Genomic DNA, 541,937 nt, shown 5'->3' on the forward strand with positions numbered 1-541,937 from the left:
CGCCAGGCTTCCGAAATGTGGTCCGTTGGTCCATGCCGTTGTCTTCCATTATTTCCTTGTTCTAAAGGAAGCACGTGAAGGTTGGGTGCATCTTGTAGCAACCCCTCTTTCTTAATATAGCTTGCGAACAAATAGACCCTCGGCTCCAAGCTTCCTGTTGAAATTGTAAACCCATACCTCGGTCCTTGCAAGTTACTAAGACTCAGCCGCAACCCCTCTTTCTTAATATAGCTTGTGAACAAATAGACCCTCGGCTCCAAGCTTCCTGTTCAAATTGTGAAACCTATACCTCGGTCCCTGCAAGTTACTAAGACTCAGTAAAATGAAATATTCACTGTACTCTCAATAAATGATCGATCAATTAAATGAGCACTTCAATAAGGGCTCAATACATCACTTCATTACACTTCCCAGGTACTTCCTTCTTCCAGATCAAATTGCTGCATTTCCCTGTTCTATCATTTTACTGATCCTCACGTCTAAGATCAATCTCCACATACATTGTCATCTTCAAATAGACTGGCTTTTTCCTCATCAATCTCAGTTTCACCTTTATCTTTCTGTTTTTTCTTTCTGTTTGTCCCTCTTCCCACCCTTACCTACCACTGAGTTTATCCTATTATGTGGTTCTTTCCATTACTGAATAAAATGATCAACTGAGACCTGGGTGTAACAAGTGCGTTAGTGGAAAAATGCCACGTTGAGATTTGACATTTACGAGATGGCGGCTATAGCAGACATGCGCAAGCTTAGTGCTGTTGCAGTTTGTGTGGTAATAATCAGAGTTGTTGCGCTTTACTGTTCTCTGTACATTTCTATTCGAGTTAAGAAATCAGTGTGTACAAGTGAGAAAGTGAGTTCTCCTTTTACATGGCTACTAGCAGAGAGAAACTGCTACATTCCGGCATTCTCTCTGACTCGATACGCCATTTTCCAGACATATAGGCGCCTCCTTACTCACACTGAGCCGAACGAGCCTAGGCCTGGTCGCTCAGCGATTAGGGGCTTGCTTTGCCTTCTACTACTGGCTGGAGATATCCATTTAAACCCCAGTCCCACCACTTGTGAAATGAAACCAGATCTAAACATCCATTGTCAGAATGTGCAATGCCTAAATAATAAGCTGTCTGACTGTGAACTATCCCTGCCAGACTTAAGAGAAGTTGACGTGATCGGACTTACTGAAACATGGCTCTTGTGGGCTAGTGACAGTGAACTACGATTCAGCGCTAATTACAGCATATTTCGCCGTGATCACACTACTCTAGGTGCTGGAGTGATGCTAGCAGTGAACAGTGCGTTACTGTGTAAACGAAGGACAGATCTCGAACGGAACTGTGAGATAGTGCGGTTGGAGCTACTCTTTCCTCAATGCCCTGTGCTTGTGGGATATTACTATAGATCACCAAACAGCCCATTCTGTGACCTTGAACAGTGCCTGAACTCAGTCACTAAGGCTCTCCCTCACAGTGAAGTAATTGTAATGGGTGACTTTAACTTGTCTATAAAGTGGTCTTCTCCAACTACTGGACTGTCAGCAAACAAACTATGACACATGTTTTATAGAGAGTTTTATTTATGGCCTCGCACTGAAACAGTTTAATATGTACCCAGTCCGTGGACCCAACACCCTGGACCTCATGCTCTCCTCATTAGAACTTAAAACAATAACTCTAGGCAGAAACCTTTTCCTCTGCGACCACCAGTCCTCCTACTCCACCCCTCCTCAAAGCCTCACAGCAAGACATCCTCCCACCCTACCTACATCTGGTGCCATGCCAACTGGCCTGCAATGTGTTGTGCCCTGGAATGCCTTCCCTGGAGACTTCTCGAAATGGCTGATATTGAATCGGCTCTTGACCTGCTGTACGACTGGCTGCAAGCTGCAATTAAAGACTTCATACCTGCACAATGGGCTACTACCAGCAAATATCAACACTGGATATCACAAGAGACCAGACTGATGCTATTTAATAAGAAGAGAGCTTGGCACCTGTGGAAAGACTTCCCTAATCCACACACTCACAATACCTTTGTTAAAATCCGCCGCCACACGAGGTTTTTGGTCAGAAGAGACTACAAAACACACGTAGACACTGTCACTGAGAAAGTCCGCAGCAACCCAAGTGCTACTGGAGTCTCATTAACACACGAAGAAGGACGGAGCGGATTCCTGTCAGCATAAACCCCAACAATGCAACAGCAGACGGTGCCGATCGCAATGAACTGTTCAACAGGTATTTCTTCTTGAACTTCTCTCCTCCCTTACAAAAGCAACCGCTCCCTCCCATAGGTACAGTTTCAAACAGAACCCTATCAAGCATAATTACCACACCAAGTGAAGTTCATAACCTTCTTCAAACTCTTCGTACCAACAAAACTACTGGTCCCGACACTATAGGTCCTCTTTTCCTAAAAAATACTGCCAGCACTCTTTGCGTCCCTCTCTCTAAATGATTTAACAGATGTTTTGCCGCAGGCTATTTTCCTATTACCTGGAAACAGGTGAATATTGTTTCACTTTTCAAATCAAGCAACCAATTTAATGTTTCATCTTACCGACCAATTTCTATTCTCCCCACACTATCCTTTATCTTTGAAAACATGACACATCAGCATCTCCTCACATTCACCTTGCCCTATATCTCAACCAATCAACATGGCTTTCTGCCAGGTGGCTCTTGTCTAACAAACCTGGTCACTCTACATAGCTTTGCATCACATGCCATTGCAGCTAAATCACAGCTGGATATCTGCTACATAGACATTTCAAAAGCTTTTGATTCTGTAGACCCTACTCTGCTACTCCATAAACTCTCCGAATGATATAATATACATGGCAGTCTTCTGACCCTTCTTGCTGGCTTCCTACATAACCGTTGGCAGAGAGTGGCAATATCAGTTACTTCATCCTCATGGTTACCAGTCACCTCCGGTGTCCCACAATGCAGTGCTCTTGGTCCCTTGCTGTTTTCCTTGTTTATGGATGATCTGCTGTTCGAACTCAACGAAACAGCAAATACCCTACTTTTTGCTGATGACTGCAAGATATTTACAGAGATCAGGAATCCAGCAGATGCAGCTCTGCTACAGTCCTCATTCAATGCCCTCTCGAATTGGTGCCGTACTTGGAAACTTATCCCCAATCCAAAAAAATGCAGCCACATGACTATAACACAACGTAAATCTCCTCTACCGACATCATATTACGTACTCGAACTACTGCTCTCTGATTTGGACAACAGCGTCCCCCTCTAATATTAACCAGTTAGACAGAGCAGTATCCTTCTTCGCTACAATTGTTAGGAACAGAAACCCGAAGCTCAGAAATCTGTCTACGCAGCAGGTATTAAGGGCAATAAATGTGTCACCACTATACATCAGGTGACAGGTAGCTGACCTGAGTTTCCTCCATGGGATCTTAAATGGGCATTACCGCTCGGAACGTCTTGTCTCACTCTTCTCTCTCCGTGTTCCTTCTCTCTCCACCAGAACCAAAGATCTTCTCAATACTTCAATACTTCAATGATCTTTCCTAATCTGCCTACCAACTCTCTTTAACAATATTAATAGCAGACAAGAGCTTGCTCTAGCATCAAGTAAAAGTATATTCGGGAGGGGTGTAAACAGTCTCCTAAGGATAAGTAGACTGTGAAGAGGCTTTACTGCCATTTTGACCCATGACGACTTGGCTATGAACATGGACATTCTCATGGTTTTCGATTCGGACAGTCGTTATTGGTAGACTGTGTACCTGATCTTGTTATCATTTGTTATGTATGTTATATTTTATCATGAAAGTTTACAATTGTTAATTAGTCTGTAGACAGTGCAAGTGAAATTTGCTCAGTGTAGCTGTATCCTGTGTTTCATGAATAAATAAATAAATGGCTTCAAAGTTTTAAAAGTGTAGGAATGATTTAATAAAACACTAATGCACTGAGAGACAGATTTATTATCAAGAATATGTAAATATCTAATGTTATGACATTACATCCAGTCATATTTGGTGATACAAATATAAATATTGACATCTATAGAAACTCTATTAACGCTGTTATTGCATAGAATATATACTGTTCAACCTTTTTGTTTTATAAATGTTCTAGCTCTAATACTTTTAGGGTTACTGCACAATCTTTAGTCCTCAGATTCTGATTCAACATCTGACATCTTATTTTGGGCATCATTATTCACACATTCCGTGTTTAGGACACAAGTAAGCCAACTCAGCATTTTGTGGTTTCAAAAATTTACATAATGACAATATGTCAGTTTTTTTTAGCATGATTTACTCCTGGTTTTGGCTCATTACTCAAATTAATGCCTGTGAAACTTAGAAAAGGGGAACTATGATTGAAAAAAGTAAAGTGTTGATATACTGCAGTATATGTATTTGATACTGATACCACATCCTTTGGAGAACAGTGTAGACGACAATATTTCTGAATGCTAAATCTGTAACCTTTGGCGCGTGGTGTCTTAAGAAAACATTGGACCAAGAGCCTTTGTCCAGTTTTTTATTAGAGAAGCAACATTAATGACATTGAATGGTTTGGCGGAGACACTACAGTCTTCCATCATTTTCACATATTTAGTAGGAACTTCTATATTTTCAACCCTCTTTACCAGCATACCATATTTTCCAAACTTTTGGTCACACTGATTGTAGGAGTAACCCCTAACAAGGAAAATATGTTCAATTTCAGTCTTAAAATGTTTGGCCAGCCATGCTGAATACATAACAACAGTAATGTTTTTGTTCTGTCCACCACACGCATTGGAAAAAACACAATTTTCTTCACATTCACATATATGGCCAGTATTTTCTGAATAAAATCATACAACAATGAACACACACAGACTGTTTTTTCTTGCTTCCTTTCCAAGAAATAGAAGAAAGAGCTGGTAACATTGTTATTGCAATGAATATTAAAGTTATATAACTAAACAATTTTTTTGTTAAACTGAACCATTACATTTAATTTAGATATAGGCCAGTTCTGGGCATAATCAAATTCTAGAAGAAGAATCCTATCATCAGAGACAGATTTGGTTTCTTTCTTTCTTTAAATCTGCCTTCAAAGATTGATATGCTTGAGCACGTGCCTTATGTAGGTTATAGTTAACTTTACATTGGTCATCAGGATTTTTTGCCATAAGCACATCTCACTCAGCAAAAAAACACCAAAAAAAAAAAAAAAAAAAAAAAAAACACCAAACTGATCTCGGTTGTTTAAAAGAATATGGACTATGTTCCCTCCAATATCTGTGGTAAGTGCTGTACATCATTTCAAGTGTTTTCACCTCTAATTCATAAAACTGTTGCTTAAAGCAAGTATAAAGTTTATGAACAGTTGCAGGATTATCAAAACACAGTACTTCCTTTTGGTTCTGGCACTGCTGTAGTGGGACTCCTTATGAGGGAACTGGGACCAGTGTTCTTCAAAAAGATGCCAAACTTTATTCTATCTTATAGGACTGATTATGGTGTTTACCACTTTTATCTTCAGGAGTAGCACCCCAAATTAAATAATTTAATTCTATTATTGAAGAAAATATTACAGGCCTTAACCCTCAACTGGTATCATCTATGTTTGTAACGTAACTGGTATCATACGTCTGTCAGACTCCAGATACTTACTTTTAAATTAAACAATGTGTTCTTAATTGTTTGTTATTTATTCAACTTAATACCTTTAAATATATATTTTTAAACATGTCAGTGCAAAAGGTAGAAGAAAAAATCACAAATCCAGAAAAAAATAATAAAATACTAGAATGCTGCTCCAAAAATGTAGACGCCTCTGTTTTTCTTAAAAATCTAGACACTATGATTATTATGATCATTTCGCTGATATGTCAGTGTTATACAAAGACCATACAAACAAATAAAACATAAAATTAGTGGAAAACTCAAAACACAAATTTCAATTTTAAGGTTCAAAGTCACTGTTTGTTAGAAAGCACAATTTTCCTTTTCACAGGATCTGTTACCTTATTTTTACATGTATATAACTACAACTCAAAACATTTAGTGTCCAGATATAGCTATGATTTTCAAAATATATATAAAACATGTTAGACTTTAAACATGTTTCACACACCCACATACGTTCATTCATTCATCCGCAAAGCACTCTCAGCAGATTTTTTGGCGCACTCCAAGGAGATCGGTTTACCACACTTCTGGCACGGGTACTTCGTTCTCCTTTTCAGTTTAGGATCCCAAAAGTAGCACGTTTTACGAACCTCGAGGAATTCAAGCAGTTCATGCAGAATGTCAGTTCAAAGTTTGGTTCATTAGGTCGTAAAACTCGCGAACAATAGTCACGGAACTGGTATCATACGTCTGTCAGACGGCGCGATAAGTTTACTACGCACTTACTCAAGGTCAAACAAAGCAAGCGGTACATCACCTTCCCTACAGGGAAACAACCCTCCAACTGAGAGGTACACAAGGGAAGAAAGCAGTAGGCTGAGGAAAGGAGAGGGAATAGCCTTGGAAAATTTTTCAGCCGTCTCACAGACGTATGATACCAGTTGAGGGTTAAAACAATTTTGTGACATGGATAAGTCAATGTTACCATCACATAACTGTCTATTGTATTTTGTACTAATCTCAGCCTCATTTCAGAAATCTGCAGCACAGATAGTAAAAATTTCTAGCAGACTATTTTTACAACTCCATTATGTTTTATGGTATACATCCAATAATAGTTCCTTTTTTGAGCTTCAGGATTGAGAGATGTAGTTTTTTCTTTTCTTTTTTTTAAATATGTATCCTATGAAGATTGCATCCTGAAGTATTTTTGTTACTATTATCCCAAAATGCAACAAACAGTTGTTTCTGTTGATCGATTTGTAAACTCTGACAGCACCTAGAATAGATTGGAACAAATATAGACTATGATATAAAAATAAGCATTCAAACTACAGTTATGATGTAAAAATACAATGGTTTGTTACAATCCACCTATTCAATACATAATTAGCTTAGTTAGGATTACATCCTTACTAAATTGTCATACATAGTACATGTTTCGCTCTTTTTCTGAGCATCATCTGCAACTATAGTTACTCTAGGTTGATTAGGATCTTGACCTTGGAACTTTTGAAATAATTTATGCTACTTTATGTGTTATTTTACCAAATTCTTTGAATTCTAAGATGAGAATAGTTACTTGTATTGTAAAACTACAGTTGATGTACAAATTGTGACTAAAGTTAGTCACGTATCAGTTCCTTTAATGAAGTTCATAAATTAATAATTTTAACATTGATATTTTGCGCGACAATTTACTTACTACCTTGTTTCATGAAACAAGTCTATTTCCTGTTTCTGACATACACAAGCAACTTCAATCAGGATCTGTATGTCAACTGTAGTTTAGCCAAATAAGCAAAAGTGTATAATAATAAACTTTGTTCAATTGAAGGTATGGCACAGAAAATGAACAAATAAAATACATACCATACAGTACCTCTTCTTGCAACACGATTCAATTGGCTTGAACTTCTTGGCTGGTATTTTCTTCAATAATAGACGCACAGGATAGATACATGTTACAAGAATTTCAAAACTTCTTAGCAACATTTCATTTCCAACCTTCCAAATTGCTTTGTTGTTTTACCCCTATACAGTTACTTTCATTGTCATCAACGATAATTTCTTTTTCCAAAATAACCAACGAGCTAGAATAACATAGAGGGGCTGTATGCCTGTCATCAGCGCTCCCTGCTTGAAGCAAGTTGATAAGGGGCAGCCATGTTAACGGTTGTCAAAATAAAGCGAATTGGCGCGAGAACATATGTTGAGGTGACAGGGAGATCGTGCATGCCAATTTAATTCCCTAAGTTTTAAGAAGTGAAAACATAGATTCTCGCTTTCAAGAATGCCAGCCGTAAGCTCAGCGTATGGTTGTTCTAATCGGAGTAATAAAACCAAGGATATATCGTACTTTAAGTAAGTATTACTGAATTATAGCCGAGATTCCTTTTTGTAATTTCTGTTTGTAATTAAATCCATTTTATTGTTTACTTAGCGAAAGTACGGATAGCCACGGTAATTATTTGTCGAATTTTGTTTCAGATTTCGTTTAAAGAACAAGGAATTAACTGAACAATGCGTTATGAGGGCGAAAAGAGATAAATGGTATCTCACTCAATTCAGTTGCTTATGCTCTGTACATTTCCAGCCCTATTTAATTTTCATTCACATTTACAAATAAAGGAAATGGAGCGCCCACCACCAAGAAAACGTAACCATAAAAAACACTTATTCGTTCAAACTACACTAAGTATGGTAAATACAGTATTTTACTGCTATTTTTGAAATGTATACAGCCTTTATTGTAGATGTCTGTTGCCTTGGTTTTTAAAACTATGCCACACTTCATAACGGACAACTTTCAAGCTTACCTTTCAGCTAGTAATCCCAGTATGATATGGTAATGGGAGAATCATGATATCCCCCCTATACTATAATAAATAATTACACTAAACGATTATTGTGGTAAAGTATTCATGGGCCGCCTCTGTGGTGTACTGGTTAGCGTGAGCAGCTGCCACCCCTGGAAGCCCGGGTTCGATTCCCGGCTCCGCCACGAAATTTGAAAAGGGGCACGAGGGCTGGAACGGGATTCTATCAGCCTGGGGAGGTCAACTGAGTAGAAGTGGGTTCGACTCCCACCTCAGCCATCCTCGAAGTGATTTTCCGTGGTTTCCCACTTCTCATCCAGGCAAATGCCGGGATGGTACCTAACTTAAGGCCACGGCCGCTTCCTTCTCCCGCCCACAAGGCCCCTGTTCAGCATAGCAGGTGTAGCCCTCCCTCAAAGTTGTATCCCCCGATCCAATGTTTCACGCTGCAGAACACTGTCCTTGAGGTCCGTGGGAAAAACCAACCCGGGAGGGTAAACAGATTAAGAAAGGAACGTAGTACTCATGAGGACGCAATAATTTTAAAAATATGAACAGAATGAGGTTGTAACCTATTGTAGGTCCCTATTATTTTAAGGCTTCCAGTCATAAATATTTATGTCCATCGTTTTTATTCTAATTTACGCTTAACCACAACAGCCAAACAGGGTAACGCTCTTGTTCAGATTTCGAGGCCTATTCGTATATCACTGTGCGATGATTTCGAACTACCCTACAATCAACTGATCGTGATGTTGGCCTCGTGCCGCAATATGATGAAGTGGCGATATTCGCTTTCATGCTTCAAGCTATCGGCAACGGTCTTTAATTCTCCCCTAGCGATTCTAAAATGCGTATTTTCTACACATTTCGTCATTTGAAGGCCATGCCCCCTTGCTTGTGTGACAACAGGAAACATGGCGGACATTCGTTCTATTAGCTTCACCCAGGCAGCGCTTCCGCCTCTCTATGTTATTCTAGCTCGTTGAAAATAACATATTCATCACTAGCGTCCATTTTTACCATGTAGCCATGCTGTGTGTGTGAACAATGAACAGCAAGGTCATGGGTGCAACAACAGCGTTGCACACTATCTTCTTTCCAAGGAGCCCCTGCCATCTAGTGACATCATAACGAACTAATTTTTGTACAGACGATAGAGGAATGTTTGAAGAATGCAATGCCTGCATTTACGCAATAACACTAGTGTAGTCTGGCCATGAATAACAGTGTTAGCTGTTTAACGCTCTTGTTGCACCCAGGTACTCAATTACTCTTTCTGTACTGCCAAAAAATACTTGGTGAAGTTCTTACTCCTCTTCAACATTCTCAGTCTCCAACCAGACATACAAACAAAATTAAATTGGAAATAATCAGCATCTTGACACTGAAATATAGGTCCAAAGAACAGGTTGGAACATGAAAGTGAAAGACACAACCATACTTCAGTTAAGAGAGATGATGTTGAAGTTGAGAAACAAAAAGGCACTCAAGGAAGGATACAATTTTCAGTAGAGTACAAGGAGCCTGCAATGAGAGATGCAGAGGAGCTGTTACCAAAGAAACTGAATTGGACTGAACTGGATTGAAGGAATTTCAATCAGGTTATCCTGTCAGACAGATATAAGTAGAATTCAATATATAGGTGGAGAGATGCCTTACAGCTCAAGGATATTTCAACTGATTCTGTAGTCAAAATTACACAGTAAACTACAGATACAGCAAAGCTAGCTGCTGTTATTAGTGAAGTTAGTGTTATCTTGAAAATACGGAAGAATAGTTCCTAATTCAAATTTGAGACACTGCTTCTAATGACACAACTGTAGAACACGCTATGTAGATGTACAACAAAATTAGCATTTCACTGATGCTATCCCATTGCTTGGACAATATAAAAAGGCTTGGTTACTATGTACCGCACTGCTTGCCTATACATCATTACGCATCCAGCTGAGACTACCAAATTAAACCCAAATCCCTGCTCCCTAGAATGGCTCATTAAATACCGGTAATTCCTTAGGTTGACTTATGCATAAGAGAAGCAGAATTCAACCATTTGATATTCAATTATTTTTATTGCTTAATAAAAAACAACATGTTTCCCCACACACGGATCGCCATAAGACAAAGCCTTCTGAACACTATGAGGGTTTGGAAAGTCTTTTTTAAGAATAGATTTTTGTATTTTAGGGTCCATTGAAATGATTGTGTAATTTATAATTGAGCCTGCAAAGAAGTCTGGGATCATACCTCTCACACCAACCATTAGACCGATGACCTGAATATTGCCAATTTGATACTTTGATTTGTAGTAAGGGATGGTTGAATTATAGATGAAGCATTTCTCAGTGTGTACATCAGATGGTTGTTCAAGGTATGACTTCGTTCTTGTGGTTGAGTCTATAGTAGAACCCACTCTCAACTCAGAGTTGATGGCTATCATGTCGATATGCCTTGTGCTGCCTGTTTCTAGTTTCTGTGGACTTCTTCATGAACAAGGAAACCTTTCTTTCGTAATGCATCAGCAATGGCAGATTTTATTTTATGGTGCCTCGAATTATTACAGTGATTTGCCGTACAAACAAGAACATAAAATATGTGCAAGTGTTTCATAGACATTGTGGGCATCATCGACAGTGGTTATCATTTTGAGACCTGTCAGGTACAGTTCTAAAAGCACTGTTGTTAGATGTCACCTTAATGGATTATGATCACTCCCTACTGCTCAGATAGTTTGCTCACTCATCTATACTGCCCTCCGATAAAAGCATAACAATTGATATTTTGATAGAAACCCAGTAAAATTCTACATTGAATACTATACTTTTCCCAATATTTATTGATTGGCTACTGTTATGTGAACATTACTGAAGAAGAAACAACAGTGAATAACTATAATGCAACAGACATCTTTTTAATTCAATACTGTAACCCATTTAAACAATATCAAAGGGTAGAGGAAGGTCCACCTATTCAATATCGTTAGCTTAATATAGCGTCCTATATAATTGGTACTAGTTTCCACCCTACATGCATTAAGTCACCTTCAGCCATAATCAAAGTGGAAACATATGTTTACATACAACCAATAATAAAAAACATAATTTAGTATATCTTGATTTAAAATCTAAGTCTTAAACATTGATGAAGTCTGACTACACGTTTAACATTGAAACCAAAATGACACATCAAAACTGTTGCAGTTGGTGTTGAACCATGTCATTGTTCTTATAGTAACCAAATGTCCTTGAGTCGATCTTGGTGTTGGTATTCCTTATCTGTATAGTTGAGCCATTTGATTTATAAATTATGTATTGTTGAATAGTAACATGATTAATAGTTTATATGTAGTTTGCAGGGGAACATTCACAACGTGTATAAGTATTCCTTTTCGTCAGATGTAGTGATCTATTGTTTAATTTGGTTTGAAGTGAATATCCCTATGTTCCTCATAAATTGTGTGCACTAAGCACGGACACCATCACCAGACTTATGAGCATTCCAACAATGTTGAGTGCGACAACCCGGAGATATAGTCTTCACTTCACACCGGTTCATGAACATTAGGCTAAGGAGCAGTGGTGACGTACTCTTCAGTGATGTGTCCAGATTCAACCTGAGGTCACCTGTTGGATGAGATAGGATATGGAGAAGGGCATGAGAACATTTTGCCCCCATACCTTTGCCAAGATTACACCGTTTGGAGGAGTTTCCATAATGGTGTAGGGTGGTGTAAGTTCAGATAAATGAACGAATCTTGTATGTACTCAGTGAGAACGGCTCCCTCATGGTACACAGGTATATTGAAGAGATTTTCAATCAATCAATCAATACTGATCTGCATTTAGGGCAGTCGCCCAGGTGGCAGATTCCCTATCTGTTGCTTACATAGCCTTTTCCAAAATGATTTCAAAGAAATTGCAAATTTATTGAACATCTCCCTTGGTAAGTTATTCCAATCCCTAACTCCCCTTCCTCATTAATCATGTAATGGTGTTTGTTATTGACAAAAAATATGTACTTATGCCTTATAGAGCAAGACCCCCGTGCTGCTCAACGTGTCACAGAGTTTCTTTGGGAGGTCAACCTTCCCACTCTGGACTGGCCAGCAAAATGTCCAGACTTCAACCCTATCGAACATGTGTTGGATATGATTGGTTGTCACCTTTGACATGAGAGTTTCCAACAACTTCGTTGAACTAAAGTTGGCGCTGCAAGGAGATAGGGAGAACGTACCACAAGACAACATCTGAGGGCTTGATCAGGAATGGCTCCAGAAGACTTGCGGCGAGAATTGCAGCCAGAAGAGGCAATATGTCCTATTGATCACGTAATCAACATCCAACAAGTTTCTAGTTCATTTCCTTAAAATTATGTCATTTAAATCAATAATTCCAGTAGTCAGAAAATCTGTCAGATTCTGCTTTTTTCATTTACAAAACATTATCTTCTTAAGCATTGTTGTCTTTGGAATAGGCATGGAAAGATGCTTTCTTTTAGTCTGTGAAGATGTTTTTTAAAATAAAAGTTAATTTTGCTACCTTAAACTGAGAATATTTTTAAAATATCAAGTGTTATGCTTTTTTTGGAGGGCAGTGTATTAGCAAACATACACCCCTGGTAAGGAATGACACCTTTATCTTTGTGTGGGAGGGAACACCAGGATTGAAATTCTCTTTCTTGCTAATCTATTCTAGCTTTAGGAACGCTGACATGCCTGCTATTCACGGCAAGATCTGTTGAATGACGACTCTTTTCCTTTGCATTTATATTTCTAGAATTTCTATATTCTAACATTCCTATGATGCCTCATTATATCCTAAATTTCAAACAGTGCAGCTCCAAATACTAGGTATGTTCATCAAAATATGAGGGTTGAGCATAACAACTTTTATTCAGGCCCTAAAATACTCACTGAGGATATGTAAGTTCAAATCATGACAGAGTAATAGAAATCAAAAACCCGTTGCACTCGTAACCCTTCATAGAGAGGTCTACAGTCAAACACTAGCTTTTGGGAAAGAAGTGAATGGCAAGGTAAAGTAAAATAAACTCATGTCAGTAGTATACTTTGGCCGGTTTTGCGGCATAAGATGGCCGCCCCCATAGGACGAGGCCATTTTGAATTTTCCAATATGGACGCCGCCATGTTGAATTTTCCAAGATGGCGACTGCATGGCAACCAATCAGAAGTCAGTATTCAAAGCCACGTGACTGTAATTTTCCAAGATGGCTGCCAATTGTTGGTCGCCGACACATTGAATTTTCCAAGATGGTGGCAGGTTCTGGCATCTCGGCCGCATCTTCGAAACCACCACCTCCTCCTCCACTGCTAACCTAGCCTAACCTAGAACATGATATATAGCTCGCTTTATAGCATTCGGAGGCTAATGCCAAACGGCTTAAATGACGACCCTACTGACTTTTAACCTCACTTATTGTATAGAACGATACTCGGGTTGGGGTCTACGGGGGGGGGGAATTTTTGTCAGTTTTGCACTGAAAGTGGTGTGGTTTTTTGTTTAAAGAGGTAGTAGGTCCTATAAATAGGTCATCATCCACTCTGAACAAATTAGTTGAAAATAAATTTGAAATAAAAATAATTTATTTCTTCAAGGAAGGAATTGGAAAGCATAGTACAAAACAAAAAAGTATTGAATTAGGCGGAAAATTATAAACGAATCAAAAGGGAACGTGTGATCCCTGAGTGACAGTACACTTGTAACTTATACACGCTTGATTGATCCAGTCGTACATAAAGCGGATAACGAGATCAGCAATAGTGGCATCATCGGCCAGTGTTTTCTGTAGGCCGAGGCTCCGTCTTAGTCCAGAGAGATCGGTGCACTCTGTGAGGATGTGGGCCACGTTGAAGTTGGCACCACAAGAACACACGGGGGGGGGGGGTGTCTTTCCTCGTTAGGAGATTGCGTAGATCATCCATGACCTATCCTCAGCCTACACAATACTATGGCCTCTCTCCGCGAAGGCCGCAAACAGGACCGCCACACGGTGGTTGTATTATTAATTGCTCTCAGCTTGTTGGGAGTTGGGATTGCTAGCCACTTCGATTCCCAGAACGCCAAGATGGTTCGACGTAGCTGAGAACAAATATCTTTAGCAGGTACATTGATAGGTATTGCAGGTAAAAGTACTGCTTCCTTTGCAGCTCCATCCGCAAGTTCATTTTCTGCAATCCCAACGTGACTTGCAAGCCACGCGAAAGTGATTCTGGTGTCACCATCACTTACCCTGGCTAGAAGGTCATGAATCTGCTGCAGCAGTGGGTGTTGCGAGAAACAGGTTTCAATAGACTGCAGAGAACTTAAGGAGACGGTACACATAAAAAAATGGCTTCTTTCGTCACACAGTGCAGGCTGCAGAGCTTCTAAGATTGCGTAAAGCTCCGCAGTATACACGTTACAGACATTATTAAGCGAGATCTTCATGCTCATAACATCAGTGACGAAAGAGCAACGTACATTTTCTCCGATTTTAGAACCATCCGTGAAGATATGTCTCGCGGCCGGTTACTGGTGAAGGAAGTCCTGAAAATACCTCCGATAAACGGAGGAATCCGTGTTCACATTGGACCCACGGAGTAGATCTAGATGTATATCCGGTCACAGAACTAACAACGGAGGTACCTCACTAAAAGTCTGTTCAAGGCAATCATCGATATCTATATTTAAATCACGACACAAGCCATAAATTCGAAACCCGACCGTTCGTGTGGCATTCGGCTGGTCTTGGTACCTCTGGTTGTATTGGGTACTGAATATGCATTGATAGTTTGGATGTAGCGGAATTTCACTAATTTTGTCAGCGTACATGAGGATTAACTGCTGCTCCTTATCCGTAAAGATGGAACTCCCGCTTCAGCGAGTAGGATGAGAATTGGGCTAGTACGGAAAGCTCCCGTTGCCAGCCTAACTCCACTATGGTGAATACTGTCTAAAAGGCTCAGCCATAAGCCGCACTGCCTTAGTCCATGCGGGAGAGGACCGTTGCCGTGTAAAAACGTAGCAACTCCGCACGGTCAACCCCACGAAGTGCCGCAGACAAACTTAAGCATGTTAAGTCTCTTCATGCAGGCAAAATTCAGCTGACGGATGTGGGGCTGCCACGCTAGTCTCTTATCAAAATGGAGACCGAGGAATCTGTGGGTAGTAAGACACTGTTTCGCAAGCGGAGCTCTGGTTCAGGATGCACAGTCCGACGTCGACAGAAGTATACAACTGAGGATTTCGCCACTGAAAATAATCGAAAAGCATGTTGCAAGGCCCATCTGTCGACTCGGTTAATAGCTTGCTGTAGCTGTCTCTCAGCAAACGCCATCCTTCCAGAGCTATAATGTAGAGCTAAATCGTCTACATACAGCGATGGAACGACTGCGGGACCAGCAGCGGCAACTATGTCGTTGATGGCGATTGCGAACAGGGCGACGTTCGGTACAGAACCCTGTGGTACTCCATTCCCTACTCGGACTCGAAAGAGCTGCAGGGGCATGAAGTTCTTAATAAACGTTGGTTAATTTTCCCGAAATCCCCACTGGTGTAGCGTGGAGAGAATCCCATATCGCCAGGTAGTATCGTAAGCTTTCTCCGGGTCAAAAACACGGCGAGTAGGTGTTCCTTCCGGAGAAAGGCCTCCTGTATGGCGCTCACCAGTCTGACCAGATGATTAGTGGCAGACCGATGAGAGCGGAAACCACACTGGTAGTTAGACAAGAGAGCTTCCCTTTCCATGTCCCACACAGGACGCCGGTTAACCATCCTTTCAAATGGCTTACAAAGGCAAATTTAAGGCATATTGGCCTATAACTATCCAGAAGTTTTAGATCTTTGCCTGGCTTGGGAATTGGTATCACAATTCCCTCACGCCATTGAGATGGAACTACTCCATATTATGTTGAATATGGTGAGGATATCCTTGAGACGTCTGCCACACAAATACTTAAACATTTGATAGTGGATTTTGTCCGGTCCTGGAGCCGTGTCTCTGCACACCGCGAGTGCACTCCTCAACTCCCACTCTGTGAAAGGTAGGTTGTAGGGATGCAATAAATGAAGGAATCGTAACTATATCCCCATTAATGGAAATTCCGGGGACTAAGGGCACATTTTGTACTCCGACAATATGGCGGAGATTTGTCCACACTTATGACGGAGTATGTGCCGCCATGGAAGACACATACTTTTCCCACGAAGCTTTCTTATTTTATAGAATCAAAAGGCGGGCCCTCGCGCGCACACGCTTAAATGTGATATGATTGGCCATCGTAGGATTCTGATGATAATGCTTACAAGCCCGTCAGCGATCACGTATGGCTGCTGCTATTTCGTCGGTCCACAATGGGACATGTTTCCGGTGAGGAATACCGCACGAGGAAGGAATTGTTTCCTCTGCAGCAGCTAGAATTCCAGTAGTAATGGAAGAAACGTGATCGTCGACAGACTCCAGCATGACATCGGTCATCAATGCGTGTCTGCAAAATTCTGGCCAATTTGAGCGTCGAAGTAACCAGCGCTTGGGCACTTCGGACTGCTTTTTATTTAAGAGAGAATTATCGGGAAATGGTCACAATCACAGAGGTCATCGTCTACTTATCACCGTAACGGTGGGACGCTGAGTGACATCTAGGTGTGAGAATGTGCCATATGCGCTGCTGAAATGTTTCGATTCCCTTGTATTAAGCACGTGCAGATCAAACTGGTTGATCATTTACTCGAGCATCCTTCCCCTAGCACAGGAAGAAGGAGAACCCCCGAGTGGGTTACGGGCGTTCACGTCTCCCAGCAAGAGAAAAGGAGGAGGTAACTGAGCGATCAGATCTTGTAGTGCATGCATTTGAAGATCGCAGTCCGGTGGAATGTACACGTTGCACGCCGTTATCACTACTGGCAACAGGGTGCGAACTGCAACTGCATCTTGCTAAGTACGGAGCGGTAATTCATCGCTGAAGATGTCGGAGCGAACTAAAGTATATACAAACCCCCCAGTCGCAGCGCAATCTACAGAATAAAGACGATATCCTCTCACAGTCGTGTCCAAGTCTGGAGCTGTGCTTTCGGGAGTCAGGTTCTCTCTTTCCACCATCACGTGTCAGAGGTCGTCCACGGACTCGCCATACTCCAGCTACTGAGGAAACTATTCTGGAGGTCATACACCAAGACTCTCAGCGAAGTACACGTAACGTAGCAAGGCATCTGCATGTCTTGCAACGCACGGTCGTTAACGTGATGCACGAGTATGGGCTGCATGGGCTGCAACCATATCATTATTCTTTCATGCAACACCTGCATCCTGCAGATCGCCATCAGCGGATGCAATTCTGTGAATGGTTCCAACAACACAGGAAGCCAATTATGACTTCGTGAACCCCGTACTATGGTCGGATGAAACAGCATTCACTCGTGAGGGTGTCAGCAATATGCGCAATGCCCACGATTGGTATGAGGTTAACCCGCACGTCACCCGCGAACGTGGATATCAAGTTCACTTTGGTATCAACGTCTGGGCCGGAATATTGGGCGACAGGTATATGCCTGATGCACTGGGAGATGTTCCACTACATGTACGGCAGAGGATATGGTTCATACATGTTGGTGCACCTCCAAAATCTGAAATTAATGTGCGACAGTATTTGGACAGAACTTTTCCAGGGAATTGGCTCGGACGTGGAGGTCCAGTTGTATGGCCACCGCGTACACTTGACCTAAATCCCCTGGATTTCTTCCTGTGGGGACACCTGAAAGAGCACGTGTACTCTACTCCGCCGACTAATGTGAAAGAGTTGGTAGCGCGTGTTCATGCTGCTCTTGTTACTGTGAACGCAGCTATGCTGCGAAGGGTCCAGAGCTGTATGAGCTCGGGTTGCGCAATGTTTAGACGTGTAGGGAGGTCGCTTTGAGCATTTGTTGTTCTGAGGACACCGTATTCTGTTGTCAAGGTGATGAGGTCATTAATATGGATAGTATTATTGCAAATGTGCTACATCTGAGTGCTCACAAAAATGACATGTAGTATGTAAATGACAAGTAGATGTTTTGTTATTGTACTATGCTATCTTCTTGAGCATCTCGAAAGTGATATTGTTTGTGTAGTCATTCTGTCCTATGACAGGCCATGTTTCAACTGTCTATTTCTTATTTGCCTAACCACGTATTTGTTGTGTTCAGCGTTACAAAATGTGGTAATTGTAGGATACACGTGACCCAATATACGGTGTCTTACTTTATTACAGTATGTATTGTCCGATGAAAATTAGCAAATAAAAACGCGCTTCACCCCAGGATCGAACCCTCGACCTCCTGAATGCTAACCTGAAACTCTATCCACTGCACCGTCTGTACAGCACTACTAATATGCGATGACAGAGGTAGTTAACATACATGTGGTTACAGTGTTGCCAGATTGCCATTCTTCAACGTCCTCTTTCTACCGGTTATACTCGCAAGACGGACTTTTGTGAGAGATATGTTTATTGCTGGCATGTGAGGAGTCACGCTGCGACGCCCGAGTGCGCGAATTTCACTTCACCATGTCTATGTAATTTAGGCCTTTACTAGTGGATCGGGTATTACTGTCGCCTATCATGAACGGCATTGGAAATCGAGCCCTCTGCAAAGAACTGGGAACTTAACATAGCGCGCAACCACATTATGTAAATTTTTCCGTATACTATTTCCTGTGAAACTCACTAAATATCTCGGGTTCGTTACCCGCACAGTTTTAAACGATTTGTTTGATAATTGTAATTTATGTAAATATTCAGGTGATTTTCTTTGATTGGCACAACCAATGGTCGGTTGTTTTATTTGATTTTTTATTTAGTATGATTTATTTTTATGCTTTTAGTACAGTGAATCCATTTTTCCCGATTTCTCGAGTTTCGTTCACTAGATTTATGTATTACCTGTCCATATATTTTAGAGTATTTAATTTTTATGTTTTATTACTTGCTATTGAGCCTATTCGGACTACCACGCACTTCTAGCCCTGAGCTGTGCCGAATTTAGGACAGGGTACGGTACGATACGATATGGAATGTTTTATATGAACAAGCTGTGATTGATAGATAAAGCTGAACCTAGGAATCCTTTAGATGTTGTTACCAAAAAATACTTGCAGATGTTTGCTTCTCGCATGGAATAGAGGGATGTTAGTGATTAAAACCGCGTGGAATTTAAACCAAAAAATTAACAGAGTAGCGTATTTATTATAGAGTAAAAACAGCGCTGAAAATTTTAACATAGCAACACGACTACTATAGAGTATACTAAAAAGAGTGTGGAGCAACGCTATACATACCCGGCAAAAAAGAAGAAGAGTACGGGTAAACTTCAACACATTTTACAAGCCACTCGCGAGGTCTACAAAAGGTAAGAAAATCCCCGGGTAGCGTTACAAAATTCTATACGTGTAGCACTAGCACATGTGAGTACTAAGAGTAGAAAATTATTTCAAAAACGTTCACGTATTATTGCAGTAGCTGAAGGAAGTGGTTTCTGACCCATTCTATTTTCCGGCCTTGCTGCCCTGGGATCACACCTAAGTAAAGCAATTGCTGTTGCAAAAGCGGCCAGGTCTGTAGAAGCAATCAAACAGTTGGAAGAGAGTAAACGTCATAACGGAACCATAGAGGCGATCGCGTTGCGTAGTAAAGTCGTGAACATGAAGCTGGCTCCCTATTAAAAAAAGACTTGGTATTTACATCAACCCAAAAAACGTATTTTAAATGCACTGTCACGACAAGCAATGACGCATGAGGAAGTAAAATAATACGCAAAATTGTTGAAAATTCCGAGTTTTCGAAGTGTTTTAAAGCGCGATTTCTTACCGCTACGTCTATGGCCTTACGAAACTGCTGTGGTTAATTTAGATGATAGTTATGTCATGAAATTCATTTTGTAGTTTACTTAAAGCGGAATAACTACATTCGCTACTTCGACAGTTGCAGTAACTTACCTCCACCCGCAGAGCTCGTGAGATATTTCGGACGCAGTGCAACGGTACATTATAATGTGAAACGCGAACAGGATTTTAGTTGCCAGGATTTCTGTCGTCTCTGACTAATTTGTCTATATATACACTCTTCTAAGATGATTTGAAAACCATTTTAATTACTGTACACTGACTGACTAATTACTGTACACTGACTGACAGAGCAAATGCAACACCAAGAAGGAGTGGTCAGAACTTTATGCCAATTGCAGGGTAGACTGACGTCACTGAGGTGTGTTCATGATGTGAAATGCGCCGCTGTGCTGCGCACGTAGCGAACGATAAATGGGACACGGCGTTGGCGAATGGCCCACTTCGTACCGTGATTTCTCAGCCGACAGTCATTGTAGAACGTGTTGTCGTGTGCCACAGGACACGTGTATAGCTAAGAATGCCAGGCCGCCGTCAACGGAGGCATTTCCAGCAGACAGACGACTTTACGAGGGGTATGGTGATCGGGCTGAGAAGGGCAGGTTGGTCGCTTCGTCAAATCGCAGCCGATACCGATAGGGATGTGTCCACGGTGCAGCGCCTGTGGCGAAGATGGTTGTCGCAGGAACATGTGGCACGTGCGAGGGGTCCAGGCGCAGCCCGAGTGACATCAGCACGCGAGGATCGGCGCATCCGCCGCCAAGCGGTGGCAGCCCCGCACGCCACGTCAACCGCCATTCTTCAGCATGTGCAAGACACCCTGGCTGTTCCAATATCGACCAGAACAATTTCCCGTCGATTGGTTGAAGGAGGCCTGCACTCCCGGCGTCCGCTCATCCGCTCAGAAGACTACCATTGACTCCACAGCATAGACGTGCACGCCTGGCATGGTGCCGGGCTAGAGCGACTTGGATGAGGGAATGGCGGAACGTCGTGTTCTCCGATGAGTCACGCTTCTGTTCTGTCAGTGATAGTCACCGCAGACGAGTGTGGCGTCGGCGTGGAGAAAGGTCAAATCCGGCAGTAACTGTGGAGCACCCTACCACTAGACAACGCGGCATCATGGTTTGGGGCGCTATTGCGTATGATTCCACGTCACCTCTAGTGCGTATTCAAGGCACGTTAAATGCCCACCGCTACGTGCAGCATGTGCTGCGGCCGGTGGCACTCCCGTACCTTCAGGGGCTACCCAATGCTCTGTTTCAGCAGGATAATGCCCGCCCACACACTGCTCGCATCTCCCAACAGGCTCTACGAGGTGTACAGATGCTTCCGTGGCCAGCGTACTCTCCGGATCTCTCACCAATCGAACACGTGTGGGATCTCATTGGACGCCGTTTGCAAACTCTGCCCCAGCCTCGTACGGACGACCAACTGTGGCAAATGGTTGACAGAGAATGGAGAACCATCCCTCAGGACACCATCCGCACTCTTATTGACTCTGTACCTCGACGTGTTTCTGCGTGCATCGCCGCTTGCGGTGGTCCTACATCCTACTGAGTCGATGCCGTGCGCATTGTGTAACCTGCATATCGGTTTGAAATAAACATCAATTATTCTTCCGTGCCGACTCTGTTTTTCCCCAACTTTCATCCCATTCGAACCACTCCTCCTTGGTGTTGCATTTGCTCTGTCAGTCAGTGTATTTTTATTTATTTATTTGTTACAAAATGATATAATATAGAGTATGATGAATGTATTAAACGGAAGTAAAACGACCACTGCAGATTGTGATGGTCCAGAAGTAACCGTTTATTTTAAGCCACCAATTCAACTCGAATGTAGTTCCTTCCTTCATTTATTTTCAATGCTAAAATCGAATCTATAACGTATTTGAAAAGAGTAATGATAAGTTTTATTAAGACGATCATGTGCTAAATCTAATACCCGGTGGCTATTCCGTAGACGATTTCCGTGGCGAAATTTCTCCTCACAGTACGGTTCCTGGCCATTCTCTTCACTTCGCTCCAGGTCTTGTCAACCTCTGCAATTTCCTTTTCGATCGTCTTCTTCCAGGTCTTCTTTGGCCGACCTCGCTTTCTGGTGCCTTGAGGGTTCCAGTCCAGCACTGCCCTCTCATCAGCTCCATCCGGCTTCCTTAATGTGTGGCCGATCCAGCGCCATTTCCTCTCCTTGATCTGGATGTCAATCAGCTGCTGATTGGTCATGGTCCAAAGGTCTTCATTAGAGATTATGTCTGGCCACGTCACATTTGTTATGCGAGGCAGACATCTATTTATGAACACCTGTAGCTGGTTATTGATCTGTTTTGTAACTTTCCATGTTTAACACCCGTATAGAAGAATCGTCTTTACATTGCTGTTGAAGAGGCGAAGCTTAGTCTTCCTGGAGATGTTTCTATTCTTTCACACGGGATAGAGCTGGACAAACGCACCATTTGCTTTCCGGATACGGCTTCGAACATCTTCCTCTGCTCCCCCATCCGTTGTAACTATACTTCCAAGGTAGAGGAAGGATTCAACTCGCTCAATTTCCTTTCCATTTACTGTCAAGATGGTCATGATATCCGAATTTATCCTCATCTCTTTGGTCTTACTTGTGTTGATCATGAGACCTGCACATTCTGCTTCCTTCTGAAACCTACTCAGTTTATCTTCTATGTCCCGGTACCGCTGCGCCATAAGGCAAATGTCGTCTGCGAAGTCAAGATCTTCAAGCATGTCTCTCATCCCCCATTGAACACCCCTCTTCCGTCCTCCTATTACCTTCTTCATCACACTGTCTAAGACCAGCAGGAACAGACTGGGAGAAAGAACACACCCCTGTCTCACTCCAGACATGACTTTTATCATTTCTGTTAGTTTCCCTTCATGAAGAACCTGACACTCATACCTTTCGTACATCTCTTTCATGATGTTGATAATCTCTGATGGAATTCTGTATTCCTTGAGGGTCTTCCACATAATTCTTTGATTTACAGAATCAAAGGCTTTCTCAAAGTCCACGAATGCGAGGTAGAGGATACTCCGTCATTCCACACTCTGTTCTATGATGATCCGAAGTGTATTAATGAGATCCACGCAGCTGCGATGTTGTCGAAATCCCGCTTGTTCCTTTCGAAGTCTTCTTTCTATTGAATCCTTTATGCGATTCAGGATGACTCGCGACAGCACTTTGCTTGGAATGGAGAGCAAGGTAATACCCCTCCAGTTGTTGCAATTTGTTGTGTCCCCTTTTTTCGGTAACTTGACTATCAGCCCCTTCTTCCAGTCGGTCGGTATTTTTTCCTCTTTCCATATCTTCTCCAGCAGTGGGTGCAGCAATTTGATTGTAGTATCAAGGTCTGCTTTCAGTATTTCCACTGGAATGTTGTCCAGACCTGGTGCCTTCCCATTTTTCATTTGCTTCAATGCTGTCCGTATCTCACCCTGGGTTGGAGAGTCAAGGCCGATGCCTGGATCACCTTCTGCTTCTTCCTCACCTTCTCCTTTCTCCTCATTTTCCAGTCCCACATCTCTATTAAAAACCTCCGCAAAGTGTTCCCTCCATCTTCTCAGCTGCTGTTCGCACGTAGTGAGGATCTCGCCTGTCTTGCTCTTCACGGGCCTAGTTTTATTAAAACCTTTCTTCGAAAGCATCTTTGTGATACCATAAAGCTCCTTTATATCACCCCTTTTTGCTGCCTGTTCTGCTTTCTCTGCCTGCCCATCAATCCACTTCCTGTGATCCTTTCGCACACTCCTCTTTACTTCCTTATCTGCTACTGAATACTCAGCTTGTGTTTGAGCCTTCTGCTGTCTAGTTTTGCATGTATTTAGTTTGGCCTTTATCTCCTTCCTATAATTTATCTTGTCCCAGGTCTGATCAGGTATCCATTCCTTCCGCAGGTAGTTTTTGTACCCGAGCTGCTTCTCACTTGTTTCCACAAAGATGTTCTTCACCTCACTCCATACAGTATCCACATCCTTCTCTATCTTGGAATCCAACACCTGGAATCTGTTGCTAAGTTCCAGTTGAAATTGTTCGAACGTCTGCTGATTCTTTAGCTTACCAACATCAAACTTCTTGTGCCGAGTGTTGAAATTCATACACATTCTACCCACGTTTAAATTCCATTTTTCAACACCAAATTCTGTCGGACACCTACAGGCTTTACACCACGCGAATTAAAACCGCAAGTTAACACAGATCAGTCTGATCAACCGGTAAAATTACTCAATAATCACCACGTGTTTGTCACCTGCAATATCATCACGGCCGTGTACACCAATCACGAAATTTCACAATCGCTCAAAGATTTTATCATTTCTTCATCTAGGAACTACGTTATCAGCGAAAATCCAGATGTAATTCCCTGCCATTCGATGAGTGTGAACCATATACGAGAAATAACCTTTCACCTTATGGATAAGGACAATCGTCTCGTCCAGTTAGGGCCTCACACATCCCTAACGTACAAACTACACTTAAAGCCGTCATGAAGTATCGTGCTATATACAGAGTGTAACAAAAATATTACGCGTCAGTATAACAACTCTAATTATCTAACATATCATTAACACACAAACTATATGAAACAAGTGTATAAAGTACATCGCACTGTATATAGAGGTAGTGTAAGTTGTCAACATCAAACACTATAACACGCCAGTAAAAGAACCCTTCAACAGCTAGGCTATACACTTCACCATGAACTCAATTTTAGAAGTAACAAGTCTAATCATATTGCAAGAGGGCATCGTAAGGATTGAACATCATTATTATCAACATTTCACTCAAGGTTTGTAAAATAACGACGAAATTCGCATGGTTATCAATCAACAACATATTTATACTTACCGCATGAGAGCTATATCCACATGGAATGACAACTCACAGAATCAGATGGAACTACACCCACGACATCGACTTTGGCTAACCATGCACTAGTCTTTTTATTTTCCGAGATGCGCTACTAGATTAATGGTATTGAAGTGGATAACACTCGGAAGGTAGGAATAACAAGCGCTATGAAGCGGCTAACACTGTTACCCTATAGGACCAAGTAATAGAGAGAGTCAACTCAGCTATTTATCGTGGTATAGTATTAGGTTCAACACTTTCCTGGTAAAGCCACATTATGTAATCAGCAAAATTACGCCCTTGATAAGAATAATGCATACTTTAAGATACAGTAATTTCTCTCAACAACAATTGAATTGTATATATTATGCAATGATCCACCCATATCTAACATACGTAAACTTCATTTGGGGAAGAAGAAAGATTATGTTGATAATTTGGAAATCCTACAAAAAAGAGCCATCAAAATCATGTATGGATTCCCCTTCCTCTAAACGTTACGTGAAGGTTTAGAGTGAAATATTCTACCTTTTCATAAAAATAATTGTATTTTCATCATCAGTCTTTATGTATAAGGTGGACAGGAAATTAACCCACTCTGCTGTTAACTTCTCCCATTTTAGTAAAATTCATAGATATGAAACTAGAGGATCATTAAGGATATATTCCTCTCACTCTAATTTAGTAAAGTCTGGAGTGAAAGGCATAGAATCATCGATATTTAGGGAATATAATGTGTTGCCTCCTGTTATAAAGAACTCTAAAGCGGTTAAATGTTTTAAGAAAAAAGGAATATTACTCTTGTTCAGATATATTAATATAACCTCTATATAATTTATTTTAATACATTAATATATTGTCCATTTTAATATCTTACAGCCATGGAATATCTGAATATACTTTAAAAATCTATGATACTAACGTGTTAAAAACATCTATTGCTTAGTTATGCAAAAATGTACTTGTCACCTTAATGGAAAAGCTGTTTTATATGAAATGTAATTATTGTGTCGCCTTAGGAAAAGTATGCACTGACTATCACGAGCCAGAGGTTCATGGGACCTTTTGTCACCCATAAATAATAATAATAATAATAATAATAATAATAATAATAATAATAATAATAATAATAATAATAATAATAATAATATCCTTCATACGGAAGTGAAGAAAGTAAAGCTCTTCGTATGACTGCTTGGTGTCCCGATTCTAGCAATGACTGGATGATTAATACCGATGGAACATTTACAGGCCCTTTACCGCCGCAGAGGATCACACGTGTATTATCGTCAACGCAAGAGAAGAGATCATTCTAGTTCGAGACAGGAGTGATTATCATGCATTAAAAGGGGCTGCCACCGTCGTCGATTCAAAAATTAACTTGCAACGAATAGTATGGAAAATGCCCGTCCTGACACTTTCCCATCAAGGAAAATTGAGTCTGCTTAAAATTGTAGAGAATAATACACCATTACCCATTCAATTTATAAATTGGGAATTTCTTTAATATGCAGTTTTACCACTTTCCAACAAGCATAGTTGGTCTATCAATACATCGCGATACACTGAAAAACCACCCTACGTCATTGCTGATTTTCAGACCAATCTCCAGTACCAACAGGATAAAGATGCATCACAATTCGATCACTTTAATTTACGAAACATACTACTTTACTTGAATGGAATTACTTTCCCTGTGAAGCCTTGTACTTGAACATTGATCAAAATAAATTTGAGGGTTATATGACATGTTTCCTAAATTTCAACCTTCGTATTACCAAAAGAGTCATTCACACTGATTACACCGCAAGATGATAAGGCTAAGTCTCCTCTCGTATTGCTAGACTGCTCGCTTCTCGGAGAAGCGATGAAAGAACTACCAGTTGATATTCGGTTAGAGTTCGAAACTATGAAAAACATTCTAGCAAACACGACGGGTTATTGTCTTATTATTCATGAAACGCAAGTATGCTATCATCCGCTATCCAATATGGTGAACATAGATTAATTTATAAAAATTATCGTTCAACAAGCAGAGCCCCATTGTTTCCCCAGTATTATAATGAACCTTAATATGTTTGTTAATATTAATTGAAATGACGCAGTGAAAAAACACATAATTTAAACAATATATATATTTCAGTTCAATAATTAATTTTTGCAATCTAAAGTAATGTGAATTTTAATATGTATTAATATTACAGAATTATACATAGGTTCACTTTAAAATAACATATATTTGTTTATAAAAATATCGCTCAATGAGCTCACACTTATATATCACTCGGATTTGAATTCCTTGTTTATTAACAAAAAGGCGTTCAACGAGCATACACTTATATAGAATCGCCTTAAAAAATTGATGCCTTAAACAAACTTAATAAGCTGGTTGGAACACCATGTTTGGAAACGCGACGAGTTTGAGACCTACCTTTAAACCAAGCATTTTAAATTGTCAACATGCAAAAAGTGGAAACTTACTACAGGACACGTATTCGCCGTCAGTGTGATGATGTTATCGTTTATCTACCTATTCGATTTGCGGAACTATCACGGGAAACACTAGAAGCAGTCAATACGCGAAACATCATTTTAAAATATCAAGGTACGGTAAACGGGGCTTATTTACTGCAATTTGAAGAAGAAAAAATGAATATACCAAGTCGACGACATTAATAGTTATACACTTCTGCATTATAACTTGAACTTTGACATGTTTGTTAATATTATTACTTATGACGAAATTTGGTTCAAAGATAACAAAGTAGCACTTGGTTTAGGTTACCGGTATATAAATACACATCAAGCTATTCCTCATAACGTATTATCAGAATAGAAAACTACCTACTTTCAGTGACGTAAAGATAGTCGCTCAAAACGACTACCTTATTCACGTAACTTCTAATTGGCAGCCATACAGACTTTTTATCAACTCAGTCGTTCTAAAAAGCCTTTTGCTATTAAATCTCAGAAATGACCCTCTGAAGAGTTTGTGCCATCTATTCGTAAATATTTTGAATATCAAATTAAACAAAAGCAACGAATACATTATTTGTGTTTTGTATTTTATTGTATTTCATCCAACTGGTCATACAGTGATACGGGACACGTCAATAATCATATTTACACTAACAATTGATAAAACAGAAATATACATGCCATGAGAAATAAAGAGAAATATGCAATGTGGTAAAGAGGCACAGATTTTAAAATAGGCGAAACATAACTAATTTTCAAGAGCTAAGTATTCTTGAATAGAATAAAAACAATGGTTAGAAACAAATTTTAATAATTCTTTCTTAAATTTTGAACATGGTTTTATATGCTTAATGTAGTCTGGCAATTTATTAAATAACTGTACTCCTGCTTAACACAAACTTGATTCATATAGCTTAGTTTTGTGTGGTTCTACGTGCAGACTGTGTCTATTTCTAGTGTTATACCTATGTACATCGGAGTTTATGGTGAAACTGTTTACACTCTCCTCCATATATACAAGTATATGCTAGATATAAAGGCTAGGCAATGGTAAAATAAAATAAAGTTTAAAGTATTTCTTGCAGCTTGTCCTCTTGCCGACACCGGCCATTCCTCAAAGTACTTTCTTTTGTAACTTAAAGGTGACTTCTCTATATCGTGAATTCCCCCAGTAAATGATTCCATAGGTTAGTAGGGGATGGACACATGCAAAATACATTATTCAACTAGCCCCTAAATTAAAACTATTTTTAAAGATATTATTTTTTTTGCTAAAGGGCCTTACGTCGCACCGACACAGATAGGTCTTATGGCGACGATGGGATAGGAAAGGCCTAGGAGTTGGAAGGAAGCGGCCGTGGCCTTAATTAAGGTACAGCCCAAGCATTTGCCTGGTGTGAAAATGGGAAACCACGGAAAACCATCTTCAGGGCTGCCGATAGTGGGATTCGAACCTACTATCTCCTTGATGCAAGCTCACAGCCGCGCGCCTCTACGCGCAAGGCCAACTCTCCCGGTGAAAGATATTATCATGAAATAAATTCTACTAAGGTTTTTCCCTATAAACTTTGTATGTTTTCCCAGGTTAATGATACATCCATCCACAAGCCAAGAAATTTTGTTGATGATGAGTACTCAACTATGGTCTCTCCAAATGATATTGTACTAATTTCCATATTTAGATTAATTTTATGGTGAAATCTAATCACAGAAGATTTCTGTTTACTTAAGATTAATAAGTTATTATCTTCAAGCCAGCTCAGGATATTACTCACAATGTTGCCTGCCTTTAATTCTAACACTTCAGAACATACATCAGCTACAAAAACAGTAATATCATCTGCAAACAAATTTAATTGCACTCCTTGAATATCATCGCCAATTTGGGCAGTATCATTAATAAATACTAAAAATAATAATGGTCCTAAAACTGAACCCTGTGGAACACCATGATCTATGATTCTGGCACTGGAATACACATTCTTAATTACAGTTTTCCTCAAATCAGTACCGGTATATGATATTTCAACAGTCAGTCTTATATCCCCTAAAACTGATTTGAAACAGTTATAGGCCATTCCCCGCACTCCATACATGTGTAACTTTTCTAAAAGCAAGCTGTGGTCAATTATATCAAAAGCTTTTGTTAAGTCTAAGAAAATACCTAAACATGCACCCTTCCCATCTAGTGTGTCATATATCCGTTCAAAATGAATGCTGTGGTAGTTGATCTATTTTTACGAAATCCATTTTCGCAACCAGCTAATATATTATGCTTCTCTGAGAATTATAACAGTCTATAGTACATAATTCTTTCCTATATTTTGAAGAATACACAGAGGGGAGGCAGACAGGCCTATAGTTACCAGCATCTTCTTCACTACCCTTTTTATGTATCGGAACAACTTTTGTTACCGTGAATCTGTCTGGAAATTTACCACTGGTTATTGACAAATTTATCAAATAACAGAGAGTATTATTTATGTATTGTTAACAGCATTTAATAAGGCAGTAGACTTCCTTTTACCCATCTGTTTCATTATCTTCTCTATGCCTTTGCTGGCGGGACCTACTGTTTACACTGCACTAAGTCTTCTGGTATGGGCTAAAGCAATTTTGTTACTTTCATTGATCTGTCTCTGTCTTATCCTTGGCTTTGACAATATGAAAGTGAATGCGTATGAGCGATGCTAGTAATGCCATTCCTTACGAAGCCAGTCCCTGCTATGAATGGTGTGAAACTCTTGCTCATAGGGTCGGTTGTTGCATGCAATTCAGTGGGCTTGGCAGAGTGATATGTAATAGCAACTTCTGGCTCGGTGAGGAAAGCAACGGGAAACTACCTCACTCCCCATTTCCCTAGTACGCCTCTTCAGTTGATGCCTAGGCCATCTATGACAGCGCATGGTGGAACTGTTGAGGATCCATCCAGCCTCCGGGCTGATGACTAAACATACATATATCACTTGCTCAGTCACAGGAGTAAGAAACATGGATGATACATTCCTGTGAACTGTATTCAAGTTTGTTCTTGTCATTGATGTTTGAAAATGTTCCATTAACCTCAAAACTGCTTCTAGAAAATAGTTACTAAAGATTTCTGCAACTTCTTCTGGATCACTGACTTCTTTCCCTGCATTTATAGGAGTAATATTATTTTTTAATGGAACTAGAGTACTTTTCTCCTTTTTAAAAAAAATGTTCAACATACATTTAGACCTGTTTTTATAATTTTTAGCTCGTTCTCATTATGCAATATTTTGGCTGCCTTCAAAACTTCTCGATATATGTTCTTATATTTCTTATAATAATCCTTCAATTCAGATGAGGTGTTACTCCCTTTCACACATTTGCTTAAAAACTTTAATTATCTACTTGAATTTCTAATTCCTGTCGTAATCCACCCTTTCCTATAATTCTTTACAATTAACATTTTGACTGGTATTGCCACTTGATAATAATAGTTAACAAACCCCAAAACTCTATGAAGGCCTCATTAGTTGAGTTATTTCTATATACACTCTATCAAGTTTCATTGATCGATAACTGGTTAAATATGGAAATATTCCTTGTTACACAATTTAGTTTCCCTGTAAATTACGTTGTTATTTTTTAAATTACGGTTTCCTATTACTCTAAAATTTAGATGCACAATTTGGGCAAAACGATCTGAAAAACCTGTATCATAAACTTCTATTTCATAATTCCACATTTCCTATTCAATACAACTTGATCTACTGCTGACTTTGATCCCCCGATATTCTGTTTGGTTGGTTGATTTACAACTGCCTGTAGACCATACAAGGAACGCAACATCTCTAGCCTTTGCTTGTCTCGCTCACCATTATTCGCTAAAAAATCTACATTAAAATCGCCCATGATTATTACATTTTTGACCTTACTCTGTAGGTCATATAAAATAATTTCAATATTATTATAAAAAATTTCAACATTACTAGAAGGATTTCTATAAATGCATATAAGTATTAACTTATACTCCACTTGTTCAACAAAGCTAGCCTCGAAATGCTCCTCTATATTCAGATATGCAAATTTATCCAACTGCTTTCAATTGATATTATTATTCACATATATATATGAATATCCACACTTCATATTTTCTACAAAACTTACTTGTAAGAGCATAGCTTTCTAATACCATACAAAGTTTGAAATCTCATCCTCTATTAACCAATGTTCAGTTAAACATAAAACATCATACACTTGTAGGTTATCTGCCAACAGAACCTCCATACTTAGAATTTTATTGCTTAAAGATTGAACATTCTGGTGGAACATATTTAGCTCTCCCTTTAGATTATTACTATTGCTGCCTTTTACATTAAAAGTCCTGCTCTAGTAATTTTGGTCGTTTCATTGTCCTACATGACGTTCTTATTTCTGGTTGTTTAGCTTGCTCTCCTATAGCTCGTCCTGATGGTGCTCCAACATCCAACTTCTCCAGTAACTCCTCTCCTCGTGCATCCAAATGACTGCTGACTTAAGAACCTGTTTGAACAGAGCACCTGGCTTGACAAAACCTACAACTTCAGTCCCCGGTAGCATATCACCAAGTTCGACAGCAATACCCCGACAATGGCTATTCCCGTACACAACTACCTTACATTCTTTCTTCTTCAATCCTAGTGCAGGCTTCCTTGTAATGGCTGGAACATTATTAATCTTTACACATTCTTTTTCACTCGAGGTAATTGATTCAAGGACCTGGAACTTATTCCTTAATTCAATACCTAAGCCTACGCCCAGATCATGATTAATTTTAGGCCTACTGTTGCAACTCCTCGTAATTACTTCCGACCATATCTCAGTTTGCACTTCAGTCACACCATTTAAACTATGTCTATTACGTTTAATACTTTCAATGTCCTCCCTTAACATTCGAATACTTTCATCCCTTGAGGCCAGTTCGGATAATAAATAAACAAAGTCAACATACTTTCCCGTTTCCGCAAGCACGATGCGTGCGTCACATACACAAACACTTCGCGAATTATTTTCCCTTTGACCTATGTCCTGATCTAAACTTCCACTGGTATTTGACACCTTCTTCTTCCCGTCATTAAAGTTTATGCACTCACTGCTTTCCATTAAACTATTACATTTCTGAAAAATCTCAACAGCTTGAGGAGCAATACGACCGGCAGGCGCCATGTTTACCTTTAGTTGAGTTATTTCTACTGTCCGCACACTTTATCTTGATGCATTTGTGTACGGGGTGAGGAGTAAGGAGCGAGCTGTCCCGGTATCGATAGTGCTGCCTGGTGCTGCCAACTGAATGAAAATGAAATCTGAATTGAATCGAGAATATGATCTATCGATGTGAAATTTCTAAACCGTTATCATCTTAAGCCAACAACTATGTCACATACACATTATATAACATTATAAAACATATCTCTCGATGCGAATCTTGTTCCTAGCATGAATTCTATACTTTGACTTTGATGTGTAAACAACAACAGTACTAGTACGTAAAGTTTACGCCAGATGTCGCACAATGATGCTTAAGCGATTCATAGTTTGTGTTGCAAAGGTTGCCAGTATGAATCTCGAAGATCGCCGAGGTCGACCGATTCAGCACTAGGATGTAAATGCACCAAGATAAAGTGTGCGGACAGTATATACACTCTCCCAAGTTTCCTTGACCAATAACTGGTTAAAATATGAAATATTCTCCTTGTTACACGTTCTAGTTTCCCTTTAAATTACATTGTCATTTTTTAAAATTACGTTTTCCTACTACCCTAAAATTTAAATGCACAATTTGAGCAAATTGATCTGAAAAACCTGTATTATAAACTTCTATTTCATAATTCCACATTTCCTCATTTAATACAACTTGATCTACTGCTGACTTTGTATCCCCAGATATTCTAGTTGGTTGATTTACAACTGCCTTTAGACGATACTAGGAAAACAACATTTCTAGCCTTTGCTTATCTCGCCCACCATAATTCCCTAAAAATCTACATTTAAGTCGCCAATGATTATTACATATTTGTTCTTATCCTGTAGGTCATCTAAAATAATTTCAAAATTATTTTTAAAAGTTTCAACATTACTAGAAGGATTTCTATAAATGCATATAAGTATTCACTTATAATCCAATAGTTCAACAAAGCTAGCCTCGAAATGCTCCTCTACATTCAGATATTCATATTTTTCAACCGCTTACATTTGATATTATTATTCACATATATACATGAACATCCACACTTTATTTTCTTCTACAAAACTTACTTGCAAGAGCATAACCTTCTAACACCATACAAAGTTTGAAATCTCATCCTCTATCAACCAGTGTTCAATTAAACATAAATATCATACCCGTGTAGGTTATCTGCCAACAGAACTTCCATACTCAGATTTTATTTCTTAAAGTTTAAACATTCAGGTGGAATAAGGTTAGCTCTCACTTAAGATTATTACCATCACTACCTTTATCTAAAAAATCATGCTCAGTAATACTGGTCGTTTCATTGTCCTACTTGACGTTCTTATTTCTGGTTGTTTAGCTTGCCCTCCTTCAGTTCGTCCTGATGGTGCTCCAACAACCAGCGTCACCAGTAACTCCTCTCCTCGTTCATCCAAGTGACTGCTACTGACGAGCTCAATGGTTTCCTCAAGAGTTTTCCCTGAGTACCGGTACTCAGTGATTTCTGGTATTGCTGTCTCTGATGATTGAGGTAGAATCACATTAATCCCTTTCAGCTGATATTATTCTCCTGGGCATCCTTCTTTAGTGGTAGCAATCACCTCAAATACTTCCTCAACTCTTCTTACTTTCATGACCTGCAAATGTTCTGCAGGAAACTGTAAAACAGAAAACGTTAAAAAACATGTAATTTAAGTTCCATAAAAAATTATATAAAAATTAAACTTTTAGAGATTGCATTATTCACTAAAAAGATATTAATTGGCATATATAAAAGCCACTGCAAACTAATTCAATAATAAAGCCTTCAAAATGACTGCTACTGCTACTCAAATGGATTTACAACGATGTAAGTGCGATGTACAAGAGACTACAGAATCTTTTGAAGATTTGATGTTAATTATTGATGGTAAAATCTGATTTAAAGCTAAGGTAACAGTTCTTGGTTTGCGTTATCTTAGTCCACCAGCCACTATTAAATATCATGTATTGCCTGAATGGAAAAATGCTTTGAGTGACCAATCAATCAATCAATCAATCAATCAATCAATCAATCAATCAATCAATCAAACAATCAATACTGATCTGCACTTAGGGTAGTCGCCCAGGTGGCATATTCCCTATCTGTTGTTTTCCTAGCCTTTTCAAAATGATTTCAAAGAAATTGGAAATTTATTGAAAATCACCCTTGGTAAGTTATTCCAATCCATAACTCCACTTCATATAAATGAATATTTGCCCCAGTTTGTCCTCTTGAATTCCAACTTTATCTTCATATTGTGACCTTTCCTACTTTTATAAACGCCACTCAAATTTATTCGTCTACTAATGTCATTCCACGCCATCTCACCGCTTACAGCTCGGAACATACCACTTAGTCGAGCAGCTCTTCTTCTTTCTCCCAATTCTTCCAAGCCCAAACTTTGCAACAATTTTGTAACGCTACTCTTTTGTCGGAAATCACCCAAAACAAATCGAGCTGCTTTTCTTTGGATTTTTCAGTTCTTGAATCAGGTAATCCTGGTGAGGGTCCCAAAAACTGGAACCATACTCTAGTTAGGGTCTTACCAGAGACTTATATGCCCTCTCCTTTACATCCTTACTGCAACCCCTAAACACCTTCATAATCATGTGCAGAGATCTGTACCCTTTATTTTCAATCCGAATTATGTGATTACCCCAATGAAGATCTTTTCTTATATTAACACCTAGATACTTACAATGATCCCCAAAAGGAACTTGCACCCCATCAACGCAGTAATTAAAACTGAGAGGACTTTTCCTATTTGTGAAACTCACAACCTGACTTTTAACCCCGTTTATCAACATACCATTGCCTGCCGTCCATCTCACAATATTATCGAGGTCACGTTGCAGTTGCTCGTAATCTTGTAACTTATTTATTACTCTATAGAGAATAACATCATCCACAAAAACCTTACCTCTGATTTCACTTCTTTACACATATCATTTATATATATAAGAAAACATAAAGGTCCGATAATACTACCTTGAGGAATTCCCCTCTTAATTATTACAGGGTCAGAAAAAGCTTCACCTACCCTAATTCTCTGTGATCTATTTTCTAGAAATATAGCAACCCATTCAGTCATTCTTTTTTCTAGTCCAATTGCACTCATTTTTGCCAGTAGTCTCCCATGATCCACCCTATCAAATTCTTTAGACAGGTCAATCACGATACAGTCCATTTGACCTCCTGAATCCAAGATATCTGCTATATCTTGCTGGAATCCTACAAGTTAAGCTTCAGTGGAATAACCTTTCCTAAAAGCGAACTGCCTTGTATCGAACCAGTTATTAATTTCAAAAACATGTCAAATATAATCAGAAAGAATGCCTTCCCAAAGCTTACATACAATGCATGTCAAAATACTGGCCTGTAATTTTCAGTTTTATGTCTATCACCCATTCCTTTATACACAGGGGCTACTATGGCAACTATCCATTCATCTGGTATAACTCCTCCGACCAAACAATAATCAAATACGTTCTTCAGATATGGTACTGTATCCCAACCCATTGTCTTTAGTATACCGTATCCCCAAAAATCTTACCATTTCCAGCCGATTTTCTAGTTTTCAACTTTTGTACCTTATTGTAAAAGTCATTGTTATCATATGTAAATTTTTATACTTCTTTAGCCCTAGTCTCATCCTCTATCCGGACATTATCCTTTACATACTGCTGACTGAATACTTCTGCCTTTTGAAGATCCTCACATACACACTCCACTTGTTCATTAATTATTCCTGGAATGTCCTTCTTGGAACCTGTTTCTGCCTTAAAATACCTATACATACCCTTCCATTTTTCATTAAAATTTGTATGACTGCAAATTCTATTTGACATCATGTTATCCTTAGCTGCCTTCTTTGCAAGATTCAATTTTCTAGTAAGTTCCTTCAAGATCTCCTTACTTCCACAGCCATTTCTAACTCTATTTCTTTCCAGTCTGCACCTCCTTCTTAGTCTCTTTATTTCTCTGTTATAATAAGGTGGGCCTTTGCCATTCCTTACCACCCTTAAAGGTACAAACCTGTTTTCGCATTCCTCAATAATTGCCTTAAACCCATCCCAGCGTCTGTTTACATTTTTATTTACCGTTTTCCACCGATCATAGTTACTTTTTAGAAACTGCCTCATGCCTGCTTTATCAGCAATATGGTACTGCCTAATAGCCCTACTTTTAAGACCTTCATTTCTATCACATTTATTTTTAACTACGACAAAACAGCTTCATGATCACTAATACTATCTATTACTTCAGTTTCGCTATAGAGCTCATCTGGTTTTATCAGCACCACATCCAGGATATTTTTCCCTCTGGTTGGTTCCATCACTTTCTGAATCAGCTGTCCTTCCCATATGAACTTATTTGCCATTTCTTGGTCATGCTTCCTGTCGTTCGCACTTCCATCCCAATTGACATCTGGTAAATTCAGATCTCCCACTACTACCACATTTATTTCCATGTCGTTTCCTACATAGCTGAGTAACTTATCAAATAATTCTGAATACGTGTCAGTGCTAACCTTTCCCGGTGTGTACACTCCAAATATATCAAGTTGCCTATTATCTTTAGAAATGAGCCTTACACCTAGAATTTCATGTGTCTCATCTTTAACCTTTTCGTAGCTTACAAATTCTTCTTTCGGCAGAATGAACACTCCCTCTCCCACCATTCCTATCCTATCTCTACTATACATACTCCAGTTCCGTGAGAAAATTTCTGCATCCATTATATCATTTCTCAGTCATGATTCAACTCTTATTACAATATCTGGTAAATATATATCTATTAAATTACTTAATTGTATTCCTTTCTTTACAATACTTCTACAGTTCAACACTAACAATTGTATGTCATCCCTACTAGATTTCCAGTTCCCTGTTCCCTCATCACTTCTCCCTAGGCCTCCGCGTTTCGCTCATAAGGTCGGAAAATTTCCGACCTTTTATCAATGAAGCCGGTGTGTTTAGTCATTATTGAGTAGTTCCAAAAAGCCTTTTGCTATTAAATTTCAAAATTGGCTTTTTGAAGAAGTTGTTCCTTCTATTAGAAAAACTAATAGTAATTATAATGACGCTGTTAAAGGAAAACTTTTAAAAACATGTATTTTCAGTTCCATAAAAGTTGGAATATTTTGCCTATTGTAGTACTGTTATTTTATTATATTACAGAACTAAACATACACTCGCTTTAAAGAAACATACATACTTTGTTGATGAAGCGAAAACAGTATCGAATCCCGATGAGGAAACGTGTTGAAAAGAAAAGAAATCAGATCAGAGCGTAGGGACTAATTGATCGAGGGGATCATCACCTCGCTTTCGAGTTAAATATTCCAGGATATGAATTTTGTGGTCCACCCTATGGGTGGGGGACGCAGACGAAGAATACACCCACGGTATCCCCTGCATGTCTTAAGATGTGGCTAAAAGTGACGACCAAGTGATGATCGAATTAGATCCATGACACTACTTGTACTTAGTACCACCACGTAGGGAACACCATGCGTCCGTTTTACTTGCGCGTAATACCATTATGTTAGGTACACAATAGTTTTGTGATTCGTAATGAAAGTGTGTGCTTCCGGCTGGGTTTTACAGTAACTGTGATTAGTACCACTATATGAGCGACACCATGGTTCTGCCTTGCCTATGATAAGTATCCGCTATGTGAGGAACACCACGGAATAGTACGAGTCCCTGTGGTTAGTACACTTATGTGAGGAACCCCATAGGTTTGAGTTGCCTGTAAATAGCGCCGCAATATGAGAAACGCCATAGGTGTGTGTTACATGTGCGCATTACATTAAAAATACAAATACAGAAATAATATTAATAGCAATAACAACAGTAAAAATATGAACAATAATAAAAATAATACTAATAGTAACAATATGATCCTTAATTTTAAAATAATTAATATACACTTATAAAGGTAGAAGAGTATAGGCCTATATGTGCAAGTCTTTAAAATAAAATAAAATAACAAAAATAATATTAATAATAACATTAGTAAAAATGTGAATAATAATAGCATCCTTAAATTAAAAACAACTAAAATAAAATTCAATGAGGTAATAATAATAATAATAATAATAATAATAATAATAATAATAATAATAATAATAATGTGAATGAATGAATTAATACGCGTAGCCGAACAAGTTTTACTTAAAAAATCTGCAGAACTCGTGACCTCGTGGATAACAACACTAACAGAATGAATGGCTGCATTATCGCCGTAGCCGCTATGAAAAATAAAATTTGATCGCCTCTGCGTCATGGTCTAAAACTAAAACGTAGACTCAGAGTTGCTGAAGGATTTCTACAGCATTGTATCTACTCGATCCACCACAAGCTATAGATTTCCTTTTATAACAGGCTGTTTTAGTACACATCTTATTTTTTACAAAATACAAAATTGACTTGAACCTTATGTAAAAACTGAATCACCAATGCGAAAATTTCCCCACGCTAGTGTATCTGTTGAATTAGGTATAACAAATATCTTGCTATCATCGTTTGTTAGAGCAACTTTGTTCTATAATTAAGTGTAAAGCTGATGATTCTTACTCCTAAACGTATGCATTTGCTTCAGTAATACAGGAGAACTATTGAGAAGGCAATTCTTGTAATCTCCTTCTGTTAACTCATGTTCGACAACACTTTTATTAAAAACTTTCAGCTCTTTAGTTTCTGAATTATCCACTATTTTAACGCAATAAAGTTTAGCTTTTGTGCCGATGAATGTACAATGACAACACCGGCATATTCATCATTCATTTTGCCTAGAACTTTCACGTTTATTAGTGGAAGGTTGTAGATATTGTTTACTGGATAGTTACTTGCATCAAACCTATCTATATGATGTTTAATATCATTATAAAAGTAATTCGTCTTAATCTCATAAATAAAAGAGTCAGTGTCAGTATAAATTAATTTAGAATTGTTACAGGGGCTACAATAGCAACTATCCATTCATCTGGTATAGCTCCTCCGACCAAACAATAATGAAATAAGTACCTCAGATATGGTACTATATCCCAACACATTATATTTAGTATATCCCCAGAAATCTGATCAATTCCAGCCGCTTTTCTAGTTTTCAACTTTTGTATCTTATTGTAAATGTCATTGTAAATTTTAATACTTCATTGGCCTTAGTCTCCTCCTCTATCTCGACATTTTCCTTGAAAACAACAATCTTTACATACTGCTGACTGAATACTTCTGCCTTTTGAAGATCCTCACCTACACACTCCCCTTGTTCATTAATTATTCCTGGATTGTCCTTTTTGGAACCTGTTTCTGCCTTAAAATACCTATACATACCCTTCCATTTTTCATTAAAATTTGTATGACTGCAAATTCTATTTGACATCATGTTATCCTTAGCTGCCTTCTTTGCTAGATTCAATTTTCTAGTAAGTTCCTTCAAATTCTCCTTACTTCCACAGCCATTTCTAACTCTATTTCTTTCCAGTCTGCACCTCCTTCTTAGTCTCTTTATTTCTCTATTATAATAAGGTGGGTCTTTACCATTCCTTACCTCCCTTAAAGGTACAAATCTGTTTTTGCAGTCCTCAACAATTTCTTTAAACTATCCCAGAGTCTGTTTACATTTTTATTTACCGTTTTCCACCGATCATAGTTACTTTTATTAACTGCCTCATGCCTGCTTTATCAGCAATATGGTACTGCCTAATAGTCCTACTTTTAAGACCTTCCTTTCTATCACATTTATTTTTGACTACGACAAAAACAGCTTCATGATCCCTAATACCATCTATTACTTCAGTTTCCCTATAGAGCTCATCTGGTTTTATCAGCACGACATCCAGGATATTTTTCCCTCTGGTTGGTTCCATCACTTTCTGAATCAGTTGTCCTTCCCATATTAACTTATTTGCCATTTCTTGGTCATGCTTCCTGTCGTTCGCATTTCCTTCCCAATTGACATCTGGTGAATTCAGATCTCCCGCTACAATCACATTTCTTTCCATGTCGTTTCCCTCATAGCCGACTATCCTATCAAATAATTTCGAATCCGCGTCAGTGCTATCCTTTCCCGGTGTGTACACTCCAAATATATCAAGTTGCGTATTATCTTTAGAAAGGAGCCTTACACCTAGAATTTCATCTGTCTCATCTTTAACTTTTTCGTAGCTTACAAATTCTTCTTTCGGCAGAATTAGGACTCCCCCTCCCACCATTCCTATCCTATCTCTACTATACGTACTGCAGTTCCGTGAGAAAATTTCTGCATCCATTCTATCATTTCTCAGCCATGATTCAACTCTTATTACAATATCTGGTAAATATATATCTATTAAATTACTTAATTGTATTCCTTACTTCTACAGTTCAACACTAACAATTTTATGTCATCCCCACTTGATAAATATTAACTGCTGACACCAGCAACATGTTAAATGTTAAATGTTGAATACTGTTTCATTTAACATTGTGTCCACACTTAATAAACATGTAAAACTTGATTTTCTTTGTTTATATATAGGTAGTTCATCATATCAATTTGTGGTAATACATTTAGGTGGTGTCTGGTATTTTCAAACAAGGACAATGGACTCAGATGAAGAGGATTTGGCCTTTCCTATTGCCATAGTTGCTTCTTGTTATGATTTAGAAATGAAGTTCTATTAGACACATTTCCTCAAATCATCCTGCTCATTGCTTCAAAAGCAAACCACTTTGAAATACACTGACTGACAGAGCAAATGCAACACCAAGAAGGAGTGGTTCGAAAGGGATGAAAGTTGGGGAAAAAACAGAGACGGCACGGACGAATAATTGATGTTTATTTCAAACCGATATGCAGGTTACACAATGCGCACGGCATCGACTCAGTAGGATGATGGACCACCGCGAGCGGCGATGCACGCAGAAACACGTCGAGGTACAGAGTCAATAAGAGTGCGGATGGTGTCCTGAGGGATGGTTCTCCATTCTCTGTCAACCATTTGCCACAGTTGGTCGTCCGTACGAGGCTGGCGCAGAGTTTGCAAACGGCGTCCAATGAGATCCCACACGTGTTCGATTGGTGAGAGATCCGGAGAGTACGCTGGCCACGGAAGCATCTGTACACCTCGTAGAGCCTGTTGGGAGATGCGAGCAGTGTGTGGGCGGGCATTATCCTGCTGAAACAGAGCATTGGGCAGCCCCTGAAGGTACGGCAGTGCCACCGGCCGCAGCACATGCTGCACGTAGCGGTGGGCATTTAACGTGCCTTGAATACGCACTAGAGGTAACGTGGAATCATACGTAATAGCGCCCCAAACCATGATGCCGCGTTGTCTAGCGGTAGGGCGCTCCACAGTTACTGCCGGATTTGACCTTTCTCCACGCCGACGCCACACTCGTCTGCAGTGACTATCACTGACAGAACAGAAGCGTGACTCATCGGAGAACACGACGTTCCGCCATTCCCTCATCCAAGTCGCTCTAGCCCGGCACCATGCCAGGCGTGCACGTCTATACTGTGGAGTCAATGGTAGTCTTCTGAGCGGACGCCGGCAGTGCAGGCCTCCTTCAACCAATCGACGGGAAATTGTTCTGGTCGATATTGGAACAGCCAGGGTGTCTTGCACATGCTGAAGAATGGCGGTTGACGTGGCGTGCGGGGCTGCCACCGCTTGGCGGCGGATGCGCCGATCCTCGCGTGCTGACGTCACTCGGGCTGCGCCTGGACCCCTCGCACGTGCCACATGTTCCTGCGCCAACCATCTTCGCCACAGGCGCTGCACCGTGGACACATCCCTATGGGTATCGGCTGCGATTTGACGAAGCGACCAACCTGCCCTTCTCAGCCCGATCACCATACCCCTCGTAAAGTCGTCTGTCTGCTGGAAATGCCTCCGTTGACGGCGGCCTGGCATTCTTAGCTATACACGTGTCCTGTGGCACACGACAACACGTTCTACAATGACTGTCGGCTGAGAAATCACGGTACGAAGTGAGCCATTCGCCAACGCCGTGTCCCATTTATCGTTCGCTACGTGCGCAGCACAGCGGCGCATTTCACATCATGAGCATACCTCAGTGACGTCAGTCTACCCTGCGATTGGCATAAAGTTCTGACCACTCCTTCTTGGTGTTGCATTTGCTCTGTCAGTCAGTGTATAAATTTTGTCGGCTCCCGCCCCCGACTTTTCTGACTTTTTTGCCACACTCGACTGTACTGGGAGCCTAGGGACGCTAGGTTTTTCCTTCAATGCACTCGCGGGAACAATTATGGATAATTTAGTGTTCCTGGTAAATGTCGGCTTTCTTCGCTTTATCCCTACATTGATGAGACATCCCACAAACAAGGCCTTTCTATTATATCATTAATTAAGTCCAAAGTAATCTTGCTCCACTCCATTTCTGACGATATGGGTGGCGTGCACCAACCAAGAGTTTCTACTTCCGTAGTAAAGTACTCTTGAAGTCAGCATTCGGCGACTTCCATACGAGAGTAAATTACTTCCGAAGTATTTTAGTCCTTTCTGATACTCCTGGACTAAATTACTACAAGAGTAAAATGTTGAAGAGCACCATCTTGTAGTATATTACTAAAGAGGTAAATAACGTACGAATATAGGTTAGAATTTACTTTCACGTCGTGCATGGAGTAAGCTAAGTTTAGACTTGTTGACTAATGATAATATCTAGCCTATATGAGAGGAAAGACGTTTCAAACTTTTTTTTATGGATTACTTAGATTATATTGACGATCTCGACGCAGTAAACGAAGGGAAATGTAATAATGCGAAGGGCTACAGTGCGTGAAAGGCGAGAGCCGTGTATTATGTGAACACAGCGAGTTTCAGGAACGTTTTTGGTCTTAGGAAGGAATCCTTTACTTTCCTTCTAAATCTACTTGGAGATCACAGCTGAATTCGTGTCTTTTGTTATATCTCTCAAATTACAGTTCCTGTGTGCCCTACGAGGGTTTCGTACAGGAAAATTTCAGTACAGTTACCGGTGATCTAATTAACGTTTATCGCACAACTGCTAGTCGTATCTTTCCTCACGTGGTTAAAGCTCTAGTTGAGGCTAAGAGGGAGGTACGCCCGCAAATGATGATGATCGTTCGGAAAATAAAAGGATATTCTTCACGTTGGCAGGTTTCCACACATCGTGGGTGCAATTGACTGTGACTGCGCGCACATTCCTATTTATTGCCCTCTCGGTGACAACGGTGTACTTTTCAGAAATCGGAAGAGGAATTTTGTTTTCTTCAATTTGCTTAACGTCGCACCGGCATAGTTAGGTCTTATGGCAACGATAGGGCAGGAAAGCCCTAGGGATTGGGAAACGGCCGTGGCCTTAAGGTAGGGCCTACAGACCCAGCATTTGCCTGGTGTGAAAATGGGAAAATTTCGCTGTGGATGTAGGCCATCTGTATGAAGAAACCGCGATCAGTTTTAATTTTTTCCGCGTGTCCATGACTTTCTGCTTTGCTTCCGTCTTCGCTTTAAAGTCCTTCTATAGAATCTTAACTTGCTTTTCACTGCGTTTTCCGTCACTCGAAGCATTGAATTCTTTCGTCACGACTTTCCATGAATTTCTTTTCTTATCCAGCATCTTTATGTCGTGTTTTTTTGCACCTTATATCCTTTGCATAGATCATCATTATCTCTATTAACAAGTATTTATCTTTTTCGCTTACGTTTTTTCCCCGTTTCCAATCGCACATAACCTTATCTATTTAGATTTCTTTAAAGAAGATACACGAACACAGCACTTACTCCGCGAGTAACGAACGCTACTTCTGTAGTAGTAACTAAAAGAGTAAATCGTACTTCAACTCTCCGACGTTAATTCCGGAGTAAATAACTCCCGTACCGGTAGTAATTTACTTCTGTAGTATGGACTTCTTTAGTAAACGCTACTTCCGTAGTAATTTATTCCAAGATGGTGCACGCCACCCTAAATGTTATTATAGTGCAGACACATGTGCGCGTATCGGTACCAGTAGCTTATAAGGAAGATAATGAGTGTTGCGGAGTGTTGTAACTATAATCCTACTTCACTAGAAGCAAGTCGTTTGCATCGTTTGGCTATCTGTTGACATGGAAACGGAAAGGAAGTTGCCGAAGCTGTGCCAACATCTCACGAACAACGAATTGACTTGACATGTTTTCCTCTTGGAGCGGAAAACACGCCAACATGTTAAAAGTGTTAACCTCAACATTCTGAGTTAACATGCAAAGTCAATTGGAAGACAAATTCACAGTATACATGTCAATTGTAACATGTTAAATTTAACATGTTGGTGTTAGATATTAATCAGTGGAGTCCGGCCTTTACATACTTAGATTTATTATATAAAAAAGGCAATTAACATCTCTCTTTTGGGTGTGGTATATGGCGACATCATATTTTCTGGACAACGTGGTAAATCTTTATGAAGTTCACGCATTTTTTGGATACTCAAGGTCTATTTCTCGAAAATACCCTTTATCACCTTCGTCATCCACGGTCTGAACTTATGAATTTTCAATCTCATGACGAGAGAGCCAGCGGAGATCTTTTAACGGTACATACTAAGTCATAGCCCAACCATGTAATTTCTTAGCATCAAGGTAAACGATATATTGCGACTGCCAACTAGAATTATAATTTGTCATGTACATATTATTTGTTATATAATACCGAACACTGCACTGACTTAAACCACCTCGAATAGCCGATTTCATAAAATGAACCATGTCAATATCTGTTAGCAATTCTGAATCCACCTATGTATACTTTAATATCGCATACCAAATTAAGCCAGGCGTTGTATAATACTGACAAGGAGAAGGCTATATGTTTTTATAGAAATGTAGCGAAAAAACTTCCGCCAACATAAGAAGGTCTATATACGCCCTCAAATATAAATCGGCACATTCTCCTTATAGTTTGAAGGTGAAACTGAAGCCAGATTTGTTGTGCATATAAATAGTCATCATCACTAATACTAGTTGAATTTAGGGAGCTGTAAAACAATCCTCTATGTGGTAAAGAGCGTTCTTCAACACGATCTACGCTATCAATGGAATATACCTTTACGCCGAATTAAATGAAACTGCACTGCATCTGGAAATACGCGTCGAGTTTCAGTAAAAGGTTCCCTTTCAGATTACCGGTACTGGAAAGCTTATCAAGGCTACTTGCAATGACACGAAAATAGTCAATAAATAGCAGTTTTATATTATATTTATCACCCACCCTGACGAATCTTGTAAAAAAAATGCACCACTCTTTGTTCTTAGGTATTAGATCAATTCTTCCATCTGAAGCTCCGAATTTTCTAATTATAAAATGTCATAAGATGATAAATTATACAGAAAAACAGGAATGTATTTTGGAACATTACACTTCAAATTACAGCTATTATGGGCTGGAAATGTATAGTTTCCACTCAAGTGTTCGTCATCGAATACTTTAGGGTCACTATCTGAAAAATCTCCACCACAAATAATACATTTCAAGGCATTATTATGCTGTTGTAACTGAAGTTCACTGAGAGGTTTCATGGTAATATTAGTATTTCAAATACAGCCAAGACATGCCGTATCCCTCCCAAGCCTATCTAAAAACACCTGAGCGGCTTTAGGCCCCTGTATAACTCTAACTTATTTAGTGAGCTATCATAACTACATGGTTCATGAATGTGAGTAGTAATGGTGAAGGTTATTCCTGGATCAGGTTCGCATGTCTTGTACGGCTTTAGTACAGCCTCAAAGTCAGCATATATAACAAATGTTACCAATAACTGCTTATCATAATTCTTGAATTTTAAAATATAATTGTCTGGAGTAGGTAAAACTGATATGATTGCAGTCATTTTTAGAATGTTTTGTGAGATCATCCTCGGTTCTAAAGTACAGCAAGCATCCATCACATATTCAAGCTTTACCTTTTAGATAACTGACTGCTGACAAGTCTACTAAAAAATTTTATTCAACGACAGTGAGAAATCTGACTTTCTCCTACATACAATAGGTTGATATGCGTTTCATTTTTATTCTAGTGGAATACAAGGGGCCTTTCCTTCTACGCCATATATATATATACCAGGTGGCTCACGAACGCCGTACTTTCTACTTATAAATGCCCCGCATGCACAAATGATGAATGGTATGTCTACCAACTGATTTTCACAGGGGAACTACTGCCAGCGGGCATGTTACGTCATAATATGAAGAGATAAGAAACAGAGTGTCGCTCGCAGCATGTTACTCAGCGCTGCCGGTCGAATGCACCCATTGCATTAGTAAACATCGTTTTCGACCGCATAATCTAGACTGGTGTATGGTACAGCCGCATTATATTTGCTGTCTGCATATCGGCAATGGCTAGTGTGATCAGCAGCGGTGAATACGTAGACATTATTTTAAGCTGGACAACCTGGTCGGAGTGCAACAGAAGTTCCAAACAGACGTACGCCTTCTACACACACATTTCGCCGAACAATACTCGTTTTTGTCCAATACAATCAACTCTCTTATCGAGTTGAATGTCTACACGTGTCTGAATTAATAAGTTGTTAGATTTCATTTACTGCATATTTGGCGTGTCTACAAACATTAGCGGCGGTAAGGCGGTGGGGCGAGGTGGGACAGTCGCTCCCACCCCCACTTTGTAGAGTAAATATGACATTTTATTCAACTTTAGCCAGATGGAACTAGGAATATTTTTAAAAAAGCTACGTGTACAAGCCTTGTTGTCTTATATGCTAAATCCTTCCTTTATTGTATAGCGCTACGGCAAGTAGAGGAGACTTTACATGTGCTGTGCGGGAGGGTAGTAGGGGTATATATTTTTTGCCGAGGTCGTGGCCACTGAGTTATGATTCACCCGCTTGCCGCGCGCATTCGTCATTCTGGCAGTCTCTTTATTGTCTGTTAGTTTCTTAGTGTATATTCAAATACTAAATGATTATTAACTGCATAATCATGCCGTACATCCATGTAATTGTGCAGGGCGATCTGGGCCCACGTGGGGTTACGGGCGTGCAGCTGTGAGCTTGCACTCGGGAGATAGTGGTTTCGAGTCCCACTGTCGATAGCACTGAAGATGGTTTTCCGTGGTATCCCATTTTCATACCAGGCAAATGCTGAGGCTGTACCTTAATGAAGGCCACGGCCGCTTCCTTCCCATAAGTTCTCTCTGTGTCGGTGCGACGTAAAGTCAATTGTAAAAAAATAGATACATTTAATTGTAATTGTAATTTCAACGCGAGAGAATACCAACTTTACTTTCACCGTACTAAATTATTTCGTTTGAATTATGGTATTTGATATGTAAATGTGTCCGACTCGTTGGCTGAATGGTCAGCGTACTGGCCTTCGGTTCAAAGGGTCCCGGGTTCGATTCCCTGCCGGGTCGGGGATTTTAACGTTAATTGGTTAATTCCAATGGCTCGGGGACTGTGTGTGTGTGGAGTATTCAGCATTAGAAATCATACTACGTAGGGCCCTCATCTTCACAGATATGCAGGTCGCCTAATAGGCCGTCTACTAGAAAAAGACCTACACCAGGCCCCTCCGGAGGCCACACGCCATTATTATTATTATTATTATTATTATTATTATTATTATTATTATTATTATTATTATTATTATTATTATTATTATTATTATATGTAAATGCAATTAATCTGCCCCGGGGATTAGACCTATTCGTAATAATAGATTTTTTAATATTTTGATTCAGTGCTGTATAATAAAATTTTCACCAGGTCTCACAAACATACTACGGGTCATTTACTTAATAAATAACATAACACAAAGAAATAATTTAGGAACGTTGGTATTAGTTCCTGTTGGAATACGATTACAACTGAGTACTTTTTTTTACAATTGGCTGTACGTCGCACCGACATAGATAGGATTTATGGCGACGATGAGACAGGAAAGGGCTATGCGTGGAAAGGAAGCGACCATGGCCTTAAATAAGGTACATCCCCAGCACTTGCCTGGTGTGAAAATGGCAAACCACGGAAAACTATCTTCAGGGCTGCTGACAGTGGGATTCGAAACTACTATCTCCCGAGTGCAAACTCAGAGCTGCGCACCCGTAAGCCCACGGCCACCTTGCCCGGTATAATTAAATAGAAGTACGGCATGATTTTTCAATTAAAAATCATTTAGTATTTGAATACTCACTAAGAAACTAACATACACTAATTAGACTGCCAGACTGATGAACGCGCGCGGCAACTGGGTGAATTATAACTCAGTGGCCCGGACCTCGGCAAAAAATATAATACCCCCTACTACGCTTCCTCACAGCACAGGGAAAGTCTCCATTACTTGCCGTAGTGCTATAAAAATTGGTTAGCGGCGACGAACAGCATTTTGTGCGTATTTCCGTCACTAATTAATAATTAAAGAAAATAAACGAAGGAATTAGCAGATAAGATAACAAGGTTTGTACAAACAGCTTTTTAAAATAATTCCTAGTTCCAGCTGGCTAAAGTGGAATGCAAATGTAATGTTTACCCCACAAAGTGGGGTGGGGGCGACTGTCCCTCCTCGCCCCACCCCCTAATCGCCGCTACTGTTTGTAGACACGCCAAAGATGCAGAAAAGGAAATCTAATAACTTATTAATTTATACACGTGTAGATATTCCACTCGATGGAAGAGTTGCTTGTATGAAACAGAAACTAATATTGTTCGGAGAAGTACGTGTGTAGAAGGCATACGTCTGTTTGGAGCTTCTGTTGCATTCCGACCAGATTGTCCTGATTAAAATAATGTCTGTGTATTCGTCGCTGCTGATCACACTAACCATTGCTGATATGCAGACAGCAAATATAGTGCGGCTGTACCATACACCAGCCTAGAACTATGCGGTCGAAAACAATGTTTACTAATGCAAGGGGTGCATTCGACCTGCAGCGCTGAGTAACATGCTTCGAGAGACACTCCGTTTCTTACTTCTTCAAATTCTGACGTAACCTGCCCGCTGGCAGTGGTTCCCCTGTGAAAATCAGTTGTTAGACATCCCATTCATCATTTGTGCATGCGGGGTATTTATAAGTAGAAAGTACGGCGTTCGGGAGCCACCTGGTATATATAGTAATATCGTTGTGCTTTACAAAAATATTTATTTTACTATCATTGGAAACTCTAGCCCAGTTACATCAAGTATAATTAAATAATATGGATAGGAAGTTTCTTTTAGGATCTTTTTTTTCAGGTGGGTGCAACGCCGAGATGATTGGCCAAGCGAAACATTTCTGATCTTTGTTTTGAACATTAACAACTTATTTTTTGTGCTTGATCCAGGCTGGTAGATCGATGTATGATGATCCGTGAAGAGGGCTGAATTGATTGACATTAAGCTCAAGATGTAAAATTTCTACTAAGGCCCAACCCGAGTCCCGTTCTTGGAAATCTCACATTTCGTGGAGAAAATATTTATAAGATCCTGATAAACCTCATTAAATTTGTTGATTGAATGATAACTATAATTTTGTATTAAACTATTTTACGTCTGTTATTTCACCAACACTGTTGTTTTTATCGTATAATCCAAAAAGTTCAAAATTCACTTTCATAATGTTATGATTTACTACTGATCCGTACCCTGACGGCCCATATAAGATGGCAAGTCATATATTTGGCATATCAATAATTATATAAAAGTGGATTTCAGTCAAGCATTGGAAAAGTAGCAGATTACAGAACAGTTGAGACCGGAAGCCCTGGCATCGTAATGTCGCTGTATGGTTCGCAAAGCTTGCTTGTAACCGTGGGAAACGTTCAGCTTTATCGAGAGTTAGCACATCCCGGTACGTGTAGAATTCGTTGGCCACGAGGAGTGTTCAGCCAATTAGGAAGCGAGGGTGTGGCTAATATGAATTCTGGACCGCGCAGAATTAAAATCCCAGGTTGATCAACATTGATATCTGTGTGATGTGTGCAGCGAGGAAAAGAACTCAGTTTTGTTATTTGAGTGTTTTCCACAGGTCTGAGAACGAGAAATAATAAGGAGTAAATTATAACTATTATCTGAGTCATAATTTTGTTATCAGGAGTGCATATAATATTAAACAAATTATAAATTCATTGTGTGTGACGAGGACTCTGATTGGTTGAGTGTTTGAACATATGGGGAATCCCCTAGCCACAACGGCGTTGGCTATGTTACTTAAGCGCCCCATCTGTTGGGAGCGTCCTCCTTATTGTCTGTGCTGTCGTGAAGTGAGCATCGCTCTGTACGTTTTCTTTATCAGTGTCGTACTACAGATGCGCGGGACGCATGAAGGCTGCCACGTGGGCAGAAGTCTAACATTGTAAGGTCACCCTGACCAAAAAGACAGTGAAGTTATTTTTGAGAATAGTGCTACGTAAACTGAGTGCAGTTATAAGTCACCAACTGCGCTAAGTCGCAAGTTTGTATGTTAAGGTAACAGACGGTAATGTTAGCCGCAGACTTGTAATTGAATGAGAGACGGTAAACCACACTGCACTTTCGGGCCGGTCGCGTATCGAGAAAGATTTTCGTATCGAACCGCGAGCCGTTCTAAATGACTGTACTGAAACCCATAACAGTTATTGTAAAGTGAATACTACGTGTGTTTGGTGTAGTGTTAACGTTGGTCTTCATTTACGGCTAACAAAGGGTTTATTCGGCAACATGCACGGAGAGCGGTGAAGAGGTATTAACCAGAATTTATGTGTTGCTGTTGTACAGGAAATAGCCTTAAGAAGATGGCATCGCCTTTAGAAGAAAGAAGATTGTTTCCACGTGTTGAAAACCTGTTGATGATGGAGTAGACCCCCATCGGTGCAGGGATGTAAGCTGCTACCAGTGTCCAGGGTGTTGCCAAGATAAGACGCATGTATTATAACTAAATGGCATATCTATGAATTACGATTAGTGAGGCTTAGATCAGGGATTTTCTTCAGTGTAATTTTTGCCTGATGGCATGTGTTCATTTTACATTTGTGATGGTGTAAATACGGACAGAAGGGGATCGCATGTTTCTCTTCATTTCTTTTATTTTATGATTAGCTAGGTGGGATATTGAGGGAAACGTTAGGATTAATTTGATTTTATTTGTGTGAATTATGCATGTTAACTAACCGAAGGTTATTCCCGTATTTGTGTTTGAGATAGAAGGATTATATTGCCAAATTATCAACCTCCTGAGTTATACACTCGCGGCGTTGAAACTAAATTTGATTTATTTATTTAGAAAGATTAGTCACAGATAGCATGCATGTTGCATGTTTTACAGGAGCTGTAAGACGTGTGTACCTGTATATGCACCGTTGACTAGAATAGATTCTTCTAATGTGGATTGGAAACTGTTTTGAACAATGAATAAGAAAGGGAATCGAACCCTTAGTTATAATGAGCAAGGCTGAAGAGACTATAAGATATACATTGAAGTTTTGTGCATGCTGAAATATGAAGTCTCTTATGCAGGCGGATTGCATGCCTGGAAATATTATAAGAATTGTGTGAGGCGAGAATAGGCCTGTGATTATATTCTGAGATATTATTGAGAATCAGAATTGCCGTGAAATAAATGTCGGGCCAGTGAATACGATGTGTGTGTTGAATTATAGTAGCATTGTGGCAATATGTACGATTGTGTATGTGGATATCCGAGCAGTTGTTGAGAGCTCGTCCTACAAGTTAGCTTATCAACCAAGCTTATGCAGATATCGCGAAGTGAGAAGCTATTTCCGTAATATAATCTTGTCAAAACAGTAACCAAGTTCCCAGAGCAGTCTTGAGTTTTATCATTCTTTGCAGCCCACTGCAAAGCAGGAAATATGTGAATGATGGAGGGCACTAGACGGTGCTCAAATGCAGCAAGAGGAACGCGAAGTTGCCCATTGCTTTCTACGTGTTTATTAAATTAAATTATTTGTTTTTCTCATACAGGATGGTTTTTATATGATTTTATGATGATTTAATATGTTGTCTTGTTGATTAATGGGGAACAGCCCGAGTGTTGATTGTATGGATGTGGTCAATCTAGTTCTTACTATATATTTTGGTGAACCGCGTGTCACGTCGAGTCAGTGTAGTATATAACATTTCCCCAACTGATCCGATGTAAATACTTGGATATTTTAATTGTTTTGTTTTGGTTACTGTAAATATAGCGTAGGGTAAATGCCACTAGTATTTTTCGTCGTTCATATAATGTGCCAATGCGTCTTAAAGCGCATTTAAAGGAAATTATCGCGGCAAATACCCTGAATTTCAATCCGTATTATGGTGATATTAAAATGGTGCTACTCCATACGAACAGGAACATTGAACTATAATGTGGAGTTATTTTCAAACTCACAAATATTTGAAGCTGTAATTTGAAGCTTTTATTTATCATTTTATTTGATTTGCGTGATCAATGTTTGTATATCATATCCACTTTCGTTGATTTCTATTTTATTGAACACTAATTTCATTGTCGTTTATTAACTGTATTTTTATTTGTTGTAGTATAATTCAGGGTTATTTTATGCAAAAAACTCATCTTACCACATATCGGTGTTTCTCATTCGAGATAAACCTCCATTATTCCTGTCATATACTTAGAGGTAAGTTATAAAATTCGACTTTTAGACTTACCCACGACAACTAACACACTCTCTGCCCAACCTGAGTTAGTCGGATGTTTAATCAGGAAATGGAGGTATTGTCCTAGAGGGTTCTTACCACTGGGTACGGTACACTACGGTACTTATGAGTAAGGGAACCACGTATGGTTCAACATATTTAAAAAAATACCTCAATGCTTCGCATTTTTTGACAGCTTGTAACTCGGTAACTGACAATTCGACTTTTAAGAGCACTAACATTTTTTATCACGTTCTCACATTCAGTTCCAGTAAATGCAATGTTTTTATGCGTATTGCTCCGCAAATGCCTTTGAAATTTGTGGGAAAGCATTTCCACTTTGCATATGTTAGTGTGTATTATTTTGTACATATTCTATATTTCTTTTTTCAAAACATTGTTTTTTTTCATAAGACTGAAGTTGTACGCTTTTTACATTGACAATGATCAACTACTTTCACATGTTTTTCTGTCGATGATCCTATTTTATCAGGCGATACTATGTTTTGCTGATGTGCATTCATCGTATGACTGTGTTTAAATTTCATATGTCGTTTAAGATCACGAGGTCTGCCAAATATAGCAGTACACTGACTGCATTTGAACGTATGCTATGTTTGTATTGATATGCCGTTGAAGATCATTATTTCTTGAATACTGTTTGGTACATAAATCACACTTAAACCTTATGGTTTATTTGCATATATATAAATATATATATATATATATATAGACTCAGTAAGTCAAAAAGAGATGAAAGAGAATCAAGAGTTACGTACCTGCACTATATATGAAAAAGTCGATTTTTGACAAATTTTCAAAATCCCTGTAAATTAGTATGAAAAAATATGAGATATATACTTATGACCATTTTTCTGACCCAGTAATTTAGTAGGAAACTTTTTCTTTTTTAATGTTATTTGTTCGGGGCGTCGACCCATGTGGGTCTTTTGTCCCTACTGGCAACATATTGTATGAACCTGCGTGCAATTGGAATGGCGGTAGAGTGGAATGTTGTGTGTGAGGAAAGGAATGTAAAGGATGTTACAAACACCTAGTCCTCACGCCAGGGATATTAATCATTACAATTACCGGCCGGGAATCGAACCCGGGCGGCCGGGTGACAGGCGTACGCGTTGACCCCTTCACCGCCGGACCGGACAGGAAAATGTTAGATTCAGATGAAAGAAAATAAAAAGTTACGTATTTTCCACTATAGCGTACCGGTATATAAAAAAAGGTATTTATTTCTACAATTTTGCTGTTCCAGTAAATTAGTAGAAAAAATGAAAAATTATGTTATGTTTAGATGAAAGAGAAACTAAAGTTAAATCAAAATCTGCAATTAAATATTTTTACTGATAATTTTCGAACCAAATGTAATCAGACTAAGACCAAAGTTGAAGTCCTGAGTGATAATGTGAAGGAATAAACGAAGTCCCTTGAAGAGGAAATTTATGTAAGTCCTAAGAACAAGTAAAAGGTTTCAAGTCCTGTTAATGGATTAGTTAGAGAATTATATTAGAAATTCAACTTACAGGTTTGGTCTTGATGTCGAAGATGTCTGGGCGAGAACTGTGATTTTGGGCCACTGTCCGCGCCTTTTATATCCCCCCCGAGTGGGCGGAGTCATTCAAGCGCTTTTAATTTACAAAAATGCAATTTCCTGTTACTGGATTAGTTAGAGAATTATATTAGAAATTCAAATTACATTTGTCATTTTTTACTTAGCACCGGTAGTTTCACGTGTAAAATTTGCTGTCTGATGCAGTAGTTTTCAAATACACTAGTATTTTCGGCTCTGGAACAATTATACATCGAGGGTGGGCCAAGTTGCCAAACTTTAAGGGATTAAATGCAAATATCTCCGAAACGGCTGGTTTTAGAGCAAAACTGCCAAAATGTTTCTCCCCGTTGATCCAGACCCCAGTACTGTTCTATACGAGTGAGTTTAAAAGTCAGTAGAGTCTTCCTTTAAGCACTTTGGCATTAGCCTTCGAATGCTATAAAGTGAGCGAATTAATGTGTTCTAGGTTATATTAGGGATGGAGGAGGGGTGGTGCCGCAGAACCGGCCGCCATTCTGGAAAATTCAACATGGCGGCGTCCAATAGTGGCAGCCATCTTGGGAAATTACGGTCACGTGACTTGAATACTGGCTTATAATTGGTTCTCCTGCAGTTGCCATATTTGAAAATTCAACATGGCAGCATCCATTGGAAAAAGTCAACATGGCTGCGTCTAATGGAGTCGGCCATCTTTTGCCACAGAACCGACCAAAATATACTACTCATGTCCTCACCCCAAGGTGGTGCATTTCTTTTTAGGCATATCCCCAATGGAGTACCAGGAATCGAACGTGGTCGTCTGAGGACGGCAGCAAATAGCGCTGTGTTAAGCTACAGAAATGGACATGACGAATTATACAGCCATTTGTATCAGTTCTCATAGACTATTGCTACCTTCACCAATTACAGCTTTGTAATATGTTACTACTGTGGTTGGAATCAATTTTGATCATTTAATGACAACTAACACCATAAAATTGGCAACATTGCACCTCATATGAAAGGCAACATCATCAAGACTCATTCAGTATTGCTGCACTGTTTGGGCTATTCACTGCCCCTCACTGACAGAGCTCTCAAATTACACCTTTTTCATGCGAAGTGATGTCTGCTCATCTGAAGCAAGTTGCATTGTTGTCTGAAAATATTGCTGCATAATGTCTCTCTGTCTGATGGAATTCAATTATAATGTATGAATGAAAATATGGTAATAAATGTCAGTGCGTTGTCTTTCCGTGTGATTTCTGTTTTACGAAGATAACTTTGCTAGTACCGTACACGCTTGGTGTTGTCATTTCACATCTTTAATAATAAGTTTATTGCAACCAAATGGTTATAATATATACACTCAAATACACTCTTACAACCAATGAGTGCAATACATCATCAGTTATTGACCCAATTGTGTCATGCTTCCTTTTCTACGAACACATTTGATGGCATGGTATATATATCACATCGTTGGTCGCACAAGACACATACGCAGCCTGGTCCCGGCTCGTGAAATCCTAAGTTTCTGCATACCTTATGGTGGAACCCCTGTACGGCAAACCTGGTCACTGTATGCCTCAAATCTTATCCTCCACGCGTCCATTCCCTGTTTATCATCGCATCAGTTGAGTAAAACTCATCTCGTTATCATAGCCCTCTTTGGTTGCAGTTCCTGTAGCAACTCCATGTAACTCCTTGTCGTTGAAAGTAACAGTCTAAGTCTTATATCTTCAATGAAGTACGTCTCCTTTGCAAGGATGTAGGTTAGTCTAGATGATGTATATTTAGAGACACATAAAACTCTCTTCAAGAAACTTTCCTTCAGACTTTCCAGCTCTTAGAGTTGTCTTTTTGGGAGATGTTCCCATATTAGCTCTAGCTGCACGAGAACCAATCAGAAGCCAGTATGCAAGTCACCTGACGTTAATTTCCAAGATGGCACTATTTTCACATCTTTCCACCTTGCTTTCATTTTCATGGCTTGTTGGAAAAATATCGGGTGAGTTGGCTGTGTAGTTACGGGCGTGCAGCTAAGAGCTTGCATCCAGGAGATAGTGGGTTCAAACCCCACTATTGGCAGCCTGAAGGTGGTTTTCCGTGGTTTTCCATTTTCACACCAGGCAAATGTTGGGGCTGTACCTTAATTAATGCTGTGGATGCTTTCTTCCTACTCCTAGCCCTGTTCTATTCCATCATTGCCATGAGACCTACCTATGCCGGTGCGATATAAAAAACAAATTCTTCTTTCTGTAGGAAAAATATAAATTTAACTGATGAACCATTACAGAAACCTGGCAATAGTACACAGACTGACAGAGCAAATGCAACACCAAGAAGGAGTGGTCGGAACTTTATGCCAATTGCAGGGTAGACTGACGTCACTGAGGTATGCTCATGATGTGAAATGCGCCGCTGTGCTGCGCACGTAGCGAACGATAAATGGGACACGGCGTTGGCGAATGGCCCACTTCGTACCGTGATTTCTCAGCCGACAGTCATTGTAGAACGTGTTGTCGTGTGCCACAGGACACGTGTATAGCTAAGAATGCCAGGCCGCCGTCAACGGAGGCATTTCCAGCAGACAGACGACTTTACGAGGGGTATGGTGATCGGGCTGAGAAGGGCAGGTTGGTCGCTTCGTCAAATCGCAGCCGATACCCATAGGGATGTGTCCACGGTGCAGCGCCTGTGGCGAACATGGTTGGCGCAGGGACATGTGGCACGTGCGAGGGGTCCAGGCGCAGCCCGAGTGACGTCAGCACGCGAGGATCGGCGCATCCGCCGCCAAGCGATGGCAGCCCCGCACGCCACGTCAACCGCCATTCTTCAGCATGTGCAAGACACCCTGGCTGTTCCAATATCGACCAGAACAATTTCCCGTCGATTGGTTGAAGGAGGCCTGCACTCCCGGCGTCCGCTCATCCGCTCAGAAGACTACCATTGACTCCACAGCATAGACGTGCACGCCTGGCATGGTGCCGGGCTAGAGCGACTTGGATGAGGGAATGGCGGAACGTCGTGTTCTCCGATGAGTCACGCTTCTGTTCTGTCAGTGATAGTCACCGCAGACGAGTGTGGCGTCGGCGTGGAGAAAGGTCAAATCCGGCAGTAACTGTGGAGCGTCCTACCGCTAGACAACGCGGCATCATGGTTTGGGGCGCTATTGCGTATGATTCCACGTCACCTCTAGTGCGTATTCAAGGCACGTTAAATGCCCACCGCTACGTGCAGCATGTGCTGCGGCCGGTGGCACTCCCGTACCTTCAGGGGCTGCCCAATGCTCTGTTTCAGCAGGATAATGCCCGCCCACACACTGCTCGCATCTCCCAACAGGCTCTACGAGGTGTACAGATGCTTCCGTGGCCAGCGTACTCTCCGGATCTCTCACCAATCGAACACGTGTGGGATCTCATTGGACGCCGTTTGCAAACTCTGCGCCAGCCTCGTACGGACGACCAACTGTGGCAAATGGTTGACAGAGAATGGAGAACCATCCCTCAGGACACCATCCGCACTCTTATTGACTCTGTACCTCGACGTGTTTCTGCGTGCATCGCCGCTCGCGGTGGTCCTACATCCTACTGAGTCGATGCCGTGCGCATTGTGTAACCTGCACATCGGTTTGAAATAAACATCAATTATTCGTCCGTGCCGTCTCTGTTTTTTCCCCAACTTTCATCCCTTTCGAACCACTCCTTCTTGGTGTTGCATTTGCTCTGTCAGTCAGTGTACATACATTCTTCCACATGGGGTTGGTGTCGGGAACAACATCCAGCCATAAAAGTAGGCCAAATTCACATGAAGTGCCAGAAAATGCTAGAAAGAAGAACTGGTGCTACATTCAAAGGATCTAAGGCATATTGGCATCATGTACTCATACTTATTATCATATAACACAATTTTAGTGCAAGTGCATTGTTTGTGCTGTTCACACATAACACATTTTTTCATGCAAAGTGATGCCTTTAGGGCAGAATTTTGTTTTGCTAATTTTACAGGAAGCTTTCAACGCAAAATAAACTGCCTCCAGTTCACTGAAGCCGGCCCAACGGTGTAGGGTTAGCGTGCCTGCCCCTTGCTCAGAGGCCCCGGATTTGATTTCCAGTCAGGTCAGGGATTTTTACCTGAATCTGAGGGATGATTCTAGGTCCACTCAGCCTACATGATTACATTTGAGGAGCTACCTGACGATGAGTTAGTGGCCCCGGTCTAGAAAACCAGGATTAATAATCATGAGAATTGATCGTACCGACCACACGACACCCTGTAATCTGCAGGCCTGCTGGCTGAACAGAGGTCTCTTGGCTGGCTGTGGACCTTCGGAGCTGTTGTGCTGTGGCATTTCAATTTTAATTTTCCATTTCACTGAATATTTGTGGTTTATTGTTTTTTGAATGTCAAGTCAGATGAATTGTAAGTGCTCCATTTCAACATGCTGACTGTGTACATTCAAAATGTATAAATGACAAATATTCAGCAGTCATTTGTATGTTTTCTAGTCTGCCTAGCCTGTAAGCAAACTAGTGCTTACAATAATCTGACATATCAGGAAAGAATGAATTTAAATATAAAATACAAAACTACCTCATTCCTCATTTGCATAGTAGGCCTACACCTCTTCAGTGATGTCTAGGCCATCTATGATAGGTAATGGTTGAGCTATTGAGGATCCAACCAGCCTTTGGACTGAGGACTGAACATACATAGAAAATGGTCCGTTATTAATGATTAATACAAAAACAGTTGCCTTTGGGAGTGGTAAACCCATCGCAATAAAAGCCTATATGATGACAGGTTTACTGAAGCCTCGGAAAATGCTAGGTCGTTCCCCACAAGCGACGTGCAAAATGCTAGGGCGTTCCCCACAAGCGTCGTGCAGTTCTTATGATGCTGAGAGAAATGTGAGAAATTGGCGACCAGCAACCAAATACATCAAGATAGCGACCATCAATGTAGTGACGCTAACAGGGAAAGTAGAAGAAATTGTAGATTTTATGGTTGAAAGGTACAGCATTGCTGGGAATCAGTGAGACCAAATGGAAAGGAAAATGTGAGAAGAAACTAAAGAAAGGATACACCTTATACTATAGTGGAGGAAGAGAAGCCAAAACATGGTGTAGGTCTCATAATTAGAAAAGACCTAAGGGAATACCTAGAATTGGTGTAAAACATAAATGCCAGGTTGATTAAGGTAAGATTGAGACTTGAAACTAGTGTTACAGATATAATTCAAGGGTATGCTCCACAAACAGGAAATACAGATGCAGATCATGAGGAATACCTTGAATATCTGGAAGGCCATATACAGGACAAACAAGTTGTGATCATAGGAGACATGAATGTCCAAGTAGGTCAGGAAAGAAAAGGAGATGAAGAGATTATAGGACCATTTGGATATGGGAAGAGAAACAAGGCTGGAGATATTTTGGTAGACTTTTGTAGAAGAAATGAGCTGATCGTTGGTAACACATGGTTTTAAAAGAAAAACAGTCAGAAGATAACAAGATATAGTTGGGATAACAAAATCAAAACTCTGATAGATTATATTTTGGTCGAGAAAGGTAACTGGAAAATGTTGGTAGATGTAACAGCCCTCCCAAGAGAATCTTTTGAAGGAGATCACAGAGTTGTGATAGCTAAGCTACAGAAATTGTTCAAAGTGGTGTCCATTTTTATCTAAACATTTCAGACATCGTTCAAACACTGACTTACATATCTTGTCACAGCAATGCATTATTAGAACAGTTTAAAGATATTAACATTAAAAGTTCCACCTTTACAATACTTACAAAAGTTTTAATTCTTAAAGTGAAGTTAGGTACATGTTTCATCCCTCTTGGGGACATCTTCAGCCTAGTGAAGAACAAAAGTTAATAATAACGTTTTTGGCTTTATGTCCCACTAAACTACTTTTACAGTTTTCAGAGATGCCAAGGTGCTAGAATTTAGTCCTGCAGGAGTTTTTTTACGTGCCAGTAAATCTGTCGACATGAGGCTGACGTATTTGAACACCTTCAAATACCATCAGACTGAGCCAGGATAGAATCTGCCAAGTTGGAGTCAGAAGGACAGCACCTCAACCGTCTGGGCCACTCAGCCCGGCAGAACAAACTTTAAATAGTAAAATTAGCATTAAAAATGATGTTATAAACATGTCTACAGCAACTCAAATTTACATGGTCTTAGTATGCCATTTGTCAATAAAGTGATGACGTAAAATCTATCTGAATCATCTCGTCATTGTTCATTCAAGTAAAAAAGAATCTTACGTTTGCTGATGCACAGGTTAAGAGAGAAAAATCAGTCTTGGTTCTATGCTGCTATTCATAAAATGTGTTTCATTAATTGTTGCTCAAAACAGGATGATCCCGTAATGAATCTACTATGTTTATATTTGTAAATTGCTACAACTTTACGGCGAGGGAATCTCAGTTTCTTTGTGAGCCTTGGCCTTCTGAAGAAGTTTTCCCCCTTCTTTCCTGTTAAGTGCAGAACTCCTCCAATTCTTGATTCCAGTTATCTTTACATCCTCTCTCACCCCCTCTTCCCACCTTAACTTTGGTCTTCCAACTTTCTTGATTCCTTATGGCACGCATTAAATATCTTCTTTATCATTTCTGTCTTTAGTAATGCAGCACATGTCCTGCCCACTCCAACCTTCTGATCTTTATGCAGTTAACAATGTTTAGACCGAGCTCGATAGCTGCAGTCACTTAAGTGCGGCCAGTATCCAGTATTCGGGAGGTAGTAGGCTCGAACCCACTGTCGGCAGCCCTGAAGCTGATTTTCTGTGCTTTTCCATTTTCACATCAGGCAAATGCTGGGGCGGTTCCTTAATTAAGGCCACGGCCGCTTCCCTCCCACTCGTAGCCCTTCCCTGTACCATCGTCGCCATAAGACCTATCTGTGTCGTTGCGCGTAAAGAACTAGCAAAAAAAAAATGTTTAGTTCGTTATATAAATGATACAATTCACGATTATATCTTCTTCTCCAGAAACCATTTTCTTCCACTGGCCCAAAAATTTGCCTCAAAAACCTTCTTTCAAATATACCAAGCTGTCTTTCATCAGATTTTGAGAGTGTCCATGTCTCAGCGCCATATGTTAATAGAGGCTTCACTGAAACTTTATACACTAGGACTACAGTTTTCCTGAACAGCTTAGACTTCAGATGTTTTCTGAGGCCATGATAGCACTTGTTAGCAGACAGAATACGTGTTTGGATTTCAGAACTAACATTGTTCTTGGAATTAACTTCCGATTCAAGGTAGGTAAAGCTACGCACAACATCAAACTTATACAAGCCAATTTCTATGAATGTAGATCCATTAGGGTAGTCTTTCTTTGTTATGGGCATGTACTTAGTTTCTTCTTCATTAATCTGTAAATTCATCTTTCTTGCTGCATTTTTGAGGCTTGTGAAAGCTTCTCTCAATGCTCTTGGTGTTCTTGCGATTAAATCAATATAATCTGCATGTGCCAAAATTTAACTGATTTATGTAAGATGGTTCCCATTGTGTTTATACTCGCATCTCTAACAGCTTTCTCCACAGCGATATTGAATAAAAGGTATGATAATGAATCTCCTTGCCTATCTCCATTCTTGGTCGTTACAGCACTTGATAAAATATTCTGGATCTTAATTTGATTCTGAGTATTTTCCATAGTAGCTTTCACAAGGCTCATCAATTTCTTAGGGATCACAAACTCTTCCATTGCTACATAGAGATTACTTCTATCAATCCTGTCATACACTGATCTGAAGTTAATGAAGAGGTGGTGTGTATCAATTCAAAATTCTTTACATTTTTTAAGTATCTGGCGGATTGTGAAGGTCTGATCAATAGTAGATCTTCCTTGGAGAAATCCGCATTGATAGTCACCAACCGCATTTTCTACGTAAGGCACCAATCTGCTAAAGAGAATATTGGAAAATATTTTATAAGCAATGGATAATAGGCAGATACTTCTATAGTTAGAACACATCATGATGCCACCTTTCTTATGTATCGGGCAGATGATACCTACATTCCATCAGGGATTGTTTCAGCTACCCACTAGTTCGTGAAAGAGTTTAACAAATTCTTTTCCAGCATTTTTCACAAGCTCCGATTGTATTAAATGCATTCCCGCGGCTTTGTTATTCTTTAACTTCTTAACGCCACGCTTAACTTCCTCAGTAGTAGGTTCCAGTACCTCCATTTCTGATTTTCTTGTATTTACAGGAGGTAAGGTTTCTTGGTCATCAGCTGGACTTTCATTCAACAGTTAATCAAAATATTGGGCTCATCCTTCCAGTATTGCTTCCTCACTGCCCAATAATATGCCATATTTATCTCTACACAAATTCATTCTAGGCTGGAAATCCTTACGACTTTTATTTAACTTCTGATAGAAAGCTCTCACATAATTCATCCCATTCAACTGTTCCATTTCTTCCAATTATTTCCTCTCATGCTGTCTCTTTTCTTCTCTTCTGGAAGTTCTATACTCTTCCACTGCTTTTCAGGTGTGGTTCCTCTGTTGCATTCTCTTGTATACTTCATTTTTTTAAGGTTGTAGGATTCCAGCAAGATATAGCAGATATCCTGGATTCAGGAGGTCAATTGAACTGTATTGCGATTGACCTATCTAAGACATTTGATAGGGTAGATCATGGGAGACTACTGGCAAAAATGAGTGCAATTGGACTTGACAAAAGAGTGACTGAATGGGTGGATATGTTTCTAGAAAACAGAACTCAGAGAATTAGAGTAGGCGAAGCTTTATCTGTCCCTGTAATAATTAAGAGGGGTATTCCTCAAGGCAGTATTAATGGACCTTTATGTTTTCTTATAGGCACCGTGCAGATAGATCGAAATGCAACTACTAGGGCTTCATAGTGGCCCGTTCCGAAAGAAGAGGTGAGGCGTAGTGCGAGAGTCTCAGTACAACCTGTGTGACATGCGAACAAGTTACGGGTTTAAAGCGATTCAATTCGGGGTTCTAAGTGAATCATCATGCAATAAAGGAAGAAACCTTGCATTCAGTGCCCACGTGAACGGCATTGAAGAGTTAAAATTTCGAATGGTTTCGGATACATCACAGGAAAAGTTACCCGACAAACGTCTGTCACTTTGCCACCTTATATCGTGAAACTTGAGGTAGGCAAGGTGTAGTTACGTAACAATTTATAAAGTTTATTTAGTAAGGATTACTTAATGCATGTTTGCTAAGTTGTACGCTTTTCTATTTTGAGTTCAGGTTGACCAGAATCGTAATGTCTCTACCAGCGTATGTTCCTGTCCTGCCGGCGCCGGATGAACTTACAAACACGTAGCTGCGGTAGTGTATTATAATAATGAAAGTGTTGTCTGCAAAACAGACCGTCCGCAACAATGGGGAAAACCGAGCCCGAAAACAGTGTCAACAGAAAAATATAGAAAAGACAAACGCTTAGAAGAACTGTTCGGTAAAAAGGACTTTGGACACATCTCTTCCCTCCTTCCAATTAACTGAGGATATTTTAAAACACATCCCTTGCAGTCTTCGTACAATGCTTCGAGCAGAAGCAAGTACTGAAATCGAACAATCGTGCAGGGCCGTAGTCACCTAATTTATAGACAGGATAGTGAATGATGTGGAGAGAGAGGAATGTGAGGAAATTGTGACACATCTATTACATTTACAAGTCTCTAACGAAGTGCGCTTGCCAGATAAAATGCACCTTTCTCATTGTGAGTGACGAACTGTTTTTACCAGCAAAGTGCAGGGTGATACAGATCATATAATTAAAATCTCCCTGGACACTCTATCTCAGTCAGGAAGCCCTCGATGGTTTCAAGGAAGAAACCAGGAAATTCTTTATCAGCCATGACCTCATCGCCAGGTTGTTATGACTGAGTCGCTAGCTCTTCCACCGTAACATTTAGATTTAAAGGCGATCATACCACTAGGTGTGACTGCAGTTAGCACCTTTGCAGTGTAGCAACCCTTGTATTGAGAATAGAAATACACTCTCTGGTCTATTTGGGAAGGCTGTTCAACCCTAAATTCCGTGCAGTCATTAATGACTCGACAATTACCGTAATTTTTCTTAAATGCTGGAGCCATTGTTTCTTGAACACTTTCCTTACTAGGCCAGGATATGAAAGGTTTCGTACGCAGTGCCATTTGCATAAGCACGGTCGTAAAAATACGTGAAATTGTTGTCCTGTGATCACCGACTCTCAAAGCAGAATAGGACAGTCCATTTTTCATTTTCACTGCGAAAATCAATAATCTGGTTTTATCAGTGGCGGCTCGTGACAAAATTTTTAGGGTGTTCACAACAACATTTTTGTTCATGTCTCAAATCAGCAAAAAATTAACATAGGTACAAAAATTATTTCACTAACAGTTCCTTGTACGGTTCCTTCTTCACAAATAATTTGGTAGAACCCCTGTAACCGTGGATAAATTTTATACGAGACTAATTTGTTAGTGTAGAACTAAAGTAAAATGCACAATAACTTTATTACACTGCGAATATTGAAGGATGCGAGCACTATTCTTGGTTTTTAAATAGCACGAACTTCACCTGGGTGTTAGTGTAGAACCAAACAAAACTCCATGGTCTACCAGCTTTTTTGACCGCCATCTCACCGTCAGATAGCTCCTCAATTGTAGCGGACCTCGAACCAGCCCTCAGATCCAGGTTAAAATCCCTGACCTGGCCGGGAATCGAACCCGGGGCCTCCGGGTAAGAGGCAGGCACGCTACCCCTACACCACGGGGCCGGCAGAGTTCTACTGTGTCATATGTTAATTATTCTCGTCTTGGAAATTATAGACAATACTACCGTAGGGAATTCAATACTGGCGTTTTTGTGTGCATGAGAATTTTCATGTTTATTTATTTTTGCACTCAAATGAGCAAGGTCTGTGCACCCAGCTGAATTCCATTCACTTCTTTCTTTGTTGAACAATAAACAGGGCAAACAAAAAAGCGCGTTCCTAGATCTACATCCACAGAGCCACTTGCGTGTTTCGTATACTTCTCTCTTAAATTTACGCCTATACTCGTGTTTGTCAGTTTTTGTAAATTTTTCGATAATCAAATCTGGTCTGTTCGGTCCAAGCCTTTTAAATTCTAACTTATCCTGATAGGTTAATATTTCACTGGTTAAAATTACCTGAACCGAATTAATTTCCTCTTACACAAAGAATACCATGGTCACAAACCATACAAACACAGAAGCAGAACAAAACACTTAAATTAATTTCACTTGAAAAAATTTTCCATTCACAAGGTAAAGCAAACTCCTTCCCGCGATTACAAACACCTGTTCACAACGAGCTAGAAAATGCCTATTCAGAATTAGGGTACTAGCGAAATCTGCCGGTAATATAATGCAATAGTAGTTCCTGGGAGGCTGTGACTAACCGTAATAGGGGAGGTGGCGGACCCTTGTGGTCAACTGTCATACTGCCACTGGATTGAGGGTGGCTCTAGACGAGAAGGCACGTACCTTTCCGTGCTCTTCGCTAATGGGAATATCAGTGCAGAAAACCATGACGTCATCTGCTTTGCGCATAGTCTTCAGCACAATAGCGCATTATCCAGTGTGCTCGCTGCACTGTCAGTCAAAACGAACAACTGTCGGTGTAACAGAGCTTCGATATAAGTCGAGTGTTTTCGATCGATTGTCGAAATCAGGTCGAAAGAAAGGAAAGTTTTAAATTATCCATGAATGCGTAAATATGTATTAAAACTGGGTGTTCACGTGCTCCTGAGAGCCCACCGCCACTGGGTTTTATTACATAATTTCGAAACGTTACAGTTTGGTAATAACGCAAGCAGCAAGGCAAAGACGTTGAAGTTCACACCTGTTAAATCACGCATTTGTTATTGTTTCTTATGGAAATGTAGCCTTGGAAACCTGGACCCTTGATGTCTGCAAGATCGTCTTCCGTTCCACACATTTGATCATGTTTCGTAATGCCCCCTACCAGACCGAAATTAAGTGGAATACATGCTCGTGTATTTACGTCGTTTCCATTTATTGAACAAGAAAACATGAGGTCTGAACAGTCAGATGCATCCTTGATTATGTTACTTGGGTAAAATGTACTTAAAACTTTTTTCGTCAGATTCTTACTTTTTGATTGCTTCAGTTTGTCTGTAAAAGCGCTGAAGCTGGGTCCCGGATACACATTCGTCTTCTTGTATTCATCCAGAACTATTGTCGGAACATAGGCTGGACTTAGTGCGTGTCCAGATCTTCTGTTTCCGATGAAATGTGCACTACATATTCTTGAGTAAGTCGTAGGTTGCCAAAGTGATCCATCAGTGCTAAAAATTAAAACCAAAATTAAATTAAATCGGAACAGTTGAACTTATTTCAAACATGTGTAGTACGTATGTGTAGGCCTACTTCCTTCGTTCGGTTAACTGCTTGTATCCATCGCCTCCTTCGGTCAACTTCTATCGCTCGTTTTGGAAAACAATAAAATTGTACTTCACTTCCCGTATTTGCGTAAGTATTGGAACATCCGACTACACAACAATTGCGTTTAATTGATCTCCTTTCCTCTGGCATTATCATCGGACACGCTCAGTCATAACAGAACAGCTACTGCGAGTCTGGAGACTGCCTCACGTGTTGTTCTCCGCGCGGCCGCTAGAGCGACACGCACGGTGCTTATATATATCAATGATATGTGTAAAGAAGTGGAATCAGAGATAAGGCTTTCTGCAGATGATGTTATTCTGTACAGAGTAATAAATAAGTTACAAGATTGTGAGCAATTGCAAAATGCTATATATAGCCTAGCTGCATAGCTGCAACTTGCAAAAAAAAAAAAAAAAAAAAAAAAAAAAAAACTATTTGTTTTACGTCGCTTTGACACAGATAGGTCTTACGACGACGATGGGATACGAAAGGTCTAGGAATAGGAAGGAAGCGGCTGTGGTCTTAATTAAGGTACAACCCCAGCATTTGCCTGGTGTGAAAATGGGAAACCACAGAAAACCATCTTCAGGGCTGCTGACAGTGGGGTTCGAACCCACTATCTCCCAGATGCAAGCTCACAGTGGCGCGCTCCTAACCGCACGGCCAACTCGCCCGGTAACTGCAAAATGATCTTGATAATGTTATGAGATGGAGAATAGACAATGGTTAGACAGGGTTAAGTCAGGTTGTGAGTTTCACAAATAGGAAAAGTCCTCTCAGATTTAATTACTGCATTGATGGGACGAAAGTTCCCTTTTGGGATCACTGTATGTACCTAGGTCTTAATATAAGGAAAGATCTTCATTGGGGTAATCACATAAATATGGTTGTAAATGAAGGGTACAGATCTCTGCACACGGTTATGGGGGTATTTAGGGGTTGTAGTAAGGATGTAAAGGTGAGGGCATATAAGTCTCTGGTAAGACCCCAACGAGAGTATGGTTCCAGTGTATCCAGTGTAAGGGACCCTCAACAGGATTACTTGATTCAAGAACTGGAAAAAATCCAAAGAAAAGCAGCTCGATTTTTTCTGGGTGATATCTGACAAAAGAGTAGTGTTACAAAAATGTTGCAAAGTTTGTGCTGGGAAAACCTGGGAGAAAGGAGACAAGCTGCTCAACTAAGTGGTATGTTTTTATACAATTCAATAAATACAAAATAAATTGTATTGAATAGCCAGTATAATAAATTACTCCTTGTGTAAACTTAGTGATATAGCTATTTTCAATACGGAATAATGACGAGAATAATGGTTTGTTAGTGGTATGTTCCAAGCTGTCAGTGGAGAGATGGCTTGGAATGACATCAGTAGACGAATAAGTTTGAGTGGTGTCTTTAAAAGTAGGAAAGATCACAATATGAAGATAAAGTTGGAATACAAGAGGACAAATTGGGGCAAACATTCGTTTATAGGAAGGGGAGTTAGGGATTGGAATAACTTACCAAGGGAGATGTTCGATAAATTTCCAATTTCTTTGCAATCATTTAAGAAAAGCCTAGGAAAACAACAAATAGGGAAGCTGCCACCTGGGCGATTGCCCTAAAGGCAGAATTGTAGTGAATGATTTTGTTGCTTGTGCACACTCTTCATCAAACCAATTGTTGTGACAAAATTTCCCTTCCTTTCCTAAAATTTCATTTGCAGTTTTTAATAGTGCATTTTAAAGATTTTTCCCGATTTCTTCAATACTCTCACTATTAGGCAAATCGATCAGGGCCTCATTAAGCAAGTTAGCATATCTCAAAGCAGTTTCGGGCTCCTTCAGCCGAGCACTGTTGAAGTTTCTTCCACTGGATCCATGTACCTTTATTGCGTTAGATATTCGCCTTCTAATAGTTGCTACCACAAGGTAGAGGTCAGAGTCAATATTGGCCCCTATATAATTTCTAACATCCATCCAGTTAGAGAAGTGTCTTGCATCTATCAGGAGGTGATCAATTTGGTTAAAAGTACTTCCATCTGGAGACCTTCATGTCATTTTATGTACGTTCTTATGATTAAAAATTGTAATTCCCACTACCATATTTCTTGAGGATGCAAAATGAATAAGTCTGATTCCATTATCATTAGAAATATCATGCAAGCTGTATCTTCCAATACAAGATCTGTATTCGTCTTCCCCAAAGATTATTTTACAGTCTGCTGTTGGGCAATCATTATAAATTTCATCTAATTCATTGTAAAATTAATCTTTATCTTCGTCACTCTTCTCTTCAGTTGGAGCATGTGCACAGATAAGACTGTAATTGAAGAACTTCCCTCTAAGTCTGCACAATCTACGTGATTTTGTCCAAAAATCCATGATAAGATGCTTTACCTTCTTATTGACAATAAAACCAGTACCAAGCATATGATTCTTTGTGTGGCAACTATAGAATACCATGTGATCCTTTCTCTGTATCACTCCTTCACCAATCCATCTCACTTCTTGAATAGCAGTAATATCTAGTCGATACTCATCCAGCTGATCGAGGAACTTTCTTAGGTTTCCAGCTTGGTAAAGAGTTAAAACAATCCACGAACCAATTCTCAAGTCCTTTACACATTTGCAAGGTTGTCGTAAAAAGGTCAGGCTGGCTATTTCTTCTTCAGATTTTGTAACAAGAGTTTTTTACAGATTGGGTTGTCAACCCAACGCCAATCCCCAGCAATCCTGGAGGGCGGATGTTTTCTTCTGGGGTTGTCTCCCTTAGCTGGTGGGTCCCCATTTTGAAGCATCAGGAACTCGCTTTTTTGCCCTTACATGAGTTAGCTGTGTACACGCAGTGTACCCGTTGGCCAGGGGCCACAGTATGGATGTGCATGTATTGGACTTGGTAGGAATAAATGGCATTTCCTGTGTTTTATTAGTACACTTTCACCAGCAAGAAGTGAACCCACAAGGGCCACATACTACCCCTTCGACCCCCATTGAAGCCAACACTGGTAACACAAAATTCAGATTGTTATTGTGATTTACATTTCTCTATTTTAAGCTTCAAGTGTGTGTGTGTAGTTACAGTTATTACCCTCCCAGTAATTGTGTCCATTAAAATTTTATTTACGTCATACCATTTTTCTTTTCTCTTATGGAACTTTTTGCTCACCTTGGTTAAATTTTTATAAAGTTACTGAAATATTCTTCTTCTTTACAATGAGGCCTGCTAGGGACCACAGGTCAATTTCAATTCTTCCTTCCTCTTTTCCTCTTCTGTTGTTTCCAGTATTCCTTCATCATTGCACTATACTTTATTCTTATCTCCTCGGGGCACTTTGATCCGAGTTTCCTTTTCATTCTTCCTTGGAATCCTTCCATTCTTAAAACTTCCTTTTTAGAGATCTCTCTTTCTATAGTTTCCTCTTCTCTCATTTCATTTCTTTCAAAATATTTCTTGACCTCTGGTACTCAGCTCATTGTTGACTTTTTCTCCCAAAGGTACTTGAATATCTGTTTTGTCAATCTGTTGAAATGAAATGGCGTATGGCTTTTAGTGCCGGGAGTGTCTGAGGACATGTTCGGCTCACCAGATGCAGGTCTTTCGATTTGACGCCCGTAGACGACCTGCGCGTCGTGATTAGGATGAAATGATGATGAAGAAGACACATACACCCAGCCCCCGTGCCAGCGAAATGAACCAATTATGGTTAACCCACCAGTGGTTCTAGGATGAAAGTAACACGAGTGGTCGCACATTGAGCAAAATGCTCACGGTATTACATAAAAAATACCAACCAATTTCAAGCATAAATGTACTAACACATTAAATGAACATAAGAATGAATCTCAAATAGTTATAAAAAATATATAAAAAATGCTAAAAATTAAAAATACAATTACAAATATTAATAAATTCCAAGTATTTAAAACTGTATCTGGAAAAACAATTCTAATATCTTGTAATTCCCAACTTTCTAAAATAGTGTGTGCGTCTTTCGTAATGCCCTTTACACAAGGATGATGAGTCACTATATTTTCAGCACAAGTGTGTGAGCGTGGATTTCTTCTTGGTGAGTGTCTGCCCCACTTTGTCACCTTATCTTTCCCTATATAAACATTGTCACTAAACATGAAATTCTCATTTACCTCCAACATATGTTATTTGCCAGCTACAGATTGCTCTCCAGGTATGGTTCTATCAGCACGATCTTCCATTTCGGACTGTTCAGTATTCATTTTATGTTCACTTGTTCACTTTGTCACTGTTGGTCACTAGGAATTTTATCAAACCAAATTAAATGTCACGACTTGAAGCCATCGTCATGCACTAATAATGCAACGCATTAATGCAATAAGTTGCAAAGAACTGTTTCAACTATGAAACAACATTCAACATTAGCGAAACTATCAGATACACAGAAATTAGCGCCAACGTGACTGGTCGCGTGTGAAGCAAAATGCTCACTGTTGACAGTCGCTGATAATTCCTCCCTTCCTGTCCCCTCTCAAGGTCACAGATGTGCGTTTCAATGCATCTGTCCTTCTCTCAAAACTACAATGCGAAGGTACATCAGGGCTCAAGTTCAAAACTACATGCTGTATAAATGAGCAGATGATTTTCAATGACCATGAGCATTTTGCTCATATAGCGACCACTGGCGGTTAAAATTCCCGACCCTGTGACCAAAGGCCAGCACACTAATAATTTAGCTATGGAGCCGGACTGTCAATCTGTTATCATCCGTTCTACAGATATGTCTGAAAAATAGCAATCTTCTTTTTCTTATTGTTTCTGATATAATTCTGGTATATTTCCTCATTACTTCTTATTTTCCATTGTTCTGTTGTTTTCATTGGTCTTAAGATTTTTCTCATGATTCTTCTTTCTAGTACTTCCAGGTTATCTAAATTATAGTTGAAAATTAGACATTCACTTGTGTAAAACATTTTGGTTTCACCACTGTACTGTAGTGCCTATTTTAAGATTTTTTAGATATGCATTTCTTGTTGTAAAAATTGTTGGTGTTGCCATATGCTCTTTCCATCTTCCAGATTTTTGTAAACCATTTTCTTGAATTTTTTCCCAGGTATTTGAATTTCTTACTTTCTCTATTCGACCGATATGTTTTTATGTTTTTATGTTTGTAATAAATTTGTTTTATCTACAGGGATTCTCAAACCTGATTTCTTGGCTATTTCTTCCAAGAGATTGATTTGTGAAGCTGCATCTGTCAGGCTCTCTGAAAGTATAGCAAAATCATCTGCAAATGCCAGGCCATTAATTTCAACACTTTTGTTTTTTCTCCCAGAAGTTATTGGTGAAATTTTATGTTCTTTTAATTTTCCATTCAAAATTCTTAAAAAAATTTCTAGGATACAATTGAACAGAACTAGCTATATGTCATCACCTTGCCGTACACCTGTATTTATCTTGATAGGTTTTGATACTTTGCCCATGAATTACTTTTGAAACTGTATCTGTAAGCATTTCCTGTATTCATCATCATCATCATCATCATCATCATCATCATCATGAATGTCCTACTCCACTCGCCCGGGTGTGGTTAACAAGCTTCCTCCACTCCTTTCTGTCCTTCCACTTTTCCTGCTCCATTACTTCTGCCACATCCAATCCAGCTTCTCTAATATCCTTCCAGATCTGATCCATCCAACTTCTTCTTGGTCTTCCAACTAGTCTCTTTCCCTTAACTTCTCTTTCCACTTGCCTTCTTGCTACCTGTTCCTTTCCCATTCTTTTTACATGTCCGAACCATCTCAGTCTTGCTTTCTGTATGTTCTGGGCTAACGGTTCTATATTTAGCTCTTCTCTGATTTTAATATTTTTAAAAATCGATATTCTTAAAAATTTCATTTCTGCTGCTGTATTTCCTGTATTAGGTTTGCTAATTTAGATTTCACTCCAAATTTCTGTATTGTTTTATCTAAGATTTCTCTATCAACAGAATCAAAGGCCTTTTTAAAATTACAAATGTCACTACTATGTCATTGGTGTTCCGTATTCTATGAGGAATTATGGATTTTAAATTAAATATTTGTTCTGAGCAAGATCTACCTTTTCAAAATCCACCCTGATATTCACCTAACTGTTTGTCATTATTGTTTCTACTCTGTTCAGCAAGATTTTTGAGAATACCTTGTAAAAGTTTGAAGCAGGGATACTCCCCTATAGTTATCAACATTTTGCTTGTCACCTTTTTTATGTAATAGGTATATGAGGGCCACTTTTCATCCTTCCTGAATCTTCTCATTTCTCCAAATATCTTCAGAGATTAACTGTAGCTCTTGAACGATTTTCAGTGGAGACCATTTCAGAAGTTCAGCTGTTATAGAATCCTCTGCACTAGCTTTGTTGTCCTTTAGGCTGTTAATTATTTCTTTAATTTCTTCAACAGTCGATGGCATACCTTCTTCTATATTTTCATCTGTAGAGAGTTCTGGAAACTTCCCCTCGAAATGCTATAAAAGCTGGGCACTTTAGGGGCTGTGTCGTCACCTTCATTGCTCCAGTTGATTGTGTGTGGCGTGAATTAAGGAGGCAGGGGCTGCATGTTGGTGTTCGGAAGACCCAGCAACTCAAGGCAATGGCACAATTTTTTTTAACATGTGATAGCTCCAGCAGATAGCTTGAGGGGAAGGTTTCAAACTGCTTTTATTCATGTGAAGTTCTAATTTCAAGATTTAAATGTAGACTTTCAGCATGTCTGAGGACTCTGATCAAATCCCTGCTGGGAAACATAATGTAAGAGAACAAAGAGTGATTTCCCATCTGTTGATTCCTATTCAACTTGTTATGGGGTGACCAAAGTTTCTAATCATCTATAATTCTTAACACTCGCTTAGAATTTCATGTTTTCCATTTAGTCACCCCGGCGTAGAATAGGCTTAGACTTTGTGTCATAGGGCTTTTCTTTCTTTTGCTATTTGCTTTACGTCGCACCGACACTGATAGGTCTTATGGTGACTATGGGATAGGGAAGGCCTAAGCGTGGGAAGGAAGCGGCCGTGGCCTTAATTAAGGTATAGCCCCAGCATTTGCCTGGTGTGAAAATGGGAAACCACAGAAAACCATCTTCAGGGCTGCCAACAGTGGGATTCGAACCCACTATCTCCCGGATGCAAGCTCACAGTTGCGCAACTCAAACTGCATGGCCAACTCGTCCAGTCATAGGGCCTAAGCCCACTTGGGGTTTTAGAAACTTCTAGAAGAAGTGCAAATGTATCGCCTCCTACCCTTTTGTTCATGGCCAATCATATATTTAAATTGATTGTGAATTCAAAATTGTTTGTGCTTAATTGTCATAGTTATGTAACTTGAGTTCTTATCTCCCCTATTCTGTAATTTAATTGGTCGGCTTATGCTTTATCTTTTTGCACTGTAAGAAACTTATGCCTCTGAGAGGCTGGACTACACTAACTTTTGGAGCTCAGATTCCTAGGCTATGTTATCTAGTGGAGCAAACATGCTCTTATAAGATAGTGTACCTGTTCAGAGCTCTAATGCTCTTTCCCTGCAGGTGATCGTGTTGATAATTCTCTTGAGTTCTGTACATGTTTTTTGGACTTTAAATCACCGTCGTTGGAGCTGACGAGCTCATTATTATATTGTTACTGTTTGTTCAAATCTTCTGTTTATCAAAATTTAAAGTTAAAAGAAAAAAAGGAAGAAAAGTGCTTTAACTTATGCTCTGGACATTTCCTTGTCCGCCCATTCACCCCGGCACCTTCTGTAAGCCACGGAATTCCCGGAACAATTATTAGTAGTAGTAGTAAATATTTTATTCTTCTTTTTTCCTCTTCTTTTTCAATCATTTTTCCAACATCTGTGGGGTCGCAGGTGCGAACTGTGTCGCACATATGGATTTGGCCGTGTTTATACAGCCGGATGCCCTTCCTGATGCCAACCCTATATGGAGGGATGTAATCACTATTGCGTGTTTCTGTGGTGGTTGGTAGTGTAGTATGTTGTCTGAATATGAAGAGGAAGGTGTTGGGACAAACACAAACACATTTGTATTGACACCAATTTTGCTTTATGATGATTTTAATACGACTGATGACTATTTTAATTTCTAGAAAAAGAAAAAGGTTGCAGGCCTACTCACTTATATCAATTTAATTAGAAATTGTGGGATCCCAGGTAATGAATTGCAACTTGTAAAAATTATATGAACTATTTTTGAATTATTATTATTAATTAGTAACATTTTATCAATTTAAATTGTAAATTTCCTTGCTGGTTTGTCTTTTTTAACAGCTTATATTTTACGTAGGCCACATTTTAATTTTTTTATCTGCAAATTTTTATTTACTGTGCCGTAATTACATGTTATTCCTTTTTCAAGTTAATTTTCAGTTTTATTTATGTACATTGTTAGTTCCATTGTTCTCATGGAAATGTGTTCCTTGTACTCCCCTCTTTTTGTGGTTACTTGCCTTTGCATTCTTCCACAGGTGATTTGGGAAAGCGGTCATTAAGATAAGTTTGGTGTTTGATTTGGTTTTATGTTGTATGATTTTTCTGTAACTTGTTTGATTTCTTGTGTTCGCTTCTCTGCCCAATTGTTCCTGCACCCTTTCCCTACCAGCTTCCAAGAAATTGCATAGACCTAACGCTGATACGTTATTATGTATGGGCAGTGTTGCACTACTCATGAGCCCTTCATCTATGTCACATTGGTCAGGTTTTCATAGCCATTTAATTCTCGATCCATTCAGTTCAAATGCATGAGTGTACTGATGATGCATGTCATTTTCTTTCTTCCCTTTTCAATTTCACATGTTGCATGAACCGTTTCTTCCAAAGCTGTACAGTCATTTTACTTTTTGTAGCCATTCTGAATCTTTAAGCAAGGCATTAACATGTTTACTGTCGTAAGAATGCGTCAATGGCAAGGCTGATAATGGGGTGGGGAACTTGCCTGGAACAATTTCTGACGATTTATGACAGAAAGGAAAAGCAAGGAATTTGTCGAATGCAAAACCCCAACCCTGACTTACGAATGATCAAGTGACAAGAGTAAGCTTAAAATACTTTGATTCTTAGAAAATCCTTACCCAAAACTGAAGTTTAAAATGATGTTATATTTGAGGTAGACATGTACAGCATATGTTTTGTCATATTAAGCAAAGCTGATAAACACTTTCCTTATAATGAATACGTAGGCACCATAGAATACCTGACGCTACAGAAAAGGTGTCACTGAAACCAATATCACTATAAAGGTTTACTGTATATATATTTCTAGTATTATACGCTCTTTGTGGTTCTCCCTGTTGACTGACATTGCAGAAGTTTTGGATATGCATAAGTCTTCAGATGATCATTCCAGATGTTCAGGGCAATTTTTTATTTATTTTTTTACTGAAGTGGCAGTAACTAGAGGTATCATGTGCAGGCTATCAGTTAAAATAATTCTGTAATTCTAATGGGAGCAACTCGCTGCGTGAGCACTTGTCAACAACTATTTCCCAGCCAGGAAGCTGCATTTACCTCATATGAAAGCCCTACTTTTTCTAACCTTACAATTTGCTTTACGTCGCACAGAAACAGATAGGTCTTATGGCGACAATGGGCTAGGAGGGAGAAGGAAGCAACCGTGGCCTTAATTAATAAACAGCGCCTCTTTATTTGCCTCGTGTGAAAATGGGAAACCAAAGAAAGCCATCTTCAGGGCTGCTGATAGTGGAGTTTGAATCCACTATCTCCCAAATGCAAGCTGATAGCTACGTGGCCCAGACCATGCAGCCATTTGCTCGGTACAAAAAGCCCTCTTTTAAAACATGTTTTGTTGTAAGTTGGTAATCGATTTCTGCCAGTACTTGCCTTATATTAAAACAGTCTAAAATGTCTGGAATCTATCTGATCATTCATTTCCAGCTAGTACAAAGTTGAAGTACAGTAATCTCAAAACATTTCTTTTACACACAATTAATCATAAATCAATTATCCAGATACAAAATATTTTATTTTTCAGTAGTTTTACAGTACTGTAATAGATAATTTTACCCATATAATTATTAAGTCTTACAAAGATATGTATATTTTATAACATAACTGGCATTCTTATTACAAATATCAGGAATATTGCATTAACATATAACTTTTCATTTAAATATGACAAAAAAACAACAAGGAAAGAAAAGGCACAGTCAGTACAAACCACTGGACTTGAATCTCAGTTAGCATTGAGGGGTACAAACAACCTTAGCTTCATGCTTATAATACAGATCCATGATGCAAGTATCATTTTCAGTTCAATATTAAGAAATAGAGTAAAATACTTAGATATGAAGGAAAAATGCCAATGGAATGTACTTTGTAACTTCTTCCTTAAATGAATATACAAGGTCATGGTTATCAAGCACTTCCCTACACGTTTTGTTTCTCTGAGAACACGTATCACCATAAAATGCTGTAAAGCTGAACTTTGTACTATGAAAGCTATATATATATATTGTACCAGTAACACAAGTATGATAAATATCATTTATTCCAAATGTGAAACATTTCATAAATTCTGAGTGTAAGAGGCAAGAAAGCTCCAATATGGAGAGGATGATTTGTATCACCCGACTTCCAGCCTATCTTCATGTCACCTGATGACATTTCATATATAGTAAAACTTCTTTTATAAGTTTTATATTAATATTTTCTTTTCAGCAGTCCTGAAAATATTTCTATGCATATTAGACAAATTATTTAGTTTATACATCCTTCATTTATAAGATTTTTATGCTTATATGATCATATCTTAAGTCCCTGACGGCAAAATGTTCCGTTTATACGTTTACGATGATTTCCCTCTTTAAAATCCCAAGGAATATTGTAAGCACAAACTTAAGACTTACACTATACTTTTCTTGGAAATCATCCTTCAATGTGCACAGTGGGTAGCAAGAGCGACCTTGAAGCTATTTTAGAGCAAAATACCACACCATACTTGCTTCAGTCTTTTATGTTCTGTGCTTCAGGTGTGATTAACATTGTAAGTAAAGGGTAAAGGAAGAGGAAGTGCATTACAATTGCAGAAAATTATGTATTTTAACTGTAGTGGAAGAACGTGGTAACATGAAACAAGTTGCTAAGAAATTTGGAATTGCTCCGTCTACCTTAAATATGATTGTAGCTAAGGCAGCAGAAATTGAAGAAAGCATGCATTAGGCGTTACACCAAATAAGCGGACCCGCATTCAGGGCGGAAAATATAAATGTCTGGAAGATTTTTTTATTACAGTGGTTCTGGCAACATAGGGCAGAAGGCATTCCAATCAGCGGTCCAATGCTTTGCGAAAAGGCAAGTGAACTGGGGATCAGACTTGGTGTAGAAGATTTTAGTGCTTCATAGGCTACAAAAATTTAAGATTAGGTACGGTATCAATAATCACAATGTGTGTAGAGAAAGCAGAAATAACTAGGCCAAAACTGTGCAAGATTGGAAATGAAACCCTTTGAAAGAACTGACATCGCAATTAGCTCCTAAGGACATTTTCAATGTAGACTAAAAAGGCTTCTTTTTAAATTTAATGCCTAGTTGTACAATGGCATTCAAAGGGGAAAACTGTCATGGCGAGAAACAAAGCAAATAACATGTAACAGTTTTGTTGTGTGTCAAAAGTGACAGAAGTGAAAAGCTGCCACCACTGACAGTCGGCAAATTTTTCTAGCTGCATTGTTTTAAAAACATTGCTATGCTCCCCACGAAACACACCAACTTTGAGAAATTCTGGGTATTATCAAAGAGTTTGAAGACTGACTGATGTGTGGATGCCAAAATGGGAGCAAAAGGTTGCAAGATCTTATTGTTCGTCGACCGATATGCTGTACATCTTCCTATTGCTTCTTATTTGAGGAATATGACTGTGGAATTTTTCCCAGCAAACTGCACAAGCTAGCTGCAGCCACTTGACCTTGGAGTGATACGCAACTTTAAGGTGCATTATTGCAAGATTCTGGTGCAGCACACAATCAGATGTGTAAACGTCGGAAAGAAGCACAAAATGAAGAACAACATATTACAGGTAAAATTTCTCATATTTGTCTCCTCTTTTGTATTTTTATATGTGTTTAAGTGAAACATTTGTCCTAGGACTTTGTGAGGTACCATGCAAAAGACAAAATCGATTCACTGAGTAATAATAATTTGTATCTTCAAACAAATTATAAACAATAAATTAATTTATACTATTTTATTTTCTCCTGGTAGGCAATGCATTACATCGCAGCATCAGGGCACAGTTTTGCTGAACTTGCAGTTCAAAACTGTTTTTGAAAAGCTGAATTTGGAGGTAGTTATGATGATGATGGTGATATTATTGATGATAATGGCGATGTTCCTAATAATGATGGCAAATAGAGGAAACTGAAAGAGGGGGCATTATTCGAGGATGACGTAAACCTTGATGCTAATCTAGTCTAATCTCGTCACTACAGAAGCCAATCTCTGAGATAACAAAAAATACTGAAAGGTGGAAAATTCTATCTATCACAGTTGAGGACACACAACGGGATTTGAGCAAGGACTGTAATGATGACGATGATACTGAAGAGCCACAGAATACTTCAGTGGACATAAATGATGCTCTCAATGCTCTATGGACTATCAAACATTTTGCGATGCACCATAATGTTTCTGAGGAAGTAATGGCCAAATTGTACTCGTTCAAGAATACTGTTCATGTCATGGCCGCAGTCAACAAAAAACAAGCCAAGTAAAGCGACTCTTTCCCCTTTCTTTGTATTTTCTTTCTATCAGGGTGCATTTCCTTTGTGTTTGTATTGTTTCATATTGCTCATATTTACAGACTTTCATTTAAGTGTTTTTGACACTTATACATATGTTTCCTTCAGTCCCCTGGAAAACATATAAACAAAGTTTTACTGTGTTTTGAGGAAAGCAACGGGAAACTACCTCACTCCTCATTTCCCTAGTACGCCTCTACAGTGATGCCTAGGCCATCTATGACAGCTGATGGCGGAGCTGTTGAGGATCCAACCAGCCTTCGGGCTGAGGACTAAACATACACTGTGTTTACAAAATTGCTAAAACATAAAAAAATAATAGTGTATTAATATCATTACTAACTATCTGCTCACATAATATATGAATTATAAGTCAATTATAGTTTATATTAACTAAAACACATGGATGATGCAATATGCGTAGCCTGATACACCACACCTGGTCTGTTGCCTTATAACACGAGCTTCAAGCAGACAAAGCATAGTCAACTACCATCTCTCAGCCATGTAACCTGGAGTGCGTGCAGCGAGCAATCAGCTGGGAGTCCAGTGATGTGATAAGTTACGCAGGGTTCAAAGTGATAGTCTGTGGACTCACATTCCGCTAACTGTTTAACTTTCACAAAGTGTTATAAATTACAGTGTTATTGTTTTAAGTCTTCAAGTCTTCCATGAGGTGATAGAATTATTTCTAGTAATGATGCATAACAACATTTCATACTTGTAATTTTTCTTCAGCTGTGTCAAGTTTTAAGTTGCTTTTCGTCAAACATTGTGAAGTGTTCAGTAAAAGATCTAAACTGCTACAAACATACCTTCTTTAACAGTATTAAAACTCATAAATTGTGTTTATTTCAAACTGTGTTAAGTGTTGGAAACTTTCCAAAACATGTTTAAATCTTTAGCAACTTGCGCATTTATTTGAACTGACATACTAATCAAAACTACAATCAAGGAAATATTACACCTTCCCTGTGACACTCCCAACAATATGCTTTACGCACCCAAAAATATGAAGGTCTTGGACTCTACAAAGCAAGCTGGGAAGCATTTCTACATTACATTAACATGTGTAATTCTCTCATCAAAACCAATAACAGATATGTGTGTATCATGCACGACTTGGGAAGTGATCTTCAGAAAGGCATGGAAAAGCTTGGACTAACTAATGTTAACCTTCCTGATTGTGTAGGCCTATGCGTACCTTCCATATGAAAGCAGCTTTGAGGAAAGGAGTTCGACTCATGGTGTTCTTTACCTCAGAAAGTAAAGGGGGTTATTCCTTATATTCTTTATTAAGATTAGTACACTCCAGGCAATTAGTGGCTCTCAAAATCTTATGGCCCGACAAGCAGTGGATGGAAGGATGCTATTAAGATGACCGACATCCGCCCTCTTCCTGGCAGGTCTCAGAACGGAACCTACTGCCGGAATTTCCGGAGTGAGAAAGAAACCCTTGCACACATTCTAGGAGCCTGTCCTTACAGAGAACTACTAAGAAAAATTGGGCAGTGTTGACTGTGTGGGAAGTCTCAAAGGACATTTTTTGATACTGGAAGTGGTTGACTTCTATCAAATGAGACAACTTAAAGGTCAGGATTATGATATATTTTCCAGAGACCAGACCTCAAGATGGCGACGCTGTATCATAATTCGATGATGTCACACCGAGCTCAGACTCTTGCTGCTTGGTACATTGATCCTTTCTCTTTACAACAGGATATGGTTCCATGGCTAAATGGTTTGCTGGCCTTTGGTCCAGAGGGTTCTGAGTTTGATTCCCAGCCACGTTGGAGATTTCAACCTTCATTGGTTAATTCCAGTGGCTTGGGGGCTGGGTGTGTTCCGTCTTCATCATTAGAATTGATCACAGGTAGAGCCTCAGGCATCTTCGGAGGCCATATAACAGTAATTAATTTTTACAACAAAATATTGAACTGTTGTTGTACATGATGTCCAGGAATTAAATCCATTATATGATTTTGTAACATTCACAGGTCAGAGTACAGTTCCGAAACTATAGATGTATTCTACGTCAAAATGGATTTCCACCTAAATACTGGTTAATTTTGTACTAAGAATGATCAGAAGTACTCACAGATGGAAACAACAGTCATGTGAACTATGGGACAAAAGCTCTCCCAAATATTAATGCCATCAGCCAAAGATTGTTTAAGATTTTGGAAGACTGAAAATTAAATATGCCGGCCCCGTGGTGTAGGGGTAGCGTGCCTGCCTCTTACCCGGAGGACCCGGGTTTATTGCCGGCTAGGCCAGGGATTTTTACCTGGATCTGAGGGCTGGTTCGAGGTTCACTCAGCCTATGCGATTACAATTGAGGAGCTATCTGATAGTGAGATAGCGGACCCGGTCTCAAGAGCCAAGAATAACGGCTGAGAGGATTTGTTGTGCTGACCACACGTCACCTCATAATGTCCAGGCCTTCGGGCTGTGCAGCGGTCGCTTGGTAGGCCTAGGCCCTTCAAGGACTGTAGTGCCATGGTTGGGGGGGGATTAAATGTATGAATCTTGGCATAATAAAAAAAATATACATCTTTCTTCAGCTTATCCCAGTTATTTCTGGAGTCAATGGAGCTACCCAGGCTCATATGACCGGGACTTTAAGGCTGGATGCCCTTCCTGACTCCACATGATTTTTGATATGAAAATGTCTTTTTTTTTTTAATTTTTACTAGTTGCTTTACATCGCACCGACAGAGATAGGTCTTATGGTGATGATGGGATAGGAAAGGCCTAGGAGTTGGAAGGAAGTAGCCATGGCCTTAATTAAGGTACAGCCCCAGCATTTGCCTGGTGTGATAATAGGAAACCATGGAAAACCATCTTCAGGGCTGCCGACAGTGGGATTCGAACCCACTATCTCCCGGATGCAAGCTCACAGCTGCGTGCCCCTGACTGCATGGCCAACTTGCCCGGTGATATACAAAAATGTCAACTCAGGATCGACCAGGATTAAAACCTCAAACCTCAGTCTTCCGGGTGAGAAGCTAGCAGCTAAGCCACTGAGCTAATCATGCCCCCCAAAACAAATATATATGTTTAAGAGAGTAGTACAGATATGTAGAACAAAGGTAAACCAATGCAAGTTCTATTATTTTGAGGTAGCTGATCTCAGAAAGAGAAGTGTAGAGAATAAATGCTTTAAATCTTAGTTGGAGAGTAATCTGACAGGGTGGGAAGCAGGAAAGAGGAAGAAACTGAATATTTCTTATAGCCCATAACTATTCGCTAAATATGCTAACATGCCAAAAGTCATGGGATAGGGGTCTCGTATCAGGTAGGCCCTGCGCTAGCCATGTAAAAACACCCCACACCATTATGGAGCTACTACCAGCTTGTATGGTGCTTTGTTGACAACTGGGACCCATGGCTTCATGGGGCCTGCATCCTATCCAAACTCTACCATCAGCTCAAAACAACTAGAATAGTGACTCATCAGACCAAGCTACATATCGACAGTCCTCATGAGTCTGATTAGCAATGTCACTTGCCCAGGTGAGACACCATGCCCAGTGCTATGGCATTAAAAAGGGCACTCTGGTAGGTCTTCTGCTGCCAAATCCCACTGACGTTAAAGAATGCTGCACTGACCTGCTGGATGTGTGTTTGGTACCTCCTGCATTGAATGTGGATGTAATTTGAGAGTGTGGTTTTTCTGTTACCATGTCAATTCTAGCCAGACTCTGCTAATCACGATTGTTAAGCATCAAGTGTCGGCCACTGCGCTGTTCACTGTGGGTGGTAATGTCTTCCATGATGTATTCCTGATACACATGATACCACTGATCGAGGAATGTTACATGTCTGCACAACTTCGGCAATGGAATGTTCCATCCATCTGGTACCCACTATCATACTTCATTCAAAAGACGATCATTCAAGTCGTCTTGTCATGACCAGCACAAACGGTATTACACTCGCTCTCGATATGTCAGATCATACTTGATACAGATCTGGGTATTTCCAAGACATTGCAGTAACGGTGGCATCACTGCTATCCCATGAATTATTTCCGATACACTTGTGACACTGTCCTGTCAGTGTACAGAAGTATATACGTGTTCTGATGAGGAGTTTGAAATGTTTGATTTCTCATGTTTATGTCCTAATCCTGTATGGAACACAGGAAAGAGGGCACATTAAGTTCAAGCAAGAATTTGGTACTTGTTGTAATTCAACGACTGTAAGTGAATCCCATGCTCATGGTTTGTAAAATTAATAGGAAGTATGAACACATTGTATTAATCGGGGAATTAGATAAACAAGTCCTGTTACTAGAATTAACTGAAGTTCAAGTCCATCTTTCTTCTTGGTCAGAGTGCCTACTTCTTTTCTAGAGCAGTATTTACTCTTCTTTTATTTTAACCATACATGCAATAATCAGTTCATAAAATCAGAGGTTGAAAATCTTAAAACCATTATAAATCTTTAACAACAATGCTTTCTGCATCTAGTGTCATAAAATATATACATTATTACATCATTTTAAACTATGTAATGTACCTACTAAATAAGACTGATAATTTAAGGTACAGCATAGTACAAGGACACAAATGATATGTCTTATTGTCTGTCTCTAACTGGACATACATCAAATTAAAAAGCAACTTCCTATAACAATAATGAATTCTACATATTTCATATATATAATATGGTAAATGTCTCACCTTTAAAATTTAGGCTGACCTCTTTATAACATTTTCAAAAGCTTGTTCAGAAACATTCACTATGCATACCAGAGTCTAGTTGAAAACAATCATCTTAATATGAGAGCAGGAAAAATAACATAATAGTTTACATCTTAGTAAATTATCATGCAGCAACTATATAAAAATTACAAAGCAGAAATGGCAAAAAAAGTTCTGAGTATTTTGCTAAAAGCTTTGAATATGTAGGATACTCCTGATGTCTAGACAAATGAACAATTATGTCACAGTGAACTATTCACATTTACAAATTCCACAACACAAAATTCATTGTTGTGAGAAATGAGGCAACCCAGTATTGTACAAGTTAACTTAGAGCGTATTTAATCATGCTAATGATATGCATTTACCACCTCTTCACTTGTTATAGAATTTTAAGATGACAGAGTGCCATAATCCTCCCTTGAAAAAGGCTTTTTTTTTTTAAATTAAAGTTTTAACATGCCAATAAATTTAATGGCATTGTTCTCTTGCACTTAGGCCCTTTTAAATGTTAACCAATAGCATCAAGATTCAATCCATCTGGAGAAAGTGAGTACCTCAAATAACTGCACTATGCAGTCAGCCAGAGTCCATTTCATTTACCTCTAGTATTCATTATTTCGTGTGCTATATCTTGACCAGGAGACAAGATATGTCTGCTCACCTGGTTACTGTTGCTCACTAAGCACCACCCAAGGATCAACTGAGGAATAATAACTTTAGGATAACTTTGGCATAGCATGGGTGTAAACAACAAGCTTAGTCCAACTAATTCATGCATTAACAAGACACTGCCACACAAAATCAAGACCTTGCAAAATCTGGACTACCCTCAACAAGATACAAACAGGCTATGGGAACAGAACATACATCCCTAAATGTGACTGTGGTGCCCCAAGATACATGGGCGCCTGGAATTCTAAAAAGTTGATGTTCAATTGTTTAATATCATACCAGATTATTTCATAAACTGAACTTACTGACAGTCATCTAGCATCTGTTATATTCGCAAATTTCTGTAAACAATTTAATGTTGCTGACGTTATATTGGTATTTATATTCAAGAAAATTGTTAATGTGCCCCCCCTTGGAAAAGATCCTGCGGGTGCCCATGCCAAGATAGATCATCCAACACATTATCACTTAATGTCCAAGGAGGAAGTATAATGGCAATGCTGTTGATTTTGGTAATGTGACACCTGAGACAATCAGCTGTAACAACAACTTAAAGATATAGTACAGATAGCGCAATATTGTATATAATATGGTGGCATAGTATCTGCAGGTAGTATGTAAGGATGTATAATTGGTATAAATTAGGTAAAATGAAATGGTGTGTATGGCTTTTAGTGCCGGGAGTGTCTGAGGACAAGTTCGGCTCACCAGGTGCAGGTTTTTTGATTTGACACCCGTAGGCGACCTGCACATTGTATTGAGGATGATCGGCTCAACTTTGAAAGCCTCCTAGAACGGCTAAACCCTGGTTCAATGGGGAGTGTTACAGACTTTGCAAAGAAACTTATGATCTACTACATAAAACCCGCAACACATACAAGTTTGATATACTCAAAGCGTGCCCCGCAAAAAGAAAAGAGTATGAACCATTAATTAAAGAAAAGAAAGCCATTTACACTGAACTACAAGCAAAGCTACAAGCAGAAGGTGCTCTGAAAGATCCTTTCTTCGGCTTAAAACACAGAACAACCATCCACACCGCAGAATTCGCAATAACCGACTGTGAAATCCACTTCTCAGACATCTTAAATAAGAAAACTTAAGAAACAGCCTTGGTTCTTCAGAAAATAAACAAACCAGACTCCTCACACTTTGAAAGAAATGAAATTGGACATGCGATACTAAATACGAAGAATAAGAAAGCGGCAGGCCCTGACGGTGTGTTCAACAAAAATTTAGAAGATACTTTAGAAATGTTGTTACTTATATGGACTTCATTATTTAATGTCTGTTTCAAAAAAGGAATTATTCCATAGAGTTGGAGAAAATCTATTATCGAAACGTTATATAAAGGAAAAGGGGATCGAGAGGACCGAAATTTGTATAGAGGCATTGCTCTAGAAAATAATATACATAAAGTATTCTCAAAAATTCTTGCTGAAAAACTAAGCATCCTAACCTGGGACCATTTACCGGAGCAGCAGTTCAGTTTTATGAAAGGACGACGAATACTTCACGCCGTTAAGAACCTGTTGGACAACAGACAAGACGCAGTAAGATTATCCAAAGGAAAGTTCTTTGCCACATTTGTTGATTTCATGAAAGCTTTCGACTCCTTGAACAGGTCCATACGTTACAAAATTAGGAAACATGATCGGTCATGAAAATCCATTGAAGGTAATAATAAACTACCTTTTAGCAAAAAAAAATGAAGTAAGAATTTAAGATTGCAAAACAACTTCAGATCCTGTTAAACAGTGAAACTGAGTATTACAGGGGGATCCTATCAGTCCGTTAGTGTTCAATATCTTCACAGCAGACATTACAAAAGTAATTCATAACTCAACCAAATTGTACCTATACGCCGATGACCTAGTCATAGATTTTAACAAAAGACTATCTTCAAGCAGCTATGGACAACCTTGAAAAATATGCTGAAAACAACAAACTTAAAATTAACCTGGACAAAACAGTACAAATGGTTTTCAGAAAGGGAGGAAGATTACCAGTAGGCAATGGCATAACATACAAAGAAGAGAGGTTGAAGACAGTGATTTCCTTTAAATACCTCTCCATCACATTTCAGCCAACGTCAATATCATTTACGATCCATATAAGGGAAAGAGCATCGGCAGTCATTAGGAATATTTATGACATACATGACCCTACAAAACTGTCTTTAACCACACCAATGTTGCTCTTACAAGCAAAGGTTGTTCCAGTAATCACTTATGGTTTGGAACTAATCTTAAATTATTTAAATTGCATAGGGAACGTGAAAGCCAGATTTCTCAAACCAACATTAGGCATTTCAAAAATGGCACCATCTACAATGGCATATGTACTGGCACAGGAGCCTTTTCATATAGACTTAGACTGCAGCTACCTTCTACCAAACAGGAAGCAGAATTACTACAATTGGGAAGAAGGAAAAGAGAGGAAATAGATCTAAGTTTCTACTCCACTGAAGCTATGATCAACAGGAGTTAGACTAGACCGAATGACTTAAGGAGCCAATAAACAGACTGGAAAATTGCAGCTTTCATCATAAATTATGCATGTGAAAAGGTTTCCATGAGCCCTCTGTAGGCTGTATGTGTGCCCTGGGCGGTAAACAGGGTGAACGATATCATTTCAGCAATTGCGCAAAAAGAGTAAAGTCACTGATAAGACTACATCAAGGAATAAACTTTGCACATTTGTGCAATTGTGTTTAATTTTATACACGGTAACAGCCAGAACATCTCATATTTTTAATGTATGTAAAATCTATAAATGTGATATTCCAGACATTGGCCAATCTGATATGGTATTTCCTGCACCCACCTAGACATCAAGAGTTAAAGATTATCACTTAATAACCAAATAACAGCCAACGGCCGTAGCCGTGTTGAAACACCGGATCCCGTGAGATCTCCGAAGTTAAGCAACATTGGGCGTGGTCAGGAGTTGGATGGGTTGCCACGCGCTATTGGTGGGGGGTAAGGGAATGGAGGAGCGGGAAGGAACTGGCCACCCTACTGCACGTAAACTCGGCTCAGGAACACCTCTGCGGAGTTCGGACCTGCCTTCGGGCAGTATAACCCTTACCTTACCTTAACCAAATAACACAAAAAGGTTCAATGAAGAATTACAAAACAGTTTCCAGATTACTTTTCATTTTACTTTGCTCCTCATTTAGGTATAAAATCAGATATGTCTATGAAACCATAAAATAAAAAAAGGAAAGAAGAGCTTCATTCCTTACAGACTCTCTGACACAAAGATAGCCTTGCAAGAAATCTATGTGATGTATTGTACATGGGCTTTAAACAATATATTTTTAATAATGACAATAGATAATTGATATTTGTGGAATTTTAGACAGAATGCATAACAATGAAAGGAATGAAAGGACTTCTTTTCAGTCAGTATGTTAGAGCAGCCAAGAATTTTAAAATAAATAACCTTTTGTAATGGAATCACAGTATACCAAAACAGATTCATTTTGAAGAAGAGCAAAATATACATGTAGTAGCAACCAATTTTGGCACATATATTTCCACATATTTATGGCATATCTTATTTTTCTCATAACTTCAGGAACTCCATATTATTCACATAGCACTGAAGAATTTATAGAGAAGATATTATGTATTGGCACAATAAATAAAATCAAACAAACATAAGAATCAATAAGTAGACACAAATTTGTACTAAAGAAATATTTTTTCAGTTATACTAGGCATTATCTACATAAATGGTAACTGTTAAGGTGTATGTATTACAAACCAGCATACAAATAAATCAAAGTAGTAAGTAATATATCTACACATTCAGTACCACTATGTTGGGACAGTTGGAAACAGCGGCTGAACACACCCGACTTCAGATGGGTAACTACTCGATAGTACAAAGGGAGAAAGGTAAGATTTCATTTTTACATACTGATTACAAAATTAGAAAACATGATCGGTCATGAAAATCCATTGAACCTTTTAGCAAAAAATGAAGTAAGAATTCATGATGGCAAAACAAATTCAGATCCTGTTAAACAGTGCAATGGAGTATTACAAGGTGATCCTATCAGTCTACTTTAAACAATATATTTTTAATAATGGCAACAGATAATTGATATTTATATTACAAATATAATGTTCTGGTCCAAACAGAGCATTGAACTGATGTCCCAATTCTTGTTCACTAGCCTGTTCTTCATCTATGCTATCTAAACTCAGGTTTAACCTGTAATTTTCTGTAGCTTCTCGCTAATAGGAGGAAACTGTTTAATAGATGATGATTTCACAACCCACACTAGTAAATAGGCCAACACAGAACAATCAGATATGCTTTAATCTGGTGAACGCTGTGACTTTCCTATGGACGAGCTCCCAGCTCATTCACCACAAGGGGGAATGCAATGGTGCAGTAAGCCATTACATGTTTTGTTCCCTGACCCTAGCCTTCATTTTGTGTGTGTGTGTGTGTGTGTGTGTGTGTGTGTGTGCGTGCGCATCCCTGCTAGCAGACCATGCATGTGTACAATACTTCAGTTGCGAGAGAGGAAGGGAGGGTTTTTGTGTGTCTTTCTTTTCTTCTTTCTTTCTTTTCTTAATTCTGGACTAAGTCATAAAGGGTAGTATAGCATGTGTCATTTGTGTTAACTCAGTCAGCTTATGAAGTTCAAAGATGGTTTTGAGAAAGATTACTTTGATAGAGATATTGATAGAAACAGTTTGGACTTTAAATGAATAAACAAATAATAATGCCAAAATAACTCTGTAACTGTTGTATACTGTATATGAAGTTAAGAAACAGCATACAGCAACAGGACCTGGACTCTAAAACAGTACCATAATCAAAAAGGAATAGTGGACAAAGGCAGATCAAAATGGAGAGGAAATATTTTTGCCCTGACTCAGCTGAATCTGAATAAATGGAAATGATGATGATTATAACGCACACCTGCACTACAGACATATACGTTAGTAGATATACTATGTACTGTATATGCATCATGGGTTTCAAGACTGCTGTTCATGTCCCAACTACTGAAAAGTAACCTCATTAACACTATGTAAATTAAATTCATAATACAAATATCATCATCATCATCCTTCCAAGTACTGGGCCATGTGTCCCATTACGGTCTTGCATTTTTCTTTTTGCAAGACTTGAAAGCAATCAAATGTCCTTCTGACGGGTTGCTGTTGGGTTAAAATAGTCTTTATTTGATGACAGCAGCAAGACCAGGCAAGACACTGTAAGTTGCAGCATTGCAGAAATGCGCACTGGATCTGCGCAATACTCAACATCTATTAACAGCCACAGAAATCTATTTCTGATGAAAACATGAGAATAAAACTTACTTGGCATTAAAAGAGATGCTCAAAGTGTTGTTCTTTAGCTCTCAAACATGTTTGGCACCTCTTAAACAGGTCTGCAGATATTCAGCAATATCATCCAGTCAGATGTTCAATATAACTCGCCAAATGTTCTCCTGTAGTTCTTCTCTTGTGTAAGTGTTGTAACATAAACTTTGCCTTTCAACATCCCCTACAGGAAATAATCACAGGGATATTTGGGGGGGGGGGGCATGCAGCCGGCCAGTTAATCACATGATTCTCGAAAATGTCCCTTATTACTCCCATGTGCTGATTAGCAGTGTGTGTGGTTCTAATGTAAACATATTTTAAGAAACACTGTGCTTCAAGCACTCATACAGAAACTACACTATGAAATACAACTATATTTTATTTTGCAAATATAGACTCAGAGTTAAATGATAAACTCAAATGATCTGCTAAAGCAAAGGGAAAATTACAAGCAATGAAGATACTTAAATGTACCATATTGTGCAAAGAAATCTGTTTGAATTACATCTTTCACATTGTGTCCTATAATCTGTCATATTATTCACATTATTACAGCAATGGCAACAACGACAATTCTTGCTTAAGAATAAGATGACTTCATTTATCACATATTAACATTAAGGAGACATGGATGAAGTTGATGTCTGAAGTCGATATGGGTAGGAGCAGTCAAGAAGCTTGGAGACTTTTAAAACGCTTGAGCAATGATCCTACGCAAGGTAACACACGTGCCAATGTGAGTGCAGATCAAATAGCACACCAACTTTTGCTTAATGGAAAACCAAAGCTTTCCATGAAAGTAGGGAGGAATCCTATAGTCAGACAACCAGACGAGAGCAATGAGTTATCTAAGCATTTCACACTAACTGAACTGGAATTAGCTCTCAGTAAGTGTAAGATTGGGAAGTCAGCAGGACTCGATGACCTTCGAATGGAACAAATTAAGAACTCTGGTCCTACTGTGAAGTGCTGGTTGCTAGAACTCATGAATAACTGCGTTCAGTCTTCCATGATACCTAAAATATGGAGTAAGTCTAGGGTCATAGCCATTCTAAAACCAGGCAAAGATAAAAATGACCCTAGGAGCTACAGGCCAATCTCCTTATTATGCCATCTTTTTAAGATTCTGGAGAGACTAATCCTCAATAGGTTGAATGACAAAATCGAGCCACTTCTGATTCCACAGCAAGCTGGATTCAGGAGAGGGAAAAGCTGCACATTGCAGGTGTTGAAATTAAGTCAACACATAGAAGATGGCTTTGAAAGCCGGAAAATCACAGGAGCTGCATTTATAGATCTCTCGGCAGCATATGATACTGTTAATCACCGAATTCTCCTTGGAAAGGTATACAGCATGACAAAGGACTTCCATCTGACTTGTGCCATTAGAAACCTACTTCAAAATCAAAGTTTCTTCATTGAGTTCCAGGGAAAAAGAAGCAGGTGGAGGATACAGAAGAACGGACTACCTCAGGGAAGCGTGTTGGCACCAATGCTTTTCAATATTTACACAAATGATCAGCCTCTTCCTGCCGGGACAAATAGTTTCATCTATGCTGATGATTGTGTCATCACTTCCCAGGGGGATAACTTCAAGGCGATTGAACAAACATTGTCCACAGCTCTAGACACTCTTGCTGGCTATTACAAGAAGAATCAACTAACACCAAACCCAACTAAGATGCAAACCTGTATTTTCCATCTAAACAACAGAGAAGCTTCCTGAACTCTGAAGGTCACTTGGCAAGGCATAGCATTACAACACAATCCTACCCCGAAGTACCTCGGAGTCACTCTGGATCGTGCCTTAACCTACAGAAAACATTGTTTGAACATCAAGCAGAAAGTGGCTGCTAGAAACAATATTGTGCGGAAGCTAACTGGAACATCTTGGGGAGCACAACCAGACACAGTGAGGACATCTGCCCTTTCGCTCTGCTATTCCGCAGCTGAATACGCATGCCCGGTGTGGTACAAATCTTGCCATACCAAAGCAGTTGATGTAGCACTCAACGAAACCTGCCACATTATTAATGGATGTTTGAGACCTACACCTTTGGAAAAAGTGTATTGCCTTGCAGGGATAGCACCTCCCGATATTCGCCGTGAAGTGGCAGCCAAGAAAGAAAAGAGAAAGGTGTTGACATCGGAAGCCCACCCTTTGTTTGGATATGAGCCACCACGCCAGCGGCTTAAGTCTAGGAAAAGCTTCTTGAGAGTAACCGAAACACTTGCAGGAACAGCGCAGCAAGCAAGAATTCAAGAATGGCGCGTCAGGAGTCAACATACGAGGATCAGTCAATGGATGACCCCAAAAGAGGAACTCCCTCCTGGCCATGTCATAGATTGGGTGAATTGGAGAGCACTGAACAGACTGCGCTCTGGTGTTACACGGTGCAGGGTAAACCAGAAGAAATGGGGTTTCGAAGTGGACAGTACCTTGTGTGTATGTGGAGAAGAGCAGACCACAGCCCATTTGCTGCAATGCAGTTCATGCCCATTCAGCTGCATAACAGAAGACCTGGTTAAAGCGAAGCCAAATGCACTTGATGTTGCAAGGTTTTGGGCTCACATAGTTTAATGTGGCTCTTCGCCATTGGAGTATTTATATTATGTTTTATGTTTTTCCTTATCTTTAATTTTAAACTTATGTATGCTTCTGACATGATATAAATAAATAATAAAATTACATCACCTCACTCGGCTGCACAGGGTGAGGTCACCGTACAATTAGCATCATGTCTAACTTGCACACCTTCAAAATAAAGACCCTGTACTATGTGAGAAATACTAATAATAACAGCATGTGACAAAGAACATTTCAATCATGATAACAATGAATTCATGCCAATCACAAAATAACCCTATCTGCAGTTTGATGGATTTTGATCTCTGATGAAAAAGAAAATCACACACTGATATGAATCAGCAATGGCAATGGTCCTAATAAGCATATTATCAGAAGCTTTCTTCTAGAAACATGATAGGTATGCTGAGAACAAAGTTTACAATGCTGTGAGACTGATAATTCACTTACAGAGTACCACCCTAATATGCGACAGGGCCCATTCTGAGCATGTACACAATCCAAGAGGAGAAGTCAGAGCATTCGAATACAAAATATGACCAACTACTTTAGCCATCTTCCCTTCTCAAAAACAGTATGCACTTTATTTATTTATTCGTATCAGAAGCATACATTTTACATTGCATAATGGTACTTAATGACATACATATCAAATAGTGTCTGCCCAAAATTTTGCCAAATCACGGGCATTAGGTGTTGCAGCCATCAAGTCCTCTATTGTGCATCTTAAAGGACACTTACTACAGTTCATGAAATGGGCTGTGGTTTGGTCTTCACCACATTCGCATTGCCTGGATGTGCCAGGAAAGCCCCACTTTACCATATTGGTTCTTGATCTACCAACCCCAGTGCGAAGCCTGTTCAGCGATTTCCACGTAGACCAATGTTCCTCGTGTCCTGGGGGGAGATGTTCAATTGGTAGCATCCAATCAGCAAGTTGAGGATTTCTAGTTCTCCATAATCTCAACCGTGTGGATTGGGCAGATTCGTTTAAATCTTCGGTTGTATTCAGGAAACTCCTCCTAGACCTCAATCTTCGGTGGGCAGGTTCATATCCATTTAATGGGTGTGCACATGAGGCAAGTGCTTTAGTTCTCTCATTCATGGATGCAACTTCTCTTCTTATATGCACTGAAAATCCAGAACGAAACTTTCAACCCATGGAAGCTGACCATTGAGATCTGTCCTATCTGACCAGTGCAAGAGGAGTTTCAAACTTGACATAAAGGCCAGTTTTATGCCAAGTTCAACATGTATCAAATCATACTAATTTTACAGTGATGAAGACAAGCTTACATTGGGGTAGTAGACTTCAGGTTTTCTTCCATCAGTACAGGGCTCTAGTGACTCACAGTTGTATTACAAACTCTCTGTTGAAAGCAAATGTTCAATTATGAAATACAACTTTATTTTATTTTGCAAATAATATAGACTCAGAGTTAAATGATAAACTCAAATGATCTGCTAAAACAAAGGGAAAATTACAAGCAATGAAGATACTGAAATGTACCATATTGTGCAAAGAAATATGTTTGAACTAAATCTTTCACATTGTGTCCTATAATCTGTCAATAATAAATAAATGCTTTGACAAAGTTGCCATTTTGTGGGATTTTTCACTATATGCTGCATTTTCTCCCAAATGTATGGTACATAGAGAACAAGCAAATGAAAGCCTTACATGCCAAATTTCATTGCACTGCTGTATCAAGTATAATCTGAAAGGATCTTGGCTTGAAGGGAATGTTCCCTGTTAGTAATGTCATGGTTCAAACAAGTTTCCACAGTGAGACATAACTTTTCCAGCTTTAACAGTCTTAGAAAATTCTCACTGCATCAATTCCTTTATATTTCCTCATTTAATTTTGGCTACCATAAATATTTGGTTTCCATTCTTTCCAACAATATCTTCTCTTCGCAATAACTGAATAATTAAGGCATACAGAATATTTTATCAGACACTGCTAATTTCTAAGTTGCTGTCCTATGCAAATACAGAACATCAACTGAGCAAGAAAGTAATTTACATTACCATACATTATTTCTTTCTAAATCTGCTAATGTTAAAAAATGCAATAAATTCCTTACCTCGGGAGATTGTTCACCGATACAAATGGGACAAGACTACAATACCGTAACTAGTCTAAAAAGCTTTGGAAAGCATTGGTATGACCGGTACATAACGCTCTCCATCTTCGCTCAGTCACAGTCTTCAAGGGTTGTCCATCTGACGTTCATAAAGCAATTTGAATGCCTAAGGAGTACAAAAGATTTATATGAACTGAGGGAGTTTTTACGGTGAGGATGGAGACTTCCTATCTAAATATTACAGGGCATAACAGAAAATGATGTAAACATTTATATACCTGGTGAATAGCTGATATCCACGAATTAGCAAGTTTACGATGAGGTTCAGGACCACATATTAACTTAAGTTTCTTATTGTTCATCTGATCTTCAGAATATACAATTTCAACACTGCTTGCACCTGGAAGCAATTAAACTATAACTTAAAGAAATGATTCAGATCATTTAATAGATGTTATGCCAAAAGAAGATGGGATAATTTTACAAGTTTTCTCAGTACAGATAGGGAGAGATTCGAACTTAACAAAACAAAATGAAGGTCTTTTAATAAAGTAGGTACTTAAAATATACTCAGTTGATAGTCAAATGAATTGAACAACTATTTGAAAAGAAGAAATGCAATGGCAGTTATAATTATTTATTGCTAAAACCAGAATACAGGCAACATCCTTGAAGGAAGAAACCTTAAATATCAATAACAAGACAAAGCATCTGAATGAAGTCTAATTTGAAAATAAATAGTACAGTCCATCTTGTTTTTATATATATATATATATATATAGTACCAGGAATTGCCCGTACTTTATAGCTTGAAAAGCATGAGATGAACACAAAGCGTGTATGGTACATGAAATGTACAAAGAGAGAGAGAGGGTTTTAATTCGAATGAAGTTCATGTCTATTTTAAATCGCTGATTTATTAAACAAAGTCGTGATTATATCACCTCAGTACAGTTGGAGATTCGTTAGGTACGATGTGCTTTCCTGACGATGTCCCGTGTCGAACCACTGCTCCTCACGTCCTCACTATGGAACATCTCTCAACACCATGGAACCACGTACCAATCCCTCAAGGGTTGTTCTGGACGGTCTTCAAGTTCCAGGGTTTGCTCACGTGGAATAACGGAGCAAGCACATGTATAATTCCCCTGGACTTGTAGGATGGACAAGTAAGGAGGTGTCATTTATAATCGATTTCACTGTTCCCATGAAGGGAATAAAGAAATGCTGATATTTCTTGTTGCATGTCAATGGAATCAGACATAAGACATTTCTTTAAAGTGAACTGCACTAGTCTCTAACTTGAGATGAAAAATTAAAGAACTCAAACAAGATTTTGCAGTAGAATTTTAATGGAATTAAATCTGCACACTTCCCGTCCGGCACCATGGCTAAATGGTTAGCGTGCTGGCCTTTGGTCACAGGGGTCCTGGGTTCGATTCCTGGCAGGGTCGGGAATTTTAACAATCATTGGTTAATTTCACTGGCACGGGGGCTGGGTGTATGTGTCGTCTTCATCATCATTTCATCCTCATCACGACACGCAGGTTGCCTATGGACATCAAAGCAAAAGACCTGCACCTGGCGAGCCGAATTTGTCCTCTGACACTCCCGGCACTAAAAGCCATACGCCATTTCATTTTCTTGCACACTTCCTAATATCACTTGCACTTGTGAAATTAAGCACACAAAAAATCAGAGGTAATTAGTGCTCCAAATGTTTCGAGAATTGAGAATCCAAACGCTCTTCAGGTCCTCTAGGATTTCAAGATCACTTTGATTCTATTTACAGCTATTTGGAGAGTTTATTCATTGAAAAGAACGCTGCTAGATGCCATAGGAATATTATTCACACTGAGTTAAATGACAATCATTTCAACGGGGTGTTAGAAGTAAAATGCCTAATGTGTGAAATTAGTCCCGTTCACACACACCTTTACATTTATATATGACACCGTTAGAATGCAAACTATTGAGTGAAATTAGTCCCGTTCACTCGCAAGATTGTGTTTAATATTGTTGACTCAATCTCTGAATAGTGAAAACTGATTTTGTTCACACAATATCTTGAGTTCACAAATAATGTGAAACTATTTCACACGAAGACTAGCACATTCGGGCGACTGAAATGGAACACTGATGATGATGATGATGATGATGACTAGTACTGTCAAGTTAAGAAAGTTACTAGTATTTCAAAGTTTTATTTGTAAAAACTCCAAGTATCAATGCACAGTTTATGAACACAAGAATTGTAAGTTCTGATACACCAGATTTTAGTCACTTGAAAATGTTCAAAGTATCACACTTGTTAACTACATGGCTAAGTCCGTAGACGGAGAAATATAACAAGAATTTTGCAGAGTACCGAAGACTTCTACTCTATAACTTCAACATATCATAGCACTGACAACCACCAGCAGTCAACTATACAGGTTCGACTATGAGACAACACTCATTTGTGTCCAATTCTCATGTCTCTTTTATACTGAAGTCACGGAGACGGCAGCTGTTTCATTCCTCTCAATAACTTTCTTAATTCGTGGTGGATTTGGATGAAACTTGATAGTATTGTGGGTATTAAAATGGGGTGTACGGTGATGTTACTCTCATATTCATACCGCAATTAATATACAAGTTATTAATGGTAAAAGAGTGGAAAGTTTGATGAATGACGTAACTTAACCTTGGCGAGTTGGAGCTTGCTCCTACATCACTTGCCACATGGTCACTGTAGCTGGCTGCTCACTTAGCGCGCGATGCATATTTTAAAGTTTTTCAAAACCAATAATGGATCAGCGTTTCTGGTACATCTCCCCCTTCCTTAGGGAAAACAAAATTCAATAGCCTTTTCTTTTTCTTCAATTTCCCCTTTTGAAGTATTTCTTCAAGTTTGCCGAGTTGTTCCTTTAACGCCACCATCCAGCTTATTAACTTTGTAAGCTGCGTTGTCAAGTACTTTAGCTATCTTCAAGAGTCCTATGAAAAGAGGACAAAATTTGGCATAGATGATATTCTCAAACATAAATCCAGTGAACTTCCGGCTATCTTCATCTAGCAAAATATGAAAATAGGATGAAGTCATATCCATGGTTGAAAAGAGTTTCATCACATGAAACTTCCTTATGGCATGCTGAAGTAAAGGAGGGTGGTCATATTCTAAGACTAATCTGTCATTTAATTTTTTTTTTTTTTGTTAGGGGCTTTACGTCGCACCGACACAGATAGGTCTTATGGCGACGATGGGATAGGAAAGGCCTAGGAGTTGGAAGAAAGCAGCCGTGGCCTTAATTAAGGTACAGCCCCAGCATTTGCCTGGTGTGAAAATGGGAAACCACGGAAAACCATCTTCAGGGCTGGCGATAGTGGGATTCGAACCTACTATCTCCCGGATGCAAGCTCACAGCCGCGCGCCTCTACGCGCACGGCCAACTCGCCCGGTAATCTGTTATTTAATGCCCGAGCATTGAGGCATATGCATAGGCTGCCGTTTGGTCTCCTGACAATTGCAAGGGGATTAATGAATGGAGTGACACATTTGAAGATTATGCCATCACTTTCCATTCGTTTAATTAACATCCTAGCTTCATCCAGATATCTTTTAGGGTCTGAGTAGAGTCGTTTTTTATGTGGAGAATTGTCCGTAACTTTCAGATAACACTTGAAGTTCTTAATAACCCCTGGTTTATCATTAAATATGTCTGAGTAATTCTTCAAGATTTCTCGTGTTACCTCTGCCACTTCTGAATCAAACTCTGGGCTTTCAGCCACATTGGTGAGAAAAGCAAAATAGGCCTAATCACAACCTACGTCATAATCATCATCAGTGATGGGCAATTCCTAGCCCTCTGTGTGTCCCACTTTATCAGGTCTACGCCCTTCATAGTGAGCATCTTTGATAGGCAGAGCATCGCTCATCCTGCCTTCGGTTTCCTCTACTGGGGTATCAAATCCCTGGCACCTCATATTTTCATAATTAACCAACTGCAACTCTACAGAGCTGACATCAAAGAATCTTATCACATTGGTAGAGTAATCAATTATTCCCCCATACTTTATAAGAAAATCAAATCCCAATATGACGAACTTCATCTGAATTAATACTAAAAATATGTGTTGAAATTGGACACCTTCAATTTCAAACTCCACAAATGCCTGTATTTTGCATTTGATATTTTTATCTGGTACAATTCCCTTATTTTTACCTGAGCGTAAAAGATCTTAATTTTACCATTAATGTCCAATAGTTTAAAGTTCAATTAGAAATATTCACTCAAATATTTAAACACCCTTTAACCTGATAATTATTTATACTAGAAAAAATTCAAAGTTCAATACTGAGTTACTATCTTAGCATTGTGCCTTATATGTCTATTTGCACTTTGAAATTTACAATTACAAGTTCACTTGGTAAATCACTGTTCTAAAAGAAATAAGTCTATCACTTATGGAAGTGTCTATCCAAATCGAATCACTGACATGTTATGGATGCCATTCTGTTCCTCTCACAGAAAATTTTTTAAGTTACAGTTTTATCAATGTTCTTTGAAAATTACACTAATACTGTACCTATTATTATTATTATTATTATTATTATTATTATTATTATTATTATTATTATTTGTTAACTTCTTGAAAACACAAAGTTTTTAACTTGAAAGTTCTCTCGATTATTGTATGATTGCTCTAAGTAAATTGAGACACTTTATACCATTTGCTCCAAGTGAATCGAGCCCCTGTCACATTGGACGCCACTTTCGTACTCTTCTCTCTGTACAAGGAAATGCCCGTACTTTACAGCTTGAAGGGCATGAGATGAATGCAGGGGGTATACGTTGCATGAAATCGGAGCGGGTAGAGAGGGTGAGGGTTTTAATTCGAATGAAGTTCATGTCTATTTTAAACCGCTGATTTATTAAACAAAGTCATAATTATATCACCTCAGTATAGTTGGAGATTAGCTAGGCTTGATGTGCTTTCATCCTGCTGCTGGCGATGTCCCGCGTCGAACCACTGCTGCTCCCGTCCTCACCATGGAACATCTCTCGGCACCATGGAAACATGTACCAATCCCTCGAGGGTTGTTCTGGACGGTCTTGAAGTTCCAGATGTTCTGGAAGGTCTCAGAGTTCAAGTTGCAGGGTTAGCTCACATGGAATAATGGAGCAAGCACATGTATAAGTCCCCTGGACTTGCCGGATAGACGAGTAAGGAGGTGTAATTTATAATTGATTTCACTATTCCTATGAAGGGATTAAATAAATGCTGATATTTCATGTTGAATGTCAATGGAATCAGACACGAGACACTTCTTTAAAGTGAACTGCACTAGTCTCTAACTTGAGATGAAAAATTGAAGTATTCAAACAAGAGTTTGCAGTAGAATTTTAATGGATTTAAATTTGCACACTTGCTAATAACATTTGCACTTGTGAAACTACGCAACAAAAATACAGAGGTAATTAGTGCTCCAAATGTTTGGAGAATTGAGGACGCAAACGCTGGTGTCCTCTAGGATTTCACGATCACTTTGATTCTATTTACAGTTATTTGGAGAGTTTATTCATTGAAATGAACACTGCTAGATGCCGTAGGAATATTATTCACACTTAGTAAATGACAATCACTTCAACTGGGTGTTAGAAGTAAAAGGCCTAACGTGTGAAATTAGTCCCGTTCACACATACCTTTACATTTACATACGACACTGTTAGAATGCAAACTATTGAGCAAAATTAGTCCCATTCACTTGCAAGATTGTGTTTAAAGATGTAGAATAATATTGTTAACTCAATCTCTGAATAGTAAAAATCGGTTTCGTTCACACAATGTTCTGAGTTCACAAAATAATAATGTGAAACTACTTCACACAGACTACCACTATCAAGTTAAGAAAGTTACTAGTATTTCAAAGTTTTATTCATGAAAACTCGAAGTATCGATGCACAGTTTATGAATGTAAGAATTGTAAGTTGTGATACAGCAGATTTTAGTCGCTTGAAAATGTTCAAAGTATCGCACTCGATAAATACACGGCTAATTCTGTAGACAGAGAAATATAACAAGATTTTTGCAGAGTATCAAAGACTTCTGCTGTACTCTTTAACTTCAACATATCGTGGCATTGACAACCACCAACAGTCAACTGTACTGGTTCGACTGTGGGTCAAAATTAATTTGTGTCTAATTCTCACGTCTCTTTTATACTGAAGTCACGGAGATGGCAGTTGTTCCATTCCTCTCAATAACTTTCTTAATCCGTGGTGGATTTTGATGAAATTTGGTAGTATTGGAGGTATTATAAAAAGGGGTGTGCGGTGATGTTACTCTCATATCTGTACCATAATTAATATACAAGTCATTAAGGGTAGAAAGTATTGAAACTACGATGAATGACGTAACTTAGCCTTGGGGAGTTGGAGCTGGATCCTACATCACTCGCCATATGTTTGCTGTAGCTGGCTGCTCGCTTGGCATGTGGCGTGAATTTTAAAGTTTGAAATACTTCAAAACCAATCCTGGACCAGCGTTTCTGTACAATGTATATATATATATACCTCAAAGCAACAAGAATGCCATAACTGATATCTTGTTCATGTGTTACAATTGATATCTAGTTCATGTGTGCTACTTAGGAAAACTTTTCAAACAGCACGATGGATCCTCTCGGCCGTTATTCTTAGCTTTCTAGACCAGGGCCACCATCTCACTGTCAGATAGCTCCTCAATTGTAATCACGTAGGTTGAGTGGATCTCGAACCAGCCCCCAGATCCAGGTAAAAATCTCTGACTTGGCCAGGAATCAAACCTAGGGTTTCCGGGTAAGAGGCAGGCATGTTACCCCTACACTGCGGGGCCGGCAGTCTAACACATGAGTCTGCTGAATAGAGGAGGAGGCTGAAGCAGCATATGTGTGTACTGGATACAGCCAAACATGTACTATACAATGAGACATGATTCAATTCTTGTGCAAAGAAGGTGCTTCACCAAGTGAAATCTTTGGCCAAATATAAGCTGTGTACAGAGGCACATGTTAAAAACAAAGTACTATGTTCATATGATGAGCCCATTTTCAAGTAGCTACCAGACAATGCTCAATGCTATTGTGCATCTTACAGAAATTCCGAAGGGCCATCAGAAAACAGCTGAGAAAGTTGTCAGGAGATGTGGCTACGCTGCCAAAAACTGCATGCCTACACGGTGTCAACGCTACAATGGGATCTTATGGATTACCCGTCTAATAACTCAGATTTCTCCCTTGTGACTATCATATATTTAGTCTGATGAAAAGGGCCCTAAAGTGAAAGAGTTTCACCACCGATCAAGCAATTTGTGATGTTATGAAAAAGTGCCTCAACTAGCATCCTTCTATAGAAAATTGTTCAGCATGCCTGAACAGTGGGGGATGATTATCTATATACTCTTTCCAACTGTCATCAGTATGCTGCCATCATGGTTTAGTGTATGTTGTCCAAAACATTCACAGTCTGATTCATTTTGAAGAACCGATTCATTTGAATCGATCCACCAAAATGATTCAATCATTTGATACGTTCATTTGATTACCACGTGACGGAGAGCCAAAAACGAAATCATGGACACAGATGAACCATTCCGTTATGTTATTTATAACAGCTACTGCTTTACAAGTTACAAGAAGCGAAATGTTCAAGGTAATTGCTAGCATTTTAACAAGAGTAATATCCTTTCTTACAGACTGCAGTCGAAAAATGCTACACAACTGTCCGACTAATCCTTTCCAAACTTAAGTAGCTACCATTCGAAACTATACGACAATCAAATTTGAAATTTGTAGTAGATATGAACATTTTTGTGGCCATCTTCCACACTATTAGTTTACAGTAGTTCACTTGAACGAGAATGGGGACCTTGAAGTAAACTTAACCTAACATTTCGCAATGAGCAGGAAGATGAGTGTATATTACAGTTCTGTGAAGTGCGTCACTTGTAATGACATGATCGGTTCTTATTTTTTAAAAAAAAATACCGGTAAGGTTAGGTTAGGAGTATTTGACTTGTGAACCAGACTTTTACTTCACGTTAAATAAAAATAACAGAGTCGTTCTTCATAAGTTGTCATTGATTCAAAAATGGTGGATACCCAATTTGGTGATTTGAATCAGAACGAACGAGGAACCAAGGAACGAACTGTGGCTACCATCTCTCGATTCACAAACAAGTCGATTCATTTTGTTCATGAATCATGGTTCAATCGTTCAGTGCAATGATTCATTCATTATGAATCACTTGTTTAGAATCTCCCCATCTCTAATTCACAGGGTCAGTTTCTAGACACCAGCCTATGTTTCTATTGAACAACTCTTATCCATAAAGCAAGAGCAAGCGGATCTAGTCTTCTCTGATAAAGTTACATACACCAGTATTATTGAAGACAAAAATTAAAACTATTACACAAATTTCAACAATGCAATCAGACTAAGCAGTGATTCAGTTATCATCACCACCATCATTATGAATTCCTTCCAGCGAGCTGGGCAGGATGTTTAGGAACGATGTGCCTCCATTTATTATGGTCCAGGTATGCTTCTTTTTTCTCTAGGGCATCCCATGCTTCTCCTCTCTTCTCTAGGTCTTCTCTTGTCTGATCTAACCACCTTTTTCTAGGGCGTCCTCCCGAAATGATCTTTTCAAGATACTTCCTTGGAGTTAGTCTCTCCTGCATCCGCTTAACATGTCCTAGTCACTTCAGCCTCGCAATACTCAGCCTTTCTTCCATGGTCAGGTTGACCTGCAGGTCTCTTCGTATCTGATCCTTCCTTGTTTTCTGTACAGCTGATCTAAGGAACCTCATTTCAACAGCTTGCAGATGACTTACTTCTCTTTTATGTATGACAACTCTCCAGGCTATACACTGACTGAGCAAATGTCATGGGATAGCGGAGCACTGATGCGCAGGTGTGTTGTCTGCGCACCACACGCCCCCTGTGGCAGCAGCAGTTGTACAGGAGCAGTGGCTGTGCATGTGACAGGTGTAACATGGAACGTCATCGTGAGCTGACACCGTTCGAACGGGGTATGGTGGTCGGTGCCCGACGGATGGGAAGTGCAATTTTGGAAGTGGTGCGAGAATTCGGTTTCACACGATCAACCGTGTCCAGGGTGTATTGTGAATGGTTGAATGCGGGTGTCACCGTCCTCAACAGACGAACGACCGGCCATCCAGCCACCCTCGATGACCGTGACCGGCGACATCTGAGACGGATTGTCAATAGTGACAGACGGGCAACCGTGCAACAAATCATGGCTCAATTCAACACAGGCTGTGCTAGACACGTCTCCCATTGGACAATCCATAGGAACATGGGTTCTATGGGGTATGGGAGCCGGCGCCGCACACGGGTGCCACTGTTAACCCAACGTCATTGGCCACGACGCGCATTTGTCGTCAGTCACCAGGGATGGACACTGGAATAATGGCGTAACGTGATATGGTCGGATGAATCACGATTTCAACAGTACCATGCCAATGGGAGGCACCGTGAATGGGGCAGGCCACATGAAGCGATGGATCCCGCCTGCCTTGAAGGTGTGGTCCAGGGCGCTGGTGTCTCTATTATGGTCTGGGGTGCATTTTCCTGGTAGGGAATGGGCCCCCTAGTTGTTCTGGAAGAGACTTTGAATGGCGGTATGTTGAGCTGCTCGGAGACCATCTCCACCCATTTTTGGCCTTCCAGCACCCAGACGGTTCTGCAGTGTTTCAAGATGATAACGCGCCGCCACATCGCTTCCACATCACCCGGGAATGGTTCCAGGAACATGCAGCGGAGGTCCAACGACTGTCATGGCCACCCAGGAGCCCCGATATGAACCCTGTCGAGCATATCTGGGATGTCCTGGAATGCAGGCTCCGTGCCATGGATCCTGCACCCACGAAAAGACCAGCATTGGCGGCCGCTTTGCAAATGATTTGGTGTCAGCTGCCTCCAGAGGACCACCAGGGACTTGTCGACTCACTTCCACAGCGTCTCATTGCAGTTTGCAGGGCCTGAGGAGGCCCCACACGCTATTAGGTGACTATCCCATGACATTTGCTAAGTCGGTGTATATCATGATGAGCAGGATATAAGTGTTAAACAGGGCCTGTTTATCCCTCTGAGGAAATCCCTTGTCCCATTCTATGTTTCGTACTTGATGGAAGAAGTTGGATTCTTTTTGCACCCTGTTCAACACTTCGTTCTTGGCATTTCCATCATTTGACATTGTACTACCCAGATATTTAAAGGTATTCACACATTCAAACTTCTCCCCTCGAGGGTGAGGTTACAAGGTGTATTTGTCCTATTAACTTTCATTACCACTGTTTTGCTCTTGCTCACAGTTAACTTATATTCTTTCAACTTGGTGTTCCAAAGATCCAGTCTCCTCTGAACATCTCTTTCAGATTCTCTCCAAATGGCAACATCATCAGCAAAAACAAATGCATTAAGATCCTCCTTAACTATTTCTTTGAGTTCCTTTATAATAGTATCCACGAGTAAAATAAAGAGCAAATGGGAAAGAAAACTTCCTTGTTGGACACTTCTTCTAGTTTTAAACAAATGAGATCTTCCATCTCCTACTTGCACACTACTTTCACAACCCCTCACACAACATCTGAATTTTTTAAATTAGTGCCTCTGGCATGTAATGTTTTTCTAAACATTCCCATATTTTTTCTCTCTCCACCCTATCATATGCTTTTTCCAAATCCAGAAAAACTATTATCAAGACCCTTCTCTTTTTCCCAAAATTTTTCCATTAGCTGCCTAAGTGAAAAAATTAGATCTGTGATTCCTCTATTTCTTCTAAATCCATGTTGTTCCTCTTCAAAATAATATTCCATTATTGCTCTCAGTCTCTGTTCTATAGGCTAATCTTCTCCATTATCTTAAGGCAATGTGACAAAAGGGTGATGACTCTATAATTGGTGCACTTCCTTCTACTTCCATTTTTAAACAATGGTATAATAATTCCTTTTTTCCAGTCATCCTTTGGTACAATCCCTGAGCCTAATTATGTCTCCCAACATCTTTGTTTTTCTATGCTATGTTTTTTTCTTTAATTGTATGCTTGACTCTATCATTCCACCAACTTATTTCATTCTCCTTGATTTTACCTTTCGTTTTACCACATATCTCAATAGCACAGTTAATATTGTTGTTCTAAATGCATTCCACTCTTCATCAACACTACCTGTCCCATATTTTGGCAACTTAGTCGCTATCAAATTTTGAAAATCCCTCTTGATTTCATTTTTCAGTTTCCATTCCTTTATCTTTGGCAATCTCTTTACTGCAGGCATAGCTTTAACTGTGCTCTACTAGAAGTCTGTGGTCACTATCCAAGCTTTCACTTGGGACAACTTTCGTATCCCTCACTTTTTCTCCAATTAATTTATCAGTTATAACATAATAACTGTCTTTGATTTCCCATCGCAGCCATATTTGGTAATCTTATGGCTATCCCGTTTTAGAGAATGTATCTTTTATTAAAAATATTACACACAGATTTAGAATATGTTCGCCCTCTACATTTCTTGTTCCATATCCAAAAGGGCCCATCACCAACTCGTATCCAGATCTGATGATGATAATGAGGCTTGTTGTTTAAAGGGGCCTAACATCTAGGTCATTGGCTCCTAATAGTACGAAATGAGACGAAATGTAATGACAAATTAAAGTCCAAAATCCTCCACTGACCAGAATTCAAAACGTGAGGACGAAGAATGAATGGATGGATATGAATATAAAACAATCAGTGGATCCGACCCGCTATGCCTCACATTCACAGAAATTGACGTAGAACAATAGTATTACTAACCAAGGGACGGCTTCTATAGCACAATACTGAATCGATGATGCTTGTACTCTAAAGGAGTCCAAAATCCAAGTAATCGACCCCTCATAAAGGTACTTATCGCTAGGAAAGTAGAACCATGGTATTTGTCATGTTGCGGTACTAATAGAAAGTAGCGTAGACTCGCGGTATTCCACACATTATGGTACTACTCAAAGGTAATGAAATACGTTCATGTAACACAGACCTATGGGGTTTCACACATTGCGGTGCCATTTACAGGCAACACAAACCTATGGTGTTCATCACGTAAGTGTACTAACCACAGAGACTCGTACTCTCCTGTGGTGTTCCTCATATAGTGGGTACTAATCATAGGCAAGCCAGAACCATGGTGTCGCTCACATAGGGGTACTAATCACAGGTACTGTAAAAGCCGACAGCGCACTCTGTTGCTACTAATCACAAACCTATTTTGTATCTAACATAGTGATACTATGCGCAAGTAAAAGCGGCCCTTGGTGTTGCTCTAATTATAGCAATGACGGGACGTTAATGCCAAGATCCATAGGTATACAGTTTCTTGAAAAATGTCTTATCGAGGATTTAGCGTTGATGGGAATGAAATTTCTGAACAGTTGATCTGGGAAATCATTTCTTCGAGGAACAGATAATACTGAATTTTTACAACGTGATTTAATTAGGATGCTTGCGGGACCACGTAATCTGAAGGAATAATCTGGTAATACGTAGTTCCCGAGAACGGATAATCGAAGTTCCACAGTAAAAGAATTGGAAATATAACTGAAGGAAATGAAAAGGTGATGGGTAAATGTCAAGAAGATATGGAAGCTAATAGGAATGGGAAATGTTTACTGGATTCTGTGATGGCCCCATGATGTAGGGGTAGCATGGGTGCCTCTTACCCGGAGGCCCTCGGTTTGATTCCCGGCCAGGCCAGGGATTTTTCCCTGGTTCTGAGGGCTAGTTCGAGGTCCACTCAGCCTACATGATTACAACTGGGGTGAGATGGCGCACCCGGTCTCGAAAGCCAAGAATACCGACCGAGAGGATTCATCGTGCTGACCACAAAACTCCTCATAACCTGCAGGCCTTCGGGCTAGGCAGCGGTCGATTGGTAGGCCACGGCTCTTCAGGACTGTTGCGCCATGGGGTTTGGTTTGGTTTTTACTGGATTCTGTGCTAGAATACATTCTTCAAGCATAAGGTTACAACTGAGAGGGTAGGGGCTGGTCTGTAGTAAACTAAGTATCTCTAGGCCTAGGATAGAGAAAGCGAAATCTGTCAGCAGACGAATAAGGGCAGAAAATCTCCAGGACAAGAAAATTAGGCAGAAGTACATGGATATGATTAGTGAAAAGTTCAAAACAATAGGCAGTACGCAGGTTGAGGATAACGAAAGAGAATGGGTGGCAGCAAGGGAATGCCCAGAAACAACTGTGTGTAAAGATAAGAAAAAGCAAACAGCTTGGTGGAATGATGAAGTGAGGGTTCTTGTAAATGTAGAAGGAAGGCGTATCTGAAATGGCTCCAAACAAGGACTGATGCAGACAGGGCATTGTATGCAGATGAAAGAAATAGAACAAAACAAGTAACACTGGCCTGCAAAATAATTTTTTCCTCCAGTAAATGGTTTAATCGGTGATCTTACCTGACTTAGGTGTGCTGAGTTCAAATCTACATTCCGTTCTTCAGTGTCACTTAAGGATTTTTCATAACAGCCACATAATTACTTTTAATAACATGATTTTGATTACATTTCACTCAATTTTAGACACCTCTTAAAGATCTGCAAAACAGTTATTTAATGCGTGACCATAGACGACTTGTCCAAAAAAGAACTTTTTTCTTTCTGAGATGTTAAAGGTGATTGTAAATACCGTATTTACTCGCATATTAGATCCCCTCCTTTTTTTTCCACTTTTACAGCCAAAATAAGTAAATGGGTGTCCAATATGTGATACCCTCAAATTTTGTGCAGTGAACACATGACCTCTAGGTTATAAAGAGCAATAAATTGTAATGTAATCATTCTACACTGTTCTTTAACAAACTTATGAATGTATTCTGCATTTTACTAGCTATTTTCATTGGAAGGCAGTATTTCTAAATTTAAAAAGACCAATAAATGCTGAACACACAACTTTTAGTCCTACATATAAAGTAAATATAGTCCGTTTTAGTTACTATTTTATCATGTTGTTCGTTTCATCACATTAAGTGTTCTGATGAGGTTTATGTCAGGAAGGGCATTCCGTCGTAAAACTCGCTAAGAAGATTCGTCTCGCTTCATATTTGACCCTGAGGAGAAAAGGGTTAAAGGTATCTTATTATCATATTATGGGTTATTAATCAAAAGAACTTAATGGTCAGTTGTTTGTCTTTGACAACTGAGCAGTAGGCCTACCACACAGTAAACCTGATCACAGCTTTCATTTGAATTATCACCATCTTGGGCCACCAACTTCCCTTCTACTGGCGTGTCGTCATTCCAAATGACGTCATCTTCACTGTCATCTCATCAATCATGCAATGGCATCGAGAGCATTCAATATTGCGACTTTTTGAAACTTTTAGAAATAGTTTCGTTCCAGACTATAGAGTCCAAAAAGTGAGAATCTATTCGCAAATGGTTTCTGGAGATGGTGTCTGTTATTTCCAGCTGGGTATGTGAAGCAGAAGCCACCCCTTCTGAATAAAGCCACGCTGTAATAAGCGTGCCAATACACCAGCTGATAACCAGCATATGTTACGAGTTGTACTTCCAAATGTAATACACAATGACTTGAAGCATTCTTTGGATAATTGCAACTGTTAAAAGCCAGACCTTTTATTTTTTAAGTATATTCCACGCTTGTTCTCTACGTTTATCACATCAGAGTTTACCTAAACAGCTGTAATTGAGATAAGAGACACCACATTGTGTAGGTTAGGTATGCTATCAAATGCCCGGATACGCTCGAAATTTCACAACGGAAAGTATGAAAATAAAAAACAGGAAAGCTGGCCGCATTTATGGATATCTACAGGTGCGGCGGTAATGCGTTTTATTATCATAATGTTTAATTTCTTACATTCGTTGTCTCGATTTTTTTATTAACGCATGGCACGTTTTGTTTGGCGTCTCCGAAAATCGTAAAAGTAATATATATATTTTTTTGCTAGGGGCTTTACGTCGCACCGACACAGATAGGTCTTATGGCGACGATGGGACAGGAAAGGCCTAGGAGTTGGAAGGAAGCGGCCGTGGCCTTAATTAAGATACAGCCCCAGCATTTGCCTGGTGTGAAAATGGGAAACCACGGAAAACCATTTTCAGGGCTGCCGATAGTGGGATTCGAACCTACTATCTCCCGGATGCAAGCTCACAGCCGCACGCCTCTACGCCCACGGCCAACTCGCCCGGTCGTAAAAGTAATTAGTGGAGATGTAAAATCATTATTACTTGTTAGATAAGTTGCCAAGTAAAACAATCATTACATTATCATGTAATACACTTAAGAAAATGGAAATTGCAACACCATGAAGGCATTGGTCGTTTGTGTTGATTTTTAAGATACGGAACGATGCCATGTAAGTATGTAAACGATCAAAGTTTCAGACCCGTTGGATTGTTGCTACAGGTCTCCCCACGTGATTGGTCGTGGAGGAATCAACTCCAGTATATGGACTCTGGTGTAGTGCAGTTGACTTGCAGTCTGTGCAGTGAAGTGTTCCCCACGCTATCAACTGTCACCGTTTGAGAGGGCTCGGATAATTGGGCTGTGAGGCTGGATTATCACTAAGGCCTGTCACTGCACGTGTTGGCCGACAGGCATCTACGGTACAACGTGTATGGCAGCAGTGGTCAAATGAAGGTACCACACTCGTAGACCTGGCACAGGCCCAGCGCGACAGACAACTGTGAGATAGGATCGCCGCATCATTTGGATGGCCCAGATGGAACCCCATAAAACAGCAGCGCAAATTCGAGCAGCTGTGGCACCCCACATTAAAACAACAAACAGTTGGTAATCGCCTGCGTGCAGCTGGCTTACGAGCCCGTGTCCCTGCAGAAGGTGTTCCATTGACCCCGGAACAGCGATGTGTAAGGCTGGCCTGGTGTCGAGAAAGATCGACGTGGGTCGACGAATGGCATAGGGTCGTCTTTAGTGATGAATCACGCTTCTATCTTGCCCGCAGTGATCGCCAGAATCGTGTGCACCGACGTACTGGGGAGAGGGGCCGCCCAGATCTTATTGTCGAGAGGCACACAGGGCCAACACCAAGCATTATGGTCTGGGGAGCTATTGGCTTTAATCTGAAATCACAATTAGTGCTTGTTGAGGGCACTATGACTGCTCGACAGTACGTTGATAGGGTACTCAATCCAGTGGTTGTCCCTATGATGGCGAACATTGCTAATGGGATGTTTCAGCAGGACAATGCCCGGGTTCACACTGCACGCATCTCCAGAGAAGCTCTCCATGACATCACAACCTTAGAATGGCCCACCAGATCCCCGGACCTCAGTCCTATTGAGCATGTGTGGGACATGATGGGTCAACAACTGGCCAACCGTCCTCAGCCACCCACAACTCTGGAACAACTGACCCGTGCAGTACTGCAAGCATGGGCCACAATTCCTCAGGAAGCGATCCAGGGCCTTATTGACTCCATGCCTCGACGAATTCATCAATGTATTGCAGCTCGTGGTGGGCACATCCTGTATTGATTGTTGTCCAAACTTGTGGTCAGAGGGACCTGAAAGTGTAATCATCGAATCACAACCGAACACTCGTCCTGCATGTTCAATTGCAGCAATGTAGCACCACTCCTTCTGGGTGTTGCAATTTCCATTTTCTTCAGTGTACATCATAAAGTTTCCACAGCATTCAATATATCTGATACCATATAACACTGAGGTTGTGTTTTATTTTCATGTAGGGGTGCTAGGGATGTCTTACCCCGTGGTAGTTTTTTTTTTTTTTTTCCAGATAGTAAATCATAATATGTACGGTATTCCAACAATTGTTGTTATTACTGGCAATTCTTTTTGTATGTGATAAAATTATTTTCATATTTCCATAAATTTGCATAGTGTAAGAATTTTAGGATATCTTTTTTTTTTTGATATCTTGTAAATGGTACATGATAAAGCACTTTTTCTACTTCACTGAATTCTACACCCTAATATTAACATTGTTCACGTATTTTGATGCCTGGTATACATTTTCAAAGCATGATGAAATGCATTAAAATTTCCTTAAATTTACATTAAATCTCAAACATCTATCTCCCTCGGGGGAGCCTATTAACCCCTAGAGGCGCGTCCCCGGGTGGCGGATAGGGAGACCCTACAATTCAGTAGGACTGGTTGAAATACCAAATACAACCCGCGGACCAACAGACAGCCCAGTTCCTGGGGGCTTTAAAATACTGGGTCACCCTCTTTCCAGGGGTCACAAATATGGAGAGCCCAAGCCCAGGGTATGGGTGAAGACCCCAACAGCATCAGTGGCGGAAAAGGTGGATTTCGGTACATCGGTGGCGCAAGATAGAAACTTGTAGAGTAGCTACAGAAGGTATCTGTACTCCAGTCGAGCGTCCTAGAATAACACCTGGCAATAGGTACAAAATACCTTACGGAGTGGCAATCCCATCGTAATAACAGCCTATATATGTAAAGCGACGTGCAGTTCTCAGGGTACTGGGGGAACTGTGAGAAATTTGCAACCAGTGACTACCATTAAGATAACAATAGTAAATCTTATGACCCTGACAGGAAAGGCAGAGGAAGTAGTAGATTTCATGGTGTAATGTGGGGAGGGACGGGATGGTAGGTAGCATGCTAGGTAATGTACTTTAACAATGGTTGATATAGTTAACAATATGAATACTGATGTATGAATGCTAAATCAAATACAAATCTGACTAGCAGTTGAATAAAAAATCGACGACTAGACCATAAGACGTATACAGTAAAGGGCACAAAGTAAATTGTTATCAAAAAAGAATAAGTACCATAAAGCACTCATCCGAGGCAAAAATGGGAACAGTAAAAGGTATATAATTAAAGACTGAACCTCATCAAGTTGGTAGAGTTAGTGCGGTAAGTACACAGTATACAAGGGTAAAATGGAAAGATTTAGGACAGTCAGGCAGTTCATAACAACCCAGTTAAAATGCAAAATGTATTTGTAACACCATTAAGAGACAGAGAATTTATTATAGTAAGTGAGACTCACAAATATCGACACCAGGTTTTGCGATACTTTGTTTTAAACATGAAAATAGAATTTCAAATACATAAGGAGATCTTTAAGAAACTTGATAATTTAGATCGTTACTAGAGTTTACAGTATCACTTTCGTAATACATAAAGAAGACTATAAGAGATTTGATCATGACTAGACTTACTATATTTCAAAGGTAATAAATAACAAGATTATAGGAGATCTAATTATTAGATCGTTACTAGACTCTTCGATAATACAAGATTTAATCGACCCAAAGAAAGTGTTATGCGTAAATATCTCCAGAATAATTTAATCTATATAAATTCATGTAGATCCAAACTACATTAAATGTGGTATGTATTGAACAGGTCGTTTCATTAAATTATTCTGGAGATATTTATGCATAATGCCATTTTCAATACGGAACAAGAATGAGAATTATTACTTGTAACCAAAGAAAGTGGTCAAAGATAACAATTTAACACCTTAGAACAAAATATGGATAATAGATAAACACCAGTAATGATGGCAATGGAATGTGAAGGCCACTTTTACACGATTAAAATCACAAGAATGATCACAAAAGATTAGAGGGATAGGAAAGGAAGTGAACGGGAACAGGAAGCAGTGTTAATAAAGACATGGGAAAAAGAAAGCGTACAGAATTAGCGAGGGTGAAACAAGGCGAAAATCAGGCTGCTTCAATTTTAAAAGTTATTCCAACACACCCACATAAGTCGTATTGAACAGTTCTGTATCTGGGAGTCTTTCACTTGATTAGCCTCCAAACGTTCGCTCAAGCTACGAGTCTTTGTGGTGCAATCATGCAAGATTTTTAACTAAGTCCAGAAGAAGGAAGCTCATAATATTAAGCACTGAGAAGTGACCTACTAGAGGACTAAGGTCCAAATTGCAGATGATGCCTGAAGGGCAAAATTAAAGTAAATTTAAGTCAAAGTATCAAGAACAGCATTATGAACTTTGCTCACCCAGCATGACGATGACAGTTATAAAGATGTTACGTTGAAGTTGAATATCAAAGATCACAACGGACCAGCCGTCTGCGAAAACAGTTTCGGCTCCCTCCACACAATTTAACACACAATGCCTGAGCTACAAGGCAGCAGCGACTTTTATAGGGGAGAGTAGCAGAGCCGAGAACATACAAAAACAACGCATGACGTAAGTGTGACGTGACAGAAGGGAGGCCAAGAAGCAGGAGCAGCAGTGCAGTCACTACAGTAGTCAGCTGAGTAAGCAGATGGAGCAGACCGTGCAGGATGAGTCAGAAGTTGCAATAAACACAGTAGCAGGCCAGCAAAGTAGGCAGAAGGTAAGGTAGAACATCGACGTAGTAGATATTATTAGGGAGCACATAACAATGGAGAAGGAGAAGGTGGAAATGATGGGGCTGAGTGAAGTGAAATAGGAAGGTAATGGAAGGAAGAAATTGAGGAAAAGATACACATTATACTGGAGTGGTGGCTAAGAGGCAATAAACGGAGTGTGACTAATTATTTCAAAGCAACTGGAGGAGTTTGCTGAAGTGGCAGAATGTGTTAGTGATAGAATAATGAAGATTAGACTAAAGATGAATGAAGTGATGGACTTCATGCAAGTGTACGCACCACAGACGGGAAACAGGGAAGAAGATATTGAAGAATTCTTGGAGAAAGTAAAAAGAGAAATTTCAGGTGGGGGTAGTGGTTATTATGGGAAATCTGAATGCACAGGTCAGAAACGAGAGACAAGGAAAGGAAGAAGTCATTGGACCATATTTATTTATTTATTTGTGTCTTTATTAAGTGGCGAAGTTAGGGCTCTTGGCCCTCTCTTACACTTAACCACATACATTTTTTTTATTTTTACAGTATTTATCCAAAATATCATTGTAATAAATTACTTATTGAGATATGTAAGTCAGATAAGGAATTACAATAATACAATTAATTAAGGTTACTACTGATGAAAAATTATAGGATAAATAGAGAGTGGATAATAATGAAAAAAATATATATATATCAACTTATAACCTAAAGAATATATCTACAACTAGCTTAAAGGAAAACTTATTGAAATATAACTGAATATTAGTATGTTACAGTCTGAGTGTACTAAAATCGATGTTACTATGTAGTCTATTTCTACGGATAGGGGAAAAAGAATCGCAAAGGAGAGGAACTAGTAAACTTCTGTGAAAGGAATGGAACTGATAGTGGGGAATACACGGTTTCAAAAGAAAAACAGCAGGAAAATGACAAGATATGGGTGGGCTGACAGAAGAACAAAAATCAGTAACTGACTACTTTTTGGTGGAAAGGACAAATTGCAGGAAGTTGATGGATATGACAGCTTTACCAGAAGAAGCATTTGATGGGGCCATAGAGTTGTGGTGGCAAAATTACAGTTGGGAAAAGTGGAAAACTAAAAGAGATAAGAGAAAGCAAAATAAAAGTATGGAAATTGAAAGACAAAAATGTACAGGAAGATTTTCAGGAGAGATTGAAGCAACAAATCCCAGTTACTGAAGTGGAAAATGTAGAAGAGGAGTGGGCCAATTTTAAAAAGTCATTTGTTAGTGCAACAGAGAGTGCTTGTGGCAGGACATCTATAAGAGTCAAAGAAAAGGAGACACCGTGGTGATATGAGGAAGTGGTGAAAGAAAGGAAGACAGCCTGGCAAGAATGGAACTGAGATCAAACAGAAGAAACCAAAAGGAAGTATCTCACCAGTAAACGGAGATGTAAGAAGGTGGTAGGAGAAGAAAAGAAGAGATGGGAAGAATTTACACAAAAAATGGAAGCGGATGTAAGTGGCAGTAAAAGGATGCTGTATGGACTTATAAGAAGTAAGAGGTCAGAAAGAGTTACCACGAAGCTAGTGAAAAAAGGAAGATGGAGAATTGTTAACACACCCAGAAGAGATAAAGAGAAGATGGAAGGAGTATTTTAATAAGCTACTTAATGTGAAAAACTGTACAGGGGAGATAGATGCAATACAGTGTGAGGACTCAACAACAGAGGATGATGTAACAATGCAGGAGGTGGAGTTAGCGGTACAAAAGATTAAGACAGGAAAAGCAACAGTAATGGATGAAATCAGTGACGAAATGATAAAGGCTGCTGGACCTGTTGGTATGCAATGGTTGTACCAACTACTAAAGTGTATGTGGAAACACAAATGTGTACCAGAAGAGTGGAAAAAAGGGATAGTAAAACCAGTGTTTAACTCTTATACGCTCAGCGAGCCGATCTCTCGGCTCGAGTGGTATTGCTGAAAACACTCAGCATGCCGATCCATCGGCTCTGTGTTCGGATGGCTGTATTAGTACTATAATAGACTCCCAGATGTCAGGAAAAGGCAGCAACAGTAGCTTTTGGAATTAGTTTACAGTTTTCTCGAGAGATAGAGACTCTACCCTCATCTGTTTGAAACAAATGAAATTATAAAACCGTGTATGTTTACCGTATGGCGAGTTGAAGTGTACTGTTTGCGAGTATAGTCTTGTTTAAGCTTCAAAATAAGTCGTGTTTTCCTTCGTTATATTGTTTCCATTTTAATAGTAGTTTATTGTTTGTTATATTTTGTTTATATTCAACATTCATCGGTGTTCTGAAGTGAAGTTTAGTTTAACATTTCGTGTTATTAGATTTTCGTGCCGCGAGTAGGCCTAATTTTTTAAATGGCTGGGCCAAGTTCTAGGCTAAATAATTCTGAAGACTTGGATTATTTAGAATATTTAGACGATGACAGTGACTTTATAGCCGAGAGTGATTCGGATTTTATAGATGGTGATGATGATGATATGGATGATGAAGATTACAGAGAGATTCTGTCACCTGAAAATCCTCTCTCTCTTCCATTTCAATATCATGAATTATCTGGGCCCGAACACATGCCACCTCCTGAGTCTTTTCCAATAGCCTACTTCCTTTTGTTTTTCACAGATTTTATTCTATCACTTATGGTGACAGGATCTAATCAATATGCCCAGCAATTCATCACAAGTAAGGGAGATAATGTTCCTGCCTCTCTAAAGAATTGGGTCAGGATCACACTGTCTGAAATAAAAGGATTTATTGCATGTCTTCTTAATATGGGTATCAACAGAAAACCAACCATTGCCTCTTACTGGTCTACACTGCCTTCTCAGTTCAACCCTTGGTTCCCTTTACTAAACATTGCTGCGGTTCTTTCATCTTGTAAACAACGAGGGATTGCCAGGGCCAGGACAAACATGATATGATCCCTGTGCAAAGTATCAACCATTAGTGGATCATGCCAACAGGGTGTTTAGGCACCACTATACACCACACCAGGAGATCAGCATTGATGAGTCTCTTGTAGGAACTAAAAATAAAATCAGCCTTCTCCAATACCTGCCCAACAAACACCACCACCGCTGGTGGATCAAATTTTGGATGAAGTGTGATTCTGTTTCCAATTACTGCCTGGGTTTCTTTACCTATAGGGGTGCCAGATCTCAAGAAGACAGACACAATATTATAAAACATGGTTTGGGATATATTGTTGTGAAAAAGCTCCTAGTGATGGGTGGTTACCTCAACAAGGGTTACCATGTCTTTGTTGACAACTATTTCATGTCTGTACCACTTGTGCGCCATCTATACCTTCTTGGTACATATGTAACAGGAACTGTTAGGAGAAATAGGAAATATTTGCCTCAGAATTTTAAAAATAAATTTTCTGTTGGACAGAAACAGTATTTTAGGTCAGGTCCAATGTTAGCATGTGCATTCAGAGAAAAGAAGTCCCAGAAGAACCCAGTCATTGTCCTGTCTAGACATGCAATAGCCCAAGAACAGGAAATTCCAGCAACCCACAACAGTGCCAACAGCAATTCTAAACCAGCAATAATAACATCCTATAATAAATTCATGGGTGGGATTGACACCTCAGACATGATGTTATACAGTTACCTTGATGAGAGGCGGACTGTACGGTACTGGAAGAAGGTGGCATTCAATATCATTGCTAGAATGGTACTGAACAGCTACATTCTTTATAAGGAAAACAATAAGGGATCAGGGAAAATAAAGTCTAGACTGCACTATACAGTATCAATAATTGAGAGCCTAGGGGAGGAGTGGATTACCACAAAATTAAGTGCCATCCATGATCAAAGAGGACCGAAGGGGGTGAGGAAGCTTCCTGAGAAGGAGGAGTCCAACTGTGTTGTATGCAGTACTAAGGAAAAGAGGAGGAGGGCCAGAACAGTATGCACTAGGTGTAAAAAGGGTCTGCATGGAGAGCGTTTTCCAAAACACAAATGCTGACACCAAAAGGTACGTGTACAGTTCTTTATGTCAAGTGCTATAAATAATGACTAAATAAGAATACAAAAAACAAAATTATATCATGTTACACAGGATTACTTGCTCTTATTTTCAGAATGGCTGATCAAAAATATCACTAAAGAACAGATTACTTTTCTAGTACAGTAGAAGTCCACTATAGCGAGTACGGCATATAACGAGAACTCCGTTATAGCGACGACATTTTTCTGTCCCTTCAAAATTCCTATCTTAAACTGTGTATCGTCCTTCGGTTACAGCGAGAACCCTATCACTGGCGCATCCATTATTACGAGCGATTAAGCACGCCCGATTTTTTCCGTTACCGATATTTATGCACCCCAGCGATGATATTGCATGCGATCGATTACCTTCGGCATCGTTTCCTCGCTATGTGCACTAACGATTTCTCTCGTCGGCATTCGAAGGCGATGTCGGAGTCGATTAGTAATATCCGTCGACAGTTGTTCCGTAAAGAAAATTCGAAATGAAAGAGAACATACTTTCGTAATAAATGCGTAAATAACGTGTCCGATAATGGTTGTTAACTCGTTAAATATAAGGCTGACTAAACTGCCGCTTAATTTTGAGGCTAAATACTGCAATTAAGTAAGAATGGGATACACCTTGAGATATGGCAGAGTGCTTAACTGATTTCAGAGGTTAGTTTATATTTTGTCGCGTCTGGTTAAATTATGCAAAGGCTATTATGAAAATTTATAGTGAGAAAGGTATAATTTCCCTACTGGCGCTTGAAGTGTGTTTTCATCATACGTATAGTACGGTTAAGTTAGGATACGTGACGCTGTTTGAATAAGAAAACTGAAACGTTTGCAACAAAATGCTATCGATCATCATCGGTACGGTATAGTTTTCTCACTCTGTGCATTTACGAGCTCTCTTGTTGACATTCAAAGGCGATGTTGGAGTTTATTAGTAATACCCATTGACTGCTGTTCTCTACAGAAAATTCGAAATGAAAGAGGAAAACACATTTTCGTAATAAATGCGTAAATAACTTATATTTATTACCATTGTTTTAGTAGTTTATTAATCCGTGCAGAATTAGGACAACCAGGTTATTTAATTGGTGACGATCAAATTTATAATGTAATCGTCACTGCTCACGCATTTGTAATAATTTTCTTCATGGTAATGCCCATCATAATTGGGGGGTAAATAACTGACTCCATATGTTCTAATAAAGGGTATAAACCATATTGATCCTAAAAAATTAGATATTATAAATACCTTTAAGGACAATAAGTTATAAGATAAAGAAAATTTAGATACCTCATATCCAAGCCAACCTCCTAACACTCTCACAATTAAAGCTAATAATTTTAAAGTTAAGGTAATTAAAGTTAAACCTAGAAATAAGAGGGAATTGTCGTATTGATGGAATCATTTAATTATTCCTATAGTAGTTGTTATAGCTCCAATAGACTCGTTAAAAATACTGAAGTAAACGATATCTTAATTTTAATGTTATATAAGGAAATTAAGTAATAATGTGATACACCTCAAGATATGGCAGAGTACATCACTGATTTCAGAGGATATTTGGTATCTTCTCGCGTCTAGTTACGGCTATTTACATGTAAATTTTTCGCGAGGAGCTTATTTCTCTACATGCGTTTCAAATATGTTTTCATGATAGACTATATATACGGTTAGGTTAGGTGACGCTGTTTGAAGAAGAAGGCTGAGGTGTTTGCTACAGAAGTCTCTGGAATGATACCGTATTTCTCCGAATCCAAGACTTTTTTCCCTCAGAATCTCATGCGAAAACTCGAGGGTTGTTGCATTCGCGGCTTAACAGTAAGTTAATGGATACCACTGGCAACTATCGTGGTAACCACGCTGCTTCTTTTCACATGCGCACAGAACTCGTTGACAATAAACGACCGCCTCTTTACTACACATCGCTAGCCGCGACAACCGGTTGTACAGAGCCTGTGCGTTTCTCAAATCTGCAGAATGGCATCAAAGCGTGCGACCCTTCGATTTCTTAGAAAAGCAATGGCTACTCAGTGGCAGAGTCATAACGCGTCTATTGTACTTGACGCTTAGTAAAATTAAGGTTTATATACAGCAGGAATATTTTCGTGATGGATAGTCGTATTGTAAAGATACGTGGAAAAGGTATTGCCGGCAAATTTTCAACGGGTTCTAGTTGATATTATGATGCCAATTATAAGTTAATGTTTATTAAACACACGATAATGTAGAATAATTGTGCAGCCGCAAGTAAATACGGCATAGGCCTAACTAAAGCCAATATTTGGTGTTAGCGTGAAGACAAAGAGCTAAAAAAATGCGTACTGTACAAAAAATACATTCAGTGGTCCGCAACAAGGACGCTTTAAAGAAGTCAAAGATGAAATTGTGAGGTATGTGCACGGAAAACGCAAGGGCGGAATGGCCATACCGTGGCGCAATAAACTCGTTCCTTGATTTTCAACGTTCGCGATTAGGCCAATACTTCGCTAGCTGCTGAATTTGGCCGAACCCGACAAGCGAGACGTGCGTGTAGCGGCAGCCGGTTATATCTGACGCTGCGTAAAAGTAACAGTTTTATAGACAGCAAGAATAATTTCCTGATGGATCGTTGTATTGTAGAGACGCATGGAATAGGTATTGCCGGAAAATTTTCAATGAGTTCTCTTTGGTATTATGATGCCAATGTTGAGTTAATGGTCCTTAAAGCCACGGAAATAAATAATTGTGCAGCCGCCAAAAATAAAGAAATGCGGCGTGACGAAAGTCAATGTTCGACGTCTAAAAATAGTCAAAAAATGCGTAGGCCTACTGTAAGACAAGGCATTCATATGATTTTACAAACTTCTTTTTGAGCATTATTTAAATTTTTTGAAGGAAAAAGTGGGGTTCATCTTGGATTCGGAGATATACGGTACTATATTTTTTTCAGAATGAAATTAAACATACACCTTCACGTAGTATCGGATTACGAAAAATAACAAACAAGTAAGCCGTAGTGTGGATATCATCTACGGAAACGCAAGTTTTGAACAAACTGATTGCTGTTTCATACCGATTTTAAAGTGCATGGAGGGTTTTGCGACTTTTATACAAAAATCGGATATAACGACAATCCGTTATAGCGAGTAAATTTTTCGCTGTTATGAATTCTCGCTATAACAGACTTCTACTGTATTTGAAAAACGATTTTTAGATTTTTGTAATATATATCCTGATTTGCTAATTTTTTTTGGGAGTAAACTTTGCCATGAATAACTTTGCAAATTTTTTCCTAAAACTATATTGAATAATGTACTATTGTGATTTTTTCAATTTTTTATCTGGGAATTCCTTTATACGGTGATTTTTTACATTTTAACCTGCATAATCATGAAAAATGGCCTGAGTGTTTTGGGCATGACTGGTGAAAATAGCCTGAGAGCAAAAGGGTTAAGAAAGGGGACAAAAAAGTTTGTGGTAACTATAGAGGAATCACACTTATATCGCAGGTAGTTAAAATACTGGAAAGGATATTAGAAAAAAGAATGGGAAGAAAGATTGAAGGAGAGTTACAAGAGGAACAATATGGCTTCACGAGTGGAAGATACAGTGGACCCAATCTTTAGCGCGAGACAGCTGATGGAAAAGAACTGGGAATATGGAAAGGATCTGGTCATGACTTTCATACATATAGAAAAGGCAGTGTTCCCAGGGAGAAGGTTTGGAACACCATAGTTAAAAAGAGACTCGGAAGAGAAATGTTAGAAATGGTGCAAGAAATGTACAACTGTGTTAGCAGAGTACTGACCCCAGTTGAAAAACAGAATGGTTTAGGAATAAGACTGTAAGACTGGACTAAGACAGAGGACCTATTTTGTTTATTATGGTCATGGACGAAATTGTAAGGGAAACAAATGAAGCCCATGGAGATAAAGAGGTGAAGATACCGCTATTTGCAGATGATATCTAATAACACAAAATCTGTATGTGTTATGGCAAAACGGATGGTGTTTCCAAGATCAGCACATCCTTTTCCATATGATCCACCTATTTTCACCAAACCGGGAAATCATTGCAGGCTTGTGTAATTGCTGAATCCAAGAAGAAGTTGTGGGGAGATTTTGGTAATAACCTGGAGAGGCTAGGTCAAGCAACATGGAAACCTTTCTGGACAGTAATAAAGAATCTCACAAAGGGAGGGAAAAAGGAAATGAATTTTTTGGGGGGTAAATCAGGTGAACTCATAGATCCAAAGGAAATACTGCAGAGGTGGAAGGAATATCTTGAAAATCTTCTCAACCTAAAAGGAAATCTTTCAGGTGACATCACAAACAACTGAGCTCACGGGCAGCAGGACAAAGATGTTGGTGAAATTATCCTTGAGGAAGTGAAAGGAATGGTAAATAAACATGTTCACACAGCAGCAGAATTAGATTAAATTAGATCTGAAATGGTGAAATACAGTGGGAAGGCAGGGATGAAATGGCTTCTTAGAGTAATAAGATTAGGATGGAATGTTGGTAAGGTACCTTCTAATTGGACGAAAGCAGTAAATGCACCTATTTATAAGTAAGGGAACAGGAAGTACTACAACAACTATCGAAGTATTTCACTGATCAGTATACCAGGCAAAGTGTTCCCTGGCATTTTAGAAGTGAGGGTGCAATTAGTGGTTAGAAAGTTGGATGAAAACCAGTGAGGTTTCAAACCACAGAGAAGCTATCAGGATCAGATTTTCAGTACGTGCCAGGTAATTGAAAAATGCTACGAGAGGAATAGACAGTTATGTATATGTTTCGTAGATCTAGATAAGACATATGACAGAGTACCGAGGGAATCAATCAAAGCAATCCAAGGAATTTATGTTGACAATTGTGCTGCAGCAACAATTGATTGTAGAATGAGGTCTTGGTAAAGGTACTTACAGGGGTTAGACAAGGCGGTAATATTTCACTTTTGTTTTTTACATGGATCATCTACTGAAAGATGTTAAGGAGCAGGAAGGGATTCAGTTAGGTGGAAATGTAGTACACAGTTTGGCCAATGCCAACAGTTTTGTCTTAATGGCAGACTGTGCTTAAAGCCTGCAGTCTAATATCTTGGAACGTGAAAATAGGTGCAAGGAATATTATATGAAAATTAGCCTTTGCAAGACTGAAGCAATGTTAGTAGGTAAGAACTGAATGTCGGGTTGGAATACAAAGCTGGAACAGGTAGATCATTTCAAGTACTTAGGATGTATATTCTCCCAGGATGGCAGTATGGTAAGAGAGATTGAATTAAGGTGCAGCAAAGCTAATGCATTAAGCCTGTCATGACCGCAGGTCATATTGCACCCTTCTGTCGTTTATTATGGAGCGAATGGAATTGAGCCAGTCTTGAATCCGTGATCCTCAACAGATAAAGGTCTAGAAAATTGTACCTAAAATTTAGGGAAAGTGTACTCCAGCATCATTAAGGAATAGTGCTTTAAGTGTGGTGCAGTGAGCAAGTGTGTGGCAATCATATTTGAGCATCTTCAAGAAATATTTAATGCATAAAATTCAACATAAATCAAAAGCTTTAGTGGAAGTGTAAGTCCAGTGTAATGTGTAACATTCTGAAATAGAGTTTTCAGTCACTCAGGAGCCAGTACAGGGTCTCAGAACACAACAAGAGGCCCTGAGGGGTAGTTCTCAAAAACATCGCAAGAATAAGTCACGTACACCATGAAGTAAAAACGCAGTGTTATGATGCTGTAGTAAAATATACTGTTCTAGACAATTACGTGGACCAATGCCACGGGAGGATCTTGAGAGCCAATCAGGTCGAAACACATCAGGGTTGTGCAGCAGTGGGGATTGTTATTTGGGAGAACGATGGCAACTTCCAAAAGGACAACTGAAGATAATTTTTGGTGTGCCAGAGGAGTGCGATATAATTCTGGGCAGCATGCAGAATGTGAGTCTGTACCAAGGAGTATGAGACAATTCTGAGCAGTGGATAGAACGAGAGTCTGTACCAAGGAGTAAGACACAATACTGGGCAGCGTGTAGACCGTGAGACAGTATTAAGGGAGTATGAGATCGGGAGACTGTACTAGAAGGAAGCTCCGTAAGAAGTGCCAGAGTAGAGTTTGTACGGGAAGGCTGTTGAGGGCCGTGAGCATACCATATTTACGTGAATAATCCCCTTTTTTTTTTTTTTTTAACTGAGGCACAGAATTGAGGTGTAGGTTTCATTTGAGTCAACGTTGGCATTTTTTTTTTCAAAATCAGCCTTCCTAAAGTTAGGATGCGGGGATTATTCGCGTAAATATGGCTGTATTTATGCGAATAATACCCTTTTTTTTTTTTTAATGACGCACGAAATTGGGGTGCGAGTTTTATTCGAGTCAATGTTGGCAATTTTTTTTTCTTTCAAAATCAGCCTTTCTAAAGTTAAGGTGTGGGGATTATTCGCGTAAGTACGGTAATTATATTCTGAATTAAGACAACAGGGCCACGAGAGACAGTTAAAGACACTACCTGTAAGCAATTGATTTTTGAGCGAGTACTTCCAGGCAAAGACAGTCTGTGAAGTAATAATATTCTTCAAGTCGGTAGAGGTGGTGTGTGAACCAGAGGAAGGTGCTCAAATAGCAAGCACAAGTACACTCGGTGGAGAAAGGACAGAGATAACAGGCAGGCTTCAACCTACATACTGGAGGAGAGGTTTTGAGTTCAAGTTTGTGAAAGTGCATATTTCTTCTGCAAAGAGAAATGGACAATAGCTGAAGGCCAGTGTCCGGGAGAAGCAAGAAAGAAGAAGATACCTGAGCTTAGTATTAATTGAACTTCATGGACCTATGTGTGAAAGTTGTACTTCAACACAGATAATTAGAGGGAATTGAAATTTTGGGAGTTCCCTCAGATTCAATATTTACTGAAGAGTTTAGTTGAACACTGTATATAGCACTTGTAAATACTGCTGAAGTTTGGTAGTATAAGCTGATATTTCAATGGTGTCAGGTCAATCGGATTGTTCTCAATTTAACTTAGAATCGAACCTACGTCCCCAGCCTGTCCAATACTTAACCCATTTGCGTCATATGACAAGCTGTGGTCGCGCACAGTATTTTGACGCATAAATCAAATAAAGAGCATTGCTCATAATTATGTAGAGCCTCACTTATCTTTGTATATTAGATTCCCTTTACAATATAATTTGTAACAATACACACTGTAAGAAACTAGATGCATGTACTGTTGGTAAACAATGCTATTTCTGTGTGACACAGGAATTGCTGAATACGTTTATTTTCATCTGTACTCAGTATTCATTATACAGTAGAACCGGCTTCACGGCATTGACGACAAGAGTTTGAAAGCGCCTGTAGATATTGTCATAGATGGCGATTATGGCAATAATGGAGTTTTGGAAAATGAATCCGAGTTTGATGATAGCGATAGCAACAGTGAGAGTTACTGAAGTGAGCAGAATAGTGAAGAAAGTGAGAGTGGAAGTGATGCGCCAGGTTCTTCCAAACATGCGCGGGCGGTGTCACAAAAGAACCGTACTGTGGAGGAAAAAGGAATAATCCTGGTACATATATACCCATTTTGTGGATACAGCAGTATTTCAGAAATACTTACGAAAAATGTATAGTCTGCCCACCATTCGAAATTGCTATGTTTTTAGAGTACACAGATCAGCTCTTTAAGAAATTATTCCAAATGAAACGCATATTTTTGTGTGACTGGTACGCTCAAACTACGGGTGGGCAAATTAAATCTGCTTCCACAATCAACAATGTGGCCATTTATTGCAACTTGAAAAGGGTTAAAGTCACGACAAGCTCGCAGTTGCAATCAACAGTATTCTGTAAGAAAGAAGTCAGCTCCTAGACTAAACTGTTTCAAAACCAACTTTGCTTTACAGGAGTGAAAGCTGAGTGAACTCAGAATATCTTATTCATAAGTACTGTACACAATAATCAGCTCTGATGGTGGGGTCATGGGACACAAATGGATGAGGATACATTACCCCAGGAGATTAACAGAGTTGGCCATCGAGGGCAAGAGAAGGAAAGGGAGTCAAGACGATGATGGATAGACTCAGTTTCTAATTACACTAGCCAACATGATTTTGCGGTAACATTGAAAACATGTAATTCTTATGGAAATCGCTGCCCTGATTCCGAAAATGATGCTATTTTTTTCCTATCACGTCTAGTTTTGACGCAATTTGGTGTTTTAGTATCTGCATGAATTCGTAAAAAGTAATGTTGAGAGATGTTCTCGCGCAACTTGTTTTAGAATACAATTATATGATTTGATTTGTTATTGTTTGCATTTTATTATAGGTTTATTGCTGTCTAAATTTTCATTTTGTAGTTGAGGGTTTCCTGGCAAGTTCATAACAAACTCCCCTAGATACGCAATAGACCGCGAGGTATGTAGGATTGTAGACAGTTGAGAGTTTGTCTTTCATCTTAGATCACTTGAATAAACAGACGTGTTAAAAGCCCCAGCCCTTATGCAATGTTTATGATGGACAGATAAAGCAGTTTCCTTTCAAAGATAACATTCCGAAAATATTATACTCAAGAAGATGAACTTGTATTTTGTACGGATGTTTCAAATCTTCTATGTCGATTGGGAGAGAGAGAGCATGATCCTAGTAACTGGCGTGTTTTTATTGACTCTTCCAAAATAAGTTTAAAGGCTGTTTTGCTTCATAATACAAATGTTCTGGCATTCGTCCACTTTCACGTTCCACAAAAATGTCTGAAACATACAAGACCTTAAAGTTGGTGCTTGAAAAAATTAAATATCATGAGCATGGGTGGCAAATTTGAGGTGATTTGAAGATCATTGGATTGTTGCTGGGACAACAAAAAGGCTATACAAAATTTCCCTTTTTCCTATGCGAATGGGATAGCAGGGCACAGGATAAACATCGGGATACAGTGAATTGGCCAGAAAGGAAACAACTACAACCAGGATCAAAAAATATCTTGAATGTCTTATTGACCATGAAAAAATTCTACTTCCACCCTTGCACATCAAATTAGGATTGATGAAACTGTATGTCAAGGCATTGGATAAAAGTAGCCTATGCTTCCAATATTTATCCACTAAATTTCCCTCATTATCAGATGCAAAAATCAAAGAAGGCGTATTTGATGGACCACAGATTCGTAAACAGATGGATAAAATTTTCACAGACACGATGACCAAAATTGAGAAAGAGGCATGGAACGCATTCAAAGATGTAGTGACTAAATTCCTTGGCAACATTAAGGACCCTCAATACAAAGAAATTGTAGGGAAAATGTTGGCAAAGTTTAAGGAACTCGGTTGTAATATGAGCCTTAAGCTTCATTTCTTAGCTTTGCATCTGGATTATTTCCCTCCAAATTTAGGAGCTGTCAGTGAAGAACGAGATGAAAGGTTTCACCAGGATCTCAAAGATGCAGAACGACGCTATCAGGGACGTTGGGATGTGAATGTGATGGCCGATGACTGTTGGTCGGTTGCACGAGACGACTCTTCTAGAGATCATTCAAGAACTTCAAAAACCCAGAAATTCCACGGAAAACGGGAAAAGACGGAGGTGTAAATCTAACCTGCACATAATGTAAGTAACAAAACTATGTACGTTTAACCATGTAATTTTTATTCAAGGTACGGTTATATTAATTTAAAAGCAACTGTACAGCCGAAACTAAATAGGCGCTCTATGCTTCAGTTTCACGAATTTCAATATACATTAAAAATATAATACAAACCATCTACAAGCTTATAAAGCAGAATTTATGTGTATTCAATGCATGCAAAATATTCTTACGTTTTGCAAGCTGAAATTTACATTAATACATCAAATTTAATCAGTACTAAGTACAGTTGAACCTGACTTTTACGTATATCAAGGGGAAGAGAAAAAACTACTTGTAACTCAGAATTACTTAGAAATCAGACTTACGCAATACATCACACATTTACTGAAAAACCAATGGAATAGACCTACATGTGTATATCCGTGCAAATAATAAATACATTAAGACAGAAAATATTATTTTGAACTTGGCCTGGCCTTAAATAAATCAGATAGTTTGGCTTGTTTCACTTTTCTTGCATTAAGAATATAAACCTCATTCAGCAAACTTGGTAATACATTCAAAGCATTTTCACTTCAACTTTTCGCACTGATGGAAGCCTACACACTTCAATTGCACTTTAACACTTCACTCAGTTCAGGTGTCAAGATTCAAGTCGTTATCTCCATCTCCAATGTCACTATCGCTTGTAGCTGGTCCATCACCGCCGCGTTGTTGGCATACATCAGCAATAATCTCTTCATCCAGTAGTTCTCCACATACAACCAGAGTGTCATCGAAATGCACAAAAGTAACGAATTCTATTTTTTATACACTCACCGTTAACTCATTACCAGACAAAACTTCGTCCCTTTAATCACATCATAATTAGAGGCAGCCTCTTCTCGTAAGACACCAGTTTTGCAGGAACGGTTGCTGATTGTGGAGGATGACACCTGCTTCCAGGCAGCCGAAATAAAGTTCATGGCTTGTAGCAAATTAATGGAGAGAGGTTCATTTCCTGCATCACTCAGTGTTATTAAATGTTGAACCAGCATTTTTCTATAATGCACTTTGAAATTTGCAATGATGCCCAAATCAAGCGGTTGTAGAACGCTGGTACAGTTAGGAAGGAAAAATTCCATTCGGATATTCTCCAGAACGATTTGAGGTGGATGTACTGCACATCGATCCATAAAATGAAGGATCTTCTTCTGTTTCTTTTTCATTTTAATGTCCAGTTTTTTCAACTACTGTTCCATTGGATTCAACTTCCTTAGGTTTTGTTTTCGCATCCTTAAAACACCTCGGATTCTTCGATTTTCTTATCACAAGTGGAGGAAGTTTGTCAGATCCACCTACATTGGTGGCGAGAAGTACTGTTACACGAATTTTATTTTTCTTCCCTCCGTGGCATGAGTCACCTTTTTCAGCTAATGTCTTATCAGGAAGGAGATTGTAGAATAGGCCGGTCTCATCACAGTTGTAGATGTTTGGAGGCTGATAATCGCTTACGATACCCAGCAGAACCTTCTCTTTCCAGTGTTGCACCATGACGTCGTCTGCAGATTTTGAGTCACCGCAAATTGTTCTCCCTGTAATTCCATGATGATATTTAAATCCTTGCAACCATCCCGATGAAGCCTTGAAAGCAGCAGTGATACTCATCATTTTAGCTAAATCTATCGCCTTTGCCTTCAGCATGTCTGCACTAACTGGTAGAGCTGCAGCCCGCTTTTGCTGGAACCATGTGAAAAGTGCTTTCTCCAAATCTACGTACCATCCTTCTTGCTGACAGCTGCGCTTTGCTGATTTTGAACCCAGTTGTAAGAACTCATCCAAAATAGTGTTTCTTTTACTGATGTCTGTACACAGCGTGGTATATGCAATCCCTAAATCTGAAGCGATTTCAGTTTTTGTTTTGTGTGGATTAGCATCCACTTCTCTTATAACTTTTCCCTTTTTTGTTCTCCATGGCTAATCAAAAGCAACTACTGTTCAACAGTAAACATCAGATACCGGCATCGTGGACATTTTATTCTCTGTTGTTCCCACGAAAGAAATTCTCATATTCAAACAAATTAACTGTATTTTCTTTTGTTTACGCACCGAAACTGCCCATTTGGCTTACAATGTACCTTAATCTTTGGTGGCGTGTTAAAAACGACAAAGGTATTGGAGGAGCGAAGGGGGCTCGTCTTTGTTAAGCCGCCAGTAAGTAAGGGTCAACAATGTCACTCGGCGAAACTGTCTGTTCTGTTTCAGCACCGAAACCCGATCGCTCTATTTCCGCCTACGCCGACAAAGAGGGAACTTCGTAAATACAGTAGTTTCTTTTTAAAACGCACATTCTCAGTACATTTACGCAAAACTCAGTTATATTTCACTGGCACTTAATAGTATAACAGCGAATTACGTATAAATAAGATTTAATTAACACGCTTTTAAATTATATTTTGCCGGGACCTAAAGGAAATTACGTACAAATACAAATTACGTAGAACAGAGTTACATATAAAGCAGGTTTAACTGTATCTACAATTTTACCTAAGAACAAAATATCATCTTGTAAGATTGCCACTAAACCAGACGTGATATGCCAAAACTAATTTTTTTCTCGAATTCTGCGTTAAGAAATTCATAAAACTCGCCTATTTTCATTTTTACCGCACAAAAAAAGTTTTATTTTGCAGGCTAGTGTTATTTATAGATAAGAGGGACAAAACTAAATCATGCCACAGAGCTAGTTACAAACAGAGGATTGTAGCGGCATTTAGAAAATTCACAGAGGCTTGCAGACTAACGCTGAAAGGCATAACAGTCTACAATGAATGTATATGTATGTAAAATTAGTTTTGCTGGGGCTGTACCTTCGGCCATGGCCACTTCCTTCTCACTCCCAGCCATTTCCTCTCCCATCATTGCCACAAGACCTACCTGTGTCAGTGAGAGGTAAAGCAACTTGTAAAAAAGAAATGTTTTAAAAAGTGTGGGGGAGGGGGAATATGCAAATAAATTCAGTAAATATAGTGGACTAAATCACCTTTTAAAATAGTTATTTTCTTTAACTGCTACAGTAAATATAAGTACATTTTTTAAAATATCATACAAATAAATACCTTCAATATCCGTTATCTGTTCAGCTAAACAAGAGAAAAGTACATTAGATAACACCATGTTATTTCCATTTCAAAAAAGAGATAGAGAAAGAGCACAAGAAAAATCAAACAAACCTGTTTTTTGATCTTTGCCAACCCCCACAAATTTGATGCGTGTAAGCTCTACTGGACTCAGATTTTCACTTATTCCACCTTCAAACACTAGGTGCCTGAAACAGAATACAAAAGGAATAACAATATGAACAATATTCAGTCACACAGCAGATGGCTTATGATGCTCAAGGCTCCTAGAAGGAAAGCTGAGTAGGCCTATACACAGACAGAGGAACTAGTTAACTGAATATACAGCAAATATACTAGGCTGAGGAAGTCACCCTCCAAACTGGACTCTTAAAAGGAAGCTTTTATATTATTAATAATTATTTTATTTTATTGGTTTTGGTACTATTATTACGGTTTTAGAGATGCTGAGGTGCAAGAATTTTGTCCTGTACGAGTTCTGTGATGTGTTCGTAAATCTACTGCCATGGGGCTGATGTATCTGAGCACCTTCAAATACCACCAGACTGAGCCAGGATCAAACTCGCGAACTTGGGCTCAGAAATACAGCACCCATCACTCAGCTCAGTAAGCTTTTGTACTGTTCTAAGTAGTGCATCTGATATATTTCTCCATTATACAATATACCATGTCAATAATTCAACATACAATATGAATACCTGTGATCTGGAGAAAGCTTGCATAGCAGTATATTTGATGATTCTGATTCAACCGGAGGAAGATCAATTACAAATGTTGCACCTGGAATACAAACAAATAAACAAACTTAAGAGACTCTTTTCTCCACACCATTTAAAAATGGAGAGGAACCCTATCAGTCTCAACCCAGTTACATCTAAATAACAAGAAATGAGAACGACTTTAAAAAATATAGCTTTTTTCCTACTAGTACCTTTAACTTCATATCTAGCTCATTTTTAGGTCGCCCCAATTTCCCTTTTGCCCTCTTACCTATATGGAGGAGCTAAATACTTCAAGATATTTGAAAAATTAAATTATACTGACAACTTTAACAGCTATGGCTTCTATGGTTTTTCTCATGGTGTACTGGTGTAAAATCAATGCTCAAAAAAAACAAAATTCTTGCTCAACCTGCCCCAGGGACTAGCTTCACAGAATTCAATATCTCTGTCTAAGACGAGACTCTAAAACAGGTAAAACATTTTTTCACTCCTTCAGAGTATCTTGTCGAAGTGAGGCAACTTAAAGGAAGATGTGGAAAACAAACTCCGTGCTGCCCATTAGGCATTTGGTCGACTATCCAACTGAGTTTTCAAGAATAAAGACCTATCAGTTCATACCAAACTCATGTCGTATAAAGCAATCGATTACGCTATGGATATGAAACCTGAATCTTGTCCCGATATCAAGAAACATTTTATCAACAGAAAATAAGTTCCATCTTAAAAACCAAATGGGAGAACCATATATCTAATGTGACAGTTTTTGAGAAAGCATGCATGAACAGTGTAGAAGCATCCACCATTGGCTATCAGCTTAGCTGCACTGGGCATGCCTACTATACAAGTGACACCAGGTTTCCTTGCCAATTCCTCTATGATGAATTTTGCTTGGGCACAAGACCATATAGTGCTCCTGTGAAGCGTTAAAAAGAAAGCTTACAATACCATGAAGGTCACAAATATCATCTCTCAAACTTGCTTTGGCCGCGAACCTCCACTACTGCTGTTCAACTATTTGAGCGAGAATGTTGCAAGCATGATGATGATGAAGAGTCCAAATGATGGAAATGCATACACCATACTCTCCCATTCATCGAGTGCAATCTGTGTGGACACATGTTTCATGCTAGAATTGGCTTTAATAGTCATCAGAAGTACAACCACAAACAGCACTGAGTGAAAATGCACCGTAGCGTGAGGGTCACTTCCTGGCAAGTCGAAATCCTCCATAAACAAATCCACGTTAGTGGCACTTTTCCAAATACTTTCTTAACTTCTGATCAAGTCCAACGGCAATGGGGCAAAGATGGTGGAGGCAGGCATCGGGAAACTAGGAAACTCTAGTCTGGGCCTGCATACTGGCAGCAGATGTGTGACAGTCGTCTTCATGAGACCTGGTGGCTACTCAATAATTCGGTCCTGCGTCTGTGTCTGGGCAGACCTATTTAGAACCACCGCTGTCCACCCAAATTAGCACGGCCCTAGAAAATGTGGCTAAACACTGGAAGTCACCAGTTCGCCTGGCTGAGCAACCGCACCGAGCGGTTCAAATATGACAGATCAATGTGAAATTATAATTGGATCGTGGAATGTCAGAACATTACATGATAACAACAACAGTGACAGACCAGAGAGAAGAACAGCTTTCATCACCAATGAGCTTGCCAAACCACTGTCGTGGAAAAAATTATAGACAGCCGAGTTAACACGTTAATATAAAGTTTATCCTTTGTCCCACAGAGAAACAATCTACACCAAAATTTAGATTATTTTATTCTACGTTTAATTATGTGAAGTATAAATTTTTATTGTACCCAATCAAAATTTGAATACAGGTTGAACAAAAAAAGTGCTGGTATTTTTTTTCCATTTCCAACAGAGTGCTCACTTTGAAAATTCATAATGTTAAAAGTATTGATCTGATCGTTAACACACTTTAATATGTCTTAACACATTAACGTCAATGTGTACATTTGCTTTTCTCATGGTAAGCTGCAGAAATGCAATGTACATATTTCAGGTTGTTATGGGCTGCGGATGAGCGTAATTTCATTCGTAGACGATAATCAAAGACATAATTTATGTTCAAAGTTACTATTTTTGTATCCCCCTATTGGGGTGACATATGGTTATTAGGCTGACAATGCAACAGAGAAAGCGCCCGTCACCCCTGCTTTTTACCTTTGTTGTTGTGGAACACTGTGCTCTGTGTTGTGAGCTGTTGGTTTACGCGCCTTTTAACGAGTTCCTTCTAATTCACAGTTTTGTGACAAGAATTTAATTCATGTTATGTGTGTTTCTGTGTCGAGTAAGCAATGATTACCGATAGAGAGATAGAACAACAACTTGAAAAGGGTTCGAGTTCTGAATCAAGTGATGTTGACATTTCGGATTTGCAATATGATGTCACCTTTTCCGAGTCGGAATTGGACAGTAGTTTGTGTAGTGAGGACACTAGCAAAGATTCCGGTGCTGCATTGTGCGTTCATTCAACCATATCACTAGCTAGTGATAATTACTGGGGAACATTCTCAGGTTTGTAGAAACATTTTTTATTCACACGTAGCCTCGGTTTACAATTTCCTCTGAGTGCTAAATCTCAACCAGTATGTAAGAATAAAGCAGTAATAGACTCCAATCCACATTATTGCCATTAATAATTGAACTCTGATGGTTGTGTATGTGACCCCAGGGAAATTCCACTGTCTGTTGCGCAATGCACAGCGTACTGAGAAAGGAATGGGCACCGTGCTGCACTCTATGAACATCTTACGTGAACAAGCAATGCAATACAACAGTGAATGGTAGCACTAGTTCTGCGCGACAGCCTAAAGATGAGAGGCGTGGACACACTACCGTGTCACCCCATGAGGGTGACATACAGTATTTTGTATGAGCGTCCGTCACCCCACAAGGGGTGACATCGACTTTAACGTGTTAAGGTAACCAGGAAGTGCAAAAATGGCCAAAATATTATTACGTTTTAAAAATTACGTTTTTTCTTATTCAAAGAAGCATTGAATGTATAGCCAGGAAGTGCCACACCCACTTTCAACTTGACCATCAGTTTTCGTATAAAGGATTAAAATCCTATTCACTACCTTTGTCTGAAGGGGGCTGACTCATGGTGTAAGTACCAATAATCTGTAGCAGTTGGTGGAACCTACAGACATCAGCATGCCTTACCAATGCCAAAGATGGAAGGTATAAAACAAATTTATCGAGACCTCAGCGAAGCCTCTCTTCTGAAAAAATGTGTTCATGGAAAAACACAGGATGTAAGTGAAATTCTGAACAACTGTATCTGGGTATTCAGACATAGCATATGATGCTGTGCTGACATTTAATGATGGTGTAGTATCAAGAATTGAAGTTTTGATGATGATGATGATGATGATGATGTTTATTGTTTAAAGGGGCCTAACATCGAGGTCATCAGCCCCTAATGGTATGAAATAAAATGACAACAAAAAGTTCAAAATCATCCACTGACCAAAATAAAAAATGTCATGAAGAATGAATGGATGGACATGAACCCGAAAAAAACAAAAAACAAAAACAAACAAAAACCTGTGGATTCGACTCAAAAAGAGATCATAAATACCATATTTACGCGAATAATACACGCATATATTTTTTTAAAAATTGAGGCACGAAATTGGGGTACAGGTTTTATTTGCATCAAAGTTGGCATTTTTTTTTTTTCAAAATCAGCCTTCATAAAATTAGGGTGCGGGGATTATTCTGTGGCGGAGATTATTCGCGTAAATACGGTAATAGTATTACTGACCAAGGGACCACTTATAAAGCACAATCCTGAATCGAGGATGCTTGATGTCTAAAGGGGTCCAAAATCCAGGTCTAAGGCCCCTCAGAATGGTACATGTCGCGAGTAAAGTAGAATCATGTATTTGTCATGTTGGGGTACTAATCAAAAGTAGCGAAGTCTCACGGTGTTCCACACAAGATGGTACTACTCACAAGTATTGTACGTCGTACAGGTAACGCAGACCCATGGTGTTTCTCACCCAATGGCGCCACTCATAGCCAACGCAAACCGATGAGGTTCCTTCACCTAGGTGTACTAACCACAGGAACTCGTACTATCCCGTGGTGTTCCTCACATAGCGGGTACTAATCACAGGCAATGCAGACCCACGGTGTCGCTCATATAGTGGTACGACTCACAGGCAACGCCCAGACCCGCGGTGTTGCTCACATGGGTACGACTCATGGATACTGGAAACCCACTGGAAAACCAACTCAGTGCCTTTTTTTTTTTCTATTTGCTTAACGTCGCACCGACACAGATAGGTCTTATGGCGACGATGGGATAGGAAAGGCCTAGGAAGTGGAAGGAAGCGGCTGTGGCCTTAATTAAGGTACAACCCCAGCATATGCCAGGTGTGAAAATGGGAAACCACGGAAAACCATCTTCAGGGATGCCGACAGTGGGGCTCGAACCCACTATCTCCCGATTACTGGATACTGGCCGCACTTAAGCGACTGCAGCTATCGAGCTCGGTCAATTCACTGCTTATACTAATCACAAACCTATTTCGTACCTAATATAATGGTACTACTCGCAAGTAGAGGCAACCCATGGTGTTCCCTGCGTGATGATACTAATCGAAAGTAGTTTCATGGTTCTAAGACAATCATTCCTTGGTCGCCCCTTTTTAGTCGTCTCTCACGAGAGGTAGGGGATACAGTGGGTGTATTATTCGTCTGCGTCTCCCACCCACAGGGGGTAAGAGAGAGAAAAAAAATAAGAAGAAGGGCTCCAACACTTCGAAAAATGAGGTAGCAGACGAAGAAAAGCAAAAGCCATGAAGGGCGGGAAAATGAAAAGACTCCCTAGGCCTCGAATGCTCCAATACCGTCGGGGTCGGAAAAGAACAAGAGTTGACCAAGGGAGGTCGGACAGGATAGAGGAAAGTGAGGAGCCTGGCACAAGTAAGTGGAAGCAATGCCAGGACTCAGCTAAGGGCCCCGTGGTCACCAATCCACACTCCAAGTTGAGAGCCCCTTGGGCCCCTTTTAATCGCTTCTTACGACAGGCAGGGGATACCGCGGGTGTATTCTACATGTGCGTCCCCCACCCGCAGGGGGTAGTGTGTTTGGTCCGCGAGAGGCATTTTATTTCCCTCAAGTTCACCGGCAAGCCGGTTAGGACACCCCTATCCGCCACCTGGTACACGCCACGTGGGAGTATCGCCTCTCCCCCTGCTCCCCGTGGAATTGAAGTTTTAAAAACAATAGGAATAGTGTATTACCTGAAAGTAACTGTAATAAGAAGATTGCAGAAAAGAAACCAAAAACAGGGAGATGAAGATGTTCAGGAGGATTATTGCCCAGGGATGTATTAATGTCAGGTCATTTCACTACTATTTTTCTTTTTCTCGATTTCCCAGAAAAAAAAATTTGAATGTAAATGTACCATTTTCTCCGGACTGGATGCACCAATCTTAATTAATTTTTTACACACACAATTCAATCTAAGATAATGCCTGGGAACTGCAATTGTTTAAGTACCATTATTATTTTCAGAACTGTATGAAATTACACGCTGCAAAAAGCTTGAAAAAATTTACAAAATAGAAAAAAATCGTATGTTATTGCCAGAGTAAGGTAGACAATTTATTGTAGTTCCCAGAAATTAGCAAGAACTGATGAACTTATAATAGAAAATTCATTTTTGTTTTATCAGTTAGTAATGAGAACAAGGTACAAACATATGACAAAGTTTTGAATTTTTCCCCCCATAAAAATGTCCACAAAACTTTTCTGTTCAACTTGTGATAACAAAAGTGAAAGAAAACTTACATTAAGAATTCCTAAACATCTCTAGAAAATATCAAGAAATTACCTTGAAAACTTTAGCATATATAAGAGAAAATGTGAAGGGTTGCACTTTATGGCAATTTGTACTTCCTGGTTACCTTAAAGTAACTTATTGTTGATCTGTATACAAAGTTTTTATTTCAACTGATATTTGTGAAAAGGGTTGTTGTACATTTTGTGAAACAACATTTTCTCATTTCTGGGTGACCACAGCTTAAAAAATTTGGCTTGTTATGAAGCTCATGAGAATGTCAAGCTAAAATTAAATCTGCCTTTTGCCTGCATGCAACTGTCGATTTTATAATGATTTATAAATTGAGTGGTTTTGAAAGAAGAAAGCAGCATATTGGCCGAGAGGTGTTGCCCAGTTGGCCTATTTGCCGCGCCAGCTACTCTCAGTCACTGCTCTGTATCTGTTCTGAGTCATGTAGAGCTACTTCGCACTGAATGTGTTGTGTTATTGGGTAAGAAAGTAGAATAAGGGAATAACCATGCTAGATAATGAGGAGTGGTGTTTCCCCCATCACACGCGATTTTAAATACAAGACGTTTCAAAAGTTGAATCGGATCCCACCATTATTACTGATACTTTGAAGACAGGATACAATTCGAATAAGCCCCAAGTGAAGATAAATTTCAATGACCTGGCCAATAATCAGACCCAGGACCCTTGTATTTGAATATGATGCCTTCCTGAGCTATGGAAAAACTACACTGGACACACCAAAATTGAGAAACATTATTGTGAGAAAGATGCATTCACGGAAGACGTCCCTACTATTGGTCCTGTTGTAATAAGTGTAAACGACAGTTCATTTGATTCATCAGACAGTGATTATGCTGACGACTTAAGAAGGATCATTGTATATCTTTCAACATTTTATTTCATGATTTATTTTTTAAGTTTGAACTCTGTAAATAGGCAGTGAATATTTGTAAATACAATGACAACAGCTTTTCAATTGGTACACCATATTTAAACCTGCCATTGGTGGTCCAATGCCTTCATGGGAAAAGTGATGGGAAATGGCTTTTTTTTTAAAGAGAAAGTGCAGTTTTCGACCTTTACTCGCGTGTTACTAGAGTTTGCTGTCGTGGGAATGCTACTGTGCTCCGTGCGCTCAGCTGACCACAGTTGTTAGCGACAGCATAATCTGTACCCTCTTACTAGAGGTCACATAAAAACGAGACATTATGAAGAAACAATGACTACTTCTCTACTTCCAAAGAAAGTTAAGTTCCCAAATATTTCTGGAAAGTGCACTGAAGCATTAATCACTAATGAAACAAAGAGATCCTTCTCATAAGCTGGAACTTACGTTGAAATACAAGATATACTATGTAATTCTATCGTTGATATATTGAGCACTAGGCCCATAAAGGTTTTACACAACTGATGTAACAACAAACATCCATTTATTGTGCAGCAGGGAACGCCCAACTGATGTTCAACCTGGCAACATCGCTAGGGTTTCCAGGGCCAAGAGCATTGTTCTCGCTGGCTGATAGGCTGCTTTCTTCTCACACAACCACCCAATAAAATAAAATCAATATAAAATTAACAATTGCATGCAGGTTAAAAGCAGTTTTAATTTTAGCCTGGCATTCTCATGAGCTTCATAACAAGCCAAATTTTTTATGTCTATGATCACCCAGTAATGAAAAAAAAGCTGTTTCATAAAATTTACAACAGCCTTTCTCACAAATATATCCAATTAAATAAAAACTTGGTATACAGATCAACAATAAGTTACTTTAAGACATATTCAAGGTAATGATCAGATCAATACTTTTAAAGTTATAATTTTTCAAAGTGAGTGCTCCGTTGGAATTGGAAAAAATACCAGCACTTCTTTTTTTCAACCTGCGTTAAAATTTTAACTGGGTGGGGTAAAAATGTGTACTCCACATCATTAAAAGTAGAATATAAAATAAGCTAAATTTTGGTATAGCTTGTTTCTATGTGCAACAAAGGATGAACATTTTATTAACATATTAACTCCAGTGTCTATACTTTCTTCCACGACAGTAAATATAGATACAAGTAATTATTTTCATACTGACCATATTGAAATTAAATTATTAAATGTTAAACAATTAATTTATTGAAACCACCTATTCAATACTATAACAATTAGTAAATATAGATGTCGCTGCGCTGAGCGAAACCAAACTATCAGCTGAAGATTGTTCAGTCTGAATCAGGCTATACCATCTTTTGGAAAGGGAATGAGGATGGGGAAACTGTATTCATGGGGCTGCATTCGCAGTCAAGACAAAACCTGTAAATGATCATCAGCTCACACCCATTGCATTCAGTGAAAGGCTCATGTCACTATATATACCACTCTCTAGAGACAGGTTTACCACACTCATCTCTGCATATGCCTTTATACTGAAAGCCGATGAAGAAACTAAGAACCATTTCTACCACCAGCTGAACTCCATCAACACTAAGATAGCACTGTCAGACAAAATGCTACTGCTTGGAGACTTCAGTGCCAGAGTGGGAAGGGATAATCGGTTGTGGGGAAATGTAATGGGCAAACATGATATTGGTAATTGTAATGCCAATGGACTGCTACTTCTCGGCCTGTGTGCAGAACCTGAGATGTTCATGACTAACACTTAGTTTCACCTACCTAACCGTTACAAAACCACATGGATGTACCCAAGATGTAAGTAGTGGCACATCCTCGACTACGTCATCACTTGATAGCATGACAAGAAAGATGTTCTCATCACCAAGACTGCAAGGAGTATTGATGACTGTTGGACAAATCTCGAACTTCTAATCTGTTGACTCAAAATCTCCTTCCATCTGAAACCAACTACGTATCACCCATGCAAGCCCCGGCGCAAGTGTGCCACTTTCAACTGTCAGATAAATCCACATCGTCAGACTTCCAAAATGCGATTATGAACTGATTGACAAGCAATCCGGTATGCACAAATGAGGTTGAGCAAGAATGATCAATACTCCAAAGAACTATCATTGAGTCAGCTGAGGAAATCATCGGTTATGAGAAAAGAAAGGGGCAAAGTGCCACAACTTCCCCCTCAACCAATCTAATGCCCTTATGAAGGAATTCCACAGGATCTCGAGAAATCCTAGTCTACCCATGCATAGTGACCTGCCACTTTTAAATCTTAATAGACTAAAATCACACCATCCAACTCTGTGTGATGCTGCTGACATGGATGCTAAGAATTTTAAATCTCTTCGATGAGTGGAAAGGTAGATGGGAAGCAGCATACCTTCTTCTCAGGTCCCAGACTTCTAAGTGGATCCCACCTACCACACAAGACCTGAACTGCCCTGAAGAGAATCAGAACAGAACATGGCCAGTGAAAAGCCACTCTCCATAAGTGGAAAAAGCTACCTAATCAAGACTGTGACTGCGGAGCTCCACATCAGACTATTCATCATAACGTACGGGAATGCAAGATTTGAGCCTATCACAGTGATGAGGATGACTTCCTGCTGGTAAAACCAGATGCTGTATGCTGGATTGAATAACTAGTTATTCAATTGTGAAGCACATATTACTTTGTTTCTCATCTGTAAATATATATTACTGATATTGTCTGTATAAGCCATACGCTAAATAATTCCCCTCAACCATGGAAGCTGATGCCACCAACTTTTCAGGAATATTGTGTGGCATTTGACAGGCTGAAACCTAGGAAAGTACCTGGACCAGACAACATCCCTCTGGAACTAATTCAAGGTAGAGGTATACCCCTAAAACCAAGGCTCTTCACCCTCTTCCCCTCAACTTGCGAAACGAAAAAAGGTACCCAATGATCTAAAAAATGCCAATATCATCACTATTTTCAAGAAAGATGACCGCAGTAAATGTGATAACTATTATGGCATTTCTCTGTTATCTATACCATAATATTATAAAGAGGAAAAATTTGTATATTTGTTTGTATAGGATAAGACTCAAAATCTATTGAATCGATTTTAAAAATGACTTCACCTATAGAAAGCTATATTGCCAGAGAGTAACATGGGCTGTATTTTATTTTTAAAACAATTCGAGGGGGAGGGGAAGTGACGGGGGGAGATATAAAAATATAAAAATAATAGGCTAATATAGGCGAAATCGAATTTGTCGTACAAGGACGAGACAAAGCTCATTTTAAGCCCCTTGATGCACAGAACAAGACTCGGTAAGCCCTACGGGCCCTAAAATCAACCGTTAAGGAGATATTGGCATCGCACTACCCCTGCTCTAGGAATCGGATAAGGAAATGAACTGCCGTAACCATGGCAACGTCAGCTTCAGTATTCCTACAGCAGCGAGATTATCTACAATATATCACAAAAACCTAACATGTTACAGACATGAACATTTTTTTTGGAATCTCCTTTAAAAATAAAAGAACACAAATTTTTGTTTTCAGAAAATCCACTTAAGTGGTGAGGGCATTGAAAAGAAGTGAGGGGAGTTGAATTCTTTATATGAGGATACATATATCTCAGAAAATGAAGATGTTACAGACGTTAAAACTGTTAGTTGGAATCTCCTTTCAAAATAAATGAACACACTTTTTTTTTTAAATAAAAAAAAAGCAGGTGAATTTTTAAAATCAGCATCTTCTTTTTCTACCGCTTTTTCAACACTTGTAGGGTCGCGGGTGCAAACTGTGTCGTACATGTGGATTTGACCCTGTTTTACGGCCGGGTGCCCTTCCTGACGCCATCACCGTGCGTGCGTGCGCGTGTGTGTGTGTGTGAGTGTGTAGGGATGTAATTACCATTGTGTGTTCCTGTTGTGGTTGGTAATGTGGTGTGTTGAGTGAATATGAAGAGGAGAGTGTTGGGACAACACAAACAACCTGTCCCCAAGCCAGATGAATTAATCACACGCAATTAAAATCCCAGACACAGCCCAGAATTGAACCCAGAACCCTGTGAACTGAAGGCCTTAATGCTGACCACTCAGCAAACGAGTGGGGCAGTTTTTAAAATGAGTATATCTACAGCATATCTCATACACTTAACATGTTACAGGCATGAAAATTGGTATTGTAATTTGTATATAACCTTTTGAATATTTTAAAACATTATTAACTGAGGACCTGGATACAATAACAGCGTAAGTCTACTTATGCTCTTTTTGCATAAACATCATATTCGAAAACCTTGAACCCTCTGCTATCCAACAAGTCATGTCTTAGTTCTGTGTGCAGCTTCTAGAGGTCAGAAGATGACAGAAATGAACAGTATGCACTACGCTGATGTTGCAAGGAATGGAAGTGATCCTGCATCAACGGCGCGAGTAAGAGAAAATGGCGCGTGCTAATGAGATGATGCACGAGGAAACGGGACACATTCAGTCTAGATTTTCACATTGTAATGATTCAGATGTATCTAATGATGAACAGGAGGTGGATGAAAGTTTTTCGCCGAGGTGTAGAGGGAAGTAAAGGAAGAGAAACACTGATAAGTGGAAGAGAAATATTGCAAAATTGGATCGAAACAGAGGCAATGGTTACGTTTCCCTCACAACCGGGAAGGAGGCAAAGAAAAAGATACTTTGGCATGTAAATAAATGCTGTATGAAAAGGTACCATACTGTATGTTTGGTTTGACATACTCTTTATTAAAGCTAGAACCCAAATAATTGCAACAACTTTATTACCATACTTTTTGTGTAATTTTTCCAGATGTTTTGAGGCTCTCAACAAGGAAGAACGTAAAGACTGCTTTAAATCGTTTTGGGATATTGGGGGCAAAATAATGCAAGATACAATGTTACTGGGTTACATGAAAAGAAAGGAGAAGATCTTTCAGAAACAAGAAAGAATAAAGGAGAGGAATAATTTATGGGGTTATTTGAACGAATTGGATCCACGAAATGTCATGTGATATATTTGTCCCAAATAGAAGATAATAATTGCTTTTACTCAAAGTGTAAAATCTATAGTAAATTAAGAAATACCGTCGTTACTAGAGAAATATGTATAGGTACTTACGGATTGTTAACAGGGCTCCCTTATGTTGCATTTCGCTGCTCGTGCCGTCTTTTGTTTCTTTCTTGGGGTCCAGGGCTAGCACCGATGAATGGGAGTCCTATGTCTGTGAATTCTCATTATCTTTGTCCATATGACTAACGTGGGCAGTTCAAACAGCAAAATAGCATGACCCCTGGACAAATGAATATAATACTTTTTTCTTGAAAGGAAAATAGGACCAATAAGTATATCAATTAATGAATGAGTTAGGGCACAAAACGAATGAGCAACATAAAGAAAATGACACCTAATTAATTCAAACAACTTCAGTGAGCAAAGACATCACACATGAAAGTGTTAGACAAACAAAACACATACGGAAGCGCAGCAACGTAACAGAAAAAATAGTTGTAAGGTAGTAAAGTATGTATCCATATTATTCTCTACAAGTAAAATATTTCATACTATTTCTTAATTTACTGCAGATTTTACACTTTATTTGAGTAAAAGCAATTATTATCTTCCTCTTGGGACAAATATTACAGTGCCATTTTGTGGATCCAATTCGTTCACGTAACCAATTTATGGTGTTACTCCATCAAAGTGAAGAATGATGATAAACCCATTTGTAGGCAGTTTCTACCCTCTGTGAGGCAGATATCTGAAATTAAAATAAGGACTGTACAATATTCTTTGAAAATGGGCAAGTATTTCTGAAAAGTAACATTTACGTATTATGTATGAACATGGTTATGCCTACTGTTACATGAGGAAACTAATTTTATTATTTTCATTCCATTTTTCTTTACACATGGTGTTCTAGAAGGAGGTATCTGTTGAACTCCTTAATGCTTCAATCAGTGACCGAAGAACAGCCAATCAGCGACCGCCCCTCCAGTATGGTGGACCAATAGGTGAGCAGCGCACCATAGCCTGCACTATATGAGGTAGAATTGAAACCCCACTCCACTCCACTGTGAGCTTCACAGCCATTGAAGTCCATGATAATGTTTTTGTTTTTACATCTCGCTAACTACTTTTGCGATTTTCAGAGACGCTAAGATGCTGGAAATTAGTCCCGCAGGAGTTCTTTTATGTGCCAGTAAATCTACCCACATGAGGCAGACGTATTTGACCTTCAAATATCACCAGACTGAGCCAGGATCAAAACTGCCAAGTTGGAGTCAGAATGTCAGCGCCTCAACCATATTAGCCACTCAGCTCGGCCCATCAAAGTCAATTGGAACCCTTGAAAATGCTGAACGCAGTCTTCAGTGAAACATCGGGACCATCATATGCTCCTGGACCACAGCCTACAAGCTCAGAAAATACAGATATGATTTATAACGCCAGCCACGAAAGCCTCAACTGCTATATAACAAGACAAGACTATACACAATGACAGAAAATGAAATCCCAACACCAAAAAGGAGTTGTGCAAAACAACAGAAATTCAGGAGGCGCGTTTACACATCTGAAAGATGACGCCCATTCAAATTTACGTGCCAGTCAATGAAAAGTGGTGCTAGTAGCGCCACTATGACCTTGTAAAGCAAGTTTGCTTCAAATACACACTGCGCACTTTGTGAGCATTAGCCTAGTCTCCTAATGACGCTGTGAGATAGGTGTGAGTCAAACATGCCTCTAAGAAGATAAAGGCAGCATCAGCAGCTTACCGAGTTTGAACAAGCCCGTGTAATAGGGTTACAAGAAGGTGGGTGTTCTTTCCGCGATATTGCAGAAAGACTTGGCAGGGATGTATCCACAGTACATCGGTGTTGGCAACAATGGTCACGGGAGGGCAACTTCTCAAGAAGACCAAGATCCGGCCGCGCACAGGCCACTATAAAGAGGGAAGACCGCCATATTCACTGCATGGCTGTGGTGGGTTGTACTGCATCTGCGGCAGCCATTAGAGTTTCCGTTGGCACCAAATCGAGACAGCAAATAGTAACAAATCGATTACTTTAGGGACAGCTCCGAGCCAGGCGTCCTGTAATGTTCATGCCACTCCATATCATTTCCATCTGCGACTTCAGTGGTGTCGAGCCAGAGCTCATTGGAGGGCGGAATGGAGATCTGGTGTGTTTTCAGATGAGAGCTGTTTCTGTCTTGGTGTCAGTGATGGCCGTAGGTTGGCAAGGAGGAAGCCAGGTGAGCGCTTGGAACCAAGCTGTTTCCGGCGTCGACACACTGGACTTACACCAGGAGTTATGGTGTGGGGAGCAATTTCCTTTGAGGCAGGAGCACTCTCGTCATTATCCCGAGAACTTTGACAGCAGATTTGTAAGACAGACTGGTGACTGTACCAGTGGAGCTGCCGTTCATTCGCAGAATTCAAGGGGGTGTTTTCTTTTGCAACATGATAACGCTCGTCTTCATACTGCTGCTGTCACCCAACATGGTCTACAGAGTCTCGACCAGTTACCAGGGCCTGCAAGATCACTAGGCATTTCGCCCACTTCACACATACGGGATATTATGGGACGACAAATTCAGCGGCATCCAATACCAGCATTAACCGTTACTGATTTGAATGACCAAGTGTAACAGGCATGGAACTCCATCCTACAAAATGACATACAGAACCTGTGTGACACAATGCACGCCTGCATTCAAAATCATTGCGACTATAGCAGTTGTTTTGTAACACCATGGCATGTCTTCTCGTGCATACTTGAACCTGTGACCTGGAAACTTTATTCAAATAAATATGGTACCTTGACAATTGCTTAGCCTAAACTGCATTCCTCTACACTAATGTCTTCTTGGTTTTGGGATTTCATTTTGCACCAGTGTACTCTTCTGACATGATTGAGGATTATTTTGTGCATGTATTCTATCATCCTTCATTAACAATTAAAAGCTTCTCTATGTAGCCTTTGCTTCTAAAAGCTTTTTTTCTTTACTTCTACCAATGGACACCTACATCCTATAATAATTTAAACTCTGAAACTATTGTAAACTATAACATGCAGATACAAGAGTGTGGCAATCCTTGTTTGCAGCATTCTTCTTGTGCTGGATCCATCCTGACTAACAAGGGGACATTCCCTACTCGTCACCACCAATTTTGCTCAAATTTATAGAACATGCAGGGCTTGGCTACAAATGAAAGTACCCAAAATGGGAACTCCAGATGGCCAAGCGTATAGAAAATAAAAATATAAATGTTGACGCGGCTATCGCACCGTATAAGCCACTTAACGTTAATGAACGCCGAGCAGTTGCTGGCGTAGCGGTAAGAGCTTGGACTAGTAATTCGATGGTCGAGGGTTTGACTCTCCGTGTGGAGAATATTTTTCTCAATTTTTGTATTATTCACCTTTGCTGTTCATAGTTTACATGGATCATCTGCTGAAAGGTATAAAATGGCAGGGAGGGATTCACTTAGGTGGAAATGTAGTAAGCAGTTTGGCCTATGCTGACGACTTGGTCTTAATGGCAGACTGTGCTGAAAGCCTGCAATCTAATATCTTGGAACTTGAAAATAGATGCAATGACTATGGTATGAAAATTAGCCTCTCGAAGACTAAATTGATGTCAGTAGGTAAGAAATTCAACAGAACTGAATGTCAGATTAGTGATACAAAGCTAGAACAGGTGGATAATTTCAAGTATTTAGGTTGTATGTTCTCCCAGGATGGTAATATAGTAAGTGAGATTGAATCAAGGTGTAGTAAAGATAACGCAGTGAGCTCGCAGTTGCGATCAACAGTATTCTGTAAGAAGGAAGTCAGCTCCCAGACGAAACTATCTTTACATCGGTCTGTTTTCAGACCAACTTTGCTTTACGGGAGCGAAAGCTGGGTGGACTCAGGATATCTTATTCATAAGTTAGAAGTAACAGACATGAAAGTAGCAAGAATGATTGCTGGTACAAACAGGTGGGAACAATGGCAGGAGGCTACTCGGAATGAGGAGATCAAGGCTAATTTAGGAATGAACTCGATGGATGAAGCTGTACGCATAAACCGGCTTCGGTGGTGGGGTCACGTGAGGCGAATGGAGGACGATAGGTTACCTAGGAGAATAATGGAGTCTGTTATGGAGGGTAAGAAAAGTAGAGGGAGACCAAGACGACGATGGTTAGACTCGGTTTCTAACGATTTAAAGATAAGAGGTATAGAACTAAATGAGGCCACAACACTAGTTGCAAATCGAGGATTGTGGTGACGTTTAGTAAATTCTCAGAGGCTTGCAGACTGAACGCTGAAAGGCATAACAGTCTATAATTATAATGTATGTATGTATGTATGTATGTATGTATGTATGTATGTATGTAAAAATTTATTTTGCTTATTTATATGCAAAAGGCATATAGGACGCAATTTTTTTAATGAGCGCACAATTGTAGAAAATTTGGAGTTGCGAACTTTCCCGACGTGTTCAAACAGAAATTCTTCTTTTTTTCTCCTTTATTGGCTATCTCCCCTCCTTGGGGAATGTGCCATAAATATGAATAGTCATTTCGCTGAAAGATTCGTTTTCACCTGACAAATGAAGGTTGCTCCTGGTGGCTGTACACAAACAATAGATTCTTGGCGCCGGTAGACAATGACAATGAAATCCCTATTTTTTTACCTTTTCTATGCCTTTTGCGTATAAATAAGTAAATAACATTAATTATTCACCTCTTTGCATAATTGGAAAATTAATAACATAAAAGTTGACAGAGAAAACAGTCTCCACACAGGAAGTCGAACCCACGACCATCGAATTACCAGTGCGAGCTCTTACCGCTACACCAACAACTGCTCGGCGTGCGCACTAACATACGTGGCTTATACGGTGCGAGAGCCGCGTCAACATTTTTATTTTTATTTTCTATACACTTGGACATCTGGAGTTCCCACTTTAGGTACTTTCATTTCTAGCTAAGCCCTGCATGTTCTATAAATTTGATCGAAATCGGTGGTGACGAGTAGGGAATGCCCCCTTGTAAGATGGACATGACTGCCTAATGGAAACATGTAGTGCTGTATGGGGAGTGAGTGGAGTATGGTGCATGTGCATCACACATACCTATGTGCTAAAAAGAATGGACTACACTGTTTGACTGGTAGCGAAGCAAACAAAATTAACATTATGAGAATCCAAAAATGAGGATAATTTTAAAGAAAATAAATGTAGATAATGAAATAACACAGTGAGCACCTATAACAAAATAGTCCATCTCCAATTCCTTAGATTCCCTGGAAAATAAGCCCGTGCTGTGGTTCATCATTAAAAGATTCCACTATATATACGTGGCACTGTGGGTATTTATGGCACTTATACATCTTTCATTGGTCCATAAGATTCCTCCTCAGGTTTAGATGTCTCGAATTCTATCAGACCTCTACCAACCTTTTGGTTTTTAATACTGAAGCCTGCTACACTGAAATAGTCTACAGTATTTCTTGAACATGATTCACACTTTCTAATAAATGTTCGATGAACTAGAAAATACTATTTCTAACAGAGCAGTTGAGCAATGTCTGATGATGATGATGATGATGATGATGATGCTGCTGCTTGTTCTTTAAAGGGGTCTAACATCGAAGGTCATCGGCCCCTAATGGAATGAGATGGACGACATGATATATGATAATTAAAATTTTAAAATGTATCCATGTATATATAATTCAAGTGAAAAGTTAAAATAACACACTAAAATATGCAACACAAACTAAAATAAGTCAATGAGATAAAAGCGCAGTTAACGCGAATACACTAGGACAAAGGGCATCATTGCACACGATAAAAAAGACCACTATCCCTCATAAGACGGATGATGAAGTCTACGGACTGCTCGTCATCACACAGGATGAGGGAGATGGTATGCGGGAGTTTTAGACTATGGCGCAGACCGACCAGGTCCACGCTCTCTGTAAGGATGTGTAGCACGGTAAGATGATCGCCACAAGTACACATCGGAGAGGATTCTCCTTTCAATAAATGGGAGTGCGTTAGTATACCGTGGCCGATCCAAAGACGACATAATACCACTGCTTCCCTCCAAGAAGCCCGAAGGGAAGTCTTCCATACCTTTGTTGTACCTTTTATCGCTTTCAGCTTATTTGGAAGAGGAGTGGCCTGCCACTTCATCTCCCAATGGGACATAACCAGATGTCTCAGCTGAGAGCGAATATCACTTGCTGGAACCTCGTAAGGCAACAGGGGCAGTGTTACTGCCTCCTTCGCAGCCCTATCTGCTAACTCGTTTCCCTCTACACCCATGTGGCTTGGGAGCCACAGAAACGTGATTCTGGTGCCGGCAACCGAACACCCGGCCAGCAGGTCCTGGATTCGCGGCACCAGAGGGTGCCGAGGGAAACAGATATCAACAGACTGTAGCGAGCTCAAGGAGTCTGTACACAGAAGAAAGTGTTGGCACTCATCGGACAGTGCATACCGCAGAGCTTCACGGATAGCATAGAGCTCTGCTGTGTATACACTACAGGTTTCTGGGAGAGCAAAAAGAAACCTCTCAGTGTTGACGAATGCACAGCCCACTTTAGTGTCTGTTCTCGAGCCATCCATGTAAAGGATGACTGAACCTGGATACTGGCCAACAACGGACAGAAAGAGCCTCCGATAAATCAAAGGGTCCCTGTTTTCCTTCGGGCCAGTGTGCAGATCCAGGATTATTTCAGGACGTCGTACTACCCACGGAGGAACCGTACTTGGCTGTCTGACAAGGCAAGGAACCGAAGGTACGGAAAACAATCTGTGACTGCTACACAAGCATATTCTAACCAGCTGCGTTGCTCGAGGACAAGCAGCGTACAGCCGACGGTGTCCATTGTTGAATATGCAAGGATAGCTTGGGTGAAGTGGCATCTGTCGCAAATTTGCAGCATACAACAGAAGGAGCTGCTGGCGCCTCAGGTGTAAAGGTGGTACACAAGATTCAGCAAGCAGGCTAGCTATGGGGCTTGTTCGAAAAGCTCCCGTTGCCAACCTAACCCCGCTGTGACCGATGCTGTTCAATCCTGCAAGAATGCTTGGTCTTGCTGAGCCATATGCTGCACTGCTGTAGTCTAACCTGGATAAAATATGTGCCCTATAGAAGCGTAGGAGCACCGTGCGGTCAGCTCCCCATTAGTGCTGCTAAGAAACTTCAAGAGATTAGGCCTCTTGGTGCATTGCAATTTTAGCTGCCGCATGTGTGGCTCACATGATAATGTACTATAGAAAAGGAAGCCAAGAAATCGGTAAGTGTCAACTACAGGAATAGCAAAATTTCCTAAATAAAGCTCAGGGGCCTGTTCCACGAACAAACTTTGCAACTTCTCAACTTTGCACTTTTCAATTCTTGCAAAGTGCAAAGTCTTTCTGTTCCACCATGATCTAGGTTGTACTTTTCAATTTCTTCGCAAAGTGAACAGTCTTTGCGAATGAGTGATCCGATCGAGTTTATTCCATGAGCAAACTGTATAGGCCTAATACTCTACGATTTTTAATGCTTTACTTTTCGCGGCGAACTTGACGGTATAATTGTGGTACCGTTAAAGTATTTTATCATGGGAAAGAAAGGTTATTACAAGAAGCTGGCTGTGATGGAAGTTGTCAAGGAGAAACGTGACATCCTTTTTGGCAGCTTTAAAAATAACCTCTCAAATGATGACAAACATCAATGTTAATGAGAGTACCGTCAACACATCCACACACAGAAGGAAATTCACCCTTCATTAGAAATCCTGTCGCTATATTATGTGGATTTTCAGGCCAACGTACTGTTAGGAAATATTACATTTACTATAAGATCTACGACTTTGGTCACAGTTCTGCAAATAATTGATTTTGATGTCCCATGCATTGATGCTGCACCGTGCAGCTGGGCCCATTTACTAACCAATGTAAGCATATAAGAATTTGTTTTTACGGAAAGGAATTTACTTCTTTTTGTTGCATGTTTCAATAAATGACCGATCATTTCAAGAATATAGTCGGCCTGTGTTGGGGTAATATGATATCACTCGCGAAAGTACGCCAAAGTGAGGTTATGAATTTTTTTTTTTTTGCTAGGGGCTTTACGTCGCGCCGACACAGATAGGTCTTATGGCGACGATGGGATAGGAAAGGCCTAGGAGTTGGAAGGAAGCAGCCGTGGCCTTAATTAAGGTACAGCCCCAGCATTTGCCTGGTGTGAAAATGGGAAACCACGGAAAACCATTTTCAGGGCTGCCGATAGTGGGATTCGAACCTACTATCTCCCGGATGCAAGTTATGAAAATTAATCCTGTCTTTGTACGTTCTCTTATTGGATTTTTCACCACAATCCTCACTTGATGCTAACAAAAGCTCTCGTCATAACGTGTTTGTCACTAAACCAAATTCTACGCCGAAAAACTAGTGTACATACTTGTTAATTAACAGATGAAAAGGGAATCGTCTCTTTGCAAGATTTATGAAAACTTTTCACTTCATTTCGTTGCACTTTGCATTTCTGTACCAATGGAGGAACATAACAGGCTTGAAAAGTGAAAAGATTCCTAACTTTTCACTTTGCACGCTAAATCTGAAAAGTGATGGTGAAACAAAATCTGAACTGAAAAGTGCAAAGTGAAAAGTTGCAAAGTTAATTCGTGGAATAGGCCCCAGGATGTGGGTGAAGAGTACGTTGCTGACAAAAGCAGACAACAGTGGTCTTTGTGGTGGAAAACCGAAAGCCATGTTCGAAGGTACACTGCTCCACTCTCCTAATAGCTTGCTGTAACTGTCGCTCTGCGACTGCCACATTACGCGAGCTATAGTGCAGAGCAAAATCGTCCACATATAGCGACGGTATTACTGCTGAACCAGCAGCAGCAACAATACCGTTTATGGCAATCGTGAACAGAGTGACACTAAGAATCGATCCCTGTGGGACTCCATTTTCCTGAATGTAGTATTGCGAATATGTCCTCCCTACTCCACCACGGAATAGACCGAGGGACAAAAAATTTGCAATGAACACCGGCAAGTTACCTCGGAATTTCCACTGATGCAGGACTGAAAGGATACTATATTGCCATGTGGTATCATAGGCCTTTTTTAAGTCGAATGAAACAGCCACCAAATGCTGTTTGCAGAGAAACGTATCCTGGATAGAACTCTCGAGGCGTACCAGGTGGTCAGTGGTCGAGCGAGCGGCTCGAAAACCACATTGGTAATCAGACAGAAGTCCTTGTTTCTCCAAACACCACACAAATTGGCGATTTACCATCCTCTCAAATAGCTTACACAAACAGTTAGTAAGACACAATAGGTCTATAGCTCCCTGCATACTTAGGATTTTTGTCAGGCTTGAGGACAGGAATAACTATGCCCTCTCGCCACTGAGATGGAAACTGACCCTCTATCCAGATTCAGTTGAACACACAAAGGTGATATAATAGACTATCCTCACTAAGGTGTTTCAACATCTGGTTATGGACATTGTCTGGCCCAGGAGACGTGTCCTTGCAAAGCGCCAAGGTGCTGCGGAGTTCCCACTCCGTAAAGGGCACGTTATAGTCCTCTAAAGCTTGAGTGGCAAAACTAAGGTGATGACGTTCTGCCTCCTGCTTCAGAGCAAGGAAATCATGATGGTAGTTCCTGGAGCCAGACACATCCGCAAAATGACTTATGAGATGGTTAGCAATCGAGAGAGGTTCAGTGACGAGACTGCTGCAATGGAAATTCCCGGTAGAGAAGATGGTCCTTGGATACCTGAAATACGTCGAAGTTTAGGCCACACTTGAGATGATGGAGTATGTGACATATTGTACAAGTGTTTCCTTGACGGACTGCTTTCAACTGTAGAAATAATTTATATATTTTCTCTTGAGATTTTTGTTTGTTTTAATGTTGTCAATCTTACGCTAATTTTAAGGACATTTCCTCTAAAGCATTACTTTGTCAATTTATGTATTTTTCATCTAAACAGTGTTATGTGGCTGAAGATGTTGATAATACACGAAACATGTACCACTTTTAACCATTAAATTGCCTTAGGCAATCATTGTATCGACTAGGTGGAAAATAAATAAATACTTAGTTGTGAACATATCTCTCCCACAAAGCTTTCTTACTTAGCGCGGAGTTTCTTAAATGTTACCAAGTTGGCCACAGTAGGCTGCCTACTATAACGTTTATGGGCTCGAAGACGTTCTTTGATAGCTGCTGCAATTTCTTCGTTCCACCAAGGAACAAGTTTTCGGCGAGGAGGCCCTGAGAAGGAGGGAATGGACTCCTCAGCAGCAGCAAGGATGACTTGTGTTATGTAAGTTATTTCGCCATCTACGGTCCGCGTGGTATCGGCGTTAAAGGCAGCTAGGTATGTGAACTTTGGCCAATCAGCATGTTTAAGAATCCATCGAGGAGGGGCCTCGATGGATTTTTGTTGCAACAAAGTAAGAATAATGGGAAAATGGTCACTGACACAAAGATCATCGTGTGTATTCCACCGAAACAGCGAAACCAATGCTCGGCTGCATAGACTTAAGTCTATTTCAGAGTATGTGTCGTAATGTACACTGAAATGAGTTGGTTCGCCTGTGTTCAAAATACATAAATCCAGCTCTGTTACTAATGTTTCCAACTCCCTTCCCCTGGGGCAAGGTGCATCAGAGCCCCATATGGGGTGATGGGGGTTAAAATCTCCCAGTAAGAGGAAGGGACGAGGAAGCTGATCTATAAGATCAATGACATCATTTATGCTACGAGGCTGGCCTGATGGGAAATAAACATTACAAAATGTTGCTATGACAGGCAGCAAAATGCGAACTGCAACAGCCTCCAGCACCGTTCTTAGTGGGATCTCTTCGCTGTAGGTATCAGAACGGACAAAAATGCCAACGCCACCAGAAGCCCAGTGAGCATAATGTCGTTCTGTCGAGTATAGTCGAAAATTTTTTAAGATCGTATGATGACCTGGTCTGAAATTTGTTTCCTGAATACAGACTATACTCGCTAATGAGCTGGCGCAGCTCAGCAAGATGCCTATCATAAACCATTACAGTTCCGTTGTAACAGTCCCATAGTGTGGGTGTGGACTTCTGGGGGTTAGGTTAGAAGCAGCGTAATGCTACCTAACCTAAACTCACATCCCCATCCGAAGATGGAGATAAGTGCTCGTCTGGTGACGAGGTGATGCATGCCTTGAATTTCTTCGACGTAGTTCGGGGGCGGGGTTCCTTCCTAAGTGGGGTGCGCGCAGGTTCTCCAGGAGGTAAACCCGCTGACGTAGAACCCATTTGTAGGAGAAGTGGAAGAACGCCTTGTAAGGGCGCTTTTCCTCCCCGCCGTCGATTCTTGTTTAGACGGGCTGGGAGGTGATTTCCTAGCCCTGGTCGACGATGCCGCCTCCGCCGACCTCATGAGGGGAGGAGACATCTTCTTCCCCTGCTGAGCCAGTGTAGGTTTCTTAGCCGGCACAGGCTTATTGGTGGTCGAAGGCCAGGATGAATCCACCTTCGAATTCGTTCTTTTGCGGCGTTGCTCACAGGAGCAACTGACGCCTCGGGCGCAGCGATCTTCTGAGAAGGTGTTCCAGTTGAAAATGAGGAACCTGGGAGAGACTGTGCTATCATGCTGAAGTCTAGTGTCTTTGCCGGTGCATTCAGAGAATTAAACTTACGGCGCGCTTCCTGGTAGGAAAGACCATCCAGGACCTTGATCTCCTGGATCTTCTTCTCACTCAGATAGGTCGGACAGTTAAGATCTCGAGGAGAATGAAGACCAGAGCAGTTAGTGCACTTGTACAGAGGTGTGCACTTCTCCACGCCGTGAGCTACTCTTTCACATGTACCACACACAGACCGATTTGAACGAGATACCATGTGTCTGAATCTCTGGAATCGATAGCATCGCATAGGAGGTGGGATGTACGGCCCCATGTCGCAACGATAGGTTGTTACCTTGACTTTCTCTGGCAACACTGACAATTTGAAGGAGACTATGAACGCACCCGTGACAACGTCTTCACCATTGACTTTGCGTGTAATGCGCCGGACATATGTCACGTCATGGTGCTTCATGTCTTCCATCAATTCACCGTCAGTGTTCAGAACGAGATCACAATGGAAAATAACTCCACGAACCAGATTAGAAGTTTTTTGCTCTTCCACTTTGATGGGGATTTTGCCAAGGTGGTCGCACTTAAGCAACTGATCTGCTTGAAGTACAGTGTTCATCTTCAGAAGCAAACCACATATGCGCATTTTCTTCAGATCCTCAAGTTTACCATATACACCTTCGATGTGTCGACTGAAGAGAATCGATTTGACCAGCTTAAAATCGTGCCCATCGGTTCTAGTAGCAACCAGGAACCTAGGGAAGTTGGAACCCAGACTAATACGCTGCGCTTGTTCCCAAGGGGTTGCCCTCCTTAGGGAATCAACAGTTAAAGACTTGGGTGGCGAACTACCCGAGGAGGCAGGCGGAAGTTGTTTTGACGCCATGCCCGAGATCATCCTCCCCGAATGCCACCCATTCCGATCAGGGGTCTCTGTAGCCGAACCAAGCAGCCAAGGCAATACCCACCTGATCATAGCCGGTACTGCCCAGGGTCCGATGCTGGACGATGCCTAATAGGGGAGGACTGAGGCAATGAGCACTAAGACTCCCTTCCTCCAGTCATCTGCAATAGCATCTACCCCACAGCGTGTACAGAGCACTAAATATAGGTAAAAATAAATAAAAATAATTAATAAAAATATCTTCTTCTGGCATTCGGCTGCGCAGGGACCTGTGTTGTCAGGCAGATACTGGAACGGTACATGACACTCCCACCCGCCGCTTCCTGGGTGGTTACCGACATGGGCTTTCGAGCGTAGTCGCACACGTACATTACCTGTGGATGTATTCAGGCTCTCCCATCCACAGGAAGTCCAACACATTATACCAAACCATAATCCATGTCCACGCCTACGTCACCCCTTTTAGTCGCCTCTTACGACAGGCAGGGGATACCGCGGGTGTATTCTACATGTGCGCCCCCACCCGCAGGGGGTGAGCAATGTCTAAATCAAACATAAATTGTTTTCACCAACTCGCCACAAATGTCTAACAGAACTGAACCTAACAGTAACCCTCATCACAGTTTACTCAGACTTATTCAAAGTTTGTATTTGACAGAACAGCTATTGGTAGCTCTCTAGCTAAATGGTGTATTGCTATTATGGTTACAGCCTGAGTTCAGTAGTGATGTTGCCACTGTCATCAGAAGCACATTTGAATGCTGTACTGCACTGATGAAATTAATGAAATTAAAGATGAATAACTGAATCTTAATCTTTAAAATAACACACTGAATGATAAAATCGGAAATTTAGAATGCAAATATTTTAATAATGTAAATGGAGAGCAAGTTGGATTATTTTGGGGGCAGCGCAAGCTTTAAGTTTGTGTGCGATACTCTCCTAGATATTTTGTTATTGATTTTACATCCCATTAATTACTTTCACAGTTTTAAGAGACACTGAGATGCCAGAAATGTTGTTCACAGGAGTTCTTTTACTTGGTGACATGAGGCTGCATATGTGAGTACCTTCAAATAGGCTATCACCAGACTGAGCCGGAATCCTTGAAATTTACTCCGACTTTCTTATCCTTCAATGTATTTACTTCTCATCCCTTAGCTTTAGGAAACTCCAGTTTAAGATTGTCACGATATTAAAAAAAAAAAAAAGTTTATCAAAACAACCTGGAAAAATAAAACATATTCCAGAGGAATGAAGTAAAAATATAATACTATGATTTTTGTTGAGCATACATAATTTATACAATAATTTCAACATAGGCTATTACAGACTGCTATTAAGGACATCAAAGTCAACTGCTATTAAGGACATCAAAGTAACTGACTCAATGGTCAACATCAGTTAATTGATAGCATACAAAGATGCTAATTTAGAACCCTATTGCATATATTGGTACATAATATTAGCTGCTGGGATCATTAGCTGTGTAAAAGGTAAATAGCTGGTGACAAGCATGCCGCATTGTACTCATACTATGGTGAAAGCATGATACTGCTCAAATGAGCTTAGTCATGCTGATGCAAGCAGGTAGATGGCAATCTAGCACACCTACAGACAGTAGCAACCGACAGTAATAGAATTTTAGGAACAATAATAAGTAAAATGACAAAAAATTGGCTTCTTCACCAGCGTCAAAATATAGACTTATTCCTTTGAATACTGTAGTGCTGTAAAAACTACATTATCATACTCACTTCTGTAACAGTATGGTAATGATCATCATACATATCTTCCTCTCAGTTTTGGAAACAATTATTTTTCTCACCTAGGTCTGAGGAACCGAGCTGCGTGTATTAACACGCTATGGCTATAAAGTCAAGCTCTGCATTTGGGAGGCAAGTGGGTTCGAACCTCACTGCTGGTTGTCCTGAGAATGGTTTTCTGCGATTTCCCATTTTCAGCAGTGGTGATTATTGTTTTAAAAGGAAGTACAACTGAGCAATCATCCTGTATTAACACTAATCAAGGCGAAAAATGGAAAGGGTCAGACACTTCAAAAAATTAAAGTTTTGGCTTAAGAAATACAAGGGCCATGAAGGGCATGGAAAAATATTTTTTAAATGTCCCATTTCACTGCCAGGCAAATGCTGGGACAGTTCCTATTCTTATGTGACAGCAATTCTTTCCACAATTTAATTCACAATCATTAATTTCATTTTCATTAGCTCCTCAACTGAGGCTGGCACCAGCAAGGACATCCAGCTGTAAAAATATGCCGTATTAAGGTATTTCATCTCACCTCATCTCCGACCACATATCAGGAAATGGGAGTAAGGGGTAGACATACTACTACCACTACTACTACTACTACTACTACTACTACTACTACTACTACTAAGGACTGAGAAAGTTATTTAAGCTCTAACATCATCAAATTAATATGTGGATGTTTAATTATTATAACCTCATCAAATTAAAGTTATAATAATAATCTTACAATGAGGAAAATGAGTTAGTTTAAGACACGCTAAGTAATTGCAATATATTTACGTAAATTGCTGCTGTAACCTATGCATCAATAGGCAATTAGTTACCAATGTTCCATCAATAGCTATGTTACTTCAATATCATTCCTTCAGAGCTCATGCACTTTCTTCTATTCCAAAAGCCTGTCAATATACAGTAGATTAAGCAATTGCTAAGATTTAAATTAGTGTCAAACCATTAATTAAAGTCTTCAACTGATGATCAAAGAAATCCTTCTCCTTGTAAGTTTGTACGGCACATCTTCCACATACACGTACAGGGTCCACAAAACACATGCGGGGAAGGCCTATCTTGGTATCGCAGCATGCTCCACAGTAGATGCGCCCACATCGTCTGCAGTGATGCTACAATCACCATAAGTTACACATTAACACTCTTCAGTAAAGTTAAATTATGCTTCACCTCACACAGAATTAAATATACATTTACCTTTCTCCTGATGAAGTCAAATTTAGATTTACATTCTGAACAATTAGTTATCTGAAAAATGAAAACATTTTTTTAAAAACATTTCTAATACAGATGTATAACTGGGAAAGGGTAAGACACAAGTTACACTAACTTCTCTATCCGGTATCCATTCAGGTTCTCCAAGTATGAATGGACTTCGAAAATTATCATCACTGGACACTATCCTCAGACCTGATTTAGATCTGATTAATTTCTTAGTGCATCCCGACTCCATTCTTGGCATTCTGACCTGAAACCTATGGGAGATAACTACATAAGAGAAGGATAAGTAAAAAAACAGAGAGAGAGAGAGAGAGAATAAGATACACCACTCGAGAGGGAAGATAAGAAGTGAAAGAATAGTTTGCGGTTGTTGATAGGGCAATTAATATCTAATTTTGCCATAATTAAATCAACCAATAAGCTAAATAAGAAAACAGAAAAACCAGCATCTTATGCATCGAATGCCATTACCATGCCTGAAGTGTACAATATGAGATGTCCTGTATTTGCCTTCGAGCTTACCCTCCAACTTCGTTTATGTTTTACATTGAAACAGCCAAAACCAAAAACAACTACTGATATGCTACCGTCGAACTCACGGTTGATCTGTCATTATCTTTGACAGCTGTGTATCTTTTGTGGAAGACAGGCATATTTTTACGCATAAATTCTTTGGACATTCAAGAAGAAAAAAAAGACGATCGAAAGAACAGGAACATCCTCTTTGATCGAGAGTAAATGAAGTCGAATGCTTTATCTGAGAATTATTAATGAACATCGAGAAGTTTTGTATGTTATCTTGTTTTGTTCCAGCGTGATGAGCGACATGGATGCCGAGCAGCTGAAACAAACCGCTAATACTTATTTTAAGAAAGGGGACTATGAAAAAGCAATTGAATTGTACACTCAAGCTATAGAGTTAAATCCTTCAGCCGTGTATTATGCGAACAGAAGTTTTGCGTATTTAAAGACTGAATGTTTTGGTTATGCTCTGAATGATGCATCAAAAGCTATTGGTTTGGACAGTTCTTATGTGAAAGCTTATTATCGAAGGGCAGCGGCGTATATGTCCCTGGGCAAAATCAAATTAGCCCTGCGAGACTTCGAGACTGTTACGAAGGCTAGGCCAAATGATAAAGATGCAAAAACGAAGTACAGTGCTTGCAACAAAATGGTTAAACAAATGGCATTTGAAAGAGCTATTGCTGTTGATAATGTGAACAAATGTGTAGCAGACAGTATAAGTATCGATTTAGAGAACATGGCAATTGAAGCCGACTATAGTGGGCCACAACTTTCGGACAGCACCGTGACGTTAGATTTCATGCTGTCGCTCATGGAAACTTTCAAAGCCCAGGGCAAGCTTCACCGAAAGTTTGCATATCAGATCTTGCTGAAAGTAAAGGAGTTTTTTAAGGAACAGCCGTCTCTTGTTGAAATATCTGTTCCTGATGACAATAAATTTACTGTTTGTGGAGATATTCATGGGCAGTTTTATGATTTGATGAATATATTTCAACTTAATGGGCTTCCATCCCCAACAAATCCGTACCTTTTCAACGGTGATTTTGTGGATAGAGGATCGTTCTCTGTAGAATGCATATTTATATTATTCGGATTTAAGTTGCTGTACCCAGAACATTTTTTTATGGCAAGAGGCAATCATGAAAGTGAAAATATGAACAAAATGTATGGTTTTGATGGAGAAGTGAAGTCGAAGTATTCAGCAAAGATGGCAGAATTATTCACAGAAGTGTACAACTGGCTGCCATTAGCTCATGTGATCAACAGTAAAGTACTTATTATGCACGGAGGCTTATTTTCAAGAGATGATGTATTACTGGACGATATTAGGAAAGTTGACAGAAACAGACAACCACCAGAAGAAGGCATTATGTGTGAACTCCTCTGGTCGGACCCACAACCTCAGCCTGGTCGAGCTCCTAGCAAACGTGGGGTAGGAATTCAGTTCGGCCCTGATATTACCAAAAGATTCCTCGAAAAAAATGGTTTAGATTACATCATCAGAAGTCATGAAGTAAAAAGTGAAGGTTATGAAGTTGCGCATGACGGACACTGCATTACAGTTTTTTCCGCTCCAAATTACTGTGACACTATGGGAAACAAGGGTGCCTTCATTACATTCACAGGAGGAAACTTGGTGCCTCAGTTTACGACTTATGAAGCTGTTTCACATCCGGACGTAAAACCAATGACATATGCGAATAATATTTTGAGCCTTCTTTGTGGATAAAATGTTGAAAGATAGTGTCCTGAAACTCCGGTCGCCTACTTAACAGTTGGCAGGACGGATAGAATATATCGTGTGCGTGTGTGCCCAAAGTGATGTATGTGTGGTCCATGCGCGTGTGTGTGTTGGAAGTCCCGAATATATATTATGTGATTTGATCTCACGAAAGTATGAGACATGTTCTTTTTTAAACTTTATTTACTGTGTTAGTTCTTTTTATCAGTATGGGAGAAACAAAAACTTACGACTGGATAAATGATTCAAAGAAATTGGGAGGACCCATTAAACCTATCGAGGTTAGAAGTTTGAATTCTTTGTTTGTTTCAGTGTGCTAGTTTTTTTTTTTTTTTTTTTCGCAGATGTTTTGATAACTGGTAAGGGAACTAAAGTTCTTCCGTCTTTTTAAATACTGGTTACGAAAAAATTACTGTTTGCCATAAACTTCAGTGTGTGTTAATAGCCTACATTGTACTAAGGTATCACTCATAGAACACTTGATGGAGAGGTTTCTTACACTTGTGTTCATCTTTCCGATGAGAGCGGATTCTAGTTTATATTGTGATGTAGACTGCATAACTGTGGCATGTTATGTCAAAGAATCACTGCACTATTTTCATTTCAGTCACCATGGTTAACTTTTAATTACGTTTTATAAAATTTCTTACTTTGATGGTTTCCTCTTCTTTTTATTTTCATTTAAGCTCATTTGGTGGGAGTTTTATTAAACTAGGTGGTTTCTTTTTTTTGTAACCTTTTCTTTCTTCATATAAGGTAATAGCATATTTTCTCTGACTGGTTCAAGGTTTAATGGTCTTTTAAAATCTTTGGCCTATTGGTTATTGGCTTCTGTTATCTCCATCAACATCATTATAAACTCTTAATTACTTTCAGGTTTGATTATGTAATGCTTGTTTCCAATTCTGTACATCTTAAATGCAAAATGTATACAGTTACTGAAACAATGGAAGACAAGTTTATTTGAATATCCTTCTTCCTTATTATGGTATGTTTTGTTTAAGTCAGTCTTTATCATTCATTTACCATGGAGTGGTGCGAGGTCACATGCAGCTAATCCTAGTAGCTTGCGTTTTGCCATATAGGCCCACAATTCTAAGGAATTTCAGTGGACTTTGTACTTGGCATTTGCTTGTTTTTTGCAGAATTTCCTCAGCTATTGCTGTCTTTTAAGAACTTGGTGTAGGCCTATGTTATAGGGCCTGCTGCTAGTTACACAGTTCATAAACAGTTGGGAGACTTTTTAGTTGAACATATTCTGTTTTAATTTGTTAAAATTAAGGCTACTCTAATTTAAGATTTAGAAAGTTAAACAGGAACGAACATACTGGTACAGAGGTTTATTCACCTAAGATATTGCACCAAAATACTTATAATTCATCTGGCTCCATGGCTGAATGGTCATCCGTAATGGCCCTCAGTTCTGAGCACCCTGGGTTCAATTTCTGGCCGGGTTGAGGATTTTCATCTTTAATGGTTAATTCCCTTGGCTCAGGGACTGGGTGTTTGTGTTATCTCCAACATCTCTACAACTCATAAACATACACAACACTAGCCTCTACAACATTAACATGCAGTTACGGCAGACACTGCCTCTCTTCTTCAGAGGGTTTGCCTTAAAAGTTGGGACATGTGGTCACAGGGTTGCATGACATGGTTTCCATCATACATTCTGTGGTAGGTGAGGGGTTTGTCGAAGCGAGTAGGGAAGTCGTCCTAACCTTATCACATGCAGGCAGTGCAATGCTAGCCTAGCACTTATCAGCGCAAGCTGTCATTTTTGAACGGTATGGATTGACTCGTAAAACTTTGTGTTTGGTGTACTCAGAACATTCTAGCTTCTAAATTGATGTTTTGGCCAATTTTGGCTGTATCTGGTGGTAGTGCACGGAAACACAGACATTCAACCAATGCCAAGCTATCGTTCATGTCGATTTATATCGGTTGAGCACCATCTCGAAACCCAGCTGCCAACTGTATTGTGTACATTGACCGTGTGGTTAAGCTGTTTTATTCAACGTGTGTGATATTCGGAACAGTAATTTGTGTTTTTCATGTTGTTATTTTTAGTTTTTATCACTCTGGTATAGTACAGTATAGCGTAACTTACACTTTAGCATACCATAAGTTAATATAATGGCCTATAGCTTTTAGGCCTATATGTTTAATATTTCAGTATAGTTGTAGTTTTAATTATATCCGTATATTGATTAGTGTATCTAGTTCGTCTGTGTATACCATGTCTCAGTGTAGTTCAGGAGAGACAAGTGGTAAGAAAGTGACTCTGGGATCAGTGAAATGTTCTTCTCTTTGTAGGCCATAATCTCCTTCCTCTGCCAGTCATTAGTTATGGGTAATTTATTTCCTTAGCTCTTTTATTCTTAATAATGTATTTTTGTTTTAGTGTCGGATGTTGTTAGTAAGTGCATTCAGCATCTTTGAAGATTTTGTGAATTTGTTTTCACTAGTGATTCATTAGCTTTTCTAAGTTTGGTATTACATTTTACGAGGACTGTAATCACTTGTTCTCGCAGCAGTAGAGCACTGGCAACATAGGTAAGGCGATGCTCACATGTTATGTGAACTGTCACTTTAGAAGTAAACACATGCAGAGCATAGTTTAGGTAATAATTGTTGACCAGCAGTACGATGTACGAAAAAACACTACTACATGGCTATAGAAAATAACTGTTCTGTGTTAAAGCTGTTATAAACAAAATAAATATGAAAACAATTAGTTAACAGAATAAAATTAAATACTAAATTTGTAATGTTTAAAAATTAAACACACACACAAAAAAAAGGCGCTCAGCATGTGAGCGTTCCCTGAGCCAATGCCATTGAAAAGTACTGCTTCTAAACCAATGTTTGACGCATCAGAAACCAACTTGAGAGGAAGACAGGTCAAAATGAGGTATAGTTTGTTCTAAAATAAGGAGGACTTGACCCTTTTTGAAAGACTTCACACTTAGTAGTTCACTTAAATTCTGCTTTTGGTTTTAACAGCTCATGCAGGGGATTCAACACTGAAGACAAACCTGATACCAGTCTACCTTAATAATTCACCATGCCAATAAAGGCTTTCATCCGGACATAGTTCTGGGCCTTGGTTATTCCAACATGGTACAGATTTTTTCAGGGTCTTTATGTAACCGTGCTATATCTATAATATGACCTAAATAATTTCTCCTTCAATGAAATAGCATTTCTTTAAATTCCATGTAAATCCTGCTTTATCAAGCTGTCAAAAACTTTCCTTAAATTCCTCAAATGTTGTTCTCTGTTCAGACCTATTACAACTATATCATCTAAGAAGTTGAAAACCCCTTTAGCTCCTACCAAAACCGTTTCAATAACCTTCTAAAACAATGCATATGAGGCTAACTACCAAAAGAAACTACCCAAGCCAGCATCTTTTTAGATTCATCCATTAATCCTAGTTCGTTATAAGCCTGGTAAATAACAAGTTTGGATAAAAATACACCCCCTTGAAGCACAGCAAATAGCTCATCAATTCCAGGCAGCAGATGTTCGATATCCTGTAAGTACTTGTTTATAATAATCTTGTATAATCATCACACAATGGAAATCAATCATCAGGTCTCACCACTGGCACAAGAAGTGTCCCCTATTCTGAATTATCAACTGGTGATAGAACACGTTCTTTTTTCCAGTCCTTCATGTTTCGTGTCCATTTGTGTCTTGAACGCAAACAGCACCGGCCTTGGTGTGAAAAAATAGGTTTAGCAGAATCAATTATTTTAAATAAGATTTTTCATAATGGATTTACCCAATTTATCATTAAATAAGGTATCATATTTACCAGTCATCTTTGCCAGGTGTTTGTCAGCAAGTATTAATGGGAACATCTATTTGACTTAGTACAATCAAGCAAATTAAGTACAATCATCAAATCTGTGCCCAACAGGGCCCTATTTCCTTCCCACTAACCTACTATGCTGGCGTAGCAGAGGGAGAGGTGATACTCCCACATGGCGCGTACCAGGTGGCGGATAGGGGGGTCCTAACCGGCTTGCCGGTGGACTTGAGCGAAATAAAATAGCTCTCGCGGACCAAACACACAACCCCCTGTGAATGGGGGATGCAGACAAAGAATACACCCATGGTATCCCCTGCCTGTCGTACGAGACAACTAAAAGGGGCGACCAAGGGATGATAAAATTAGAACCATGAGACTACTTGTATTTAGTACCATCAAGCAGGGAACACCATGGGTCGATTTTACTTGTGCGTAGTACCACTATGTTAGGTACATGATAGGTTTGTGTTTAGTAGCGGCAGTATGTGCTTCCGGCTGGATTTTAGAGTACTTGTGATTAGTACCACTATATGAGCGACACCGTGGTTCTGCCTTGCCTATGATTAGTACCCACTATGTGAGGAACTCCACGGGATAGTACGAGTCCCTGTGGTTAGTACACTTATGTGAGGAACACCATAGGTTTGCGTTGCCTGTAAATGGCGCCGCAATGTGAGAAACACCGTAGGTCTGTGTTACATGTGCGCATTACATTACCTGTGTGTAGCACCGTAATGTGTGGAATACTTCGAGTCTACGCTCCTTTTGATTAGTACCGCAACATGACAAATACCATGGTTCTACTTTCCTAGCGATAAGTACCATTATGAGGGGCCGATGACATGGATATTGGACCCCTTTAGATTACAAGCATCATCGATTCAGTATTGTGCTTTAGAAGCAGTCCCTTGGTTAGTAATAGTATTGTTTAACGCTAGTTTCTGGGAATGTAGGGCATTTGCGGGTCGGATCCACTGCTTGTTTCAAATTCATATCTATCCATCCATTCATTCTTCATCCTCACGTTTTGTATTCTGGTCAGTGGAGGAATTTTAATTTTAAATTGTCATACATTTCGTCTCATTACCATTAGGGTTGATGACCTAGATGTTAGGCTCCTTTAAACAACAAGCATCATCATCATATTTCCTTCTTCAACAAAACTACCAACCTACCTACCTATTAGAGCACATAGTAACTCCCAATTTTCCCCACTGGAAGAACTACATGGTTGTCGTGCATTCTTAAATGAACATTAGTATGCACGTTTTACAATTATCTAAATGCTTTTTATAAATATTCTCAGGAATTACTGAAATTCCTGCTCCAAATCCAGCTCCATACATAAATGCTTGTTATTAGCAGTTACTGTGACACTGATCACGTCATTATTGCAAAGATTCATGCAAACAAAATTCAGTACTGACTGATGTTCATCATGCATGCCTATGCATTTAGTTTACCTGACAATTAACTTACCCAGTATAAGTGCCCAATCTGGTTTACTCTTAAACTTACAGGCATTGAAGTTATGATTACTTTCTTCACAATGCTTACACTCACTTAGCCTTTCTTTCTCATTGAGCTGCCTGCTACTAAATGGTGAGATAGACTTAATTCGCACTAATTACACGGTCGACCTCTTGGTATGTCATAAGAGCGGTACTTCAACTAAATCTTGTAATAATGTTGTGTGATTTTCTCCGCAGACTTTATCTAACCCTGGTCCTTGCAATAAACCACAGACAAACTTGTCTTTTAGCTTCTCCTCTGTTACATATTTCCAAACTTGCAATTTCTAGCCTTGCTTTTCATTCTCACATACCTCTGCTGAACTGTTTCTTGAGGTGACTGAATTAGATCATAAAATACTTTTTCAAAATAGCTATACTTTTGTAATATTGTTGCTTCATCCTTTCTTGGTAGTTATTTACAAAATTATCTCCACAGTTTTATTCAGAGAGCCAATACAGTAACCTGAAACAAGCACGACGCTTGATGTGTGTCCACTATTAGCTGCAATTTCAGTTTCCATGCCGCAGCTGGTGAAGTCATGTTTTGTGCAGTATGGTTTTCATGCATTTAAAATTCACCAGAATAAAATAATGAAGCGTGCAACAGAATAAAGGTCTATGTTATAATTTTACCTGTGTTGAGTATTTGGCGGAGTAAGGTCTATGGACACGATTTCCACAAGTTATGTTAGAGAATTACCTTGTGCAGAATAAGGTTCTACGTGCACACTTGCCTACCGCCAGGCATACTGAAGCTCTCAGACCTTTTCAAACTCATAACTCGAAACATGCCAGGTGTAACATAGACCCTTTTTCAGCTGCATGCTTCAATTGTCTTCTCGTTGCTACATGTGATATATTAACAACATTCATTGTGTCTGCCTCCGTAGTGTAACGGTTAGTGTTATTAGCTGCCGTCCTTGGGGGCCTGGGTTCAATTCCCGGTACTGCCAGAAATTTAAGAATGGCAGGAGGGCTGGTATGTGGTTGAAATGGTACATGCAGCTCGCCTCCAATGGGGGTGTGCCTGAAAAGAGCTGCACCACATCGGGATGAGGATACGAGTTTACTTTTTTCTTTTTCAACATTCATTGCATAACTTTTAATATCAGACATGGCATAATTACAACAGGAATAATAAAATAAAGAGGACATCACTTAGCAACAGTAACTTAGTGAATACATACACTGCAATTTCCTTGGCATAATCACAATGGGAATAATAAAATAAACAGAACTGCCTTAGCCAGAGTAACTTAATAACCGCATACGCTTTCATTTCCTGTATTGTATTGGCACTTTCTTACTTCAGAACGGTCCTCTTACACTGGTAAAACTCTCCATGAACTAAAAAATGAAAATAATACAGCAAAACTGAACAAGCTGTTATCACAAAAACAAATGAATAGTGTTGGAGTTGAAAACTTCATTACCAAGCTCGATAGCTGCAGTCGCTTAAGTGCATCCAGCATCCAATATTCGGGAGATAGTAGGTTTGAACCCCACTATCGGCAGCCCTGAAGATGGTTTTCCGTGGTTTCCCATTTTCACGCCAAGCAAATGCTGGAGCTGTACCTTAATTAAGGCTACGGCCGCTTCCTTCCCAGTCCTAGCCTTTTCCTGTCCCATCGCCGCCATAAGCCATATCTGTGTCGGTGCGACATAAAGCCAATAGAGAAAAAAAAAAACACTTCATGAGTAATGATGGACGTGATCTAGGCACGGGAACTACTTCTGTTTAATTGTTATGACACTAACTGGAGGTTTTTTTTGCTTTACGTCGCACCGACACAGATAGGTCTTATTGTGACGATGGGATAGGAAGGGCCTAGGAGTTGGAAGGAAGTGGTTGTGGCGTTAATTAAGGTACAGCCCCAGCATTTGCCTGGTGAGAAAATGGGAAACCACGGAAAACCATCTTCAGGGCTGCCGACAGTGGGATTCAAACCCACTATCTCCCGGATGCAAGCTCACAGCCACGCGCCCCTAACCGCATGGCCAACTCGCCCAGTAGCTTTGCATTTAGAGATGTTATTCTCAACAGGATTTTTTCTTTGTGATAAAGTCACTATGCTAATTCTGCACTCGCAGTCAATCAGTGGTTGACCCTAGGAGGAATTATCACAAAAACAATGGATACACGCCGGGCTGAGTGCTCAGATGGTTGAGGTGCTGGCCTTCTGACCCCAACTTGACAGGTTTGATCCTGGCTCAGTCCGGTGGTATTTGAAGGTTCTCAAATACGTCAGCCTCGTGTCTGTAGATTTACTGTCACGTAAAAGAACTGCAGGACTAAATTCTGGCACATCGGTATCTCGGGAAACCATAAAAGTAATTTATGAGACGTACAGCAAATCAGATTATCGTTATTAAAAATGGATACAAATGAATTAGATGTCAGAAACGAGCTCCTCTACTAGTAATTCTCACACTAATATTTCTATTTTATTATGTGCTCGAAATGTTAATTAGCTGATGACATAGATGTTAGGTCCATTTAAACAACAACAAGCAAAATGTTAACCATGGAAGGCAATGCTCATTTGCAGTCTTACCTCAAGAGATGATATCACAGACTGAAGTGTTTCTCTCAGTATTGCAGCACATGTTGCAATGTTACCAACCAATATCATTACTTTATTTCTTTTATACAATATACAATCAGCCATTTCAATCATTAAAATGATGTGGCCTCTTTAAGTCGTGGGTATAGGTAGGCCTTCAACAGTCTTCTCCAAGTAGAACGGTCTTGGGCAGATCTCATCCAAGTGGTACCAGCGATCTTCTTGATATCTTTGTCCCATCTGTCCGGTGGTCTTCCTCTAGGCCTTCGATGTTCTCTCGGACTCCACTCCAGCACTAGTTTTGTCCATCTATCATCATTTCTTCGTGCAACATGGCCAGCCCACTGCCATTTTAAGGAGCGTACTCTCTCTAAGATGTCTTTAACCTTTGTAACAGACCGGATGTCATCAGCTCTTTTCCTATCTTTCTTTGTATAGCCTAGCATTGACCTTTCCATGGCTCTCTGCGCGGTCCGAAGTTTCCCTTTTGTGAATTCGTTCAGAGTCCAAGTCTCACAGCCATAAGTCAGCACAGGAAGGATGCATTGGTCAAATACTGTTTTCTTCAGATTTGCTGGCATTTTTGATCTTAATACTGAAGAATTCCTTCCAAATGCTTGCCATCCGAGCTTGATGCGCCTATAGATTTCTGGTCTTATATCACCTGTCATATTTATAATCTGGCCAAGGTAGATGTAATCACTGACCTCTTCTAATGGCATGTTCTTAATATTCACATTTCCAGCTTGAACCCATTCGTTGGACATAACTTTTGTTTTGGAAAGGTTTATGCTTAGGCCAATCAACTGACATTCTAATGCAAGATCTGTAATTAAGGTCTGGAGCTCTTCGAAGTCGTTTGCCAGTAAAGCAATATCATCTGCAAATCTCAAGTTATTTAGCCTTTTCCCATTAATTCTAATTCCCTTTTCTTCCCAGCTCAGCTTAGACATAGCCATCTCTAGGACCGCTGAGAATAGTTTCGGGGAGATGGGATCACCTTGTTTGACACCTCTGTTGATGGGGAATTCTGGGGTTGATTTACCGATATTAACGAAAGCTGAAGAAGTCTCATAGATATTGTTGAGCACTTGGATGTAAGCTGCTTCCACTCCTTGCTCATGTAAAGCTTGCATGACAGCTGTATGGCTGACAGAGTCAAATGCCTTTTCAAAATCAACAAAGGCAATGCAGAGAGGCAAATGATATTCATTTGCTCTGCTTATCACTTCTCTTACAGTCAGTATGTGGTCTATTGTGCTAAAATTACTACGGAAACCTGCTTGTTCAATAGGTTGGGCTGAGTCAAGGATGAAACTGATTCGATTTAACAAGATCTTTGTAAAAAGTTTATACAAAATAGAGAGCAAGCTGATAGGACGATAATTTTTGATACTGTGAATATTTCCTTTCTTATGTATCAGTATGATCTTTGCTTTGTTCCATGATGTTGGAATTGAAGCCGAGTGCACACAGGAAGTGAATATTTTTGCCAAGTGATTTATTGTCTCCTCCCCTGTGAGTTTCAGGATGTCCACACAAAGCTCATCATCACCCGGCGCAGTTCCCTTTTTCATACTATCTAAAGCACACTTGACTTCCGAAGGGAGAATATCTGGAACATTAGATATATCATTTAGTTTAGGTCCATTCAGGGCTTCCTTTGGTTTGCTATACAGATTGCAATAAAAGTCTCTGATGAATTTCAAAACTTCCTCCTTTTCAGTAATTCGACCATCATTTCCATCTAGAGCAATTAGCTGCTTTTTACCGATTATGAGTTTTCGTTTGGCTGTCTTGAAACTCGTCTTGCTCTCTAAGCTTGTTCTTAAAGTGTCTTCCCTGAATTTCTGTAAGTCAGTTTTCATTTCTCTTCGTACTGCCTTACATATTTCAGAATATTCTATCATGTCACGATCAGTCTGAATTTTCTTTTCTCTCCTTCGCTTTAGCAGGGTTTTAGTTTTGTCACTGAATTTCTTTGGTTGGTCACTTTCCTTACATATGCCCCCGATTTCTTGAGCACACGAAACAATCATTTCTGCTAGATCTTCAGCCTTAGTTACATGGTACTTACTTTGAAGAGCTGCCCGGAATGATTCCGAATTGTTTTCTAGGTTTTTGAGATTGATTCTGTTGCTCTTCCTTCTTATGAGTTTGTTCCTTTCATATCTTACATTAAGTTCAACTCTTGCTCTCACAAGACGGTGATCACTCCCAGTGCTGAATCGGTTTAACACTGATACGTCTTTTACAATATGCGGTCTATTCGACAGAATAAAGTCAATCTCATTTTTTACACTGAAGTTAGGGCTCCTCCACGTCCATTTACGTTCAGGATGTTTCTTAAAGAATGTATTCATGATGGACATATTGGTGTATTCAGCAAACTGGACTAATCTCTCACCTCTATCATTTCGGTCATCAATTCCATATTTACCCACCACAGTGTCACCTTGTTTCTTGGTACCGACTTTTGCATTAAAGTCTCCAATAACCATCTGGAAGTGGCAATCACTTCCCTTTTTGCAGGTGTTATTTCTTTTAAACCACCCTATTCCATCCTTAGTTTGCCTGTCATAAACACGTTGCAAACCCAAGACGTATAGTACATTTGCCTGACTCATGCCACTTCCTCGTGCAGTTGCACAGGAACTAAACTGCGGATCTTCAGCAACAGCAACTAGAACATTAAATTTCACCCTTTTCTCCAATCACTCATTTGTTTTAATTATGGTTTCTAGATGTAACACTTTCATTTTCACGTAATTGGTTGAAGATGTTCACAAATAATTGCTGAGATGGGTGATGTCTATTGGGATATTGGTCTGCGTACAAAGCACAAGAACGAACAGTAGCCTTCCAACATTCCCCATACACTATTAACATGTCTGCTTTTTTGGCATTGGTGAATACCCTCTTCCACCATGTCCTACTTCTTCAACTATTACATAGTGACTGACAAGGAAGTTGCAATGCAATCAGTGTACTGTAAGTGAAACAAAAGAATATCATAGCCTAGTAACTAAGCAGTTGAATGCAGCATACAACTGTGGTATTTACAATTGAAGCAATGCACTGAAAAGGGATCTAACCAACATTTATACAGAAAGTGAGGTTTCATTGAAATAAGGACCTACAGGGTCTTTTTTCTGGCTGTCTCCGTGTTTCAAGAGAACATGCACGGAAGGTGATAATGTGGCCGGGTGACACATTTGCTGAGATATATATTGTTTCATGACCGCCTAAGATGATTAATGCAGTTCGGTAACGATAACCATTGCTTCACAGCAATAGTTTTGTTTAACATCTGTGGTATTGGTAGCATGTTCAATGTGTTCTCTTTAAAATAGCGTCGTTTTTGTAGGAATGTTAAACTAATTTTGTGTTTAACGAACGATATACAGTAGAACAGTCTGTATTCATTGTGTTTTACAATGCAAAGCGTTCTTCTTATAGTGTGTGCTGCTTTCGATTCATTTGCAAATTTCCTGGCACCCTCCCTCCCCATAGGAGTACGGCACGGAAATTAGTAAAGAAGTTTCGCATCATCGGGTCCATTCTTAACAAGAAATCATGCAGGAGACTGTTTTAACAGAGGAAAAGCTTGACAAAATAGGACCCCTCTTGGAAAGAAGTCCAACAAAATCCCTATCGCATCTCGCCATACAAGCTAATGTGTCATTATCTTCTGCCCACAAGGCAACACAACTGTTAAAAGCAAAACCATAGAAACCCACCCCTGCCCAATATTTAAGAGGATCTGACAGTTTCGCAGGAGTTCGGTATTGTAACTGGTTACTTCAGTCAGTTCACGATGGGTCTGTTGACCCATTTTTTTATTTTGTAGTGATGAAGCATGGCTACACTGAAGTGGCTATGTAAATAGTCAAAACAATCGCTACTGGTGTGCAGAAAATCCCCACCAGCTGCCTGTGCGTCCACTTCATGATGTAAAGATAGGAGTTTTTTGCGCAATAAGTGCTCGCAGAATTATAGAGTCTATATTTTTCCGTGAAACAATAATTGCTGATCGAAATATATACCTCGTTCTCAGACCATTCTTTCAAGAGCTGACAGAAGAAGAAAGGAGTAAGGGTTACTTCATGCAAGATAATGCGACGAAAGAAAGGAGTAATGGTTCTTTCATGCAAGATAATGCAACAGCACACACTGCTAATTGGTCTGTGGAGGTAATACGGGAAATTTTCGAAGATCGTGTGGTCAATTATCCTCCTGGATCTCCTGATTTAAATCCCTGTGATTATTACCTGTGGGGGATACTGAAGGGAAAAGTGTATGTAAATAAGCCTCACACAAGAGAAGAACTACAAGAGAACGTTACACAAGTTATTTCGAACATACACACGGGCTGAGATTCGCAGAGTGTCTGCAAACCTATTTACGAGGTGTCAGGCATGTTTGACAGCTGTGGGACAACATTTTGAACATCAAATATAATGCCAGTTAGGTTTTAGACTAATAGTTTCACTAGAAATGTATTTCTATAAGTTTGAATTGCCGTGAGTAGTGGGGAGGAAAAGCGCGCATTATACCGGCTAGCAACGGATTGTCATTGCGCCAGCCGTGCCGTGCTCTGAATAGTGCTGCAGAACAAGCTAAAAAAATACCCTGTACATGGACATTCCTGCATAATGGCGTCATGTGGAAGAATTCTGAATTTGTTGGTGTGCTAGGGGGTGGAGAACTTCTGTCTCGCATGGAAAAGGGATCTAACTCTAGTCCAGCATGACGTTTTTCGCAATTACAGTAACTCATAATAGAGATTTTGGTAGTTAGACCCCTATTCGGTGCATCGCTTCAATTTTCAAACTTAAAAAGCTCATAAACTACTTGTACTAGAATCTTGAGAAAAACACCTTTGACAGTCTAATTTACTCTAATTTTGTTAATGTCTATAGGCCTGGAGTACAGAAATTTTCTCAGAATTGAGGAACCAGCCAGCAAGAATTCCACCAACGTGATACCTATAAATAATCTTGGAATTTTTCTCATCTGCATTTATTAAAACTGTATTAATAATGACAAAGGATATGTGTACACCTCTGAAATGTAACACAGTACCACAGATTCATCGCACTTTTGACTACATATGACTCAGTTTTTCTACCAAAGGCTCTGCTGCTGTAACAGATAAGGGTCAACTCAGTTATCAATGTTGACTTTACACTACAGTTTGTTTTCTCTCGTTCATGTATATACATCGATGGTCCTGTGCGGAGATATATATATACTCCTTGGTCTCGCAATTATTTATTTTTTAGAAGATTGTGGAGTGGTTTTATGCTTGTTCAGTGACATCATGTCATATGTCATGGGTCTTTCATTGCAGATTGATGGATAGGCAAAGAAAGTATGAAAAATGGAGGGAAAAAAATTCTCGGGGACTGAAACTTAGGTTCCAATAGCAAAAACACAGTTGCCGCGGTGACTTGGTGCCAGGGATTGCTGCACCCCTACAGTAGACATTGACCCATTTGGAAAAATGTAACTTTCTAAAATAATGCACAATCTAATAATAATTATTAAAATCTATGTATTGGCTACAACAATGAGCCCAATTACTCTTAATTTCTGTGAAAACAGCACATCAATAGCACCTTCCAGTTCAGAATTATTTGGGGTGCAAGATTTAGGTGATTCACCCTGTATTATAATAATAATAATAATAATAATAATAATAATAATAATAATAATCATATGACCTCTCCTACAGATCTGCAGACCTTCTAAAGTGATATCAATTAGGCAGACTACCTACAAATTTCAAGATACAAATTGTGCTCAGTTATCTAGCAAGGAAAGCTGAATTATACTGGAAATGGTTTTAACTTTGATTACGTGTTCAATAGGAAGGCATATACCAGGATGATATGGTGTGATGGTCACCATGAAACAAAACCTTAAGTCAGAAAATCACTTTTTGTTTATTTTATATTTTGATGTGTATATATATATATATATAAAATACGAGTTTTGTCTGTACATTGCTCAGAATTTTAAAAGGATGGTATTTCTTTTTCGGTCGTGTCCATAGTAGCAAGGAAATGCACTTTTTAACTTTCCATAATTTCTGTCTGTCTGTCTGTCTGTCTGTCTGTCTGTCTGTCTGTCTGACTATATGTATGTATGTACACGCATCTCAAGAAAACGGCTGAAGAGTAATGAAAATCGGTATGTTAAGTCCAGGAATAAGTCGGTACAATCTACACCATAAATAATATTATTCACATTGAAAGAAATGGTAGTTATGGGGAAGCATAAACTTTAATTCTCAAATTTTTATGTTATTAGCTAACTCAATGAAAATCGGTGTACAAAGTCGGGAAATAAGTTACTACAATCCAGGCCATAAATAAAATTTGTTCACGCGGAGTGGAATGGTAGGTTAGGAGATGGCCTAAAATTTAATTCTCAAATATTTGTGTTATTAGTGGTCCTATCGACAAATACTACATTTCTAAAGTTATATAGTATTAAATTTCCGATCAATTATGTCTTATACATTTTTACAGTACTGGCTATGATAACAGAGATATTCATGAATTTGGATTTTTGTTGCTAAGTCCATATCAGCTCCAAGTCACAAGAAAATGGGTAAACAGAATTTAATGAAAATCAGTATGTAAAGTCGGGGAGTAAGGAGCTACAGTGCACATAATAAATTATATTGTAAGACGTCCTAATATCACAGAGTCAAAAAAAACTAAATGTGAAGGCCTACAGTACAGAAAGCTCATAACATTCAACAACAATAACATTACATTGACCATTGTTTGTTGTGATGTGCTTTGTGTCTTCTGTTGCCCGTCATAGTGCTGTTTACCGATTTTTTTAAAACTTGCTTTACGTCGCACCAACACAGATAGGTATTATGGCGACAATGGCATAGGAAAGGGCTAGGAGTGGAAAGGAAGCGGCCCTGGCGTTAATTACGATACAGCCCCAGCATTTACCTGTTATGAAAATGGGAGACCACGGAAAACCATCTTCAGGGCTGTCGACAGTGGGTTTCGAACCCACTATCTCCCGGATGCAAGGTCACAGCTGTGAGCCCCTAACAGCACAGCCAACTCGCCCGGTCGTACCGAGTGTAACAGCCTGCCTGAATATTGGCGGGATGTAGCTGGGTGGTTAGATAACTTTCTTCCTTAGTATGCTATTTCTCTGGCTAATAAATTTTCTCATACCACTGGTACGTTACGCACTGGTTCATCATAGCATTCGAGCTATTCAGTCCCTACTCTGAGGCACTCACTGGAATGGGCAGTGTGTATATTTAACGGAATAATGGCTGAGGAGTGCTGACAGCTGCCTGCGGCCTGGTCATTCCAGCACTAGAACTTTGGACTCTTAGATCAGCATCGTAGTACTGTTCATTAAAAGCGAGAAAATGTGCAGATTTTCATTTGAGCGCGTATTTTATATAACATTGCTTTTAATCCGTACATTCCTACTGACGTTTTTGTAATGCCCTAAGTTAACTGCAGTTAGGAAAACCACAAAGACAGTCTTTCTGAGAATCCCGTAGCGAAGTACAGGTACATCTGCTAGTATAACAATAATTTTCTTGAAAACTAAAAGTATCTAGTTGAAAATTGAGCATTTACTGAATGTAGACAGATTTTACAGATAACCTGTATTGATGGGTCGTGTTGTTTGTGTTTTTGACACGAATTATGGCTGGAGGTCATCCAAAAATTTGGGTAACATGACATGTGTGATGGAAGTGACATCACATTAGTTGTTAATGTAGGCCTTGGTTGCCAAAGATGAGCGACATATTCATGATCATTAGCTTTTTGCAAAGGGAAAAGTTTTTTTTTCTCTTCCAATACACTGATAGTACTGCTAATGCTACTGAAATGTAGTTTAAGGATCATACCAAAATAAAAAAAGAAACAACAGATATTTCTCACCACATTATGTCTTTTCCTCTTCCTTTGGAATTTTACTGTGCAACTTAAAGTATGGTTTCCTTGAGCTTGTCAACATATAGGCCATGACCCATTCCCTTTCAATCCTAGCCAGTACAGATGTCATATCAATACAGATTATATCAGACAAAACTTAAAGGAGATACAACTTTAAATACACGCTAACTGCCTGAGACAGATGATCAAAGTCCAACATCTGCATAGGCCTAGATTATAATTTTGTTTGATAGCTTTTCGTAATAAATGCATCAACGATGGATCACATGCAAGATTACGCACTCAGACGGCTTTTGTCGTTTCATTTATGTCATGGTAGCCATAGTGCTGCTTGCCTACTGTACTAGCAAATTTTTTATTCACATATATTGCTAAAGAAAGAGCTTACTGTACTGGCAAGAGCATTAAAGATACATGAGTACTGGAAGAATGGCCTTTAAAAAAAAGTAATATTTCAGGAATATGTCTTCATATCAGATTAGAAGAACCATTCATTGTGAACTGATGGTGTGGGCAGGTAAGTATTCTAGAAGGAAAGGATCGCATGCTAAAAGTGGAAGGAGAAGGTAGTGACAAAAGGAAGGGTGACTGAGGTGGATATGTATAATGTTCAGACCAGGGTTTGCCTGGGCTTTTAAATGGAGCTTGTCAGTGCAGTGCAGGAAAAGAGGTAGCAGTAAATTAATCTATTGATGACCTAAACTGTAATTACTAATGAAGAATTTAAATTCTGTGCAACAACAAACATGCTTGCAAGTTAGTATACTGATACACTGTTGATGATATTCTCCTGAACAAAGGCATCCCTTCACAAAGTACACAACTGCTCACTCATATCAGCAGACTACACAAATTTGACAATACACATTAGAATATGGATTCAACAGATTAACCAGTGAGCTAGAATATAATACATAGAGTGGCTATAGCTCGATTAACTATAACGACAATTGTCTGAGTAATCTCGCATGTGGTTCATCATTGATAGAAATTATTTATAGTATGACTATTTATTGAAGTGCTTGCATTCTGTTCTGCAGCAAAACCGTGTACCTTATTTCAGGTAAGTTAATTTCTATTATAAGAAGGCACTAAAAGATTTTCACCATTGTAAAGCACAAATTCTTGTCACAGGTTCTCACTGAAATACAAATAGCTGACCAGGCAGTGGGTGAATAACATGAAGAGAGACAAGTGATATCCCAAGCAGCAAAGTACTCTCTGTTCAGAACAATTTGAATAGCACAGTGTGTGTCCAACCCTTGTCCCATTTCTTTATGGAGTCAGATGTTTAGTTAATGAGGAGAGACATTAGCTACCCAAGGGAGTACCAACAATTTGGAATTGCTTTTCTCATCCATAGGGGAGGAAACAAATAATCCCGATGCAGAGCAATTCAGATCAGGTTACAGAACGTGTATACTGGGAAAGATTGACCCATCGACCACTGCAAATTGTAAACCATAAGAAAGTGATGTGCTTCTCTTTGTCTGTCTATCAAGGAAGCACTTCTACTGATCATGATTATTGTGCTACAGATTACAAGTCGCTCACAAGTATTCTGAAAATGTTTTTAAATAATATGATATAGACTAAAGTCCTCTAATCAATTGCAGGGCAGTTGTTTTACAGTAATGATCATTTATTTACTGCTATCCATTTCAGTGAGGAATCCCATTACGCCAGCCTGACAAAACTTCTCTTGAAGCAGTATTTTACAGTTATTAGACTGCGCCACAGATGCAGAGCTCATATGCAAGAACTGAAGGGAGAAACCAAAAGGCAGATGTACACAAAATTAATATTTTTCAAGGGACATGGAATTGGGGGCTAGAAAATACATATCAGTTCATGTGAATGTGAAAGCTGTTTCAAATCGAGAAATGTGACTAATAGATCATTAAGAAATTCAATTTGTTTATTGTAAATTTTACTAATCTGAAAACCTACAACCTTTTTTCCAGTCTTTGACCGGGTCAGGGATGTAATGAATGAATGAATAAATGAAGTAATTTATTAATGACTGATAAATGCTATGAAATGATAATGGGGAGTGTTGCTGGAATGAAAGATGACAGGGAAAAGCTGAGTACCCAGAGAAAAATCTCTCCCACCTCTGCTTTGTCCAGCACAAATCTCACATGGAGTGACCGGGATTTGAACCACGGTATCCAGCGGTGAGAGGCCGATGCGCTGCCATCTGACCCACGGAGGCAAATTTTACCAGTCTACATTATAAAAATATTTACGTAGAAAGGTTGCCTTTGAAATGTATGATAATTCAATAATGTGTTATTAATTCCCTTGGCTGTTTTGATACGCCACCTGTAATCTTGTACCGTAGACCTACACTCTTCTGTATGTTGATAAATTGGAGATTATGGATATTTCCGTATCTTTGTGATAAAGCAATAATTGATTTAATCATTTTCAACAGTATATTACTTCAAGCAAAAACGAACTATTACACATTTTGTTTTCTTCAATTATAAGTTACAGGCTGTAAGCACTTATTAGCCTATATTGCGACTCTGTAAGGAACTACTGCTGGGAGAAAACTTACACATATCAAATAGTTACATTTTCCATGCGAGCATTGTTCAGGTATTTTCATCATCAACTCAAATAAAATAATCTCTATCTGTTATACCTAATGAATAAGATCTGTTATGTGAAAATACATCATTTTCCCTCTCTGTTCCACATGTGCTTACCCAGCGCTCTGCCTACTGAGGTACGTTTAAGACGAGGTGGTCACCAGTTCAACTTTCTTCGAAGACGGCAGCACAGTATTCACTCTATGAATTATATTCTACCTCATTGACATCAACTAACTTGCTAGGCTTCACTGTTTACAAAATGCAGTGACCAGGAACATAAATTCAAGAAATTCAGAAAGCCTACTCTAAGGAATATGACTCACAATGCTTCAAACCACCCTACACAACACAAGCACTTCAGTTCATGTTACACAGACTCCCTAACACCTCATTTTCCACGAAAGATTACAATGAAAAACTGTATACCATAAAATGCCTGTACTTACTAATGTGTACAGCCACATACTCATTACAGCCTCGTACTCTAAATAAAGAACACAAGTTGTGCGAAAACTTATCCAAAAAATCAGAAAATTATGTTAACGGACAGTTTTCCGAATAAAGGAGCAAAACCCTTAACAGCAGAAACAATATCCATCTTACAGACATGTATAACTCGCCTGGTATTTAGGCTAATAAACTCAAATGTGGTGCATCAGTATCGCTATCCAGAGAGGGCATGCTGCAAGTGTCATGGTGGACATTTGCTTACTCTCGTTTCTTTGTGGGGGGGAGTGGGTATTTTACTTTTAATTCTTGTATTGATAATTATTTTAGAATCATCCTGTTCTGCTTTTGATAAATTGTCCTTAAAATTGACCTTTTATTAACAACAAATAATTTGCAGTGAATGTCCTGTATTTTACATTGGACAAACCAATTTCAAAACATGGTTTAGAGAACTCATCCAAACTCTCAAATACCAGGTTTTCAGAACATAACTCCACGCATACTTCACCGGGTCTGGCCTCCACTGTCTGGTGACAACACAGACAGCCTCTCTGAGGGGAGTTGGCCAGGACTGACTGAAAACTATTGTATTGCAAGTTAATGCATGCCTGGTTTTAGAGGACGTGTTGAAAGTGGTCACCATCTTGTCTAGGCTCAAATTGTAGCAATGTAGAACATTCTGGAAAACACAATACAGTTCATTTTTGCTTATACTCTGTATAATGTTTGTGATCTCTTTCTCAAGGGAGCCCGAAGTGTTTGGGGGTTGTTTCTAGACACTGTCTATTAAAATTTGCTCCAAAGATAAAATCACAGCAAGTTGGGAATTCCCCCTGAGGGTGAGAGTGGTAGAATAATGCCCACGGTACCCCCTGCCTGTCATAAGAGGTGACTAAAGGGGCTCCAGGGACTCTTAACTTGGGAACATGAGTTGGCGTTCACGGGGCCCTCACCTGAGTCCTGGAGTTGCTTCCACTTACTTGTGTCAGGCTCTTCACTTTCATCTATCCTATCCAATGTCTCTTGGTTAACTCTTGTTCTTTTCGACCCCGATGGTAGTAGGTTGTGAATCCTAGGGAGTCCTTCATTATAACGCCCTTCATGGCCTTGGTCTTCCTTTGGCCGATGTCTTCATTTTTCAAAGTCAGATCCCTGATTAGTGTTACATGGAGAATGGTTGCCTAGTTGTACTGTGAGAGATGTCATCTGTTCGCATGGAGGCGGAGGCTGGTGACGCAGAGATGTCAGCAACCGCACCCACGTAGTTCCGAGAATTAAGACTGGATTCTTCTCGAAGCTACTAGAAATCACTGAGACTGTAGTTCCATCATGAATCAGAACATTCTGGTAACTCGCGGTGTTATAATAGATTGTGGACAACAAGTGAGCGAGTGACAAGAGTGAGTTGTGTGATAGTTGCATTGAGTTAGCAAGTGAACTGGTAATAGCACTTTGTTACAATACTAAACGGGTGTACTATTAAATTTTACCATGCTGTCGGGGCGACGACAGGGTAATATTTATAGTTTGATATACCACAATGAAATAAAATGTACCATAATTGATAAGATAACGTTCGGTGATCAAACGTGCTTAATAAAATATAATAAGAAGTAGGCTCTGATGAGGAAAATCGCGCAGTAAGGAAGGAACTAGGCCCAAAAGATGATGACCAGAATAACAGTGCAAAATAATATATAAATATATTTTAACAACCAGATAAAAATTTGGAAATGGAAGAAAAATCTAAAAAAGGTGTGCCACATTTACAAAAGTATACAATATGCATCGAAACCAGAACCCTGAAAAGAAAAGGGACTAGGATGAGAAAGGATCTTCTTCACCGGGTAATTGAATAGTTTAGCAGTAGCAATAGATCATAAATGAGAATTGAATAAGCTTTCGTTTTGCAAATAGTCCGTAGCGCAATTCATAAGTAGAAAGAGTCTATGTGAAAGTTTTAAAGCGAAGCATTACCACAAGACTGAGTAAAGCATCAAATGAGTAAGGCTCCTCAAGCAAACAAATCGCAGCAACCTCTATTACGAAATGTGTTTCAACAGAAAAATTAAACATTCATTTGTGTGCAGCACTTATACAAGCAGGAATTCCACTATTAAGGTGAACCATCCAGCCTTCAACGGATTTCTTGAAAAATACACAAAGATGTCAATGCCCGATGAGAGTACTTCAAGAAAAAACTACATGGAGCCTGTTTACCAAGAAACCGTACAAAGAATCAAGGAGAAAGTGTCCGATTGTGATGTGGGAATCATTGTGGATGAAACCATACACTCAGTGGAACGATATGTTTTGAACATTTTATTTTTTCCCTTAGCAGGGGAGAACGTTAAGCCCATGTTGTTGAAAATGTATGAGCTGCAGAAAGTCAATGCCAGTACAGTAATGCAATCAATTATGGAGTACAAGATGAAAATAAGTCAAAACAAAAGTAATGGATTGCAGTCAAACAAATGCAGGTGATGCAGGAAATATTAGATTAGGAAATGAAGTCTTAAAGGAAGTAGATGAATATTGTTACTTGGGCAGTAAAATAACTAACGATGGCAGAAGTAAGGAGGACATAAGAAGCAGACTAGCACAAGCAAGGAAGAGCTTTCTTAAGAAAAGAAATTTGCTCACTTCAAACATTGATATAGTAATTAGAAAGATGTTTCTGAAGACTTTCGTCTGGAGTGTGGCATTGTATGGAAGTGAAACATGGATGATAACCAGCTCAGAAAGAAAGAGAATAGAAGCTTTTGAAATGTGGTGTTACAGAAGAATGCTGAAGGTGAGATGGATAGGTCGAATCACAAATTAAGAGATACTGAATCGAATTGGTGAGAGAGATCGATATGGCTAAATTTATTACATGTGATAAATTTCATTTTTGAGTCCGTATTGAAAAGAACAGTAGGGTAGACCAAGGTACGAATATGACAAGCAGATTAGTGCAGATGTAGGATGCAATAGTTATGTAGAAATGAAAAGGTTAGCGTAGGATAGCATGGCATGGAGAGCTGCATCAAACCAATCTGTGGACTGATGACTCAACAACAACAATTAAGGCCATGCTCGCTTCCTTCCCAAAAGGCCTATCTGTGTCGGTACGACGTAAAACATATATTAAAAAAAAGAAATCAGCCTGTAAAATCGTCTGATAATGATATCTCCCTTATTAATCCACCTATTGAAAAAGTGCACATGAGGAAAAAGCTTTAGATATATATTTCCATCAAGGTTGGTAGATTTCCATTCAGTTTGGTCTTGTGTATTTTGTTGGAGAGTAAAATCAGTTTTGGTTTCCTATAAATCCCCAGTCCATTCTGGGAATTTGAAATGCTATGGACTTTAAAAACTATCTTTGGACAGGTGGATGCTAAATATGAAGTTTGGTTGAAATATTTCTGGTATTTTTGCAGTTACAAGAAATATGTCTTACTTGCACCAGATTTTAGGTTGAGTCCGCTGTTACATAGACTGCAAAACGATCCGTTAGTGATATCTCCCTTATTAATCTGCTGTCGAAAAGTGCACATGAGAAAAAGTTTTAGAACTTGATTTCCATTAAGGCTTGTAGTTTTCCACCAACGTTTTTTGTGTGGGAGGGTAAAATCACTGTTTCGATCTTCCTAGAAATCCCCAGTCCGTTGGAGGATTTAGAAATTATATTGGGCCTGAAATCTACCCAAGGGTAGGTGGATTCTATATATGAAGTTTGGTAGAAATATATCCAGTAGTTTTGCGGTTATAAGAACTCGGACAAACAAACAGACTCCAAAGCTAAAAATATGCAGATGGTCATTATTACAACTAAAACAGATAACTGTAAAAAAATGCCCCCAAAATATTTGGTGTACAGACACATGGTTGGTACGATTTCATTTATATAGAAGATAGATATATAAGGAATCTGGTCCACGTACAACACCTTTTAGTCCATGTCCGCTGGACTTAGCCTGTAAAACCGACCGTTAATGCTATCACACTTATTAATCCTCCTATCGAAGAAAGCTTTAGAAATGGATTTCCATCGAAGTTGGTAGATTTCCTTTCAGGTTGATCTTGTATATTTTGCGGGAGAGTAAAATCAGTTCCGGTTTCCTATAAACCCCCACTCTATTTTGGGAATTTGAAATTATTTGGACAGGTGGATACTAAATATGAAGTATAGTTGAAATATTTCTGATAGTTTTGCAGTGATAAGAAATATGCCTTACACTCACCAGATTTTAGGCTGAGTCTGTTGGGACATAGACTGTAAAATGGTCTGTTAATGATATCTCTCTTGTTAATCCTCCTATCGAATAGGTGCACATGAGAAACAAGTTTTAGGAATTGATTTTCGTTAAGGCTCTTCGATTCCCACTAATGCTGGTCATGTATATTTTGTGGAAGGGTAAAATCACTGCTTCAATCTTCCTATAAATCCCCAGTCTATTCAAGGATTTAGAAATAATATTGGCCCTAAAACCTACCCAAGAGCAGATTCTATATATGAAGCTTGATGGGAATATATCCAGTAGTTTTCTAGTTATAAGAACTCAGACAAATAAACACTAAAGCTAAAAAATATGCAGATGCTCATTATTACACCTGAAATTGATAACTGTATGGAAATTTTGCCATGTGTACAGACCCACGGTTGTTGCATTTTTATTTATATATGTTGTGTAGTATATTAGATATTGTAGGTACTGTAAGACAGCACAGTAGTATAGTGGTTTGTTTCTATTTTTTATTTTATATTACTCATGTATTCAGTGTTTTAAGTGTAAGACAGTAGCAAAAGATCTTAGAGGTCGACGCTAATTAGGAACTAATATTCAGAGGCCCCATGAAGAAAAGAAGAACAAGTGTAAGACAAGGACATGTGTCCGTAACTTTGCCAGTTAAAATAAATTATATATATCTATAATTGTATGAAAAGTATGGAACACACCTACAGCCTGAATGATTGGACCTGTCATACCCATTGAGTAGTCCTTGGATTGTATATGGTCCATGTTGCAGATATTTCCATTTCTCTATCTTCTATCTACCTATCTATCTATATATATATATATATATATCATATACTGTACTAGCTGTTACCCGTATTCTCATAAAGAGAATTCAACTCCTCCTTCACTTATTTTCGATCTCCGGCTTAAGTTGATTTTCCGAAAACAAAAAGTACGTGTTTCTTTAATTTTAAAGGAGATTAAAAATAACAATTTTCCTGCCTGTAACATGTTAAGTTTGAGATATACTGTAGATAAACTCATTTTAAAAACTGTCCGACTCCTTGGCTGAGTGTTCAGGATTGAGGCCTTCGGTTCACAGGGTTCCGGTTTCGATTCCGAGCTGGGTCGGGGATTTTAATCACGTATGATTAATTCTTCTGGCTTGAGGACAGGTTGTTTGTGTTTGTCCCAACACTCTCCTCTTCATATTCACTCAACACACCACATTACCAACCACAACCACAACAGGAATACGCAATAATAATTATATCCCTACACTTAGGGTTGGCGTCAGGAAGGGCATCGAGACGTAAAACAGCGTCAAATCCACATGTGCGACACAGTTCGCACCCGTAACCCCACAGGTGTGGGAAAACCGGTAGAAGAAGAAGAAGGTACTCATTTTAAAAATTCACCTGTTTTTTTTTATTCTTTTCACTCCCTTAAGTGGATTTTCCAAAAAAGTGTGTTCATTTATTTTTAAAAGATTCCAAGTAGGGCCTACCAATTTAAACATCTGTTACATCTTCAGTTTCTGAGATATATGTATCCTCATATAAAGAATTCAACTCCTTCCTCACTTCTTTTCACCCCCCACCCCTTCACCCCTTGAATGGATTTTCTGAAAACAAAAATTTGTGTTCTTTTATTTTAAAGGAGATTCCAAATGCCAAATTTCTTGTCTGTAACATGGTACAGTAGGTTTTTGTGATATATTGTGGATAATCTCGCTGCTGTAGAATCCTTTAGCTGACGTTGCCATGGTTACGGCAGTTCATTTCTTTATCCAATTCCTAGAGCAGGGAAGAGTGGTGCCAATATCTTCTCCATAACGGTTGGTTTTAGGGCCCGTAGGGCTTACTGAGTTTTGTTCTTTGCGTCAAGGTGCTTAAATTGAGCTTTGTCTTGTCCTTGTACGACAAATTCGATATTTCACCTATATTAGCCTATTATTTTTATACCTTCCCCCGTAACCCCCCCCCCCTTCCCCTCAAATTGTTTTGAAAATAAAATGCAGCCGATGTGCCTCAGGGATAATGTATATTCACATTAGTAAAGGAATTTTTAGAATCGGTCCAGTAGTTCCTGAGATTAGCCATTACATACAAACAAACTTTACCTCTTTATACACTAATTTGGCTCTGGACAGAAACGAACAACGAATGCATATTTCTAAGCCATGCGCAAATGTTCAGATTACTTTTTTCAGTGAAACAAAATCGAATGACGTCATTAGGTACAAAAAAATATCCATGATCATAAAACTACGTCCGTTCATAAGGCTGCCACTAATATATTAACAGCTGCAGAACAAAAACTTGGGGTTCCCTTACTCTAGCTTTTGAATATGTCGAAGAGATGTCCTCCAAAATCTTCATAACAACCTACAAAATTGCCAAGAAGTGTCAGGCATTCAGTGATTTTGAATCTGAAATTTACCTCCGAGGAGTAAATGGTAGTGATATGGGTCGAATTCTTCATTCGACCATTGCTTGTATCGACAGAGTTAAGCATATTGGAGGTGAAATGAAACAAAACCTAATGATGAAAATAATTTAATATAAGATAATTGCAAGTTTTCTACTATTAGCCAATTATCATCTTTAATATGTAAGGACAATGCTTCCTGTAATGGTGTAACTGTTTGTGAATTTAAATAAAATAAATAATAAAATAATATATAAATAAATAAAATTACTCAAACACTTAATAAAATAATTAATCAAAATTACCGTAGTATGGGTGCCAGAGCTCACCGGAATGGATTGCTCGAATTTAGATAGAGCATGATAATTCTTTATATCCCAGGGCATGTACATAATGCTGCATACTGGTACATCTGCTACAGGCCTTGCCTAACTTTCTGAAAATGACTAAATAGGTAGGAACTGCATCTAGGTTCATCAATAACTCCACTGATTCTAAAATAATATCTAAGTATATTCTCAAGAAAATCTGTGCATGAGCACCTAATCAACACACCAAAATACACTTATAATACACAAACAAAATACACTGACTGACAGAGCAAATGCAACACCAAGAAGGAGTGGTTCGAAAGCGATGAAAGTTGGGGAAAATACAGAGACGGCACGGACGAATAATTGATGTTTATTTCAAACCGATATGCAGGTTAAACAATGCGCACGGCATCGACTCAGTAGGATGTAGGACCACCGCGAGCGGCAAGGCACGCAGAAACACGTCGAGGTACAGAGTCAATAAGAGTGCGGATGGTGTCCTGAGGGATGGTTCTCCATTCTCTGTCAACCATTTGCCACAGTTGGTCGTCCGTACGAGGCTGGGGCAGAGTTTGCAAACGGCGTCCAATGAGATCCCACACGTGTTCGATTGGTGAGAGATCCGGAGAGTACGCTGGCCACGGAAGCATCTGTACACCTCGTAGAGCCTGTTGGGAGATGCGAGCAGTGTGTGGGCGGGCATTATCCTGCTGAAACAGAGCATTGGGCAGCCCCTGAAGGTACGGGAGTGGCACCGGCCGCAGCACATGCTGCACGTAGCGGTGGGCATTTAACGTGCCTTGAATACGCACTAGAGGTGACGTGGAATCATACGCAATAGCGCCCCAAACCATGATGCCGCGTTGTCTAGCGGTAGGGCGCTCCACAGTTACTGCCGGATTTGACCTTTCTCCACGCCGACGCCACACTCGTCTGCGGTGACTATCACTGACAGAACAGAAGCGTGACTCATCGGAGAACACGACGTTCCGCCATTCCCTCATCCAAGTCGCTCTAGCCCGGCACCATGCCAGGCGTGCACGTCTATGCTGTGGAGTCAATGGTAGCCTTCTGAGCGAACGCCGGGAGTGCAGGCCTCCTTCAACCAATCGACGGGAAATTGTTCTGGTCGATATTGGAACAGCCAGGGTGTCTTGCACATGCTGAAGAATGGCAATGGCGGTTGACGTGGCGTGCGGGGCTGCCACCGCTTGGCGGCGGATGCGCCGATCCTCGCGTGCTGACGTCACTCGGGCTGCGCCTGGACCCCTCGCACGTGCCACATGTCCCTGCGCCAACCATCTTCGCCCAGGCGCTGCACCGTGGACACATCCCTATGGGTATCGGCTGCGATTTGACGAAGCGACCAACCTGCCCTTCTCAGCCCGATCACCATACCCCTCGTAAAGTCGTCTGTCTGCTGGAAATGCCTTCGTTGATGGCGGCCTGGCATTCTTAGCTATACACGTGTCCTGTGGCACACGACAACACGTTCTACAATGACTGTCGGCTGAGAAATCACGGTACGAAGTGGGCCATTCGCCAACGCCGTATCCCATTTATCGTTCGCTACGTGCGCAGCACAGCGGCGCATTTCACATCATGAGCATACCTCAGTGACGTCAGTCTACCCTGCAATTGGCATAAAGTTCGGACCACTCCTTCTTGGTGTTGCATTTGCTCTGTCAGTCAGTGTATTACTGGAACACTCCATATTTACAACAACAGCAAAGAAAACAGTGGGAAAATGAAAGCGAGAACTAAGCCACCATTTGTGATTAGTCCATTGAACAATGTACATGTATGTAGATAAGAACCCTTCACTGTCTCTGTATCAACACGACTTGCCGATTCTCATAATCAGCACTTATAATATCACACAGATACTGTACCTCGTAATACTGTAATACTGTGTTCACTGACTTTAACACTTGTAAAGATATATACATTTGAGCAACACACGCTTATTTGGCCAAGAAAGTAGTGGAGGAAGAAAAGAGGAAAAGCTGGGCCTTATTTACACAGACATTGAGAAATGATACGCAGGGCAGCAAGAAATTACTGTATGGTATCTTAAGAAACAAAAAGAGAGATCAAGTAAACACCAGATTTGTGAAGGATGAAGGTGGCATAATTTTAACAAAGCCAGAAGAAATAAGAAATAGATGGAGAGAGTATTTTCAGAAGCTGCTGAACATAAGAACGGATGACAGTCATTCAATGGACGACCAGGAAAGGCAATTAGTTGATGAAGAAATGGATAAAGAAATTACAATGAATGAAATTGAAATGGCAGTAAGAAAGATGAAGAATGGAAAAACTGCTGGAATAGATGAAATTTCAGTGGAGATGATAAAGGCAGCTGGAGCTGTAGGCCTGCAGTGGACATATCGGGTTCTCAGGAATGTCTGGGAGAATAAGGAAATGCCTGAGGATTGGCAAAAAGGAATAATCATCCCAATTTTCAAGAAAGGTGATAAGAAAGTTTTGAAGAACTACAGGGGAATTACTCTAATATCCCATGTTGCTAAGAATGGAAAGGATACTGGAAAGTAGAATAAGGTTGAGGGTTGAGAAGCAGATACAGGAAAATCAGTTTGGTTTCAGAAGTGGAAGGTCAACAATAGAACCCATTTTCATTATGAGACAACTAATGGAAAAGCATTGGGAGTACGGGAATGATATGGTGATGACATTTATTGATATTGAAAAGGCATATGACAGTGTCCCTAGGACGAAAGTTTGGGACAGTCTGGTGCAAAAAGAAATTGGACAGGGATTAATAAAAATGATCATGGCATTGTATAAGGAATGTTGTAGCTGCATGCAAACACAAGTTGGCAGGACAAGTTGGTTCAAAATAACTAGTGGGCTGAGACAGGGAAGTGTTCTATCACCAATCCTGTTTACAATAGTAATGGATGACATCATGAGAACAGCAAAAGCAGCATATGGAGGAAGAGAAAAGAACATGATGTTATTTGCAGATGATATTGTGATTTGGGGAGAAGACGACAGGAAGGTTCAAGAACTGTTGAATGTGGTGAATGGGAAGATTGAAGAATGTGGATTGAAAATAAGTGTAGAAAAGAGTAAAACTTTTGTTATGACTAGAGGGGAGAAAGAAGGGAAAGGTCAGATTAGACTTGCAGACAAGCCCCTGGAAGTAGTGGAAACGTTTAAATACCTGGGGAGTGAATTAATGGAGAATGCTCGACTGGATGCTGAGATTAGTAAAAGGATTCAAGCTGGAAGTTGTTTCTATCATACTGTAGTGTAAGAAATATGTTATGGGACAAAGATGTGCCAATGGAAGCAAAGGATACTATGTACAAGATGTATTACGTACCCATAACAACTTACGGAGCAGAAACTGGGACAATGACAAAGAAGGATGAGAGTCGAATACAGGCAGCCGAAATGAAGTTCTTGAGGAGTATGATACAGAAGAGTAGAAGAGACAAAATAAGGAATGAGAAAATCCGGGAAGAAATTGGAGTGGAAAAAATGAATGATAGAATAGAGAAGAGCCGACTAAGATGGTTTGGGCACATAAAGCGAATGAGCGACGAAAGAATGCCAAAAAAGGTGATGGAAATGCAAATCCAAGGAAGGAGAGGCCGTGGACGACCACGATTGAGATGGAAGGATACCATCCAACGCAGCATTATAGAAAGAAACCTGGACTGGGACACAGTGTTGGAGGTGGAGTGGTGGAAAGACCGAAGAAAGTGGAGAGGAACCATATTTGCCCCTACCCGGCTACAGCTGGATAAAGGGAAATGATGATGATGATGATGATGCTTATCGTTCCTGAACATAAATTATGGAAAGTCTGAGATATAGCACCTCCCAGCTTTCAGCAACATGTAATACCAGGCCACCACAAAGTGATACAATACTCAATGCCTAAGCACTCCACAGTTGTAGATCAGCCACTTTCCACGAACATATGAAGACTACGTTCCACGAACGTTTGGAGTCCAGTCCGTTGTAGCAGTGGCACTCCAGTACCGTATATCCAGTTTCACTCCCGCACCATGTGTCCGCACTACTTCCTTCCCGTACAGTGTGTGTGTGCACTACTTCATTTCCGTACAATGTATCTTCACTACTTAATTCCCGTACAATGTGTGTGGTTCACTTCCGCTGTGATGTCAAAGTATATAAAGACCTCAGCTCTCACATGATACATCAAGATTCATCCTGGCCATCCAATCATGAGTATATCCTCTAGTCACGACCACGCCCTGAATTTCTTCCAGTGTCACAAGGCAATCACAAGATCAACAAACTCTAGGGTGTTTTACATGACTCATCGGAGATTTCCGACTACAACATCAACAAGCTTATGTGATTCTAGGCTATTCACATGATTCATAGAACTTCCCGACAACAACAATTACATCTCATCAAACACTGGGGTAGACACATGACTTATCCAAATTTTCCAAGTTCAATATAGCAATGTTTTCCCAGCCATTGTACAAAACAAATTACTCATACCACATATGGAGACCTCCCAGCTTACAAACATTAATGACGAAATATACAACTGAAATACTGATGATAATAATAATAATAAATCGAATATTGACAATAATATCTCTCACTTCTACATACAGTGCTAGGGTGTGATATATGTACTATCACAATGGACGAATATACAAATCTATTTATTGATATTGTTGAGTTGCAAAATGAGTCTTCCCAAGGTATTTTTCAATGTCTGATTAATATTTGAAATGAATTGGTCTTCTTTCAAGAATTTTAAAAGAAAACCTTATTGCAGTAGCATGTGATGGAGCCACTGTGATGTTACGAGAAAAGAAAGGCATACTTAAGGAGCAATATTCACACGTCATGTTTTGGCGCTGCACAAATTATAGACTTCAATTTTCTGTTGGAGATAAAGTTATAAAGGACTAAGTAATTTCTTGACAAACTTTATACATTATATCACCAGTCACCTAGAAATGCTGGAGAACTGAGAAATATTTCTGATGATCTAGACCAGCTACTGTACCAAATTGAAAGATTTATTTTTTTCAGTTGGTAGCCTCAAGTTACAAAAGTGTTTCTGCAGTTTGGATAAACTGGATTAAAATTATTGTGTCCACCTTTTCAATACAAATATATATTTTTAGTGATTGAATTCTACATGAATTAAAAACACCCGTTAGGGACATGTTTCACCCTAGTTATGGGCATCTTCAGCCTAATATTAAATCTTTAGGTCAAGAATTAAAACTATAAACATTGGAACTTAATAAAACTTAATACTAAATACAATGGTCTTATGCTTTTTACATAGTTTACAATATGTACAGAATGTACAATATGTACATTAACTTTGCCAGAATTTACGAACAATGAATGAATTTATTTTATAATGACTAGACGTCCAAATTGTAGACTGGATTGATCACAGCGTGAACTGGGGTTTCTCAAATTGTATTGACTAGTGATCTATCACAGCGCGAGTTGGGGTTTCTTCAATTGTTATGGTCGCCTGAGTCGTAAGTATTGTTACAAAACCGGAACCTTGGTTAAAGTCGTTTATGTTAGGGTATGAATCAGTTTGAATATTCCTTTAGAAAGAAGCAGGGTTATGTATTTTTTTTTGCTAGGTGTTTTACGTCGCACCGACACAGATAGGTCTTACGGCGACGATGGGACAGGAAAGGGCTAGGAGTGGGAAGGAATCGGCCGTGGCCTTAATTAAGGTACAGCCCCAGCATTTGCCTGGTGTGAAAATGGGAAACCACGGAAAACCATTTTCAGGGCTGCCGACAGTGGGGTTCGAACCTACTATATCCCGAATACTGGATACTGGCCGCACTTAAGCGACTGCAGCTATCGAGCTCGGTGGTTATGTATTAAGGTTGAAGCATGTATGTTGGAAACTATTGCTGATCGGATAAAATTTTTTGGAATATTACGTCATTCTTGTTGATTAACTTCCCGTTGGTGCATTGTTCAACCTTGGAAGGAATATGAGTTGTCAGTAACTGGATAAGAGAAAAAAATGGGGAATTAGAATGATGAAAGTGGAATTATTATTTATAAGTTTCATATTCCATATTGATTGGATTCAATGTAATAGACAAGAAAAATGTTCCACCGATCAGTACTATTTATTGTGAGTGAATTATTGCACTAGTACCGGTTTCAGCCTTTCTTGGCCATCATCAGCTAGCACACAATATTTACAGTCATTAGACAAAATTACAAAGATGTTACGTTAGAGCATCCAGATGTCTAATGAAAAATGGAAGTAAAATATATTGCAATATGTTGCGTTAAAATATCTCTGATTAAAAGTGGTGATGGTTATAATAAACTAAAACGTATTGAGTGAGCATGGACATGAGTACATAAACACATTAAAATAAATAGGCCACATCATACATTCCTTCATACACACGCTATACTCATATTAGCTTTTCTTTACAGATAACAACCATATAACGTGCATAGACAAGAGAGGTGTCACCACCAACTGCTCTAAAATCAAACCCTGTCTCGCTGTATATATAAATCTTACTGGACTACATCAACAGTTGAATTGCACAGTACTCAATTTTCAAATTACAAAGTATATCAGCCATAGAACATTCTTGTTGATCACCTAATACAACTTAATCAACACATGAACTACAAGAGGATTGAAGTATGAATGCTACGCAACATGAACTCAAATTTTAATAGACGTTTTTAAAATATACCATGTTTTAATGTGTTTAATGTGCTATATTTTTAGTGTCTTATGATGTGGCCTATATATTTTAATGTGTTTATGTACTCATGTCCATGCTCACTCAATAGATTTTAGTTTATTAGAACCATCACCACTTTTAATCAGAGATATTTTAATGCAACATATTGCAATATATTTTACTTCCATTTTTCATTAGACATCCAGATGCTCTAACGTAACATCTTTGTAATTTTGTCTAATGACTGTAAATATTGTGTGCTAGCTGATGATGGCCAAGAAAGACCGAAACCGGTACTAGTGCAATAATTCACTCACAATAAATAGTATTGATCGGTGGAACATTTTTCTTGTCTATTACATGAAAGTGGATTCCAATATGATAATAATTGCAGAGTGTGTGTTATCACATGAACTTACTTGTCTTGTCGACATTAGATGAGACCAATTGTTCCGGTTGTGACTGAACGACTAAGCTTCCTACTCCTAGTGTAGTATTGATGCTGTAATGGATGGGTGGAGCGTTGAGGGGAAGGGGGAGTGAGTTTCAAATCGTGCATCCGTGTTGTTGCTTGAGGGGTGTTACTCGAATTGGACTGGGCGGGCCTGGCATTAGGCGTGGCTATTGGAGCGCATGCGTTCTGTGATTTAAACATACTGGGAACTTTATTCTGATTTACGGCCTGGATTAACCTCGAGTTGTCTCATATAACGGATTTTTGTTATCAGTGACATTGATAAGATTATTATTTTTATTATAAGTTTGTTCCAAATAAATGTACAAGTTCTCCGTTTCGTTCAATAATTTCCCTTTGCCTAGGGTGCTATCTTCCAACCTAGTCCCAGAGAAATCAAAGATCAACAGCTACTCCACATTTATGTATAATAGCCCGGCTATCCATCATATCACTAATATTTAGAAAAAAACACAGTGTCAACATAGCCTTCAAGACAATAAATAATAATCAGAACATATTCCTCAACCACAATAGAAATGAAATGTCGTATGGCTTTTAGTGCCGGGATATCCCAGGACAGGTTCGGCTCGCCAAGTGCAGGTCTTTCTATTTGACACCCGTAGGTGACCTGCGCGTCGTGATGAGGATGAAATGATGATGAAGACAACACATACACCCAGCTCCCGTGCCATTGGAATTAACCAATTAAGGTTAAAATCCCCAACCCGGCCGGGAATCGAACCCGGGACCCTCTGAACCGAAGGCCAGTACGCTGACCGTTCAGCCAACGAGTCGGACAACCACAATAGAGTCAATAATAATAACATCATTTACTCAGGATGTGGTGTTTATAGGTTAAAATGTGCCCAATGTGAGTTGACATATTTTGGACAAACAGGGAGGAGCTTTTACACAAGGTATCTGGAACATTACAATGCTTCCAAGCATAGCAAGTATTCGGCCATGAGCCTGCATATGACTGAAACAGGACGAAACAGAGAACGTGTACATTTATTTGGAAGAAACTTATAATAAAAATAATAATCTTAACACTGTCATTGATAACAAAAATCCGTTATATGAGACAACTCCGAGGTTAATCCAGGCTGTAAATCAGAATGATTTGACGATCGTTAAAAGACACAACCGGAACAATTGGTTCCAGCTAACGTCGACAAGACAAGTAAGTACGAGTACATGTGATAAACACTCAGTTTGCAATTATCATATTGGATTCCACTTCCATCATTCTAATTCCCCATTTTTTCTCTTATCCAGTTACAGACAACTCATATTCCTCCCAAGGTTGAACAATGCACCAATGGGAAGTTAATCAACAAGAATGACGTAATATTCCAAAAAAATTTATCCGATCAGCAATAGTTTCCAACATACATGCTTCAACCTTAATACATAACCATGCTTCTTTCTAAAGGAATATTCAAACCGATTCATACCCTAACATAAACGACTTTAACCAAGGTTCCGGTTTTGTAACAATACTTACGATTCAGGCGACCATAACAATTGAAGAAACCCCAACTCACACTGTGATAGATCTCTAGTCAATACAATTTGAGAAACCCCAGTTCACGCTGTGATCAATCCAGTCTACAATTTGGATGTCTAGTCATTATAGAATAAATTCATTCATTGTTCGTAAATTCTGGCAAAGTTAATGTACATATTGTACATACTGTACATATTGTAAACTATGTAAAAAGCATAAGACCATTGTATTTAGTATTAAGTTAAGTTTACTATTAAGTTCCGATGTTTATAGTTTTAATTCTTGACCTTAAGATTTAGTATTAGGCTGAAGATGCCCATAACTAGGGCGAAACATGTCCCTAACTGGTGTTTTTAATTCATGTAGAATTTAATCACTAAAAATATATATTTGTATTGAAAAGGTGGACACAGTAATTTTAATCTTGAAAGTGTTTTACTTATTGTATCTTCAATATGGACCAAAATGAGATTAGTTACTTATAAACTGGATTACCCATGGCACATTTAGAAAGAGCAAAACAGGATGAGAACAGCGATAAGAGTGAAAGAGTTAGTATGATTAACTCTTGAAAAAAGAGAGAAAAAACTTTGTCTTATGTGATGCTCTTCAAGAGTTGTCAGAACTCAGTGTTGAACTACAAGCATGTAATATGACTTTATGAAGCTTAGGCCAAAAAAATGTTGGAGTTGTTCATCTCGCCGTGCACCTCGCCTCAGCACAACGTACTGAAGCATTTCTCCTTGCCACTCTTCCTGCCATTTAATACATTGAGTAATAGAGTAATAATATTTAGTCAGGCAGCAGTATAAGAAATTGGAGCATATATAAAACAGAGTGATGGTGGAACTTTCTGGAGCTCAGTAATTTACAAATATTAATGCAAAAGCTTGCACTAAATATCCCTGCTGAAGAATTTCTCCCGCGTTTGCATATGAGAATTTGTTGGAACCGAATGCTCCCTAACATCTAGATGAAGAGAAGGAGCTATTTAATAAGAAACTGTTGGTGGCGCAAAAAATGCTGGAATGCAACTTTGGAATTCTATCCATGAAATGAGAATATTGCACAAAGCAACAGAAATGGCCTGGAACTACAGAAGCTATTGTTAAAGCTGTTTGATTTCTCCATAATACAGTAATTCACAGAGAGAATAAACAAATGACATTGAAGAGATCCCATCCTCCAGAGTGTTGACCGAGTTCAAATATTTCAGTTCATTAATTTATGATTTCCTCTTATATAAAAGTTAAAATAATCAGGTGCTATTTTCATGTTCTAAATATACAGTAATTTTGCAGGCATTTAAAAGTTTCTGTGTTTGGCATTATTACTGAGACTAAATACATAATCATTAATTATTCTGTTGTTTTGAAAAAGCTTGATGTATCTATTGTAGAAATTTAGGGTGTTAATAGGTTATATCATTACAGCTCGTAATTAAATTATATTATGTTCAATTTACATTTTCACTGAATTTGTTTCATTTTCCCTTATTGCATGCATGAAATGAAGTAAATGCAAGCCAATATAGAGAACTATTCATCATTGTTACCTGTGGCACTTTAGTTGGTTACAACACTTTTCAACATTTATTTTGAATGCACCTGTTATGGTACGAATTGTGATGCTAATTCCATTAGGTAGGTTCACGGAAAGTATCGCTTATTAATCGCCTCTTATCGACGGGTACATTGTTATGACACAACATGACCATCAATATGACAGCAATGCGTCATCGCATAGAGGGGACGATGATGTGACCTTCTTTTAATTAATATGCTGCAACCGGCTACCTGGTAGTGTAATATGATTATATGACTCCATAGAAACTGTAGCAGGTTCGAGCCTCACTGTCGGCAGCCCTGAAGATGGTTTTCCATGGTTTCCCATTTTCACCGGGCAAATGCTGGGGCTGTACCTTAATTAAGGCCATGGCCGTTTCCTTCCCACTCTTAGGCCTTTCTTATCCCATCGTCGCCATAAGACCTATCTGTGTCAGTGCGGAATAAAGCCAGTTTAAAAAAAAAAAAAAGAAGTAACTTTAGCCTGCGACTCCAGTTTTCTATGTTTGGAATGGGTTGAGGGAGTACCGGTTAACTTTTTCCAAAAAAAGGACTGCTAACACCTATGTATCATCTCCATCACAGAATTACTAAAAAATATATATTTCATTCTTTATTTGCATAAAATAGTAATTTAGTTGCATAATACAATGCTTAGATCATTGCAGTTAATGGTATTCACCAGTAGATGGCTCTGTGAAAGTTGTTTATACAGATCTTTCTATGTTAGTCCAATAGAGGACTATTTTTCAAAAAGTCCTTTATTATGAAACTTATATTGAATTATTCAATGTAGGGTTATTAAATGAAATCAGTATTCACAGCCAAGGATGACATTTTGCTGCAGATATGATAAATGGACATTTTAATTCATGTTGCCACAATGGTGTGGTTTATTTTCCACAACCTCAAATTAACAACATACTTAAAGTTATAATGCTACATGGTACAGTGTCCTTTACATCCTTGTCTGCTAACCGTAGCCATATTCCAGGATTAGGTCGTTACTGTTTTAAGATTCAAGGGATGATTCATAGGTACATGTCAGATTTGCTATCTTCTCAAAATTGCCCAGCATTATACAGCTTGCTTTTTTGTGATAGATTCTAGTCTCCTGAACAGAATTTGTTTTGAAAAATGTATAAATTGTCAAGATTTCAAAATTTCATATGTATAGTCACAGCGGAAGTGTAAGTTTAAAGGCAAATAAAGGGTCTTCCATAGTTCAGTATATTTTCTGTTACTTTTCTCACGCTTCCTGCATCATCAGTTTCATTTTTAGTCTTTGAAGTATCTTTGCATTGTTAATAAATTAATATTAAATGAATCGATAAATACCAAAAGACTTTCATTTTATATTTTTTTGTTGCCCTGGACTGAAATGTTTTAAAGGATGCTGGTTTACTGGCATATTGCCTAGAACTGCTATAACATACCAAATAAATCTTTAGTTTTGGATCATTTAAGCACACTTAATTGACAACCAAAGTCTGCAACCTTGAACATAAGTGGCAAGCATGTAACCAACTACTCTATTCAATCAGCCGCATACAGTAACAGTTTTTTTGCTACCAGTTCTTATGAAGGTAGAAAATATGTAGAAAAGTATTTAATTGTAATCGGTAATTTGAGAGCCTTGGCCTCTTTAAAACTTTGTGGACATTCTGACTTTTAAAATTAGTCTGTCATTGCCTTATGCTCAACAATCAGACTGTTAGGCTCTGTCATTTAGAGATCTGAATATCCTGAGTGTGTTTTTCCACTACCATTTCAGGCAAAAATTAGGAAAGTACTATCTCAATTCTAGCTTTGGTGCTGTATTTATACAAAACTGGCAGTTTTTGTTTGTTTGTTTGTTTGTTTGTTTGTTTGTTTGTTTGTTTGTTTGTTTGTTTGTTTGTTTTGTGTCATACTGTATAAATCAGATGGTTTCTTTTTATGAAATTATGGCTTGTTTGAATATTCTCTCCTGTTAAAATCTAAGGCCTGATTTGACATATTTTTAATAATAAATACTGTTTGAAATGCTAAATTGATATTGATTCAGTGTTATGTTCATCAGTCTAATGACTGGTTTGTTCCTGCGATGAATCTATCTTGAGCTGTTCTTAGCTTCTTCGTAGTTCATCGGACATGTACTAGTGGAGAACATTTTCGTAAGCATGTTTCTTGGCCTTCCGCTAAGCTATTTTCCAGATATTTTACCCTCTAGTAGGACTTCGATCATCAGGCTGCCATGTAGTAGTCTGTGCACCAACCACGATGATCTCCTTGTCTGTATCTGGTTGATCAGCTCTTGTTCCTTGCTAACCTGATATAACATATCTGTATCTGCCAGCTTATTTTCTCTAAACAGCTCCAGCACCACATTGTCACTTTTATTCAGAGACCATGTCTTACTACAGTATATCACATCTAAGCTGAGGGACAAGGTGCACTGACATATCAGAGACTGTTTTTCACAAAATGCCTGTTTAGTCATAGCTATACAACTCTGGACTTTAATACCTCACCGAATATCTTCTGTCAGTATTTGTTCAAGGTACCTGAACTGGTCTACTTGTTGGATTTTTTCTCTATTTGTGACAACATGGAGGACTTCTGGGTGTTTACTGATTATCAGAATTTTTGTCTTAGGAATTCATTTCCATATTATATTCTGTGACTTGTGTTTTGTTTTAGTTCTTAAATTTATTTGTTTTGCTTGCAGGAAAAATGGAGATTAGTGCCTGCATTTTTGCGTGTGAAGGGTCTGGTAAAGCAGCACATAGATTCTTTCAACTATTTCATAAATGTAGAAATCAAGAAGATAGTACAAGCCAATGAAAAAGTTTTATCTGATGCTGATCCTCTGTTTTATGTTAAGTAAGTATTACAAGAGAAATACAGAAATACTGCAATGATTTCCGAGGTAATTTTAAAATGATATTTTGATTCTTGTTATTCTCTTGCAGATATTTGAATGTTACTGTAGGAAAACCTGATGTGGAAGAAGGATTTAATGTCACTAAAGAGACTACTCCCCATGAATGTAGGTTACGAGATCTTACATATTCTGCTCCTATCACAGTTGACATTGAATACACCAGAGGAAACCAGCGAGTTATTAGAAATGATCTCCTTATTGGCAGGTAATTGTTTCAAATACTGGTAAAATTTGCATAATGTGCCATGCACATAATTTCTTATTGGCAAACATGTTCCTAACACAACTGACTCCAGACTATTATTGAAATATCATTTGAAATGATTGCATCTTGCATGCTATGTAATTTGCCCAACATTTTCTTACTGTAAGTTTCCTCTTCAGTTCTTTCTGGTCCCTCTCTTGTATTCTTATCTGCCATACGTATGCTGTAGATATAACAGCTCATTTGTTGTAGTGAGCTGCCAATTTTGGAATTCCCTGTCAGTAATGTCAGAGACGTAAACTCTATTATCGAGTTAAAAACTGCATGTCAAGACTAGTATTCAAAGCTGCTGATAACTTGCATGTTTATAGTATGGATAGTGTAGTTAACTTAGGTAATAGTTAAATTCTAATATAAATGGGATTTTACATCCTCACCTAGGTGTGATTGTAGTGCTTAGTATCAGACTGTGCCCTCAGTGACCAGTGTCCAGCAAACCGGAAGATGTTCTGCTCGTGGCGGATAAATTAATGGAGCAATCAGTCAACACTGATCTGCCTTTAGGGCTAATGCCTCTTCTTATAAATGAGTATCTGCCTCAACTTGTCCTCTTGAATTCCACATTTACCCTTATACTTTGATCTTTCCTATCTGAAAGCTCTCCTCATGCATATTCGTCTACTGATGTCATTCCGCACCATTTTTCCAATGACAGCTCAAATCATACCAGTTAGTTGAGCAGCTTGTCTCCTTACTCCCACCTCCTCCCAGCCCAAAGTTTGCAGCATTTTCATAACTCTGTTGTCGGAAATTGCCCAGAACGAATTGTGCTATTTTCCTGTGGATCTTTTCCAGTTCAGGGCAAAATGCTTCATCTGTGGTTCCAATTTTTTACTCATATAATTTAAATAAAGCATGAGGAAACAATAATTCTGCCTTGTGGGATCGCCCTCTTAATCGGTACAGGGTCTATTTTTCTGAGTTCTCTTTTCTGGTAATCTAACCATCCATTCAACCACACCTTTGTCTAGTCCAGTAGCTCCCATTTTCATCAGTAGCCTCCCATCAAAAGCCTTGGATGTGTCAATAGTGATATAGTCCATTAGACTTCCAGAATTTAAACTATCTATTGCTGGAATCCTACAAGTTGAGCCTCACTGGAATAACCTTTCCTAAACCCAAATTGCCTTCTGTCAAACCAGTTAGTACATTTGTAAATGTGTCTGATATAATCAGAAAGAATGCTTTCCCAGAGTTTCAAAGTAACACATGTCAGGCTGACTGGCCTGTAGTTTTCCACTTTATGTTTATCATCCTTTCCTTCGTACACTGGGGCTACTATTGCAACTCTCAACTCATTTACTATAGCTCCTTCATGCACACACTTGGTACTAAATTTTTTTATCCTTGCGCACCAGCTGCTCTTGTGTAAATATGTATATTGTAAATTCTCAACTTTCAATTAGATAATGTAATTACTATATAGTTACCAATCATTAACATTAGTTTTTATTACAAACATTTACGCTGAATGTTAAATGTAAATATTTTTAAAAAACTTTATCTCAACTGTTCAATTGAACTATGTAAATACTGTATAGTTACCAACCTTTGACATCAATTTTTGGTTACTAACATTGATGCCAAACACTACACCTTTTCTCCCTTAATTGTTTATTGTAAATATTTTTTAAACTTTTTATTTTCATATGATTGCGTCAACTGTTTCTCCAGAGCACCAATGCAGAACTCTTTGTTATTTTTAGGCATTGGTGCTGACTTTTCATCTAAACCTACATGTTCAACCATCACTTTTGTGCAAATTTTTTCCCATACTTAATTTTTATATGTTGTTAATAATATGTATTAATTTGTACATGTCTACTACTAACCAGTTACCTGATTTTTTACCTTGAGGTGATATTTTGACTGATGATGCCCTCAATGAAGGGCGAAACATGTCTCAAGTGGAATCTACAATAAATTCCTAATTTATAAAATTTATATGTATTGAATAGGTGAAAAAAACAAACCTTTTAACATCCTACATCCCCATCAGGAAGTCGTAAAATTTAAGAAACGAGATTTCCACTTCCAGAAGTGCATATGGCCCTGAGGTTCACTCAGCCTACACCAAAAATGAGTACCAGGTTCATTCCTGGGGGCAAAGGCGGCCAGGCGTAGAGCTAACCACTCTACCCCATCATGTGTCGAGGTTAACGATGGTGGAAGCCTTTACCTTCCACACCTCCAAGGGCCTTCATGGCCTGTACGGAGGTGACTTTGCTTGCTTTGCTCACCATTAATAGTCCCCTCCTCAAACTGGACAATATCCTCATACGCAATTATCTTAATCCATTAAGTGGGGAGGTCATTAACAAATTCCTGCATACTGGGGAATCATTTTCAGTAATATTTTTCTTTAAATTTTTTTTAAAAAATCAACCTACACCTGCTGAAATATTATACAGTATTATGTTAAACTTTGCATAAAATTGTACATTACAGTGTAAATTGCATTATTATTTACAAATAAAACTATTTTCAAATTCATCCAGTGTCAGTGCAAAAATTGCTTATGTGCCATTTATATTTACTCTGATTCAGAATATTATTTGTGTTGCTTATTTTAATTGATCGTTGATATGTGTAACACACAAATTAAAAATAATCAAATACTCCAAATAATAGAGAAACATTAACTCAATTATCACATTTTCCTGAAATAAAATATAAAAATGTACTCACTGCATAGACCTATAACTTGCCATTGTAGAGGGCAGCGAGTAATCCATGAGTTCAGTCATCACAATTTTGTCACCACATTACATCCCGTTACATAAAATTACACTACACTATTCAACACTATTTACACTAATTATTTACACTCGAAAGATATCACAAATGGGTGGAAAATTAAATTAAGAAAACTCTTTCAGGATGGTCACCGAATGTACACTACGAGCTTCTCAAATTCCCCGAACATAGAACCTGAGACACAACAATACTAAGTGTCCCGCCGCTAGCCTTTCGCCACGCAAACTACGCATCTCTTATTTGCTTGCAGTCTTGATTTTGGGGCTGGATTGAAATCTGGAAAATGCCTTCCCGAGAATCGAGTGGACAAGTCAATGGGTGCTAGCCTCACTGATCGAATGGCAAGGCTGTGTTAGGGGTAGTGTTCGCATACTTCTGAAATAGTTTCTGCACAATTTCAACACGAAATTCCAGCTGAGTGAATTTGCCACCGTGTTTCTTGTATATCACGAAAACATTGAACATTATTATGTCCTGTAGATGTCTAAAAATCTTGTGGTAATACTTCTTTATCTTTTTCTCGCCGTACTGTATGATACCAATATAATGGTCCGTTATTGGACATTATAAATTTTCCAGCTAACTCATTCTTGGTTGCCTGCGTTTCGCCCTCGTGTGCTAAGTTAGGCTCGTCAGTTGGGACTTAGCACACCACCCACACTGTATGACACGATACATTGGTCCAATAAGTTCACCCCTCCCATTGAGTCATTTTACTCAATACATACGACTGGCTTCTCTTTGGTTTCTTCTTTCTTGTTTAGAACAGTGCACATTTCTGCGTCATGAAAGCTACTCAGCTTGCAGACATCTCTCGTCTTTCCACTTCAAGGCCATGAGTGTATTGACAAGGCGGATTCAAATAAAACTATTTTAAATAGTTCTATAATACATTCAGACTAGTCAATACGGATCAAACAACCATATTAACCAATCATGGTTAAGTTTATCAACAGTCAGCAATAGCCATGCGCCATATAGGTTGTTCTTGAGCTACGCGGCTACGTAGCAGATAACAAGGGGATTCCCAGACGAAAATTGCTTAGATTCACGAAGGTCAAAGAAATCTGTCAGGTGGGCACCTCTCGGAACATACGGAGAAAGTTTCAAACCTACCGCTTGTTTCGTAATGGAAATAAAAAAATAAAAACTTTCCACGCTTCATACCATGCACGCTTACCAGCAGACTCGCTCCTGCCGCGTCACCTGAAGTGAGCCCCACTCTACGGGTTAACATACTGTTGACTGGATATTTCAGCATTCTGTAAATCCTCGCATATACACCTATACATATCCTTCCATTTTTCCGTAAAATTTTAATGACTGCCAGTTATGTTTGCCATTGTGTTATTCTTAGCTGACTTTTTTGCTAAACCCAACTTCCTAGTGAGTTCCTTCAGTCTCTCCCTACTTCCACAGCCATTTCTAACTCTATTTCTTTCCAACCAGTACCGCCTTCTTAATCACGTTATTTCTCTGTTATATTATAGTGGGTTTTTACCATTCATTACCGCTTTTCCGATTACGTTCCTGTTTTCACACTCCTGAACAATTGCTTTAAACCCATCCCATAGTCTGTTTCCATTTACCATTTTTTAATAATCATAATTGCCTCTTTTTTTTTATTTTAAGCCTTCTCAACCATGTGTTATTGCCTTATAGTCCAACTCTTACAACCTTTCTTTCTACTGCTTTTATTTTGGTGTACAACATACAAGGCTTCATGATATCGTATACCAGGTCTGTGTACCCCAAAAACATCAAATTGCCTATTATCCTTAGCTATACTGTAAGCCTTACACGTAGAATTTCATGTTTCTCATCCTTAACTCTTCTGTAGTTAACATATTCTTGTTTCACTAGTATGAATACTTCTCCTACTGTTGCTATCCTGTCTCTAGTTCGGAGAGAAAATTTCTGCATCCATAATATTTCTCAGCCTATTGCAATGTCTATTAAATTATTTAATTCCTTTTTTTCACAATACTTCCACAGTTTTAACATTAAGAATTTTATGTCATCCTTATTTGACCTCCAGTTTTCTATACTCTCATCACCAATCCTTAGACCACCCCATTTCTCTGAATGTACCTGCCTCTTTTATCCTTTCTTTGCCGTTGCTATCCTTTTTCTGACTTGTAATCTCAGCATAGGTCTTGCAGGATTTCTTTTAAATCCTCCAATCTTAATTACTAATTCCAGTCATCAGTTTTTAATTAATTCAATTGAAATATAGTAAATTTGCATCTTTATCTTTATCCCTAAGTGGTGCAGCTTTATTCAGGCACACCGCAAGTTGAGGTGAGCTGTGTGCACCTTTTAAATTACCTTCTCCTGCTGTGACGCATACTTTCCAGAATTATTACTAGACAAACAGGGGGTTTACGTCAGCCAGAAAGGCTAGGATATATAAGACCAAGGTCAGGGACCACTCTTGTAGTGTGATTGTTGCCTGGGAGACTGATTACTTCGGATCGAGTAGGGGTATTTCAGTTGTCTTGACAAAGAATACTGCAACGTATTTGAAATGTTGGCAAACTGTACGTAATGTACAGAAAAAAACAACACTTTTCAACCCGGCAAATAAACTAAATAATTCTACACACCATGGCAGCTTCATCTCTAAGATATTTTAAAGTTCTGTTTGCCTAAAGATTTTGCTAATATAATATTTACTAAGAAAAGTATATTCCTTTTCATGAAACAAGAAATGTTCCATTCTGAAACTGGTATTATTTTAAAATAATTCCTGTTCTCCAATCTAATTACCAATTCAGCAATTATATTTAGTTCATTCAGTTGACAGTGAGCCGGCCCCGTGGTGTAGGGGTAGCGTGTCTGCCTCTTACCCAGAGGCCCTGGGTTCGATTCCCGGCCAGGTCAGGGAGTTTTACCTGGATCTGAGGGCTGGATCGAGGTCCACTCAGTCTACATGATTGGTAGAATTGAGAAGCTATCTGATGGTGGGATAGCGGGCCCAGTTTAGAAAGCCAAAAATGACGCCCAAGAGAATTAGTCGTGCTGACCACATGACACCTCGTAATCTGCAGGCCTTGGGGCTGAGCAGCGGACGTTTGGTAGGCCAAGGCCCTTCAGGGCTGTAGTGCCATGGATGGGGGTAAAAATTGACAGAGATTTAATAATACGGTTAATAAATCTTGAATGGTAAAGTTAATACACTTACTGCTGAAGCATGGCTCATATTTTTTTCATTCATTCCTGGTCTGAATTTTCACATATGCTTGGTTTGGGGTTTCCTCCTTCTTCAGCCTGTGTTATATGTAATTTATGATGAAAATCTTTGCCCTTGTTTCTAGGATGCCGATCATGCTGCGAAGTTCGAATTGTGTACTCACTGGCAAAACCCAGTTTGAACTGGCCAAGCTAAATGAGTGTCCTCATGATCCAGGTGGTTATTTTGTCGTCAAGGGACAAGAGAAGGTAACAAAAATTATTTTTGTTTTTAATGCTAGAATTTCATGGGTTATGGTTGAAATGTAAGGTATAATATATTTTTAATTATTCAAGGGAATAGTATTGTGTTCTTCAAAGTGTATTTTGGAGAATAACTTCTTGTAAGCGTTGCATATTTCATATAAAATTGAGCAAAATATTACACTGCAAAAACAACTCTTTTGACGCTGAAATCATCTTCTTCTTATTCGCATAACTCATGCCTGAATATCGTGATCTCATGCTTACTGTTCCGTTCAGTGACGTTCACCAGCAATCGCCATTGTCTATGGTCTTCTGCTATCCAGATTGTCTCTTGAAGATGTAGGTGAGTTACGTCTTGGATCTTGTCTATGCATCTTCTGGAAGTTTTTTTACGTGGCCTGATCCCACTTACTTTTCATTGGACAAATAGCTTTCTGAGGCTATTTTCTCTCCCTTATAACATGTCCAAAGAACTTCAGGTTTCTATGTTTAACAAGAGGTGATCGATTTGGGATGCCAAGCTCTTTAATTATGGAGGAGTTTGATCTTTCCTCCATCCAAGGTATTTGTAACATCCTTTGGCAACACCACATTTCAAATGCATCGATGTGCTTTTTGTCCTTGGTCTTCACCGTCCGTCATTCATAGCCATAGAAGACTGAAAATACTAAGACATAAACCAAATGTTTCTTTGTGATTTTACTGGTTGCTCGGTCATTCCTAATCATTCGAAGCTTATCTATAGCAACTTTTCTAAGAGTAATTCTTCCTCCCATCTCCTTCTCGCAGCCGTCAGTGTTGTTCAGCAAGGGGTAAGATAAACAAATTCATTGACAAAATCTAGGCCTGCTAGACGACCACTAACTTGGAGATTTCGCCTATTAACAACCATTACCTTGGTTTTGCTGCAATTCACTTCCAATCCAAGCTGAAGACTTTTGCTTTCTACCTGCTGCAACAGTGCAACAGTTCAGCAAATTCATCTTCACTTCCTGCCAATATAATTGTATCACCAGCAAAACACAGAGTCTGCAACATCCTTCCTCCAACTGACGTTCTACTACACCTTTCCTACGTCCAAGTAGGTCAATGTAACAGAATTTCCCTACCAGCTTCTCAGGGGTTCTTGTAGTTGCCATGTTTTTTTTTTTCTTTTGTTGTGGATTCCGAAAAAGACTTTGACGCATCGATATGAGGTTACTCATTTTCATCTTGGTGCGTTATTCATTATTTTTACCTCCCTGATGGACGTCTCCATGCGACTCATCAGTAACGACGTTCAATCAATGCAAAACTTAACTACTATACCTTATTCTAACATGATATTAATAAATAAATTCTCGAATAAGGTTTTCTTAAACTAGCATTATTTATTGACAAGTAAATATATGAAGAAATAAATAAAGAAAATAAATCTGAAGAGAAAAATAATCATAATAATGCTTATTACACTGAGTACGTGCTGCTGAACAGCTGATCTTTTATGACACAACCACATAATCCTACTTGCTGTCATCTTTCATTCATGGCTAATTAAATTAGGCTCTTTACTCTTCTTACATCTCACAAATAAATATCTCTCAGTACAGCCTACCCTTCAAAATACATCCTCCAGCTGAAAATAGAAATATTTCATATCATAATTACACTGAATTTGAATCATTCATCTACCAAGATAAGTTCCTTATAAATGACCTAAATTTTAAGTATCTAATCTATTTGTACCGGATTTCAATTATCATCCTTTCTTTAATCTGAATAGGAATTTGAATCGGAATTTCATCATGGGCTTGCTGACTCTCTAAGCATCGGAATATTCAGTAAGTTTCTTGTAACCTGCAGCTGCTATAAGTCTGTTATATACCGAGCTCGATAGCTGCAGTCGCTTAAGTGCGGCCAGTATCCAGTATTCGGGAGATAGTAGGTTCGAACGTCACTGTCGGCAGCCCTGAAAATGGTTTTCCATGGTTTCCCATTTTCACACCAGGCAAATGCTGGGGCTGTACCTTAATTAAGGCCACAGCCGCTTCCTTCCCACTCCTAGCCCTTTCCTGTCCCATCGTCGCCGTAAGACCTATCTGTGTCGGTGCTACGTAAAACAACTAGCCAAAAAAAAAAAAAAAAAAAAGAAAAAAAAAAAGGAGTCTGCTATACCTAATTTTAATATCATATCTAAGATTCACATATTCAACACATGTACAATGTTAGCAAGATGAAATGTGTCACATCTAGCTCATTTACTACTTGTGTGTCATTAAAACGCATTAAAGCTTTCAATATCCAAAGAAATATTACTTCACAAAATCACATACTCTCTCCTTTGTGCCACTAACCTAAATTATTTCGTAGCTTTCAACCCTGACTTGGTTCATCCTGAAGACTGCAGCTCAATATAGAGTGACAAACTAATATCATAACCTAGCATTACATCATCTGTTTATAATATTGCGGTTATCAGGTGACTATACTCCAATATCTTCATTCATATTTTGGCTTGAGTACTTTGAAACTGTGGTAGAATACCTATTCTCTAAGACAATAACCTTTCTTATACACTCATGGGCAAGTATGATCCTATTTTACATGTATTTCTACCTATCATATTCCTTCTTTCTATCGACGATATATACATCTCCATGTACTTCATATTCCATATTTCTCATCAATTCTTCTACCCTGTAATTACAGCATTTCATATCACATCTCTTCTTTATATCAACTCCACATTGCAGGAATATTTTCCCTCGACGTATTACTTGCTTCTATTTCCCTTCGTAATAACATAGGATCCATTTCTTCTTATATTCTTATAACCTTTACCCTGTCTGACAACGTTACACTTCCATAAACATTCTTACTAAATACAGCGTATTACCTCTATGATATTCTTTCACTGACATCTATATTAACCTTGGCTATGATTTGGGGTCTACACATATTCTCTTAATGCTCTCCTATGGTATAAAAACTGTTCGCAAGACTTGGATTCATTTATACTACGGTCACTTCTTACTTCAATATACAGGGATTGGCGCATATGTTAATCGTGAGAGCTAGGCATTAGGCATAGATATCAAGGATAATTAAATAAAAAACCACCTATTCAATACTTTCCACGTTTAATGTGGTTATTATCTACATGATTTTATGTAGACTCATTTGGTCAGGTACATGTTTCACCCATTATTTTGGGCATCTTCAGCCTGTAAACAACCTTTAGGTCAAGGTTTGGGACCTTTTTAACTAATATAAACATACTAATATATACACTATATACATCATATACATTATATACAATATATACAAACATAAGTCAATACAGTAAAGTTTTTTGGTCCTAATCTATTTAATATGGAAAATGTCCAAAACTAAAATGGATCTTCTTTTCGGTGAAGAGGATTGCAAATCGGGGTTTATGTGACCCCTATATCATATTAAGTACTTGACGTATCGTGTCTGGTGACAGGATGTGTCGTCAACAATAAGTGGAGATTTGAACTGATTGTAGGTTGGTCAAGATTGAAAAATAAATTTAAATTGAATGTGTTTTAACTTGGCAGTTCTGGTTAACTTAAAATGTTCAAAACTAAAAATAAAATGAAACGGATCTTCTTTTTTCTTCTTGAGAAGGGGTGATATTAAAACTGGAGCTTGTTTGACCCACGATTTTCATTTTCATGTTCTTGACGTAACTAATATTTAAATGTGTTGTCGTGTACAAGTGGAGATTCAAAAGCCGATTGTTGTAGGTAGACTGGTCAAAAACGTTGTGAATGAAACTGTTAGCGACTTGACTTTGGGTCTCATGTAACGTCAAGGAATTGACAAGAGTACAATATTTAGCTGTTTCATAGTTTTAGGCTGCTGCTTAATTGGGAAGAGACATCCTAGACACTTGATACAGTCTTGTGTGAAAATTGTTCCCGTTGATGTGTTGCTTGGTCTGTAATGAAGTAGAAAATAATTTTGAATTAAAAATTTTTTGAGCACGCGTTGTGATAAAATGTATTAAATTAAATTAAACCCTCTTAACTGTAAAATGACTTACTTGTTCAGTTAATACTAGATGGATCTGTCTGTTCCGGCAGCGCCTGTCTTGTCACCATTTCTACTCCTGGTGTTGTAATGGTGCGGTAATGGAGGGGCGGGGCATGGAGGGAGAGTGGGGGTAGGCTGGTCTATGGGCGTGTGTGCTGTTGCTTGAGGGGAGTTTCTAGAAGCAATATGGGCGGGTTTAACTTTTGGCATGATGGATGAAGCATTTGAGTGTGGAGATTTAAATAAATGAGGGATTTTGTTTTGATCTGAATTCACGATATTAATTAATCTAGGTGTTAATTCGTACAAAGGATTTTTAATTTCATTGACGTCGTTGAGATTTTTATTTTTATTGTAGGTTTGGTCTAAAAAGATGTGTAGGTTTTCCAGTTCATTCATTAATTTCCCTTTACCTATGCTTCTAATGATGGTAAGATCTTTCTCTATGGATGTAAAGTGATGGCCCGTTTCTCTCATATGTTGGCTCATCGCTGAGTACTTATTGTGTTTTTGAGCGTTATAATGTTCCAGATATCTCGTGTTAAAGCTGCGGCCAGTCTGTCCGATATAAGAAAAACCACATTGTGTACATGTTAGTTTATATATGCCGGACCTTGAATAATGGTTGCTATTGTGATTGACCTTGTTGTGGTTAAAAAACATGTTTCGATTAGTGTTAACTGTCCTGAAGGCTATATTGATATTGTGCTTCTTTAAAGTATTTGCGATCTGGTGGACGGCTGGGTTGTTATATGTAAATGTGGCGAAACTGGTTTTTTTAGGTTTTTCTGGGACGAGGTTAGTGGACAATTTAATTTTGATTTTATTAATCAAACGGTTGACCATATCTATTTTAAACCCGTTCAGTTGAGCAAGATTCCTTATGTACTTCAGTTCAATTTTTAAATTGTTGGGAGAAAGAGGAATTTTTAAAGCTCTATAAATTAAATTATAGAAAGAGGCTTGTTTTTGGGACTTGGGGTGTATGGATGAATTCATAATAGTTAAGGGAGAGTGTGTAGGTTTCCTGTATATTCGAAAATCGAAGGTATTATGTCCGCGTGTAATAGTTAAGTCCAAAAAGTTTAATGAGTTCCTAACCTCATCCTCTTTAGTAAACTTAACTTGGGGTCAATTTTGTTTAGGGACTCCAAGATCTCGTCACTATTAGTGACATTTTTGTCGAAAATTATGAAGGTATCGTCTACAAATCTCAGCCATAAACATACGCCTTTTATTTGTGTTATAATTTTTGTGTGTTCTATTGTGTCCATATAAATGTCTGCTAAGATGCCAGAAAGAGGGTCGCCCATCGCTAAGCCTTTTTGTTGGTAAAACTTTCCATTGAAAGAGAAAAAGTTGTTGCTTAAGACAAAATTTAATATCTTCATGAATTCTTCAATTTCCATCTTACTAAGGCCGCTGTGTTTATTGATATTATCACTGATAATTCTTACAGTTCTTACAGTTTTACCAACAAAAAGGCTTAGCGATGGGCGACCCTCTTTCTGGCATCTTAGCAGACATTTATATGGACACAATAGAACACACAAAAATTATAACACAAATAAAAGGCGTATGTTTATGGCTGAGATTTGTAGACGATACCTTCATAATTTTCGACAAAAATGTCACTAATAGTGACGAGATCTTGGAGTCCCTAAACAAAATTGACCCCAATGTTAAGTTTACTAAAGAGGATGAGGTTAGGAACTCATTAAACTTTTTGGACTTAACTATTACACGCGGACATAATACCTTCGATTTTCGAATATACAGGAAACCTACACACTCTCCCTTAACTATTATGAATTCATCCATACACCCCAAGTCCCAAAAACAAGCCTCTTTCTATAATTTAATTTATAGAGCTTTAAAAATTCCTCTTTCTCCCAACAATTTAAAAATTGAACTGAAGTACATAAGGAATCTTGCTCAACTGAACGGGTTTAAAATAGATATGGTCAACCGTTTGATTAATAAAATCAAAATTAAATTGTCCACTAACCTCGTCCCAGAAAAACCTAAAAAAACCAGTTTCGCCACATTTACATATAACAACCCAGCCGTCCACCAGATCGCAAATACTTTAAAGAAGCACAATATCAATATAGCCTTCAGGACAGTTAACACTAATCGAAACATGTTTTTTAACCACAACAAGGTCAATCACAATAGCAACCATTATTCAAGGTCCGGCATATATAAACTAACATGTACACAATGTGGTTTTTCTTATATCGGACAGACTGGCCGCAGCTTTAACACGAGATATCTGGAACATTATAACGCTCAAAAACACAATAAGTACTCAGCGATGAGCCAACATATGAGAGAAACGGGCCATCACTTTACATCCATAGAGAAAGATCTTACCATCATTAGAAGCATAGGTAAAGGGAAATTAATGAATGAACTGGAAAACCTACACATCTTTTTAGACCAAACCTACAATAAAAATAAAAATCTCAACGACGTCAATGAAATTAAAAATCCTTTGTACGAATTAACACCTAGATTAATTAATATCGTGAATTCAGATCAAAACAAAATCCCTCATTTATTTAAATCTCCACACTCAAATGCTTCATCCATCATGCCAAAAGTTAAACCCGCCCATATTGCTTCTAGAAACTCCCCTCAAGCAACAGCACACACGCCCATAGACCAGCCTACCCCCACTCTCCCTCCATGCCCCGCCCCTCCATTACCGCACCATTACAACACCAGGAGTAGAAATGGTGACAAGACAGGCGCTGCCGGAACAGACAGATCCATCTAGTATTAACTGAACAAGTAAGTCAATTTACAGTTAAGAGGGTTTAATTTAATTTAATACATTTTATCACAACGCGTGCTCAAAAAATTTTTAATTCAAAATTATTTTCTACTTCATTACAGACCAAGCAACACATCAACGGGAACAATTTTCACACAAGACTGTATCAAGTGTCTAGGATGTCTCTTCCCAATTAAGCAGCAGCCTAAAACTATGAAACAGCTAAATATTGTACTCTTGTCAATTCCTTGACGTTACATGAGACCCAAAGTCAAGTCGCTAACAGTTTCATTCACAACGTTTTTGACCAGTCTACCTACAACAATCAGCTTTTGAATCTCCACTTGTACACGACAACACATTTAAATATTAGTTACGTCAAGAACATGAAAATGAAAATCGTGGGTCAAACAAGCTCCAGTTTTAATATCACCCCTTCTCAAGAAGAAAAAAGAAGATCCGTTTCATTTTATTTTTAGTTTTGAACATTTTAAGTTAACCAGAACTGCCAAGTTAAAACACATTCAATTTAAATTTATTTTTCAATCTTGACCAACCTACAATCAGTTCAAATCTCCACTTATTGTTGACGACACATCCTGTCACCAGACACGATACGTCAAGTACTTAATATGATATAGGGGTCACATAAACCCCGATTTGCAATCCTCTTCACCGAAAAGAAGATCCATTTTAGTTTTGGACATTTTCCATATTAAATAGATTAGGACCAAAAAACTTTACTGTATTGACTTATGTTTGTATATATTGTATATAATGTATATGATGTATATAGTGTATATATTAGTATGTTTATATTAGTTAAAAAGGTCCCAAACCTTGACCTAAAGGTTGTTTACAGGCTGAAGATGCCCAAAATAATGGGTGAAACATGTACCTGACCAAATGAGTCTACATAAAATCATGTAGATAATAACCACATTAAACGTGGAAAGTATTGAATAGGTGGTTTTTTATTTAATTATCCTTGATATCTATGCCTAACGTCATCTTCAATACGGAACAATAATGAGAGTTGTTACTTGTAAAGAGCTAGGCATGTCAAAGAAGTTGATTTCGTCGATCACATCAGGCACAACGATTATTTTACAGTTTCAAACAACATATTATATTCTATCAAACTACGTAAATATCTTAAAATAACAAGAAACTTATCTCAATTCCTCTGCGATTTTGGAATGGACTGGTCTGCTTGAATACTGCCAGCGAATCTTGCGGCTACCAGTGGAACGGCTGTTGTCATCTGGGCTCTCGGCTGATTATCTTATGTTGGATCGGGCAGCTCTGCGTAGTCCATTTCCCACATCTGGCTAAAACTTCTCCGTGACATCCAGCTCGTTCATGCAATAACAACAAATGAATTGGGTCAGATAATGCATGTTGATGAAGTTTTCTCTAGCAATCTTTAAATTGATAAAATGTTGGCCACTGTATAGTTTACTCTGGTCTCTAATTTCCTTTAAGTGATTATTTTCTCAACTATTTCCGTAATTGAATGAAATTGGCGCAGATTTACTCTCTTTATATGAGCTACTTTATAGCTAATCTGTAATTTTGATCTTTTTCTTCTCTGTGCAGATCGATTGTGTAGGCGTATAATGCTCTACTCTTCTTCCAGTTTTTAAGTTGTACTTTTTGTGAAAAAGCATGTTCTTTTTCTTTGTTTGCGAATGGTTATCGCTAATTTGGCAGGCTACTCTCCTTAATACGCTTCTAGGTCAGTATTTCCTTTTCTTTTCTGCAGCTTTGTAATATAATTTTATCTTCTTGGCTGAATTACGTCTGAATACTTGGATTGACGATAAAATAGTTGTTTATTTTTTCTACTGTTGTCTCGTTTTAATAATCCAAATCTCATTTCTTTGTCTTTTACATGGCCAGCATGATTCTGTGTATTGTGCTATTCTACTAATCTGGATTTCTATCACATTGTATGCTTATTTACTCTGTTTGATGTCACCGCCGGCCATCGTATTTATTCCGATCTCCTTAATATTTCCAATTTAGGGATAGCATCATGGTACACTACCATGACACTGAAATACAGTATGAGAAACCAGGAAATGACTTCAGTCCCTGACGTGCTGGAACTTGCAGCATTAGAGATTTTCTCTGTTCTCTTATCTTCAAGTATGAAGAAATGAATGTCTATTGGATCATTTTCCATTTAACTAGAATTTTTGAGCTTATAAACTGGTAGGAAGGAATGCTTACTCAGAACTGGGGAACTTTCTTTGTTCTTGTCAATGCTTACTTCTTTATTTCTGTATGTATTTTGTTCAGATAGCTTCTCTTTTGGTACTAGGATATTGCTTTGTTTATACTGAATGATAAGACTTTGAAAATCCTGTTTAATTTATCAAGCGACTTACCATACCTTGAATTCGTACAACTGCCATAACTAATGTACTGCTTAAAGATGACCTCATAAGGACGGTGCCATGTTTACTCTAGCAGAAATTGCAACAAATGTAAAGGAAATACCAGAGATTTGCAGGAGAAGTACTTTCTTCCTAAGGCATGACTAAACAAGCATTCACCATCAGGAACTTTTCATTCTCACTAAGGAGAATGAGAATTATATGCTGCTAGTTGTAATCGGTGATGTAGCATGTGTTTATGAATATGATGTTGAAACTAAACTACAGCCATCTCAGTGGTTTTGAAAGCATTCACCAAGATTAGAAAATGTATGGCAGATCTAGCTTATTCTAGCCTGATGCTAAGATATAAACTTCATGTTTTGATCCGTATTGAATTGTGATCACAATAATAACAAAAATTATGTCGGAAATGGTCTACCTTTTCAATACTATATTATGTAATGTTTGCATTACATTCTTTAGTTGAGGAACTAGTTTCGGCCTTGGCTGGCCATCTAATAACTAAAACAAATGCACAAATGAATACAAATGATGTTGAAAGGTATTAAAAGCATCTAGAGATCTTGAAATGAACAATGCATACAACACGTAAATATAAAATGGAATTAAAAGAGGGCTCTTAGTGAGATCAAAAGTCCTTGGATGCACTGCATAGTGTAAAAAAACATGTTTCATTAATACTTCCCGTTAAAACTTTCTTGAGTAATTGTCTTGAAAATGCTGAAAGGTTCCTCTATTGGAAGTTGTCAAACGGTTGAGTCAAGGACGGCACACGAAAATAAGTCCAAATGTTCTTAGGTTACAGTTGGTAGAGAAGTAATGTTCGCACTGTGTCCATGAAGTTAACCTAATTAAATGATAGTCAAAAGTTAATCACCTAAAGGGGGAGAGATAGAGAGTGCTAATCGCCTTTCGTTGCAGCGTGTGGTGTATGGCTTACCGTTGTGTAACAGAGAGGAGTCGAGACTGGATCGTACGACTCTAAGGAAAACCTCGAAAGGGAGAGGGTGGGGAAAGGAGAGTGGGGAGGGGGATTAGGCCGAGACTGGAGGATGTGCGAAACCAGACAGCTGAGGAAGGTTGTTGAGATTATTGTGCAAAAATGAATTACTATCTTTTGGTTTGATGTTTGTAAAAATGGGAATTAGAATGTCAAACAGGGTATTTAGCTTTTCTGAATTGTCATTAAGATTATAATTGGGATTAAAATACTGATCTGTATGTGTGAAACAGCTTTCTATAATGTTAAGGAGGGGGTCCTTTGTTGATGATTTTGAGAATTTCCATATCATGTTCTATGTCTGTGAATTTGTGATAAGCGTCACCCATATGCTGCCCTACAGCCTACTTTTACGGTTTGTACGTAAAATTGATGGAAAGACAGTGTTTTGTGCGGTTTTACAGATGAACTATAATAATTTACGATTTTACATACCAATATCCTCTTTTTAAAATTCGCATCAGGACAAGCTTCCGCATGCCACGATACACTCTGTGTGGCCAGCGAATATTCGATACATCGCTCTGATTTATATTAATCCAATCGTTACAGTCTTCGACTGGGAATACGGGATGCGTCCTGAATCCTAGTTGATCCGATATCGATTTGTTTGTGTTGACACTGAAAGAGACTGGCTCGTGGATAACCGTACACTAGTTCTTTGCATTGATTCGTTCGATAATAACATTTACCATCCTGTATAAAAAATAGTTTGTTCTTCATCACAAATCACAAAGCATAGGTTATGTTGTAGTTACGAATAAAACGTGTGAATTATGTTTGACGCTTAATTTGCTTCACATTTATTGCCACGTATTGCAAAGCTGAGGTTATGTAGTTGTGGATTAACATGAATTGTGTTCGTTGCTTATTTTGTCTTATGATCTGTTTTATCCGTAATCATGATTAAATCTACTAAAAAAAACATTATCATCGGGTGTTTAGGGAAACCTATTCTTTAAGTTTCACATGTATACTGAAATCGAGAAAAGGTGACATTTGCGTTTTGTACCAGGTGATATTAACATAGCACATGGCAGAAAAAGCTACCTGGCTAATCACGTAAAGTGTGTTGAACATCTTGGTAATTTGAAATCTGAGGAAGAAAATCAGAAAATAATCATATTTTTTTTGTCAAAGCTAGAGATAATGTTCACGATGTAATAAAGGCCAAGTGTCTGCTTACTTCTTTTTTAGTGGAACACAACATTCCATTGAGTGCAGCTGATCATGTAGGAGCTTTGTTCAGAAAGATGTTTCCTACGTCGGAAATCACAAAAAGTATGGTTGTGGTCGCACACAAACAGCGTGTCCTAAACAAAATGGCGTGTACTGCAACACAGGACGTTGTTACTTGTTTACAGAATAGCCCATTTTCTTTGTCGACAGATGGAAGCAATGATACCGATTCCAAGTTGTTGATGATGATGCTTGTTGTTTAAAGGGGCCTAAGTGTCATCGGCCCTATTCCAAGTTGTATCCCATAGTGGTTACGTTTTATGATGCTGCTTGAGAAAGTATTAAAAGTACTGTTTTATCGGTACCAGCATTGGAAGGGGATTCAACAGGGCGCAACGTAGGAAAGCTGCTATTGTCGCAGTTGGAATTAAATAAAGTGCCAATTAAGAATTGTCTGGCATTCTGTTCTGACAATGCTCCTGTTATGATTGGATGGAAAAATGGAGTTCTAACAGTTTTGAAAGAAGCTCATCAGGATAATTTTGGTATTGGTTGCAGATGCCATCGAATTAACTTACCTGCTGAAAAAACTGCTGTAACTTTACCACTTGGAATTGATTATATATACTTGTTGATATTTTCCGTTAATTGGAGAAGAGTGCGAAAAGAAAAGAACATCTTCAGAAATTTCAAAGTATGCATGGAAAAGAAGCAAAGAAGTTGTTGAATCATATGTGTAAAGACGGTTATCCTTAGCCAGGTGTTTAGATAGATAATTAGATCAGTGGGATCTACTTCTTTCATTTTTTAAGGAGGAAGTGGTAGTGTGTGGTCCAAATATTTCTGCTAATTTATCTTTTTTCTATTATACCCAAAGGACACAGTACATCTGATGACAAACTCTCTGCCAACGTTCTGCGAAACGAATGGCTTCTTCCAAACGTGCCTCACCTGTTCTCAGAAATGTAAATTCCACTACATCCCGTGAAGAAAAGCTGTTTGTTTTTTTCCTCTGACCAGGGCATTTTGTTCTTTTTTACACTGACTACCCCATCATTTGATAAGATCAATACTGTCCTTCAGAGTGCTTCCCCACATGTCCATATATTGTTCGAATTAATGATGGGTCTATTGAAACAGATATAACCAAGTTTGTCAAGCCAAGTGTAGTTAAATGGTCTGCATTGCTTGATGTCCAATATCACCGAATCCAGAATAAGAAGGATGATGAAGAACTTGTAATTGGCATTCAAACCTCAAACTTGGTTAAGGCACTGTGAGATGAAGACAAATCTCTGTTTTTCTCATGTCAAAAACTATTTCTGTACAGCCTTTGACTACATGGTTAACAAGTTCACTTTTAAGAACGATGTGCTAAAACATGCATACCATATAATCCCGAATACCACCCGCACATTTTTCCCCAAAATATTGGTTCTAAATCTTGGGTGCGGGTCTTATTCAAGTCGTTCAATCCCGTAAATATTTACAACGTTCACATGAATTATTGAAATAGATTTGAATGCAGTTACTTTACTCAATATACCACATGTAAACGGGCATTCAGATCTTATTGTGTTTTAGTTGCGTTCTAGAAAACAAGTTCGATTTTTCTCAATACGGTTACAGTGGTATGGAAATTCGAAATGTAAGGTAATGAAATACGGAAAATCAAAGAATATGGGGAAATATGCAGTAAATATGAAAACCGCTGCTGCGGATGCTCGATTGTCATTTATTTCACAAGTGTTGCTGGCATGCTGGGTGCACGAGTAGCTGATCACGTGGGATATCGTACTTCGCGAGACTCGAGACTGTTGGTTACGGAAATCTACCTCACTCACAAGAACTCAAAACACAGGGTTTTACTGCAAGCAGCGGATGGATCCGAAACTTCTATCGGAGAAAGGGATTGTGCATTCGGAGACATACGTCTATTTCGCAATGTCTCCCTGGATTCACAATTAAGTATTTATTTTCCACCTAGTCGATACAATGATTGCTTAAGGCAATTTTTAATGGTCAAAAGTGGTACATGTTTCGTATATTATCAACATCTTCAGCCACATAACACTGTTTAGATGAAAAATGTATAAAATTGACAAAGTAATGCTTTAGAGGAAGTGTCCTTAAAATTAACATAAGATTGACAAGATTAAAATCTTATGTTAATTTTAAGGACACTTCCTCTAAAGCATTACTTTGTCAATTTTATACATTTTTCATCTAAACAGTGTTATGTGGCTGAAGATGTTGATAATATACGAAACATGTACCACTTTTGACCATTAAAAATTGCCTTAAGCAATCATTGTATCGACTAGGTGGAAAATAAATACTTAATTGTGAATCTATTGTAGTGCGATACGGACCATGAAGCTGATTTTATGTAATGTCTCCCTGGGGCGTATGAAGAAAAATTAACGGCCTTTCAGCGTTACATTATTCATTTGAGGAAGCAAAATTCTTATTTGCTGTCGCAAATTGGGAATGCTAACCAGACACCTGTCTATTTTGAAATGCCGTTGGAAAATACAGTGGATACAAAGGGTTGTAAAAGTGTAACCATCAGAACAGGTGGTCACGAAAGCAACGATGCACGGTAATGTTGTGCGTATTAGCGGATGGAACCAAACTCCCTCCATATGTAGTTCTGAGAAGGAAAACACTTCTGAACGGAGACTTGCCATCCGGTGTTAATGTTAGAACACATGGGTCCGGCTGGATGGACAGTGCGTTAGTCAAGGACTGGGTGAAGTGCGTTTGGCAACGTCGCCCAGGAGCCTTGTTACAAAAACGAAACGTGCTTGTGTTGGACAGTTATCGAGGACATAGGACGCCGTAAAAGATATGATGAGGAAATTAAAAACCGATCTTGCGATAATTCCCTGAGGACTCGCTTCTATTCTACAGCCCTTGGATGTGTGCGTGAATCAGCCTTTCAAAACTGCAATGTAACAGTTGTACACCGAATGGATGTCTGATGGTGATCACATGTTAACACCAACCGGACGAGTGAAGAAGCCTGAAGTGGGACTAATATGCAGCTGGATCAAGACTGCATGGGTGCGGATTCCCAACGATCCAGTGTCCAAAAGCTTTAAGAAATGTGGAATTTCAAATTCAGTGCACAGTAGTGAGGACAACTATTTGTGAAAAGACGCCAGCGACGAAAGTTCCTATGATGAAACCAGATGACGATGGTGAATTGTGAATGATCTGAGTATTGGACCGATTTTATTTACGATTTTTGTAATGATTGTATTAATTGTAAGCTGTTTGAATTTATATTTGTGGCATATTTGAAGAAAATTATATAGGTATATAAGTTTTTCTTTTTTTCCGTACTTTGCCGTCTCAAATTTAGGATGCGGGTCTTATTCGGTGGCGGGTGGTATTCAGGATTATACGGTAGGTTGCTAAACTTGATGCCATTGAAAAAGCACGGTTTTCTTCTGTTAATTTCTTGTTGGAGAAGTTTCCTGTTATTTTGTGTAAAAGAGAAAAATGAAACAAGATTATGCTGTAAATGAACTCCAAATCCAGTGTGCGGGTCTTCAGGTAGACGACTTACCTAATTTTGTAAATAAGCCAGCTACAAATGATTAAAAATAGGCACAGTTGTTGAATATCCGTGGAGCTGATGGACATTATAAATATGATCGGATCTCTAGATTCATGCTGTCTGTTATTACCATATAACATAGTAATGTAGAGTGTGAACGAATTTTTAGCTTGATTAAGAAGAACAGGACACAGTTCAGGTCATCGATGTCCAATGAAACTTTGAAAGCCATTTCCATTTTGAAGACCAGAATTCTGAAGCATGTTATACAAACACGTGTTCTGTTGATTTTCTGAAGAAAGCAAAGCAAACCACAACTTAAGTTGTTAAGTCAGAATGAAGATGTGTTTGTGATGGTGTAAATAATGTAAGTAACTTATGTGCATATAATTATGTGCAGCAACATACTCTTTACTTCAAAGTTTTAATTAGTCGTGCACATAAACAAATGACATTGTGTAAGTAGATTTCATTTATGCATTTTAAAGCTATTTGTATAAGTTTAACTGAGGCGAAATATTTTGTTCCTTATAATACATTGTTTGAAAATGAAAGTCCACTGCCTGTTTCCAGTCATTTGACCAGGTCATGAATGGAATGAATGAAGCCCCCATCAAGCGGCAAGGATAGGAAATGTGCCAGCTGCCGAAGCCTGTCACTCGTCTGGGGCAATGATAAATGACTGACAGATGAAATGAAATGTTAATGGAGAGTTTTGCTGGAATGAAAGATGGCAGGGAAAACCAGAGTACCCAGCGGGCCTGCCTCCTCTTTGTCCAGCACACATCTCTCACGGAGTGACCGGGATTTGAACCGCAGAACGCAGCGGTGAAAGGCCGGCGCACTACCGCCTGAGCCATGAAGGCTTGTCGTTGGTTGCATGTAGTCTTTTATATTAATGCTGTTGAACTCGTAATTATCTGAAGTAAATCAAATATGTGGAGTTTGTCATGTTTTACGCATATTTGCATCCGGGAGATAGTAGGTTCGAATCCCACTATCGGCAGCCCTGAAGATGGTTTTCTGTGGTTTCCCATTTTCACACCAGGCAAATACTGCGGCTGTACCTTAATTAAGGCCACGGCCGCTTCCTTCCAACTCCTAGGCCTTTCCTATCCCATCGTCGCCATAAGACCTATCTGTGTCGGTGCGACGTAAAGCCCCTAGCAAAAAAAAAAAAAATTACGCATATTGGTGCATTGAGATCCCTGCGTATTTTGATGCACGGGGATTTTACTGATAGGTCATTTGGAAAGTTGGCAGGTATGCTCTTGTACTTCCGGGCATTAACATAACGTATGTTAAAGCTTCTTCCAGTCTGTCCAACATAGAATGAACCACAACTGTTGCAAGTAATCCTGTACACTCCTGATTTTGAAAACTATTGAACTTCTGTATGGATTTAGCATAATGTAAGACATCTGCATTCCTATTATTAGTTTTAAAGACTTCTTTTATATCATGCCTTTTGAAGTTGTTAGTGACATTGTAAATTTGTTCGTTGAACGTAAAGGTAGAAGAATATTTGTTGCTTTTCCTTTTTTCAAAGTGGTTGATGGGCGATATTTATATTTATTGATTACTAGCTGATGTACCCGTGCTTCGCTACGGAATTCGAAATTTTATACAGAATTCTAGGTTAGGTAGTGTAAACGTTGTGAGCAAGATTGTATAAAGTTGCATAGCTCTTAACGTTGCCCTAGCAGCACGACGGGCAAGTCGCCAATGTATTTTCTCGTATGAAGACTGGGTTGGGTAATTTTTTGTAATGGTAGGCCAGCTTGCCTACCGTCAGTCACAATCACGTTGGGGAGTTTTCATTGTAATGGCAGACACTCACTCTCCGCCTGCCTTTATAGATTCTCAGAAAGACTCTCTTACTGGTTTTCCTAACTGAAATGAACATGGGTCATCACAATGACGTCAATAGGAATGGCGCAATTAAAAGCAATGCCTTCATATGAAATACTCGATCAAATGAAAAACCACACATTTTCTCACTTTTAACGAACAGTACTTTGCTGCCGAACTAACAGTCCAATGCTACAGAGCTGGAATAACCAAGACGCAGACATCCGTGATCCATGAACATTCTTCTTCCTTTTTCGGGGGGGGGGGGGGGTCAAATAGTGGATAGTCCCAGGGCAAAAACTATGCCCGTTTACTTATCTGTTTCCTGGGAGTACCCGATGAGTCGGAAAATCTCAATTCACTACACTGGCGGAGAAAAGAACTATCTGACGTGGACGCAATTTTTCCTCCAACCCAGAGAAGAAACCACATCTTCGCTGCTAATTTGGAATAAAATTAATGTAGATTTAATGAAAGTGAAGAGGAAGAAGCTTTTCCTAAGAAACGGCTCTTTTCAGGATTGAATTTTGAGTTATTTAGTGAATTGTGATACTATAATTTGGAATAGGGCTAAATTGTAATTCCAGACCAGTTCATTCTACTACTCCTACTACTACTAACTGACCAAGGACCAAGGGGAAAGTTTTCATTCCCCTTCCCTAAGGGAAGGGGAGGGCCACGTAGAAGGTTACGCCTTCTCTCTGGTCAGGAGATTTGGCGGGGTTGGAGAATACTAACTGAGCCTCTGACTTAAGTGCGTACACTGCTCATTCAAAACAGCGCGTCAGAGTAGGTATCGAATACTATGATGAACCAGTGTGTTACGTACCAGCAGTATCAGAAAATGTATGAACCAGAAGAATGGCATGCTAAAGAAGAAAGTTATCTAACTCCTCAGCTGTTTCCCGCCAATATTCAGTTAGGCTGTTATACTCGGTACATAGCAGTAATCCCATCTATCGGAGTTGAATGTCAGCATAAGAGACAAAGAACATTACAACAAACAACGGTCAGTGTAATGTTATTGTTGATCTATGTTACGCGCTTTCGATATTGTAGGCCTTCACATTATTAATTGTCTTCCGGTTCTGAAATACCACTCTTATCATAGTCGGTACGGTAAAACTGAATCAGACATAAATGATCGGAAATTATATTCTCTATAAGTTTTGTTATGTAGTACTTTTCCATAGGACCAAGAGCATAGGTATTTAAAAATTAAATTTTAGGTTTCTTCCCCTAAACTACAATTTCACCCAGGGTGAATAAAATTGTTTATAGCTTAAACTGTAGTTTCTTATTCCCGGCTCCATATACCGATTTTCATTAAATTCTGTTTACCCATTATGTCGGGGCTCGGCGTTGATATGGACTTAGCAACAAAAATCCAAATTCATGAATATCTGTGTTATCATAGCCAGTACGGTAAAAATGCATAAGACGTAAATGATCAGAAATTTAATTCTATATAACTTTAGTTATGTAGTATGTATCGATATGACCACTAATAATTTAAATATTTGAGAATTGAATTGTAGACCTTCCCCTAAACTACCATTTCACTCAGCGTGAATAAAATAATTTATAGCACAGATTTTAGCAGCTCACCCCCCGACTCTACATACCGATTTTTATTAAATTCTCTTCAGCCGTTTTCTAGTGATGCGTGTACATATAGACAGACAGACAGACAGACAGACAGAAATTACGGAAAAGTAAAAACTGCATTTTCCTGTTACTGGGGACATGATCGATACAAAAATACCATTCTTTTCAAATTCTGAGCAATGTACAGACAAAACTCTTATTTTATATATATAGATTCTTTCAAATAAAAAAACTGTTGTATCCATTAAATTTAGCAATGCTACAAATAGTGTTCAGCTTGTTTTTGAGGTCTCTTTTTGATATTGGAATGTTGAAGGCTCTGTAAAAACTGCTGTTGTATGCTGCTCATTTGTGAATATATATATATATGCTTCATAACCTCTCTCAATAATAAACATCGTATCACCCACTTATATTCATTGAATATGTCGCCTACATTTATCTCAACTGTCGCTTGGAATCTGTTTATTCTTATAACATACTCTTCTTATGAGAACTGCATCTTCAATTATGGCATAACGTACCTTGTATCATTATTCTCTCTTTTCTATTAACTGGGATTTGCTTATCCTATGTAGAAGACTGCCTACTCCCTATAAATCGAATTATATCGAAATCACTCGCGAGAATCTAACATGTTATAATGTAATTCTAAAGGTTGAAAATGGCACCACAACTATATTTCGACTACTGATGACCTAATAAAATTCATTTCTATCAAACTATGTAAATTTTGAATTAGAAACTTATCGCATCTCCTCCACCTCTGGGATGGTTTAGGTCTGGATCATCCTTTGCTGCTGGGAATGACACTCGTGTCTGGCAGCTGGTTATGCAGTCGTCATCTGCGGTCTCGGGTTGTCATGGCTTGGCTTAAGTAATCCCCAGGCAGTCTGTCGCCCATCTTCTAAAGATATATCATCTTGTCTTGCTCGTTCATGGAAATGAAATACACATATGTGATCAGCTGATACATGATTAGATATTCAAAGCCTTCTAAGTAAACAATTATGTTTCTTTTAACTCATCCGCTTACCGTATAAACATCAGTTCTGGACCTTTAAATTACCATTTAAATGATGGTGTTTATAAGGTCCATGCAAGACTGTGTTTAAATGATAATATCACTGCAACTACTGGCTCAAATGTTGTCAAACTTTCATAGAAATACTCAAAAATAATAATTTCAATGGAATGTGCTACATTACAGTGAAAAATATGAACTATGCACTATAAACTCACCTAGTAATTCTCGTTAGTGTGGAATATCTTGAAGCATTCAGGCATGAAAAACAGGATTTACCCCAGGAATTCCAGTGAATGGTATTTTGGTTGAAATACCTTGCAATGGACAAGCAGATTCCCTTTTCCACTCTTCAACTTTCTGTTTTTTCTTACTGTGCATCGGAACATTTACGTTCATAATATTTACATCCACTTCTTCACTCGTATTACTATCACTAAATTCATTAACCACAGATAACGTATGTACATCACTAGATTCACAGGAAGAACTTGCAGATATATTATAATCTTCTTCACAATCACTATTCAGTAAAATATCCTCGACTTCTCGCTTGGTAATAGCCTCGAGCGTGCTCATCTTTACTTACTGAATACCCGTGACATCAGCTCAATGCAGTCTTCAATTTATGTGGTTAATCCCCTGAACATGACTCAAATACAGCTGAAAAGACTTCCTTCAGATATAGAAGGTGAAGCGAAATTAGCGCACTCGGGCGTCGCAGCGCGATCCTCGCATGCCAGGAAAAAATGTATCTCACAAAAGTTCGTCCTGCGAGTATATCCGGCAGAAAAAGGACGTTGAAGAGTGGCAATCTGGCAATACTGTAACCACATGTATGGTAACTACCTCTGTCAGCACATCTTAATCGTGCTGTAGAGTTGGTGCAGTCGATAGAGTTTTGGGTTCAATCCTGGGTAGAGGCACATTTTTTATTTGCTAATTTCCATCGGACATTACATACTGTAATACAGTAAGACAGCGTATCTTAGGTCACATGTATCCTACATTTACAACATTTTGTAACGCTGAACACAACAAATACGTGGTTAGACAAATAAGAAATAGACAGTTGAAACAAATGACCTGTCATAGGACAGAATAACTACCAAACAATAGCTCTTTCGAGATGCTAAAGATTATAGCACAGTACAATAATACAACATCTACTTGTCATTTACATACTACATGTAATTTTTATGAGTGCTCAGATGTAGCACATTAGCAATAATACTGGTTTCTGGAGGACCCGCTGCAGTCGCTGTTGACAATTAAGATGCCAGATACCATACCACCTGGACTACATTTACGAAATAAAAAACATACACCTTAACTCAGGATCGACCCCTCGACCTCCTACATGCTAACGCAAAACCCTATCCACTGCACCAACTGTACAGCAAGACTAATATGTGCTGACAGCGGTAGTTACCCTACAGGTTGTTAGAGTGTTGCCAGATTGCCACTCATTAACGTCCTTTTTCTGCCGGATATACTCGCAGGACGAAAGTTTGTGAGAGACATTTTTTTATTGCTGGCATATGAGGAGTCGCGCTGCGGCGTGCGAGTGCGCGAATTTTGCTTCACCCTGTATAGAACGATTGTAATGCCATCTGTTGAGTTTGTAATGTTCTACCCTCCCTTTATCATCGATAAAGCAGGACGCTGTATTACCCCGTCGATTCAATGGTTAGGTAAGCCTGGCACAGGCTTGCGCATCCCATCGATTCGACAATTAGGTAAGCCAGTGTGTTAACAGTTCTTGCTTAGATCTCTATTTTCTTTGTCGGACCTTAAAATGTCTGCTTTAATTTCAATATCTGAATTATGATGTTTTACTGTATAGAATTTAGCAGTGTTTTTCGGTTATTGTATCTTCTCGAGTCTTTGGTCTTCACAGTTTCTTTGGTGTTTTACGGCAGATTGGTTACCCAGTCTTTTATATTATTTGATACAAATATAATGCGTTTTATAAATATTTCTTTGCTCTGTTTCATGATAAATCACTGTAGTATTCTCGCTGGTGTATACTTTTCGTTAAATACTCCTCTTTTCTTCAAGTTTTATGTGATTAATTGTAACTCTTATCTTCAGTGTGTCTATCTGCTGAAAATGTCAATCCTTTTGTCTTTGTTCTTTCTCATTGTTGTCTCCCCTCAACAATTCAAGTCTCATGTTTTTTTGTCTTTTTGACACTGCTATCATGATGATACATATTTCACTATTGTATCAGTCTGGACTTCCGTGACATACTATAAATTAATTCTATTTAACTTTGCTATGGGTAATCGCTTTTACTCTGACTTGATTGCAAATTCACTTTTGGAATAGTGTAATGGTACAATATTAACTCTAATTATTGATCACATATAAATTCTCTTTGTTCAGTTTTTTCAAAGAATGTGATCGGAAGCCGTTTCTGGTGAGACATGGTGTTTACAAGTCCACTGTATTTTAATATGAGCTAGATCAAATTTGTTACTTTCATTGACTTTCATCAGTCTCATCCTTTGGTTTTGATGACATGAAAGTGACTGAGGTATGAGTGATGCTAGTAAATGCCATTTCCAGCCAGTGCCTGTGATATGTGAAGATGTTGCTCATTGGGTCAGTTGGTAAGTGCATTTCAGTGGGCTTTGCGAATAAATACATACATACATACATACATACATACATACATACATAATATGGTCAGGAAGTCTTGTTTTAACTGTAAATTATATAATCTTAATACATTGCCATTTTTGTGGTATACTCACTGGTAATAATAATAATAATAATAATCTTATGGCCTCAGCTACCGTGTGCAGACATTTTGATTTGACGCCATCTGGCTGTCTGCTCGTCAATTTCGACGTTCCGTTTTACTCTAGGTCCGCTAGATGGCAGACAGAGTAAACTGGATCTCCTTTGGGCGTCTATGGCTGAGATTTAATTAATTTTGTCGCGTAAATACCAAAATGTATCACTAGAGATCTTTTACATGCCGACATCGTACGACATGGAGTGTCAAATGGACTTTTCTCCGCCCTTCAAAAATCCGACTACCTCTGCCGGGTTTGAACCCACTATATTGGGATCCGGAGGCCGACACTCTACCACGGATCCACAGAGGCAGCTTACTCAGTTTTTCTTTTCACTTTGTATGATAAGCAGAGACAAAACCAGTGGTGTCATGACACTCAGAAATAAGTAAAACAATTTGTGATGATGAGGTAAAAATTAATCAAAGAACAGCAAAGCAAATGCAGTAAACTTGCAGTAATGATCAACAGTAATCTGTAAGAAACAAATCAGCTTTCAGATTTTTACACTGGTCTCTTTTTTAGACTGGTTTTTGCTGAATCTGCAATTTTGATCATTTTGGTCCATTTGGTCCTTATTGACTGTTAATGTAGTATTGCCGATCCACTAAAAGAAAAGAAACACCAGCTTTTGCTGTACAGGAGTGAAAGCAGGTTGGATGGAGAGTATCTTATTTCCAAGTTGGAAGTAAGGGACATGAATGTAGCAGGAATTATTATTACAAACAGATGAGAACAATGGCAGAAGATTAATCAGAATGAGGATATAGAAGGTAAGTTAGGAATAAACTTGATGAATAAAGATGTACGCATAGAAGGGCTTTGATAGTAGGGTCATATGAGACGAATAGAGGAGCATAATAATAACAACAACAACAACAATAATAATAATAATAATAATAATAATAATAATAATAATAATAATAATAAGGGCTGATGACCTAGATGTTAGGCCTGTTTCAACAACAAGTATCATCATCATCAATAATAATAATAATAATAATAATTTTTTAAAAACTCAATCTTGAGGGTTAAGAGAAGCAGAAGGAGACCAAGGTATGATGGTTAGATTCAGTTTTTAAGAGTGTATTGATGAAAGGTGTGGAACTAAATGAGGCCACAGAGCTACTTGTGAATGGAGGATTGTAAAGGTGCTTAGTGAATTCACAGATGTCAAACTATTATGAAGATGTGTATATATGTACCCGTTTTCCTGTTCTATAATATTGTTTACAGGTGATTTTGATCCAGGAACAGCTGTCTCGGAACCGTATGATAGTTGAAGAGGATCGGAAGGGAGGCATTCAGTGCCAAGTTACCAGCAGTACACATGAGAAGAAGTCTCGTACGAATCTAGTTACAAAAGCTGGCAAATACTACCTCAAGCACAACACTTTGCAGGATGTGAGTGAACCCCTCTACTTTAACTTTGACTGCATGCAGTGATTGCTTTTCCCCTTTATGCAGTTCATGTTGAAAATTCCTTTAGGAGATAAGTTATGTTGGGATACATATCTTATAGTATAGCAGTTCTCAACTTTTGATGGACTATGACTCGGGAAATTCTTTTCTTACAAGGCTAGTGCCTGGCCTGATAGTTCATTCAGTAAACTATCATAATTGTTAATATTTAAGTAAGCAAAGTATCTTGTCATTTATTCATATTAACATTTAAATCAGTATGCCTATTACTTTAGAAAATCATGTCTCAGGTTTTGAAACATGCACATACATATTGCTGTGCGAACTTGCGAGAAGATAGTATTTATTGACTATTCAGTATGGAGAACCAAATGCAGACTGCCATTATCATCAATGTAAGCACAAGATATTTGTTTATATTTTCCATCCAATTGTCCAGTTCCTTGGCTGAATGATTGGTAATACCAATATAGTTGGTCCGTTAATGGACATTATAAATTTTCCAGCTAACTCATTCCTGGTTGCCAGCGGTTTGCCCCAGCGTGCTAAGTTGGACTCATCAGTTGGTAAATAGCACACCTACCAAGACGCATGGCTAGTGCATAGCGTGGAGGCCACTGCGTAGGCTACTTGTAGACACCAGCAGTGCCAATGCACTATGTTAGACTTTGTCTCATTTTCAAAAATTGATGTCTGCCTGGCCATCAGATGATAAAGATGTTGATTCCCATAGGGAACCTGTAATATTTCAGGTTCACTATGGGAATCAACATCTTTATCACATGAATAATTGATGTTGAGGCTGTTGATTTAGAGGATCCCGGGTTCAATTTCCAGACAGGTTTGGAATTTTAATCACATCTGGTTAATTCCTCTATCTTGGAGAATGGGTGTTTGTGTTTGTCCCAACACACTTCTCTTCATACATGCACAACACACCATAGTACAATAAAGCCTGTCCTCAGCAGAAACCTGAGGGACCGGAAATTTTTTCCTGGGCTTGTGATAGCCCTGTTTATCAACATGTAGTAATCCTGACCCTCGTCAGCTACTTATATAATAACGGACATCCCATCGTTCTCTACAGACTCCCTATCATTGGATAAACCTCTTCAAAATTACCATCATCTATTGGTGCTGCATCACTTTGTGCATGTGCTTTATTTTGCACCACCGGAATCCTCATGTAGGGCTTCCACCCCCTTGAAATACAGCGTTACCTCCATTTTTCAGTTACAATTCCGCAGTCTAAATTATAAAGTTGAATGATATTAGCAAAATGATCAGTGGTCCTTTGGTATTTCACCATAAAATCAGTTCCTAAGATAGGTTGAATTTCATTTGAGGTAGAACCAGGAATATTTGCCCAGGTAAAACACCTTCAATGTAGAATTCAAAGAAAGTCTGTTGTCGGCACTTGACACTCTTATCAAGAATAATAGCCTGCATCATTAACTGAATGAGTGCTCGCAAAAACGGGCTAACCAACAAATTTGAAAAAAATTAGTTATTTGCTGCCATCTATTGCGGAAGGTTCAAAGTATCTTCCATGAGTTGGGCTAACGTGAGGCAATCCTTTCTTATGAGATACAATGCTTTGAAATTTTATGCCATATTATTTAGGCCAATTTTGTTATTGCAAAATCGGGCTAACAGGCGTTTATGGAGGAGGCCGTAAAGATGGTATTGCTGTATATGTAGGTTAGCAAACCTTATTCCCATGCATACTAGAGGCTGTAGGTGTTTCTTGTGTTTTTGTGCCAGATGAATGCATGGATTTAGTAAAAAGAGTTAGATTAAGAAAGCCACTTCAAGTAGTAAAAATGACAAGTGATGAGTTTGTGAGCACTCAACTTTGCTAGAAATATTAACCAAGAGAATGGTATCTGTAAATAAGCAAAGAGTACTAATTAGTAAAGTTTCAGGTATACTATTTATGAAAGATGTACCATTTAAGTATTTTTTAAATATTTATATGGTATTGTTGAGGAATATGATTGTGTTGACCTGCACAAAAGGAACAGTAATGGTGGTCGCCCATCACTTGCTAGTATTCAGCTGTCACCAAAGTACGGTGTTACAAGGCCAGTAAAGCCAGCAAAGCTTAAGGACTTGCTTGAACTACTTGAATATGTCCCTGCAAGATATCACCAGTATTACAGAGAACTGACAGCTGGCAATGGCCAAGAAGTGACCGAGGAATCATTTTCCAATCCATTCGAATATGACCCATATGACTGATGATTGTCCCATGAGGGAAAGTTATCTCATATTTCAAAATAAGTCTGAAGCATCTTTATGTCTAAAACAACCCATGGGCCCATGGCACTTATGCCCTTAGAAGGACACTGGCCTGCCTAGCGACCGCTGTTCAGCCCAAAGGCATGCAGATTACGAGGGGCCGTGTGATCAGCACAACGCATCCTCGGCCGTTATTCTGGGTTTTCGAGACCAGGGCCGCCATCTCACCGTCAGATAGCTCCTCAGTTCTAATCACGTAGGCTGAGTGGACCTCGAACCAACCCTCAGGTCGAGAGAAAAATCCCTGACCTGGCCGGGAATCGAGCCCACGCTACCCCTACACCACGCGGGCCGGCATCTTTATGTCTAGTTTACTGTACAAAACACCTTTTTTTTTGTATTGTACGATCATAAAATAAAGTTTGGTTACGAATCTAAGGTAAACTATTAACTATAGCTAGGTCACCACAGCAGTCAGTTTTCTTACATTTTATATATTTCTATTTTTCCAAGCACTTTTCATTTTTTATACAGTTCCAGTATATGGTATTGATAATTTAAAGGTACTACATCAAAATAAAATAATGAAACAAATATTATTTTTATGGTATAATTTCTGTTTTTTGACATTTGAAAAAGTTTTATCTCTGTTCTGTCAAAAGGTTGGTTAGCCCGTTTTTGCGAGCACCCATTCAATTGTGCAACTGGCAGTCTTAATACTGTTTGTTTCTCCTTCAAGACTTCTAACAGTTTGTCAGAAATAAATGAAACTTGAGTTCCTGAATCAACCAGTGAAGTTACTTTGGTGTCCCCAATTTTGATGCTTATGACTGTTAAGGTCTATTCACACATATCCATGATGTGTCAGTGCCGTGACGTGTTAGTTCCGTGAAACTGCATCAGTGTCAGTGATGATTCATATCGTTCCTTTGAATCTGACTGTCGTGTCCACACTTGTCCGGCACAGTGCCGTATTTTCTGCGTCAGTATCAGTGCAGTATCCGTTCCATGATATCGAGTATTGTCGCCAACAATATTTTTGCTGTTTCACGGACGTGTTCTGCTGTGAAATTTGAACGCACTTGTGATTATAAAATGAGCAACGAACAACTTATTGAACTGGTTCGCAATCATCCTGTTCTTTATCATTTATCACAACCGAAATACATGGACAGCGGTTTCAAAAATGATATTTGGAATAAAATAGGAAAGGAAATGAATGCAGATGGTAAGTACCTATTTTATTTAAGTATTGTCATACGCATAAGCTATTTATATTTTCAATTAAGCATACTGAGTGAAGCGATTAAATAATATACTGAGTACGTTATGTATAGATAGTAAAATCTATATCAAAATACAATTTGATCAATATTCATTACTTGGAGTTTCCCACAGTTCTGTGCATTTCCTCAACCAACCAAATCTTACAAATAGCGCACACACAATATTTTTTACACGTATGGCTCCCAGTAGGCCTATATCACCGTCTTAGGTAACATTCCATCATGTAGCCTATTGATTCTCTCTTCTCGCCATGGAACAGATCCAGCCTCTGAAGTGAAGTAATCCTTGAACACTTCTTGTACATGAAAGGCGCCTTTTGTTGCATTTCCACCCTGCATAGGCAAATTTTCAAGTCTTGTGTCTTCTGTACATTAATTTGTAGTTGTTAATTCGTGTGTAAACGTACTTGGATTATATTTTTGATGAAGTTATGTAGAATACAAGTTGAAAGTACTATGTAATCTACGTTTTCTGGTTTGGCTTTAATTCACGTGTTGTAAATTATAAAATTTTGGGCCAAAATGCCAAATGTATTATCAACAATCCTTCTGACACGACATAGGCGGTAATTGAAGGTACGTTCACCTAGAATGATAACAATAGTCGCCAATTCCATATCGTAAACTTGGACATCTCGGCAATCACTGAACTGAAACAATACTGATAGGTGTGGGATAGCCATGACTGAGACGTCACGTATGCCACGGAACTGACACATCACGGATATATGTGAATAGACCTTTAAGCTATGTTGGATTTTTGGTCTGAAATAGTTTTCATCTTCTTGTAATCATTCTGTGTCATCTGTATTGCAGTAATTAATTGAAGTGACACATTCCATTACAGTAGAGGTTTTTTTTTTCACCTGTCGTGTTCAGACTTCGAACAGTAAAGTTTCATTTTTCAGTTGGGGTGCTCTTGATATTAAAGTGATGTAGCTCCTGGCTGGTCAATATCCTGAGTCATGTTCCATTCAAATTCACGGATCTTTCTCCACGTCCTGACAATGCCCTATGCAAATTCTTATTGGTCTCTTGTGCTTCTGGCTCTTCCAAGAAGGTTGAGAACTTTGATTTGCACAGCATGGATGTCTCTTATATCCTAGATATCTGTACGGTGCATGATGAGATGTGTTCTCTACTTCTACACAAACATGATCTTGATGTCCTGAGGCCGTCAGTTCTATTGCACTCGCTGATACATCTTTATTCTTAGCAGTCTTAGACGATGTTTGGGTATTTGCCGTGTCTAACCTCCGTAAGATACTGTCTAGCTACTCCAAGTCACGGATTAGCAGCTACAAGTATCTTCTGATTTCCTGAACGTGAACTGGAAACTGTCTCCTTTTCCAGTAATGGGGGATCGAAAAGCTGCATCTTCTCAAGTTGCAAGATGAGTAAGTAGTATACCCAGACTTGTGATGGAAGTGTTATACTGTATATCGTAAAGTAGAGCTGTAGCTTGACTAGATGCTGAATCTCTTCATGCGAAAATCTTTTGAGAAGAGCTTCCTTGAATTTCCTGAAGTTACTGAAACTGTACCCGAATGCTGAGAACCACATTAAGGCACATCCTTCCATAAGTTTGGACACTGCGCATAACTGCCTGTCAAGTCCTGTCTTGTTCACCTGAAAGTATTCTTCCGCATTACAAAGGAATTCCTTCGCAGTGTAGTCTTCCCTTCCTTAGAACTGAGCTGGTTTCTTGTCTTGACTCGAATGACTATGGCAGTACCTTGAATTCTCTCCTAGTAGCCCCGTCAAACAAGGTGGCAACACTGGTAATTCAGGATTGTCGTGAGAGACCTTATCATTCAAAGTTTCTATTTGCTCCTGAAGCACTTCCTTTACTGTCTATAAGCTGTCCTTGGACTTTTTCTTCTACCTCTCGGATTTCTTCAACAAGGTCCCACTTTAAGTTGGTCACGTCCTGGTATATGCGAGTGATCTGATTGTGAATACCTTCAAGTTGGGTAGAGAACCACTTGTTAAACTCACCATGTTTACTCTTCAGTAAGCTGACTTCATTATTCATTTTTTCAAAGTCATTTCTAAATCTTGCCCACAAGGCTTCCTGAATGACGCACATCTTGCCCTGTGCCTGAGATAATTGTCCATATGACTCTTTAAATTTGAGTTTTAAACTCTCTGTCTTCTTGATTTATTCGGATGCTGGTCGAATTTTTGGTAATACTTCCTTGATATTATCTATCAATTGAGTTTGGATTTCTTCCTTGACGGCTTCTGGGTTACGTGTGAGTTGCGCATTTGCTTCAGCAAGTCTGCGTTCAAGATTAGCATCAGATTTGGTAAATTTTTTGCTTGATTGTAAGACTGGCTTGAGCAAGCCTATGTTTGAGGTAGTAAACCTCAAGTCTGCATTCTAAATTAGTGTCAGATGTTCTAGATTGGCATTAGATTCTGTAAATCTAGATTAGTGCTAGCTTGCTCGTTTCCTTCGGCAAGTCTCTGTTCTAAACTTGCATCAGACTCTGTAAATCTACGTTATAGATCAGCTTTAGATTCTGTAAACCAGCGTTCAAGATTAGCGTCATCTTCCACGTTTACCTCAGTAAATCTCTGGTCTATACTAGTGTAATTCTTAGGGCTTTGATTCAGCCAAGACCGTACCCCAGAATTTTTTTGAGGGACTTCCAAAAGAACAAATCAAAACTGGGGATGTTAGAATACACCCATGGTATCCTCTGCATGTCACACGTGGTGACTAAATCGGCGACCTGGGGCTCTCAGTTTGGGAGTGTGGATTGGCAACCACGGTTTCCCTAGCTGAGTCTGACGTTGCTATCCCTCACCTGTGCCAGTCTCCTCTCTTTCATATCCAACTACCCTTGGTCAACTCTTGTACTCTTCCGACCGGTATGTTATTAGATTTGCAAGACTTAGGGAGTTTTAATTTTCACCCCTTCATGGCTTTTCCCTTTCCTTTGCTGATGCCGTCGTTCTTCCAAGTTCGGGCATGTTCCACGTTCCCTCTGGTTAGTGTTAATAGGGGCTGGTTGTCCAATAATAATGGCATGTGGCCTTTAGAGAGGCCTGGTGCAGGTCTTTCGAGACAACACCCTATAGGACACCTGCGCATCTGTGAGGATGGAGCCCTATCTAAGATGAATTAAAATTATCAAAACGGGAGATAGTGGGTTCGAACCCCACTGTCGGCAACCCTGAAGATGGTTTTCCGTGGTTTCCCATTTTCACACCAGGTAAATGCTGGGGCTGTACCTTAATTAAGGCCATGGACGCTTCCTTCCCACTCCTAGCCCATTCCTATCCTATCGTCACTATAAGACCTATCTGCGTCGGTGTGACATAAGAAAATTGTAAAAATAAAAATTTTAAAAGAAAATTATGAAAACGACACAAATACCCAGCCCCCAAACCAAAAAATTAACCAATGAAGGTTAAAATCCTCCAACTCGGCCAGGAATAGAATCCGGAACTCCTTGCATCAAAGGCTGGCATGCTAACCATTTAGCCATGGAACTGGTCAAAACTTGTGTCCTCGTCCTTATATGGTCTACCCCTTAGCTCTTTTCAGACATACCCTCATTGGAGGTGAGCTGCATATGACATTTTAACCTTGTACCAGCCTTCTTACCATTCTTAAACCTCTGGCGGAACGAAAAATCAAACCTGGAGCTGCCGATGGCTGCAGCTATTATTGCTAACATGTACGCTATGTATGCAGACATTACATATTTGAACTTCATCTTTAAAGAATAATCACCACTAACAGGAAATAAAGGTCTATCATTTTAGTTATGATTCATTTCATCTTCATTAGCTCCAAGGTTGGCAACAGAAAGGACATACGGACGTATAAACAAATCATATAAATTGATCTCACCTCATCCCCAACCCTGTATTAAGAAACGGGTAGAAAAACAAACGAAGTCGCTCGATAGCATGATAATATTTCTGTATGTTTATTAAAACGGTTTATTATTAAAATTAAAATTAATTTAATAGTTTGTTCTTGTTTATATATTACATGTGAATTTCATTAATTTATAACTTGCATTTATAGATTTATGAATTTTTTTAAACATTGCATAAAATTAATTTGTTTACAATTTTTATATTATTTTGAATTTGCAGAGATACCCGAAGCCACAATATATTTAATTTGCTACTATTAAGACAAGACAAGAGTGAAAGATGTAGGAAATATAGGTGTATTTTTTTGCTTGTGGCTTTACGTCGCACCGACACAGATAGGTCTTATGGCGATGATCGGATAGGAAAGGCCTAGGAATTGGAAGGAAGCAGCCATGGCCTTAATTAAGGTACAGCCCCAGCATTTGCCTGGTGTGAGAATGGGAAACAATGGAAAACCATCTTCAGGGCTGTCGACAGTGGGATTCGAGCCCACTATCTCCCGGATGCAAGCTCACAGCCGCGCACCTCTAACCACACGGCCAACTTGTCCGGTGAAAAATAGTGTGCAGAGATCACTAACCTTATATGAGTCATTTGGTTCAAGCTCTGTGATATGCTAGGTCGATTAAAATCTATATACACTTAAGAAAATGGAAATTGCAACACCATGAAGGCATTGGTCGTTTGTGTTGATTTTCAAGATATGGAACGATGCCATGTAGGTATGTAAACGATCAAAGTTTCAGGCCCATTGAATTGTTGCTACAGGTCTCCCCACATGATTGGTCGTGGAGGAATCAACTCCAGTATACGGACTCTGGTGTAGCGTAGTTGACTTGCAGTCTGTGCAGTGAAGTGTTCCTCGTCAAACATGCCTTGATGACAGAGAAGAGCACGCTATCAACAACTGTCGCCGTTTGAGAGGGCTCGGATAATTGGACTGTGTGAGGCTGGATTATCACTAAAGACTGTCGCTGCACGTGTAGGCCGACAGGCATCTACGGTACAACGTGTATGGCAGCAGTGGTCAAATGAAGGTACCCACACTCATAGACCTGGCACAGGCCCAGCACGACGGACAACTGTGAGAGAGGATCGCCACATCATTCGGATGGCCCGGATGGAAACCCATGCAACAGCAGCGCAAATTCGAGCAGCTGTGGCACCCCACATTAAAACAACAAACAGTTGGTAATCGCCTGCGTGCAGCTGGCTTACGAGCCCGTGTCCCTGCAGAAGGTGTTCCATTGACCCCACAACAGTGACTTGTAAGGCTGGCCTGGTGTCGAGAAAAATCAACGTGGGTCGACGAATGGCATAGGTCGTCTTTAGTGATGAATCGCGCTTCTGTCTTGTCCGTAGTGATCACCGGAATCATGTGAGCCGACGTACTGGGGAGAGGGGCCGCCCAGATCTTATTGTCGAGAGGCACACAGGGCCAATACCAAACATTATGGTTTGGGAAGCTATTGGCTTTAATGTGAAATCACAATTAGTGCTTGTTGAAGGCACTATGACTGTTCGACAGTACATTGATAGGGTACTCAATCCAGTGGTTGATCCTATGATGGTGAACATTACTAATGGGATGTTTCAGCAGGACAGTGCCCGGGTTCACACTGCACGCATCTCCAGAGAAGCTCTTCATGACATCACAACCTTAGAATGGCCCACCAGATCCCCAGACCTCAGTCCTATGGAGCATGTGTGGGACATGATGGATCGACAAGTGGCCAAACGTCCTTGACTACCCACAACTCTGGAACAAGTGACCCGTGCAGTGCAGCAAGCATGGGCCACAATTCCTCAGGAAGCGATTCAGGGCCTTATTGACTCCATGCCTCAACGAATTCATCAATGTATTGCAGCTCGTGGTGGGCACATCCTGTATTGATTGTTGTCCAAACTTGTGGTCAGAGGGACCTGAAGTGTAATAATCAAATCACAACCGAACACTCGTCCTGCATGTTCAATTGCAGCAGTGTAGCACCACTCCTTCTGGGTGTTGCAATTTCCATTTTCAGTGTAATAGAAATTTTGCAAGGGTGAAATATACAACAATGCGCTTCCACAAAGAGTGAAACTTGAAAGTCACCTTCCTGATCACTCCGGGATAAATGAATAAAAGTGCCAAGAATACAACAATTGGTTTTTATAAAGCGGTGAACATAAAAATCATCATCGCACTGCAGAAAGGCGCCGCGCAGATGTAAAGTATGTTACAGTTCGTCCTCAGGTCAGGGAAGAAATATACAACACACAATATACACCTCCACGAAGAGGGAATCATGATGGTCATCTTCTGATCACTCAGGGAAGTAGCAAGACTGGTGTCAAATAGACATGAAGACGTTCACATGAAGTGTTGATCTTATAAGTCATTCCGGAACACGTAGTGAAAAGTGGACACGGAAGTGTAACATTTTGTAATAGAGAATTTTCACATGCGGAGATGCTCAAGGACTTAAAAGACACCTCTACAAACATTCTGAGGAGAAGCTGTGCAAGAACAAAATGTGCAGGGGTACGCTTTCACAAAGAAGGAATCTCAATCCTCTCTGGGGAAAAACTGTACAAGTGCCAGTAATGCAATAATACATTTTCGTGTTGTTGATCTCGAAAGACACAATTGCATCCACTCGGAGGTGAGTGTACACAAGTGTACAACATGAAGTAATACGTTCTCACAAAACAAAGTAGGAAATAAACTATAAAATAATGCTCCTCAGGACTTGCTGAGTTAAACTGAGCATTATCCCTGTATTGCAGGAGGCCATAGCCCTTAGGGAATTTACAAGGCTATTTATTTTCTACTGAGCTCGGTAGCTGCAGTCGCTTAAGTGTAGCCAGTATTCAGTAGGTAGAGGGTTCGAACCCCATTGTCAGCAGCCCTGAAAGTGGTTTTGCATGGTTCCCCATTTTCACACCAGGCAAATGCTGGGGCTGTACCTTAATTAAGGCCACAGCCACTTCCTTCACACTTCTAGCCCTTTCCTGTCCCATTGTCACCATAAGACCTATCTGTGTCTGTGCGACGTAAAACAACTTGTAAAAAACATATTTATTTATTTTATTTTTTATTAATGTACAGTGGAACTTTATTAGACCAAACACCGCAAGTCCTAAAACCCGGATAATCTGAACCTAAATCGACAAAAATTTAAAATTACATATGTGCTGAAATGAATGGGTAGATACCAATGATAAACTCGGGTACCGTTTTAAAATATACATAGTGGTGTGTGGGTTTCAGTGAACATTGAGGCATTTACTTACTGATGATGTTAGATGATCAATTTACAGTATCATAATATTGTACTTTAATACACTTCACTACTTGTTCTTTTGCACAAAATCAGTCATTTTGCATTGGCGTAAACAATCAAACATAGCAGGTGATGCAATGTTCCTCCATCACCTCATAAACATGACGTCAACAGCTGTAGCGTCAGCATTCTCCTCTGTGTACTGCAAGACTTTTTCTAATGTCTTTGCCACTTCAGAGTGGGAAATCAGCTGAATTGAGTCGTCTGTTCCATCAGCTGCATCTTGATTCTCCATGAGATTCCCATGTAATAAAAGAAAATATTTCTTCTTCTGTCATAACTTGATGATCTTCTTTATCGATATGTAATCACTCGTCCAAATCTGTTTCATTTGCACCTTCACACCCAGTAATTTGCTGCATAAGATGAAAAACTCTGCAAGCTCATTAATTTGTTCAGTGCTCTGAGTGTGCTTTAAGGTGGGCCATACTTTTGTCCATAATGTTCTGATTAATTGTTGTTTAACATTTCCCTGTGCTTAGCCACCCACTAGATCACATCTTTTGTATTGACCTTTCTAAGGATTTGAAGTATGCTCATCAGTCTCAATCAGATGTCTAAGAAACATTTTATGTTTGGAAACGGGTGGTGGTAGTGGTGATATTGATTTCCTTTAAGAAGAAGCTACAACTAGGCAACCATCGTCTGTTAACACTAATCAAAGAGAAAAAAGGGGTGCGAAGGGCACCAAGGAAAGACAAGAATCACGAACGGCATGAAAATGAAAGTCTTCCCAGGCCTCAGTACTCAATACCTTTGGGTTCAGAAAAGAAAATGAGTTGGCCAAGGGAGGTTGGATACGATGGATGAAATTGGGGAGCCTGACACAATTAAGTGGAAGCAATATCAGAGATTCAGCTAAGGGCCCTCTGGTTGCCACCCCACACTCCTAAGCTAAGGGCCCCTGGGGCCCCTTTCACTTGCTTCTTACAACAGGCAAATGTCCTAGAAGTCACAGGTTGGCTATGGCTGTGGTCCCTCGACAGAGGGTCAAATATTGAAGATTCATTCGTCGTACTTTATTTGAACTTAGCACCAGGCTGCTAGGTGCAGTCTTTAGTTTACTACAAAATTTATACTAATTACTTGTCTCACTTGGATGTGTCCACAGGTAAATTATGATATCAATATTCCCTAAAGTAATGTCACAGACTGTTCACACTTCTGTCTCACTTGTCTTATTTGGTAGAGTCCACAAGAGAAATTATGTTGCTAACTGAAAAGTTTAAACACTGAAATATTTACAACTTTATGTGAATCGCACTGATTTCTAACACTAATTAAAGAGCGACTTAGTTTAAAATAGTTGTTTGTTTTTAAGTAAATTCGAGACGAATATTACCTAATACAGTAGATCTTCTTTTGGGCTCCTGCTGCGGCGCTTTACAATTTACACTGTTCAGGTTATGAGTCCGCAGAAGTTTTTAACAGATGAATTGGTTAAACTTTGATACAGTTGTACAAAACATGTCTATAAATGTTGAATGCCAAAATTGTTCTATCACTTGGTGCAGAAGAAAAACACAAGTCTTTAAATATTAATAATGAAGGAAACGCAAGTCTTTAAAAGTTGAACGCCAGAATTATTCTCTCACTTCGTGCAGAAGAACTAAGCTTTCTAAAACTTCCCCAACTTAGACTCATACATCAGTTTCCATTGGTAGATCTATTTGCCCATCTTGATCCTGTATCTGAGGTACACGTACTTGTTGACATGTTCCAAATTTTTACAATAATTGATTACGAGGATACCAACAGCTTGTTACTTCGGTCTTTCTGAGTTTTATTTTCAAGTTAATTTTCTGTGATGCTTTATTTAGCTCCAGAGGCTGCTTAACCAAGGCAGTAAAGGTGTGCTCAATTCACCTGGAAGGTCATGGGTTTGGTTCCCCTTCAGGAAGTAAAAACATTTTAGAAACAAGATGTCATTTTCTGGAGGTGTTTATTGCCCTGAGATTCACTAAGCCTATACACCAAAACTGAGTATCAGGTTATTCCTGTGGGCAAAGGCAGGCAAGCTAGTCACTCTGTCCCATTTATTGCTTGAGGTTATGGATAGTGGAAGCCTTTACTTTCCACTCCTCCAAGGTCCTTCATGACCTGTGTAGAGATGTACTTTCCATTGGCTTTATTTAGCTCCTCTTATACCTTACAATTGTGGGTCACTTTTGATCAAGATGACATCATCCGCGTAATGAAGATACTGTATTTACTTGTGTATTAGACCCCCTCGCGTATAAATCTTGCATTCAAGACCCCCCAATGTAATTTGTCAGAGAGGAACAACAATTTCGCTTCAAAGCGAGTAAAAGCCTTACTGCGGCTCTGATGACATCACACAAATTTGTGAAGAGTTTCGTCCGTATGATCGACGCAATGAAAACACCCCTCAAAGTCATGCGGCACATCTCTGATTTGTAGTTAAGGAATGTCCCCCCTCCGTAGTGTAGGCCTACTGCAGCTCTGATGACGTCGCACAAATAGGTAAATAATTTCGTGTCCGACCCGCACATTGCAAGCGCGCATTAGTCATGTATAAATGTCTGTGTTCTGTAATTAAGAATGTCCACCAGCGTAATGGTTAGCACAATTGGCTTCTGTTCTTGGGAGCCTAAGTTTGATTCCCAGTACCGATTTACGAATGGCAGGAAGGTTGATTTGCGGTAAAAATTGTGGGCCTACATGCAACTCCCTTCCAATGGGGGGGCCTATCTAAAAAAGGCTGCACCACCTTGGGATGAGGAAACGAGTTTACTTTAGTTGAGAAATACTCACTGTTGTTGCTAATAATATAACAGGGAAGATCATTAACAAAGTGATCGTTTAATATCTCGTAACTCAAGCCGGTGTAGGGTTTTTTTGTGGAGAGAAGTATGTTTAAAACGTGATAAAAACAATCTAGTCATAATGATTGTTTTACTCACCAACATACCTCCCAAATAATAATAATAATTATTATTATAATAGTAATGATTTTACGTCCCCACTTAACGATTTTCGGAGACGCCAAACTATGCGTTAATAGAAAAATGGAGACAACGATCATATGAAATTAAACATTATGATGATAAAACGCATTACCACCACCCCTGTAGATATTCATAAATGCGGAAAACTTTCCTGTTATTTATTTTTAATCTTCCCATCATGGAACTTCTGGCACCATGCGGGCACTTCATAGCATACTTAAACTAAACAATGTGGTCTTTCTTATCTCATGTACAGCTGTTTAGGTAAATCCTGATGTGTTAAATGTGGAGAACAAGCGTGAAATATACTTAAAAATAAGAGTGTGGCTTTCAACAGCCACAGTTATCCAAAGAACTCTTCCAGTCACTATGTATTACATTTGGAAGTACAACTTGTAACATACACTAGTTATCAGCTGGTTGTTTGGCATGCTTTCTAGTTTCTGCAGCACGGCTATATTCAGAAGAAGTGGCTTCTGCTGCACATACACCAACTAGGAATATCAGAGACCATCTTCAGAAACTGTTTGGGAATAGATTCTCACTGTTGCGACCTTATAGTCGGCAACAAAGCTAAAAAGTTAAAAAAAAAAAAAAAAGACGGGACCTCGATTGCTCTCGATGCATGGCTGACAAGTTAGCAGTGAAAATGACGTCATTTGGAATGACGACATACCTGTAGTAGGCAAGTTGGCGGCACAAGACAATAATTCAAATGAAAGCAGTGATTATGTTTACTCAGGTTTACTGTGTGGTAGGCCTACTGCTCAACTGACAGAGACAAATGACTTCGCCATTAAGTTCTTTTGTATCAATATTGCATAATATGATAACCTTATAACTTTTCTCTATGGGGTCGAGTATGAAGTGAGATGGATCTTCATAGCAAGTTTTTATGACCGTATGCCCTTCCTGACTTGGCAACCTCATCACAGAAATTAATGAGATGAAATGAATGACGTGATATGAATAACGTAACTGACTTTATACAGTATGTAGGCCTAGAAGTCGTGGTAACCATTTATTGTCTTTTTACATTCAGAAATACTGCCTTGCAACAAAATATAGCCAGTATAATTCATATACATTCATAAGTTTGTTAATGAATAGCGTAGAATGTTTATGTGTATAATTTATAGCTCTCCATAGCCTAGAAGCCATGTGTTCACTGCATAAAATTTGGTGTTATCGCATATTGGACCCCCCTTTTTTGGCTGTAAAAGAAGGAAAAAAGGGGGTCTAATATGCGAATAAATACGGTGGTTAAAAAAAGTCTACCTGTGTTGATCCCCTTTCCTTCCCATGGCAACTTCTTAACGCATCTTCTAAGAAAAGAGTAAAAATCTTTGGTAAGAAAGTGTCTCCATAACTAACCCTTTTGTTCATTGATACCGTTCATTTATATCCCGTCTGAATTACCCCTGTACATGAAAACTTAACATTCTCAAAATATTTGAGTTTTAATTCTGACATTATGAAATGAAAAATTTTGATAGAGCAAATCAGACTCTTTGTGGTCTGAGAGAGAGAGTGAGAGAGAGTGAGTGAGAGGGATGTGTGTGTGTGTGTGTGTGGGGGGGGGGGGATTTTGGAGGTGTATCTTAAGAGTTGAAGCTTCCACCCTGAGTTACGTTACTATTATATACTCTGTCTGGGTTGGACCATGCCGTTATTTTATGTATCTTACGTACAAGTTACCTTTGCTTCTAATACATTTCAGAGGTTGACTGTTGTACCCCTATTTAATCCGAGATAATCAGTCTCCCCAGGTTCATATCCAGTATATACACTGACTGACAGAGCAAATGCAACACCAAGAAGGAGTGGTTCGAAAGGGATGAAATTTGGGGAAAAAACAGAGACGGCACGGACGAATAATTGATGTTTATTTCAAACCGATATGCAGGTTACACAATGCGCACGGCATCGACTCAGTAGGATGTAGGACCACCGCGAGCGGCGATGCACGCAGAAACACGTCGGGGTACAGAGTCAATAAGAGTGCGGATGGTGTCCTGAGGGATGGTTCTCCATTCTCTGTCAACCATTTGCCACAGTTGGTCGTCCGTACGAGGCTGGGGCAGAGTTTGCAAACGGCGTCCAATGAGATCCCACACGTGTTCGATTGGTGAGAGATCCGGAGAGTACGCTGGCCACGGAAGCATCTGTACACCTCGTAGAGCCTGTTGGGAGATGCGAGCAGTGTGTGGGCGGGCATTATCCTGCTGAAACAGAGCATTGGGCAGCCCCTGAAGGTACGGGAGTGCCACCGGCCGCAGCACATGCTGCACGTAGCGGTGGGCATTTAACGTGCCTTGAATACGCACTAGAGGTGACGTGGAATCATACGCAATAGCGCCCCAAACCATGATGCCGCGTTGTCTAGCAGTAGGGCGCTCCACAGTTACTGCCGGATTTGACCTTTCTCCACGCCGACGCCACACTCGTCTGCGGTGACTATCACTGACAGAACAGAAGCGTGACTCATCGGAGAACACGACGTTCCGCCATTCCCTCATCCAAGTCGCTCTAGCCCGGCACCATGCCAGGCGTGCACGTCTATGCTGTGGAGTCAATGGTAGCCTTCTGAGCGAACGCCGGGAGTGCAGGCCTCCTTCAACCAATCGACGGGAAATTGTTCTGGTCGATATTGGAACAGCCAGGTTGTCTTGCACATGCTGAAGAATGGCGGTTGACGTGGCGTGCGGGGCTGCCACCGGATGCGGATGCGCCGATCCTCGCGTGCTGACGTCACTCGGGCTGCGCCTGGACCCCTCGCACGTGCCACATGTCCCTGCGCCAACCATCTTCGCCACAGGCGCTGCACCGTGGACACATCCCTATGGGTATCGGCTGCGATTTGACGAAGCGACCAACCTGCCCTTCTCAGCCTGATCACCATACCCCTCGTAAAGTCGTCTGTCTGCTGGAAATGCCTTCGTTGATGGCGGCCTGGCATTCTTAGCTATACACGTGTCCTGTGGCACACGACAACACGTTCTACAATGACTGTCGGCTGAGAAATCACGGTACGAAGTGGGCCATTCGCCAACGCCGTGTCCCATTTATCGTTCGCTACGTGCGCAGCACAGCGGCGCATTTCGCATCATGAGCATACCTCAGTGACGTCAGTCTACCCTGCAATTGGCATAAAGTTTTGACCACTCCTTCTTGGTGTTGCATTTGCTCTGTCAGTCAGTGTATTACAGCATAAATAAAATGATGAATTATTAAATCACAAACATACCTGTTGAAACAATCCTTATTTTCAAACAATCAACAATACTGTATGCCTTAAAATATAAGCAGGAAGTTGAATGCAATTTCTGTGTGCTGTTGTGAAATTGCTATACAACACCTCCATTTTGGAAGGAACAGTCCTGTACTGGAGAAGCAAGAGACATAGCACACATTTATGATACTAAGTTTTTATTTTGGAATGGACATTGACATATGCCTTAACTTGCCACTTACTGTATTATTTTGGCACTGGTTTTGCTGATGCTTATTATGATTGAATTTATGCAATTAAAATCTTTGAAGTTTGATGTTTATAATTTGCAAGACCTTTTTCAAGTATTTCATTTTAAGTTCTGTGTTATTGATTGTGGTTCTTTGTGGTTTTTATATTTGCAGGATGTACCAATAGTTATAGTGTTCAAAGCCATGGGCATTACTTCAGAACAGGAGATTGTTCAGATGGTGGGAACAGAACCACTTATAATGCAGAAGTTTGCTCCATCCTTAGAGGAGTGTCATAAAGCAAATGTTTTCACCCAAACTCAAGCTCTCAGGTAATTCTCATGCTATTTTTATGAAGTATGAATATATGTAGTGTATGCGTGTTGTTGTAACTACAAAGACTCACACACACGATGCTGTCAATTGTGTACACTGTTTTATTACAAATTATAGACACATTATACGCACACAGTAATGAACCACCATTTTCAACGTAACCTATTTACAAATGGATTGAATGTTCTGTAACTCTCTGGTGATAAATATACGTTGTTCTGGACTATTACCCTGTGTTGCACAACATTACATTGGGTTTATACATCATATTTACAGGTAATAAAAATTATATACTATTAATTAAGTGTTCTTACATTAATAAACTCTTACTAATATACATACTCGTACAGCAGACGTGTCGTGACACAACCTCACGTTTTGTTACACAAGACACAAATAATGAATTATATGACCACTATTTATACCAAATAAAGTCCATACATAACTACGTAAATAATAATATTAATAGACGTAAACGACTTCATAACCACACCTCAGAAGTAATAATAATAATAATAATAATAATAATAATACCTACTAGTCGAGCTCGATATTTCTACTATTTACCCACGGGTTTAGAGAATTGTTTCCAAGTTATACTAGTCCATTACACTTACATGAGTGTATGCTGATCACTGGAAGATATCCTTCATCCTTGTAATTAAAAAATCTTAGTGGAAATGTTATCGTTGGATTGTATCTGTTTGGTACAGATTTCTTCACTGTTATTTTAGGTTATGATTTTGTAAAATTCCTCCATTATTTCACTGTATATTGGCCTGAAAGTAAGACGCACTTTGTAAGTATTAATTAATCACTTTATTGTAGCCTGAGGGCCAAAGAAGGAAAACGTAGATAATCATAAATAATGGAAAATAAAGTTGAGTTAATTACTCCTTACTGTAGTCAACTAGAGATCTTTCTTGTTTCCTGTAAACCATTATGTTGTATTTCCCACAGAAGTTATTGAATAACATGCATAGGCACTCATTGTTCAGTTCATGGAACTTCTTATTCTGGCATATCTTGTGATGAAAACCGTGTGTGGCAAGTTGCATCATCACAGACCTCAATTCTTGGTTTTCACTTGTCCATCTCCTGTTGATCTTTGCATCCATGGTGTAGAAATCACTAAAGATTTCTGTGCATTTCTGTTTTCTTCTTTTAATCACTTCCTCTGCTTGTTTCATATTAGGTAGTGGAAGTTTCAGTCTTAAGTCTTCTATGTACAGTGGTTCCCTTGTCAACTTGTACACCATTCTGGATCAAGTTGACTTTGGTACTCCTAGCAACTTTTTCAAGTATATGGATTTGACGCTTTTGAATGCAGTGAGTTCTGTTACAGTCAAATTTTTAAGCGTGAAGTTTAAATATAGTATGTGTTGGCCGAGCACATTAACACATGCAATACAATGGGTTGGTATACTCTAGATCAGGTTGTTGACTAGCTGTTGCGATGTGGCCTCCCATTCTTACACCAGTGACTGCTGGAGCTGCTGAAGTCCAGGAGGTGGAAGATGTGCACTGACATGTCGACCAAGAACATCCAGGGCGTGCTCAGTGGGGTTTAGGTTGTGGGAATAGACAGGCCATTCCATTCGCCTTTTGCCTTCTGTTTCACAGTACTTCTCTACGGTAGCAACATAGTTTGGACGTGCATTATAATCCTTCACTAGGAATGTGTGACCTACAGCACCCTTGAAAGGGCAGATATAGTCTTGTAGAATGATATCTTGGTACTCCTAACCTGTTACAGTTCCTCTGTCGAAAACATACAGGGGTGTATGTGAACGCATAATAATGTCGCCCAACACTGTAACTCTACCACTTCCGTTCTGTTCCCTTTCAAGGATATTAACAGGTAGGTATTGGTTCCTGGTTCATGCCAGATAATTACTCAGCGAGAATCACTTTTCAAACTATTCCTGGACTTGTCAGTGAAGAGAACCTGGGACCACTGTACCATTGTCAATGTACTGTGTTTTCTGCACCAGGCATTATTTGCTCCTCTTTAAGCATTGGTCGCTGACACATTTTGGTCAGCCTCTATTTGCTCTATTATCCTGCTCCTCATAACATCATCAGAATGTGTTCTTTTAGCCATTTCCCATACACTGTCACCATTAGGATGCTCAAAAACAACTGTACACTTCCTTTTGGCACCAAAATCGGGACAACAGATTTGCACTGGTGAGTCATTGGTCTGCTTACACCACCATAACACACCTGACCAGGGTCACAGTTGCCGCAGGTTGTTTGGTACAGTACCTAGATGCAATTCCAGGCCACATCTTGCACACCAAAGGTCTGTTTGTTCATGTTCAGCATTATCCTTAATTTATGAGCACAAGTGTTAAAAGAAGTGTAACAAGCCAGGAAGACATGCAGATTCATAGCATACAGTATAAACATTTTGTAAGTTGGTTGTAAAAATCGTACTGTTATACCATCATGAGCAGTGAATTGTTGGGTTTTTTTTTTTTTTTTTAAATTCCCTGAAAATGATGGAATTTATCAAAGGTTAAGAGTCACTCAGGATGTTCTGCAAGCCTAAGTTACTGTTTAAAAACAGAGTTTAGATGTTGGTACTTGCTGCCATAATGATTTGTTATGTTACAGGAGTATCATGTTTTACCATACACTTAAATATTCTCAAATCTCAACCGGGCGAGTTGGCCGTGCGGTTAGGGGTGCGCGGCTGTGAGCTTGCATCTGGAAGATCGTGGGTTCAAATCCCATTGTCGGCAGCCCTGAAGATGGTTTTCCGTGGTTTCCCATGTTCATACCAGGCAAATGCTTGGGCTGTACCTTAATTAAGGCCACGACCGCTTCCTTCCAACTCCTAGGCCTTTCCTATCCCATTGTCGCCATAAGACCTATCTGTGTCGGTGCGACGTAAAGCCACTAGCAAAAAAAAAATTCTCATAAATATCTCCCCTTGGTCTCTTGTTTACTTTTACTTTTTCCTCCTCTCATATTGTATTTATGGTTCTCATATCCTGGTGTGCTTATTCTCAGACCAATACAGAATTTTATGTGCACATGTGATAATTGTACCTTAAATACTGTAATAAATCTGTTCAAATCCAAAATCTAATTCTTCCAGATATTTGGGTTCAAAAACCAAACAGAAAAGGTTTTTCTCCGGGCCTAAGAAAACTCCAGTGGATGAAGCCCGAGATCTACTTGCAACTACAATCCTTGCCCACGTGCCGGTGAGACAATGGTTCAGTACATTTTTAAACTGTCTCATTTGGAGGGGAATTATTACAGTAAATTATAATAATATGTATATTTGTATTTTGAATATAGGTGGTAAACTTCAACTTCAAAATGAAGGCAGTGTACACTGCAGTTATGGTTCGGCGAGTTATCCAGGCTGAAGGTGATGCTAAAGTTATTGATGATAGAGACTACTATGGCAATAAACGGTTGGAACTAGCAGGATCCTTACTGTCCTTGATGTTTGAGGACCTATTCAAACGATTCAACTGGGAGGTCAGTTAACCCATGGTTATTGTTAATTTTTTGTATCTCACTGCAAAGAATTAGGCCTGTATTGATTCCTTGTGAGTCTTCTGTTTCTTATTTTGCAGTTTTATCCCACCCACATTTGACATGTAACCTTTAAACATAAGTCCCTAATGTTATGCAAGTGCTACAATACAGATGTCATTGCTTATATTCTCTATTGGTCAGAGGAACTCATAATGACACAGAGTAGAAAAATAATGATATTTCTGAATTTACTCGCTCACCATTGTAAGTGTGAATATAATGTATGCAAATGGAGAAGTGTGCATTAGATTGATGTGTACAGTATTGGATATGCTGTAATCCACACTTCACCTGCCAGTTTGTTAGGTCTGTTATAACTGGCATGAGATTACTGAGTCACAGAATTCAGTTAAAACCGAGCTCGATAGTTGCAGTCGCTTAAGTGCGGCCAGTATCCAGTATTCGGGAGATAGTAGGTTCGAACCCCACTGTCGGCAGCCCTGAAAATGGTTTTCCGTGGTTTCCCATTTTCACACCAGGCAAATGCTGGGGCTGTACCTTAATTAAGGCCACGGTCGCTTCCTTCCCATTCCTAGCCCTTCCCTGTCCCATCGTCGCCATAAGACCTATCTGTGTCGGTGTGACGTAAAGCAACTAGCAAAAAAAAAAAAAAATCAGTTAATATAGGTTCACATTTTATTTCTTTCCCATTTTGTGACTGGATTGTTATGAGGCCCTGGAAAGGGTCCCATATGTTAAGCAGATACAAGGAAAGAATCGCCAGTTTCTGGGAACAAAAGTAGCAGTACTGCAGTTTGCTAACAAAGTAAGAACCCAAGCTAGTAACAAGTCTGATTAACATACATCAAAGTACACCAATGACCGAATTTGCATGCTCATTATAACAGGCGTGCAAGAAGCGTCAAATCAAGTCATATATGGAGAGAAGGAACAAATAATACAACAACACAAGGACATGTCAGTGTGGGAAGCGGGAACAATAGGAAGAGGAGATAAGGACAAACATGAAAACACCTGAGGTCGGTAAGGGATGGTAAGAAAGTAGTGGTAACACTGGTGTCACTATGTGTAGAGCCTTGAGTAAACGTTACTGTTCCTAGCTCTCCTAGACAAAAGACACAGCCGTTCAACACACTCACTGCCTCGAGTGTATTGAGTGCAGATGGATTACTTCCCTCATTATCTTGCATTATCTTCCATGTTCATCAGTAAGAGATGTGTGGCTCAATACGGAACATGAATCTATAAAAAAAATTTAAAAAGTTATACCGTATTTAAGCGAATAATCCCTGCACCCTAACTTTAGGAAGGCTGATTTTGGAAAAAAATGCCAACATTGACTCAAATAAAACCCGCACCCCAATTTCGTGAATCAATTTTTTTTTTAATACGCGGGTATTATTCGCCTAAATACGGTATTTATATTGTAATATCTAGTTAATAACTGCAAAGATAAAAACAACTCTTCACTAGATATCAGTTTAATTTAAAATACAGTAAAACCTCATTAATTCGAAGTCGTTGGGATTCAAAAATCAGTCTTCGAATTACGTGATTTCAAATTAACCGCCGTTAACTCAAAATTTAGAAATGCCAACCCCTGCTGCATCACAAAATATTCTAAGATCCTTTGTAGCATGCAATCACCTGGATTCACAGTTAAACCTTTCAAATGCTGTGAAAAAATAAAATCCTAAATGTATCCAACAAGGTGCATTTATTGAAATAATGCTCTTGGATAATGCCATACACCGTCAGACGTAACCTCACACTCAGCAAAAGTAAAACCCGATTCAAAAACAAAGGGTACGGTAATCTACTGTACATGCACAACGCAATTTAAGGAAATAGGTTATAACCTACTTGATTTAAGTGCAGTATAAAGCACTTGCACAGGGGAGCCAACAAGACTGTCCTAATTGGAAACACGTGACACCAACAAAACAAACTTTAAAAATCCAGACACATATTTAACACAAATATCAAGAATAATAAATAACTTTTTACAGTACCTGAATAGTTTGCAAATGTTTAATGGTCTGGTAGGGCTTTTTTTTTTTTTTTTTTTTTTTAAATCACACATTACGCTTATTGCCTTTTAAAGAAAGAATGTACGAGAGGTTGCTTCATCCTTTTTTAAATTTTTTTTTATAAACACTAGCTACAAACTGCTCCGTATGGGCCATGGCCTTAATTGTAGCGTCATCACCATCACTTGCACTTATAACAGAATCCAACACAGCTAGAGCGGCAAGTACATAATTTTTTGACGGAATAGTTGCCGCCTGCGCCGTATCTTTGTCGTATTCACCATCAGCTGTAGCTGCATCTCCCTCTGGCATCACATGATCACAACTGATCATCATGGCAGGATCCCGCTCTTCTCAAGTAGTCTCCGCGTGGTCTATGGCGATGTATTCGGAGAAAGTCATACCGACTACGGACTTTTGTCTTAACTCCTCCTATTCATTTTCATTGTCATCTTCTCCTCCTTCTACTTCATTACCAAAACCACATTTGACGAAGCAGTTTTTGATTGTCGATGAAGGAATAGCGTCCCAGGCAACTGTCACACTCCGCATTGCATCAATCGCGAATGAAAACCTTATGTGTCCAATTTAATTAACTTTACAGGACAAGCAAAATACTATTTTCCTTTAGATTTCAAAGTCTCTCTCTCAATAGGTTTTATGATAATTATCTTGCATAACATCTTAGAAATATACATGTATTGAAAACTTGCAAAATGTGTACTTAATACGCTTGTTACTGGTCATACCAAGTTTTTCATACTTTTGCGATTGAGTTATGAAGTTTTCATTACATTTCAGTACAATTTCAGACACTCTGGTGTACAGTAACTCAAAATACATGAAAGGTGGAAATAATTTAATTTTTTCTTGAAAAATTTACTTAACCCTCCAAGTGCTGATCATTTCGCTCTTAAGTGCTGAGCATTCTTAAGGCAGCATGCAGATACATTTAAAAAAAATATTATAATAACTACAAATTTGTAAGTACATATTGCATATTATATATCAGTTTGTTCGGGAGGAACTAGAGAATAAGATAATTGTAGGATGTTTTACTTTCAAGTATCTATTAAAAGTATAATGGGTGATAAGTCATATTTTTTTACAAAAATAAAAAATATTCCAATTTTTGAGGTTGGTCACAAGCACTACATTATCTGAAATTAAATTCCAAGATATATAATATGTGCCAAATTTCATTACAAGCATAATGATATATAATAATAGAAACTTTAATGAATAATAAAAAAGTCACAGGTAAAAAGACTCATAGAGTCTGTTGTGGTGGGTCATTAGGTCTAGATGTCCCTGGTAGGGTTAGTATGTTTGTTTTGTCTACATCACTACTTGATGCATCACTATAGTCATGAGTGTCTTAATTAGGGTCATATTCTTCCCCACTTCCGGAAGAAAAGTCATCTAATGATAAATCATCAGGAAAATCTTCTACATTATCAATGTCGTCTTCACTTTCATCATTCCCAAGCTCCTCCAATGCTTCGGTAATTGCACTTGAACCACTTAGTTCACTCATATTTATATTATAATGATCACTAAAGTAAAATAAACCAATTAAAATGGAGTAAATCAGGCACACAATTATCACAGATTGGTTAGCAAACACTCGAAGCAACTGGACAGTTTGAGTAGACTTCAACAAAGACCAGTTCACAACTGACAAAATCGCCACTTACTGTTTTCCTTCCCCAACCAAAGACCAACTTTCACTGCCTACCACATAGAGGATTTCATTTCGCAGTGAGAATATTTGTAAAATCGCTTGTTATACCGATTTTACGAATCGTCTCACTTGAGCCGGGATCCGTAGTGAGACGATAGCACTTGGAGGGTTAATTTAGATGACTGCAACAGGTAATTTGACTACTTAATCTTTTATTAGCTGTTTTATTTTATCAAATAAGTATTGTTACAGACAACTATCTCTAAAATGTTTAATCATTATCAATGGCTCTTTCAAGGAGAATACAATAAAATATGACCAAAGTGCTTCTGATTAACAGAAATCCAACAACCCGCCTTATTACAACAATGTTGATGTCCGCTATTTTATTTAATAAAAAGAAACGAAAGGTAAAGCGAAACAGTTGAGACAAGTGACTTATTGATTCAAAGGTGCAAGGAAGGATTGTGTTGTTAGTTATATGTGAGGGGAAAGAAAGAAGGGAATACTCATAATACAGTAAAACCTCGTTAATTCGAAGGCGTTGAGACTAAAAAATCGAACTTCAAATTACGTGATTTCGAATTAACCGCCAATTCGCAATTCAGAAGTGCCAACCCTTGCCGCGTTACTAAATATTCTAAGGCTCGTTACTACATGCAGTTAACCTTCATTCACAGTTTATACCTTTCAAATGCCATGAAAGAAGAACTATTTCCAAAATGTATCCAAGAAGGTGCATTAACAGTATTCAAATAATGCACTCGGATATCTCACTGGTAAACATAACCTCACGCAACAAAAGAAAGAAAAAAAAGTACGATTCAAAGACAAGGAGAAATCTATGCTGGCTCCCATGTGCAAGTGCTTTATTAATTGGATTACTAAGCTGTATGCATTTTAGATGCCTTGTATTTACACAGAAAGTACCCGATGCCCTTAAAATCGAACTTTCCTATGACTCTATCCTTGTACGATTTCCCGCCATGGCACTTCTCTCGTACTTCAGAAATGTAAACACTTGCCACGTCACAAAGTATTCTAAGACCCATTAATACATGCAGTCACCTCGATTCACACTTTAAACCTTTCAAATGCCATGGAAAAAACTATTTCCGAAATGTAGCCAACAAGGTGCATTTACAATGTTCAAATAATACACTTGGATAAATCACGGACAAACATAACCTCACGCAACGAAAGAAAAAAATCGCACAATTCAAAGACGAGAATAAATGATGCCGGTTCCCCTGTGCAAATGCATTATCTTTTTGGATTTCTGTACTATTTGCATTTTTAGATGTTGTGTACTGGCATGGAAAGTGCCCAACGCCCTTAAAACATTGTAGCTTATCGAACTTTCCTATGACGAGGGGATAAAGTATCTCGCGCCCATGTGCATTGCAACGCACTACTATGACCCCCATCCCTCACCCTTGTACGATTTCCCGGCTGGCAATTTCTCCTTTAAAACCATAAGACCGTTTGGGCTCGCATTAAAATAAAGCAATGCAGTTTTACCAGCAATGACAATATTGTTCGGTGCCTACGAATTTATTATATGAGCCACGTTTTTTCGTCAACTGTCAGCATCGCCAGTGTTCGTGGATTCTGTTTTCCCGCACACTGCCTGTTGCGTGATATTACAGCATTCCTTAAAAGGTTGAATACAGAAGAATTCCTATTTCATTTAACTTAGCAATCATGAAGTGCACTGTAGACCCACCGAAGTGAGTGTAAGTGCGGAAAGCTACCCCTCCGCGTTCCAGAACGCACGTTCTATTATGAAGCAGAGCGAATAAATTTCGAGTTGAAATTACTCTGTAACATACTATTGTTTTAAAATGTAAAGGCAGTTTCCAATTAAAAGTCTGAATTTTGGTAATGGGGCCGACATTGTACTTCGAATTACGAATTATCCGTATTTCGAATTAAACAATTGAAATAACATGCAAAACTGTATCTCATGTTTCCGGGAACGAGAGCTTCTTCGAATTAGGCGGGATTTTGAATTAACCAATTTTGAATTATCGAGGTTCTACTGTATTTTGTTTTACTTATGTAGTATCTGGGTTTTCTTTTACAGATATAAGAATAATTTCCTGAAATAAATTGCTTTCCCAGTTTTAAAAGATATGTTCTTATTTCCGGAGATATACTAAATGCAATGGGTTAGGATATACTACCATATGTGAAGTACTTATTTGATTACTGTTTGCATGAGGGAGTTAAACGAAATGAATGGAGAGTTGCTGACGTAGCCCCTATGTATAAAGGAAAAGTTGATAAACATAAAGCCAATGATTACAGTTCAGTCAGCTTAACATGTATTTCATACAAGGTTTGGTAAAGCATTCTTCACATATTTACATCAATCACATGTTCACATGTTTGTAAAATTACTAAAAGGCAGTTTGGATTTAGGAAAAGTTATTCCACTGAAACTCAACTTGCAGAATTCCAGAAAGATATAGCAGATATTTTAGATTCAGGAGATCAAATTGTCTGTATCACAATTGACCTATCTGAGGCATTTCATAGGGTAGACCATGGGACACTACTGACAAAAGGAGTGCAGTCAGACTACACAAAAGAGTGACTAAATGGGTAACTATATTTCTAGAAAATAAAACTCTGAGAGAATTACAGTATGTGAAGCATTATCTAATCCTGTAGTCATTAGGAGGGGAATTCTTCAAGGCAGTGTTACTGAACCTTCATGTTTTCCTATGTATATACGAGTATAAGTCTGTTACACTCTGTAACAATCGATCTGTCCTCCAAATCAAAACTATATATCACACACTAGAAATTTAACAGTCACAACGAAAGGAGCAAAGGTTCATGAAATACTTGTGTATATACAATTTTAAAACTTGTAAACACTGTCATGCAGCGTACACAGGATTATGCTAATCACTATAATTCACCCAAGTTATTACTGATACACAACACCTTAGGTAGTAACTATTCTGATAGTTGAGCGAGTAGTCTAACAATTTATAACTGCAATATTCTACAATAATCTACAAGTAATTAACTAACAATTCTGGAATAGATAAATAGGTCCTAGGCACTATGTAAAGTAAACTTGGGTTAGTTTGCACCATAGCTGGCAACTTTGCAACAGGCGTAACCAGAGAAACAGAGCTACTTACATAGTTCATCAATACGTCACAGCACAGTATTGTATTTCAGTTTGTCATAATTACAAACCAAGACAGCAGAAGATTTAAAAGCCAGAATATTATGCTGTCACAAAGTCACCAACCATATTACAAAGTAATGCCAGTTCATGAAATATTTATAAAAATATTTACATTCTGTAGCATATACATACCCAAAATGTAACAAGCAAGTATATCATAATATCCTACATATTGTCACATATAAAAAACAGAAAGCAGGTTCATGGCATACCCAAAGGAGACTAGCATGGACAGAAGAAGAGACAATGAGCAAAATACATTATTTTCATGGACAAGTTCTTTCTTAATCTACTCCACTCCCAATACGCTTCTTATTGCTTCCTAGCTTCGACAGAGGGTCGGCCATACACGCTCTGTATAGAGGATATCAATGAGATCTTTTACTGTGTTTGAAGATACCAAGGTGCAAGAATTTTGTCCAGCAGGAGTTCTTTTATGTACCACAATGTCTACAATACGAGGCAGGTGAAATATTATGAGACTGAGCCCAGAGCAAGTCAGCACTTTACTGTCTGATACACTCTGTCTGACTGAGATATCTTTATTCTCTTCTATCTGTTTTCTTTTTCTTTTCTAATTCTACAGTTCTCACATCAAGAAGAAAGACATTTCAAGAACACCCTCAATGAAATTGAATGTCTGTCCCCTTTAATGAACTGGGAAGCAGAAAGCAGCTTACCACACACTGAGAGAAAACGGATCTCAAAAGAACTCAAATTCTTTTGCAAAGAGTTCATCCATGATATTGGTAGTGTAGGAAGATGTGAAGTCTGTCGTTTTGCCTTTTAATGTTTGTGTTCCCTGTGTACATTATCTACACAGTTCTAGTCATATATGAGGACGGTTTGAAAAGTTCTCGGAATCACCGCTAGATGTCAGTGCTAGAGCAACCAGGTTCCCGTGCTATAATCAGACATCCTTTGTGAGTGAACACGTGGCGCATCAGTGCTCTAGCTGCAGGAGTTTGGTAGTGACGACTCTTGGTTGTTGTTCCCGCGTAGTGATTTGTGACAATGGAAAAAACTGAGATTCGAGCAGTGATTAAATACTTTGTAAAGAAAGGTAGGAAAGCAAAGGAAATTCATGCCGACTTTCAGAATACACTGGGGGACTCTGCTCCTTCATTTTCAACTGTTGTCAAGTGGACCAGCGAGTTTAAATTTGGTCGGGAGAGCTTGGACGATGATCCGCGTAGTGGACGGCCAAAAAGTGTTACGACCCCAGAATTTATCGCAAAAGTGCATAAAATGGTCATGGAGGATCGTCGACTGAAAGTGCGGGAGATTGCTGAAGCTGTAGGGATGTCTTCTGAACGGGTATATTATATTTTAACCAAAGAATTGGGTATGAAAAAATTATCCGCAAGATGGGTGCCGCGGCTCTTGACATTGGACAAGAACCGCACCAGATTGGAAATGTCCGAACAAAATCTGGCCCGTTTTCAATGCAACTAACAAGATTTTTTGCGCCGGTTTGTAACTACAGATGAAACTTGGATCCACTACTATACCCCAGAGACAAAACAGCAGTGGAAACATGCTGATTCACCACCACCAAAGAAAGCAAAGGCAGTGCGTTCGGCTGGAAAGGTCATGGCCTCAGTTTTCTGGGATGCAAAAGGCATTCTGCTGATAGATTATCTTCCTACTGGCCAAACAATTACGGGGCAATACTATGCAAACCTCCTAGACCAACTACAGGAAAAGATACGCGAAACAAGGCCTGGTTTGGCAAGGAAAAATGTCATCTTTCATCAGGACAACGCTCCGCCGCACACAAGTGTTATTGCCATGGCAAAACTTCATGAACTGGGGTGCGAATTGTTGCCACATCCACCTTATTCACCTGATTTGGCACCATCAGACTTTCATCTATTCCCCAAGCTGAAAATTTTCCTCGGTGGACGGAGATTTTCTACAAGGGAAGAACTGACAGCCGAATTGGAGAGGTATTTTGCAGGCCTGGAGAAATCTCATTTTTGAGATGGGATCAAGGCATTGGAACATCGCTGGACCAAATGCATTAGTCTACAGGGAGACTATGTTGAAAAATAAAAGCAGTTCCACCGAGATAAAACACTTAATTCTAGTACATTCCGATAACTTTTCAAACCACCTACGTACACTTTCCCATGAACGATAAACATGAGTTTGGGGTAACTACTTGAGTCACCAGTTTACAACCAAGGTTGTGAGCCCTGGTGGTTTCTTCCAGCCGCCCCTAACCTGGGGTACAGGCGCTGACCTAAGGCCGCCCAATCTGGGAACAGACGCCCTTGATACTTTCTATCCTTCCCTATCAGGGCGTTGAAGTCTCCCATTAGTATGATGTTGTGTTTATCAGGTACCCTTTGGATGACATCGTCCAACTGATTTTATTTTTTTCAACCAAGATTCAATTCTTGGAGGTAGCTCATCCCCCCTCTTTGCCGCTGGGAGATTTTTCTCTTCGTCCGCCATCGAGACCGTTGACCCGTTTTCACCTAGTAACCCTAGGCAACGTTTGCCCCTTCCGCCATCTCCACCTTACTGAAGGTCATCTTCTCCGCCGTAGATGCCATTGAGAACTTCACCTATAACCCAGGCTAAGGGCCCTCCATATTTATGACCCCTGGAGAGAGGGTGTCCCAGTATTTTAAAGCTCCCTGGAATTGGGCTACCCGTTGGTCCGCGGGTTGTGTTGGGTATTTCAACCAGCCCTACAAACTGTAGGGGCCCCCTGTCCGCCACCTGGGGATCCGCTCTGTAGGGGTCGGGTTCCCCTGGTTACTTTTGGAAGTTAACCTCACCCACAAAGGCTGAGATTATTTGCAGAGAAGATGTTCTTTTATTAGGTTATCATTTATCAATGAAAATAATGTCTTACTAGATACACTTCAATTTGTACCTATTCAATCAAATCATTAACATAAATTTTATCTCAAATACCAATATTAATAATACGAATATAGTCCCATAAAAGGGATTCATGTAACTGAAAATTACATAACCAAAAATTAAAGGAAAACTGGCCAGCCTGTTAAAAGCTAATTAGATAAACCCTAAATAATTTTCAAAACAATTTAAATCATGATAGTAATGTAACAGTAATAACAATGAAAATGGTAGCAACATTTGAATGAGCTCAAATTTCAAAAAAAAAAAAAAAAAATTGCAATGTCACATAAATAGGCCAAACAAGACTATATTTCCACACCATATACAAAGAACACAAAAATGTGATTAGGTACAATTGGCTTTCAACCTTCGGAAGGCATGTATCCAACGACAATAATAATAATAATAATAATAATAATAAAAAGTATTGTTCCAGAAGAGTAGACGTGAACAGAAAATGACATAATGAAAAATTACCAGTATAATAAGCAGCCTATTAAATGCTCATTAAGAACCCCTACATAGTTTACAAAACAATTCAATGCAATAATAATAATAGTACTAATAATAATAAGGGGAGCTCTAATAGTGAAACAAAATCTAAAACTACAGTTCAGCAAGTCATTTACCTAGTCGGGGTGTGGTGTGGCGGAGGGTTAATGGGATAAATAGCCAGCTAGACTCACATCAATGACAGAACTGGTATTACAACAACTTGCATTCTATGCTAGAGTGGAGAGAAGTGAGAACTTCGTTAAGATGTGTTCCAGATTTCAAGTTTTTAAGGATTTAAACAGAATTTAAACATAAATATTTATATATTTCTAAAATTTTTGAGTATGATCTGATAGAATCTGATGATGTTTTAAAAAAATAAAACTTGTCATTCCATTTAATTAAGTTGTTTCTTTATCATGTATAATTCTGTTACTATATGTTTCTTGTTCTGATAGTTTATAAATTTATTTATTCAAAAATTATTTTTGGCAGACTGAAGAACCTAACAGTTATAATAGAAAAAATAGTTAATTGTTCAGGGCATCGACCTAGAAAGATCGTTTGCCTCTACTTGCACCACATGTGAGGAACCTGCGTGTATTTTGTAAATGGTGGAAGTGTAAAGTGTTGAATGTGAGGAAAGGAACGTTAAGGATGACACAAACACCCAGTCCCCAGGCCAGGGATATTAATCATTTACAATTTAAAAACCCTGACCAGGCCAGAAATCGAACCCGGGGCCGCCGGGTGACATTTTTCTTGCCTGATTGGATTTTGGTGCAAATCAGGTGTTTATCGTCACAATTAAGTGATTTTTATTTGTCATATAAATGCATATTTTGGCTATTTTTTGTCATAAGGTCATATTTTGAGCTATTTTCGTAGAAACGTCATATTTCGGCAGTTTGGCGACAGCTGTAGCTGTGCAAAATCATCGCCAGCTTTCCTAATGAGAACTAGTATTCACAAAACCGCTTTTCCGTGTCACATCTGTAGTTAATACAACTGGAATACTCTGCCTCTTCTATCAAGATTGCGCAGGAATTGTTTTCCAACAGTTTGTCAGAAAGTCTGGCATATATTAAGTCGATCTTTGGAATTATATTGAGTGCAATTACTCGTTTAGAAGCTGCTAGCTTCAAAATTCATGCAAGTATTGAAATTATGAGAAATGTTGAATTTTAAGCACAACAGTCACATGGAATAGTTGGCGTCAGTGTAAAAAGGAAACTTTGAAACGTGCTCAATCGAAGTGACGGTTTTCGCTGTGTGTGCAAGAGAAATGACGTTCTTAGAGGAGAAGGTACCAGTGCATTTCAAGATGAGTGCATACTCGATACCAGTGATTTAATATTATTTAAATATGCACCAATAACGTCTTGTGACGTGGAAAGGAGCTTCGCTTCTTACAAGAATGTGTTAAGTTATAACCGCGCCTGATGCTTTGAAGATGAATCTCGTCATACACTTCATTACCACCCGCGGAGAAGAATGAAAAAGTTATGTGAGTTTGCACTATTTGCCCTGCCGCCCTACCATAATCCATCGAAAGACATCTACTTAATTCGTTTCGTGGTGCTCAGTTTAAACTTTTAGGCATTTAAATAATATTAACGTCATATGAGCTTAAACGTTTCAAAATATTTTTAAAAAATAGATTAATTTCTAGTTTTCTCATATTTCAAACCACCAATGAAGGATGCAGCAAACATGTTTTGACTTTTAAAATGTTGTGTGACGTGATAAACTTAGCGAAATTTGTAGGGCCTACTTTATAGGTATGTATTCACAAAGTTTGATAAGTGAATCGAGGGCAATAGACTGTGAATAACTGCTAAACATGTATATTCAGAAAATTAATATGAAAGTAAGAATAAATAATTTAGTAAACAAATACGTATCAAAGGATTTACCGTTTCGATTTATAACTTATTTTAAAGTGACCATATTTAGATTAATTATTTTGGGTCATATTTTGTAATTTTTACGTCATATTTCGTCAATTTTGAGGTCATATTTTGTCACTTTTGAGGTCATATTTGCTTGCTTATTTGGGCTATTTTTAGGTCTTAAACATCCGAGCCCTACTTATCAGGTACATGTTTCGCCTTTCTTCCTTTTTTTTCTTTCTTGGCAGCCTCAGCCTGTAGTCAACCTTAAGGTCAAGGTCCGGGATCTTCTTTAACGATATATAGTATGAAATATGGGCATTAATGTTACACGGTAATAACCTCTTAAAATTAACATGCCACAATAATATTTTTTTAAATGTGAATAATATATAAATGTAAGTGACATAAATTAATGGTATTTTAACAAAATTAAAACTTGTCAGTTTTAATTTTTTTTAATGTCCAAAACTAAAATGGATCTTCTTCATCCAACTTGAGGATCATTAGGATGACAATGGTCTTTGACCCACATAAATCATTTACTTAATCTTGACGAAACCAATTTTGAATGTGTTGTCAATCACAAATGGAGACTTAAAACTGATTGTTTTATGTAGGCTGGATAAGATTGTTTAAAACCACATTCAATTTTGTTGTGATTGAAAATATAAACTTCTTGGTTTCCTGTTAAATGTGTTGACAATGAATGTGAAGAATACATTCTTAGACTGTTTCTTAGTTTTGGGCTGTTGCTTAATTGTGAAGGAATGTCCTAGACACTTTGAGAATAATCATTCCCGTTTGTGTGTTACTTGGCCTTGGGAGGGATCTTAAGATTATCTGAATGAAGTATAAAAGAAATTTTAATCGACAAATTAGAACATGCGTTGTGACAAAAACCAGTCAAAATAACACCCCATGAATGTGAAGTGACTTACTCGTTCAGTTCATATTAGGTGGATCTGTCTGTTTCGGCAGCACCTGTCCTACTAACTTTTCTACTCCTGGTTTTATATCATTGTGGTAACGGATGGGCGGGGCGTAGAGGAAGAGAAGAGGTAGGCTGGTCTTTGGACGCATGTGCTGCTGCTCAAGGGGAGTTTCTAGAAGCGTCGTGGGCAGGCCTAATGTTTGGCATGGTGGATGAAGCATTTGAGTGAGGAGAATTGAACAAATAAGGGACTTTGTTCTGATTTGAATTCACGATACAAATTAACCCAGGTGTCAATTCGTACAAAGGATTTTTAATTTTAATGACATTGTTAATAAAACCACCTATTCAATACATTTGACGTTTAATGTGGATTAAATCTACATGAATTTATATAGACTTATCAGGTACATGTTTCAACCTTTTTTTTTGGGCATCTTCAGCTGGTAGTCAACCTTAAGGTGAAGAATAGAAGTAAATAGAGGCTGGTGCAGTGTGAGTGTTAAGTGCTCTCTGTTATATCCTGCGAAAACAGCAAGAACAACCACATCTAGGTACGAACTCTTGTCAGTGAAAACATTTTTACAGTGTTCTAGTTGAAATTAATCACTAAAATATGACACAAAGAAGTTAATCAAAGAATAAATGTCTTTGAAAGTCAACTGAGTGACTTCCAAGCTCGCCTAGCAGCAGCGACCACCAGTGCTGGCGACACTACTACCAACCCACGACAAGAAATACTGAATGTAGGATGTTAAAAGGTTTGTTTTTTTCACCTATTCAATACATATAAATTTTATAAATTAGGAATTTATTGTAGATTCCACTTGAGACATGTTTCGCCCTTCATTGAAGGCATCATCAGTCAAAATATCACCTCAAGGTAAAAAATCAGGTAACTGGTTAGTAGTAGACATGTACAAATTAATACATATTATTAACAACATATAAAAATTAAGTATGGGAAAAAACCATAAACCTTTCTTACACACCAACTAATACTATTAACGTCTCAATTACAGATAACTTCCACTTCTTACAATACAACTTTCAACAACTCACCGGAACCCAGTGCACATCGGCACAAATATGGCGGGCCACTACGGCTCCTCTTCGCAGTCAGAATAAGAAGATGCCTCACCTCAGCTTTAACGCTCTGACTCTGCAGTTGCCGTATACTTTCTAATCTCTCCACAGCAGTCCACAACACAAGCAACTCTATTCTATCTCACCAGACCAGTAAAGACCAACAACTTCATCCCGTAGTCTGCCTTATTTTATTCCACGGAACAATATCATTTTGTCTCACCGGCATTTCACACCGATGTCTCCACATCACAATCGATGCTACAGAAGTCAACTAATAGAATAAGCAGAAGTTTCAACCCACAACATTTTTCCTAATTAGCAATTACCCACTTTAACTGTCACCATTGTTGTTGTTCAAACGCACGGATTACCCATGAATCTCCAGCCACACTGACCAGTCTCCGTCCCGATCTCGGCGCTTCAACTGGAAAACTTTCAGCTTGATGCCTATAAAACCTCATTTGGCTATAAAAACTTTCCCCTACCCCCGGTGATTTTTAACTAAAATAATCTGCTCTACATATTTCTGAAATGTCAATGCTAATTCTTTCTTCCAACCTCTAAAACATCAGGACGCACTTGGTACTAAAATTTTTTATCCTTGCGCACCAGCTGCTCTTGTGTAAATATGTATATAATTGTAAATTCTCAACTTTCAATTAGATAATGTAATTACTATATAGTTACCAATCATTAACAGTAGTTTTTATTACAAACATTTACGCTGAATGTTAAATGTAAATATTTTTATAAAACTTTATCTCAACTGTTCAATTGAACTATGTAAATACTGTATAGTTACCAACCTTTGACATCAATTTTTGGTTACTAACATTGATGCCAAACACTACACCTTTTCTCCCTTAATTGTTTTATTGTAAATATTTTTTAAACTTTTTATTTTCATATGATTGCGTCAACTGTTTCTCCAGAGCACCACTGCAGAACTCTACTTTGTTATTTTTAGGCATTGGTGCTGACTTTTCATCTAAACCTACATGTTCAACCATCACTTTTGTGCAAATTTTTTCCCATACTTAATTTTTATATGTTGTTAATAATATGTATTAATTTGTACATGTCTACTACTAACCAGTTACCTGATTTTTTACCTTGAGGTGATATTTTGACTGATGATGCCCTCAATGAAGGGCGAAACATGTCTCAAGTGGAATCTACAATAAATTCCTAATTTATAAAATTTATATGTATTGAATAGGTGAAAAAAACAAACCTTTTAACATCCTACATTCAGTATCTTCAATACGGATAACAATGATTTTTATCACTTGCAAGAAATACTGAGCCTGGCTGCCGACTTTGAAACCTTCAAGGACCAAGTGACCACTGAAATTGCCGAACTAAGGACTAAGATATCGACGACGGGCGAGACTCTAACCCGTCATGAAGAAATGATTGATGATTTGGTTCAGTATAGCTGTCGTAACTGCCTCCTACTGCATGGTGTTGCCGAGGAACCTGATGAAGATGTGTATAAAAAAGTTACGGACTTCATCAGGGATAAGCTACAACTGGACATCTCACTAGGAGACATTGACCGCTGCCACAGGCTTGGTGAGCGGAAACGTACAACAGCTGAAGCCGTAGTGACGGGAAGACGACTGATCATTGTGAAATTCCTTAGGTTTCAAGATCATAACCGGGTTTGGAGAGTTAAGAAACTTCTCAAAGAATCTATAACTGAATCGCTTACGAGTATCCGGAAACAGATTCGAAACAGAGCTAGGGATATCCTAGGACATAAGCGGGTATGGACAGTCGAAGGATGCATAGTAGTGTTACTAAAAAATGGAAGAAAAGAATTTATTAGTACTGTAGGTGACTTGAACAGAGCTCTAGCAGGTGTAACAGTGAATTAAGGTTTAAGTCTTAAAATGTTCAGTAGTTTTCATGTGTATATATTTGTGTGCGTGTCTGAATGTGTGCAAATTGAGTCAGCGAATGTACCTGGGAAATTCTCGGCAAGTGTTTCTTTAGTTAGTCTAAAAGTTACTTTGACGAAGTCCGTTCTATAATTACTGATACAAATATGCATTTAATCGGTCTGAGTGAAAGTTGGTTGACTAACAGTATCAGTTCCGCGCTTGTAAAAATAGATGGGTGTACTTTATACAGGCATGACCACGCAGGTAAACGAGGCGGTGGTGTGTCAGTGTACTGTAGAGATGACATTAAGAGCAAAATAATCTGTAAATCTTCTCCCAATGACACCCCGCATACTGAATATGTGTTCCTTGAGGCGATTGTCAACCACCAGAAAGTGTTAGTAGTAGTAGTAGTAGTAGTAGTAGTAGTAGTAGTAGTAGTATATAAGCCACCCAAGGTAAGTAATATAGACGCACTTGAAGCGGATCTCCTGAAATTTACACCACATTACGAACACATCATGAACTTCGGTGATTTTAACATAAATCTCATATCCCAGACTAGTGACTCAGACCAAATTCGCAGACTGTTCATTTCAATGGACATGACAGTCTTACCATTAAACGCAACTAATCACGTACACACACGTAACGGCTCAACCCACACCCTAATTGACTACTTAGTGAAAAATAATCCCCATAAGGCTGTCAAGCATCGACAAATCTCTGTCCCTGGTATCTGTACACATGATCTTATCTATCTGTGCTACTCACTGCGGGTGCCGAAGTTTAAAGCTAAGTATATAAACTACAGAGACATGAAAAATATAGATTTAACTCAACTACAACATGACGCATATGATTTGTCTTGGGACGACGTACGACAATTGCACGACGTGAACGTGAATGTACATCGAATTAACTCCTTATTGTTAGGACTCTATGACAAGCATGCTCCCGTTCTGCAGGCAAGGGTTACTCGCTCTCCTGCTCCTTGGTTAAACACTGAGATAAAAGCAACGATGGCCCGCCGTGATGCTTTATTTCGCTGGTACAGAGCAACAAAAGAGCAAACGGATTTTGACAAATACTGTCGATTACGGAACAAAACAAAACAATTAATTAGAAACAGTAAATTTAAATATATCAGAAATCAAACCAAAAATCTCAATACAGTTAATGCGTGGAATCACTTACGTTCAATAGGAATAGGAAAAATTAAAGAACCTCATTCGAACAATATCGCTGAACACACTTAACTCTCATTTCACTGGTAAACAAATTAAAGAAACTCGACCCCAATCCAGAATCCCGTTACACGAAGATGGCAATTACTTGAATATTGAACCAACATTCTCATTGCGAAGTGTCAATATAAACAAAGTAAAACACCACAAACGACGGCTGTATACGTGGACGAGACCTGGAGACACTGGAAGGTATCAAATAGACTTCATTATGATTGGGCAGAGATTCAGAAACCAGGTGTTGGATTGCAAAACTTTCCCAGGAGCAGACGTGGACTCTGACCACAATTTGTTGGTCATGAAATGCCATCTGAAGTTGAAGAAATTGAAGAAAGGAAAGAATGCAAAAGGATGGGATCTAGACAAGTTGAAAGAAAAGAGTGTGAGGGATTGTTTCAAGGAACATGTTGCACAAGGACTAAATGAAAAGGCTGAAGGAAACACTATACTGTAGAGGAAGAGTGGAGAGTCATGAAAAATGAAGTCAGTAGGGCTGCTGAAGAAATGTTAGGAAGGAAGAAAAAATCAACTAAGAATCAGTGGATAACTCAGGAGATACTAGACCTGATTGATGAACGACGAAAATACAAGAACGCTAGTAATGAAGAGGGCAGAAAAGAATACAGGCGATTAAAGAATCAAGTGGATAGAAAGTGCAAGGTAGCTAAGGAAGAATGGCTGAAGGAGAAGTGCAAGGATGTCGAAGGCTGTATGGCCCTGGGAAAGGTAGATGCTGCATACAGGGAAATCAAGGAAACCTTTGGAGAAAGGAAATCTAGGTGCATGAATATCAAGAGCTCAGATGGAAAGCCACTTCTAGGGAAAGAAGACAAAGCAGAAAGATGGCAGGAGCATATCCAACAGTTGTATCAAGGTAAAGATGTAGATAATTTGGTTCTGGAACATGAAGAGGCTGTTGATGTTGATGAAACGGGAGACCGAATTTTGAGGTCAGAGTTTGACAGAGCTGTGAGTGACCTAAATAGGAACAAGGCACCTGGAATTGATGATATTCCCTCTGAATTACTGACTGCCTTAGGGAAACCAGCATGGCAAGGTTATTTCATTTATTGTGCAAGATGTATGAGACAGGAGAAATCCCATCCGATTTTCGGCAGAATGTTGTTATACCTATTCCCAAGAAAACCGGTGCTGACAGGTGTGAAAACTACCGCACCATTAGTTAGTATCTCATGCCTGCAAAATTTTAACACGTATTATTTACAGAAGAATGGAAAAACAAGTTGAAGCTGAGTTGGGAGAAGATCAATTTGGCTTCAGAAGAAATGTAGGAACACGTGAAGCAATCCTGACTTTACGTTTGATCTTAGAGGATCGAATCAAGAAGGACAAGCCCACGTACATGGCATTCGTAGATCTAGAAAAGGCATTTGATAATGTTGATTGGACCAAGCTATTTATGATTCTGAAGATGATAGGAATCAGATACCGAGAACGAAGAATTATCTACAATCTGTATAAAAATCAGTCTGCAGTGATAAGAATCGAGGGCTTTGAAAAAGAAGCAGCAATCCAGAAAGGAGTGAGGCAAGGCTGCAGTTTGTCCCCTCTCCTTCATTGTTTACATAGAACAGGCAGTAAAGGAAATCAAAGAGAAATTTGGAAAGGGAATCACAGTCCAAGGAGAGGAAATCAAAACCTTGAGATTTGCCGATGATATTGTTATTTTATCTGAGACTGCAGAAGATCTCGAGAAGTTGCTGAATGGTATGGATGAAGTCTTGGGTAAGGAGTACCAAGATGAAAATAAATAAGTCCAAAATAAAAGTAATGGAATGCAGTCGAACGAAGGCAGGTGATGTAGGAAATATTAGATTAGGAAATGAAGTCTTAAAGGAAGTAGATGAATATTGTTACTTGGGTAGTAAAATAACTAATGATGGCAGAAGTAAGGAGGACATAAAATGCAGACTAGCACAACCAAGGAAGAGCTTTCTTAAGAAAAGAAATTTGCTCACTTCAAACATTGATATAAGATTTAGAAAGATGTTTTTGAAGACTTTCGTGTGGAGCGTGGCATTGTATGGAAGTGAAACATGGACGATAACTAGCTCAGAAAGAAAGAGAATAGAAGCTTTTGAAATGTGGTGTTACAGAAGAATGCTGAAGGTGAGATGGATAGATCGAATCACGAATGAAGAGATACTGAATCGAATTAGTGAGAGGAAATCGATTTGGCTAAATTTGACGAGGAGAAGAGATAGAATGATAGGACACATCTTAAGACACCCAGGACTTGTTCGGTTGGTTTTTGAAGGAAGTGTAGGTGGTACGAACGGTAGGGGTAGACCAAGGTATGAATATGACAAGCAGATTAGAGCAGATGTAGGATGCAATAGTTACGTAGAAATGAAAAGGTTAGCACAGGATAGGGTGACATGGAGGGCTGCATCAAACCAGTCTATCGACTGATGACTCAAACAACAAAATGGGTTTTAAATTCCATTAAATCTCAAGCAAAGGGAGCAGATCACATTCCAATAGGCTTCATAAAAAATGTCATCGGCGCTGTATTACTGATCATTACTCACATCTTCAATTACGGTAAAATTCAGGAACTTTTCCAGACATTTGGAAGGATGCTCTAGTGATTCCAGTATTAAAGAACACCCCATCAAATTATCCATCAGACTACCGCCCTATATCTATACTCCCTCCGCTTGCGAAAGCCCTTGAACGGCTAATACACGAGCAACTAACTGAATATCTCACAAATCATTCGCTACTAGACCCGTTGCAATCTGGCTTCAGGAAGGGCCACAGTACGATGACAGCACTTCTTCGGGTAACAGATGATATCAGGCTTGCTATGGATAAAGGACAGGTGACGGTACTCACGCTCCTTGATTTTAGCCATGCATTTAATGCAGTCAACATACAACTCCTCCTTTCAAAATTGCGCTCCCTTGGCCTCAACCGAAGTGCGCTCAATTTCTTTATATCCTACCTCACAAATCGTTGTCAGTGTGTCTCAGCAAACGATGTTATGTCCAGATGGGCTATCAGATTATCTGGCATGCCTCAAGGATCTGTGCTGGGGCCTTTATTATTCAGCCTGCATATCAATGATATTTCATCCCCACTTGTCCACTGTAAATACCATCTGTATGCTGATGACCTACAGGTGCACTACCATACTAGTGTAGATAGTAGATGCAAAGCGATCCAACATCTGAATACGGACCTACGACGACTCACAACGTATGCCAGAAACAATGCCTTACTCATCAACCGACGAAAGACCCAAAGCATAATAATTGGACAAAAAAATTACTATGTTCTCTAAATAGTAATCACAATCCTCCTCCAATTACCATTGATGATACCGAAGTGCCATACCCCAAGATAGTTACGAACCTTGGTGTCACCTTAAATGAGACTCTGACCTGGAATGAGCATATAACTAATGTGTGCAGAAAAAACATGCATCCATTTATCCTTTGAAGCGTCATAAAAATGTTCTCACACTTGACCTTAAATTAAAACTCATACAAACACTTCTATTTCCAATCTTTGACTACTGTGACAGTTTATTGACTGACCTAACCTGTGAACAAGCAGCAAAACTACAGTGTGTACAGAACTCTTGCATTCGATATGCATTCCAGCTCCGACATGATGCTCATATAACACCATACTACAAAACGTTGGTTGGGATGGCTACGTTTAAATTACCGTAGAAAAACGCACCAAATGACCCTCGTCTATCAGTTGCTTTCTTCAAACAGTCCCACCTATCTATCATCCAATTTTAGGCTTCTTTCTTCATTCCACGAAATTAACACTCGTTCCAGATCACTACTTGAAATAGCACCGCATCGAACCAATACCTACAGCCATTCATTCCTGGTCTCTGCTTTGAGGTTATGGAATACAGATGATATTAAAAAGTCTTGCTCGTCTAGGACATTTGAAACAGCCTACGTAAATTCCTCCAGAGTACATACAGTTGACCCGAATGAACGAAAGAGTGAATGACGTGTGAATGAAACCAAAAATTACGTACTGTATTTAAGTTCTTAAGCTATCCCATTTATGTTCTTACTCCTCTCATTTAAGGCTATAGACTAGGGATGGCGAACCTTTTCCAGCTAGTGTGTCATTTTAAGCCTAGTTTATTATTCTCAACTCTTTGCCGTGCCACTTGTTATTTTTCTTTAAGGACTGGCTACTCCCCCTCCACTTCCTCTCGTAATTCCCAATTATGCTCCATAATATGTTTTATTTATTTATTTATTTATTTATTTATTTATTTATTTATTTATTTATTTATTTATTTATTTATTTATTATATCTTGTAAATATAATTTAAATACATAAATTTTGATGATAATAAGCTCCCATTGTAACACACTTCGTCATTAAATATTATTAGATATAACATTCAAAGATACTAATATCGCCAGGGGACTTTAAGTGAAATATCGTTCTCACATTTAGCGCGAAACTTGTTGCTGAATCTTAGTAGCCATGCCATTTATGTTAGATTCATAACATGTTGTATTCAGCAACACACTAGAAGCATTTAGGCCTGAAACAAGACTGTTTATAACTGTTGATTTCACAAAGTTCATTGTAAAAAAGAGCTGCTCGCAGGCGTACGTTGACTCAAACAAAGTAAGTAGCACTAGCAAGTTACTTCGTGGCTGAAAACTTTTGTCCGAGGTTGTTCCACTGTTCAAATATTAAGTTCTTTGGTTTCTGGGGAGAGTATTCACCATCAACAGCACACTCGATTTTCACTAATGCTTCACCAAGTTGTACGAATTTGTTCACCCAGTACTGCTTCAGTGAAATTCAATCAAATCCATTTCTAAATGGTCAATAAAAATGGCCTTAATGTCACTCATGAACAGGTCAAGAGAGATGCAGACGAAATGAGACTTACAGCAGATGTGATCAACAATACAAAGGAGTTCAGAAGCTGAATTGACATCAGGATATCGGAAGAGGAACCACCAAAATACATAATGTTTACTCCAAATGTCACAATTGTAAAAATCTCGTGGAAATTATTTGTTTTGAATTTTGTGAGACGTCCACATACCTCTTACAAATACTTTTTGTGTCTTCAAAAGTTAATTGATCTGAAAAATTTGACGTCAATTCAATGTTCTTTAAGTGAAGGAAATTACTTAAATCTCTTTGTTTCAAAATCCCTGACGAATACTTCAAGTTTTCTCCGGAATGATTTTATGATCTCAAATAATCTATCTGCATTATTCCCTTTTCCTTGCAGTTCATTATGTATATCATTGTATACTGCTGTAAAATAACGGAGAAATATTCAAACACATGGCCAAATAGGGTCCGTGTGTTCTGGGAATTCTTCCTGCTTTTCTATCATGAAGAAGTGAATTTCGTTCAAGAGCCGACAAGCCTCTGGAGTACTTGCCCATGACTCAGCAAGCGAACATTATTGTACATTACAGGTACGCCATAGTGAGATCCCACTTTGTGTACATTTTCGACAACTGGCGATTATTTAGAGCACGTGCACGTATGAAGTTAACAATTTTGGTTACCCCGAGAGTACTCTTTCACATGACTGCATACATCATTCGCACATAGGGCTTCCTAGTCCTAATATACTATGAAACGGTAAAATAGGGTGTTTAAATTTTTCTTTAAGAAATTTCACAAACCCTGTTCATTTATACCAGACACAATATTCTTTAAGTCAAACCCCATTTTTAACACAAGTTCTTGCTTCATTTCGTTCATTATATCTTCCCCTGTAAGTAATTCTCCCTCACCACATTTCAACAAGGAAATCGGACAAAAACAGCTATCCTTGCTTGTAAGGTTACATACGTGCTTTCATTAAGGCATGCTGAATACATCTGGGAGACATCCGAATCAGCTTTCAGTTGTTCCGAAACATCTTCCCCATCCTGCTGGCTGGTATTTCTTTAATTCTGTTAATTATTTGTTGTTTGCTAGGAAAGTCTTCAAATAATGTGTCGGATGTCAATAAGAAAGTCTCTTTCAAGAACTCACCGTCAGAAAGGGGTTTCCTATGCTGTACTGTGCGGTGAGACAGATGGAAACAGCCGCACTGATATTATTGCTTGGCCTGAAAGATGATAACATGTGCTGTTCGATTTTTTGTTAAACGAGCTCTCTTCTTTCTTCATTTGGCATGTAACGATCATTTGAATGGCACTTTACATTAAATGTGCAGGATACAACTGGTTTCGAACACAGGGAGCACAAAGCTTTATTGCTTCTTTCTGTCACTCTGAATTCCCGTGTCCACTATTCTTGTAGAAGCTGGTCACCACCATTGTTAAATTTCTGTTTTTGTTTTTTTTGTTTTTTTGTTGTTTTTTTTTTTTTTTTTTTTCCCCGCACCAAAAACATGTTTGTGAGGTCCGTATACAAACGACATTCAATATACAGTTATACACAAAGAATAATTACCCTCTACTGGCTACTTCACACAAGTCAAAATTCACTCACTCACTCACTCACTCACTCACTCACTCACTGATGGTCAGATTTTCTATATTTCTTATACATAAAACAGTAGGACTATACGATGCACGAGATATATATAGTATGCAGTAAAAATGTATAAAAATCATCATGTGGCGTGGCATCGAAATCGTGTTCGCTTGTCACCTAGTGACACGCGTGGCATAGGTTCACCATCCCTACTATAGAATGTCCGTAGAAATAGACTATATAGTAACATTGATTTTAGTATACTCAGATTGTAACATACTAATATTCAGTTAATTTATTTTAGCCTTATATTTGAATAAGTTTTCCTTTAAGCTAGTTGTAGATACATTCTTTAGGTACTTGATACTTTTTTGTTATTATCCACTCGCTATTTATCCTATAATTTTTCATCAGTAGTAATCTTAATTGTATTATTGTTATTCGTTATCTGACTCACCTATCTCAATAACAGAAAGTGATTACAATGATATTTTAGATTCATCATCATCTAGGTATTCTGCCTTATGGCAGGTCTTGTCATGGGATGAACCTCTTCCACTGTTGCCTGTCCTGTGCCAAGTTTTTCATGTCCGAATATTTATTTTCTTGGATATTGTCCAACATTTGATACTTTTTCCTTCCTCTTCCTCGTTCGCCTTTCACCATTCCTTCTTTCAGTAAACAGTCCCTCCTCAAACAATGTCCGAACCAGTTCATTTTTCTCCTTCTAATGATTTGTAACATACTTCGTTCTTCTCCAACTCTTCGTAATACCTCCTCATTCCTTACCCGGTCTTCCCATTTCACTCGTTCTATTCTCCTCCGTACCCACATCTCTAGTGCCTCCAATCTTCTCTCATCTTTCTTTCTCAATGTCCAAGTCTCTGCGCCATACAACGCTATGCTCCAAATGTAACAGTTAGCAAGTCTTTTCCTCAAATCTTTGTTTAGTGGTCCACAAAATAATTTTGATTTTTTCTTAAAGCCTTCTTTTGCTATGGCAATTCTTTTCTTAATTTCTGTTGTGCAATACATATCATCTCTGATCATACTTCCCAAATACTTGAAGTTACTGACTTGCTATATTTCTTCTCCCCCTATAGTAATATGACAACTTCTACTTTTTCCTCCAATTATCATACTTTTGGTCTTCTTATTAATTCTCATTCCATATTCTTCTAGTTTCATGTTGAGTTTATCTAACATTTGTATTATTTCATGTTCACTTTCTCCCATCACAACCATATCATCTGCAAATCTTATACATTCTACTCTCCTACCTCCAACACAAACTCCACTATTTTCATTAAAACTTTCATTGATTATTTCTTCGAGGTAGATGTTGAACAGTGTCGGTGATAAAGAGCAGCCCTGTCTTACACCTCTCCCTAATTCAATTTCTTCACTCAACTCATCTCCTATTCTCACTCTTGCTCTCTGGTTTAAATACAAATTCTTTATTAGCCTTCTATCCTTCCAATCAACTCCATGTTTCTTCAGGATTGTCATCAATTTATCCCATCTGACACAGTCAAAAGCCTTCTCAAGGTCAATAAATACAGCATAAACCTTCCTGTTTTTCTCTATGTACCTCTCTCCTATCGCCCTCAGAAGTCCAATGGCGTCTCTTGTTCCAACTCCTCTCCTGAAACCAAACTGTTCTTCACCTATAAAGTTATTCAGCTTTTCATATATCCTTCTGTTGAGCGTCCGCAGTAAGACTTTGGCTGCGTGTGAAATTAGACTCAATGTCCTAGGTTCTTCACATTTTTTGCTGTTCTTTTTCTTTTCCATTGGGATCAACTCCTTTCTTCCTTCGTTATTTAACGCTTTTAACAGTTCAACAGGAATCTCATCTATTTCCATTGCTTTTCTATTTTTCATCTCGCTCAGTGATGCTTTGATCTCTCTTCTCGGTATAGTTTCTCCTTTATCATCCCCTTTAACCATATCTTCCTCCTCTAATTCTTCTTCATTTGGTCGATTGTCCCGATCATATAGCCATTCTATGTATTCTTTCCATCTTTTCATTATTTCTTGGGGTTCATATATCATTGTGCCATCTGTTGCCTCTATTTCCTTATTGCTGTTGTTCCTCCTCTTTTCTCTGAATACTATATTTGTTGCTTCTTTGTACATCAAGTCATATTTCCCTTCTTTCTCCAGTTGCTCTATCTCATCACACTTTTCTGTCAACCATTTCTTCTTTGCTTTTTCTGTTTCTCTTCTTAATTCATCATTTAACTTCCTGTAGTTACGCTTTTCTTCTTCTGTATTTACTGTTTTCCATTTGCTGCGTTCCTCCATTTTACTTATCATTTCTGATGTTATCCATTCCTTCTTTGCCTTATTCCTCTCCTTGACTCCAAGCATTTTCTTAGCTGCTTCTTTTATCCCATTTTTAAAAGTTTCCCATCTCCTTTCTACATTTTCTGTTTCATTTCCTAATGTATTATTGTTATGATACTCATCCTCTAGTTCTCTAGACTGTAAAAATAAAAAATTGTATGTGGTTAAGTGTAAGAAAGGGCCAAGAGCCCTAACTTCGCCACTTAATAAAGACACAAATAAATAAATAAATAAATAAATAAATAAATAAATAAATAAATAAATAAGGTTAACAATACGAATATACTCCCATGAAAAGGATTCACATAACTGAAAATTACATAACCAAAAATTAAAGGAAAACTGGCCAGCCCATTAAAAAGCTAATTAGATAAACCTGGTCCAAACGTGGTATGTATTGAATAGGTGGTTTTATTAAATTGTCTTTAAGATATTTTTGCCTAATGTCATTTTCAATACAGAACAATTATGAGAGTTGTTACTTGTAAGCAGTATGTTCCAAACTGACATTAGTAGACAAATAAGTTTGAATGATGATCTTAAAAGTAGGAAAGATCACAGTTGGAATTCAAGAGGACAAATTAGGACAAATATTTGTTTATAGGAACTGAAGTTAGGGATTGGAATAATTTGTCAAGGGAGATATTTGATAAACTTCAAAATTCTTTGATATTATTTAAGAAAAGGCTAAGTAAACAGCTGATAGGGAATCTGTCACTTGGGTGACTGCCCTAAATGCAGATCAGTGGTGATTTATTTATTTATTTATTTATTTATTTATTTATTTATTTATTTATTTATTTATTTATTTATTTATTTATTTATTTATTTATTCATTTGTTTATTCATTTGTTTATTCATTTGTTTATTCATTTGTTTATTTATTGTTCTAGCTGAAGATGATTGCAGACAAAAATATTCCTAAGGTGAAGGCTGCACAGTTTGATATTGTGAAGCATATGAGACAGGATCAGATCACAAATGGTCTCATACATGCTATATCAACGGTAAGTAGTTTTATACAGTTTTTTTAAGTATGACTAGAAGAGAAAATAGCATGTGAATCCATACTTTTTTTTTTTAGGGGCCGATGACCTTCGATGTTAGGCCCCTTTAAAAAACAAGCATCATCATCATCATCATACTTTTTTGTTAAACCTTTATTGGTGGAGAATATATATTTCTTGACAACTTATCTGAACATGTATACTTGAATGAAATTTGACTTTGGGTCTCCGTATTTATTGTAAATTTTTTTTTAAATCACTATTTTGTTTAGAACAAAAACTGTTTGTAGGCACATGCATTCCTCTCAGCACCTTCCTATTTTCCAATAGTATGTAGGCTCTCCTCTTCATGGCAAATGTTTTCAGTACATCAACTATAGTAAGACCACTTAGTCCATATAAATATTTATAGATTTATTTTTCCCAATTTATTGAGGTCAGTACTTGATGTGGGTTTAGTCCAGTTTTACAGTCAAATGCTTTTTCTGACACCAACCCTATGTAGAGGGATGTTTTCATTGATGTGCATTTCTGTGGTGGTTGGTAGTGTAGTATGTTGTATTTAGATGAAGAGAAGTGTATTAAGATACTGAGCAAATAACTGTGTTGTTTGGGTCACATAGTTATGAACTTACATTCAGAAGATAGTGGGTTCGAAATCCACTGTTGGCAGCCCTGAAGATGGTTTTTTGTAGTTTCCCATCTTTACAACAGGCAAATGCTGGGGCTGTAACTTAATTAAGGCCATGGTCTCTTCCCTCCCTTTCCTATCCCATCATCACCATAAGACCATTCTCTGTCGGTGCAGCGTAAAGCAAATTGTAAAAAATTGTGTATTTATCTTCATGTTGAATTCCAACTTTATCTTCATATTGGAATTCAAGAGGACAAATTGGGGCAAATATTCGTGTATAGGAAGGGAATTTAGGGATTGGAATAACTTACCAAGGGAAATGTTCAATAATTTTCCAATTTCTTTGCGATCATTTAAGAAAAGGCTAGGAAAACAACAGATAGGGAATCTGCCACCTGGGCAACTGACCTAAATGCAGATCAGTAGTGATTGATTAAGTAGTGATTGATTGGAATACGGTTACTGTACGGGCATTCAGGTCTAATTGTGTTTTAGTTGCGTTCTAGAAAACAAGATTGATTTTTCTCAATGCAGTTACAGTGGCATGTAAACGCGAAATGTAAGGTAATGAAATACGGTAAATCAAAGAATATAGGTAAATATGCGGTAAATATTAAAGCCGCTGCTGCGGATGCTCGATCGTCATTCGTTTCATAAGTGTTACTGGCATGCTGGGTGCGCGAATAGCTGATCTCGCAGGATTTCATACTTTATGAGAGTAGAGACTGTTGGTTACGGAAGTCTACCTCGCTCACATTCGAGTTCCGTATCTGTCCCGTGAAAGTGCTGTCTTGATAGTAAGCAATGGATTCAAAACAGCGCTTGCAGTTATTTACTGTGTGTGAGAAACTGAAAGTTGTACGCGAAGCTGAAATATATGGAAATCGTGCCGTTGGCATAAAGTACGATATTAATGAATCGTGTATTCGTGATTGGCGGGAATAAGAAGGAAAAACTTCTAAAAAGTAACGGCGATCGTAGAGCGATTCATGGGTGGAGTGTAGTGTGTCCGGTAATTGAAGAATGACTCCACAAATTTGTGGTAGAAAAACGTGATTTAGGATATGGTGTTTCTAGTGAAATATGTCAATTGAAAGCACTAAAGATCTTAAAAGAACTCAAAACACAGGGTTTTACTGCAAGCAGCGGATGGATCCGAAACTTTTATCAGAGAAAGGGATTGTGCATTCGGAGACATACGTCTATTTCACAACGTCTCCCTCGGGCGTATAAAGAAAAATTAACAGCCTTTCACCGTCACGTTATTCATTTGAGGAAGCAAAATTCTTATTTGCTATCGCAAAGTGGGAATGCTGACCAGACACCTGTCTATTTTGAAATGCCGTTGGAAAATACAGCGGATATGAAGGGTACTAAAAGCGTAACCATCAGAACAGGTGATGACGAAAAGCAGCGATGCACGGTAATGTTGTGCGTATTAACGGATGGAACCAAACTCCCTCCATATGTGGTTCTGAAAAGCAAACACTTCCGAAAGGAAACTTGCTGTCCGGTGTTATTGTTAGAACACATGGGTCTGGCTGGATGGACAGTGCGTTGGTTGAAGTATGTTTGGCAACGTCGCCCAGGAGCTTTGTTACAAAAACGAAACATGCCTGTGTTGGACAGTTGCTGAGGACATACATCTGACACCGTAAAAAATATGATGAGGAAAGGAAAAACCGATCTTGCGATAATTTCCAGAGGACTCGCTTCTATTCTACAGCCGTTGGATGTGTGCGTGAATCGGCTGTTCATAACTGCAATGAAACAGTTGTACACTGTATGGATGTCTAATGGTGATCACGCGTTAACACCAACCGGACGAGTGAAGAGGTCTGAAGTGGGACTAATATGCAACTGGAACAAGGCCTCATGGGCATGCGTTCCCAATGATCCAGTGTCCAAAAGCTTTAAGAAATGTGGAATTTCAAATTCAGTGCACGGTAGTGAGGACGACTTTTTGTTAAAAGATGCCAGCAACGAAAGTTCCTATGATGAAACTTCAGATGACAACAGTGAATTGTGAATGATCTGAGTATTGGACCAATTTTATTTACGATTTTTGTGATGATTTTATTAATTGTAAGCTGTTTGAATTTATATCTGTGGTATATTTGAAGAAAATTAAATAGGTATGTAAGTTACTTGATTTTTTCCCCCCTGTATTTTGCCGTCTCAAATTTAGGGTGTGGGTCTTCTTCGGTGGCAGGTGGTATTCGGGATTATACAGTATCTACGAATCGTGGTTCCCATAGCTCAGTAAACACTACAACGTCTGTCTAGACAGATGGTCTGTAATAGGCGTGTTATTCGGTTGGAGAGGCAGTGTAACTAAGTACACTTAGGCCCGGTTTCTTCAACGAATGTTAAGTGTCAACTCTGCTGTTAAGGAGATTTAACACATAATTTAACAAAATGGTCATCTCATCAAGAATTGTTAACTCTAACAAATTGTTAATACTTGAGTTTAATTAACCTGGCAGCAGCCCTGTATTAAACCTCTTTAACAGCTGTTAAAATTTCAAAATGGAGGCAATAGAAGATGTAAGTTTGAACCTTTACTGCTGTATGAAGACTATTTATAAACTGAAAAAGGCAAGGGACGACCCATACTAAGAAATAACGACTTTTTAGAGTTGTCAGAAGGTACCGGTATATTCCTTATTACCAAAGCCATAATGAACAAAGTACTGGACGATGTTGAAAATAGGTTAGAGTTTCCAACAGTGAGGACAAATATCATGAGGCAGGATCTGCTTCGGACCACATGGAGGTGATAGAACACTAAAATGCAAACACACTTTATTCAAACTTGTCAGGTCCGCAACCTAATAATTTCAAAAAAATTATGAATCCCCCAATTCTAATACAACGTGTATATACTGGAAGAGTTGCTACCCAGTCAAGTGGAGCAGTGGCCGAGTGGTCATCGTAGTTGTCTCTGAACTGCGATGACGTGAGTTTGAGTCTCGCAATAAATGTACTTTTTTATACAAATTAAATCATTAGTTCAGGGAATGTGAAGGTAAAAATGCGAATAAAATGAATAATCAAATTGCAGTGGAACTTTATTTTCTACCTCAAATTTATATATACAGAGAAAGAGAACTAGCAGTAACTGTGATAATGTTCACTTCAGGTAGAAAATAAAGTGTACTGCAATTTGCGTAACATTTTTGTTCCAATTTTTATCTTAACGTTCCCTCAAATATTAATTTATTCGTCTTCTTCTGTATATCTGTTTACCCTCCAGGGTAGGTTTTCCCCTCGGATTCAGCGAGGGATTCCACCTCTACCGCCTCAAGGGCAGTGTCCTGGAGCTTCAGACAACGGGGAAGGATGACCAGTACCTCGCCCAGGCGGCCTCACCTGCTATGCTGAACAGGGGTCTTGCGGGGGGATGGGAAGATTGGAAGGGATAGGGAAGGAAGACGGAAGGAAGTGACCATCGCCTTAAGTTAGGAGGAGGAGTGGGAAACCACGGAAAACCACTTCCATGATGGCTGAGGAGGAAATATCGAACCCACCTCTACTCAGTTGACCTTCCGAGGCTGAGTGGACCCAGTTCCAGCCCTTGTACCACTTTTCAAATTTCATGGCAGAGCCGGGAATCGAACCCGGGCCTCCAGGGGTGGCAGCTGATCACACTAACCACTACACCACAGAGGCGGACATATTAATTTATTTTGTGCAACAATTATAGCTTCGACGAGACTCAAATTCACGTCTACGAGGTTCGCAGACAAGTACTGTGACCACTTGACCACCACTCCGTTTCGCTGTGATGTAACTCGCAAGTATATATGCCTTGCATTGCAATCGGGGATTCATCAATTTTTCAGAAGTTATTAGGTTGCGGACCTGACAGGTTTAAGTAAAATTTGTTCGCCTTTTAGTGTTATACCACCTCCACTTTGTCCGAAGCGAATTCTGTGTAATGACATCTGACCTCATTTTTTCGAAAATGAAAGCATATTGACTTAAACCCTTATACACGAGTTACCGTTGAGTGTCTCCCCACAGGTACATTGAAGCTCGGTGAAATAGATTGACCGCAGGGTCTGGCCTCTACTTGTTAGATATTATGCTTGAGACACTTTTCATGTAATTGTAAGCGACTATGTTCACGAGTGCAAGAAAAAGTGTGTAGAATCCTGCAAAGAATTCCTGCTGCCACTGCAGCATTAACAGGCATTACATTATTTTCCCCGCAATAAAAGAATGCCCGAAAACCATTCCAAACATATCAATTATCACATTTTCCCGGTGATAAGAATATAAGAATAGCCTGTAAGAATAGGCTATATCGAATGTTGTGATATAACAGTCTGTTCTTTCATTATCTAAGCACATTCACATAATTTTAAATTAAAATTAAGTTAAATAAAAACTCGCATTCATCATAATAACGCTTTTGTTGCCTCTTACTTGACATGTTTACGTCTTATCGGTCTCCGCTAACCTTAACCTATAATAATGTCAACCATGTGTCTGTGTGACAAAATACTATTTCAACACACCACTAGGAGTGCTTTATGTAAAGAAACAAAAGACGCTCACTGCCAAACGCGTTCAGAAATCTCATGGAAATGTGTTAATTTGTCTTTAACAATTGTTTCATAACAAATGTTGGAAATGTGTTTGTGAAACAGGGCACTTTTAAACGAAGTGTTAAATTAATAACAATGTTAGTTAACATTTGTTAAGTGAAATTTAACATACAGTTGAAGAAACCGTGCCATGGAGTCTCATGAAGGCTTTGGGTATTCATCATCCTGTGTTGGAGAACATCATAGTAGACATCACCAACGAGTCGGTCAGCATCCTAAATCACCATCTCTATCCTGCATAGGTCACGGCATTTTACAGATTCTAATTTGTGCCCTTTACAATATCGTTATGTCAACTGCTGAATCTGTTCATTGAGAGTCTAATACCTTTTTCCAGTTAAAAGAAGTAAGAAATCTATTCAAACTTTAGTAATCATTTTTAAAGCATAATTATTATTATTAAACTGTAAGATTTTTTTTCAGAACAGTTCATAGATAAGCTAATAGTTATATCTAAAGAGGGATGTTGTCTATCAAGAGGTATGAGTGTTTCAAGAAATCTTGTAATCTCAACAGCATGTGAATTAGAAAATATTAGATCTAGTATATGATTTAAGGAGTTTGGTACGTTATTGAATTGTGAGAATTTAGGGTCTAATAATAATGTAGACTGGACTGAATGATAGCCATGGCTAGAGAGGCTGGAAGTTGAATTTTCATTTTTGTACCAACTAAGTTGTGGCAGATTATAGTCACCTACAAAGATAAAAACTTGATTTACATTCTGTGACAGTATGTTCTTGACTGAATTTGCATGATCTTTATATTTCTGAAGTGGAGATTGGAGAGGAATATGAACACCCACCTCCAACAATGACCTTGAGTGTGCCAACTTGTACGCCTACGTGTAACTGCTTGACTGTGTTATGACGCTGAATGATGGAAGAATTAAATTTTCTATTAATACATGTCATAACTCCCCCATGTTATTCTTTCATACTATTCAAAGGAGAACAATCGCATTGAATATTTTGTACTAATGCAGTTCAAGTTCACAATCATGAATATCCTTGGACAAATTTATATCTGTAATTATCATGAAATCATTATTGGTAATATTTGTAGCTAGCTTAAAATCAGCCAATTACCCGAACAGCAAGCCAGCCCCATTACTCTCACTATTACGAGGGCTGTTTTTCTTTTTCAGCCTCCGATGGAAAAAAGTGGCACATTGACTTTTAACAAAATTATTTTATTACTAAATGTTTAGTAGTTTTGTACTTATTTTTCTACATTATCACCAAAACGATTTAGGCATTTGTCGTACTGTGACACCAGCTTGCCTATGCCCTCTGCAAAGAAGTCTGCCGTCAGTGAGGATAGGTGCGTCTGGACAGCCTCCTGAAGTTCTTCGTTGATGGCGAAGCGTTGTCCGTCCAAGCATGCCTTCAATTCTCGAAAAAGGTAAAAATCACCGGGTGCGAGGTCTGGACTATATAGTGGATGGTCAAAAACTTCCCACTTGAATTGTTTGAGAAAGTCTTTCATCATTTCGGCACAGTGCGCTCGAGAGTATTGTTATGGATCAAAACCATGCTGGTTGAGAGCATGCCTCTTGGTTTATTTTGAATCGCTCTGCGGAGGTGCCGTTAAGTTTCACAATATACTTCCTTTGTCATTGTTGTCCCCTGCTTCATAAAGTTCACCAACAAGACACCTTTATGGTCCCAAAAAACGGTAGCCATTTGTTTTCTTGTTGTTCAGTGTCAGTTTAAACTTTTTCATCTTGTTTGGAGAGGAAGGATGCATCCACTGCTTAGACTATTCTTTGGTTTCTAGAGTGTTATACGGGACCCAGCTTTCATCGCCAGTAACAATAAACTTTAAAACAAAGTTTCCGGTATCCTAAGTGTTGCGCCACAATTGTGTACAGAGAAGACCTTGAAATGTCTGGGATTGCTGTAGAAAGTTCATTGATTGTAAACCTCTGTCATGGACGAACTCATCAACACACTCAACCATGGGTAGAGATCGGGCCACGTAGGAAGACATCTGGGAGCGCGTGCGCACTTTGGACTATCTCGCGTAGCGTATCCCCTCCTAACAGAGCTCCTGCTACAAGGACAGTTCAGTGCATAAGTTTACACTCAGCTGCCGCGCTCTGCTTTCTAATTTCCCGTTGAGTAGTAACTGTGGTTAGTGATGGTGTACGTTAGGCCTATCTGTGACAGCATGGAAGACGTTAAAAGTAGCCTGCATCGTAAGATGCTAAAGAGTCAGACTCGTGCAGTAATCTTGAACGTTATAGACTTTATGGAAAGGGAGGTAATGGAAGAAAAGTTCGTGATAGATTGTAAAAAAAAAAAGTGCAGGAAAGAGTAGCAGCAGCTGTTGGAGTGTCAGAAAGTTATTTGGTACGGATTAAGAGCGAAAAACGAAAGAATTAGGAAAACCTATGGATAGTCTGTTTGAAACACCAAACAAAAACAGAATGCGCACAAAGAATATTACTGGATTGGACGACTTTGACGAAGGTGATGTATGTCGTATTGTTAGCAAATTTAATTTAGATGAAAAATGTTTACCTACAGTTTCAAAAATTCGTGCAGAGTTAGGTAAAGACTTAAAGTTCAAAGGATCCATAACTAGCGTCAAGCGAATTCTTCGATCATTAGGATATCATCAGAAAAAAGCTAAGACTAACAAGCGCATCCTAATGGAAAAACATGACATAAAACACAAAAGGTTTGTTTATTAAAAAATGCCCAGTATCGGGCGGAGGATAGTTGTACATGCTGGCGGTGCAATGGGTTCCATCGAGAACTGTCTGCTAATCTGGAAGTCTGGCAGCAAAAGTGGCGACTACCGTGATGACATGAATAGTGACTTTTTTTTTTAAGAGTACCGGTATGAAAGATAACTTCCACCTCGCAGTGTTCTCGTAATTGACTACGCGTCATATCACAACAAGGAAGTAGATCGTGCTCCAACCTCCAGCTCTCGGAAAGTGACGATGATTTGGCTAGTGAATAGGAACATTCCACGCCGTGAGACGATGTACAAACACGAGTTTTATGAGCTTATCAAATTGCACAAGCCGGCACACAAAACCTACGTCCTAGATGAACTCATGGAACAGTACGGACACTCGGTAATTCGACTGCCCCCATATCACCCTGAATTAAAAAGTATTGAAATAATGTGGGCAAAAGTGAAGAACTGGGTAGCTTCTCACAACGTCACCTTCACTATTGACGACGTAGAGTAACTCACTTGACAGAAATTCGTGTCAATATCCGCCGATGACTGGAACATAAGGGATGGGGAACATTTTAAAGACATTTGGAGTCCTTTGCGATCCAGCTGGGAGCCGACGACACGTCATCCGGTGAGGACGACAGAATTGATGACGGAGGACTCAGTGGAATTGAAGAGATGTAGTGGACATAACAAAACAAGAATGTGCTCATTTGTGAATAATTATAGTGTCATTATTTTATTACTTCTAGTGCCATTTAAGTTATCTTCGTATACATACGTTGTTACTCAGCATATGTAGACCCTTTATGGTGTTTCCTTTTATGAATTATATTTTGTTTCTGTACCCGAGAACAATTATATAATCATACATATCATATCGTTAAGTCACATTTCTTATTTTACAACAAAACATTGGCATTAAGGAGCTAGGGACAAACGATCATGTAGTCTAACACTGCTTTTTCGCCTTAAAACAAAAGTACTTATTATTATTATTATTATTATTATTATTATTATTATTTCTTAATCTGCTTACCCTCCAGGGTCGGTTTTTTTTTCCTCGGACTCAGCGAGGGATCCCACCTCTACCGCCTCAAGGGCAGTGTCCTGTAGCGTGAGACATTGGGTCGGTGGATACAACTGGGGAGAATGACCAGTACCTCGCCCAGGCGGCCTCACCTGCTAATGTGAACAGGGGCCTTGATGGGAGATGGGAAGAGTGGAAGGGATAGACAAGGAATAGGGAAGGAAACAGCCGTGGCCTTAAGTTGGGTACCATCCCGACATTTGCCTGGAGGAGAAGTGGGAAACCACGGAAAACCACTTCCAGGATAGCTAAGGTGGGAATGGAACCCACCTCTACTCAGTTGACCTCCAGGCTGAGTGGACCCCGTTCCAGCCCTGGTACCACTTTAAAATTTCGTGGCAGAGCCCGGAATCGAACCCGGGCCTCCGGGGGTGGCAGCTAATCACGCTACCCACTACACCACAGAGGCGGATATTTTTATTTTTATTATTATTATTATTATTATTTCCTTTCACCCTCTTTGGGGTATGTTGAATCAATTCTTTCTCTGTGTGTTGTTCTTTTCTTAGTGCCCAGTATTTCTTCATTCTTTCTGATCTTCGTATCTCCTCGTCTTCCAAGATAATACTGTAGATGTGGCTTTTAATGTAGATTTGTTTTGGAACGTTATGTTTTCTTCTTTACTTATTACTTTAGCTGTTCTACCGAATAGTGATTTTTCTGTAATTTTTAATTCTACCAAGTCTTTTTCAGTTTCTTTAAACCAGTTCGGTTCTGTTTTGGGTTACGGAAGAAGTCAAGATTTGTTCGGTTAATCATAGAGTTCATTCCGAGGAGAAGATGACCGTAAAAATGTATCCTCTTTCTTCGCATAGTATCTGAGAGCTTTCAATGTTCTTGTAACTTATTATTATTATTATTATTATTATTATTATCGAGTTATTTTACATGACCTGGCTTAGGTTATGAAGGCTGGTGTTATAGCAAACCATATTCTACACTGCACATTTACAGCGTCGTAAAGTTAATTTTAAATCAAATTATAATTTAAAAATAAGGACTACGCAAATTGATACACGGAAAGGATTTTGACAGCTAATGTAATAAGAGGTTAAATTATGTTCTAACTCCTTCAATCTATCTGTCATCTCTAACACTTCTAAATGCATTCATTTCGGCTAGGTATGTGTGTTATTTTCAGCCGGAAGGGAATTCCACTAACTGAAAATCTGCGGAGTGTTACATGCCAGTTATAACAAATATTTCGGGTCAACTGTACGTCGCCACAACACTGAGCGAGAAGGGGAAGTCAGCGTTCTCGCTCCCACGGCTCTGCTTTCTCACTCGCACACTTCCCCTCACCGGATGTCTTCCTAGCTGGCCCGATCTCTACAGTAGCAACAGACATGCGTCCTTGCCCACCTTCGTCATAGACGTCTGTTCTCCCTTCTCTAAATTTTTGACACCATTCCCGTACACTACCATCACACATACAGTTTTCACCATACACTACACTCATTCTGCAATGCATTTCAGGAGCGCTACATCCTTCTGCTTGCAGAGAACATCACTTTAGCAACTCACGCTTGGCTGGAGTATTGATCTTAGCGGCGATGTTCAATTGCCAGTAACTTGGCCATGACTGGTGCATTGGAGCCAGCATTGGCAGAGGTTGTGGAGGGGATGTTGCACAATTCCATAACACACAGACCTGGCTCCAAACTATCTCTTGTTTATTTACATGTATGATCAGTGGTTGGAAAAAAACAGCCATTGCAAATTCATTGCTTTCACAATTATAAACAGAACATGATTCAACAACTCGGGCAATACTGACATCTGATGTTACATCATTTTCAAGATTTGATGAATATCTTGAATTTGTTGAAGGCATAGTTTCTTCGAGTACACTGTGTTCAGAAATTGTTATAGGGATTGCTGAACTTGTTTAATCTGTTTAGGATCACTTTAGTACTTTAATCAAGATTTTACTCACTTCTTTTTACCTTTCATATTGAGGTGGAGGCCATGTGTTGTGTGATAAGTTCCTACTAATGTTAATTTCAGTGTAGGTACAGTTAGAATGTTGCCCTGCTAGAACTTTTTGTTTGTTTTCCTTGCTTCATGGTTTACTCACGACTCTTTAATTAAATCATACCTGTAAGGAATACCCATTAGAATAACATTTGTTTCTCCCAGAGATGGTAGAAGATTCTTTAGGCACTTTGTGCATCATTTGATTCATTTCTGTAAACATCATTTGATTCCCCTCCCATACCACTAAATAATCCTTGTTGGTTAGTTGGACAAGTCACTAACCTCAGTCAACTTTTCCATTTTTGCACTGGGTTTCGTAAACCCAATTACATTTACTGGTAGCTCATGATATGCCTGCTCAATTAATTTTGAGGCAAGAACTTTTCCATGACTCGCTCACAAGCACAAATTTACTCTTGCTTGGTTTTGAGGTTATACGGTGTAAGTTGCTCTTTTGCACTGAAACAGGAGCATGACTCTGTTGATCACCGTTAACTTTTGATGGAGCACCAAATGTATTTTTCAGAGAAACTGAAAACTTCAGATAATTTAGATTATAATCTGTCTTCGATTTGCCATATTACAAACTATCCACTTCATTGCCATATCGATAATATAATATAATCATTATAAGTAAATATTTCCACCTAATCGATACCTTTCTTTTATTTTGCCTTTGGCAATTTATAAAATCATTAAGAATAACAGGACATGTTTCGATCACAATGATGATGATCGCAAAATTATCGAATCATGTCCTGTTATTCTTAATGATTTTATAAATTGCCAAAGGCAAAATAAAAGAAAGGTATCAATTAGGTGGAAATATTTTCTTATATTGATTAGATTCGATTTACCACTCGTGACAACAGTTTGCGAACGATTATTGTCAGTAATATCTTGCTTTTCTTTTTCTTTTAGCTCATTATTTTCAGCTTGAACCTTTACTAAATCTTCTCTTAGTGATTTCAAGTCTGTATTTAAAAGCTTGATCATCAGCTGAAGAGGTTTAATCTTTTCACCATTTGAAACTTCCGGCATACTGCACTGGCATGTATTACATCCATAATTACTGTATTAAGATTAAGGGATGTACTACATAAAATTCTAGTCGCAACTAAACAATCACTTTTTCACAATGCTTGCAAGTCACCCGTCTGAAATACAACTAAACTGAATACTTCTTCACAACGTGTGATGCTCTCATACTCATGCCGGCAACCATGATTGTCAAAGCCAAAGAATGAGACAGATCTATGAAAGCAACAAATATGCTCTACCTCATACCAGAAGATACAGTGCACTGTAAACACTGTATCGCATCAAAAACTGTTGTGAGATAACATTCTATGAGATTTAAGTTAAGAAACAGCAGTGTTTTCTTTTTGTCTATAATTATTGGGAATAGTTTAGTCTGACTTAATGTAGGTAATAGGTAGGGTCCCTCTTCAGAGGCAGCTCTGCCTAGGGAGTGGCACCCCTGCCTATGTGAGTCCCAGAACACACTGACCCAATGTTTAGCATCTGATAAGGGTCCTAGCTCAGGGTTACGAGCGAAGACCTCAATGGAATTTACAGCGGAGAAGATGGACTTCAGTACATTGGAGATTGCGGAAGAGGCAGCCCAGTACTCGGTGATTAGTATGAATACACTATTCATCAGCGACGTTTGTTTCTCATATTAAGGGTGACTGCAATGGCGTCTGTTCCCCATGTAAGGGGCGGCCTGAATAATTGCTTGCAGTAGCTGTAAAATACCTTTGGGAGTGGTGACCTAATTGTAACAATAGCCTAAAATGAGTGGTGCTCATTATCAGCCTCAGAAAAGGTTAGGGCGTACCCTGCTAAAAGCGACATGCACTTCTTTTGCTGGGAAAGCTGTGATAAGTGGGCAGCCAGCTGTTATATTATGAAGGTGGGAATAATAAATGTTGTGACTCTGATGGGAAAATCAGAGGAGTTGATTGATTTTTATGGAGAAAGAGAATGTCGCAGTGATGGGACTGAGTGAGGTCAAGCGGAGAGGAAAGGAAGTGAAGAGGATGAGTAGAGGGTACACCGTATACTGGATTGGAGGAGGTGAGGCAAAGAAAGGATTAGGAGTGATTGTTAACAAAATCTAGGATGAAATTCACATTAGAGATAGAATAATCGGAGTATGACTGAGGAGGAGGAGGAGGAGGAAGGAGTGAAATATGTCATCCAGCTTTATGCACGCAAACTGGAAACAGGAATTCTTGGAGATGCTTGAGGAAGTAATCACCGACGTGGAAGTGATAGTCATGGGAGACCTCAATGCGCAGGTTGGAAATGGCAGACTTGGTAAAGAAGTGATTGGTCCATTTGAATATTGAGAAAGAAACAGTGAGTGAGATAAGTCAATTGATTTTTGTGAAAGAAATGGAATGATTGAGGGTAACACTTGATTTAGAAAGAAGAATAGTAGGAAGATCACTAGATATGGCTGGGGTGAAAGAAGGAGAAAATAATTCATAAAGTGTTAATGGATGTAACAGCACTACCAGGTGAGGCGTTTGATGGAGACTACAGAGTAGTGGTAGCAAAATTGAAAATAGCTAAAATTTTGAGAGTAAAAGAAATAAGACAGAAGAAAGTAAAAGTATGGAAATTAAGAGATAAAAGAAATCAGGAGAAATTTCAGGAAGAATTGAAACTGCATATCCTTATATCACAAATAAAAAGTGTAGAAGAAGATTGGACCAAATTTAAAAACACTTTTGTAAGCTGTGCAGAGATGATTTATGACAGAACTATGGCGAGAGTGAAGGAAAAGAAGAGACATGGGTGAGATGGAAAGGTGACGGATGTTGTTAAACAAAAGAAGAAAGCATGTTTAGAATGGAATAAAGATAGGAAAGAAGGAAGTAAGGTTAAGTATCAGGAAATGAAAAATGAATTGTAAGAGAATGGTAAATGAGAAAAAGAAAAAATGTTGGGAGAGATTCACACAAGAGTTGGAAAAAGGATGTTTTATGCATTGATTTAAAAAAAAAATAAGAGAAAAGAAAAAATCTGCACAAAACAATTGAAGGAAGAGAGTGGAAATGTAATAACAGACCCAGAGGAGATAAAGAATAGGTGGAAAGACTATTTCGATAAACCCTTGTGTGTGAGAAATGATGTAGAAGAGACTGTAGTGATAAATGAAGATGATCCAGAAATGGACAGTGGTATTGCAATGGCAGAGGTGGAAATGGCTGTTAAACAAATAAAAGGAGGAAAAGCAGCAGGGGTGGATGAAATATGTGGAAATGATAAAGGCAACAGGACCAATTGGTCTCCATTGGTTATATAGGCTTCTATGGTGTATATGGAAAAAGCAAGTATCCGATAATTGGTGTAAAGGTGTAATAATACCAGTATTTAAGAAGGATGACAGAAAGGTATGTGACAGTTATCGAGGAATTACACTGTTGTCGCTAATAGCCAAAATATTGGAGAGAATAAGAGAAAGGAGGAAGAGTGGGAGGAAATTTAGAAGAAGAGCAGTATGGATTTTGACAGGGCAAGTCAACAATAAACACTATATTTACCATGAGATTACTGATGGAAAAACAGTGGGAATATGGAAAAAATCTGGTGATGGTATTCCTTGATCTAGAGAAGGTTTACAATAGTGTTAATGGAGAAAAGGTATTGGGAAACCCTGGAAAGAAAAGGATGTGGAAGGCAATCAGGGAAGTAGTGAAAGCAATGTATGAGAATTGTTGTGTCCAGACTCCAATGGGGAGAACAGATTGGTTTAGAAACCAAACTGGACTAAGACAGGGAAGTTTATTGTGACCACTTATGTTTATAATGGTTATGCATGAAATTCTAAAGGAAACAAAGGCAACATACAGAGGGGATATGAAAATATTGTTTCCAGATGCCATAGTGATCTGGGAAGTCAACAATACACAAGTGCAAATCCAACTAGATTCTTTAAATGACAATACTGAGAAATATGGTATGAAAATCAGTGATGAAAAGAGTAAAACAGTGGTCATGACAAGAGGAAAAAGAGAAGGAAAAGGATTCATTAGTATCAGGGAACAAAACCTTGAGATTGTTAAATATTTCAAATATTTGGGAAGTGAAAAATTCTCGATAAGGAGATTAGCAGAAGGGTACAAGCGGGAAATACGTTCTACCAGAATGTAAGGAATCTGGTGTGGTACAGAGACGTTCCTACGGAATGTAAAGAGACATTGTACGACTACCCCTATATTAACTTATGACAGCAAGAAATGAGAGGAAAATTTAGGCCAGTGAGATGTTCCTGAGGAGTATAGTAGGGAAGACAAGGAGAGACAGAGTAAGAAATGTTGAGGTCAGAAAAGAGAGAGGGGGTAGAAAAACTGAGTGAGAGAATGGAGAAGAATAAATTGAGACGGTTTGGATATGTTATGAGGATACAAGAGGGAAGGATACTAAAACAAGTGTTGGAGGCTAAGATAGAAGGAAAGAGGGCAAGAGGGAGGCCCAGAGCAAGATGGATAGACTCTCTCAAGAGCAGTATAAGAAAAAGAAGATTGGACTGGAATACAATTACTGAAGAGGGGTGGTGAAAAGAGAGGCAACAGTGGAGAAGTGGCATCAACATCCCAACCTGGCACGAGCTGGGCTAGGGGAAATGAAAATGATGATGATGATGATGATGATGATGATGATGGTAGTGGTGGTGGTGGTGAGTTTAGTCTGACTTAATGACATACATTGCTTTGAATTTTTATGTTTAGTTACACTGTGGCAATGTTAATTCCTTATCATTGATATTTATAACCAGAAAATTGTGGAACCTTGATGAAAATGAGGAAGAAAAGGGTTTGTTATTTCCCATGTACAGTACTCATAATTTGGTGTGCTTCAAAAAAAGCCCTGAGTGTAACAAGCTGTTGACTCTTTCAACCAGTTCGTGGGGGCTCTCACACAGTGATGTCAAATAAACAATAAATTTCTATAATATACACCTGAACAAAAGTTTTGAATTCGATACATTTGATTTTATTGGTTTTATATTCAACCATTTCACATTTGTACAGTACTGCCAGTAGCAGTTGTTCTGCAGTCGTCCTAGAGGGGTTATTTCGTCTCCCAGAGGAAGAGAGGGATTGTACCTGGTTGTGTCAGCATGACTACTGTGTGGTCAGTCATACTGTTTATTGCTATTTTTTTTCGTTTGGGCAGCAACTCTGTCAACATAGCATAACAGTAGCAATGTGCTCATCACCAGCTGTTTAGGTATCCGTGTGGCCAAATATGCCAGCAAATAGCAAAAATATTGAACAGAACAGACATCATCAACTTGCAAACAATTCCACATTCTTGAGTAATGGTTCACATAAACAAAACATATTCCCTATTGCACTTATGTTTTCAAAATACAACTGCATGACTTGATAATCATTGTTGTCATTATCATGAATAATCACAAGGTATGTATTTCTTCTGTATGATTAAATTCTTGACCCCTATTAGACATGCTCTATACCTGACCATTAAGTTGTTTATACAGTATGCAGTCCCATTTCCCTAAGGCAGCATCGGTTAGCTCCTGAATAGTAGTAGACAGTGAAATTACAACTTTTAGCATGTCCCTTGTATGGCAGTGATGGCAATGATTTTTATTTTGAGAGAAAGTACAACTAGGTAACCATCCTCTGGCCCTTGTATGCTTGACTCCATCAGTATTCATTCTAATTGTATTACAGAAGTGAACATTCTTTTAATTCTAGGGTAATTGGACCATCAAGAGATTTAAGATGGAACGTCAAGGAGTTACTCAGGTTCTGTCAAGATTGTCCTATATCTCAGCCCTGGGTATGATGACACGAGTGAATTCTCAGTTCGAGAAGACAAGGAAAGTATCTGGACCAAGATCTTTACAACCATCCCAATGGGGAATGTTGTGTCCTTCTGATACTCCTGAAGGCGAGGTAGGCATCATTTTGTATTGATGCACATTTTGAATACAGTACATTCTTCAGGCATAAGGCTATTTACTGCTACACATGCGAAGGTAGGGACATCTGATCCATAATAGGCTATATCATAACTAGCTTTGAATTCAGGAAATCGTTTAGAAATATGTGGCTATTCTGGGGATTTTTCAGTGATGACAGACCAATATCAGATCTATAGTGAAATGAGCATCTCTAGGCCTAGGGTAAAGTGAAATCTATGTGCAGAGAAACAAGAGTAGAGAATCTTCAGGATGAGGAAATTAGACAGAAGATGGTTATCATTAGTGAACATTTCCAAAGAATAAACAGCAAGAATAGCTGGCATACAAGGATGCTGTTGTAAAATGCCTAGGAACATATATATATCTCCCCCCCCCCCTCTCTCTCTCTCTCTGTTTTTTTTTTTTTTTTAAAGCAAACGCAGTGTAGTGTAGTGTAGTGTAGTGTAGTTACATTGTAGTATAGATACAGTACATTTAGATAGTGCCGTATCTTGCCTGCTATATTCGTGTGTTATCTTTCGTGTGTATCTTCTTCTTCTTCTTTTATGACCACATAGGATCACTTTAGTCAGTCCGTCGTTCAGGTCTCTTTGAAGGGATTGTTCGGGCTTTGCGGTCCTCCCAGTACTTCTTCAGACGCTCCGATCTTCGTGCCCTTTCCTCAGTTGAAAATGTGCGTGTTGTTGGTTTGTTTTGTGTAAGGGTAAAGCGGAGGTTTGTATTCTTGAGTTTTGTATTCAATTTTATCTTATTTGTGGTGTCTTCTGTTGTAAGGCTTATTTCCTTCAGATCCTCTCTTACTTCTCTGATCCATTTACATCCTGTTGTGGTATTTTTTGAGACGAGATTGTGTTGTACTAGTTGTTTCAGAAGTCTCGAGTCCTGCATCCTCATGATATGTCCAAAGAATCCCAGTCTCCTCTTACGCATAGTATCTGTAATGGGTTCTAGCTCTTTGTACACGACTTTGTTAGGTATTAACCGCCACTGTCCATCTTTCTGGTATTTTTTGTTGATGCAGGTTCTTCCAATCCTCCTTTCAATTTTCTGAAGTCTGTCAGTCTTTGATTGTTTATTCAGGTAAAAGAGTGTTTCTGCTGCATATGTAGCTTCCGGTTTTATAACTGTGTTGTAGTGTTTTATTTTTGTATTTATTGAAAGACATTTCTTTTTGTAGATATCCCATGTTAATTTTTGTGCTTTAGCTAATCTATTTGTTCTTACTTGGATTGAGATTTTTTCATTTAAATTATGTGTTATTACTTCTCCAAGATATTTAAACTGAGTTACTATTTTGATTTTATTACCATTTATGGTGACTTCTTTTAGCTGTGTTGGTTTTCGGGGCATAATTTCTGTTTTTTCAAATGATATTTTGAGGCCAATTTTATTTGCAATGTTTTGAAGTTCTGATATCTGGGTTTTTGCTTCTTTTATGTCCACTGCTAGTAATGCTAAATCGTCAGCAAAACCCAGGCAATTTGTTTTGATTTTTCGGCCAATCTTTATTTTGGGGGGACATTTTCTAAACCATTCCCTCATTACCATTTCTAGAGCACAGTTAAATAATAGTGGTGAGAGCCCATCTCCCTGCCGTAGTCCAGTTTTAATTTCAAATGTCTTTGATGTTTCACCCCTAAACTTCACTTTTGACTTGGTATTGGTGAGAGTCAATTTTATCATGTTTATTAATTTGGGGTGTAGTCCAAGGTGTCTTAAAATTTTAAACAGAGATTCTCTATGGATGCAATCATAAGCTTTCTTGAAATCTACAAATGTTATCACCATATCTCTGTTTCTTCTCCTGTTATAATCCATTATCAACTTAAGACTCATGATCTGATCAGGACAGCTCCTCCAGGGTCTGAAACCTCCTTGATATTCTCCTAGTTCTTTCTCAAGTTGTAAACTTATCCTATTAAGGATGATTATTGAAAATATTTTGTATGTTATGTCTAGAAGCGAGATTCCCCTGTAGTTATTAGGGTCGGTTTTGTCCCCTTTTTTGTGCAGAGGATGAATGAGGGCTGTTGTCCAGTGTTCTGGTAGTTCTTCTTTAATCCAGATAGAGACAAGTTGTTGATGGAGGGCAACTTTTGCTGAGGTTCCTGCATATTTCCAGATTTCCGCAAAGGTCTGATCTTCTCCTGGCGCTTTGTAGTTTTTTAATTTATTCAGAGCTGGTAGACTTCCTTTATTGTGGGGGGATTGATGTTTTCTGGTGATGTTTTTATCGGGGTGTTGGTGTCCAAATGAAGGAGTTCTGTAGGTTCCTCACAATTTAAAAGCTTGTTGAAATGTTTAGCCAGAATTTCTGCATTGTCTTTATTGTTATGGGCCAGCTTACCATCTTCATCCTTCATCAGTAGGGTCGGGGGTTCATATTTTTGGAGCTGCTTTCTGAAGGTTTTGTAGTAGTCCCTTGATTTAGTTTTACTGAACTGTTCTTCAATTAACTGCAGGGTGTCCTTATGATGTTGTCTTTTTATTCTTCTTAAGACTTGGGTAGTTTCTTTTCTCTGTTTTACTAGCTTTTGATAGGATATTTCTGTCTTTTGGGACTGATGTAATAGCCATGCCTGATGTCTTTTCTCCACTGTTTCATCACATTCACTGTTCCACCATTGGTGTTTTTTACATGGTTTAATTGGAGCTAGGTCTTCTGCAATTTGTTTAAGGTTGTGTACTAAGTCTTCAAGTTTGTCTGTGATTTTTATTTTTTCAGTTGCTTTCTGGTAATTTTTGTTGTTGATTAGCTGGGTAGGATCTATTTTTCTTTTAGTTTTAAGGGCCTGTTTTTGTTGTCTCCTCTGGGGAGTGAGTTTAATTTTAATTTTAACTACGTAGTGATCTGAACCTGTGTCTATTCCTCAGAGGACTTTGACGTTATAGATCTCTTTGTGGTTCGTGTGTATCTATTAGACCGTAATACTAATAATAATTTGTCTAAGCATTTAGCTTCGTTGGTAATCTTTGAGTACAGTAGTTCTTGCAAATTTCATTTCTGTTGTGCTTAGTAGTGACATACGGTACGGTACCGGTATCGTAATTAGGATACGTCTGAAAGTAGTTTAAAAATTACTGTAGTGTACTGTACAGTAGTATACGAGTAATAACCTATTAGAATTTAGTGTGCTTATTTTATTATTGTAAAATATTTGTGTAGTACTGGTGTAGTAGAGGTATCCGTAGAAACTCTTACTAAAATATTGTTGTAATTAGGATAGGCTTAATTGCAGTTTGGAATTGTGTAGTTCTTGTGTATTACTTTCGATATTCAGTAATTAACAGCAGTTTTTATCCTGCTAGGGATTGTAGGACAAAAAAAAATAGAACACGACTAAGTAGTATTGTAGTGTAGTCGTATATTAATTACCTTATTGTTGTGTACTATCCCAGACAATATATCCCTCCGTTCATTTTTTTTTTCTTGTAAATAAGTTATTTTATTTTTTAATTTAAATTTTTTCCCCCGTAAAGAATGGCTAAGGAGCGCAAGTGTACTTATTGTGGGTGTGGCGAGGCATTGAGGGGTATGAGGGAGGAGTTGGAAAGTTTGAGGGAGATAATTAGGATTCTTACAGAAGACAGGAAGGAAGATAGGTCTCCCTCAAACAATGTACAGGTTACAGTAGGTGTACAAGAGGGAGGGGAAGGAAAGGGAGGAGTTGTAGAAGACAGGTGGTGTAATGTTCTAAGGGGAAGGAGACTGCAAGCTAAGGGCTCTATTCAGGATCAGAATTCAGGACAGGTGTCTGTGCGAAATCGGTACGAGTCACTCCAGGTAGAACAACAGAGGGAAGATGAGGGACAGAGAACTGTTGCTGAGATGCGTGGAAGTAGGAGGAAGGGAAAAGGTAGGAAAGGGAAATGTAGAGTAGAGGATAGGAAAAGACAGGTGGAACAGGGACATGGGAAGGAGAAAAAGGAGGAGGAAATAGCTTCTGCAGCTATCAGGAAAGATAGGGCTGACCAGGAGGGGAGGAGATCAAATGAGGTGGGTACGGTTGAGGCTCTGGTCATGGGGATTCCATCGTTAGACATGTGGGGAAAGTGTGTGGAGGAAAGGGAACCAGGGTAGAATGTTATCCAGGAATTAGGTTGAGGCAGATGTTGAGGAAAGTAGAAGAGAGGGAGGAGGGGAAGGAGAAGGTGGTAGTGTTTCACGTTGGTACCAACAACGTAAGGCAAGCTGATATAAGTACCAACATAGTTGGAGATGTGTGGGATCTGGTAAATGCAGCACGGGTGAAGTTTAAGAAAGCGGAGATTGTTATCAGGGGAATACTGTGTAGGAGGGATACCGGTACTGACTGGAGGGTGATTGGGGATTTAAATGAGACTATGGAGTGGGTATGTGGGAAACTGGGAGTGAAATTTCTAGATCCTAATGGGTGGGTAGGAGATAGGGATCTGCGCTCGGATGGCCTTCATTTAAACCGCAGTGGTACGCATAAGTTAGGAAATTTGTTTGGAAGGGTAATAGGGAGGTACATTCAGGGAAACGGGATGGCCTAGGGAGCGGTGATAAGGGAACAGGGAACTGGAAATCAAGTAGGGATGACATAAAATTGTTAGTGTTGAACTGTAGAAGTATTGTAAAGAAAGGAATAGAATTAAGTAATTTAATAGATATATATTTACCAGATGTTGTAATAGGAGTTGAATCATGGCTGAGAAATGATATAATGGATGCAGAAATTTTCTCACGGCACTGGAGTGTGTATCGTAGAGATAGGATAGGAATGGTGGGAGGGGGGGTGTTCATTCTGGTGAAAGAAGAATTTGTAAGCTACGAAAAAATTAAAGATGAGACACATGAAATTCTAGGTGTAAGGCTCATTTCTAAAGATAATAGGCAACTTGATATATTTGGAGTGTACAGATCAGGAAAGGGTAGCACTGATGCGGATTCGGAATTATTTGATAGGATAGTCAGCTATGTGGGAAACGACATGGAAAGAAATGTGATTGTAGCGGGAGATCTGAATTTGCCAGATGTAAATTGGGAAGGAAATGCAAACAACAGGAAGCATGACCAACAAATGGCAAATAAGTTAATATGGGAAGGACAGCTGATTCAGAAAGTGATGGAACCAACCAGAGGGAAAAATATCCTGGATGTCGTGCTGATAAAACCAGATGAGCTCTATAGGGAAACTGAAGTAATAGATGGTATTAGTGATCATGAAGCTGTTTTTGTGGTAGTTAAAAATAAATGTAATAGAAAGGAAGGTCTTAAAAGTAGGACTGTTAGGCAGTACCATATGGCTGATAAAGCAGGCATGAGGCACTTTATAAAAAGTAACTATGATCGGTGGAAAACGGTAAATAAAAATGTAAACAGACTCTGGGATGGGTTTAAAGAAATTGTTGAGGAATGCGAAAACAGGTTTGTACCTTTAAGGGTGGTAAGGAATGGTAAAGACCCACCTTATTATAATAGAGAAATAAAGAGACTAAGAAGGAGGTGCAGACTGGAAAGAAATAGAGTTAGAAATGGCTGTGGAAGTAAGGAGAAATTGAAGGAACTTACTAGAAAATTGAATCTAGCAAAGAAGGCAGCTAAGGATAACATGATGGCAAGCATAATTGGGAGTCATAAAAATTTTAGTGAAAAATGGAAGGGTATGTATAGGTATTTTAAGGCAGAAACAGGTTCCAAGAAGGACATTCCAGGAATAATTAATGAACAAGGGGAGTGTGTATGTGAGGATCTTCAAAAGGCAGAAGTATTCAGTCAGCAGTATGTAAAGATTGTTGGTTACAAGGATAATGTCGAGATAGAGGAGGAGACTAAGGCCAAAGAAGTAATAAAATTTACATATGATAACAATGACATTTACAATAAGATACAAAAGTTGAAAACTAGAAAAGCGGCTGGAATTGATCAGATTTCTGGGGATATACTAAAGACAATGGGTTGGGATATAGTACCATATCTGAAATACTTATTTGATTATTGTCTGGTCGAAGGAACTATACCAGATGAATGGAGAGTTTCTATAGTAGCCCCTGTGTATAAAGGAAAGGGTGATAGACATAAAGCTGAAAATTACAGGCCAGTAAGTTTGACATGCATTGTATGTAAGCTTTGGGAAGGCATTCTTTCTGATTACCGTATATTAGACATGTTTGTGAAATTAATAACTGGTTCGATAGAAGGCAATTCGGTTTTAGGAAAGGTTATTCCACTGAAGCTCAACTTGTAGGATTCCAGCAAGATATAGCAGATATCTTGGATTCTGGAGGTCAAATGGACTGTATCGCGATTGACCTGTCTAAAGCATTTGATAGGGTGGATCATGGGAGACTACTGGCAAAAATGAGTGCAATTGGACTAGACAAAAGAGTGACTGAATGGGTTGCTATATTTCTAGAAAATAAGATCTTAGAGAGTTAGAGTAGGTGAAGCTTTGTCTGACCCTGTAATAGTTGAGAGGGGAGTTCCTCAGGGCAGTGTTATCGGACCTTTATGTTTTCTTATATATATAAATGATATGAGTAAAGGAGTGGAATCGGAGGTAAGGCTTGTTGCGGATGATGTTATTCTCTACAGAGTGTTAAATAAGTTACAAGATTGTGAGCAACTGCAACATGACCTCGAAAATGTTGTGAGATGGACAGCAGGCAATGGTATGTTGATAAATGGGCCTAAAAGTCAGGTTGTGAGTTTCACAAATAGGAAATGTCCTCTCAGTTTTAATTACTGCGTTGATGGGGTGAAAGTTCCTTTTGGGGATCATTGTAAGTATCTAGGTGTTAATATAAGGAAAGATCTTCACTGGGGTAATCACATAAATGGGATTGTAAATAAAGGGTACCGATCTCTGCACATGGTTATGAGGGTGTTTAGGGGTTGTAGTAAGGATGTAAAGGAGAGTGCATATAAGTCTCTGGTAAGACCCCAACTAGAGTATGGGACCCTCACCAGGATTACCTCATTCAAGAACTGGAAAAAATCCAAAGAAAAGCAGCTCGATTTGTTCTGTGTGATTTCCGAGAAAAGAGTAGCATTACAAAAATGTTGCAAAGTTTGGGCTGGGAAGAATTGGGAGAAAGAAGACGAGCTGCTCGACTAAGTGGTATGTTCCGAGCTGTCAGCGGAGAGATGGTGTGGAATGACATTAGTAGACGAATAAGTTTGAATGGCGTTTTTAAAAGTAGGAAAGATCACAATATGAAGATAAAGTTGGAATTCAAGAGGACAAACTGGGGCAAATATTCATTTATAGGAAGGGGAGTTAGGGATTGGAATAACTTACCAAGGGAGATGTTCAGTAAATTTCCAATTTCTTTGAATTCATTTCTGAAAAGGCTAGGAAAGCAACAGATAGGGAATCTGCCACCTGGGCGACTGCCCTAAATGCAGATCAGTATTGATTGATTGATTGATTGATTGATTGATTGATTGATTGATTGATTGATTGATTGATTGATTGATTGATCTTAGTGGAATGATGAAGTGAGGGCAGCTTGTAAATGTAAAAAAGAAAGTGTATCAGAAATGGCTCCAAACAAGGACTGGTGCAGACAGGGACTTTTATGTAGGTGAAAGAAAGACAGTGAATACAAGAAGTCATGGAAAGATTTTGGTAATAACCTGGAAAAGCTTGGTCAAGCGGCAAGGGAAACCTTTCCGGGCAGTAATAAAGAAAGAAAGAAAGGGAGGGAATAAACAAAATTAATAGTGTTTTGGGTAAATCAGGTGAACTCATAATAAAATTGAAAGTCAGGTTGGAAATACAAAATTGGAACAGGTAGAAATATATTCAAGTATTTATGACGTGTGTTCTTCCAGGATGTTAGTATAGAAATCCTCCCATTGACAACACAAACGATTAAGCTCATCGGGAGGAGGACATTGATATTAGATTAAATTACACTTGAGGAAGAGGAAAGAAGGGTAGATAAATTCCACTGTTATAAAGCAGGAATAGATTAAATTAGACCTGAAATGGTGAAATAAAGTGGGAATGAATGAAATGGCTTCACAGAGTAATAAGATTAGCGTGGAATGTTAGTAAGGCGCCTTCTGATTGGTCAGAAGCAGTAATTTTACCTTTGTGTATGCAAGGGAACAGGAAGGATTGCAACAACTATCAAAGTATTTCATGTATTAGTATACCAGGCAAGGTGTTTACTAACATTTTGGGAGCGAGAGTATGATCAGTGATTGAGAATAAGTTGGATGAAAACCAGTGTGGTTTCAGATCATAGAGGGGCTGTTAGGATCATATTTTCAGTATACGTCAGGTAATTGAAAAACACTACGAGAGGATTTTGTAGATCTAGAGAAGGCATATGACTGAGTACCGAGGAATAAGATGTTAGCTGTACTGAGGGATTATGTGATTAAGGGTAAGCATTTATGTTGGGAAGTGGGCTACGGTAAGAATTGATGGTAGAATCAGTTCTTGGTTCAAAGGGGTCAGACCAAGGTTGTAATTGTTGTTCATTGGTGACTAAGTAAACTTGTGTCCTCATCCCGAGGTGGTGCAGCTCTTTTTAGGCACACCCCCAATGGAGGTGAGCTGCATGTATCAACCATGTCAACAACAATACCAGACCCCCCGCCATTCTTAAATTTCTGGCACTGCACTGCACGATACGGAGGTGGACCAGGTTGGGATTCAGTTAGGTGGAAATGTAGTAAGTAGTTTGGCCTATGCCGACAACTTGGTCATAATGGCAGGCTCTGCTGAAAGCTTGCAAACTAATATCTTGGAACTTGAAAATAGGTGCAGTTTGTATGTTATGAAAATTAGCCTTTCTAAGACTAAATTGGCAGTAGGGAATATACCTAAGAGAATTGAAAGTCAGGTTAGGTATTCAAAATTGGAATAGATAGAAATATTTTCAAATATTTAGGATGTGTATTCTTCCAGGGTGTTAGTACAGTAATTGAATAAATAATAATAATCTTATTTTCTTTACGTCGCACTAACTACTTCATGGTTTTCTGAGATTCTGAGGTGCCAGAAAATAGTCCCACAGGAGTTCTTTAATGTGCCAGTAAATCTACCGACACGGGGCTGATGTATTTGAGCACCTTCAAATATCACCGGACTGAGCCAGGATTGAACCTGTCAAGTTGAGGGCCAGCGCTTCAACTGTCTGAGCCACTCAGCCCGGCTACTGTAATTGAAATTGAATGCGATGAGCTCACAGTTGCAGTCAGCAGTATTCTGAAAGGAAGAAGTCGGCTTCTGGATGAAACTATGTTTATTGTACGCGTACCTTTTAGTAATAGATGGACACCCTAGTGCTGAATCGGTCGACCTCGGTTATCTTTGAGATTCGTACTGGCAACCTTTGAAACACAAACTAAGAAACGCCTATGCATCACTGTGCGACATCTGGCGTACACTTTACATACTCATATTGTTGTTGTTTACACAGCAAAGCCAAACTATATAATTCATGCTGAGAACAAGATTCGCATTGAGAAATGTTATATAATGTGTGTGTGACATATTTGTTGGCTTAAGATAATAAAGATTTAGAAAATTCATATCGATCGATCATATTATCGATTCAATTCAGATTTCATTTCCATTCAGTTGGCAGTATTACCGGAACCGGCAGTGCTCCCTCCGTACTCCTCAACCCAGAACAAAAATATATCATTAAAAAGTGTGCGTATAATACACCGGTCTGTTTTCAGACCAACTTTGCTGTTTGGGAGTGAAAGCTGTGTGTACTCAGGATATCTTATAAGTCAGAAGTAACAGATGTGAAAGTAGCGAGAATGGTCGCTGGTACAAACGGGCAAGAACAATGTCAGGAGGGTACTGAGAATGAGGAGATAAGGGCTAAGTTAGGAATAAAGTCGATGGATGGGGTGGTATGCATAAACTGGCTTTGGTGCATGTGAGGCCAATGGAGGAGGATAGGCTGCCTAGGCGAATAATGGACTCAGTGATGTGTTATGAGGTAAGAGAAGTAGAGTAAGACCAAGATGACAAGTGTTACACTCAGTTTGTAGGATGCGTGTACATTTTGAGATATCTTGTTAATGTCCACTGTTGAATATTGTTTTGTGATATCTGGCAGGCATGTGGTTTGGTCAAAAACTTGGCTCTAATGACTCACATCACAACAGAAGTAGAAGAAGATGTAATTTCCCGGATTGCTTTCAATTGTGGTGTTGAAGATGTGAATCTCTTAGGAGGAGAAGAGATAAACAGCAAGCGTGTCTATCTAGTTTTCTTGAATGGTAAGAAACTGAATGGCATTTTTATTGATCCTTCATTTTATATTCTGCCTTCCTGTACTACTTTTACATCTTTTGTTAAAGTAATTCATAACTTAAAATAAAAATAATAATTTTCAGTTTCCACTGGGGAACTCTTAAGTTAGTTTTCTAGCTATTGTGGAAAAAGCAGGAAGTAAATAAGTTGCATAAAAGAAATATTTTAATTTTTTTTACTCTAATGCTGGCATTAGTTTCAAGTTTTTTAATCAGATTTTAGCAAATTGTTACTGAATGCAATAAGAAATCATTCATTGTTTTGTGTTAATTTTCCTTGTTGATATAAAAATTGCAATCTGTGGTTGATGGCAAACTTATTACAAAAGACAATCCCTCTATGGTACCTTTAATAGGCATAAATTAAAAAAAAAAACTGGTCATATTTTACAGTTAAATTTAAGTGATAGAGTGCATGTGAATCACATTAGTATAGAATTGTGCAAGTTTGTGGCCATCCTTTTACTGTGTATACAGTTTGCAATGGTGTTCTATAAAGGGATTGTTTATTAACACACCTAGCTGATAATTCTCTGCTTACTTCTCTTACTCCATTCTTTCTTTGGAGAAATGTTAAACATTTTTAACAGTGTAACATATTTTTATTTAGGATATTATTGTAGGTAAGACAATGTAGAGATAAGAAAATCGTACAAGGTGCATCTAAAACGTTTGGTGAATGATATCATAACACAATGAAAACATAAGTTAGAAACAAAATACATATAGTTGCTTTCAGAGTACTTTCCATTGGCTGGAAATGGCAGTAAAGGCATCTTCTGGAATCGATCGAAGCACTGATGTGGGTTGTTTGTTTTTATGTCGCACCAACACAGATAGGTCTTACGGCGATGATGTGGTAGGAAAAGGCTAGGAGTTGGAAGGAAGTGACTCTGGCCTTAATTGAGGTAACAGCCCCAGCATTTGCATGGTGTAGAAACCACTGAAAACCATCTTCAGTGGGGTTCGAACCCACTATAATGCGAATGCAAGCTGATAGCTATGTGCCCAAATCATGCAGCCACTTGCTTTGGTGAAGCACTGATGTCACATGTCTTTGGATATGTGTTGTGTCAGCACAATGTGTGCCTCTCAAGATTGCCTTGAGGTGGGGAAATAAAAAAAAGTTTGCAGGCACCAGATCTGGGGAGTACGATGGATATTCGGGAACAGTTGCCTGGTGCTTAATCAAGAAGTTTTACACATAGATCAGCGTATCTGAACAGACTTTGTCATGGAGTAGACTCCATTTATAACTCTTGCTGAGGTCAGCGTATGTGAACGGACTTTGTCATGGAGTAGACTCCATTTATAACTCTTGCTGAACACATCAAATGCATAACAGCTACCATTTTCAAGCGTTCTCGTAGAATGTAGCATTAACAGTTTGTTCTTCCAGTACAAATTCCTGGTGGATCACGCCATTGCTGTTGAAAATGGCGATCTACAGTGTCTTGATCATGGACTTTTGGAGGAGTGACTTTTTGGGACATGGGGACCGTGGTGAACAGCATGTCATTGATTGTCGCTTGGTTTCCAGATCAAACTGGTGGCACCAGATCTCATCACCTGTCATGGTGGTTTTCAGAGAAGATTGATTCTGGTCACACATGTCAATGAAATCTCCAGCAATTTCCACTTGCGATGTCTTTTGCTCGTTAGTCAATGTGCACAGCACCAATGCAGAACAGATCATCTGCTTACCCAAATTGTAATGAATGATGATATTCCCATTGTCATTTGCTAATCCCTAACACCATCGATAACCTTCTTGGAAATAGTTGCCCATTTTGTGCCAGCATCTGTCGCACTTGCTCGATGTTTCCTGCATTTCTGCTTGATGGTGGCCAACCTGGACGTGATGTGCCATCAAGAGTTTCGTGTCCGTCCCAAAAGCGTTTGAACCTGTCGCAAACACATTTTCTGCTTGCAGCTTCTGTTCTGTCCACGTGCACCAATATCACATGCTTGTTCATTGCTCTATGACATGAGTCTTTACACACTACCTTTGACTTTCCTCAACAGACTAACCTGCTTCAGCTCTGTGTGTTCAACGCTACATGGTGCTTCTCGAGATGTGTCTCTATTCACTTGCTCACGAACACAGTGTTACCAAATGTTGCCATTGCAATATCAGTCCATTCACCATACTTTTAAGACACATCTTGTATGATAAATATTAAAATTTAATATGTCACAAAACAGGTATCACTCTCATATGTAAATGTCCAGTAACGAGGCTGATGACCTCACCAAACAGAAAGGACGTATGGAAGAGATTATACCATATAATACTGCATCATTCTGTTATGGTTCACTTCTCTCGTTTCCCGTCAAGAATGAAATTATGGTCATATTCACTCTGTTCTGAGGATCTCTGCATCATTTTCTTTCACTTTAATCAACATTCTCTACTGACTTAAGAGATATTCTTTCAGTAAGTCTCATCTCACCGCCGGGCTGAGCGGCTTAGACCGTTAAGACACTGGTCTTCTGACCCCAACTTGGCAGGTTTGATCCTGGCTCAGTCTGGTGGTATTTGAAGTTGCTCAAATATGTCAAACTTACGTCGGTAGATTTACTGGCACGTTCCTTGGGACAGAATTCCAACACCTCAACGTCTCCAAAAGCCGTAAAAAGAAGTATGGTAATTAGTGGGACGTAAATGGAATAACATTCTTTCTTAACTCACCCGTTTCAAATTATGGACTTCAACCCAGTATACTCACTGTATCTGTGAATCCTGTTACGTGGTGTATTATTTTTTGAAATGTTTTCTTCTTATCTTCTAGTTTACTTTTACAGAACTTAACCTGCTTTACTTTTCACATATGATAAAATGAAAGTGAATAAAATTTCCTTTTTGAAAAGTTATGTTGAAATTTATTTAATCTTAATGTTTATGTCTTCAGGTAATATTTTAGGAGTGGTGCAAAACTACATGCGCTTAGTAAAAACCTTTCGGCAGCTACGACGGCATGGTGTAATCAATGGTTTCATCTCTATATACCCAAATCACCAACTTCGCTGTGTGTATATCAGCTCAGACAGTGGTCGACTTTGCAGGTAGCTCTTACTGCTTATACAAAGTACTAAATTTTTAGAAAATGGGAAAGTATGTTTAACTCGATCCTCCTCTTGATCTAATGGCATGACGATCACTATTGGTTGTTCAGTTCCCATATAACATCTTTAAAAAAAAAATTAAAAAATGGTTGATATGTCATATCTTCCTATCCTTCTGTCTTCTCATAGATGGATCCCTTCTCTAATCATGGTTTAGGCAACTTCCTCTGTATCCTTCACCTCCCACATTGAGACAAGCTCTCTCAAGAATGGTGTAGATTTTTGTGTCCAACCACATCCATCATCTCCCTTGATGCAATGGTATAGTAGAAACAACCTTGTTGGGAAACTGAAAGGAAGTTGATGAGAAAGAATTGAAATATAAAAATGAAACATGTTTAACCAAAATAAATTAACATTGAAGGTAAGAGAACATAACCTGCATCTCTGATACAAAAATGAGTAAGTGTAGGGAAAGGAACCAAATATAGTGAAACCTGGTTAGTGCATTCCTTACTAACACGTTTTCCCGCTTAGCACGTCGTAAATTCAAAGTCCCTATTCTCATCGTATTGAATCTATATAAAAATACCTCACCACATCACGAATTTTCGCTATTACCGCTTAGTACGAAAATGTATTTGTCATCCCATGTGAAACAAACGTGATTTCCAACTCGGATAAGATCCGTCGCCACAGCTGCGTGATTACAGGAAAAGGCCTTAAATTCCTGAACTTCACAGGATAAGTTGCACGTTCAAGGAACAAGCCGTTAGCCTCAGGAATATTCAATTTTGCTTGCCAGTTAGCAGCAAGATTGATGAATAACACAGTGAGTCTATTTGTGCTTGTATTTCGCATTCCATTCAGAAGTTAGAAATTTATTTTGTGTTGAGTGGTATAGTGAATTGTAGCGAATATTTGTTGCATGATATGGTAGTCTATATGTGGATTAGGAACATATAAACATACCTATTGCATCACGAATTTTCGCTATTACCGGTTACTACGAGAATGATCACATTTTTCCTAGCCCTGAAAATGTTATTTGTCATCCCTTGTGAAAGAAACATGATTTACCAACTTGGGTAAGAGCCATCGCCACAGTTGCTTGATTATGGATCTTGTATTTCCGTTCAGAAGTTAGAAATTTGTCTTGAATGGTACAGTGAAGTTTTCTCACGTGATACCGTAGCCTATATCTTGATTAGGAACATAATCATGTGAAATTTACTAGCGTGGTGCATATTTGTCTTGTGATAGTCTAGTTATGGATAGGGGAAAGGTAGTGAAATTCCTTACTAATGATGACAAAATCAAAATCTTTCAGAAAGTAGTCTGGCATCCTCATCTTTAAGCACGCAGAGATCACGAATGTTGAACTCACACCTTTGAGTTTCGACTTGATCATTCGACTCCGTCAAAGTTTTTCTAATTGGTGGTCAAAGTCATTCCTCCTGGTCACACATGGTCGAGTGTTATCTCCAATTTATTATCTTAAGAATGTGACCAGAAAATAATGTTTAATAACCCACTGCTCTGAAATAAAAGGCTTCTACTAACATTTGTTTTAGAAAAAGTGTTATCTGCGGTAATACTTGGATATTTTTATTGGTTCCCATGCATATGTTTTCATATTTTTTGTTTGGAGTTTTTCCACACCTTTCAGTGCACTTGTTATTTTATAAGCCCCAGCAGAGAAGGTTTTTCATATTTGTTCTCTCGTGTTTTTCACACCTTTTAATACTTTTCTCTCATCTTTAGAAATGGTAGATAGTTTTCACTGTACCTGCAGATACACAACATAAAATCCATTCATGTGGAGAAAAAAATCATATCTAGTGTTTCCATATCCCTGTTGGATAGTTTTTATTCGTATATTCAGTAGTACGTTTTCTCACTTAACACGTTCATATTTGTTGTCCCGTGCAGAAACGTCTTAACGAGATTTTACTGTATGTAAATGCATTGTATATCTGGAAGAAAATTATAAATCTTTCTGGTAGCTGTAAAGCATATGTGACTTCTTTCATCTAGAGAAACTTTGTAATGTAGATTGACCAGCAAAATTAATGGATCACTTGATTTTTTAAAGGAAAAACCTGCTAAATTGTGAAAATAATTTAGATAAATGTAGTAAGATCGTCCCAAGAAATATTCTATTTCTGTAGAACAAAGAAAATTAAGTAGATTTATTAGAGTTCATGGTAATCGTAGGATGTTGTTTTCACCAATAGGAGGCAATGAGGCTTGTATGTAAACTGTACTTGATTGTATTGAATAATGATGTTAAAATTTGAAGTTTGGTTAATGAAAGTCTTTGGTAATATTTAATGATAAAATGAAAGCTATAGAATAATGTGATTTGTGAAATTCTAATATGGGTAAATAATGAAATTGAAATGAGTGTCTTTAAGTTAAAGAAATGATAGATAGTTAAATAATAATAATAATAATAATAATAATAATAATAATAATAATAATAATAATAATAATAATAATAAATTCGTTGAGGAGTCTTTGAATCTCAATTCACGTCAGAAATCAACTGATATTGGAATATGATTGCTGAGGAAAAGAAGTAAGGTAATGTTATCATCCATGACAACCTTGTGAAATATATTAGTGTATTTGAAGTTCCCATAGCATTGTTAATTGATTATGTCTAAAATAGTAGAGAATGCTCATTTATAGCAACTTAATTTTGAGAAAGTAGGAGGAGTATTCTTTATTGGAGAAGTCTTCTAATGATTCTACAATTCCCAATAATTTAATCACTTAAGTTCCTAATTAATATTTTGGTAGTGTAGTGTATTTATGATGATGGTGATTGTTTTCTCTTCAGATTTATCAATATGTGATGATAAGATATAACATTGATTATATATTGTCTTGATCATGTTCAGATGAATTATTATTTGCTACCCAATGTTGAACAATTTAAATGTCATCCGAGTTTACTACTTTTATATTATATATCGTATTCACATTGTTTTTTCTTTTATTTTTCTATTTATCACCACTTTTATTCATCATTATAATGGGTGAAATAATGAAAAAAGTTAAGAGACTCAATAGCTACTCTGAGTTTAGAGCTTTTGCCATTGCAGATAATATTGTGATATGGGTTGATAGGGAGGCCGAAGTACAACAGAAGCTGCATGACTGGAATGCTATATTCAAGCAGTTTTTTCTCAAGATAAGCCAGTCCAAAACCGCAGTGTTGCCTGTTATTCGAAAGAACATCTGTACCAACATTACTCTAGATAGATCAAAGTTGGAACAAGTATGTCAGTTCTGTTATCTTGGCAGTGTAGTAACAGCAGATAGCCAACCATCTGCATAAATCACTAGTAGAGTATAGAATGGAGCACAGTTTTATCATCTTGAGAAAAAAATGTCTTTTTGGTTAAGCAAGTTCCATTAAGATCAAAATTAATACTCTACAGGAGCTTCTTTGTACCATTTACCTTATACAGTCTGGAAACCTGCATCCAAAGCAACAGAAATACCAGCAAACTGCAAGCAGTGGAAATGAAGTTCTTAAAAACTACGATTCAGAAAACGAGGAGGGTTCCCAACTTAAGTAAACATAGGTCATTACAATATCGTCAGTAGGAATGTAGCGATTAAAAGCAATGTTATCATATAAAATACTTGATCAAATGAAAAACCGCACATTTTCTCGTTTTTAACGAATAGTACTACGCTGCTGATCTAACAGTCCAAAGTTCCAGTGCTGGAATGACCAGGCCGCACATAGCCGCGACCACTCTTCTGCCTATATTACGTTAAATGTGCATACTGCTCATTCCAATCAGTGCCTCAGAGTAGGGATTGAATGGCTGGAGTGCAATGATGAACCAGTGTATTACGTACCAGTAATATCAGAAAATTTATGAACCTGAGAAATCGCATGCTAAAGATGAGAGAGATGTATCCTCCCCCCCCCCGGCTACTTCCTGCCAATATTCAGGGAGACTGTTATACTCAGTACACAGCAGTAATTCCATCTATTGGAGGTGAGTGGCAACAGAAGACACAAAGCACATTACAACAAACAATGGTCATTGTCAATGTAATGTTATTGTTGATCAATTTTATGAACTATCTGTATTGTAAACCTTCACATTTAGTTTTCTTGACTCTGTGATATTAGAGCACCTTATAAAAGTATTTATAGCATAGACTGTTGTAGTTCCTTATTCCCCAACTTTACATACCGATTTTCATTAAAATCTCTTTACCCATTTTCTCGTGACTCAGCGCTGATATGGACTTAAAATTAAAATTCAAATTCATGAATATCTCTGTTATCATAGCCAGTACAATAGAAATGTATAAGACATAAATAATCAGAAATTTTATACTATATAACTATAACTTTAGTTATGTAGTATTTATCGATAGGACCACTAATAACATAAATATTTGAGAATTAAATTTTAGTTCTTCCCCTAAACAACCATTTCACTCAGCGTGAATAAAATTATTTATGGCCTAGATTATAGCGACTTATTCCCCAACTTTACATACCGATTTTCATTTAAATCTCTTAAGCCGTTTTCTTGTGATGCGCGTACTTAAGTACATACATACAGATAGACATTACGGAAAATTAAAAAGTGCATTTCCTTGAGATTGGTGATACAAAGCTGGAACAGGTAGATAATTTCAAGTATTTAGGATGTGTGTTCTCCCAGGATGGTAATATAGTAAGTGAGATTGAATCAAGGTGCAGTAAAGCTAATGCAGTGAGCTCGCAGTTGCGATCAACAGTATTCTGTCAGGAAGTCAGCTCCCAGACAAAATTATCTTTACATCGGTCTGTTTTCAGACCAATTTTGCTTTATGGGACCGAAAGCTGGGTGGACACGGGATATCTTATTCATAAGTTAGAAGTAACAGACATGAAAGTAGCGAGAATGATTGCTGGTACAAACAGGTGGGAACAATGGCAGGAGGGTACTTGGAATGTGAGATAAAGGTTAAGTTAGGAGTGAACTCAATGGATGAAGCTGTATGCATAAACCGGCTTCGCTGGTGGGATCATGGGAGGCGAAAGGAGGAGGATAGGTTACCTAGGAGAATAATGGACTCTGTTATGGAGGGTAAGAGAAGTAGAGTGAGACCAAGACGATGGTGGTTAGACTCATTTTCTAATGATTTAGGAGTTATTTGTAGAACTAAATGAGGCCACAGCACTAGTTGCAAATAGTAAATTGTGGTGACATTTAGTAAATTCACAGAGGCTTGCAGACTGAACTCTGAAAGGCATAACGATCTATAATGATGATGTATGTATACCAGGTGAGTCCTCTGCGCCTGACGTTTCTGCTTTTAGACATCCCAACAAACATCAGTGGAGTGGTGGTCGATTTTCCTTTGCCGTATACCGAGCTAAAGTCGCCTTTGAAGCACTTACTGCGTCATCACTGCACGACTTTTGCAAAAACCTGTATGCAACAGGTATTTTGGACTAACCACAGACGTGTTGACGCATGTTACGTTGGTAGGTGGGTTTGAATCCCACGAGCGATAAATATTTTTATTCACATTTTAAACTTTGAGGATCAAATAAGAGGCCATTCATGCCACATTCGACCAATAGCATGCATGTTGAATGTGTAGTGGCCTGACACTTGGTGTAGCCTAGCAGTCCTGGTCATTTCTTCGCTATATATTAAAGAGATGAGTATGTTGACATGCTCCTCATCTACGGTGAAGCAAGACAGAACGCACAGGAAGCACAGCGCCTGTACCAGGAAAGATTTCCACACAGACAACAACCAAACGCAAATACGTTTAGAAGGGTGGAGCGACGTTTGTGTACAACTTTGTCACTTTCCCGAACAGGTTCCTGTTAGATAGGTACCAGTTACGTCCGGTGAAACTGTTGAGATGGTTTTGGACATTTTCCGGGAGAATCCTCACACGAGTACCCGGGCATTAGCACAACAGGCCAACATCAGCCAGTCGTCTGGTGTAAGGATATTGCATTCCAGTTTTTTTTCCGTCCGTATCACCTGCAAGTACATCAAGAACTGTATGGACGAGATTTCAAAACTCGTGTTGATTTCTGTGCGTGGATACTGACAGAAGTACTAAATGATCTAGCGTTTGTATCTCACATTTTATTTTCAGACGAGGCACGATTTCATAATAATGGCTGTGTGAATCGTCATAATATGCACTACTGGAGTATTGAAAATCCCCAGTGGGTAAGGCAGGCAGCATTTCAGGCACGGTGGGGAGTAAATGTCTGGTGTGGTATACTGGGTGATCGCCTAATTGGACCATATTTTTTTGAGGATCACTTGACAGGAGCCCAGTACCTACAGTTTCTTCAAGGCCAACTACCATTGCTGCTAGAGGATGTGCCCCTGGGTAAGCGTGCAAGCATGTGGTATCAACACGACGGAGTCCCCCCTCACATGTCAGCAGATGTTCACAACTACCTGAATGTTACACATCCGGGTCAATGGATAGGAAGGGGAGGACCTCTTACCTGGCCTGCTAGATCGCCCGATTTGACGCCACTGGACTTCTTCCTATGGGGCTATTTAAAGGATGTACCGTACGCTCAGCAGCCGGAAAATCCTGAAAGCCTTCGAAACCGTATTATGGAAGCCTGTGAATCCGTAACACCTACAGTGCCACAAAGAGCCCGAATGGCAGTTCAGCGGCGTGCTGAAACGTGCATTATTGCAGAAGGCCATCTGTTCAAACACTTACTGCGCTAACAGGCTGTTGCTCAGTCAAGCAGATTCAAACCCCCAACTATTCTATCCTCGTCCAAACCTGCCTATAAAACATCCACATAAGCAGCCCTAATGGCCTAGAAGTGTGCCAAAGTAAATAAATACATTAATTAATTAATTAATTAATTAATTAAATAACCCACAACATGAGGGCATTCAGATACATTGGCTCTGTGGATGAGTCTCAAAGTACAAAATGTGAATAAAATTTACAGGCTCAAGTGGGATTCGAACCCACCTGCCTAAGGCAGCTGTATTAACAGCACCGCACTCAACCTATGACACCATGGCGACTCCAGCGTGCAGGTTTCCAGAAAGCCTACTAGATGGACTACTACTTCTGCTTCACAAATGCACACACATTTTCTATCAATATGCCATCGCTTTTAGCGTTCATTTCATACCCTACTGAAAGCTCATAATTGGCATGTACTTTTTACATAACCATATGACAGTTTGATGCATTGTGTAAATGCTTATCGCATATGGTACATGTTTTTGCAAAGGTAATCGTGCAGTGAGTGATTAAAGGTGATTGTTGCTTGGTGTACGGCAGAGAAGGATAGACCATAACGACACCAGTGACATTTGGTGGGATGCCTAACAGCATAAAACGTCAGGCACAGCTGACTCATCTGGTATATATATTATAGATGTGCCAATGATTGAATTGAGAACTTTTCTGGAAGCTAAGGAATTTTAACCTGCTGATTGTCATTTACATAAAGTTTATCAAGCCAAATAATTGATATTTACAAGTATAATATACCTCATTTCTCATATAGAGGAAAGTTGTTTTTAATGTCGATTTAAAATATTCATGTTTCTTATAAGATTTCATTTGAATTGTGTTGCTTATTTGTAAAAATTAAACACATCTGAAAATTTTACAAAAGTATCTGATGTACTTATTTAAGTAGGGAATTATATGTCTGTCTGTTAGGTCATCAGCCCAGAGGCTGGTTGGATCCTCAAATAGCACCACCAAAGGTTATGCGGTTATAAGGAAACCGCAAAAACCAATGGCAGCACCAAAATGAGGCGTACTAGGCAAGCCGAGGAGTGAGGTAGTTTGCCATTGCTTTCCTCACTGGGTCAGAAAGTGCTATTGCAGCACGACTGACCCTATGAGCAACACCTTTCATAACACTCAGATGCACTAGCCGTGCTCTGAATGTCATTACTTAGCACCACCCATACCCCAGCAGCTTCCATATTGTCACAGCCATGGATGAGACTGGGACTTTGGTGAAAGCTACACTTTATTCTGGCCTGTGCCAAGAGATGGATACAAAAGTACTGTATCCATCAAGAAATGGCAGCAGGCAGGGAATTATATAATCTTTTATAAATATTTAATTTTACAATATGTTTTATGTTGCATCGACACTGATAGGTCTTATGGTGACGATGGGATAAGAAATGGCTAGGAGTGGAAAGGAAATGACTATAGTCTTAAGGTACAGTCCCAGCATTTGTCTGGTGTGAAAATGGGAAACCACAGACAAACATATTCAGGGCTGCTGACAATGGGGTTTGAACCCACTATCTCCAAAATGCAAGCTGACAGCTATGTGACCCAAAGCCTGCAGCCACTCACTCATGCTAATGGCTGAAATAATAATAATAATAATAATAATAATAATAATAATAATAATAAATTGCTCGTCATGAAAGTACCTGAAGCACCCATAACCATCACTACTAGGATGGAGCTCATGTTTTTATTTTATTTTAGCAGCCGGATAATATTTAATCAAAACAATAATAATTACCAGCAATTTTCGCAGGTGCTATACAATCACATCTGAACAGGTAGAATATGTTAAACTACATCTTTTGCTAGTTTGTATGTAGGAGAGTGCCAATGGTCAGATGCTCTGATACCTTCATTCTGAAAAGGGTTATTTATCTTGTAATCATCATCTTCAATATCTTTTGAAAGAAGTAAATGCTTTCAACTGAGAATTATGCCTTTTATTGTATGTGCAAATTACCATTGTCAGGTCCAGCTGTAGTAATGGATAATTTTAAAACTAGTTTCATCAGTAGTATAGAAGAAGTGCGCAGAAGAACAAGCAGGAATGCAATGACTAAAAGAACATTCTGGTTGAATGACAGAGTGAAAGAGGCGATAGAAAAATGAAATAAGGCCAAGAAAGTTAGGGATGTTGAAAGAGCCAGAAATAGTGACGACAGTCGACTGAGATATGTGAAAATGCAAAAGCTAGACCAAGCGTACCAAAATAGGAAATTAGAAATAAAAGGTATTGTGAGAGAAGAAAAAGAGAAGTGCTGGATTGAACTTACCCAAAAACAATGGGAGGATAGTAAAGGAAACATGAAGATGCTGTACAGCCTTGTCAAAAGCAAGAGATCTAACAAAGAGGACATCACAGCACTAGAAACAGTAAATGGGAATGTAGTTAGGAGCGAACAAGATATTAGAAATGAAGATATATTTCGATACACTCCAAAATGGGGGAGAAACTACTGAAGGGATGGAAGAAAGGCTGAGGACAGATAATATTCCAGTTATTTGGTCTGAGGTGGAAATTGTTCTAAAAAGATATAAGATATAATTTCGTGTGACTATTTGTAGCCGAGTACAGCCCTTGTAAGGCAGACCCTCCGATGAGGGTGGGCGGCATCTGCCATTTGTAGGTAACTGCGTGTTATTGTGGTGGAGGATAGTGTTATGTGTGGTATGTGAGTAGCAGGGATGTTGGGGACAGCACAAACACCCAGCCCCCGGGCCATTGGAATTAACCAATTAAGGTTAAAATCCCCGACCCGGCCGGGAATCAAACCCGGGACCCTCTGAACCAAAGGCCAGTACGCTGACCATTCAGCCAACGAGTCGGACCTAAAAAGATATGAAAAGTAGTAAGTCAGTTGTGATTGTTAAAGTTACTGCTGACGTGATCAAAGCAACAGGCATACCTAGTGTGTAGTGGCTATACAGAATTTTGAGAGCAATATGGTGTGAAAATCGGGTAAGCGTACTCGACAAAAGGTATTACTGTATAATTCCTTTATTTAAAAAGGGATGCAGAAGAAAGTGTGTCAACTACAGGGGTATCACACTTCTCTTGTGAAATTAACTGAAAAAATAAAGTAAAACTTAACTTATAAACACGCATACGTAATGGGGCACACCAGATGTTTTAGACCGGGTCTGTCAAGCAGTGCACTTAAGCTGAAACTGAGGAGCATGAGGGGTGAATTGTTTACACACACTGATAGTGGACAGGTCCAATGTAAGGTACTGAGGGAATGGAAGCTAGCGGTCTGCTACGTTAAGAAGTATAAATATTTATCTCTGAACCCGGTCGAAAAGACCGTTACGTGCTCTCTCCAGGGTTAAAAGGCACTTGGAATATTTTATCAGGGATTGAATTTTTCCAGTGGTACAATAAGGACTTTGAGTAACTTGATGGTTTATCCTGTTAAAATGTCTTAAAGACAAGCTGTGTCAGTAAATGTGGTCCAAGAGTTAAGAATCAGAACACAACTGTCGCCCGTAAGTGGGAAGAATTTTGCCTGATTTTGTAGCTGTGACAATAATATTATCAGCTTTGAACATATTTTTCAAAACTATTGGGCCAAAGCTTCCTGCAGGCTCCTACAGCACAATACATAATTTTGGCAACAGGTGACTGTCCTTGCAGATGTTAAGCACTTTTTTTTTTTTTTGCCCAGTGGTTTAATGTCGTGGGACATATATGTTTCTTTGTTGTGGTATACTGTCCTCTGTGTTGTGAGCAGTAGGTTCATACAACATTTTTTACTTGTAGTTTACAGTTGTGTGATAAGAATTTAATTCACGTTATATGTATTTCTGTGCTGAGTGAGCCCTGGACAATAGAGCACCATGGGTCCAATTGTAATACTTTATGAAGTTATGTAAAAATAGCATGTAAGGATAAAGCAATAATAGACTCCAATTTGCATTATTTTCCTTGCTATTAATAATCAAATACTAATGTTTGCATATGTCACACAAATGTGAGTACATTTCCATCTGTTGCACAGAGAAGGAAAGGGACACCACATTATACACTATGAACACCTTACAAGAACACGCAATACAGTGCAACAGCAGGTGGTTGCGCTAGTTTCATGCGATAGCTTGAAGTTGAGAAGCATGGACACTGTACTATATCACACCATGGGGGTGACATACGATATTTTGTACAAGCGTCTATCACCCCACAAGGGGCGACATTGTCTTCAGCATGTTAATAAATTGTCCTTTGGCTACCTTCATGAATTCGTCTGTTGCTGTGTCAGTTTCAGCATCATCACTTACATGGGATTCATGAAACAAATTGAATAACCTTCTTGCTCCTAATTCTGTGTTTTTTCTTGAATCAATCAATCGATCCATGCATGAGATGCACAGAAATCACCCCTTACAGGCAGAAGTCATTGTGAAATTTCCAGAGACCACATTCACAAGTCTTCATCACTAACATTTGCTTTTCTAGCCCCCTGAAAGCGAGAATAAAGCTTCTCATATACATATATTTTTCTTCCAATTCCATTTCCCAACTGTCTTTTCACCTGCTTAGTCCACATATAACCAAAAAAAAGTGTCTTGGAATGTTTGTGAGTATAAATGACTGCTGCTTCTTGCCACCTTCATTAATCTAGAACTTCACAGCTTCTTTTGTTATACGAGTTGCTGATAGTGGGCCCTTCAGGTTTCCTTTTTGGACGGAATATAGCTGGAACTCGATGACTTACACGGAGACAGACATGTTGCATCACTAGATTCCAGGGATTCATGTTGGAATGTCAAACTCATTCCTTCATCATCGCTTGTTGTCGGAGAACAAGTTTCGTGATGAAAACACTGTAGCTATTACTATCATTGTGTGTTCATTTATATCAAGACATGTCTATAAAATGATGAACGCCTGTTTGATTAAATCAGTTATAAATTGACCCTTTTCTTCTGCTTTTGAACTTATTTCTCCCGCAGAAGAAAAACCTTTATCGCAAAAATAACTCAACGCAAACTGTAACACGTGAATAGCTTTAAGAGCTCTCCATGTAAGGAACTCACTGTGATTATTCTCCTTTATTTTAAACAATTCTCAAAATAGTTATATTACTTTGAGTTAAACTAATATAATAGAACCCATTATCCAGCTTATCTGTCCCTGCTCCTCCATGCATGCTCTAATATCAGGAACTAGGCTGTCAGGTGGCCAGCAACTAGGGTCATTAAATCCAATCAGTTGCAGTCACATATATAGTTTGGCCCTAGGTTTTTGCAATAGTCCAAAGTTCCAGCTCATTGTTTGCATATTTTGCCCTACAACACACTGAACGAACCATCAAAATTAGAGGTATGCCTCGGTACAAACATTTTTGATACTTCCTTCGTCAGTCAATAAGTACTACTAGAGTAAGCTCATTTCTACTTCTTCTGTATGTTATGACATATTGTCTACAAATGCCAAGCCTCCTTTCTTGTCCTTTTCTTTTCAGGCCATATATCATTGTAGATAAAGGTAGACCTTTGGTGAAGCAGAAACACATTAATGAACTTCTTCAAGGGATACGGAACTTTGAAGACTTTCTTAGCGATGGTAAGTACTTTCTGATGTTATTAGTATACTAAAAGATAAAGGTAAATACAGGTGGTAAAAGACTAGGAACCCAGGGCAAACACATATTTCCAATTTAAATAAAGAAACAAGTGACGATTGGATAGGATCACATATTAGGATAAAGATAAGTGTAGTGCATTTTTCAAGATGGCACCATCATTGAGTGTTGATGCCCATCTGATGAAGCTGGGAAGCAGGAAAAAGTTAATTGGTGACTGAGAATAAATAGAGATAGAAGTAGTACATCGCTGTAAAGATAGCAGTGTTTGGAGATATAGAGTTTGTCCTCGCCCTATGTTTTCATGTTTGTCATTGTTTCTTCTTTCTTCTGTTCCCTCTTTCTATACTGATCTGTCACTCTAGTTACTCTAAAATGTGTTCCTAATCAGGTTTCTATCTTTCTTAATAGGACTTCATTCATCACTTGCTTGTTTCTTTCCATTATTTCTGTTTAGAATATTGTTATCTTTGTTATTACTGAGCAAGTTGTGTACACGGTTTGAGGTGTGTAGTTGTTAGGTTGCATTTGGGAGATAGTGTATTTGAAAATTGTTTTCCATTGTTTTCATTTTCAACCCTGGCAAATGCTGGGGTTATACTAAAGTACTTCTTTCCCACCAAGCTAGTTGGCCGTGCATTTAGGGATGCACAGCAGCTGTGAGCTTGCATACAAGAGATAGCGGGTTCAAACCCCACTGTCGGCAGCCCTGATATTTTTTCTTTTAGTTTCCCATTTTCACACCAGGCAAATGCTGGTTTTTTTTTTTTACAAACTGTTTTGCATCACACTGGCACAGATAGGTCTTATGGCGACAATGTGTTTCTTAATTAAGGCCATGGTCACTCCCTTCCCACTCCTATTCCTTTCCTATCCTATCGTTGCCATAAGACCTATCTGTTTTGGTGCAACGTGAAGCAACTTGTGTAAAAATAACTTTCCTTCCCCGTCCTAGCCCTGCCCATCCCATCATCACCATAAGACCTGTATTGAGTCAGTTGAGTCAGTCTGATGTAAAACAGATAGCAATATCTTTTCTATTTCAAATTCTCTGCTTTTCTCCAATCCTAGACAATACGTGTGGGTTTAAAAAAATGAAATGTCACATAAAACTGGAGAACCCTTGTCTATGATCACACTATCAACAGATGTATAAAAGTACAGGATTAGAACTGCATTGTTAAGATTAGTTCCTAATACATGTCTGTATTTAGCCATATACTAAAAAAAATATAACAGGTTACCAACTTCTTCTGAGGGTCATTGCGTAGAACGTTGCCTCCGGATCCCCACGATCATGGGTTCAAACTCAGCAGAGGTTGTCGGATTTTTGAGGAGCGGATAAAAGTACAGTACATTTGACACTACATCCTACAGTGCCAGCATGTAAAAGATCTCTGGTGACACAGTTGGTGTTTACCCAACAAAATTAATTAAAACTCAGGCATGGATAGCCCAAGAGAGATCCAGTTTACTGTGCCATGTGGTAGAGTAAAATGGTATATCAAAATTGATATGGCATCAAATTAAAATGCCTATGCATGGTAGTCAAGGTCATATGATTATTATTATTATTATTATTATTATTATTATTATTATTATTATTATTATTGTTAATACTTATTTTAATAGGCTTCCGTGCTTGCTATTTCATTCACCATGTTTTACCACTTTTATACACTATACAATTCTGTTCTTACCTCTTAAATACCTCTCATGTTGCAAATGTACGTTCCCAAGGATTTGTATACGAGTATTCTAGAGTCTCAGTAATTCAAGGTGGATGGGAGCAAAACTATCTCGAAGTATAGAAAACTCGGACTTAAGAAATCGCACATTAAAGCATGTGCACGTGAAAAACTTTAGTTATGTTCAACATTACAGCGTAGTAGTTTCGGAAACGAAAACATACAGATTGCCTTACACTAAAAGAAATTGTCAAGAGTCCTTTAAAAATAAAAAACTACTTAAGTTAAACATTGCATGGCCTATTTCAGTAGTGATGTAAACAAAACCCCATATTTCACTACACATTAAACATTTTTGAGTGTCTTCTCTGTTACTGAACTGCACTGTTTCCTAGCAGTAGTGTCATACCACCATCTGACCGGCAGGTCGTCTGTGGGAGTCACTTTGGGCTGCTGTTTGACATAACTCATAGTTGCCTTTAGTGCAGCATGCCCCTCGCTATGGCTCATCAGCAGTACAGTATCTGTCACATCCTCGTCACTTTCACACTGTGTTGATGTGCGGATCATTTGTATGATAGAGGCATCTGTAATTTCCAACTGTTGTCCCATGGCAGAAAATCGATTATGCTTGATTGCATTGATGTGTTCCAAGTATTGCATTGTAAAACTTCTGCCCGTCTGACCAATATACGAAGCCTCACAGTTGTTGCATTTGAGTTTGTAAACTCCACAATCAGAAAATTTATTGTGTTGGTTCATTAAATGTGTCTTGTGAAAAATAAAGGAATTATTGTTACTACACTCATGTTCATAAAAATTAGAACACCTTGAAAGACTAGAGATAGGAAGTTTATATTCATAGGACATGTTCATTAGTATGTTGTGCAGAAACAATTAGTAGGTTCAGCACGTGTCCTGTTGCCTAGTAGGCACTGGGTCCTCCATGGGCACTAATAACTTGTTCCATGCGTGATGGCATTGATGCGTATAAGGTGCGAATGGCGTCATTGGGTATAGCCATCCCTGCTGCATTCACCTGGTTCCACAGTTCATCTTTGGTGGTTGGCATTGGGTCACAGCGCCGCACCCATTGTTTCACCATATCCCACACATTTTCGATTAGCGACAAGTCCGATGATCGGGCCGGCCAGGGCAACATTCTGACATCCTGTGACAAGAAGAAGGCACATATTCATGCAGTAACACGTGGTTGTGCATTGTCCTGCTGAAATATGGTGTCCGGGGTGTCGTGCAGGAAGGGTATGGCTACAGGTCGCAGGATGTCATTCACGTAGGTCAAACTGGTCACAGTGCCCTGGACACGCACCAATTGTGATTTGTGGTTGTACCCAATAGCATCCCAACCATAAGGCCTTGAGTTGGCGCTGTATGTCTTGTGTGAATCCAGCCAGTGTGATGCCTCTCCCCCTGTCTGCAGCAAACCGAAATGCGGCCATCATTTTCAAACAAACAGAAACCTGAATTCGTCCAAAAACACTATCTGCTGCCATTCCTGTCCCCAGTGACGTCGTTCCATACACTATTGCAGTCTAGCATGTTTATGCACATTAGTCTAAGGTAGGCAGAGAAGTAGACGACACGCCGGTAACCCAGACCGTAATATACGGCGGCGGACTGTCACTCCTGATAGCGTACGATGTGTTACACTGTTGCGCCAGAGTCGAGGAGGACGTAGATCTGTTCTGCAATGCCATTCGAATGAGGTGTCGATCTTCTCAGAGTGTGGTCTGGGTGGTGCGACCAGACCCATCTCCTCATGTTCTACGGCCTTCTCTGAACCATTCTGTACACACCCGCTGCACTGCCGACACACTTTGTCCCACACGAGGAGCAATTTCCCGGATGGATGCATCACGTTCTCTCATGCCAGTAATGTGTCCTCTTTCAAACTCACTCATTTGACAGTACGGTTCTTGCATGTGTCTGCAGGGCATCCTGCACGTCTGCTGAAGTCCCACTGATCCATTACCTTCTGTTTATAATGACAACAAGAGCCGCAGACACGTTTTACCAGTCAGTGGTGGTGCGCCAAGATATCGATGTGGACCTTGAACCTGAGGGCCGACATGTTTCAAATGCTGATCATTTCTTCAGAACATACTACTGCACATGTCCTGTGAATATGAACTTCCTGTCTCTAGTCTTTCAAGGTGTTTGGGTTTTTATGAACATGAGTGTAGTTTTAAAGGCTATTTTTTGGTTGTGTTTCATAAAAATATTAATGATCTGGTATATATTCTCACTGTTGAATGTGAAAGATGAATACATCATTTCAGGTGCTATTTCTCTAATTAAAGTGGAATGTGGGCGGTGTTTAATTCTGTTAATTTTTTTTCAATAAACTGTTCATTATATCCATTATTCTTAGATATTGTACAGATAATAATTAATTCTTTTCTGCGGTCTTTTCTAGATAAAGGAATAGTAAAGTTTCTGTTAACCATACGGTAATAAGCAGCTTTTTTATGTGATTGAGGATGTAAGGAATCTTGTTGGATAGTACTGGCAGTTTGTGTAGATTTCCTGTATATTCAGCAAGACAAATGATCTGGTGTCTAATGATGGTTAATTAAGAGATAAGAAAGTTTCATATTGTTCCGTATTGAAGTGAGTTCAATATTAAATACTATTAATATAAGAAATGTAAGTTTACATTCCTATTTAATTAAAATTGGTGCCGGTTTTGACCAGTATTCAATGATAATGATGGTTAAGTCCAAATAATTTAGAGATTGATGGGATTGGGATTCTAGAGTGAATTTTATGTTTGGATCTAAGGCATTCAATTTGGATGGAGTGGATGTTGCGATGTCATCAACATACCTAGCCCAAACACATATGTTATTAAAAATAGTATTGTTGAAGATGTTTCGTACGTTCTAGATTATCCAAATGAATGTCTGCTAAGATCCTTCCCACGGCCAACCCATTTTCCTGATAGATTATGTTATTAAAACAAAAATGATTGTTGTGAAGAACTAATTTTAGGATGGTTATTAATTCTTGAATTTCCTGTTGGCTCAACTTACTGAATTTCTTTAAATGATTGTTAATTATGTCTATAGTGCCTTTTATTGGTACACTTGGGTACATGTTTACTATATTAAATAGTGAATGGAATGGTGAAGTTGAATTTTGATATCTTTAATATTATTAAATAATTGTGCAGTGTTTTTTATGGATATTTTGGCTAGAAAACATTTTTTCTTAAAAAACAATTAAACTGGGAAACTTTGTAAAGAGGTTTAGGTCTGATATAGATGATTGGCCTCATGGGGATGCCAGCTTTGTGGATTATGGGCAGTGCATTGGCTTCAGGGAGCCCTGGGTTCATATTAATAAGTTTGGCACATTCTTGGTCACTTAAGATATTTTTGAGAGTTTGTTTAAGTTACGTTGAATCTTGGATGTGGGATCTTTCTTGAATATGGTAAATGTACTATTAGAAAAGAAGGTATTATTAACATAGTCTTCCTTATTCATAATTACAGTTGTATTGCCTTTGTCAGCTTTAGTGACGATGAGATCATTTTCTCTGATTTTTTTTTTTGAGAATTGAAATTCATTTCAGAGAAATATCATGATTATGAAAATTATTAATGTTTTATAAATTAATAATATTATTTAATTTCTTTTTAGCTTCGAATATGATTTCATCGTCTTAGTCATAATTGTCAAATTGTGAAATTTTCAGCTCGGATTTATGGAAGTATTGAGCTATCAAGACTTGAAAATCAAGACTACTTTACACTCACTGACAGAAACTGTACATACTCTTGTACAGAAGAATCGGCAGCAAACTTTGCGTACTTTGTCTCGTTCTTTGGTCTTTTGTAGCGTAACATTTTTTGTCTTGCACTCTAATGTACAGTACATTTGTCCAGTATACACGTTTTGGCTCAGGCAGTAGAGCCTTGACTTTCTGAGCTAAAGCTGGCAGGTTTGATTTGACGTTTTTCAAATATGCCCACCGTTGGTTGATTTCCTAAAAGAACTCTAGTGGGACAAACTTATGACACCTTGGTGTCTCCAAAAGCCATAACATTAGTTACTGGGAAACCAATAACATTCTTATTAATACATTATCAATAAACTTACATAATTCTATTTTTTAGGAAAGTTTGGGGAAATTTTGTTATCATTTAAACTCATGAGAACACTGAAGTGCACCCAGTTATTGACAAAGTGTAGATTCATTCACCACCTACCTTCATTTAGGGCTGCCGTCCAGGTGCCGGGTTCCCTACCAAATTGTTTACCTAGTCTTTTCTTAAATAATTTCAAGAAATTTGTAAATTTATCGAACATCTCCCTTAGTAAATTAATCCAATCCCTAATTATTCCTCCATGTATAACTAGCCAAGAAATGTCTCCCTCCTTTTGGTATGCTTGTACTCAGGTACTTAGAAAAATTTTCAGCTGATTACTTCTTGTGTCAGGAAGTGTAGACATAATGAAATAGTGAATAAAATTGTACATTTTGTTGAATTTTTTTCTTTTATTCAGGACTGATTGAATATTTGGATGTGAATGAGGAAAATGACAGTCACATTGCCATAAATGAAGCCAATATAGATGTTAAGAAGACCACCCACATGGAGATAGAACCTTTCACTCTCCTGGGAGTTTGTGCTGGACTTGTACCATATCCTCATCACAACCAGAGTCCTCGAAACACATACCAGTGTGCTATGGGTAAACAGGCCATGGGTAAGTGCAGTTTTTGTTTTGTTTTGTTTACTTCAGTGAGCAAAAGAATATCCTCAGAATATTGTCTCGGTAATACATTTGTTTTGCTATAGATAGTAGATTTCCATTGCAAATTATTTCAGCTTAATATTTTAAATTACTCTTTAGAACCTTCATCTTTTTGCTGTGTTCATTTCTTTCATGTTTATTAGACTTAATTCAAAATATCTCTCTTATTCTGTTTCATGCAAGAGTAAGAAACATCTTGGTCATTAGTAGAGCCCAGATTTCCATGCAAATGCATGTTTTTAAATAAGCTACTTACACTTCTCAAACTTTGCAAATATGCATTTTATGGCTTAAAAATTCCAATTAACTGTTCTTTTTCCATTCATATTTGCATGTTTCGGTCTTTTTAGGAGAAAATTCATGCATAATGCATATTTTCAAGATTTCTTCTGACTTTGGCGCATATATAATGTTAACTTGCATGAAAGTGCCTTTTATGAATGTTGCTTTGCAGAATTTGGGACCATTTTACCACGTTATACAGTATGTCCATTACTGAGGTATGAAGAGAATGTATTCCTGGCATCCTATGTTAAAACCAAAGTTAGTACATATGGTAGAGGTCCTATAATCCAATTAACCAAACACTTTCTTATCTATTGCTTGAGTAAACATTGACATAAGGCGGAAGGCCCCACGTCGATATCTGAAATTCTTAGGAATAAGGTGTCCCAGTTATACAGTTGTACATTGCTATAAATTGAACCGTAAAATGTTAATTACTCATTGACGGCTCATTTTTTCGTCTATGTTAAACAAAAACAAAAAAAACTTGTATCGCACTTCTGTGGTGCTGCGGTAATGAGATAACAGCTTACAAACCTTGGTTTTGCATTGGACCCTCTTCCGTTGTTTTCCTGGAATTTCCTATCCGGAACTCTCACTCGTCGCACATCTTTGTTATCGCAGCTTCAATCTTCAGCAGTTATTGAAAACATCATCTGCAATAATCGCATGGAGAATTAGCTGCGGCAGCTAGAGATAAGCTGAACATGATGATCCATTCAAATCCTGATTTTGAATTCGCCAAGCTTATAAAAGATGTATTGTGGTGAAAATGCGAAAGACGTGCAATTTGACCTCACTTTGTCCCAAATGTCTTCATTTAAGTATGCACCTGTCACTTCTAGTGACGTACAAAGATAATTTTCTGTGCGTAAGAATGTGCTGACAGATAAACGGATGAGCTTAAATCAAGACAATTTGGAGAAATTGGTTGTTGTGCAATGTTTGAAAGGGAACTGAATTTTGATAGTGCATATTTTCCAGTTTATGCATGTTTTATCATATGATGGTGCATGAATGTATGCATATTTTGAGATATGATAGTGCATGGAAATCCGGGCTCTAGTCATTAGTCATACGTTCCTAGTGTGTCCTGAAAACTTCCAATTCATTGTCCAAGAGTGTAAGGTAAGGGTGTATTCTGCCCGAAGGCAGGTCCGAACCTCTGCAGAGATGCCTGAGTGGTAGTTTACGTACGGTAGGGTGGCCAGTTCCTTTCCGCTCCTTCATTCCCTTACCCCCCACCAACAGCGTGTGGCAACCCATCCAAATCTTGACCACGCCCAATGTTGCTTAACTTCGGAGATCTCACGGGATTCGGTGTTTTAACATGGCTATGGCTGTTGGCGTCTAAGAGTGTGACCTGAAAATAATGTTTAATAAACCACTGCTCCAAAGTAAAAGCCTTCTACTAACATTTGTTTTAGAAAGAGTGTGATCTGCAGTAATACTTAGATATTTATATTGGCCCCTGTGCACATGTTTTCACATTTGTTGTTTAGTGTTGTTACATTTCATATGCTACATGTTACATTTCATTGTACGTATATGTGTGTACACAACCAACTAGTGGGTACAAAGCATAACAAATATAACTGGGACAAATATTGAAAGTGTATGATACGTGTTTAGTTTAAATACATTATATAGTTAATACAGATGCATAGACGTGGAAACTCTTATGCCAAATCGTTAAAAGGTGATATAAATTTAACTGAATGCCTAAATTTTGAATACCTTATACCGTACAATCGTGCAAAATTTCAAACAAGATGAGGGGTGGAGGGAAGATGGGAATGAGGGAACCGAGAGACATAACTGGCGCGAAAAAAGTTATAATACGAGTAATGGCAGGCACATGAAGATAATATTTCCTTGAAGAGTGAAGTATTTATAGAAAAGGCGTGTAAGTCCAAGCTTGCATTAAGGATCACTAGCCAAAAACGCAAATGAATTTTGGTGCTGTGCAATTGCATGACTCTCCCAACTCCGTCATTATTCAGAAATATGAATGCACGATATTTTACATGAATTGATCTCTATGTCTCACCTGAAACCAAAACAGCAGCAGTCGAAGGGACTAGAGAACCAGCTCTGTCCAGTGTGGTGTGCTCGCACATCCAGCAGGCAACGGTCTCTCATTCAACCTGCCCAGCTGGGCGAGGTGAGGCATATTTATATGATCGACAGTTCATTCTAGAATGTGTGAGACATTAGAGCGACAGCAGGTGAGTGGGAGAGTCAGCTGATCGTTCAAAATGGCGGTCAGTCAGTGGAGAACAAGTCCGGCGGATGGTAGTACAATGTGAATGGCCGGTAGACAAGGTAAGTCAGGGCACAACAGCACAGTGTTTTTCACACTTTTCAGTGCACTTGTTATTTTATAAGCCCCAGGGGAATTTTTTTCATATTTGTTCTGTCGTGTTTTTCACAGTTTTTAATACTTTCCTCTCATCTGTAGAAATGGTAAATATACCTAGTTTTCACTGTGCCCGCAGATACACGACGTAAAATGCCCTCATGTCACAAAAATCATATCTAGTGTTTCAATATCCCTGTTGGATAGTTTTTATTTGTATATTCAGTAGTACGTTTTCTTGCTTAACATGTTCTTTTTGTTGTGCTCTGCAGAAACGTCTTAACGAGATTTTACTGCATGTTAGATGCAATCCTGGCATTGTCTGGAATTGAAGTTGGAAACCATAGGAAACTACTTACATTATAGCTGAGAATGGAATTTTATCCTACTTCTCTACTTGAAGCTGTATTTATTTCAGAGTAGTTTCCTGCCTGGGTTGATTTCCAATTCTGCCATTCAGAGGATCTGAAACAGGATGTATTCAACCTATGGAATGGAACTAAGATGAGAAATGTGTGTTAAAATTTCCATTCTTAGTCATCCTACAACACTTTTTGAAATGTAAACTCCCCATTGTTCTATAAGAGACAAGGTTTTCCATTAACAGCTAATCTACGTGTAAACTAGTGTGATGCCTCCAACATTCAACATTATTGTGCTTTCTTGACCTCGAAGTAAGATGGGTTTCTCGTAAGTACATGAGATTGTTGACCATGATATCTCAAAGCATTTCATGAAAGAGAGCAACATGAATGTAAGGAAATTTCTTTAGAAATCTACTCCTTTCCTTGTTCAGTTCATTTATTTACATTCTCTCCAAGTTTCTTTATTTAAGGGTAACATTTTTTTAATGAATTGAACCCCCTTAAGACACTACATAAAAAGTTCCAACCATGTTATTTCAAATCATGGCAAGGTTCTCTCCTTTTCTTAAAACTTTATTTTTACTATATGTCGCTTGTTTATTCTGTATACATCTATGTAATCCTCAGTGTAACTGAAATACGTTAATTAACAAGAAACAGAGAATGACATCTAGAAAGGAATGACTGTAAGCATGTTTGGAAGTTTCCATTAATATTATAATATTTCCACAGGTACAATTGGATATAATCAACGGAACAGAATTGATACACTCATGTACAATATAGTGTATCCTCAAATTCCTATGGTAAAAACTCGCACTATTGAGTTGACAAATTTTGACAAGTTGCCAGCTGGTCAAAATGCTACTGTTGCTGTCATGAGCTATAGTGGTTATGATATTGAGGATGCTCTCATTCTAAACAAGGCTTCAATTGACAGAGGTATGAACCATCCATTCACATTTAAAGCTGAGCATATACATTTTCACTGTTGGCACAATGTATTTTGGCATATAACTTACGCATATTTCTTGCTCAAGGTTATGGTCGTTGTCTTGTGTACCGTAGTGCAAAATGCACCTTAAAGCGGTATGCAAACCAGACCTTTGATAGAATCTTGGGGCCTCTGATAGATGCTACAACAGGAAAACGAATTTTCAAACATGACATCCTTGATTTGGATGGCATAGCTGCTCCAGGAGAGAAGGTTGAAAATCGTCAGGTTTGTATTTCAATATAAATTCAAATGTTGCAAAAATAGTGACAGTTGAGATTGTTTTATGCTGTTTTGCATACTTTTCTAGCTTAATATTTTTAATACATTATGCTGTGTTAATGTGTATTATTCTGAAATGCAGATCATTCATATACTTTTTTGGTAGATAGTATCAAGGCTTGATATCAACTGTTTTGAAGCCAGTTCACACATAAGACATGTCTGCATTTACACATTAAAGAAATGTGTCGATCAAATTGAAACTGCTTTTTATTTTAATGGTTTAATTCTATTAACATTACTTATTTATATAGTTTAAATAAAGCAATATATTTTCATTGTATAAATAATATATTAATATTTATAAATACTTAAAACTTTGACAACTGTCCCAACATCTTCAGTGTTGTGCTCTTATTTAAGTATTAAACTAAGTTAACATAATCATCCACAAACAAAACTAATCAAATAAACCTTAATACAAGTATTTTGTCACCCCTAAATCACCTGAGAATACTGAACTGATTGCTTGCAAATTATCTGGCCTTCTCAATCCTCTCTTCAACTTTGGTCTAGAGTCTTATAAATTAATACTATAAATGGATTCTCCAGCCGTAACCATTAAAGAACAAATTCAAAAACTTAATAAAATAAGCCCATCTGAGCTAGTGACTCCGTTAATCAGGACGAAAGGTTGAGTTTCTTATTGTGTGGCTCGCGCGCTGTTAACATTGTTTCTGTGTGTAGTTTTGTTGGAATTGTAGGCCACATGTGGTTTTCTTTTTTTGCGGTTCTGTGTTTTTCCCCCTGTCAAAATCGTGTGTTAATAATGTATGAGACATATTGATCTGTTTTGCATGTGGTAGTTTTGCGTATTTCAGTGCATTTCTGTCCATTCTTAGTTCATAATTTTAATGAGTTGAACTTATTTCAGGGAGTTGTGTCAGAAACAGATTCTGGTATTTGCTCTTCACATTATGGCCACAAAACATAACACATGTTGTCTCCATGTGTTCAGAGATACCTATAAAATTGAATTTTGAATTTTCATATTACAAATAAAGGAAACTATTATGCATTTCATTCTGTGTTTGTTACATTTTCATGTAACTGTTTTTTTTTTCTTAGTATAAGATTTTAAATTCAATGGTCAATTCTCCTTGTAACTGTAGATATGGATGCCTTTTATGTTGTCCTTTTTTTAATCGAGACTGTGGCGCAGTATACGTGATGAAATCCAAGAATTGAAAAATTTAAAAAGCGTGTGGAAAGGGTTAAATGGTAGGACTATGTGACCGACATGGCAGTTCTCAACAAAGTGCAGCTAAATAGCATTGAGGCAACAATCATCGCTCATCAGCTGAGATGGTTAGGCCATGTTCTTCACCACGAGTGATACCAGGCTTCCCTGCTAAATTCTTTATGGTGAACTTTGCTCCAGCAGTAGACCTCATGGAGCCCTTCTTAAGCGTTGTAAGGACCAGCTGAAACACATCATTAAGACAACTGGTATAAATATATACAGACATGGGAAGAACGTGCTGTGGACCGTTCACTGCGGTGGAACACTATATCCACCGCTGTCAACTTGTTCGAAAGAGAACTCCGCAGACATCAAGAGGCTAAGCGACAAAGCAAGAAAGCTCCATCAGTTACAACCCCACCCTCCTCCATCTATTCAGTGTGATTTGTGTGGGCGTATATTTTATGCCAAGATTGGTCTGTTTAGTCATCGCAAAAATATCCATAAACTGAGTTGATCTGCTCACCTAATGCAGGAAGAAGTTATATATACTCCAGTAGCGTGCGTTGTGGGTATGCAGGCTAAGCCGGGCTTACCCATTCGACTTGAGAAACAAAGTAAGCACTAATTCAACTGTAAGTGCAACAATTAATTTTATCTTGTCAGTTGCCAATATTTTTTAAAACTATAACATTAGATGCAGTATGGTTTTCTGCAGTATGTAGGAAATAATTTCTGCAATGCGAATTTCTGCAGTAGCAAGGGTACGTCGCACACCTACCGCTTGGCTCGCCCAGCGTTGAGTTCAAGTTGACGCATGCGTAGTAACTGCGCCAGTAAGCGAGCTTGGTAAGCCGACAACTCAACGCTGCCCGGCTTGATCGAATGGTGTATTGGTGTGAAGCAGATTTGAGCGGGTTTATGATGCGTTTATTTACTGTGATTTGGCTTATTGCTGAAACAGCTCTTGTGAGTGACAACTGATAGTAAAAGTAGGAGTATCCAGTTCATTTTAGAATTGAAAATTAGTTTCTTCTTAAGTGTAACAATGTGAGAAAAATTGCCTACTAGTAGGTACCAGCGTTGTTGTGGACCATGTGACGTGTTTGTAGGAGCGTACGTTCTAACGATTTTTATAACAACAATAATAATAATAATAAGCAATGTGGACAGTACTTATAATTAGCCTGTGTCGTGAGTGCGTAATTGTGTGTTTATGTAGAAGTATTTAGAGAAATATAATTTCTTCTTAGTTTCAACTATCATAATATTTTCGATGGCTGACTTAATTTGTGTGATTGAACAACTGTTGGACAAACCGTTTCGTTTTAGGAGCTCATGTGAGAAACTAGAAATTGTTCAATTCGGAAAACCTTCTCTAGATATGCCCAACCTTAAAAGAGACGCATAAAAACAAAAATCAAGAGTTCGGTCGTCATTTCCAAACTTCACAGTACGGTACAGTAAAACACAATGGATTGCTGGAAGTTCCAAATTTAATGAACCGTTTTGCTGGCCATGTTTACTCTTTGCATGAGACCGAACTGCTTGGTCTGGCACTGGTTTTGATAATCTGAGTAACTTGCACAATGTCATTCAAAACCATGTGAAATCGCAATCACACATTTTTGCACTGTTACGGCTGAGAACGTTTGGAAAATCTAGAACTGATATTCAGCTTGATGCTCAATTGCGTGCAAGCACTGTACAATGTAATGAGACCGTTTGGAAAATCAGAGAGGTGCTCAAGCGATTGATTGTGTTGTGTGTTTTTAGTTACTCACGAATTACCATTCCGAGGATATTCCGAGGGTATTCTTTGAACAGGAGTACTTACTTTGGTGCATTAAACGTACTCGCCACTTACGATGCGACGTTAAGTACACACCTAGAAACATGACCCTGTTTCGCGGAACTTCAAACAGGATACAAAATGACTTAATAAGGGCTGTCAGTGATGTACTTTTGGAAAAAAGTAAAGTCAGAAATAAAACACGCTATTTTTGTTGCTCTTCTTCTTGACGAGACTTCAGACATTGTGAGTTTGTCTCAACTATCAACCACTCTGAGATACGTTAACTCTGAAAGTGGTAAAGTTCATGAAAGGTTCCTTTCTTTCACTGATGTCAGCGCAGTTCGAACAGCCAGTGGTTTGCCTGAACATGTGAAAAACATTATTACTGAGTTTGACTTAAACTACAGGTTGGTTGCACCAACGTTCGACGGAGCAGCTGTGATGGCCGGCTACACAAGTGGACTAATAACTAAAGTACAAGAACTCTTTCCGAAGGCCATATTTATCCATTGTTTTAGTCACAAGCTTGATCTGATTTTGTCATAATCAATTTCCTGTATCAAGGTTTGTAGAATATGTTTTAGACCTTAACGGGATTAGGATAATTTTTTCACAAGTCCTCTAAACGATCTCATAATCTGAAAGAATTTACAGCAAAGAGAATGCCTCAACACGGCGGAATTTTTCATCTCGTCTTGTTTACTCAATGAAAGAACATCGCACTAAATTCTTTAAATCATTTCGAAGTGTATTAGATGAAAGTTCAAACTAGGAGAGTGGAACAGCAGTAGCGGCACAAGGTTTTATGAAATTTCTAACTAGCATTGAAACTTCCTTTTTGTTACTGATTTCAGCAACATTTTTACCTTCACTGATATCCTTTTCAACATCCTTCAGTCCAAGCATTTAGACATCCTATATTGCTCCAATAAAGTTCAGGAAATCGAAAGAGAGATACTAAACCTCCCGAATAAATGCTACGTAATTTTGGCCAAGACTCTGGTCTATCATGGTGTCGAAGACTCTCTACCAAACGACAATATCGGGAAGAAGATCCAATAATTTCAAGGAAATGCCATTACCACTCTATTTCTGAAAACATTATTGTACAATTAGACAAACGATTTGGGTTATTAAACCAATTACAGTTTTCTTCCTTGTTGGATCCTCAGAAGTATGAAGCGTACAAAGCTACTTTTCCTCATTCTAATTTTGAAAATCTGAAACTGTCCTAAAAAGGCTCGTTTGATTTTATCCGATTGAAGAATGAACTTACCGTGCTGTATTCCTTTGACGAATTTTATGGTCAACACCCTCATCAGTTAGTGTGTTCCCTGAAAAGCAAACAATTAGATACAGCCCTGCCTTAAGTGTACAAGTTGGGTGTAGTTATAGTAACTGTTCCAAGCACAACAGCGTCAGTTGAAGGATCGTTTTCAGCTCTCAGAAGGATTAAGACTTATCAGAGGTCAACACAGAGTCAAGAGCAACTTTCACTCTTGGCAGTTCTATCCATAGAAAAAGAAGTTCTCCACCAGCTGGAAAGTATAGACACATTTTATGATAATGCCATCACAGCATTCACAAAACAAGTGAGACGATCTAGATTTCACCTTCATGTAGTCTCAAAGCAACCAAAAATCTTGTGGAAGGACTTAATGCATAGTTCTGTTAGTAGTAGAGCATACAGTGGACAATAGAAGAACTTCTGACAAAAACTTAGCAAATAAGTTACTATCAATTTTGAGATAGGCTAATGCGTACAAGTGTCAGAGATATTTCAAGTCGGCTTCCAGGCTGAAGGGTAAACAGTGCAACAGGACAGAGAGTATTCTGGTATATACATACATAAGAGATCAAGGAATTTCTTTAACAGAATAGTGACGGGTAATTCATGAAATATACGTGATTTCTACTAATCTATGCGCTTTGATGTAGAAAACTGAATAAAATAAATATTTTCAGACAAAAACGCAACACTGACATGCTTGTCGTCCTTTTTTTTAACGGATTATGCACTGTCATTGGGAATAAATAAACTATTTCTACACATCTCAATAAGTTAATTGCAGCTTTAAAATTATATCGATTTTTTAAAATCTACAGTTGTGATGTCAGCAGTTATTTTGTGTTTCCTGAGAAGCCAAGGATTTGACATGATACCGTACGCTCTGATTAGAAGTCCTTCAATTTTCATGAGATTGCACTTAAGTCTATATGGTTACAGCGTGGTAACATTCTTTTACATAATGATGTACGTTAAATTGTACTTCTTCTTCTTGTTCTTAATCTGGTTGCACTCCAAGGTCGGTTTTTCCCTCGGACTCAGCGAAGGATCCCACCTCTATCGCCTCAAGGTCAGTGTCCTGGAGCTTCAGACTTTGGGTCAGGGATACAACTGGGGAGAATGACCAGTACCTCAGCCAGGCGGCCTCACCTGCTATACTGAACAGGGGCCTCGCGGGGGGATGGGATGATTGGAAGAGGGAAGAAAGTGGCCGTGGCCTTATGTTACGTACCATCCCGGAATTTGCCTGGAGGAGAAGTGGGAAACCACGGAAAACTACTTCCAGGATGGCTGAGGTGGAATTGAACCCACCTCTAATCATTTGACCTCCCGAGGCTGAGTGGACCTTGTTCCAGCCCTCGTATCACTTTTCAAATTTCGTGACAGAGCCGAGAATCGAACCCGGACCTCCGTGGGTGGCAGCTAATCACACTAACCACTACACCACAGAGGCGGACATTGTACTCCCTACTTACGGTAATTAGTACGCCCTAGTTTGGACAGCATACCCACTTTTCAAAATCACCCACGCCACTGATATACTCGGATTGAGTTACAGCCGACGAATATAAGGAAAGATCTTCAGTGGAGTTAACATTAACAAGGTTGTAAATAAAGGTTACAGGTATCTTCACATGGTTGTGAGGGCATTTAGGGGTTGTAGTAAGGGTGTAAACGAGAGGACATACAAGTCACTGGTAAGACCCTAGTTAGGTTATACTTCCATTGGGTGAGACCCTCACTAGCAGCATGATTTTTTGTAGGTGAGAAGAGCAGTGTTACGAATATGTGGTAAACTTTCGGCCAGTAAGAATTGGGAGCAAGGAGACAAACTGCTTAACTAAAAGATATGTTCTGTGTTGTCTGTGGAGAGGGTTTGGTATGACATTAGTAGGCAGATGGCTTTTCTTAAAGTAGAGAAGATTGTTATATGAAGATAAAGTTGGAAAAATGGAGGACAAATTGGGACAAATACTAATTTATAAGAAGAAGAAATAGGAATTAGAATAATTTTCCAGATGTTCAGTAAATGTCCTACTTCTTTGAAATAATGTAAGAAAAGGCTAGGTAAAGAATTGATGGGGAGCCTGCCACATTAGCAAGAGCCCTAAATGCCAATCAGAGGTGATTGATTGATTGATTGATTGATTGATTGATTGATTGATTGATTGATTGATTGATTGATTGATTGATTGATTGATTGATTGATTGATTGATTGATTGATTGATTGAGACTGGAAAATTATCCATTTTTAATCAAAATTTGTCTACATTTTCTGGAAATTGTGTGTTTTTAAAAGTTTAAAAATATTAAAATAAGCACTTGTAGCAATTTTTATTTTATCCTTTATTCTACAATTTAATGATTTAAGGACACCACACAATACTGCTCAAATCTACAGTAAAATTAACTTTATAAATGAATGTATTGTTAGAAGTTCTGCATTGCTTTCCTTCAAGTTGCAGCTTCTGTTTAATCGGTGCGTTATAATGCATTAAAACACACTCGCTCTCAATATTGCTTTTTGGGGTCCACATCAAAACAAAATTTAGGAAATGCAGAGAACTCTGATAACTGCACCCCAGTTAATGCAAGCATGATGTCTTATTTCCCACCTTCCTTCAGTTGATTTTGAATTGCATTGTAACCAGATCTGATTTCTTTTTGTGAAAGAATTGATAGACCAAACATTTTCTCAAGCTCAGCTGCTTTTCAGTTATTCAAAATGACATTGAGAAATTGCAAGTAAAAAATGTATTATGGTTGGGGTCTTTGACTAGTTTTACTTGATTTGCTAACTAAAGATGGAAGTAGCATTTTGTAAGCCAGTCAATTCCTTCATTTCCCAGAGCTTTCCACAGCTCAGCTGGAATGTCATCAGGTGCCACTGCTTTGCCATTTTTTCATTTTGGATATAGGTGTCGGAACTTCGGCCATGGTGAATATAAGCACAAGACCCTGCACAGGATGTTGTGGAGCTGCCATGTCCCTTGGGAATTCTCTCTTAGCAACTCTGTTAAATATTCCTGCCAGTGATTCTTGATTTTGTTGGCTCTTGTAAGAAACTTGCCCTTTTTGTCATGGATGTGTTTGGTGGCAATGATGTCTCTGGATTGCTTTTCATGCTGGGCAGCTGTCTTATAGATTTCTTTCACGCCCTCTGGAGTTTCTAGGCCTTCATAGAATCCATGCACAGCATCTTGTTTGGCTTTAGCCACAATCAGTTTTGCTGATTTCTTAGCCGCCTTGTATCTCGTCCTGAGTTGCAAACCCTCTAGGCTGTTCTTGGATTTCCACCACTCCTTGAAAGCTGTTTTCTTGTCCTTTAGTGCCTTCTGGACTTCTCTCTTCCACCATTTGAGACTCTCAGATGTCGCCTTACTGTCTGAGTGCAGTCATTCTGTTCCCATTGACAGTTTACACTGGCGCTGTCTTCCATATCCTGGGCATTGTAGACCTTGATATCATCAATGAATGGCTAAGATGTTTCCGTCTCCTTCAGCTTAAACCATTTGGTCTTGTGTACCGGCAAGCTTGCTTCACGATGCAAAGAATGTTGCACTTTTAACTCATTGACAAGAAGCTTGTGCTGTGATGCCAGGTCTTCTCCTAGTATAGCTTTGTAGTCAAGGAATTGTTTCAGCAAGTCATAGCTACAAACAACATAGTCAGCCTCCGTACCAACAGTTCTGTCCTGAACTTGAAAGGTGATAAGGTGTTCATCCCTCTTTTGGAAGCAAGTGTTGACAATTGCCAGATTACTGTATATGCCGATGATTGCTGAAGTATCATCTCTCCATGGTCATTTCTTGTTCCAAAGCCAAAAATCAAATCACACTATGTGGAGATAACAAATATATGAAATTAAAAATTATGATAATAAAACGCATTACCTTTTCACATTTAAATATCCATAAATACGGCAAGCTTTCCTGTTATTTATTTTTATTTTTGTCATGGAACTTCTGACATACCTAACCTAAACAATGTGGTCTCTCTTATCTCAATTACAGATTTTAGGTAAATCCTGATATAATAAATTTAGATAACAAGCATAAAATATACTTAAAAATACAGGTCGACTTTCAACAGCTGCATTATCCAAAGAATGCTTCCAGACACTATGTATTACATTCAGAAGTACAGCTCGTAACGTTTGCTAGCGATCAGCTGGTGGGTTGGCATGCTTTCCACAGCATGGCTTTATTCGGAGGGGGTGGCTTCTGCTACACATACACCAACTGGGAAAATACAGAGACCATCTCCAGCAACCAATTTCAAATAGACTGTTTGGACTCTATAATCAGAAACCAAACTATTTTTAAAAGTTTGATAAAGACTGGGATCTCAAATGCTCCCGATAGCAGTGAAATTGACGATATTTGGGATGATGACAATGCCAGTAGCAGGGAAGATGGCGGCACAAGACGACAATAATTCAAATGAAAACAGCGAGTAGGTTTACTGTGTGATAGGCCTACTGCTCAATTGACAGAGACAAATGACTGGCGATGAAGTTCTTTTTAGTTCTTTTTAGTTCTTTTGTATTAATATTGCATCATACGATAAATAAAACTGTATGCCCAACTCTTATCCCTTTTCTCTACGGGATTGAATATGAAGAGAGACGAATCTTCCTAGTGAGTTTTTACAATCGATGCCCTTTCTGACATCAACCTTATCAGAGGAGTTAATGAGTAAATACTCATAAGGAGTAAATAAAAGTGATTATATTTACAGTATATGTAGGTCTAAAAGTCATGTGTTCATAATTTACTGTTTTCTTTACTTTTTAAATTTAGAAATACTGCCTTCCAATCAAGGTAGCCAGCAATACTCAGAATACACTTATAAATTTGTTAAAGAATAGTCTGTCTAGAATACATACATGTATAATTTATAATCTTTATACCCAGAAGTCTCTACACAAAATGGGATATCATCGCATATTTGATCCCCCTATTTTTTGTGGCCACAAAACATAAGGAGGGGGGGGGGGGGTTAATATGCGAGGAAATACGGTATTTCTTGGTTTATGATATTGTCAAAATAAAAGAAGCTCCGTAAGTATTTGAGGTTGTTATAATATATACTACTTTATTTTGCACTCGCAGGTGGGCTACTTCAAGATTTTGACTCAATCAGTAGTTTGGTTGATGATCATTCACATTCTTTCAAATTCTTCTTGCCAAAGATCTAGTTTAGCTTGAACTTTTGCTTTTGTCTCACCCTGTAGCATAACATCATCAACAAATACAAGTGCATTTGTTGTTTGATCCTTCATTTTGACTGCTTTTATAACCTCATCCATTATAGTAATGAAGAGAAGTGGTGATACACAACCTCCTTGTTGGTCTCTTCTCTTGGTTTCAAAACAACTTCACCTGCCTCCTTGAATTTGCACACAGCTCTTTGTCTCTCAGTATAGTTGTTTTACTGAAGCTATAATCTCATCTGGCACTTTTTTATGTCTCAGATATTCCCATATGTGCTTACGTGGCCGTGATCATAGGCGTCTCAATATCCGAAAATAGAACTATAACCGTTGTATTCTTATCCCAATATTTTTCAAAGAGCATTCTTGTCAAAAGAAAATCCTGGCTAGGCTTGATCTATTTGGTCTAAATCCATCAAGTTTAGATTTAGTAAATTTTCTGATTTTTCTCTCCAGGATTGATTTATATATTTTTAACCCATGAGATAGAAAGGTTGCACCTCTAGTTATTATACTTCTATCGGTCATCTCCAGTCACTGGGGATTTTATTTTCTTCCCAAATTTTATTTAGTCCAACCATTGTGTTTCGGATTCTTCAAGTGCTTTAATCATGTCCACTGAGCTCATCCAGTCGGGCAGACTTGTTGTTTTTCATTTTACGTATTGCTGTCTCTACTTCCCTCCAGGTCAAACTTTCTACATTATTGTTTATAGGGTTTGGATGGTCATTGTGAGTCATTAGTTGTATTACAGTTCAGTGAGTGGTAGAAATAACTGCTGAACTCCTGTAATATTTCATTTTCATTTATAGTTACCTCTCCGTTTGGAAGCTCAACTGTGTTGAAAATGAAATGGCGTATGGCTTTTAGTGCCGGGAATGTCCGAGGACATGTTCGGCTCGCCAGGTGCAGGTCTCAGAGAGTTACAATAATTGAAAATCTTCCACCTTTTTGATACATTTATTTGCTTTTTAGCAAATTATTAATTATAAACAGCACATGTTTCGTTCTCACTTGAGAACATCTTCAGCTGTTGTTAAGCTTAGGTGAATCGCTAAGTTTCTGAATACATTATTTTCAGGTACATTCTTCCTCTTAAAGACTAATTTGAATATAAAATTAAATTAAAATGATGTTAAAACAATGTGAGGGTTAATGGGTTGATGAAATGAGACAGGATGAATACATAGTTAGCCTGCTAAAAAACTATATCTATTCATTAGAATAGCTGTTAAAAATTTCAACTCTGTTACACTAAATATATCTATTTGTCTTCCAGTTAAAAGTTTTTTTGAAAAATGAATGGCTCCTGGACACTGCTCTTATTACTGCTGAATGCTCATTTCATTCACTCCTTCCAGGTAGGATGTTATTTATTTTGAGCTTGCTTAATGTGCTCTAAATTGAGTCTAATGCGCAACTTTGAAGCTGATTGCCGGTCACTTTTTGAGAAGGGAGCTTCGACTTAATTTCTGTAATGAAATGAGGAAAATAGGAATTTGTTTTCTTTGTAATAAAAGCATGTGTCTTTACATAATAAATGTATAAAATGGTTCCATACCTTAATGTTGTTAGACTCCAATTCTACCATGACCCTGGAGAGGGAACGTTTGAAGCTGCTTTACGTCTAGTATAATAATGGTGTGTATGTTCCGCCGTTTGCTCCTCCTTTCAGGGAGGCAAGGCTGCGGAGAGGGGAGGAGGTGTGTCGCTTACTGTCACGGCTTTGGCTTTAGAAGGGGTGGGGAGAGTGGATATACAAAATGGCGGAGGCTCGTTCTTATTTATCATTTTATGGTCTGTGTTGTTTCTTTTGCCTAAAGTTTCAAGACTTGATAATATCCCTTCGAATATGGGGTTTCTATTGTCAATTGTATCATTCAGGTTATTGTCCTGATTACAATTTTGTTCTAAAGAAATATATACATTTTCTAATGTATTTAGAAGAACACACACTAACAAACAAAATAGACTGGGGGTTTATTGAGAGATCACACTAGTTATTGGATATTTTCTCATACACTATTGATTTTCTGTAAAATTTGTAGACTATATGTGAACGCCCCTTCATTTTAAATTATTTTTTTAATCTTCAAATGACTGAGAAAATTACTACGGGGTTCATGCTACGCGCCAAGTGACGGACACCCTCGCACACCAACAACAAACCTACCGGGTACCAAGGCAATGTCTCTTACTACTTGCCAGCAGGGAAATAACATAATGCCATTTTTATCATCATTTCTGTAAACTCGTGGTTGTTCGTTGGGTAGAAGGTGAGAGAGATGTCAGTCTGCTAATCTACGAGATATTTGCAGAATACCATTGGAGGTTACAATCGTCTTTGATTAGTATTAAGCGTGGCTCTTAATATTTCAACTGTAGCGTGGAGCGCAGCCCATTATTTCACACCGTAAGGTGTTTTCTGTTATTTGCTACAATTTTTACTGCATTTTTCTTCTACTTCCGTTTTCTGCTTTAATTTCTTGTCTCTGCCTTGCCTCTTTAGGCTTGTGTAATAACGCCATAAGTTATCTTCTTATCTGAATCTGAATACCTAAGAATCTCTGTGCCTAATTTCTCCTCTGTTACCTCTTTCTTAAATCCGTAACTCATATCATCAGAATTTAGTGAGGGACATCTCATTTTTACAATACATCCACATGGTATTTACATATTTGTCCTATCTGACTGTCCTTGGTTATTGTCCTATCTTCAGTTAATGTCAACTTTCTTAATTGCCTTACTTTCATCCTTAATTTTTTCGTATATATGTGAGTGCTAATCCCGAAACCTGGACTCTCTTTACTTTAGTGATACTATGCACTATTTCTTTCGTGCATTGTTTCCATCACAGTCGTATGATTTCGCTGATTAAGCGCCTGTACTATGACTGTCAAATAAACAGCCAGATTCATAGGCTGCAGTTTTGCAAACTAGAAGTTAAATATCATTTTGCGTACTACCAACGGATTTTAACGATGGTATTGTTATGCGGAAGATGTAGTAACATTTTTATTGCATTGGTAATAAGGTTACTGAAAATATAGTGAAATTTAGCGCAGTGGTATACGTGTTCCCTGGTGTTTTCGTTTGTTGAGCGCTATTCCTTTTGAAATTGTATTACTAGAGTCCAATATCAGACTCTTATTAAGCTATAATGTAGAAGTTCATGTCAAAAACATTTCTTCGTTGTGTGCAGCAGTATTCCTCATGAAGTGCTCTACCTCACATTCTGCCCTTCCCTTTTTAACATCTGTTGAGATACCGCCTATCTCTTCGTCGTTATCTTACCTTTCTTCCGTTACCGCAATAGCATTAACTCCTAACATATCCAGACACATTCTCTTTGCTGACTAGGTATGTTCTACTTTCTTCTTTCCATAAGCCCCATTAATACTGATAGCTCTCCATCGCATTCTATTTCGTCCGTCTTTTCCAACGAGTCCCTCGCTTAAATGGAAATGCGACTCTGTTATTCCCATAGGTACGAGCCTTGCTTAAAATGTTCTGAGCGTGCTCGATAAAACTTCTGTGAAGCAGGGTGCTACCCTACTTACACATAGCCCCAGTGAGAATCTCTCCTCTGAAGGATTAGGGACCACAGGTAGATTGTATAGTCCTAGCCACCTGAACACAAAGAGGACCATGACTCACAATATGCCAACTCCTATTCCACAGCAACTTGTATCCTGACTCTCAGGATCTCTTACTTGGCCATTCATGGTTCCCGAACTAGGACGTACTATGTACTATGAGACTACAGTAACCCACACCACGTTGGAAATGGCATGGTAACTGAACATGGATGATAGTTGGTGAATCTTGACAATTAGAGGTAATATATTAGTAGAAACTGTAATAAAACATTCAGAACGGGTTCATTACGTTTTTGAGGGGAGTTTAGGGGTTAGAAATGATCCAGGGAGCCCAAAACATGAATATCAATGACCTATTTTTTACAGTATTACAACTCAAGAACCACGCGTTGTAGGGAGGCATGCACTTGAAATATGCACACAGCAAGGTGCCATTATAATACCATCACTACTATGAGAACTGCGGCGATACAGTTGGGCATAGAGGTGGATTTTTAATGTACCGCAGCCATTGAATCGACGCTCCAGATCCCCCTTATTCGATACTAGCAGAAGTTGCTTTCCCATATGATCCTAGGAAAGCTCAGTTGGAGACAGATTGGTAGATCATACCCCTCATGCAATACCTGTTATCATTTACATTCGAAGAGTGGAGAATTAGAGTTGGTGCACCGATTTTGATCACACTTTCAGGTCTTTAGTCTTACAAGGAACGTTCACGAAGTGTCTGATAGATATTGTTATAATATTGAATAATACGGAAATTTTAGCTTTAAACAGTGTTTATTGTACTAATTTTAGCTGTTCATAGTGATAGTCATACATGTTTAAAAAGTCCTTTTTACTCCTAGATGGTGACGGACGGATAATAATAATAATAATAATAATAATAATAATAATAATAATAATAATAATAATAATAATAATAATAATAATAATAATAGGGCTAGTATACTGTAATTATTATTATTATTATTATTATTATTATTATTATTATTATTATTATTATTATTATTATTTTTATTATTATTATTATTATTATTGGCAGCATAAAATCATGTTACAGAGTTGCTAATATGTAACTAAGGTGTTTTTTTTTTAATATAAGGCATGAAGGAGAAGTTGGTAATGAAAATATCGAATTATCTCATGCAATACATCCTTCAATGTTAGTTCTTTAGTGTACTGCAATGCGGAAGGACAGCACTAAATATATGAGGGGCTGCCTGGCCGAGGCAGTAGAGGCGTGCTCGATTCGCCCGGAAGGACGTGGGTTCGAATCCCCATCAGGAAGTCGTAAAATTTAAGAAACAAGATTTCCACTTCCGGAGGTGTATATGGCCTTGAGGTTCACTCAGCCTGCACCAAAAATGAGTACGAGGTTAATTCCTGGGGGCAAAGGCGGCCGGGCATAGAGCTAACCACTCTACCCCATCACGTGCCGAGGTTAACAATGGTGGAAGCCTTTACCTTCCATGCCTCCAAGGGCCTTCATGGCCTGTACGGAGGTGACTTTGCTTTTTACAGTATTATATGACAAGTAGGCTAGGTTACCTAATGATTATGATTTTAGTATTTAATTTTCTAGCTTCTTTTACAAGGTGAGAGTTCGAGCAGTCAAATATATCTAGTCTGTATCCAACTTAATCACATTTCTCATCATTCTTTGCAGTTCAGTTATAAAACTTGTCAAGCTGTGTATAGTAACATAGACACACCCTAACCATTGCTTTTTATTTCATGGAAGATAGGTTATATTGCCTGTAACAATACATCCTTCAATGTTAGTTCTTTCGTGGTCTGCAATGCGGAAGGACAGCACTAAATGACGCATTCTGTGTTTGAGTGACAGAACAAAAGACCATAATTTCCTAGAACTGTGATCCAGGATTAAAGCTATAGACCAATAATTCCTTCTCATAAATTCATTAATTATATTTTACAAGATATTCAACTGATTCTGTAATTTTTTTTTGTATTTTTAATATTCCTATATCTGGTGACAAAATAATTTAAAATGTTCTAAACGGGAAGAAATACATCGCTGGTCTGTAGTTGAATGTCTGGAACAAAGTTGAGGCAAATTCCCAAATAGGCCTAAATCTTAGAAAATGTAGGCCTAGGTTACTTTTCATCTTCATGCTGTAATCACGTCTACACTTTCCTAGCGAGATGAGAAGTGCTGAGTACTGCGGTGCAGATTCAACCTTACGTCATCAGCACATCAAATCGTGAATACTTATAAGTTAGCTACTGTTACACTTCCTCATTCCTATATGCCCTAATCCCGCACGGAACGATATGTTTTATGCAGAACGTAGGTTAAGTTTCCTTGAAATCCATGACATCATTTATAACTTTGGACATGTTTCACCGGTGTCAAGAACTGGATTGATATTGTTTTATCTCTGCGAAAGTCCACCTTCTTGGTTGAATGGTCGGCGTAGTCGCCTTCGGTTCAGAGGACTCCGGGTTCGAATACCAGTCTGGTCGGAGATTTTAACCTTAAATGGTCATTTCCCCCTGACTCTGGGACTGGGTGTTTGTACTATCCCCGACATTCCTGCACGCAACTCACACAATACTGTCCTCCACTACAAAAACGCGCAGTTCCCATACACGACAGATGCTGCTCACTCTCGTTGTGGGGTCTACCTTTCAAGGGCTGCATCAGGCTAGGAATAGCCACACGAAACTATTATTTATCTTCGCTTGATAAGATAACGACGTAAAGTAAGAGTAAATATAAATTAACATAAGTAATTTATCGACCATACTGAATGTTTTCAATTTACCTTTGTTGTTATGGACATTTGTAGTAAACTCACTAGTGTGACGCTATTCTGATACTGAATTTCATGATCAAATCTTCAATTCAGTTTAAAATTGTAAAAATTAAGTCATAAAATACCAACTTTTGTTCTTGGCTGAATGGTCAGCATTGAGGCCTTCAGTTCAGACGGTCACACATAACTTGCTTTACGGCGCAATGAAAGAGATAGCCCTTATGGCGAACGGGCTAGGAGTTGGGAAGAAGCGACCGTGGCCGTAAGTAAGGTATAGGCCTGGTGTGAAAATGGGAAACCATGGAAAACCATCTTCAGGGCTGCCGAAAGTGGGGTTCGAACCCCCTATCTCCCGAATGCAAGCTGATAGCTACGTGACCTAAACCGCGTGGCGACTTGCTGGGTAGTTCAGAGGGTCCCGGGTTCGATTCACAACCGGGTCTGGAATTTTAATCGCATCTGGTTAAATCCTCTGATTTGGGGACTGGTTGTTTATGTTGTCCCAACACATTCTTCTTCATATTCACACAACACATCACATTACTGATCACCACAGAAACATGCAATAGTGAATACATCCTTTCACATATGGATGGCGTCAGGAAGAGCATCCGGCCGTAAAACAGAAACATCACTCACAGTTCTTCGGGCTCAACAAAATTTCAATCATTGTTCAGGTTTATGGTGTTTTATCGATGGTCTCAGCTTTCATGATCAAAGTTTCATTACTGTTCATTCGTTTTATTCATCTCGAATTCATGCAGAGCCTCTCATCATTTTCGATGGCAAATTGAAGATCAAATTTGTGTTCCTCAGTACAAAATCCAGCGTACAACTTAGAAAAATTTGGAAATTCTTTGAATACCCTTCCATCTTCTTCCAAATAGACACGTCAATTTTAGGAGTAGTTGTCGTAGAATTAGATGAATTAGTATTAAGAATTAATTGTGTAACAAAACTCAGAAATTGTTGTAGAAAATAAAAAGACTAAAAATGTAACCAAGTCGCAAAAGTTATGATTCAGGTTATGTATCTTATAAAATAATTCCTACCACATGGTATAAAATGTTTTTTGTCTGATACTATTTACGAGGATGCACATTACAGCAAAAGTAAAGTTTATATTCATAATTAATGCTACTGTATACAGCGTAGGATCATTAATTTTATTACTACTAATTCAATTTATTGTTGCTAATTTAATTAGTTGGTTTCTTTTTTTCCAAAAAATGTTAAAATAGTAACTGGCAAGCATTTATCTCACTTTAGTGTAAATACTTAGTAGCAAGTTGTTATGAAGTCAAAGAAATACAGCCTCCTTAACATCCTCATTCGGCGGACGAATCATCATGAACAATGTCGTATACCTTTACTCCATTTGTGCATCGCGGATTGATTTGGAATAGAACCCAAGCTTTTGACACGCACTCTAATGATTATCAAATGTGTACTCTCACCTCTAATAATAATAATAATAATAATAATAATAATAATAATAATAATGTTATTGGCTTTACGTCCCACTAACTACATTTACGGTTTTTGGAGACGCAGAGGTGCTGAAATTTAGTCCCGCAGAAGTTCTTTTACGTGCCAGTAAATCTACCGACACGAGGCTGAACTATTTGAGCACTTTCAAATACCACCGGACTGAACCAGGATCGAACCTCCAAGTTGGGGCCAGAAGGCCAGCACCTCAACCGTCTGAGCCACTCAGCTCGGCACTCTCACCTCAGGTACCCTACCGACTAATATTTAGAAGGACTTGAACCCATAAATAATTGCGCAGCAGCATCAAACGATGTTTGCCGTAATGACTACGGCTACCTAGGGAGCTTACTGTTGATGTGCTTGCATGCAACTCATATAGTCAGTACCAACAACTTGCTAGCTTGGGAAATCTTTAAAAATTCTGTGATAGCTGGACAGGAAGCATGATGTATTTTATAAATTTATGCATAGATTACTGTACATTATGACAACTTATTTTTCGTATAGAATAATGCAGATATAGATTCATCTTGATGTGTAGCCATCTCATCTTGATGTGTAGCCATCTTGATTCTTATAGTAGCGTCCCCGATAGGAACAAAGTCGCAGATAAGAGTGTTAACTGCCTCTCCAACTTCGGCATAGCTAAACACAAGAATATTCTCCCAGATTGCACATAAACAAAAGTTGTAGTACGCGTTTTCAACCAAACTTCCAGGTAAATGTGCAAGCTACCACATGAATTTAAACTGCACTTTTGCCTGGCTGTCGTAGTACAGGCCCTAAGTCGCATAACATACCGTTAACTGGAACTTATTTAGAGTCAGTAGGTATGTTGTAACACTTCTGAGAGTTGGTGCCTCTTTCTATAGCAACTAAAAAACCAGCTGCCCTTGGAAAATCTTCGTTCAAAGCCTAGAAACAATAGCCCACATCTAGGGCATCTCAGAATGCTTCTGATTGTGTGTATGAATCTTTGAATGTGTCAGATTTAGAAAGATGTTTGGGGAACAATTCTGATAGCAGACCAAGTTTAGCTTGCAGAGAGAATGTCTGGGAAAATCTAGGGTGTCTGAGGCTGCATTTAATAATGTTGCTTTACATCCCAAGGTTTCCGAAGACACCAAGAAGCCAGATATTTTGAGGCACAAGAGTTCATTTATATACAGGTAGATCTACCAACATGAGCTTTCCAGATTTTTAGCTTCCCACAAGCGACACCTGTTCACCTACCATCGAACTGAGGCAGGATCAAACCCACTAACGGTTTTGAAATTTGGGGCTTAGCATAAGAATGCAAATGTAAGCATTTTTCCAAAGCAATGACCAATAGTTTTCATAGACTTAACAGTTTCCTGAAGTGCTAATTTTTAACTCCCTCTCACCAAATCGAGATTGCTGATACAATCTGCCAGGCGAGCTAGAAAATTGAAATTTGGTCAAATTATATATTTTAGCCAGTAACCGACGGAAATATTCCAATATGTTCAAATGTGTAGCTTTTTAGCCCCCAAAAAATATCAAAATATGGACACAATTTTAATGATGTTGCAGACCTTCCTTTTGAGGTAATTGGTGGCTAAACAGTAGGTGATATTACTAAGCAGATAACACAATCGCTGCCCAACTTACACTGATCTACAACTTTACTCCTGTGACTTTGTTGTATCTTGATCCCTTATACGTTAAATAGAGCTGAATTTCTTGATTGTAGGTAAATTTTGTAATTTTTATACGCATATTTTATAGTTGGACAATTTATAGAAAAAATAGAAATCATAAAATTCGACATGCACTTTGGCACGTACAATGGCCATATATGAGCCAAATTTTATGATGCAAAAATTAAAGCAAAGTGTGAAAACTTAGCTCAAATTTCACCCTATTCAAAGTTTCTCTAACTATAACTCATAAATAGAGGAAATACAGAAAAATATCAATGGGCCAACTATCATGTAAACCACTAAGAAAGGCGTCTGATGGCGCAATCCGTTTGTCAATATGGCGTACCGTTTAGCAGCAGTTAATCTCGAAATGATGATCTGCAATTATAAACGTGCATGTACTGTCATATATATACTGTACTTTGAATTCGCTTTGTAGCGATCTAGAAAGGGGTGCTGGCCATCGTAATTAACTCCACAAATAAATAGTGACAGTTAGGGGTCTGCGATTGTAATCAAAACTCATCGGCAGTGTCTTGCAGTAGGAAAGGGTGCCTGCCATTATAACTGAAACTTCCCAACTCTGCTGTATTTGGCATTAGTAAATGGGGCCTGCCATTGTAATGAAAAATCCCCTTTTCAATTTGACTGGCAGAAGACAAGGGAACCTGTCATTTTCAATCAATCAATATTGATCTGCATTTAGGACAGTCGCCCAGGTGGCCGGGGTGTTTCTGGTAAGAACTCCCCTACACGATTGTATTCATCAGTAGGCAAAGGTGCCTGCCATTGTAAACAAAATTTCCCAACTAGATTGTGACTGGTAATAGGCAAAGTGGCCTGCTATTATAATCGAAACTCCCCAACTTGAATGTGACTGGCAGTAGGAAAGATGACTTGCCGTCGTAATGAGTACTCCCCAGCTGGACTGTAACTTGCAGTAGGAAAGTGTGCCTCTCATTGTAATAAAGACTTTCCAATTCTGTTGTAACTGGTATTACAACTCTATTGTGACTGGCAGTATGCAAGGAGACCTGCCATTATAAACAAAACTCCCAATCTCGATTGTGACTGGCAGAAGGCAAGTGCGCCTGCCACTATAATCAAAACTCCCAAAGCCGATTGTGACCCGCAAAAGGAAATGGGGCCTCTCATTATAATGAAAACTCTACAAGTCAATTGTGAACGGTAGTAGGTAAGTTAGCAACTTCATTAGTTTCTACAGACTGGAAAACCTCACAGTTATATACAAACTACAATGCTCTGGTCCTCACGGTGGTGTCAAGAGTTATATTGCACCTAGTGAAGAATCTGGTGAATCTTGCATTATGTTATGTTATAGCAGCATTTGTAATGGTGCAGAAAATACTACTGGCTTTGAAATTGAGAATGTCGTTTAAGATAGCTGCTTCTTTGGCCGACTTGTTTAAATGCCAGTAGTGGATTCCAGAATTTGGTGTACATATATGCTTGCAAATTAAAGCATTTCTGTGTTTTAGTGCTCCACCCTTTCTCAAGTCATCCTCCATTTCTAACACATTATCTGTTGCAGATAGCATGATTATTTGAAAATACAATAAAATATACTCAAAGCGGAATTTGAATAAAGCAGAAACTTGTCCACTATAGAATACTTTCTCGGTCCTGATGAAACTCACAGTGTTATAGTGTTCTTACTTTTACTTTTGTATAATGCAGAATCTTCTCAACGGAGAAACGGAAACAAAAAATGGAAGAATTCTGTAAAATCTATTTGTACAATGCAGAAAATATTATGAACTGATGTATTCCACCGTACAATATTTATGTATTTCTGGTGCATGTATGATCAGTTTCATCGTTTGGACAAACTGACGCACGTGTTTGGAGAGTGATATTATAGGTGATGGAACGAATGAAGTGCTTGAAAACGCATTGAAATATCCACCTTGTGTCGAGCTAGAAACGTTCCCTACGAGGTAAAGAACTTAATTCGAAGTGATGAACAACTTACGACACACTACATACTTGAATCAGCTACAGCCCTTCTAGCGATGAGAAAGGCCAAGAAAGAGGAGGAGATGGTAGAAGGAGACGAGCAAAAATATGAAGATCAAAAAGGATCCAAACCCATGAACAGACTCCACAGTGCTTTTGTGACGTAAAGTAATTTGCCATTAGGTCTAACTCTTCTTGAACTAACGTACTCAGCTCAGGACTGCATACAGAAAGACACGATTAGAAAGAAGAGGTAACAAGTTTCTTTGTTTGATCTGTGACAGAAAGCTTAGTGTGTTGAAGTACTGTATAGAGTTTCATGATGGAATTAAGTTTAATCACTCAACATGGAGTGCCGTACATTGCATGCAGACTCCCCAACGCTCTCTGTCATGGAGTGATGTACATTGCACGCGTAGCAGCTTCTGATTTCTATGCCAGAAAACTTAATCTTAATGAGACTCATTCTAGTTCAAGTTTCATTATGGTAAGACACCAGAGGCATTGGTGAGCCATACTGATCCATGATTGCTGCACAACCTTCCATAATCCACGAAGATTGGTCAGACCAGTGTCCAGGGCATCACATCCCTCTGAACAACTTGCCAGATATGCTAAATGGGATTTAGAACGGGGCTCCTTGGGGGTTAATCATCGAATCAAGTCAGCCAGAATTTGGGAGTTGATATGAACTGGAACTGGTTGCCACATTGTGTGCTGGAGTCCCTGGTGTATCATTTGTTTGTATATACACTGACTGACAGAGCAAATGCAACACCAAGAAGGAGTGGTCAGAACTTTATGCCAATTGCAGGGTAAACTGACGTCACTGAGGTATGCTCATGATGTGAAATGCGCCGCTGTGCTGCGCACGTAGCAAACGATAAATGGGACACGGCGTTCGCGAATGGCCCACTTCGTACCGTGATTTCTCAGCCGACAGTCATTGTAGAACGTGTTGTCGTGTGCCACAGGACACGTGTATAGCTAAGAATGCCAGGCCGCCGTCAACGGAGGCATTTCCAGCAGACAGACGACTTTACGAGGGGTATGGTGATCGGGCTGAGAAGGGCAGGTTGGTCGCTTCGTCAAATCGCAGCCGATACCCATAGGGATGTGTCCACGGTGCAGCGCCTGTGGCGAAGATGGTTGGCGCAGGGACATGTGGCACGTGCGAGGGGTCCAGGCGCAGCCCGAGTGACGTCAGCACGCAAGGATCGGCGCATCCGCCGCCAAGCGGTGGCAGCCCCGCACGCCACGTCAACCGCCATTCTTCAGCATGTGCAAGACACCCTGGCTGTTCCAATATCGACCAAAACAATTTCCCGTCGATTGGTTGAAGGAGGCCTGCACTCCTGGCGTCCGCTCAGAAGACTACCATTGACTCCACAGCATAGACGTGCACGCCTGGCATGGTGCCGGGCTAAAGCGACTTGGATGAGGGAATGGCGGAACGTCGTGTTCTCCGATGAGTCACGCTTCTGTTCTGTCAGTGATAGTCACTGCAGACGAGTGTGGCGTCGGCGTGGAGAAAGGTCAAATCCGGCAGTAACTGTGCAGCGCCCTACCGCTAGACAACGCGGCATCATGGTTTGGGGCGCTATTGCGTATGATTCCACGTCACCTCTAGTGCGTATTCAGGGCACGTTAAATGCCCACCGCTACGTGCAGCATGTGCTGCGGCCGGTGGCACTCCCGTACCTTCAGGGGCTGCCCAATGCTCTGTTTCAGCAGGATAATGCCCGCCCACACACTGCTCGCATCTCCCAACAGGCTCTACGAGGTGTACAGATGCTTCCGTGGCCAGCGTACTCTCCGGATCTCTCACCAATCGAACACGTGTGGGATCTCATTGGACGCCGTTTGCAAACTCTGCCCCAGCCTCGTACGGACGACCAACTGTGGCAAATGGTTGACAGAGAATGGAGAACCATCCCTCAGGACACCATCCACACTCTTATTGACTCTGTACCTCGACGTGTTTCTGCGTGCATCGCCGCTTGCGGTGGTCCTACATCCTACTGAGTCGATGCCGTGCGCATTGTGTAACCTGCATATCGGTTTGAAATAAACATCAATTATTCGTCCGTGCCGTCTCTGTTTTTTCCCCAACTTTCATCCCTTTCGAACCACTCCTTCTTGGTGTTGCATTTGCTCTGTCAGTCAGTGTATACATGTCGGTCGGTCGGTCGGTCGGTCGGTCGGTCGGTCGGTCGGTCGGTCGGTCGGTCGGTCGGTCGGTCGGTGGAGGGTGTTGCAGGTGAACAACGGGGTTAATATGATCTGCCAGCAGGTTCCTGTAACATGTTGAGGGACATTGTCAAATGTGAATGGTCCCCATACGAGGATACCACAACTACCACCCTGAACTATACCCTAATGGCAAGAGGAATCTATTGCCTCATCTGGTCGACGACGCATTTGTACTAACTGGTAGCTGGAGTTGTGGCCTGTCTATCAGCTCTTTCAATCCGAGGTAACCAGTGGCGACGCCTGTCATCAGTGTGTTGTACGTCCCGACATTTGACCCTAGCAGCCTCGCTGTTACATGCCATGCTCTCCTATTACATTCGGCAGACCAAACTCAGGGCCATTTTCCCTCTATGGCAGCTATCTCTGATTCAGTTGCCCATGAGTACGGCCCATTCCTCTTCCTGTAGACAACTGAAAATGAAAAATGTTGGCAAATTGTGGTTCTGAGAGTGTTATATCTGTGTTTTATTTTACATATTTTTAATATTAATACATATTTTGTCAAGAATGTAACATTTTTGTATATATCTAGGTATTATTAAAAAAACTGTGTCAACTCGTTTAATTTTCAGACTAATGTAAAATAATTGGCAAATTTCATCTCAATAGAATATATTTCAATTGCTAAAGTTGGCTTTAACATTCCTTTAGAATTGGGAATTCTAACCCTTTTTCTGTGAAATATGATAAGTCCGAGTGCCTTAACTGCATATAACAGTTTGAACTAATCGTTTCTCAGAATTTGGGAAGGCTAGGTGCCTTTCATTGGTCAGAGTTTCTAACAAACTCCATGCAGTCTTGAAACGAAATCTAGGAGAGTCATGTTTTCTATCTGTTTGCAAGATCATTAGTAGTGAACAAGAAGATATTTCACCCAGCTAGTTTTAAAATATGCACCGGTGACTTTCTGCAATGTTTGAATGATTCTTTTCAGCCTACAAGAGAATTTTATTGGATCAGTGCCAAAATATCACAATTTGCAGCGCATAAGAGCAATAAGAAATTAGCTACAACAATACATTGTGTAATATACTCCTCAATTTACAGTGCATCACATAATTTTTTAATAGCTGAATTATTTCGATTATGCCTTTAATTTTATTAATACTGTCAAAATTAGAAAACAGTAGACTCTATAAATTGTTTAAAGCAATAACGATGACTTTGTCATAAAATCTGGAGGTATTTAAAACAATTTTACTGTGTCATGTCTTAACCATGAGTCATGTCCGCCTCCGTACCGTAATGGTTAGTGTTATTAGCTGCCGTCCACGGCGTCCCGGGTTCGATTCCTGGTATTGCCAGAAATTTAAGTTTGGCAGGATGGCTGGTATGTGGTTGAAATGGTACATGCAGCTTACCTCCATTGGGAGTGTGCCTGAAAAGAGCTGCACCACCTCGGGATGAGGACATGAGTTTACTTTACCATAAGTCATAATGAAAGGAATATACAAACATTTTTGTAAATTTAGTGCATTAGTACTACTATATATCTAATGAATATTATGTATTTAATTACATATTTCACTGAATTTTACTACATTTTTATGTACATGTTTCGCACTTTGACCGTCATAATCATCATCATCATCATTTCCCAACTCCAGTTTCCTGGGTGTGGTGTACAAGCGCTTGCCATCTCCTTCTGTCTTCATACATCTTCTGTTCCAGTACATCCTCCCATTTGTGTTCTCTCTCCTCCACATCTGATCTTATAGTCTCTATCCAGCATTTTCTTGGGCTTCCCTGTGGTCTTCTTCCTACGAGATTAAGGTCAAAATATTTTCTGGCAGGTCTTTCCCTGTTCATTCTCATTATGTGCCCATACCACTGAAGTCTGCATTTCTTTATGACACTGTTAATAGGAACCTCGATACCAGCTACTTTCCTATTCACTTCATTTCTGATCTTGTCCTTTCTGCTGGTGGTTTAGTTCATCATTCTAATGAATCTCATTTCAGTTGCTTGGATTCTACTGAAGTCTTGTTTTCACTTTTTGTGGTATTTTGCAGTCCCAGAGAAGATTTGTGACTTGACTTAGAAGTTTGATGCTGTGTCCTGCTGAGTATTACATAAAAATCCAGACCCTACCCATGAATGTATATCATTACTATCTTTATTTCTCAAGTGTGAATTATAAAGGTTATTAATTAGGAACTAACCTGTCTTTTGCTGTACGTTAAACTTTCTGTGGTACAATTTCATAAAGTAATATAATCTTTATGCAATAGGTTCTGGTGAATAAGTCAATGCCTACTATTACTATGAATCCGGTGAATTCACTGCAATCCCAGCCTGAATATCGGGAAGTACCAGTTGCTTACAAAGGTGCTGTACCTTCTTATGTAGAGAAAGTGATGCTGTCTCACAACAATGAAGAAGCAATGCTCATCAAACTCCTCTTGAGACAGACAAGGAGGCCTGAGATTGGAGATAAATTCAGCAGTAGGCATGGACAGAAAGGAGTTACAGGTGAGACTTTTATTTATGTACAAATATACAGTATGGTAATGATGGTAATAGTAACAGAGAAGCGTTCAGAACAAAAATTGTACGCACCATTGTCAGTAGCCTTGAAGATAGTTTTTCCCAAACGAAAGCTCAAGCTGTACCTAATAAGGCCACAGTCACTTACCCTCCCACTGTCGTTGAAAATCTTCCTAAAGTTAGTGCAACATTAAACAGGTGGGAAAAAAAATAACAAGAGGATAATGGTCAGATACCTGTGAGTACTGGCTTAACTGGAGTTACTATGGTTTCACTACAATGTACTGTAGGTTCACTTTTCGCTCCTATCACAGCTTGTACCCTTATAGGAAGACTTCCCAGTAAGATTCAGCAGATGTCTGGTGGTATTTTCTGCCATTCCTCTTGCAATGCAGCAAACAGTTCTGTAGCTGTTTTAGGGTGGTCTGGTCTGGCTGTCTACCGGCTCTATAATTCATCCCAATGATGCTGGGTTTAGATTAGGGCTTTGGGCCAGCCATTCTCTACTTCATTCACTCCCATTTTGACAGACCGCTCGGTTATGGCATTTGCCTTATGTACATGTGTGTTGTCATGTTAAAAATTTAAAGGACTCATTCCAGATTGTTGTCATAGGGAGGGTAGCATACAATTGTCCAATATTGCCCGATAGGCTTCGGCATTCACGGTTTGAGGAACTAAAACCAGTGGACCATGACCAAACCATGATAAATGGGCCCACACCATAATCCCTCTTCCACCAATTTCACGGTGGGAATAGTGCACTGCAGAAAGTAATGCTTACCTGGCATTCGCCAGAATGTCTGTCAGATTGCCACAACATGTAGCATGATTCGTCACTCCACGTGTTGCTTTTCCATTGTTCTAGAGTCCACAGGCAATGTGTTTTGCATCACTGTAATCATCCATCAGGCTTGACCTATGTAAATCCGTACAGCTGCAAATATGTTTTCTTTTATTACACATCATTTGCAAAGTGTTTACCCTTCACGAGTTCAAATATTTTTGCTCTAAGTTAAATTTTTCTTTCTTACTGGTATTCTCCATCGTAACTTCTCTCTTATTATACACTCACCGGCAAAAAAAAAAAATCAAAATCAAAACACTGCTTATTTCAGACAAAATTTATAGTTGATCCATTTGAAACATGGTAAAAATCAGACATTACAGCAATATGGCAATGTATCATAAGTTAATTAGCACATTTGAGAAGTTTTAGCACAGTAATTGATAAAAATCATAGATCTCACAATCACAACAGTCCACCAACATGAATTTGGAAATGTCGAAACCTGGAGCTCTGCACAGTTTCGTATGCAGTCCATATGTCCACATATTTTTTAGTAATGGGTATTACCACCTCTAGCTGCAGTTACAGCTGTGATTAAATCAGGCACGCTAAGAATGCAATCTCAAATGTTCTTTTGTGGTATGAGCTCCCATTCTGCCTGCAGCGCAGCCCAAAGTTGAGCCAGAGTGTCAGGGGAATGACTCCTAGGACGTCTCCCAAGCATATCCCAGACATGATCTATCGGGTTTAGCTCAGGACTACGGGCAGGCCACACTATGCACTCAATTCCGACTTCATCCAGGTACTCGTGTACACAAACGGTAACATGTGGGCAAGCATTGTCATGCATCAGGATACATTTCTTGCCAGTGATAGGTACAAAAGGCACCACGTGATCCACTGAAATCTCCCCTACGTATCAGTGGGCTGTCAGACTTCCATTCTCGATGAACACAAGCTCCGTGTGCGCATCAGTGGTAATCCCAGCCCAGACCAGCACAAAGCCTCCACTGGACGGTGTCCTTGTAGAGAAAGTATAGGGCGAATAACATTCCTGTGACCTTCTCCATACTCACTCCCTTCCATCCGGTGCCCTCAAGCAGAATCTGGATTCATCCTTGAACAGCACTGAGCTGCACTGCTCCACAGTCCAGTTTCAATGGGCATCGACAAATTGCATCCAAGAGGCACGGTGCTCACACGTAAGCAGAGGTCCTTTGGCAGGCCTATTGGACTTTAAATCCGCTTCATACAACCTCCTCCTTACTGTCCTTTTGCTGATGTTCATGCCCATTACTGGCTGCAAACTATTTCTGGCCCCCACAGCTGTTGTGTGTCGATCTCGAAGAACTTGCATTACGAGAAATTGATCATCGTGCCCAGTTTTGCTTCTATGACCAGAACCAGGCCTCTTGGTGTAGATATTGTCCTCTCTGTACCTTTTAACCATTCTGTACACGTTAGAACAAGACGCGCCTATAATGTTTGCTACATAGCACGTACTGCACCCATCCTCCACTAATGCCATGGCCGTCGCTGCTTTTTTTAGGTGAAAGAGCCATTATGACCTGAATTAGAAACGAGACTAACTGCTGTAGACAAGCTGTAACGTCCACAAAAATAAGCGGCATGAGAATTTACAGCAGTAAACCTGAAGACAGCTGTTTATGGCTATTCTGGTCAAAAGGTGGAAAACAGCAGTATTGGTGTTGTGATTGTCACAATCAATAATGTTTATTAATTATTGCACTGAAACTTCTCAAAAGGGATACTTAACTTACGATACATTTCCACATTGTTGTAATGTCATAACATTTAATTTATACAAGGTTTCAAATGGACTAATATTAAATTTTGTCCAAATGCGTAGTGTTCACTTTTTTTTTTGCCGGTGAATGTAATTCCATCTTGTAACTTGAATGTAGAGTGGGAATACCCTACTGCAAAAATGGGTGTGAAATAGGTTATATGCAATGAGCACATGGTTTTATTTTATTTTGAAATTTTAGGGACCAATGACCTATACATTAGGGCCTTTAAACAACAAGCATCAATCTTCTGAAATGTAGTGTAACTGGTTGGCAAAACAGAAAATACTACATGAATGAATAGTCACTAGGATAAGGTATAAATAACGAAACTGGGTGTCACCTGCAAACAATTTGCAGGAATAATTGACTCAAAGAGCATGACAAAACTCCCCTCCCAAGGCGACGGTCATCAGGCTGACGATGCTCTAAACTTGCTATATAACCTTAACTGTTTACCCCTGAAATTAAATTTAGGTAAAATGCCAGGTTTTTCACTCCATGAGTAAAAGTTATCATACATTTAACTATTAAATTTACTGCGAATTAAAGTTTACCAAAAATTCTAACATTACTCACAATATAAAATTACATTTCCATCTTGCTCACTTCACAAACAACATAATATTTACACTGTACATACATACCTCATGTGGTATCCCTTATAACAGATTCAAACACATATAATTTTCACTCAACATATTAATTAGTAAGGACAAGGTGCCCCAACTAGCATTATGATTTGAAACCAGTTATTTGCTAAGTGCATCCCTAACCTAACACAACGCTCACTTCTTAAATCTTGACTTCTGAGCCTTTCCATTTGCCACAACCATCTATAGGTTGGTTGGTTACTCCAAAAAATCACCACCCAGGAAACACTGCACCAGTTCCCCTCACTTTATCCAGATTGCAGACTGCTTAGCCTATTACTGGCAGTTTAGAAGTAGGCTATGAGATCTTCGTCCCATTTTGATCTCATATATTGCGTCGTTCCCGGCTCCCTGAGAGGACGCATAAGATCCAGGCTAGCTTAACTATGATCCTTCTGACTAACATAATTCTATCATTTGGGCTATGAGTTCCGAATATGAGAAAGACATATCATACGGAGCCAAAGAAAACTTAAATTACACATAGAAACAACTCTCATACGTTGCTTATTGAATTTCTTACACTACCGAGATGTTGCAGCATTCATCCACTTAAACCTAAGTCTCTACGCTACGATACACAGTGAAAGAACAGTTTAAGTTTTTACATATCTCATTTATTATATACTTGTTCAATCCAAAGGTCGAATGTTATGCTATCCTCCCTAAAGAATTTCTAATAGGGGAAACTGCATGATCATCTGACTATTTCGTCCATTTCTAGCGAACATGGCCTTCATTTCTTAAATCTACCTATTTCTTCTACCCGAATACATAATTAATCATTTTATTTCCTCTTTTAGCTTCTCTCCATATCATCATTTCACTCAACACTTCCACATTTCTGGCGTAAGAAGAAATCGAAGAAATGTCAGTATCGGGTAAAAATACATGCAAGCGACGTTCATCTTGAATCTGCCGGTAATTGACACGTCCGGCACCCACTATGCATTATAAAGGAAATGCTACTTGAGTTAATCAACTTCAAAATAAATCTATTGAAATCTATTGCACTAAGTGCTTAAATCTTGACTGCCAAAAAATCAAGGACAGAATGTAATATAGGCAAATTATTGAAGTCCGTATAACCAATTATTCAGCTGAACATTACTATAATCCAGCTCGTAATTAACAAATTAAAAATCATGAGTCCAAAAATGTCGAATTCACCATCTTAGACCTTTAAAGAAATGATCAAATCGAAATAAAGTGTAAAATTAATAGACTGAAACAATTAAGTTAAATATGTTTGGATAATTAAAACTTGTGAAATAGTTTAGAACATATTTGAGTAATTAAAACTTGTATGAGTAATTAAAACATATCTGGATAATTAAAACTTATTTGGGTGATTAAAACTTATTTGGGTGCACCCTAGCAAAGAAAAATATTTACAACATGAGCCCTTACAAGCTAAAGTGTAGACTGAGGGTGGTTTCAAGATATTCAGGACGCATTTTAGGCCTAAAACCATATCTCATGAATTGGAATTCTCCTCTGTTGCCTATGAAGTTTTTGAGCTAATTATTAGCTCTACCTCGGAGCTCATATTAATCTGCTGACATATAGTTATTCCTATCTCTCGCAACATATCAATAGATACCTATAAATATCAACCTGGGAGGATAGTTCCCTAATATTTCTACAAATAACTGGTTTACAATTCTGAATATTCATGCTTCTTATTTCTCTTCTTCTTCTTCTGCGTGAATATTGATAGTCCTCTTTTAAATTAATGTAATTCTTATAAATGGTTCAATAAGTACCAGATAGTTCCACGTACCATTCTAAGATCTGAATCTTCTCATCATTTTAAGTTGAACATACGTGCGATATTATTCTAACGACTACTCTACTAGTTTCATCTGAAGTATACTAGCTAATGTGGCTTGCATTGTGCGAAGACTCGACCATAAAATACAATTTATACACATCTTCAATCAGTCATCAGTGATAGGATGTTGCCTAAGAAGTTACTACATTTCCTTTCGCTTGAGAATAGATTAGAATTAGAAAACATCTGTGACACAGTGCATGTGTTTGGTTCATTCTCCTAACTGAGACTTCATTGGTACTACCAAGTATGTACGCTAACCAACAGGTGTCACTCCAATCCTACTTGAACTTTCTCATGCTTGCTCGTAAGAGAAATAGTACATATAAATGCTACATATTAATTTCCACTTAATAAAAACTCAACTTGAAACCATTAAGTCCACTACTACATTACCGTGCTCACATTCGCGAAGAATCAATAACTACCACCATTCTAAATTATCAATCTCTTATCAACTTCTCTTAAAATAATCGTTATTATACTTCCAGACCTATATTCTGTCTCCTTTACTAAATACGTGTCCACTTCATTCAATCGTGGCCTTTATTATTTTACTCACGATTCATGGACATATTTCACGACATTATGACCTTAATTCCGTCATAACCTTAAATTATTGTAAACACATTTGTCTATTTAGCAAGCATATCCTACTGCTGGTTCCTAACTTGACATTCTCTGGTCATAACCAATGTACACGCGTACCTAAATCTCTCTTTGACATAGCATACAATTCACTGTCACCTTAACGAACTCAGTATTTCACACCACATGGATCACATCTCGAACGTAGGCTTTCATCACTGATTGACTACCTATCTATGGATTTGTCATTCATATACGAAGATTACCTATCCACCTTTGCTCTAATTCAATACACCACTTTCGTCGCTTCATTATTTCGCACGGAACAAATTAACAAATCATATTACATTTACATATGAATATAAAACATTACTACACTAATTTAAAAGTAAGACTTATCTGAATTCAGCAGCTCCAGTCGTCGGCATATGTCCAGCTGACAGGACATACGGATACACCTCCTTTTACTTCCCTAGGTGAATGGGAAATATTGGCATAATTCTCCTCTGGCCTTAGTCATCTCTCGGCAGGCAACGTCATCCGACGGCACCCATTTGGGCAGTCTGGCCTATCATCTTCTTAGAACATCTTGCTCATCTCTGGACTAGTTGGAATAGAATAGCAAACAGAATCAATTAGCATTGCCATCAAGAACAGCTGTGATAATCTGCTTAATGCGAAAGCTTGCTTTCTTTGAAAGAGTTGATCTACTTGACAAATAATACTGTTGGGGTAGTATAATTCTATGACTTGAAATGAACAGATTTTCTTTCTTCTATCTATCCAGGAGTTATTATAGGATTCCCACTTCTGTAATCCTTTAACTTTGGTGATATCGAGTAATACGTCAGCAGAGACTGCCGTGACGTAAGCTTGTCGTAGTTTATTCTCGACTTTCCACGTATCTTAAAGTTCGCGGAACGAAATTAATAATCTTCTGCTTGATTTGAGACGCAGCTTCCAATAAATCAGTTCTTTGTTTCCGCTGAACTGATCTCTTGTCGATACCCTCTTTAAACTCTGACGTAGTTGCTTTCCGTCTTCGTCTCTGATTAAGAAGTAGCAATTCAATCTCGTTTTTTCATTTTTCTCAATAATTGTTAGTAACAATCTTCACATTCGTTCTTTTCCACTGCCTTCTGGATCTAAATTCCTTTCTCTAGCGCCTGAGGTGAATACTTTTGCTTTTGCTTTCACTTGCGGTGTCGTCAGACATTTTGACGTTAATTATTCTCGGATACCTGGACTCCATCTTTGTCCTTCTTACGAACGAAACTTCTTATAACAGTGAAATGGCACAATATACACTGAACAAGAAGCACCATCAGCGTTTGAGAATATCAAGTAATGTCACTGTATGAGGTATTAACATAGACACATCAGCATGCTAGGTGATATGAAATCAAATCTTAGCTACGTACAATGTCAAGTCAAGTGTCTGCGAAGAAAATATCAAATTACGTGAAGCAAAGAGTACTGCAGCCAAACAAGTATGAATGAAAACTTTTCACACACTGAGTCCATACTGGTTACTGAATCTGAATGCACATCGGACAATGTAAAAGAATAATGACCCCAGTTCCATTCTCGCGTAAGTTTATAAAAGCTCTCTCCACAATAAATAGCAACAAGCATGTGGTATTCTTCCAAGAATATGCAGGTAATGAACAATTGGGCTATATTTCATCAAGTTGTAATTAGTTCTGTGAACCACATCTTACCTCCACACTGTACATTTAAAGGCTGTCCACAATGTGCATTTCCTTGGCGAGGGAAAATCTATAGTCTTATAAAACATCACTGTGTCTTCTCCCACCAACCGGTCACTGGGAATGTCCATTAACGAGCAATGCACTCTTGACTCTGTAATTGTGCAGTAATAAAGCTCCCGTAAAATGCTCGTGCAGCACCCACTTCGCGGTATCAGTTATTGTCAACAGTAACCTCAATAGCAATAATCAACAACTGTAACAGTCATGCACAATAATACCCGATAATATCAATAAACTCGTAGCACGCACACACATATAGAGACTCGTTCCATGCAGCACAACGTCCGCCAAAATCCACATATTGCAACACTTTAAACCAACTTCAACTGTCTTTACCGATATAGTAGCTGTGTTCCTGGTTGCATAAACTTTACTGCTATGCCATGTGCAGATTCATACACAAATTAAGGTTACACCAACATAAAGAAACATAGATACATAATTCCCTACTACCAAATTCTTCTTATAATATAATGTTCTTACATCTCAATTCAAAACTCACAATATATTTACTACTTTATATTAAAAATTATTGTATGAAAATTTCCTAACCAAAAATTGCAAGTCATACACTCGTACAGTTACAGTAGGTTATGTGCAAAAACACATGGCTTTATCTTCTTTTGAAAAGTGAGTTTGTTAACCGTACTGTATTTTGTTTACCCTTTTCTCTTATAACAAAATACTTGATGTTGTTTATATAAATTTACATGGTTTTATTTTTTGTTTGGAATTAAGTTATAATAAATTTGTTCCTTAGGAAAAATTACCTTTTCTTGTAGTTGTCATCCAGAAAAGTTCTTCCCTCCACGCCTTGCTGGGACCCTTCCACTTTCCACATCCTGTCATTAGTTGTGACTTTATTCCACGTCTGTTGTAATTGACGGAATTATTATTGTTCTTCTTCATATTCCTTGGCATTTTCCCATCAAGATGCAGGGTCCGCCATGATTCTACATCAGGCCTTCCACTTCATCCGGTCAATGGCATCAGTAGGTCGTATGCCCACTTGCCGCATATCCTCATGGACAGAGTGCATCCGGCGTTTCCTTGACATTCTTCCCCATCCATCAGGGTTAAGTAAGGGAGCTTGCTGCACAATGAATGGAACGGAGCCTTGTCTCTCACACTTTATGTTGTATCAGGGCGAATTTGAAAGAGGTCTGGATGGCTTCATTCTCAAAGTGATCAAGCTGCATGCCTCCCAGTGGCTATCTTAGCTTCTGCATTTCATCTGCATTTCCATGGTATGAAGCATCTCCTCGTGTCTGGTAGTCGAAGACTAACCGTCCGCCACATGGAAAACTACCGATGGACAGTCATGCAGTATATCTTTTACTTCAGTTGCAGAGATATCTTCCTGTAACAGAGGATGCCTGTAACTTGTTGCCATTGAAGCCAGGCAGCGTTTACTCTAGCTCGAACATCCTGGAGCATGCCACCATCCACTGACAGGCGAGAACTAGGATATCTGAACTCACAGGACTTCGTAAGAGGAATTTCTTAGCCCAGAATTGTGTCATCTGTCTGGGTGCCACATTCCAGGTATGCAGACTTAGAGAAGTTAAGTGGCAGTCCGAATACGTTCCACCTTTCTTTCACTGGTTGACAAGTCGTTCAAGTCTGTTCCAGGATTCACTAACCAGTATAACATCATCAGCGTAAAGCAGAGACCATGGCAGCGTTTACTCGAGCTCAAACATCCTATAGCATGCCACTATCTACTGACAGGCAAGAACCACGATGTCTGAACTTGCAGGACTTCGTAAGAGGAATTTCATTGCCCAGAACTGTGCCATCTCTCTGGGTGTCACATTCCAGGTTTTCAGTCTTAAAGAGGTTAAGCCACAGTCCAAATACGTCCCGCCTTTCTTTCCACTGGTTGACAAGTCGTTTGAGTATGTTCCAGGATTCACTAACCAGTATAACATCATCAGCATAAAGCAGAAACCATGGCAGAGGTTTCTGTATATCTGCAGTCACAGAATCCATGTAGAGAAGAATAGCAACGGTAATAAAGCTGGACCTTGCTGGACACCCACACGAATGCTAACTGGCTGATGGATACCGGCAGCGCAATGAACAGAACTGGTGATGTTTTTATAAAGGAGTTGTACCTAGCAAACATAACCTCAAGAACACCATAGAAACAAAACGAGTACCACATCAATTCATGTGGGATCCAGTCAAATGCCTTTACAAAGTCCAGAAACACCTGATTGTTCTTTTCTCCAAATGCCTCTCTGTCAGCAGACAAGCAGCATGGATTGTGTCAGTCATTCCCCAGCCCTTCACAAAGCCACAGTGCTTTGGTGAAATGGTAACAATGCTACATATTCAGGCATCAGTCACACACTGAAGGATTTTCATAGTATGGCATAGGAGACGGGTAGGGCAGTAATTGGTACAAACAGTGGTATCGCCTGTGCCATTCCAGAGGGATACTGTAATGCTGGTCCGCCAAGTGGTGGGGATTTCATTTTTCTCAAGGCACTCATTAAAGAACCCTGTTAGCAATACTGCTCCTTGATGTCCCAACTTCTTCCAGATATCTACCAGGATGTCCTCCGGTCCAGTTGCCTTGCTATTCTTCATGCTGCAGGTAGAACCATAAACTCAGCTGCTTTAATAAGAGGTACTGCACTTTCTACAGGATTCACAGTTAGACTTGGTGGATGTTGGAACTTCTCATTGCAGATTGCATTAAAGTAACTGTGCCAATGATTTAGAACGTCTGCATGTTTTTGCAGAAGACATCGTTCACGTTAATGTGCATGACATGGTCAACATCTTGTGTACTCCGATGACGAGACTTGGCTAACCTGTATGTATAATTTGCGCCCTCAGGTCTATCAAGACGTTCATAAAGATCATGTAGGTGTTCAGACGTAGCTGCTGCAACAGCCTGTTTGGCAGCAGATTAAGAAGATGATAGTTAGCTAAATCGTTATCAGTCGTGGTCTGGATCCCGTTTTTGTAGTTTTATGACTTGATGAATGTTTTCATTCCACTACCCAATCTGCTTGTCCATGAAACGCCTTACTGGTTTTGTTACACCCAAAATTGCCTTAGCACTTGTCTGAGTTAGAGCTGTAACGTGATCCCACGTAGCATTGCTCGTACGGTGTGAACCGAAGTTATCCATAAGTTCTTTTCTATATATTTCTCATTTTATATATTGTTTAATATGTCACGTTGAAATTAAAAGAAGTTGCAGCTGAAAATTGCAAGTACTAAGTACTGTACTTACCCTCAAGGAGAGCTGAATTCCTCATGTGAATCAAGCTCCAAGGCGCACACGTCTAACCACTAGGCCAGTCAAGCAGAAAAGATAAAGACTTCTTCACACGCTCCCACCGATGATCCAGCGAACGTAGTGCAACAGGAAATGGGCAAGCATAAAAGTGACCAATAGGAATGCAGGGTTTAACCTTATGATGTGCCTTTAACCAATAAAATCCTATCTACTCAAAACTACTGGTAATTTCCTAAATATAGTCTCTAGAAAGCTCAAAATGGTGATATGATAGAAAAGTGCGACAATATCTCCCTGTGCCATGACAGTCTGTTGCAAAAGTACATTGTACAATTTTGAAAGTTTGTTCCAGAACAATAAGATGATTAAAATTTCAGACACACGCAACACCTGGCATAATGTCCCTTTCGGTTTCACTGAGCTCTTGACATACATCCATGTTAACTGCTGTAGCTAGTAAACATTTCTACAGAGTGTTCATGGCCTTACATACGCTCACTACATGCTTGCATGACATATGGGATCCATCTACTTTTCTTTCAGGGGTGTTCGATATAACGGACTCACCCGACTCACCTACGACTTAAACTTCAGCAGTCTACTGTGAATACTAAATGACGGTGTTTACCTCAGCATGTGATTCATTATGAACTGTATTCTTGCTACTCCCACCTGCAACTACACCTTAAAACTTCTCTAACCTCGCTTTTTGCCTATTGAATATTCTTAATCTATCTTGTGCTTGTGCTAAGCTGCCTGCTCACTTGACATATTTCTCTCAATGTTTCCAGTGATGCAACCTACTTAAGATGAGACTGGAACCTGGCTCATCGTTCATTCTATGAGTGTACCATGGAGCTAAACTTCGCATTGTCTGCCTGCTGATATGGTAGGACTCTGTCCGGCTGGGGTTATTACCACTTTCTCTGGGGACTTTGTCACTATCAGGCCATTATGGATTACTAAAGCTCTTTCTACTTCTATCAGCTCAGCTTATTCTTTCTATTCTTATCGCATATCACTTTCAACCTTGCCATGTTCTTAAGGTGTATTTTCCTTCTACTGTGCAAGGGATAGCATAATATTGCAGGATGTTCCTTAGCCATTAAATTGCTCACACACTAATCACACCATTTAATGTTTCAACTTGTTTGTTTTGAACCGCATACTCCAATCTGTGGGTATGGGACAAATTCCTGCATCCTTTACTTGTTTATATTGTGAATGTGTTAATCTCTTTACATTGACGCTTGTGAGGTGGGACTCCTATGTAAAAAAATATTTTGAAAAATGTGTTTGACTTGAGTGTAGGGGATTAATCATAAACTTGTGTCAAAATCTAGGCCTAAAATTGACTCCTACATTTGACTTATGCAGTTTCTACTACAGCCAACTGTTCAAAAGACTTCTTTTTACGTGACATATGATTGTAAATACAATCATTTACAATCATCGTAATTATTTATCTTTAGGATTAACCTTGTTTGTTTAACTATGTTTAAGCTAAACCCTCTGTCTGGCTCGTCTTAAATTATGTATGCGACTTCAGAGAGTTCCTAAACCTAACCTAGTCGATGGTTTTCAATAATATTGTGCTAATCTTTTCCCTTGTGGAAATTTTTTTGTATAGCTGTTGGAAAATTTCGCTATTTTTATTGTTTGTATTATTCGCTCTTGATTCTCAGCAGTTTTGTAAGGTTTGGTGATTAAGTTCCTCTATCTGCCATGTTCTGTACTTGTTAGGTTTTTTTTACCGAGCTTGATAGGTGCATTCGCTTAAGTGCGCCCAATATCCGGTATTCGGGAGATAGTGGGTTCGAACTCTACTGTCAGCAGCCCTGAAGATGGTTTTCTGTGGTTTCCCATTTTCACACCAGGCTAATGCTGTACCTTAATTAAGGTCATGACCGCTTCCTTCCCACTCCTAGACCTGTCGCCATAAGACCTATGTGTGTGATAGCAAAAAAAAAAAAAAAAAAAGCAAGTTAGGATTTTATAAAAATCCCCTCCCTTTTTTCTCCTTTTTAATAAATCTTTCCATTTATAATGTGTACAGATATCTAAATTGGTAACCTTATTGTAAATACTTCGACTGGAGAGGAACATTGATCATGATGATGATTGTAAATATGCTGGTTGTGAAAGTTTCTCTTGTTCGGCACTTGTGGACCTTTGTTTTGTGACAGCCCTTTTCTGGAAATTTGTTATTCTTCATTCTTGGGATCTTTATTGTTATTTACTGTTTTACTTCTCACTGAACACAACCTTTGTTAAATCCTTCCTATTATTTATTTTTTATCAAATATCATCTTTGGGTGTTATTCTTGAAAATGTACACACATTTTATTTTTAGTCTTTGTCTTCCTTTTCTCACAATTATCACCGATTGTGAAATCTGTATTAACATTGAATGTTTCCACATCTAGTTGTTTGACCGAGTCAAAATATATCATCTCCATCCACGCCTTGCATCCTGGACCCTGTACCTCCCTACTTGGTTTTTATGGCACTCTGCTTCAAAAAGTAATGAGAGAACTTTATAAGCTTGGTACTAATGTGGTTGTTTATTGCATGATAACTGGGCTGCAGACATTCGTAGCTTCTCACCCTTATTATCTGATTCATTACCACCACATGTTATCATCACAATACCCATTTAACACACCCTATCGTTACACAATGGTAACAGAGCGTTACATCGGTCATTAATGGCAATATGTCCAGCTCCATGGCTAAATGGTTAGCATGCTGGCCTTTGATCACTTGGGGTCTTGGGTTCGATTCCCAACAGGGTCGGGAATTTTAACCATCATTGGTTAATTTCACTGGCATGGGTGCTGGGTTTATGTGTCGTCTTCATCAGCATTTCATCCTCATCATGATGCACAGGTCGCCTACGGGCGTCAAATCAAAAGACCTGCACCTGGCGAGCCGAACATGTCCTTGGGCACTCCCGGCACTAAAAGCCATATGCCATTTCATTTCAATGGCAATGTAGTGTAGAGTGAGACTTAGGACTCTGTATTGAACAAGTTTAAGGTGAAAGGAATACAGAACCTGAAGAGGAAACAATGTGAGGTATTAATGAATGATTCTGGAGATGTTTACTTAATTCACAGGGCTCACAAACTGAATGCTAAAGGCTATAATTGTCCGAAATTGTAGCCCCCCTTATGCCCCTAACGAATGGAGGAGCAGAAAGGAACTGGCCACTCTACCGTACGTAAACTCCGGCTCGGGCACACCTCTGCAGAGGTTTGGACCTGCCTTCGGGCAGAATCACCCTTACCTTTATGCCCCTAACTGTAGCCCTTAAGGGACCACACCAAATATTTAAAGGATAGTGTTACCAAAAAGTAAGGAAATACTGAAGGGAAGAAGAATACACCATATTTACTCGTGTATTAGACCCCCTCGCGTATTAGACACCCCTTGGCTTTTCGAGACGAAGGAAAGTTTTAAAAAATCTTGCATACATGACCCCCCAACGAAATTCGTCAGAGAAAAACGGTTCCGCTTCAAAGCGGGTATAAGCCTTACTGCAGCTCTAATGACATCACAGAAATTTGTGAATAGTTTCTTCCATACGACCCACGCAATGGAAACACGCGTCAAAGTCATGTGGTACATCACTGTTTTGTAGTTAAGAAATGTACTGCCTCTGTAACATAGGCCTACTGCAGCTCTGATGATGTCGCACAAATAGGTGAATAATTTTGTGTCCAACCCGCGCATTGCAAGGACGCATTAGTCATGTATATATGTCTGTTTTTTGTAGTTAAGAATGTCCACCAGCATAATGGTTAGCACAATTAGCTGCCGTTCTTGGGAGCCTAAGTTCGATTCCTGGTACCGTATTGCCAGAGATTTACAAATGGCAGGAAGGTTGATTTACTGTAAAAATGGTACGTGCAACTCCCTTCCACTGGGGACCTGTCCAAAAAGAGCTGCACCACCTCGGGATGAGGAAACTAGTTTACTTTAGTTAAGAAATATTCACGGTTGTTGCTGATAATATAGCAGGCGAGATCATTAACAAAGTGATTGTTTACTATCTCGTAACTCAAGCCAATATAGGCTGTTATGGAGAGAAGTACCGGTAGGTTTAAAACGTGATAAACACAATCCAATCATAACAATTGTTTTACTCGCCAACATACCTCACAAATAATAATAATTGTAATAATAATAATTTTACGTCCCCAGTTAACAAATTTCGGAGACGCCAAACAAAACATACTATGTGTTAATATAAATATGGAGACAATGATCATACGAAATGAAATATTATGATGATAAAACACATTACCGCCACCCCTGTAGATATCCATAAATGCAGCAAACTTTCCTGTTATTTATTTTTAATCTTCCCATCGTGGAACTTTTGGCACTATGTGGGCACTTGATAGCATACCTAACCTAGACAATGCAGTCTCTCTTATCTCATTTACAGCTGTTTAGGTAAATCCTGATGTAATAAAAGTGGAGAACAAGCATGAAATATACTTAAAAATAAGGGTTTGGCTTTTCAACAGCCGCACTTATCCAAAGAACACTTCCAGTCACTTACAGACATGGACAAAAGTATTCATACCCCAACCCATCCAAAACAAAATGCTTTATTGCTGGACCAATACGGAGTATAGGTCAAAATTACAATATGTATTACATTCGGAAGTACAACTTGTAACATACGCTAGTTATCAGCTGGTTGGCACGCTTTCTAATTTCTACAGCACGGCTTTATTCGGAAGGAGTGGCTTCTGCTACACATACACCAACTGGGAATATCAGAGACCATTTCCAGAAACCATTTGGGAATAGATTCTCACTGTTTGGACTCTTTAGTCGGGAACAAAACTATTTTTAAAAGTTTCAAAAGAAGGACGAGACCTCGATTGCTCCTGATGCATGGCTGACGAGATGGCAGTGAAAATGACGTAATTTGAAATGACGACATGTCAGTAACAGGGAAGTTGGTGGCACAAGACGATAATTCAAATGAAGCAGTGATTAGGTTTACCCTGTGGTAGGCCTATTGTTCAACTGACAGAGACAAATGACTTGGCTATTGTTCTTTTGTAGCAATATTGGTGGGGACAACGTTGCTAAACATCCGTAGGTTTAACCTTAAAGTACCCTACACGTGTCCGGTGGTGCTAATAGAGCAATAACAATAAGATGCCGCCGTGCTGCCCTACAGGGGCTCACGGTTATGACTATTCCGAGGTATCTGTGGAACAGCAGAGGTGAAAGAAGGTGCGGGCTGGAATAGGTCTCAACTACAGAATTAAAGTTAATTTAAAACGTTAACAAAGGTTATATTTTCTTTTCAAAATCAATAAATAACAGATAACAACATTCAACAATTTCCACTAGGTGAAATAACAACGTAAGGCAGGTACAAAATAATTTTTCCGGTTTCAGGTGTTTTTTTACCAGGTTTTGGGCTTCGAGCCCCACACTCACAATCTTTGAGCGATTAGCTCAAGTTTACCAAGTTACCAAATGTACAAAGGGGTAGAAAATCCCATCGAGCAAAGGAGCAGTAGCTCCTACTTACAATGTTAAGGAAAAGAGCATACTAGCTCTCAATTTTACAAGCCTCTCAAAGGCTACAACAAATTTCACATTCAACTGCCCTTAAGGCATCCTTATAAATTAACAGGGGTAACTAGTACCCAACCTACTGGGTCCTTCGCAAAGAGAAAAAAAACAACAGGTTAAGTTACTGGCCCAAGGTACAGAGAGGACTGGAGGCGTGAGACAGCACTCCTAAATACACCTTTTTAAAACCTAAGTGGCTCTAGGCCGATATACAGGGGCTAATCCCAAACTAGGGAGGTGACACGTGTGAGAAAACTTTAATGCATAAGGAAGAGAAGAAACGGTTATGAAAACGTAGTCACCTCAATTTCAAAATGAAGGGGAGTTCGAGAGGGTGAAGCACTCTCTATCCCCGCTTTACAGTAAAAGAGATTTGAAGTTTTTACATACACAGAAAAGTTAATTTACATTTTAAAGGAATAGGTTACATATTAAAAGTTTCGAACCCTCCCCGAGAGTAAACTGCTGAGCTAGCAAGAAATGAAGATATTAACAGGCCATTACCTTGTAGATGAACTGCTGCTTGAAGAAAGAGGCGCTTCCCGCCCCCTGCTACATATTCATACACTAAGAAAGATGTTACTGAAGTGGCACCGAGACAAGAAAATCAGCAGTTTATATACCCTTGCGGAACATTCGAGACCTTTCATGAATGATAACAACCCGTCCACAACTTTTATTGGCTAACAGCAAAAACTAATACACAAGACGATGAAGAAACACCTTATTGGTGGGAAATTAATTACAGAAATTTATGATTGGCTAATTTCAAAACTGGCGGAAGGAAAGGATTTATATTGCCAACCCTCAAACCACAGAACAAAATTTAGTAAAGACAAAACTTATGAATACAAAATTTCTTCAAGAAAGTTCATTCCATTGCACCAGAGTGCGTACTCATAGTTTTTAGTAGAGACATCAGGTAGAGAACGCCCACACTTCTTGATCAATTATAAACAAAAACACATCAAAATTCACACAGAGCCCTCTTCGGAGAAACTGTTGAATTAATACAGTTTTTAAAGTTCAGTTTTTCTCCTGTAGAGGAGTTTCAATTGGCGCACAATTTAAATATGCGGGGTCGGGGTGTACCAACCAGTACAATGACAATCGAGAAATCAACTTAAATAACAATAAAAACAGTCCTTCTGAGGACTCGCATTTCCAGACCTGAACCTTCGGCTGTCAGTTAATCTGCCAACTTAACATTGAAGGAATCAGTAAGGCAAAAAGTTAATACTTATCCAAAATCCTTCGGGATCACAGACCTTCAACTGAACTGTAGGGGTAAAATTCCAGGATACCAATTAGCAACAGCAGTAAATCATCCTAAATATGGCATTGCCACTTTGGTCAGGAAAGATATAGTGAACTATGATGTACTTGAAAATGCTGTGAATCAAACTTTCTTCTCCTCATCTATACAAGTGCAGAATGTTGTGATAACTAATGTATATAAGCCACGTACAGTCAATTGGCCAGATCCCATCGTGCTGGTACCTACAGAAAATAACATAATCATTGAAGACTTCAAGAGTCACCACAGTTTATGGAAATATGATGAGTGTGATGAGAATGGTGACAGACTGCTTGAATGGATGGACAAGAGAGACCTTAAGCTATTCTACAATGCTAAGGACATAGGGACGTTCCACTCTGGCCGTTGAAATAAAGGCTATTCACCTGATCTCTGTTTCGTTTCTTCCAATCTCATGATAACATCCCCAGTACACAGGCAAGTACTGAAAAATTTCCCTCGAAGTCAATATAGACCCAGAATTTACAAATTTGGCTTGCAGATACCTGTCATTAGGTCTATACCTAAACCATGCTGGAACTTTCTAAAAGCTGATTGGAATGCCAATATTAGATGGATAGCTCCAACTTCAGAAAATTACGGTAGGTTTGTTGGACTAATAAAATCTGCCGCAAAAAGAACCATTCCTCGAGGCTATCGGAAGGATTACATTCCAGGTTGGAATGAGGAAACCAAGTCGCTTGTCCACTTTATATGAGGAAGAATGCAGTCAGGAGAAAGCAATCAAACTCCTCAAATCCTTAGATAATGCTAGAAGAGAGAAGTGGGTAACAACTGTAAGGGATCTTAACTTTACACATTCCAGCAGAAAAGCATGGTCTCTCATCTGCAAGCTTGATCCAACTTCCACACCATCAAGAAATCATTCCTCAATGAATGTGGAAACCATAGCTAATCACCTCGTCTCAACATCAGGGGATAAGAAATTCACCAAGCAGGTTATATCGGAACTAAGGTAGAGAAAACAAGCCACCCAGCCAAATGACCAGTATGCAAGTCCATTTTCTCCAGAAGAGGTGCAAAACAGTTTGGACACACTCAGAAATGGTAAAGCTGCAGGACTTGATGGCATATACCCTGAACTTATAAAAGAACTGTGGTCCAGCTACCAAACGTTGCCTTGCTTCTTTCTTCAGTGATGTTCTGCTCTATTCAAAACAGCTAAAATTATTGCTATCTTGAAAGCAGGCAAGGATCCCGAATCACCTCAAAGCTATAGACCCATTTCTCTACTAAATGTTACATACAAGCTTCTAGAAAGACTGATCCTCAATAGAATATCTCCTGCAATTGAACACCTTATTCCTCTTTAGCAAGCTGGTTTCCGGCATGGTCGAGACTGTGGCGATCAGGTTCTCGCTTTGACTTCCTTCCTTGAAGCAGGATTCGAGAGGATAATGAAAAAATCTATCTGTGTTCCTTGATTTCACGGCAGCTTATGACACCGTTTGGAAAGGAGGCCTTCTCCTGAAACTCATCAGGACTATACCATGTCTTAAAATTTTCACCCTGATAAAAAATATGCTCAGTAACAGATTTTTCCAAATTCATATAGAACATGTCCATAGTTGCTGGGAAGTGATTGGGTTACTCATCGGTGCGCAAGGATCTGTCACAAAATTTTCAGTGAATTCCTTCCTTCGTTTTTGTATTCCTGTTTCATATCTAAAAGATATTTGTTTAGATGTTTTACGAGATTCTTTGGCAATGGTAAATCATCATTTGTACTGTATGTGTAAAGAAAAATAAAGTTTTCCTGATCGGGGATAGGAGTAGGGCTACAACAGGGGAAATTCAAAATTAAAAAAAAAAACCTCATTTTATCCTAAGATATATAGTGCGAAAATAGATAATAATTTGATGCTGTTACCGTATGGTACCCCTTGTTCTAGGGCAGCTATCCCTTGTGGATTCTCTCTCTAAACTTAATAATGGCTTGCCACAGGGATCAGTCTTGTCTCCCATTCTCTTCAACTTATACATCCATGATCTCCCAGAAACCGTATCTCGCAAGTTCATCTATGCAGATGATATCAACCTCACCATACAAACAACAGACTTCAATGAGGCAGAAGACATTCTATCCCAAGACCTTGTCAAGATGGGTGATTATTTCAAAAATTGGCACCTGAAACCTGGTCCACTAAAGGCAGAGGTAGCTGTGTTCCACCTAAATAACAGGCAGGCGAACTATCAACCTACGATCAGCTTTGTAAACCACACACTGCAGTGTAATACCAACCCAAAATGTCTTGGTGCAACTTTAGACAGGTCCTTCATCTATCGACGCCATCTTGAGAACTGGCTGCTAAGCTTAAAAGCCGTAACAACTTGTTGGGTAGACTAACCGGTACTTCATGGGGCGCAGATGCATGCACATTACGAACAACTGCTCTAGCAATAGTATATTCACCAACTGAATATTGCTCCTCTGTATGGCTCAGTAGCTCCCACACTAGTCTGGTTGATGTCCAACTGCACCACATAATGAGAATTATATCTGGAACATTGCACTCTACTCCTATTCAGTGAGCAACATTCAGCCTCCTCACATCAGACGGCAAAGCACCCTTGTTAGACTGTGGACAGGATAGCGAAGAATAGTTACCTCCCAATACATCAGGATACAGATGAAAAAGCCGTAATGAGGCTCGAGTCACAGAAACCTGTCTGGAAGGCGGCAAATGAATGAGTTAATTCACATTTCAAGCCTGATAATAATATGGAAACGCGAATGGTCTCAATCACACCCTCATGGCATTGTCAACATCAGGGATCCAACTACAAAGTTGCCTGGGTGCAACCTTCCTCGCTCTACCTGGACCACACTCAACAGGATACGCTTTGTAGTAGGAAGAAGTGCTTCTGCTCTGCATCATTGGGGCTGGAAGGACTCTCCAACTTGTGACTGTGGTGCTGAAGTGCAAACCATCCTGCACATTCTGAAGGACTGCCCTCTGCGAGCTTTTGATGATTCCATTGAGGACATTCACTGAGTGACCCCTGAGGCACTCTCTTGGCTGGAAGAGCTGGACATTCGTCTCTAAGAGACTGAAAGACCCCCACATTAACCTTTTTTAATGTGAAGTTTGTATATATATTGTATGTATATAAAGTCCCTTTTTTTCCCCTTTTTTTTTCCTGTTAAGAACTTGTACATAGTCGATTGCCAACTGTAGTATCATACGCTAAATAAATAATAATATGATAATACGATAACTTTATCCCTTTTCTCTACGAGGTCAAGTATGAAGTGAGACGAGTCTTCATAGCGAGTTTTTACGACTGTATGCCCTTCCTAACATCAACTTAATCAGAGGAATTAATGAGATGAAATGAATGACGTGATATGAATAACTAAAACTGACTATAAGTTTATTTATTTTATATGTAGGCCTAAAAGTCATGTGCACCATTTATTGTCTTTTTACATTTAGAAATAATGCCTTCCAATGAAATATAGCCAGTATAACTCAAATACATTCATAAGATTGTTAAAGAATAGTGTAGAATGTTTACGTGAATAATTTATAGCCTAGAAGCCATGGGTTCACTGCACAAAATTTGAGGTTATCGCATATTGGACCCCACTACTTTTTATAGCTGTAAAAGTGGAAAAAAAAGGGGGTCTAATACGCGAGTAAATACGGTATTCAAAATCCTTTATAGAAGTGGTGCAGGTTTTTGGCTTGCAGAGAAAGCAATGAAAAACAAAAATATTAACTACCCCTTAGTTTAACTACAAATTGGGAAAAACTTTGTTAAAAACAAGATAATAAACCCATTCAACCCAAACATGGTTAAAACTTAACCTTCTTTAACCTTGGATAGTAAACACAACAGCTTCATCACAGGGAGATAATAATGTTACAGGTAATGTAGGACATGGCTACTGCAGCTGCAAGGTATTATAACCCAGTCCCCAAAGGATACCTCTTTGGTACATCTGTTGCCTTCTATTGCTTGCCATCACTCCTGAGATCATGATGCAAAAATCAAAAGAAATGCTGCATACAGATATGTTATCAATTGCACATTTAAAAATGGAATATTCATGGCATACCTTCTTGAAGAATACTGCACTATTTTACTGACCCTGATAAAATTTAAAAGGAATTTTAACATGAAGAAAGACATCTCAAAAATTCATGTTACTTACTGAACTGATGGTTTTACATGATAAAACCTGTCATAATACAGGCCATCACAGTTTCGACTATCCCCTCCCTAGGAAGCCTGGCATGAAAGACGCTCATTGTGTCGCCTACGCAGACTTGTAACCTCAGCAAGACCCTGGAGGGGGTGACCAGAACTAGTTGTATCCACAATCCAAAATCACACTATTTTTAACTTCACAAAAATCCAAACAACACAGCATTTATATGCTTTGAATGTTAAAAAGACAAGGGAAATTGCTGTCCACTGGCTGTTTAAGTTTTCATGCACAGAGTCCAGGCCGGATGTACTGCAGTGTGTTTCTCAACCCATTTCTTTGCATTAAATGTCAAACCAGATATTTTGCTAAAGGAAGGTTACAGAAATTAATATTATGTTTGTAAGTTGTACATACGTATGTATGTATGTATGTGTGTGTATATTATTTAAAGAAGATGCCATTTTATTACAGGTCTAATTGTTGAACAAGAGGACATGCCCTATAATGATATGGGAATCTGTCCTGATATGATCATGAATCCCCATGGCTTCCCATCTCGAATGACTGTTGGAAAATTAATCGAACTGCTGGCAGGAAAAGCTGGCTTGTTGGAGGGGAAGTTTCACTATGGAACTGGTAATTTAATTTTAAATACTTACAAAAGCTATCTTCTACCAATTTTGTAATATATGCATATTTTTGTGAACTTGTAATAATTGTGATAGTGAGGATAATAGTTTTTATTTCTTCAGTGTCTTTTTCCAAATAACAGTTGTTTTTTTTATTAAGTTAGTTTAGAGCCACTTTAAGATTAAGGTGTTATCGTGACTCCTAATTGTAGAATTTAAATTAAATTACAGTAGAGTGAAGTATGAGCGGAATATAAAAGATTTCAGTATTTTAACCTGAAGAGTTAAATTTTTTAATACAGACCAGTGTCTTTGAAAAACTTGATAATTTGCTTGCACAGTGAAGAAGATGCGAGTGCCTCCTTAATCTCCTTAGGTATACCGTGGTACTGGCGCCATTCATCGTACAGTGAACAGTCTGTAATGATATGCTTCACAGTCAACACACTATTGCATGTTGTACAGATGGGAGACTGTTTTTTCTCAAGAAGGTAGCTGTGACTTACCTTGGAGTGGCCGATTCATATTCTTGATATTAGGACTTGAACTTGCCTGTGAAGGTTGTGAAGATAGTGTTGTACTGTGATTCTGTTGTTACTTCATGGAGTTTACTGTTTGAAGTTTGAAGCCATTTTATCTTTCACTGTTGGTATAATTTCGTTTTAACATAAGTAATAATGTCCAGTGTAAGGGGTAGCTATTGTTAGATCAAGGATGACAATTTATTACGCCGGACCACATGTCATCCATTCTTTTAAAACCATTCTTCAGACATAAGGAAATCCCTTTTGAATGCTTGTACTATTTTGAGTGCAAGGGAAGAGAAGGTACATCGGAATGCAGTTCTACCTAGTGGTGTATAGGCCTATTCCGAGAATTCTAATTGCCCAGAAATGCTGCCAGAGACTGTTTGACTCACAAGTTACTTGGAGATTTTCTTCCCTTCTTGCATCATTCTATTCATAACTCGGATTGTCGCTGATAAGGTCGAGCTCAGGTAGTCAACTTAAGTAGGAAAAGAGAGTACAGGCGCTAATTAGTGAGACAGAAATACCGTAGCATTTCAGTTGTTTGTTAAACATGAGTAACAAGGGACGATCGTGTTTAGATCTCAAGGCAAGAAGAAATGTGATTATAGAAAGTGACAGGGGACTTTCAGTGAGAAAGCTTGCTGAAAAATTCAACTGCGGGAAAACTCAAATAAACACTATTATGAAGAATAGAACTGAAATATTAAAGGAGTCGGAGGAAAATAAGAATCGAGGAGTGAAAAGAAAGCGGGAGTCAGTTTTTTCAGAAGTGAACGTTGCGGTATATGAGTGGTTCAAGTGTGCTCTAGTGAAGAAACTGTGTGTGAGTGGACCAATGTTACAAGAAAAAGCTCAAGAAATCGCAAATAATCTGAAAGTTGATAATTTTGTAGCTAGCAGTGGTTGGTTAGATTGTTTTAGAAAACGTCATAACGTTAGTTTCAAAACAGTCTGTGAAGAAGATGGTGATGTGTCTGCGACTGAAATAGCGGATTGGAAAGATAGGTTACCAGACATTTTGAATAGTTATGAACTGAAGACATTTTGAATGTTGATGAAACTAGTCTGTTCTTTAGGGCAATCCTGAAGAAGTCACTAACTTTGCCGAATGAAAGTTGCAAGGGTAGGAAAATGTCAAAAGAAAGAATCACCATCATGTTTTGTTGTAACGCACTCGCTGGAAAGGTAAATCCTCTAATAATCTGTAAATCCTTGAGACCCAGGTGCTTTAAAATCATGGTCTTAAATTGTCTTGGTGTCGAATGGCATGCAAATGAAAAGGGATGGATGACATCAGCAATATTCAAGAATTGGCTCCTAGCTTTGGATTCCAAGATGAAGGCCAGAAACCGTAACGTGATCTTATAGCTAGATAATGCTACGTGTCATCCAGAATTATGGCTTTCAAATGTAAAACTCTTGTTCCTTCCACCCAATACCACTTCTCATCTTCAGCCATTTGATCAAGGAATCATTTAAGCATTCAAATTAGACTATCGGAAGAAGGTTTTACGGTCGTTAGTGGCACTCATGGATGAAGCAGACTCAGCTTTTGATTTGATGAAGATCAATGTTGGCGATGCAGTTTCATGGACAAAAGCAGCCTGGAATGCAGTCAGCGAAACCACAATAGGAAATGCTTTGCAAAATGCAGCATCGCTAATTGTACAGTTGAAGAACAAGTAGAGGTAGAGGTTCGAAATGAATATGATGAACTTCAGACTTTAGCAACGACAGCTGGATTGACGTATGATATTGAAGCTGAAGAAGAGAATATTCCTTGCTGTGATGATCTCGAGGGCGACTGACAGTCCCGACTCCAGAACGCACTTTACGGTAAGCTTTCTGTGTTATCAAGTTATACAGTAATTGTGTGTTGCACGTATCGTAAGGCCCATGTTTGTTTGCACCTCAACTCCTCATTCATTTTCTTCTTGTGATAGACAGCTTTTAATTCTTTTAAGCTAAATTTTCAGCTTTAATTTAATTCACTGCACTTTGTAAATATATCTAGCTATTCATAGCAGCCTTCATCAGTCATACAAAAGGACCATTTTGAATAAAACTTGTTATCGGTTTACAGAGCCCGAATCAGGACGAAAAGTGATGATGACAGTGAGGCGAAAGAAGAACAAGAAGTTCTGTCAATGAAGCAGGGACTAAATATGCTTAAACAGATAAAGAATTTGTGTGTCACACTGGACCGCGAGTACTGCGAGAACACTATGGAACCATTTAACAGACTTTATTCCGTTTTCAAGAATATTGCAGTTAAAAAAAACGTGCTAAATTCAGACGAAGCATCACGATTACTTCACGAAGCTGTAATGTTTGTAAATGATGTAAAATCACTTATAATAACTCTCTTTGAAATACTAACACAGAAATGACTTAATATAATAATAAAAATAAAGATATGTATGCTTATATTTAAGGTGAATGTTCTTTGCCGTTAAAATGTTCGATTATTTGTACAAACTTGTTTTAGCGGACACCTCTCGTAACGGACATTTTTCCTCGGAACCAACGGTGTCCGCAGAAGGGAGGTTTGACTGTATCATCATCATTATGTGAAGCTGCCTCTATGGATCAGTGGTAGAGTGTCGACCTCTGGATCTCAAGATAGCGGGTTCAAACCCGACATAGGTAGTTGGATTTTTGAAGGGTGGTAAAATGTCCATTCAACACTCCATGTTGTGCGATGTAGGCATGTAAAAGATCTCTGGTGACACATTTGCTGTTTACGTGACAAAATTAATTAAATCTCAGCCATAGACACCCAAGAGAGTTTTGGTTTACTTGATCTGCCATCTAGTAGGCCTAAAGTAAAATGGAACGTCGAAATTGACGAGCAGACAGCCAGATGGCGTCAAATTGAGATGTCTGCATACAGTAGCTGAGGCCATACGATTGTTATTATTATTTATCATTATGTGAGGGAAGTAGAGTCGTTGCTGGAATAATCTGGAACTAAGTTGTTAATTGCTTCATCTCGGTTTTGACTGCTAGCCTTAAGCAGTTTCTTGACTATTCGAGTACTCTTGTTCTTTATGGATTTTTCAGTGTAGTATGAACATAGTTTTTGTAGGGCTTGGGCTAAACCCTCTAGATCCTGAGTGTAATTGGAAGCTTTTGTTGTCATGTCATTAACTCCAGTACTGGTTTCAAAAAAGGATTGGAGTTGTAACTGAGGGGAAAGGACTGAGTGTTGGCTTCTAGAACTTGCTTAATTGGCGTAGGCATATCACTAATAGTTGTGCTTTCCTTCTCTGTCTTTGGTTTCTTATAATTTTGTTTTGTCTTGTGTTTCCCTGCCTGTTCACGTGTTGTAGGTTCAGTTGTTAGGGGAGGTTTCTTAAAAGCAAGGTTTTTCTGTTTGCAGTTTCACTGCTAGATAGTGATATTGGCCTCTTTGATCCAGCAAGATGAACACATGAGAGGTTTTGAGGACATTCCATAGGAGAGGTTAGAGTAGTTTCAACTGAGGGTAAAGGGCCACAGTTTTGGTCTTGGGAACACTGAAGAGTTATAGAAGTAGCAGTTGTCTGAAGAGTAGTTTGTGAGGGAATACAGGTAATATTTTCTTGATAGTTAGTTTTCATTTTTTGTGTATCCTCTACTAGTTGAGGAAATTCTGTTAGATTGATCTTGCCACGAGAATGGCTGTTTTGATTTAATGAGGTGTCTTCATTTATTATTTTATCATTATCAGGACAGTTTCTAGCTAAGTGCCCCTTAGTTTTACAAAGGAAGCAAGTGGGCATGTCGGAGGATAAATATATCCTGTAATTGGTACCCTCATATTCGATTTGGAATGAGTCTGGAAGTTTGTTAAAGTCTTCATTTTGAATATAAATCTGTCTCTGAAAACAGAATGTGAGAAAATCCAGGGATTGTTAGACCTGCTATAATAGGAGAGATTTTTGACATTGGTTTAATGCCGAGTTTCAAAAATTCTTCTTCAATAACAATATTAGGAATCACAGGGCAAACACTAGATAGAATAACTCGTTTTGTTTTAGATAGGAGAGGTCTTGTTTCCAAGGAAACACTGTTTATGAGAATCTTGGGGTATTTTGAAATTAATTCTTCAACTCACTTTTGACTTGCAAGGAAGATACATATTCTCCCATTAGATATCCGTGAGGCAAATCGGATGTTACTAGGGCTAGTCAGTTTTCCAATTGCTAGTATATAATCTTGGATACTAATACCATCACAAGATTCAATAACAATAGCTTGATCTTTGGTAGGATAGGATGGCATGGCTGCAGAGTAACTTATCCTTTGGTTTTTAGGAGATTAAGTATTTTAGGAACAGTAACAGGTTGTCATGAGGTTACCTGGTTCACAGGTACTGGTGGGAATGATGCTTTCATTATTTAGATTCAGTGAGTTAGAAAAATCTTGCCGACCTCCATCAACAGAGCCGGCCATTAGCGGGATGAGGTTAGTTATGAAATTGATCCTTTAATGTACGTTAATCTCCACAATGCAGATTTAAAACCATACTCACTTACAAAAGTACTTAGCAGCTTCACTCTGGTGCTTCAGACGGTAAAATATAGCCTAGAATTAGCGACAATATTACACACGAACATCATGTAAGTCACCCAGTTGGAAAATTGATTTGTATGTACGTAACACTCTTCCACCATACAGTTGTTATTTTGTGATATCTTCTATTGTCTTATTCAGTTGGTAGGATTTTAAAACAGAATGGTTGTGATGATGAACATATATAACCCTTCCTTCGCATTCTCATAATGCTTGGTTTGGTACCTGGATTGTTCTCAATTTTTTTCTTTATCATGTTCCTACATCCTGGAATTCCAGAGTGGTCAGTATCGACCCATGTGGCTCATTGGAATATGAAAACTTGCAGTAAAATATGTGTTATTCATTAGCTAAATTTCCTACATAGATTAAATCAGGCACTTGGGTAGAGATAAAGATCTAAGATGTGTTCAGTGTGTGTTTTTAAGCAAACTTTGTTTACTTTAATAGTACATCCTGTCTGACTTTTTTTTTATTTACAGTAATAAAAATTTTGGATCTGTGGCACCTCTTTGTACCAAAGTCCTTTTGATCTTCCTGATGTTAATTATATCTGTTTAATTTACTTCCTAACAAATTCCATTTCTCCTATCATTTATGCCTCGTTTATACCAACTGTTGTTTTAAATACTGTATTTGCTTCAACTTTCTCAGCTTAGAAGCAAAAGCATGTTCTGCACTTTTTTTTTTTATGTACAGTATAATGTTTTTATTTTTCAGCATTTGGAGGTTCCAAGGTTGAAGATGTGTGTGAAGAGCTGGCACGCCATGGTTTTAATTACCAGGGGAAAGACTTCTTTTACTCAGGTATCACAGGCGAGCCTCTTCAAGCTTACATCTATTCTGGTCCAGTAAGTTAGCCCTTCATTAAGTGTACTTATGATTCTTACACAAGAGAAATTTTAAACTGTATTATCTTCTGTGTTTTCATAGTCATGTTTATTTTCATCTGAAGGTTGAAGTTTGACAAGATGTGATATTCTGTGTATTCAGGTGTATTATCAAAAGCTGAAGCACATGGTGCAAGACAAAATGCATGCTAGAGCCCGTGGACCTCGAGCAGTGCTCACTCGTCAGCCTACTGAAGGACGGAGCAGAGAAGGAGGTTTGCGACTTGGAGAAATGGAGCGAGACTGCCTTATAGGCTATGGTGCAAGGTATTTACATCAAAAGAGAGGGGAGGGAATTCATAATTTTATCTTCATGTACCATAATTTCACATGTAATAATCATCAAGATGTACAACTTATAAACCTTGAATTTTAATATATATATATAGGAACTTTCCATTCTCCTTAAATATGTGGGAATTTTGTTGTCAAAAATTTGTTACCAATTTTTTTTTGGCAGGGGTTGGGGGGAGTGGGAAATCTTAATGGTTATTCCTTATTATTTTATAAAACTTTCTTTTGAACATCTCAGTAACCAAAATTTGATTATGGTAGTGATGTTTTAATAATATTGATCTGACACATTTTTCATAAAGAAAGAATTTACCTGCCGGGCTGAGTGGCTCAGATGGTTAAGGCGCTGGCCTTCTAACCCCAACTTGGCAGGTTCGATCCTGGCTCAGTCCGGTGGTATTTGAAGGTGCTCAAATGCGACAGTCCCGTGTCGGTAGATTTACTGGCACGTAAAAGAACTCCTGCGGGACCAAATTCCAGCACCTCGGCGTCTCCGAAGACCTTAAAAAGTAGTTAGTGGGACGTAAAACAAATAACATTATTATTATTATTAAAGAATTTACCCTACAGAGACTAACATAAAAGAGAATCAAGCAATCATCAGTGATCTGCATTTAGAATTTGGAAATATATTGAACATTTCCCTTGATAAATTATACCAATCCCTTATTCCTCATCCTATAAATTAATATTTGCCCCAGTTTGTCTTCTTGAATTCCATCTTTATCTTCGTATTATGATCTTTTCTACCTCTAAAAGCTCCACTCATGCTCATTCATCTACTAATGCCATTCCACGCCATCTCTCCACTGACAGCATAGAACATACTGGTTAGCTGAGCAGCTGATCTCTGTACTCCCAAGTCTTCCCAGCCCAAAGCTTGGAACATTTTCTTAACACCACTCCTTTTGTTAGAAATCAATTGAGCTGCTTTCCTTTGGATCTTCTCCATTTCTCATATCGAGTAATTCTGGTATGTGTCCCAAACATTGGAATCATACTCCAGTTGGAGTCTGTTGGAGCTGGAGTTCTGTCATGCTCTGCGAATCAATTATTCCTGTAAATTTTTTTTGCAGGTGGCGCCCAATTTCGTCATTTATACTTTATCCTAGTGACTTTCATCCATGTAGTATTTTCTGTTTCGCCAAGCTACTAGTAAGACCTCAATTAGAGTATGGTTCTAGTGTATGGGATCATCATCAGGATTATTTGATACGAGATGGTTGGTTTTTACTGAGTGTTGTAAGTCAGAGTAAATGAATGGTTGAGATAGGAAAGCTGTTTTAACATTTTGACATATCATTTTATAATTTTATTTCATTTCTTTATAAACTTTTTAACACGTTCAGTACCTGCTTCTGAGCGGGACACTTGAATGCCTGGACCAGCCATTTTCATGCCCGGCCCTCTTAACGTGCATTACTTAATAAAATCTACCATTACTCCTGAACTATAAATGTTAGAAACATGATACTTTGTGCTAAACTCTAGCAAATATTTAGGGTGTGATATCTGGTGCCACAGGTTCCAAAATACGTCTAATTTTATACAGCCTATCTGTACTTTCGGCATAATGATTACTGTCACTGTAGTGAAGCAAGGAATGAATATGAAGGAAGCGTGTTCGGAACAATGTTTTAGAAAATATCGGGGTATGAAAAACAGGGTCTTCAGTCCAGTACATTTTTATACAAGAATTTTGGAATAATCGGTTTCCACGATTGCATGAACGAATTCTTCGTGAAAGGCCGGGGTGCCGCGCCTATCGCTTGACTCGCGCATAGATTGATCTGCTCACACACATACTGATAAAATTCGTCATTCATGAAAATACTCACCTAACTCAAAATATCCTACTCATTCTCTGTTTGAACGTTTATACCTGAATTCTCTCTAAACGATGGAACAGGTGGACAATAACTAGGATGATATGTATCAGGCACTTCACTTTCCTTTATAGGCCTATGGGATTCGGGAATCGGAATTTCCTCGCCACTCTCACTTTCACTATCTGAGTCTATTTCAGGAATAAGTTCATCACCAGAATAATCATTGTGAACAATATCTAATAATTAATCTTCCGTAATAAACTTTGTTTTATAAGCCATTATACTACACTCGGTAAGAACGACACGCACTGCATTGGAATCTCGTACCGTCTTGACGCGCGAGGAAGTGCTGAGATATTCCCGCTAAAACAGCTAAGATAAATATTAGCCCACTCAACGCCAGGTTTAACTCAAAAAGATCAACCAACTTCCTGCTACAACCAGTAACGCTGACTAAGGTGTAAGAATGCATAGATGACGAATATAAACAGCATTGCTTCGCGCGGAACATTAAACGTCTTACGCCGTCCACGACCCACAGCATAGGAGCAAGCTTAAACGTCTTACGCCGTCCACGGTCCGCAATGAGTTAAGGTCGGTAAGAATACAAGAATTGATTTGATGTTTGATCTCATAAGGAGACACAGTTAAAGTTTTAGATCATTTAATCAAATTTTGAATAATATTATGGTTAGGGATTTGAGGTTATATGTAACAAGTCCAAGAATATTTTGGTAATTTACACTGCTGAAGAAGAGAGCCATTGAAGCTTTTCGATACATGTATGAATGGACAATAAACTGTGAAATGTATTGACAAGGTTAAATCTATGATTGTATGATTAAGCAGAATTTTTCAAACTGTCATTGATGAAATAGCTTGGAATGACATTAGTAGGCAAATAAGCTTGAGCAGGGTTTGTAAGAGTAGGAAAAATCATAAAGTGAAGATAAAGTTGGAATTCAAAAGGGCAGATATTCATTTGTAGGAAGAGGAATTAGGGATTATAATAATTTATCAAGGGAGTTGTGTGGTAAATTTCCAACTTCTTTGAAATCGTTTAAGAACAGACTAGGTAAAGAACTGTTAGGGAATCTGCCACCTGAGTGACAGCCCTAAATGCAGATCAATGGCGGTTGGGTTGGGTTGGGTTGGGTTGGGTTGGGTTGGATTGGATTGGGTTGGGTCGGTCTGCAGTTAGCAGCTGTTAAATTAAATTAACTTTGGAAAAGTTGACCTCGTCCAGTGTCTGTTAAAAACATGACGTGATCCATATTGGATATACCAATGTGCTGCAACAAGAGAAAATTACAGTATATTTGGAATCCTATGCAAAAGACTTGAATAATGTAATACAACTCACTCTAAACATACTATTCTCTGTGTTACCTAGTTAGTTTACTAATATTGATGCAGTAGTTAGTAAAATAAGTGGTACCCATCTTACACTAACTGTTAAAAGGACTAACACACAAAACTTTTATATCATGTCTTACATTATGTTTAGCCATTAGTTTTTATTCATATGTCCAAACAATGATTTTTCTCTTTCTGTTGTTTTATCATTTATGTGAAGAAACTCGTTAAGTCATCTGATATCCTTTCAGCATGATGCTAGTGGAACGTTTAATGATCTCCAGTGATGCCTTCAATGTTGATGTCTGCAATCAATGTGGACTATTGGCCTACTCTGGTTGGTAAGTTGATGTCCTTGAAAAAAGAATACATATTCTCTCTGAGTGTTGGAAAGGAACAAATAGGTCAGAAGGTGCCAATAAAATATATACACATTACAAGCAAAGAAAAAATTGTCTTAACATAACGAAGCTGAATGCACACACACACACAGAAAATTATGAGCAACTAATCATCTTCGGCTTTTCCAGTTACAACAGTTGCCCAAAATGCCCACCATTGGCGTCGATACACTTCTGAGTACATTTAACTACTGATCGAGCAACGTTTAAGTGTCCTCAGCAGTTGCAGCACATGCCCTTTAAGTTTCTTCCCAAAGTGCTGCCAGTGTAACTGGTTTTCTACAGTATACAACATCGTTAAGAGTTCCCCTTAGATAGAAATCCAACGGAGTTAGATCCGGTTAATGCAGTAGAAACTCAGTCGGACATCTTCATCCTATCCAGCAACCTGGAAGATTGTCATCAAGGTATGCATGGACATCTTAGTAGTAATGTGGTGGTGCATCATCCTGTTGGAAGTAAAATTCCTCATTTCCATAGAGTCTGAAAATAGTGGGTAAGACGGATGCGTGTATCACATTCAGGTACACCGGGCGAGTTGGACGTGCGGTTAGGGCCGTGCAGCTGTGAGCTCGCATCCCGGAGATAGTGGGTTTGAAGCCCACTGTTGGTAGCCTTGAAGATGGTTTTCCATGGTTTCCCATTTTCACACCTGTACCTTAATTAAGGCCATGGCCACTTCCTTCCAATTCCTGTCCCATCGTCGCCGTAAGACCTATCTGTGTTGGTGCAACGTAAAGCAAATAGAAAAAAAAAATTTTTTTAAAAAAGCCTTTCTTGACATTCTTTTCTTTTTTATTTGCTTCAGGTCCTAATTTGAACCGAGAACAGTACCCTGGAAACACGGCGTCCGCCAATTTTTCATTAAAAAGATCTTGCTATCTAATACTTAAAGAAAGCGACTAAGTTAGAGAAGACATGTTTTATCACGCAAAATAGGAAGTTGTTACGTCTTTTGACTGGTCGTGTTATTTTAATGACGGCCATTTTTAACCAATAGAAAAATGGTTTCTTAATTCTTGCACCGGTTACTCTAATACTCAGTGAATGTTTAGCAAGAAAACCTTTTATACATATGTTCTTACAAAATTAAAATTATGCTCTTGGACTTTTATGATAGTGAAGCATTGGTTTTTGTCCTCAAATTTAATCTGCTCGCACATGGTTTAATGTTTTTAGATTCAGAGGACTTTTATCAAGAGGACGTATATTCATAGTTTTAAGACAGTTGGTGCTAGTTTTTAAGTTTAGGTCATAGTGTACCTGTCCAAGGCTTCAGTACATAAACAAGTTACCGTGGTTCATAAATATGACGTTAGAATGGAGCACCATCGGTGAGCCTCGAACTCAGCCCAGTCGTCGAAGCCTCACCCTCCCCTACTAGAATGATTCGCTAGCTAAGTCGGTATCGCATTTTCGGGTCAGTAGACCGTCCGATGGGGCGGTAATTTCTTCAATAATACTCTCTGTAGTAGGGGAATATTAATTATGAGAGGAACACTATTTCATTACTAATGAGAAGAGAAACTATATCTTGTATAACAATTTTTACTATACTAGTGAAACACACCTTATTTACATGGGTATGCCATACAACATTGTACATGTGATGTTGAAGGTTATCTTGACGTTAATGTTCGGTAGTCTTTCTCTACACTTCATCATACGTTAAATTATTCAAACTTAAGAGGCGTTCCCTCTTGAACTATTTACACTATCTCAGACTTGAGAGGCGTTTTCTCTCTAATTATTTCACTTTACACATACACTGATCACTTTACACACAAATCTATTCAGTATGGACATACCCTGCTGTAATCCTGTTTATTTGCCGAGAATATACTCAAACTATATCAGGTTGTGATATAAGCCTACGAACACTTATGAACTGAAATATACGAAGGTAACCTAAATGTACACTCCCAAGCATTTGAAAGTCGTACCACAACATTTCCCTAACTTAATCATTGCTTAATAGGCCATGTAATAAACACGCTCATTTCATTAAGATTTTTATCAATACGCCTAACAGGACATTATTTACACAACGTTGCTACCTGTGGACAAATCATAGAGCGACTCCAATACCAAACATCATACACAGAGTATCATAGCACTTCCTGCAAGAAATGGACAAGAACATATACATTTCACACACTCACTCGAATCACAGATGGCGCAAGCCACCCGCTGTTGGTAACAGTGAACATAAACTTTCACTGTCTCCTGGAACGAACCCAGGATCTTCTGAGACGGGGTATATCTAACCTGGAATTCCCTGCACGCTGTAAATAATTAAGAACAGAAATTGGAGGGATCCTTCTTTTAATGCATATTGGAATCTGTACGACATTGGCAGTATTTAAATTGATGCACGTAATCGTTGTGTCGAGAGGAAAAAAACCGGCTACTTGTATTTGTTCCCTTTCACTGAAGAAAACACTTTTACTCCCCCGTTTAAAGGGGCTCATAAAACTCCAGCTGTTAGCTGCCCGTGACACACTTCCAAAGAGCGGTCCACTAAGCCTTCTCGGACAATGGTTTCACGGCAAATAATCTATCTCACTTCTTTCAATACCGGCCACAGTGGCATCACAACAAATCTCGGCTCTATATCTGGCCGTAATCAACATATTCACATCGCGATATCCATCTCGCGTATCTTAATGACAGATTCCAAGGGAACTTCACATTTTCATTTCACACTATATATTATGGCTACAGCCTGCTCAACCATCTCGTTTCTCCTTTCGGTACATCGACTACGATGCATATTTAATGATGAACTCCTACCACACGGGTCCAAATTACCTCACGCACTTGCGAGCTAAATAATTCGACGTAATATACCCCACTGTCTCGATCCATTCTCCAGGTGCCTTAATTACTAATTGGGGGATCTCTACCAGGTGAAGTGCACAAAAAAAATTGAATTACTGAAAAATCTTGATGACTCATATATGCTATGGAAAGATGATAACTGGAGTCATTTTTACAGAATATTTAAGCCCTCTTTGCTTGACAGCGCTTCACACTTAATTAATCTAAGGTCCTTATAATTACGTCATGCATTACCAAATCTTTATATAAAAAATGGAAGTAAAATATGATCATTCCAAACCATGAAGAAAGTATTCTATAAAAGACCCAAATAAAAATGAAATTATTATTATTATCCCTCTGAAATGGCATACTAGCGATCTACGTTACGTCAACATGCAAATTTACATAGTTACAATGGGTAACGACCTTCAAAGCTACAAATACTGGGAAATGTACTCAGCCTTCAGCATGCCACGTTCACAGCATTACAGGAGGGCACATCCATGAGTTTACTTGAAACCCATAATGTAGTCAGCGATATGAAGTTCTCTGGTGACCAACTGGCAATTCACGAACATGATGGCGACGTTCCAGATGTTCTCTGCTACCAGGTGAAATTTCGGCAAACAGCTAGATGTCACGTTCTCTCTGGTACACAGGCAAATTCTAGCATGCAGCTGGATATCCCGTCACTCCGACGCTCTTGTAGACTCCTTATGTAAATGAGGGGAAAATTATCTCATGTGAATGCATTAGTTTATTACACATCACAATTTAAATACATGGTTGGATCTGCTCAATAGCACGAGCATTCCAACCCAATGCCGGTATGTCTCTGAAGCCCGACACTGTTCCCTTCTCACCTACCCATCCTTTTTATGGACAGGTACTCTAGGCTCTGAAATTCCACTGGGTCACTTAGAACAAGTCACTGGTTAGGCCACTAATGCGTTAGCATTCTCGTATTTCACGACGAGAGTTTAGGCATATTCTATTGCACTTCGTCGTAAGTCTAGCTCCCTACTGCATTAGAAATTGATTTTAACGTGACACTGCCCTTAATTATGCCGAGAATGAGTCGTTACTTTCTTGGTAATTCACATTTATATCGAGCACGCTCGCTCCACACACTTCGCTAAATACGTGCCTATTTATGTTAATTTAGCTGCATTAGTTTAGGCATATATGAGGCTCGGCGCACGACCTCTTCGACACACGGACAGCGGTCATTACGGTTCCGTACTGTTCTGACTAGATTAATTAGCGGCACACTGTACTCGCAGACAGCTTACTTAGATTGTGGTTATTTCCACATATACTCACAGACTTTAATAAATCACTGCATTACACTGTTCACATAAAATAAAATTCCTTCATAAAGGACTGACTCACAGTCGCGACGAGCTAGCACCGAACTGACGTTGAACTGAAAATGCACTGGTGGTGTCTGCCTCTCAGCTCCTAACTATATAGGCGAGATGCTCGGATGCTCAGAGTGGGGGAAAAATGCAACCCCTTCTCAGAGTTTGCTCCGGTAATATGCAACGTAGAGTGATGAACAAGGTCTCAAAATGTAGCTCCTGTATTCCCATTTTTACTGAGTGAATGTTTTTGAAATAGCTTCGTAGATTCTCAAGCAATCTTAAAAGCATCCTTTTGTCTCCGTCGGTGAATGATGACGAGCACTAGGGGATTCCTTGTGTTCGCTGGCACGGTTAGGATCCGACATCTGGTAGTCATTAAGACACGCCCTTGTTTATGGCGTAGTTACCGCTCTGTCAGTTAAGTAGAGCACTTCTCGGTCTCATAATTATGCGTAAAATTCCCTGATTCAAATGAGTGTTTGCACTTGATTATCCATTGAGTATCTTGCGATTTATAAAAATTAACAGGGAAAAAAACAGTTGAATTCGATGAGTTGGCAGTGGTGAAAGAATGCGGGAAATAGGGTATAATGTTTGTTCTCCCGTTGGATATACTCTCTGGGCTCGGCTAGTTACCTAGATTCTGTGTCACGTGATAACGCGTCTCTTCTCTTCTCATACGTCTCTTCTCTTCACGTACAAGCGCTCTTGCACTGCCTCACTGCTAATTACCAGCAACTAGAGTTGGGTCACGCGACTCTGGATACTGCAAATCATGTCCTGGAGCGGGTGAAAAAAATTCTAACTTGGGCAGTTTTTATTCGTAGAATGACGCGGAAAACGGCATATTTCATCTCCTGGATATCATGACATACCATAGGTGACGTTGTGAACGGTCACAATAGGTTAATGTTTATGGATCCCGTTTTTAATTAGGTCTTGCCAGTTTTATAAAATTTGTATGTACTTTATGCATTGTTTATTGTAACTTTGTCTATGTATATTTTTCTTATTTTTGGCTGCTGATGATGCACACCAGCATCGAAACCGGTACCGAGTATAATAAAATGTTATAATTTTTCTTATAACATTATATGGTATTGAATAGGTGGACCTCTCTTGTTTCCATTAGATCCTGACAACTTTGAATTAACAAGGTTTTACTGTACATTTTATTGGCATCCTCTACATTTGAAGATGTGTCCTTTTGTGTTTTCATGTTTGCCCTTGTCTCATCTTTCTGTGGCTCCTTCTTTCTACACTGACCTGTTATGTGATCCTTTTCTTGTTCCTATCTTTCTCTACATGCCGTCTTTCTCTTTAAGGGATCTTAAATTTTACTGCTTAATTAATGATGCAAAAATGTTCAATACATTTGAACCTTGATTTTCATTATTGTCTTTGATCCTTTTCTTGACCGACCTTGGTATTTAGTGCCAGGAGTGTGCTAAAACAGACATATATAATGATAAATCTGGTTGTAGAGAACAGTAGAATGGTGAACGGATGAAACCCCACAAACTTTGCAATAATCTGACAACTCCAAGCCATGAGCTATGTCATTTTTAATGTATAATATTACAAACCTTTAATTAATAAAACATCTGGCAAACATTCCATTTTGTTACGTACAAAGATTAATCTTTGTTCAACAGGGCTTAAAGGCAGCAAAAGTATGAGTGAATATTGGGTATCGTAAATAACAGTCTTAATATTAGACTCCCAAGACAGATGATGTTTCTTTCCTTACTTATTTTTTTATAAATTACAATAGAAGTTCAAAAATTTGGGTATTAGAAATCATTTATTACAATTTTTGGAAAAATATCTTGCTCTTGCAGGGTCACCACGTTCCAAACAGGATTACTTTATTTTGAAATAAATTATATTGTATAACTTACAAATCTTATCTTATTGAAAGCAACTGTACTCATTTGCAGATGATGTTGCGATCTGGAGTGACTCAGAAGAGGAATTGGGAGAGAGAATACAAAGCTGGAATGAGGAGTTTAAGAAATATGGTTTAAACATCAGCAAGACCAAGACGGTGGTGATGAAAGTGTATGGGGAAGGAGCAGAACCAATAGTCATGTTAAATGAAGCTCAACTGGACAGCGTTCCAGTTTTCAAATACTTGGGTAGCGTTATATCAAATGACAACCTAGCAAAACATGAGGTGAACAATCGAATCAATAAGGCAACACAATTTTACCACCAGGTAAGACACCTGCTGTGGGATGAGCAAATACCCATGAAAACAAAAATGACATTGTACAAGTCCTATTATACACCAGTTCTTACATACAGTCTCGAAACCACAACACTGACCAATAGAGATAATTCCAAACTTCAGGCAGCTGAAATGAAATTCCTATGCACTATGATCCAGAAAACCAGGAAAGACAAGATTAGGAATGAGAAAATTAGAGAAGTAGGAATAGATGATTCTCTCCTCAATAAGATTCAGATATCAAGACTGAAGTGGTTTGGTCACATGAAGAGGATGCCAGTAAACAGAACTGCAAGGAAGGAATTTGATAGAAAGTTAGAAGGAAGACGACCCGTGGGAAGGCCACGAAGGAAATGGATAGATTTAGTTAAGAGCGATGTACTGCTGAGAGGTGATGATTGGGACATGTTGGTGGAGGAAGAATGGTACAAGGACAGGATGAGATGGAGGAGGCTCATATACCACACCCAGGAAACTGGAGATGGTTTAGGATGATGATGATGATGATGATCTTACAAATATTACTACGGGCTGCAAGTGATGTGATGCAGGGCCACAGGTTGGACACAGCTGCCATAAATAAAATTATCTAAAATACCATGAGCTTAGATTAAGTCCTAAGCAGGTGTTCCATGAAACCTTACCTCTACTTGAAGAGTTGCTTCATAACGAGAAACATTTTTCTCCTTGCTTCGTTTTAGTTGCTTCATATGCCTACACATTTAGTATCAGTCCTGTGTAATGTTTTATGAAAATGGTCTGATATTGCATATTATTGTAAGGTCCTTTGTGGTGTAATTGAAATGATTAGAAACTAGATTGGTTCATGTGCCCTGGAACTTAAAATGAGGCTTAGCATTGCATTTTCTGAAGCACGTGTGAAAATCTCAAGGAAGACTCGCATTCAGGATTACTGTTGCCAGAACTGGGTTGCAAACTTTAGATCTTTGAATGATGCAAGTTCTCAGTACTGTTGTAGAAAATAAGTTGACTGCTCAGATATAAACATTAATAGCAAATGTTGATGAATATGATTGTACTGTTGTTAGTATAAAAATAATCTTCTCTGTACATAATTTTTAACATTCTCTATTTTATTCTTGCCAGTTTCTTTAAATGTTTTTTGTGTCTTAGTTTCTGACCTTATGTTCGATCAGTCATGTTTGTAAATACTGATCATTATTTGGTTTCAGGTGTCACAGCTGTCGATCAAGTGCATCTGTCTCCACTATTGGCATACCGTACGCCTGCAAATTGTTGTTCCAGGAGCTCCAATCCATGAACATTGTTCCAAGACTGACTCTCAAGAATTATTGTGATTGAATGCATTCATTGTGATTAGAAAGACTGTCATGAATTTCTAAGAAAGAATAAAAATATTTATAAATTATTTGTAAATATCAGAAAGATTTGAATGTATTAAATTATCTGCAATTTTTCTAGATTATACTTTTCATTTTCATATTTATAATTAGAATCCTCCAACCCTTTGGCTGAACGGTCAGCGTAGTGGCCTTTGGTTCATTCGATTCCCGACCAAACTAAGTCATGTTTGTTTAATTCCTCTAGTTTAAGGGCTGGATGTTTTAGATTGTCTTAATACATATCTTCATGTGCATACAAAACATTACACTACCAACCAACATCGAAATGTGCAATAGTGAATATTGTATTCGGTCACTTATAACATCTCCTTTCCTCATTTTCAACTTCAAAAATAAAGGTGGGTATAATTGGTGAAAATTTCACATAATATAAATTAAGGAGGCTTGTTTTAAAAGAAGAAAAAAGAACATCTAGCATCATTAAATCAACACACAAAATATTTAAATTTCTACTTTACTTATGCCAAAACATTTGTACATCAGTACATTTGAACACTTTTGTATTAGCTCCCTCCTGCATTACCACAGCTGATTGGTCACATAACTATGTGCATGCTACTGCCACACAGCGTTGTGCTGTGCAGAGTATAAGGCTGCACAGTTTTGCAATATCATTGTGTGGAAACTATGTAAAAAAAAAAATTTAATTCTGATACCAACTTTTATGTCCAAACTTTTCCATTTTCCCTTCTTCACACCACAGAAGGAACTACAGTACATGTTTTCTTAGCTCCCAATAATTTATCTGGTTACACCAGTAACAAATAATACACAGCTGCACTTCGTATTATTACAAATTGCCACACTCACTCCATTCTATACAGCATATTCTCACACACATTCAACTTGAAACATGCCGTAAAGCTTGTTCTCTTGCTCATTTTCACTCCTGCTTGTGTACTGAATGCTTCCTAATTACACACTACACACAGCCGTATGGAACGCAGAGTTTGGAAGCTGGAAGGGCACTGAGAAGTCGAAGGTAAGAGAAGAGAATAACAAAGGCCAGTGCACAGATGGTCCAGAAGCATGGGTTCTATCATTAACTAAAATGTTGCACTTGCTGCCTGGTCACTTCAAACATTTTTTATGATTATTACTTTTCCTGATACAGTAGAAGTCAGTTATAGCGAGAATTCATAACAGCGAAAAATTTACTCGTTATAGCGGATTGTCGTTATATCCGATTTTTGTATAAAAGTCGGAAAAACCCCCATGCACATTAAAATCGGTATGAAACAGCAATCACTTAGTTCAAAACTTGCGTTTCCGCAGATGATATCCACACTATGACTTACTTGTTTGTTATTTTTCGTAATCCGATACTACGTGAAAGTGTATGTTTAATTTCATTCTGAAAAAAATATAGTACCATATTTCTCCAAATCCAAGATGAACCCCACTTTTTCCTTCAAAAAATATGTATGTAGAGAAATAAACTCGCAAAAAATTTACATGTAAATAGCATTTCCGAAATTTAACTAGACGCGAGAAGATATGAAATATCCTCTAAAATCAGTGATGTACTCTGCCATATCTCGAGGTGTATTACATTCTTACTTAATTTCCGTATATAAAACATTAAAATTAAGATATCGTTTCCTTCGTCTTTATTTTTAACGAGTCAACAACTGCTATCGGCCACGTTATTTATGCATCTACAATATGACGATCCATCAGGAAATTATTCTTATTGTCTATAAAACTCTTAATTTTACTCAGCGTCAGATATAACCGGCTACCGCTACACGCACGTCTCGCTTGCCGAGTTCAGCCAAATTCAGCAGGTAGCGATGTATGGGCCTAATCGCGGAGGTTGAATGTCAACGAACGAGTTTATTGCGCCACGGTATGGCCGTTCCGCGCTTGCGTTTTTTGTGCACATATTTCACAATTTCATCTTAGACTTCTTTAAAGCGTCCTTGTTGCGGACCACTGAATGCATTTTTTGTACTGTAAGTATGATTTTAGCTCTTTGTCTTCACGCTAACGCCAAATATTGGCTTTAGTGAGGCCTATGCCGTATTTTCTTGTGGCTGCACAATTATTCTACATTTCCTAGTGTTTAATAACCATTAACTTAAAATTGGCATCATATCGACTAGAACCCGTTGAAAATTTGCCGGCAATATGTTTCCACGTATCTTTACAATACGACTATCCATCACGAAAATATTCCTGCTGTCTATAAAACTTATGGCCGGTTTCTGGTATACCACAGTTACCTGTGAGTTACCTAAATGCGCTTGTAACTTTAACTGCGCTGTTAACTTTAATGAGTTTCCGGAAACTTAAATCCAGATTTATAAGCCCTGGTAATAAACAGTGCAGTTATCGTCATGTTTAGTATCTGTCGTCCTCCAATAGATGTCTCTACGCAAATGATTTTAGGGTTATTTTGGTAATATCTAGTTACTTTTACTAGCAGAAGTTTTCTACAATGAAAAATGGTTAGCAAATATGTACACAGTCATCTCAATCAATCTGATTAGCATCTAATAATCTCTCATAATATGAATATACAGTATGTACGATTAAATAATGCAAACATTATATATATTTCTCGTTCTTTCTTATTCACAGTACGCAGTCATCGTCTAAATTTCACCTTGATCGTTGTCGTCAGTAAAATTATTTTTTTTTGCTAGTTGCTTTACGTCGCACCAACACAGATAGGTCTTATGGCGACGATAGGACCGGGAAGGGCTAGGAGTGGGAAGGAAGCGGCCGTGGCCTTAATTAAGGTACAGCCCCAGCATTTGCCTGGTGTGAAAATGGGAAACCACGGAAAACCATTTTCAGGGCTGCCGACAGTGGGGTTCGAACCTACTATCTCCCGAATACTGGACACTGGCCGCACTTAAGCGACTGCAGCTATCGAGCTCGGTGGGTAAAATTATAAAAATACACAGCAATTTCCAAACAGATCACTTTTCACTGATCCAGAACACAACAAGTGTAAACAAAAAAAAAAAAAAACAAAAAAAAAACTTCATAAATGAAAACGTGCAGCACACTTTGGAACCTATCATTCCGGCACTGAAGTTCTGCACTGATGGTGCGATATCCATTTGTTCCCGCTGCAACTCCTACTCCTACTTAAAACACGCATATGCCGTTTTTCTCTTCAAGGATGCTGGATATGTACGGTAAGATTGTTGTTTCTTCAGTTTTTCTTCCGTATCTCGACGCCAAGTCTTACGTACAAAATGTTGCTTATTCCCGTTCGTATCTCTCTGGGAACTCACTCATTTATCATTCTTCTTTGACATGTAATTTCACCTGATCAGATGCCAAATTCTTCAAGAATTCCATTTTTTTTTCGTGCTTTCATGGCACAACTTGGACAACACGAAAGCATTACAATCTGCGATCTCCAACAGCCAAAAGAAAATAGCCATATCACTCAATTTTTCATCAGTACTGTAGTGTCCTAATGTACTCCTCGAACTGAGAATTTGTAGTTCATAATAACTGCAACGGACGAGTAATTTGAGATGTTTTACTTACACTGAGCACGAAACATGCATTGACAAAAATACTTTCGTAACTACTGACATGAAGTCCACTTGAGAATTTCAATCGACCCTAGCGAGCTAACCCCGACCTAGGGTGTGAAGTGTGTTTGACACAGATAAGAAGATGACATAACCTACAGCTCCCTGCAAGATTTTTAATTAAGTCCAGATGTTTTATGTTTACTGGGAGTCTATGAGACCTCACGTCACCGGTTAAAGAATATAATAACATTAAAAAAGCAATTAAAAATCGATATTTATTATTCAGCAGGCTTATATTAAATGTATGCCGGTACCTAAAATATTTATTATTTAATACAAATGTAAATATTCCATAATTTCAGACTGGGTGTTAACTAAGTGTTGGTGGGACACATGAAACAAAGCCTGACGAGAGAGATCTTAACATTAATTCTACTGTACACAGAAAGATCAATTTGAGCCTGATGAAAATCCATTTGATTCGAGTTCTATTTTATTTCACAATTAAGTATTTATTTATTTTCCACCTAGTCGATACAATGATTGCTTAAGGCAATTTTTAATGGTCAAAAGTGGTACATGTTTCGTATATTATCAACATCTTCAGCCACATAACACTGTTTAGACGAAAAATATATAAAATTGACAAAGTAATGCTTTAGAGGAAGTGTCCTTAAAATTAACATAAGATTGACAAGATTAAAACAAACAAATAACTCAAGAGAAAATATATAAATTATTTCTACAATAGAAAGCAGTCGTCAAGGAAACACGAAACATGTACCACTTTTGACCATTAAAAATTGCCTTAAGCAATCATTGTATCGACTAGGTGGAAAATAAATAAATACTTAATTGTGAATCTATTGAAGTGCGATACGGACCATGAAGATGATTTTATGTAATTCTATTTTATTTGACGATTCATTTGCCGTATTGCAAGATACATCTACATTAGAGGCGTCATACTCCAAGAAGACTATAACCTAAACACATGACACCATTTAAGTGGAATCAGTGACTAAAATCCAGTGATAACGCGGAAGTAAATGTACTGACCAAAATAATGTCAACTCCAGCACACCCAAGCACGTTAAAACTACAATGAATTACTGTAAATATATTATAACCAGTTCATTATCACGTATTAATGTTTACGAAGCTAATATAAGACCCTGTACGAGTGGCGCCTCATAGCGGTATATGTTGGAATCAGTTCTAACATAGAGGTAACTACAGCAAATACAGAATACAGCACTAGCTGCAGTTACCAGTCATTGCGCAGATAACTGTGAAGAAGCCGATAACTGTTGTTTCGGAAACTCGTTTTACACATATCACCATGTTAAGTCACTGATAACTACGCATCTACAGATAACTGTCATTCCAGAAACCGGCCATTAATTTTACTAAGCGTCAGGTACAATAGAAGCGTTATAACTCTGCCACTGAGTAGCCGCGGCTTTTCTAAGAATTCGAAGGGTCGCATGTTTTGATACCATTCTGCAGATTTGAGAAACACACAAGCACTGTACAAACGGTTGTCGCGGCTAGCGATGTATAGTAAAGAGGCGGTCGTTTATTGTCAAGGAGTTCTGTACTTCTGTGCGCGTGGGAAAAGAAGCAGCGTGGTTACCGCGGTAGTTGCCAGTGGTATCCATTAACTTTCTGTTAGGCCGCGAACACAACAACCCTTGAGTTTTCGCATGAGATTCTGAGAAAGAAAAGTCTTGGATTCGGAGAAATACGGTATCACTCCAGGGATTTCTGTGGCAAACATCTCAGGTTTCTTCTTCAAACAGCGTCACCTAACCTAACCGTATATGTATCATGTAAATAGCATTTCCGAAATTTAACTAGACCGGGCGAGTTGGCCGTGCGCGTAGAGGCGCGCGGCTGTGAGCTTGCATCCGGGAGATAGTAGGTTCGAATCCCACTATCGGCAGCCCTGAAAATGGTTTTCCATGGTTTCCCATTTTCACACCAGGCAAATGCTGGAGCTGTACCTTAATTAAGGCCACGGCTACTTCATTCCAACTCCTAGGCCTTTCCTATCCCATTGTCTCCATAAGACCTATCTGTGTCGGTGCGACGTAAAACCCCTAGCAAAAAAAAAATTTAACTAGACGCGAGAAGATATGAAATATCCTCTGAAATCAGTTATGTACTCTGCCATATCTTGAGGTGTATCACATTCTTACTTATTTCCGTATATATCATTAAAATTAGATATCATTTACTTCAGTCTTTATTTTTAACGAGTTAACGACTGCTATTGGCCACGTTATTTACGCATTTATTACGAAAACGTGTTATCCTCTTTCATTTCGAATTTTCTTTAGAGAACAGCAGTCGACGGGTATTATTAATCAACTTCAACACCGCCTTTGAATGCCAACGAGAGAGCTTGCAAATGCGCAAAGTGAGAAAACTATACCATACCGAAGATGATCGATCGCATTTTGTTGCAAACGTTTCAGTTTTCTTATTCAAACAGCGTCACATATCCTAACTTAACCGTACTATACGTATGATGAAAACACACTTCAAACGCCAGTAGAGAAATAACCTTCTCGCTATAAATTTTCATAATAGCCTTTCTGTAATTTAACCAGACGCGACAAAACATAAACTAACCTCTGAAATCAATTAAGCACTCTGCCACATCTCGACGTGTATCCCATTCTTACTTAATTGCAGTATTTAGCCTCAAAATTAAGTGGTTGTTTAGTCAGCCTTAATTTTTAACGAGTTAACAACCGTTATCAGATACGTTATTTACGCATTTATTACGAAAATACATTCTCTTTCATTTCTAATTTTCTTACAGAACAGCTGTCGACAGACATTAATAATCAACTCCGACCTCGCCTTTGAATGTCAACGAGAGAACTCGCTAGTGCACATAGCGAGGAAACGATGCGGAAAGTAATCGATCGCATGCAATATCATCGCTGGGGTGCATAAATATCGGTAACAGAAAAAATCGCGCACGCTTAATCGCTCGTAATAACGGATGCGTCAGTGATAAGGTTCTTGCTGTAACCGAAGGACGATACACAGTTTAATATAGGAATTTTGAAGGGGCAGAACAAAGTCGTCGCTATAGCGGAGATCTTGTTATATGTCGTACTCGCTATAGCGGACTTCTACTGTATTTCTTCTGATTTTTGCCCCAATAATCGTTGAAAATTAAGGGGTGGGGGTGTTATACGCGAGTACACAATGACACTTGTATAAACCAAATCGGAATAGCTGTCGAAACTAATCATGTAAATTACAATATAGTAAAACCTCGTTAAGACGTTTCTGCAGGGGACAAGAAAAATGAGCATTTTAAGCGAGGAAATGTACTACTGAATATATGAATAAAAACTATCCAGCAGAAATATGGAAACAGTAGATATGATTTTTTCCGATATGAGGGCATTTTACATCGTGTATTCACGGGTACAGTGAAAACTGCATCTACCATTTCTAAAGATGAGAGGAAAGTATTAAAAGGTGTGAAAAATACGAGAGAACAAATATCGAAACCTTTTCTGCTGAGGCTTATAAATTAACATGTGCACTGAAAGGTGTGAAAAACACCAAACAAATATGAAAACATATGCACAAGGGCCAATAAAAATATCCAAATATTATTGCAGAACACACTCTTTCTAAAACAGTAGAAGCCTTTTATTTTGGAGCAGTGGAGGCCGGGTGAGTTGGCCGTGCGGTCAGGGGCGCGCAGCTGTGAGCTTGCATCTGGGAGATAGTGGATTCAAATCCCACAGTCAGCAGCCCTGAAGATGGTTTTCCCTGGTTTCTCATTTTCACACCAGGCAAATGCTAGGGCTGTACCTTAATTAAGACCACGGCCACTTCCTTCCAACTCCTAGGCCTTTCCTATCCCATCGTCGCCATAAAACCTATCTGTGTAGGTGCAATGTAAAGCCACTAGCAAAAAAAAAAAGGAGCAGTGGGTTATTAAACATTATTTTCTGGTCACACTCTTAGACAATGAATTGGAGGTTACATTCGACCACGTGCAACCGGGAGGAAACGGGAGGAATTACTTTGACCGCCATTTTGAAAAACTTCGAAAAAGTCAAATAATAGAGTCGAAATTCGAAGGTGCGAGTTTTAATTTGTGACCTCTGCACGCTTAAAGTCCAGTTTCTGAAAGATTTTTATTTTGTATTCGTTAGCAAGGAATATCACGACTTTTTCTTTCCGTTTCACGCAACTAAACTTCACTGTACCACTCAACACATATAAATTTCTAACTTCTGAATGGAATGCGAAATACAAGCACGAATAGACTCACTTTTTCCATAATCACGTACCTGTGGCAACGGCTCTTACCCAAGTTGTAAATTACGTTTCTTTCACAAAGGATGACAACATTTTCAGGGCTAGGAAAAATGTGATCGTACTCGTAAGCGGTAATAGCGAAAATTTGTGGTGCGATAAGTATGTTTATAAGTTCCTAATCCAGATATGGGGTACCGCATCAGGCGACAAATATTCGCTACACTTCACTGTACTACTCAACAGAAAATAAATTTCTAACTTCTGAATGGAATATAAGACAAATAGACTCAGCTGTGTTATTCAGCAATCTTGCTGCTAACCTGCAAGCAAAACTGAACATTCCTGAGGCTAATGGCAAGCTGCCTGAACGTGCAACTTATCCTGTGAAGTTCAGGAATTTAAGGCCTTTTCCATAATCACGCAACTGTGACGACAGATCTTACCCAAGTTGGGAATCACATTTGTTTCACAAAGGATGACAAAGAAAATGTTTAGGGCTAGGAATAATGTGATTGTACTAAGCGGTAATAGTGAAAATTCGTGACTCGATAAGCGAGGTATTTTTATATAGATTTATTACGATGAGAATCGGGACTTCGAATTTACGACATGCTAAGCAGAAACGCGTGTTAATGAGGAACGCACTCACGAGGTTTCACTGTATATGTTTATGATATAATGAACATCAGTCATGGAATCTACAAGATATTTTTCATTGAACCTCAACCCCCCCTGCTCAATGGTGAACTTATATTATACTGACATGAATACATTTAACATCTAAACAAACAAAAATCTACCATAAATCTCTAAAATATTACATAACTGATTGGTTGGGTAAATACACCAGCCAATTTATTTATTGTTGAACATACTCTATAGATACCGTATTATTTTCTACTCGATGTTTAACATACCGTATTCACTCGCATATCAGCCGCCATCGCATATTGGCCTCACCCCTAAATTTTTGACAGAATATTCGCATAAACTTTTGCACCAATTAAGAGTTGCACATCCAATTCGTGGGCTTGTCGCAATAATGCATGTCTATAGTAACAAGCGGAAAGGGCCACTGTCGTGCACAGTCCGATCTCATCCACTGTGGAGCTTGTTAATAAATATTTGTTATGGGGAAAGTTAACAGTTACAACGTTGATTCAAATTATGATCTTCACATGACCACATTGTTGGCTTCGGAACCACCTGAATTAAGCCTGTTAATTACCACAGCTTAAAAGAACAAGATTTATTCTTCCCACTGATAACACAGGTTACCTTATGATCTATGCACCTCAAGCTGAGCTATTTTCTTGTGTATCAAGACTCAACCACTGGGATCCCTTCTCAAATTTTATACTTTACGGTCAGACGCACCCATCATTTTAACTTTTTATAATCTAACAGTGACATTATAGGTGCTGTCATGTGTTTTAGATGGTCATACGCACCATACTCTCATCAGTTTAACGTTACATTTAAAATTTGTCTTAGTAGTCAAGTGTTTTATAAGATACACCTTATGTTCTATATACCTCAAGCTGGACTATTTTCTCGTGTATCATACCTTAACGACTGGGTTACCTTCTCTGATTTGCTATCAACGTTTTAACTTGTTACAATTTAACTTTTAACATTTGTCATTGTATTTGCTATTTGTATAATTTAACATTTGTCTTGTAGGTGCTATCATATGTTTTATATTGTTGTTTGATAAGTTGTGTATTGCTCAATTGATTCATTGGCTGATGATGACGCACAATGAGCGTCGAAACTAGTACCAATCTTCTTTAAACGACATGTGATATATACTCACACCAATAAATATTCAAAATATTGTAAAGGTGGACCCTTAACATTTTCATTTTACTGTAATCCCAGTTCTATACAGAACAGAATGAAGTTAACTTTCAATGTCTTAATTGTGCTTTGATTGACTTCAAATAGTAATACAATCTGTATTCATATTTAAATAAAATAAAATCTTTCTTGGAAGCTTGACATAAAGAGATCAACTCTGCTTCAGCAGTGCTAAGAGATACAATCCTGTGCTCTTTTGATTTCCATACTACAGTGTTATTGAAAACCTTAAAGACAAATCCAGAACTTGATTTTTGCTCAGAGTCTCTGGCAAAGTTAGAATCATCATAACTAATCTAAACATCAGAATTTTCTGATTTACATTGTTTCAATTTTAAAAATAAACTTCCCATTACATATCTAAGTCTGTCTGTCTGTTAGGTCATCAGCCCAGAGGCTGGTTGGATCCTCAAATAGCACCACCAAAGGTTATGCGGTTATAAGGAAACCGCAAAAACCAATGGCAGCACCAAAATGAGGCGTACTAGGCAAGCCGAGGAGTGAGGTAGTTTGCCATTGCTTTCCTCACTGGGTCAGAAAGTGCTATTGCAGCATGACTGACCCTATGAGCAACACCTTTCATAACACTCAGATGCACTAGCCGTGCTCTGAATGTCATTACTTAGCACCACCCATACCCCAGCAGCTTCCATATTGTCACAGCCATGGATGAGACTGGGACTTTGGTGAAAGCTACACTTTATTCTGGCCTGTGCCAAGAGATGGATACAAAAGTACTGTATCCATCAAGAAATGGCAGCAGGCAAACATATCTAAGTACCCATTTTTCAAAGCTAACCATAATTCATCACATGGTTTATCTTGCAATTTACTTAAATAAGACACAGCAAAAGCTAAGTAAGATCTTAAACCAGTTGTAGCATATATTAAAGACCCAATATAAGACCTACAGACTTTTTCCCAAGACCAACTCCAATACCCGGACCATAACATAAAAAGAACATGGTGGACAAAGTAACCAGGTTGCTGGTATTGGCTACCACAAAAATATCACGTACTTATTATACAGATGGCGGTAATTTAACATGATGAATGTAGTAGCATCATAGGGAAAATTATTGTTATAAGTAGGAAAATGCTTCGTCAACCACTACCCATTACATATAACAAACCGGAATCGTACATATTATAGAATAGATGGAAAAGAAAATAAGCTGATTATTTAGAAATTTCACTTAGTCAAATAACATTTTTTCTTAGATTCCATGTCACTGTATAAATGGAAATACATGATAACACTGTTAACCCGATGAGTGCTACGCCCACCTCTAGACGAGCTGACGCGGCTGGTCGAGCACTGCTACGCCCGTTTATAGATGGTGTGTGAGAACTTTAATTTTTTTTGAGTTTGTTGATTCAATATCTGGCATGTTCAGCCATTTGTTGGGCAATATGTAGAACTAATTGATCACGGCTTATAGCTCCAGGAAGTAACTTGCAGAGCTTTTTGTAGACGTCTGTGGAGGTCATCTGAGATGTAAACAAGGATGGCGGAACAGCAAGCTAGTCGTTAAGCGATTTTGAAAATGAGAGTGATACAGAGTGTGCTGAAAATATCGTAAGTGAGAAAGAAACAGAGCCTCCTTCTAAACGAAGGAAGAAAAACATGGTGGGTTCAAAAGCTATTTTATCACTACAGTTGAACCTGACTTATACGTATATCAAGGGGAAGGGAAAAATCTACTTGTAACTCAGAATTACTTAGAAATCAGACTTACACAATAATCACATATTTACTGAAAAACCAATGGAATAGACCTACATGTGTTAATCCTTGCAAATAATAAACACATTAAGACAGAATATAATTTTTTGAACTTGGTCCAGCCTTAGAGAAATCAGATAGGTTGGCTTGTTTCACTTTGCTTGCGTTAAGAGTATAAACCTCCTTTTGCAAACTCAGTAATGAATTCAAAGCATTTTCACTACAACTTTTCACACTGATGTAACGCCTACACCCATCAATTGCACTTAACACCTCACTCAGTTCAAGTGTTTCAAGATTCAAGTCGTTATCTCCATCACTGTCACTATCGCTTGTAGCTGGTCCATCACAACCGCATTGTTGGCATACATTAGCAATAATCTATTCATCTGGTAGTTCTCCACATACAGCCCGATTATCATAGAAATGCACAAAAGTATAGAATTCTACACCCTCCGGTAGCGTTAGCTCATTGCCAGACAAAACTTCGTCCCCATAATCATCATTAGAGACAGCCTCTTCTAGTAAGCCACCAGCTTTGTGGAAACAGTTGCTGATTGTGGAGAATGACACCTGCTTCCAGGGAGCCGAAATAAAGTCCATGGCTTGTAGCAAATTAATGGAGGGAGGTTCATTTCCTACATCACTCAGTGTTATAAAATGTTGAAAAAGCATTTTTCTATAATGCACTTTGAAATTTGCAATGATGCACAAATCAAGCGGTTGTAGAACACTGGTACAGTTAGGAGGGAAAAATTCCACTCGGACATTCTCCAGAACGCTTTGAGATGCACATCGATCCATAAGAAGAAGGACCTTCTTCAGTTTCTTTTTTCATTTTGATGTCCATTTTTTTCAACTACTGTTCCATTAGAAGCATAGCTATTTCTGTTAGATTCATATTCCATAGGTTTTGTTTTCGCGCCCTTAAAACACCTCGGATTCTTCGATTTTCCTATCACAAGTGGAGGAAGTTTGTCAGATCCATCTGCATTGGTGGCGAGAAGTAGACTGTTACACGAATTTTACTTTTATTCCCTCGATGGCATGAGTCATCTTTTTCAGCTAATGTCTTATTAGGAAGGAGATTGTAGAATAGGCCAGTCTCAACACAACTGTAGATGTTTGATCATCGCTTACGATACCCGGCAGAACCTCTTCCTTCCAGTGTTGCACTGTGACGTCGTCCACAGCTTTTGAGTCACCGCAAATTGTTCTCCCTGTGATTTCATGACGAAATCCTTGCAACCATCCTGATGAAACCTTGAAATCAGCAGTGATACTTATCATTTTAGCTAAATCTATCGCCTTTGCCTTCAGCATGTTGCCACTAATTGGTAGAGCTGCAGCCCACTTTTGCTGGAACCATGTGAAAAGTGCTTTCTCCAAATCTACATACCATCCTTCTTGCTGACGGCTGCGATTTGCTGATTTTGAAGCCAGTTTTAAGAACTCATCCAAAATAGCGTTTCTTTTGCTGATGACTGTACATAGCGTGGTATAAGCAATCTCTAAATCTAAAGAAATTTCAGTTTTTGTTTTGTGTGGATTAGTGTCCACTTCTCGTATAAATTTTACTTTTTCATCTAGGGTATAACTTTTCCTTTTTCTGTTCTCCATGCCTAATCAAAAGCAACTGAATGACAAAACTACTGTTCAACAGTAAACACCAGATACCGGCGCCGTGGACATTTTACTTCTCCGTTGTTCCCACGAAAGAAATTCTCATATTCAAACAAATTTACTGTATTTGCTTTTGTTTCCGCACCGAAACCGCTCACTTTGCTTGTAATGTATCTTAGGCGGCATTGTGAAGGTAAAAAACGACGAAGGTACAGGAGGAGCGAGATAGAGAGTGAAGGGAACTCGCTCCGTTGGCCTTTGTTCAGCCGCCAGTAAGGGTCAACAATGTCACTCGGCGAAACTGTCTTCTGTTTCAGCACCGAAACCCGACCGCACTACTTACGCCTACGCCGACACAGATGAAACTTCGTAAATACAGTAGTTTCTTTTACGAAAAGCACGTGCTCATTACATTTACGCAAACTCAGTCATATTTCACTGACACTTAATACGCATAACAGCGAATTACGTATAAACGGATTACGTATAAATAAGGTTTAATTAACACGCTTTTAAATTACATTTTGCCGGGACCTAAAGGAAATTACGTACAAATACGAATTACGCAGAACAGAGTTACGTATAAAACAGGTTCAACTGTATTTTCTTGGTGGACAGATTACTTTTCTCTGCCAGACTTTTAAGTAACTGTGACAGACTCTCAGAGCCAAGTGGTATTTTATGACAACCCCAAAATCATTGATTTTTTTTAACTATTCTGCCAGTGGAGCTGGTGCAGCTAGTTGTTGATGAAGCAAGTCGGTATCACAAACAACTGGTAGGAAACATTGCGCTGTCACCACATTCCACATTTAGAAATTATTTTAAAATATGAACTTATGTACGTGTAAGGAGTTACATTTATTAGTTGCCTACAGATTTTAGGAAATAATTTTATTTTGGGCTCTTTACTTTGTATAAAGATGATGTACGCGTGGGCACAAAAAGTGTAATTTTGTTTTCTCTCAAAATAATATTGAATGTAAGTGTAGGATTTTCCATTTGCATTTCGATTTATAAAGAAACAACATTTATTAACATTTTAGGCTAATCAACCCTCTGATACGTTAAAAACTGAGGTTTCTACATTTTGTTTTACATATGAATTAAAAAACTCAGCATTGAGGTACCAAACAGTCAACTGGTAACTCAGCACTTAAAAGGTTAATTATATTTTTTAACATAATTTTGAATGTTTAAAAATAAATTAAAGTGTAAAATTCCTCAATTTATGCACACTCGTGAGGACTATGAAACATAACTTATTGCCATAGTTTCGAACTGGTGGACGGCTTCTGATGTTCAGCACGCAGTGAAAGTAAAGTACACCCAAAATGATAGTGCTAATCCAATCAACGGCCCTGGTGATGCTAAGCTTTCCTTTCTGTAAACTCTTAAACATAAGTGATAATTGGCATAGTAGCACCTCACACAATGATGATGAACATAGTAATGAAGCATTCAGACACTGAAGATATAATAGGTCTTTACCCATTAAGATACATGAATGCAAAAACTCTATTGACTTTAACCACTGATGTCTTTAATCTACATGGACGAGCTTTAGTTTGATGTAGTCAGCTTGAATAATATAAAAAATAAATTGACATTTTTTCAATACAATATATCAAGTAAATGATACTACATCAGTCTTGGGATTAGTTTCAGCCAGTTAGTGGCCATCTTCAGCCAAATAAAAATTAAACAGATTATGTGATAACTAAAACATATGTATACCAGACAAAGACAATATTGCAGGAATAATTATAACATTAAAATACATATAATAACAAAAAATTATGTTTATGATCATCTTGTTATATGATGTCTTTAAGTTGACTTAGGACCTCAGGCAAAGAAGAAAATCTGGAAATGATAGCCAGAATTAAGAGTGAATAAACATACAGAAAAAGAAATTAAAAAGGAGAAAAATTATTTATGAGACTCACCTCTAATGTCTGATGTAGAACAAGCACCGACTTACTGGAGGAAGTAGGCAGGCCATGTAAACAAAGGAGTGGATATGGAACAAGCACTGACTTCTTGAAGGAAGCAGGCAATGTAAACAAAGGAGTAGATAAGGAGAGGAAGGGATAAAGAAGGGAAGGGGAGGGGAGAAGAAGAGAAGGGGTGAGTAAGGTGGACCTGAAGGATTCAGAAAGAAAAACTGCTGCTGAAAAGGGAATTTAAAGAAATTATAAAAGAAAGAATTATTTTTATCTGAGGATTACTAGGTCAAATAAAATGTTTGATTTCTCTGAAATTTCATTTAGATTGAAGTAGGATTGAAAAACAGTTCCAGGTGGATAAAACAATTTTCCGTAATATATAGTGTGCTTGAAAACAATCAACCATGTCATGAATCGAAAGATCAAAATTATGTATACACATTACTGTTTTTACATTGGCTTCCAAATATTCCTGATGTATATTCATAATCCACTTCTCATGTCATGTTTTATTCCTTAGCAAACTTAAGAATAGTTATGAGAAGCATTGGCATAGTTCAACTTAAACCTGATCCACAACACGATTCAAACGAACACATTATCATATTATTACAGATATTAAGTGTCCACTGACTCATATAAAAACATTCACACACTTATATTCTACAAAGAAACTAGTATTTATCTTCAACTTTCATGAAATTACACCGACTGTGTACGATTATTTTTTAATTTGCTTTACGTCGCATAGGATAGGAAAAGGTTAGGAGTGGGAAGGAAGTGACTATGGCCTTAATTAAGGTACATTCCTAGCATTTTCTAGATGTGAAAATGGAAAACCATGGAAAACGATCACCATGACTGCTGACAGTGGGGTTCGAACCCTCTACAAAATTAAGGAACCAACGTTTCGAACATGCCCGACTCTTTGAATCACAATCTTGGAACAATTGAGATTAGCAATGAGGTCTGAGTATTGGAGTCAGTCTTGATTTTTCCTTATCAGGAATGGTCACAAAATCTTCACTTATTTCATAGTTATTATCCATAGGAATTCTTGCTCATCTACAATCTGACATATTAAATATTTTTAAACATTCTTCAAATAGTCTGTTTGATTAGTGTACAAAGTATCGTCAACCTTGTCCATGCAAATGCATAAATATTTTAATTTATTAGGCCCCAAATCCTTCATTTTAAAATTAGAACTCAGGAAATTCTTCAGTTTATCAATTTCAGTCAGATCATTACATGAAGTTAAAAAGAGTTCATCTACATATACTAGAACATACAAATTGCCTCTTATATTCAGATTTACATACCAGTAATCCATATAATGGTCTTTTCAACTTTAGTACAAAATCTGATTTAACCTCTCCACCAGGAGGTGGTTCCAAAAATTCATTTTCCTTAATGTCCCCACCAAAAATGCACTTTTTTCATCCATTTGATTGAGTAAACTACCATTTTGAACTGCAATTGATAACAATATTCGTTAAGTTTATAATTTTGCCAGAGGTGAATGAGTATCCTCATCTGAATTTAATTTGTAAAAATCCCTCAGCCATCAATATATGTGTATATCATTGACCCACATACTTCTTTTGTAGTAAATACCCATTTCGCGTCTACCAGTGTTCCAACATCTGGCTTCTTCACCACTTCCCATGTATCATTTTCTTTGAGTGAGCTAAGTTCTTTTTCAGTAGCTTTTTCCCACTGTTGTCTGCCTCTACAAAATTTAATATCATTATAACTTGAAGGAACATCTGTTTCTGATTGAACAATTATCTCTTTTTCTGCCTCTTCATTTATATTGTCCACATCTGTAATACAATTGTCATGCCATCCTGGTTTCCTACTAATTCTTTTCTCTTCTTTAGTTTGATCCAAACTATTGGCTTGGTTCTCTACCTCACTTCAAGCTTTTCCATTTTCTTCATGTCTGTCTTCAACAGTAACTCTAATGGTCCTTTTTTCAGTTAATCCATCTACAACTTATTGAGATGTAATATCTTTCAATTGGACTGATATATGCACTAAACTCTTATTCCCTGATTTATGTTCATAAAAGATCTATATTGCAGCCTAAAACTTTTTTCCTTTTGTTAGCATCTCATAATCGCCAACTTCTGGCTGGAGCATGGCCAACCATAATAAGCCTTTTACTTTTAAGATCTAATTTCTTTCTTAATTGTTTAGGTACATGTTTAAAACAATACCACTAAAAACTCTAAAGATTATGTAAACTGATTTTTCTACCTCCCCAAAGTCCACTAGCAATTTTGTTGGGCTTCTATTCATTAAATAGGTTGAACAATAAATTGCCTCTCCCCACATTTCTTTAGGTAACTCAGATTCCATCAACAGAGTTCTAGCCTTTTCTACTAAAGTTCTATTCAATCTTTCTGATACAGGATTCATTTCAGGATTGTACAGAACAGTGTATTCTTTTTTTTTTGCTACAGCAAAAATTTCTCATATTGTTACTAACATATTCCCCTCTGTTGTCTGCTCTAATGTTTAACAATTTATGAGACAAGTAATTTGTGACATAATTATATCATTCAATAAATTTTTAATAGTCTTCATATTTGTGTCTTTAATGATAAACCACAACAAAATGGGTAAAATCAGCAGTAAATGTTACAAAATGCTCATATCCATTCCATGTTGAAGGAGTTTTGGGTCCACACACATCAGTACGAACAAGCTCTAAAAACTTATTTGATTTTTCTTTTACCATTAAAAGGCTGGATATTTTTCCAAGAATGCAATTTTCACAATTATATTTTGCAAATCTGACATATCGTCCTTTACTAAATTATTTATACTTTTGTAACCCAAGTGACTTAACCTTCGATGCCATAATTCTTCATTAACATTACTGTTCTTCAGAAAATTGCCATAGTAAGCATCAGACTTATCAACTTTCATTTTAACAGTATACAATGAACCATCCTTCTGTCTTGAAAAAAAAAAAACTATTTTCAAAAAGCTTTGACATTTTTATCATAAAATATTACTTTGAAGTCAAACTGTTCCAATTTTGATAATGATAAAAGATTTTTTTCTGACTTCTGCTACATAATATACATTCTTAATGGTACATATCTACATAAATACAGTATTAACATTTATATTTCCTACACATATCACTTCTAGGGTAATGCCATTTTTGGCTGCACTTATCTTCTTTGGGACTTTCAATTTTCCTAATTATCAAAGACATCTGATTCAAACACAAAATGATCAACACAACCAGAATCTACACACCACACACGATCGCCAGCAGTCTCAACCTGGTCGTTGCCATCTAAATTAAACACATAATTATCAGAACAGCCTGAATCCACACACTGCACCAACTCACTATCACTTCCAACTTGGTCGTCATCATCTATGAGGAATGCCATTTCTCTCAGATCAGAAATTATTTCCTCAGCTGGTATTCCATCTTTGACCATGTTTTATTGACTCTGATGATCCTCTACTTCTGTCTGAAGTGAATTTACCTCTTCCTCTGTAAAAGCCTTCTCTGGATGAAGTGTTGTAATGTTCTTTACACTGATATTTTTTATGGCCTAGTTCTCCACGTCTAAAGCACGGAAAGGCGTAATCAACCCCAGAATCAGTGTTTTGAAATTTATTTTTCTTTCTTCTTCTCCCAATAAATAATTTTTAACAAAATCTAAGTTTAAGTCCGTTTTTGAGAGCTGTCACGACTGAATCATAGCTTCGAGGCATTAATACTAACAAATAATTTATTTTGTCATCTTCTGACAACTCACTATCAGTGGCCTTCAACTGAGGAAAAGTAGTCTTCCAATTTAATAATATGTTCTGCTAATGAGCTACAACTATCATATTTAGTTTCATTTAAAAGTTGTCTTAAATATAAACGGCTTCTTACTCCTTTAATTTAAAAATGATCCTCTAAACTCTTGAGCATTGCTTAAGCTGAATTACTATGGTAAGGGTTTTAGTTTTACCTAATCAATACTAAATTGTTTCACAAACTACTGTATTACCGGTATATACATGTTTGTACATATGGGACTAATTTCCACCCAACTGTTGGGTCATCATCAGCCGTTAAACTTAACTTTACCCCCTATGAGTGGGGGACGCAGACGAAGAATACATCCACGGCATCCCCTGCCTGTTGTAAGAGGCAACTAAAAGAAGGCGACCAAGGAATGATTGAATTAGAACCATGAAACTACATCACACGGGGAAAGCCATAGGTCACCTTTACTTGCGAGTAGTACCACTATGCTAGGTACACAATAGGTTTATGATTAGTAGCAGCAGAGAGTGGTTCACTGTGGGTTTCCAGTACCTGTGATTAGTACCACTATATGAGCGACACTGTCGGTCTGCGTTGCCCATGATTTGTACCCACTATGTGGGGAACACCATAGGGTAGTACAAGTCCCTGTGATTAGTACACCTATGTGAGGTGCACCATGGGTTTGTATTGCCTATGAGTGGCGCCATTATGTGAGAAACACCATAGGTCTATGTTACCTGTATGACATACAATACTTGTGAGTAGAACCACAATGCTTGGAACACCGTGAGTTTACCCTACCTTTGATTAGTACCGCAACTTGAGAAATACCATGGTTCTACTTTACTAGCGATAAGTGCCATTATGAGGAACCGTTGACATGGATATTGAACCTCTTTAGACAACAAGCATCATCAGTTCAGGATTGTGCTTTGGAAGCAGTCCCTTGGTGAGTCACATAGTTTCTGAGGCATTGCGGTTCATATTCATTGATTGTTTTAAATTCATATTCATCCATTCATTCTTCATCATCATGTTTTCAATTCTGGCCAGTGGATGAATTTTGTACTTTTAAATTGTCATTCCATTTCGTCTCATTTCATACCATTAGGGGCTGATGACCTAGATGTTAGGCCCTTTTAAACAACAAGCATCATCACCATCAAACTTAAATTAGAACCAAAATGAAAAAGCACAAAATATGATGCTATACAGTACGGTATACACATTGGCCAACTGTAAACATGGTAACATATTCAAAACATATCAGAGAACACATTGGTGAAACATCACCTGTTGATATGGCTTTGAAACATGAATTGAAATACAATCACGGCAAATGACATATTTCCACATTCACAGATACATGCAGTTTCACCGCTACCGTGTTAGACCTGCACAAGACCTCTTGGCTATATGTTTCCTCTGATCTACACGACTTGGCATCGGATGGAAATTCCCACTGTTCTCATATATACAAATTATGTACCATAATATATAACACTATAACCAATTCAGTGGTTTATAACAAATTAGCTTAACCCCGGATTGATGACAATGGGAAAAATATAACATCTGGTTCTATCAACACTACACAACGATGGCTATTTACAATATTATAGAATGACTTCGAACTATTTCTGATTCAATCTTGCTTCATGTAAATTTAATTTATTGGATATACAGTTGGACCTGACTTATATGTATATCAAGGGGAAGAGAAAAAACTTCTTGTGACTCAGAATTATTAGAAATCAGACTTACACAATACATCACATATTTACTGAAAAACCAATGAAATAGACCTACATGTGTAAATCCTTGCAAATAATAAATACATTAAGACAGAAAATATTATTTTGAACTTGGTCCAGCCTTAAAGAAATCAGATAGTTTGGCTTGTTTCACTTTTCTTGCATTAAGAGTATAAACTTCCTTTTGCAAACTTAGTAATGAATTCAAAGCATTTTCACTACAACTTTTCGCACTGATGTAACGCCTAACCATATCGATTACACTTAACACTTCACTCAGTTCAGGTGTTTTAAGATTCAAGTCGTTATCTCCATCTCCATCACTGTCACTATCGCTTGTAGTTGGTCCATCACCATCGCGTTGTTGGCATACATCAGCAATACTCCCTTCATCCGGTACTTCTCCACATACAGCCAGATTATCATCGAAATGCACAAAAGTATCGAAATCTACACCCTTCGGTTGCGTTAGCTCATTGCCAGACAAAACTTCGTCCCCATAATCATCATTAGAGGCAGCCTCTTCTAGCAAGACACCAGCTTTGCGAAAACATTTGCTGATTGTGGAGGATGACACCTGCTTCCAGGCAACCGAAATAAAGTCCATGACTTGTAGCAAAGTAATGGAGAGAGGTTAATTTTCTGCATCACTCAGTGTTATTAAGTGTTGAACCAGCATTTTTCTATAATGCACTTTGAAATTTGCAATGATGTAGAACACTGGTACAATTACGAGGGAAAAATTCCACTCGGACATTCTCCAGAACGATTTGAGGTGGATGTGCTGCACATCTATCCATAAGAAGGATCTTCTTCTGTTTCTTTTTCATTTTAATGTCCAGTTTTTTCAACCACTGTTCCATTAGAAGCATAGTCATCCAAGAATTTCTGTTGAATTCATATTCTATAGGTTTTGTTTTCGCACCCCTAAAACACCTTGGATTCTTCGATTTTCCTATCACAAGTGGGGGAAGTTTGTCAGATCCATCTGCATTGGGGGCGACAAGTACTGTTACACAAATTTTACTTTTCTTCCCTCCATGGCATGAGTCACCTTTTTCAGCTAATGTTTTATTAGGAAGGAGATTGTAGAATAGGCCCGGTCTCATCACAATTGTAGATGTTTGGAGGCTGATAATCGCTTACGATACCCAGCAAAATCTCTTCTTTCCAGTGTTGCACTTTGACGTCGCCCACAGCTTTTGACTCACCGCAAATTGTTCTCCCTGTGATTCCATGACGATCTTTAAATCTGTGCAACCATCCTGATGAAGCCTTGAAATCAGCAGTGATACTCATCATTTTAGCTAAATCTATCGTCTTTGCCTTCAGCATGTCGCCACTAATTGGTAGACCTGCAGCCCGCTTTTGCTGGAACCATGTGAAAATTGCTTTCTCCAAATCTACGTACCTTCCTTCTTGCTGGCGACTGCGCTTTGCTGATTTTGAACCCACTTTTAAGAACTCGTCCAAAATAGTGTTTCTTTTACTGATGACTGTATAGCATGGTATAAGCAATCCGTAAGTCTGAAACAATTTAAGTTCTTGTTTGTGTGGATTAGCGTCCACTTCTAATATAAATATTACTTTTTTATCTAGGCTATAACTTTTCCTTTTTCTGTTCTCCATGGCTAATCAAAAGCAACTGAATGACAAAACTACTGTTCAACAGTAAACACCAGATACCGGCACCGTGGACATTTTACTTCTCTGTTGTTCCCACGAAAGAACTGCTCATATTCAAACAAATTTACTGTATTTTCTTTTGTTTCCACACCGAAACCACCCACTTTGCTTGTAATGCATCTTAATCTTTGGCTGCATTGTGAAGGTAAAAAACGACAAAGATAGAGGAGAAGCGAATAGAGAGCGAAGGGAACTTGCTCGGTTGGCCTTTGTTAAGCCGCCAGTAAGTAAGGCTCAACAATGTCACTCGGCGAAACTCTTTGTGTTCTGTTTCAGCACCGAAACACGACCTCTCTACTTCTGTCTATGCCGACAAAGAGGAAACTTTGTAAATGCAGTATTTTCTTTTAAAAAAGCACGTGCTTATTACAATTACGCAAAACTCAGTTATATTTCACTGACACTTGATACGTATAACAGCGAATTATATATCAACGGATTACATATAAATAAGTTTTAATTAACACGCTTTTAAATTACATTTTGCCGGGACCTAAAGTTAATTACGTACAAATACGAATTACGCTGAACAGAGTTACGTATAAAGCAGGTTCAACTGTAATACCAACATATAACCAGTCTGATCTCGGATACGTTAGAGAGTCCTACACACAATGCACTATTATTTAAACATTTGAACATTAGAACGTGTCTCTTTGAATTTACATATGCCACAATCAACACTAACCAGAGGGAAAATATGGAAGGGATCCAACACTTTGAAAAATGAAGGTATTGACCAAAGAAAGACAAGGTCCATGAAGGGCGTGGAAATGAAAGACTCCCTAGCCTCAATACATAACACCGTTGGGGTCAGAAAAGAACAAGAGTTGACCATGGGAGGTCAGATAGGATAGATGAATGTGAGAAACCTGACACAAGTAAGTGGAAGCAATGTCAGGACTAAGCTAAAGAGCCCATGGTCGCCAACCCATGCGCCGAAGTCGAGAGCCCCTGGAGCTCCCTTTAGTTGCCATATAGTAAGCATTCCTTTATTTTCCTCCACTCTTGTATGCCTGTAAGCCAAATTTAGTGTATTTTGTCAGAAACGTACCACTGCCCCGAGAAGCGAGAAGTTGAGAACACGGAGTGGAGGGATGTGCGGTTGATCCTAGCATGGTTTTTGGGGCTTCTAAGGGTTTCCAGATGAGGTGGCATATGAATCCTGACCAGAAAGGTCGCATTTGGGGCACTATCCCGATAGAAAGGTCCCCCCCCGCCCCAAATGGTCATAGTTCTAGGTGATTTAAATATAGATATGCTCAATCCTAATGACTGCTACGTAAATGAGTACACACTATTTTGTGAGTCCCTTGCACTTGTCTTATGCAACACAAAATTTCCTTCATGAATCACATATTGAATGCTTCCCTGATTGATTAGATTCTCATCAGTCAATCAATCAATCAATACTGATCTGCATTTAGGGCAGTCGCCCAGGTGGCAGATTCCCTATCTGTTGCTTTCCTAGCCCTTTCCGAAATGATTTCAAAGAAATTGGAAATTTATTGAACATCTCCCTTGGTAAGTTATTCCAATCCCTAACTCCCCTTCCTATAAATGAATATTTGCCCCAGTTTGTCCTCTTGAATTCCAACTTTATCTTCATATTGTGATCTTTCCTACTTTTATAAACGCCATTCAAACCTATTCGTCTACTAATATCATTCCACGCCATCTCTCCGCTGACAGCTCGGAACATACCACTTACATGTTATAAACCTCATTTTAGGTCCGTATTGAAAATTTAACAGTTCAACAATGATAAAGGTGTTTTAATTTATTCCACCTATTCAATACTTATATTATCACGTATAGTTGTTACATAATTAAATTCTTAGTTACATGGGACATGTTTCGCCCTCAATTAAGGGCATCTTCAGCCTAAATACAATAATCAAAAATACAACTAAATTAAAAGTGGACGTTAAATACAATCATCAAAAATACAACTAAAATAAAAAGTGGAAGTTAAAAGTTTAGTCTGTTCTTAAAATTCAGAACATTAAAATTGTGAAAAATGATAAAATAAAAAGATGCTAATGGAAAACTGTCTTATGATTAAACTATAATCTTGTCAGAGACTAAAACTTCTATTAAAATTCGAATTAAAACAGTTCATATAAAATATTGGAAAATCAAAGTGGTAGTAATAAAAAGCCAACGACATGAGGGCGTGTACACAAGCATAAACTTGATTGTCATGGATACAATCTTTTCAAGGCCGTTGATGAAATTCGTAGTAAGTAAGGCAGAAGCATCTATTGAAAAATTATAAGAGGCCGTTAGCACCGGTAGGTAATAAAATGGCTGAATCCTTGCCAGAAAATGTCAACAGATGCAGAAATAAGTTTTATGTAAGTGGAAGTTGTTATTTCTTAACTACTGTTGAGTTGGTTGCTGCCCGTCTGTTGGCTCTAGAACAGACTAAACTTTTAACTTCCACTTTTTATTTTAGTTGTATTTTTGATGATTGTATTTAACGTCCACTTTTAATTTAGTTGTATTTTTGATTATTGTATTTAGGCTGAAGATGCCCTTAATTGAGGGCGAAACATGTCCCATGTAACTAAGAATTTAATTATGTAACAACTATACGTGATAATATAAGTATTGAATAGGTGGAATAAATTAAAACACCTTTATCATTGTTGAACATACCACTTAGTCGAGCAGCTCTTCTTCTTTCTCTCAATTCTTCCCAACCCAAACATTGCAACATTTTTGTAACACTACTCTTTTGTCGGAAATCACTCAGAACAAATCGAGCTGCTTTTCTTTGGATTTTTTCCAGTTCTTGAATCAGGTAATCCTGGTGAGGGTCCCATACACTGGAACCATACTCTAGTTGGGGTCTTACCAGAGACTTATATGCACTCTCCTTTACATCCTTACTACAACCCCTGAACACCCTCATAACCATGTGCAGAGATCGGTACCCTTTATTTACAATCCCATTTATGTGATTACCCCAGTGAAGATCTTTCCTTATATTAACACCTAGATACTTACAATGATCCTCAAAAGGAACTTTCACCCCATCAATGCAGTAATTAAAACTGAGAGGACTTTTCCTATTTGTGAAACTCACAACCTGACTTTTAGGCCCGTTTATCAACATACCATTGTCTGCTGTCCATCTCACAACATTTTCGAGGTCACGTTGCAGTTGCTCACAATCTTGTAACTTATTTATCACTCTATAGAGAATAACATCATCCGCAAAAAGCCTTACCTCTGATTCCACTCCTTTACTCATATTATTTATATATATAAGAAAACATAAAGGTCCGATAACACTGCCCTGAGGAACTCCCCTCTCAACTATTACAGGGTCAGACAAAGCTTCACCTACTCTAACTCTCTGAGATCTATTTTCTAGAAATGTAGCAACCCATTCAGTCACTCTTTTGTCTAGTCCAATTGCACTCATTTTTGCCAGTAGTCTCCCATGATCCACCCTATCAAATGCTTTAGACATGTCAATCACGATACAGTCCATTTGACCTCCAGAATCCAAGATATCTGCTATATCTTGCTGGAATCCTACAAGTTGAGCTTCAGTGGAATAACCTTTCCTAAAACCGAATTGCCTTCTATCGAACCAGTTATTAATTTCACAAACATGTCTAATATAATCAGAAAGAATGCCTTCCCAAAGCTTACATACAATGCATGTCAAACTTACTGGCCTGTAATTTTCAGCTTTATGTCTATCACCCTTTCCTTTATACACAGGGGCTACTATAGCAACTCTCCATTCATCTGGTATAGTTCCTTCGACCAAACAATAATCAAATAAGTACTTCAGATATGGTACTATATTCCAACTCATTGTCTTTAGTATATCCCCAGAAATCTGATCAATTCCAGCCGCTTTTCTAGTTTTCAACTTTTGTATCTTATTGTAAATGTCATTGTTATCATATGTAAATTTTATTACTTCTTTGGCCTTAGTCTCTTCCTCTATCTCGACATTATCCTTGTAACCAACAATCTTTAGATACTGCTGACTGAATACTTCCGCCTTTTGAAGATCCTCACATACACACTCCCCTTGTTCATTAATTATTCCTGGAATGTCCTTCTTGGAACTTGTTTCTGCCTTAAAATACCTATACATACCCTTCCATTTTTCACTAAAATTTGTATGACTGCCAATTATGCTTGCCATCATGTTATCCTTAGCTGCCTTCTTTGCTAGATTCAATTTTCTAGTAAGTTCCTTCAATTTCTCCTTACTTCCACAGCCATTTCTAACTCTATTTCTTTCCAGTCTGCACCTCCTTCTTAGTCTCTTTATTTCTCTATTATAATAAGGTGGGTCTTTACCATTCCTTACCACCCTTAAAGGTACAAACCTGTTTTCACATTCCTCAACAATTTCTTTAAACCCATCCCAGGTTAACTATGTCAACTATGATGTAAGTGATCACATTTTCCGATTACAAATGTTATATGTTCAAAGATGAAAATGAAAATCCACAGCCTGTTTCCAGTCTTTCGACCGGGTCAGGAATGGAATGAATGAAGCCCCCATCTAGCAGCGAGGATAAGAAATGTGCCGGCTGCCGAAGCCTGTCACACTCCTCTGGGGCAATGATAAATGACTGACAGATGAAATGAAATGATATTGGAGTGTTGATGGAATGAAAGATGACAGGCAAAACCAGAGTACCCGGAAAAAACCTAATACGTAACAGCGGATATCTCCTAGCTTCCAGTTTGATTGCCATTTCAATTACTTCAAGGCCTCTTATTCCTACAAAAATTCCTAAATTTCAATATATACAATTATGGCCAGAGAACTAAGCACTAAATCCCATATTCAACTGTAATAAACAATGTCATCCCAACTACAGATATCTCACTACCACTAAAAATAAAGCAGATTCCCTATCTGTTGTTTTCCTAGCTTTTTCCTAAATGATTTCAAAAAAATTGGAAATTTATTGAACATCTCCCTTGGTAAGTTATTCCAATCCCTAACTCCCCTTCCTATAAATGAATATTTTCCCCAGTTTGTCCTCTTGAATTCCAACTTTATCTTCATATTATGATCTTTCCTACTTTTATAAATGCCACTCAAAATAATTTGTCTACTAATGTCATTCCACGCCATCTCTCCGCTGACAGCTCCGAACATACCACTTAGTCAATCAGCTCGTCTTCTTTCTCCCAATTTCTCCCAGCCCAAACTTTGCAACATTTTTGTAATGCTACTCTTTTGTCGGAAATCACCCAGAACAAATCGGGCTGCTTTTCTTTGGATTTTTTCCAGTTCTTGCATCAGGTAATCCTGGTGAGGGTCCCATACACTGGAACCATACTCTAATTGGGGTCTTACCAGAGACTTATATGCCCTCTCCTTTACATCCTTACTACAACCCCTAAACACCCTCATAACCATGTGGAGAGATCTGTACCCTTTATTTACAATCCTATTTATGTGATTAGCCCAGTGAAGATCTTTCCTTATATTAACACCTAGATACTTACAGTGATCCTCAAAGGGAACTTTCACCCCATCAATGCAGTAATTAAAACTCGGAGGACTTTTTCTATTTGTGAAATTCACAACCTGACTTTTAACTCCGTTTATGAACGTACCATTGCCTGCTGTACATCTCACAACATTATCGAGTTCACGTTGCAGTTGCTCACAATCTTGTAACTTATTTATTACTCTATACAGAATAACATCATCTGCAAAAAGCCTTACCTCTGATTCCACTCCTTTACTCATATCATTTATATATATAAGAAAACATCAAGGTCCAATAATACTGCCATGAGGAATTCCCCTCTTAATTATTACAGGGTCAGATAAAGCTTCGCCTACTCTAATTCTCTGAGATCTGTTTTCTAGAAATATAGCAACCCATTCAGTCACTCGTTTGTCTAGTCCAATTGCACTCATTTTTGCCAGTAGTCTCCCATGATCCACTGTATCAAATGCTTTAGACCGGTCAATCGCAATACAGCCGATTTGACCTCCTGAATCCAAGATATCTTGCTGGAATCCTACAAGTTGGGCTTCAGTGGAATGACCTTTCCTAAAACCAAAATGCCTTCTATAGAACCAGTTATTAATTTTGCAAACATGTCTAATATAATCAGAAAGAATGCATTCCCAAAGCTTACATGCAATACACGTCAAACTTACTGGCCTGTAATTTTCTGCTTTATGTCTATCACCTTTTCCTTTATACACAGGGGCTACTATAGCAACTCTCCATTCATCTGGTATAGCTCCTTCAACCAAACAATTATCAAATAAGTACTTCAGATATGGTACTATATCCCAACCCATTGTCTTTAGTATATCCCCAGAAATCTTATCAATTACAGCTGCTTTTCTAGTTTTCAACTTTTGTATCTTATTGTAAATGTCATTGTTATCATATATAAATTTTAATACTTCTTTAGCATTAGTCTCCTCCTCTATCTGGACATTATCCTTGTAACCAACAATCTTTACATACTGCTGACTGAATACTTCTGCCTTTTGAAGATCCTCACATACACACTTCCCTTGTTAATTATTCCTGGAATGTCCTTCTTGGAACCTGTTTCTGCCTTAAAATACTTATACATACCCTTACATTTTTCACTAAAATTTATATGACTGCCAATTATGCTTGCCATCATGTTATTCTTAACTGCCTTCTTTGCTGATTTTCATTTTCTAGTAAGTTCCTTCAATTTCTCCTTACTTCCACAGCCATTTCTAACTCTATTTCTTTCCAGTCTGCACCTCCTTCTTAGTCTCTTTATTTCTCTATTATAATAAGGTGGGTCTTTACCATTCCTTACCACCCTTAAAGGTACAAACCTGTTTTCACATTCCTCAACAATTGCTTTAAACCCGTACCAGAGTCTGTTTACATATTTATTTACCGTTTTCCACCTATCATAGTTACTTTTTATAAAGTGCCTCATGCCTGCTTTATCAGCCATATGGTACTGCCTAATAGTCCTACTTTTAAGACCTTCCTTTCTATCGCATTTATTTTTAACTACAACAAAATCAGCTTAATGATCACTAATACCATCTATTACTTCTGTTTCTCTATAGAGCTCATCTGGTTTTACCAGCACCACATCCAGGATATTTTTCCCTCTCGTTGGTTCTATCACTTGTTACGACCGCTCTACTACATCTTACCTTCTGCCTTCTGTCGCATTCATCTGCTTGCTCGCCCAGCTGTTCACTAACTGGCCTGTTCTCCGGCACTGTTGCTCTTCCCTCGTTGTGACGTCACACCTACGTATTTTTCATCGAGTAACTTCTCGAATCTGTTCACCACCTATATAAGCAAGCTATTCCTTAGTTTCCGTGGTCAGACATTGAGTTGGGAAACAACACGAGTGGAGAGAGCGGGACTGTTCGCTAGCGGCTGGTCCGTTGCGACGTTTTGCCTACTTTTATTTGTGAATAGCTGCATTGTTTACCAACAGACTGGGTGAGCAAAATGTTACAACCTTTTATATCTTTCGTGGTCCATATCAAGATTTGAACTTTGAATGTTAAATTATTTAGTGGCTTCATGGTCTCCATTCTAACTGAGTCCTTCAGACTGATACCTTTATCTATCTCATACGCCAAAATAAACTGTGCTTGGACAAGTGATAGAAGTGTTGCCACATCCTGAACTTTTTTACAGGCCCGAGTGGTCGCTTACATTGCCAACGTGATAGCGTTTAAGCAGCCTGGAAGGATTCCACCCCCCCCCCCCTTTTTTTTCTCTCTTCTTCCCTTCTCACTGTGCTTCCTTTTTCTTTCCCTTTCTTCCTTTCCGGTATTGAGTTGTAAAAATTTTTTGTCTCCCGACGTGCTATAACTCTCTTGCCCTCCTTTGGGTTCTAAATGAAGATTGTAAGGGTGGCCTTAAATCATTTTCAAATATTTTTTAACCAAAGTGTCTTAAAAAAAAAAGAAAAAAGGTAGTGAACTTATTATAGGTGCTGATTCTGGTTTTTTCTGTCGAACTCTGGTCTTGGGCTTTTCTTGAAAATCATAATCGTTATTGCCAAGAATTCTTAATTATTATTCTTGATTGTATTTTGGTTGTCAAACGGGCTGAGCCCTTGTTAAATGTTTGTAATTCCCATTCTTTGTTTGTTATACACTGCCTATTCTAGTCATTTGAAGTTTAAATACAACTTATTTTAAATCAATTCTCCTCTCTTACATTTGGTTTGTTGTACGTTCTCTCTCACTCTTTACCTTTTCCTTCTCCCTTTTTTTTTTTTTTTTTTAACATTGTACTTATCACGGACACCCCTCTCGGTTAGCCCACCGTGGCGTCCACTGGCTCTGCTGATTGATGAATAATAAGTCTGATATACTAGGTTTGACCCAACGAGGTATTAAGCCCATGCCTTTCCGTGCTCCGACAAGTCACCACCACTGAAATAACATTTGTTTGCCTATAGCGTTATGGTGTCCTAATGATTGCCGTTTGATGATCTTTGATGTTGTGGGTCGACCATCCTATTATTATCTATGCTAAGATTTTCGTCCTTTTAGCCATTGGTATGAACATAATATTTATTAGCACCCCACATTGACAAACTACACCACACACTTTCTGAATCAGCTGTCCTTCCCATATTAACTTATTTGCCATTTGTTGGTCATGCTTCCTGTCGTTCGCAGTTCTTTCCCAATTGACATCTGGTAAATTCAGATCTCCCGCTACAATCACATTCCTCTCCATGTCGTTTCCCACATAGCTGTTTACCTTATCAAATAATTCTGAATCTGTGTCAGCGCTACCCTTTCCCGGTCTGTACACTCCAAATATATCAAGTTGCCTATTATCTTTAGAAATGAGCCTTACACCTAGAATTTCATGTTTCTCATCTTTAACTTTGTCGTAGCTTACAAATTTGCCTTTCACCAGAATGAATACGCCTCCTCCCACCATTCCTATCCTATCTCTACGATACACACTCCAGTTCCGTGAGAAAATTTCTGCAACCATTATATCATTTCTCAGCTATGATTCAACTCCTATTACAATATCTGGTAAATATATATCTATCAAATTACTTAATTCTATTCCTTTCTTTACAATACTTCTACAGTTCAACTCTAACATTTTTATGACATCCCTACTTAATTTCCAGTTCCTTGTTCCCTTATCACCGCTCCCTAGGCCACCCCGTTTCCCTGAATGTACCTCCCTATTACCCTTCCAAACAAATTTCCTAACTTATTCGTACCACTGCGGTTTAAGTGAAAGCCATCTGAGCGCAGATCCCTATCTCCTACCCACCCATTAGGATCTAGAAATTTCACTCCCATTTTCCCACATACCCACTCCATAGTCTCATTTAAATCCCCAATCACCCTCCAGTCAGTACCGGTATCCCTCCTACACAGTATTCCACTGATAACAATCTCCGCTTTTTTAAACTTCAACCGTGCTGCATTTACCAAATCCCACACATCTCCAACTATGTTGGTACTTATATCAGCTTGCCTTACGTTGTTGGTACCAACGTGAAACACTACCACCTTCTCCTTCCCCTCCTCCCTCTCTTCTACTTTCCTCAACATCTGCCTCAACCTAATTCCTGGATAACACTCTACGCTGGTTCCCTTTCCTCCACACACTTTCCCCACGTGTCTAACGATGGAATCCCCCATGACCAGAGCCTCAACCCTACCCACCTCATTTGAACCCTTCCCCTCCTGGTCAGCCCTATCTTCTCTCACTGCTGCAGAAGCTGCTTCTTCCTGAATATCATTGGCCAGAACAGGTATATCATCAGTAAAATCCTAGACATTTCACATGTATCTTATCCTTCTGGGTTCCAATTTTTATATTTTTCAAGTTGTTCTTGTACCACTCCCTCATAATGTACGTACTCTAGTGCACAGTTAAAAAGAAGAGGTGGCAATCCATCACCCTGTCTTAAACCAGTTGTTACCAAGAATGGTTCAGAAAGTTCTCCTCTGAACTTAATTTTAGAAATTGTATTAGAGTAAGTTCAATCAAGTTGATTAGCTTTGGGTGAAGTCCACAATATCTTAAAATTTCTAATGATGATGGTCTGTGGATGGAGTCATAAGCTTTCTTGAAATCTTTAAATGTTATTAAAGGGGCTTGTTTCATTTTCTGTAATATGCCATGACTAGCTTCAAAGTTATTATTTGTTCAAAGCAGGTTCTCCAAGGTCTGAAGCCTCCCTGGTATTCACCTACCGTAACTCTTAATCAAGTTGTTCTTTAATCTGATTATATAATATCTTAGAGAAAATCTTATACATGCAGTCAAGGATGGAAATACCTCTATAGTTGTCTGGATTACTTCTTTCACCTTTCTTATGAATTGGATTAATTATAGCTGTTGTGCATTGTTCTGGGATTTTTTCTGATATCCATATCTTCTGTAATATCATATGGAGGGATGTCCGAGTCGCACTGCTGGTGTACTTCCACATCTCTGCAAAAACCTTGTCTTCTTCACACGCTTTGTAGTTCTTCATTTCCTTAAGCTCCGTTTCAACTTCTTTTGCTGTAGGTGGATTTATATTTTCTGGTTTAGTTTTTATCGTGGTATGTGTATCAATTAATAAGAGCTTTTCAGCTTCATCACTGTTCACGAGCTTGTTAAATGCTTCTGCCAAGATTTCTGCATTTTCCTTATTGTTATGCGCTATTTTTCCATCTTTACTTTTCAACAATAATGTGGGGAGATTGTATTTTTGCAATTGTTTACCAAAGACTTTGTAATAATCTCTAGAATTGGTTTTGTAATAATTTTCCTCAATATAGTTTATGAATTTTTTTTAATATTTTCTCTTAATTCTTAGAATAGTTTGGGTGAATTCTTTTCTGACATTATTATTATTATTATTATTATTATTATTATTATTATTATTATTATTATTATTATGATAATAGCGGAGTGAGTACAGTACTGTACGTACTATAGAGTGCCTACCCTAGGGCTATGCCATCATGGGGTATATTATTATTATTAAAATTGAAATGCCTCCTTATCATATCAATTGCTGAGAGCCTGTGGATCAACAACAACAACCAGCAACCACCATTCCTTATAATAGTATCTCGCAGAATACCTTACAATGCAATGCAAGAGCCTCTTTAACCTCCAAATATGGTACAACGTGTACGTGACAAAATTGCTGTAAGAAGCAACGGTAACGTTACGAAGGAAGGAGGTACTAGGTATTCAGGTTAACGGTGTCTAGTTTCGTCAAGCAAGTATATGTTTACTACGCAAAGGTTACAAGGGTTGACAATTTCAGATATACTCTTGGCTTAACTTTAAACTGGGCGATGATAAGCGCCATGCGCCAGGTTATGTAAAATACAACTGTGCAACTGTCATTCTAGTAAATTACATTAACAGTACAGTACGCTTAATGATTTTCAGTGTAACTAGTTTTTTTGCTTCATCTTGTCGAAAAGTGGTGGGTAATTTCAAAGCATCTTCGTAATTTTTATGACTAGATCGTACATTTACAGCAATTTCCTGCAAATCAGACGATAAAAGACGTCACATAACCTAATCACCAAAGTGACTCATTTCCTACTGTATTACGCTATATTAGATACTGTACAGTATACTGTTCTTCCTTTGGCTCGCTTTGGCTCTTCCGTCGTAGCAAACATGTATGTGCATACTGCTTGTTATTATAGTGTCGTTTTTTAAAACTTTGTTCATTAAATGTTTTTGTTTGATTGTTTGTTTGTTTGTTTGTTGCTGTCAGGGGAATTCTGATACAGAGTGATAAACTGTAAAAAAAAGGTGACTCGCCGAAGAATATCTATGTACGATTTCTTGTTGCTTTTAGAGATAATTATAAATTGTAAACAACTTGTTTTTTTTTAAATTTCTGAACGTTTAAAAATTCTCGAAATACGAAGGTAGCTAAACTTAGTACTAGCCTACTGTAATGTACAGTAGTTACCCAAATAATAAATGTATATTTCTTCTTTTTCTATTCAAGAAATAAAATTTTATCAACTTAAAAGGGAAAAAATTAAACATACAACACACACATACACACAGGGCCTATATAGTCACAAAGTCAGTACTTAAAGTCCCAGTGATCAAGACCTGTAGGCTTATTTCCACAGTCTATCCTTTAGGGATGGGCATGAGCGCAGCTCGAGCGGCTCGAGCTGATGACGTCACTGCTCGATCTAGGTCGAGCAGTACTCGAGCAGGAGTATGGTCTGCCATCTATGAGTGATTACCTTGTACTAAATCAGATGAGTGGCAATCTTCTTTGCTCTTTTAATACTAATGAAATGAAACCAGTGTGTGTGTACAGGAACACAACTGAACAAACTATATCCTCACCCGGCAATTTCAGAAATAGCTTGTTACATTTCGTACCATGAACATAATATTTATAATGATAACGCCTTAACATTATTAACGGAATACATTGAATCCCTTACACAACATAGGAGTATATGGATTATATGGTTGTTATCCTAGAGTAATATTATCGCCTGAGAAATGATACGGCGTAATGTGTAAGTAAGCCCGCCTCTGTGGTGTAGTGGTTAGCGTGATTAGCCGCTACCCCCGGAGGTCCGGGTTCGATTCCCGGCTCTGCCACGCAATTTGAAAAGTGGTACGAGGGTTGGAACGGGGTCCACTCAGCCTCTGGAGGTCAACTGAGTAGAGGTGGGTTCGATTCCCACCTCAGCCATCCTCGAAGTGGTTTTCCGTGGTTTCCCATCTTCACACCAGGCAAATGCTGGGGCTGTAGCTTAATTAAGGCTACGGCCGCTTCCTTCCCACTCCTAACACCTTTCCTATCCCATCGTCGCCATAACACCTATCTGTGTCGGTGCGACGTAAAACCAATAGCAAAAAACCCAGTTATATTATATCGGACGCAGGACTTCAGGTCTGTTCACATTTTTTTATTATGTAGGTGAAATAGTAAATATAGCATTATAATAAAACTGAACAGAATATATTATTAAAATGATACATACAATGTTCAGAAGAACCAAAAATGGAAGTAGCGACCAAGTAACGAAAGGAAAACCACACAAATACTATCACTATGCAGAGCTCATCGCCATGTCGAGCAGTCACTTCCATTTGATAAAAAAAAGTAATTCTGGGCATATATGGATTTAATAAACTGATGCGTCCACTATGACTTACGGTACGTATGTATTTCTGTAGAATGGACGCTATCGCTAATGACTCTACTTCTACTCTACGCGTAGTGCCGGAAGGTGAATATCAACGTGCATGAGTGCAGACGGAATTGTGGCTCGAGCCCTAACACACACTCCTGCTTAGCGCACATGCAAGCCTACGTCACGAGGGAATTCCGTGTTGCTCGATCTGGTTCGACCACGCTCGACACACCAGTTCGTGACGTCAGCGCTCGAGCCTGCTCGAGCAGGCGATCGAGTGGCCCATCCCTACTATCCTTCCTATACGTTATTTTTAAAGCTCCTCTCCCTACTCCAGAATATATTTTCTTCACCTGTCGGGTGACTTATGGTTCCATTCAAGATTTTCAGTTAAGTTAACAAATGCATTAACTCCTGCAATGTTTATATGTATGAATAACAAGAAAGGCTACCTGTTGGTTGCCCTGCTGCATGAACAGTCTACTGCTCCTATAGTGTAGCTGTAATGGAGAAGTAGAAGAATTACTGTTTTATCAAAGAGACCAATATGAGATCCTGTTGAAAGCAGACATTGATGACATTTCTTTTCTCACTTGCAGAGGCTAAAGTTTGCAAGGCATTTGTGTGTGTGTATAGTGTTCCTATTAGTGCAGGTCAGCATCCGACTTGTTGGCTGAATTGTCAGCGTACTGGCCTTCGGTTCAGAGGGTCCCGGGTTCGATTCCCGGCCGGGTCGGGGATTTTAACCTTCATTGGTTAATTCCAGTGGCCCGGGGGCTGGGTGTTTGTGCTGTCCCCAACAACCCTGCAACTCACACACCACACATAACACTATCCTCCACCACAGTAACACGCAGTTACCTACACATGGCAGATGCCGCCCACCCTCATCGGAGGGTCTGCCTTACAAGGGCTGCACTCAGCTAGAAATAGCCACACGAAATTATTATTATTAGTGCAGGTCAGCATTTCAGTTGCACCTTAGCTAGGAGAACACTGGTGAAAAATTATCACTTGCGATTCCATGGGCTGATTTCAGTGTGTTTGTAAGGTGTATGACTCGGAAAGCTTGATTCATTTCTGTTGTCCCTTCTTTTTCTGTATAAGCCTTCATATTCATAGTATATGATGTTACAACATTACACACTCAGTATCCATATTTTTACACTATACTTTGCCAGTTTTGATTTCGTATATATAGATACATGGAATGGGCATCTCCTATGCAAATCGACTAGTTTGGTTGTTCATCTACTGTTAGATGAGAACCTGGGTAATAATCCTTTTGACCCTGAAATAAAAATACTGCATGTTTTTTTTCTCTAAAAGCACATCATTTGTCACCTTTCTTTCGTCCTTCACAAGTACTGGGACATTTTTTTATCTATGCAGGGGAATGTCACTCGCCTGGTTGCCTGCGCTGCGAGCCTGTCTCCCGCCAAGCACTTTGCCGTAATGTGGCCGTCGCTCGCTCAGCACTGAGTCGCAGTGTTTTCGCACAAGATTTCCCGTACGTTATGAAGGTATTATGTATATACACACATTCACGTAATGAAAATGGCATGGGAACAACACACTGAGCACTAAATACTTGAACACTTGACTAAACTGAACCTTATGCTAATAAAGCTCTCAGCAGACTGCAAAGGAGGAAAACTTGTGGCGCCAAGAAACACATTATGGTAAACTGCTTGGTGAGAGACGAGCTCGCAGTGATAGCGATTGGGCAAGTGGCAATCCCCTGCATAGATACAAGAATGTCCCTGTATTTAAATGATAAAATCTGATGAACATGTTTTCTTGAAAATTATCATCATCATCATCCTAAACCATCTCCAGTTTCCCGGGTGTGGTATATGAGCCTCCTCCATCTCATCCTGTCCTTGTACCATTCTTCCTCCACCAACTTGTCCCAATCATGACCTCTCAGCATTACATCGCTCTTAACTAAATCTATCCATTTCCTTCGTGGCCTTCCCACGGGTTGTCTATTTTCTACCTTTCTGTCAAATTCCTTCCTTGCAGTTTTGTTTACTGGCATCCTCTTCATGTGACCAAACCACTTCAGTCTTGATATCTGAATCTTATTTAGGAGAGAATTGTCTATTCCTACTTCTTCTCTAATTTTCTCATTCCTAATCTTGTCTTTCCTGGTTTTCTGGATCATAGTGCGTAGGAATTTCATTTCAGCTGCCTGAAGTTTGGAATTATCTCTATTGATCAGTGTTGTGGTTTCGAGACTGTATGTAAGAATTGGTGTATAATAGGACTTGTACAATGCCATTTTTGTTTTCATGGGTATTTGCTCATCCCACAGCAGGTGTCTTACCTGGTGGTAGAATTGTGTTGCCTTATTGATTCGATTGTTCACCTCATGTTTTGCTAGGTTGTCATTTGATATAACGCTACCCAAGTATTTGAAAACTGGAACGCTGTCCAGTTGAGCTTCATTTAACATGACTATTGGTTCTGCTCCTTCCCCATACACTTTCATCACCACCTTCTTGGTCTTGCTGATGTTTAAGCCATATTTCTTAAACTCCTCATTCCAGCTTTGTATTCTCTCTCCCAATTCATCTTCTGAGTCACTCCAGATCGCAACATCATCTGCAAATGTGAAGGCTTTGATATCTCCATGTTCTTTCCTTTTAATAGATTTCATTACTACATCCATTACAATAATAAATAGAAGTGGTGACAATGAGCTGCCCTGCTGCACTCCTCTCTTTGTTTCAAACCAGTCCGACAAACCACATCCTACTTGAATACAGCTTCTGTTCCCACTATACAACATTTTCACTTTGTCTATGAGGCTGTCTCGCACTTGAAGTTCTTTCATGCATTGCCAAATTCTTTCCCTTGGTACACTATCGTATGCTTTCTCAATGTCCAAAAATATTAGGAATAAAGGCTTGTTCTTCTCCCAGTATTTTTCCATTAGCATCCTAATTGCAAATATAAGGTCTGTAGTTGACCTTCCTGGTCTGAAACCATACTGCTCTTCTTCCAGAATTGGTTCAACAATATCTCTGATTCTGGTCTCTATTATTTTTTCCAATATTTTCAGGACATGAGACAGTAGTGTGATACCACGGTAATTAGTACATTTTCGTCGGCTTCCTTTCTTGAACAGAGGTACAATGATGCCCATCTTCCAGTCCTCAGGAATAGTATTTTCCTCCCATATCTTGTTGAGCAGTCTATAGAGCCATTGGATTCCTGGAACTCCCGCTGCTTTCAGCATATCTGCACTTAGTTCATCTACGCCCACTGCCTTTCCTTTCTTCATGCTCTTGAGCGCATTTTCAACCTCAAGCCATGTAATTGGTGCTTCAGTTGTGGTTCCTCGACTTGGCTCTCCTCTATCCGTTGTTATGTTTTCTGTATCTCCATTCAGCAGCTTTTCGAAATAGATCTTGAGTTCTTGTTTAATTTCTCCCTCTTCTTGTGCCAGAGTTCCATCATCACGTTCTATTGCTTTTATGGTCTCTTGATCCCTTTGCTTGTTTTTCACTACTCTGTATAGCAATTTCATATTTCCTCTACTGTCCTCTTCCAGTTTGTCTGCAAACTCATTCCATTTCTTCTCTTTTTCTTCCCTTACAATGTTCTTTACAGCAAGTTTCTTGTTCCTGTATACTCCTTGAAGTCTTTGTATTTCTTGTTCATTTCGTTCTTGTCCCTGTTTTTGTTTCTCCTTGTCCAGTGCCTTCTTTATTTGGTTTCTTTCTTTCACCGCTGTTTTCACTCTATCATTCCACCATGGTGTCTCCTTTTTTCTTTTGATAGAACTTGTAACTCCACATAGGTTTTTGGCTTCTCCCACAAAGGTGTCTTTGAAGGCCTTCCATTCTTCATTAACGCTGGTTACTGGGACACCCTCTCTCCAGCGGTCATAAATATGGAGGGCCCTTGCCCTGGGTTAAGGGTGAAGACCTCAACGGCATCTACAGCGGAGATGGCGGAAGAGGCAACCCATCCTTCTGGGGTGTACAGATGGAACCTACTGCCTTGTAGGACGAGGAAGGCATCCTCAAAGGCTAAGGGAGTAAACCCTGAAAGAAAATCCTCTTATGCGTTAGGCCTAGCAAGTCAGCAGGAGAGTATTGAGTATAGTTGCTTTCAATAAGAAAAAGAGCCTTGAAAATTATGATGGAAAAAAATGTTCTTGATCTCTCTTCCACCTTGCGACCAAAAAGGTTCTTGCTTAGCTTTTTGTGCACGCACGATCAAAAGTACACCTACAAATGCGAACATTACTGTGACGTTCTGTACCTGTAGTAGTCAAATTCAGAGAAGTTTTTTTTTACAATCAATTTACTTTGTGTCACACCGATACAGATAGGTCTTATGGCGATGATGGGTTAGGAGTGGAAAGGAAGTGGCCGTGGCCTTAATAAAAGTACAGCCCCAGCATTTGTCTGGTGCAAAAAATGGGAAACCATGGAAAACAATCTTCAGGGCTGCCAACAGTGGGGTTTGAACGCATTATCTCCCAAGTGCAAACTGACAGCTTACTTAGTTAGGTAGTTACTTACTTACTGCGTGACGCTGTGGTCCTTGCAGAACCTTGGTCTCTGCAACTATCCTCTTCCAAAGCTCTCTGTTGATTGCCTTGGTCCTCCATCTTCTGACTCCCATGGTATGTAGATCATCTTCCACCTCCTCAATCCACTGCTTTCTTGGTCTACCTCTATATTGTCTACCTCCTGGATCACACTCTAGTAATTTTTTTCCGCAGATACTATATCCTGTTCTGTGTACAAGTCTCTAAGCTCCTGATTTGTTCTAATGCACCATCCCAGATCCATTTTAACTGGTCCAAAGATCTTGCTCAATACCTTTCTTTTCCATATCATTAACCCTTTTTCTTCTGTTTTATTTAATAGCCAAGTGTCAGCTCCATATGTAATCACTGGCCGAATGACAGTTTTATAAATGGTCACCTTAGCTTTTTGTGATACTTGATTGTTTCTTAGTGTTGGAATGAAGGTAGCGTAACATCAGTTTCCTGAGGCCCGTCTGGTGCTGATTATCTTGTTAATTTCATTTTGTGAAGTGGTCAGAGAGCCTAGATGTCTAAAATCCTGCACCCCTTCAAAACACTTTTTTTCACATCTAAATGCTTGTGCAGGTTGACTCGTTCTAGAACTCGTCAAGAACTTAGTTTTACTGTTATTCACTACCAGTCCTATTTGTTGTGCTCCACTCTCCAGTTCTTCGTAGGTTTCAATAAGTGCATTCTTTGTATGAGATAATATGGCCACTTCATCCACATATGCTATAATTTGAATCAATCTATGATATATGTTCCTTTCATGATTGGGCCGATGACCTTTCACTACCAGTCCTATTTGTTGTGCTCCACTCTCCAGTTCTTCGTAGGTTTCAATAAGTGCATTCTTTGTATGAGATAATATGGCCACTTCATCCACATATACTATAATTTGAATCAATCTATGATATATGTTCCTTTCATGCTTGGGCCGATGACCTAGATGTTAGGCCCCTTTAAACAACAAGCAACAACCTTTCATGATTTGCACAGCTGTTTCTAGAGCAGTATTGAAGAGGACAGCAGACATTAGATCTCCTTGTCTCAGCCCCACTTTTACATTCAAGCTTCTCAATACCATTCCTTGTACACATATTTTAGCCTTACTTCTGCTCAAAGCTGTATTTAACAATCAGTTTCCCCAGAAAACTAAGGCTTTCATTTCAGTGAGCAGTTTTCCTCTTCGCACAGAATGATATGCCTGTTTGAAGTCGACGTAGACCAGATACAGTGTTATTTTATATTCATAGCACTTCTCCAGTATGATCCGCATTTTAAAGATATGATCTCTTGTTGACCGATTTGCACAAAATTCACACTGATGTTCTTCAAGGTTCTGTTCTGCTTTGCGTGCTAAATGTTTGGTTATTATTATGGTGAAGATCGTGTACCTAATACACATTAGATATATCCCTCTATAATTTTCACATTCAATTTATATCCTTTCTTAAGGATAGGGTACACTAAGGCTGTTTTCCACTTTTCTGGTAATTCCTCTGTTTGCCAAATTTCCAATATCAACTTATATAATGATTGGATAAATACTGTTTGACCATATTTTAGCAACTCGTCTGTTATCCTGCCTTCTCCTGGAGATTATTGTGATGATATAAATGCTGATTCCTATAGGGAACCACCCATCTATCTAATATTTCTTGGTTATTTCCAAGTAGCTGACCCTCTTTGTTCTGTATACAGCTTACTCTTGTTTGGAATCCACCTTTCCTCTGTTTTACATACATACATACATACATACATACATACATACATACATACATACATCATTATTATTATCCGTTATACCTTTTAGCGTTCAGTCTGCAAGCCTCTGTGAATTTACTAAACGTCACCACAATCCTCTGTTTGCAACTAGTGCTGTGGCCTCATTTAGTTCTATACCTCTTCTCTTTAAATCCTTAGAAACTGAGTCTAACCATCGTCAAATTGGTCTCCCTCTACTTCTCTTACTCTCCATAACGAGAGTCCATTATTCTCCGAGGTAACCTATCCTCCTCCTTTTGCCTCACATGACCCCAGCACAGAAAATGGGCACAGCTTCATCCATAGAGTTCATTCCTAACTTAGCCTTTATCTCCTCATTTGGGGTAACCTCCTGCCATTGTTCCCACCTATTTGTACCAGCAATTATCCTCGCTACTTTCATGTCTGTTACTTCTTACTTATGAATACAAGATATCCTGAGTCCACACAGCTTTCGCTCCCGTAAAGCAAAGTTGGTCTGAAAACAGACCGCTGTAAAGATAGTTTTGTCCGGGAGCTGACTTCCTCCTTACAGAATACACAACTGCGAGCTAACTGCATTAGCTTTACTGCACCTTGATTCAATCTCACTATATTACAATCCTGGGAGAACACATCCTAAACACTTGAAATTATCCACATGTTCCAGCTTTGTGCCACTGAACTGACAGTCAGTTCTCTCTGTTTTTACGTTTCTATAATTTTTTTTTGCTTTTGTTATCTATATAAGTTGCAGCTCTTTTGTAAGTTCTTTTTCTCTTTATTTTTTTTCTACAAAGATTCTTAGCTTCTCTTCTGCATTACACATATGTTTGGTGATTGGCTCTTATTGCCCTTCGCATATATATCATCCTTGCTTTATTTCTTCTCTCCAAGGCTAGTTTTACTTCCTCTTATACCAGTCCTCTGTCCGTTTCTTAATCAATCAATTAATCAATCAATCAATCAATCAATCAATCAATCAGTTATTCATTACTGTTCTGCATTTAGGGCAGTTGCCCAGGTGGCAGATTACCTATCTGTTGTTTTCCTAGCCCTTTCTTAAATGATTGCAAAGAAATTGGAAACTTCTTGAACACCTCCCTTGGTAAGTTATTCCAATCCCTAACTCCCCTTCCTACAGATGAATATTTGCCCCAATTTGTCCACTTGAAAATCAACTTTATCTTCATATTGTGATCTTTCCTACTTTTAAAGGCACCAATCAAACTTATTCTTATACTAATGTCATTCCCCGCCATCTCTCCACTGACAGCTCGGAACATGCCACTTATAATACCAGTATAGTTGGTCCGTTATATTATATTATATTATATTATATTATATTATATTATATTATATTATATTATATTATATTATATTATATTATATTATATTATATTATATTATATTATATTATATTATAAATTTTCCAGCTAACTCATTCCTGGTTGCCCCAGTGTACTAAATTGGGCTCATCAGTTGGTAAATAGTACACCTACCAAGACGCATGGCTAGTGCATACCGTGGAGGCCATTGCATGGGCTACTTGGAGCCACCGGCAGTGCCAATGCACTATGAGAAACTTTGTCCCATTTCCAAAAATTGATGCCTGCCTGGCCATCAGATGATATAGATGTTGATTCCCATAGGGAACCTGAAAATATTTGTTCCGAATAAGTAAATTTAGAATACCAATATAGTTGGTCCGTTATTGGACATTATAAATTTTCCAGCTGACTCATTCCTGGTTAATACCAATATAAATGGTCCGTTATTGGACATTATAAATTTTCCAGCTAACTCATTCTTGGTTGCCTGCGTTTCGCCCTCGTGTGCTAAGTTAGGCTCGTCAGTTGGGACTTAGCACACCACCCAAGACGCAAGGCTAGTGTATACCGTGGAGGCCACTGCATAGGCTACTTGAAGCCACCAGCAGTGCCAATGCACTATGAGAGCTATGTCTCATTTTCAAAAATTGATGCCTGCCTGGCTATCAAATGATGTAGATGTTGATTCCCATAGGGAACCTGAAATATTTGTCCCGAATGAGTAAATTTATAATACCAATATAAATGGTCCGTTATTGGACATTATAAATTTTCCAGCTAACTCATTCTTGGTTGCCTGTTTCCCTATGGGAATCAACATCTACATCATTTGATAGCCAGGCAGGCATCAATTTTTGAAAATGAGACATAGCTCTCATAGTGCATTGGCACTGCTGGTGGCTTCAAGTAGCCTATGCAGTGGCCTCCACGGTATGCACTAGCCTTGCGTCTTGGGTGGTGTGCTAAGTCCCAACTGACGAGCCTAACTTAGCACACGAGGGCGAAACGCAGGCAACCAAGAATGAGTTAGCTGGAAAATTTATAATGTCCAATAACGGACCATTTATATTGGTATTATAAATTTACTCATTCGGGACAAATATTTCAGGTTCCCTATGGGAATCAACATCTACATCATTTGATAGCCAGGCAGGCATCAATTTTTGAAAATGAGACATAGCTCTCATAGTGCATTGGCACTGCTGGTGGCTTCAAGTAGCCTATGCAGTGGCCTCCACGGTATGCACTAGCCTTGCGTCTTGGGTGGTGTGCTAAGTCCCAACTGACGAGCCTAACTTAGCACACGAGGGCGAAACGCAGGCAACCAAGAATGAGTTAGCTGGAAAATTTATAATGTCCAATAACGGACCATTTATATTGGTATTATAAATTTACTCATTCGGGACAAATATTTCAGGTTCCCTATGGGAATCAACATCTACATCATCATTCCTGGTTTCCAGTGTTTCGCCCCAGTGTGCTAAGTTGGGCTCATCAGTTGGTAAATAGCACACCTACCAAGACGAATGGCTAGTGCATACCATGGAGGCCATTGTGTAGGCTGCTTGGAGCCATCGGCAGTGCTAATGCACTATGCGAGACTTTTCCCATTTTCAAAAATTGATGCCTGCGTGGCCATCAGACGATATAGATGTTGATTCCCATAGGGAACTTGAAAATATTTGTTTCGAATGAGTAAATTTATAATACCAATACAGTTGGTCCGTTATTGGACATTATAAATTTTCCAGCTAACTCATTTCTTGTTGTTTTCGCCATAAGACCTATCTGTGTCGGTGTGACGTAAAGCAACTAGCATTCCTGGTTGCCAGCGTTTCACCCCAGTGTGCTAAGTTGGGCTCATCAGTTGGTGAATAGCACATCTACCAAGACGCATGGCTAGTGCATACCGTGGAGGCCACTGCATAGGCCAGAGGGTCATCACGTAGTTGCTCTAGGGAGCCGGTGTTACTTGCACCGCTCAGGACGGCTGTTTGTCACGTGACAAGAGAGCAGCAGACAGGCGGGTTGCATACCATGGCCGTACTGTACTTGCCACTCAGAAATGTTATAATAGAACAACAGCTATAATAATAATAGTAATAATAATAATAATAATTTGGAAGCATGGATCATGTGAGACAAACAGGACACAGATTACAGAGTATAACAGGACAAGAAAATTATTCATTGACAAGGGAAATATACAGCAGTGTGTAATATTTCCTGAATAAATACATTTTCATGATTAAGTGAAGCTTTGGGACACGTACATTTACCTAAATTAAATACAATTTATGTGATTTGTACACGTTCTTTGCACTCTCATTAACATACATTTCAATATTTGGATGGCATTTATGACTATGACAACAAATTAAACACGCAAACTGAAACATATCACTGGTGTACTCCTCCTTCATGGGACCTTTGGGCTCGTTTAGATAGTATTATATCAATGTTTGGTACCATCGTTTGCGTACTGGCAAGTCTCAAAACACATTTCAAGTTTTCATCGGTGAGCCTACTTATGTGTCTAGACTTACAAATCTTTATTACAGAGTATATCATCTGCTGACATAAATAAGTTGATCCGAATATACTTACAACATGAGCATTAAATATGTACAATCTAGGAAAGCAACATCTACCGACTAGATTTGAATGCCATGTTGAGTGAAGATAAAGGCAGAAACGCACAGCTGTCACCTCACAAAGGCTCACACATATCGTGTCGCAGTCTATCCTGTCCAGAAAGAGTGCTATACCTTTGCGCCACTGGCCTTCAGTATGTACTACGTCATGCACTTCCCCTACTTGCTCGCTATGTTGCTCTCGTTCCTTGAGAGCAGGGAGCCAACTGGCTCAGTAGGCATTTCGCTCTCGATTGACGATGCCTGGCATAGGCTACTTGGAGCCACCGGCAGTGCCAATGCACTATGAGAGACTTTGTCCCATTTTCAAAAATTGATGCCTGCCTGGCCATCATATGGTATAGATGTTGATTCCCATAGGGAACCTGAAAAAATTTGTTCTGAATGAGTAAATTTAAATTACCAATATAGTTGGTCCATTATTGTAATTAATAAATTTTTTAGCTAACTCATTCCTGGTTGCCAGCGTTTCGCCCCAGTGTGCTAAGTTGGGCTCATCAGTTGGTAAATAGCACACCTACCAAGACGCATGGGTAGTGCATACTGTGGAGGCCGCTGTGTAGGCTACTTGGAACCATCGGCGGTGCCAATGCACTATGAGGGACTTTGTCCCATTTTCAAAAATTGATGCCTGCCTGGCCATCAGATGATATAGATGTTGATTCCCATTGGGAACCTGAAAATATTTGTTCCGAATGAGTAAATTTATACTACCAGTACAGTTGGTCCGTTATTGGACATTATAAACATGCTATTTACCAACTGATGAGCCCAACTTAGCACACTGGGGCAAAACGCTGGCAACCAGGAATGAGTTAGCAGGAAAATTTACTACCTACGTAAAAGAAATAAAGGTAGTCTTACCGAGCTCGATAGCTGCAGTCACTTAAGTGCGGCCAGTGTCCAGTATTCAGGAGATAGTGGGTTCAAACCCCACTGTCAGCAGCCCTGAAGATGGTTTTCCGTGGTTTCCCATTTTCACACAAGGTAAATGCTGGCGCTGTACCTTAATTAAGGTCACGGCCGCTTCCTTCCCCCTCCTAGCTCCTTCCTGTCTCATCGTCGCCATAAGACTAGTGATGGGCAGTCTGAGACGAGGTCTCGAGATTTCTCGGGATTTCTCGAGACTAGAGCAGGCATTATTTCTCGCGAGAAATTTCGAGAAATCTCGAGAGCGTTGTCCCCACAATGTGCGGCGAGCAGCGTGTCGTAGGCCTGCAGGTAGTTGGAGCTGAATGTTGTTTGTTCCGAATATGCAAATAGCCAACCACGGGCCTTCTCATTTTCATAAATACGTGTCAACAAGCGACTAGAGCGTTCATTTATACCGAGGTCTATTTTGACGCAGTATAACATAATTCTGGCATTGTATGCACTGGTAGGTACACAAATGAGTGGTTTAAGTACAGAACCTGACGGCTACTGTAGGTACACGTAACTGGATACTAGAGGCGTGCATTATTCGAACTCGAGACGAGGCGAGATGCGCCTTGCTGCATATGCAACCACCATTACGCATGAGTGGAATGTGCAATCTAAATTGCTATAGAGTATTCACGTCATGATTAGGTAGCTACTTCGATATATGACGGTGCAATGTGAACTGTGTCGAAATGTACGTGACAACTTGAAGACCATGTTCGGAACGCAACGTAAGTCGTGGATGTCGGTTATTTTTAAGAGATATCACATAGCATAGCCCACTGTGTTGCTTATTCAAAAGAAGTAAAATACATCGGCAGAAATACTTCTGGGATGATCCGGTACTTACAAACGCATAATATCAATGAACACCTCCGGCCCGGTCTGAATCACAAGAAACTACCCTACCGACAACGATTGTGAGGCAGCCAGGTAGGATTACATCCTAATAACTATTATTAAGAAATTATACGGGTTATTCAGCTAAAAGTCCACCTGACATAACTCGTGAACAGTTTAAGATACTGGCATTCTGTATTCACTTTCGTTAATGGTAAGGAGTTCAGCTCAACATGCAGTGCTTTCATAGGATTTTGACAAAATTTATCGTCACACACGTTTCCATGTGAGAACTGCTGATGATAACTATCAAGCTTACACTCGTAGTTACTGGGACATTGCACAGCTTGCAGCACACGAGAATCGGTCTCGAGAGCGTTGCCCATCACCCCTGTTACACGTTCCACTCATGTGTAATGGGGGTTGCGTATGTAGCAAAGCACATCTTTCCCGTCTCAGGTTCGAATAATGCACGCCTCTAGTATCCAAGTAGGTGTACATCCTATCTACAGTTATTCACAAATTATGCATTGTTATTCACCTAAGATGTCCACACCAAATAAGTCGTGAACAGTTTAAGATACTGACATTCTGTTTCCACTTTAGTTAATGGTATTAAGGGGTTCATAGTTGAACATGCAGTACTTTTCCGTGCTTTTGACAAAATGTACTGGGTCACACGTTTTCATAAGAGAATGTTATTTCACGCAATAACTGCCAATGATATACTATCAGGTTTACAGTCATAGTTACTGGTACGTAGCACAGCTTGCGCTACAGGAGGATCGGTCTCGGGATTCTCGTGAGAGTCTCGTGCCCATCACTACATAAAAGCAACGTAAAAGCAACTTGCAAAAAAAAAAGGTAGTCTTCTAAATACACTAAAAAATTATTGTATTTATTTAGATCAACAAAGTAATCAGGATAATAACTTGAATGATATAATTCATAATAGAAACCCTTTATACGAAGAGCATTTGGAAGCATTAGGCATTAAAAACAAGACGGACAATAAAAGAAAGAAAATGATCGACTTCCGTCCTCCCGTATATCTATTCCCCCTACCCCCTCTTCTAAAACCGAAACCGTGACCGTAAGCGATACGCCTCCTCCCCACTCCACAGCCTTGCCTCCCCCGAAGGTGGAGCAAGCTTTGAAACACACACATCATTACTTCACAAGATGGAAGGCTGCATCAGCCATCGCTCCTCCAAGGACACAGTAGATTTGTCAACAACAAGGTATGAAACCACTCTTTTATACACTAAGTTTCCTTGTGCAGCATTAAAACATGCTATTAAAAGAAATCCCCCATTTTATTTCATTTCAGACTTAGGGGAAGCTCTTTTAACAATAGTATGACAGCAATCAGCTTCAGGGATGCTGAATTAATTGAATTCAAGAGACGCTTTTTATAAAATTGAAACAAACAACATTCGCCTTGGAAAGAGTAAATGAAGAGAACATCCTTATAAAATATAGAACAGTGACAAAGAAACGTTATTTTTTAAAAAATTTTTATTAGTAGGCAAGTAGAATATCATACGTCATAGTGATAAAAGTGCTGGAAACAAAAACATTTTTTAACATCTGTTCAAATGAATAGATATAGTTTTTAAAATAGGCTAAAATAAGTAAATCCATTTTCCTTCGCATTTCACCACCCCATTCAACCATCCACATTGACTTTCATTTATTTTAATTTTTAAATTCACATAGATTTTAAGTAAAACAAGGTACTCATTAAGAGGTTCTTAGGGCCGATGACCTTCAGTGTTAGGCCCCTTGAAACAACAGGCATCATCAAGAGGTTCTTAAGTAGATAAATACTTAGTAATTTCACGTAAGGGTTGTTAAACAGCTGAAGATGTTCCAAATGGAATAAAATGTGTACTGTAAAGTATTAATGGATTTGCTAAATTCAAATACATGTATCTAAAAGGTGGAAATTTACTGTTATTGATTAATTGTAAGTGGTATGTTCCGAGCTGTCATTAGAGAGATGGCGTGGAATGACATCAGTAGACGAATACGTTTGAGTCTTGAGTCTAATATGTCTAATATAATCAGAAAGAATGCTTTCCCAAAGCTTACATGCAATGCATGTCAATATGAAGATAAAGCTGGAATTCAAGAGGACAAGTTGGGGCAAATACTCGTTTATAGGAAGGGGAGTTTGGGATTGGAATAACTTACGAAGGGAAATGTTCAATAAATTTCCAGTTTCTTTGCAATCATTTAAGAAAAGGCTAGGAAAACAACAGATAGGGAATCTGCCACCTGGGCGACTGCCCTAACTGCAGCTCAGTAGTGATTGATTGAATCATTGTGTGGTCTATTGATTCTTGGTATTCTCATCTGGTGCCTCTCATGTTTCTTGAATAATTCTCTTATATTCAAATGTAGTACTACTGATTACCATATCCTTTGCCATAATACAATAATACACTTTCAAAGTGTAAATTCTGTGCTCCTATTGTGGATCTAAATTCTTCCTCTTGTCCCACTTTAGCATTGAAGTCCCCATTCACTATTTTGATGTGTCTAGGTACCTGACTATACTGTTTCTCAAGTTCTTCATAAAACTGATCCTTTAGTTCATCTTTCTTTTCTTCCTTAGGTGTGTGTGCACTTATAAATGTTTAATTGAAGAAGCGGCCCTCAGTTCTCGTTACACAAATTCTCTTATTTATTTCCTTATAAGACCATAAAGTATGCTTCAATTGTTTGTGTATCATAATGCCTGTTCCACAGCTGTTCTCACTATTTCTCTATTGATCAATGTATAATCCTGTAAATCGATTATCTCAATTTCTCGCCATCTAATTTCTTGGAGAGCAACAATTTTAACTTTATTCTCTCTTAGTTCCTCTTCTAGTTTTTTATTTCGCCTGGCTGGAGTAGGCTTCTTGCATTCCAAGTCGCTAAACCAGTCCATAACCAATTCCTCGCCCAGGTTGTTTTTCCATTTTATCCATCTGGTTTATTCTTATTCTTTGCGGCTTATCAACAACCTTTTTTACGGGGTAGAGGTGTCAGCCCTATGCCCTACCTCCAACCTGGAGAACCAGGGTATCCCTTTTAGTCTGGGTCATCACCTTCAACCTGTCCGGCTTGGGAGGTCCTACCAGTAGCTAAGCTACCACTGGCATAGCTCTCAGGATCTTTTGACCACGCAAGCCCCACCACCACGGCAAGGTAAAGGGTAAGGATACTATCGATGGGGCAAACTGACAGCTACATGACCCAAACTGCACGGCCACTCGCTCGGTAATTCAGAGAATAGCTTTCTGGTTTGTGTTATTCACAATTCTTTGCAATATGTCTAAGTTAAGGAATAACACAAAATTCTTAGTAATCAAATTCAAATGTTGGGATCATTTTTTAAAGCCCCCTTCATTCTCAGTAAATTTTGGTTTAGTCATCAGCTGCTTCGTTTGCAAGCTCCTTCTCAGGTCTTCCCACTCTTGGATGTGTAGATGGATTGTAAGTGCCTCATCTTTTGGCAGCAGATTTATAACATCAGTGTTTACATCACCATTGTACTTCAAAATACTACCATCAGTTTCTTCAATACAGTCTTCAGATTTGATGCTTCTTCAACATTACCAGGAAGTACAACTGCATAACCATCCTCCGGTATCATCATCATCATCATCATCATCATACCGGGCGAGTTGGTTGTGTGGTTGGGCCGCGCAGCTGTGAGCTTGCATCCAGGAGATAGTGGGTTCACATCAGGCAAATGCTGGGGCTGTACCTTAATTAAGGCCGATTCCTTCCCACTCCTAGCCCTTTCCTATTCTATCGTCACCATAAGACCTATCTGTGTCGGTGTGACATAAAACAAATGGCATTGTCATCATACACCATTCTGCTTCCATGTCCTCCAGATTCTCAAGATTACAAAAAAAAACATTTTTCACGCACAAGGAATACATTACTAATGTTGCTTTATTTTATACCTTAGGCTACTGTTACAAAACCGGTCTCAAGTTAATAATGTAATTTTAGTTTCCTGCTCTTGAAGGCTATGTTGCCATATAAGACATAAATGTCGTTTGGTTGAGAAAAGCAAAACAAAATCATCAGTAGGAAACATTTAGCATGCAGTGAGGAGAGAGTAAAAGGAAATTGTGTATGTTCTTTACCAACCGGTTGAATAAAAGTCAGAAGGGGTGATAGCCGAGTGGCTTCGTTACTAATGAAATTTCACATCCCTGTGATTCGAATTTCCCCAAAAACAGTAGATCCCATGGCTATGATCAAAATATCATGTTATCTTCTTCTTCTTCTTCTTCTTTTCTAGCCTATTTCAATCCACTGCTGGATATAGGCCTCTTCCATGTGCTTCCATCGTCTTCGGTCTTGAGCCACTTGGAACCAGCGTGTTCCAGCCAACAGCTTTATGTCGTCGAGCCATCTCTTCAGGGGTCTTCCAATGCCTCTCTTGTGTCCCCATGGTCTCCAGTGAACAATCCTAGAGGTCCACCTGTTGTAGTCTTGTCGAGCTACGTGTCCTACCCATTGCCATTTTAGTTTTGCTACTATCTCTAGGATGTCTGTTACATTAGTTCTTCTCCTGATGTCCTCTGAACGGATCTTATCCCTAAGGCTGATCCCTAGCATCTGTCGCTCCATGGCTCGTTGTGTTCGCTGAAGCTTGCGAGCACTTTCCTTCGTCAGAGTCATCGTTTCCAGACCGTAAGTTGTAACTGGCAGCACGCACGTATTATAAACCTTGGTCTTCAGGTTAATTGGAACATCCTTGTTAGTGAGGATGAATCTTAGTTTTCGGAATGCAGTCCAACTCATACCTATTCTGCGAGGAATTTCTGCACGTTGGTTGTCTTTTCCAAGTTTTATCTTGTGTCCAAGATAGATGTACTCATCGACAGCTTCTATATATTGGTTTCCCGTTTTAAGTGGTCGACTCTCTGGGCTTAGTATTTTCGTTTTATTAATGTTCATTTCCAAACCAATCTTAGCAGAAGCAGTTTTTAATTCTTGGATCATGCTTTCTAGCTCATCTAGATTTTCACTTATGAGCACAATGTCATCGGCAAAACGCAGGTGGTTCAAATATACCCCGTTGATTTTTATTCCTTTATTATCCCAATGAAGGGTTTTGAATACATCTTCCAAGGCAAGGGTAAACAGCTTTGGAGAGATTGTGTCACCTTGTCAAACTCCTTTGCCAACTGGGATTTTATTGGTGATGAGGTCTTCGTCCACTCTGACTACCATTGTTGCTTGATCATAAATGTTTTCCAGAAGCTTTATATACCTTGAGTTTATCATGGCATTTTGAAGTGCCTTCATGATTGCCCAGATCTCCACTGAGTCAAAAGCTTTTTTATAATCAATGAAGGCCAGATGAATCTTGATGTTGTACTCAGTGGTTTTCTCCAGAAGAAGACGAATAGTCTGGATGTGTTCAACAGTTGAGAAGCCTTTACGAAATCCCGCTTGCTCGGCAGGTTGATAAAAATCCAGTTCTCTTGTGAGGCGGTTGGTTACAATTTTAGTCAGGAGCTTATAAAGGTGTGATAACAAACTCACAGGACGATAGTTCTCTAAATTTTCCTTATCACCTTTCTTGAAGAGAAGTATCACTTCAGCATTTTTCCAATTTTCTGGTATTCTTCCAGAGTTAATACACTTGTTCATGAGTATTCTCACGGCTTCTAGCAGATCTCTTCCACCTAATTTCAGCATTTCATTCGTTATTTTATCCTCCCCAGGGGATTTTTTATTCCTTAGTTGTTTAAGAGCACTTTCAATCTCAGCAGTGGTTACTTCCGGTGTTACTTCATGTGTATAATTCTGGGCTAGTTGTTCATCACTGGATGGTTTATTAATGGTTGATGTATACAGCTTGTAGTAGAAATCTCTAATAACTTCAGTAATCTTTTGCCTATCTGTGACTATTTCTCCATTTTGGTTCTTAAGTTTTGTAATTTTTGGTCTTCCTGTAGACATGCTGTTCTTTAAAATCTTCATGTTTTTATTTTCTTCAATTGTCTGTATGATCATGTTATTATTAAATTTCCTTAGATCTTTTCTTATTTCCTTGCGAATGGTCTTGTTAAGATTTTTGTATTCTGCTGTATCCCTGTCCATTGTCTTCCTGTCCTTAATGAGCTGCATGGTATTGAGTGAAAGTCGGCTCTTCTTATTAGTTTTCTTCAATGGGATCTCCTTTGCTGCATTTTGAATACTGACTGTAATTTTCTCATTAAGTTCGTTCACGTCCAAGTATTTCAAATCTTCTGTTGGGTTAAGTTTTTTGGTAAGAGCTTGTTGAAATGATGATTGATGTGTTTCTAAGTCCTCTACTCTTGGAAAAGTGTACCCCCTTGTCATTTTGGACCGTTCAAGTTTGAGGTCAAATGTAAAGGTTGCTCGAACTAGCCTATGGTCGCTTCCTGTATCAAATCTATTGAGAACAGTAACATCTGTACAATATTTCTTCTTGTTGGTCAGGATAAAATCTATCTCATTCTTGGTTTGTCCATCGGGGCTCTTCCATGTCCATTTTCGTTGGATGGGCTTTTTAAAGAAAGTATTCATGCAATAGAGATTTATTTAGAAAACTGACCCTCGACGAGTTTTCCATGTACAAACATTTTTAAACAAAGTCTTGTTTTTCTTACTTTAGCTATACCACGATATTCAGCCATGTCTGTTTGACAGTTTAACTGTACAGCTTGTAACAATAAGGTACAGCCAGACTTTCAGGACACATTCCTCACACATAGAAAAAGAAAACATGTTATATGGACATGGGTCTGGAAATGCTAGAACTAATTTTCTACAACTCTACATAGTACATTGATCATGGGAAATATACAGGAACAGAACATACACAATGTGATGGTGGGTTGACACTCGTATCATTGCTAATGGAGGATATTTTGAACATTTCATGAAGGAAGGAATTTCGTGTAGTATGTCGGCGCTGCCAGGACAAAACCTCCTATGTACAGCAATGCGTGAAAATGAGATTTTGCTACTACTGAAAATCCCAGACCACGATCTACAATCTGACCAAAACATCATATGTGAAATTTTGAAATTATAGCTGCTATTCCAGAAAATAACTGACCTCCTATATGACACTGCCTTTGGAATGTCAGCAAAATCTCCTATGTACATAGGAGCTTTTCCACAACTGCAACTCATTAAAATTGCAAGTACAAAAGCTCCTGTGTGTTCTTGCTATTCACATAGGAGATATTGGGTGTATTTGACAGTCTATTAAAATGCACTTATGTGCTTTGAATTGAATAAAATTGCAGAAATTTACCACGAAAAATATGTGGTGAGTGTAATTGACATGGGAAATGCATGAATAACAAAGCAAACTAAGAGCTAGGGGATACAGAAGTGTTTATAATCTTCTGATGGTTATATCTTTTTTGGTATGAGCTAACAGTGAAAAGGTAAGTAACTGTAACAACAGATACATATATTCATGAATCATAATATTGTTGTTTTAGGCGGCAAGACACACCACGGTAATTGTTTACACGGGATATTGGAACGTGGGGTTTCTGATTCAAAATTGTTGCTTTAAGGCGGAGCGCACACTTATAGGACAAGGGACACGACACATGAGATGCGACAGAAAGGACATGTTCCAAGTGGATGTAGCATGTGTAATCAAGAGGAAGCCCGCACACTTATCGGTCAAGGGCATGGACTCTTCCATGTGTCAGTGGACATGTCCCGTCGAGGTATCGCCTGTTGCATTTCGTAGGACGTGTCCCATCAGTTCGCACGTGAGTTTGGTGTAGTGATTTAAATATGTGCAGCTCAGCAGAGGCAACTACCGTAAATTTTATAGTGGAAGTGGAGAAACATGAAGTGCTGTATAATTACAGATTAAAGGATTATTCAAATAGGTCCATATGTGACAATATCTTGCGAGAAATAGGAGAAGTATTCAGCACGAACTGTAAGTGGGCTACCAACATTTATTTACAGTGATAAAATACATCTAGAGAATACTTTAACTTACAAAAACAAGATACTGTACTTAGAATAACAAACTCCCTTGTTATAGTTGTTGTGATGAACGAACACATTCACCTCGCAGTATCATTATCTCAAATTAAAATAGGACCTATACTAATGGGAAAACATGATAGACTGAAGTTGTTATTTTTTCTCGTAAGTTTTTAATTAGGTAGCTAAATGAATGTTGAACGCTTCTTGCCATGGAAGTGCATTTTCTGGCTTCATGAAATATGTACACAGTTGATCTCATTTCTTGAGCTCTGTTGTAGGACGAATATTACAATGGCCAAGTTGGGAATGATGATCTTGATTTGTGCATCGATTTTCACCTTCTTCTGACACAGACGGATTGGTGAAATGTACTTCTTTCAATTTGATGAAATTGTGTAAAATGCATGCAGCTTTAATGTAGCTATCAACTTTGGAGACTTTTATTGAAATCGTTGTTTCAAAAGGCCTAAATTTTGATACCAGCATGCCAAAAGCACATTCGATACTTTGCCTTGCTCTACTGAGTCTATAATTAAACACTCTCTTTTCATTGTTCAAGATCCTAACTGGATAGCGTCGCATGAGGTTATTCTTGAGTGGGAATACTTCATCGCCCACCAGATAATAAGGACATACGAATGAAGCATCATTTTGGAGCCCAGAAGGTGGTGGTAACTTCAGTTTACCATCCATCAGAAGTGTGCCTATGTTTGAATTACGAAAGACAGATCTATCACTATTTCTTCCAAACTCTCCGACGTCTATAGCAATAAACAAACCATCAGCATCGTTGAGAGCTAGAAGTACAATTGAAAAATATCCTTTGTAATTTATGTAGGAGGAACCTGACATAGCCGGTTTCTTAATTCTGAAATGCTTCCCGTCAATACTGGCAACACAATGTGGCATATTCCTCAATTCATAGAATCTAGCTGCTGTTTGTAACCAATTATCAGTATCTGGTGTAGGCATGAAATCTTCATTTAGGGCATCCCAAATGGCAATGGCAGTTTCAAACACAATTTTACCGGGCGAGTTGGCCGTGCGTGTAGAGGCGCGCGGCTGTGAGCTTGCATCCGGGAGGTAGTAGGTTCGAATCCCGCTATCGGCAGCCCTGAAAATGGTTTTCCGTGGTTTCCCATTTTCACACCAGGCAAATGCTGGGGCTGTACCTTAATTAAGGCCATGGCCGCTTCCTTCCAACTCCTAGGCCTTTCCTAACCCATCGTCGCCATAAGACCTATCTGTGACGGTGCGCCGTAAAGCCCCTAGCAAAAAAAAAAAAAAAAACACAATTTTTCCTATTTTTGTTTCCCCTCGTTTGAACTGGAAGGCAAGTGATTTAAAACTGCCTCTGTTTCCAAGAAACCTGAAAAAGAAACAAACTAACCAATAATAATAATAATTCTGATGGATACTATTTTTCTTATTGCTCGTGAAGCTAAGGATAAATGGAAGAACATTCAGAATGCATTCTTACGACATTTAAGGCAACTACCGACAAGTGGTTCTGAAGGTGGAAAAAGGAAAGCCGAGTATTTGCAATTTCTGGAGCCATACACAAGATCCAGGGGGTAAGTGTTGTCGAGTGTAAACAGCCCATATTCTGTAAATAACTCAAGTGTTGACTGACTTTACATTTTGCATACACTAAGGAATTTTCAAGTAAATCAAATAAATCTGTGATTCTAGGCAATCAGGAAATATGAATAACTGCCAGGAGGGGGAGGGTGTAACACAGGAGCATCCGGATCCAAGTGGTCTTTCGGGAGAATGTAGTTACTATACTACTATCGATGTAGCAGAAAGGAGTCGGTGATTTTAGGTAATAAAAAAAAAAAAAAAAAAAAAAAAAATGAAAGGTAAATATTCATCATCAGAAGAAAAAGCAAGTGAAAAAGCCTTTGCCGACTACTTTAACGAAAAGAGGGCTAAACTCCAGGCAGACGATTCGGATCCCAACTTGCTGTTTTTTAAATCACTTTTACCCATGGTAAAAGACCTTAATACTGCAAATAAATTGTTGTTCAGAAGTTCAGTTTTAAATTCACTGACTGAAATATGGAATTTACAGATATCTCAGTCTCAGACATCTCAAAATGTGATAATAGTATCACCGAATGAAGATGACGGAATTTCTTCTCGACCTGACCAATCGTGCATTGTGTGGAATAACATGGATAAGTGATCGGAAATGTGGTTTGCCTAAAAATGTAATATTTACCAGTCTCCTATTCATTCCTACTTTACCGCAAGCAGCAACATACTACACCTACTTATGCTGAACAAACATGTATAGATCTTTTTAATGTATTCATGCACAACCAAAAATCAATCCGTGTTAACCTTACCTGAGTGTTATTAATAATCTTTCAGCTGGTAGAATAGGATCCCTGAATTTCTTATATATTTTCTCAATTAGTGTTTTTACCATATGCAGTAACTCTTGAAATGTCTCCCAGTTCATTCTATAAAATGTATGAAATTGTGAAGGATCTTCATGAAGTTCCTTAGCCAACACGAAAGCACCATTCTCTTGGCAGTCCACATTATATGGGTTGACCCAAAATCTCCTTTTTCTTCTAGTCACACGTTTTCTTCGTAATTTCCGAAGCAACAACAAGCCTTCCACATCACTAGAGGACATCTTAACTAATGACCCACAGATGTGCATGTACGTGGCCCATGGGACACGGGACAGGACAAGTTACTTCAGTCGTGTCCCCTATCCCATGTCGCATGTCCAAGAAGTGTGCGCTCTGCCTAACGTGTTAACAGTCTGTTAATGTATCACAGTTTTCATTATGTGTGTACTGTATATGCATTATTAGCGTTTCCTTGTGGCTTTAAGGGAATTACGACGTACACTTAAGGGGAAAGTGCTTTTATTTGTATGTACTTTGTATCAAGTGGATGATCATGTTCAGCTGTGGAAAAATATTCATTGAAATTTCTCTACAACTGAGACCAAAGGCGGCTTCCAGACAGAGGTTGGTATAAATTTAAACAATAATTAGTACTTCAAAGTGCTATAATTATTATCTCTATTATTGTTAGTACTATTATTTTAAGTCCCTTCTTGTTCTTCCATGCACGTGGAATGCACTGCAGAAACTTAAGGAAATGCTGAAAATGCAGTTGCTGATTTCAGAGGACTTTTACTTTCTGATTTAAAAAATGTACTTCTATGAGTGAAAGTTCAGGCACTTCAGAATGCTGTGAACTACTGCAATTAATTTCCTGCCCAGTAATAGGTATGCAATATATCAATAATTATTATATGAATAATATAAAGTTTCCAGTGCTCTGGCAAATTACAGGCAAGGATTCAGTAGTTCGACTCACGTCAGTGTTTTATGGATAGTAATGTTCACTGACCATTTCCGTTTGTTTTATAGGAATGGAGGACATTGGCGATATTTCATCAGTCAAATGGAGTTCTGCAGACAACCTTACGAATCTGTTAGGCTCATCTCATGTTAACTGAAGGTCAATTCTGTCCACATGAACTGGGGGAGGAAGCAGTAACTGGATCTCTAGGTAATCTAAATCTAAGTGAAGCTGAAACAGTACAATTCAAGAGTCCTGAGGCATGGATTATTAAAAAACATCCCTAAACAGAAAAGAAAGGCAACAATCTAAATCAGACAGAGTGAAAGGAAGAACATATTTAGGAATTGAAAAGGATTCTTTAACTAGCAAACAACAAAGAAAAATTAAATCTAGATGCAATCACAAAGATTTAGTAAAGCATACCCAACGATCATTTCTTTGTACGAAAATCAATGAAGAAAAAAGGCTAAACCTTCTTGAAATATTTTGGAATATTCCATCTTGGGGTGAAAAGAGAGTGTTTGTTAGAGGATTGGTGAATACAAGGAATGCAATCTGAAGATGAAGAAAGGAAGGATATGAAACTAAGGAGCCTGTGAAGAAAAGCTAAGGCAGTGAGATATATATCTGGAAAGAGCAAACGGAGAATGTGTACGAGTTTGCCGCACATTCTTCATTAATACTCTTGCCAAAGGAGAAGACTGTTTTAAGAGATGGACCAAGAAGGAAGAGAAGTATCAGAACAAAGATAGTATGGAAGATGATTGTGAAGAACATGTACCAGAAACAGTGGACACCGGAAAACTGAACAGAAAGCAGAAGAAAATGAGAGATCAAGAAAACATTAAGAATTGGCTTAGTCTTTCGCCAAAGGTCCCAAGTCACTACTGCAGAAAGTCTTCTTCATGGATCAACGTGGATACAACATTCCTATCCAAATCAAACATGTACAGGATTTTTAAAGATTGGTGAGAAGAAAATCACGTATATACAACCTGCAAGACCATTTTCATGGAGACTCTAGAGGAGGGCCTTGCTCAGGGAGCACTGGGCAGTCAGACTAGCGCTCCTTTCCCTACCACCCTACGTTGTGGCAGTGAGGAGACCTGAGACAAACGGATGATGTTCGGACTCTGCTGAGTAGATACGTACGTACAGTCGTGCGGCCGACGGCTTTTGTGTGATTGTTGTCATCATAGGGCTGTTTTGCCTTTACAAATATACCGCGTATACAAATTGAATGGTACTCCAATGTATGGAATGTGCAGGAAACAAACTCAAGTGTTAAGTAAAGAATGTGATTTATTCAAAACTGAAATTTGAACATATTTAAGAGGAAAATTTAACAAAATTTGACCAATATGAACAGATAGTACAGACCTTGAGTGACTTTTGCTCAGTCGTTTTTACGAGCTTTTAGTTTTGGAGCAAACAATCTTCTCCAAATTGGGTACAATATTTCTGGACACAGTTATTCTTAAACAATTGCACAAGTTTCTATCGCTCATCGTTGCACGATGTTTACTTTTGGTAAGCTTAAGACTCAAAAGCACCCTCCATAGCTTGGAAAATATCGAAACCGGTAATGGTGTCTTTGAGAGCTACCAAGTCTAGGAAATCCTTGGTGACCCGAAGATCGTCATCCACCCCACGAAGGAAAATAATGAGCTGAGCTGTGTCCGCAGTGTCGGTTGATTCATCGAGGGCGATGGAAAATGATACAAAATTTGCTGCCTTCTCAATAATTGCTGTTCCATATCAATGGCCATATAGTCTATTCTGCGGGCCACAGTTTGAGGAGAAAGAGAGATTTTGTCAAAAATCTCAACTAGCTCCGTAGGACAAATACATGCTGCCACGTCCATTAGGCACTCCTTGATTAAATTCCCTTCTGCGAAGGGTTTCCCAGCTTTGGCAATTTGCATCGAACATTTGTAGCTTGCTCGACCAACCTCACTCTCCTCTATCTCCTGTCACACAATAATATGGCATGTCGCAATTTTAGTGTTCTTCAGATAATTAAAGCATTTCTTCATTCCCGTTTGTAAACAAGCATTTTAAAATTAAAACAATAATACTTACAGAATAGTGCTGCTTGAAATGTTCTTTCAATTCTTCCGACTTCGATTGGCAACTGGCGTCTGTCAGCTTACCGTAATCATCCCTACGGTTGGCACTCTTAGTCCAAATTGTATTTTTTTAAACACATTAAATCTTGGTGGCACACTAAATATTTGGCATGAAATTTCCCATTCTGCTTTAAAGGCTGCTGCTTCACCATTCTTTTTTTTTTTTTTTTTTTTTTTTTGTATGAAGTTCGTTCATGACAACTGCGAAACTGATTTAGTTACACGCTGTCAACAAAGTGCATTGGACTAGACTAGCAACTAATGGATCAGCTGCCCACTTCGGCGCGGCGGGTAGACCGCGCGCTCAGCCTGCCAAGCTCCTCCCACCACTACCAAAACTACGTTCCACCAAAGCGCTCAGTGCACTGGTTTAGAGTGCGGCCAGAGTGCTAGCGCTTGGGGAGCGCTATGTGGCTGGCCCTGCTCTAGAGGAAGTAAAGATGGCAATCCACCTCCCTAGAAAAGACCAGTGTGATACTTGTTGTGGATATGAACTTGGACAAGTAACAGAAGAAAACTATCAGGCACACATATGATGCAAGCAAGAAGCCAAAGAGCTTAAGGATATGTATAAAAATAAAGACATTGATGAACACGTAATGGTCACCATGGACTTGCGAAGTGTACCTTTTTGTCCTATGCTGTTAGGTAGTACAAGTTTCAGATGGGTGTAATTATCAAAACAGGAACAGGATGTTAGCTAGTGCATTAAGTGATGGTACTAAAGGAAAGAGCATCACAGTTGAGCAGTTATTCCTGGAGAAGGGCCATACTATGATGGAATGTGATAGCATTCATTCCATGCTGGAGCACTATTTCACACCACCCATCAATTCCCCGATGGATTATGAAGAGTGAATGCAACAAGCAAGACCAAAACATCTGTACCAAATTAAGAATCTTTACTTTACTTTCTTTAGGAATTATGAAGATCAAAAGTCCAATTTATCATCTTTAAGGCCAAGGAAGAAAAGGGGTGATCCTGTTGTTACCGATATTTCCCAACTGCAGCACTTATCAGACAGGGTCATCAAGTAAAAGGTTCACCACACCGGAGACTGGAGGACACTTCCTTGCAGAAGAATGAGTGTTCCATGTTAGGATCTTAAACAGATGTATGGAAAGCCATTGCCGATTTCTGAATCTAAATTTAATAATTTGCAAGACTCGAAACCATTGATTGAGAGAGATCATCATGCATTTTATGATAGTTTACCTGTGAAACCTGACATATTGTTACTTTAATTCATTTTGCAAGCTGTCCATGTATTTTAATGTATTTTTAAGTTTGCCAAAGGCAAAAGAAATAAAGTGTCGATTAGGTGGCTTTTTAGATTAATTTGTTGACTTTAATTCATGCTAACATAAAAGAAGCAAAATATTGTATTGTGCAAGTAACATGCTGAGTGAGAGTGTGAATGTACACGTACGAACATGTAAGCAAGCGTGCTTTTATGTGTGTGTAGGTGCACGCGTGCGTTCACGCGCACGTGTGTGAAATGTATTTATGTACTGTACCATTATTCCTGCAATTATTGTAATTTGAACTGTTAATTTGGTAAACATTTTAAAATAATGAATACACTATGTAATCTAATGAAACAAATTTTGTATGTATCATTTTGCAAATACCAAAATCTCCTATGTGCAACATGTAAAACATTATGTTAATGTTTTAGTGAATGTCAATATTCTGCAGATGTTTAAACATCAAATAGAAGCTAATGGATAATTATAAGTAAGAATTGTCAATAGTCATTGTCATTAACTACATCTCTTAAAAATGAGAGAGTTTTTGTCTATCCTGTAAAATTTTGTTTTACACATGGGAGGTTTCTTCCCGGCAGCAACGATGTTCTGTTCCTGTGTGTTTCCCATTGATAATGTACTATGTAGAGTACATAAAAGCTTTTCCAGACCCATGCCCATACAACATATTTTCTTCTTCTATGTGTGAGGAATGTGTCCTGAAAGTTTGGCCTATCTTATTGATATACTTCGTATATGAAATGCCTCGGAGAAGTGTAATCCATAAAATAATTATTGCTGTTGTTTGTTTGGGACCGGTATGTCATTTCATATAATAGTCTTCTTTATGAATAGTGAAGACATGCTTTTTAAATGTTCCTTTCTTTTGTTCTGATCAGTTGTGTGTATCATTAATGTCCTCTCCTAAATAAATTTCTCTCTCTATTTTTTTTTCCTTATGCAGCATCATCTATTGTCTGTATATTGCCCCTGGTTGATATTTATTTTATGTTATTAATGAAAAGAAATCTGTGAAAGTATTGTTTTGTTTAAAACAACATTTTTGCTTAAAAGAAGCCATAGCCACAGTTCATACTGACTGGAAATAATTAGGGGAAAATAATGCTTACAGTTGGGTAATTCTCTCTCTCTCTTCACAATTGGACATACTTCAGTTTATCCCTTTGGAACAGCAAACTTCATTCAGCTTGACCAGTAAGACGTTGGAAATAATTGTGTGGACTTCTAACTTATTGAATCCTTATACAGTACTCAGATTAATTAAAGTATATAATTTATTGGGAATATAATGTGAATTCTCATTGAAGCCTTTGTGACTTGGTACTACTAGGGCAAGCGTATCAACATATGAGCAGATGTACGGCACCTGTTGTCGGGGAGGCAAGGACAAGCAGACCTATTGTTCACTGGCTGGAGAAAGGGACTTCAGTCATTAGATGATGCAAGGATGACCTTCAAGGCAACACGTTTAGAACAAGGAGAAACCCATTGAGACAATAGAATGGACCAATGGTCTACATTTCTGGAGCCCGGTGCGAGGCTCAAACATAGTGTCTATTAACGGTATTGGCAGAGCGCTTGTATGACAAAATTTTAAAGTAGCTGGAAGTGATGTGGCAATATAACCCATTGAGATGGTAGTGTCATTTTTATATTGTGAAGGTATTGGCTTGAACAAGAGACTCACCTCAAACGAGCATAAATAACTTATGTTAGTTACAGAAGTCGATTCCCATAGAGAATCTGAAATATTTGTCCTGAATAAGTACATTTATAATTCCAACATAATTTGTCTGTTATTGGACATTACAAATTTTCCAAACTCATTCTTTTGCCAGCATTTCGCCCCAGTGTGCCAATTTACTCATTCAGGATGCCTGCAAAATGGATGGAGCAAGAGAGCTTAGTGACTTGGAATGTGGAATGGTTATTGGTTGCTACATCAGTGAGCAATCAGTCAGGGCCCCCTCTTCAAGTTGCCAAAGTTGGGGACGTGACTATAAAGTGGAAACAGAAAAGCACAACCACAACAAAACCGTAGTTTGGTAGGCCACTTATATTGACTGTGGGGGAAGAAGGTGGCATGGGAAAAAATCACATGACATCATGTGATACAGTCACCTTTGAATTCTGCAGTCCCACTGATTGTTCAAATGACACCATGACTGTTCACTGAGAGGTGCGAGAACTAGGGTTGAAGGCTCAGGCACCTGGTCATAAACCATATATTTTGTTGGTGAATGTTAAGTGCTGCATTCGTTGATGTAAAGATCACCACCACTGGTCTGTGAACAATTGAAAATGCATGATTTGGAGTGGTGAGTCATGTTATACCATGTGGCAGTCGGATGGGAGGGTTTAAATGTGGCTATGATAGAAGACCAGTTCAGATGTGATTATTTGTGTTTCATCATGCTAATGCTCCCTGCCATAAAGCAGGGCCTGTTTGTGAGCAACAAGGTCTTTCTTGCATTGCGTTCTCTGTTCTTATTGTTGTGCTCTTTGTAATGTGCACTCCAACTGTATAGTTAATAGATACAGTCAAACCTCTCTTCAGCAGACACCGCTGGTTCAATGAAAAAATGTCTATTGCGAGAGGTGTCCGCTGAAACAAGATTGTAAAAATTAATCAAATATTTTGATGGCGAAGAACATCCACCTTAAAATATAAGCATATATGTTTTTATTATTCTGAATCATTTCTAACTAAATATTTGTCTGGGAGATATTAGAAGTTATTTTACAGCCTTTACAAACATTACAGCTTTGAGAAGTAATTATTCAGCTGTGTGTGTAAATTTAGCACAGTTTTTCTTACCACGATATTCTCGAAAAGGGAATACATTATATTAAATTATTCCATTGTTGTATCCCTGTACTTGTGATCCAGTGTAACACAGAAATTCTTCATCTGCTCAAGAATCTCAATTTTGAGATTATTTGCTATTTCTCGCGGTTTTTCTTGTAACATTGGCCCACTCGCTCACAGTTTCTTTGTTCAAACACTCTTTACCACTTATATACCACAACGTTCACTTCTGCAAGTCCATGTTCCTTGTTACTCATGTTTACTGGGTGCACGGTATTTCTGTCCCATCAATAGCGTGCAAGTCTCTTCCTTTTCAAGTTTAACTGAACTACCTGACCTCAACCTTATCAGCGACAATCTGAGTTATTAACAGAATGATGCAAGCTAAGTTGGAAAATCCTGTATTATCTTGGAGTAAACAGAGTCACTGATAGCATTTTTTGGACAACTAGAATTCTCAAAATGTACGCTAATTAGAATGTAAGACAACCATAACGAAAGATTTAGAAAGAGCCTTGCACAGAGGAATTAACTTGGCTACTACAGTATTCCTACATACATTTCTTTCTCTCTTTTATTGGAATCACAATTATTCAGCTGTGTGTGTAAATTTAACACAATTCAAAAGGAATGTCTGCAGAATGGCTTTAAAAGAAAGGATGACATAATGGGGTGTATAAATTGATCTGGAACATGTAAATTGTCTGCTTAAGACGACTGGATGAGAATAATGTTGATGTCCGCTGTCCAGAATTCGAGACGTCCGCTTAAATGAGGCTAATTTAACATGTATCTTATGTAAAATAAAATCGGGTCCGTGGAAAAATGTCTGTATAAGGAGGTGTCCGCTGAGTAAAGGTGTCCGTTAAGGCAGGTTCGACTGTATCTGAAATCGGTGACATATGGGTGATGTTTTTCTGTTGTCCACTTAACTAATTTAAAGTTACATGATGAGCAAGAACTCCCATGATTTGCTGTTAAAACACATTTATCTATTATTTCCATAATCCTTCTCAATTTTTTAATTCGTAATATTGGGGAAAGGAAGTTGGTAACAGCTAACTTCAATTGGCAAGATATTGTCGCTGCTAGAGTCAAATGATGGTACAAGACTGATTGGTAGTAAACTGGTAAAAGATAAAGATATTTGATACAGATCAGGCTGCCTTGTCATTAGGCGTATCTTGATTGTGTATAAAGTCGTTATGTAGATGCAGTGATCTGACACACGTATGTGGCTATAGGTAGGGTATCTTTGTTGAGTTATAACCTTTAATTCTGATGCAACACAAGAAGTATTTGTGCAAAGTTACAACCTGATGACACTAGTACTACAGCTCAACCTTCAGTGAATCATTTGCTAATTATCCAGCTCATTGGTTGAATAGTCAGTGTAGTGCTCTTCAGTCCAGAGGTCCCCAGATTCAATTCCCAGCCAGGTTGCAGATACAACCTTAAATGGTCAATTCCCCTGCCTTGAGGACAGGGTTTTGTAGTGTCCTCAACATCCCTGCAACTTGTACACCGCAAATAACACTGTACTCCACTACAATAACACAGTTTCCCATACATGCAGATATTGCTCACCCTTGTTGGAGGGTCTGCCTTACAAGGGTTGCACCAGGGTAAAAATAGCCACACAACATTATTATTGTTGTTGTCATCATTGTTGTTGTTACAGAGCAAGTGGCTGTGCGGTTTGGGGCACGTAGCTGTCAGGTTGCATTCGGGAGATAGTGGGTTCAAACCCCACTGTCGGCAGCCCTCAAGATGGTTTCCCATTTTCACACAAGGAAAATGCTGGGGCTGTACTTTAATTAAGGCCATGGTTGCTTCCTTCCCCTTTCTGGCCTTTTTCTATCCCACCATCGCCATAAGACCTACCTGTGTCGGTGCACGTAAAGAAAATTGAAAAAGAAAATTAAAATATTATTAATTGCTAAGTTGAAAATGTTCCACAAATGCTGGCAGTTCAAATTTTCATGTAGTAAATAGAAGTAGTTATCATATAATGCTAAATTTTGTTTGAGTTGTTTTGACATAATCTATAATATTGTTAATAACTGTTATTTGTACATTTGCTATGAGTATTATATTTTCTGACTTATTTTCAGTGTTATGAATGCATCAAAAGACTGAAAACTTCTGTGTACACCATCATCAAGCAGAGAAATGGTCCTTGTGAGTGGCAAAGGTTTGAGTACAGACAGGATGGGAATCTGGTGCTGCATCAAGACTGAAATCATCCAACAGACTATTCAGACATTCCAATGCCTTCCAGTGGGCTGCAAGAATGAAAGCTAGAGACATCAAGACACATTTGTATTTTCATTTTTAGTATGAACCCCCAAAATTATATGGTGATATTTTTCTTATACCCACCTTAGTGTTGGAGTGAGAGCAGACTAGTATAAAAATGTTGTCTGATACTCAACAAAGGATTGGTTTCCAGAACATGTAATATTAAATACGTAACCACTTCTTTGGTCACAGGATTACAAACAGTCGCTGATAGCTCTGAGTACAATTCATGGTTCGCCTAAAAATGAAAATATAAAATGTCTTGGTATGATTCAGCCTTGCGAGCTCAGTTGTAAAACTGCTTGATACGGTGGCATTTGGAGAAGCAGTAGAAGGGCACTTAACTGAGCAGCATACTGGGCATAAACTTTGGCCATTTATAGCTACACACACTTCCAATGATGCTATAATAATACAGGTTATTTATCAGAATTTTTACTTTCATACTCATGAAGAGGGGACTAATGACCAGAGATGCACATTGTATCTAAAATGAACAAACTCATATTTGTGTTCCATATGTCCTATCTGCAATTTAAATTTCTCATTTAGTTTTAACATTTGCTATAAGTCATTAACATGGAGTGTGATTGTAAAGAAAGTTGTCATTATAATAAATCAGAAGATCGCACTGGGTCATCAGGGCAACTGTACAAAATGAAGCTTGCGTTTCTTCTTTTTGTGAGGGGTTTATGTGGTACAGGAGGTTTCCATCTTGCTTCACAGATGAGAATTGGAGGGCTTTTTGATGACATAGTGTTACGATGTGAAAAGACAAATGATGAGACTGGAAGCAAAGCTTGCACAGTCTGGTTTATAAAAGTTCTACATGAAAAGACTTCCCTACTCTCTCTAGCAGATTTAATGTCATTGCAAGGGAACTTTAGCTTGCCAAAATATTGTGAAGCATTTTATAGTATGGAGATGGCTAGTAAAGAGGACGAAGACTTAAGTTTCTTAGGTGAACCTCATGATTTTGAGTTTGTTATTTATACCAATGCTGTAGTTGTTGATGAACTTCTCAGACAGTGGATTCCTCATAGCTATAGACCGGATAATTTTCTGAACTGTACTAGTAATAGAGGGCTGATCTTCTCAATTTGTGAAGATGCATATATTGATATTTATCAAGCTTTTGAGGACCTACTGTCCTGTAAAATATTTCTTGATGAGCTTTTACCCTTACTAGATACTTATGATGATGATGTTGTTAAAGAGAAGATTGGTGATTTTGTTACATCAGTTAAAACAAAAGTTATTGTAAACAAACTAGCCAATCTTCAAATCAGTGCAACTAAAGGTGAGCTGAATGTATTGATGGAAGAAATGAAAAGTGTTGGAAATATTTCTAAGTACAAACATTTCTTGCCAAAGGTGCACTTTTTTACTGGGCAACCTTGTGAGGATGTGTTAGATAACCTTATCAAAAAAGAGCTTGAAGAGTTACTACAGATTTCAAAGTTTGGGACTCTTTCAGTATTCAAAGAGCTACATGATAAATTGGAGGTGTGGTGGAAAGTGCACAATTGTTATCTTACCAAAAGTTCTGCAATATGGAATGATTTGTTAGCAAAATTACCACTTGCTGTTGATATTTCTCATCCTCATATGAGTGGTATGAATAAACTGAAATTCTCTTCATATCCAGTTACTGAGCTTAGAAATTTTCTACTGAAGACAAAAGCTTTAAATATTATTTCAGATGGAAATGATCTTACTTTAAGCTGTATAAAAGTATGCCAGACTGTTGAAACTATGTTTCCTCAAAAATACATTGTAATTAGCATGAGATCATTACTGCTTCAGAAATCCGATGTCTTGCATCGATGGCCTAGTTTGTGGTGTTCTATTTTGGTTATTATTTGTGATGAACCTGTGTATGATATTTCTGATGATTTCTGTAATGAACTGTGTGAATATCTATCTGTGCCAGACTCGAGAATTGTCTTGATAACTTCTGAAGGAAATCTCTTTGCTCACTCTTTAAAACACATTATGAAGGATAATTACTGTGAAATTCAAGATAAGTCTAAATTTATTCATCTTGATGATGAGTCCCAAAATGAATTGCTGGAAAAAGATGTTGTATTTCAGGGAAACTTGGTACCCCTTGGTGCTTTAGTGAATCCCTTTGTAGAATTAAAGGAGCATTTAACTTCTCCAATAATATCAGAACTAGTGAAAGACAGTCACTTGCTTGTAATTGGGCCCAGTTGCTGTGCTCCTATTGACTATTACATTCCTCGCTCATTAGAGTGTTTTATTCCAATCAACATGTCTTTCTTAAAATCAAATACATGTGATGTTATAGCTATAACCAGTATCACTATTAGTGAACTTACACATTATATTCTTCCTCAAGAAGAAATTGATTTTTTTGACAGTATGACTTCAGTTGTAAATACAGAATGCAGGTTCTTTATCCTTTCATTGTCAAGAACAAGCAATGTTTTTAATGTGTTATGTTCTCACTTTAAAAGCAAAAACATTCACCATTTTGAGTTTAATGGGAATATGTTAATGTGGAAGGAGACTAAAGGAGACCCTAGTTGTTTAAGAGACTATATTCTCAAAGATAGGATGTCTGCTGATCCATTACATGTACTAGAATACATGTCTAAAAGTCTGAAAAGTATGCATAATCCAGAGACAGTTCATGATATTTTAGATAATATTGTGGTGATAACAGGCGAGTCTGGAATTGGGAAATCTACTCTTCTTACTACACTTGTATCGCAAACTAAATCCATTGACTCTACTTCTTGGGTCCTTTCTCTCAATTTAAGCAGTCATAAAACATTTCTCTCAGAAACCAAGGTGGAAGACATAGATAAGGAGAAAGTGTTGGAGTTGCTGAGTGTCATATTAAATGATGGCAAGCATGAAGTTACTAATTTTGAACATGCTTTACTGAGGCACAGTGTACAGAATAGAGGAAATCTTATAATAGTAATTGATGGTGTTGATGAAATCAATCCTCTTTATATTGATAAAGCTTTAGCTATAGTGGCAGTTTTAAAAGAGACCAGGGTAAAGAAATTATGGATTACTTCCCATCCAGGAATAAAATGTACATTGTTGAAGTTATTGAATGCCGTAGGATATGAGCTCAAACCATTCACAAAAGAGGACCAGAGAAGAATTTTGATGGCAGTTTGGAGTCGGAAGTTTCCAAACACTGATCAGGGAACTCTTTGTAAATTTATTGATCATTTTCAAGAGACAATACATATGGATATGGACGGTGAAAAAAATGTACATTTTGGTAATTCGCTGCAGAATATGATGATAACAGAAGTGTTTCAAGATAGCGTGAAAAAGTTCATTGTAGATAAGGTGGTAGATCTGCCTGAAAAGATAACTTTAATTCAGCTATATAATAAGTTTATAGAAATTAAATTCCAGGCAACTACACTGAAAATGAATTCCTCTGAAAAGGGGTACAGTCTTGAAGTAATGCAAAACAATCATATGATGTGTGCTTTGTCGGTTGTAATGGATGACACTGAATTAGCTCAATTTCAGATGCAAGAAATTACCAAAATTATGTCAGATATTTCATGTGTGACAGGAAATAAAAAAGATCTTTCTCCTATTTTACAAATTTTGCAGGGGGTTCCTAAATTTATCCATCACTCATTTGCAGAGTTCTTTGCTGGAATGTGGTTTTCTCATAATTTTCATAAATGTAGGGAGTTCCTCACACGTCGAATATTTGATGCAGATTTTGCCTTTGTTGTGCACGTGTTTGACTGGTGTTTATCAAGGGAACATAATCTTCATCTTGCAGTACTGAACCAAGATATTAGTACAGTTAGAAATCTTTTGAATTTGGGAGCTGATGTTAATGACTTAGATAATGGTGGAAGAACACCTCTCCACTTAGCTGTAACTCATAGTAAACCATTTGTTTCAACAAAGCCTGATGTAAATGTTACAGAAACCGATTCTTACAATGCCATAACAAAGCTGCTAGTGGAGCATGCTGCAAATGTGAAGATGATTGATGAGGTCTTATTCTGGAGACCCATTCACTATGCCACAACATTGAAAGTGTGGGATGCTCTAGATCTTGTGTTAAAGGATCAAGTAGATATGAACGAACTTGCACATTTGAAAGAGAAACTTGATGACAAAAAGTTCTTACAAGAAGGTCTACTTATAGCATGTCAGAAAGGATACTTTAATCTCATGGAATGTTTTGCAGCATGTGGAGTTGATCTTTCCAGTAACATTATTGAGACGAGGGAAGGTTTATTCAATCCTCTTCATTTGGCTGCAAGATATGGTCAACTGAAGTTAGTTCGTTGTCTTTTAAGTAAGAAGGTTAAACTTTCCAGCACTGACAAAAAGGGAAATACTCCACTACATCATGCTGTTCGTGAAGGTATGATAGAAATTGTATTATACTTAGTGCAAAGAGGTGCTGATATTGATGCTCAGGACAAAGAAGGAAATACATCCTTGAATCAGGTTGTCTGTAAAGGTAACTTAAATACTGTATTCTTTCTGGTAGAGCAGTTGGGCTGTAATGTCAATCTTGAGAACAAGTATGGGGATACACCTCTTCACCGTGCTGCCAGTAATGGACACTTAACTCTGGTAGAATACCTTTTGTCAAGAGGTGCTAGTATTAATGCTGCTAATAAAGAGGGCAATACTACACTCCATCGTGCAGTGTACATGGGCAATTTACCTATTGTGAAAACATTACTCGAAAATGGAGCAAATGTTAACTTATGCAACAGTATTGGTGACACTCCACTGAGCCAGAGTGCGGGAGGGGGAAGTCTACTTATTGTTCAGTGTTTGGTGGAGAGTGGTGCAGATGTTGGACATAGTAATGAAGATGGTAACACAGCACTACACTGGGCATCTCGCCAGAATAATGTTAAAATTCTGGCATACTTATTGGATAAAGGAAGTGATATTAATGTACGTAACCGATACGGGAATACAGCATTGCACCGAGCAGTAGAACATGGCAATATAGAAGCTGCCAATTTTCTCAAAGAGAAAGGTGCAGATCTGACTGTTGTCAATAACGCTGGCTATACTTTTGACACTATAAGAGTGAGGAAGGTTCATTGATTAAGAATGATAAATTCCTAAAGAATCTCAGGCCTGTTTCAGATAAATAGCTGTAGCTTATTTTATTTTCAATTTATCCTGAGCAATTTTGTGTTTTATATATCTTTTTTGTTGAGGTGGCTTTCACTAGAGCAATAACCTATATTAAGAACCAAGAGATATTGCAGTTTACTACAGTCAAGTGTTTCTTTGCTACTATCATCGATAATACAAAAGGCTGATAACAGTAGCACCCATAAGTATTTTAATGTTCCTTTTTGCCTCGATAGGTAGTGTTCCTTATGCATGTTAAACGGAATGAATAACTCCAAGCCTCACCACCATGTAGGCTGTCACATGTTACAGATGGCAGTATTATTGCTGTATAACAGCATATCTGCAGTGAGAAACACATGTTTTATTTGCTAATGGTTTAATGTTGCACCATCTCAGGTTTTTAGAGATGATGGGATATGAAAGGATTAGGATTGAGAAAGAAGTGAGCATGGCCACAGTATTTACATGGTGTGAACGTTGGAAATCATAGAAAACCATCTCCATGGCTACCAATATAGGGGATTGAACCCACCATTTCCCAAATGTGAGTCAACAGCTACACAGCCTGATACACATAGCCAACTCACTCAATGAATTCATAAATATTTTTATATAAGATACTTTATGAAACCATGCTTTGTTAACTGAGTATTTGGTCTTCAGTAGTGTCTTACTTTCATGAAAACATAAAGTACAATGCCGAAACAAAAGGAGCACCCTGTAGAGCATTGGGTAATAGTGATTACAGCCTTGAAGACTAATTGTAACCAGGCTAGATTTGCAAAGGCTTTTGACCTTTCCAGATAACTTGAAACATTGAAAACAAGAGAGCAACTCCTTTCAATAAACCTTGATCTGGTCAATGTAGAAAAGTCACCCCTAGGGTAGAGTGTGTGATCTTGTGTTAACACCACAGCAGTAGATACAAAAAATACATATATGTTGCCATTGATGCTTTCACAGCCCGTACTTATAGACATGATATAGGCTTTTGGGCTAATGCAGTGTCAAGAAAATAAGGTGAAATTCTTTACGTTTTGCAGAGAACTATGCTTGCGTCATCAGAAGAAAATCTTGACTGTCCTCGAGAAAGGCTTCTAAAACAATGAGCTTTGAATCTCTGAATCTTTTGAGATCAAGACAGGCATTCAACAGGGAGATGGACTGTCACCTCTTTTGTTCAACTGCATACTTGAGAGGGTAATACAGGAGTGGCGAAAGACGTTAAAAGAAAGTCTTTCTCAAGGACAGTCAAGATTTTCTTCTGATGACGCAGAGCATAGTACTCTGCAGAACGTAAAGAATTTCACCTTATTTTCTTTACATGGCATAAGCCCAAAAGCCTATATCATGTCTAATATATATATTTGTAGACTTCAGGAAAGCATATGACTCCATCGACCGTGATGTGTTGCTTAACATATTTGCAGAAATGGGAGTCAATGAGAAACTGCTGGCGATAATAAGTGCAACGCTAATACCAAATCCAAACTAAAATTCAAGGATGTCTCTCTGAATCCTTTGAGATCAAGACAGGTGTTCGACAGGGAAATGGACTATCAACTCGTTTGTTCAACTGCATACTTGAGAAGGTAATACAAGAGTGGTGAAAGATGTTAAAGAAACCTTTACAAACCATTAAGGATTGGGACAAAGGAAAACGGAGTGGAAATAGTTTGCTTAGCATTCGCTGATGATTTAGCTGTGATGACAGAAAGTTTCAAAAGTGCAACAGAACAGATTAATGTGTTGAAGGAAGTAGCAGAACAAACAGGTTTACAAATTTCCTTTCAAAAGAAGTAATGTCGAACATCAAAGATGATATGGCACAACTAAACACCAGATATGGAACGATAAACCCTGTTAATAAATTTAAATACCTTGGGGAATGGATCCAGCAAAATGGACTTGATAAAGAGGCCATAGCAGCAAGAATCAAGAAAGTCATTTTCCAAACCACTCGCAACATATACCACAAAAAATGCTTTTCTCTGAGCACAAAAATTTGTCACTACAACACTGTCATCAAACCAGTATCGCTGTATGCATCTGACTGCCTTATCCTGTCTGAGAAATGTTTGCTCGTAGATTTAGAGAGGAAAGAAAGAAAGAAAGATCCTACACACCATACTTGGCCAAAGTACAAAAATGGCATCTACATTAGAAAATCCAGGCAAGAAGTATGCTCTAAGATAGAGATCATGGACACAATGCATAAAGGCAGAGTTCGCTTCTACGGTCATATACAACGGATGATCAACTCTCGATGTACGAAATGTATCTTCAGTATATTTGACTCAAAACCAAAAATGGCAATGCCATGATATGTTAATGTCAAGAAAGATCTTAAAGAACTGGGCATACAAGCAGGAGATGCACAAGATTGAAATCTTTTCAGAGCAGCCATCAAGACTTTTGGGACTTTCCGGGACAAAAACGGGCAACTGGTGCGAAATGGACAGAAGAACGTCATGCTAAACACAATGAGCTAATGAAGACGATGTGGATCAAGTGAAAAATGAACAAATGCCAGAATGTAAAGTGAGGCTTATCTTGGTCCCTAGTTGGCTGATAAGCGAAGTTGAATGAATGATAATATTGTGTGTCAATTATAATATAGGATTTGGCCTCACTACCATCAAAAGGTACCTACACCATCCAGGTTTACGGGGTTTGCAGGCGTAGCAGAAAACTATTAATTTTGAAGAACAAGAAGGTCTGTCTTACATTTGCAATGAAATATAGCCATTAGACAACCATGAACAGAGAAAAGTTGTGTGGAGTGATGAAAGTAAATACAACTTATCTTATCTGATGGGTTTCATTGTATTGGATGTCCAGTTAATAAATGGATTAATATGAATTACTGAAGACTCTCGGTAAAACATTATGAAGGGCATATAATAATTTGGGGATGTTATTCTCAAAATGTAGAATTTCATTTGGTGGAAATGAAAGGCAAGATGGATTAATTCATATACACCAGTATCCTTGAACAGTGTATGTCAGCTTACGCCTGAAGAAGTATTATCCGTGGAGCGATATACCAGCACGATAACAATCTGAAGCATCCATCAAAGCATCTAAGAAACTTCCTCATCAGCAAGAAAGTCAGTGTCATTCATTGGCCCAATTCAAGCTTGAACATGTACGAGAGAAATTTAAATGATGTGCAGAAACCTCTGAAACAAGCAACTTCTCTTGCAATCTTTTAGACATGAAAGATTAAAAATCCCTTTCTTAGGTATTGCGAATCTTGTAGACTCAATGCCAGCTCACTGTGCGGCAAATGATGGGCCAAAAGGCCGTATTATAAAGTTTTAAAGGTTTCAAGTGTACAAAAAAAATTTTAAAATATTTTCTTTAGTACTATGAAAAAGCACTTATGGTATCTAGATATTGCACTGTTCTGTATATGTTTGTACACAGCCTAATTTACATGTCTTTTGGTTTATTCTACTGCAGAAACTGTTAATTAATTTGTATTGCATTATTTGAAGTTTAATAAATGAAGGAGACAGATGCTATTACTCCAGTCTCAAAATGCTTAGGGTGCTTCTGTATGCAAGTGATTTTAAAAATGGTACTCACCTCGAGAAAGGCACACCAGCACCATTGGTAGTGTTCTGTTGGGCCACCAGCATAGTTGATAAATGTTCTACAGCAGATTATTCATTGTAGGAGACTGCAGTGGTGATGGAATGTACGTATTCTCTCCCACTTTTCCTTGCAAACTTTCTAGGTACCATTTAAAGTTCATACATGGCCATATTTGTTATCACTTTGAGTAGCCCAAGAGTCCAAAAATTCATGAGTCAGCCATCGGGGATCTTCATTGGCATGTCTGTAAATGGTATGATATGCGTTGTTATTTCCAGCTCTGTTTAATGATAAAATCTGAAGGATGATCTCAGTTTGTGGATGGGTGCTTTATCCATGTGAATGGATTGTGTGTCTAGTCTATATAAGCGTGGCATATATTCTTAGAAAATGGAGGTCATTAATGTTGGCCTGAAAGTATGCAGCACTTACTTTCATATTTTTGGCATCATAAATTTGCAGCATAACCAAATTCTACAACACATGAACCCCTTGTGAATACTTTTTCTTTAGTAGTAGATAAAGTCATTACCTTCCTTTGCATCAATATTGCAGTAAGAAATGGTGCAAATTTCCCACAGTGTGACAGACCCTGCCTCATCCAAAGCCATCATCAAATGGGACATATACATTTTGGGGCATTTGGTCCTTTGTTTTTTATAGCGTGCTACAGTTGGGGGTCACATATATTGACCTTCGTCTGCAGATGTTGATGAATGGCAATGTTCACAACGTATTTAGCCATGTTGCCTCTCCTGGGCATGTCCCAGTCATCTGACATAATACCTAGGTCAAGTCATAAGTCATGGCACCTATTTTTTTTCTCGCAAACAGGAGACAACACAGAAAATCTAAGATGCATTGGGAAACATACGGTATGTACTTGCGTATGATGCCACTAGATGGTGTATGTAAACAACAGTGTGGGTCTAAGCATGCCCCCAAGTTCAGTGTGCGAGTGAGAGCATCACAAAATGGAAGTCAACAAGCAGGAGCAATGATCGTATATTAAAATAGCAGTTCTCCGCGGCAGAAATGCACGCCAGTGCCATGCAGAGCTGCGGGAAGCATTAGGTGTACATGCCATTCCCTATAGGACAGTGATGAGGTGGGTGGGTGTCACACATTAGCGATACACATACAGCGAATGGTATTCAGCGCCTGCCCCACCGCTGGCAACACACAATAGAAACCTTGGGTGATTATTTCAAAAGTCTGTAACCAGTGGAGACCTGTCCTTTGTACGTAGTCTTGTGTATTTGCTGTCTATACCATAATAAAACATTGTTTACCAATGGCCTGTGTTCTGTCACTTTTCTACGAGAATCTCCTGAAGTCTTTAGGCACTGTGCATAAGTACATGCCCTATATATCCAAATGCATATGTTAGATTTTTCATGTTTTCTCCTGTTCGCGCGAAAAAAATAGCTGCCATCACTTATGACTCGACCCTCGTATGTCATGCAGCACAGAATTCACAATTTTCTGGTGGATTCTATCCTGGTTTCATTTTGTGGGTGAATGTTTAATCAGTGACTATATGTATATTGGATCATGACGACAAGCTCACGTGTCTTTCCAAAAATGTATCCATTGTCCAGACACTGTTTAAAAATTCTTTTGCAGCTGGACTGTATATGGAAAAGGGTCATTATATCCATCCTTCCCGGATAGTGGCTGAGTTTCAGCATCACTTCACTACTACACACACTTCACTTTGGATCCTGCTTACATAAAACACAAACTGGTGTGCCACTGGTAGTACTTGGCTGCAGCTCCCAGCTGCGTGTTTTAGCAAGTAATGAAAATTGTTTGCATTTTTCACAGTCAGCCTTCTGTTTACTGCAGAGATAGCCACCACCCTTATTACCAGGTTGCTGTAAATATTTGGTTACTGAGATAAAAACCCTGCTCACTTGAAATGAATCTTGGTTTCTTAGAACCAATATTTTCTTTATTGATATGGAATGATTATGTACAGCCTACATAATTTGTGATTTAATTTGAAGTCTTGATGTCCTTATTTATGTGATGTTTAGAAAGTTTGTGAATTGCTTTAATTTGTCTTGCAAGTAAAGGAATTTCTGAAGCATAAATTTTAATTTATAAAATAACTTATTTCATATTTGAAGCAGGGGTGTTTATAATAAAATAGGCTTTCCTACGAGGGCGGATCAAATATAAACAAATTATTTTTGAAAATTTATTGCATCAACCAAAAAAATACATATATAGAGACCACTTTTCTACATAGTGTCCTGCCTTCGATACACATTTTCTCCATCTGATTGGTAAGATTTTGATGCCATCCGCATAGAAAGAAGAGGGATGTATGCAGAGCCAGTTGCGCAGAACTCTTCTACACTTGCATCGTCATTGAACCGCTGTTCTTCTAGGTCTTTTTTGAGTGGTCCAAACAAATGGAAGTCACAGGGCAATAAATCTGGACTGTACAAAGGGTGTTTCAGACGTGTCCAGTGGATTTCCTCCAGTTTTACCGCGTTAAAGCGGCAGTATGCGGCCTTGCATTGTCATGGAGAAGAATGATGTTTCAGATTGGTTGCCGGTGTCGCTTGTTGCAATATGCAGCTTTTGCTTCATCCAAAAGGTGACAGTAACAGGCTGTATTAATTATCCTTTCTTCATGAAGAAAATCCACCAGCAAAATGCCTGCGGAGTCCCAGAAAACGGTTGCAAGCACCTTTCTAGCAGATGGGAGTATTTTGGCCTTGACCGGACCAGCTTTTTCTCTTCGCCACCACTCCATGCTTGCTTGCTTTGACTCTGGGGTGTAATGATGCTCCCAAGTTTCGTCACAAGTTACAATACGATGCAAGAAATCCTCTCCTTCCTCCTCATAGTGACGCAGGAGTCTTTGACAAACTTCCTGGCATAAAGATTTTTGTTCTTGGTTGAAGAGACAAGGAACCCACCTGGCAGACAATTGTTTGAAATGGAGTTCATCTCAGATGATGGAACTTATTCCTACGGCTAAAACAATTCACGAAATTCTTATTCGCCGAACTTCACCAATAATGTCACGAATGGCAACAATGTTGTCTGCAGTGATGCTTGTCCGCGGTCTCCTTTCATGAGGTTCATTTTCCACAGCTTCTCTTCCTGCCACAAACTTTTCAGCCCACTCATACACTCGAGTCTACAAAAGTGTTTCTTCCCCAAACTTTGCGCGGAGCCATCTCAAAATTTCAGGAAGTTTGGTGCCGTCTTTTGCGAGAAATTTGATAATGATGCGTTGCACAACAAACGTGTTCACCTCTTACTCACTCATGGCGTACTGAAGCAGCCCACTCTCCACTATCGTTTGCGCATGCAAACCCCTTTTCCAGACACCCCCACCAATATTCTGGCATAGCTCCACCTCACAGTTATTAATAACAGCAGAGGTACATTCAAATTCCTGTTTAAATTTGATCTGCCTTTGTATAATGACAGAGTGCTATTAAAAGCAGTAATTTTAGGGAGAAACTTCATAATATAAGTACCTGAACAAATTATAATGAAGAGTGAATTATCTGAAAAACAGATAGGAAGATATCTTCTTTCACTTCTTTTTCTTCCAGCAGATGAGGAATTAGATATTAAGTCTGTTCATGAATAAGAGTAATCTTAATCTCAGTAGAACACCAAATGTGTACCACACTGTTTTACAGTGGACATTATTCTTAAATTTATGTTCTCTTCTATCTTATATTTCTACATTTATATCCACATTTGTTTTGGTGTGAGGAGTTTACAACTGATAATCTTATTTGCACTAGTGGTCTTGTTCCTTGTACCCAAGATTGTGAGTTTGATCCTTGTCAAAAGCAGTGATTTTTTTTTTTTATGATAGGAGAACCCATATTGTTCCTTTGGCCAAATTCTCTTGGTGTTCTAATCCATCTACATAGAGTTCTTGGTTTTGCTATTAACAGTGATAAGTTAACTACATTCAGTCATTCAATCAAGTTCTATGCCAAAACATAGAATTTAAGTCCCAGCATATACCGTATGTTCATTTATCAGGAGCACAAGGGAACATTCCTGAGTCACATTATACTAAGGAGGATTACTACAAAAACTGCAAAATTGAATGCAGTATGATTAACAATTTTAATTTCTTTTTTTTTTAATTATTACATAATGTTCTGGATCACTACACAGTATGTAACTAAGAAATCTGAGACATATTTGGTGGAGAGTTTTGTTTTTTAAATATGTTCAGAACTCCACAAACTGCATACTGAAGGAATCAAGGCGGCTGGTTCATTTCAGTAAGGTATTGATGATTATGCTTGTTTTTTTAAAGGGGCCTAACATCTTGGCCATTGGCCCTCAATAAGGTATTGATGTTGATTTAGTTTAGAAATCTTTAGATTAATGTGTCATTCCCATCACCGTATTGTGACATGACCTTATGAAGAATGATGTGCTAAATACAGTATTAGTCAGTATACATGTTGTGAGGAATTTCTTTGAAAAGAATTGCACAGAGTGCATATACAGTAAATAGTATCCATGTGACTGTGCCAAATGAACATCATACAAATGTTTACTTCAATAAAATAATGAAATTTGTGCATGGGAGGGAGATAGAAAATGGTGTAAGCTTATAAACAGATCATCTTCCTCCTCCTCCTCCAAGGGTGCACCTCTAAGGCTTTTATGTCTAAATAGTGAAATTTCAGCCTGGCTGAATAGTTCAGGTGGTAGGATGCTGGCCTTCTGAGCTCAAGTTGGTGGGTTAGATCCAGGCTCGGTTCTGTGGCATTTGAAGGTGCTCAAATATGCTAGCCTCCTGTCAGTAGACTTACCAATATGTAAAATATTTCCAATGAATCAAAATTCTGGTTCCTTGTTGTGTCTGAAAACCATAAAAATAGTGGAATGTAAAACATTATTATTATTATTATTATTATTATTATTATTATTATTATTATTATTATTATTATTATTATTATTATTATTATTATTATATTAATTTTTTAATTATTATTATTAAATGAAATATCAGTACACCATTCCAAGTTCAGATATCAAGAACTGAATCAGTTATGTTCTGTAATCATTGTTCCACAAATGAGGATCATGTGTATTGGCAGCTGGTACATTGTTATTCCTAGGTTCTAGCTTGAGTTTCAGTCAGTCAGTCAGTCAGTCGCATGGATCTGCATTTAGGGCTGTCACCCACATGGCAGATTCCCTATGATTTGTTTACCTAGTATTTTCTTAAATTATATCAAAGAAGTTGGATATTTATCAAATATCTCCCTTGGTAATTTTTCCAATCCCTAACTCCTCTTCCTATAAATAAATATTTACTAAATTTGTTTTATTGACTCCTACTTTATCTTCACATCTTTCCTACCTTTGAAAACCCTAATCAAGCTTATTCGCCTACTAATGTCATTCAAAGCCATTTCTCCACCGACAGCTTGGAATATTCCGCTTAGTCGAGCTGTTCATCTCCATCTCCAGCCCAAAGTTTGCAACATTTTTATAACACTACTTGTTCGTCGGAAATCACCCTGAACAAATTGTGCTGCTTTCCTTTGGATCTTTTCTAGTTCTTGAATCAAGTAGTCTTTGTGAGAGGTCCCATACACTAGAACCATACTCTAATTGGGTGTCTTACCAGAGACTTATGCGCCCTCTCCTTTACATCCTTACCAGAAGCCCTAAATACTCTCATAACCATATGAAGAGATCAAAATAATACACTAGCCTATAGACAATACTGGACACTTGCATATTCTCCCGTACTAAACTGAGATACATGTTGACAGTGGCACACCTTGCGGCTCGACCTTAAACATCAGGCGCCAACATTGACTCTGCAAAAGTTACATGTTAAAATTGATTGATATAATGAAACTGAATATTGATTTTTGCTTTGTTCTTCTACGAAAGTTGAATGTTAATACTGATAGAAATAATGAAACTCAATAATGGTTTCATTTTGTCCGAATCCTTGGCTGAATGGTCAGCGTTAAGGCCTTCAGTTCAGAAGGTCCCGGATTCGATTCCCGGATGGATCGGGGATTTTAATTACGTCTGATTAATTCTTCTGACTCGAGGACTGGGTGTTTGTGTTTGTTCCAAGATGTTTCTCTTCATATTCAGACAATACAGTACACTTCCAACCACCCCAGAAACATGCAGTAATGATAAGTAAACCTTGGATTTTCAGGTGCTTCAATTATTTTTAGCTGCCTAAAATAGACTCTCAAATAGGTTCTAAAATATTTTTAGGCAGGTTTAATTTTACATATTTTAATAGGCATCAATTAACATACAATGCTTATTATTTTGCTAAATTGATAATAACTCGTTAGGGGTAAATATAAGAAAAGGTTTCACTCACCTCTTTGCTGCAAACTTCATAGAATATATAATTATACCAGCTGATGTGAAATGGGGAAACTCCTGTAACCACTTTTTAATTAAAGATGACTTGGAACCTGACACTTTCGGCATAATTCAAAGTGTATTGTGTACTACTACACTCAGTTTCAAGGCTGTCCCGCTAGGTGCGCTGGCAATCTATGTCTGCAATATCTCGCAAAGTGTCACGTATTTGAAGAGATTTGTAACATCTTTTTTACAATCCCTTTTATTCGATTACACCAACAACAATCTTTCACTATATTAACACCTGAGTACTTACAGTGATCCCCATGAGTTACTGTCACCCCATCAACATTGTACCGGTAATTAGAACTGAGAGGACTTTTTATCCTTTTTACCATCATACCATTGCCTGCTGTCCATCTCACAACGTTGTCAAGGTTGCAGTCACTCACAATCCTGTAACTTATTTATTATTCCATAGAGTATAAAATCATCTTCAAAAATCCTTATCTGCGATTCCAGTTCTTTATTCATATCATAGAAAATACAGAGGTCCAGTAATACTGCCTTACGGGACCCCCTCTTGATTATTACTGGATCAGATATTGATGCACCTAAACTCTCTGAGTTCTATTTTCTGGAAATTGAGCCACCCATTCAGTCATTCTTTTGTCTAGTCCAATAGCCCTCATTTTTGTCAACCGTCCATGATCTACCCACCGGGAGAGTTGGCCGTGTGGTTAGGGGCGTGCAGCTGTGAGCTTGCATCCAGGAGATAGTGGGTTCGAGCCCCACTGTCGGCAGCCCTGAAGATGGTTTTCCATTTTCATACCAGGCAAATGCTGGGGCTGTACCTTAATTAAGGCCACGGCCACTTCCTTCCCATTCTTAATCCTTTCCCATCCCATCATCACCATAAGACCTATCTGTGTTGGTGCAATGTAAAGCCAAGTTTTTAAAAAAACTACCCTGTTAAAAGCCTAGGATAGGTCAATATTGATAAATTCCATTTGACCTGAATCTGAAATATCTGCTAGATTTTGTTGGAATTCTACAAGTTGAGCCTCACAGGAATAACCTTTCGTAAACCGGAACTGCCTTCTGATCCTGATATGACAAGTATATGGTTGAAGGTTAAATAATATCTAAGGGAAATGTTCTGTATGTGTATTCGCTTTGGTGATACTTAACAAATGGTGTGTATATAATCAGGGTAAATTATGTTACAAAATTAACTGCATATTTTACTGCTTTGAAATATAAGAGAACAAACAATGTAATGCCTAGAAGATACTTGTTGCATTCATGTATTAAAAGTCTATACTTCATTGGAAACATCTCAAGAATCATTTATATTAAATATTTAAGATGGTCATCATCTTTTAAGATGATGTACATATGGTGTTGACTAGTCATGTATTTTAAAACAAGCTACTTGTGTGTGTATTGTATTGTAAATATATCCTAACCCATGTTCTTGAATGAAATTAACATGTTCTTTCATAAATGTCAAAGAATCTTTATAATGGTAATATAAATTAATACTTCAACTGATGATCCAAAATTCTTATGGTGTGTAATCTTTATTTTTGTATGTTGTTACTTAAGTTACCTTTAACCAAACTAGGCCTAATGGGGATAAAAACAAGGAAGATGGTTTTAAATGAGATCTTATGGTTTTAAAAGATCTTTAAGTAATAATTTAACTAATTTAGTTTTAAAATTTCAATACATATTAGGCCTACTTGAATGAGAAGCAGCATGTTGATACAAGTCATTGATTTGTTTACTTGGAACACATGCCTGGTAACAGATCTGATGTACCGTATATCTTTTGGTTCAGATTTTTCTATGACTGCGAAACAGAAAAGAAAGTTAAATCTGCTCTGTATTGGTAAACCATATTCTTTAAAACTGCATCATGAAGATGTATGTCAGGTATTGTCACTCTTGTATGAGTCCATAATTACAGTCACTCAGTGAATATTGTTATTTTTTTTAAATGTATTATGTGATGCAGAACATGAAATACAACATTCTGGAATGCTGTTGTGAGAAGCCTGATAGTGAGGCCCTAGATTTTTGATTCTTGAATTTACTTCATAGATATACAGCTTTACATGTGATCATTTTTCATGTCTTAAGAGTTTTAAAACTCTTGGAATAATCCACATTTATGTTCTTGTCAAAGGCATCTAATAGCAAGAACTAAGCATCACAGTGGAATTGGTTTCTTGTTCATTACAAAAAACCAGAGCCAGTTTTGTACCTGAAATATTAATGTATCAAAGAAATTTACTAATAGTACTGATACAATGCATTTAACATATTCAGGAATATATTTTATATACATTTAATTTTATACTTTTATGTATATGGAAAGTTGTTCTATAGCCTACTGTGATTAACTGTAAATGCACAGGTAAAATGGAATGTCAACATTTTCTCTCTCTTAATTTGTTTTTAGTACAGTTATTTCTATCCTGAAGTTGTCCATAGAGAAATATTATATCTGCTCCATTCACCAGTTTATATATGGCTAGTTGTATGGTGAAAAGCTGAATGTTGATATGTCAAAAAAAGTCATTTTTCAGGAAATGAAATAGAAAGTTTAACATGACTAGGTAAATATATGACTGAATTTATTGATGTCAAACTATCCAGTTTCATATTCACTACAACCTCTAATAGTAAAATTGTACATCAACAGATTTTTTTTTTTTTTTAATGAACTATATTGCTGCTCAGCACTAGCATTGGTAGATACAGTTGTATGCCAAATACCAAAACTTTCATTTCATTATTTTCAGCTGCAAATCTCTTATTTTCCTTGCATAATCTGCCAAAGCTAAAATGATTATATTCTTGATAACTATTGTCCTTCATTTTCATTTGGAACACATCACATGTTTTACAAGTGCCTATCTTTGGTTGCTTGAATCTCAATCCTGTTGAATGGAATCATTAAAATTTCCCCTTATCCTGCTCCACCCAGGTTGGGGCGTTTATGATACTTTTCCACCTTCCTCTCTCCTTCCTTCTTCTGTAATTCTTAATGATACTTCTCCACCTTCCTCTCTCCTTCCTTCTTCTGTAATTCTTATCTGGTCATAATCGAGTCTATCCATCTTGTTCTCTTTCCCACAAACAGCCTTGTCAGCTGTTTTAATATTCTTCCCTCTTCCATTCTCTTTATATGTCCAAACCATCTTAGTCTGTTCTCAGTTCTGTATTCATCTTTACTCCAATTTTCTTCCTGACCTTCATTTTGCACTCTGTCTTTCCTATTACACTTTTTAGATATTTCATTTCACTGGCTTGAATTTCATTCTCCTCTCTTCTTGTGAGTGCTCAGGTCTCTGCTGCATATGTCAATATGGGTGTATACTACATCCTGTACATCACCTTCGTACACTCCCTTGGTACCTCCTCCTTCCAAACTAGATTCTGTGCATTCTGGTAGAATCTTTGTATTCAGGCTAGCATTTTGTATTAGTTCACGTTGTAGGTATTTGAGGCTGTCTACAGTTTCAAGATTCTGATCTCCAATATTTATAATTCCTTTTCCTACTCTTTCACTTCTTATTACCATCATCTCTTTCTTGTACTTCTTCAGTGTTAATCCCCCGTGCCATAATGTTGTCAGCAAATAGAGTTACCTTCATCTCTCCTGTACAGTTTCATCCACCAATCTCTGTTACTGTTATAAATAATAGTAGTGACAGCATGCTTCCTAAACCATTCTGTCCTCCCAGCTTGGGCCTGGACTCAGCTAAAACATATGTCATACACTGCATGTAAAATTTACCATTGTTTGCCGTACCTTTACCATGCCATCACTAGATGTTTGCCATACTTCCAATGTCTTTCTTCATTGCCTTTCCCCATTCTTTGGCACACATTTCTGTATCCAGATGCATTTTACCAATCTCTAAGGCCATTGCAACTAGTATGGAATCTCAAATTATGGCTTTCATGCTATGGAAAACTACTGATGTGAGCTAGTATTTCCTCCCTATCAGAAGTTAGTTTACTTCTAGGTTGATGCTTGCTTCTCTGATCAGTGTTACAGTAATAATAATAATAATAGTCGTATGGCCTCAGCTACCGTGTGCAGACATTTCAATTTGACGCCATCTGGCTGTCTGCTCGTCAATTTCGACGTTCCGTTTTACTCTAGGCCCCCACTAGATGGCAGACCGAGTAAACCGAAACTCTCTTGGGCGTCTATGGCTGAGATTTAATTAATTTTGTCGGGTAAACACCAAATGTGTCACCAGAGATCTTTTACATGCCGACATCGTACGACATGGAGTGTCGAATGGACTTTTTTCCGCCCTTCAAAAATCCGACTACCTCTGCCGGGTTTGAACCCGCTATCTTGGGATCTGGAGGCCGACACTCTACCGCTGATCCACAGGGGCAGCTAGTGTTACAGTTATAGTAACTTTCTTCTTGCACATCAGCAAGTAACTTTTTATCTTGACTTCTTTTATTTCCATAAACCAATATAAACAATGTCTTACAAACTTATATAGGCCTTTTATTGATGGGAATAAAAAGGTTATAGTCCTGTCATGAGAGCAACAATCTTTCCCTTTCTTTTCTTTCTGTGATATGTGCACCAGCATATTCAGAAAGTAAATGAAGATCCATGAATATTGGTTTCTAGTCCCTTTTTTTGTATTTATTACTACACACCTTTTTTTTTTCTATAACATTCAGAAATTGAAGCAAATACAATATCTGGTCGTACTTTCCTGACAATACCTTTCTGACCCTGTGCTTTTGATTTTTTCTTTTCATTCTGGTTAATTTCTTCATTATATTGGTTTGGTTGTAAACACATTTTAAAAAGTTTTCGGTTTCAAGTATCCCCCCCCACAACTGGACTTTGCTCTCATTAAACCCACAAAATGATCGGCTACAGATGTATTAGTTAGTGTCATCTAAAGACGTAATCTTGTCCATCTCAGTTGTAAACCCATTTTAAAAAGTTTTTTATTTCAAGTATTTTTCCTCCCACAACTGGACTTCTTTTCCTGTCTAGGTCATTGAAAGCCTACATTTGCCTTGTGGGGGCTTATTCTGGTCCAGAGTAACAAATCTGAGAATTCTGAAGGTAAAAGAAGTACATTACTTCAATTGGTCTGCATGCTGATGATGTGAAATAAACTTGTAGAACATGTAATAAATAATTTTAAAGACTTTCAGTGTCATCAAACTTATAGCCCCCCTCCTCTCCCTGATAGTATACTGTATATTCAATTAAATTTACAAGGAAGAACAATAATCTTACATTTCCTTACATTCATACAACAAAGAACAATGAAACTTCCTGACCAACCATTGAAACTTAAACCTGATGGATGTATTGACAAACCAAACTATTTCTATCAATAACTGATATCTGAAACATGTCACGTTTTGGTAAACATAAAATCTTAATTAAATTAAATTAAATTATGGTTCCCTACTGCAATTGTAGTTTTTTATTATAAATTACCATTGGCAGAATGTGGTGCATTATGAAATCTTAACAGAACTGGGTAAAACTAAATGTAGTCAATTTTAGAAATATCAACTTTAGGCTTTTCATCACAAGAATAAAAACTTCATCATTTGCAAAGACTTGTTTTATGTGCATACTTAGAAAATAACATTTTTCAGTATCTAGTAATTCAATTAAACAGGCTAAATTGAAGTACAAATATGTCACTGTAATATGTATTTTTTGTGTGCTATAGACAATTTTATATATATGCAGTAGAATGATATAATAGATATGTATTTTTATAATAAACATTTTTTTACAAAATAAGTTCAGAAAATATCTTATTGACCCTGTTCCTAAACATTAAGATCAAAAGAAAACTATGATTAGTAACCTAAACATATCAAGAATGGCAAGAACCTAGTTCAAATGTGCTGATGGAACTTGCATAGAACCACCTAAGTTGGATTAGTTTCAGTGTAACCATTATTGGTGGAGGCGATAATAAGAAAAACAGTTCTGATATTTCAGTATCTGGATAGTGCTATGATGTAGAGATCCTGAGTAATTGGGAGAAGTATTTTGATGTTAGGGCCAAGTGCTGCTCAAGATCTGAGCACTAGCTGATGTACAACTGTAGATGTCTCAGAGTGGGAAGAAGAGCTTCAGGACTTTTAAACCTGTGATATATTGATCAGCTTATATAGATCTCTAAGATATATTGATTCTATGGACTACAATATGTCAATAGTCATTCCTCAGATGTCATGCTTTGTTATATAGGAATAATAAAGAAAAGACCTAGATGAACTATATATGTTACTTGTACTTACCTTACCTTACCCATCAGTGTCAAGCTCATGGAGAGCCCAGGCCTTCCCAATCACATTTGTCCATGCTTTGCGGTCAAGAGCAAGTTGTCTCCACCCACAAACTTGCAGTTGTCGCACATCCGCCTCTACTTCATCCAACCATCTCTTGCGCGGTCATCCTTGCTGTCTTCTTCCCTCTGGATGTGGATGGAATACCTGGCGCGCTGCTCGTTTTTCCACCATTCTCTCCAGGTGTTCTGCCCATCGAAGTCTTCCTTTTCTTACTTCTACTGATATGCGTGGTTCCCCATACCAGCTGTATAACTTTCTGTTATATTGTATTCACCAGATTCCATTTTCCTTGACTGGACCATAAATCTTCCTAAGAATTTTATGCTCCCACGTATCCAATGCTTCCTCACCTCTTTTGGTTAGCACCCATGTTTCACTACCAAGTGTAACCACCGGCCTAATTACTGTTTGATAAATCCTTTTTTTGATCTTACGGGAAATTGTGCGCAACATTATTACGTTTAGAAAGCTAAAATAGCAACGATTTTCTTGCACAATTCTCTCCTTGATTTCAGCCATTGTATCATTACCGAGTCTTGATCCCAGATACTTAAAATTATTAACATTTTCGAACACTTTGCCTTTAATAATTAAGTTATCTTCATTTCCCTTGTCACGTTTTTTCATTGCTAACATTTAGGCCTGCTTTTCTTGATTCTTTTTTCTAGCTCTTCATATGCTATGGTCATAGATCTTACCATTCTTCCCAAGATTACTATATCATCAGCATAAGCTAATTACTGCACTGCCTGGTTATACAGCGTTTCTGTTTGAATAGGGTTTCTACCACAAATAAAATGTGCCAGTGCACCTTCTCTCACATCAATGCCTCGGACGACTTGTTCCGTAGTAAGGTTGAGAAGTAAGCATGATAGAGTGTCACCTTGCTGAAGCCCCGTGTTTGTTTGGAATTCATTTGAGAATTCATTTTGGGCTTTGACTTTACATCTTGAGAGGTTCAGTGTCATCCTTACTAACCGTGTCAGTTTACTTGGTATTTCCATCTCTAGCGTTTTGTACAGGTACCTTTTATCAACTGAATCGTATGCCCTCTGAAAATCAATATATAGTTGGTGGACAGGTTTATTGTATTGTGTTACTTGTACTTAGCATTAGATTAAATACAGTATTAAGTATTCAGTTTATGAAGAAGAGACCAGTATATTACAAATTGGCAATGAGGATTGTTCTGAATGAATCCATGTATGTTAACTGACGTAAGCTGGCTCCATGGCTAAATGGTTAGCGTGCTGGCCTTTGGTCACAGGGGTCCCAGGTTCGATTCCCGGCAGGATCTGGAATTTTAACCATCATTGGTTAATTTCGCTGGCACAAGGTATGCACTGCTGCCAAGTCAGCTACTAATCCACAAAATGTTCATGTCAATAAGAGTCATAATATTAAGGAATATAATGATTATAAAATCGAAAAATCTCATTTTGTCATGGATGCTTTAGATCAGGACCCCTCAAATGCCCAAAATCTACTGTGTGCAAATTGAGGTGTAGAGTTCTCGTGCCAGCACGCTAACCATTTAGCCATCGGTCCCATTCGGCTCGGCTCAGACCAATGCTTCGTCTCTGGGCTACTCGGCTAAGCTTGGCTCAACTCAGCTCGGATTTGGAGCACTACGGAGCAAGTGAGGAAGAGGGAGACAGGCGGAGCGAGCGAGACAGGCAGGAGGAAAGAGAGAGACAGTGCTATTGCTCCAAATCGAGGAGTGGGGGTCTGCACTCTGGTCAACCAAGCGAAGTTGTCTTTTGCACCGTGCACAGTGCATGCATGCATGCACTCTGAGAGGCCCTGCTTTAGATAATGAAGGCCTGTTTCATTTAGGTGTTGACACAAGTGGGAGCTACGTGGTTGACTTGATGGTGATAAATGTATACGTACAATTTGACATTGATCCGACCGAGCTCGATAGCTGCAGTCGCTTAAGTGCGGCCAGTATCCAGTATTCGGGAGATACTAGGTTCAAACTTCACTGTCGGCAACTAGCAAAGAAACCAAAAAAAAAACCCCATTGATACGAGTTGAAATAGCATGCGATAAAATGTTCATAACTTATTTTAGCAATAAATCAGCTTTGTTGTTACTATGATTTATAAGGATTCAACATACAATAAAATGATATGAGTTTGTATGTAGTGGACTCCTTTAGGCCTACCATTAATGGGGCGACATTGGTTTGAAACACTATGTTTCTCAATTACACAACCTAATAGTGATCAAGTATTTTTTTTCAAGATAATGAGAATTTGATCATGAAAGAGCTGAGCGTACTCAAGAATTTGCCACATTTGGTCTACCAAAAGTTCTAGTTTCAGACAATTACTCTGCTTTTGAAAGTGCTGAATTGCAGTCTTTCTTGAAAATGAATGGGGTAATTTTCAAGAGTGGAGCACCGTTTTCTCAAAGAACGAATGGTGCAGCTGAAAATGCAGTGAAGACTACAAAAAGAGCTTTATGAGCTGTGTTACACAATATGCCTATAGAGAAATTGTAGTTCCAGAGATTTCTATTGGACTATCGAAATACTCCACATGCTACAACAGGAGTGTCACCAGCACAAGCTCTGATAGGATGCAAATTAAGGAATAAATTTGATTTACTCATACCTTCACCAACAATGAATAAAGTTCAGAATAAACAAGAGAAACAAGTTACTTCAAACGGTGGAATTTGCTCAGGAGAAAAGAATTGTCGGTAAATGATAACGATTGGCCCAAAAATTACTGAAAAAATGAAAACAAATGGATTAAAGCAAGGATTATTAATGTTTTAGGTTCTAGACAGTCCAAAGTATATATTCCACAACTTAAATGATCTTGGATCAGACATCATGATCAGTTGAGGTCAGCACTATCTGACACAGCTGAAACTTCAGAGGTAAATCAGTTCAAAGATGACTTAATATATAATTCAGTACATCCTCCAATGGATTCGAACGACTCATTACAGGTTGATAAGAACCAAACCAGCATTGTTTCAACTTCGATGACACCGGTACCAAGGTTTGACTTATGAATGTTATTCTCCACCTGTTCTGAGTAATGTTTCAACGATACTTAGTTCTATGGACAGAGAGCTAACCAATGATGTTAATGAAGATGCGACAGTGATTAATTCGATGGATGGAAAGTCAAAAGAGCCTACCTCTACTATAACGAATTCTCCGCCCATTATGGACGTCACCGCCACTCATGCTCCTGCCTCTGCTTCTGCAGAGGCACAACCACATGCTACCAATTCTGGATGACAGAAGAGAACCCAGAAAAAGTAAATGACTTATGATGATGCTTGTTGTTTAAACAGGTCTAACATATAGGTCATCAGCCCCGAATGACTTATTGAAGAAATATAAATATTACTAGTGTATTATTCTTCAGTAAGGAAAGGGGGGAAAAGATGCGATATATTGATCGCTTATATCGATCTCGAAGACAGGCTGATATATCGATTCTATGGACTACAATATGTTGGCAGTCATTCGTCAGATGTCATGTTTCGTTATAAAGAAATAATACGGAAATGACCATGATGAACTATGCATGTTACTTGTACTTTGCATTAGATTAAATAAAGTATTAACTATTCAGTTTGTGAAGAAGAGTCCACTATATTACAAAACCATTAATCTTCTTCAGTCTGCCAAAACTGTTTCAGGATAAAATAAATTTAGAAAATGCCTGAAAAAGACCCATTTAATAACAGATTATAACTGGAAAAAGATACCTCACAGTTTTAGATCAAGTCAAAGCTGAAAAGAATGGCTTCCACTATAAAAAATTTAAAGAATTGTCAAATTTACTTTGATAGACCTGGCTATGAATATGTGTTGGAAGATTGATGTTGGGAAGGTATATTAATTCTACAAAAGCTGTTTGATCACAACAGTAAATGGAAAACAATATTAAGGGAAATATGGACCTAAATAAAACAGGAGTATGTGTGAGTTATTTATTAACTCTCAATCTAAGTCCCATGGTGCTACAGTCCCCACGGATGTAGGCCTACCAAGTGACCGCTGCTCAGCCTGAAGGCCTGTATGATGTGTGATCAGCATGATGAATCCTCACGGTCATTATTAGACCCCAAATTTTAGGTAAAACTCTATTTTGTTCCTGAAGAGATAACTTTGACATTGTATTTACACGTTTCATGTAATGGTGGTCCTATAGTGCCTAAAAATGCCTAAATTGACGTTAGAACCTTTATTTGCCTATATTCCTGTACTTCCTATTTTTAATCCTAAATTGATTACAATTTATTCCGAGAAAGTAAAATATTTGCAGACTAGTTTTCATTATCTTGAAATACTTTTCAAACAAAATCTTAAAATCGGGAATCTATAAACCATACTCCCTAGAAGTCCTTTCCGTAAGAACCTCCCACATTACACACCCGTAATGTGTATCACGAGTGAAACAAAACTATCAGTTTCCAGGTCATTTTTAATTAAAAGGTTACAAAAGGTTACAGTGTTAGTTTCCGCACTTCACATCAGATGGTAAAATTATGTTCTGTGATGTTTATAGCAAAGAGGTATGTGATATTTGTTTCATATATCTCCCTGAAGTATTATTATAAATTTAGCAAAAATATATGGTATTCCATTTGATGAATGCCTATTAAAATATGTAAAATTGAAACTGCCTAAAATATATTTTTAAAACCTAATTTTTCACATTTGAGAGACAATTTTCGGTACCTAAAATAATATTTTTAGCACCTAAAAATCCAAGCTGTAGTCATTCTAGTCCGGGGCTCTTTTCTCACCGTCAGGTAACTTCTCAATTGTTCTCACATCAGTTGAGTGGACCTTTATCCAGCCCTCAGATCCATGTAAAAATCCCCAACCTTACCAGGTATCAAACCCAGGCCTTCTTGGTAAGAGGTAGATTCGCTACCTCTTGACCAGAGGACTAGCTATTAAATCTAGAAGAACTATATAAATATACTAGCTAAAGTACCATTCTTTGTACAGATTTATGAGCAAGGATTAAAGTAGTCACATAGATGGCCTGCAAGTATATATGTCTCTTACAACAAGCTCTTGTAAACCTTATAATCTTTAAATCACTATAACAATGATTTATTATTAAACAGTACCCTACTTATTCAATACATTATGGTATATTGTGTTGAATAAATGTGAACAATATGAATAATGGAATTTAAAAAAATTTAATTCACATTATACCATAATCTATTGTTTAATAATAAATCATTGTTAATAGTGATTTAAAGATTATTAGTTTAGCTGTCGGTACAGAAACATGAAATTTATATTTTGTGGCTTGTAAACCTTCTCAACACGTACTTAGGTATATAGGTTATGCCCACTCGACACTCTAATAATTAAATAATAAAACAACTTGAAGAAGGAATAAAGAAGGTGCAAACCTTCAACAGATGAAGGTTTAAGTAAAGAAAAGGGAAGAGCAGTGAAAGACAGGAAACTGAAAGCCTCTTTAGGTCTCGAATATGAACATTTGACATATGAAGGTATTGGCAAAAGAAGGGAAGAGCCGTGAAAGGCAGGAAAATGAAAACCTCTTTAGGCTTTGAATGCTCTAATACGATCATGGTCGGAAAAGACAAGAGTTGGCGAAGGGAGGTCGCACAGGAAGAATTACAGGAGGAGCCTGGCACAAGTAAATTGCACCAATGCCAGACTCAGTTCAGTGCCCATGGTCATCAGACCATGTCTCGCAATAAAATTGTGCCAACATATGGCAAACGTAGCAAATGAGAAGGAAGTGGTGGGTCTATGGGGCTGGACAGATAAGCACTCGAATCATAATGCCAAAACTTTATTATATAACAGATTTAAATTTGCCTTGTTTTGATAACAACATTTGCTACGCACCTTAATCATAAACTCCGTCAGACTCTTTATCCAATATATAGTAAGAACACTCTCATATAATATATAATTTACAACCGTGACACAAGGTCACCTACGGAACCAACCCAGGTAATTTAAAAATACAGTTAATACAAGCTTAAGAGGAGGGTATCCCACTTCATATAATCGCCAAATACCAACAGGTAATTCTAGAAAATAACGTGGCTAACAGTCTAAAACTATTACACTTTAGGTAAGCACGAGTTTACCATAACATATAATAAACAGCTTTTAGAACTGCAGAGAAACTCTACAAGTTTCTAACGGATGCAACTTACACATTACTTGGAATTACACGAAGGTGCATAAAACCTTGCCACTTCATTATAAGGAACCTCAAATAACATTACCCGTGGCTTTACAACTCATAAAGAAAGACTTTACAATTTAAAGATCCCCATGCAAGAGGTACGACATGCCTCATCAAACAAACTGCCACGGCAGAAATGGAAAAATAGTACAAGGAATAGCGAGCATTAGCTCTACGTAAATGCACCAACAAGACTTTTACAAATGAAAGTTACAAATAAGTTTTGTGCAAACCTAACACCATGATTTCATTTCATTACAACACTAAAAGGGGTCCAACCATCACATACCCTTTCTTACTTGGTAAGACAACGGAGAACTATACAAATTTCAGCTCCTTACTCCATGTCAGTGGAACCTAGTTCGACCTCCACACGGCACCGGCTCGTATGTGTGTCGCCTTCAAGCACGAGAAGCAGAATCTTCTCACTCCGTTCGGTCAACCGTGACCTTGCCCAAGGGGCGAGGTGACGTGTCGAGCGAGTCAACAACGAGAGGATCCCCTGAAAGGGGCAGGGGAAGTAGCCCAAAAACATGGAGGCATGAAAAGAGGGGAAACGCTTCCAGAGTGGTAAATATCCATTTCCTCTGAGGCCATACTTAATAATCGAGGAATGACACTTTATTAAGGGAAGGAAGGCAGGCTGGAAATGAATACATACATACATAAATTATCATTATAGACTGTTATGCCTTTCAGCGTTCAGTCTGCAAGCCTCTGAGAATTTACTAAACGTCGCCACAATCCTCGATTTGCAACTAGTGTTATGGCCTCATTTAGTTCTATACCTCTTATCTTTAAATCGTTAGAAACCGAGTCTAACCATCGTCGTCTTGGCCTCCCTCTACTTCTCTTACCCTCCATAACAGAGTCCATTATTCTCCTAGGTAACCTATCCTCCTCCATTCGCCTCACATGACCCCACCATCGAAGCCGGTTTATGCGTACAGCTTCATCCATTGAGTTCATTCCTAAATTAGCCTTTATCTCCTCGTTCCCAGTACCCTCCTGCCATTGTTCCCACCTGTTTATACCAGCAATCATTCTTACTACTTTCATGTCTGTTACTTCTAACTTATGAATAAGATATCCTGAGTCCACCCAGCTTTCGCTCCCGTAAAGCAAAGTTGGTCTGAAAACAGACCGATGTAAAGATAGTTTCGTCTGGGAGCTGACTTCCTTCTTACAGAATACTGCTGATCGCAACTGCGAGCTCACTGCATTAGCTTTACTACACCTTGATTCAATCTCTCTTACTATATTACCATCCTGGGAGAACACACAACCTAAATACTTGAAATTATCGACCTGTTCTAGCTTTGTATCACCAATCTGACATTCGATTCTGTTGAATTTCTTACCTACTGACATCAATTTAGTCTTCGAGAGGCTAATTTTCATACCATACTCATTGCACCTATTTTCAAGTTCCAAGATATTGGACTGCAGGCTTTCGGCACAGTCTGCTATTAAGACCAAGTCGTCAGCAGAGGCCAAACTGCTTACTACATTTCCACCTAACTGAATCCCTCCCTGCCATTTTATACCTTTCAGCAGATGATCCATGTAAACTACAAACAGCAAAGGTGAAATATTACAGCCTTGTCTAACTCCTGTAAGTACCCTGAACCAAGAACTCATTCTACCATTAATTCTCACTGAAGCCCAATTGTCAACATAAATGCCTTTGATTGATTTTAATAATCTACCTTTAATTCCATAGTCCCCCAGTATGGCGAACATCGTTTCCCTCGGTACCCTGTCATATGCTTTCTCTAGATCTACGAAACATAAACACAACTGCCTATTCCTCTCGTAGCATTTTTCAATTACCTGGCGCATACTGAAAATCTGATCCTGACAGCCTCTCTGTGGTCTGAAACCACACTGGTTTTCATCCAACTTCCTCTCAACGACTGATCGCACACTCCCTTCCAGGATGCCAGTGAATACTTTGCCTGGTATACTAATCAATGAGATACCTCGATAGTTGTTGCAATCCTTCCTGTCCCCTTGCTTATAGATAGGTGCAATTACTGCTTTTGTCCAATCTGAAGGTACCTTACCAACACTCCACGCTAATTTTACTACTCTATGAAGCTATTTCATCCCTGCCTTCCCACTGTACTTCACCATTTCAGGTCTAATTTCATCTATTCCTGCTGCCTTATGACAATGGAGTTTATTTACTATCCTTTCCACTTTCTCAAGCATAATTTCACCAACATCATTTTCCTCCTCCCCATGAGCTTGGCTGTTTGCATCACCACCATGATGATTTCCTTTTACATTGAGAAGATGTTTAAAATATTCCCTCCACCTCTCCAGTGATTCCCTGGGATCTATTATGAGTTCACCTGAATTACTCAAAACACTGTTCATTTCCTTTTTCCCTCCCTTCCTAAGATTCTTTATTACTGTCCAGAAAGGTTTCCCTGCTGCTTGACCTAGCCTTTCCAAGTTATTACCAAAATCTTCCCATGAATTCTTTTTGGATTCAACAACTATTTGTTTCGCTCTGTTTCTTTCATCTATGTACAAATCCCTGTCTGCCTTGGCCCTTGTTTGGAGCCATTTCTGATAAGCCTTCTTTTTACGTTTACAGGCTGCTCTCACTTCATCATTCCACCAAGATGTTCGCCTTTTCCCATCTTTACACACAGTTGTTCCTAGGCATTCCCTTGCTGTTTCTATTACAGCATCCCTGTATGCCACCCATTCACTTTCTACAGTATATCCTGAACCTGCTTACTGTCTACTGTTCGAAACTTCTCACTAATCATATCCATGTACTTCTGTCTAATTTCCTCGTCCTGGAGACTTTCTACCCTTATTCGTTTGCAAACAGATTTCATTTTCTCTACCCTAGGCCTAGAGATACTTAGTTCACTACAGATCAGATAGTGGTCTGTATCATCGAAAAATCCACGAAAAACTCGTACATTCCTAACAGATTTCCTGAATTCAAAGTCTGTTAAGATATAGTCTATTATGGATCTGGTACCCCTAGCCTCCCATGTGTAGCGGTGAATAGCCTTATGCTTGAAGAATGTATTCGTAACAGCTAAACCCATACTAGCACAGAAGTCCAACAAACGCTTCCCATTCCCATTAGCTTCCATATCTTCCCCACATTTACCAATCACCCTTTCGTATCCTTCAGTTCTATTCCCAACTCTCGCATTGAAATCGCCCAATAGCACTATTCTATCCTTGCTGTTGACCCTGACCACGATGTCACTCAATGCTTCATAAAACTTGTCAACTTCATCCTCATCTGCACCCTCACATGGTGAATACACGGACACAATTCTTGTCCTAATTCCTCCCACTGACAAATCTACCCACATCATTCGCTCATTTACGTGCCTAACAGAAACTATGTTGCGTGCAATGGTATTCCTGATAAAGAGCCCTACCCCAGACTCTGCCCTTCCCTTTCTAACACCCGTCAAGTACACTTTATAATCTCCTATCTCTTCCTCATTATCTCCCCTTACCCGAATATCACTTACTCCTAGCACATCCAAATGCATCCTCTTTGCTGACTCAGCCAGTTCTACTTTCTTTCTTCCATAAGCGCCATTAATATTGATAGCTCCCCATCGAATTCCATTGAATACATAAACATATATACATATACTAGAAAACAGTTACAAATATAAAGTGATACATAACATTAGAGCCTGGCCAGGCTGAATAAAATACCAAGGGCCAGGGGAGACTTCCCACGGTATCTTGAGCACACCATATTTCAGTAGCAATAAAGATGGGACATATTTCAAAGCAAGCAACTTGCTCAGTGCAGCAGGGAGCACGTCCCTGAGTACAGGTCCAATAGTAACGCGCCGAAAAGTAGGCAACAAGGTCCACAGATGCGAATTCGACACAACTGGTCGAAGATTATATAGACAGAATTTCCGAACAGTCCTTCCACAGACCACAGTAGAATGAAGCAATCTTCCATATAATGAGTTGCTGAGCACCAGGGCAGGGCCAACTCGAAAGAAGACAGGTCGATGTAATTAATTGAAGTTCATATTAAGCAGGTAAGATCGGCTCCGGGAGACTTGGTACACACCAGCCGGCTGCATCGGGAGGCCCTCCCGGCAAACTTAGGCAAGATGGGTTCTCCAAAAAGCTGGAACAATCAATACAGAGCCGACAGTATCTTTTGAACTTGTTGCCGGGTAAAGGAAGGAGGTGACCAGGCACCTGACATGGAGGTAACGAGAGAAAAAAGTAAACGAGATGTAGGGATGAAGGTGTGAGGTGGAAGGAGGAAAATTGACACACAGACAATAGACAATCCATAATGCGCCCAAACATTGGCTAACTACTAGAATGCCAACGTAACATTAGGAAACCCTCCTTAATTATTTTGAAACAAGGCAAATGCAGGATAATAAACCTCAGCTCAAACGAGCGACTACGCCAGTTTCACCTGGGAGAGGTGGACCCTAAAGATTCTTTGCCTGACCAGGTCCCTAAGTAGCAGCGAAACAGGAGTAAGAAACTCCAAAATAGTACAAGGTCCCCAGAACAGGCGGGCAAGTTTACCAGATGGAACAAATTTTTTTACAAAACCCTATCGCCGACGGCCAGCTGGTAGGCTTACACCCTTGATTGTAGTGTAGTTGCTTCCTCAAAAGTGAAACCTTCAAATTTTGCATAGCACATTTCCAAGTGGCCCTAATATCAGGAGGGTGAATATTCTCGGGTAATAAGTCACTCATGCTCCATAAGTTGGATAGGGGGGAATTAGCAATGACTGAAAACATAAGCGAAAAGGGCGACATTTTATGCGCCTCATGGATAGCCATGTTGAAAGCAAAGGCTAACCATGAGATAGATGTATCCCACCTCGAAACGTCCAGGTGATGGAAGGCAATGAGAGCGGAATGTAAATTACGAGTCACCCACTCTGCGTACGACGGCTGAGGGTAGTACGCAGAGATCATAACATGCGAGATGGACAGGCCAAAGCAAAACTTCTGGAACAGGTTAGACATAAAAGCTTTTGCATTGTCAAAGACTAAAAACTGACAGGGTCCAAAGGTAGAAAAAAATGCTCTTCAAACATTTTATGGTGGCATCAGCAGTAGCCCACTTAGTCGGAAACAACCACGTAAAGCAAGAAAAACCATCCACACAAACTAGGATGAAACGGTTCCCCTCTCCTTTCGACTTGGGAAGAGGTCCGACGTAGTCGATAAAGATACACTTCATGGGGCGCGTCGCCTGAGTCGATGACAATAGTTCTACCTTGGTACTAATCGCCGGCTTACTGATGCTGCAGATCTTACAGGCTGTGACAAGTTCTCGAATTTCTCCTCCATCCCCTTCCAAATAAAATACTCCCTAATTTTTTCCCTAGTTTCAAATACTCCTTGATGTCCAGCAAGAGGAGTCTCATGATAATATTTGAATATCATTGGAATCAAAACCATGGGCACCACCACCTTCATCTTCTGATCGTGGTGAGAAGGACAGCAAAGAACTCCATTTCTGAGAATATAAGGAGCAACCAGGCTCCCTTTCTTTAACTCCTGAATAACTGGTCCTAACTCAGAATCTTCAGCTTGAAGCTTAGCAGTATCATGGTACAGAAGGGGAGCATCGGACAAAATTGCCCCAGAAATTGACAACGATGTTAAATGATCCGGGTTTAAGTTGTCTTCCTGTTCAACGCTGGGATGAAACATACGACTCATACGACTACATTTTCCGTGCCCCGAATATGACGGACATCAAACTTGAAAGCTGAAATCCTAATTGCCAAACAAGCTAAATGACCAGTTCTTCTGGGCCTACCCAAGACCCAGCTCAACGCCTGGTTGTCCGTTTCAAGTTCAAACTTGACGTGTCCCAAATACATTCAAAATTTCTCGAGGGCAAATAACATAGTGAGTCCCTCCAACTCATATATGGAGTACTTAGATTCAAGGGAAGAAAGGGTTCTGGATGCATACGCGATGGAACGTCTCCCTAACTCGGAGTCCTGCATTAAAACAGCAGCGACTGCAGAGGAAGATGCATCAGTTTGAACCACAAACGTTTTCGAAAAGTCAGGCATGGTTAAGACGGGGGCTAGAGATAGCTTAAGTTCTTCGAAGGCTGCTTGCTGGGAGGGATCTCACTCAAATTTAACACCTTTCGGACAGAGAGCGTTCAGTGGGGCAGCATGCTTAGCAAAATCCGGGATAAACTTCCGGAAAAGTTTATCATGCCGACAAAACGAGCAACCCCTTTTACATCCTTAGGAGGGGGGAACTCGCGAATAGCCTGAGTTCAGGACAAATCGACAGAAACACTTCCAGGAGAAATGATATGTCCAAGGAATGACATTTGGGGCTTCGCAAAAGAGACCTTCGAGAGCTTAACCATGAGCCCAGCCTTACGGAGACGGGTCAATACCTCCTTGAGGTGTACCAGGTGCTCCTCAAAACTTTCCGAATAGATGACTAAATCGTCCAATAGCCTCAATAGCACCACGGCGCCTGAAGAAAAGCCAAAAGGGAGCCGACAGAACTCGTATAAATTCCAGTCGGTGGCGAATGCGGTTAAATGGTGAGATTCTTCGGCCAGGGGAATCTGATAATAAGCTTGATCTAGATCTAAAACCATAAAATAGCAGGCCTTCCTAAATCATGAAAAGCACGAGTGTAAATCAGGGAGAGGAACCGACTGTAACACAATTTTATTATTTAGGACCCTACAGTCAAGAACCGGCCTGAAACTGCCCTGTGGTTTAAGGAAGAGAAAAATGGGTGACGAGTAGGCCGAGGTGGAAGGCCGAATGATTCCCTGATCGAGCATTTTATCAATGATCTCCTTCAAGACCTTGACCTTAGGAGGAGATAATCGATAAGGAGGAATTCTTACAGGAGTAGGATCCGAGACTTCGATTTTATAGTCCAACACATTAGTCATACCCAATTTCCCAGAAAAACATCGGAAAATGTGCCACATAACTCTCTCACACTCTGCGCCTGATCCTCAGGCAGATGGCTAAGGTCACACACCATCTCGCTCTGAAGGGGCATAACCAAAAGGATAGAAGCAGAATTTAAAAAACTTAGTGGGATTTTTACAGAATTACAAATTTAAAGCAACAAGTGTGATTCTGGAAGTCTAAAATTAATCCAGAATAAGAAAAAAATTTGTTCCTAAGATGATAGGGCATGATAAATTTACAGCTACGAAAAATTGAAATTTCCAAGAGAAGTTAGAGATACGAATTTTCGCCCTAACCAAACCCCTAATCTCTACGTTCGAAGAGTTGGCCAATATGCACGAAAATGAAACAGGTTCCAAGTTTGAAAACTTACAAATAGACTTATGGACGGCATACCACTTCTCACTTATGAGGGAAACCACACTGCCAGAGTCTAACAGTGTAGATACAGATTCGTTACCAACCTCAACCTTAATAAAGGGAATAGGACCTTTAATATTGGACGAGATGCTTAAAACACTCTACCGGACACTTACTAGCAGAATGATCAATAGGTAGACCTTTATCATCATTGACGCACGGGGGTTCATCAGTGGGAATATCCACGACTGCCCCCTCACCTAGTCAACTGGAACTCAAAGTTCCTGGACAGTTTCTCACCAAATGACCAGCTAGACCACACTTAAAGCAAACCAACCTACTGGTCCTTGATTGTCTATTTGCGCCAGTGCTAACTCTAGAAGACCGTGCTTCCAAAAATTTAATTGGGCAGCAGTTTCGCAGATGTTCTGACGAGCCGCAGGCATAGCATTTCCCTACATTCCCTGACTTGCGTGACGAAGGAGTACTAAGGGCCTTAGGCACGGAGGGATCACTCAACGTACGCAGAGAGTCCGCGTGATGAACTCCTTTGGCGGATACTACCATTGCCTCCAACTCTAAAAAATTGTGAGGATGGACCGCAAAACACAAACAGGAGCGGTACACAGGAGAAAACCCCTCTATGATGGTTGAAATAATTTGCTCTTCCGAGTAGTTCAACTCAAAGACTCTCGCATAAAATTTGATGTCAGAAATGAAGTCCGATAAGGACTCGTCAACGCGCTGCACTCTAAAATAGTAACTTTGAATAAAGGAATTAAGTGCCCGAGCTGGAATGAAATGTGTTAATAAATAAGTATGAAACTGTTGAAGGGACATATGCTCAGCAATAATATTAACTATCTTTTGCGACAAAACACCAAGAGCAAGTGGATAAATAATCTGTAACATATGAGCGTGTGATAATCCAAAGACCGAGGCATGGTCTTCGAATTCTACGAGAAAACGCAGGAAAGAAACAGTATCGCCAGCCGAATTTACACAATAATATGGAGCCTCTTTAACATCAAGGTCAACGGATGGGGAATATTAGAAAAGGGCGAGACATAAGACGTTAAGGTTGACTGTAAAGGTTGCTGCTCTACCGATTCTAAATTCTCTCGATGTTTACCCAAATCATCTTCACCTACAACTACACCAAGTGGAGCAGATTTGGCCTTAACAGTCAACTTACTAAGCCATGAGTCAACCTTCTCTAAAAGGCTACCGCCTTTAGCTTCTAAATCCTTAATTTGGTTCCTAGTTTCCTCCTTCAAGGTTAATGAGAGTAGGTCTTCGATACGGTGAAGGTAATGAGTAATGCGACCTTGAACACTTCTCAGTTGGTGGTTCGATGCTACATTGCTCTCTAGAAACTCCATTACTGACAAAATGTCAGATAGGTTTGCTTCAATCACTGAGGCCGCTCCACCAACCTCGCCGTCAGTTAGGTTGGGCACAGAAATTACTTTGTCTAAATTAGCTCTTAACAATACCTCGTCACTCTTAACAGTGCCTCTAGATTCTAAGCTGTGAATAGCTAATTCATATAAAAGTTCCTCCTTCCGGACAGCCCCAGCTATATCTCGAGTAGCCATTTTAGGCAAAAATAAAGAAATTCAGGGATCCCACTGACGGAAACACCCTCAGGGCACACATCTCTTCCAAGCTTATACAGCAGTTGATCCTAGGCCAGCCCCATTCAACCACGACTGCTCTGCTACCAGATCTGTGCCAACATATGGCAAGCGTAGCGAATGAGAAGGAAGTGGTGGGCCTATGGGGCTGGACAGATAAGCACTCGAATCATAGTGCCAAAACTTTATTATATAACAGATTTAAATTTGCCTTGTTTTGAGAACAACATTTGCTTTGCACCTTAATCATAAACTCTGTCAGACTCTTTATCCAATTTATAGTAAGAACACTCTCGTATAATATATAATTTACAACCGTGACACAAGGTCACCTAGGGAACCAGCCCAGGTAATTTAAAAATACAGTTAAATACAAGCTTAAGAGGAGGGTATCCCACTTCATATAATCGCCAAATACCAACAGGTAATTCTAGAAAATAACGTGGCTAACAATCTAAAACTATTACACTTCAGGTAAGCACAAGTTTACCATAACATCTAAACAGCTCTTAGAACTGCAGAGAAACTCTACGAGTTTCTAACAGATGTGACTTGCATATTACTTGGCATTACACGAAGGTGCGTAAAACCTTGCCACTTCATTATAAGGAACCTCAAATAACATTTCCTGTGGCTTTACAACTCATATTGAAAGACTACAATTTAAAGATCCCCATGCAAGGGGTACGACATGTCAGTGGAACCTAGTTTGCCCTCCACACGGCACCGGCTCATATATGTGTCGCCTTCAAGCACGAGAAGCAGAATCTTCTCACTCCGTTCGGTCAACCGTGACCTTGCCCAAGGGGCGAGGTGACATTTCGAGCGAGTCAACAACGATAGGATCCCCCGAAAGGGGCAGGGGAAGTAGCCCAAAGACATGGAGGCATGAGAAGAGGGGAAACGCTTCCAGAGTGGGAAATATCCACTTCCTCTGGGTCCATACTTAATAATCGAGGAATGACACTTTATTAAGGGAAGGAAGGCAGGCTGGAAATGAATACATAAACATATATACATATACTAGAAAATAGTTACAAATATAAAGTGACACATAACATTAGAGCCTGGCCAGGCTGAATGAAATACCAAGGGCCGGGGGAGACTTCCCACAGCACAAAAATATTAGAAAATATTTTAGAAACACAACACAAGCTGTAAAATTTCTTCTGGACGAGATAGAATCAGCACTAAGAATGTCCAAGGGAAAATACTATGCAGTCTTCATTGATTACAAAAAGTCTTTTGATCTTATAGAAAGAAAACAACTACTGCAAAACATCGAAGACATGACTGGAAAGACACACTACATTAGTAAAATAATAGAAGACATCTTTACATACAATGACATTGTAGTAGATGATGGAATAACAACATCTAACAAAATCAGGCAGACAAATGGTGTACTACAAGGGGACCCCATCAGCCCAACACTGTTTAATACAGCCACAGCAATTATCACCAATATCCTTCGAAATACAATAGAGACGACCCTCCTGATGTACGCCGACGATATGGTCATAGCAGGCCCCAACAAAAAGGAATTACAGACGACATTAAAAGCCCTGGCAAAATGGGTAGTGGAGAATGGTTTCGAGATAAACATGAAAACATCAGCACATATGACATTCAGGAAAGGGGGAACAGCATCACCAAAGCACACGCTATTATTGAACAACGAAGAGATGGAAGTGGTTAATAAATTTAAATACCTAGGCATCACCCTGCAGACAACGGGTCGATCATTCAGCTATCATGTGGAAGAAAGGACAACAATGGCTATTAAAAACATATGTGGACTCAAGAACCTTCTTGTGATATAAATTCTTATAATTTTGTTAATTACCACCTATTCAATACAATAAAAACATAGTACAAACTTATATATTTATTAAGATGTTTATATGGTACATGTTTCGCTCCTTTTTCGTGAGCATCATCAGCCAATTATTATTTACTTAAGGTTATATAAGATAATGAAACAATTCTTTTGGATTAAGATTGTGGCCATTGTTGAACAGCAATAAACAGAAATCAGTGAAGCAACAGAAGTCCTTGTGATATAAATTTTGTCTTGTTATCATTTAATTTTGTCTTGTTATCATGTTGGGTAAACAAAAACATTTAAAGAACTGAAGGGTTTATGCAAAGTAAATTATTGTATGAAGCTTTCTTATTTAAAAGAATTATTATTCCATATTTAGGCCTATAAAGAAATGGACTATGAAGAAGATTTATGGTATTTACATTTCCTGATTTAAATTGAATTATTCTGTAAATTATAGAAAGGGATGTGGAAATTTTGTACATGACTTGTGAGGCAGGGTGTGCCACGTGTAAGTGGCCCTTTCCTGTCATTTTTTAATATCCGCTAATATGCAATATGCGATTCCTGAAGATAATTATCATTGGCCAAAAGTACAAGTGTTTTTATTGGCCGGTATATTAGAATTTTTAATCGGTGAATATGGCAAACTGGAGTGTTGCTATTGGTCATTTGTAATCACTCTATTTCCTGTTTGTGGCTCCTCACGTGTGCGAGTCACTTTGTCCGCATTCAGCATCTGTCCCGCAATGGGTCTTCTGCCGCCTAAGGTAAGCGCATTTTTGCCTTATGCTATTTAAATGCATTCTTATGTTTCAGAAAATTCCCACTTAATGTAAATTCAGTAATTATGTAGAAGTTCATCTCGTGTGCCGGAGTTTCCTCTAGATTTCCACATTTTCCAAAATAGAGCATTTATATAACTTAGCAATTATGCTAGTCCGTAACGTGTTGTTTTCAGAGGCAGACCTTCTTTCCTAAGTCTAGTTGTAATTGTAAGTAACTGTAACACCTTCTTGACTTGTGTAATTAATTTTGTTTCGTTCGAGGTTGCCTCCTTTCATTCTGTAAATTCTGGATCTGTATGTCAAAGTTTGTTCGTGACCAAAGAGCTTAATTGTTTCCCTTATACTTCTTGTTTTGTATCTCAAGTATCAGTTAATCCGCAGTTCATTTATGCGCTAATTTATAATTGTATGTTCATTTTCTTAATAATTATTTGTCTGTTGAGTGTATTATTGTAAGTCTTTTCTCCCCATAACATCATACGTTCCCATTGACCTCATAGGGATCCCAGCACCTTCCACTCTCCTGTCTTAGCTGTCATTTTTAGGCCTGTAAGTGTTCCCTTGTACTTGCTTTAATTTTGCATATCTAAAGATACTCATCACATTTCCACGTTTTGATGTGAAATCTCCGCCACTGCGTTATTTTTCTATTTCCTTAGTCATATGGTTAAGTGTCTATGTTATTTACAACTATTCCTATATTCATATTTTATTACCGTATTATTATTTTTATTATGTGTAACCGTAATTCCCCCAAGTACGGTTACAAAGATGATGCCTATAAAACTAATTGACAAATCTTATAATATTTTACAAGTCATATAACAATAAAATTATGTCTTTAAGTTAAAACATATTTGTCTAAAATCTATCTAAGTCTAACATTTTATTGACGAAACTCATCTGGTAAACATCCTTTAAAATTATTTAAAAAAATAAAAACTTTTGAGATCTGGCTAATTGTATTGATTCAATGTTGCTTAACTTGTATGATTGTCATTAAAACTTCGTTAACTATATTGACAATTTTCTGCAGTTGATAATGGTCTATGTTATGGACATTTGACTTGTTCTCGTTGTTGCTGGAGTAACATTTATACAAATGTATTGGCATTAATTTTATTAATTTTATTAAAATTATAAGAATTTGTATCACAAGCAGATCTTCAATACGGACAAAGAAAATGAAATTTATAACCTGCAATGAAGAACCTTCACCGCTTATCGCTGAATACAGCTATGATGCTTTTTGATGCCACAATAACACCAATAATAACATATGGCATAGAAGTAATATGGGAAAATCTATTGTACAAGAACCTCGAGAGAATTGAAAAGGTGAAAGCAAAGTTCGTAAAGCACTGCCTGCGAATAGGGAAGTATGCACCATCAAGACTTGCCTATGAATTAGCAAGAGGGACCTTCTTCATAGAGGACATCAGATATAAGCTTAACCTGCCATCTACTGATGCTTACCAGGCACTTCTAGCTGCTAGACAAAGGAAACGAATGGACATCGACTTGGAATTTTACAGTACCGATGCAATGCAAGACAGATCATGGGCAAACGCAAACGAAGAACAAAGACACACAATCACAAGACTAGCCATTCATGGCTACCACAAGTTAGGTAGCAATAAGAAATTTCCTCTACCAAACGAGAATTGCATATGTTCACTCTGTGGAATGTGCTGCAAAAAATACCATATTGTGTTGTGTTCAAAAAGGACCAAAAGCATCATGCAAAATAGGAAAGAATAATTAAAAAATTTGATGTAATCATATTGTATATGCCCTTTCAGGTGCTTTTCCTATTAATAATATGGGAGACTCTAAAGAATATAATAATAAAATTAACTGAATAAGAGATATGAATTCTAAGATTGCACAACCTGAAACTGAAATCTTATTTAGTAGGTGTAAACCTACATAACATTAAAGAGATTGAAACTCGGAACATAAATATAGTACGATGACGATAATAACGCTGGATGAAATGTGCTTTATAAAACTACTGAATATGAATCCTACACCTACAGAATATAAAAGGACAGAAACACGGAACATAAATATAATACAGTGATAATGAAAATGGCTGAATACATAAACTGCAGCAGTTCTCAAATATGGTTAAGTACGCTTGGCACTCTCAACAATACAACTGTAACCTCCAAACACTTTCTGCAGACTGAGGCTCATTCTTCAGCTCGCCTGTTAACAAGCAAGCGACTTTACATGAATGAAGACTAACATAGTTTTACTACTCCCTACTTAATGCATAAAATGAGTATTCTATTCATTAGTGAAGGGGACCACAGCCAAAACCAGAAGAAAGCTGAATTTATTCAAAAACCATTAGAGTTATGAAGAAAATGCATATGGTGTTTCTTGTACAAAATTTATTTTCAAGGCCAACTCATCACCCATTATTTTAGAACATACTCCTGTAAAATCCCCCACTAGTTTGAAACAGTGAAATAGATCCCTTGAGTGTCTTGGGATTTCAAGCTATATCCTTTTCAAATTTCAGCTCAATCGGTCCAGTTGTTTTCGAACCTATCCAGAACAAACAAACAGACACCATCTCAGTTTTTTTTAATAATATAGATCACAAACTGCAGTGGTTCAAAATGTTTAGTAAATTTAATTTTTCATGATTCAGAAAGAAATCACTAGTAGTTTGTGCTCTTTTTATGTCAACATTTTGTTTGTGAACCTTGGACATAGGAAATAGGAGTGAACCTCTTTTTGCTCAGGCAGGTATGATTATCTAATGCATCAGTCATCCCTAAACCATTGCAGTAAAATAATATATATCTTTCTGGGACTATAAGTAAATAAGCCCAGTGTTTTTAGTAATGATGATGGAATCCTGCTTCCATTGACTTTTTAGAGACTCAATGGAAATAACTGCCAGCAAAATGGAATTCGATGGAGTGCTGTCAGTGTCAATGGGGCTTACATAAGAAAGTGAGTGGAACTGGTTGGGTCAACAAACACAATGCATACACTGCCAGAGAAAAACATGCAACATCCTCAAGGACAAGGTCATTTTATTCACAAGCGATGTGACAGGTAGTTCTCATTGCAGGAGTATATGATTACAAATTCAGGCCAAATGAAACACACGTCACAGCAAAGGGTTGCTAAACAGTCGCATCAATGCATAGTGTACCCCCCCTCTGATAGCAATGCAGGTGTGTATTCGTGCATGCAAATGATCATAAAGGTGCCGAATGGCATCCTGTAATAGATTGTCCCAAGCATCTTGCACCTTTTGATGCAATTTGGCAATGGTTCTTGCAGGTTCTGGAGAACATGTAAGTTCCCGCTTCATCATGTCCCATCGTGTTCAATTGGTGAGAGATCCACTGATCTTGCTAGCAAGGGCAGTTGTACAACACATAGTGCACATTGCAGCACAGCACCTTATGTGAATGTGCATTGTCCTGCTGAAAAAGTGCTCACCTTCCTGTTGAAGAAATGCCAGTAGCACGGGGACAACAATCTATGCAATGTAGCGGGCGCTGGTTACGTTACCCTGCAGAAACGCCAACTGTGACCGCGAGCCATAACTGATGGGCCCCCCCACACCATTAAGTCTGGGGTGGGACCTGGGTGTCATGGACAAATGCACTCTGGAATAGGCCACTCACCAGGTCTGTGCCGTACACGTGTACGTCCATCACTTGCATACAGACAGAACCTACTCTCGTCACTGAAGACAACACAGCACCATTCCCCTCTCCATTATTAAAATGAAAACAAGAAATAAAGTGGTTCAACCTCTTCAATATGAGGAAAATAAGAAATGTAATGTTACATTCTTATTTGATTAAAAGCGGTACCGGTTTCGACCTCTATTCTGGGTCATCATCAGCCGATTAAATAAAGATATAAAACAATGCATAGGAAAACAATAAGTAAAGGATGTCTTTCACTAAAAGCAGTTCAAGAAGCACTATAACACTATACCAATTAGCACTGCGTGATTTAAGATCCCAAAATCCAGAAGAAGTCGAAGATCAGTCATTTAAATGAAGCAAGGTGCAAGTTCTTGGAGAGCAGCATAACATAAGTAATGTCCGACACTGTGCTTCAAAATGTTTATGAGAATTGGTGAATATTTCAGTGAACAAGCCTGCAAATACTGCTAGGCATGGAGTTATAATACAATTTAATAAATAAATTTAATAACTTGGAAATGACAACAGCTTTGTACATCACGAGTTTGGTATACAGTTTTAAGTCATTATTCATGAAGACTCTGTGCATTAACCGTCCGAATGCTGCAGGAGCAGCCCTAATTCTTTTATCAACATCTTGTTTGCAGGTACACTGTTTAGACAAGATGCTTCCAATATATGAAAAGTGATTATTAACCTGTTCCAGTGTTGTGTCTAGGATGGAGATACTGAACTCAGAAAGAGTTAATCCTAGGGCAGGTTGTGCAAGTACCTTCATTTTTTTTTTTTTTTTTTTTTTTTTTGCATTAATGGCAAGACCAAAGCAATCACATGCAGTTTTAAAGGAGTTAACTGACTGTTGTAGTTCTGCAGGTGTTAGAGCATGAGATTCAGTGTCATCAGCATACTGCAGTTCTGTCGCCCGGGTAATCAGAGTACGTCTTTGTGAGCGAAGTTGTGCCAGATTGAAAAGGCCTCCATCAAAACGAAATTTAAACTCCATGCCTAAGTTGTTTGCAGATGATTCATGCAGCATGGCAGCCATGTACAGTGCAAAGAGTGTAGGAGCAAGCACACAGACCTGTTTCAATCCATGAGTGATTGGGAACGAATCCGATACTGAGTTACCATGAAGAACTTGTCCAGACATGCCATCATGAAGAGCTTGAACCAATTCCACATAATGTTCAGGACATCCAAAATGTCTCAATACTTTCCACATAGCAGATCTTGGTATTGAATCAAAGGCTTTTTCCAGATCATAGAAAACTAAATACCGAGGCTGTTGTTGCTCTCTGCATTTTTCCTGGAGTTGTCTAGCACAGAAAATCATATCTGTTGTGCCTCTGGAGTTTCGGAAACCACACTGAGACAGGCAAAATCTTCTCTGAGATAACTCGGAGCCGGTTTAATAGAATCCTTGCAAGAATTGTACCTGCAATTGACAAAAGCGATATACCATGGTAGTTCCCACGTACACTACGATCACCTTTCTTGAAGACAGTGATGATAGTAGCATTCTTCAAGTTGTCAGGTACTTCTCGAGTTTCCCAAATCAAGAGGATGAATGTGAAAAGTCTAGTCTTCAAGGGTATAACTCCATTTTGTATCAGTTCCAGAGGGATGTTATCAGGACCAGGAGCCTTTCTTGGTTTTAGTTGATTGAGTGCTATGGTGAAGTCTTTGTATGTAGGTGGAACTGCCATCCATGGTTGTCGGGGCTGCTGAGGGACATTACAAAGAAAGTCCTCAGCGACAGTGGAGACACAGTTTAGAAGTGCAGAGAAATGTTCTTTCCAACACTCTAAAGTTTCTCCATTATCGGTTAAAATGATGGAGTTGTCAGCAGTCCTCAATGATCCGGATGAAGATCAAATTGGACCATATATCTCCTTTATGCCAGCATAAAAGTTTTGCAGGTCACGGGCATCAGATAGTCTTTGCAGTTCTTCAGCTTTTTGTTGCCACCAGTTATTCTTGATTTCCCTAATTTGTGCCTGACATTTTCCTTTAAGTTCCAAGAAATGTGATTTCTACACATTGTATGACGGATCTTGAAGATAGGATAGATGGGCTTCCTGTTTGGCATTGATCAGACATGTAATTTCTTCATTATTTTCATCAAACCAGTCTTGTCTTTTTTTCCTCACAAAACCGATTGTTTCCTGAGCTGACTCAGTGATGACCTTCTGAAGCGTGGCCCATTCCTGATTTGGACTATCACTGCTGACTGGATGACTAGCCAGTTTGTTTGAGATTGCATTTCTGTAATCTGCAGCAATGGATTCAATTTGAAGTTTAGAAGTATCAAATTTCTTTCTGGGCAGGTTGTAGATGGATCTTTTTGGTTTGTGACAGACTGAGATTCTCAACCGGCTAAAATGAAGCTTATGATCTGTCCAGCAGTCATCGATGTTTCTTGCAGTCCTTGTAACAAGGACGTCTTTTTTATCACATTGCTTTTTGATGATATAGTCAAGGATGTGCCAGTGCTTTGAGCGAGGATGCATCCAAGTGGTTTTGTAGCGATGAGTGTCATAGGTTGGCTCCAGAGAGTGGGATTCGGAGAGTCATAATTCTTTCGCTGACAGCGGTTGGAGTTAGCTGATAATCATTCACCAACATGGTCTTCACAGCAAATCCAACACAATGAATGCAGTATCTTTTTCCTTCCAGAAGATACTGAACTCTGTAAGTTTACCTTCGTTGGACAGTCTGGTTTCACTTAAGGCAGCAATATCAATGTTCTTTCATCCACGCCCATGGGTGACAAGCACTGTTCTTCTCTCAGGTCTGTTATTGTCTTTCAAATCAATTAGGGTTCGAACATTCCAGGTTCCTTTAATCAAAGTTTTGGTAATCTTCGTTTTTCGACCGCATAAGGGGTGACTTGCTGGGTGTGGCCTCCCAGCCGGCTGAGAGTGTGACTACCGATGTTTAGCCCACATTTTCTAGGGCCTTCCCCATTCAGGGTGGGCAGCGGTGATCCTAAGTAGGCCTGCCCAAACACAGATGCAGAATTTCTGTGTAGTGACGGGGTCTCAGAAAGACGACCATCACACATCTGCTACCAACGTGCAGGTCCGAACTAGAGGCTTCCAGTTTCACCCAAAAACCTGCCTCCACCATCCTTATCCCATTGCCGTTGGACTTGAGTTGAAGGGTGTGACAGCATGAAAAAGTGCCACAAGCAGGATTTTGTTTAAGGTGGATCGCAGCTTGCAAGGAAGTGACCCACACACTATGATCTCGGAAGTACACCCTGCGGCACAAATGAAATGTGACATGCAGGTTCTAGTACCACGACTGCAACGGACTGCCGCAGACTTGAAATACCATTGAGTTGCGCCTTCACAGCCAGTCCGTCTAGCATGACCTCATCCGCCTCCACGACCAATGAGAACCACAAGAAAGAGGCTCCTCCATCCGTTTTGCAGTTGGGCCAAAGACTGATGAGTTCCAGTGTCATTTCCTACACTGAGGGACCATCATCCCACCCAAAGGGGCTCATCCGCCCAAAGCCTTTGGCCCCTATGGGGGGGTTGTTATCGCCGCTCGACACTCGGCGTTAGCACTTTTTACAGCTGGTTGCCAAGCCAGTTAAACCTCCACCTTTTCCATTCCAGACTTGGGACCAGACAATCGTGGAACATGAGTGTATATATAAAATGGTACTCTTTACCCTGTATCTGTACCAGTCATGTAAGGACTAGATGTATCAATGTGATGAATTTCAGTGTTTTTATCAGTTGAACATGAAAGGCATGCCGTTTCAATTTCCTTCGTAAAGTTCATTAATGATGAACAGAAATGTCTTGTTTAGGATGATGGGCTTATGCCGTGTCAAGAAAGTAAGGTGAAGTACTTTACGTTTCGCAGAGAACTATGTTAAGAGTTAAAGTTATTTATGATAGTCTTGTTAGCATGCTTGTACCATCTTCTAACATTTGCAGGGAGTACTAGGTAGGGTCCAGTCAACAGAGTAGCACTTTAGCAGTTTTTTATGAACATGACCCAAGAGAAATATTTTATTATTTGTCATTAATTATTATTATCATCGTTATTCATTTTCTAAATTGAGGGATTCTACGGTGACCTCTGGTGCCCACTTATCTGCATTTTTGGCAAATTGTCAATTATTATTATCATTTAAACATTTTTTTTTAACATTGTACCATGTTTATTGAGGACTCCAACCATGTTTACGTATCCTTGCCCACATTCCTTCATTCTCTTAATATGAGCATTTCTTCTGTCTTCTGACCAGGGAAATAATTTTGCTGGTTTGACCTCATCTTCAGGAAACCTCCAATCCTGGAATTTTTGTTTCAAGATGCATCTATCTAGGACATCTTGTTCCGTTATCATGCTCAGCCTCAAATCATCAGCCACTGCTTGGTGTCCTCTACGTTTACCTTTGAGATTCTGAGCTTGTGTTAGGATCTGTTTCATCAGCCTGCTGTCAGAAATATGGACATATGACCAAAGAGTCAGCCTCCTTTTCCCAATGACGTCCATTACTTTGCCCATCTTGTCATGCATTTCTTAATTTTTTCTGAGCTTCCATGTTGCTTCCTTTTTAATGAGTCCTAGGATATTTCTCCCTTTTCTTTGTTCTAGTTTCTCCACTTCTCATTTTGAGGTTTTATTTCTCAAGCTCAGTGTTCAATCAATCAATCAATCAATCAATCAATCAATCAATCAATCAATCAATCAATCAATCAATCAATCAATCAATCAATCAATCAATCAATCAATCAATCAATCCTGATCTGCATTTAGGGCAGTCGTCCAGGTGGCAGATTGTTGTTTTCCTAGCCTGTTCTTAAATGATCGCAAAGAAATTGGAAAATCATTGAACATTTCCCTTGGTAAGTTATTCCAATCCCCAACTCCCCTTCCTATAAACAAATATTTGCCCCAATTTGTCCTCTTGAATTCCAACTTTATCTTCATATTGTGATCTTTCCTACTTTTAAAGACACCACTCAAACTTATTCGTCTAGATGTCCTCCCACGCCATCTCTCCTCTGACAGCTCGGAACATACCATTTACAAGTCATTCTCATTTTTTGGTCCGTAATGACAACAGTAATCACATTCAATTTTACAAAATATACATTTATTATTCACCTATTCAATACCTACAATACCACGTTTTGTGGTTAAAAAATCATAAAAGATTAAAAAGTTGTGGATATGTTTCGCCCTTATTGGGCATCATCAGCACATTAGTTAATCTTAAAACAATTTAAAAAAAAGATTGATTACACTATTGTTTATGAAAAATTGAGATGAGATATGTTGTGATATTAAAAACATTTCTTTAAAACAGTAGTTAAGAAATTTGACATGGGAAGTACGAGCACATGATAAAATTACTGTAGTATATTTTACAATATTGTCTAAAAAATTATTTATAACAATAAATTTTTAAATTGGCATGTATCTGGAACTGAAATGGATCCTTTTTTTAGTGAAAGTCAGTAATATTTGCCGCGGTCACTGCTGCTAAGTAGATCAGAGGATGAATTTTGTTTTAAATTATACGTTCCAACTGTTAAATTTAAGTTAAGAAGAAGCAACTGGTGTTTCTTTGTTGAGTTGAATTGAAATAGTTGTTATCTAATGTAAACTTTAATATTGTCATGAATTCGTCGATCTCCATTTTACTGAGGCTACTATGTTTACAGATGTTGTTATGGATAATATTAATAGTGTCTCTGGTCAGGATGTTTGAATACATGTTAGCTACGTCAAAGGAGCACATTGTGTGATGGGGTTGTAGGTTGAAATTGTTAAGGGTCTCGCAAAAATCAATTGAATTCTTCAAGGGCTGCTTGTTATTAAATGTGTAGTGTCTTTTGAGGAAGCTATGAATATATTTCAAAATTTTATAGGTTGGACTGTTACGGCAGTTAATGATGGGACGTATTGGGATATCCTTCTTGTGTATTTTAGGAAGGGCTCTTGCTAAAGGGAGGCTAGGATTCATGTTTGTAAGCCTTTTTTGTTCCTGATTAAAGTTTACATTAGATAACAACTATTTCACTTTTAATAAAAAAATCTATAAACAGAACGGCCTAGCGATGTGAGACCCAATTTCAGGCATCCTAGCTGATTTCTACATGGACACGATAGAGCACACAAAAATCAAAACCGACATTAAAGGAATTTGTTTGTGGTTGAGGTATGTGGATGGCACGTTTGTAGTAATTGATAAGAATGTCACCAACAGCAATGAAATATCAGAAAACTTAAACAACATCAACCCTAACCTAAATTTCACAAAAGAAGATGTGGTTAAAGGCTCCTTAAACTTCTTAGATATAAAGGTCACCCGAACCAATAACTCCTTTGAGTACCAGATTCACAGAAAACCTACACATTCGTCAGTAACCATAAATAATTCTTCACTAAACCCCGGATCAGAGAAACAGGCATCTTTTTACAGCCTGATATACTAAGCTTTAAGAATTCCATTATCCCCTATAAACTTAAAAACTGAATTAAATTACATAAGGAATCTTGCCAAAATTAATGGATACAAGATCGAAATGGTAAACCGCCTAATACATAAGATTAAAAACAAGTTGTCCACAAACCTTACACCAAACAAACCTAATAGAAATAAATACGCCATTTTTACATATAGTAACCCAACTATCCACCAAATTACTAATACCTTCAACAAATACAACATAAACATAGCCTTCAGAACAACCAACACAACGCAAAACATATTTTTCAATTATAATAAAATAAATAATAATAACAGTAAATACTCAGGCTTAGGAGTGTACAGGTTAACATGTTCACAGTGTGGATTTTCATACGTTGGTCAGACTGGACGAAGTTTGCTTGTAAGATACATGGAACATTTCAATGCTGATAAACACAACAAATATTCTGCTATGAGTACGCATATGAAGGAAACAGGTCACCATTTCACTTCAATAGAAAAGGATCTTACAATAATCAGGATTACTAATAAGGGTAAACTGCTAAATGAATTAGAAAATATTTATATTTTTCTAGACAAAACATTTAATAAAGATCGCAACCTTAACAACGACACGGAGGTTAAGAGTTCTTTATATACATTAACGCCCAAGTTATTAAAAACCACCATTCCAAAGCAAAATAAAATCCCACAAACACTTAAAATTGTCAATTCAACAACCCCATTTATCCCCCTGACTACTAAGCCTACAACTGCCCCTCCAAATAGTCCCCCTCCCACACCGATACCGACACGTAATACTTCGCCCAGTTCTACCCTCCCTCAACTAGCCCCCCTCCCTCCGTCACATCCATACAACACACGAAGTAGGAATTCCAGTCAGACCAACGCTGCTAACAAAACAAGATACTCACACTGCATTTGAGTAAGTATCCAATTTTACACAATACACAACACTGTACAATCACATATGTTTTAAACAAACACATCAAATACGTCTTTTTATTCTTTTGCAGTTTAACAACATTCTATCCGTCGAGATTCCTACAACATCTGGAAGACTATGCTTATATGTAAAAATCAATACAACTTTCAAACACAGATAAATCTCCAACTTATACTCCATTTCAACGATTACGCCAGAGTGTATCTTAAATCAATTCAACTCAACGAAGAAACACCAGTTGCTTCTTCTTAACCTAAATTTAACAGTTGGAACGTATAATTTAAAACAAAATTCATCCTCTTGATCTACTTAGCAGCAGCGACCACGGCAAATATTTCTAGCTTTCACTAAAAAAAGGATCCATTTCAGTTCCAGATACATGCCGATTTAAAAACTTAATATTATAAATAATTTTTTAGACAATATTGTAAAATATACTACAGTAATTTTATCATGTGCTCGTACTTCCCATGTCAAATTTCTTAACTACTGTTTTAAAGAAATATTTTTAATATCACAACATATCTCAATTTTTCATAAACAATAGTGTAATCAATCTTTTTTTTAATTGTTTTAAGATTAACTAATGTGCTGATGATGCCCAATAAGAAGGGCAAAACATGTCCACATTTTTTAATCTTTTATGATTATTTAACCACAAAACGTGGTATTGTAGGTATTGAATAGGTGAATAATAAATGTATACTTTGTAAAATTGAATGTGACATACAATTTAATCGAGGAGCTCGTCTCCTTTCTCCCAAATCTTCCCAGCCCAAACTTTGCATCATTTTTGTAACGCTACTCTTTTGTCGGAAATCACCCAGAACAAATCGAGCTGCTTTTCTTTGGATTTTTTCCAGTTCTTGAATCAAGTAATCCTGGTGAGGGTCCCATACACTGGAACCATACTCTAGTTGGGGTCTTACAAGAGACTTATATGCCCTCTCCTTTACATCCTTACTACAACCCCCAAATACCCTCATAACCATGTGCAGAGATCTGTACCCTTTATTAACAATCATATTTATGTGATTACCCCAATGAAGGTCTTTTCTTATATTAACACCTAGATACTTACAATGATCCCCAAAAGGAACTTTCACCCCCATCAACACAGTAATTAAAACTGAGAGGACTTTTCCTATTTGTGAACCTCACAGCCTGACTTTTAACCCCATTTATCATCATACCATTGTCCACCATCCACCTCACAACGCTATCAATGTCACCCTGCAGCCGCTCACAAACTTGTAACTTATTTATTATTCTGTACAGAATAACATCATCTGCAAACAGCCTTATCTCTGATTCCACTTCTTTACACATATCATTGATATATATAAGAAAACATAAAGGTCCAATAATACTGCCTTGAGGAATTCCCCTCTTAATTATTACACGGTCAGATAAAGCTTCGCCTACTCTAATTCTCTGAGTTCTATTTTCTAGAAATATAGCCACCCATTCAGTCACTCTTTTTTCTAGTCCAATTGCACTCATTTTTGCCAGTAGTCTTCCATGATCTACCCTATCAAATGCCTTAGATAGGTCAATCGCAATACAGCCCATTTGGCCTCCTGAATCCAGGATATCTGCTATATCTTGGTGAAATCCTACAAGCTGAGCTTCAGTCGAATAACCTTTCCTAAACCCAAACTGCCTTCTGTCAAACCAGTTATTAATTTTGCAAAAATGTCTAATATAATCAGAAAGAATGCTTTCCCAAAGCTGACATACAATGCATGTCAAACTGACTGGCCTGTAATTTTCAGCTTTATGTCTATCACCCTTTCCTTTATACACGGGGGCTACTATAGCAACTCTCCATTCATTTGGTATAGCTCCTTCAAACAAACAATAATCAAATAAGTATTTCAGATATGGTACTATATCCCAACCCATTGCCTTTAGTATATCCCCAGAAATCTTATCAATTGCAGCTGCTTTTCTACTTTTCAACTTTTCTATCTTACTGTAAATGTCATTGTTATCATAGGTAAATTTCAATACTTCTTTAGTGTTACTCACATCCCCTATCTTGACATTATCCTTGTAACCAACAATCTTTACATACTTTACATTCTTCCCTCTAGTTGGTTCCATCACTTTCTGAATCAGGTGCCCTTCCCATATTAACTTATTTGCCATTTGTTGGTCATGCTTCCTGTCGTTCGCATTACGTTCCCAATTGACATTTGGTAAATTGAGATCACCTGGTACTATCACATTCCTTTCCATATCATTTCCAACATAGCTGATTATCTTATCAAATTATTCTGAATCAGTGTCAGTGCTACCCTTTCCTGGTTTGTACACTCCAAAGACATCAAGTTGCCTCTTATCTTTAGAGAAGAGCCTTACACCCAGAATTTCATGTTTTTCATCCTTAACTTTTTCATAGCTTACAAATTCTTCTTTCATCAGTATGAATACTCCCCCTCCCACCATTCCTATCCTATCTCTATGATACACACTCCAGTTCCGTGAGAATATCTCTGCATCCATTATATCATTTCTCAGCCATGATTCAACTCCTATTACAATATCTGGTAAGTATACATCTATTAAATTACTTAATTTGATTCCTTTGTTTACAATGCTTCTACAGTTAAGCACTAATATTTTTATGTCTTCCCTACTTGATTTCCAGTTCCCTGTTCGCTTAACACCGCTCCATAGGCCACCCCGTTTCCCTGAATGTACCTGCCTATAAACCTTCTAAACAGGTTTCCTTATATGTACCACTGCAGTTTAAGTGAAGGCCATCTGAGCGCAGATCCCTGTCTCCTACCCACCCATTCGGATCTAGAAATCTCACTCCCAGTTTCCCACATACCCACTCCATAGTTTCATTTAAATCCCCAATCACCTTCCAATCAGTATCCCTCCTACAGAGTATTCCACTGATAACAATCTCTGATGCATATAAAACTTCTGGTCTTACAGCTGTCTGTTAGTGTTGGATCTTGGCTCCCAATGGTAGTACTCTCTTATTGTATGTCTCAAGAGTCTTCATGTAGGCTCCCTTCATTTTAATTAATTTTGCCTCCACACCCTGTTTTCATTATTCCTCATATCTAGTCACTGAATATATCCCTAGTCACTAAATATATCCCTAAATAAAGAAAGATTATCATTTATTTATTTGTTTAAAATCTTAGTTCATTGGAAGTAGCCAAGTGATAATTACATTCAGTTGTGGTACAACAATTAATATCATTATTATTAATATCAATATTTTAATGTTAAAGTTGTAAAGTTACACATTGCACTCATCAATGGGGCATGTTAAGTGTTCAAAGTTACATAGCAGGTGACATCATAAGACAAACATTTTTGGAAGTTGCTGACCTTAAAAAACATGCATCTCAAGTCAAAGTGCATATGAGATGGTGCCTTTATCTTAGAACCAAGGTTCTCCTTCCTTTCCTCATCAGATCTTAATTTCATTACAGTTGTCCGGCTCAGTTGTAAGTGTTTCGTCTTAGGTCTGACACTAGACTCATCAGAGTGGGATGTGTCAGACCCTACCCTAAGACGTGGGGGTGTATGCAGGTACACTGGTTAATAGAGCAAACGCCTGAAAAGTCTTACATCTGATCTGTTTTTGACATTTTTGACATGCTCTGTTGGGGACAAATATCTAATTCCTCCATGGGAATTTAGAATTTTCCATTCACTTGTAAGTGCCAAGCAGTAGCAAATATAAGTGCCAAGCAGTAGCAAATATGAATACCAACTACATATATAAAATTATCTTTCCATTTATACTTTCTGAATATTAAAATATTTTGGATTTCATATCAGACAAGGCTTGTAATGGCCAATATCAAGTTTGGTTTAATTTTTGTGAGTTACAGCATCCCAGGAAAACAATTTGGTCAAATTTCATGAAACTTGGTATTTAAGTTACGGTTAAGTGTGATCAGGATCTTAGCTAGTTATTTTGCGATTCATGTTAAAGGGAAAGAGGGTCGAAGAAGGATTCAACACAAAGAGAGAACGAGTCATTTGGATTTTTTAAGTTCACTGCATATAGTTGTATCTACCTAGTAAGCCTGATGAAGGTTTTATTTTTATGGTGTTACTGGGTGTTACTGCTTACTAAATTGCCCCAGAGTGTTTACTGGCTTGATCCTTGTGGCTAATACTGCTCCTAACAGCTGTACCATTATTTTTCTGAGTAGCCTTGGAAGTTTGCTACCTCCAACTGTTCACAGGTCAGTCATTAGTTCTTGCTATGGGTAGTCTACACTATGAACAAAATAACTGTCAAACTATTTATGTGGACATGTCCACTTTTTTATAATAAAAATTGCCATTCCCATTGGTCTTATTTATTCATTTTTGTTTTGCACATATAAAGCAACAGGAAACTACAGCCATAACTAACTCCTGAGAACATGCAGCTCTCTCTGAATGAATGATATACTGATCATTGCCCCCTCCTGTATAGTCCCCACCTGGAGATATTAATAGTGAACTATTTCACCATGAGGAAGCCATCATCAGGAAGATGAATGCTGACATTCTGCGAGCCAGAGTGTGGAATGTTAGAAGTTTAAATTGTTGTGGTAGGTTAGAGAATCTGAAAATGGGAATGGATAGGCTAAAGTTAGATGTAGTTGGTATAAGTGAAGTACGTTGGCAGGAACAACAGGATTATGATTTGGCCGAGATTCAGAAATCAGGTGTTGGACTGCAAGACCTTCCCAGGAGCAGACATGGACTCTGAACACAACTTGTTGGTCATGAAATGTGATCTGAAGTTGAAAAAATTGAAGAAAGGAAGAAATGCAAGAAGACGGGATCTAGGTAAGTTGAAAAAAATAATCCAAATGTCAAAGTTCTAAGAGGAATGGATACTGGTTCAGATCATTACTTAATTAAAATTAAATTTACTCCATTAAGAAGAAAAAGACAAAATAGGGTTGGAGAGAAAAGGAGATATGACCCTCATCAGTTAATCCAAAATGTCCAGTATCGGCAAAGGACAGGAACTACAAGACTAACAGACAATTTAGATGACCTAATACCAATTTTTAAGCACCATGCGGAAGATCTAGCTCCATTAAATCCAAGGAAAAGACATGCCTGGTGGAGTCTGATTGTGATAGAATGCATGAAGAAAGACATCAAGCACGGTTGAAATTTCAAGCCCACAAAACAGAAATATAAAATGTAGAAAAAATTAAATATTTAGGTAAAATTATCACACATAACCTGAACGAGAAACTAGCATGGCAAAATAGAATAGATAAACTGGTTACAGCACAGCATGTTACCAAGAATACATATAATAAACAGTGTCTCTCAATAGCAGCCACATTGAAACACTACAACACAGTCACCCAGCCACAAATTTCATATGCATATGAAATATTATTCAAAACAACGAACACAGTTGCAATAGATAGAGTACTCAAGTTAGAAAGGAGAACAGTGAGAATCTGTATTAATAAAAATTATCAAGTAAACTGAGTCTGGAGACTAGCTTCCAATGAAACAGTTTATAAAGAAATAGAACTTATGACTAGCACAATGAAAAAGAAACAAAAATCATTCTTAGGGCATCTATTACGGTTACTAGAAATTAGAATCAGTTGAAAAATAACGGAAAAATTATGGAAGAGTAAGTGTAAGAATAATATTAGATGGCTCACAGAACTTAATGAAGACATGAGAGAGTTACATATTATAATAGAAGATTGAAAATACAAAACACATACACTCAAGATATTGAAAGGTAAACACACTAGACTACAGACAAAAATCAACAAGCAGAGAATGGGAAGAGTGATTCCAGAAGCAGAAAGATAATTACATTCGGAAAGGATGAAACAGTATTGGGCTGACAGAAAGATGAAAAACATCCATAAACCTGACAAAAGTAGTTCTATGTTGGCTAAAAAATTAAAATAAATAAATAGCTAGACTGTAATATTGTAATTTTTAACATCACCTGAACAATGCAAACTACCTGCTGACTTGCAAAATATTAATAAACTCAAGGAACATTTTTACAGACTAATTGGGGGGTCTATATCTTCAATGTACTCTTTCCAGTGTTCACATGCCCGGCTCCTTGGCTGAAATGTCAACTTAGTGCTCTTCAGTACAGGGGGCCATGGGTTCATTTCCTGGCCGGGTCAGAGATTTTAACATTAATCCTAGATTACAAAGCTCTTCTATGAAGTACGTTATCACTAAGCATTCATTTACGAGACTATAAAAAAGAAACTTCCATAACTCTTACAATTACTTTATTTAAAATTTAATAACTAACCCAGCATGGAATACATTCTATGTACAGACAGATTTTTCCATTTTTCACAGACTCGTGTCATTTCAACACTCAGCACACATTGTTGATCGGTGGTCACCGCACATGGCTCGATAGCAAACAGTACAGTAAAGCCGTGTCATTCTTCGCAGCTTTAAGGAACAAAAGGCACATATTTTCTTTTTGCCAAGTTGTGCTTGGTCTAGCCTGTGTACTATATGGTTTTCATTGAGAATCTTGCAGATCATACCACGTAATGACCACTGCAAAGTTGGTTGCCTAAGGCGGAGCTGGAGGTGAGGTCTTATCAGGTCACCACTTAACTGTTGCGCGAATGCTCTTCTCGAGATAGGTTTTCCTCCCTTTCGGAGGATGTTGTGGCAGAACAAAATATATCCATTCACTAAGAACATATTGATCACACAGAGGCCAGTGCTGGATCTGTCTACTGCAGTTCATGCTGCAACACATTTGCCTTTATAAAATTCAATTGCTGCAGGTTTGTCACTGTTATCCCTTATTTCTATGTCCTCGTGAGTAGCGGATAGCAGAACAACGACTTTCGCCTGCTTTGGTTTGTACGATACGAGAATTTTTGGTCCATCAAAATAAAACTTTGACGTGCCAATTTTTCGCTTCTTCACTTCTAGGAGCTCACGAGGCATCATGCGTTTATTCTTTCTTATTGTTCCTACAACTGTCAGCGAGTAAGGTGGTTTCAAAAGGTCTTCAGCCAGTGGGACGGAGGTAAACCAATTATCCATGGTTACATTCCTATTCGAACCATGGATGGTCACAGTCAGTTCTTTTACGAAATAATGAGTGAGAGGTTGACCAGACATATTCGTATTTTTCCCCAAATATGGCTCAGGGTCAATCATATATTTGGTCCCAACGTCGTTCAACATAACAATCTTAATTCCATATTTTGTGGGTTTGTTGGGGATGTACATTCTGAAAGGACATCATCCACAAAATCCAACATGTTGTTTGTCAATGGTTGTGTAACTTCCTGGCTTGTATGAGTCTCGACAGTTCTTGATAAACTCATCCCATACTCCTTGAATGGCTGCTAACTTGTCACTCGCTCGTCTCTCTACCCTAGTAGATTTATCATCGAATCTAAGACACTTAAACAGAAAATCAAAATGCTCACTTGACATTGTCGCCTTATTTCTGTATCCACAGAAAGTTGGATCAAACAGCTCTCTTGTAAGATGATGATTGGTTTTCATGGCTGCTGATAACACAATTATTTGAGAAATTGTTGCACTCGCTGTAGCGTAGTTATAACTCTGAACTTGTATTTCCTCATTCGCGTGTTGTACCAGTTTATCTAAAATTAAATCGTTAAAGAATAAAGAAAACAAATCCATGGGTGTTGAAACATTTCTGGCTTCTCTTAAAGGGGTTTGCTTTGTATGAATTATGTTCCTGGCGGATGTCCGGGTATCACGGTTTCTCAATGGAAGTTCTGACCATTTGTGTTTATTTTTCCCTTGTAGATTGGTCTTATTAGGGACAACAACATTCCAATGCCTAGCACTGGAAACAATCGGGTTTGAATTGCTATTAGTTGAATCAGGGTCCTCATCAGAGTATGTCGGTTCAGGATCACGTCTTCTCTTTCTTCCCAGCTCATCAGAATCATAGGAATCATCTAACTGTGGGTTCTATTCTGGGTCAGATTCTCTGTCAGTTAATTCAATGTCGTTCTCTTCAAAGCCATCATCCGGTTCACTGCATGTTACTGCTGTGTTGTCGCCAGTATCATCTACTTCTGTCAAAAGTTGTAGTATTGTGTGTGGGTCATCTCCAATATTCTCTGCCATCTGAAATACATTTTCTGGAGTGGATTCCCGATTTCAGCACACAATTACAGTTAATGAGAACGTAACAATGAAATTATATATTCCGATGTTAATAGTGGAAGTACTCATTGACACACTGTGCAATAAACTATTGTTTATTTTTAGAATATACAGAGTAAATAAATAAATAAATAAATTAAAAAAACTCTTCAACTATGTATAAAATATAAAAGTAATGTTGTCACTAAGCATTCGTATCTCAGGCGATGGGGTCCCTGTAGAGATGGAATGAAGCAACGTACGGTGACACAACTGTTCTCTACAAGGTCAGGACTCACACAAAGGAAGCTAGAGAGAAAGTGAAGCAAATACCTTTGTGGGAGGGGCAAGGTAGAGCTACGAATATCCGCGCGCGTCATCTGGCAGATGAAAGCTTACTAATCCAGAGTTAAATGTTTAATTCCATTGGCCTGGACACTGCAACTTACACACCACATACAACACTATCTTCCACAACAATAACATGCAGTATCCTATACACGGCAGATGCTGCCCACTCTCGTCGGAGGGTCTTCCATAACACCAATTCTCCATACAGGGGCTACACCAGGCTAGAAATAGCCACACATAATTATTATTATAGTGTTCATATATCTCCTCGCTGTCAACTAATATGTTACCTTCCTTGTCTTTCACTGTTATTAATTTTCTTTTTGACTTGTGTTGCAAAGAGCCAATTCAACATACATAATATATTTTCTGTTCTTAATTTATTCTATTCATTAGGTTTACAGGTACCTAGCTATTGATAGGTATGTTAGGGATTCAAACAGCTTTTGGGCAGAGGACTCAATACTGTCTAAAAAAAAATATATATAGACAGTATCCCCTTGGCACTACAGCCCTTGAAGGGCCTTGGCCTACCAAGCAACCGCTGCTCAGCCCGAAGGCCTGCAGATTACGAGGTGTCGTGTGGTCAGCACGACAAATCCTCTTAGTCGTTATTCTTGGCTTTCGAGACCGATATAGACGGTATATATAGCTAAATCGTGGAGCCTCCGTGGCTCAGATGGCTGCGCGTTGGCCTCTCACCGCTGCATACCATGGTTCAAATTCTGGACACTCCATGTGAGATTTGTGCTGGACAAAGCAGAGGCGGGATAGGTTTTTCTCTGGGTATCTGGTTTTCCCTGTCATCTTTCATTCCAGCAACACTCTCCATTGTCATTTCATAGAATCTATCAGTCATTAATAACATCACTTTGGGAGTGGCGGCCCCATCATACTAATAGCCTATATATGATTCATTCATTCCATCCCTGACCCGGTCAATGACTGGAAAACAGGTTGTAGGTTTTCATTTTCATATAGCTACATCATATTAAATCTTAGTTTCGACTGGATCAGTTATTACTAAGATCAGTGGTTTCTGTTATCTTGGGTCACATATTACAGTTGACAGAGACATGTTCTTTGATGCTAGGATTCGAGTGAATGCTGCTTGGTTGAAGTGGCACCAAACCACTGGTCTCCTCTGTGATTTTAACTCTCTTGGTGCCAGGAGGTAGTGCGAGCATCCACCCTTTAAATTGCCAGAGCCGATCTAGTCGGCCGTTAACAATCAAGTCGGAAGTTGCCAGAGCCGATTACATCAGTCGGCTTAAAATTCTGTGATATACGTAATTTTGAGGCAACCTATAGTGACGTGCATACTTTTGTTACAACCTGTAGTAAAGGGGCTACACGTAATTGTGTGCCTGGCCTTGCTTTGGCAGTTCTAAGAGGGTGTTATACCTTTCACAAGAGTCGTTTCCTGTGTTTACAAATACCACTAACCAGTCAGTAAGAGATTGCTCCTTGCAGTGAGTGGATTTGTGACAGGAAAATGGCATGTTATTCACGTGAAAATTTTTCAGCAGGTATTGATGACAATAAATTAATGCAATATTTAGAACAGTGCGAAATTAACGCTGATGATTTATCGGATAGCGATAGAGAATTTAGTTCAGAGAGTAGTGACAAAATTATACCGGACACGTCCGCGGAATCACCGCAGCTAAAGAAGAGACGTTTAATTGTGTCTAACAGCACTAAAGCTACTCTGAATATGGTGGTAGATGAAACTAGTGATAACGAATATGATGATGATGATGATGATGATGTCTATGGAGAACATTTTGTGGAAATTTGTCCCAATGAACCCGACAACATTCCTCAACCTCCTGTCTCCTTCAAGGAAGTTCTTGGACCTAAACATGCCCTACCGTCTGATTCCCCGCCCATATCACACTTCAATTTACTTTTCACTTACTCTCTGCTAAACCTTATAGTCACATATAGTCCTCTTTCATTACCTAAATGCTGGTCTCCGCGGGCCAAGTGTAGCGTGCCTACCTCTCATCCGGAGGTCATGGTTCGATTCCCGCCCAGGCCAAGAATTTTCGCCTGGTCCTAAGGGTTGGTTCGAGGTTCACTCAATCTAAGTGACACTAAGTGATTGCAATTGAGGAGATATCTGAGGATGAGAGGACCCCGGTCTGGAAAACCAAGAATAATTGCTGAGAGGATCTGTCTCACTGACCATGATTCACCTCGTAAAGTGCAGGTACCGAACTGAGTAGCGGTCGCTTAGTAGGTCAAAGCAAATCACGGCTTTAGTGCCATACATTTCTTAATTTCGTAAATTATGTTGTATTGTAGAATTATTTTTCTAATATATACTACAACCGAAAACAAGAAACCATTCTTTTCTGAAAACAAAAACTATAATATCAACTACTATATTTTACTTATTTAATAATTCTGAATTATTTTAATACTGTGTTGTCCGCACATAGAAAATTTGTTGTCAGTATTTTCCAAACATCGATACATAAACGCGAATTTTATCGGTGAGTAAAATTGTCTTGTTTTTATTAGTGACATATGTTAGAATTTTTATTTTTCTTATTCAAATTAGTTATTCTATAGAAATGTATTTAGAAATATATTATACATAATTACGTATATTCTTTTGTATCGTAAATAATTTTTTCAAAGTAGATATGGAGAGAGAAAGTGCGAAAATATTTTTCTCTTTCTAAAAATAAACGTTTTCGACAACTATAAATCAACAATAAAACGTCTTTGACTCTTTATATCACTCCAAACCAGTTTCTTATTCTATGTAGTCAATATGTAGAAAATTTCATGCCGTTATTTGCTATACACCGGTAGATATACGCAAATTTTTAAATACATGTATTTCCACTGAAAACGGCCTGGCACTTTACAGTAGTAGAGTGGAGGCGGAGCTCTGGCCTCTTCCAGCTGATGGGGAGCGGCCGACTAGATCGGCTCTTGGCTCCAAGAGGGTTAAGATCCCCTTACACCTAAAATAATAATAATAATAATAATAATAATAATAATAATGTTATTTGCTTTAAGTCCCACTAACTACTTTTACGGTTTTTAAAGATGCCGAGGTGCTGGAATTTAGTCCCGCAGGAGTTCTTTTATGTGCCAGTAAATCTACCAATACAAGGCTGACGTATTTGAGCACCTTCAAAGACCACCGGACTGAGCCAGGATCGAACCTGCCAAGTTGGGGTCAGAAGGCCAGTGCTTCAACCGTCTGAGCCACTCAGCCCAGCACACCTAAAATTGAAGCTCTACTGAACTATAATGAGCCTAGTATCATTATATTGAGCTGAATGCTAGCCTATCACAAAGTGATATGAGCAAGCACTTCATGTAATGGAACATTGTGACCTGATGGTGGTGGTGATTATTGTTTTAAGAGGAAGTACAACTAGGCAACCATCCTCTGACCTGAGTTGGGACAGCAAAGGCTTGAAGTCATCGAAATCTTATTTTGTTTTGTAAAATATTCATTAATTGTTTTGGACCTTTTGAACTGGAAAATTAGTTGAGTGTAAAATTATGTGTGTGGCATTTAATATTATTGTTTTTGACTTGAGAACAACAATTGTTTTAGAATGTTGTTGTTGTTGTTGTTATATAAGGTTATTATTATTATTATTATTATTATTATTATTATTATTATTATTATTATTATTATTATTATTATTATTATTATTATTATTATTATTATTATTATTTAAGACTGGGATACGTAACTTCGGAGGCAGGGTTCCAATGCCACATGTCGTTTTTGGTGACTAAATTTGTATATGTGGCAATCGAAAGATCTTAAACTTCTGCTAAGGAAACGAAGTGTATTCTGATTGGCTATAATAATGATGTTTCTTATTGGTGAATATGGGTGTCAGGCGAAAATTCTGCGATTGCACGATTCCAGCTTCTTGCACCTCCATGTGTGTGGAGCGTATTTGAGCGTTTTTGATTTCTGATCAGCCTAGCAGGCGGACGTACTTCTGCTTTCGTCCCGTATGGGATACCAGCCTCAGGGTAAGCACTATGTACTAGTTATTAAATTAATTTAAATTCAATGTAAGTTTTTCCTTTCACATAGGAGTTTAATCTAGATATCCACATTCGCCAATATATTTGTCAAAATGACCTTAGCTTTACAGCTAGTCATTATCCTTTTGGTTTTGGAGGCAATTCCCCTTTTTCTTTTGGTTTTATGAACTGTGTAATTAATATATAAATTTTAATTTCCTCCGGGATTGCCTTCCTTTGTTCTGTATCCCTCGATTTATGCTAAATTATCCTCTGCTCCATACCAGAAGTGTTTTAGGTATGGGAGCAAGTTAACTTTGCCCCTGTATCGAGTTTTATCATTTCCTTTTTTTTCTTCTTAAATTAATAATGTAGTATGCAAACCTGTAAGCCCCTTTAATTTTCATCTTGTAATTTAATTTCTTTGATGCTTGTAATTGCTCTTTTTGTCAAGTCTAATATTTTGCTTTTGTTTAATATGTATTTTAAAATTACTTTCGCTGGTAACACATACCTGCCAACTCATTTTATTGTAAATTAATTTATTTTTTTATAATTTTGTTTGTTTTCATGTTGTTCAGCTCTTTATTTTAATTTGTCAATAAAATGTCAAATTCAAGGGTAATCAGCGTCTACATTTCATTCCACAGAAAGCCTAGTAATTATCCACCCTCGTAGGGCCCCTAGCTCTTTCTGAAGTCCTTCACTAGCTGTCATGTTGTTTAACCTTTTTTTTTTTAACTTTCAAGCTACTTGAGTCTTCAAAACTTTGCGAGTGTTGTAACTGTTTTCTTTTTTTTATCTCATCCGCTTCATTCTTAATATTATTCCTTTATTATGTTTTGTTTTATTTAATGTAATGTTAACCATGTGAGGTTACATTCTAGTAGCAGAGCGTGTTTGTGAAAGAAGAGAAGTTGATGGTGAAAACTTTAGCTAAACCAAAAATTTAAATTGTAAAGGTACTGAATTATCTTGAATTTTAGTTTCTGCCTGTCATGATGTCTCATGCTGTTTCTACTTTTTCTCATTTGAGAAAAGAGGAATTACATTACGAACTCCGAATTCGTAAAGTAAATTCCGCAGGAAGTGTTAGGGATGATGAGAGCTTGTTAAACAGTCTCTTAATTTACTGGTGACTATTCCTGTGCTAATTGCAGACGAATCGGGTGAGTCTTTGGCAATGATTAGAGATAGTTTGCCAGAGTTTAATGCCATTCTTGTGTCTTTCAGGTCTTCTGACCCCTCAGAAAATCAATTGGTGTGTGTTAAAGGGCAGCTGCAACATTACATGGATTGGATTAGGGATTTGTTGACACTTAATTTGCAAGGAAATGAGTGGCAGGTGTGCGAATCATTGTTAGCATCATATTTCAAGTTATTTTCTGATATTATAAAATTTTTTGAAGGGCATGAGTTGCCTAATTCAGTATCTGATGTTCAAGTGCCTACATCTTCAGAATCGTGTGAAAGTGATTGTAACCGTACTCCGGTTGAATTTCCAGTTGTTTCTTGAACAACGGTAGTGAAAGTGTTAATCCAGGTTCTATATAGCTTCTCAAGCTTGTACCGTGGTCACTAGTGCTAATGTTATTCAGGAATCTAATGTGGGTAATGTTCCCCAGGGTTCTTTTTCTGCTACCTTTTCAAGTGCTTTGGTGCCTGTAAATTATTCATGTAATGTGTCTTCTGCACATGTTGGAATGCCAGCTAACATTGCTATAGCACCTTGTAACTCTACCATGTCTCAGTGTCAGTCTACTTTTACCACACAACCTGTTTCTCATGGGATTGTGCAAAATTATGCTCCTATCCATGTGCCATCTGTACCAAGTGTTACTTTAGGTTGTATAACTCCTAAACAAGTGGTCATATGTTGTATAACTCCTAAACAAGTGGTCAATGCTCTGATAGTTTCTCAAATTTGCGAAAATGTTTTGCAGATGAGAATATCTGCGCCTGTCACATTACAGTCTAATTCTAGTCCTAACTTCAATTTCAGTACCCCATCCTCTTCTCAAGGGCGCTCGAATCAGGGTTGCTATGCTGCTTTTGTTTTTCTTGGTTTGCTAATGCTAAAATCTCTACTTTTGATTTGAATCAGACATATTATCAGATACCTCCTGCTGAGGAATCTAAGCACCTAACTGCTTTTGCCACTGATTGGAACCTCTATGAATTTGACAGCGCCATTTAGGCTGAGTACGGGCGCTGCTGTCCTTACTTGGTTACTAGATAATGCTTTGTCAGACATTAAATTCAAGTTTGTGTACAATTACCTTGACAATTTGCTAAATTTCAGTGAAATATTTGAAGAGCACCTTCTCCATCTCAATGAAGTCATTGAGAGACTGCTCAAAGCAGGCCTAACCCTAGCCTAAGGCTAGTAAGGTTACCTTTGCACAACCCCAAGTGTCATTTTTAAGGCATATTTTGACTGAGAAAGGTGTCTCTATAGATCAATCTCATACTGCTGCCATCCAAAATTTTCCTACACATAAAGATGTCAAAGCTGTAGCCAGATTCATTGGCATGGTTAATTTCTTTAGTAAATTCAACCTCAATTTTGCTGAACGAGCAGCTCCATTAAATGCTTTGAGAAGAAAGGATGCTAAATTAGTGTGGGGTGATGCCCAGCTTGAAGCCTTTTATGACTTGAAATGTGCTTTATGTAATGCTCCTGTACTGGCTATGCCAGATTTTTCTAAACGTTTCATCCTTCAAACGGATGCCTCTTCCACAGGAATATCTGATGTTCTCCTTCACGAATTTAAAGAGGGACGTCGTCCCATTTTTTATGCTTCATGTAGTCTAAATCCTGCTGAGCGAACTATTCTATTTATGAATTGGAAAGCCTTAGCCGTTGTCTTTTCTTTAGAACGGGTCAGGATGTATCTTGAACATCTCCCTTTTGGTCTTGAAACTGATAATCAGGCATTGAGTTGGGTACTGGACAAGCCAAGAAGGACTGGTCGTCTTACGGGTTGGGCAGTAGGCATCTCAGCTTTTCAGTTCACAGCTCATCACATTCGTGGCACTGAAAATGTTGTGGCTGATAGCCTCAGTAGATTGCTCTATCTAGGCACTTCTGATCCTCAAGCAGAGCCTGCAGATCCCTCTCCTGAACAAGTTTCGGCCTTTGTGAATGTAGTTCTCACTAATTCACCTTTTCTTTTCAAACATATCACTGAACATCAGGAAGATGATGAAGAACTGAAGGCTATTATTGACAGGATTAAATCTGGAGAACATGTTAAACCTTATGTTCTTAAGAATGATGTTCTATGTTGTCCTGCTCGTGGTAGAAGGGATCCCAAAATTGCCGTTCCATCTAACCTAGTTCCTGCTTTTTTCAAATATTTTCATGAATCTCCAGTGGTGGTCATCTTGGGGTTTTCAAAACTAGAGAGAAAATCCTTAAGCATTTCATTTGGAAATCCATGGACGGTGAAATCCGTAATCTTGTCAAATCTTGCAAAACTTGTAATATTAGTAACCTGCTCCTAATACTCGCCTAGGTCTGTTGTCATCTGAGCAAGCTTCCCGTCCTATGGAGAAATTATTCATAGCTTACATTGGACCTTTAACAAGGTCACAGACCGGCCATCGTTTCATAATTGTGTGTGCTGACTCCTTTTTGCATTTTATGTGGCTGTTCCCTACTCGTACAGCTAATGCTAACACCACCTACTCTTGTTTGAAACAGATCATTGCTTCCTTTGGACCCTGTCAATTTTTAGCAAGTGACAATGCCAGAGCTTTTACCTCTGTGCAGTTCCGTAATTTCTGTTTTGATTTGTCAATTTCTCATGTAACCACTAGCCTGTATTATCGAGGCCAAATTATGCTGAAAGAGTGAATCGAAATCTTAGATCTGTTCCTCCGACCGACCGATACTGATCTGCATTTAGGGCAGTCGCCCAGGTGGCAGATTCCCTATCTGTTGTTTTCCTAGCCTTTTCTTAGATGATTGCAAAGAAATCGGAAATTTATTGAACATTTCCCTTCATAAGTTATTCCAATCCCTAACTCCACTTCCTATAAACAAATATTTGCCCCAGTTTGTCCTCTTGAATTCCAGCTTTATCTTCATATTGACATCCATTACATGTAAGCTTTGGGAAAGCAGTCTCTTTCTGATTATATTAGACATATTAGACTCAAACATATTCGTCTACTGATGTCATTCCACGCCATCTCTCTACTGACAGCTCGGAACATACCACTTACAATTAATCAATAACAGTAAATTTCCACCTTTTAGATACATATATTTGCATTTAGCAAATCCATTAATACTTTACAGTACACATTTTATTCCATTTGGAACATCTTCAGCTGTTTAACAACTCTTAGGTGAAATTACTAAGTATTTATCTTCTTAAGAACCTCTTGATGAGTACCTTGTTTTACTTAAATATACGTGAGTTTAAAAATTAATTAAAATCAATGTGGATGGTTGAATGGGGTGGAGAAATGGGAAGGAAAATGGATTTACTTATTTTAGCCTATTTTAAAAACTATATCTATTCATTTGAACAGATGTTAAAAAATGTTTTTGTTTCCAGCACTTTTATCAGTATGATGTATGATATTCTACTTGTCTACTAATAAAAAGTTTTTTTAAAAATAATTTTCCTTTGTCACTTTTCTATATTTTACAAGGATGTTCTCTTCATTTGCTCTTTCCAAGGCAAATGTTGTTTGTTTCAATTTTATACAAGTGTCTCTTGAATTCAATTAATTCAGGATCCCTGAAATTGATTGCTGTCATACTACTGTTAAAAAAGCTTCCCCAAAATCTGAAATGAAATAAAATGGGGGATTTCTTTTAATAGCATGTTTTAATGCAGCACAGGAAAACCTAGCGTAAAAAAGAGTGGTTTCATACCTTGTTGTTGACAAATCTACTGTGTCCTTGGAGGAGCGACGGCTGATGCAACCTTCCGTCTTGTGGAGTAATGATGTGTGTGTTCCAAAGCTTGCTCCACCTTCGGGGGAGGCAAGGCTGTGGAGTGGGGAGTCGCTTACGGTCGCGGTTTCGTCTTTTGAAGAGGGTAAGTGGGAATAAATATACGGGAGGACGGAAGTCTATAATTTTCTTTCTTTTATTGTCTGTATTATTTTTAATGCCCAATGCTTCCAGAGTGATAATATCTCTTCGTGTAAAGGGTTCCTATTCATTCAAGTTATTATCCTGATTACTTTGATGATCTAAATAAATACAAGTATTTTTTAGTGTAGATAGAAGAATACCTTTATTTGTTTTACGTAGATAGTAAATTTTCATGCTAAACACTCCTGGCCACCAGCGCCTCGCCCCAGCGTGCCAAGTTGGGCCCATCACTTGGTAAACAGCATGTTTATAATGTCCAATAACGGACCAACTATACTGGTATTATAAATTTACTCATTCAGAACAAATATTTTCAGGTTCCCTATGGGAATCAACATCTATATCATCTGATGGCCAGGCAGGAATCAATTATTGAAAATGGGACAAAGTCTCTCATAGTGCATTGCCACTGCCGGTGGCTCCAAGTAGCCTACGCAGCGGCCTCCACGGTATACACCAGCCATGTGTCTTGTAGATGTGTTATTTACCAACTGATGAGCCCAACCCAGCACACCGGGGCGAAAGGCCTGCAACCAGGAATGAGTTTAGCTGGGAAATTTATAATGTCGAATAATGGACCAACTATATTTGTATTATAAATTTACTCATTTGGAACAAATATTTTCAGGTTCCCTATGGGAACTAACATCTATATCATCTGATGCCAAGGCAGGCATCAATTTTTGAAAATGGGACAAATTCTCTCATAGTGCATTGCTGCTGCCGGTGGCTCCAAGTAGCCTATGCAGTGGCCTCCACAGTATGCACTAACCATGCATTTTGGTAGGTGTGCTATATTCCAACTGATGAGCCCAACTTAGAACACTGGTGCGAAATGCTGGCAACCAGGAATGAGTTAGCTGGAAAATTTCATAATGTCCAATAACGGACCAACTATATTGGTATTATAAATTTACTCATTCGGAACAAATATTTTCAGGTTCCCTATGGGAATCAACATCTATATCATCTGATTGCCAGGGAGGCATCAATTTTTGGAAATGGGACAAAGTGTCTCATAGTGCATTGGCACTGCCGGTGGCTCCAAGTAGCCCTTGCAGTGGCCTCCACGGTATGCACTAGCCATGCGTCTTGGTAGGTGTGCTATTTACCAACTGATGAGCCCAACTTAGCACACTGGGGAAAAACGCTGGCAACCAGGAATGAGTTAGCTGGAAAATTTATAATGTCCAATAATGGACCAACTATATTGGTATTATAAGTGGTATGTTTCGAGCTGTCAGTGGAGAGATAGCATGGAATGACATTAGTAGAGGAATAAGTTTGAGTGGTGTCTTTAAAAGTAGGAACGATCACAATATGAAGGTAAAGTTGGAATTCAGGAGGACAAATTGGGGCAAATATTCATTTGTAGGAAGGGGAGTTAGGGATTATAATAACTTACCAAGGGAGATGTTCAATAAGTTTCCAATTTCTTTGCAATAATTTAAGAAAGGGCTGGGAAAACAACAGATAAAGAATCTGCCACCTGGGCAACGGCCATAAATGCAGAACAGTAATGAATGATTGATTGATTAATTCTTCCTGATGTTGCCAATCCAGAAACTTGGCATCATGCATGTAAAATTTTGAAGGATATTATGCTAAAGTTCAACATAACTACAATCACAGGCGAAGACCGCACAATCTGTCTGTGGGTGACCAGGTTTTTTTTAAGACTCATCCTGTCAGTAGTGCTGTGGACCATGTCATCAGTAAGTTAGCCTACAGATTTCGAGGGTCCCTGCACAATTTTAAAATATCTTACCCTAGTTTCATTATTGGCAAGTGACCCTGAAAGGAAGAGGATCAGTAGAGTGCATCTGTCACAGGTAATAGTGCCCTAAATACTGGTGTTGTTATGTAAATCCCTTTATTCATGACCGTTTATGTTTTAGTTGTAAGAAAACTCTAATTTTAGGCTGGCCAACCACTAATCAGGGTATCCCTGTATTTAACTATGATGTATGTTACTAGTTTAAGCACTAGGAATTGGAATTGTCGTTTGTGAATATATTAGATATCCTCCTTAGGTATTTGTTTCTTTTAGTGTAATGGATTTTTATGATGATTCAGATGGATAAATTTTAGTTTTAAGGTCACAAGTTGGAATTTATTACTGTAACATTTCTGGCAGGAGGGTAAACTCTGGTAGATTTTCCTTTTTTAATCTTTCACCCTTTTTGAAAATTATGAATAATGCTTGCCCCAGGGGCTAGGATATCCCAAATCCCTTGTGTGTTTGGGATCTCCCCATGTAGTTTGTGGAGCCACCAGTTGGGTGACTCTAAGTTAGTTATTAGATTAAGCACAGAAAATTGTGCAAACCCACCCTTGAACTCTTCAGTTTTTTCTTCAAAATCTTCTATGCGCTGGACAAGGACTTAGCCTTATGTCGATCTGATGTACAATCTACAGTGTCTGTTTGCAGGGCACGCTGAACTACTTGGTCATTACCATCCAACACCGGAATCGAGTGGCCAAATGTTCCTGATGGTGGTAGTCTTGCTATACTGCGCCACACTTCTCTGCATGTTACCAGTCGGTTTACTATATGGGTGACCTGCGCTGAAACTTGCCAGATGGCCATGGTTGGACTGAACGTATATGGAGGTTGTTGGCAAACGGCCATGTCAGCAGCCACATAATCAGCGAAAACCACTGGTCAAGTTGGAACATTTCAATCAGTAATGGAGGAGTAATGGAGGATCAGTAATGTGTCCTGAGTTGGGACAGCAAAGGCTTGAAGTCATCAAAATGTTATTTTGTTTTGTAAAATATTCATTTATTGTTTATTTGAGAATTGGGGCTTTTGAACTGGAAAATTAGTTGAGTGTAAAATTATTTGTGTGGCATTTAAAATTATTGAGTTGGACTTGAGGACTTAGAGAAAAACAATTTTTTTTGTTTTGGTGTTCTATAAGGTAATTATCATTATTATTATTATTATTATTATTATTATTATTATTATTATTATTTAAGATTTAGATACGTAACTTCGGAGGCAGGGTGTACTGCCATGTGTCGTTTTTGGTGACTAAATTTGTATATGTGACAATCAAAAGATCTCAAACTTTTGCTGAGGAAACGAAGTGTATTCTGGCTGGCTATAATAAGGATGTTTCTTATTGGTGGATGTGGGTGTCGAGTGAAAATTCTGCGAGCTGATTGGTCACCGGTGATTGCGTTATTTCCGGCTCTTTGTGCCTTTGTGTGTGTGGAGCGTGTTTAAGCATCTTTGATTTTTGACCGGCCTAGCAGGCGGACGTTGTTCTGCTTTCGTCCCGTATGGGATACCAGCCTCGGGGCTTGTTATTAACTCAATTTATATTCAATGCAAGTTTTTCCTTTCACATAGGAGTTTACCCTAGACATCTGCATTTGCCAATATGTTTGTCAAAATGACTTAGTTTTACAGTTAGTCATTATCCTTTTGGTTTTGGAGGCAATTCCTCTTTTTTTCTTTTGGTTTTATGAACTGTGTAATTAATACATAAATTTTAATTTCCTCGGGGATTGCCTCTCGTAGTTCTGTATCTCTCAATTTATGCTAAATTATCCTCTGCTCCATACCAGAAGTGTTTTTGGTATAGGAGAAAGTTAGCCCCCTTTTTTCTTAATAATGTAGTATGCAAACCTGTAAGCCCTTTTAATTTTCATCTTGTAATTTAATTTCTTTGATGCTTGCATTTGCTCTTTTTGTCAAGTCTAATTTTCGCTTTTGTTTAATATGTATTTTGAAATTACTTCTTCTGGTAACACATACCTGCCAACTCATTTTATTGTAAATTAATTATTTTTTATCATTCTGTTTGTTTTCATGTTGTTCAGTTCTTTAATTTGTCAGTAAAATGTTGAATTCAAGGGTAATCGCCGTCTACATTTCATTCCCCAGAAAGCCTAGTAATCGTCCACCCTCTTAGCGACCCTAGCTATTTCTTAAGTCCTTCACTTAGCTATCATGTTGTTTAACCTGGTTTTTTTTTTTAATCTTTCAAGCTACTTGAGTCTCCGAAACTTTGCGAGTGTTGTAACTGTTGTTTTTTATCCATCATATCCGCTTCATACTTATTATTATTCTATTATTATGCATTGCTTTTTTTTAATGTAATGTTAACCCTTAAGTGAGGTTACAGGAATGAGGATGCTTCACTGGTCTCTGCAGGTCACGCCGTTAGACTGAATTAGAAATGAGTACATCTAGAACTCCTTAGGAATATCATCCATTACAACAAAAATGAAACTAGACTACAGTGATAGGGACATATGGTGTCGATTGCAAGAACAAACCTCGAGCTCAACCCAGGTGGATGACAACCTCCAGGAAGGCCTAAAAGGAGGTAGATGGACTGCTTGCAGAAAAACATGCAAGTTATCAGTGTTTACCGAACTGATGCTGTAGAGAGGACAAAATGGATTGCATAGTGCAGAACGGCAGATGCCAAATGAAATACATCAGGGAGAAGAAGATTAATTTACAAATTGGATATTTCTTGAAAATGTTCCTTCGTTGTATGTATGTGTAGTATTCTGCACACAGGCAGGTCTTCACACAGTACTGGCTCTCCACATACCTCTGTCCTCCACTGATCTTAACTTCATTAAAATTTAGCTTGAGTATATTCCCCTCCTGGAGATCACCTCCAGTGAAGTTATAATGATATAATTACTCTCTGCTTTCTAAAATTCTTTCATTAGAGCACAACATTGTAGGTATAAATGTACCTTTGTTTGTTTGTCAACTGAGCTATTTTGTACATTTATTAGCAGAAATTATTTCTGATATACTGTAGTTTCTGCCTCATCAACTAACACAGACAACCTAAGTGTCACTGAAGAGACATTCTATATCAGGAGTCTTCAATTACCTTTTCCTGGGGTCTGGACTGATGGTAATATTGCAAAAATGGGGGCTCTGGTGTCCAAACATTGGTTAAGTAAGATATGTGCTGGTCTTTCTTACAGTGACTGGTTACTGTACTTCTGGGCATTTTTTACATTTCAACCAGTGGAGTGTGTACTTATACTTACTATACATTTACTTCTTCTTCTTCTTCTACTTACTATACATTTACTTCTTCTTCTTCTTCTTCTTCTTCAGCTCTACATTTCCTTGTGAAAGGCGCTCGGTGCCAGGCAGATCCCTGGATAACAACCTCTGTCGGCATTGCCACGGAGTGAAAGAAACTCTTGGTCATGTCGTGGGATTCTGCACACGTGGGGAGCTCCTAAGAAACACGTGGCACCACCAGATCAGATCCTTCTCTAACTGTTCATCACCATGCTAATAGGCATATCATGAGGCCCAACAAATAATATATGCCGTTTTCCGCATCATTCTATGACATATTTGGTCGTAATGAGCATTTTTTGCCCAGTCCGGGATACGAGCAGCGCTGGGCCAACTCAGAGGGCGAGGGTCTAGTTACGTGTAAAGAGAGAAAGAGAGCTCAGTACAGCGGAACCTTTAAATCACGCTCTCTATTTGCCGAGAGAGAAAGAAACAGCCTCGCCAAGCACAGAGAACATTTAGGTGAGAAGGCAGAGCCTATTTACAGTGTTTTAACCAAGAATGGGAGATTCTCAGTAATTTCCCTTGTATATTCATGGATACCAAATCAGAATGTTCACTTGTTAATAATAATAAACTATACTAAAATTTTTGATACAAGCTTGTGAAATTTACGAGTGAGGACTCGTTGGAATCAGCGTAATTTATGCTATTTAATGATGTCAGAAGGTGTCATACTTGATGAATGTATCGGTAATGATGCACCTTAGACAGATGTGCCTAATAGAAATGAGATGTTGAATGCCTGTCGCCTGATGGAAGTGAGGGAATCCCCACTTGATAAAGGTTGGTGCGCGAATTTATAAAAGGAAGCTTGTAAGATTACTGGAGATCCAGCAATGCGATCTGCATGAAACTAGATCAATGGAAACTAGAATTCAAGAGCTACAAAATGACTATTCACATGACTATGAGAGATCATTATTAGCAGAGAAATTTCTCACAGGTTGGCGGAGCCTACCATCTCTCCAGCCGGCAACCTGGATTCACTATAAAAGAAACCCTCAAACTACCCCTAGTATCCAGTCTGATCTATTCTACTGCAGTTTTTACTTGTTCGTTGTGAAATTTCGTTGGTCAGTGTGAACCATTGTGCTCAGTTATTTTGATTCAGTGCTAGTGAAAAATAATGAGTGTTCTTCATTTCTAAGTGTTAGACAGAAGTCTGTTCCATTTGAGACCACTACATGTATAATACAATCAGACCTTATGGTGTAAAAATGATTGTGGTGTGTGAATATAAGTGCTTGTAATTCCTGTATTCACATATTAAGGGGATGCAGAATGTTAAACTCAGTGGCAGCTCACATGAATATTATTTAAAGAATGGGTAAAACTTATGATAATCGCTTAGACGTAGTGAGATGCTGACTACATTCTACTAATAATTATTGGCCGGAATCAAGGCCGGTACAGTAGTAGGAGACGCTAATCGAACTAATAGAAAGTTCTAGATTAGCTAGGGAGTGATGTCTGATTGGACAAGGGACGCTCGGATAAAAATAACGGCAATCATTAACTGTTACAACAGGGAAATGAGTAGCTATCTACAGGGACTTAACCGCTACTTGGGTAGTCCATTCGAGTCCATGAGTGGGTCTAGCCACAGTATGTTATTTGAAGATGCATAGACAGTACTTTATTAACCATTTTCCCATTTGCCCATATGTATGTGAGTGCTCGTCGAACCCAGGAGAGGAACCGACCAGAGACGCGCCTTTGTGCCAGCAGTTGCAGAGAGGAACCAACCAGAGACGCGCCTTTGTGCCAGCATTTGCAGAGAGGAACTGACCAGAAACGCGCATTTGTGCCTGCAATCATCTCATCAGGGACCGTCCAGAACTTCCAACCACAGGTTGCAGATCAAGCCATCATATACGGGACCCAGAAGAAGATGAACCAAGGACTCTCATCCAACGAGGCTTCAGTGATGGAAGCTTAAATCCCCAGGTGTACCCTCCGATGACAGCCGACAACACGCAGTAATGTTCAGTACACTTCATTTTCCTAAGCAAGAAAATCATTAGGGCCGCTTAAAATGTTTAAATTTATGTATATAACTTTTTCCAGCATGAAAATATATAAAATGTATGTGAATGCCATATGCATTTTTCAAGGGGGTAAAGCTTATAATTTGATTTTTATTTTGGGTTTTTCTTCTGTGATTATTAAGGATAATCACTAATTTATTCTGTGGATTTTTATTGCATGAATTAGTTTGTAAGGCTCCTTTGTCTTTGTATGTGAAGCATTTTAAGGATGGGATTAATACTTTAACAGACATCCTAATTCATTTCAGATTCCATCAATTGATATGGGTCTTCATGATCTTTCAAATATATCCTGTTTCAACTATTTCCCTTTAATCTTAAGTATGATGACCATTGGAAGAAGAAGAAGGAGGAGGTAACGGCTCGGGGTGCAATCCATGCTATATAAAATTACGCGGGTGAAGTTGTGAGAGTTAAGTTACCTGTCAAATCAGAGTTTTCTAAATGCATAAATAATGTGGGTTTGAGATACAGGTGTGTGAAGGAAAAGGAGATGGTCGTGTGACAATGTTTAAGAGGACAGACCGAAAGGATGACAGGAGAATAAAAATAATTATAACTACAGCAACGTGATGAATTAGGCTGAACAGGGCCGGAGCTATTGAGAAATGAAATTTGGGTAGCCATAAATAATTATATGCCTGGAAGAGGCAAGAGATAATTGAGAATAGAATTGACGTATTTTAGGAAGCGAGAGAAAGTAATTCTCCCCAGCTGGCGGAACAGGCTACCGCTTAGAGACAGATTTATGGCCTTAATGGGAAGGAATGTCAAGCCCCTATAACTGCCTTGTTCGTCTGTCAAATGCTTTAACATTTGTATCGAATATTCACATGCCAATTAGATATTACTACCAGCGTTATAGATTCTATGATTCAATAGATGAAGTGAACCTCCCCATTTTATATTTAAATTAGATTGAAATAGGATTTTCAGACTCGCACCTCGAAGCCCAACAAACACGGGTTCGATTCCATGTCGTATTGACGACCCTGGATCAACACCAGGAGACCTGAAAGGATCACAGTTTCAAAATGCATTGTAGTGTGTGAGGTATTTACAGGGGATTGCCATTTCTTCGTGTATTATATTAATGTGTTTTTATTATTATATGTTTATGGTGACTTACAGGAAACCAACGTTGAATTGGTCCGCTTTGAAATACAGTAG

General features: G+C 38.7%; 2 protein-coding genes and 2 pseudogenes across 6 annotated transcripts; 3 read left to right on the forward strand and 1 right to left on the reverse strand.

Annotated features, from left to right (window-relative positions):
* Positions 1-34,021: 34,021 nt before the first annotated feature.
* On the reverse strand, positions 34,022-160,189 carry LOC136866522 (zinc finger FYVE domain-containing protein 21). Of its 4 annotated transcripts, none has more exons than XM_067143582.2 (8): positions 160,082-160,189; positions 159,669-159,813; positions 159,536-159,586; positions 159,282-159,450; positions 132,294-132,375; positions 131,689-131,783; positions 95,822-95,943; positions 95,155-95,709 (listed from the first exon to the last, which is right to left on the reverse strand). In XM_067143582.2, exons 2-8 carry the CDS (start codon positions 159,798-159,800, stop codon positions 95,668-95,670), a joined length of 693 nt encoding a protein of 230 aa, XP_066999683.2. In that variant the 5' UTR covers positions 159,801-159,813; positions 160,082-160,189; the 3' UTR covers positions 95,155-95,667. The 4 variants fall into 4 exon arrangements, with proteins under 4 accessions (XP_066999699.2, XP_066999683.2, XP_066999674.2 ...); XM_067143573.2 differs by having other exon boundaries at positions 160,031-160,165; XM_067143598.2 differs by lacking the exons at positions 95,155-95,709; positions 95,822-95,943 and adding an exon at positions 34,022-34,473 and having other exon boundaries at positions 160,031-160,165.
* On the forward strand, positions 117,462-118,896 carry LOC136866516 (piggyBac transposable element-derived protein 4-like; annotated as a pseudogene).
* A 105-nt stretch (positions 160,190-160,294) lies between the features above and the next one.
* Positions 160,295-161,813, forward strand: LOC136856833 (serine/threonine-protein phosphatase 5 pseudogene; annotated as a pseudogene).
* Positions 161,814-161,971: 158 nt separating this feature from the next.
* On the forward strand, positions 161,972-398,512 carry Polr3B (RNA polymerase III subunit RpIII128). Of its 2 annotated transcripts, XM_067135003.2 has the most exons (22): positions 161,972-162,106; positions 200,660-200,814; positions 200,904-201,080; positions 207,215-207,338; positions 230,825-230,992; positions 248,366-248,523; positions 251,634-251,742; positions 251,840-252,025; positions 279,099-279,212; positions 295,962-296,162; positions 306,248-306,410; positions 309,356-309,509; positions 321,770-321,870; positions 328,108-328,311; positions 332,101-332,310; positions 332,409-332,590; positions 358,128-358,368; positions 380,637-380,801; positions 386,602-386,732; positions 386,875-387,038; positions 390,502-390,591; positions 398,262-398,512. In XM_067135003.2, the coding sequence occupies exons 1-22, from the start codon at positions 162,035-162,037 to the stop codon at positions 398,389-398,391; spliced, it is 3,399 nt and encodes a 1,132-aa protein (XP_066991104.1). In that variant the 5' UTR covers positions 161,972-162,034; the 3' UTR covers positions 398,392-398,512. The 2 variants fall into 2 exon arrangements, with proteins under 2 accessions (XP_066991104.1, XP_066991105.1); XM_067135004.2 differs by lacking the exon at positions 332,101-332,310.
* Positions 398,513-541,937: the final 143,425 nt, after the last annotated feature.

Source organism: Anabrus simplex, chromosome 1 (assembly GCF_040414725.1).
Source record: "Anabrus simplex isolate iqAnaSimp1 chromosome 1, ASM4041472v1, whole genome shotgun sequence".
Lineage (NCBI taxonomy): Eukaryota > Metazoa > Arthropoda > Insecta > Orthoptera > Tettigoniidae > Anabrus > Anabrus simplex.

Coding starts and splice junctions, on each gene's coding strand:
- LOC136866522 (XM_067143582.2), bottom strand. CDS start 159,800: ATGCCAAGAATGGAGTCGGGATGCACTAAGAAATTAATCAGATCTAAA. Junction 159,587..159,668: donor AATGGATACCGGATAGAGAA/GTTAGTGTAACT, acceptor TTCATTTTTCAG/ATAACTAATTGTTCAGAATG. Junction 132,376..159,281: donor GTTGAAGACTTTAATTAATG/GTTTGACACTAA, acceptor TTTGTATTCCAG/GTGCAACATTTGTAATTGAT.
- Polr3B (XM_067135003.2), top strand. CDS start 162,035: ATGGGAGAAACAAAAACTTACGACTGGATAAATGATTCAAAGAAATTG. Junction 201,081..207,214: donor AATGATCTCCTTATTGGCAG/GTAATTGTTTCA, acceptor CCTTGTTTCTAG/GATGCCGATCATGCTGCGAA. Junction 252,026..279,098: donor TCAAACGATTCAACTGGGAG/GTCAGTTAACCC, acceptor TTATTGTTCTAG/CTGAAGATGATTGCAGACAA.